This window comes from Xenopus tropicalis, chromosome 2 (assembly GCF_000004195.4).
Source record: "Xenopus tropicalis strain Nigerian chromosome 2, UCB_Xtro_10.0, whole genome shotgun sequence".
Lineage (NCBI taxonomy): Eukaryota > Metazoa > Chordata > Amphibia > Anura > Pipidae > Xenopus > Xenopus tropicalis.
This window is the reverse complement of record NC_030678.2, coordinates 103,986,411-104,563,126: the sequence shown is the minus strand read 5'-3', so window position 1 is coordinate 104,563,126 and position 576,716 is coordinate 103,986,411. Positions and strand designations below refer to the sequence as shown.

General features: G+C 37.9%; 1 protein-coding gene and 1 pseudogene across 9 annotated transcripts; one reads left to right on the top strand and one right to left on the bottom strand.

The window, feature by feature from the left end:
- Positions 1-140,245: 140,245 nt before the first annotated feature.
- msi2 (musashi RNA binding protein 2) lies at positions 140,246-573,382 on the top strand. 9 transcript variants are annotated; one of them, XM_004911717.4, is made up of 15 exons: positions 140,248-140,786; positions 141,118-141,158; positions 141,569-141,650; positions 142,729-142,813; positions 146,405-146,446; positions 279,754-279,846; positions 382,334-382,382; positions 442,543-442,625; positions 465,362-465,476; positions 490,103-490,177; positions 527,931-527,996; positions 547,561-547,737; positions 551,623-551,834; positions 554,267-554,344; positions 566,720-573,382. In XM_004911717.4, exons 1-14 carry the CDS (start codon positions 140,725-140,727, stop codon positions 554,306-554,308), a joined length of 1,224 nt encoding a protein of 407 aa, XP_004911774.1. In that variant the 5' UTR covers positions 140,248-140,724; the 3' UTR covers positions 554,309-554,344; positions 566,720-573,382. The 9 variants fall into 9 exon arrangements, with proteins under 9 accessions (XP_004911776.1, XP_004911774.1, XP_004911777.1 ...); XM_004911718.4 differs by having other exon boundaries at positions 140,250-140,786; positions 551,626-551,834; XM_004911719.4 differs by lacking the exon at positions 146,405-146,446 and having other exon boundaries at positions 140,246-140,786.
- On the bottom strand, positions 479,157-479,347 carry LOC116409326 (annotated as a pseudogene).
- Positions 573,383-576,716: the final 3,334 nt, after the last annotated feature.

Below are 576,716 nucleotides of genomic sequence, written 5' to 3'. Positions count from 1 at the left end.
TCCAGAAGCTGCACGTGGGCTCAGAGAGAGGAGCTGCACAACAAGAAGCTGGCCTTTGGAACAGGCTGGTATAGGGAAGGCAGATCCTGTACCTGGAGAGACAGAGATCCTGTGAGGAGTCCTGACTGGAGGAACAAACACCTGCAGGGGAATCCCATCTGAGTAGCTAAAGGGGCTAGTAGTCGCACTGCATGTCTGTAAGTGCTGGACTCGCCTGAAGATTCTGTGTGAATCACCCAAAGAGATCCCTGGAGTGAGTATCATTAAAGTGAAACTAATAAAGGAGCGCTTGAAGATTTAAAGTATATAAACTTTCTTTTGGTACTGAGCTAAAGGACTGTACATAGTTAGTGAGATAGCTTGCGCTGGCAAAGCTAGTTAGTAAGGCCCTTATTGCCACTTTGATAGGAGTGTTATCTGTATTAGTTTCCCCTTTATTTCAGATAAAAGTTATTTCGTTTATCAAGTACTGTGTGTGCATTATTATTGTTCCTAGTGGGGCCACCCGTAGGTGCACTCCCGGATCCCACTAGGTGGAGGCACTGCGCTAATAAGTACCAGGTACCCAGTCTCTCCCAATACCACTGCGGAGTGATTCAGGTTTGTCCCGTGCCATCAGGTAAGCGCCACACGTGGAGTGTAACACTGTCAAAAGTGCCAGAAGCGGTGAGGATAGGGTTACACTAGTACTATTCTGATATCTACTGAGAGCTCATATCCTGCTACCTGCTCATTGTTCTGCTGATTGTCTGCTGGGGGGGGTGGGGGGGTGATATCACTCCAACTTGCAGAGCAGCAGTAAAGTGTGACTGAAGTTAATTAGAGCACAGGTCACATGGCTGTGGCACCCTGGGAAATTAAGAATATGGCTAGCCCCATGTGAAATTTCAATATTAAATAAATAAAAATATTTTTGTGTTTTTGAAAAATGGACATCAGTGCAGGATTCTGCTAGACAAGCTCTATTAACTGATACATTTTTAAAAAAACAGTATTCCTTTTAAAAAAAATTAAATGTATTTATTATTTATTATTAAATTAAATATAGATGATGTGCATTATAACACAGTGATAAATCCTACAGTAAATGAAGTTTTGTGTGGTCCTTTGATCTTGTACACAAAAAGTCTTGCACATTTGAGAAAACAGAATTCAGTAATTATACCCTTTTGTCATATTTTGGCAGCATCCTCATTTGGCCACCCCAAAAATAATCTGGATTTGATTGGATCAAATTCTATTTGTATGTTACCTCTGCACATCTCAGTAGTGGGAATTACAGAGTAACAGTTGGAAATTAGCCATATCTCTGTTAAAGAAAAAGATGGCTGCAACTTAATGACTCTTTCCCCATTGCAATAATGATTACGATTGCCTTCAGCAGAAGTAATTTGAAAGGCGGTAGTGGAAAGAGTTCTTAGTTTGCAACTCCACAAATCCCACATAGGCAAATAAAGTAAAATCTCATGCATACAGACATCAGTCCTAATGAAAACGCATCATATGAAAAATTACTTAAATAGGGCCTGTTACCCAATGAAATAACTCCAAATCTTCTATCATGTTAAAAATAAACTTTAGCTTGTCAAACTTTCTTTCATTCATTCTTTTAGAATCTTCTATCACAGCAAGCAGGAAGGCAAGCCTGGACTGGGATTCAAAATAAGCCCTGCCATATTAAAGGCAAACTAAACCCTCAAAATGAATATGGCTAAAAATACCATATTTTATATACTTTCCTTGTCGCACCAGCCTAAACTTTTAGTGTCTCAATAGCAGCAATGATCCACGACTTCAAACTTGTCAATTCAGCTCCCCATCTTGGAAAGTGACTGCAACACTCACATACTCAACATGTACAACATTTCTGCCCTTCTTCTTTAGTTAGGCTTTAGTTCACCTTTAAGTACACAGATCACCATTTTAATACATTTAAATCAGTTTATGGGCTCACACAGAAGAATGACTTTACTAGTTCTATAAAACGAGTTACTGGAAATGACACAAGTGTACGTTATTTTTGGCTCTGTAGTCTGTGCGCAGCCTTGTAATGGATAATAATAATAATGGACTTTGTTTACTAATGTAGTCGTTCCCTGGATGTGAGACAACAGATCCACAGCCCTTCTGTCCCCCTTTTCTCCTGTAAATGGATTGTATACATCCTGAGTTCTGAATGTTACATTTTGATGTTCAAAGAGCTAATACAAAGCTATATGTTGAAATTGTTGGGAGAAAGACAGCTGCTTTATTCACATTTTATTTCTTTGATAGTAACAGTTTTATCTTCAGTCTGTCTCACAGTCCAATGGTGGTTTGCTGTAAGAGCTCCCATTTAATAATAACCATGCACACTTTAATTTGGCTTGCAGAGATACAAGTCTGTGTTACAGCTATATCAGACGTGCCATTTCAGTCCGACTGCGTAAGCAATGTTACTGCCCTTAATAAATCTAGTCCTGTCACTGGTATATTCTAGAGATGTTTCCCCCACTTTGCGAGTTCTTGACTTTTACAGTGGGAAAGATACCTAATAATCACAGCTGCATCAACAACTGACATTGTATGACCTGTAATATTTCACATTCATCTTCTGTCTTTCCTGCTTCCCAGTAGGTCAGATTGTTGCTGTTCATGTCTTTCATACATCTAATCATCTAAATACTGCTAAGGTTAAAGCAAAGAGCTACTGCCCTGAATTTTTCAGTTACAATATAATGTGTGCATTTTACCTAGCACTTAAAAATGATCAGCTTTCGTACAATAAACGGAAAGGAACACAGATAGATGGCCTTCATTTGGCATCCGTGTCAAGGTATATTTGCTTTACCGTTGGCATGGTATGTTTTTATGAAAACCATTATAATGGGGGGTCAATCAATTCTTTACAAATTTGTCAAGCCTTCAAAATGCTTTGTGTTATGGGCCCTCTATGTATTTTAAGATTAGGTCCATTTTCAACCCTGTGGCCTATCTTACTGAATATCGCTGTCAATGGATTAGCCCAAAAGCCTTTGCAACTGTTTGCTCCCCTTATTCTCCTTCCAGTTCTGTTCAGGCTCTTCCTAAATTACCCCTTATTTTTGATATTTAAGTGTACAGTGGTGCTGCCAATGCATTACATGGAATTAAAAACCATAGCACAGAAATTCCATACCTTAGACGTGCAGGTACTGTACATTGCATATGTTTGGTAACTTCTATTCTGCATAGGGCAAGCACTCAGCATCATACATCAAATGCTCAACTATTATAACCAGTTTAGTAATAACTAAACAATAATTTCCCACAGTTAGATGCTGAAAGTTTATCAACCAGAAAAATATACATAATTATTAAGTATAATGTATATACAGTGCAAAAACAAATATGCATTGAATAAATGTTTATATATATATATATATATATATATATAGTGCTGGGGTAATGTGTAAAGTATATATATATATATATATATATATATATAGTAGAAAGAGTGCCGCACACACAGGGACTTGATACAAAAGAAAAAGTGGTTTTATTGAAAAAATTCCAACGTTTCGAGCACAATCTGTGCTCTTCCTCAGGGACAAACCACTGTGGTTTGTCCCTGAGGAAGAGCACAGATTGTGCTCGAAACGTTGGAATTTTTTCAATAAAACCACTTTTTCTTTTGTATCAAGTCCCTGTGTGTGCGGCACTCTTTCTACTATATTTTTGTTTTTTGACCTGCACCAAGGGCATTTGGACTTGTATAGGGTGTGCTCCTCCCTGTATACTATATATATATATATATATATATAATCACAGCACTGTGATTGTTGAGCTCCGGGTTTTTCTGCAATGCCCAGCTTGTTACAATACTTGTTTATTTGTGGGAAAGGCCTCTGCAAATGCTGAGTAGATACTGCATCTGATGGCAGTTGTGTACTATCTGGTAAATAATTGCTAGAGGAGCACAAAATACAATTAAAGCCTTATTAGTATAAATTTGGCCATACACAGGCAGATTTATGCTGCCAATTTGGCCCCTCTACAATAGATATCTGGCAGAATATCAGTTTTATCTGTAAGACAGGTTTGAAAATCCCATTGGGTGGGGACTGCATTGGCAAATTGTTGATCTAGTTGTTTGCCAAGGGTCCAATTTGGACCAGAATGTAGGCGGCCAAATCACAAAGATACCTTGATTGATGACCTCTCCAAATGTGCATATCTTAATGCATATTGCCAGCTTTACTCAAACAGAAGGGTTCCTAAACAACTGGTAACCAGGGACCTGTGCCTAGAGTTGCAGTATTTGATGGGCGGCCCTCAGGTTCCCATATAAAAAAACATGGAAAAAGGACTGAGAGGAAAGGGGATACTCTTTACTTCTGTGATTGGCAAGTCATTTGATTGACAATCTGCACATGTGCTGATTGGCAAGAGGAAGGTCAACCTGGTTTGTCATTGTTATGGTTATATCATGCAATTAATTTCACCATATCAAAGAACTAATTAAGTTGCAAAGGAAACTAATGGCAGTTTGTTTTATGAAGCCATACAGTGTAAAATAACAGCCTGGCAAGTCATTGCTAAAGCCCTTTGTCATGTCATATAACTCCCTGTGCTTTAACTGAACATGGATTACATTTGTTCACAAATGCATACACTGAATATATATGCTAAGGGTCAGTGTCCCCAACAACCAGCTACCCTTTTGTGTTTCAGACCAGAACAATGCAGAGTTGGAAAACCAAAAATTAGAAAATAATAAATAATAAAGATCAATTAAAAATGTGTTCTATATAACATACACATAGTACATATACACAGTAAATGGCATTAGTGAACAAAACTATGAAGTGTGAACAACTTTTTTGGTGAAATTTAATTCTGTTTGCATCTTTTATATTATAAAACTTTTTTTAAAGGTGAATTTCTCTTTAATGAAAAAACACGATACCCTATAATAATTATCAGCAACGTGATGTCCTTAAGTTTTAGAAAGTGTACTTGTGCCATGGTCTCTATGAATGCAAATTCTTAAGTCTAATAGTAATTATAAAGCCAATCTCACAGGTTCACCTAACTTTGTCTAGCAGGCTACTTGCTCCCAGTGTCGGACTGGGGTGCCAGGGGCCCACAAGAGAACCTTAGACTGTGGGCCCAGTCTTCAAACTATTTTTCCTTCTCTATTAACTCGCATTATTTATTCTCTTAATCACTTCCCCATAACTATTATTATCTATTCATCCTTCTATTTCTTTTCTTTGTTCACATATAGAAATGAGGAATAACCATGGTATAGGCATACAAGGAAAATGGCTGGGTGGGCCAGTCCAACACTGCTTGCTCCCCATACAGGGCAGTAGCTGCTGCTTCTTCTTCATAGAGACATGCCTTCCTATTATTCTATTGGAACATTTTAAGTGGTGGCAACATTAAAATGATATCATTCACTGGCAGATTAAAGCTGGCGATTCTAGTCCTGTAGACCGTTTTGGCAGCTTATTTGTACATGTATGGGGACCCCTGAGAGCCCCTCCCTACCAATATCAGGCTGAAAATCTGCCAGGTGTTGATCGGGCAGGTTTGATTTTTTAGTCGGATTGGGGAACGCATTTACTCATTGAGATTGTATTTCTCACCTGCTTTACCAATGTACTTTTCTCTCTCCTTTTTTGTCTCTTGCTTGAGACTTTCAGCTAAACAAACTGTTTCCTTACTGCAGATCCTTGAGACCAAAATTTCAAACACAACATTGCATTTACAGCACAACACATCCAAAGCAAACAAACCCCTGCTTGTTAAAGCCCCTGCTGTTCTTACCGGCTGAGGTCAGAAAACTGGTAACTTCCACACCCATATTTAGTGACATTTGTTTGCAGCATTTGTGCACTTTGTAACTGGATCCCACATTAGCCTGCATCAAAAAAATTGTACTAACAACCCAGAAAACAAACAAAAAAAAATCATATCAATTAATGTAAGCAATCTAGTAGAATAGACATTCTGTGCTTCAGTATTCCAGGCAGATCCATACATAGCACTCAAAAAAAGGTCAAAATATACAGAGCATTTCAACGTCGATGCATAAAATCACTGTTTATTGTAATCACTTAAATACACTTGCGAGTGTCAAAAAATAAGGGTCATATGCTTGACGCCTTTCGTGGCGTCACGCCACTTTCTCAAAAGCTGCATAAAAAAAAAAGGTGCTCAAAAAAAGGTGCCTTGAACTGTCATAGGGACTCAGTCCCTCCATATAGAGATAGTACTTATATAACCACCAGGGGCCAAACTGAAAATCAGCATGACATATTCCTGTAGCACATGGAAAAAATTTAACGGTCAGAGGAATGCGTTGGCCAATATTTTGTTTATTGCAACAGGAATATGATACAAGATTCTTGAAAGCTATTTTCTTCAGGTCTGCCTAGAGTAGTAAAAATATTTTACAAAACTATTTATAAAAGGCAAAAAAGTCCTTTTACATGTAGTCATTTGCAGCTATAGTTTCGTCAACATTGGCATATGGTTCAAAGCCCAAAAATCATATAGATTCTATTTTACTGTAAACTTTGGTTTGCCCCAAATATATTCTGTTTTGAGATGGAACAATTCTCATCTCTCTCTGATAGACTCCCACAGAATATACAATTTTTTCATCACATGTAATACAAGAACGGAGGATTCCTAATCTCCTTCACACAAATGCCCCAGAGTATATTTTTTTATTTAGTTTCCCTAATAAACATATATTAATGCAAGTACTGCTAGAGCATAGCTTTATATTCAATCTGCAAACAATGTTAGACTCAATTTACATATGTTTAATCTGCAAAGCTGCATAAAAACAGCATATCATTATACATTTTCTGAATAGTTCTTTATTTACATAATTTAGCCCCAAAATAATAAAAATAATAACTCTGCTATTAGTGCTTAGTAACACTGCAGTTGGTAGGCTCTAGTCTTTGTATAATTAACTCTCTTAATGAGATGTTCCTCTTTCTGAAAATAGTGAGAATCGGTCTACCTCTTATTCATTTCAATGAAGTCTTCAAGAGCAAGTGGGTGAAAGGTTTCTCTGCATATTAAACAGATTCTTTTCTTTATCAAAGCACACAATGGGGAAAATGTTAGACAAAATGACAACTTCAGATGTTGTACTGAGTAAAGCATGGTGATCATACAGAAACTCATGACTGTTTGCAGTATTCTAAACTTCTTTTACTGACCGTAGTTATTCTAGGCAGAGTAGAATCCATACACAAGATAAATAAAATCAGTCACATCACATACAGAAACATCATAATTGCCCCTTTGAACTGTCTATGAAGGACCTTCCCGCTCAGGTACCACCCAGTCCGTGACCAGGATCCCCACCCTTGTATTTAAACTAAAATTATCGTATGTATGATTCCAGAAGCAATGTCTATGTTTGTAAAAAAACATTTTAAAAGATGCTGTCAGACCAAAATATATCACAAATATCAATATTACAAATATTGTACAAATGTTTTCATTTTACAACCCAATTTTTATTAGCACTGAGGGACTAACTATATATAGTTTTTATAAAGTTACATATACTTTAACTGAAGTGGAACTTTTTCATTTGACTTGTTATGCTTTATATCTCTAATAATTAAATCTGTTAAGGCATCAAAAGTCATACTGTGTTGTAATCAATGTTTTTTTTCTCATTTTTTGTGGGTTACAAGTGAGGAAAATATGTAAAACTGCAATGCTGGTAAAAGAAAGGAGGTTTTCTTATTAGCAAAAAAGCAGTGTTTTTTACATAAAAGTTTCCTTTGTTTCTACCTCTCTTTTAACCTTCTATTTTAGTTACTGACCCACACCAAAGAGATCTTAAAATGTAACAGTTAGACATAGACTGGTCTCATATTTTAAGTCTAGGGCCATTAATACTATGAAATTCAACTGACCTCAGTCAATTAACATGAATGGAAACTGTTTATCAGATTAAAAAAATACATATTTGTGCACTTTCAGGCCAAAACAGAGGAGTATAAAGTGTTTAGAAAGGCTACAGGTGCCATTACCTTTACTAAACACCAAAGACCACAATGAGACTTTGTATGCCGACAGACTAAGGATGGCTGAGCTCAGCAGTGTTGATAAAAATATACTGCAATAAAAACTGAACTTGTATAGGATTAGTAACTAGTATGCCGGTTCAAATGAATGCCTGTCATTAATTAGTGGTACTCTTACATGTACTGTTCCTTGGATATAGTTAGTGTTAGATATATAAATGTCTGAAATAACATGACAAGAACTTGAATGGGCTATTGAAATGTAAAGCAGAATGTATTGAGGGCTGGCTGTATTTGGATATTATACCCCGTGTTACTCAAAGTCTAGCAAGATTACATTGGATTCCATGGGTCCTAGAAAATTGTAGCTATGGGGAAGGCTGTCCTAAATTTTTTTGTGATTTGTTCCGCACAGAAACCATTATCAGAAAGGTGAACCTGCCATTTAGAAGAATCACTTCCATTTAAAGTTTGATCATCAAATAATTATTGACTTTCATGCAGCATGGGTCGGGCAGACCTGAGGTTGGACAGAGATAAACTAAGGAGACAAAAGAGAATGTATTACTTCTTATTTGGCTTTTAGCCCCCTTTTAAGACCTCTCTGGTCTCTTCTTTTTGATTTTCACTCTGTTGAACTCTCCCACTAAAAGCTGTTCATTTTATCAATAATTAAGTGAGAGTTAAATAAGGAAAGAAACTAAGGAAAAGAATTGCTGTGTTTTCAAGCATTTATCTGTAATAGCTTTACAAAAGTGTCTGCTGAACAGGTGTCACGCATAAAACATATGTTAACATTCATTACCAGCATTGGCTTCTAAATAAAGAGTTTATTTAATACGTTAAATGTACATATATGTGATTTTAAGATGAACTTCTTCTCATATTTAGCACTCTTTTGTTCAAAGTTGGCATCTTGTTCTCCCAAGTATATTTACATACAGTGCTTTTTAACAAGTAGTTGGGTAGTCCTATTGGAATGCTAATTGAGTAGTGCTATTTATTGATCCATGTATAAATACACAGTGGTACTGCAGAATTCTGTACCTGAATTCTGTGATACCACAGAGTCCCCTCTGGTATAACCTATGTCATGTTAAAAAAACATGAGGTTCCATAGTTCTTTCTCTAAGATGTATGTCTAGTAATTGTCCTACTGTATCTAAAAGGCTGAACACTATTGATCTAGAGTATGATAGATATATAGGGGGTATTGATATTGACATGTTGACAAATGTTCTACTATGTTTCTGTTTGGCTCTATTAACTACCTATATATTATTGAAAAAAGAATAGAGAAGTTGTCATTTGGTCTATTTTGTATGTACAAAAAATAAAAGATGAAAAACAGCTACGAAAAAACTGACTGCACTCTCTATACAGCATTTTAACTACATCAAATAGTTAATTCCCTTTGGTATATGGCAGACCTTCATGTCTGATCATTCACAGAAATTTTCCTATGGAACCAGCCATGTGAAATACTAGCCACTGAGTAGTTTGCCCATCACATGGCAGAATAGTGATGAAACTGGCCTTCCAAACTGCCAAGCATCTCTCCTTGTTAAAAAACAAGCTTTGAGACTGGAATAGTAAAGCAGCTATTGATTTCTTTATTTACTTTGCAGTGACTGGGAGAGAAAGCTCCTGTTTAGTATGTCAGATAGTTTATACGTGTTGAAGGCATTTACTTGATTGGGAGCAAGGGAGGTTGGGAAAAGAAAACCAAAAACCATTTAATTTGCATTCGTTAGTGACACAAACCATTCTTTATACCCTTTACGCCTATTTGTTAAAGCCAGAGACTGTCTCTGATAAAAAGCAGAGCATCTAAAGTAAAAACAAAGTCGCATGTAAATACTCAGATCTAGGACAATCCTAAACCACTCTTGACCCACAGGTTTTCAATTGTATTCAGTGAATCAGGCTACAATATCCCTGAGCTTATTTGGTAGCTTATTTGTTTTTATTTTTATTCTCATATACATAAGCATATTAACATGGTTCTTAGGCAAAATTAATTCCTGCTCTGCAAACCTTACAATATAAATTTTGTTTCAATTTAACAATTTGCCTGCAAGACTGCTATTAAGTCCACTGATTTTCATGGGGTAGACAGAAAAAAGGTCAACTTGATTCTGGACAATTTACAAAAAAAACTAAGAATCAACCTGTGGGAAAGTGAATAAAATAGGGACAATTTATGACTAATCGGTCAACCACTGAAAGAATTTCCAATATGCCATGAGATCCAAGAGAGATCCTTGTACATGCATAGATGATCAGGAACAGGAAGGGGCTGAAGTAAACCACAGAATAAGGCCCAAAAGCTACCTCCTGGGCACAAATTCAGCAAACAGAATAAAGTCTAAAATATCATCAGTCAAGAAAGGTCATCAAAAATATTACTGAAGCATGTTTTTGTAAACCATGATGAGTTACAACAATGGCTTTAGGAACAAAGAATTACTTTGTAGAACATTCAGTAATTGAATTTTCTGCTTAAGAGTTTCCAGAAAGAAAAGGAGACAGGAAACAAAAAAACCCCCATACAATCCAATCAGTCTACTAAACAGATGTATTTGGAGTTCCTGTGAAATTTTTGATGGGTTTTGGTAAGTCTAATGGTTATACCCCCAAGAAAACACTAGTTCTGATGAAAATGTATTGGATAAGAGAACTTCTTCTTTTTCTATTCCCCTTTTCCTGTAATAAGTTAAGTCTAATGGTCATAAACTGAGAAGTGTGTTCCTATGCCTATGATTCCTGGAGTAAGGGACCACTGTGAGCATCCACTAGTACAGGTATGGGACCCATTATCCAGAATGCTCGGGACCAAGGGTATTCCGGATAAGGGGTCTTTCCGTAATTTGGATCTCAATACCTTAAGTCTACTAAAAAATCAATAAAACATTATTTAAACCCAATAGGATTGTTTTTCATCCAATAAGGATTAATTATATCTTAGTTGGGATCAATTACAAGGTTCTGTTTTATTTCTACATAGAAAAAGGAAATCGGTTTGAAAATTCTGAATTATTTGATTAAAATGGAGTCTATGGGAGACGGGCATTCCGTAATTCGGAGCTTTCTGGATAACGGGTTTCCGGATAAGGGGTCCGATACCTGTACTAGGGACTATTGCACCGATCTGTGAGTACTTCCTCTGAGGTGTTGTGAACACTACGTTTGCGACTAGCGTAAGGGATGAAAGTGCCAAAAGCATTTATTACATTATTAATGATTGTACCATCTTATCAGTACCCAGAAATAGATTGGGCATGTATGTATGTATGTATATCTTTATTTATAAAGCGCTGCTTATGTACGCAGCGCTGTACAGTAGAATACATTAATACAAACAGGGTGTTAATAAGATAATAGATAAATACAAAGTATAATAATAAATACAGATAAATACAGCAGCAATAAGTTAAGAGTCGAGGACACAAGAGGAAGGAGGTCCCTGCCCCGTAGAGCTTACAATCTCGGCATCACCCAGAAAAGAAGGAGTTCTCAAACTTGTAAGACCCACAGATGTCCAAGTTATTTGAGTGATCAGCTTTGTGTGAGAATGTGAATCAGTGTAGTTAAACCTTCCTCCCCCGGCACAGTGAGGGCCTGTATTAGTAAAAGATTTGCATGTAACACATGCTCTACCTGGAGTTGCAACTGTTGGGCAGGAACAAGAAATGTACTAGGTAACAGAGAGTAGACCACCCTCAAAGTAACTAAAACCAGTAAATCTGCTGTAGCTTTGCATAAACAATGAAATACTTGCCTGGCTTATTACTATGCACTGTTCACAAACAGGTAGTATCTTGGCAAGCTATTTTATAATCTTATAGTTAGTAAATTGCCATTTTTTGAGTGAATGAAATATGGCGTTGTAGATTTCTTTTTCTTTATCCTTGTTATATTATCTAATGCAGCAGTCTGTCATTGAAAGCATTCTTTCACATTTTTTTCTCTATTTCCATTGACTGAACAGAACTGATTGTCCATCAACTAGGGACACAACAAAACAAATCCAAAATTCAGTTCCAGATCTTCTCCCCAAATGACAAAAAAAGGAAACTATTAAACCTAAATGTGAACGGGGAACCCCTCTCTGTGAAAATAGAAGGAAAAGCAAGGCAACAACTGGAAATGCATTTGTCATACCTCTCCTCTTGTGAAAAAGGAAGAAAAGTGCAATAATATAGGGGAATTAAAAACCTCACACATAAGTGCAAACATTGTAAGTGATCAGACTGAGGATCTCACATACTCACCATAGAATAATGGAGCAGGAATCAGGGGCTCATCTATATGAGAACCTGCTGTGACCTGTATGAGCACCACCTACCGAGATCCCATTTCCTTCAGGCATTCAGATGGGCAGAATGCAATCTATTTCCAGGCCTACAGTCAGGGAAGGCAGCTAGGATGGAAATGGGGACAAGAACCAATCACAAGAAGGACAGCCAAAGGCAGATGCCTAAAGGGCTTTAGTGGGCACTGCAACAATAGAATATTAGCTTGGGTATTTCCTAGGAAGGAAGCAGAGAATGTGTTCTGACCAATGGGCACAGAGACCCTGTAGCTATTTAGTGCCAAAGCTAGGATTAGGCAGCACGTGAGAACAGATTTTCCCTGTAAAGCTGGCCATACACTTAACAATCAATTTCAGTGGGATCTGAAAATTGCTGAATTATTGTAAGGTTAGTGTGCACCTAACAATTGTACATTTGGCGATCTTTCTTCTGACATCAGTCACAAAATAGTTTGGGCAGGTTCAAAATTTTTTCCCTTTAAGGGAGAAGGAAAGGTTAAAACTAAGTAAGCTTTATCAGAAAGGTCTATGTAAATACTCACGGAAATGCTGCACTCCTGAGTCCTCTATCAAAAGAAACAGGATATCTTGTCTCCATTTGATGGATGAGTCATTTTTTTTAACCTAAATTACTTAGATACTATGTAAAGTGCAACCATTTCTTGAACATACACACTATAAATGGTGGGGCTGGGTGTCCTACTGGGAAAGTAAAAGTATTAATCCCCCCATGCAGGCAATCCCCCTTGCTCCAAATAATTGTGGTTTACCATATAAGTGTTTGCTATTGCCTACATTCCAGGCCCTAATGTGCCAGTTATGGTCTGTATTTTATTGCACTATAACAATTCCTGTGCCCACATTTATTTTGTGAATTCTGTTAATCTTGCATTAGTATCTCTGTAACACTACTAGGAGCAGCAGTTTCTAAAACCCCACACTATTTTTACTTTTTCAAAAATGGTTACATTGCTTTTTCCTTTATCTGCTTATTCATCTGAAGCACAGCAGCTAAAACCAAGGAAAATCAAGTTAAAGAGATTTATTCCTGTCAAGTCACAGAACAAGGCAAGTGTCCAAGTATTAAACCTATACCTATTTCCATCCAAGGTCATCACAATAACAAAATAATGAGAAGTGCTGTAACATCCAATATGGTTGTGTTCTTTAAATATTAGCGTTATTCTGCATTTGTTTGGCTTTGTCTTTTGCTATGTAACCTTATAATAATCTTATAATACAGCAATGAATTGAAGTTGTAGGATACCAAGCAATTTTTATCCTAATTGTGTCATGACTGACCTTGGTAAAATGATTGCCAAACATTTTGTACCCAGCCACAGCTAATGTTGCCTCTGCATCATGGCAATAAATTAAAGTTTTTTGTACTTAAGTAAATCTATTGCCTCAGGTGATAAATTCAAGGTGAACAGCAAACAAAATATGATTAATCAAAAATAAAAATACCATAACAGCTTGTATTTTTAGGACTGGCCCAAATGTACAATGCAGCTGAGCTCAGTGATACCACTGCTGATGGTGTCTGGGTGGTATTGCATCAAGGCTGGAGGAACTCAGGGCCCCCTTACAAAGAAGAATTCGATTATTCACCAAAGAAGGAAAAAAGTGCACAATTATATAAGCCGTGCCATGGGAGGATATATGAAATGCTTGTAAAGCTAGAAGTTTATATGGTGTATGTGAAACAACAAAAAAGGCCACTATTACATTTTGCACTGGTGCTCAATGGCCTTTTGTTACACCAGAGTAAGATAAAATGGCAGCATCTAGATATTATACTGTTCCATACCCAAGCCAATTGAGAATTCTAGATAGAAAACTACTGGGGTTGTTGACTTTGCCTGTCACAAGCAAACTGAACTTGCTGAGCCTGAGACTTCCAAACTCTACATGGCATGTTGTATATTTTAGCATACAATTCCGTTTGTGAGTTTTTCTAATATTTTAAACCTTTCCCTTAGAAAAATAATGTAAGCGCAATAACTTTTTTGTAGGATGTGTAGTTTCCATATAACAAATGAATGCCCAGGAAATGTTCTTGCTGACAGCACATGGGAGAGCTACGCATGAGTGGCACAGCGCTTCTCTGATGATGCATGGGGCTAATACATCACAGAAGCAACAGACCCTTCATGATACATTGATGGAATGGTGACCTGGCCTCAAATTGAAATGTGCCTTAGAAACATTGTATGGTCTGGCAAATTGTAGGCAGTTAACGCAACTAAGTCTGCCCCCCTTATCCAATCAGGGGCTCATTTAGCAGCACATGATAAAAACATCAGTATGAGATTTTCCATCAACTGATGATTTAATTGATTTAAGTTGTAGATTATGTTCATGTCTATTTGAATGATGGGCAATACAGCTTTAGCTATTTGAAGAAAAGAACTGGCTTAGCACATTTGCCTTTTCTGTATCTGTGATAACCATACTGTTACCAAAAGGAGCCACACTCTCAACGTTTGTACTATTAATATTGGCCTCTGTCGCAATGTGCTCCTTATTTTCTATCTTTGCCTTCTGGATTGCTGCTTTTGTTATAGTGGTTGTGTTCATTAAATGCAGCTTATTTCCCATTCGACTTTCCGAATTAAGCCACATAGGGTGGTTATTAAAGCTTCTACATTTACTTCTTAAGGGAATAAATTAAGAGCAATAACTATTTCATATCATTTTACATGACAACCATTTCTGCTCTGTGTTTTTAGCAGAAATCATAATGCCCCAATCTATGCTCTGAAGGATAGTGCATATGTGCTTTTATGAAATCCAGGGTCTTTGTTGCCCCAGTGCATATTTGTTTTTTGCACCAAACATCAAATGATATAACATAGTCACTATTACCCAGGGGTTCAACCACTTGCACATTTGCTATACGTTCTGGGTCATTAGAGATCACTAGAGATAGACAAGACTAGCATGGTTTCTGGTTGGCTCCTCAACAACCTGTGACTTGTAATGCAACAAGTTTATCAACTTTCCAATTTACTGTCCTGGAAGTACTATTGCTACAGTCAACATCTGGATAATTAAAATCCCCCGCTATCCTTACTTGCACCCTATTTTAAGAAAGCTTCACCCATAAGGCTTTAGCTCCCTCATTTTCCACCATTACTGCACCATTATCATTGAGGTGCAGCCCATCTCTTGCAAAGACCTGCAGCCAATTGAAAATCAGCCCAGTTCTCCAGAAACCCAAAGCCCTCCTCTCTGTACCAATCTCTCAGCCACGCATTAATCTCCCTGAGCTCCCGCTGCCTACTTAATGCTCAGTAATTCATAGAACCCAGATGCCTAACCCTAGTACAGGAAATGCTACATGCATTGCTATGATATATTAGACCTGGCACTATCATTACTTTTCCATTGCTATAATTCTATTGTATTAAAATTTCCATAATAGGTTTGTAATGGAAGGTAGTTTTATAACTATGCAAAACTAACAGCAAGGCTGTCATTAACCAGTATGTCCCACATTACATATCAGAAAGAAATATATAGGTAAGACTTTACTTTTTGTAAAAAGTGGTCAGACTGATACACATAAAACAGTTATAGCAGCTGAGTATTATATATTATTGCAGAATCCAGTTTTGACCTAGAGTAAAGTGTTGTCTTCAGAAACAGAACATTTTCTCCAGCAATCGCACTGAGTGAAAGAAAAGAATCATAAGAGAGAAAGCAATCCAGATCAGAGCTGGCAGAGTAAGATCAAAAACAAAAAACAGGCAAGGTCAAGGCGAGCAGCGGACTTAGCAAGTTCTAGAAGCAAGCCTGAAGTCAAACACAGTAAGCAGTCTGCGAAAAAAGCAGGATCAAAAGTTGGATCAAAGTGAGATCCAATAATATACAGTTTGACCTTGCTTCCACGCCTTGTTTTCTTGTAAATAACCTGGCTATCAAAACAGGAATTGGGAAAAGCCTTGGCTGGTCTGCCTTTTATTTCCTTCCAAGCAAATTACCTGCCTATATTCTAAAATATGTCAGCATGTGAGAGGAAAATAATTGATACTGTTTGCTTATTATACATTAAAAATCTAAAGTACTGGAGAGAGTTATTCTTTCTCATCATAGTAAAGCCAGCACTTACTACAGAGAGAGTGAAATTCTGACTGGTGCTAATATTGCTAATGCATAATGTATATAACGTAATCACTACTCCTCTCAGTGTATGACTATTGTGCTTGTAGGCTATTTTTTTTAATAATCAACCAGTAATGAAGAAGTAATAATGCTAAAGCTGCTACACCATTCTTAACTTACGAGTTGGGACCCAAAAATGTGTTCTCATGCTTTTCAGAATCAGTTCCCATGTCCTTCTTTATTAAAGTGAAATTTCATTCAAATGTCATACAACAGATATTAGTAATTACTGTAATCCAGGCTCCACAGAAGATGAAGACCTGGGGGGAATTCTGGAGGGTGAGGCATGGCCCCCTTGGCCCCTCCCCCTTTTCAGCACACTGGGAATAAACCCTTGAATGAATTAAGCCCAAGAGCACAGAGCAAGCAAAGTGCTCTAAGTTTTAAGAGTCAGCTAGGAAACCAATCTTATTGGTTTTCTGTGTGACAGCTGGAACGTTATCAACCTGATATACAAAAAAAAGAAAAAGTGAAACCTGACATGCTCCAAAAAACATACTGTATCTCTTGGCTTTTGTACCAAAACATTGGGGCAATTTTCTGTCCAAAATATTTGTTTTCTGATCATTTTCAAATTCATTCTGGGTGGTATGTATCTATTCACTAATGATACTAGTATAAGTAAATCTAAAGCAACTGGACTTGCTAAGTAATCATTGATCACGTTTCACTACTGAGCAGCTTCTTCAGTTCAAATGACTGGTATGGGAAGTCCTCAGCAAATAAACTCCTTCACTAATCCAATCACAATGGCACATTGTAACTCTTTAGAGAGGTGACACTTAAAAAGAAGACACAGAATCTGCCATCAATAACAATCATATACTAAAGGAGGAAGCAGAACAACTCCGACCCATAGTGTCAGCTGCCTTGTCAAGTGCCAGAACACCTCCCTCTAACCTTAATACACAAGAGAGGGGAGCTCTCACATCTCTTAGTAAGGACCCAAACATCACTATCCTGAAAGAAGATAAAGGGCGATGCACAGCTGTGCCCACTGCAAAATGACCACGCTTCTCAGTGATAGCAATTCATATGAACCTTTAATTTGCAAACAGTAATTGACGCAATGTTTAGAAGATTGTTCTGACACATGGGTTTTATTGAACTTTTTACTGGAACTTTTCATATTGGACTCTCTATATTGTGTTGGACATTGGCAATTATTTCACCTGATTACAGGAGGGGGAAGAAAAGGGTGTGTTTATAAGGGCTTTACATTCTGTATTATGTTACACGTGAGAAAGGGCACACAAGGCCCAAAACATGCAATAAAGCTTAAACACAGCAGTTATTCTACCACAGAGTGCTCTTCTCTATTCTATCTACTTCAGGATTTCACTACTGGATAGTGGCACACCTGCAAGAGGAACATTATACTTGTCGTCTATTGAGGCAGTGTGCTTGAACTACATTTTTTTAACATATGAACCTTTAAGGAGAGACCCAAGCAGAAGTTGAAAGAAAAAGGTGATAGATTGCCTACAACTTGAAAAGCAGGAAGGCATTGATTGAGCTTTATACCACTGACTGTACCCCAGAGAAGCAACACCATGCTTATTGTGGGGCTCCATCTTTGTGTATCTTGGAGAGTCCACCCCAAGATACACAAAGATGGAGCCCCACTCAGGCCTATTGTCAGCTGCATGAATTCTGTGACTTACAGCATTGCAAAATACTTGACCAACATCTTAGCCCCATTGGTAGGTAAAACAGTGCACCATATTCAGAATGCCAAAGAGTTTGTCACCAAGATTCACGGAGTTAAACTAAAAGCAGAAGAAACAATGGTACCATATGATGTCACTTAAGTGTTCACATGTATACCTACCACAGAAGCAACTGAGACTGTAAGAAATCAACTGCAGCAGAATGAAGCTCTGTCCTAACCAAGTATGTTTGTTGCTAGATTTGTGCCTTAACACCACATACTTAAAAACAAGGACCAATTTTACAGGCAGAAACATGACAATGGATTCTCCATTTTTTTCCATTGTAGCTTACAATATGGATAATATGGAGAAAGTGTTTTACCATCACTTTTACTCCAAAAAAGGGCTATCTCCACACTTTTTCACAGGTAATGCGAATTATAATGCTGTGTCTTGGGTTTACCCTTACCAGCTGATCCCACCTCCATAACTCAAGGTCCCACTGATGAGTTGGCAATGTCCTTGGTGTGCTGGATTATTAGAAGGATGGGTATTGAAAGAGGTATGGAAGGTTACAGAAAAGTGAAGTCTTATTAAGGTAAAAAAAAAAAAGAAAATAAAGAAAATAATGAGACATTGACATAATATATACATTAGACATATTAGACATATACAAATGGAGAATCAACAGCTGATTTAAGCATCTCAGTGATAGAAACCTCATACTGTATCTCTCGCTATCTCTCCTCATATTTCAGAACTGCCTGCAAAAAGGTTAAGAAATGCTCATCTGTGTTTATACAGATTTTATTGCAACCATTTAAGCGTTAACGTATGTTGAGCTTACACTAGTTTTGGATTTCTAATCTGATCTTTAATTTGCTCATTATTTTACAAGAAGTATTAGACTGCCTGTAATAAGAATGGAATTAAGATGTGATTTATCAGTGACCCGCACAAGACATGTTTGTTTTCAGATCAGAGAATCCTAAGCACTATCATTAATACCGTATGCGCAGAATTTCTGACACCCTAAAAATTTACAGGTCTCTCATTCCAATTACGCAGGAACATCAAGGCTTTGATAATGTGAGTTTTAACTTAGACAGGGAGAAAATGTTTTCTCTTTATTCAAATATATGATTTTAAGTGAATATTTTTGGGGGAGGGGTGGTTGTCAATGTATGATTTAAAATTAATTTTTCATAACTGTAATAAATTCTAACTTATAAAACCAACTTGCTATTCATTGTTTAATGAGGAGATTAAACATATACCGTATATATCAGGCGGTCCACACTGCTCTGTAATTGCCTGTCCATGTGGGCTGCTTATACTGTATATATTTATAAGTCTTAACTGATTTAAGATTAGTTTTTGTATGTACTACTTCTGTTGAAAGTAAAATCCAAGCTTTCACTACACTAATATAGCACTTCCTTGTCTATAGATGGCTTTTACTGAAAGAATTGAATGGTTACAGTTTCAGGTATTTCTAGACTAGAATCACAAAACCCAATCCAGGACAGAATCAAATCAGGGTTTTTTTAAAATTTGAAGAGCACTGAATAGCTGTTCCATTTTCACCCTGAATAAGCTTGTTGTTACTAAAGGTAAGTATATAATGGACAGGTACAGTATACAAATTGTCCTTTTTGAAACCTTCAGAAAATAGTGGTCAATGTACCATGCTTCTGTCACTGCACAAAAGATTTTTGTACCAATAACGATTATTTGTTGCAGTGTAATTGTGTCCTCCACAATTAGGTACAACTATCTAACAGAAAGTTATTGCTCTCAGGGCACCCAATGTGCCAACAAATCCCTCCATACAATAATCAGCCTTAATCTGACATCTGTGTCTGAAAATGTCATGTACAAAGCAATATTTTCATCAGTATTCTAGAATCCATGATTGCTTTAGCCCACTGCTACCACTTTTGAGTTTTTTTCACAGTGTTGGAGAGCATCAATATTGTGGCTGCCATACCTCCACTGCAAGGTAAGCATTATTTGCACTTTAATATGCCTTTCTGTGGGAGTGAGGTACCGTGCACACATGATGCCACAGGGGACTGCTACATTTAATTCAATGACTGATATTTCATTCTATGACAGTTCCTTTTCATTTAGATTAATGGAAACATGACAAAAATGAAGGCTTTTGGCAGAATAACAATTACTGATGTATAACACAGAGCATTTTGCATAAATACTGTATGTTCTCTGTAGTTCCCATTTTATTCAGTTCCAGTTTGTGCAAGATGTAGTTACAGGCCATGGTCCTGAAATTCTTTACTGTGCTGTTTATTCCTCTATCTGAACCCCTTCAGTGCATTTGTTTGCAGGTCCAATAAAATTGCATCACGCTCCCCACTCCTGGGTCTCCTATAAAACAATGACAGCGACTTATCTAATTCTTCCAGCTGCTTTTAGTGGAATGTTACCTGATAACATTAATGTTGTATTTGCAATGCTCCTGCCACTGGTTCACTTTGATAAACAACCTCCTAAATCTTTGTGATTGTTTATTGCGGCATGAATACTTTCCCATATAACAAAGAGAAGAATTGTAAATAGTGAATGCATATAAGGACCTATTGTTTTAAATAATATTACTGTATATACAGGGCTAGAAACTTTCACTAGCAGTGAAAAATCCACCTAACTTATACAATCTTTATACTTTTCCCATACTAATTTAGTTGACCAGTAACAAGTAGTGATTCTGTTTTATATTTGATCTGGATTTTAGATATGCTGCCAATATTTATGAAATATGTATAATAGTTTGTGTTAATATATGTGATATAATGAATGTCTTGAATAATAAAATATACCCATAGAAATTACGCTTGTGTCACATGACTAATTTGAAATGATGATAAAATGAATGCACTTTGTAGTTCCATGTACACTAATTCCTAGATATATTATGTTACAACTAGGACCTAGTATAGGGACCCCAGTGATAAACTAGAGGCTACAATTTGCAATCTGTTTGGAATAGTACTCTTATATGAGACAGCAGGGCTTACAGTATATACAACTACAAGCGCCTGAGAAACTACACTTTTCCCCACTGTGACTTGCATGTAAAACCACTACCATTAAAAGTCTTTGTGTAAAAGTATACTTTTTGCGCTCCTGTATAATTGTTCTCTGCATTACTCAGTCCCTTGTGCCTTTCAGTCTCAATCCAATGCAGCTGTGTCCATTGACACATGGGAACCCTGGAGCTACTGTCAACTCCTGACCAGACGGCAGCTCCAGGGTTCCATCAGTGCCCTGCATCAGTAGGTGAAATACAGTTGCACCAAAAGAATAGGACACTGAACACCTGAAATGACACCAGGCAGACTTTGAAAATATGTCAGCCTGGCAATTGCGTTAGATTCAGCATCCCACAATGACTCCAAATTTGCACTTTGCTCACTACACTTGCAGAAGATAAATGAACCACATTGGGCTTTGCTAAACTACGTGCAATGTGTTTGTATGCACTGTGTGTATACAACGTTAATCTCACACCTATGGTTTTAAGTGTAAGAGTATTTTTCGTGATCAAATTCTTTGTAGCATAAAGAGTTGGTTCTCATTTATTCTTGCATATGCCACTAACCATATGTTGGCCAAAGTGAAGTCTGTGCTCTCCAGTCTGCTCCTTCCATCCCCCCAGCTAACTTGACACAAGTATAAGAAAATTTCATAGTATATTTTTTCTGAAGCCAATACTTGCCCTTTTGTACTGGCATTGTTAAATATTATTGAAGTAGTCTGCAGTGACTGAATGTTAAATAACAGGGTCAGCGGCTTCCTAACTTCGTTATAAACAAACATGCAAATGAATACCCTATATCTTGTCTTTGTAAAGTTGATTTTTATTTTATGAAGAAATGAAAATATGGAGGTAATAAATCCTGCTCACTGCCAGCATATAGCCAAGGACATGTGACTACAGCATGAGTATTTCTTCTACATTTTATTTTTGCTGTTGCAGAGAACTTCTCTTATACACGTGTCTTACCTTAACTTGATCAGATTTGCCGACATTCAAATATTTAGGTATATGAAAATATCATTGTCCTTAGCCAAAAAATAATATCTTTGAATCTAATTTATTATTGCACACAAATTTGTGTATAAGGAAGCAAATATACTCCACTGAACAAAATGGCATATTCTGCTGAGCAGACACAGGTAACAAATTCTAACATTCTTCTTAAAGAAATGGAAGAATACCCATGGCCAGATTTCTAAACTTAGCAGTGCTGTCCATCCATCCAAGGTAAATGTGGCTGGGTAGCATGTTGCCCCTAATTTCAGTTCTTCTGAAAATGGCCAGCCAGGTCAATCATATGAAACGTTTTAGTGAGAAACCAAACCTACTTAAAGGACAATGAAAGGTTAATATAAATTAAAAGTCTAAAGGAATTCTTTTTAAGTACTTACTGCATATCTAAATTCCCAGATCCCTGCTTGCTTCTCTGAGATATGGTGCTGGCAGCCTACAGCAGTGTGAAGACTACAGTGACATCACTGAAATCTCTCTCCCCTTCCTGTAGATGCCAGCGGCAGCCTTCCTATTCTCTGAGCATGTGTGTAACTTGATCCTGTCGCTACACATGCCCACCAGCCAATCAGAAGCGGATCTGGCAGAGAGGAGGGGGGGGGGAATGAAACACATGTGCAGTATGAAGCAAGGGGGGAAAGGAAGGGAGAATACCTTTTTAGAGATGGCTGCCTGTTCTAGAAAATGTGAAGTAAGTGTGACTGAGTAAATATTTGATTAGGTGAGCCAAAAGTGTGGCGTTTTTACTAAACAATAGGAGGAATATTGGGCAGTATGCTTTTTAAATTTTGACTTGCATTCTCCTTTAACTTGATGAAGGTATCCCTTTAAAAACCTTGTGTCTTGAAGCCTCCTAATAGGCACTTTGACTTAGTAAGTTACATTTTTTATACTGATTTACTCCACATATCCATAACAGTTTGATCATAGGTATCGTATGTGAATGTTTTTAGTCAGAGCTGAAACCACATAAATGGATTTATAGCCCTCTAATACATTCTTCATTACTTTTACCAAAGCACATTTCAGCTTTTTTATAATGCCAGTATTTCAAATATTGCCCTGGAGCCACATGGCTCACTGCTTTTAGTTTTTCAGTTTATTCAGTGTAGTGTGTAGGCAGATTTTTGATGTACTTCGCACAGATAACGCCTGTGTGTTTTGACAAGAGCAGGGATGACTGTTTTTACGTACATATTTATATCTGCAATGTATTTATGTATTGTCTGTATATATATACTGTGTCTGGTTTGAAATGACAGTCATTTAAATGTGAGGTAGGGATGCTGGGAGCAATGCTTATAGTCTATTATTATTCACAGATATAGAGAACTGTCGCCTTGCACACAGAAATACAATTGGGTTTGGAATACCACAAACAAAATAGGCATCAACTACAAATAAGCAGATATCAAAAATCCAGCCGCAGAATAACTTTATGAAGATAGGCGTGATACAAATCTGAAAAGGCAGCCGCCTGGAAAAGGAGCCTTGCAAGAAAATTTCAAGACACAGTTTAGATAGCATTGTTTTATTTATAGAAGCCAACTGCTTAAAGAGACAGTAACATAATATATAGACCCTTTGGTGGTTAGAAAGTGGAAGTGTGAAAGTGGAAGAACCCTACGGCAAAACCCCAGGGGGCAGATTTATCAAGATGTGAGTTCAGAGCTTAATACATAAAAACTCACCCACATTCTATTCATTCCTATGGGATTTTAAGAAGTGTATTTATCAATGGGTGAAAGTTAGAACTCACTTTTTAATAAATACACTTCTAAAAAAACCCATAGGAATGAATAGAATGTTGGTGAGTTTTTATGTATTAAGCTCTGAACTCACATCTTGATAAATCTGCCCCGGGTGTTATACTCCAGTTTTGAACCTTAGTCTTATCCACTCTGAAAATCCACTGCTAGAATGAATTTCCAAAAGAAAAGGAGTATCCAGTTACTCAAATTCTACCATAAAAATACAAATATATATATATATATATATTCTGCCTCACATGTTTCATACCCTCCGGTAATTAGTCATAGGCCTATGACAGAATAATTATTTTCTTTTTGTTGTTTGATGTGCCCTTTGGTTTGTATCCTATGAAGTTTGTCCCTTTTTTGATTGGCCAATCATACCTTCTGTAGAGAACAAACAGAGTTTGGCAGAATAAATTTCTGGCAATATATAATGTCCTGAAGATTTCTTACTTTTTTAATAGAGCTTTTTGTCAAGGGTCCCATTGCGTCCTGTCCTAATTCCTCATCCTGTTACTTGACAAGGGGACTCCTCAATTGCCCTTCGCTTTCAACCATCCCTCAGAACCCCATTGTTACATACCTTAATGAAACACCAGGAGCCAGAAATGGGTAAAAAGAGGCCACAGCATTTATTTACATTTTATCAAATAAACAGGACCTTGCCAGCCTCACCCCAAGGCAATATTCAAAGCCAGAATTCCATAAGAGATCGCTGCTATGCTCTGCTGTTCCGAAGACCTGAGATCAGCACTATGTCACTATATCCACCACTGAGTATTAGGCTGCCTCTACCTACAGAGAGGATGGCCCCAAAATCTGCGACCAGCAGGAGCTGCATTACCAACCATGAGAGAAGTCCTGAATCTGCAGTGCCTTGATGATAGGAAATCCAAGCAGGCTGTCACCTAGCACAAGCAGTAGTAGCGTCTGTATCAATCAACCCACCGTGCAGTCTTCTAAAATTTCCTGTGCAGTACTCTGGCAAGGTCCTACCGCTGCTGTGATAGATACAACTTAAAATACATTACCATATATCCACTGTTTTGATCCAGAGGAAGGCAAACCCAGCCTGAAGCCTGTGCCAATTATGCCTAAAGATCAAGGATTTGACTATCATTTAACATAAATGATAACATGCAGACTCTCACATTTATACTGTATAACATTACCAAAACCACAATATAACAGTGCATATAGGAAAACATTCATATTCTGTTATTAAGAGTAATATGAGAGCATAAAAAGAGGATATCCTGGCATTTTTTTAAATATGCAAAAAAGAGGGGAGGGTGGGATGTTTCTACCTGTTCAGAAGATAGGAAGTGAACTGTTTCTCTTGTGACATCACATCCCTATCCTTCTCCACCCCCAGCCCAGCTTTCCCCTCCTTAACTTATTGCTTCTCACCCAATCACAGCTGCATCTTATTCTGCCAATCTTTAAACATAAACCAGTGTAATCTGGCTGCTGGTCATTCAGATACCTTGTCATGCAGCCCCTGCGTTTATAGCTTCAGGGCTTCCTTAACTATTGTGCCTTCCTGCTAGTTAAAAGTACCTGCTGTGATTTGACTTTCTTCTTGACTGTATGTGGCTTGCTTTCTTCTTTAGCTCAGACCCAGTTTATTACAAGCTCTACCACCACCAAGTTGGCTGCTGTTTCCTTCTGAGTGGTACTTCTTATCTGTCACTCCAAACTGTTTCTCCTCTTAATAACCCTGAAACATCAGAAGTGTAAGACTTACTACACTGTATCCCTGCCAGTCTCCAGATTGCACTACTCCTTTCAGTTGGCAATTCTCCTAGACAAGCTTCATGACAACCTACCTAGGAGACAATACCTGAGTATGTGTAATGCTTAAAACCTTAATTCTAAAAATTAAAAATATAACTTTGGAGGGCTTAAGATTATGTCACTTAAACACCCTCAGGTTTAATGAATTGTACTGAATTGTACTACCTGGTTTGGCCAGTGTAGAAAAGGCAGCTAGAGGGAATATTAAAACTTTTTCTAAATACTAAGGGGGAATCTTATTAAGTTTTATTTCCTTTTCCCATTGAGCAAATGGGTTTTGCTTGTGATAAGAACACAGAAGGTGTTATATACAGTAGCTGTGGAAAATGTTTTTTTTAATTTCTCAGTCACCCAACCAAAATATAGTGAGCACTTAAAATGAATTGTATATAGATTCAAAATATGTCAAACACAACTCCAGTTGTTTTATTTGCTGCCACTGCAAAAGTACATGCTTTTTTTGCTAAAAACTACGATTGTACTACATTTCATAATCTAAGTAAGTGAAATATTGATGGATATTTTTGCCAGAAGCTTGTTTCTCCTATCCAAGTTCATAAAAATCTCTCTGTCATCTAATGCAAGGTAACAAGGTACATTTTTGTCTACCTAGGCTTCACAGACATCCTTATTTTAACTCAATCAGGATTTTTATTCTTCCATGCAGGATTAAGTTTATTTCCCAGCAGTAAAGTGCAACCCCTTATAATGTAGTCACTTATCCTAAGCAGTGGGAATGGAATATGCAATGCATCCTAAGGCGATATGCTGCTCCCTAAATGGCTTCTTGTGTCATAGAGCAAAAACCTAATGCAATCACAAGCCTAAGCCTATGCGTGAAAGGAAGACTGTGGGTACTGCTGCTGAATGGGATTAGACAGAGTAGAGAGGCTTTAAACTAAATATGAAAAAGCTGTAAAGTGTGAACAAGGTCTGCCAGTTAAACAGCAGGCAGGGCTGAATTTAACCCTTTGGGCTTTGCCCAGCATAGAACACATTAAATAGTAAATGGCTGGTGAAAATATAGTCTTTTCAATGACATTCCTCAGGGTCCCAAGGTTATTTAGATACCCTTTCCAGCTGCAGCAGGTGCAGCCGTAACAAACACATTTTCTTTCTCATTTCTGCTTGCTTTCTTGCTGCCCTCTTTCATCTGCACTGATCAGCACATTTATGCATCGCCAGGCGGCTGAGGTAACATTAAGAGCTCTCAGCCATTTGACTTTCTCAGGCTAAGGATTTCAAGGCAGACAAGATATGCAGTTAGCTAATTCCACAAAGTGGTTCAACATGACCCTGTTGAAATAAAGAGGCAAAAAGGGATCAGGGTCTGGAATAGATCTCACGGTTGCAGAAGGACAAATCTATGGTTTGCTTGAGGAGATTCAGCTCTGAGCTTGGATTTAGTACATAAATGAACTAAATGTAGGTATTAAAGGCTTTGGATGCTTAGGAGAAACACTCTCAAATAAAATATTAAGGCCAGTTCATTTATTTAGTTGTAAGAACAAAATATGTATGCAATTGACTTGCATGAAGTTCCTAATATTTCATCAAATAGTAGGACCCATTATAACTTCTTTTGTTGTTTTTTTAATGTTTAAATAATTTTTAGCAGACAAAGTATGGAGACCCAAATTACGAAAAGATCCCTTATCTGGAAAACCCTAGGTCCCTGAATAACAGGTCCCATACCTGTACCATAGCCCCTTCCATCTTGCACCTGTTGGAGCTCCCTAACTTGTAAGCCTGAATGACAAGCAGACTAGGGTGGGGAGACCCCACACTTGAAAATTCAGGGACACATCTAATAAATACTTGCATTTAAAATACACTGCAATCAATTTAGCCCCACTAGCTGGAATTTTTAGACCTGTCCCTAAATTTTCAAGTGATCTGGCATCTAAGTGAACATCCAAGTACATCCCAGCCTGCCTCCTATGAATACAGTAATCCAGTCACAGGTCTCCGCTTCACATTCACAAATAAGGCCTACTGTGTCTGAGTAGCATTCATACATAGTTACACAAGGGCCTTCCGGCATTGCTAGGGGGGCCCTCTTATCTGACATATTACTGGTTTCAGTTTAGCAGAACCAATTCACTATTCCAAATGGGACTAATGCACTCACCTTTAATTACAGGGTTCCTTGTCATCAGTATTGTTACTTACAAGTGGTTTCCAAACCGTATCCTCTTGCTGTTCGGCAGATTCATTATTCCACATAAAGAGATTTCAGCCTTTCCAAATGGACTTGATGACTAATGAAGGGTAGGAGGAAGAAGCAGTCATGCTGGAAAATATTCTGACAGCCGGATACCAATAGCAAATATAATTCTAAATGGAACGTCAAATATGATTTAAAGGCAAAGAAAACTGCAGAGAACAATAAGCATTAAAGAGAACAATTGTTATTACTCTACAAACTATTTTAGTGCTTAAATTGCACTGGGTTAATCAGGGCAGATTCTGAACTATAACATTCTGAATAGGAAGGTCTCATTCTCACTAGTATTTTTATATTGGCAATTATTGGTGTAACTAGAAATTACTGAGCTCCAAGGCAAAATCATTTTAGGGCCACACATGGGGTTATGGCTGCAAGAAAATGTAAATTCAGACATTTGTCACTGGAAGTTGTGACCCTAATTTTATAGTTTATTGCATTTCTGAAAATTGCCCACGTTGCAGCCATTGAAATAAGAAACGCCCATTATTTAGAGGATTTATCTGTGGACTGTTATTTTTCCAGCTTCGTTTCTGCTTAGCATAAGCAGGAAGTGGTGTATTTCTAAGAGGAAGTTAGAAAATGAGTGCGATAAATTAAAAAACAGTATAGGCAAAGAATAAGCAAAAAGTAAAAGTCCTAATTATTGAAACTATGTTGAAAAGGGGGTGTAAGCAGCACCTTTAATTAATCAGAAAAGGTGTATATGTAGGACAAGGGATGACTTTGACGTATCTAGTTAGCCTAAATATTTTTCAATATATGGACACAAAGGTGCAGATTTATAATAGTGTTAGAGCTCACCACAGTAAAATTTCCCTATTCTTTATTTATTCCTATGGAATTTTTAGAGACATATTTATTAACGCATGAAAGTTGGGGGGGGATTTATCAACGTTAAATTATTTCCCACAATTTAAAACTCCTAGTATTTGAATTATGGTTCAAAAACTTAAATGTTTGATATTTATTATATGCAAAAACTTGAAAAACTCGCATGTAAAACTTGAGCATCTAAAGGCTTGTGAGTTCATGTAGAAGTCAATGGGAGCTAGGCAAAATACAAGCCATTTTTCAATTTGAGTTTTTGATTTCACACATTGATAAATCTGCCCCCAAATCTCTCTATTTTTTAAGGGGCAATTTTTAGTAGCTTTTTACACAAAATATCTTGTTCTTAAAATACTGATATAGGTAAGTGCTGATGATGTTTTTCTGTCTGTGTGTGGGTATGTGTGGGACTGAATATCTGCTTAGAATCTTTATTAAAATTAATATATGAAAACATTTGTCTATATATCTAACAACATCCTCTTTATGTGTTAGTATTCCTTATTTTATATTAGATACCGCCTTCCAGTTTCCTCAGATCCTGCTCATTTAAAAGACCTGTGTAAGTCATTTTGACAGTGGATAGTTAAGCAGGCAGAAATGTTACCTCTGTGAAGGAACTCAATCCAGGCCAACACCAGAAATAAAAGGGCTGATTCATTATTTTTTATTGTATCCTCCTTGATGAAGAGCGGCAGCTCCTCTTCCTAACAGCTTTAAATGAGGCTGTGAAGTGCATTATTTTTCTCAGTCCCTGCATGTATTCCCAGGCAGAGAAAATTCCGGCACAAAAGAAAAAAAAATGAAATATACAGAATGTCCTCCGTAACAGAAGTGTTGGCTACACTAACAGGATTAAACTTAATAATTCAGTTTGGGCACAAAAAAAAAAACAAAAAATTGCCACTGGCAGGGTACTGAGGCACAGTAAAGGAAAGAAGGGAAATATGGGTCAGTAGCCAAGTGCCCTGTGCAAAATAAAAATGTAACCATTATAAAAGCAGTGTAGAAGGTATATACAATTAATTGCTCATTTATTTACCAACTTGCTTCAAACACTTGAATACAAATATTGTACTTTTCAATGCACACTGTGGGGCTAACATGAAAAATATACATTCTACTGTAATTTGTTTTTATACAGAAGGCTGATGTCAAGCCTGGTGTCCCTTATCCATATGGTGCCCTGGGTGCCCTCTCTTAGTGTTCTTGAGCTGTTCACTCATGAGCATTGCATTTCTTCCCTGTGGCAGGTCAGTTGGTCCTCTAGCTCAGGGATGTTCAACCTCTTCCCCTAGAGTTATTGTTGAACTTGAGTTCCCTGCATCCCTTGACAGCTGAAAGCTGATGAGGAAAGCTAGGAGTTGGAGCTGACAGCTGAGCTGCTGTGGGTTGCTCATCCCTGCACAAGGCTCATTTACCCCTCCTTACCTTCACTTTCTCAATCTCTATTTAGCCATCTTTATTGTACAATAATTAACTGACCATTACATTTACTAGCTTTCACAGCAGCTTTCTACTGGGCACAGAGAATAGGAACTATTGTTGTTACTGCAATATTTCCTATATGTAGACAGATTTTGTGACCAGCCTAAGGCGCAAGAGGCTGCAAGGTGTCTTTTTCTGTTATCATACTACATATAATTTTCGAATGCTTAATGCAGTAAATGTTCTTTATACTCTTCAATTTGTGTTGCGCTTAGGTAGGAGCAGTCATATGCAATCTCTCGATTAGTAAGTCATTATAATAAAAGAAAATTGCCTACTTTATGCCTGATGGAATTTTGCAAATGCAACATTCTGCATGAATACTGAACAATATACTTACACATCTAAGTGCAATTTTTATTTTAGAATTTGTCCAGGATTTGCTAACATGCTTAGTATGTTTCAGCGTTGCATGGAGTAAAGCTGGCCATACACGCACCGATAATATCGTACGAAACCCCCGTTTCGTACAATATTCGGTGCGTGTATGGCAAGTTGGCGAGTCGACCGATATCGCAGGAACCTGCTGATATCGATCGACTCGCCGATCGGGCCAGTTAAAAGATTTTGATCGGGCGCCATAGAAGGTGCCTGACCAAAATCTGCCTTCAGCGCTGAATCGGCAGAAGGAGGTAGAAATCCTATTGTTTCTACCTCCTTATCTGCCGTTTCAGCCCTGAACGGTTTGTGGCTGATTGTAAGATATTTCGTGCGACCATCGGAAAGATCGCAAATCGCCACGTGTGTGGCCACCTTTAGGCTTTCCGTAATGCAAAACTTTCTGGATAATGGGTTTACGGATAAGGGGTCCAATACCTGCATATCAGATATTTATGGGCTAAATTCTAATAATATGATAAAGACATGCAAAGGTGCTCATGAATCCCTTGAGAAGGTTGCTAGTTGTAAAAACAATTTGGAATAATGCAGTAATACAGTATTTCTATAAGAAAATACCCAATGTTCAACATCTGGTACCTAGTGTCCATGATGGATTAGAGAATCTGAATTTAATAACAATTCTTTGTGAGAACAGATACAGAATCACAAGGGGGGTACAAGGATCTATAATTTAGCTGAAGGCCTACAAGTTAGAAATACTTAATGTAAATACTGAACATATCTCACAGTTTCTACACAATATAATGCATATGTATTTTCCTCTGGAGCCCAGGTCAAATGCCCTAACACTGGAAAAAAATGCCCAAGTTCAATGTTAAGTGACCTAACCATTTTGATATAATTCATAGCCATAATGACAAAAGGTTGTGCCAGATGGTGCAAGGCAGTTGTTTCCATTTTTATGCTGTGTGCTGCTATGTTTACAGTTTTGCATATTATATTCTTGCAAAGAAAAAATAATTACTAGGAAACTGGCATGAAAAGGCACATAAGTAATTATTTCCCTTTCTAATCTACCCCAAACTGCTCTTTATCTTTAATCAGAACCACAATCTGGAGTTTTAATAGAACAGAAGATTAATGTTTCATTTTCTTTCAGAACATATATAATATTAAATTGATGCTTTATTATGTCAGTGTTTTGCTTATAGTACAGCAATAAATGGATGATACGGCAGCTCTCACAGGAAAGTCGAAAGCGCTGCTCAGAGTTTGCTTTTTTCTCTGCAACCTGTGTCGATGTAATCCTTCACCTGCATGCATATGAAGAAAGATCAAGGAAGCAGAAAACAAACAAAGATGCTATCCCCACGCTTCACGAGCCAACAGAAATTCAAAGAATATATTTGTCATATCAAAGGGGCGATTGCAAGCCAGACAACTCAGGGTTTGCAGTATATTTTCTACTTCCATTAACTCCTTCAGTTGGCAACAAAGAAGACAAAGGGGGATATCTTAAATGTCCAGATTTTTCATAGCTTTAATTTTGTGACGATCCACAATGACAATAGTAAAGATTTACACACAGTAAATATTTATAAAAGAGCAGCTGTAATATTAATGAAATTGCATTGTCCTTAAATGAACCTGCTGAAAAATTCTATAGACACGGTAAAGGAAAATCCTGATTTCTCATCAGATGGTGTTGTCTACCCTTGTTATTGCTGTCCTCCAGAGTCTGCAGTTGTAATTGCAATGCAAATATGCAAGCAATGGAAAAGGAACATGGGGAAAAGGCCATATCCATTTTAAAAGAAAAGGGCACAATAATAGGTAGTACGAGTAGACCTCCTACCATTTCATGAATTTTCTGCGGAGCATTTTTATTTGTATTATTTTCACAGACAAAAAGTAAATCAGTAAAAAAAAAATGAATATTGATTGAAATAGGACGCTACAGGGAATGGCAACTCCAATTTTTAGGGTATTATGGATAATGGCTTGATAGCATTAAAGATCCTGAAACTGTAAGCCAGGTACATGTGAGATCTTTAGTTTACACATTGACACATCTTCAGTAATTTGCATTCCATGCCATAGGCATACTGAGCAAAGATGACTGACATAAGAATTACTGTGCAGGAAAAATACAAAGAAATGATTACTTTATCCATTTTAGAAATAAAAATGCTTTCTATCTATCTGTGTAGCTTGTTGATCATTCCTTAATTTCTTTAAACAATTTGCAAGACAAGCCTGACTGAAAGCCATTAATTAATCAAACTCTGTTAAACAGAATTCTGCAAACTCAAATGCTGTTTGGCACTAAAATACATTTCATTTAACAGTAATTTATTGGTGAATTAGTGTGCAGTATGCTGTGTGGGAGCCACGTATATATCTGTGTAGCTCTGTTCTGCAATATTCATTATGTGCTCACATTTATACACGGGTGTAAGACAAAAGAGACATTAGAAAGGAGCCAAGGCTGAACAACAAGTAATCATCGGAATGAATTCCTCATCTCTTCCCATTATCACTTCTTATCAGATAAAGCTCTGCTAGGTGCAAAGATCCGATAAGCGCATCGACACGATGGTATCAATGGATGTAAAGTGACCTAATTAAAAAAGCGCCATACCAAAAACAAGTTTTTCAGTTGCTTTCTGGAGGCAAGGATAATTTGCTTTCAGTGTTTACATATTATCTAAAATAATAAATAACCACAGAGTTGGTGCTCATGAAACACTCATATGTGTTAAAATTAATCAATCAATCTTTATTAAAAATATACCATAAATCAGTGTATCAAAAATCAAGAAAGTGCATATAATGACATTAATTCATTTCCATATAAGATTACACATTAGTTAAAAAGAAGATGGGATTGTAAACATTAAAATAGATTGGCAATATCTACAAAAATTCATTAATCAATACAATTATATAGAAATTCATTGATCAATGTAAATATATCTAAACGATTTAGTTCATATGTATAAAAAAGCTACCATAGAGACCTATAATTTTAAACTGTAGAAACATATAATTTAAACTGATAGAGGTTAAAAAACGATTTGTGTAACATGATCACTAGTTAAGAATAATTAAACCATCCATTGTGCTAATATGGGCCTCACTCGGTCCGAAATTATTTTCCCTATTTTGTACAGCTGCAGCAGCAAGTTTTCTGTGTACTTCTCAATTTATGTTTTGTTGTCAAAGTCTACATGCACGTGCTTAAAGGGAACACCGACTAGGCTACCAAACTCACAGGAGGTTGATTATTCAGTTTCAAAATGTTACAAAAGCAAAATCACGATTGCAGAAAAAAATTGCAATTAAACTTGATTGATTTTTATTCTGCAATCTCATTTTTTTCCCACAATCACTAGTTTATTAAAGAAAAGAAAATTGCATTGTTCCATTCTTTTTTGGCTACAAAAAAAATGAAACATTTGCTTGAATGCTAAAGGTCCCCTAGCCACTATATAGCATTTCAGCAGGTTTTAGGTGGCAGTTTTGTGTTCGAGGTTTTAAGATTTTTACATTTAATATGCTTTGCAAAATATGCCTTTTAGAACATAACATTTTAACAAATTAGTCCCTTAGGATGCAGAAAATGTGAACCAAACACCAAAAACTCAACTTGATAGGGAAACACTACTGTACAGGCTGTACCTCAAGGTCACTTTGTTGGCCAGATGCAGATAGGAAGGGCCAGATGCAGCATAAGCAAGGGAGGCTTTGGCATTTATAGGAAAAGAGGCCTCGCACATTAGCATCTGTATTTATTTTGTGCATGTATGATACAAATGGGTGCCTTCATAACACCTGGAGATGCTTGAACAATTCTAAAGCTAGACAGGCTGTGTAGGCTATAGGCTAACTCTGACATTGCTGAGTACTATAATTAGTGATAAGTGAACTTGTCCCGTTTCGCTTCGCCATCAAATTTGTGAAACAGCAAGAAAATTCGTGAAACAGGGAAAAATTTGCGGAACTCATTTGGCGCGCAATTTTTTTGTCGCCTGTGTCTTTTTTGGTCGTCTGCGACTTTTTCACCTACACTTTTTTGACACGACCGCGCCCAATTTGCTGTGCAACAACATTTTTTAACGTGAATTTATACAGAAGTTTCGCAAAACAATTTGCCAATGGCAAAATGCGAAAATTTGCTGCAAATCCATGCCTGGCTCATCACTAGCTATAACTTTATCTACATCCCCCTGCAGGGTTGCTGGTATTTACATGGTTAAACATTTGTTTGAACCTGAGCAGACTCAGCCTGCCTTCTTCTATATACAATGCTCTAAAAACACCTGTATTTTAGGTACCCTATACATTGTAAAAATGCAATAAATACATACAGATGCTAAATAGAGCATTTATTTTTCATTAAAATACCTTTTATACAATATAAATATTGACATAGCAAAAAATATTGAAGCACAATCGGCATTCAGTAGATCACTTTTAACAAAATAGGCAATCCAACTGCCCTATCAAAAGGCCAACAAAATGTCTTGCTTTTCTCTCTTTCTCAGTAGTTCTATTTATTTTAATACTTCAGGAATCCATAACTTTTCCTGCATCCACCAGTTGGTTTAGTACACCAACATAATAGTATTTCGTGCTGGATAAAATAGAGAGAGCACTTAAATTATAGGCACAAAAAAATCAGGATTGATAGTGCACTTGATATGTTTCTACATTTTTATGGCATACTTACACAAATGGGAGCTGATAATTGAAGGGATTTATCATGATTTTAAATGTGAGCGGGACACAGAGCACATTTGTGCTAAGATTTCATACATAGTATATAGATATATGTGTTTCATATACGTATAGATATAAATATATTTGTTATACGTGCATTATGTGTAACTGTCTCTTGAGAGCATTTTCCCCACTCTGCATAAACCTTCTTAATAGTAATAGCATCTAAGATTGTATTTTCCGAATAACTACCTTCAGAGCAATAAATTAATAAAAATAAACCTATAAAGCATCAGCATACTCATCACGTATGAATCGATCAGTTTATCCATCTGTTTTATTTGATATTATTTCCGGTACGCCTGTAACAGGGTTGTTTTACTAACATATAAGACTATATTGCGTCAGTGGAGTTACCAATAGCAACCAATCAGCAATTCATTTTGGTGAGCCTACTACAAGGTAGAAAATGAAAGCAGTGATTTCTATGATTAGCTGCATAGGTGCAATTTAGCACCTACTGTATGTTAGTAGGGTAGCACATAAACCCAACAGGCATACAATAGTACAGAATAGGAGATGCAATCTACTTGTTTTATCAGGTTTTCACATTCTGATTACTCTATTTAATACCTAATGCTTTTAGTCAGCCACTATTTAACAGTTATGTTGCAGGTTCATACTAGTTCCCCAATGACCATGGCTTCTGCTGACTTAATTACCCACTGGGCCAAGACAATTCTAGTTGCATACAAGATGTTTGATTTTTTATTAATATTATTCTTTATTTATGGAACTACAACACATTCTGCAGCACTTTACTCAGATTATACATCATTCACAAGTCCCTGCCCAGTGGAGCTGACAATCTAAGGTTTAGTCCCTCTCATAGTAATCTATAAAGATCTTGGTGCATACTGCTGGGTGCCTTTTAGGTGTCCTTGTATTTCTGTTCCAGCTTTTTATTAGTTCACATCACTTTAATTGCACCTATTTCAGTATATTTACAAAGTCAAATCTAGTAAAATGGTAAAAAAAACAAAAAACAAAACAAAAACAAGTAATTGTATGCTTGCCAGAGATGAAAAACATTCATTACCTTATTATCCTGTTGTTATGCACGAGTAAAGCACAACAATGAATGCAGACTAATTCTAATTCACCATATTACAGACCATATGATTACCAACCCTTAATAATTAGCAATTTTCCACACCCACATTCCACCTGAACTCACCAGCGATACCACAGTTATCATGCAAATTAGGAGCTATAAATTAGATTGCAGAATTAGAAAAGAATTGTAGTTATAAACATGCACAATATACCACAGTAGCAGAGATTTAACTATGGAAGACTAATCTCCTTGTGGGCTATCAGTCTAAAGATGTTTGCATCCCTTAGTGCTCTAGCACTTGCATCCAAGGCATTGTTAAACAACGACCACCATTGTATATAATTAGTGTTGATTATACAAGAGATGCAACAAATCTAATATTTGTGTTTTCTAGGACCCTTTACTGGATTTTACAGCCAAACCAAATTCAAAATCTTAAACTGAACAAGATTTTTTTTGTTCAAGCTAAAGAGGGATGCGCTCCTATAGTGTAAAATACTCAAAAAGTGTAGTTTATTAAATGAACACGTTGCAACATAAATGTGCAAATAGCTCAATGGTCACCAGAAATGCAGTCCAACATGTTTCATTATAGAAAAGACTTTCTCAGGGGATAGTAATAAAGTTAGTAATGTATTTAATTATTTGGTGACCGTTGTATCTGATGAGCTGTTTGTACATCTGTTCTTGTAAGTGCAACATGTCAGTTCAATATATAACACATTTTACTGTTTTAAACTATAGGAGCCCACCCAGTTTTTTATAGACCTCTTTTGATTGGCCAGCCATTGAGAAGGCTGCGTCTGATAGATTTGTCATTTGGAACTTATTGATTTGGATGATATGAACACTCATCATTTGTTTTTTTATAACCGTGGGGACAATATTTATCCAGGGCCGGAACTAGGGGTAGGCAGAAGAGGCAGCTGCCTAGGGCGCAACGATTGGGGGGCGCAACGATTGGGGGGCGCCAGGCAGGTATCTCTCCTGCCTACCCCTAGTGCTACTTTGTCATTGCCTCCGCCGCTTGTCATTAGCGGTGGAGGCAATGACCGATCTAATCACACCGCCCACCCCCCCTGCACCTCCTCCTGTGCTTTGACGCGCATGCGCCGTTTGGGGGGGTGGGGAGGTGGGCGGATTTGGACGACCGGGTTGCCTAGGGCGCCCGGTCGGCTTGGCCCGCCCCTGTATTTATCCCTTTGGACACATTGTGGGAATGTTGTCTAAATTCTCTGCATTCTGAACTGCTACTATTCCTTTTCTAATTCAACTAATGTTAATTTTAATATTTTATCTTTTTTCCACTTATAGCCCCCTTACATTTTTGATTCATTTCATTATTCAAATTTGTATATTGCTATAAAAGTTTAGACTTTGTTTGGTATCTTGGTTAGGATCTTTTGTGGAGCATTCAGTATCCAGCCAATACTGCAGAGTATGTTGGTGCTATGGAAATAATGAATGAAAATGATAACATTATATACTGGAAAGTTATTTTTAAAAATAACAAATGAGGATATTTAAGGGTTACATACAAATTATATAAGGCTTTCATACTAAAAGATAGCATCAGTGTGACAAGTTAGCAACACCTGACAAATTAATTCCAGCTGCTTTGTTATCCCATCAAAAATGACATTACGAACTTTACCTTTATCACAGGCAAATCTCATCTGACTGAGTGTCAATGAAGAATAACCCATGATGACCTTGCTAGATTCACAAGGTCACATTTCCAATCAGTACAAAACATATGCCCCATGTATTTTGGACACTAAATTAAAAATTGTGATTGTATTTGTAGTTGGTTTATAAGTGTAAATGAAGAAATTAAAAAATTCTTGCTTCACCACACAGGATCCCATTTTAATTTTGTACTTAAATTGGTCATTGCGTGCCTTATCTGATTAGTAGTCTTTTTAAGCATTCATCTTTAATTAATAAACTGTAATACAGAAAATGTGGGGGTGGTTGTACTGCTTTGCTCTATCAAGGCAAAATGAATTATCTATAGCAAACATTGCTTACATTGATAAATAAATGACACCAAAACTGACTATCTCCTCATGGATATCTCCCATGTGTACCTTGTATACTCATTTTGTCTCCCTCTTTAAAGTCATTGAGGCATTTGCCAACAATAGTTCCTATTTTATACTAGTACATTTAACAAAAAGAACCATCTGTGATTTGATTGAACTAATACAAGTTAGAAAATAAAGCAAAGATATGACACAATGGGAAAGTAAACTAAACTGGTGTAGTTTAGAACCTGTGTAATGAAATGGCAGCTTTATCTTCATGATCTTTTTCTCCGCTGTTTAAAAATGTAGTTAACAACATAACCTTCCTGTAAGTTAAAGGAGAAGGAAATGTAAAAACTATGTAAGCTTTATCAGAAAGGTCTATGTAAATACAGCCATAAGCACTCACAGAAACGCTGCACCAAGTCTTCTGTCAAAAGAAACACAAGATTTCTTGTTTTCTTTTTTGTGAACATGTTCTTCGGTATCAGACTTCTTCTCTTTTAGGGCTCCTTCAGGTTTGGGGAACGAGTCTGCTCAGTTTTCTCCTCTCTTCCTCTCCCCCCTCCCATAAGAACTCAGTTCCCCCACCCTTAGGAATATGTGAAATGAACTTCCAATGGCTATAACTGCAGCAGGAAGCTACCAAGACCAAGCTAAAATGGCAGCTGCTAACATAGGGAGCTTCTAGGGCTATTGCTCAGGTATAATTAAGCTTTCTGCTGAATAAATATAGTGTTCTAGGAGGTACTATTGTGGCAAATCTATTGGCAGTAAAATGCCAAAATGACTTTCATTCTCCTTTAAAAGCTTTAACCAATCAGGCTCACTGCCTATGAATCATCTTAACAGTACACAAACTTGCCTAATCCTCAGTATAGTAACAGCCAAAACAGTCAGTGCCTGCCTAGATTGCTGCAGATTTTTTGTAATTTCACGAAATTGTATTTCTTCACTGTAGTCTATAATAAATGCTGCCACTTGGGTCATCAACCTATCCTGTTGTTCCTCCATACATTTTTTTGCTATTTGCAGATGCCTAACCTAGCTCCTTATTTGAATCAAATTAAGACTTTTAATACAGACATTAAAGTCACTAATAGCTCCTACATGTCAGGACTCATTAAAAAAACAGGTCTTCATTTTTACAGAGTTCTTTCTATGGCCCTTTCTCTCTTCCCATGTCTTAGGTTTTGCCTAAGTCCCTCTAAATCTTTAGATGTTCTCAGATGATCTACCCATTTAAGAATTCCTTTCTGGTACATCCTGAATTCTGCGAATCGCTTCTATAGTTGTTCTTAAATAGTACCACTAGCTGTTCTGGTTCAGTACAATGGCATTATTTGTCAATTTTCAACACGTACCTTGCATGTTTCAACAGTATTGTAGAGGGTTTTATAACTTGTTGGCACTATATAATAGCTGATGATGAAAAGATGAATTGTTTGCTTAGTTTCACCCTGAAGTAAGTCTTGTACTAAACATCTCAAGATTCCTCATGACTACCAAGCACTAGATGTACAACCTGGCACCCTATTTAAATACAGGGAACACTACTACCAACACCAAAAACATACAGTGGAAAAGGATGTAGATAATTTTGGACTCTGTGTATTGCTTCTTTTATAGAAATATATGCTGCAGACTTTCTCTCGTTTATTAAAATAAGGATCTGGCAAATGTAGGAGATACTCCAATTATAGGTTATTCAAAACATCAATGTCTAATCTACTGCATAAATCAAATAAAGCCTTTGAGAAGATGGTACAGAAACAATTGTTGGTAAGCCTATTTTTTAGTAATTTATATGCAATAAGTTCTGCATGAAGCATCTCCCAAAAATGACTGAACCATTTTACTTTGTTTTAAGTGGCTGTATCTGTTCATGTAAAATACATGCATTCTAGAAGGAATATTATCAGCTTTATATGGGACATTACACAACCCCTTTAAAGAAAATTAATAATACCCAAAGGGACAGTGATTAACAGAAAGCTAATTATTGGGTTTACTGGCGCATAGATTGAGTTGATCAGGAACTTGACTAAAATTGTATTAATTTTTGCATAGGGAAAGTAAAATTGGAGGCATGCTAAAGCCTCTGCACTCATATGATTAATTTAGGAAAATAAATAAAAGATAAACTCAGTGTGCTCACCCAACCTTTACCTGAATTTGGATGGTGATAAAAAAAAGATGGAGGAAGCTGAGTTGCACTGAAGTAGTTATTATCCTATTTCATGCATGTCAATGTTCATTTCAAATAAGGTCAATTTAGAATTTTAAAAATCTATACAAATAATTTTAGGTATAATACATGTACAATCTGTAGCTCAACTTGAAGATCACCTAGCGTTTTCAATGTCCCAAGTTTTGGTTCTCCAATCATCCAGTTATTAACCTACTCGCGCATACATGGGTATAGTTAATGAAAAACTGTGTGCGAGCTGGGCAGACAAACAAGTTTTTTCATGGTATCTAAGCCTTCAGTTTAGGGGAAATTGCTAGCCACTTAAATATAAAAACTAACACTAAATCCTGGGTGATTACAGTCTCACCTGTGACATGTAATTGGCTCCGGTTTAAAGCACTGTAGACCTGCATAAACAAGCTAGGTTATTACTGCCATCCTAAACTATAGTTTATTTTTAAATGTTATTTGTTAAGCACCACAGGGCTTATCTGTATTCTGTTTTAGGGTTCCATAACTGTCAGGGCCTGCTCGGCACCACCTGGGATTGGAGTAAGGACCAAGGAGGAAGGCCGGGTACAGGCAGTACAGGAAGTCCAAAGCATGGTATCCAAAGGGTTAACGAGAGTCTCTAGTTGGTATTCAGGCAAAAGTCAGTTTAGGCAGCAGGCAGCAGAATCAGAATCAGGCAAAGGGTCAAAACAGCAAAATCAGTTCCAAGCAAATCAGTCCAAAAATACAATTAACAGCAGACCCAAGGGCTCTAGGAAGAAGTCCTATATACAGGAATTGAACCCGGGTATCTGGCGGCCTTTTTACTGAGTTTCACGCCAAGCATAATGAAACCATGCACGGGCACATTACTAGGTGGCATGCCATTGTCCTAAGGGTGTGTCCTAATGGGACACATGCCTGAAGCAGAATGCTCCTGACAGTAACACAGAAAAATAACACAGAATTTGTTTAATTTTTGTTAAGGAACCCTACAGGTAAAACAGTACCTAAAACAGTTTTGGAGAACAACACAAGAATGAAAAAGTTCATGGAGGTGCCAATAAGAGCTATAATTGGCTATTTGATAGCCCCTATGTGAACTGGCAGCCTACAGAAAGCTCTGTTTGCCAATTGCACTGGATTTTTATGTAATCAAAACTTGCCTTCTAACTAGAAATTAAAAAAAAATCAACAAGGGGTTGTTGAGCAACATGTTGCTCCTGAGCCACTGGTTGGGGATCATTGCTCTAATGGATGCCTCTAAGTTTGTATCATTTATACCTCACCTTTCGGGACAGAACTGATGTGGGGGAACCTTTTTGTACATCTTTATATTAAACACCTTTCAAATAGTAATTTTTCTGTGGCACCTCTCTTTTGTTAGATTATCTGTGCCAAAGATACAGTACGTATCAACAGAAAGTTAGTATATTTTGTATGAAAACCCTTTATCAGTCCCAAATTTGTAGTATCAAGAGTTTTCATAATACAAGTTACTTTGCCACAGTGGTCTGTGCAGTTGCACCAAAAGAATAGGGTGTACATTGTCCCTTTGTGATCACAATTATTCTCAAATCAAAGGGGGAAAAAATACATGGTGATTGCCCTTGAAATTGCACTTAGCCAACAGCACACATTCTTCACAGTCCTTTATCGTTAACTGGTTGATGACATTCTAAAGAGGGAATGTAGTAAAAATAAGTAACAAAGAAATATTCACAATACAAACATTTTTGCCTTTTCATGAACACATAATAATAAAGCTTTTGCAAATCCAGAAACTGTTTAGCAACCACCTCTAACAACAAAAGAAATATCACAAATTGTATAGTTTGTGCCAATGTGCAGTGTATGTAATAAAACTTCCTACAGAAAAAGTTGTGTTGGCTCCAAAAGGTTACATTCCTTTCAAGCATACCTTAAAAGTGTGCAATACACAATTAAAATTTGCAATGCAGCACCAGTCTAATGATTATTATATTGCAAAATGTGAATTTTGTGATTTTTTTGTTTTTTCTGTTGCTCTACACTTACACACAATTAATAAAATCTATCCTCACAATGTATGCTTTCTAGTATCACTGATCACTAGCAATGAGCGAATTTTTTTGGCAGGCGTGGATTCGCAGAGAATTTCTACATTTCGTCATTGCAAGAAACTTTGGCGAAAATTTGCAGCAGAAAAATTTGGCGTGCTTTAAAAAAAGTTGCAGTTGCGTCAAAATAGCTGCTTCAAAATGAGGCAGTGTCGGTTAAAAAAAAGACATGCAACAAAAACGCATACGACAAAAAAGTTGCACAACTTTCCATTTTGCAAGTTTCCCTGTCTTTTCGCTTATTTTTCGGCAAAGTGAAAAGGGACGGATTGATCTATCACTACTGATCACTTTAGATCAATTTGGCAGCTTATCTACTGGTGTATGGGGACCTCCCTGATCAATATCTGGGCAAAAATTGGCAGGTGTTATTCACACAGGTTTGCTTTTCCCATTGGATCAGGGACCACATCAGTTTTCTGTCCAACAGCACCTATGCCCATTGTTGTAATTCAATTGTTTGGCCCTAGGGCCCGATATCCAAGGTGGGCATATCAGGTAAAGATTTACTCATTTGGCAAGCTCACCAGCTTAACTCCTTTTATAGATAGAATATACAAAAAACCTTGGATATCTAAACACTTGCAACTTTTTCACACACAACGCTATTTTCACAGTTTTTATAAAAAACTTATTGTATGCATTGGATTAATACAAATATGAATACATATTTTAGCTTATGCTTCATGATTTGGTATATAATGTAATACAGACTGTTTTAGGACACACTATTATTTTTTTGAAACTCCTTATTCTAATTTTCAGTAAATGCTACCATTTTAATTTATTGATAAATGCTACTGTCTGGGATATCTACAATTTTCTTACAAAAAGTATTCATGTGCTGGAAAAAAAAAGATCACATTTCCATGAAATATGTATTTTTTTCCATTAGAGCAAGAGATGAGTAACAAAATCTTCTGTGTTTCTAAAAGCAAATGCAGTGGGGTTTTGTGTAGATTTGAAAGCAGATGGAAAAAGAGAGTGCTTTGAAAAACACATGCAATGGTGTTTTATTTCTCGCTGTCTAATCTTCTAAGAGATAGTCTGATAAAGTTCTCCTGTTTGAAACAGTTGAAAGCAGCAGTTTTTCTCATAGAGGAATGAGGGGAAAAAGCTTGATTAATTAGGTCAGTATTAAGATTCATCATTCTCTTCTGATTTTCCCAGTCGCTATTATTTATTATTATTGCAGAAAAACTGCTGGAGTTTTCAAAAATGTCTCTCCCCTCTAGGATTTTTCTGAGGTGCCAAAAACACAAATGCTTCCATGGCAAAGTAAGACACATTTGCATTTTTGAAAAATAAATATTTCCTATTGCCATTATCTACTTTTCTTGGTAGGTGACTGCCACCCGGATTACATATTGAGAGACCAAAACCACAAGTATTATGATTTTTCTATTTCTTTGTAATTCTTTTATTTTATCCCTGAAATGCTCTGGTATCAATAGAGTACTCCCTGTTTTAAAAAGCATTTTTTGCGATTAGTGATGAGCGAATCTGTCCCGCTTCACTTGTGAAAAAGTTTGCAAAGCGCTAAAAAAAAAGCACGCAGCTTTTTTTTTCAGGTACTACTTTTTTGACATACACAACTTGACATTTTTTACCTGAGCAACTGTTTTTGCCAAGCGCAACTTTTTGTGTCTGTTTTGCACAAAAAACCACCAATGACGAAATGTCATCACTACTTCAGATTTCTTGCTAAAGAAATTTATGCTTTGTTTGGAATATCCTGATTGGAAGTGGGTGATATTAGCGATCACAAAAAATCTTGGGGGTCTGGCTGCACTCTGCACCTTGTTCTATGTTAAAAATCTGGAGCAGAGTGTTGGGCACAGGGAAGGTAGTAGGTATAGTTCCTGTCAAGGCCTGTGCCTCCAGCGCTCCATAACTTGCACGTTTGAATGACATGCAAGTTGGGAGGATGGACAGAGGACAGATGGGGGAAGCCTAAGTGCTGGCCCCTACCTGTCCTCCATAATACAGTGCTGCCAAACAAAGCTCTGTAGGCATCAGGAGGTATCTGTGATCTAATTTAAATTGCAAAGACCAGCAGAAATTCTTCTGTTTGCAGGGCACAAAGTGCAAAAAACATGGTCGATTCTGCCCATTTTTTAAACTTTGCTCCCTGCCCTGACCATAATCAGGTTCAGTAGGCAGAAGAGGCACGTGCTCTAGGGGCGCTAGGCATATACTTCTTCTTTTGCTTACACCTTTTTCTGGGCAAGTGTCAGCAACCTGGCGGTACTCCATCACCATGTGTGAATGAGCCCCTGGGTACTACTTTGAGGGGGCTGGTGAGGAGGCGGACTGGGTTGCCTAGGGCACCTGACAGGCTTGAACTGGCACTAACCATAATAAATGGCCCCTATTAATTTTTACATAAACAACCAATAAATATGACCAAATCACTTTCACTTTCTATGGTTATGATTTAGTTAAAAAATTAACAGTACTTTATATTGCTGTCTGTTATATGTAATGTATGCAATTGTTTTTGTTTTTGCTGGTGCCAAAGAACATGGTATTATTTAGAATTTTGCTTATAGGGATTCTGTCAGGAAAAAAATATTTTTTTTTATCAAAAATGCTCCTCCAGCATAATCCTGCATTGAAATCCATTTTTCAAAGGAGTAAACAGATTTTTTAATAAATATAATTTTGAAATTTGACATGATGCTAGACTTAAACTTAGTTTACCAGGTGTCCTCAGCCACAGACTTGTTCTCTGATAAACTTCAGTCTCATGTTACTGCTGCAATGCATGTTGTGATGTTACCCCAGCATCCTATCAGCAGGACAATGGACAGGTAACAAGATAACAGCTCCCTGGCATCTAAAAATGCTGCCATGCCCCTTCCTAGTGGTAGATATAAGAATAGCACTCAATAGTTAAACAGCTAAGTTTGGCCATGACTCCTCCACTTAAGGTCCCTAGACCGATTCTGCAGCTAATCGGCCCATGTATCGGCCAGATATAAACACTACACCATAAAAAACATGAAAGAATCCCTTGGGCAAACTGAATAGGTTGTGTAAAATACTTAACTATAAAACTCACCAAAGTATGCAGAAAGCCTCGTTGCATATGCACTAAGTCTAGTGAGGGCGAGGGTGTCCAGCCTGTGCCACCTCATCTCAAAGTCCACCAACATGCACTAAGCATAGGCAATGATAATCTTAAGTAGTTTTAGAACTATTAGACAACAAATTGCCACTTCTTTCTCAACAATTTCCTAGCTTGGTCAAATTGTAAAAATGTTGATAGCTTGAGGGCAACCATTTGAAAACCACATTCAAAGGTCGCCCAAAGGTTTTAGGTAGATACCAGGCATTCATTTAATTTTGCAGTTGACCAATATTAGAATCTTTAGATTCGTATGTAATAAAGATCCACAAAAGACGCAGGGTCAGCTGTTAGAAATTTGTGAACACGGTTGAATAGACACTGGTGGACTTATTTTCAAAACATTTGACATAATGAGAAAATGTTCACTTTTAAACCAGGTAATTTTCTCTTAGCAAATAATATTGATTATACTGTTTCATTCCATAGATTCATTGTAATAATTCAGCTGTGTTCTGACAAATTTTGAATGCCTACATTTTTAGTGTGTTCAGTGAATTTTGTGTAATTAATTACATAGGCAATGCTGTGCCTTTGCTGTTGTCTGTTACACAAAGTATTTATAGGAGTAGCAGATTCAGCCATATCTTTTGGCCAAACAGCTGCTTACAGCCCCAGTTCCCTCTCATTTCCAGGTGCACATGTGCACTCCACTGCAAAATGATGTGGTGCAAGGTGTACACATTCTATAGAGTCACAATGGAAAGGGGATATTACACCAACCACTGTTTGCATGCACACTTAAGTCCGGTATGTCACACTGCAGAGGATCAATGAAGGTATTTAGTGTGTCATGGAGTTAAAACACTGGGGTTCATTTATCAACAGTGGGCAATTTGCACCTGTGCAATAACCCATAGCAACCAGTAAGTCTGCCAGTTTTGGGCAATAATGTTCTGTGATTCAACAGATATAGATAGATGATAGATAGATAGAGAGATAGATAGATAGATAGATGACTGATGATAGGTAGATAGATGATTGATAGATAGATAGAAACAATAAATCAATACAATAAAATGTAATTTTCTAAACAAACATAAAAAAACAAACACAAAGAGAATAAATTATCCCTGTTCTCCTTTAAGTTTTGTTACATAACAGTTAATCTAATGATAATCATCTAAACGCACAGTGACATTTCTTTTTATAATGCGAGTTAAAATGGTGATTTCGTTATTATGCCTATTATAGCTTATTTTTAATCTTATAACAAGCATAAGCTATCAAGATTATGCTCTGCAGCTTTAGTACTATGTAATTTAAAGGCCCTGAACATGCTTATAGCTAACACTTAGTTTAAGCGCATACTAAGCTGGCAAAATACCTCTTCTAGAAGATGCCTTATGACTGCTTATGACAATCAGCAACCTAAAGTAAATCATTTTACTGCTATGCTATAATATTAGAAAATGACATTTATGGTTTACGGCTCTGCTGAAATCCCCAAAGCTTTTAACTACAACTACATAAAAACAGCAAAACAAAAAGAATGTAAACTGAAACTCTAAACTTAAAGGAAACAGCCACAAAGGCCTGGGTCTAAGGGGGTAAGTCTTGCATCAGCTTCTGTCAGGTTATTCCAGTGGTGGCCAATAAAAAGGGCAACCATTTCTCTAGTTTTGGAAAAGAAACTTGTTGATAAAACTTAGTCCCTGTAGAAACACCTAAAGAAATACTAAAATTACCAGATGAAAGTGAGTGTAGGACTGGCCAGACCAGTGATGACTTTGAAGTAGTTGGCCAGCTTGAATATATTGCAATATATGGACAAACAATCCCCATTTGGTATACAGGAGCATTTTTAATAGGCTTTTGGCAGCTTTTTGTCCAACTTAACTTAATTTATTAGCATACTGACATAGGTGACTGCAGAGGATTTCTTGTGTCTGTTCTTCTTGTGGGACAGCAAGTTGATCTCTCTATTTAAAGGTTTAAACTTCACCCAAAAACAGTTTTGCTTTATAAAATAATTGTAAATTTAAGCAACTTCTTCAGAAAGGGATGAATCATGCACAATCTATCCAACGCTTTAAAGTCATGTGAATTTAGGGGTTCGGATTTGGTTTCACTGAGTGTTTGAAGCCAACATTCAATTTATGTATGCTGTGTGCACTGCAGAAAAACATTTTTTCATGTTGGGCAGTGAGTGGGCTAAAACCATTATAGAATTATGTGCGTGGACAGGGAGTCAAAATTTGTGTGCATGCACTCTAGCACTTAGTCTAGTTTTTCCCAGGGACCAAGGTCCTGAAACAGGGCCTGCCCTTCAGAAATAGAGACTAAAGAGAACCTTAGGCTATGGGTCATCACACACACTAAAACAATGAAGGCAGGGTGAGCTTTGCCCATCTCCCATCCCATCACCAGGACCTGCGTGTAGCCACTATTCTTATAAAATCTTACCAGCCAGGGCCAGACCTAGGAGCAGGCAGAAGGGTAGGGCACGCCAGTAGAGAGGTGCTCTCTTCTGGCACTCCTAAACTCAGTGTGCCAGGTTATTTTAAGGGGTGGGGTTTAGTTGTGGTGTCATGCACATGGGGGGGTCAATTGTGAGAGGGGATTGCCTTCTACTGTAGGGCCAGAGTTGCTATAGGGCGCAAATCAAGAGAAGCTCTGCTTTGTGTAGGGGGCAGAGGAAGTTACCCCACTCTTACACAACCCTACAACACTTCTTGGGCAGCCCGGCCCCAACTCTGCTGCTGTGTTTGCCGATAACATTATAGTAAGGCAATTTTATAGCCTGATATGCCCCATGCATCCTTATTTGCAGATTAGCATTACTGTGTTAGATGTCAATTATTTATTTTTTCCTATTTTTTATTTAAAATGTATTGTTACTTTTTAGTTATTTATATTCCAAGTGAATTTATAGAAAATATAAATTAAACATACCTGTTTAACTTAGAGACTGGATGTGCCCCTGGACATTTCAGAAGCATGTATTCTAACGTTACTGTCCTCTTATGTTTCTATTGTCTCAGAAGCAATGGAGAAAATGAAATATATGTAGTCATAAGATTCATACTAATTTTGGGATTTGTAAGTGTCAAATTATAGGTTTAATTGTTAATAGACACCTAAAAAGTACAGTAGTACTTGAACGTGTAGGTAGAATATTGTTAAAAATTTTCTACTACAACAAATCTTTGTTGTAGTAGTGGGGTAGGTAACAAAGCATGCAATATGGAATGCTATTTGGGCACCAGATTTGGGTGACATCAATGTGGCAGTGATATGGTTAAAACAAAAGATGGTATTTGCCCTTACTCTCATCAATCACAGAGAATGGAAAATTCACCAGACTTGCAGTGTCAGTAGAAGTGACAGATGCACTGTGTTATTTACAAAAGACCTCAACCAATCAGTTAGTGACTCCAGCATGCCCTTATTGTGACACCTGTTCCAGCATAACATAAAGGTGTTTATTCTGGACAGAATTTGCCCTTTCAATTGGCCGATGTCACAAGACTGATCTTTAATAAAAAAAGAAAATATCTCCTAGCAGTGATGCCTGTTATATTACTTTTTGAAAACTAATCAGTTACAGATTACTGGCTCAGAAAATAGTCATGGGATTGTCCAGATGGCCCAGTGGTTAGTCTTCAATTGCAACAGAGCAAGAGGCCTGACTGGCTTTGATTCACCGCTTAGCCTGCTGTTCCTAGCTCTGTCCCCGGCTGAAGGGGTTGTTCAATTAGAAGTCATGTTCCAGCAGTTCAGGCAGTGATGGGAATGGGGAAGAAGTAAGGCTGAAGCCCTGCACTTGTCTTGTTGAAGCACAGCTAATCCTGACAGCTAGCTGTCTTCCCATCAGTTATCGTACTGCTGCTGCCATTTCAAAGCTAGATATCGTATTGACCCCACACAGAGAAGAGCACAGACTATAGCCAAGCTAAGGGATGCAGAGAGCTCTCCAAGAATGCAGACTGGAACAATAAAGTAGAGCAAGGAGACTTTTAATTAAATTACACAGAAGAGTGAAAGAGATAAGACAGGTAAATTAATGCTAACTGAACAAGATCCTAGGCCCTAAAATAGTCAGTATAAACACAATTCAAATGTGCAATATTATTTAGATAATATTAAAATCAGTTGCCAAACATACTCACATTCCAGGTTTATTCAGCTTTGTAAACAACATTAGTTCAAATATGAAGGGCTAAAATCAAATTCAACTGTGTTTTTCAAAGCCGATATACCATGCTTTGCTTGGCAAGAACCCCATGCAAACAGGATGGACCTTGTGTCCTCACGTCTCCAGCCCCATCCTTTGAGCTTCAGGGTAGTAAGCTGCAAAAACAAACATTTACTAGTGATCTCTAATAAAACAATATAAGGGTAATTAAATCTAACGTCACAAAGTGTGCACCAAGTATAGTAACACATTGCAATCCTCCTACAGGTAGACCCTAACTGTACTACACACTAGGTTTGTTGGTTGATGGGGCCATTATCCTACAAAAAGTTATGTAAGTGGACGACTGGAGTATTTGTGGAAAAGATCCATTTTGGCTCAAGCCTATATAAGTAGGTCTGTATCCTTCTTTGGCCCAGCAGAGGAAATACTAATTCAGCAAATAGAGTTGCGTCTGTGGAACCTTTTTATAAACACTATGATTGTGTTTGGTGTGGTGTAGTGTAGATGGTGTAGAGCTGAAGAAAGCTCAGGGTTTAGGAACAAAGGAAGAGGACTGACCAGTCAGAGATTTATGACCCAAAATGCTGCCCGGCCAAAACTTCCTCCTTCTCAAGTCATGTATTTGTTTCATAAATATGTACATTGTAATCCTCAACTTTTAAATCCAAGTTTTAATATAATAAAAGACTACAGTGGGTATTTCTATGCCCAGTTAGAGCTATGCTAATGTGATTTCTACAGAAAAAAGATAATGATATATGAATTAATCCGAGTACATGCATGTAAAAATTGTATCTGCATTAGTGTAAATATCCCAATGGGGAACTTTAGTTTTCTACACTTGGCGGCTTATATTAGCCAGTACTTGGCCACATAGGGAACTATTGCAGCAAGTGATAGAGTAAGTTATTTGCTGCAATAGGTATATGAATGGACAGTAACAAGAGTAGTAACCTTGGCATTACTTGGCATTACTGTTCACATGGAAAACTATGTGGCAAGTGACCAACTGTGAGAATATAATTATAATAGACCCTGTATTAGATATATTTTGATGAAGGATTTTATTTAAACTGAAAGACTCTCTAAACTTTACTTGAGTCATGGAAATAGAAAAACCCAGTGGAATATATAATGGTCCTGTCTGTGATCCTCCAGCTTATTCTGTAATTCAAAGCCAGCCTGGAGGGCTTTAGAGTAGATGTTCCCAATCTACTGTTCTGAAGGGCCCCTTAATTATTGGTAAGGAGAACTGGAGCATCCAAACTGTGGCCTACCAGCTGCAGTCTGGACATCTGCCCCAGTATCATGGTTCTACAGAAACTAAAGAGTTTGTCCCTCCCACAAGCAGCTGTATACTCAGCAGTATTACTTTAAACACATATGACCTTCCCTGTACTCACTACCTATAAAAAGAAGATAAATACATATGCATATTGCATATTGTTTGAAAAGCATGTTGCTGGGTGAAAGTAATGGCCCTCCTACACATTGCCCCATACAAGTGCTTCATACACAATATCTTTTCCACAAGCATGTGTTACTAAAACCTGCTGTATTTCTGTTCCACAACCACTGTTGCCTGCACTACGTCTATCCTACATGCTGTATTTAATTGCCTCCAGAAGTATATATGTTGCTTAAAGAGGACCTGTCACCCACACATAAAAAACTGTTTAAAAACAGTTCTTTGCAAATGAAGCACTAAACCAAAATTATGTTTTCTATGAAAACATCCATACCTGTTGTAAATGTATTTTAAAATCTGAGCTGTCAATCATATATTGCGGGGCCGGAAATTACTTTCACTTTCCATTTAACATGTTGTTGTACATGTGCATAGGTAGCAAGTTCCAAAATGTGGAGCATAAACAAGATTTTGGGATGATGCAAAGTTTATCTTAATATCAGTGTTTTCAAAATGGCAGTTGCCTGTTTGCAACAGGGAAACAGGATTTAAATAATTATTTTAGTATAAATAAAGTCTATTTTGTTCAACTAACATGATATAAAATGGAATTATTTATTAAGGTGACAGGTAAAATAATTCACTCTACCATTTCATTCTACCATTTCTTGAACCAACAAATGTATTTTTTTAGCTATAATATAATATAATAATGTTTCTCCTACTGCCATGTTACTGGAGGAGTCCCAAGCCAGACTTGGATTTCTTACTATTGAGTGCTATTCTGATATCTACTGGGAGCTGCTATCTTGCGTCCTTCCCATTGTTCTGCTGATCAGCTGCTGGGAGGGAAAAGGGAGGGGAGATATTATTCCAATTTTCAGCGCAGCAGTAAACACTGACTGAAGTTTATCAAAACACGAGTCACATGGCTGTGGCTCCCTGGGAAATACAGAATATGGTTAGCTCCATATGAAATTTCAAAATTAAATATAAAAAAAAAATCTGTTTACATTTTTGAAAAACAAATTTTAATGCAGGATTCTGCTGGAGAATCTCTATTAACTGATGTGTTTTGAAAAAAACATGTTTTCCCATGACAGTATTCCTTTAATTACCAAGGACTGCCCCCTGGGATCATATGATTCACGGTGCATAAATACAAGCCAAGGCACTCATACATGTTAGGTCACATCAGCCAATGAATGGGCAAAGTTCTGTCTTTTACTCCCACACCTTTCTCTGTAACAGAGCTGGTCAGGTGATCTCTGAGGGAGCACACAGCCCATCACAAAATGGTGGTTCAAGGGAAAAGATGTAAAAGGGAAATATTTATTGATACATATATATTCCAGCTTGGCAAGACTCTTTAATAGGCCACTTTATATGATATAAACTATCTGTTTGTTAAAGAGGACCTGTCACCCAGACATAAAAAGCTGTATAATAAAAGTCCTTTTCAAATTAAACATGAAACCAAAATTCATTTTTATATTAAAGGAGAAGAAAAGGCTAAGTCACTTGGGGGTGCCAAAATGTTAGGCACCCCCAAGTGACTTAGATCGCTTACCTTTTACCCCGGGCTGGTGCCCCTGTACGGAGAGAACAGCACCAGCCCGGGGTAGCAGCGAGCGCTTCCTCCTTCCTATTCGCTTGCGCGCGCATGCACAGTAGAGTGAAAAGCCGAACTTAAACAAGAAAGTCGGCTTTTCACTCTACTGCGCATGCGCCAGCCCACGGATTTCGTTGGCAGAGAAAAAAGGAAGGAGGAAGCGCTTCCTACAGGTACCCCGGGCTGGTGCTTTTTTCTCCTAACAGGGGCACCAGCCCGGGGTACAAAGTAAGCGATCTAAGTCACTTGGGGGTGCCTAACATTTTGGCACCCCCAAGTGACTTAGCCTTTCCTTCTCCTTTAACACATCCTAACCCATTATAAAGGCCTTTAAAAATCCCAGCTGTCAATCATGTAATGCTTGACCCGCCTCTATGCCTTAGGCATAGAGGCGGGGCAGACAATAACTTTAGCTTTCCGTTCAGTACTATGTACATGTCACTGCACATCTCACTTTTCCCCTCCCTCCTCACCATCTAATTGTGTATCCTGTGCATGGGCATGGGCACCTGGTCCCCCGTTCTGGCACATAAACAAGTCTTTGGCAAGATACACAGCTTGCCTTCATAACAGTGTCCACAAAATGGTGCCTGCCTGCTTGCTTTAATTGAGTAATTCCAAGACGGAAGGAAACAAGATTTTTATTATTTATATAAAGTAAGTAAGTTTTATTTTGCTCAACTAACTATTTCTTAGGGTGACAGGTCCCCTTTAAGTATTCATTCTAAAGGCATAATTTTCCTTTTAAATAAAACCATTGTATTATCACCAAGTCACACTATATTGCAATTTGGTTCACTTACCAAACTGACAGAAATTATTCCGGTTATACCATACTGTCATGTTTGGAAAGAGAAGTGCAGAGTAAGAGAGTACAAATAACAGCTATATTACTATATTCATGCAATTTAGCCATAGACCAATGATTATCCTACAGCCAGTAAATAAAATAGAAAATAGCTCAAACGTCTGAAGAAAGTTGACAGGGTTCTAGAACCCCTGCTGCCAAATGATTCATGGTATGTCAGATTCTATCACTGCCAGACACTGGAGGCTTGAGATGTCTCCCAGATTCCCAGTGCATTCATATTTTTATTGATAAGGCACAGTCATAAACTGAGCATTTTGCAAAAAGAAGGAAGTGTCAGGATATAACAAATTATAATATTATTCACAGATAATATCATGAAACATAAAAAAAATAGCTTGAAAGTAAGAGATCTTTCTACAGAAAATCTTGGAGTTGCAGTGGGCGTGTGGAGAGATTTACAGGCTCTGTAAGTGTATTAGGTTTATAGTGCATGGCCGAGATGGAAAGTAAATGCATTTCAAGAGGGCAGCACACGCATTATGTTTTCTGAAGATGAAATGCTCCATTGAAATGTGGAATTTTCGGATGAGTCTTGAAGATGAGTGAAAAGGACGACAGTTCTAGAATGAGACAGCAGGAAATAAAAATACTTCTTTTTCTGCCTGCCAATAAATACTGTATTCTATGAAAGCACTCTTACCATTTATCATCATAATATTGGCGCATAGTGTACTGCTGTGCTATCAGAAACATTCATGTGTTTGTCTATATAACAGAGGATGCTGGGGACAGACACTACCAGGAAAATAGACACTACCAAGAAAATATATTTTCCTATAAACATATATTACTGTACTGGGAATTCTAGTATGTAAAACTGTATTTTAGGTCAATGTATCTGTAACCACTGAAAAATATCTTTTCTAAAAAAAATGTCAAAATGTTTTTGGTGCCTGTGGATGTGGTTAGATTAAGTAAATCCTTTATCTGGGTAAAGGTGGCCATACACCTTAAGATCCGCTGATATCGGGAGAATCCAGGCTAATTCGATCGTTTGGCCCTGGGGCCAAACGATCGAATTATAATGACGGGTATAAGAAAAGTAGTAGATTCAATGAGATTTTTAAACCTGCCGATCGAGATCTGGACGATTTCAGGCCAGATATCGGTCGGGCAGTCCCGTCGTTCCTGTATAGGGACCTACCTGTAGGATTATTCTTACCTGATTAGGATTGTGTACTTTGTGATGCAGATGCTTTGAATTCTGGCAAGATCAGTTGACCCACTGCTACTACCAGGAGTATATAAAGCCAAGTGGGGACACATAGGGGCAGATTTACTAAAAATCTGATTTTTTTTGTTTTTAGAAACTCACTTAAATGTCTGAGAGTTTTTTGATTAAAAAACATTTGATCAATTATGTATTTAATAGTCACTATAATTTGTAAGTTGATCATCCAAAAATTTCACATTTTGTGTTATTTTTATGCAAAATGTTCAATCTTTTTGTCTTGAAATTTATTTCCACAAATCCTCTTTATTTTTCCTAAAGTGCTATAAAGGCCATTTTAGGAGTATTATCGCTCATTTTTGGAACACAGTAAAGTGTTTAAGTTTCACCTTTAGCTATGTGAAATAGAAAACAATGATGTCATTAACTGCCCCTTGAAAATATGTGAAATAGAAAACAATTATGTGATCAACTTTCCCTTGAAAATGTGTGAAATAGAAAACAATGATTTGATTAACTTCACCTTGAAAGTGTGGAAAATAGAAAACAAAAATGTGGTTAACTTCCTCTTGAAAATGTGTCATGGAAAGGCTGTTACTGACTATTTTATTTCTTGTGTTTTTTAAAATAGAACTCTAAAAATTTGAGTATTAAAAGCCTCCATAGCACTCAATGGTTCTTGGCAGCTTAAACCTGGCATACTTTTTGTCAGTTTAAAAAAGTCACATAAAGTTTTATAAATCTTAAACATTCATGGTTTTTAAAAAAATTATACACATTTTTTATGCTCAGAATGATACAAATTTTTTCAAGAAAAAAAAGAAACAATTGTATACACACAAATCTCGAGAAAAAAAACATTTCCCAAAAAACCTTAGTAAATGGGCCCCATACTGTTCATACATATCAATGGAAGTGGGTCAGGGGAGTTACAGGGTTTTCTCCACTGGTGCAGGAAAAGAAAAGGTTCCTGTAAAATACCATTTTTTATCTCCCAAGCCTGTAAAACAATCTGGGTTAGAACTAAGGGTAGACAGAAGAGGCACACACTTAAGGCAATGGGCACTTACCTCTTTACCTGCCTGCCCCAAGTTTTGGTCAGTCTGAAGTCCTAAATTTGGCCAGTCTGATTTCGCTTGTGAAACTGGAAATCGGCACAGGCACAATCACGGGAGTGGAGGAGGGATGCATGACAGCTGCATTGTTTAGGGGTGGGGGGTGATCGCCTTGGGGTCCTCCAACCCTAGGCCCACCTCTGAAAACAATTATTAAAAAATGTCAGTAATATCCCTTACATATCCCTTTTCATACTGTTCCTCTTCCCCATGCCACATATTCCTTTATATTGATTTCCATCCAATATGGCTAGCTAAAGGCTGCTGAGATGTGCTATACCAATACACAGGAAAAGCAAGGAAGAACAGGTAATTGCCTAACTGTCCAAAACATTAGGGGTTATTTACAATTTCCCTGGGCACAATCTGGGTGCAAAAGCACACCTCCTATGGCTGCACTGTGCACCTTTTGCCAGAGGGGGGGGTGTCAGGCCGCACAGACAGACTTGGCCTTACCACCTGACATAGGGGTACATGATATACTGTATTTGTTGAAGATTTTGCTTTTCAAATAATATGATTTCTGTAACATTTTACTACTTCAACTAAGAAGTCATATTTCAGAAAATTTGAACTAGGCAATCCAGATGGAAGTTTTGACTTTTTTAACATTTAATAACACTTTACTGACTGACAGGAAAATTGTGTAAATAAATAAATTCTGATGTTTATTAAGGCCTCTTTTTCAAATGTGCCAATATGACAAAAATTATTTGATTGCTTTAGGGCTCTTACAGACTAGGATTTCATCATGCTGTTCCTTAAGGTGGATCTTTCATACATTTAATCGCACAGGCAAGCAGGTGGAATAAAACTTGATGCGTTCCAGCTGCATTTGGTGCTTGTGTGTGTGTGTCACAGTGAGAACAATTACATAGAAAATATAGCACTGCATTTCTTCAGGCGATGCCTTACAGTGGAACACATGAAATACTCAAAGGGCAGGGCAGAGATCAGACACAAATGCTTGTCTGTAAGAGCCCCAAAGGTCTAATAAGTTCTTAAGAATTAGAGGAGTTTAGCATGTTATGCATGTACAGGGCAGGGTGCAAACTACTATGTTTCTGCACTTTGCACCCTGCAGGCTGGTAGTTGAAATGAAATATTCCCAATTGCAAGGTTCAGGCTGCACCAAAATCCCCCACCGCAGTTGCTCAGTACACAAGCACTAAGGGGACCGTAACCTAATCCATCAAGAAAAGGCTGGATTCGGCCCGAATCCCGAACCAAATCCGGGATTCATTGCATCACTAAAATTACCCCTCTTATGTTCTATGTTAGGCTGATGTCAGACGTAGCGTATTCTCTGCAAGTCGAAAAACACTTGCAGAGAATACGACCCGCTACTTTAAATGTGCCCTACCTGTGCCTGCACACAAATGAATGAGATATGCGCTGGTGCAGGCACATGTAGCCAAAATAAGCATAAAAATGCAAGACTTTACATTCTCTCGTGTTTTTATGCGTATATCGGCACCAAGTATCAGAAGATAGTTACCTGAAAAAAGAGATACATGTTTTCATAAGCTCTGGTACATACACTTGTCACGTGATTTCAATATCTACAGCCCCATATGCTATAGTATTATAAATTAGCTTATAAATAGGATTAATCCCTTAAAGATTCCTGAGAGGCCATCACAGTTATACTGCAAATTACATCTATTAGATGGAGGCTCCCTAGAGGTTTAAGGGTATGAAGACACCCTACCGGTCTCAGCCATCTCCCTTGTAAATGTTTAATACTAACACAAAAGACACACATGCAACGGTAGCTGATCAAGTTAGCATTGAGGTATGGTGCTCCTAGGGAAATTGTAAGTAAATATTTTAAAAGCTCTAGTACAAGCCAAGTCAATGGCAAGTACAAGACTAGGGGGCTGATTTTCTAAGACACGAATTCGAATCTGAATTGGAAAAATTCCGATTGGAAAACAAACATTTTGTGACTTTTTCGTATTTTTTGCGTTTTTTTCGGCGCCTTTACGACTTTTCGGAAATTGTCGCGACTTTTTCGTTACCAATACGATTTGCGTGAAAAAACTTGAGTTTTTCGTAGCCATTACGATTCGCTCGTATCTTGTCGCGACTTTTTCGTATTGAGCGCTCGTAAGCGACGGGCGAAACTTTCAGACTTAGCATGATTTTGGAAGCCTCCCATAGGACTCAATGGCACCCTGCAGCTCCAACCTGGCCCAAGAAAAGTCACGATACTGAAGCTTGAATGAATCCGAACGCTACGAAAAAATTGCAACATTTTGCGCAACTTTCGGAATGGCTACGAAAAAGGCGCGACTTTTCGTGCAAGTTTTAACGCTACGAAAAATCGCCAGATTTTGCGCAACATTCGGAATGGCAACGAAAAAGTCGCGATAATTTTCCGAAAAATCGCCAAATACCGATCATTACGAAAAAAACGCAATCGGACGCATTCGGCCCGTTCGTGGGTTAGTAAATGTGCCCCTAGGGGTAGATTTGTCTGCTTGCATTTTTCCAGTGCTCTGATTATGGTTTCACCTAGAAATAGTCAGTGATCTGATATACCTATCCATTTCCTATCTCACACAGCAGTCTAATGGTTTGTTTAAAGCAAGAAAAGTAGAGATGACAACAGAATGAATAAAAGCATAAGATTATATTATATTTCCAGGGTTTAAAGCAATAATTGGTGATTTAGATAAGAATCCCTGATAATGTGTAATTCACAGTTATACAAACAGCAAGAATCCTATGACTGAAAGGAGGCTAAAATAAATCCCCTTACAGCAGCATGTGATTTAAAAGGAAAACTATACCCCTGAATAATGTAGGTCACTGTAAGAAATATATTGCATAAAACAGCTCATATGTTAAACCCTGCTTAATATAAATAAACCATTTTCATAAAAATATACCTTCTTAGTAGTATGCGCCATTGGGTAATCCTAAATAGTAAACTGCTATTATAAATGCTAAGGGGCCGCCTCCTGGGATCATAGGATTCACAGTGCACACAAATAAGCCAAGGCACACATACATGCTAGGTTTCATCAGCCAATTAATGGACAGCGTTCTGCCTTTTGCTTTCACACTGCTTCCTGTTACAGTTAGAGCTGCATTATTTCTGGTCATGTGATCTCTGAGGGAGCCCACAGCTGATCACAAAATGGTGGATCAAGGGAAAAGATGCAAAAGGGCAATATTTACTGATAGATATATTCCAGTTTAGCAAGATTCTTTAATAGGTCACTTAATATGATATGAACTATATGTTGGTTAAGTATTCATTCTAGGGGTATAGTTTCCTTTTAAGCAGCTTGTAAAGTTGAGTACAAAGTTGTAATGTAATGATGTAAATACGGAATGCAAGACTTCAGCCAAATTGCTGCAACAAATGGCAGTAAGTGTTTTGGCCTACATGATTCCCATTTTTTCTGTGGCAACCAATTAGTAATCACCTTGCTTACAACTTTTTATATTGCTTTTTTTGTTTCAGGCCTCTTCAAGTTACAGATGTTCTACAACAATGTGGGTGTTCTGTGGTTTAAAAACTTTTGTAAAAAATATGGAGTGACACTGCTCTATGTAGCATAGCCCTATTGATGTATTTATTTTGGGTTTGGTACTGCGGCTCAACAACTGCTGTTTGTTGAACTGCTTCTTATTTTGCAACACTGAACTGAATTTTAGGGAGATTTGGTTGCTATACCTCAAGATAGAATGCTGGTGGCAGCAGTCAATATATTGATCTCAAGTGCATACAGATAATATACAACCTGGTGCAAAGTTTGTAACTGGTCTAATCACCTATAACGACCAATCAGCAGGCAGCTTTTATTGGTCACCTGTTAAAAGGCAAACATCTTATTTGTCACAATGGGCAACTGTGAAAGGGCAAACTTTTATTGTCTTTTATTACATATGCGGGAATCTCTTTTTTCAACTGGCAAATCTGTGAACATTTTTATTTAAAACTGTACATTTTGCTATGTATGTTTGTAGATACGAATCTTTCCAAATTTAAATATTTGTTCTTCAGTCTTTTGGAGGGTTATCCCACTGCAGCTGAATATTTCTTAAAAGAAAGATTAGCCTCAGCATGTTTATTTTTCTTGCTTAACCTTGTTGTGTTGCTTTGCAAATATTCCCAAAGGAAATATGTTTTTAACAACACTACACATATCTGTGGTTAAAGCAAGTTATCTTTTCTCAAAATCTGCAGAAATAGCGTATAAATACTTTGTAGAAGGTAAAAGGGTAAATGGATAAAAGGGATATGTACAGTATCAGTTTTTGGAACGGATATGGGTTACAACACATCTGTTGCTGAAGAGAGATTTTAATCATAAATGTAAAAAAGTGTGAGAGTGGGGCTGCTCCCTCTTGGAAGGAGTTTGCTACATGTAGTCATATTGAGTTGTCCATTTTGCCTTGTCTTCAAACCAAAGATACAGAAGAAGAAACTAAAAGAACAAGAATAAAACAATCTTTTATAACCACTGAAAAATTATGGCAGTAGGTGCCCCAACTAATAATCACCATCTTACCTGAACTGCCCATCCTAAGCTTGTAACCAATCATGTCAAATAACTTTTAAATGTCTCCGCCTACCAAGGCATCATTATTTTAAAGGAGCAGTATACTGATTAATTAGGGGGTTTAGAATATATTTATAAAACGTTTGGCTTTTCTTTGAATAGTATAACACGTACTTTTGTGTTAAATGGATGTAAAGTTAAAATGTTACTATTCGGTTAACCTAAGCAGGCATACTACTGTTTATAACAAAATGTGGCCCCTAGTTGCCACTGTCCTATGTGAACATAGCCATGTTTATTCACACCATATACCTTTCCCAAACATACAAATCCATAAGGGCTACCCACTTTCCTGTTGGTGGCTCTATCAAGCAGTACTTGGATGAAGATCTCTGAGGTACATAAGATACCCATATTGATGTTTTTAACTTAAAAAATAACAATATTTGACTTTTCTATATTACCTTATTATAACACTGTTAATTGATAGAATGAGGAATCAATGATATTTTCCTATCCAGCTTTTGTCGAGGTTGTTAAAATGTGGTTGAACTAATAAACTTTTACTTTACAGATATAACTGAATCTCCATAACTAGACTGAAAAGGACATTAATAAAGGATGAGTAACAGCGACAGAAGCATAAACATATCATTCATTGTTATACAGTATGATAAAAATGGACCTTTGTTTCATATTCCAGTGCAAAAATGATAAAAAATGGACCTTTGTTTCATATCCCAGTGCAAAAATTTCCACCCTCTACAAAATTCAAGCTAAGTATCAGTGTCCCCAAAAATGCTTACATTTTAAACTTTTAGTAGGATTCATTGGTGGAATGTGAAAATCCTTCTTTATTTTTCTCAACAAATTTTGTACGTCAGCAATGTCACAAAGCATTTCTCTACTTTTGTTTTTTAGGAATGCCCTGGAGCTATAAACGCAGGGGCTGCATGACAAGGGATCCGAATGACCAGCACACAGATTACACTGGTTTATGTTTAAATATTGGCAGAATCACATGCAACCATGATTAGTTAGAAACAGTTAAGGCAGGAGTAAGCTTGGCTGGGGTCGGAGAAAGAGAGGGATGTGATGTCAGGGGAAGAAGCACTCACTTCCTTATCTTATGAGCAGGTAGATATTTTGCAAAAATGTCAGTAGTTTTCTTATTTATGTTCTCATATTATCTATTAATAACTGAATGTGAATGTTTTCCTGAATGTGTTTTTAAAGGGCATGTCAACCAAAAAATAATTTTTTGCATAATGAAAGAAAACAAAATTCTAAGCAACTTTCCAATATGAAAAAATTAAAAATTTAGGTTTCTTTTATTATGCAAAAAATTATATTTTGCATTGCCTTGTCCTTTAAAGCAATATTGCACAATTACACTTTTCCAAAACTTTCCACTTAATTTCCAGAATTCTACTAACCAAAAATATCATTATAAGTGCAAGAGAAGTGACCAACGAGATTGCTGATTCCCAGCACTATGGTAGGCATCTTGTTCCAGGGTCAGCGGCTGCATTAAAATGCAAGCAATCCTCCAATGAGAATCTCAGCAATCTCATTAGTCACTTCTCTTGCACTTATAATGATATTTTTGGTCAGTAGTATTCTCATTGGTGAATTTCCTTGTATCTATAATTACGTTTTTCGGCAACTTCTATGGCAAAACTAGGGGGCGCAGTGGGGCAGCATTATGATTGGGTTTACAACCTCTCTAAGCTAGATTCTATTTCATGAGAAAAAACTTGCTATCTAATGATAACTATGTTTTCCATTTAATTATGAAGGGGAAAACAAACACAAACTCCCTTTATCTAAAAAGGAGGCACAGCTTTGAAAATGCCCCATATTAAAATAAGTAAAATGAGGTATATGTGAGGTAGAGAGTATCACCCTCCCTTGTGCATGTCTCTTCTTGGTACAAAATACAGCAGGAGCTGCAACAATTGGGGTTGGTCAACATGTTCTACAATTTATTAGGCTGCTAAATTCTACTTGACCCTCTAAAGAGAAATAAACACTACAAATGTACTGCATGTATGTAGTATACTTTGTGCTATACCTATATCCAAATGAATGACAGCATAATATCCTCTAAATGGTACAGAGGAATAACCACCTATGTGTTGTTAAAATATCTTGCTTGATACTAATGTTCTAGAGGTTGCTTTGGCAATGCACATGTTAATAGTCTCCTGATACTTAGCTGCTCAAGGTAATTAAATACAGACAGGAAGCTCATATATTGGTTTTAAAACGTTTTAATGTTGAGATTTTCTTTTGAAACCAAAGCAGCCAGAGCAGAAAATTCAAAGTAGCATATAACCTTTCAACTTTCCAACATGAAGCACATCTGGAGGATAAAGGGGATTAGAACTTTTGTGCACTTATAGCCCAAACAACTAGTCTTCATTTTCACTGTCACAGTCGTTAATTCAAGTGCTTTGTTTGATCGTTCAGTTCCGTAACCTTTGCAGAATTGCATATTTTGTCTTCCATGGCCCTAAAAGGTAAAAAAATAAATGAATACAAAAGCAGATTGATCAGATGGCATATTGTTCTAGTGTCTAGTAAAAAATCAAGGTTTCCCTCTGTTGAAGCATTTCTCAACATTCTGAAACTTTTCAGGACATTACTCCAGAATCATAAAATTGTTTATAGATTTGGAACATTTACTAAGCATTTTCCCCAGCAAGGCTGCCACCTACTTATTTTAGACCAATGCCATTCTACCTGTTTGCTTATATAATCATCCCAGGCTAGAACTCTATGAAGCTTTTACAGCAGCTTGTAAATATGCTGTCCAGGAAATGACACCTATGGACCTTTCAAGAGCAATAATAAAGGAAGGGGCAGCACAACTTCCTTGACTGGATTGTTATGAAGCGAGTGCTTGGGCACCATCCTGTGATTGAGCTTCCCACTAGTGACAGCATACTTCAGCATAGGATAAGAACAATGGAAATACAAAATAGAAGAATGACTTAAAATACTGGGAATATGTGTATTTGACAGTAGTTACCATTTAAATAGATTGTATCATTTATTTCTGCACCACAGAGACCTTATCCGCACACCCTAACACTCCAAAAAATTTTTTGTCCGGTGCACACTGCTAGAGGGATCGGCACCCTCCAAATACACTGCAGCAACAAAAAAAGCAAATGGCACTCAGGACTACAAACAAGGGTAAAACCCTTTTAAAAGTTTTATTGCGGAGGTGCAACGTTTCGGGGCAATGTGACCCCTTTATCAAGCATCATTTATTTCTGCAGCACGTATTTGGCAGTGCTGTTCTACATTTAAAAATCATAAACAATTACACTAAACCTGAAACTGTTATAAATGGAATAGCAGTCCTGTGTATATCTACATTTCTCCCTATGTCTGGAAATACATGTAATAAAATGTTTTTTTTATCTGAATACATTAGCTAGGTTTTCTTAAATATTTATTCATACCACACAGTGATGGCTGTGTAGGGAAATGAAACAAGAGATCAAAGGGGGCCCACCCGCAGGATCACCTCATAATATTTATTGCTCCTTTGGAAGGATACACTACAAAGGCATAGATTACACTAGATTACAGTTTTTTACTTCACATTGTCTCATAGTTTAGCAATGTTTATGTCTGTCTGCAATATAGACATCCTAAAGAAATAATTTGAAACCAGGCTGTTACACGCCATCGATTATAAGAGTGGCAATCAGCTCCTGGGGTCGCTGCAATTAAGACTGTCCATTAGAATCTGTGTGTGAGACTATAGGGTAAATCTCTCAAAAGAGCTTGGCACAAAATGAAAATGTTCACCCTTTGGCAAACATACCCCTGCCAAACCTGTAAAAGTGAAACGCTGTGTTGAATATTTTTTGTTAAATATCCCCCTTCATCTCTTGAAAGCATGTGCAAAGTAACTGTTCTGTAAGAGAGAAGACCAAATCAAGAAGCAATGAAGAAGCAGGGCATGATGCATGAAATTCTGATATTTAGACCCTCAACCAGTCACTAATGTGTCAATGTACCTGTCTTGAACTGTGGCGATTTTAGTGTTTTTTACACAGCGTAACAAATTAATCTTTAGAATTCTTTAGAAAGGCCTATGAATTATCGGTGCAGAGTAAAGTGTGTGTACATTGAGGACACTATAAGGCTCTTTTGTAAAAGCTCACAAAAGATCACTGTAGGTAAATTTCTAAACTCTCTGTTCATTAGGATAGGATTTTTGGGGACATATTGAACAAAAGTAAAAGTTTACCCTAAGTATGCCCCCCAAACATTCTTATATTCAATAGAATGCAGCTGTGAAATTCAGCAGTTGTTAACTAAGGTTCATATTATTTTCAACATTTGACAAATATGCTTCTAAGATATTAGTAGGTATTAGTATGAGCAGCCAAGGCCTCATAGAGGACTTTATTAGAAACTCTGATATAGAGCTTGTTTAGTGTTCTCTAATTGTAAGTCATGTATCTGCCTCAAGAACAGGTTGTGTATGCTGGTAGTAGTGGGAAGGCAATCATTTCCCTTGAATTAGATGAGACCTGGACTGCAAAACAGCTTACATCATGGGTTTATAGTCACTACATAAGCATTTATTTCTATAAAAGAATTAATAGAATACAGTTTCTCAACTTGTTATTAAAAAAAGATAATCCAAGACTGACATCATAATATTATCCAAGTAATGTTAAGGACCCATGCACTGGAGATCATTGTCTTTTTAACCTGTTGTAGGTTTGATGGAAACATACAGTATCCCATCTGCAGTAAGAACAATATATTAGACTGTAGTATGGGCTGAGTTCTATGGCATGAAAGGCAAACTCTAGGGCCCATAAAAAAGTATGCTATTGCAGATGGTCCATCAGATTATATTCAACCATCTACTTTGATAGTGAAAGTTGTGTTCATTTCCTTATTTTGCAGTTAGGTCCACCAGACAAACTGGTGTCGAAGGCCCTCTAACCACATTAAAATATATTCCTACCACAGCTGGCTTAAATGGAAACTGCATTACATTCACTTTCTGCTGTGTCATTTTCTCCTATTTTCTTTATTTTCTTTGCACCCTTCCACCTTTGTTTAATGTTCTCCAGTTTTCTCTCCTTAGGCCTCTTTTAATTTACCCTTTACTCCCCAATCCCATATTGCATTGTAAGCAGTTAGTGCATTATCAGCATGCTGAATTACATTAGCCATGTCTTACATTGTGCCTTTTTAAATAAACTAAGGCCCAGTATAAAGAAAATTAGCCTTTTGGACCATAGGAGATGTATGTAAAGTTTTTTGTATTTCACAGTGATAAGAACCTTTTTTTGTAACACAATCTCTGCCTTCCATAGTCTTACGCACTATAGTAGAAATGTGTGTGTGTATGTATACGGGCTGAATATAATAATATGCGGTTTATAATAGGATTCCGCGTTTATGTTGTATAAAGTATTTGGTTTTGCCTGTTCAATTCTGTTTAAAGAATCTGATAATCTATGTGGTTAGAATGTGACTGGTTTGGAAGGATACAAAGAAACATTCTGTGCTTGTTCCCTATGATGTCATGACAATGGTTAGGCAATAATCAGGGTGCTAGGGCCCAGTTTACCCTGGCAACCAGGCAGTCGTCTAAATAGTATAGAAAGTGATAAAAAGTGACATTAACTACAACATTGTAGTAGTTATTGTCATTGTAGCTAAATAGTTTTAGCTGCTGGGGTCAGTGACTCCCAACTGACAGTTGGAAAAGGTAGAAGAAGAAGACAAATAATTGAAAAACTCCCCAAAAAAAAATATAAAATGAAGGCCAATTGAAAAGTTGCTAATTCTATTACTAAAAAAAGTTAACTTGAGCAACCTTTATTAAAGTTTTGCATATAAACACATTCCAGCTGTAGTTGTATATATAATACATTCTCTTCTTGCCAAGGTACTCATTTTTTTCTGATTCCTTATGAACCAAACCTTACAGTTTTGGGTTGTTGAAGGAAAGCTTGTGAGTGATCGTTATCGCTCAAGAATTAGGTAAACATGAATGGTTTATACCTTTTTTTTGTTTTTACAAAATAACAATTATCAAGTAATAACAATAAAAACAAAAAACAGTTCACCAGGTCTGTCACTCGAAAAAAAAAGGAAGAAAATGGGAAAATGGGCAAATTTTCAGCATATCTTCTGTGATTGTTGATGGATTATTAGTGCAGAATATATTCCACACTGACCAAATAGTAACAAAGGTTTTCAGCCTATTTTAATTATGTGCTGCCATTGTAGCTGTTACTTCTATTGCATGTATTGTTTGCTGCATTCCATAGGGATGTCCTGATTCCCATTCCTGATGCATTAAATACATGAAATAGGAATTTTACGTTATGATTAGGTACATGCTCTGGAAAATATAACAGTAGTGCTGTCTCAGGGGCAATTGGCACATTCAACTGGAGCTCCTTATTTATCCATTGGAACACTTGTTTCCATAATTCGGCGGAACAGGGACATTCCCACCACATATGATATAACGTGCTTCGTTATGTACAGGTCCTTTTCAAAAAATTAGCATATTGTGATAAAGTTCATTATTTTCTGTAATGTACTGATAAACATTAGACTTTCATATATTTTAGATTCATTACACACAACTGAAGTAGTTCAAGCCTTTTCTTGTTTTAATATTGATGATTGTGGCATACAGCTCATGAAAACCCAAAATTCCTATCTCAAAAAATTAGCTTATCATGAAAAGGTTCTCTAAACGAGCTATTAACCTAATCATCTGAATCAACTAATTAACTCTAAAAACCTTAAAAAGATTCCTGAGGCTTTTAGAAACTCCCAGCCTGGTTCATTACTCAAAACCGCAATCATGGGTAAGACTGCCGACCTGACTGCTGTCCAGAAGGCCATCATTGACACCCTCAAGCAAGAGGGTAAGACACAGAAAGAAATTTCTGAATGAATAGGCTGTTCCCAGATTGCTGTATCAAGGCACCTCAGTGGGAAGTCTGTGGGAAGGAAAAAGTGTGGCAGAAAATGCTGCACAACAAGAAGAGGTGACCCGGCCCTGAGGAAGATTGTGGAGAAGGACCGATTCCTGACCTTGGGGGACCTGCGGAAGCAGTGGACTGAGTCTGGAGTAGAAACATCCAGAGCCACCGTGTACAGGCGTGTGCAGGAAATGGGCTACAGGTGCTGCATTCCCCAGGTCAAGCCACTTTTGAACCAGAAACAGCGGCAGAAGCGCCTGACCTGGGCTACAGAGAAGCAGCACTGGACTGTTGCTCAGTGGTCCAAAGTATGTCATTCGGAAATCAAGGTGCCAGAGTCTGGAGGAAGACTGGGGAGAGGGAAATACCAAAATGCCTGAAGTCCAGTGTCAAGTACCCACAGTCAGTGATGGTCTGGGGTGCCATGTCAGCTGCTGGTGTTGGTCCACTGTGTTTTATCAAGGGCAGGGTCAATGCAGCTAGCTATCAGGAGATTTTGGAGCACTTCATGCTTCCATCTGCTGAAAAGCTTTATGGGAGATGAAGATTTCATTTTTCAGCACAACCTGGCACCTGCTCACAGTGCCAAAACCACTGGTAAATGGTTTACTGACCATGGTATTACTGTGCTCAATTGGCCTGCCAACTCTCCTGACCTGAACCCCATAGAGAATCTGTGGGATATTGTGAAGAGAAAGTTGAGAGACACAAGACCCAACACTCTGGATGAGCTTAAGGCCGCTATTGAAGCATCCTGGGCCTCCATAACACCTGAGCAGTGCCACAGGCTGATTGCCTCCATGCCACGCCACACTGAAGCAGTCATTTCTGCAAAAGGATTCCCGACCAAGTATTGAGTGCATAACTGAACATAATTATTTGAAGGTTGACTTTTTTTGTATTAAAAACACTTTTCTTTTATTGGGCGGATGAAATATGCTAATTTTTTGAGATAGGAATTTTGGGTTTTCATGAGCTGTATGCCACAATCATCAATATTAAAACAAGAAAAGGCTTGAACTACTTCAGTTGTGATGTAATGAATCTAAAATATATGAAAGTCTAATGTTTATCAGTACATTACAGAAAATAATGAACTTTATCACAATATGCTAATTTTTTGAAAAGGACCTGTATAATCTCTCCAGAATAGAGGGGAGTAAGTACCAGTTATTCTGTTTAAATTAGCTGTTGTTAAGTGCCATCAGAACAGAATTTTTTTTTAAATGTTTCAGCGTGGTTAGTGCACCTGGTGGCACCTATAATTGAGAAAGCTATTTCTTGCCATTACAGTTTTTATCATAAATGGAAGTTTATAATCCAATGGCATTGAAAGTAGGAAGCGGTAGCAATATGAAAGAGTACGTTTCAAAATATTTATTTAATAAGCTGCACTTTATACTTCTTTTTCTTATTTTTATAACTCTAGCTAATGGTGTATTAGGGATTGTCACATTTAATTGTTTGAGCTGTTGTAGAAGGCATAGAATAAGGAATACTGTTTAGGGGAGGGATAATTGAAGAGTGGAGCTCTACTGTTTAATTGTATTGACCCCAAATGTGTAAATCCATAGTAAGCTCAGTTCTAAATATACAGAGATAAAATAAAAATAGAAAATTTACTCCGCATAATAACATTATTCTTTATTTTTGCTAATACATTCCATTCCATGACATCTCGTTTAAAGACTCCATTAGAAGCATATATTTTCATCACTTTTTATGTTTTTTTCCAAAACGATGCCATCTCATACATCCACAACTTGCATTAAAAGCCTTATTTAATACAATTTTATGTTCCAACAAATCTGTCGCTGGCTTGCTAAACGTTTCATGGCTCACAATAAATCTACATTTTTCTAAGACCATCTTGGCTACTTTAAAATACAGTCATCATTGTTTAAACTTTAAAGTGTTAACCCATTTACTTTTCAGACACATGTGAAGCTGCTTTTCACTATCTGTCTGGCACGCAAACAGTTAATGGCAGATCCTCCTATCCCCAGTTTAAACTCACTGATAGAGATCAGGGACTCTTGGATGCCACCAGGTAATTAATTTTTAGAACACATTAGGCAAGTTATGGAGTTTATTAATATCCATTATTTCTTTCCACTGAACTAAAATAACTCATTTCGTATGGAGTTTTTTTTTTTAATCTGATTATGTAAAATTTTTGAGCAGAAAAATACTATTCAGTTTTCATTTTCTTTTATTGTTGTAACAGAAAGAGATTGTAAAATGATTTTCAAGCCATTTGTTCTTCCTGGCAAGTAATTGTTTAGCTTCGAATATATATTCCTATAGTCTATGTTGCATAACTTTACTTTGAAAATTGATTAAAGGAATTTTCCTAGCAAAGCCTATGCATATGCCATGTCTTCTCAAATAACAAAGAACGGGAGATATAGATGAGCATATAAACTACTGGCAGCTGTTTGGTATTTACACAGTCCAACATTACAAGAGCTATAATCTTACATTAACAAATCCTGTCTAAACCTGCAATTATTTACCATTGCATAATAACTAGGCATACAATAAAAATATCAGGAGCTCTTTGAAAGAGTGCCCAATGAGGAATACAAAATGAATGTCTAATTCACATTGACAGTCTATTGTTGTCTTTTAAAACAAGATCTTGGCCTCTCCAATATAGCTGGTGTCACGGCAAGTTTATTCTCCGCAGGGTTTTGTTTTAAGCCATATATAAATATGGAAGCTGGAAAAGGCTGTCATGCACTCCATTAAATTGGAAACGCTTCCCAAATGCATTAAATGTCTAGGGGGGGTTCATTTATTAATAGGGTCAACATTTTACCAGCCCAATCGCCAAAAGCAGCCAATTAGATGTTTGTTCTCACTTTCGAACTTGTAGCAGACCAATCAAAACTAATTGCTGATTGCTGTTGAGGGAAACGACAGCAGTTTATATTAGGTGAGGGTAGAAAGCTAATACAGGACAATGTACTGTACCACAAGACATTTTTGTGCATATAATTAGGTTAGTTCTACACAGGTAAAGATTTTTACTTGATCAGACAAATAGGGGCACATTTATCAAAGTATAATTGTTTCCAATTACAAAAAATTCGTATTTTTAAGTTTTCATACTGTGCGTATTTTTTGTGCGTTTTTTGTTAAATTTCGCAACGTTTTCATGCCTTGCTACAATTTGCGCAACAATTTGTGCGACAAAATCGTATTGTCACACCGAGTACGAAAGTTTCGGATTCATTCAAGCTTCGGTATTGTGACCTTCCTTGGGCCAGGTTGGAGCTGCAGAGTGCCATTGAGTCCTATGGGAGGCTTCCAAAAACAAACACTGAAGGTTCAAAGTCAGAAAGGTTTTTCCGCTGTTTACGATCGTTCGGATACGAAAATTTTGTGACTTTCAGATTTTATCCTGACCATTACAATTCTTTCGTAAGCATATTCGTGACATTTCCAATCATCAGAAATTATTCTATCTAATCCGAATTTTACCCATTTCGGGATTCAAACTCGTACTTTGATGAATCTGCCCCATAGTTTGATGAAAGTTTAAAATGGATCCAGCCTTCCATTCAGTAATATATGTAATTTCGATATAGGAAACACAGTTTTAGTGTTGCAGAATGACAATATAGGAGTGTTTCTATACACTGTTCCTAAGAATTTAGAGTATTCCTGTCTGGGAACATAATGAATCAATTATTGCGATGTGTCCACCATCTAACGGCCTCTAAGTCAGTTTTTTTATGAGCAACAAAAATAATTCGCTCTTTATTCGCTGCAAAGCTGATCATATTTTTCTTGCTTTCCAAATGGCAAGTCATTTTATTTTTATTTATTGTTTTAAGAATCTGGTAAAGGATAAGAATACAATTTCAACCTCAAATTACCCAAGGTCCATTAGTTTCCATTTCTTACTTGAATGTTGTGGCAAGTTTATAGAGATAAAATACAGTGTTTATTCTATGAAAGTGTCAGCTATTTTATGTATTACAGTATCATGAGCAATTTTATTTTCCTGGACTTTGAAACAACTGTGTAGAACAATTTAAGAGTTATTTACCATGACCCTGGTTGCAAGTCCTAGAGCACTAAGGGGCGTAAAATCAAGGACCTAACTGAAAGATGTTAAAATTAGGACATGTACTGGGGTAGGAGGGGGGGTCACTTACCTGCTATTCATAAATACAGTCACTGTATTTATGCAGGCAATACTGTTCTGGTCCTGGCAGCTGGCAGGGCGTAAAGTGCAAAAATACCTGCTGGCTTGTGCATGTCTTTGCACATTGCGCCCTTTCCTGTGATCAGTAAATGAGATGTCTTGTACTTTAGCTTTACACTGTTAATGATACCAAAGTTAGTGTTGGAACAAGATCCATTAGGATCCATTAGAGGTTTATATTTTATTGGAAAATACCTGAAAATGAATACAAATTTTTCAGTTATAGCTCAATGGGTCCCTCAGTGGGGCTACTTTACTGACACTAGCCTATATATCATAGGTTGTTTGTTTGTTTCCAGCTTTTTAAAGGAGAACTATACCCCCGGGCTATAAAAGCCCCCTTAACTAGCATTGCCTTGATCCCCTCACCTCTCCCTTATCGCATAGTCTCTAAGTTTGAAAACTGTCCCTATCACTAACCCCAACCTAAAAGAGCAGAGTTGCGCAGAGCAGAGCAGAGTAGAGCAGAGCAGAGTAGAGCAGAGTAGAGCAGAGTAGAGCAGAGTAGCGCAGAGTAGAGCAGAGTAGCGCAGCTACGTACCTTATGTATCTTACCTGCAAGTGAACATTCTTCGGGTCTCACCACTGACAGAGACCCTGCTTGCACATGTGCAGTTTAAGCTGATTTCCTGCTACCCCCAACTGCACATGCACAAGCATGGTCCGTATCAGCGGTGAGACCCAAAGAACTTTCACTTGCAGGCAGGATGCCGCCCAGGTACGCAGCTCCACTACTCTGCTGTTTTAGCTTGGTGTTAGCGATAGTGACAGTTTTTAAAGTTAGAAACTATGCGATAAGGGAGAGGTGGTGGGATCAAGGCAGTGCTAGTTAAGAGGGCTTTTATAGCCCAGGGGGTATAGTTCTCCTTTAAAGAAACTTTGACTGCAATGTGATTAATTGCAAACTCACCCTAATAATAAGTATATGTTTGCACTTACAACTCAATTTATAAATAAATTCCCTTTCTAGGAAAAGGTTAGGAAACATTTTCAGGGGACACCCTAGGGATATGATGCAAAGTATTTGAAAGTCAAATAATAAAAAAAAAAGATATATGTCATGTGAAATGATACATTGCGCTACAGGTAAAATATTAAATCAGATCTGAGTCCGCAGGGAATTGCCTAGTTCAGAAAATCCAAATTAAAAATCCATCTCCTGCCATATTTTTGGTGTACTCCAGTGTTTGAGTAAGGCTGCAAGAAACAGAAAATGTGCATAAAATTGTTCATACAGAGTTGCAGAGAACAGTGACTGGAGTCAAATTCACCATGTGTGCAGGGTAGGGCTGAGGAGTGGTGATTATATGGTGACAAAACCATACATCCATATATCATTTAACAAACCTTAAAATGTAATAGAGAAGAAGCATTTGTGTTCCATGTTGGTTCAGCATTGACTATTGTGATCCTTTCTGCTGTGATTACATTTGTTAAGTATTAACATTGCACACTATGGGGCAAAGTTTACCACAGAAACATGCATCCACTTTCTAGTCATTCCCATGGAATTTTTTAAAAGTGTATTTATCAATGGGTGAACATTAGAATTTGCCGTTTAATAAATAAGCTTCTAAAAATCCCACAGGGATGAATAGAAAGTGGGTAAATTTTTCTGTGGCAGGCTTTAATCTCACATTTTGATAAATCTGCCCCTATGTATAATATGTTCTACATGGTAATTATTTAGGAAAGGTTGCGAGACAGATGAACTGCAAGTTATTCTTATTCCCAAACTGATATTTTCTTTGAATAAATCGCATTGTAGAATAAATCAGATAGGGCTATTGTTTTTTTTCTCTTACAATGGTTTACATTAAAGCCAAAGAATCTCACAGGTTTGGGGTTAAGGCCACCTCTATTACCTATATACAAAATAGTATTACAACAATAAATCTGCAATGATTGTAGGGATATTTAAGACATTAAATAAGCATTCACTATAAATCTCACACAATGTTCCATCCAGTCGGTCCCCCAAAGAATGTATTAGCCAGCCCCACAATGTGGCAATCGTATTTTGTGCAATACTTTGCTAAAATTCAAAGCACCAACAGGTTTAATAAGTACTAGATACATCAAAAATGTTTTTAGCGCAAATGAAGGGTAGAAATGATGGCACTGGGCACTGTGGTCAAAATGTATTTATTCAGCAGACATTATAAATCTAAACCAGTAGTTATACAACTAATAGGCAGTTCCTTTCTCTCTGGGCACTGACCTTCGGTCTTAGTAAGGTACAATATAAACCATTCTTTCTTCCTGATAAATATAAAACTGGATTGGGGTCCTGCCTGTGATATGGGACATGAGAAACTCTAGTTTTAGCATGAAGTAAGTTTTGTGCAATTATCCATCAGAAGGCAACTTAATGTCCGTCTTGTATATTCAACAGTGGTGGCTGATGTTCAATGATGATGTCTAGTAGAGGGCTAATATGTTAAAAATTCAGAAAGTTCTATTGTGATTGGGTGGGAATGTAACCTTAATCTTAAAAGTGTTAGCTGAAGTTAAGAATGCCTGATCCAACCCAGGGAAAGAGATTTTTGATTTTTGACAGCATTTATTTTTAATAAGCCAAGGAGGTCAAGTTGGTGGTCTGACATTGACCTAATTCCATCAAATCACTAATGGGAAACATTGGTTTTTTCCAAACTCAGAGGAAAATAAACTTGGTATAAAAGTTATTTTTTTTGCAAAAGTTAATAATTTATTGATCAATTCTACACTTAGAAAACAACTTCTTCCCCATGCTGGAGAGATACTTGATTCAAAACATACTGCTTGGTGAATCTAGCAAACCATCTGCCATTTATTCATATTAATTTTGCCATTTGAACTCCCTGTTTATGGATGCCAAGATATTTTCCTGTACATTTATAAAAAAATAAGGTGACTGTAAGCCGCATGTATTATAGGAAAATAGGGTGACTGTAAGCCCCATATATAAAAAGAATATATTTTGCTTTTATCCTTTCAATTATTTAATCGTAACATCAAACACATACCCTTCAGATTAAGAGTAAGAGGAAGTAGCATTTCCGTGCAATTATGCATATCTAAAATCATTATAGTCAACACATAATTCCAGTGCTTTAAACCACAGAGGAGAAATTCTGGCAATCCAGCTTCATCCTTTGAATGTGCCTTTTTATCAATATAAAACTGAAGAACTCACAAAGAATTGACTTCTTAATTCTCTGTATTGGCAGGGACATCAGTTGCCTAATTATTTTTTAGTGTACAAAAAGTTGCCCTAGAGTCATAGAAAAGAAGAAAGGATTTTAAAATGGAATGATTATCTTAATATCATCAGTTGCGTTCCTTTCTTCACGTTCCAGAGATCATCACCCTAGCGGCAGAATGCTTAGTTTTTTTCGACCTTCCCAAGAAAGGTGAACGGGTAAAGCCATTTGCTAGAGAACAAAACACATCATTTCTTTGACACATATATAGAAACAGAAAAGCAATAAATGTGATTATCTCTTCTCCTTTGCTTTATTCACTTGTGACAAAATGACTGAAAATTCACATTGTTAGCACCAGGATTCAGCAAAATCCCCTTCATTACATGGATATAAGAGATACTGGATATGACATTTTACGGTGATTTTTGACACATGTAAAACATATTTCATTGTTCATGAAAGAATGACTCTTGTAACGTAATATACGGCCCTGTGCCTTAATTACAAGGCAGTGTTTGTACAGATAAGCCCTTCCTGCCCCTTTAAAATGCCACTAAATCTACAATTGTAGCCAATCCCATGATGGTCACTGTATATAAAAGGTGCATGTATGAGTTCCCAAACCTTGACAAAAAATGTTAGACTTTGTATTAAACTAGATATTATTCTTTGTGAGCAAAGAGACATAAACATAAAGTCAATACATTATTTTTCATTTCAGTTCAGTTAACTTCTTGTTCAGTAGATAAATTCTTTCACATCATAACTCCTACTTTGCTTTAGGGTAGCCACCTCTGCCAACTTCTTTCTCTGAGCAGAGGACTAACGATGATGTCACAAGGGGCAGGGATTGCCCAATCACCACCACAATCTCAGGGAGTCTTGCCCAGGTTTTCCTAATATGGAAAACCAGGCAGGCAGGTTTGACCCAGACAGCACTTCCAAAAACTGGGCAGGTGGCAACCCTACTTTGTTTGCTATTATGAACCATTATATATGTATTGATCATACAATGGTCATCTGCCAGTAATTATTATTTAATGCCTATTATCTTATACTTTTATAGTGGCAAACACATTCCCTGGAGAGGACATTTTACCTACCTGTTGGGAGTATGGGAGGAAACACAAGCAATCTAGGTCCTTAAGGAAATCCACACAAGCATAGGGAGAAATTTAAAAAAAAGTTCTGCTACTGATGTCCCGTTCAGAAAGCAATAGATCCTAGAAATGTGAGAAAACGTTTTAGGCTCATCTGTACACAATCTGCTGATAAATGCTAACTTACAGAGTTGCCATAGATTTTGTCTTATTCCATTTGTAAGCTGGTACACAATCCATATTTGTAGTGTTACTGTTTCTTCACAGTGCTTGTACAGTAGTGTGTATGTGTAACTTGCATCATCTTAGCATTAACTCCCTACCTGTCGCTGAGCATGCTGCCTGGCTAATTCACTGAAAGATTATTTAATCTACACCCTGTGTATTCACAGAAATGAAATGGTCCCCCTGAGGTGAGTTGCAAGAACATTTGCTGGCATTATTAAGAAACTTTTTACTATGTTTAGAAAATGAACACCTTAAGTCAATAATAAAATATAGCTTGGAAATTTTATGTTGAGAGCTTTAAGGCTTGTCATAACAACAGCATGATTACACAAGTTTGTAGAACATGACAAGGAAAAGTACTTCTTAACTAACTGCTCTAGCTTAAGCATTTGGCATGTCAACTAAAATTATAGAGGTGAGGCTGCAGTTGTATAACCTACCATCACAGTCCCTATGGCAAAATCATACCTTAAGGTGGCAGTTTCCCATTTTGCCAGCACAGAAATTGCAGCTAAGAATTTCAGACCAAGCTAAATTTATTTTACTGGGAATCAATGACAGTTAACCGTTGCTATTGTATTTGCATCTCTGTACCTCACAATTAAACCATTTTATATATTTCTTAAAGAGCAACAGTAACGCCATGAGACATAAGGATTTGATCAAAACACGTCTGCTACAAACTATTTCCATTTACACAAATGGGAAGCACCACGGACAGATTTCTGGGGCTTAAAACCACTTTCATTAAAGGTACTTAAGCTTGTAAAGGGTATGGAAAGTCTCTGTTATGAAGAAAGACTGGCCAAGTTGGATCTGTTTACACTGGAGAAGAGGCGCTTAAGAAGTGACATGATAACTATGTATAAATATATAAGGGGATCATATAATAACCTTTCTAATGTTTTATTTACCAGTAGGTCCTTCCAACGGACACGAGGGTACCCACTCCGTTTAGAAGAAGGGAGGTTCCGTTTAAATATTCAGAAGTGATTTTTTGCTGTGAGGTTGTGGAATTCCCTCAGTTGTGCTGGCTGATACATTATATAGCTTTAAGAAGAATGCTAGATGGCTTCTTAGCAAGTGAGGGAATACAGGGTTATGGGAGATAGCTCTTAGTACAAGTTGATCCAGGAAGGAATTTTTCCCCTCTGCGGCAAATTAGAGAGGCTTCAGATGGGGTTTTTTTTGCCTTCCTCTGGATCAACTAAAAGTTAGGCAGGTTATATATAGGCATTTTGGTTGAACGTGATGGACGTACGTCTTTTGTCAACCTAACTTACTATATTACTATGTTAATATGTATTTGCATCAAAAAGCTTCCGAATAGTTGCACTTGGTGCCGCTCAGTCCTATCTGCCTTTCATTACAAATCAGGAGCTGCTGCGTCTATTTACACAGGGGAACCATGAGGCTACAGCCACCTCCTGGCCACATGGTAGCTCCAGGGTTCTCTCAGCACCCTGCATCAATAGGTGCAGCCTACTTGAGCCGAAAAAATAGAGCACCCATGCCACTCACATGCCAAACAACGGAAATGAAGCCAGACAGACTGGACAAAATTGCACTTTGCACACTGCATCTAGGTAAGTAGACACACCCTACTGCATAAGCTAGTTTATACCCATTTCCAAATGCACCCCATTTTAAAAGTGTGGCAGAGAGGACAAAGCAGTACCCTGCTTTTTACCATTTTAAAAGAAAATAGAAATGTTTTGGAAATAAAAGGTAAGAATAAAAATGTACAACAGCATTTTCAAAACCACAACACAATTAGACCACTTTCTTTTCCAGAATTCTCACAGCTAAATGGCAGCAGAGTTTGTCCTAATTATAGAAATTATAAATTAGTCCTAAGGATGTGCTTAAATTGAGCTTAAAATGTGCACATATTAGTCAGCAGTACAGCGACAGTATGATGGAAAGCACCAGCCTTCTGACATGTATAAAGCTTGTGTCTTTCTTTCTTGTTGTCTTATGTTATCTTAGACTCCAAAATGTAAAGGCAAACTAATTATATACTTAATCAGCTGCTTGACACAAACTCTGAATGTACATAGAAACAATTTGGGTGCATTAATTAATATTTATGCTGCCCTTCTGTTGTACAGTGCTGAGGAATGTGTTAGTGATTCATAAATATGTGTTATTATTAACTACCAGCAATAAAGAATCTACACAGATAGGGAAAAGTTACACTTCCGCAAACATGCATTCCATGTTTTTATTCACTTGAATGGAAAAAACACATGTTGCTAGGCATCATGAATAAGGGCAGTTTAGGCCTCTCAAAAGGTCACTGATGACATCTTTGAAGAGGCCTCAGTGACTAATGTTGCAGTGACATCACTAAGACTAAACAGATACAGGAACAGGAAAAGGACTATCCCTTAAGTCAGGACACAATTCTTAATTTTTTACTGCTATCTGTAATTAGAAAGTACCTTTACAATACTCAGGCCTGGATTTGTGGCAAAGCACAGCAATATTTTGGCCGCATACACAGCAATAGGGAGAGGACGCGCAGAAACTTTAACGTGTCCTCTCCCCACAGCTCCTTATGACTTAATTTGCAGTCCGGTTACAGTCCTTGGTAACTAAACTGCATAAATCCATGTTGGTGGCATTCCTATTGTTGAACTTTGAAATTGTTTTGTAGCCTTAAGGGAAGGTGCTGTCCCCTTATTTAAAGATCCCTTTTGTGGAAAAGCCCAGGTCCCAAATATTCTAGATAATAGTTCCCATACCTGTACTGTATTTCTTGCAGCACAACTATAGTGTTCTCTTTTTTTGTTCATTTCTAACTTCCATTCCTGAATCACGTACCAAAAATACCCTATGCTCTAATGTTGTGATTTTTGTAAATCAATAGATTTGTGTACCTATACACTAGGAGAGGGATGTGTTCCTATTGTCCTGGGGGCAGTGATTTTAGTTCCTATTCCCTATCTATAAAAGGAGAGGGAGTATAGGCTTCCTCCTTTTCTGATTCTTCCTGGTGCCAGGGTGAATGTTGTTAGAGAGTCTAAGGAAGTAGGCTTCAGTAAGAAAACTTGGCCTAAAGTATCCAAGTGAGGCTCCCGTGAATCGAGGAGCACTCTAGGAGTGTGAGATCGACAGTGTGAGCTAGTAGGGAAAAGTGTGTTCCATCAAGGATGTGTAGTGTGACAGTCACTACACACTCTAAGGGGCCGATTTACTAATCCACGAACGGATCGAAAGCGTCCGAATGCGTTTTTTTTGTAATGATCGGTATTTTGCAAAAGTCGCGACTTTTTTTGTAAATTGTCGCGACTTTTTCGTAGCCGTTACGACTTGCGCGAATTGTTGCAACTTTTTCGTAGCCGTCGTGAAAAAATCGGAAAGGTTTGCCCGCCGTTTACTAGCGCTCAATACGAAAAAGTTGCGACAATTCGCACAAGTTGTAACGGCATGAAAAAGATACGAAAAAGTCGCAAAATGTTTGTTTCCAATTCGATTTTTTCCCATTCGGGATTCGGATTCGTGGATTAGTAAATCAGCCCCTAAGTGTTAGAGGCTTAAGTAGACCCTGGGAAAGTGTAATCCTTTGGAGCACCCTTTGAAGAAATTGGTAGTTGGGGGCTATCACTTGTTATGTAATACCCATTGTGAACTTGGGCTGTGATGTAACATGGTGCCCTTGAATATTTGGTGTACAGAAGTACCTTTCTGTTTAATAAATCTACTGTTACTGGTTAAGAACCACTGGCACCCAAGTCTCTGTAGCAAAAAGAATGCATTTTAGTTCATTCTGGAGACACTTTTTCCACTAATTCTGTGGAGGAATCACATGTAGCAATGCTCTACCCATGATAGCAGCTGAAAAAGGTACTCCAATTATCCATGGAGCTAGAGATGTTTAAGAAGCCAAGGTAATTCAGTCTCTACCTGGAGATCATTTAGAAACATAAATTAGTTTAAACTAAAAGATTTAAAGGTGTGTATTACATTGCATTTCCTCTTAAACTTATTCTATTTTACACTGTATATCTACAGTACTTTCATGATGGAATTTTATATTTTTTTTTCTTAATGCACCCAAAGCAGAAATATCAAAAGCAAGCCATGAAAAGAAATGCATGTTTCAGTTTATATTCTGAACATATGCTGACAAGTGTCAAATATTGTTGGTTCTTGTTTCTTTTGACTGCTAAGAAAAAAAATGTATTTATTTTAGAGAAGCCTTTGCTTCTCTAAAGCAAAATAAGAGCTGACTGAAGTAGTACATAAGAAACCGTTCTCATCCCACATTGCAAATTTAGCCTATGCTACATAAATTATCCTTGATTCATGTCTCTTCATTTATGGCAATAAACAATTTATTCTTAATGTTAATCCTACTGTCTACATGTGCACTGGGGCACATGCAAATGTTTTTGTTGTGCATAAATTATTTCAGAACTTGTGGCTTGTTATGAATATTTATTCAAATGGTGTTTTGCTCGTGGCAACCATCTTTATTTAAAAGATGGTAACGGAGTGCAATAAAAAAGAGAGATAAAGAGCATCATTGTAGATAAGCAGAGCTGGTAGTGGGTGGCAGGACTATGCATTTGTGAAGAGGTGAATCTGGAGAAAATGCCAAAAGGCAGGTCAGTTGAGGTAAAGAAGCCTTATGGAGCAAATGGTATAATGAACATGAAACTTTTTGAGTAGCACGTTATATGTGGAGAATAATGATTGCAAAAGATGGTTAATATTTAGAATTGCCACCTGGTCGTTTTTTAACTGGCTTAAATCACCAGCTAGGGACAGCACCAGTATTACAAATTTACCTGCAATGTATTTTGTAATACCCTATAAATCCCCCTTGCCTTACCTTTTCTGCTGCTGATCAGCCTTTATAATCACAGGCCCACCTCTGGCCTCCCATTTCCTTGTCCAGTCCGACCATTTCCCCACCCATTAACCTGTCACATTCACCTTTCCCCGTCCGGTCCACCCACCTCCCAGTTCCCTTGCTTAACAGCCCCGCCCCCAAATGCCATCACAAACTTTCCCCCCTAACCAGAAGGCTGGTACTATGGAAAAAAACATGTCAACCCTATTAATATTATAAATGGAACTCTAAATTTACTGAGGCCCTCAGAGTTATTGGCATCACATGTCAGCATTATGATTAAAAACACAGGTCAGATGGAAATTGCAGTGATAAAATAGAGGCCTGCAGACCATTTTTTTTTCATTAAAGGAACTGTACATTGCAGAAATGTCTCCAAATAATTTACTAAAAATTAGGGGTGCACCAAACCCACTTTTTTGGGTTCGGCCAAACCCCCAAACCCACCGCGACGTATCCTGAGGAATTCCGAACCCAATCCAAATCCTAATTAGGATTTGGTTCACCCAGGACCATCGATTCATCCGAAACTGAATCCTTCAAAAAAACCTGGAATTGGCCCGAAACCGGGATTCGGTGCATCCCTACTAAAAATACTTCCAAAACATTTATCTTTGGCATAATTGCAGATGAGTTTCTTTTTTATAGAAAACACAAAAAGGAAGGGTGCACTCTCTGGTGAAGCAAGCTTTTTAAAATATTGCACTTACAATTTGCAGTATATTACAAACCAAGCAATACAGTATTCAGCCCAATGTGTTTCTTCCAAAAAGAACTTCATCAGGGGAACAAATAAGCTTGCATATATATATATATATTGAGTATATATACCATATTACCTGGCAATTGGAGTATTTCGTTTTTCCAGAGCGCTCCCAATAGTTTTGAACATGAGTTTCTTTCTTAATTATTATTATTTTTCTATTATGAAAAACAAGTAGAACAATGGTATATTATATCAGTAGAAAATAGGTTTATGTTTGTGTTTGGAGGAAAAGGTCACATCCTTATAGAAACGTTTTCTTTTAAAGGACAATGAAAGGTTAATATAAATTAAAAGTAAGTCTAAAGGCATTCTTTTTAAGTACTTACTGCATATCTAAATTCCCAGATCCCTGCTTGCTTCTCTGAGATATGGTGCTGGCAGCCTACAGCAGTGTGAAGACTACAGTGACATCACTGAAATCTCTGTTCCCTTCCTGTAGCTGCCAGCGGCAGCCTTCCTATTCTCTGAGCATGTGTGTAACTTGATCCTGTCGCTACACGTGCCCACCAGCCAATCAGAAGCGGATCTGGCAGAGGGGAGGGAGGGGGGGAGGGAATGAAACACATGTGCAGTATGAAGCAAGGAGGGAAAGGAAGGGAGAATACCTTTTTAGAGATGGCTGCCTGTTCTAGAAAATGTGAAGTAAGTGTGACTGAGTAAATATTTGATTAGGTGAGCCAAAAGTGTGGTGTTTTTACTAAACAATAGGAGGAATATTGGGCAGTATGCTTTTTAAATTTTGACTTGCATTCTCCTTTAAGGCTTAGAGCTCAGCTCTTGTTGCTCATTTTGCTGAACCCTGGGCACCTATTTTGACCCAAAAAAATGCAATACAGTAACAGAACAAAAGAGGGATAGAGTGCTGGGGCCCCTATACAAAGAGGCCTCTGATTTATGCTTTCTATCCTAGTGCTTGATCAGTGCAGGAGCTGCCAGAGGAAAACAGCTATTCAAAGCCTCATTTTCTCAAACTCCTTTGAAGAAAAGAAATCAAATTTGAACACTGGTAATTTTTAGAGAGGTTTAATTCCCCTATAAATGCACCCTTTAAACTGACTATAACAAATTGTCATTATGATAGTAATAAAAAAGCTGGAGTTCAAGACTATTGAATGTCTTAGGCCTCAGGAAAAAAAATGTTGCCTGAAGAGTTGGCCCTGTATTGCTAGCTAAGTAAGAATTATCATTTGTTTCCAAGTGCATAAGTCAGAACTAATACATTCAATTTCTAGATGTGGGACAGAAAATCATTATCAACTGTGTCAGCTTTCACTCAATCCTCAGCATGACATGGAGCTTGTATAAAAAGATCAGTTACCTGTATTAAAGTTGGGATGTTGACAAAGTATAACTGCAGTCTTCGAACTGCCCCACGTAGTGACACATCCATCCTTTTGTGTTTTTTATTATGTCGGAATATTTCAGCGAGCATTCCTGTCTGCTTGTGTGCTTCTCTCTTTTGTAAATTGTGCAGTGAAATGATGGCAGATATCAAGTGGAACTAGACAAAGAGAGTCTATCACGCTGCAATGTCTGATCCAGATGAACGGCCTGTTAGATTTTAATATGGTATGTGATCCGCTAAGAGAGGAATACATTCACCCAGTATATGATAGGCGCCGCAATATATACAAGCATACTACAGTTTGGAAATTAAAATAAAGATTGTGAGATTTCCCTCAAGGGTTTACTATTTGAGCTTCTATACATTTCACATGTTCCAGTGACTTTTCTTTCAGTGGTAAAATACAAAATAATGGTTTCCGATATAAGGGGTTAATACCTACATCACTGATTTTCAGAAGAGCCTCTTCATTCAACACACTAACACAATAAACTGGACCTGACAAAGGCCATACTAAAAAGTTATAGAATAATGATATACTCTGTCTAAAAATAATAGTAAAATTAAGAAAAAGTAAGATTTTACTCGTTTGAAGAGACTAAGAAATGTAAAATTATTTGCGAAACATAGCAGTGTTCTAACACAGAGCATCCCTAAATAGTGGGTACAGTTTTCACCTGCTTTATGTATCTGTAACATTCTTGACCCACAACTGACAACACCGTATATTAATCAGGAAAACAATTTGTTGGCACACCTTAGTTAAAATCAAGCTTTATTTCAAACATTAAAAAATAAATTAAAAGAAAGAAGAATGAAAATACTTAAAAGAATGAGGCCCGAAGTACCTAAAATTGGTTCAAATGATTGCTGATGATTCCAATGCTCTGTTGCTATATCTGCAGGTTGATATCTCTATTTGGTAACAATGTATTTTTACAGGCGCAGATAAGATCCGTTACAGTGTAACTGTCTTCCCAGACTTCCATCACATTTGGCGCTACCTTGCTACAATTCTGTTACCATACAATGTTGCCACTATTCTATGTAGTGAGCATTTTAACAATCTTAACAATCGAATTATAATGCGGTCCCCGATCCGACTAAATCTTTTAACCTGGCCGATCAATATCTGGCCAATTTCACGTCATATATCGGTTGGGCATGCCCCTCGTTGCTGCGCCTACACGGGCGGAAAAGCTGCCTATACACGGTATAGACACAAAATACAGTAGGGAGCTCCTTTACTGCAAGGTGTTAGATTTAGCAGACCGACCAACACCAGTACTGCTAATGACTATAACAAGAGTACTGTCCAAGTTACGGAATAATTTAACCCAGTTTTATACTGTAGTACATGACACTAAATCACCCACATGAAATCAGATTTTACTGTAAATACAGGATAAATAGGAACAAGAAACAATCTCATGACAATATCTAATACTGGTCATTTACTATTTGCAGAGTATGGTGCAAAGTGCAAAAACAGTCACAATCCACCATGTGTTTGCACAGGGAGTGCTGGTGGACGCATGCCACAACTGGTCCCCGGGCCGGGATTTGTGGTGAGGCCACAAAGGCCCGGGCCTAGGGCAGCACAAATTTTACTTACTGCCTTCTCTATGGCAGGTGGACGAAGGACAGAAGTGCTCTTTCAATGAGCTCTATAGGGGACACCCTTTAGTTCTTTTGCACTTTTGTCTGAGTTCCTTTTTCATGACCCCTATTACATATTTTCATATAAGTGTGCCATTTTATCTTAAAGGGGTTGTTCACCTTTGAGGGGCTGGGCCACCTTGGCGACCTGAAGTAGTGACTGGGGTCTAAGCCTGAAGACTGCTTAGGGTGAGATTTAGCAAGAAGCCCAGCTTACAAGTCAATTAGAGTGATGTCACTAGGGGTAGACACCGTTTTGATGTCATACAAAGCCTTGCAACTAGTATTAGCAACACTTCATATATCTGAAATTTTGTTATCAGTTAAGGGGGGTTACAAACTTTGTTTGTATTTTAATGGGGACCTTAGACAGAAAACCACTGTATTAAGCCCTTGTATTTGAGGTACCTAGTGAATATATAAAAACTGTTTTTCTTACCCCTCTAGCCAAGCCTTTTTGTATTACTCATATTTCTACACATAGACAGGGGCGTATGTATAATTTTTGCTGTCCTAGGGTGTTATGTAACGTGACACCAAGAATATGAAATTATGCCATTCAGATAATTCCATTGCTACTGAGACCCTCAGATGCTTTAGTCCTAGCCACATTACGAATCACAAACATTATGAATTACAAACCTGCAATGATTTGCACTTAATCTTCTTACCAGGTAAAACTACCTCTGCATGGCAACAGGATTAAATACACTGAATTATAAGGTCAGTTAGCTACATTATTTATGAATTCTACAATGTGCATCTGAAACAAATTGATACAAATACAAGCACATAGGGGCAGATTTATAAAAATTTGAGTTTAGTGCTTAATACATAAAAACTCATCACATTCTATTCATTCCTATGGGATTTTTAGAAGCATATTTAGCAAAGATTGAGTTCTAAGTTTCACCCATTGATAAATACACTTCTACAAATCTTATAGGAATAACTAAAACGTGGTTGATTTTTTATGTATTAAGCTCTAAACACACTTTTTAACAAATCTGCCCCTTATTGCAGATGAGCTCACAATCTAGTGTATAAAATTGCAGCTAAAGCATATTGAATGCCTCAAATGCACCATAGCATAACTGAACCTAATATGATTCTTAAATACACTCCTTTACATATAAGACCATAAACTTTTTAGAAGAATTGATGGATGCTCTCTAGGACCTGGACACAAGACCATAATAAAAGCTATGGATGTAAAACTGGACCATCTTGGCCACCCTGTACTAAAATATAGTATCCAAAAAGAACTGCCGCATGCTTTATTCTCACTGGGAATTCATTTTAAGGGTCCCCAGTTATCAAAAAAGTTTCATTATAAGTTAATTATTGAGACTTGGTTTCATTTTCTGTCTTGTATTATTAAACTGCTAAAACCAACTGATGATTGGTTGCTATTGATAATTGCACTGATGCAATTAACCACTTATGTCAGACCAAGCATTTTCTCTACAGGCAGAAAAATGTCCACTGATAAAACAAAAAAACTGCCTGATGCTGCCCTAAGTCATAGTAATCATAGGAATGATATCTGCCTGCTAGTGATGTGGGGGTCAACCCTAACCCAACCCAGGCCACCGCTTCACGTCTATTTATAGACCCGAACCCAACCGGCCCCACCTATGACATCACTGAGGGGTGGCGCAGGCACGCACCTATAAATAGACGCTGCCAGACCCAGACCCGCTTTTGATGTTGCATTGCCCGAATTTTGCGCACCGCCCTACACATCACTACTGCCTGCCACTGAGCACATGGGGTGTATTCTGCCTTAGTATGCAGTCAGCTATTTAAACTCTTTTTTACAAAATGCACATGCCTTATGAACTGTTGCAAAATCCCAATATGTCTAAAAAAATATCAACTGCACAGCACATTTCACCCACTGCATTTTTTTATATTCTGAAAATGCCCTGTGGCAGTGTCCCTCGCACTCTGCTTGTCCTCAAACCCCATAGTATGCAGATTACTGTTATTAGCTAGGGACATAGGACAAGTTGTAATATCCCTTCTGGGGCTAAATGCCACTACAATGTCATTGTTGCCCAAGTCTACGAGCTGACTACATCTAGGAAAAAAGGACAGTTATACTAACATGTTTCTTTACAGCTACAGAAGATGTTTAATGATAAATACATGCTTCATATTCACTAAGCAAGTCAATCGCAGCCATGTCAGTAGAATATTTTATATATTCTCGTTAATCCCTACACTGTACTCTTTTGATTGTAGTGACGCATGAGGAAAGTCTGACTCAATACGCAGTTCGAATATTGTTTAAAATAGATCTGTGCTTAAGGCCCTCGGGGAGGGTGACATGTGCACGTGCTATGGAAAAGCTGCACACACTGCAGAACACACAATATTACACTTATTGCATAGCCGCAACATCATCCACCTACACATATAAGTTGGCAATGAGTTTTTTAAAGAAGCAAATTCTGCTATTTGTTCAACAAAGAATAATGCGCCTTGATAGCTCCTTATATATCTGGATTATGACAGGAGCTTGCAAATGACCTATATTTCTAAGAGCACCTGACAAAGAATCGCATGAAAAGAGCTTGAATATATTTGTATCTAAGAATGATTTACTCAAAGCAGCATTACACTAGATACAGGCATGGGACCAATTATCCACAATGCTTGAGATCTAGGGTTTTCCGGATAAGAGGGTCTTTGTTTGTAAAAATTGTAAATCTACTGAAAATAATTTAAACATTAAATAAATCCAGTTGGATTGTTATGCCACCTATATGAATTCATGCAGCTTAGTTTGGATGAAGTGCAAGCTACTGTTTTATTATTAAAGAAAAGAAGGAAATAATTTAAAAAAAATAGAATAATTTGCTTATTATGGCAGATGGCCTTTCCATAATTCAGAACATCCTGAATTATGGGTTTTGGGATAAAGGATCCTTTACTGTATGTAGATAATCAAGGCCTATTGCAGAACTAAACATATTGACAAAACCTGGATCTAGTGGAACAGGGTGTGCAGTTTAATAGCACGGGTCAGCTGCTCACTGTGATGGGTGAGCAGTTATCCCAAGATTTCAGCCAATACGTGTATCATGCTCAACAGATTCATTACACTAGAGAAGGAAAGGTACAATCACTGGGGGGGTGCCAAATGTTAGGTACCCCAGTGATTGTAATTAGTGATGAGCCAATTTTTTCGGCAGGCATGGATTTGCAGCAAATTTCCGCATTTCGCAATTGGCGAATTTGCTGCGAAAAAAATTGTCACGCATAATTTTTCTTGTCGCACGTTAAAAATGTCATGTCAAATCGGCAAAACATGACCGCGGGCGACAAAAAAGACATGGGTGAAAAAAAAGAATCGTGCAACAAATGCGATTCACTCATCACTAATTGTAATCACTTACCTGATACCCTGGGTCAGTGCTCCTGTAAGAATAAAAGTGATCCTCTTCCTTCTGTCTTCTTTCTTTGCAATCCTGGGACCGATACATGCACAGTACAGTGAAAAAGCCGTTTTTTTTTGTTAAAGTTTGGCTTCTCACTCAAGTGGCACAAAGACAGAAGGAAGAGGATCACTCGCTCGCAGGTACCCCAGGTCGGTGCAGTTTTTTGCTAACAGGAGCACCATTCCAGGGTATCAGTTAAGTCATTACAATCACTGGGTGGATGCCTAACATTTTGGCTCCCCCCAGTGATCATACTTTTCTTTTCCTTTAAGTTATCCCCGGCCTCTGCATCTGACTAGTTACACCCTGGACAAAACTCATATGTTTCTTTGACATTTAAGGGTATATTTATATAAGTGTGTAAAGTGTTTTATGCCAAAACACTGTGTAGACCTTGGCATAAAGTAAATAGATTTCTAAAGCTCCATTGTTGTCCTTAAGAGTGTTAGTGCCATGCATCATGATCATGGAAATAATCAGTTACAAAGAGCTAATCACTAGTTTTATAAAGGTGTGTAGTTGTATATGCAGCTTAGCCCTCTGTACCAGTTTTTAAAGAATAGGTAAACCTTTTACTTGAAAAAAAATCTCTTAAATTCTCTGTACAGCCCCCAGAATAACATATTTTTCTCCCCTGGATGCAGATTTATTTGGTTTCTCTATTACAAGCAGCTGAATAGCAGTTCATTTAGTTACTTCCTTTTCTAGCATGAAGCTTTGTCCCTTTTTGCTTTCTGAGCACTCCTTCTCTTTCCAAGTATGATGACCTCAAAGAGGTGCCTACTGCACATTCCTCTTTGAGGTCTTTATAGAGCTGTATTTTAGTTGCAAAACACAATAAATAAAAAACACAATAAATCTACATGCAGGGAGAATGGTATTTTATTGTGGGTTGTTTAGCGTAATTTTAGGGGATATTAAAATAAGAGGCTTACTTACAACTTAGAACAAAATAGGAATTATTTTATGCAGCATACCACGGCAATAAAGTGGCACTGGTAAGTGGCATACTAACAGCACTTTTTTACACAGCCCTTAATCTGTAATGGAGTAAATTAGCCTTTGTAATTAGCCTTTGGTTTAAGCTTTTGGATGGTTCAGATGACATTTTCACACTAGATACATCAGTCTTCTACCATGAACTGCCATGATAGTATTGATTTAAACACTGATTGATTAACCAAAAGGAGTAGGAATCAATAGTGTGGGATGAGGTCATGTATTGACCCCTCCAACCCCTTGTGGCTGAAAATTGGGGTAATACAAAAAGTGGCTCTCCATCCCTTATGTGACCACAGTGGGTTCCTAATTAGGGATGCGCCAAATTCATGAATCATTGTGGGAATCACCCGAATGCCAGTATTTTTGCCAGTATTTTCGACAAATCTATAAAGTAATATGACTTTAAAGTTACGGATGACTGAGCGCAACAATTAATGCAGTTTTTTACAATTTTTTTTTTTAAATCTGAATATTCAAATAAGGGGTTGACTTGCTATTAAGCCTTTTGTCAAGTTTCTGTATTTGGCCAGATGCAAAAACTATTGATTTGATGCATCTCCAGTCCTAATAAAAATACATTTGCCCCCAATTCTGTCTCAGGTTACTCACCCACTAATGGAAGGTGTTCAAGGTTTATGGTCAGGAGAACAAGTTCTGAGATGCTAAGAGATGCAAAAGTGTCTTTAAAAAGGCTCTTTTGCACTTAGTGTGCCTTTGTGCTCCTGCTTTGGGCATCCTGAATGCCATGCATGGTAGAGCCTTAACAGGGGACACTGACTCGTGTTCTCTCTTCAAATTCACTGCTGGTCCATCTATGTAAGCAATGCACTTGTCTCCAAAATCTACAGTGCCCGAGAGAGACATCACTGCTCTTAAAGATCTCAGATGCAATCTGATCAGTAGTCCATGTGAAGAGGGGAACACTGCTGGGAAGGGAGGCTGGGGTTAAACTTTAATATATTTAATATCTCAGTACATTATAATCACAAAACTACCTACATCTACATAAAAAAGAACAAATACAACAAATTATATTTATAATAGCTACACATCACTATGTTCTGCTTTGGAACAGTATACATAACACCCCATAAGCCAAAGCCATAGGGAAAACAGACACATGGCAGGGCAGATATACAAGAAAGGTTAACAACAGAGCAAGCTAAGGGAACCTAATCATTAGTCTGGCTAGTAGCCAGGACCAAGGGCAGGCAAACAGCTCAGGTCAGACAGATAGGAGTAAAGGACATGATACAGTCCAGGGGTCAGTACCAAAGTGACATTTAAAATGGATCACACCCAGGAACCTAAAGAAGTAAGACATATGATGGGGGAGTGAATAACTACCAGGGTTTATAATGGAGAAGACTAGCTATGAGGCAGATAATATTTCCCCTTTAACATTAACAGTAGTGCCATTCAGGAAGAACAAGGTTTACACAAATCGCATTACCCACTTATCTGAGAATATATGATGGTCATTGCTGCAAAACAAATAACACCCAGTTTTGCTTATACAACTGATTCTAAAGCCTGTACCTCACCTAGTTATAAAATAAAATTCCATACAGTGTATGAATCTTAACAAAACAATGGTCTTTGCTTAATATCTATCAACGTAGCATGTTGCATTTATATATACAGCATGTTTCCACAGGTAAATACAGAACACTATAGCAGCCAGTAACTGATTTTGTGGTGTTAACTATAACCCAGTGTGTCCTAGTTGATGAAATAGCATGATATTTACATTAGACTATTGATTATTACTAGACAAGCTGCAATTGCATGACAGACAATTATATACATTTTTATTTTGAATCTTTCTAGCTATTCAAACTGTTTAATAGGTTGATAGGGCCATTGAACCAAGGAAACAAGCAGTATGAAAAGAGGAAATTGTGCTTGCCAGCACATTATAACCACATATTACAAATAAACTATTGATTCTCTGCACTTGCTTTGACAAAGATATTAAAGAGCCTTAATGGCGTACACCCACAGGCGTTTTTACTTGCGTTTTGACTTGCATTGCATTCTCAAATGTTCCACTGCACAGCAACAGAAGTGTTAATTGATCTGCCCTGTGGGTCTGTACTCATGGGAGCAGACAGCGACACTGAACGCTGGAAAAAAATTGGTCTTGTTCAGTTTTATCTGCGTTTAATGTTAATGCCTGCTCTGATGGTCACAAACCTCACATGGCCAGATCAGTTAACACTTCCATTGCTGTGTGGCAGAACCTGAGAATCCACCCAGGTATAAACACATGTCTACCCATACAAGGTATTTTGTGCCATACACGGTGCTCTGTTTAAATGCACTCGCTTGTTTAAAATGAGATAATGTTGGTTTAGCATATTTTTATAGATATATAAAATTTGCCCAGCTGTATTAATAGGATGTCTTATGGGAGCTGTCCTGGACATATCAGCAGTGCACATTCATACATAATTCCAACATTAATTGTTTTATGCCTTCTACAAAAGTATAACTATATACCTGTAACATAAAGGGCACCTATAACCCTTCAATTGTTTCCCCCACCAGAGGTGCAAGTTCATAGAGCCCGCACTCTGGTTGGGGGAAAAAACTGCTTTTTAAGCACCACCAGCGCTAGGTGGTTAGGGCAGCCATGTTGTGACACTCGGATACACATAATGAGCGAATGCCACAACTATTGTCTATTCCCCTTATGGTGGGGGAAATAATTATAGGGTGATAGGTGCCATTTAATTGAGTAAGGTTAATAGCTTCAATGGGCTAGGACACATGGAGCTTTAGTTTCTTTGGCATTTTTTTCTGTAGGCTGAGAGTAGCGGATCCACTCCTTTCTGCCTCTCTGTAAACCTGTATTGACTATCATAGCTTCTGTCTGCCTGTAGCTAAATGGATAGCAGCGGAAGCAGAGATCGGCCCGAAAAGCAAAAGTTTGTTTCTGTTTATATAGCCATTTGGACAACTGTTGTTTTCATTTAAAATTAGTAGTACCCCTTCCTTTATGGTGACCTTTACAATGGTATTATTTATAAAATGTTAAATAGAGATTATATATTAAGAATTAGCAATGATACTATACATGAGCTGCATTTTGCTTCTCATACCTTTAAAGAACCTGCTAGTTTGTGATCTGCTGGGGTATTTTTTTGGGAGAAATCACTGTTCTTAAAGAAGTACATTTCCCTTGCTGTCTCTGCCCCTGACCTCCTTTTGCAAGACTAGCAAATACACTCAGCAGGATATTACTCGAGAACACATAAAAATAGCAGTGCAAAGGAAAATTGCTCCCACTCTACAAGTTAATAATACATACTGCAAATCCTTTTGGCAAGGTATGGAATCATATCTATATGAATGTAGTGTTTTACACAAGAGCAACATATATATATATATATATATATATATATATAATAGAAGAGCAAGGCTTTTTAGAGGCTTGATGCAATGCTTTTTACTGATTTTACATTTTGGTGGAAAATTGACACTGGCAGTCATCAGAGAACAATAGAAGACAGTTCCTTTCAAGAATGAGAGTGTATAAGCATTGCATTCAGCTTTACAGAAGTCCTACAGTTTAAGGTATGAATAAGGAAATCTAAAGAGCTTTACTGACATCCCAAAACAGAAATGAAAAATCAACTTCCTCTCCTGCAGGTAAAGACTCAGACCAACAGGAAAGAAGAAATGTAATGTATAACTGTAGGACAGATTTTACAAGAAATTACAGTAAAGGAGTCTATTATGAGTGAGACCTTCAGCTATCAAAATATATATATATACAGGGTATATATATATAAAAAGTAATAATCATCCGTGGCCGGCACTCCCTTCAATACTTTGTCAAGGGAGTGCCGGCCACGGATGATTATTACTTTTTGCATACTCATATTTTGGCTGTGCACCCCGCAGGATATTGAGCCTTGGAGTGCTGACACTATTTGGATTGATATATATATATATATATATATATATATATATATATATATACACACAATGTATGCAATAATACAATAATAAATATATATATATCTCAACCCACAGTTCTCCCTAGGCAGGTTCTCCCTAGTTTGGGCACCTAAAGGTGGTCCTAATTATGTGCTTACTAAGAAATTCAACCTAAAGAATCCTGCAAATGATACTTAGGGGTGTGCTTGAAATAGTAATTTTAAACGTACATACTTAGGGGGTGCATATTAGTTAAAATAAATGTCTGAAGCTACATTGTTTACAAAATGCTAAATGAGCAGGTATCAGCTTGTGGCCTAGTAAACACTGTACATTTTAATACAGTTAATAAAGCAAGTTTTTTTATTCAACAATAATCTACTATTGCCCTGCACTGGTAAAAGTTGTGTGTTTGCTTCAGAAGCCCTAATAAAGCTTATATAAACAAAGTTGCTAAGTATCTATGGGGGCAACCATTCAAGCTTGAAAAAAGGAGAAAAGGCATAGTAGATAACAGATAACCTGTGTCTTTTCTCCTTTTTAAATTTAAATTGGCTGCCCCCATAGATAGAAAGCAGGTTTGTTTAAATAAACTATTGTAAACTCTTACCAGCGCAGGGCAATAGTACATAATATATTACTAATTTATTAATTATATATTATATGATAATTAATTATTTTGTATTATTATACTTCAATTTTTTGGTATTGCTGTTCCTTTAATAGGCCGGTACATTGCACTGGCTCCAAAACAGGCTTTAATTGAATTTGTGGGGCTTATAGCTATCAAATTGATCCTTCTAAAATTAAACAATGTTGTCGGTGCTGGGACACTATCCTTGAGCAAAGACTCTTGCAATGCATTATAGTATTGCTTAATTTATGTACCCCTTTTTCTTCAATAACAGCTAACACAGAGTCCATCTGTCCTGGGCAGATAATGGTTAAATACAGGATTCAGGTTAGACAAGTCTTCTATTCATGGGCTAAAAATAAAAAAGTCTGCTAAAGTCATAGGTATCCTCCAGCAGAAAGAACAGGAATCCTGGGAGAAATCCCCTTTCCCCATTGGTGAATTCAACTTTTAGTTTATGTTTAAGAAAAACATATGTAACAAAGGAAGAATAAAAAATTCTGTTGCAAATGTCCTGAATGGACTGTAAATACATAATCACACCCCCGTACATTAATGTTATATTCCATGGCTCAGTTGAACAATGGGAAATAAAAGGAAGTTTGCTACATTTATTTGGGGAAGAATTGACTGTGCATTTAGAAAAACCCCTAACCATCCCCTACAAGAACAGTTAATGACTCACTCAAAACCATTTGAAATTTCCTGTTGAACCTTAAACCATTGATGTAAATGGCACCTATATACAGTACTAAAGAAGTAATGGTGACTCATCCTTTTTTTGTAAATACTGTTTATAACAGAGAAAAAACATAAACTGGGGAATCCTAAAGGAAGCTTTTCAAAAGCTGATATTTATGTCAGTTCATCAGCATGCTTTCAACTGGTTTGGGAACTTGAAAGCAATTCTTCTCTGTGGCGTTAAAGGAGAAGGAAAGGCTAGTAAAGAGTTAATTTCAAGCTGCAGGCATACCTTCAGTTCTCTCAATAGTGCCCTTATGTCTCCCCATATTTTACCTGTTCAGATGATCAGAAGCCAAACAGGAAGAAAAAACGATGAGCTGTGTAAAGAAAGTTCCCATAATGTCTTGCTCCTGCACCGACACCCAGACCAGTGTACATGCTCAGTTTGTAAAACTATGAGGAAGCTTCCTGCTGATTGGCTCAGATCCATATTCCTAAGGGGGAGAGTGAGTTCTTAGCATTCTTGAGGGAGGGGGGGAGCAGAAGAGGGGAGAGAGGAGAGAGCTGCGTGTCTCTGGCACAGGAAAACAAACACAACAAATCTTTTGACAGAGAACCCAGTGCAGCGTTTCTGTGAGGTGTGTGCTTATGGCTGTATTTACATAGACCTTTCTGATAAAGCTTACTTAGTTTTTACCTTTCTTTCTCCGTTAAAGTGCTCCATGCAGCTCAGTAGTAGCTCAGAGCACTATCAACCTGTTCCAATCCTTGCTCCCCAAACAGCATGCAGGGAGAAAGGACGAGGGCAATGATTTTCCGCACTAAAACAAATTGTTCCTCCATGGAAGATAAATTGTAAAATCTACCAAGCTTTATAAAGTGTTACCGCTTAGTAAATTTAAATAAGCTTTAATATATTACCTTCTTGGCACCATGAAGGCAGTAGAATACTTAATTTACGCAGAAATCAACAGATGCTTCACCTGTGTGCTGCTGTAAGCAGCCCCCTCGTATTCTATGTGAGCATTGGGTAATTTATAGATGATATTTTCTAGATACCTTTTATCTTTTTTTCTAACATTTGCACCACTGAGTTTTTGATAGAAAAGGCAGTGCTACTAACCAGATAGCCTTTTAAATGGGAACAGCAAATATATAAACAAATTGAAGAGGACATCCTATAATTTTTTAGAAATAGATTTCATTTTTTCTTTGAGATATAAGTGGTATGTTACTGTGCTTTTCCATAACTAACATTTTTTTTAACTCCTGCAAACAAGCCATGGATTTTGTAAGGAGCTCCGGGCAGACGGCGCACATTCTTACCTCTATGCATGCCGGTCCCCAGCCTCCTCCGTGAAGGCGCACTCCCCGGCGCGTCCATCTTCAATGTGTTCCGGCGCGCACTGTCCCTAGGTGCACGCATGCGCCGTGACATGCGTCGTGACATCAGTGGATGCACTGACGTCACTTTTGTCACCAAATTTGAATTTAAAACTGGTTCTCTGTTTGTTTCAAATTGCCTAAGCTGGTTCTGTGTACCTGGTTCCTAGCTAAGCTCTTTTGTGTTTGATCTACTAGTTTTGACTCTTTGCCTGACTTCTGATTTACGACTCTTCGCTGCTTGCTACTGACCTTTTGCCTGACTTTGACTGATCCGCGGTTCTGGTAATAACCTTGGTCGTGATTAGGATCCCTGTCAATCTCACTACAGAAAGCCCAGGGCCCTAAAAGGGTGTCAGTGAACACCAGGGCCGGCAGGGCTCTCCTGTGTCACCTAAGAGGTTAGTCCTGGCAGTTTCGGGCTCTCATACATACAGTCCATAACAGTTAGCTTGGACTGCCGCTGCTTTCCCAGTCCTTTCAGCTTTTCGCCTCTTGTCTGGATACCCTCCAAGGTGCGCAAAGTGCTTCTGCTCCATCTCCTCAGGTTTCTGCCCCAGGTGCTTCTCCTGCTGCCATACAGCATTCCGAGCCAAAGATTACTGCTCCTATGTGCAATGCGGGGAATCCAAAAGTTTGCTGTGTATTTCTGAATCAGTGCATCAACCAATTTGAACTGTCTCCTCTCAAATTCCCCAAAGAAAAGTCTAAGGTGGCATACATTATTGCATTTCTCTATAGTAAAGCACTTGCCTGGGCATCACCACTTTTATTTCTACTTTTTGTGAGATCTTCAATGCCCCTGGCCGAAAGATCAATGCCTCTGCCCGCCTTTGGAAGATAACTCAGGGCACCATGTCTGCTGCTGAAACACCATTGATTTCTGTACTTTGGCAGCCAAAGTTTCCTGGAATAAATGTGCCCTGATCACATCCTTCTGGCAAGGACTGAATGAAAGTATCAAGGATGAATTGCCCGCAATAGATTTGCCTACACAGTTTGAGCAGTTAGTGTTCCTTGCTATTCGCATTGACACCAGAATTAAAGAGAGGCAGTCCCAGAGGTCACGATCCCGTAGACCAACTGCTGCCTCGGTGCTGCTTCCTGAATCCTCTTCTGTCCTAAGTTCTCATGCTGAAGAGCCCATGCAACTAGGGGCCACCCATCTGTCCACAGAAGAGGGGACTCGTAGAAAGGTCTTGGGTCTTTGTTTCTATTGTGGACAGAGTGGTCATCTACTTAAGGTCTGCCTTGTAAAGTCTCAAAGGCAGGGAATCGCTCCCACCTAGGTCTCTCCTAGGTAGAACTGATTCACTCCCAGATACACAAACTTCTAGAGTTTTTGTACCTGCTACCCTATCCTATTGCTCCCTATTGCTCTAAATCCTTCCCCTGTCAAGCATTCCTGGACTCTGGGGCAGCAGGGAACTTCATTGATATTTCTTTTGTCAAGAAGTTGTGACTTTTGACCTGTATCTCCAGGGCTGCTAACATCCTCCACTGTGCTGTTGCAATTAGGGGTGGAGTCCTGGAACAGTTTCTTCTCTGTGTTATTTCTCTAAACCATGACAACTGGTCTGAACTTCTCCCCTGGGTTGAATTCGCTCATAATAATCTCCGACATGAAGCTTTAGGTTCTTTTCCATTTGTCTGTGTTTATGGACAGAATCCCCTTTCTCTACCTTCTTCTGTACTCAAAGTGGATGTCCCTGCCTCTGAAGCTGCTGTTCATGACTTCAAGTTTACTTGGTCTACTGCTCTTCAGGCTCAGGTGAAGGCTTTTGTCCGTCAAAAGAAGCAGCAGACAGACGTCGTAGACCCACTCCTTATTTTGCAGTTGGGGATCCTGTATGGTTATTTTCTAAGAATATCATGCTTTGTGTCCCTTGCTCGGAGTTGAGTCCTCGTTACATTGGTCCTTTTAAAGTCAAGGATGTCATCAATCCTGTTTGTGTTAAGCTTGAGCTCCCTCCCAGTATGGATTTTTCGAACTCCTTCCATGTCTCCCTCCTTAAACTGGTAGTTACTAATGACTTTTCTTCTGCATCTCCTCCTCTGACTACCGTTTCTGTAGGGAGTCAGAGGAGTTTGAGGTTCAGGAGATTGTGGATTCTCGCAAGTTTAGAGGTAACATTTAATATCTTATTCATTGGAAGGGGTTTGGTCCTGAGGAGGGATGTTGGGTGGCTGCTAAAGATACCCATGCCTGCTTGCCATGCTTGGTAAAGCTTTTCCACAAAAAGTTTCCTCGGAAACCTTGGGAGCCCCCGGTGAGAGCTCCTGAGAGGTGGGGTAATGTAAGGAGCCCCGGGTGGCTGGCGTCCCTGGGCCCCCCATACACCTTTATGTGCATGACTGGGAAATGGTATTTTGTTTGCCTGAGAAATTATATGTTATCATTATTAAAAAGTTTATTCTATTTGCTCTGACTATACTTTAAAATTAGAGTAAAACATATTACATTAATTGTTCAGCACATTAGTAGAATCATATCTGGGCACAATTGCTCTGCCTTTGGTCTAATAGTGCAGAAGGGAAATGTTGGGGCTTTTTTGAATAATAAACAAAATGTGATTCTAAGCAAATTTTCAATAAACATTCATTTTCATTGTTTTTAAAGATATCTGTAGAAATAACTGCAATTAAAAGCAGTGACATTGTTTTAGGAAGTACCAGCAGTGTATTGAATATAAACAGCCAGTCAAATATTGCTCTTAAGAGCAATGCAATTTACAAATAACCCTAAAACCACTAACAATTTTCTATAAATGTATATTAGAAAGTTGCTTAGAATGACATTTTATTTCATTATGTAAAAATAATGGGATGGAGTTCCCTGGGAGTATTTTCCCGTAGATGAAGTAAGCACAAGAAAAATTTTGTAATAGAGTCTAATGGGCTTATTTATCAATTTTTGAGTTTGTTTAATTCTAGGGATGCACCAAATCCAGGATTCAGTTTGGGATTCAGCCAAGATTCAGCCTTTTCTCTTGCAGGAATAGGATTCGTACGAATCTAAGCTCTTGGCCGAACTGAATACGAATCCATAAAACCATGTGACTTTTTGTCACATAAACACGGCAGTTGAAAATTTTTTGCTTAACCCTTCCTTATCCTAATTTCCATATGCAAATTCAGATTCACTATTTTGGCTGAATCCCAAAATAGTGGATTAGGTGCATCCCTAGTGAATTCAAGAGTTGTTTCTTCTATTTCTAATAAACTTGCAGTTTAAAAATAGTTGAATACTCGCTTATTTATTAATATAGAAATCAAAAATCTCAAATTGAAAATATGGCTTGGCTTTGCCTAGGGCAATTCCCATTGACTTCTACATAAAGCTCTTAGCTGCCGAATTTTTACATTTGAGTTTTCGGGTTTTTGCACTTAATAAATATAAGACATTCAAGTTTTTGAACCATAACTCAAACTGTAGCACGAAAAACTCAAATTGTGAAAAAAAAACAAATTTGAACATTGATAAATTATCCCCTAAACGTTAGATGCAGGATTGGGGTAGTTAGTAGAGCAGTCAGAGGCTTCAACGAGAAGGCCAGTAAGAGTTATTACATGCAGTGTCAGTGATTCAAGAAATTAGGCTCAGGAATAGATTACTGAATTAATACATCACTGTGAGCTTGCCCATCGTGCTGGCGATTGTTCACCAAGCCAGACACAACTACCTCTATATATTGTGAATGCTACATCTGTGATTGTGTGAGTAACAACAAATTTGAAAGTATTTGAAACATTTACTGATTTGATATTGTACCATTAAAGTCAGCACTCGCCATTCTAAAGTGTGTACTATATGTCCAATAAAGAGGTTAATTTATTTTAATCACTGGCACCCGAGTTTATTTTAAGAATCTGATTTATGGTGGTGATACAGTGTAGTTAACCCTTCATCCAACAGTTAAGTGAGGGCCCACCTGAAAAGTTCTCTGTATCCACAAGTAGTCCATGTCCTAAAACCTGTTACTTAGCAAAACATGTTGCTTTTCTTGTAAGCACAAAACATGTAAGGCAAACATTATTAATGAAACATAGCTTACATTTATCTTAATATGAGTGAATACCAACCTCTTGGTAGTGACATGGCACTGGACTTTTTTCATTTTTAATAGTGGAGCACAATAACCAAATGAAAGCAGTTGTGTTTTTTTATTAAAAAGAAAATATATCTAAAATGTATGAATTTCATATAATTCATCTGTTAAATTGCAAAAATGTCTTCAGATCTCCCAAATACAGAAGGAGCTACACAGGTCCTGGCAAGAATAAAGAAACATTTGGATATAAAATGTAAATCACCGTTCAGGGGCTCGTGTGTTTGACCTCACATCACATAATGTTACAATTAGAAGTCTTCACGGACTCACTTTGCCATATGGATCACATAACATCAAGCCACAGCCATGAGCAAAAGAAATGAAACTGCTACAATGATCAACAGGTCATTCTTTACAAGTAACAGCTAGGAGAATAAAGGCTAAAATAGTAAATCTGGCTGCCTTCATCCCAGAAAAAGTTGGAATGCTGGAGAATAACAGGCAGTTAATCATAAGCTTAGATAAACACTCTGGGGTTTATGTAAGAAAAGGCACTAAGTTTGCCCAGGTTCAGTAACCAATAGCAACTATTCAGTAGGTAGTATTTATTGGTCACCTGTTTAAATCAAACATCTTATTGGTTGCTATGCGTTACTGCTCTTGTGCAAACCTAGTGCCTTTTATTATATATGGGGGTTAGCTTCTAAATGTGGGTACTTTGGTACAATTGGCACTGGCTTCAGCATGGAAAAAGTATATTTATATTAGGTACTTTATCTCATAATCCTATCACTAGCATTAACATCCCAGTCCTAACCATCTCTTTCTTTATCATGTCCTGTAAGCCATCTATTTAGAGCAGAATTTATAGCCTTTACGCTCCCTTCTGTAAATGTTTTGCTCTTTTATTACCTTATTAGGTCAAAAAAGCACCAGAATCATTTACCTTGGAATCATATTTGAATCTTTCCTTTTCTTCATTCCCTACAATCATTCCCTTGCAAATTCTTTAGCTAACAGCTAAAATATTTCTACTTGTGAGTAGTTCAACTCAAACCTCACTGATTCATAGTCTTCCTCCTCTACTACTACAAACTTAACATAAGATGGCATCCCATAAACTAGGTGCCTCTACCTCATTCTAACTAAAGGGTTGACTACATTTCCTTCAGTCAAGCTGTCCTTACCCAGTTTCCCCTGGAGAAGCTAAAGCTACACACAATTTATGAAAGGCATAGTTACAAAATTAGCTTCACACAAATTATTACATGACAGTCCAGTTCAAAATTATAGTTCCACATTTTTAAACTCTGCAAAACTTTTTTCCATTTCTTCCCTAAACCCAAGTACAAAAGCATTTATGACGTAACATAAATGTGCCAGTACTTGATGTTTAATATATTTCTGTCTTTATTTATGTCAGTTGTAGTGATGAGCAAATGTTTTGATTTTTTGATTGATTTTAATGCATTTGGAGTGAGAAAAAAACACCTATTGACCTTAATGCATGTAGAGCAAGAAAAAACGGGACAGATTCACTTATCACTAGTCAGTTTAATGCTTAGCTCCTATTGTAAATCTATAGAATTTTGAATATATGCTATAACTGTGTGGATAAAATGTAAGGATTTAAATAAACCCTAAAACAAGTTTCTAGCCCACATACTGGCTCTGGCAATAATGAATTTGGCCAATCATATAAACATTTACTGCGTTTTGGGCAGAATTAATACAGTGCAGAACTATTACACCTCAAGGCTTTGCTGGATGATTCTGTAGATAAACATATGGCAATTTGACTTCTGTGGACTCTTTTTTTGTGATTCTTCAAAATGTTAATTTGTTTATATAAACTATAGTAGCCTTTAAGGTGCCCATACACTATAAGATCCACTCGCTTGGCGATGTTGCTAAGCGAGCGGATCTTCACCCGATATCCCCACCTACGGGTGGGTGATATCGGGTAGCAAGGGGTTTAAAAAAAAAATAATCCAATCGTTTGGCCCTGGGATTACATTTGAGGTTATGGGGCAGTCGGTTCGGGGACCGCATCAACGAGCCGATGCGGTCCCCGATCCGACTAGATTTTCTAACCTGGCCGATCGAGATCTGGCCAATTTCAGGCCAGATATCGATCGGCCAGGCCGCTCTGTCCTGCCCATACACGGGCCGATTAGCTGCCGAATCGGTCCAAGGGACCGATATCGGCAGCTATAGTCGGCCCGTGTATGGGGGCCTTAAGAGGCAAACACACCAGTTGCACCAGTTGAGGTCTGGCATGGTGCCGAGAGACTGGCGGATTGCTAATGTGGTGCCGTTATTTAAAAAGGGATCCCGTTCTCAGCCTGAAAACTATAGGCCTGTTAGTCTGACATCAGTAGTAGGAAAACTTTTGGAAGGGGTAATAAGGGATAGGGTACTTGAATACATTGCAGTTCACAATACTATTAGTTTGTGCCAGCATGGTTTTATGCGTAACAGATCTTGCCAGACTAATTTAGTCGCCTTTTATGAGGAGGTGAGTAGGAACCTCAATGTTGATAAGTGCAAAGTTATGCACTTTGGTTGAAATAATATAAACGCAAACTATCTACTGAATGGTAGTGTGTTGGGGGCATCCTTAATGGAGAAGGATCTAGGGGTTTTTTTTGATAACAAGTTGTCTAATTCCAGGCAGTGTCATTCTGTGGCTACTAAAGCAAATAAAGTGCTGTCTTGTATAAAAAAGGGCATTGACTCAAGGGATGAGAACATAATTTTGCCCCTTTATAGGTCCCTGGTAAGGCCTCACCTTGAGTATGCAGTGCAGTTTTGGGCTCCAGTCCTTAAGAAGGATATTAATGAGCTGGAGAGAGTGCAGAGACGTGCAACTAAACTGGTTAAGGGGATGGAAGATTTAAACTATGAGGTTAGACTGTCGAGGTTGAGGTTGTTTTCTCTGGAAAAGAGGCGCTTGCGAGGGGACATGATTACTCTGTACAAGTACAATAGAGGGGATTATAGGCAGTTGGGGGATGTTCTTTTTTCCCATAAAAACAATCAACGCACCAGAGGTCACCCCTTTAGATTAGAGGAACAGAGCTTCCATTTGAAGCAGCGTAGGTGGTTTTTCACGGTGAGGGCAGTGAGGTTGTGGAATGCCCTTCCTAGAGATGTGGTAATGGCAGACTCTGTTAATGCCTTTAAGAGGGGCCTGGATGAGTTTTTGATCAATCAGAATATCCAAGGCTATTGTGATACTAATATCTACAGTTAGTATTAGTGGTTGTATTTATAGTTTATGTATGTGAGTGTATAGATTGGTAGGTGTGGGTTAGGTGTGCTGGGTTTACTTGGATGGGTTGAACTTGATGGACACTGGTCTTTTTTCAACCCTATGTAACTATGTAACTATGTAACCAGTGCAGGGCAACAGTACATTATATTAGAATTACTGTTATATACTTTAATTTATTTTGGTGTTACTGTTCCTGTAAACTAACTTAGTATGATTTAGAGAGTGATATTCTAAGACAATTTGCAATTCATCTTCATTTTTTATTTTTTGTGTTTTTTGAATTATTTACTTTTTATGTAGTAGCTCTCCAGTTTGAAATGTTAGCATCTATCTGTTTGCTAGGGTCCAAATTACCCTAGCAACCAGTCATTGATTTGAATGAGAGAGGGGAGGGCCTGAATAGAAAGGTACGTTTTTTGGCTGCTGGGATCAGTCACCCTCATTTAAAGGCTTGAAAAAGCATTAGAAGGCAAATAATTCAAAAACTATAAACAAAAAATAGATAATTAGTCATTCTATAACATACATACATTTTTGCTTTTGTGACTTCCTATTATAAAATTTAAAGAGATTACAAAAAAATGTAACAAACTTTTTTCCTGAGTTGTTTGAGAAAGAAACACTGCCCAATAATAACAATCAATACCTGTAACAAATGAAAAAAAAAGAAGCACGTTGCAGCAGAGGTCAAATAAATCCTTCAGCTCCTTCTCCATTATCTAACAAACATGGGCAAAGAGAGGAGCAGGCTTTCAACATGAAGTGTAGGTAGCAATAGTGTGAGAGGAACTGATGCACTTAGGGTAGACAAGTGGAATGCTAAAAGTGGCCGACCAAAGATAAAACTAAAAACTCCCAAAAGCTTTCTGTAATTCAGAAGCTTTGTTCACAGTATGATAATGGCATTGGCAGCCCTGTTGTTCTGGATGGTAGTTTTCAGATTAGACAGGGGTAGTGACCTTTGGCTTCAGCTTCATACTCGCAAAAAACAAAATGTGCCGTGATACTTAACAAAAATAAATAGGGCAACAACCCACACATACCCCCTTTTGTATGCAGTCATATTTATTTTCTTGTTTTCCCTTTTACAAAGAACACCCCGACTGCCCTACCTGAAAATTGGCCAGTTGTCGACTGGGCAGGTTGGATTTTTTAGTCAGATCAAGGACCGCATTGGTTCATTGATGTGGTTCATGCTCCCACTGCTCCTATGTCCATTGTTGCAATTTGATTGTTTAGCCCGATATCACCCACATTGGGATAAGAGTCTCTCGTTTGGCAATATTGTGAATCTTATAATGTATAATGTATGGCGACGTTAACTGATGCTTCTGCCAAGCGTGATCATTTGGTTTATTATTTCCAGTGCACACATGATTACTAAGATTTAAAGTAATGATCACCAATACGTGAAACAAGTTTGCAAATGGACTAGTGCATCTGACACACACAACAACATCCTTTCTCACTGAAATAAATACTGTGCTCTGTGTGTCAGATGCACACATCTGCTCCGTCTGTAAGTGAAATGTCTTCATCTGTGTCCCAGATAGACAGTTTGGAAGAAAGACTGTCAGTGTAAGGCATGAGTAGTTGTAATATGCATTTCACATATAAAAACTATATACATAAATAAAATATGATTCAATGTGACAGCAAACATCTGTTATAGCATTAGATCAATGCTGTCCAACTTTTTCGCAAGTGGTTGATACATTATCTGCTAGACCCAGATTTGTGCAAGCCATTCTATCTATCATCTATCTATCTATCTATCTATCTATCTATCTATCTATCTATCTATCTATCTATCTATCTATCATCTATCTATTAATCATTTTATGCCAAGGAAGTCAAAGGAACTCTCATGCAGGCTGAGGGCCTGTAAAAATGTGCTTGAAGAATCACATGAAACCAAGTTGGACAGCCATGCAGTAGATAACAGCTCCATGCATATTACACAGTGTCTCCAACATCAAAGAAGGGGTGCACTCTCTTCGTATAAAACCATACAAGCACTTTATTAAACTAAATGGTTATGCATTTCAGTGACATGCTCGCTCATCAAGAAACCAGGTCAGTAACTCCCAACATGTTTGTCAGTTTCCCCAACTTCTTCAAGGGTGGGAGGCATGTAGGTCCAATGCTTTTCCTTTGGTTGCTCAAGAATGGAGTTCACATATTTTATCCATGAGGGGCGGGCTGGGGGTCAACATTCAGTCTGTCTATGGCAAGTGTTAAGTACAGGGCTGCCTTGCATCTGACAGCACTGTTTTTACTTACGTAATAAAACTACTGCCAGTGTAAGTAACCCCATTTGAAAAAGAGGCATAATTAAGAGGTGACCAATAATTCAAAACTTAATTACTAACCAATAAAGACTAACTAAAAAGTAAGTAAGAACAAAACATTTTAAACAGTTAACTATCCTTCTAATACCTTCTAAAGGGGTCATCAGTAAATCAATATAAAAATTAAAATCACTGTAATGCAACCAAAGGACCGCCCTACTAATACATAATAAATAAGGTTAGCAAATCATATCTATACATACATTTCCACATTTATGTAGAAAAAGCATACATGAATTTATGCTATAAAAATTAGAATTAGTGATGTATAAATATTCATTTTCCAAACATAAGATTATAATTTAAGAATGTACAGTGGCTTGCAAAAGTATTCGGCTCCCTTGAACTTTTCCACATTTTGTCACATTACAGCCACAAACATGAATCAATTTTATTGGAATTCCACGTGAAAGACCAATACAAAGTGGTGTACATTTGAGAAGTGGAACGAAAATCATACATGATTCCAAACATTTTTTACAAATAAATAACTGTAAAGTGGGGTGAATTCAGACCAAAGGGGGCTGAATAATTAAGCACACCCCACTTTACAGTTATTTATTTGTAAAAAATGTTTGGAATCATGTATGATTTTCGTTCCACTTCTCACGTGTACACCACTTTGTATTGGTCTTTCACGTGGAATTCTAATAAAATTGATTCATGTTTGTGGCTGTAATGTGACAAAATGTGGAAAAGTTCAAGGGGGCCGAATACTTTTGCAAGCCACTGTATATGGGATCTCTTGCCTAGAAACCTGTAGGAAGGCCATCTCCCTTAGATTCCCATAGAGGATGAAATGCTGCATTCTGGGCAAAAATGGCAATTTCAACTGTATAGTAATATTAGTCAGTGACTCGTAAGCAACATGTAGCTCTCCAACTCCCAGTGGCCTCAAAGTATGTGCTTATTTTTGATTTCCTGACTTGGAGGCAAGTTTTAATTGCCAAATAAACTGCCAAACAGAGCCTTCTGTAGGCTGCCAGTCCACATAGGGACTACCAAATAGCCAATCACAGCCACATTTTTCATTCTTGTGTCTTTTACATTTGAATGTGGTTCACAGATTAAAAAAAAAAGGTTGGGGATCCCTGACTACAGGCATAAAGGCTGATTTATGTCCCTAAGTAAACAATTTTGAGTGCTATTGCCCTGCTTTTTCCCCACAAGTCTGGCATAATTGCAGACACAAACAGGTGATTCTCTTAACACAATTGTGCTACATCTACTGCAGATATGTCCAATTTGCTAAAATGGACCCAAATGTATGTACACTTTATTGCAAATCAGGCATAATTACACGTCATTTCCGGTGTTTGCTGGCGCCATTTCCAGTATACCTTCAGTAAAAGTGATTTTACACTGCATGGAAATGTGCAAGTTGCCCACTTCACTTGTGGAGATAAATGATCCCTATATTGTACTATTACAGACAATATACCATCTTTGTTTGAAGAACAGGCATTCAAGGAGCATATCTGCTCTTCAAAAAAACTGTGATATCCACTCTCCCAGCTGAAAGTTCAGGGCAGCAGTGCACCTGAGCCCCCCTCCGTTTGTGGTGAGTTGTTGGACACATTCTATTATCTTGGATAATATACTAAATCTTTAGTGTGTACATTTATATCAATAAATATATTCCTTTAAAAAATAAAAGTAAAGAAAGCTTAAAATGCCAGGACAGCATCATTATGGTATTGGCAGGAGGTTATTAGACATTGCTGATTTGTGGTACTGGGACTACTAGGGATTACATGGATTCTTGCAAACCATTTCACAAGCACTACTAGCAAACGACCTTGCAATGCTTATAAATGCTTGGAACGATTCATTCCCCTCTGTATGTTCCCTAATGCCAGGTGCCCTTTACAATGTCAGCGGACTATCAGTCCAGAGTAATACTGTGAGCCGTTTGCTTCATTGAGCAGCACATAGAACAAATCTCTAGATTAAACTGTGTGCAGTAGGATTATGGTATACACAATGTAGACAATATTTAGGAATTTCATTTTGTTTCCATCATCTGCTCTATTGTGACAATAAACTAAATGAACAATTAATTAAATAATCCACAACATTTGCTGTTAAAAAAATTAAATAAATAAATAAAACCTGTACTGTATAACAGGTTGAAGAATGAAACAAAGACATTTACCTATGCTGTTAGAAAAAATGTCTCAAGCAAGACTTTCATGCCTTTTACCTTGATTTGTTATAGTGTATTGCAATGTCTGTCTTCAATCTGTTGTACAGTACATGTTTTTTTTCAAATGTATCTTTATTAATTAACTGTTAAATAAATCCTCAAGTTAAAAGCATGTGGTTTACAGAGTGTGTGGGGATTCACAGTGATAAGAGGCAAACAACAATAAGGGAGATTCTGAATAACCAATCTACATTGCATGCAGCTTTCTGCACATATTATTTATGAAACAATAAATAAAGCAAGTAATACATTTACATGCAATGTACTGGAGCTAAGGGCATGACCGAACAACTTGCAACTCTCATCAACAAACATTGCTCTTTAAGAAGAAGCTTCATGTATGTTTACAAAATACAATAAGAAAAACATAATTGTAGCAAAGAGAATGCATACTAATGAATTTCCAGGAAAGTGATGAGCATTTGTACCCAGAAAAGCTGTGGATGAGTGTGGGTAGGACTTATGTTCCTCACTCTGCAAGTGGTTCTTTGAAAGGGTAAGGAGAGCTGTTTGCAAATAGAAGTTTTGCATTACAAGGACGCTAAAAGATTATCACTTGCTTTGTAGAAAAGTCTTTAGCCTTTTGAGACTGTATATGAGAAACAGAGTGCAGATGATGAATGGATAACCGCTGGTGGCTTCTCATTATAATCTTGGCACATTAATTATTAGATTGCTATATTACCGTGTATGTTACAATACATACGCCACATTTACCATACACAGAGCAATGAGGTCACAGCCATTTCAGTTTAGCAGCTGTGCTGTTTCAATGCCTCTGCCCCTCTTTCACTCAACAGTAGGTTCAGCTGAAGCAGGCTGATTTGAGCATCTTCAGGAGTTACGCCTCCTGTCCTCAGGGGAACGATCGCTTTTGTTATGTATTCATTTTATCGAGGCATTTTGAGCCCCTGTGTTTGAACATAATACTTAAGATATGCATGCACTCATTTTTTTTAACTTTTATTCAGTTTCAAATCATTCTTTCCATGTCCATTAGCAGGGTATGAGCACAAAAATGCTTTTCTGGACACTTTGTTATGGTGCTAAATTTTGAAAAATTGTGTTAGAATTATTTTTTATTACTATGTATTTGTAATTATTTTAACAATTATTGTGTCTTGGCTTATAACTGAATTACCTGCAGTGACCAAAACCAATGTATTTATTTACTGTTCAATATCTGTACTAGATCTGGCAACAAAGGCATAAGCAGCAAAAGTAGCAGAGCTGATTTTGAGCATAGCATTGGATAGGTGAAAGTGCTAAATGAATTGTGTCCTAAGAAGTAAGAATGTGTGTCCATTAGCCAGAACTTGCACCTTTCCTATAAAACTAGAAACTGAAAAGCATACATTTATACATTTACAGTATATAAATTGAAAGCCAACTGGCTTTATATATACTGTATATATATATATATATATATATATACTTTAGCCAGAAAGGGGAAGTTGTGCTCACCACTAAATTTTAAACCATTAGAAGGGATGCAATGAGGTTGTGACCACAAATTCATATAGACAGAAATAAGAGGTAGTAGAATTCTTTATGAATGAGATGAAAGTTAGTGAAGGACTGGCCAGACCAGGGATGACTGATATAGTTGGCCATCTTGAATATATATTGCAGTATATAAAGTATAGAAAGTATATAAAGGGAAGGGCATTTCCAAGTAGCTTAATGTGATATACGCCTTGACTTTCCCATGCGGTCTCATATATATTTGTAAGATATACTGGATATTGGTAAGATAGATTGGATATGGGCCATAATGCACACCAATTGAAATGTATAGTGTTAATAGGATTCTACCCCTCATATATGGTGGAAGATCACACATTTAAGCTCAAACAAAGGGAAGTATGGTGTATCCATAAGTTTAAATTATTAGCACCACATAAAGATGCAGCCAGCAAGTTTTCACCAGACACCATTTTTTAAATGTTCAATCTTGCCTCTAGATGGTGCTAGAGTGCAAAGACTTGCCATCAAAACACAATAGAATACCCATAGACCATGTGCCACCTAGTGGCAAATTTTGGTATTTTTTTACCTGCGTTAACTGGAAGAGACACAAAGGAACTTGGCTGCATCTGTAGGTTGGATAAAGATTATGACTTTTATCTTCTTTATTTTTTTTTTTTTAATTAAGTATTTAGATTTGATTATTCTGATCTGTTTGCACATAGGATTTTAATATGAGTAGCTGGGAATATGAAAACAATACATGGTAAATTGTATTGTGTATCTCTGTTGCTTGGATATGATGATGTTGTCACTTAGTATACTGGGCTTATTAAACCTTTGGAGTAGACCTATAGCATTTTATTTTCTTGTAAAGCTTGAGAAAGGGTTACAGAGAGATACTGACATCAGAGATCATACTGTTTTTGCATCTATCATTACACTCTGTTTCCATGCTATTTAAAATTTTGCCTTAAAAGTATTTCCCTGATGTCTTTTACATTACCTATCTGACCACCCATGTTTATCTATGAGGGGGGCTGTCATATTAAGAAATAGTCCATTATTATCAGAAGCTATAAATGACAGGTTGAAAAGGACAGGTCAGGTTGGAAAAACAGTCAGGTTTAGGAACTTCAAGTAAGCATTTCAGGCATGGGACCTGTTATCCAGAATTCTCAGGACCTGGGGTTTTCCAGATAAGTGATCTTTCCATAATTTGGCTCTCCATACTTTAAGGGGGCAATTTAAAAAATGGTCAGATTTTTATAGCCGATTCGGCTATGAAAACTATGCTAAAAATCCAAATCCAAATTCACCAGCTAAAACCTGCCAAGATCATGTAGAAGGTGGATTTCCCTTTCTTGGAGGATCCTTCTTTTGCTTCAAACTTTAGAGGTTTCAGATTTATAATGCTGTTTGTTTTTTGTGTGACAATAACAAAAATTAAATGTTTTGGTGCGACAATTTGAGTTTCACAACTTTTCTGCAACTATTTCCCGCACTGACTTTTTCAGTTCAGACTTTTAAAGGGGATCTATCATGAAAATCAAAATGTCCTAATGGATAGTGCAGATGAAAATATTAATATCTTCAAATATATTTCTTTATAAGAAATGCTTACTTTTTAAAAAAAATAGATATTATTGCATAGAGTTAGGTTTCTTTCTCTGAGAGACAGTTCATGCAATTGCTGAATGGGAGTGGCTACACCCTTGCTGTGATGTCACTTAGCAACTAGCAAAGTCCCACCCTCCCTCCTCCATACTGAATAGCATCCTCAGATCAACTGTTATTTTTAAAGCTCCTTCTGAGAAATGTAAGGTGGTTCTCTTCATATACATGAACCTTATGATTTTATTGGCAGAGTTATGTAATGTTTAAAATTTTGTTTTCTTCATGAATAAGTGGTTCTGTATATTTATGTATGTTTTTATTTATATGGTGTTACTTATGTATGCAGCACTGTACAGCAGAACAGGGGGTCATTTTTATTAAAAAAAAAAATTACAAAAGTATCAAAGAGACAAAAGTAAAGAGGTCCCTGTCCTATAGACCGTATCTACTGTCTGTAAGTAGAATCCTGTTATTTACTAATTTCCTTTTCCACAACTTATAAGGTGCTTAGGCAGCAAATTATGGATATCTCTTTATATATTGTTTGGCTAATGAAAATATAATTTAGTAATCCTGCTTCTGTTTTATTTTCTTCATGATGTAAAATATAACTTTTTAGGGTAACTCCATAGAGTGTGTTGAGCATAACAGTAGTCTATATCTCTATTATCTTGCTGTTCGTTTCTGCTGCTGACAGGAATGGCTTGCTATAGCTTTTACTGCCAAATGCCTCCTCTACCATCAAGGGTTTGCCTAATTTTGCCATCTCAATTCCACAATCTTACATTTTTCTTCATTGTCAAAATTTTTGGCCATACTATTAATCAAAAATTGAGGAGGAATTTGAATTACATTTTTCAGCAGTTCCTCACACCATAATTTGTTTTTGTAATTAATTAAATATGTGTATTATAGGGGGAAAATTCTTACACAATGAGAATATTACATTTGCTGGGGTTGTTTATCATTTTCTAAAAAAACTACAATAAATTTGCACCATGAATCATAAAAACTTATTTTTAAAATTATTTGGCACTTGAAAACCAAATCCAGAATTACATAACATAACAAATGACAGAGGTGTCTTAGTGCTTCATGTTCCCCCCTCACACACCCCTACACCTCTGTAGAGCTTGTGCAGTGCAGAACATGTCTGAAAGGTTTTATGCTGAACAAGAAATGGCCATTTGGCTAGATCTTTCCACAATACACCAACATTGAGGCGGGTAAAATCACACTGATCTGTTTCTGCCAGTTTGTACTGAATGGACTGATTCTGCAGCTGACATCTGCGCTTGTATGACCTACAATGAAGGGGATGTCTGTGCAGCTAGGTCAAGAAGTCAGTATCCTGTCCTGCATAAGGATCACAAAGTAGCAGCTTGGTCTTTGTTGATAGCCTTAGTTCACTCTGCCTTGTGTCCCCACACCAGTTGTTCATAAGGCACATGTCCTCAATGCATACCTCTCATACAAGCTATGTTGTCAATTGCCTGTTCAATTAGATTTACAAATAAGATCCAGATTATATGTATTAGTGTCTGATGTTCAAGCAGCATGTGTGATGCTATGTTTGATGGAATTGTTGTAGACAACTAATTAAATTGGCCTCAAATTCAAAAGTAAAAGTAGAACTTATTATACTCACTGGGGCTGATTTACTTACCCACGAACGGGTCGAATGGAGTCCGATTGCGTTTTTTTTAGTAATGATCGGTACTTTGCGATTTTTTCGTATGTTTTGCGATTTTTTCGGATTCTTTACGAATTTTTCGTTACCAATACGATTTTTGCGTAAAAACGCGAGTTTTCCTATCCATTACGTAATGGATACGAAAAACTCGCGTTTTTACGCAAAAAACGTATTGGTAACGAAAAATTCGTACAGAATCCGGAAAAATCGCAAAACATACGAAAAAGTCGCAAAATGTTCGTTTTCAAGTCGGAACTTTTCCAATTCGGGTCGGATTCGTGGGTTAGTAAATCAGCCCCACTGTGTATGAAATTGACTTGAAATGCAAAATGGTAGCATTTTTGTGAAGCTCTTACATATTGTAAACAATTTTATATGCTATCATTTAAAAATTTTCCAGAACTTTTAGTATATGGCTGAGGGAGACATACAGATAGCTTTGGATGAAGACCAGGAGCAAGCATTGGTAAGAAGTGTTATAATGTTCAAAAAACATTGTCGTTTATGCTTTTTTTTTTTAAACTCTGCTCCATGCTCTTCACTTCTAATCTTATAATAATAAAGTTTTTTGGTTTTTTTTAGTTCATTTTTAATAATTGAATTCATTTGGTAACAGGAAGAACAGCTAACACTAGACCTACAACGTATGCTTGGTGATAGTGTAAATGACCCCTGTTTTCAAGATGACCCAGAATGGAGTGAGGAGGAATTAGCTTTGAGACAGAATACACCTCCAGATGAGAGAAGAGGAAACACATTATGGTGTAAATGTGGAAATTGTATTCCTATGCCAACCAGGGAAGAGTCCTGCTGCTGTTCTGAAAATCAAAAAATAGCTCATTACTTTGATGGGGATACTGTTTGCATAACGTCTGTTCCTGAGATGCTGACAATGTGCACAGAAGAAAATCACCTGGATTTTATGATTAGATGGAGTGGCCGTTACTCGAGAGCAGCATACACGCATGATCGAAACAGGTAGACATCCATTTGCATGTTGTATTGTTTGTTTGGCCTTTGCTGTCTTTTTGTTATATTTGTTCCCTGGTGTTCCATTCCCTGGATGTGGACCTGACATAAAAGTGGGTGTGCAACAGGTTTCACAGATGCCATCCTCTCCCTATTTTTGCATCCTCTATCAGTTCACTGATATTGAATTTTGCAGGAGTATGCACAGTCACAGCTGATTTTGAATTTAGATTCAACTGTGCATGCTCCTGCAAGATCAGTATCTGTGAACTGATAGAGGATGCAAAGATAAGGGAATATGCAAAGATAGGGGAAAATCCATGTTTGTGTTTTGGTAACAAACATGGATTTTGTATGTATGTCCATAACCATTGTATGTATGATATGAATTTTGGTATAACCAAGAACAATTTCTCTAAGTATGTAATAAGCATAAAAATTGTATTTTCAGGGTCCTCAGAAAGGCAGCTTACCGGGCCTTCACAACATGGGCCCATGGTTATCTTGGACCAGGAAACAGAATCCCTATACCATCCTGTGTTGTGGACATTATCAGAAAGAAGTTTCCTGATAGTAAACAGAGATACACAGGATTCTTTTGGGCGAATGACTACCCTGCCATTGATATGGCTTTTGATTTCTAATTTTTTTGTTTCAACATTGTTTTATTTAGATATAACTACCAATGTTCTATGTTAAAATAAATTCTTGAAGCACAATATCTTTTGTGTGTGGTTTTTTTTAAAATACGAATTAAATAATAATGCTAAATAAGGTTTAAATAATGATAAATAATCTGTATTCAGAGTAACAAGTTTATAGATAAGTTGCAACATTATTATATAATCAGAAGTAAACTGAGAAGCTAGTACTATATGATTGTATATCATTATTTCATCAAAAAAGCAGCTGCAATTCAGGGTTTAACAGACGTTTATTCAGTAACACAGGTATGACCCTGTATATCAACATAAGTTAAATTTATACACAAAGTGACCAGTAAATTAAAAATTACATCCTCTAAACTTTGTCCTTTTCAGTATATCATATGTTTTATGAGTATATCAAAAGTTTATTTTTGAAATTATTTACAGCCATGCTGTCATAGTAGCTTTTACTCAATGTCCACACTGGACTGATTCTTGACCTACAAATAAACATTGGCTGAGAAACAGCCCCTATACTTGAATCAGCCCTCTACTGTGGTGTCCCAACCACTGTATTGCCCCAGGCGCAGTTTTAGGCGCAAAAATGCATTCTTATGCGTTTCATCAATAAAACCTGCAGAGCTCTGCCTAATGGAAGCTGCATCTGCTGACTAACTTTGTTACTGAACCTATACACTGCGAGCTGTCAACAAGCAGAAAAATAAAAATAGAAATACAAACTGGATTTTGAAAAAGTAACATCGAACTGTGAAATAATATAAACAAAAAACAAACACTCATCTCTCAGTTGCTCTTTTTTTCTCTCTCTCTTTCTCTCTCTCTCTCTCTATATATATAAATATATAACATATCCCCTATTTGTGAGAGAGGCACAAAAACTATATCTTAGAATCTATGAAGGTTTGGATTTCAATCTGCATGTCCAATTTTATGCGCATGCTTAGATATCAATGTAAGTGCTGCATTCCCAGTGGTATTAAATTTAACCCTTTAGGCATTATTTCCGTTTATCCCATTTCCTTGGTGTCCTTGAGCATAAGATTTAATGAACAATTGAAATTATACATTTTATACATAGGTAATGGGGGTGTACAATTTGCTTTCCAAAGTATGATAGTCGAGTAGTTGATATATCTTGAAATCCTTCCATTTTCAGTGGCCTTCGATGACTCAAAAATCTAAGAACTTGCTCGCATTAGAGACCTTTTTTTTAAAAAAAAGAATAAATTATTTAAAACAATATCTGTCAATTATTATGCAATATTTAAATATTAAACCCTGCACACAGCGTTATTATTGTGAATATTCTCTTAAACCCTTGATTTTTGAGTAACTTAAAAAAATAACAATATGTTGGTATGGAAAGATGATATGCATCTACTACTATATATTCTAAAGAATATTAGAATTCCACATATTTTTTACTACAGTAGGTGATAAGAAATATATTATCTCCTACAGGTATATTTCTTTAAACTTATAATATTGTAAATGAGGAATAATTCAAAATTCATACCTGATAATTAACTCTGTGTTTTAAAACGTGAAAGATGTTTTTCAACAGCTTCATACTTGTCCGGTCTAGGTTTCGAAGCAATATTAGAAGGCAGATCAGCACGAACTGGCTGCCATTGTATATCTATGTCTCCACAAGCAAGCCTAATGATATCCTTGAGTAATTCAAAGAGGAATGAGTTTGAAGGACGAGTGTAGATTGGCTTTACAACCCAGTCTTTTTTTGACTTTGTAAACTCCAGTTTGTGCCTCAAAGATCCAACTGAGTCACATTCAGGACCAGTTGTACAAACTCTGGCCTGTTCTCTTTGGACATTAAAATTGTGGTCAAGTGCTCCTAATTGGCTTCTAGCAATCATCCCATCTATAAAATAATGATGACGCTTAGACCTATATTTTAGCAAATTGCTGTGGTAAACTTCCAACTCTCCAGTATGGCAAAAATGAGATAAATGGGCAAGGTCATCCAGAATTTTGCGTGATGTAATAATGTCCTTGAATTGCTCAAAAACTGTAGATTCATCTTGCATCCATTTTCTCTTATGATCCAAATGGGGTGCAAGGGCACTGTGTGCACACTCATGGTAGAGATGTCCAGTTTGCCACTGATGTACATTTGTTACATGATATAACAAGGACAACCATTTCTCTCTTAATAAATCTGGGTTGCCATTGCAGGTTCTTGCACACCACCACAGATGATTTATAGTTGGTGAAATCCACTCTTTGATTTCAGAGAATTTTTTCTTTTTACATGCCGCAGACAGTTTCACTCTCAAGGATTTTGCAAAATGCCACACATCAAATTGATGTTTAATATTTGCATAATTATCTTTGATGATTCTGCGGATTGAGGAGTGGCGGTCGGTACAGATCATCCTAACAATTACATTTTGCTTTTGAAGTTGCACAAGGGATTTCTCAAATGCAATTGGTTCCATGTGTGATGAAGTCTGAGGTGGAGAAATTTGTTCAACACAGAAATTAATAATTTTTTTTGTTGTCTGTTCCATTAATGTGTAAATACAGTATTTTGCCGAAAATCCTGGGCTATCGCATTGTCCGTCACCAGAGAGAGCAATGGCCTTACCATTAAAAGACTCAATAAGCTGTTTCTGTTCCTTTTCCCAATGATAGTTTATTACAGGAAACATGAAAATATTTTGATATCTGTAATAACAAGACTGAGATATCTGGTGCAGATTTAGGAGTTGGTACATATTGTAAACCTTAGAGAAATTGGACCCACTAAGTAAAATTGCTGAAGCCATGAGAATATTACCATAGTGTAAACGACCTTTGTGGGGCTGGCTGTCCCATAGATGGAAATGATGACCAGATTGACATATAGCTCTGACAGAGAGAAATGACCCAGACAATGACTTCTTCAGTCGCTTTATAGATGAAATACAAGATGGATAGTGAACACAGTGGGCATTCCATAACAATTTATCGAGGCAAGATTCAAATACGATGAAGGTGCTGTCATCCAAAGGATCTTTTTCTAAAAATGAAATGCCAACATCTTCTGTAGTATCCATTGTAACATCTAGTTCTTCAATTTCATTTTCTTCTTCTGTTGTGTCATCTGTACTGATTTCAAGTGGTTGGAAAGATTCATCATTATCATTCACTGACATATCACTATCTGATAAAATTTCTTCTTCATCTGTATCTACATCACTAACATGATTGTCAGGAATTAATTCAGTGTTACATGTTTTTTTTTTGTCTGAAGATGAAGATTGCAGACATTTACATTCCTTTATAGGAGTTTCACGAAATCCAAAGTCAGACAGATTACACATTGTACTTTTATCTTTCATTTTTGTTGAAGCTAAGGTTGATGCATTTCTTTTTCCAAAGGTTTTTGATGTATTGCAACCAGTGTGTTTTTTCGTAATGAAATAATCAGTATTTATCCCAATTTCTTTACATTCTGGCATACACAAAGTGTTGTTTTCTATGGTGGCTAAAGATCTTTTTGGATTTTTCTTCTTTTTACTTTTGGCATTTTTGGTTTGGAAAGCTGATTCAACCATTGTTGCTTCTGTGAATGATGTTTTGGAAACAACATGGCCGGAAGCTTGCAAAGTTTCCATGCCTGCTGATAAGTCAGGTGATTGATCTACTGAAGCTGAAGAAAGGAATACACTTGGTATTGCATTTTTTTTTAACTTTTTCTTTTGTCCTTCACAAATATATGATTCATCTGTAAAATGAGCTGAACACAGTCTGTATAGATCATTTTTTTTCCCACTTAGTACTTTTTCTGCAAAGGCATCTAGATCCCCATAGTTCTGGCCTGTTGCTAATAGCCAAGATTTTATTCTATTTATATCCGTAGGGAAAACATGCATAATAATGCTAGATGGTTTCTTATTTCTGGCGGATCCATGTTTGCAATGATGTATAATGTACTTTGGCATAATGACTGTTAAAATTTTAAAGAAAAAAAAAATTACAATGTGCCTCTTATAAGTACATAACATTTTTAAAAAACAATATGTAAGTCTGATAAATTTTAAGAATGTAATTCAACAGCATCAATAAAGTTATTACATATTGACACAAGGCACTATGTTATGGCTAGAAATAGTCAGCAAAATTGTGATCTTTTTCTTGTTTTGAAGTTTATATACAAAAAATAAGAATGGAAAACAGTATTTGTAGCAAAGAGATAAATACTTTTGTAGCAAAGAGATACATACTTTTGTAGCAAAGTGATACAGACTTTTGCAGCAAAGTGATACAGACTTTTGTAGCAATGTGATACAGACTTTTGTAGCAAAGTGATACATACTTTTGTAGCAAAGTGATACATACTTTTGCAGCAAAGTGATACAGACTTTTGTAGCAATGTGATACAGACTTTTGTAGCAAAGAGATACATAGTTTTGTAGCAAAGTGATACAGACTTTTGTAGCAATGTGATACAGACTTTTGTAGCAAAGTGATACATACTTTTGCAGCAAAAAATACATACTTTACTGTGCCAGTCTCTATATGAAAATTATCTGATTGTATTGAATCAGTCAAGTGTCATGTAATTGTTAGAACATGGATACCAGCACATTCAAGGTATTTCTGGAGTTGATAATAGTAAGCAGCGGGCAGACATCGCAAACTCTGTTCATGAAAATTGTGCATTAGCTGGCATGACATTGTGGTGGGTGAGTGGTAGCACCCAAACCTCCCCTGCCCCCCCATCGCACAGCACCCCCAAGACTAACCCCCCCAAAACGCCGATTGCGGCACAGTGTAGCACAAAGCGGACTGCTGCTATGTACATAATATGTGTCCCACCGTGTCGCCCCATGCGACGGCTATGGACAGGATCGTGGGTGGGTGGGCGCGATGACAGTGATGACTACTGATGTGTCCCACGATGCTGAGCATAGGTCTCAGTAGCAGCGCCAGTGCTTGTGGGGGGGGGGTGCGACTGATGTGTCCCACTGTGCTGACCATTGGTCTCATAAGTAGTGCCGGGGGTGGTGCTACTGATGTGCATGGACAAATGAATTAAAAAAATTAAGGTCAGTTCCACTTCCCCCAATGAACTGAGTTATTAGCACATTAATTATTCAAGTAAAATATTTGTATGAGCTACTTAGTATAGAGTCACATCAGCTGTTTATATTGTGATCTAATTTATGAATTATATGAGTGTCTCCTACATGAACTTTCCAGCAGGGGAATGACTGGTTATTATAGAGTCACATCAGCTGTTTGTATTGGGATCTATTTACTGACTGATATGAGCGGCTCCTACATGAACTTTACAGCAGGGGAATGACTGGTTATTATAGAGTCACATCAGCTGTTTGTATTGGGATCTATTTACTGAATGATATGAGCGGCTCCTACATGAACTTTCCAGCAGGGGAATGACTGGTTATTATATAGGCAGTTTGGCAGCAGCAGGGAGGCTGCAGAGCTGGCAATCCGCAGCGGTCGGGCCAGTGTATGTCCAGGTGGGACGGGCGCTGGCACTTGACCATTCGTCCCAGTGCTTTATTCTGTGTGAGGCTTCTGCTTTGTGCTTTGGGACAACGAGCCTTCCCTTATCCAGAACCGGAGCAGTAGCTGAGCCACGTACTTGTGGGGCTATTGTTACCCCCCTGCATAGATATAACCTCATCAGAAGACTTGCAAGGAACACTTGCACTGCTCAGGAGGCCCCTCAGGTGAAGCGTTGTATAAAGCCCAATATATAATGGGAAAGGCTTCTAGATGATAGAGGGCCTGGTGTGCAAGGGTAAGCGTATGTGACCTGACTGAGAGAAGTTAAATGGGATTGTAGCTCCTGCCATTTCTCGGCATCTCCTGAAGCAAGGCAAGTCTTGGTGCTAGCGCCGGCCACTCGGCAGGGATCATCTCCATAGGCAAGGCAAGTCTGTAACACTCGGGGGGGGGTGCTAGCAATGTGTGCAAGTAGCGCCACTCGGCAGGGATCATCTCCTGAAGCAAGACAAGTCTTGGTGCTAGGAACCACTCAGGGTCAAGTCTGTAACACTCGGCGGGGGGGGGGGGGGGGGGGGGGGGCGCTAGCAGGGATCACTCGGCTGGCAAGTCTGTAACAGCAGGGGCATCAGGGCATCAGGGCATCAGCGGGGGGGGGGGGGGGTGCTACTGAATTACTTTCTTACTTTCCATGCCCAAGTCTGTAACACTCGGCGGCGGGGGGGGGGGTGGTAGTAACACTCGGCATCTCCTGAAGCAAGGCAAGTCTTGGTGCTAGCGCCGGCCACACCCCTACAACCAACCTACCTTTTGCCCCAGCTGCTGCTGTCCCACTAACCACTCGGCAGTAGCGCCGGGGGGGGGGTTGGGGGGTGCAGTAGCATAGCAACGTCGGCGGCGGGATCATCTCCTTCCTCCAAGGCAAGTCCAGCTAGCAGCGCTGCTAGCGATGTGTGCAAGTAGCGCCGGGGGGTGCTAGTAATGTGCACACCACTCGGCAGTAGCAGCGGCCCCCGCCGGTGCGAGTAGTAGTAGAGATGTGTGCTGGCCGGGGGGTGCCAGTAATGTGTGCTCTACTGTGTGCTGGGCTGTAACCAGACATCACTGGCGCTGTGCAGTAGCATGTGTGCTCTACTGTGTGCTGGGCTGTAACCAGACATCACTGGCGCTGTGCAGTAGCATGTGTGCTCTACTGTGTGCTGGGCTGTAACCAGACATCACTGGCGCTGTGCAGTAGCATAGCAACGTCGGCGGGATCATCTGTGCAGTAGCACGTGTGCTCTACTGTGTGCTGGGCTGTAACCAGACATCACTGGCGCTGTGCAGTAGCATAGCAACGTCGGCGGGATCATCTCCTTCCTCCAAGGCAAGTCTGTAACCAGCTAGCAGCGCTGCTAGCGATGTGTGCAAGTAGCGCCGGGGGGGGGGGGGGGTGCTAGTAATGTGCACACCACTCGGCAGTAGCAGCGGCCCCCGCCGGTGCGAGTAGTAGTAGAGATGTGTGCTGGCCGGGGGGTGCCAGTAATGTGTGCTCTACTGTGTGCTGGGCTGTAACCATACATCACTGGCGCTGGGGAGGGGGTGCTACTGAATTACTTTCCATGCCCATTCCACCCCTACAACCTACCTTTTGCCCCCAAAATATTAAGACACTGTGGTTTAAGAGGAAGCCAAGTGTTGTTCACGCAGTCCTGGTGTCCTGAGAAAACCGTTAAAGGTAAAGGAAATGTGCAGATGCTAGCAACCAATCAACCAATAAGAATTTGAGCTTCACCTGTCAATCAAAACCCGACTCCGACTTAGAGCTCAGTGAGATACAGAGTCAAAGAATGTGTGCAGCCAGTCAGATACAGAAAAGCATACTATAGCAATGAAACGATTCATAACTTTTAATCAATCATATTTACAAAGTTGACTGTTGTAATGAGATCTACCTTATATCAAAAAAAATTTTTCATGATAGTTCCCCTTTAAGTAAATGTCCAACATTTGTGGAAATGAGTTTATTCGAATTTTTGAATATAGAAGAATGAGAAATATTAGAGCTTACGTAAATGTGTCTCCTAGTCTACCAAAAATAATAAAACCCTGTAGGATTGTTTTGCCTCCAATAGGATCAATTATATCTTAGTCAGGACCAAGTACAAGGCACTGTTTTTTAATTACAGAGAAAAAGGAAATATGTTTTCAAATTTTGAATTATTTGATTAAAATAAAGTCTGTGGGAGATGACCTTCCTGTAATTCTGAACTCTCCTGTACCCTTATACCTGTACCGATAAAAGTAGGCCTATCAGCAAAAAGCAATCATCATGACCTATAGGTAACTTTTAATGTACATTAATATTTTGAAGAGTAGTTTTTTAGTGTCAATATCCCCAATTAATTAATTATAAAAAGCAAGAGAGGCATTAACTACAACAAAGTGAGGCCAAGAAATTTCTGATATTTGGCAGACATGTTATCTATCTGTCAAAAAAAAACTGTGTTATTTGATAGTTTCCAAGACTTTACTTGTTTACTTCTTTATTCAGTTTAAATATTCCACAAGAGTAGGTTCACATCCAAACCTATAATAATAAATGAAGTAAAGAAAAAGAGAAAGTCAGTAAAATATAAGAAGGGGTGAAAAGAAGCGAACAAAGATAGGGAAAAAGAAATGTTGTGTCTTCCTCCTGATAATGGAAATACAGAAATCTTACAATTATATAACTGTATGTGACAAGCAACATATGTGTTTGAAATAGAAATACCACAAGTGATCATACAGTGTATGTGACTCTTGATTTGCCGTGCTAAAAAGGTTTCCCATAGGTGAGTGGTTTTGTCCCAAGATCCATGAGTATTGACAAAGTAAAGCTCATAGACCGTATTGAGGAGCCATAGGGAGATAATTGGATTTCCCTTGGTCTGTTATAGCAAGTGTATTAATGGAAAAAACACAAAAAATAATGTTAGAATTCGTTTTTTTGCTTAGTTTGTTGAGAAAAAAATCTTCAAAAATGCAATGGCTGGGTTAGGAAACCAGTGAACAGCAGTAATTTTCCCTATTAGGTCAAAGGTACTTTTCTAGTACAGGTATAGGACCCATTATCCAGAATGCTCGGGACCAAGGGTATTCCGGATAAGGGGTCCTTCCGTAATTTGGATCTCCATACCTTAAGTCTACTAAAAAATAAAACATTAATTAAACCCAATTGGATTGTTCTGCTACCAATAAGGATTATTTACATCTTAGTTGGGATCAAGTACAAGGTACTGTTTTATTACTACAGAGAAAAAGGAAATCAGTTTTAAAATTCTAAATTATTTGATTAAAATGGAGTCTATGGGAGACAGGTTTTCCGTAATTCAGAGCTTTCTGGATAATGGGTTTCCGGATAAGGGATCCCATACCTGTACTATGTAATTTTTTGACAACTCCACTATTTGTGTAATACAGTATCTTCATGGCCACAGTTTCTCTACATGATTTAGTATAATCTAGTATATTTTCTAGACCTGTGGGGTACATATACCACCTATAATTAATCATTTTTGAGTTTTTTTAAAAAAATTTAATAAAGTAATTTCCACGAATGTCTGACATTTACTAAAAAGTCAGAGCTGGAAAAGTACTAGCCGGAAAAAGTTGCAGAAAAGTCACAAAACTGTAACTTTTTTGCATTGTCACACAAAAAAAACAGTGTCGAAAATCCTAAAACCTCTAAAGTTTTGAAGCAAAGAAGGATTCTCTAGGTAAGGGAAGGGACATCTGCCATTGACTACATGATCTTCAAAAGTTTTAGCCGGCAAATTGTCGGATTCAGACTTTTAGCAGTTTTGTTGTAAGTCTCAAAAAAGTTGCAATCCAAATAAAAAAAAAATCTGACCATTAGTAAATGATGGATATTATTGTGATCTCCCTGTTTGGTGGTAAACGGTGAAAAGTTTTTTCCCATGAGCAACGTTGTGAATGATGTAGGTTTATTATAAATGTTTCCAATATTATTGAGTTTCCCAGGGTGTTTTAAAGGTTTCCTAACTTTTCTAATATCCATTGGGTATCTTCCTCTTACACAACCATACACAAGCTCATATTATAACAGTGATACAATTCCCCTCCCACTGTAGGCTGCTCTGTACCAGACTTGGAAAAAATTAAAAGCCTCTAATCAAATGTCCTATGCCAGACTTGAAAAAAGCACATGGGTTTGTTTACTGGATTGTCATTGGCCAGCTGCTGATAAGAGAAAGTCGTGCACTGACAAGGAACTGCAACATCAGCAGAGAGTGAAACACACCCACTCCTCATACTGCTGCAGACACTGAGGAATACAGAACTCCAGTTAGCTGTGTTCTAAAGGGAATGTAAAGTCAAAATCTTAACTTAGTGTTTATATATAGATAAGATAAGAACTATAACAGATGTTGTTCTAAAAAAATCAGATGGAAAAGCAGTTAAAGCAGGGTTAAAACACAGCTAACTGGAGCTGGTAACTGGGTGGAGGCCCCTGAGAGCGCAACATTATAAGGGGGAATCACCTATGTGCTCCTCCTGCCTCCCCCCTCCCAACCTTCCTTCACCAATACAGTAAACTTAGTTTAGTATGATTTAACTACGCAGTGATGTAAGTCATTGTCAAACCCACCTACCACCCTCCGCCCCCAGTGTGCCATATACCTTTTACTTTCTCCTTTTGGAGTTGAGGGTGTAGTGTGAAAAGTTCGGAGTGGGGAACAGGCCTGGGTTGGTGGGGTCCAGAAGGGAAAGGGCCCACCAGGTTTTTTCCTGTCTGATCCTATATGTATAGAGTATATTAGATTCACTAATGGTGTCAGTGTACAGTGTTCTGTTTACAACATGCTTTTGTTAACAGGTAATGTGAATGCATGTTGTGAATTTTAAACACAGCTGTTAGTTACTGTATTTTTAGAATTATATATATTGCCGCATTGCTGCATTTATTCATTGGCCTGGCAGATTGATGTCAGCATGAGGGATGTCAGCTCATGCCCTGTGTTTGGCTGTCTGACTTAATGCAGGTGTATACAGAGCATTTTATATTCTAGCATGCTAAGTGGTAAATTAGATAATAGAGGTTTACTGTTTACTCCCTCCCTGTTTAGTGTTGCAGCTCTTCTTCCAGTTAATAGTATGATCCTTTCATTCTCCATTATCAAATGGAACAGTTGCCACATAGCCCAGACCCAGAAGATTGGAGGCAAATTGTGTGTGTGTGCCTAAAAGGATCAAAATATATGCCAATTCCCATCAGCCCTTTTTCATTTTAACGATAATGCTATAAGAAGTTTTGCCTTTTCTGCTGACTGATGTGACTAAGCTTTGGATGTCAGATTCTCTAGTGGATCCTAGGAGGCCCAGTCTGACAGTGCTAGGGGAGCTACTTACTTGATCTCTTCAGCAGCTCCTCACTGTCAGCACAAAGTATTTAGGGTGTTTAGTAAACATCTTTAGTAAAGCGTTTTTGACATAGTGAGAAGGACCATAAGCTAGCAAGGCTTCTAATTACCAATTAGTTTAGGCAGGCCTAGAATATTATTTAGCCCTGTGCATTATAGGGCCCTTGATAGGCACTATAAATTACTAAACTACTATTACTAAACTAATGCTACTCCTTGAAACCTTAAACATTAACCACCATAAAAAGGATCAAGCTAGTGGCTGAGATGACCACCTATGGATCAAGTTGAAGTATCATTCTCTGGTAAAGTGGTCAAAGAGAATGATGTACCTTGCCAGGAGGCAAGGTATGGATTAAACAAATAATTCTGTAAAGTTGCTTTAAATATAACTGTTGTGCTCATGACCTTACAAGCAGTATTTAAAAAGTGTTATTTTATTTTTTTATAGTAAAAGAAAAGAACGTGCCAATGCATTGTACTCTTTAAAATATACAAGGAATGAGCTTAAAAAAGTAGCGTTTCGGGTTGATTTATTGAAAATTTCTGCTAAAATCCTACTCAGCACACAGCTCTGTAGGACAGAAACCAATCAGCAGCTAGGCTGACCTGATAGGGAACTGAGGCCTGTCTGAAGCTTGCCTTTGCTAGTGTGACTTCAGGGCTGTGATTGGCTATCCCCCTCATACTGTGCTGGCAGGGACTGTTAGGACATAACCATTTGTGACACAGACAGGGACCGTATAAAAATAATGATCAGATTCAGTTCTGAGCGAAACCAGCAGCATATACTATTCAATATAGCTCTTAAGATTAGGGGGATTTTAATTTATATGCTATATGTCTCATTTGAAGGCAAGCAGAAAAAAAGCAATGAGGCATAAACCAGTTACACAAAAGTAAAATCTAAAGCCCAAGATTTTTCATTGAATAAATGATCTTGGACAGAGTCAAAGCATGTATGTACATGTAAATGTACTACATGTAAAACATGTAAATGTATTTTAATAATTTTCATTACCTTTGACATAGGCATGGAATTCCCTTTAAAATAGCAAACCTGAAACATTTTTCTGCAGACCACTAATTAAACATGCATTCCATGTTGCAATTAACAATTAGCTACAATAAATTAGCCTTTATTTATATTACAGTGAAATTTGAAATGCTTATTCCAATGTACTGCTGACACCACTGCTGTTATCTCTTCTGTCTTATGTTTGCAGATGTAATGTTATTCCTTACCATGGCAATTCCAAGGCACTAATGATTTGGGTCACCAGTAAGTAGTTTTGTGCTGATGCCTCATGTAGTCTCTGCTCACAGCCACACTGCCTGAGGCTTATTGCATAAAGCCTATTAGGACAATATTATTTGATGGCAGGCTGATGTGGCCCATTAAGGCACTGCTTCTTTCATGATGACTCAAGCCCAGCTGCCTTGTTGCTTTCTGCTGCAAATGTCAATGATACTGAGAATTTGACCTCTAAGAACGGAACGTTAGTGAGTTCCGGTTTCAACACTGCATGTTAAAGCATATGTTGTATGATTTCCTTAAAATGAAATGGTGTTTCAAAAAGAAGGTATGTGGAATTGAATATAAATGAGCAGGCTTCACACTGAGTGTTGACACGACTGTTGACAATGCTCAGCATGTAATATAAACAACAATGTTTACTAATAATCCATACACATGTGCACATCCACTATATGTCTGAACTCCATACTGTTGACAGCTTAGATTCATGGGCCTTACTTAAGGAAAAATGTGTGTGTGAACATTCCGATCTATACTTAAAACCAACTTAAAGGGGAACTTCACCCACACACAGCTTCTTGAAAATTAAACATCATTTCAAGCAACTTTGCAATACAGATTAATTAAAAAAATATGTAGCCTTTTCGTGATTTTAAATGTAAAATACAGTTTGGAACAGTTACTTACTCCTGGCCACCTGTTCTCCTGCTGATCTGGCTGACTACATTGAGACTCAAAAAAAATGTAACAGTAGTTGACTATCCTTGGCTTGCCTTGCATCCTCCAAATACTACAATTCCCTGCACACATGATGTCAATAAGAAAAGGAACATCGCAGTGCAATGCATTGTGACTTAAGTAGTCCCTGCATGCTGTCTTTAAGCTGTGGAGAAGTTGTTACAACTTGTAACATCAATGCTTTAGTCCCTCCTCCCACCTCCTAAATCAAGTAATGAAGAAAGACAAGAACTGTTTTGCAGATGGATTTCAGCATATAAAAATGGTAATTATTCATACTTTTTTAAGGAAAGATTACCATTATAATTATATTAGGGGTTACTGTGGTGTGTGGGGCTGTTTAAAAAATTTTGATTCGGAAGCTGGAGTTCCTCTGTAAAGATTTTCAGTATGATGTTAGGTGTTTGTGTGCCAAGTGATCCCAGATCTGGGAACCCCATTTCTCCAGTCTCCAGGCAAAAAAGACAAATCTTCCCATACTGTGAGATTATCGCTCTCACCAAATAATTGTGTGTGCCAGTTACATTGCATTGGTTGTACTGAAGCACAATTCCTATGTATGAAGCATGAAGAACCCCAGGCTCCTCATAATATTCTCTGCTGAGTTAAAATGTTGTCAATTACTCTTTCTAGTGTGCTACTGGAAAATATATAACATTTAATCCAACCCAGGGCCATCTCTGCTCTAGCACTGTTTCGTCTTCCTGAATTTTGTGAGAAATGTTTAAAATGCTGTACTCTATAGCTGTTCTCAACCAGCATTATCAGCTAGAGAACTGAATATACTTGTACTAAACAATTACTGAATGCTGTGCCTGGTCATAATGTGATGTATAATGTACAACACACAATACTTTATTTCAAAAGGTTGTCTTTTAAGCTTACATGTTGGTATAGTGTAGCTTTTTTTTTAGTTTGTCAGGAGCAGATCTTTCTCCAGATATCACATAATTAAGGTTTTTGTATAAATGAAGAAAATAGTCTCCGAATGAAGAGCAACTAAGACCAAAAGAGCTAGTTGTCCCTTGCTAACACAAAGCAAGAAGCCTTTCAGCAAAAAGCAGATATGAACTTCAAACAAGGTCATTTCTGTACCTCTCATATTCCCTGAGCCCTTTACTAAACATATTAAAGTATGGGTTTTCTTTATAGAAAAAGAGATGCAAATACCTTATCTAAAATGTCAACAAGCTATTATTCCACATGCGAAAAGAGAAGAAGAACCAGGTTGTCTGTTAATAAAAACCAAGTGCATTAATCTACATAAACCTAACGCTGATCCACTGCTTAGATGTCTATGCAAAAGATGTATTCTCTTCCATCGTTTTTACATAATAAGCAATTTATGCACTGAATGGACACAGATTAATTATTTCTCAAAAAGAGTAATTAGGTCTGTTCTCTACAGCTCTGAATAGAAATCAGTGGCAAAATATCTTTAGGAAAAGCCCTACATCTATATTATTTAAGAGGGCACCTATTATTCTGTAAAGTAGACAGCAAAGGCAAATTGGGTATCTACTAAAGCTGCCTCAGTTTAGAATCTAAAAGCAGTGCCTTAATACCTAGTTATTCCCTGTCAAAACTAGAAACTAGGGAATATGTGTGATCAGCAAGAACTGGTACAGCCTTCATCAAATCCAGTTCTCCTTTCAGTTACAATTTCTCAGTCACTGCAATTAAAGCTCATAAATGTATACTGTGCATATTTGAGTGTAAATCAGTGCTGAAAAACCCACTGTAGTAAATGTGAAGCAACCCAGAACAGTAGTAGTTATTTTGATATGCGCCTCAAGAAGCAGTGTTCAAAATGCTTCAAACAATATATCTCTAAATCGTGATAAGCAGATGGTGCATGCCATTTATAACTATACACACCTATGGCAAGAAAATCCCAAATACAGGATCAGACTCAATTTCCAGAAATAATCTTCAGATAAGAAAAAGACAGATGTATGGGACATAAATGTACAATTGCACTCCAAAATGGATCTCTTCACTGCATACAGAAGGAGCAGGAGAAGGGTAAATATATTGCCTGGCATATGTGTGTTTTCATTATATTGCTTAAAAAGGACATGAGGAACATGAAATAATTTCATACTTACTTCCTGCTACAAATTGTGCAGAGTGGGAAATATTCTTCGAGACTCTCCTTCCCAGTTAATTCCTCTGTATAATTATAGGTAGCACATACTCTGAAGAACAATTGTTTCCAATTACTTCATACATCTCTTAAAAATAGTGGGAATGTGCCGGCATGATGAGGGTGATTTTAAATAACACTATTTGTCACATTTAACTGCTCCTAATTATACTAAGCGCAGGCAGTACAGAAGTCATGATCTCATTATACAGATCGTATTACCCCGGTTTGAACAAGTATATATTTTCAATTTTTAAACAGAAAAGTAGGCATAATATATATCCAGCACAATAATTATTTTTCGGGCTCATAAACACGTATGTATTGACTATTTAATGACGAAAAGTGTGATTTCTTTTTCTAAATAATTTGCTAGAATGCAGTATATCTACCAATATCCCAAACGTAAGACTGACATACATGTTGCATTGTAAGTTGGTGTGAGAAGGCTATTTTTCCTTTTTGCCTCTATTTTCATGTTATTGGCTACATCTTTCAACCTAAGTATTTTTTTGCAGCACTTTGTCATTTATTAAGTATTTATTGAACTACTGTTTTACATTTAGGGAAGCCAATGGAATGGCTTGAACACCTATAATAAGCTCTAGTAGAGCTATTAAAGAGGTTTCCCAACCTTTCTTACTCGTGAGCCTCGGACAAATGTAAAAAAGACTTGGGGAGCAGCACAAGCATCATAAAAGTTCATGGAGGTGCCAAATAAGGGCTACGATTGGCTATTAGTCAGCCTCTATGCGCACTATCAGCTTACGGGAGGCTTTATTTGGTAGTGAAAAAAAATTCAGGAATTCAAATATATCTACCTGGTTTGGGGGCACTGGGAGCAACATCCAAGAGTTTGGTGAGCAACATGTTGCTCATGAGTCACTGGTTGGGGATCACTGAGCTATTACATGGATAACTTGTGTGTTGTTGTGGAAACCTATGATGTTTTTTATCTAAGGTTGGTATTTAGAGGTAGATTTCTTATTTGCATAGAAAAGTTATAACTAATTAGGATGACTTAATTCTTTCTTTAAAAAATGATTAATATGTGAGAATTTAGGGTGGGATGTCAAGTGAATATGTGACAAATACAAACCAATAATGGCACAGTTGTTGCAACTGATGCTTTTCACCACTAAAATCCTGGTTAGTTTTAATGTGTGTGTGACCTTAATCCCTTGTGTCTGCCCCATATAATTAAAAGAATAATAATAACATCATCAAATAAGTTTGTTGTTAATGCAACAAGAAAACCCCAAAAATCCTCAGACACCTTGGGCTCACTTGCTGAACCCTACCATTATCATCTGTCCTAGGACTAAATTAAAATAACTAAAGGCTATAAAATATAATAATAATAATCAAGACCAATGGAAAAGTTGCTAGTAATAGAATAGCCTACTAAAAATGAATTTAAAGTTGAACTACCCATTTAAGGCCCTGTGTGCATGGGCGTCCACAGAAGGGGGCAAGAGGGGGCACTTGCCCCCCCCTGGAAAAGTAGCAAAAAAAACAAAAATCTTACTCCGTTTCTGCACTTTCCCCTCAAGCCCGTTTTTGCTGTGCTCCGATTGGATCTTTCTTCTTCTGGATTCACCAATCAGAGCACAGCTTCCTTGACAGACAGTAAAATTGACCAATCAGAGCACAGATGCACACAGGGATCGGGAGATTTTGCAAACTGGAAATAGAAATAAAGACTGAAAAGATGAATCTGCAGCTGTAACTTTACCTGAGAACCAACTCTCAACTTTTGCTGCAGTTTTCATCCCACAGGTACTATACAGTTCTAAAGAATCACTAGCTGACATTAAATTGTTTAATTTATAATCTATCCCCTACCCTAACACATGGAGGGTAAGTTAACTCTTTCCCTCTGAAAAAGCTCATTGTGTGTTTATATATGTGTTGTTGTTTTTTGCACTATTTTTTTTTTTTTTTTTTGTCATTGTTTTGTTCATTTATAGTAAGTTACAGTGGGGCCAATGTTGTGTATCAGTGCCAGTGTTATAGTGCCAGGGCCTGAATATCTGCCATCTGTACCCACTGCTCCTCATGGCATATAATGTGCTGGGTTTGTAACTACGGACTGCATCTCACTGTATATAATGGGGAGTCAGTACCCACTGCCTTTCTTGCTATAAAACTAACATAAACACATCTAATGGGGTGGTTCACTTTTAAGTTAACCTTTAGTATGTTATAAAATGGCCTATTCCTAGCAACTTTGCAATTGGTCTTCCTAATTAATTTTTTTGAATAATTTGCCTTTCTCTTCTGCCTCTATACAGATTTCAAATGGGGGCCAAAAAATATTGCTCTGCGAGGCTACAATTTTATTATTATTATAATTTTGTATTACTTATTTTTCCAAGTAGGCCCCTTAACTATTCATATTCCCATCTCTTGTTTAAATCACTACCTGGTTGCTAGGGTAAATAAGACCCTAGCAACCAGATAGCTGCTGAAATACCAAATGGAGAGCTGCTGAACAAAAAGCTAAATAACTGAAAAACCATTAAAAATAAAAGTGAATTCGAATGCGAACTACCCCTTTAAGCTAACTGATCCCAAACACAAATGTTTGCAGATCCCCTAACAGAAGTGCGCGTATGAATACTTTTACTACTAATACTAAACATTTTAGGGTAAAAAAAAAAAAGCACCCCCACCCGCACTTTTGTACAGTATCCCTGGGAGTCAGTGGGAACGGCAAGAGGTAGTTGGGAGGTTAACTTTTTACGTCAGCAGTGAATCCACTAAGTGTCACATTAGCTGTAGGTCAGTCTGTGTATGGGCCATATTTAGCCTCCCCTAGTATCATCCTGCAAAAAAAAAAAAAAAATATATATATATTTATCTGTTGCAGGATGATGCTAGCTTACTTGCCCCCCCTTGGAAAATTTTCTGCGGACGCCCATGCCTGTGTGGTGTGCTAATGTATCTAATTCTAAACAAAGCATGAAGTTTATCCAATGTATCATGCATTTTCTTTCTGCAATGCTATCAATTCTTGTATTCTAAAAAATTGCATTCAGTTCTTGTAACCCAGTACCCAGTAACAGGAGGTTGCCACACTGTCTCCCAGTATTGTGTTAATTCATTACTCGGGTTAAAATTAAATATTCTCATCAATCAATCATCAACATGTAGTGGTTCCTACTGTAAAAAGGGAATTTTCTATGGAGTTCTTCCCATCACTCAATAAGAAGGTACATGAGTAGTGTCAATCATTATGCCAGGTGCATTTTTGGCTTGTTTGCCTTATTTGCAGCAATTTACATTGACTATCATGATAAATGATCTATACTAGTTCTGTTTGTTTTTTTAGTGTGACTTTTTCTCTGAAAAGTTGCAGCAGGCAAAGCACATGGAAATCACCTTGTGTGCAATTTATATAACAGTGACTTTTATGGACGATTTGTTTGTTTGCTTTAAAGGGAGGCTCCATTTTCAGTATAGCTCTAGTGAAATTTATGAAATAAGAGATTCTTGGATTCCAGGTTTATCATCAAGGCAAGGCAAGGGATCCTTCTGAAAAAGTTTCTCTGGTTTCTTTCCAGCTTATTTCAATTACTTCAGGCATGTTCTCAAAAGTCATGACAACACAGGTGGGTCTGTAAGTTAATGTTTTTAATTTCTTCCCATCCTGGCCTATTAGGGTAATACAATGTACATGTTGCTGAAGTGTATGTAGTGGAGCACATTCACTGCAGAATTTTACTTTTTCTGAAATGTTTCAGGCCACAAAAGACCTATATCCTTGTTCAAGGGAAGGGGTTCAACAAAACCCACCTTTTCACAATGTCCATCAGAAAATATGTCCAATAGGGGATGACCAACCTAACTTATACCTCTTATTTCACTGGTCAAGGAGTGACCATATAGTTAAAAAACAAAACATTTACCTATCAAGAGCAGGTGCATAGGAACAACCCCATTTGTATCTTTCATTCTGTGGTCAATAACATCATATCATAACCAGTCAATACAACATTAACCTAGGTTCACTATTACAAGTCCATATCCACAGATAAAACATAGCTTTTAAACAGGATTTTAAACTCTAGCATTTAATCAAACTTTGGAATACATTGAATTTAAACCTTTAAAGGGAAACTGACATGGGAAAACATGTTCTTTTCAAAATGTATTAGTTATTAGTGCTCCTCCAACAGAATTCTGCACTGAAATCCTTTCTTTCAAAAAGCAAACAAAAGATTTTTTTTTATATTTAATTTTGAAATTGGGCAAGTTTTGATGTGTCTGTTTCGACATTCATGTTCTTGAATTATAATTATTTGTCTAGATGTCTTACTCACGTAAACTTTTTCGTAGCCGTCTCGCCGAGTACGAAAGTTTCGGATTCATTCAAGCTTCAGTATTGTGACTTTCCTTGGGCCAGGTTGGAGCTGCAGGGTGCCATTGAGCCCTATGGGAGACTTTCCTTGGGCCAGGTTGGAGCTGCAGAGTGCCATTGAGTCCTATGGGAGGCTTCCAAAATCATGCAAAGTCTGAAAGTTTTGCCCGCCGTTTATGAGCGCTCAATACGAAAAAGTCGCGACAATATACGAGCAAATCGTAACGGCTACGAAAAAGTCGCGACAATTCGTGCAAGTCATAACAGCTACGAAAATGTTGCGACAATTTACGAAAAAGTCGTAATGGCGACGGAAAATCACAAAAAATACGAAAAAGTTGCAAAATGTTCGTTTCCAGTCCGAATTTTTCCCATTCAGATTCGGATTCGTGGATTAGTAAATGTGCCTGGAAGTCTTGGAAAGTTTTTAACCTTATACTGCATCTTATGGACCCTTTAATGCTTGCCACCAGTTATAACTGCATAATTATGTATTTGTAAAATACACCACAATACTTTCTATTGTAATGTAACACTATCTTTACAATCCTACTACTAAGGGGCAGATTTACTAAAACTCCATAATTTCTCAGAATTTCTTTTGTTCAAATTTGACTGAACTCGTTTTCCCGAGTTTGTCTTTTCAACAATTCAGTGCTCACTGGAAGGGGTGTCATCACCATCCCAATTGCAGCTGCAGTCTCCAAACTCCATAGACTCCAGGGCACTCAAGATAAAACAACACATCCCTTTCATTGCATGGAAGAAGGAACACAAGTTGTTTTAAAGAGTTGCTTAATAAAGGTAAAATTCTATTTCTGTCTTGAGTGCTCTGGAGTCTCTTTAGTTTTGACACTGTATTTCTCATACTGTAGATCTCAATGAAATATTCTGTTGATTAGTGAAACTAATTACTGTTTTTCTTTAGTTTTTGTAATACAAATTTTGCTTTGCAAAATTCTTATAATGGGTGTTTCTGGGGGTAAGCTATTTTGCAACTGCTTTGTAGTGGGTAATCTTGGGAAAATGCATTGTAATCTGTTTGCCATGAATGAAATAGTATGATAGTTTATTAGTCTAAAGGAAAAGGATGAGGGTAAATAAGGCTGACAATCACCATTGTCCAGCATATATAATATGCTGCCATATACTTTCATAAGGCAGAAGTAAAATATCACTAATGACTGCAAATTGCTCCCCTTGAAACAAATGGGGGAATGAAATGATATTATCTAATGGTAATGCATACCTTCAAAGGATGCATACCTTTTAAGTACTTGCATTTTTTCTAGTTTGTAAAGTTTGGGTATGCTTTCAGATTTGGGAGGGAAGGTTTGCCGTCCAGCACCATGGACAGTGGCCTGTTCTGTGCATTAGGCAATGTTTTGTCTTCACATAAAAGCATTTACTAAAACTCCTCTCATTTAAAAAGACCAATAACACTAATACATGGGAAGGCTTCCTATGTATTTAAATATAATTTACTGTTGCAAAGCTGATGTGTTAATCAAGAATGCAGTTGCACTGAAAATCTTCAGTGTTTGGAAGTCATTTTTGGCACTCTGTCTAATTACATCTGTACCTGATTCTATAGTCACAAGTTCGATGTGTCAATTATTGGAGCCCTGGAGTTGCCACCACCTCCAAGGTTGGCAGTAGCTCCAGGGTTCACCTGTGTCAAGAGGCACAATGTGTATTGTGTGATTCAAAGAGGAGAATGGATGGAACAGTAGAGCTAAACATAACTATATGAAAGTGCAAGGTGCAAGCATCATTAATGAATGCCTTTTTTTATGCAACGATTGTGATTAAAAATCACAAATACAAAATGCAGACAGATTGCAAATTGTCTCTTACATCATACATCATTCCTTGAAAATCACATAGAGCTTTAAGAAGATGTCTCCTGGGCAATAAATATAATATCAGTATAGACCAGTGGTTCTCAACCTTCCTAATGCCTCAACCCTTTAATACAGTTCCTCATGTTGTGGGGACCCCCAACAATAAAATTATTCCTAAAAACACGTATTTCTAATGGTCTTAGGCGACCCCTGTGAAAGAGTTGTTTGACCCCAAAGGGGTCCCGACCCACAGGTTGAGAATGGCTGGTATAGACTCACCAAGAAGAACAATGCATCCAGGTGTACATGACCAAGAAGAGCAAGCTTCAGCTTCATTTCTCTTGAAGAAATTGGTAATACTTGAAAAGTGCAGTAAAATTGTTTTTATTTATGGGGAAAAAACAAACTAAATAAAAAATGCACATTTTGTGCCTCAAAGATGCATTTAGGTCTATAGAAACTTTCTTTACACATGAAATTTTTCTGTACCGTTTCTAGTTCAGTTTTCAGTTCCAGTCAAGTATTAACAATATCCTGTAACAGGTACAGCACCTAAAATAATTTTGTGTGCTTTAGCTCTAAAATAGATTTTCTTTGCAGGTATGCAAGAGACAAGTATAATATATACGTTTTTGAGATATTTTGGTGTTGCTGGTTCTTGAAATGTAATCAGCCCCTTTATTTTATAAACACCCCATTTAACTTTTGTGATCTTCCAAATGCAATTTGGGTTGACATAATGTTTGGCCCTCAAGAGCTTTTTATGGCATTAAAGACAAATCTGGTGGTAAAATGTTTGTTTGAGAGGGGTGAATGCAAACATATGTACAAAATATCCAACAGATACAGAGGCACATAGCCTTTATACATTTCTGTTACTGCTCTCCCAGTGTGTTCATAATGCATTCTGCAGTTGTTGTTTCACTGTAATCAACCCCCACCCCTGAACTTGCAAAATATCCATTTGTTTTTATTTAGTACACCAGAAATTAAGCTTTGTTTCAATTCCTTTTTTTATATCTATCTCTTTTTCTCATAATAAAGTTTGAAGGCAACTGATATATTTGATACAATAGTTGCTAACAATCCACAGACGCTTCTGGTAGGCAGGCATGCAGCCTTCCTGCCCTGTGCCCCGCTCTGATAGTGACCTTCACTCAGTCAAGGATCAACCTCCTGCTCAACCCCACTATGTAATTCCACAGCCCTTTAATTTGCTGCTTACCTGCAGCCTAATCAGGCTTTTCCTAAGCCAGTAACATAAAACACAGCATTACCTGCTGCAAAACCAGGCATTTTACCTGGTGATACTTGTATCCCAACTTTAACCCTGGTGGAAAACAAACCATGATCTTTTCAATTGCATCTCTCACTATATATTTTTTCTGCACCTGCAAAATAATAGTACTGCCTCCCTATATACTTTTTAAAATGTGCTTTTTGCAAAGAGAGGATGGTCTGTGGAGTAGCTACCCATTAATTTTATACCCTAGCACTCATTACAAAAGTGAGCTATTTCAAATGGTAAGCAATGGGGTAACCAAAGGCCTAAGACCCCAGGACAATGTTTGCACTGGGGTCATACCTTTGCACTTGATTCCCCTCCTCAATATTCTCAGTTTGTAGCTGCAAGCTCTGCACTGAACTCTTGAGTCTACACATACATTCTTTCTGGAATTCAATCAGTCATTTGGGCAAGCAGAGCTTAAAAGGACAGATCACCATCCAAGCACTTTTTGAGTTCAGTTGGCATCAGATAGTTGCCCAGAAATAAAGACTTTTTTCAAGTTTTTTATTTGTATGTTCCATTATCTGGAGTTTCAGTCTTTTAACTCAGTAATCCAGGTGGAGCCACTGAACTGTAACAATTTGCTCCATTACTTGATACATTTCTCAGCAGCATCAATATAGCATTAGCAACTACTGTATCAGTTTTAACAACTGCCTTTAAATGAAGCTCAGGGATTATACTCAGCAGGGCCAAAGATAAGAAAAGTATCAACTAATGGAGCAAATTAGAACAGTTTACAGAGTTAATGACCCCCCCTCCCAGAATTGCTCTAGGGAGACAAGAGATGGTGAAAAATGAAACTTAGAAAAACAGTAAAAAAAAATATACGTATGGAAAGCAATTAAAAAAAAAAAAAGTAATTATGTCTGGTGTACTGTCTGATACTAGTGATGTGCGGGTCTACAAAAAGTTGAGCCGCACCCAGCCCTATCCTGCTGTTACACTACCCGCACCTGACCCTAAGGGTAAATACACATAGAGCTACTTAGTAGCAGCTACTTGTCATGGCTACCAAATGCCAGAAAATACCCTGTCATAGACAATACTGAGAATTGCCCCTGCTAAAACACATGTAGAAACAATTATCAGTAAATGATCAGCATTGTCTTTTGTAGCCATGGCAAGTAGCTGCTACTAGTAGCTCTGTGTGTCTTCACCCAAATTTGTAGACCCAAGCTGCCCTGCCAAGGTGTCATGGAAGGGGGCAGAGCCAAGCAGGTGAGAGTTTATAAAGGTGCTCACCGGAGGAAGAAATCAGCACAGTAAGGTTGTGAGCGGGGAAGTCGGCCCAAACCCACCCAACCTGAGGGTCCCGTGGTTGTTGGCCAGCCCTCACATCACTATATGATACCAACTTAACTGAAAAAAGTGTTTGGAAGGTAAGAAACCCATTTTAGCCAAATGTCTCAATCAAGCTCTCCCATTGCTCCCACTAAGCTAATGAAAGGACTACTAGGTACCAAAATAACAGCAACATCTGATGTCTAGAAAAGTGTATGCACCCCAGCCCATAACTACAGGGGGGACACTTTAACTCCTTCATTTCAACTAAGATACAGTCTACACCAGGGTTCCCCAACCTTTCTTACTCGTGAGCCACAGTCAAATGTAAAAAGACTTGGAGAGCAACACAAGCATCATAAAAGTTCATGGAGGTGCCAAATAAGGGTTAAGATTGGCTATTAGGCAGCCTTTATGCACACAAAGCTTACAGAAGGCTTTATTTGGTAGTAAATCTTGTTTTTATTTATCCAAAACTTGCCCCCAAGTCAGGAATTCAAAAATAACTACCTGGTTTGGGGGCACTGAGAGCAACACCCAAGGGGTTGGGGAGCAACATGTTGCCCCCGAGCCACTAGTTGGGGATCACTGGTCTACACTAAGTTATGTCTAGAACTGGAGGAACATGTTTCCAATAAGACCTCTAATACAATTATGGACACACCAAAACCATAATTTTTGGATTCTGCCAAATACCAGATCCACCACAAAAATATTGGTCAAATGTCCAATTAAACCATACCCTCATTTGCATATTGTAGTGGAGATAAATTTAAATAAGTAATTATCTGTAAATAAAACTTGTCTCATTCAGTTGTCAAGCGTATTAAAGGCACATGACTTTAAGGGGCAGGTTTTGTTTGATTGGTTGAACACTGAGGATACAGACAAATCCCGTACTTTTTTTAAAGGAACAGATTCATGATCCTTATCCTATGAAAAATGGATTAGTAGCGTGGCTAATACATAATGAATCTTTCTTACAGGTTTCCAAAAAAAATACTTGGGGGGAAAAGTGGTAACGTCCCTGGAGCAAAGTGCCCTTTTCAGCACCCTGGACAGCAGCCCTTTCTGTTGGGTGCGGTATGACATCACGCAGCGTTACGCTCAGTATCTAAAGGCTGACACGACATAACACAGTTCGTTAGTCTGGGAACAACAAACAGTAGGCAGTACTTGTAAGGGTGCCAAGTCTGTTATTGCAAATTACACCCAGTTCAACTATCACGTCATGCATAATACACTCTCAACCACAAATACTAAGAGGTAGGGGAGAATATAATAAGTATCTATAAGATACTTATTGATAACAAACTACCATTCTGTCTGAATTACTGTTAGTTTTGCGACGTTACTGGTTTGCTGCAGATGGGCTGCCAACTAATAGTTTTTAGGGTAGGACGGAAGGTCCCACTTGCACTCCTTTAAGGTGTTGCTGGACAGCAGTGCACATACCCCTCACCCCAAGCTCAGGCTACACTGCTCCATTCCTGCTGAAGGAATCTGTGAGCCGAATTACACCGATAGCTGAAAGGTCGCAGCACGGACAGTAGTGGAATATACGGTCGCCGTGTGCTCTGTGATGAGCTCCTATACCACAGGGAGACGCGATGAGTGCGCCAGATTTATGACAGAGTGCTGAAATGACAAATTCGCCCTCTGGTACCAACGTTCGCTGTAGGCTTATCCAAAAACGGAGTCTTAAGGAGCCAGTTGCAGCACGACAAACGCAGCACGACTGCCCCATCAGAGCGCTTTAAATTCAAGTACAGCCCCTTTAATAGCGATCTTCTTAACTAACAGACATTTTTATGCCTACCCAAAAAGGCAGGGAGGCAGGTGACTGGAAAAAACAGGGGGAGGAGCAATGGGCTAGGCTGAGACCCAGTTGAACTCCATTTCCCGGCAGCCCAGGAAAGAAGTTGAAGTTCAGTGACAGCTGGGGAGCAGCAGGTTAACGTTCCGAGCCGGGCTGGTATTGTGACGTCAGGGAGGCTGGGATCCGCCACGTTCTAGAATCCGTCCCTCCGCGGTGGCTCTGGGAGGAGGAGGTGGCGCTGCCAGGGGGGCGGGAGGAGGAGGAGGAGGAGGCTGAGCCCATGCTAAGCTGATCCGATCCCACGTGTGACGAGCTTCTTCCCGGCTCAATAATATTCTGTTAGCGGCTCCTGGCTTAGCTGCTGCCTGATAGAGTCCTGCACACAGTCCCAGCGCTCTGCCTGTATGTGTTTGTGTGTGTGCATGTGCTGCCGGGGCTTCGCTAGTCTTCCCTAGTCTCACAGTTTGCTGCCTGTGCCTTGGACCTATTCCTTCTTTTTTATTTTCTTTTATTTTGTATATAGCTTTTTATTACTGTCATTGTTTTCTATTTTTGTAACTGTGTTGAGAAGGCTATGGAGGCAGATGGGAGCCAGGCCACCTCTGGGAGTCCGAACGATTCTCAGCACGACCCCGGGTAAGTTGGCATCACCGCTTTGCCTGGATTGGTGCCCCTTTGGGCTGCACAGGGCAAGTGCAGGGACTGAGTAGGTGGGTGGGTGAGTGAGAAGAAGAGGGGGGTGGGTGCCATTACATCCCCCGTTAGTGTTTGCCCTGGCTGATTGTTTAGTTCCACCTTTTAGTTTGTTTGATTTCAAAACACGGAGGGGCCTCCCCCCTCTCTCCTCTCCCTACACCATCACCTCTCCCTCTCCTATCTCTCTCCCTTTTAGCTTTTGTAAGTTACACGTCAAAATGGCCGATCTGACATCTGTGCTCACTTCTGTTATGTTTTCCTCCTCTTCTAGTAAAATGTTCATCGGCGGCCTGAGCTGGCAGACCTCCCCAGGTAAGGCTGCTCTCATCCCCATGGGCTCCCTCCCGTTATGGCTCTTTGTTACTGGCTCCCACTATCTCCCCTTCCCATGCCTCCCACTTCTCGCTCTCCTTATTTATTTATTTCTCCTTCCCGAGTCCTCTATTCGACCCCTATCGCTGTTTGGGGCTCTTTAAATCAGGGACGTCCGACCTGCAGCCTTCTAGCTCTTATATAAACTACAACTCCCAGCATCACCTGACATGCGAAGACTGTACGGGGGATGCCGGGGGCTGTAGTTGCACTACAGCTGGAGGGCTTCAGGTAGGACACTCCAAGCTTTAAATCCATGGGATGCCTCTGGGTGGGTAGAAGTGTGACAGTGCAGCCTTTGGTAGCTGATTTCTTATTGCTGTCATTTTTTTTTCTCTGCTTGGGAACAGATAGCCTCAGAGACTATTTTAACAAATTTGGAGAGATCAGAGAATGCATGGTGATGAGGGACCCCACCACAAAGCGATCCAGGTAACTGTCTTCATTTTCTCCTGCTTTTCATAAAACTTCTTCAGCTACTTTTTTTTTTTTTTTTTAATATCTTTCTGTGTGAATGGTCTGGAAAGAGAGATGCCATCTCCAACCATTCCTTCATTGGTCACACACATACCCTCCAGTCTGACTGGTGCCAGATTTGCAAAGTCTCCTTGCTTTATGATCACAAAGCTTACTTTATTTCCCAGTAACCCCTTCATGCCTTATGGACTGCAGTATATTGCAGGTTACAGCTGCTCTGAAAGGGTTAAACACAGAAAACATATCTCCTTCCACTGTTTGATGTTGTGTGTACCAGTTTTTATTTTTAGCACCATTTTTTTAACCTTGAGTCTCTTGAGAGATTCTGCTTTAGTATTTTCTTATTTAAATGACATTGTGATCTGGGTTGTACATTGGACCAGTGCTGTGGTGGGATAATGTAATAACAGTAAAGTGATGATCATTTAGTACCAGCATCAGAGTTTGTGACCCAACTAGTATATTTATAATAAGTGATAATATGGGCGATTGTAGTATTTCCCTCAGTTACATCTCTTCATTAACATATATACCCCCTCTTTAATATTTTTGGAATAACTGTTTATGACATTTGATATAATGCAAAACATATGTTTAGATTACATTAGAGTGTAAGCCCAGCTGAACAAGCCATTTTATGGTGACTTATTTTGGACTCCTTGCACCTGCCATGGCTTCTGTGTGTTTAGTTTGCCTAGGTGCACCTTCACTGCATGACCTTAGTTAATATTACACATACATTGAATGATTCACAGTCTTGACATGCAAAAAGCAGAGCTGTCCCAGGGTTGCTAATGCCATGGCATTGCTCATAGTCCTCTGTTTAGATCCCCTCTTTATACCTGTGCGTTCCATAGATACCACCGGAGATTGTTTCCCCCTGTGTGTGACTGATGCCTTGGGAGAATGGCTAGTGTGCTGTCCCTGATGTGATTCCAATGGCAAATCTGTGTGTTTCTTTTTCTTTCTCTGTTTACTTGTGCTCTATGTTCAGCGCTCATTGTCATCTCTCTTGTTCTTTGTCTCATTTCAGAGGCTTCGGTTTCGTTACGTTTGCAGATCCTGCAAGTGTAGATAAAGTATTAGCTCAACCCCATCATGAATTAGATTCCAAGACGGTATGTTGTGCTTTTTAAATTAAGTTACCTATTAATTTGTGTTGCTCTGTGTCTTCCTGTAATGTTGTCTTGTGACAGGCGCTCTTAAAGGGACAGTCCCTTTTTTTATTGGGCTCGCCTAGACATCTGCTGCTCTAAAATTCAAAAACTGCTTGATAAAAATTGGACATCTTTCCATACAAATATTTAAATTTTCCTTTATTCACATGAGTGCCTAAGTGGTATCTTACAATCGCAAGGAAATGAAAAAAAAAAAAAAATACAAGACAGTTGGACACATTTTGGACTCCTTCACTGTGGTTTTATCAAAACCCCCCCATAAGGATATTTGTTTGAGAATCCATTTCTCTGTAATTAAATCAGGAATAGCCTCTGCTTGCTTCTTCCTGTTTGTTTTGCCTGTATAAGCCACATATATCAATTTGCATTAGTGTGATTTCCAGCGAATAAGCAAGCCTACCAGCACCGTGTACATCTCACTTAGAACAGGTTGGCATTTTTTTTTACAAAGCAAAGGAGAAAAATATTTTGCACCCTATTACCTGGTTTAATTGTGCTTTAAGGAAAAGGACACTGACAAAAGATCCCCTGTATTGCTTTTATTGTGCCTAATGAGGAGGGAAAGGTGAGCTAATTACACTGATTAGATAAGGGTTTTTTTTTTTTTTTTCTTGAAAGCCTAATTTCAAGAAGCTGTGTCCCAGATATTAGAAAGAATGGTAGAAGAGGAAAATTATAATGAAACATAGAGGGGTCATTAATGGTACAACGGATTCATGTGAATTTATTTTGTCATGAGCAAGGACGTGTATTTGCACACACATTTTTGTCCGTGTTCAGAAGCTGGAAAGAGGTTGACAAAGCATTGTAAATCTCTACCCTAGGATCATTTTAATAACGTGTCATTTATACAACCCAGTTAATTCTTCCTTTTATATCCTACATATATTATATTGGCTCCTGAATGGTCCTTATAACCCTTTACTTTCTAGTGGCTTCAACTTTTCACTTGCAAGTGAAACCCCAGGCCAGGGTGGGCCATACTCCCATTGCTATGTTTGTGTTCATCAGCTATTTCTAAATAACTGTAAATTCAGCTTTATCTAGTCTTTGACTCGTGTTTCAACATTCAGTGCAGGAGGCATCTCGGTGGGGTTTTGACACGGAATCACCGCTCTTGTTTACGATTGCATTAAAAGCTTTGATTTTAGGTAATGGCCCACCTACCTCAGATATAGTGCTATAGTCCTTTTTTTCTTTTTTTCTAGAGGATTTGTAGATACAGTAAGTAGAATTTGACTAACTCATTTATTTCTTGGTAGATGTTTATGTATTGTACGTAATATTTAGCAGATGGTGCAGGACGTGAGTGATTTCCATGCAAGCCAGCAAGGACAAAATTAGAAAAGGTATTCATACCTGGTGTTCCTACAGCTCTATTCAGAATGCAAACACCAATGTGTCCTTTGCATTTGCTGCCATGTTCTGGTGATCACTAATAAGCTATAGTTTGTTTTGTACAGTAAAATTAATATTTGCAAATAACTGAGGTGCTGACCCTTTGTCTCTGCCATAATATGACCATGCTTCTCTTTGGTAGCAAGCAGTTTTTATAGTAGACATCCTTGAATACTCAATGGGTCGTAACTACCCTACATTGTTTCTAATTATAGAGAGACATTTTCCAGATAAAGATAACTCATCCCTTCTACCCTTGGGACGACAACCCTACAGATAAGCTTATCTGTAATTGTACTTTAAAATAACGGTCGCTCATGCTTAACTTAAGAAAGAAAACTCAAGATAACCAAAATGGTTAGGAGATGCTAGCTGCAGTTATTCTACATAAAATTTCAGAATAACTGTAAACCCAGCAGTGTAAGCACTAGAACAATATGGCTTCAGAACTGCATTCAACTTAATGGAAAATCCTCACCTGTTGCATTCCCTATGTAGATGGTGCTGAACTGTGTTCATAGATAATGTAATGCTATTATGAAACGGTAACAAAATATTTAAATGTCTTGATGCTCGAATGACAATAAGGTTAATGGCTCATTTCTAGGAGCAGGTATATAAATCATAGAGTGAATCTCTGGGGACAAAAGCATTTTTTTTGAGATGTCATGCACTGTGGGCTTACTTTTGTCAGCTATGGCAGGGTTAATGGGCAGCATGGAAAACACAAAGCTAAACTTCTCTGTTTTAATTAGGTGCCCCGATTGGTCATAGATGTTGGCAAAGTGTTTTCAGTGATGGATAGCATCCATTACATAAAATCACTGGCCCATTACAAGTGAGATATCCTGCATGCTGCCCAGATGAGTGTACCACCTCGGAAACTTCTGCACTCAGATGTTCTTTACCTGCATTTAAAAATCTGTGCAATGTGCAGCCTCAGTGTATTAAGTCATTTTGCAGGGATATAAGATATTAATACAGACTGCACATTTTTCACCTGTGTGAAGATGTTCTATTATAGCGAGTAGTATAACAATCCTGTAGCTTGCATTTCTAAAGAAAAAAAAAAAAAAAAAAACCAAGATAATAAATACGATGGCTGAGCATAAATTCCGATAAAAAATGATTGTTTCTAAATTAGTTATCACAGTATGGGTCATATGTTTTGCTTCATTTCTTATATTGGCAGTGCCTTCTTGGTAATAGGGCATCCGATTGTTATTGTGTTACGCACATTGCTATAGTTTTATAGTTCTGCTTAAATTTGTATAGGCTTACACTTAGTTTTTTGCCTTGTGCAAGATTTGCCTGTTATTTCGACTCCTCTGGGGAAAATCTACTTACTTCGTACTATACTAACAGCATTTCACTTTATATCAGGAGAAGGAATTCATGTTGGAAGCAGGTATTGGCATGTGTAATAAAGTAGTTAAGCATAAGCTGTTTTCAGGACTGGATCCTGTGTACTGTTATTATATATGCTGGGTGTTTTTTTTATTGCTTTTAAGGGATTGATTTGGTGCAGATGAATCTGCTGGGTACAAGTTTTTCTTTTCTGGTCTGTTTGCATACCCCTCTGCAAAGTGCTGCAGTATGAGGCACATGCAAATAACTTTCTAGTTTCTAGCTGTGGGGCTCAGACATCTGTTCGACATGCTGAGCGAGAGAGCAGTACTTTGTTATACTGATATCACTCAGTCTCTTGTGTAGTCAGGAGCTCTAATTTTTCAATACATTGTAATAAAGGAAATCAATGTCATTTCAGTAAGGTACAGACGCCACATGTTAGTGGTGTTTTTTTTCTGCTTGCATATCGGTAACCCCTTGCTATGAGCAACTGTATGTTGTACAGCAGGGTTGTTCAACCTGTGGTTACTCAGCTGTTGCTGAACTACAATTTATAGAAGCAGTTGCTACTAGGGATCCTGGGAGTTCTTGTTTAATTGTAGCTGGATGTTTACAAATTGACAGTCTCTGACTTCCAACTACATAAGTATAATGTGTGTGTATAAATATTAGTATTTTTATTCTTAGAAGTGAGCCACTAATCTCTATTATAATTCAAAAGAATACCCCGAGCACTCATTTATTCCTTTTTGTTTTCCCCTTACTTGTGTTCCTTCTCTCCAGATTGACCCTAAAGTTGCATTTCCCAGAAGAGCACAGCCCAAGGTAAGTAGCAGGATCAATAATAGGATTTTCGGCACACAGAGAGTCATTGTTACCGAGCAGTTCGTGTTTCAAACAGGGAATTGGCGATGAAAGCTTTTAAAACTGGAGTGCATGGCGTCTTAAGGGTATCAGCATATGGTTGGGAAACTACAGGAGAGCTGCTCTGAGCTGCATTGTGAAAATCTCCTTTAAACTATCTGTTTACTGGGGCAGAAGCATCTCATGTTGTGTACCATGCATAGCAAGACTCTTCTTTAACTCTCTGTTTACTGAGACAGAAGCATTTCCTGCTGTGTACTGTATATAGTAAGACTCTTCTTTAACTCTCTGTTTACTGGTGCAAAAGCATTTCATGTTGTGTACCATACATAGCAAAACTTTCTTTTAACTCTGTTTACTGGGGCAGAAGCATCTCATGTTGTGTACCATGGATAGTAAGACTTTCCTTTAACTGTCTGTTTACTGGGGCAGAAGTATGTCCTGTTATGTATCATAAATGAATGTCTCTTTACACCAAAAGAAGTGGTTCTTATTGTGTATCATTTACATCAAGTCTCCCTCCCATAACTACCTCTTCTCTGGGGCAGAAGTGCCTACTGTTTTGCACTATGCACAGTGGATCTATCATTTACCTATTTATTAGGGAAGAATTTGCAAAATATGCAGAGTTATAAATGTCTTCAATGAATCTGCTCATTTGTAAAATGTATTTTGTCTTCTAGCATCTTTATATTTATATTCATTTGGTTTGTTAACCATGATTTGTGAAATCTCTTGACTCGTTCAACCCAGTTGTAAACCAGTGATGTGCAATATGTGGGCTTCCAGTTTTAGGGTGCAGTCAGATGTAGCTGAACAGCAGCTGTAGGCTTGTACTGAGTACAATTCATGCCCTATACCCTGAAGAGGCCAACCCAAGGGTGTTGTGTCTAAATCACACATTTTGCTTCTAGTACCCTGCTTCTAGTACACTGGCATTTCTAGGTGGTGTTAAATACATGTGTGCCTGTATCCTCTGCCCTAGAGGGACAATACAAGACATGTTGCCTGCTTTTTACCCAAGCTAATTGTATTTTTTATTTTGCTTGTTTGGGGCCTTGTGTCAAGGAGGCAGTTGTCACAATCCTAGTGCACCATCAACATTATTCAGCATGCCAGTATTGCAAAATTCGTCTGTTGTTTGTCACAATGAAATATTACTAAATAAATTTATGCAATAGGTAGGAAACCATCTGTTTGGAACCCAATAACACATTATATTAGCAGTAGGGCACTCTTGTATATAAACCATTGAAAATCCAAAAAGAGTTAAGACCCAGAAGGAGATTTACGAAGTTGCGGATGCCTGGTTCCTGTGATATGGCATTGCTCGTGACATTTTTTAGACCACTTATTAGGTAGTTTTTCTAAGGTGTCTCAGTTTGAGTTGATATATTGGAACTTGTTTATCAAACAGCAAAAAGACAATTCACCACAGACATCTTCCACAATAATGCATAGGCTTTGTGAATACTTCTTAAAGAATTTGTAAACTTTTTTTTTTTTTATACACCTTTTCTTATTTCTACATATCCTGCAGAACTATCCATTCAGATCTTTTAATGTATAACATTGAAATATATTTTCCTGGCTAATACCCCAAATCACAAGCTTGCAGTGACTGTTCTGGTATAAGTTGCACATAGATAATTGTTAAGAGAAAATCTGTTTTGTCACCTTTAAATGGATGTGTGTGTGCTAATTTGTAAATGCGATATTTAATTTATATTTTCATACTTTTGAGATTCAAATTTAAGATAAAAATACAGTTTTGGTTTGTTGTGTTTTGCAAACTTGTTTACAAAAATGTTATTACAATGAGAATTGTGAACATTTTCATTACAAAAACAGTTTCCTCATTTAGGAGTCTTAAAAGCATTTATGGACCTTGTAGGAAATGAAAGTATTGTAATGTTTGTACTGGTCCTGCATGCACATGGTAGTTTCTGGTGACTGATGGAGGCCTGAATTACTTAGCCATGTCTCAATATTGCTTCATTATTTTCTATTCCCTGGGTCCTAACCTTTAGGTCAGTTACTCACTCAGCCAATCCATATGCTTCTTAGGGCACACAGGGAAGGGTGCAAAAAATGCATTTCTTTGATGGAAATCATGCCTGTTAGGGCATACAGAACACAGGGTGAAATACGGCACTTGGGCCAGAAACGTAGGTTTAAAAAATGCAGAGTGGGCCCCTGGCCTTACTGACTTGCAAGCATTGTTGAAATATATTTTTCCCCACCCTAAATAAAAAAAATGTATATTGCTTGTTTAATGGTGATAAATTCAGAACAAGATATAACTTTATTAAAGGGGATCTGTCATCCTAAGCTGTACAGGTATGGGATCCTTTATTGGTGGCAAAACAATCCTATTGGGTTTAATTAAGTTTTAATGATTTTTTTTTTCTTCCTAGACTTAAGGTATGATGATCCAAATTATGGAAAAACCTCTTATCCGGAATACCCTTGGTCCTGAGCATTCTGGATAATGGGTCCTATACGTGTATAAAAAGTCCTTTGCAAATTAAACCTAAAAACCAAATTCTTTTTTTTAACTTAAAACATCAATACCTGTTATAAAAGTATTTAAAAATCTGAGCTGTCAAATATATATATTGCCTGCCCGACATCTATGCCTCAGACCAGTGCTGTCCAACTTCTGTTGTACCGAGGGCCGGAATTTTTCCGACCTGCGTGGTGGAGGGCCGATAATGGAAGCCAGTTTTGACCACTCTCCTTTTTGAAACCGCACCCACTTGAAACCACACCCATGTTATCACATGACCATACCCATATTAATGGTTGTAGTACAGCAAAAACCTGCCATACTCTGCCTGCCTGTGTGCCATACTTGGCTGGTTTGTGCCATACTTGGCCTGTGTGTGCCATACTCTGCCTGCCCTATCCTGCCTGTGTGTTCCATACTCTGCCTTCCCTACCCTGCCTGCGTGTGCCATACTTTCACTGTGTTTGCCATTCTTGGCTGGTTTGTGCCATACTTTGCCTGTGTGTGCCATACTCTGCCTGTGTGTGCCATACTCTGCCTGTGTGTGCCATACTCTGCCTGTGTGTGCCATACTCTGCCTTCCCTACCCTGCCTGTGTGTGCCATACTCTGCTTGCCCTATGATGCCTGTGTGTATGGCACACACAGGCAGCCTACAGTGACACAATGCTGGCACTGCTCCTACAGTCTGCACAATAACTATATACTAAAAAAAACTTTTTAATTGCAGTACCACCTCAGTATATGTTCTTTTTGTAGTATGCAGGGATTATTTGTGGGTTTCTACTGCTCCTGAGGTGTGAACAGGGGAACAATGTGGGTGATTACAGCCTGAGCCTGAGGTGTGAACACTGCAGGGGGTGAACAATGCAGAAACTAAAAGGTGTGAACAACACAGGGGATTACATATTTAAACAATACAGGAGGATTACAGCCTGAATCTGAGGTGAGAGCCATGCAGGGGGGGCAGTTAATCACAGTACTGATACCATTTAAAGCTTACACAAGAGTAAGCCATCAAAGCAGCCAGACAGGTGGGGGGCCACACAGAGGGGGGTCAGTTGGACAGCACTGCCTCAGACAGTTACTTTCACTTTTCATTTAGCACTTCCTAGATGTCATTGCATTTATATATCCTGTATATGGGCAAGGGCATCAGGTGTCAGATTGTAAAGCATAAACAAGAATTTGGAGATGATGCAAAGCTTATCTTAATAACAGTGTTTACAAAATGGCAGCTGCCTGCTTGCTGTGTGACGTGTGTACGTCAAGACTGAGTAAAACAAGATGTTATATTTGTACAGTGTAAGTAAAGTTTATTTTGCTCAATTAATTTGATTAAAAAGGATTTGAAATTACTCCTTTTGGTGACATGTCCCCTTTAAGTAAAATTAGGTTTATAAACCTGACAGTGTTAAGCTGGGCATTCATGCAAGATCCTTTCATTTGGTGAGGTTGCCAGACGTTCAGATTTTTTCATGATATATGTTATTTGCTAAACTGGGCTGATCCACCTGTTTGTTTCTGGTCCAATAATAAGATCTTAACTTAACTGGGTCCTACGCAAGCTTGACCAGATTTGCTGGTTGGTTTGACCCCTTAAAGGCCTAGCTATTTGCTGACTTAGTCTGGAGGGGCTGCATTGGAAGATAACATGGCCAGCAATTTTTTTTTCTCAGCTTTTGTGGTAAAGATTTTGCACTAATTGTGACACCACTTTCCTCTCAAATAGAGGTCAAATGATCAATGACATATGCAAGTGATGTGTGTTGACTGTGATGTGTGACTGTACCCAAGCCTTGGATACTAGCCTTGCCTTGTGCTGAGTCATTATAAGGCTGCCGACTGATGATGCAATTGTAAGAAAGCCTATGAAAGCTACATTCCCAGAATTGTCTGTTATTCTATGTAATGAGGATTTTTGTCACTATTTGCCCTGGCATCCCTAGGCTGGCAGGTGCCCTGTAACTGTCTAGTATGGACTTCAATGTAATCCAAAATGCAAAACATCTGGCAAATTCTTCTATCATTAATAGTAAAGTGGCCCTTTAACTAATGTCCACATTGAGTAACAATATTTTTTAATGTTTTCAAACTGAAGACCAGTGAGTGAGAAATGTTATGCTAATGTCTGTACTTCTGGTTTCTTGTAGACATAGTAGGGTTATCATAAGATATAGCATAGATATTCAACTGCCAATTTAATAGGTTAACATATCCCCCATATGTAATAGAAGGCAGAAAGTTTGCCCAGATGCGTTAACCCGTAGCAACCAAGAAACTGTTTGCTTGTAAACAGGTGACTAAGAATTTGTACCTGCTGATTGGTTGCTATAGGTAATAAGAACTAGAGCAAACTTTGCACCTTATATTACATGACCACCAAATTTCTATACAACTAGTCCTAATTTTACTTATTGTTTGTGGATTGTCAAAATATAAGTACAGTATAGGTATGGGATCCTTTATCCAAAAACATATTATCCAGAAAGTTCTGAATTACGGTAAGGCCATCCCCCATAGACTCCATTATAAGAAAATAATTCTAATTTTTAGAAATGATTTCCTGTAATAATAAAACAGTACCTTGTACTTGATCCCAACTAAGATATAATTAATCCTCATTGGAGGCTAAACAATCCTATTATTATTTGCTTATAATGGAGTCTGTGGGAGATGGCCTTCCCCTACTTTGAAACTTTCTGGATAACAGGTTTCCAGATCACTGATTCACCTGTATTCATTTTTTTTGTTTTGTTCTGATGCTCTTTTTAGTTTTGAAATGAAAATAGAGAAATAGAAGAGTGGCTGAATATAAATATGAACAAAAAATAGTCACGCAGTCAGTCAGTTATAGTACAGGTATGGGATCCCTTATCCGGAAACCCGTTATCCAGAAAGCTCTGAATTATGGAAAGCCCATCTCCCATGGACTCCATTTTAATCAAATAATTCAGAATTTTAAAACTGATTTCCCTTTTCTCTGTAGTAATAACACCGTACCTTGTAATTGATCCCAACTAAGATATAAATACATCTTATTGGATGCAAAACAATCCTATTGGGTTTAATTAATGTTTTATTGATTTTTTTAGTAGACTTTAGGTATGGAGATCCAAATTACGGAAAGACCCCTTATCCGGAATTCCCTTTGTCCCGTGCATTCTAGATAACAGGACCTATAGCTGTATTTAAAGTTATAGTCTGGAAAGAAGCTGAATAGGAAGGCTATTAAAATACTAAAACAACTCTACAAAATGAATAATGATAATAGAAGTAGTAATAATACAAGTGCCATTAATAACCTGTAAAGTATATTTAAAAAATATATCCTTATAAAGGGTGTTTGTCTTTGATTGTAATTTGTCCTTCGTGATGATACTATCGTTATATTAAACTTCAAACTTGTGTAGTAAAGAAGCTGTGTTCCTCTGGTGTATTATATGGGCATATCAGAAGTCTCCTTAAAGTTCCATGACTTGTATAAAAGCGTTTAACCTGTGGCTTGTGCATTTATAAGATTGTGGATCTTCTTGGTTTATAATATTCAGTAGGAGGTTCAATTTGAAACATTATTCAACTGGGACAACTGCCCAGATTGGATTGAGCTGGACCACCAATTCAAATCAGACCAAAGTATGTTGCATGGCTGGTGCTGCTTATTTCAATTTGCCAAGCTATGGAAAAAGAGAGAGTTATATTATACAGAGTAACCTTTACAGTCTAATTACTAGCATAATAAAGGTAATTACAATAGTAATTGACAAGATGGGTGTACTGACATAGTAGCACTAGCTTTCAAGTTGTTAATAATTACATATGGCTTCATAGCTACCTTTGCATCACATCATAATTTCATATATATTTGACCCTCAAATATGTGGTAAGAGAAATAATGGGGCCCACTACTTATAAACCATTGCACAGCAATTGTGTGGATAATTCTCCATCCCTGCTGTAGGGCTACAGGTTGCAGGTTCTTGATGTAAAAAAAAGTCCCCAGCTTTATAGCTGACAGGCTTGAAATGCTTGAGCTGTGTATGTGGTTTGTTGTATAGACTGCATGCTTTATAGTTGTATTTAATATTTGAACACTTTCATTCCTAGCAGCACAGAGTCAAGTAGTAATGCTGTTTAGTGTACCAAGCTACCTTTATTCAACAGCCAAAATTGTAGGCTAAAAAATCCACTTAATTTGGTATTTTTAGCAAGGCATTTTGTTGCAAGCGGCGGTAACAGAAACCGTTGCTAATATGTCGCTTTCTGCGCAGTGAATTAGTTAAGCAGTCTTTCCTGAGGCCCTCTTACCTCTTCCTAAGCTTCAGCTAATATTAATTAGGTAGAGAGTGAAAAAAAAAGAGGCTGGGTTATTTTTGTGCTGGGCGAAGAGCTTGTGTTTTAGCTGCAGGATTATGTTGTCGGATTAGTGTTGCATCTGAAATGTTTTATTTCTTAAAGCTGCAGGCTGCTATTTTTAGGTGGCAATAATAAGACTCTGCATTCCCTAAAATTTTCTTTTGTATTCCCCCCCCCCCTCAGCTGTAAATGTATGCATTTAATTGTATCTTGTTTACTTTTTGCTCACTTTTCCCTTCTGCTGAAATGTTCCTCGTAGTTCTTAATGACTTCTCGGTCCCTGTCAAATGTAATATGTATGAATTTCTGCTATTAAGAAATGAATAATGAGGACTTTTTGATAGCACGGGTTGATGATAATTAAAATCCTGACCGGGTAATCACTGTGCAAATATATCTTTCCTTCTCTTTAAAGCTTGCATGGGTTATTAACCTCTTTGGTGCTAAAGGAGCCTGCAGCGATGTGGTTTTCTGACTAGCGAATACAGAAATCCTTTTAGCTTTTCCATGCATGGACACTGTGGAAGCAACAAAGTTTATGGCCTTCCACACAGTCAGGAAGTTTATATCCATGTAGTTTGCAGCAGTTGGGCTTTGGTATTTATGTCACCCCTTGGTGGGAATTGAATGTTAAATGGATGTTCTTCCCTGTTAAATGACGATGTGATAGGAACTTTAATTTTGCTCATGACCAGCCATTAAGTAATTTTATATTGAGACTGAGGGTGTTATGGCTTGCCTGTTATGCCCTTCCTGTCACTGTGATCTAACTAGTTTCGATTACATAATTCGTAAAATAAAATAGGGGTGGCATAATAAATGTATGTGAATTGTAAAACGAAAAATAACTTTTGCTTAGTCTATTTTGTGTATAATTGTGTTTTGGGCAGTTTTATATTTTTTCTTTTTATTTATATATATATATATATATATATATATATAATTTTTTTTTTTTTCCCCCCCCAATTTTATATCTTTTCTGGTAACATTCTAAAGATGTTTTTATGCAGCCCTGTTGTAAAATTAGTGCCCTATTGACATCCATTTACACTGAGTTATAGCAGTGATCAACAGTCAGTGTTCTACTGGAAAACTTGGTCAGAAGGCAATTCTTTGCAAGAGGAGACTGATGCATGTTAAGATATAGAAAAACATATTCACCTTGATTTATCTTAAATCTATTGTTATTTTGGGCCTATAAGTTTTTTTTATACTTTAATACTCTCCCTTTAAAACTGTATATTTTTTATCTGAGAAGCTGAAGTTTTTGAATAACATACCTGTTAGAAGGGTCTGTGGATGACCTGTGAGTTACTTTTTATTGCAGTTCTACAGAGTACAGGTATGGGATCCCTTATCCGGAAACCCGTTATCCAGAAAGTTCTGAATTACTGAAGGGCCATCTCCCATAGACTCCATATAAGTAAATAATTTTAAGTTTTAAAAATGTAATAATAAAACAGTGCCTTGTACTTGATCCCAACTAAGATAAAATTAATCCTTGTTGGAGGCAGAACAATCCTATTGGGTTTATTCAATATTTAAATGATTTTTAGCCGACTTAAAGTATGGAGATCCAAATTACAGAAAGATGGTATTGTTTTTTTTTTATTTTCAAAAAAAGTTAGGAATATGTTTTTTGTTTTCAAATGGCTACTAAGAGGAAATAACATAGTACAACAACAGAGTGCAAAAATAGCAAATTTAGTTTCTTTCTAGTTTTATTTTTTTTTACTTGTTGCACATAGAGATGAAAATAAGTGCAATAGAAACCAAATACTTTGATTTTTTTTTTTTTTTTGGTAGGGAGGGGATATGGACAAAGAATTTACCATATTTATTGTACTAAGCTGGTGGCATTGATCCACCTTGCAACAACTTGTATGTAATATACTTAACTTAAAGATACAAAATATAAAGACCTGCAGATGAGATCATTCTTAAGAGTAACTGTCATTATTATAAAACTTCACTAAACTTAACTGTTTAATGCATCAGTTTCACAAGTAGTTTTTATTTAAAACAGTTTTTGTTTCTAAACTTTCATTTTGTTTCCCCTGGCTGCAAGCAACACACTTATGCTTATGCTGACAGATTCCACCTGTTCTGCTTGGCTGTTTCCAGCGTATGTTAGCAATATGCAATGTGCTCTGACACACAGCATGGTTGAGCTGTATGCAGCAGGCAAAAATGTTAGGTTGAGGATACACACTAATAAATCTTTGTCTAAAGATGATATGGATAAAAAAATAAAATATTTTTGTGAAAAAGAATTAATGATGTCAAAAGATTTCCTTTAAAGTTGCTACCTGTTGTGGTGGACACTTAAAGTTATAATATGCAAGAGACATCAGTTTATAGATTACTTGCAGTAAATATTCTTCTAATACACAAGATCCATGAATACCCTGCAATTACCCTGTTATTAATTATCAGTTTTCTTACATACACAAGTGTTCAAGCTTGTCTATGTAAGAAGAAAGGTATAGTTTGACCTCCCTGATTAATAGTGTCTTGAAAAATGTCAATGTGCTCCTATTTACCATAACCCTATTCTAAGCAGGCCAAGGGATTTTTCAAGCATGAGATTTTTTCCAGATAAACCCAGGAGCATTGGCCCAATTGCCATATAAAAGATCAGCGATGAAAATTCTGCCTGATTTACGTTCTTCTTCCTTCCTTACTTTTTGCATCATATCTGTGCCTTCCACTAGATGTTAGGGACTTAATCTGATTGTGGCTGCCTTTTTGGCTAGTGAGTATCTGTAAAGCATAAGCAAGTATGCATGTGTATGTATATACTTTTATATATGTATTTTTGTTTATATGTATATATACAGTCATGACAAAATTTAAAAGCTTTTACAATATATAAGAAAAATCTATTGCTGAGTGTGGTTGCCTTTCCATTCTTATAAGAGCAATTTATAATTTAGTGTTTGCGTCCCTTTAATTAAGCTTTACTTATTACGTAGTGATTATTTCTCTCTGAGCAGGATGTGTGTTGTGCTGTTATATAATTATGCTTTGTGTGCCTGAAAACACATCCTAGGAGTGCATATATCAGAGTTAACTCCATCTCTGCAGTAGATTATTTATTAAATGTAATGGTGACAGTATGTGGCCTTATCGTCTCTGCTCAAGACTAGACCAGGCCATAATTCATAAGATACATTTGTACTTCCTCACTGTTTAGTAAATGGCTTTTCCAAGAGAGGATGAGCGTGCTGATTCCTTTCTCACCGGGAGAGCTGCAGGCTGCACTGCAGGGGATGTGAGGCAAGCGAAGGTGATCATTTCAGGGAACCTTACTTCCTGAGCTCACAGCTCGCTTTTGTCTGTGGCTAGCAAGATGTTTTAAGGTGTTATTATAGGGGAGTGTGAGTGCTTTTATAATGTGAATTATATTTAGCTTGGAAGAAAAGCGTGAGGGAAGGAATTTAGCAGCTAGAAATGTTTATTTTAGGTGGAATGTATGTAGGAACTGGTCGTCATCATGTGGACCCCACTCTTGCATTTTAAGAAGAAATATGTTTTCATTTATAGGATTCTTCAGTAGTTGGCTTAAAGTATACCAGTTTGACTCTCTTTATATATAGAATTATAGTTTGGGTGTCTAGATCTCTTCTCATATATAGGCTACCTTGATAGAACATCTGGCTAGCAGCCTTTTTTGGCCCTGTGCCATTGGTGAGTCCCCCTACAGTAATAACAGGTTTAAATATATATACATACACACACATATACATGGTGGGAGTTATATTTCAGCAATGGTGAAATATGGGAGTTATATTTCAGCAATGTCTAGGGCTCACACATTGTCAAGCTTTTAGCCTATATTGTGGAGCTCAAAATACTGCAATCTATATACATTCACACAGTTTACAGAATAGATAGTTGAGCCGAAAAGTACAATACAGATATAATAAACTGAATCTGTTTTGGTGCTATTCATTTTATTCCTTGTAGAGGGCACATTACGCTTATTGCAAGATCATATCAAAATAAGATTTAAGCAAGAAAACTGTGGAGACCTTGACTAGTTGCCACAGTGAGTGGTCCATTAGTTGGACAATCTAGACTCTCCACCCACAGGCTGTGTTTGCTGTGTGGTGCATTTTTATCAATACCACTGCCTGGCAACACAGTTGACTTTATTCTTTCCTGAGGGTCTATACCCATAGAAAGGGACATCACCAGTGCTGAATGCAGAAATAATTAGCCTCAATTCCACAATGAAATTCTTTAACACTTGTGTTGCAAGAGGGGGCGGAATGGATTGCATGAAAATGTAGCACATGTGAATTTTAGATTGAAATGCCTGTAGGTAGAAAGCCTTGGTGAGATATTTTTTTTTTTTCTTTAAAAATATTCTACCAAGCATATAAATCATCTGCAAAATGTTAATTAAACACTGACCCAGTCGCATATTCCCATATATGTTTGCAGACAGAAATAACGTCAAGTTGTGCACTTTTGGAGCAGTCTCAGACACTCTAAGGCTAATTATGGTGCTTGTTTCAGGTTCTTCACAGATTTGCAGGCCTCATACTCCTTGCTAAGAATATGATGTAGTGGGAATGTATCCATACAGTTTTCATCATCATAATGGAAGAACCTCTTGGCTGACTGGGCCAATTTAAATCAGTTCAGTTTGCATGGTCAACAATTGTATACATGTGATAAAATTGTTATGCAAATTTGTGCGTGACTGGCAAAAATGGCTCCTGTGTCACAGTGTGTGTAAGACTACATTCTGCAGTTTAGATAAGCCACATGACCTAAAGTTATTGTTTGTAATTAAAATGTACATTAAGAACCTTTCTATAAGAAAAGTACTGAGGCCTAATTCATTTCTCAAATATATATAAAAAGAATATATATCTGACAGCATTTCTTATGGTGTCAGAATATTAGTCACTTGCAGATTGGTGATGCATAAGTCTATAAAAGTCAATACTGCTGGTTCTCATGCTGAATCAGTCAGAATTCCCCATTCATTTAATGATTCATTGGTGTGTTTGTGAGCATTTTAACTAAATGAGAAAAGTTGGCCCCTGCTTTTAAATCTACCAGACACCACAGCAACAGTCTTTTGGCTTATGGTACTGACGATCCATATCCTAAGTTCCTGGGACCCCTCCTACAGAGGTTCTGATTCATTTTGCTTATTTACTGTGTACATCAATCATTATGGGGGCTAGAAGACTGGCAGGCTTGCAGTAGAGCGACAAATTGGACTGAAACCATTTTGTACAAGCATTTTTGCATTAGGTGCCAAGGTTTATACCCTGTTGGTATCATTGTTCAGGGCATGCAAACCTTTTAAAGGATGGATACCCTAACTGCTTAAATTGAATTGCTAAAGTAGAATTCTCCAAGGTGTACAAAGTGGAGGTGGTATCATCTTGGATTAAGTAGACCACCGTGTATAGAAAAGCTGGGGAAAGTAATTTGGACAGTGTTGCTTTAAGAATTGAGCAGTTTTGCTTGCCTAGCAATGTAAGTTTGCTAGCCTTGTGCTCAGTGGTGGCTGTATGATTAGAGGTTAGCAAGATTGCTAGCCTTATGCTTAGTTGTGGCTGTATGAGTAGAGGTTAGCGAGATTTCTAGCCTTGTGCTGAATGGTAACTGTGTGACTTATTGCTTTTCTCTGGCACATTTGATCCTTCCCCTCTTGTTGCAACTAAATTGCAACTGAAGTGTCGGGGGAGCACCTTATTCTTTATTAGGCAGAGCATCACTGTTTACTTTATTGGTGTGCTTCATCACTTCCTATTTGTTTTTAAATACCTGCATTCAGTCTTAATCTATCGTAATGTAAAATGTGGCATACAAGTGGAAATGCGAAAACCTAATATCGGGGAAAATTAACAACTGTAAAGAATGTCTTGTATTAGCACTGTCACAATATTCTTTAATGCATCTCATAAATAAAAACCTGTTTTGACCTGTTTTTTAATTAGCTGCTAAATCCTGCTGAATTAAGGATTTTGAATTCAGCAGTTCATTTATCCCAGCTGAGCAGTAAATGTTCAGTGTTTAAACTGAAGTATAGTTGTGTTTTATTAACTGGCTCTGTTTGGGTCTATTGAGATTGATTGCATATCATTAACCCATTCAGCTCTGGCATGCTGCCACACTTTCATGGGTAAATTTATTATGAGCAGATTTTGCTATTCCAGTCCAGCTGTCTTGTCTTAGAATAGGAAGATTGTGGCCTGGCAGCTACAGCTGAAGTTCTAAATCAGAGGAAATCAAGCTCATGTCCCACCAGCTGTTGTGAACTACAACTCCCAGTATCCATTTCCAGCTCTTGCAGAGGGTATTGCTTAAGCACAGGGCATAAAAGCAAAACGATGTCTGATGAGGAATAATAAACATGCAATTGAAAAATTATCTTGTTTCCCTGCTGAGTTTTAAATGTAGGCAGTGGGCATGATAATTTCATTTCAATCACATTAATAAAAAACATGCATGTATTTTGCTGTAGCTAAATTATTGATGGAGCAAAAATGGTCCGGCAGTCGAGCTCCTCATTTCCATATGCTCACTTGATCTGTTATTTGACTGCGATTTCTTGTTGGTGTGGCTTGACAAGTATAATGCAGGTGAAGAGAGCTGCAGCAATCACACAGTACCTTGTATAGGGTAATCAGATGCAGCTTCTTGGAGAATGTACAGAAAAGAGATATATTATCCGGAACCCATTATCCAGAAATCTTAAACACGGGAATAACATTAAGCAAACAATAATTCTTTTTTGACTAATTTTATTTTGTCTGTGATAATAAAACAGTACCTTTTAGTAACTAAGTTAGCATATGTTTGTGGCAAAACACCCTCCATATGTAATAAAAAACACAAAATTTGCCCAGTAGCAGTAACCCTTAGCAGCCAAGAATTTACAGGTCACCTGTTTCAAAGCAAAAATCTTATTGGTTCCTCTGGGTTACTGCTACTGGGTAAACTTAGTGCCTTTTATTTCATATGGGGGTACGTGTTGAATGACAGGCATGTGTTACTGCACCTGGGCAAACTTAGTGCCTTTTATTACATAACCCTATATTGGTTATATGTTTTGGTAGCCGTAAGGAAAGGAGATCCAAATTACAGAGAGGCTGCATTCCTGCATCTCCAGATTACATACCGTGTACCTGTAACAGGCTATGTAGAGTACCAGTTTAGAAACTGAGACCAACCAGAAAGAACATAGTATTTACTGGACTACAGTAAGTGGTGAAAAGATGCCTTGTATCCTATTGTTTATACTTAGTACCTCCGGAGTATTAAGCTTCAAGTAAACCTCAACCTTGGAAGCGCATTAGTACATGGTGTTTCTTTCCAAAAAGATAAATATTCAGGAAAGGTGAGGAGTACAACCATAATATTTACGTTTTTAAAGCATACTTGTTTTTCTTTGCAGTGCTTTATGTCTGCATAATATGCATTCTTAATTTCACTGACACCAAGCACATTCCCTGTTCACAAGTGCTCTCCTAGCATTAAACAGAAGTAACATTAAACTTATTGTATATAGGGTGATATCTTCTCCAACAGAAAAAATTTGGAGATTTTTCCTCTTTTTTGTATTTACAGTATATTAGCACACTAATTCTCTCATACTCCTCTTTGTATATGATAGTTTTGCTGTATGAGGTTGGCAGGTTTGTTTGAGGTGAGAGCAGAGGAATACACTAAATACATAGTGCTATTAAAACTGCATTTCTCAACATGTAAAAAAGTTGTTCACAAGTATTTTTTTTAGCAAAATTGAATAGAATTCGGTGTCGCTATGAAAAATTTTTCATTTTTTTTTTTTTAACACAGTTATAATAGACTTGTGCATTCTTTTCCCTTCAGTACCCTTTAATGGACTTTGCCTAGTTCATTGAAGTGAATTATTTTGATGTAAGTTCCTCACTAACTCTTCCCTTTTAATAGCCCACCAGAGCCTTGACATTGGAGTTGATGCCAAAAAATGAAGCCACAGTTTTTCCATTTTTAATTTTCTTTCAGTGTAAATGCAAATGCACAGTGTTATAAATATAAATGTACCCAGGATTTGACAAATGTGCTGCCTCTTAATGTTTGTCACTAATACATAGTCCCAAGCAATGGTAATGCACTGCAGCTAAACCCAATGTGGTACCTGGTTTCTTTTACCATAAATGTCTGTTATACTCATTCTTAATGATTTGACAGATGGATAATAATTAATAGTAATTATTAAAGGTCTTTAAGTGCTTGTTTACAAAACATGTTGATGTGTGTTATGCAGTAGTGCATCAGCAAAAAACATCTCACCTTTCATATAGTGGTCATGTTAAATAGACATAAGGACTTAAGGCTGATGCCACACGTGGCGTTTTTACGCTGCGTATTTTCTCAGCCTAAAAACGCCGCACAAGCCACACAGCCCCTGACTATGGCGTTTTTCAGCCTACAACTGGTGATGTAAGCAAATCCCGTTTCCATGGTGCTAATAGTGCAAAATAGTAAAAAACGCTGCGTATTTCAGCTAGGTCTGGCAGCTGCCTTTGTGTATACATAGGAATAGCTTGCTGTGCAAATACTGGCGTATTTCAGCCAACGCTTGAAAAATCCGTGCTAAGGTGTTCTCTAGCGTATTTACGCTTTGTGTGGTTTGCCTCGAGTCTTTTCAAGTTATTTCTATGGATGATGATATTGGGCGTTTTTCAGCCGCTGAGAGAATTAGAAAATACGCAGCGTAAAAACGCCACGTGTGGCATCAGCCTAAGAGCTGTTTCACACCAAAGTAGCCTTTAAAATGCAAATATGTAAAGGGGTGTGTTTTTAATTGTTTACACTCATCGAGATATTGAATTAGTATGGTGTATATGAAGTTTGTTGGATATAGTTTTTTGGGGATGGGCTTTCAAATTAAGCCCAAATTCACCTGGCTTCTAATTTAAGCAGATGGGCACCATTTTCCTATTACAGTTCACTGACTGATGTACCACAAGCAAAGATGCTAGATATTGCATTACTCTATATCTTCTATCTATTTTTGCCATGATGTAATTTGGCAGCTTTTTTTGTAAAACAACTTACTAATATCTACCCATCTAGGGTAATATAAATGTATAGAGATGATATCCGCATAACAATTCTGTTTCTTCTATTAGCCATAATAGTGTATAGCAGAATCCCACTGACAATGTAAATTGGTTGCTGACAGTAAATGGCAGGTTTACAAGAGCAAAGGATTCCTTTCCTATTTCCAGGTGACCTTCGCAGGCTTGTCAGCAGTGTCATACGGCGCATCATGTGTAACCACCTATGGATGAGTGAAAGCAGTGATAATGCACCACTGAGGTGTAAAGCATTCAGTTGGGATGGCTGGTGCAGCTAGGCCTCACTCTGCTTATACAGCCAAACAACTGACTTTTTTTACAGCAACAGTGTATTATAAAATTAACAGTTTGTTGAAAACACTGATTTGTATTTCTTACATATTTTTGCTTTAGAGTCTTTTTTTGTTGTACATCTTGCAGGATGTACATTATCAGGTACACCAGAACTGAATTTGGTTCAGATGTGTTATCTTGCTTTTGTAGGTACAGTTATAAAACTATTATTCAGAATGCTTGGGATCTGGGGCTTTCTGGATAAGGGATATTTCCATAATTTGGGTCTCTGCATTTAACAATACCAAAAAATCATTTAAACTTCAATAAACTCAATAGGACTGTTTTGCTAATTATAGACAGGGCCGGGACTAGGGGTAGGCAGAAGAGGCAGCTGCCTAGGGCGCAATGATTGAGGGGGGCCAGGCAGGAGCCTCTCCTGCCTACCCCTAGTGCTACTTTGTCATTGCCCCCGCCGCTTAACATTTAGCGGTGGAGGCAATGACCGATCGAATCACACCGCCCCCCCCTGCCCCTCCTCCTGTGCTTTGGCGCGCATGCGCCGTTCGGGGGGGGGCGGGGAGGTGGGCTTAGTTGGCCGACCCGGGTTGCCTAGGGCGCCAGGTCGGCTTGGCCTGCCCCTGATTATAGAGGACTATTTTTACTAATTATATCTTGGTTAGGATCAAATACAAGATACTGTTTTATTACTACTAAGAATAAGGAAATCATTAAAAAAATTATTTAATTTAAATGGGGCCTATGGAAAATGGCCTTGGGGCCAGCACAACACAGGATGAATTCCTGATAAATTGTTTTATAGGCTATGGACAAACATATAGGTAATAAAGATAATGCAATGTTTGGGGAATTCTGTTACCTGTAGCATTCAGTTGGCTACATGCTCCACTGGTTTATAAGATATGCCCATTGCTTTCCTTTTTTGTAATGGGAAGAGTTTGTCGAGTCATCTTGAGAAGCCTTTGCCAAGACTTTACCTGAAGAGGGTGTATGTGTGAAAGGGTCATCTAGGTTTTCTTCTGAATTAGAGGAGCTACTTCAGGTATAAGATGTATTATCCAAAATACTTGGGGCCTGGGCTTTTCTGGATAAGCGATCAGTTATTTGTATCACCATACCTTAACTCTGCTAAAAAAACATGTAAGTATTCAATAGATCCAATAGGATTGTTTTGCCACCCATACGGTTCATGCAGCTAAGATACCATCAAGGTACCGTTTTATTATTAAAGAGAAAAAGAAAATCACTTTTAAAAGTTAGAATTACTTGCTTATAATGGATTTTATGGGAGATGGCCACCCCGTAATTTGGAGCTCTCTGGCTAATGGGTTTCTGGATAAGGGATCCCACACTTGTACTTAATTATCCTAAAAATACTGGTTACCTTTGGTATGTAAAATGTCTGCTATAATGCTAACCCAAATGAATGATTGAGAAAGACTGCATACCTACACCTCATACGATAGGGCAAGATCCAAGTAGGAGCTCCCATTCAGCTTAGCTATCTGCCCATTATTAATTTTTATGACCTTAGTTGTTACAATTTATAACTGTTGTAGGGATTTCACTTTTTTATTTCTTAATTCCACGTGTAGTCTTCTGAACTCATTTATGAATGAATAAAGGAATGATCCATCTGTCATTATTTTGTTTTTCTGTGGGTTGTTGTACAATCCCATCCTATATAATGCTGGTATAGCCTGAAAGAGTCACATGGTATAACTGAATCAGTGAAGGTAAAACACACCTGCAAATGTTGCAGTTTTATTTTTCCTTTAATATCACTTTGTAATCCATTGAAATCATTTTCGCTTCAAATTCATGAGATCCTTCAGAGAAGGGCAAAAGGCCTTTCTGTTCAGAGACTGGATTTCACAGCGCGTCAGCCACACAGATTGGGCCTCAGTTACCCTCTGGCACACAGGCTCTCCTTGGGATAATTAAAGAAGTCTGATTCAGGCTTAGAGTCCCAGGGCTGGAAGAGGGATCATTAGCACAGCTTCAGCTTGTTTACTGCCTTATGACACCAAGGAGCCAAGGGAGTGTGGGGAAAAAAATAAGCTTAAGTATGAGTTGTTAAGCATGCACTTGTGCTGATGTCAAATCTTAAATTAGGGAAATTAAGAACCTCTGTCCCTGACTTTATTAAACTTTAACTCTTCCAGGAGGCTGAGAGCAGTGGGTCTGGAGAGAGGACAGTGTAACCCCCTGCACTGAGTATCACCTATCCTTTCCTTACCCCTAAGCACTGTGTCTGTTCTCGCTGCTTTCACCACAAACTTGTTTACTGTTGGCCTCAGTGGCCGCCCCACATAGCCATAGCAAGCAGACTCCAGGATACACATGTAGGTGGAGAGAAGAGGGAGGGGGGCGGCGTATTCATTAGGTAGTTTCTGTTTACACTCTTCTCAGTGAAGAAGCTCACTGTGTAGTTAAAAAAAAAATGTCATGTCGTTTCCCTTACTGGAAACTATTTCTATGAAGTCATGGTAGGAAAACAAAGTGCTTGGGTCCCACCTCCTTTTTTGCATAGAAAAATACCACTACTAGAAAAAAAAATGTACCGCTCGCAACAAGGGCAGATTTTGTAGATTTATTTTAAAACCAGTCTCCTGGCAGGGTGACTGGTCTAGCTGGTATAGATTAACTGGCAGAGAAAGGGTTAAGTCTTCTATCTTTAATATTATTTTTAAGTGTTTTAACAGACTGAAACACTGAATTTTTTTTTTTTGTTAGAATGCTTTTGGTAAATATTTAAATAGAGTTCAGAGAGCCAATATGACAGCACAAATTTATGCTTGAACACTGGGGTGTAATGTGCTTCTGTACCCCCTAGTCCCCAGCTCTTAGTGTCTTTCATGTCGCTGGAGCAGATTGATTGCTTTTCCGGTCATTGCACGTTTGGCGTGCTTGATTCAGCTTTCATTTGAGCTGCTGGGAGTGGGAGCTGTGACGTGCTTGGGTATCCGGCTTGGATACAGACCAGCATTAACCCATGCAGTGCTAAACGTGTGTGCGCTGTGTGTGGCTGCGGCTTGCGTCCATAGAACTGATCCCTTGGGAACCAGTGAAAGTGTTAAGACAGGGAGCAGCTGTGTTCCTGTGCCACACATCTCCTGAGTGTTGCTCCCAATCCGTTAACCCTTTTGGCATGGAGGAGACTGCCATGCGTTTCAAAAGAGAATGCCACTGACATCTGATCTGTTATTTCTTTTCTCCCAGCAACAGTGGGATTTAAGCATTTCATACATAAAATTGCAATCAGTATATTAGGTTAAGCTGTTTCCTGGGAGCCTCTTTCGTGCAGCCTGCCCCGGGAGGTCTTGCACTATTGTGCAGTGAAAGATTCTTGAGTAGGAAGCTCCCGCAGAGCTCACAAGGTTTGCATGGAAAACATAAAGGCAAATTGATGAAGAGTGCTATGATATTTAAAGGTCACCTCCATTGTAGCTATTTCTCTAAGCTGCATTTCCACTCGCCTTGTTTTTTTTTTTTTTTTTTTGCTGTGTGTATCCTAAGGAGCATGAGCTGATGAGCATGCAGCTTTTGTCAGTCCCATGCTCTGTTTTTGCAGTGCTTCAGCTCTCCCCCTTGCTCTGCATGCATCTCAATGTTAAATGGTTAATGAGATTGTGTGCACCACCTCTGTAAGGTGCTCATCTTTCATAAGCCTCAGGGGAGGAATACACAAATGTCTGATCTGGAATCATCCATTCATCCTGGTCATTCTAATTGTCATGTCTCTTAATGAGCATGAAGCCTCCTTCCTTTATGGCCCTACTATTAGGTGCCATGTGCTTCCATGCTTTCTGTGCTGCCTACTGACCTCCAAAGTGCAGTGGAAGGAGATTGATTGGGATCACTGCCCATTTCACAGTCACCTCGAGTTTATAAATAAAAGAAGGGGAAGAAGAAAAGCCTCTGTATTATTAAATGCTCTAATAGATTTTGCAACCCCACATCAGTGTACCTAACTCGAAAGAATATCTTTGTATTCTCTTCAAACTGCATAAAGTATTAATACTGATAAAAAGTGTTTTTTTTCAGTATGCCTGTGTAAATCCCCAGTGTGGGTTTTCCCTGTCTTCTGTATGTTTTTTTAATATTACTGTTCACAGGATATCAAAAAAGTGGCATTTATTTAAGGGAACAATACTAGTTTGTATTATGCTTTATAAACTGCACCCAAAACACCTGATGCAAGAACTACCTGTATATTGCAATGAAATTATCACGCTTTCTAGAATAACTGTCTATTTTAATTTGTCCTTTTTCCATGTTCCTATGAATATAGCACTATCAAAAATAGTTCCATGCTCAGGATACCAGGTCCTTGAGAGGATAACTATTTATTTAAATTTATAAGACATATCCATATCCCTTTAAACTGTGGAAACCACATGCACTTGCAGTCTGGCTCATATACTCTGACTTGCATGTACCCACACAAGGCCTATGTAAGTTTGACTTTTAAAAGCAGAGAATTCCTAGTCATTACTGTGGCTTTATCATCTTTCTCCCTAAGCAAAATACATTAGATGCATGCATTTTGTAGGGAAGGACTCTGTGTGCCTGAAAATTGCTGTGTACAGTGCTGCGTACAATTAGCAAAGCTTATTAAGGACAATATATTCTTTTTATTAAGAGGGCATCCTGTTCTTTCATGCTTCAAAATAAGAGCACATATTTATTTTTATTTCGGTGACAATGCTGTGCGCATCATGGGCGCTTTCTTATAAAACTGCTGTGTGTTTGAAGGTGACCAGTCATTTGATATGTGACTGCAGTCATCGATCTTCAGGGAAAAGTCTTGCGCATGTTATGTTTTACCGTGTTAATTCAGGGATGTAAAAGTACCAGCCACCCAGCCGATGGCTGTCTGTGAATCCTGGGAATTGTAGTTCCCTGATTAAGGAGCTCTAAGTTGTAAAGGCAAATGTAATATAGTTTCAATGACTCTTTACTGCACATAATGCATACAGCGTTTTGTGCTTTGGCAATAAAGTACCTTTATAGTTGCAGTTATATCTGCCACCTACATGTTTTATTACTGTTGCTATAATTATTGTTGTTAGTTTGTTATTTAGGGGGGCAGTTGATAAAAGCACAATACAACAGAGAAGCAAAGCCAATTTAGCATTTTTCTACACTTTACATATCCTGATAAAATCTGTGTTTAGCTGATATTATGGGCCTTGTTGAAAGCTAATCCAGTATGAAATAAATACTAAAATCAGTCATTTGTGTTAAGTTTTTTCCTTAATGCCGTAGGTCAAATGCAGCCAAACAAATATTTTTTGACAGGTAAATACGTATTCTCCAGGGCTTATTTAGTCTACATCTTATAAGGCACGAAACTTGTTCTCTGTTCCCCTAGCATGGAGCTGCCATCTGTCTTGACCACTTTATTAAGAGTAGTGCTGCTTGTGGTTTACCTGGTGGGTAGGCATGGTCTTGCAGTCACAGTCCCAATATTTTTTTTACATTTAGTCCATGTCTCCCCGTGGTTAAACCACATCTACCATGATCCTTTGACTGAAGGAGTAAAGGGTGGATTCTTGTATTTGTAGTTTAATAGCACAGTAAAGTTTAAAAGATGGGAGTATCTTTCAGTGTGCTTCTCTGTGCTTTGTGTTTATTATTCATCAAGTGTCCAATCTTGTAGAATATGATGGTTACTTTGTAAATAAACAAACAAACAATAATGTAATGCACTATGATTTTATATGTTTGCATTTATTTATTTGTATGTGTATTAATCAGTTTTTTTTGTGCAAATATCTCACCAATAAAGTTTTTATTATTTTACATACTAAAATGGTTTCTAGTTTTCCTTTGAGTCACTTTGTTTTAATTTGGTATTTGTTCCTAATAAATTATATCAAGGGACCTTTCAGGAACACTTTTTTAGTGGTATTAATTTATTTGTAAATAAAATTGCTATTGAAATTATATCAGTCTAGCCCTTACTATTTGGTTCTGACTTTTGAAGCTATGATTAACAGACCTTATCTGGAGGAGTGATCTAGAAGGAGGGATCACTCCTTGTCAGAACCAGGAATACAGAAATGGGCTTTTAAGTGCAGTTACATATATAGATATTTTGATTCAATGTATATTTATCTTGAATGCCCTATGGCTACACAGCTTATTTAAAAAAACTATATTGGAGTTTCTGAAGCAAATAAGCTGTTTTAGCAGTGCAGGGTAAAAGTATATTAGATTTACATGCTTAAAAACCTAATCCTTTAAAACAAAGAAAATTAACCAGTAAAATATATCCTTATATGCATTGCTTAAATATTATAACTGGTGCACAATAATGCCAGTTGACAAAGGACAACTTGTTTGTGGTACATAGCTCTGCCTGAGCACTAGTTACCTACAGTGACAGTCCCCGATATTAGATTTCTGTCCTAGAAATGCTTTAAAACTGACCAACTGCACAAAAGTGTTGATAGTCTGATATGAAGAAATCAGGCTCTTTCTACTCGATAACAAAACATTGCATTGGTATAGCCATGACTAGTAAGCATGTCATTTATGGTAGTTGTGGCACATAATACCCCCCTGCTTGTATATCCGTAAATAGTGCTTTTTACATTCTGAGCCACCATTTTGTGATGGTCTGTGTGCTCCCTCAGGAAATAATGCAGCTCTGACTGTAACAGTAAGGAGTGTGTGGGAGTAAAAGGTTTAACTTTTAGCCATTAATTGGCTGATGTAACCTAACAAATATTTGTGCCCTTGGATTGTTTGTACGCATTCTGAATCGTATGATCCCAGGGGGTGGCCCTTAGTACTTAAAATGGCAGTTTTCTATGTGGGATTATCAAATGACACATACTCCTAAAAAGTATATTTTATGAAAATGGTTTATTTAGAAGGCAGTTTTATACATTGATTGTGGGTATAATTTTCCTTTAAAGCCACACACATAGAGAGTAATTACAACTGTTATTTTCTAGAGTAACAATGCAAGTCAAAAGTCTCTTTTTCTCTTTTTAGAAAAGTTGAATGACTTCTTAAACGTCGTGTGAAGCAAGAGTTAAAAGTGGCAGTAGTCTAAGTTTTTATGAACACTAACCTTTTTGAGGCAGTTCATGCAAATAGTGCTCAGATGGCTTTGCCAGTCATCCACATCTTATATATAATTATTGCATAAAATGCAATTCTGATGGACCATTTCTTAATCATGTCCAATATTGTGGTATGTTGAATTCACATTGAAAACTGTAGCTAGCATTTTCACATATTTTCTTTCCATAAAATGTGACTTGTGGGCCTTTCAGAAAAAAACCCAGTGCTTGGTTGGGCATGAAGGTAACAAGATGTACTTTCTGAGAAGCAGCAATCTATCAGCACATACTTTTGCCCAGCTCGTACTTGTGGGCAGATTTTGTTAATAGGATTTTTTTTGTCAGTGCACACTTTGTTTTCCAGTTTCCGTCTGTAACAAATTCAGGAATTTTTTCTAATCCTTATCTAAGCCACCCATTCTGGCTTAGACACCTGTGGTCTGTGTAACCCTCCAACATGTTGATTTTTAAAATAATATTTCACTCTTTTTACATTTACATTTTGAAGGTTTTGTGCCCACACTAAAATATAGGGAGCAGTGGAAAGAAACTGCAGCAAGGGTTACTGGATGAAATGTTACAAAGGGAGAGGCCTTTCAAAGGATCCTCTTTATGATAATAATTAAGAAAAAAAAGTAGTAGCCCTTTCCCACAGAAAGCTTGCTCTGTGCTAACAATAGGGATGGCTTCAAGCTGATACAAGGGACTAAAGGGCAGTAGAAACTACTGTAGCAAACACTGATATTGAGTGACGTTAATGAGGTTTCTATGCAGGTGGAATGAAGTAGGTGGGGGATCTTGAGCCTATTTCTGATGCAACCCTACCATGACTGGATACCATGGTTCTTTATAGATTCCTGCTACCGCTGGTGATGAGCATCTGAAACCATTGTGTTTTTGATGTATAGGTGCCGGCTGAATAGGTTTCCAGCGGTGGCAAATGACATCATCATTTTATGTGCAAATGGCGCCAATTGCACAACTGTTACACACAAAGCTGTGCACTGTATAGCACAAAAGCCCGACTGAAAACAAAAACCAAACCCAGTCTGAGTCAGCGTTCTTTTATTATGTATTAGGAATGGGACCTTAACTGGTCATACTTACAGGCTTGGTTTTTAAGAACAATACCAAATCTGTCAGGGCTTCTTACCTTTCAAAGACCTGAAAATCAGGCAATGATGAATATTCTATCTATGGTGCCCAGAAGCAAAATAGAATGTAAGTAGTCAATCACAATCTACCCTCACACAGGCATATCCCTGTCAGGCCTGCCTAGCTGCTTATTAGCTGTCATCCAACAGGACAAAGTGCTGAAAACTGATGGCTCTCCTGCACAGCCTGGAAAAGCAGCCAACAGGAAGTGGAAGACATGGGTACTAGCAGGGTTGTTGGGGTTTGAGCAGTACAAAACACAAGTTTAAAGAGAGACACCAAAAATTAAACTTTTTTAACATTGTGCATGCATGGTATTTATAATTTTACCTTAAATTTATTTGCTGCCATATTTGTGCAACAGTAGTCCATTATCATTTAGATGCTATAACTGACAGGTTGAGAAGGGACAATCAGGTTGGCAAAACTGTCAATTCAAATAACCATTACTTACAAAAGCATCCCTATCAGCAGAAAAATGATCAACATGATTTACAGCTAACTTTTAATGCACATTAATATTTTGAAGAGTAGTTTTTTTGTAGTACCAGTATCTTTTAAGAGCGCATTTTCTATTTATATATATATATTTCTATTTCACATGTTTTTACGCAATATGCCCCCTTTAAGGGTTTGCAGTTCAGTATATAAGGATGTTTCTTCATGCAGTTTAATCGGAATGTCACTCAAAGGTCATACCCAAACCATTGTCTTTCACACCTAACACATATAACTAGTATTTGATATGCTTTGTTCCTGGGTTAAACACACTGTAATATTAAGCCAGAAAGTTGTAGCTATTCATGAATATATCTTTACAATGGAAATGATCTTGAGCTAAAATCAAATTTTATATATATGTTGTTTGACTCTTTCTGTGAGAAGCAAGCTGTTTATTACATTTTTCTTGCATGAGGTGAGAAAAGGGTGGTTAGTAATACAAATCCCTGGTTCCTTTACAGCTGTGTTTTAAGCAAGCCTGTAGGCCACAAGTCAGACAGAGCTTGTGCTGATTTCCCAGTGATTGGAAGTTTCTGGCAGCCATTTTGATTAGTCATAGTCTTTGTTAGCCCCACAAGCATTGGGTGCCTATATAGAAAATCTGTGCTGATTTCCCATTCATTGGAAGTTTCTGGCAGCCATTTTGAATTTGAAAACTCACTCGTTTCTGAACTGGTCTGGAACCTTTAACATTGTGAAATCTTGATGCATTCTTCCTTCCTGCACACTCTGGCTTTTCTGTAATCAGCTGTGCTCTGATTGGATCTTTCTTCTTGTGGCTTCTTCAATCAGAGCACAGCTTTCTTGACAAACAGTAAAATTGACCAATCAGGGCACTGATGTAGGCAGGCATAGGGAGATTTTACAAACTAAAGCCGACCAGGTTGCCTAGGGTGTCTGGCTGGCTTGGCCCGGCACTGCTCACGGCATATAATGTGCAGATTTTATAAATATAGACTGCATTTGACTGTATATGATGTGCCTGGGATGTCAGTACCCACTGCCTTTCTCTAACACTAAAACCCAGTTAAGCTAACTGATCCCAAACACAAATGGAGGGAGAACCCCTCACAGAAGTGCATGTATGCGTACTTAACATTTTAGGGTGAAATGCACTCCCACCTGCACTTTTGCATAATATTCCTGGAAGTCAGTGGGAACTACAAGAGGTAGTTGGGGGGGGGGGGGGGTCATTTTTACGCCAGCAGGGAATCTCAATTAGCTTTTGGTGAGTCTATTTTAGTATGGTCGATCTTTAGCCTCCCCAAACAAAAAAGTTACCCTCCACCTATGCGCACAAGCATTGGGTGCCTGTATAGAAAATCTGTCCCTGCATGTTAAAGTGAATGGCTAAATGAGAGCAATTAACTGATGCCAAGGCTTGTGCTATAAAGTGAGTTATAAAGTGAGTTGTGTGTCGCTCCTGCTGGTAGCGTTATAGAGTTTGTGAGTGTAGGCCAGCTCTGGGGCACTAGCCGCATGGTTACCTAGGCGTGTTCTTTTCACAAAGCTTGACTCTATATGGAGCCTGGTTACTGCGTTACTATGCCCGGCCTGTGAAGGTGCATTTGTTAGCAGATTTCTTTTGCGGGCCTTTTCTATGGGTTCCGTGCCTATGAGTTGTACACCTTAATTTCTTTAATTTCTTTAGAATCAGTTTTCTCATACTAGCTGAATGTACTGTACAAATACTTTTTTTCCCCTATAAGCTTCCGATCTGTCAAACTGGCCTTCCATTTAATCAGTTTAGTAGCAAGTAGATCAGGTGAAGAGCAGTTATTTTAAGGGGGTAATAAATCCGTTACAGGCCAGCTTTTATGATGTTAAATTTTTATGTTTTCTTTAAAGGTGTTTGCCATTTCATGTCTTTCTATTCAACTGCAGGCACGAAAAGTGATAACCTCTAGATGTAACAAGAATGATGAGCCTCAGCGCCATCTTTTTTTGATTGAATTGATGCAGCTTGATTCAAGTGACTGCAAAAACAAAGAGAGTACAGCAGAGAGTACAGGCTTTAAAAAAACTGCTGCTTTTCAAATGTTCTTGCCTCAAATGCTGACAGTCATGCTACATATAATGCAATACGAATATATTATAAAATACTATCAAATTATATCACCATAAAACCAAAGTTTCGATCCACCTGGGGACCTTCACAGTGTCATGATGAAGATCCTTTGTGGATTGAAATGTTAGTATTGATACATAAAATATACGTATTACATTATAAGACATTTCCCTTTATTTGACTGCCTATGTTTTGAGCTGCTGGAACTCACTCTAAAATTGCACCTTTGGATATAAGGCTAATGGCACAGTATAAGTAAGGGCAACTTTTGGGCCCACAATAGCCAAGATTTAACTGCAGGCAACAAATCTCCCTTTGTGCCATTAGGGCTCTGCACACGGGGAGATTAGTCGCCCTTGCCTTGAGAGGAAACTTCTGCAATTTCAGGGAATTTGCGGCGCCGCGTATGCCATTCCACCGGCGATTTACATTTTCGCGGGCGACTAATCTCCCGGTGTGCCAGAGCCCTTAGTGTTAGGGGCTATGTTTGTTTTCTAAAGTGACGTGAAATGATAACTGCAACTTATCTGTGTATTAGTTGCTTGCTGTTACAATAGAATGCAGGAAGCCATTGCTTCCCTTGATGCTTGTAGAATCAGATATATATTTTAACAAAGAGTTAAACAAAAGGAATTCTGGGAGTGAATTCCAAACTCTTAAAAAAATCCCATTTACATGGGTTTATCCTATAGGCTACAGCTCACCCACTGGGTTTGAAGCTGAAGCCAGGACAATAGCTGATCAGATTCCCAACTACAGGCCGGTTTCGCCCTTTCTGGGGCTCATCAGTGTAGTGTAGGGTTTTCTGATCAGCTTAGGTGGAGTCACCATGTGGTTCTACAAACAAATAAATTAGGTTGAGGAGACTGCCTCATTCAGACAAAAACAAACAAAAGGAATTTTGGGAGTTAACAAAGAGTTAAAACCTCAACAGGAGAACAAAAACCCTTTTTGATAATATTGTTATCTACATTAGAATATGTCCAGGGTGAGTGTGCTTTAAATTGAATGTTGTGCCTTATGCCTTAGACAGCTTTATCTTGTGTCTGTTAAAATCATTGTCATCTCAGGATGGAATATATGTACCAATGGATTATTGTTGTGGATTAGCTAGAGGAACATTACCTGCTCACAATTAATTACATACTAGGCTTTGAAGAGTTTGCTTACTTTTTGGTACTGTAAATGTGGAATGAGAGTATTAGCAGCTCCTGTTTAATCCACCAGTATTAAAGGGGGTAGGGGGTGTAGGAGAAAGGTAGGAGAAAGCTAACACAAACAAAGCAAATGTACACTCCTTATCCCTTGTGAGTTTATTAGAGACACCAGATTTAGCCACTGAAAACTCAAGTTCTACACCCCACACATGGATCAATCCTGCTGCCTGTTGCTCAGTCCTCAGTGGAATATCTCTGAATCCCTGCCCTAGAAACCAAGGTCACTGGTTCCCATGCGATAACTGTTACTTCAGTTAAGTTGCATCATGACACTTGTTTCAGGTTTCGCTGATTTGGAGTCAGGCAGAACTCTGTGTTTGGAAAGTATTTTTATAATATGGTATACCCCAGTCCAAAATTGATCACCTCAATTTGCATTTCCATAAATACTCTTAATGTTTTTGCATATCTATATAAATACAATAATAGTATATATACATATGTAAATGGTTTGCTGTGTATTAACTTTGTTAGGGTAAAGACACATGGTGCTACATAGTAGCAGCTACTTGTAACAACTACTAAATGGCAGAGAAAACCCATAGCCATAGACCATACTGAAAATTGCCTCTGCTTAAACACATGGAGAGACAATTATCAGTAAATGATCAGCACTGTCTATTCTAGTAGACATGACAAGTAGCTGCTGCTCTGTGTGTCTTCACCGTTAAGGGTAAGAACCCACAGAGCGGTTGAGTTGCCAGTGATATATTTCTGCTATTATGGGCGTCAAACCGCTCCAAAAAGACTTTCCACCAGTGACTCCTATTGTTGCCCTTTGCATCACTTCGATAATCTGATGTCGCACAAAGTTTCCTCCTGCAGGCAATTTTGTGCGACTTCGAAAAAAAGAAGCGATGCGAAAAGCTTTCCACCGGCAGTTCCTATTGTTGCTGGTGGAAAGCCTTTTCAGAGCGTTTTTTTGCTTGCAATAGCGGAGATCTATTGCGGACAACTCAACCACTCCGTGGGTTCTTACCCTAAGGGAAAGTGCTTTTTCACAAAGAACAAAAATCCATTTAAAACAAGGCAAATGAAATTCAATGATAGGAAAGCCTATTGTTATTTCAGGGAACATCCTTTTTGTAAATAAACCTTAAGAACAGGTCAAGCAATCTGTAATTTTTGTCACTAATTGTATAGTGTTTGCCAGAGCCTTCAAATCAAACCACACCTCTAGACATAATCATATGGCTTGCAGTTTGGTCATCAAAATAGCAATAAAGTTCTTGGTAAATACTTGACCTTGCTTCACTGGTTTTAAACCTTGTCATTTCTTGGTTTGTTAGATTTCACTGACTGACATTGAGGTCACAGTTTACCAAGCCCTATAATAAGTGTAAAGCAGGGGGATGTCATTGCTGAATTTTGGCTTTTGGACACCATTGGGAATCCAGATTGTGGGTTTTGATACCTGTGTGGAACAGAATTCCCAAGATGTCAGTAATTGGTGTGTTCTCCTGTTGTAACCCTCCCAACAGGGGTAATCCTATGGCTTTTGACCATATACTATTCTTTCTCAGTGGAAGACATAGGGGCGATTGTACCAATGCTTGGTTCTTATACTGAATGTCTCCTCGGCATTGTTCTACTTCCTTGCCCTCTGTTAGATAACCTAGCCATTTCTTTAAAAGTGCTGGGATGTTTTACTTTAAAGTATCTTAAGAAAATTGTCATTTAATGGGCAGCTTTGAGATAGCGAACTAGGCTGAGAACCCTGTCTGACCCTTCTGAAAATCATAGCCACTCACTTTGAAATATATGCAGTACAATGTTCCACACTGTAAATTTTTCTGATTGATCCTTTGATCTCCACTCAGTTGCTGTATAAAATTCTTCTGTACTATGTTCTGCTATATAATTCCTCTTTTTGTCCTTTGTGACTGTCTGTTCTCTAGCTTCCAGACTTTTACATGGCCCATGAAACCCCCATCTTCTTGGTTAAGTTGACCATCTAACCCCAAACCTGACCATGCTCTACTAGTAATTGCACTTTCTTTATAGACTAATGGTTTTGATGTGCTACTGCCTATCCGTTCCAACAGATGGCCCGGTCCCCTCAGCTTAAATAGATATTTAAATGCTCTAGAGGTATGGGACCTGTTATCCAGAATGCTTGGGACCTGGGGTTTTCCAGATAAGGGGGTCTTTCTGTAATTTAAATCACTGTACTTTGTCTACTAAGGAATAATTGAAACAATAAATAAATTCAATCGGTTTTTAAGATGAATTTTATCTTAGTATAAGGTACTATATATATATATATAGTATACAGACAGTGAGCCGCACACACCAGGACTTTGCAAAAAAATGAAAAGTTTATTTGAAAAAAAGGTCCAACGTTTCGAGCACTGACTGTGCTCTTCCTCAGGGACAAACCAAAAGACAGTGTCAAACCACCCCCCCTAAATACCCCACCACAGAAAAAGAGCGCCAAACATAGTGGTTGTAACCATGGTAACCAGTATAAACAAAAAGTGCTAGTACAAAAAGTGCTAGTACGTAAAAAGCAAGTAGTGATCAAATCAGACAAGTACCACCATAATGTAACATAAATGAATCATGGGTGAATGAATAGTTGCAAAACATGATTAAAGTGATATATACAATGTAACTAAAATCGCTATCAGTAGTAACAGTAACAAATGCTGGAAGTCAAAATCGCTAACCGATATAGACAGAACCAGGAGAATTGACAGAAGGCAGAAAGTGGGGAAAAAAAAAATGACACATTAGTAGCCAAACAACACATTGGAGGGAAAGGGAACATACCAGATCGATCGCAGCCTGGACAGAAACACCAACGCCCGGGACATACCGCACCGGTAGTCGAAGACTTCATCACTCATGGTACTTGTCTGATTTGATCACTACTTTTTTTTTACGTACTAGCACTTTTGTTTATACTGGTTACCATGGTTACAACCACTATGTTTGGTGCTCTTTTTCTGTGGTGGGGTATTTAGGGGGGGTGGTTTGACACTGTCTTTTGGTTTGTCCCTGAGGAAGAACACAGTCAAATAAACTTTTCATTTTTTTTCCTTGGGTGCGTGGCTCACTGTCTGTATACTATTATTATTTTTGCCAGCACCCTGGGCGTTTGAGCCTTTATAGGGTGTGCTCTGTTTGTTCTTGTGTGTATATATATATATATATATATATATATATATATATATACATCACTTTCCTAGTGTGTTATAGGAGGATCCTGACCCCGAAACATGTATTAAGCCAAACTACTCTTTGACTTCCACCCATCCATTGCTACTCTTCAGTTTGTTAATCCAGGAACTACAAAGACAGTCTAGACGTAGACCCCTACTATTTCCAGACATAAAAATGCACTGCTTATTTTGCATTCTTCCAAGGAACCTTGCAGTATAACTATATGTTAGGGGCAGCAAGCCTGTATATAGCATACTGAGCACCATACCTGCTTCTACTGTGACTGTGCCTTCACTCTCCTTTTTGTGGATGAAGCATGGCTTTTCTGACTCCTTTTCCTTTATAGCAGCTAGTGTAGCATTAACATTTATGATGTTATATCGTATCTGTGCAAACAAATGTTACTTTTTATATACTGTATATAATGACATATGCAAGCCAGTTTATGTAAGGAAGATGTTAACTTGTATATAGTGTATAAAGTCTTTTTGCTGTCTATAATACTGAAGAAGGCAGCATAGCTAAATGTATAACAAAAAGGGTTCCAGAATGTAATTCTGTTTAGACTTTCACTCTTTACAACCTTTTTAGGTTTATTCACTGAAGCACCATATTTATTGCTGAACAAAAAACTAATAACATTTGATAAAATCTGCAAGCTGTTCTGTTAATTGAAATGAAACTGCTATACAGTCTTTTTGTATTTATTGCATTTTATTATTTTTTTATATGGCACCAATTAATGTAAGCAGTGCTTTACAAGGTGTAAGTACAAACAGGGCTCTCCCTGCCCTGAAGAGCTTACTTTTACTAAAAGGTTATATTATAGTAGGTCAAAGAAGAGAGACAAAGCCTGTTGTGTTTTGTGCCTACACTGGGGGCTTACACGTAGGCCTACAAGCAGTACAGTAATACGATAAGAGTGTCAAAACTCAGCTATTGTATAAGTAAGAATCACCTCCTTAAAATTCATGTGTATTCACCTCAGAACTGCATGACCTTTACAAAAGTTCTCACCCTTTAGCATTGTGTCTTTAAATGGTCATGGAACTTGTTGGAGTGTGACTTCTCACCACTAGATATTACATACTTTCATATTACTGTACTTATCAAGAACAGGCCATGATTTTCTCAGTTGTCAGTGTAAGGTAGAAAATTGCCCTTACATTTCTTGACAAACAGAAGGTTTAATATGCAGTTCCCTTCTGTACATACTTGGTGTATGGGTTGTGCTGCTTATTTGATAGACAGTACATGCTTTTTAGGGAAAAAATCACACTTCCCGATAAAAATCATAAAAAGAAATGCCTGTCTGTTATTAAAAAGAATATGAAATATTCCAGTTCTTGGAGATATAGTTTAAAGGTATATAACTTACAGGCATGAATTAAAGATTTTGAAATCTGAAATGTGAGCTCTTGGGATCAGAATTTCATAGCACATTGATGAAATAAGTCTGAATGAAAACATTATACATGCTATGATTCTGTTGGAAACAGTTCTATGTATAGATATTTTTATGTGCATGTTTCCTGGGATTCTTTCTTACTTTTAAGGATACTGTCACTCATAAACTGTAGGCCCTGGCTCTACAGCTTGGCCCCCTTTTTTAATGCCTATTACTGCATGTAACTCATACATAGGTTGATGTTAGGTCTATGCCTGTGACTGATTCCGCTGTATATAATATAATCTGTGTTAATGTATTTGAAGCAACATAGTAACAGGGCTGCACAGAAGATAAATAGGTGAAATGAGCAAGAGAGTGTGTGGGTGAATTAATGGCCTCCTGATGCCTATGGACACTGAGCTGCTTTAAGGGTCTCTGTGACTTCTGTATGGATAGTGTGAGTGAGCTGCTGAGGATGTGGTTAAGCCTTTACCTTTTGCTTGTCAAATGTCTGATTGTTTGTCCTTGGCCCTGCTTTTCATGCAAAGGATGCCTCGGCTCAATGTTAAATCAATGTATCTTGTAATGTTTGCTTAAAACTAAGCTATTCTGACAACTGATCATAGTTAATAGATGTTTAATTTAAACCATGTATGAGCATGATATTCACTGTTGTTATACACTTACACTCTGTTGTGTTCAGTGGTAAATTTTCATTGTACAGGTATGGAATCTCTTATCTAGAAACCTGATATCCAGAGAGTTCAGAATTATGGGAATGCCATCCCCAGACAGTTAATTTTAAGCAAATAACTACTTATTTAAACTGTTTCCTTTTTTCCCTCTAATATGGAGACACAGCACCTTGTTTTTGACCTGCATAAATCCATGTTGGTGGCAAAACAATCCTATTCCGTTTATTGAATGTTTAAATAATTTTTAGTAGACTTAGAGGATGGTATCCAATTTGCAAAAAAGGCCCATATCCATGTCCCAGGCATCCTAGAAAATAGTTCTAATACTTGTCATATGAAAGGCTTGATGGAAGCATGGCAGCTTCCACCATATATTCAAACACAAAATAAAAGAATGTTCTGAGCACAGTTATAATACATTTATCAAATAAAATTGAATTGATAGAAGAGAGGCTTTTCCTTTAAAGGAAAAGAAAAGTCTCAATCACAGGGGGTGCCAAATCAACCTGGTACACTAGGCCGGCACTCCTGTTCACCGGCCCGGGGTAGCTGCCTTCTTCCTCTTCCTTCCGTCTTCTTTCTTCACGATCTTGGGGACTAACATTTTGGCACAACCAATTGATTGAGACTTTCCTTCTTCTTTAAGGCAATATGAACATTTCAACAACACACAATTACCTTCTAAAAAGTCTCTTATTGCCAGCTCAGTACTATACTTATCACTAGGAGAAGAGGTTAAAAAAAATGTTGTAACAAGCTCCTATGCCAGATTCAAATAGAAAACCTTTCAACAGTACTGAACCTCATCTGCCATGTAATGTATATACCCAATCCTTGTTTACATGTGAAATGTTGCTGAGGTTTAGTGGCTGCAACAGACTTGTGGAAAACTGTTTCCTGCAGTATTCAGTGATTGTCACTGTGGTTTCTTGGGATAAAATTTGTGTTACCACTTTTTCACATCTGGTATATTATTGTCAGTTTAGAATGTAATAGAATCCAACAATCAGTCGCTATCTGAATAATGCTACATTACTGAATAACTTTGAGCTGGGAGGTTGTATTGGTTTTATGCTGTGACCTATAATTTGTATTAGGGATTGTGTAGCTGTGACTTTAAGTTCATCTAGCTCCATGACTTTCCTCCTTAAAGAACAAAGCAGAAGAATATGCCAATATAAATCCTCATATAAATCCTAACAGGCGTTGATGTTTTAACTCCAGGACCAGAGAAATATAGCTTGCTCTGACCCAAACTCAACACAGACACTGATGCATTCATCCACACTCACAACTACTTATTCATACCTTCTCACACCCACACTTTTGGACATTTTTAAATCACCAAAATGAATTCTGTTCCTTGTGCATACCTATTTAAACTCAGTCGTCATCATCAGAGCAATTTGCTAGTTTACATGAAATGGTATAATAAATGAAGGTAACTGCAAAGTTGCCATTGCCAGATTAGACTCTGTATATACAGAGTATTAGCCATGTCTCACCTACATGACACCATCTGTTGTGAATGGACTGTTTGATGCTGGAAACTATATTGTATCACTTAGAGAGTTACAGGACATCCATGGATACCCCTGTCTCTTTAGTGTTGTGTTTACATAGACACTGACACTATTATTTACCCCCCTCTCTTCTGTATTCTTATTTCTCCTTCTGATTAGCAGTTTATATTCATTTATTATAGTGGTTGCAGCTAAATGGAGCATTGAGTGTGAAGTGTCCTTGCAAGCAAGGTCACTGAGGCCAAGTGTTGGACCCACAATAATTAACTAATAATGATCAATACATGCAAAACTAATTTGAATCCTTGAACTCATGTCACATAGATGCTATATGTTTTTGTGAATTGTCCTATACTGAATTTGCTAACTGGTAAAAACAATTATTGATTTCTTCACTGTTTAAGCTATAAGGACTTATTTACAAAACCATTTACATAACTTATTTACTTAGCATAACATTTCTGTCAGATCTTTAGTTTCCTTTTTCACTATATTTAAATGGCCAGTGTGGATCCCTTGAGTACCCATTACATTTTTTGTTTTTTTAAGGATTTTTGCTTTCCTGGCTAAGAAACTGGGGCTGATGCAGGTGGGCCAATTTTTGCAACAGGTAGTGAGTGTTCCTGTGTTCTAGTTTTTGTTTAAACTCCCCTTTGCCTAGGTTAGTGATGCCCATTGTTTTTATGCAGTTGCCCCTTAAAGGGGACCTGTCACCATAAGAAATAATTCCAATTTCTTTTTTATTGTGTTTGTTAAGCAAAACAAACACAATAAATGCCCCTAAGGCATAGAGGCGGGACAGGCAGTATATGATTGACAACTGGGATTTTTAAATGCATTTATAATGGGTTTGAATGTGTTAATAAAAAATTGAATTTTGGTTTCATGTTTAATTTGAAAAGGACTTTTATTATACAGCTTTTCATATTCTGGGTGACAGGTCCACTTTAAGCCACTGTATCACATGGGTGGGAACCAGTAATGGATCCCTTGGGCAGACTGGTGCCATAAAATTCTCTGCATTTAACACATTGGCCTTCAGTTGGACTGCCCTAGCCCAGGTGAGGTATTTATAAGTGGTTGAGCAATGCCAAATAAAACAATTTACTCCATACTCATAGAAAGGGGCTAAAGTCATTTAGGGCTCTGGCAAATGTCGCCCGCGACTAATCTCCCCGAAATGCCATCCGGTGGGATGGCGTACGCGGCACTGCGATTTCCCGGAAATTGTGGAAGTTTCCTCTCAAGGCAAGGGGAGATTAGTTGCCCGCGAACAGGGAGATTTGTCACGGGCGACTAATCTCCCCGTGTGCCAGAGCCCTTAGGAGCAAACTGCAGCTATGTCTTTACAGGGTTTGTGTATAAGTGGGGTTAGGAGACTGTGTGATTAGCTATATGTGACTGAATTCTGCATTTCAAATCTTTCCTATCTGGATTTATCTTCCCAGCAACAGGTTAATGTTGTGCTCAGATGCAGCCACTAGATTGACAAACAAGTATAATGGCTCACACATGCATTTATGTCTTGCCCATGGAGGCCAGATCTTGCCATTTCCGGCAGCCTTCTCACAATCACTGTGGAAAAATAGACCAGTGTGATAGCCTGAGGCATTCCATAGATGTTTCCATATTTCAGGGAATCATATGAGTCAATAAGAAACAAACACACAGAATCATGCAACAAACACACAAGTTACTTAACTGTTACTGATGAGTAGTAACTAAAAACAAACAAACACTTAAAAGTGGTGCAGCTTGAAATTGAGCTCAGAGGTGTAATAATGTGTGCTGATTTTTAACAGCATGGAAAGTTAACCTTTTAAGGCATTCTAGTCTTTGCATTTTCAGTTCTCAAGTTTCAATCTATAGTGTACTTAAATCTGCTGCAAGTGCTAGCAAGTGATAGAACCCGATATGAATATATTGGTAGCTGAAACTTCATAAGAAATAGGGCCATGAGAAGCACACAGAGATAATTTTTATTTTTCCTTTTAAAATAAAATGTAATACAGAGTAAATTTTATACGTAAAGATTCTAATAATCTGGGTTACTGATCTATTTGAACTACAGTCTCCTTTTGTACAGCTATAATTCAAGATGTTCTGGCTTAGGGCCGAGAATAGACGAGTCATTTTAACCTGGAGGCTTTGCTTTGGCAGCAGACCTTCTTGCTGGCATATTGGGAATACACCAGGAAAGTGTCAGCCCTTAAATTTCAAGCACTGCAAGCAGCAAAGAGGTCAGAGGGGTTGCTCTTTGTAATGTGTGAGCACTTTATGGTTCAGCAACACATCACGATATACAAAGCAGACAAGCAGTCGACGAAAGAAAATCACTGCCTCTCCATTACTCCGACTGGACACCCATCTGTCAACTTTCTACTTTTTCCACTCACGTCCATAAATATCTCCTTCAGAGCACATCACTGGCAGCTCTTGATTGCTTCATCCTTAGTAATTTGCTCCAAACCTCCGTGTGTAAACCTTCCACATTTCTAAAGCACAAAATTGGTGTTTCTGAAGCTTTGGAAAAAGCTTTGCATGAAAAGGGTCTTGTCTTTTCAAACCTGTCCACAGCATAGTGACGATTTAGACCTTGGTTCATGTTCAGTAATGCAGCTTGTTATTTTTTATCCCATAGTTGATCATGATGCACTTTCTAGCATATAAAATAATGGAACACATCTAAAATTCTGACACAATTGCTCGAAGAAAACAGCGGGGAAGGTGTTTTGTTGATCCATGCTTTCCTTTTATTTCACCTCCTATGTATTTGCCAAGTGCCATTTTTGCTGCAAAGTGGTTTTGTATTCATCTGGGGCACCATGTTACTTTATCTCTAAACTATTGTTCTAGTAGAGTGCCTTGTATGAACCATTTGGCTGAATACTGGAGAGCCTTTCTTAGCAAGGCCATATCCTTTCTAAGTACATGCGAATAGTGTGTGTAATGGGCAAACAAGATTGGCTTGTTGTGTTCTAGAATTTTGACAAATATATAAAGGTTCAGTATGCCTTAGGGAAATGGCATTTCCAGTATTTCCAGTATGATGTGTGACAAAACACTTGTAATCATCCCATACTGATTTCAAGGGCAATCGTCTTGATTCGCTGGTGCCATTGATTGCCCCTCAAAAATGCACTAGCAGTTGTTTCTGAGCGTTTTGACACCCAATGCTCAGGCGGCAAAACATACTGAATCTTCCTGTGTGCCATTGCCCTTAGGAATTAGCAATGAGCATTTTGATTGACACTTCAAGCTTTTACAGACTCATGGAAATATGTCCTTAAATACATAGATTTTTCATTTGGGATTCTTATGGGGTATGTGTGATATTTATTGAATAGTGGCAAAAGATTGGTGTTCAGTCAAAAATGTCTAGCATTCCATATTGCTGAGGTATAATCAATAGAAAGTTTTATGTTTTGTTTTTTTTTATTTGAAAGTTTTTATTAGTTTTTTAATACAGAAACAGAACAATCAACATGTCTGATTTACATTCAATTGTTATCTCTTGATGGTTTGCAATAAAAGTTACAGTTTCAACATCATATTTGTTTTGTGCTTGTTTTTCTTTTTGGTAGCGTGGTTGATTCTCTCTTCTAATAGGCTATAGTTGATTGGTTAAGAAAGGTAGTATAGTGGGTTAAGCCGAGAAGTTTTATGTTTTTGTTACCTTTTCTTTTCTATACTTGTGGGCTTTAACAGCACACCAGAATATTAAATGCATGGGCTTTGTGCTAAAATAGTGTTATTGCTTGCTTCTTCTTGTGGACAGGCTGACATAGAAATTCTAACTGTAAGTGAAATTGAATAGCTAGGAAGTACACATTCATTTTTTTCTTATAGTATCATGTTTTCTCTGGATAATACTGCCAAGTATACTTAAAGATACAGAACTATTTGAAATTTTTTACTTTACTCTTCATTTAACAAAGCTATAATCTGCTCATAGAAAACACTTGGTCAATGGTAAAAAGGTGAGGGTGCTTCATAAAATGCAAAATTTGCAACAAAATGCAGAAATGCAATGAATTAAATCATACCACACTAAGAAGGTATGTTTATCAGATTTTACTCTGTTTGCCTTAGTAAAGACAGATCAATGAAATGAAATGAAAATACATAGAAAAGAGCAATGGAACAAAATCCATACATCTGATAGTAAGCAGTAATTGCCGGAAGCATATTAGGAAAGGGAATAAAGCATACAAGGTTAGGTATGCTCAGTTTAGGTTAGGGGGGAAGTATTGATTATCAGTTACGGCTGGAACTGAAGTATCATCCTGATTTTACATTGTAAATATTAATGGGGAAATGTGATAAAGGTTGTAAAAGAAAAAGAATTTCATAAATAAGAGCAAACATTTTGAAATGTAATATTCCTCTTTCAATTAATATTGACCAAGTTTGAAGCAACAGTTACACTGGCATGGTGCTCTTGCTAGCACTGGGCGAGTTTTGTGCAAATTATTTAAAGCCACTCCCCATCTATGTATGGATGTATATCTTTATTTATATACTTTGTCTATATACCATGTTCTTATTTTATCCAAAAATGAAAGATGGATACAGTTCTCAATTTAAACATTTGAGGCACATAGTGGTTCTATTCCATTACTGTAATGTGACTACAAGAAAAGCTGAAGAAAAAAAGGACAAAGCAGTTTTCCTGTTTAAATCAAGTCTTAGAGGGAATAGCCTATCTGTCATATTTCCATTGTACTGGTCAGATCAATATATCTGAGGAAATGTGTTTTATGTGTTGCCTGTGCTGTGTGCCATGCCTCCAAAAGGCACCTTAACCAGGTGCCGGCACACTAGGGTTATAGTGTTTTGGAAAAAAAAAGATCAATTACCTTCATTTTTTAAATAAAATATGTAAATGAATGTTTTGGTTTTTTAACCCTAGGTCACTTTAAACAGACTCAAATAAAGTCAAACCACCTCCATGCTTTAAAAACCCCTACTTGCAAAATCAGGAGAGAGAGAAAAAGAAAAAGCTTATCCCCCAACAAAGGAGTATGAGGTAAATTGCCTCACTGAAGGTTAATAATATCCTGTCGCTGAGGTAAAAGACTCAATTACAAAACCTTCAGAACAGTTCCTGAGGAACAGATCAGCCTGCAGTGACAGCGAGGGTTTAAACAAGCAAAATATAGAAGGAACCTAACAATTGTACCCAGAGGAGCAAATAAAATGCACAGCTCACAGAGGACTGATCTTTTGCAAAGTCTAAATAGATGTGCTCTGTTTATGGCTCATGCAAGGGGAATATTTTTACACTATACATATACCACAGTATGGTCCATGCCTTGTAAAATGGATTTGAACCACTACCGATTTGTCTTATTGCATGTAAGCTCAGGAGAGGAAGGAACCCTTGTATTCTCCATGTGACAGGCTTCTAATTTTGATGTTTTTTTGACCCACTCTTTATTTTTCATGACCTGTGACATATATTTTTCTATGCTTTATGCCATTATCCAGGAGCAAAGATCAGATGACCTGTATGGCCTTTCTCCAGTGGAGTGGAATTTATTCTCTGCATAACATACTGCCCTTGTGAGACTAGGAGGTCAAGTGTACGGCTATTCCCTGAAACATTGCCATTGGACAAAGCAACCTTTGTTGTCACAATATTATTAAGAGCAGCATTAGAAGCACACAATTCTTTCTCACCACAATCCCAAAGCTTAGTTGAATTAAAGTTCCTCCTTATGGGAATGAAGCATGTCTTTCTTCTATCTGTGGATGGAAGGGTTCCTCTGCTTTTGTGATTTCTATAGTAGAGGATGCTGTGATGTGTAGAGTAAGCCCTCTTATGTGCATTAGGGGCAATATTAAATTGAGGAATAACTAAGGTAGTTCCAAAGGCACAATACAGAGGTGTCAACTAACTTCTTGTAATGACTAAGATAATGATCCACTTTGGGAATTGTTTAAAGTCGTACTGACACAAAGGCAGCTAAATTATTATGTTAGTGTGTCCCAAAGTGTCAATCTCTGTCACTTTAATTTTTTAATGAATTGTTTGGTCTTTAACTGTGATAAAAAAAAACTTTAACCTGCTACAAACCTTTAGATTTGGGCAAGGGGTACAGGTAGATTATGAACACAGAACTGCCGCTTTAACTGCCCATTTGGTGATAGTGGACTGCTGTGCTCACAGTGTGTTGGAAGGCAGAGTTACAGTTATGTAAGCATTTGCTTTATGTATTGGAATACATAAGGAGGACAACAAGGAGGTATGATCATATAAGACAGAAAGCTGTGGAGTTTATACTGGTTAGAGGGCTGTGCAGTGACTTCAATAATATGTTTATATTTTGAGACATGTCAGTCTAGTCTGGCAGACTGGTAACCAGACCATCCAATCCAACTTTTTTCTTGCATAACCCACTGCTTTATGTATAATCCAGAATAATATGCTACTATAACACAGCAGTAATGTCACTCCAGGGGTGGACAAAATTATTTTGTATAATTTTTACACAGTCAAGTGACCTGAAGCCCACTTGGCTTCTCCATGCTTGTTGCCTACAGACCACATACACAGGTGGACAAACAAAATCTAACTGCTTTTTGCATATTCTGCAGGTATCTAAATCAGCGTAGGACTCCACTTTAGAGTGGAAGGACTCTGAGAATATTTCTTATACTGTGGTAGACAGCATAAATACGTTATGGCCTGTGATTATAGAAAAAAACTCAAACTGTGAGGCTTTTGAACAATAATCATAAACCAAGCTTGGGAAACTTGTAGCTGTCCTGATCTTCTTTAACTACAACTGTCAATATTTCTCTGACGGTCAAAGGAGTTGTTAAGCATCTGGTGAGATGCATGGTGCTAGCCAGCCTATGGAATATGGTTGTTAATTTCCATTTAAGTCATCTAAAGCAGTGCTGTCCAACTGGCGGCCCGCGGGCCGCATGCGGCCCGCGACCCCCCTCTGTGTGGCCCCCCACCTGTCTGGCTGCTTTGATGGCTTACTCTTGTGTAAGCTTTAAATGGTATCAGTACTGTGATTAACTGCCCCCCCTGCATGGTTCTCACCTCAGATTCAGGCTGTAATCAGGCTGTATTGTTTAAATATGTAATCCCCTGTGTTTTTCACACCTTTTAATCTCTGCATTGTTCAACCCCTGCAGTGTTCACACCTCAGGCTCAGGCTGTAATCACCCCCATTGTTCCCGTGTTCACACCTCAGGAGCAGTAGAAACCCACAAATAAACCCTGCACACTACAAAAAGAACATATACTGAGGTGGTACTGCAATTAAAAACTTTTTTAATATATAGTTATTGTGCAGACTGTATGAGCTGTGCCAGCATTGTGTCACTGTAGGCTGCCTGTGTGTGCCATATACACAGGCAGCATAGGGCAAGCAGAGTATGGCACACACAGGCAGGGTAGGGAAGGCAGAGTATGGCACACACAGGCAGAGTAGGGCAGGCAGAGTATGGCACACACAGGCCAAGTTTGGCACAAACCAGCCAAGAATGGCACACACAGTGAAAGTATGGCACACGCAGGCAGGGTAGGGAAGGCAGAGTATGGCACACAGGCAGGGTAGGGCAGGCAGAGTATGGCACACACAGGCCAAGTATGGCACAAACCAGCCAAGAATGGCACACACAGTGAAAGTATGGCACGCAGGCAGGGTAGGGAAGGCAGAGTATGGCACACAGGCAGGGTAGGGAAGGCAGAGTATGGCACACACAAAGGCAGGGTAGGGCAGGCAGAGTATGGCACACAGGCATGGTAGGGAAGGCAGAGTATGGCAGGTTTTTGCTGTACTACAACCATTAATATGGGTATGGTCATGTGATAACATGGGTGTGGTTTCAAGTGGGTGCGGTTTTAAAAAGGGGGGTGGTCAAAACTGGCTTCCATTATCGGCCCTCCACCACGTAGGTCGGAAAAATTCCGGCCCTCGGTACAACAGAAGTTGGACAGCACTGATCTAAAGTATTCGGTGGAGATTGCTGTCATTGTCTTTGTTAATACTAAGCTACAGCTTTATTAATACATGGCATGTGCCGTAACTTAGTTTAAGGGAGCAGTATAAATATAAATCCCTATACTAGCAGAAAGATAAAAGTTCCTTTACTTAGACGCTTGACAGATGTGCACCCCTAGTACTCATGACATTTTGGAAAGGACCTATCTAATACTCTTTGTTGACCAATATAACAACAAAATGTTTTTCTCCATAGGGACCTTGTGCTCCGATTGGAAGGGCCTTAATATATAGGCTTCATTTTATGTTGGAGAAAGTACTAGGAATAACCAGAGGACAGAACCTTAAAAATTACATTACAAAACAAAAATCACCCTAAAATAAGGCAACATGCTTTAACTTATTTTTTTCTTTGATTGAGCCCCCAGTTGGAATGCTTAGTTGTTATTAACTTAATATGAATGTGCCAAGCTTCTAGTAATATATAATAAGTTTTGCAAGTGTAATGTGGCTGAACTGTAAGCCAATACTCATAGCAGGAATCTATTATAAATTTTCTCCTGTGTCTTTGATGCCCTCTGTATTTTATACTTTAACAACAATAGTTAAAATTGTGTTTTTTTGCACGTGCAAAAGTAGGAGTAGTTAAATACGTTTGCCTTTTGGTCCAGACCAGGAATATGTTTGTCTAACGATTACATATATGTTCTTAAAATTATTTATATATACAAAGGTATATCCTTGAAAGAAAATGTGAGGCCTGCCATACTGCTTACCCTGTCTATATTGGATAACAGTAGAATCCACAACGGACAGGTTGTCATTCAATAGGTAGTTTACCTGAAAATGAACTTTCAGTATGATGTAGAGAGAATTATTTCAATACAACTGGCAGTTCAGCCACACAATAAATGTATTGTTTTGCAAATCCATAACTCTTTAGCGTTGTATCCCTTATATTGTTTCCTTAAAGGAAAACTTTGTCCCCTGAATGAAGTCCTAACCAACAGATAGTTTTTATTATGTTAAGTGACCTATTAAAGAATCTCTCCAAACTCCATTAATTGGCTGATGGGGCCTAGCATGGTATGTGTGCCCTTAAAATGGCAATTTTCTATTTAGCATTACCCAATAGCACATAACTACTTAAAAGGTATATTTTTATATAAATGGTTTATTTAGATGAAGCTGGGTTTTACATATGAGCTTGTTTATTCAATATATTTTTATAGAGACCTACATTGTTTGTGGGTATAGTTTTCCTTTAAAGGGAAACTTTAAAGGGCTAATTTCATTGCAGTCTTTGCATATGAGGTGTAAAGCTGTACTGTTCAACTGGATGACTATGTAGGTGGCTTTGTGTCATTATTTGAATATGGAGTCAGTGCAATTATTTGCACTTACTATGTGTACTAGATATTTAATGTAATTTAAAATGCTTCTAAGATGAAAGTATGTTTGTGACTATTGTTAATGGACAATATAATTCTAAATACCCATTATACAAAATATGATATGTAAATACTATTAAAAAATGTATCTCTGACTGTAGCTATTCTCTCAGCAGTTGGTCCTCCCTACATGTACCACTGAAACATTTGTAGCATGTCATCTCTTCTCCAGCCAAGACTCCAGCTCCCACAATACCTTCCATGTTTTGTTATTATCTACCCGTCAAGGAGAATCAAAAAACATGCAACATGCAGTTGTGGTGATTGGAGCAAGTTACATATGCTTTTATTATGTATTTTTTTATATGGGTTTATATCCCCTTTAAGGCAAAGTGCTCTAGACTGCAGAAAAGATATTAACTGGAAACCAGGTCTCAAGATTTCAATGCCATATTTCAGTAAAGGTTCTACTAGTGTGATGCTTGAGTACATGAGTTTGCAGGTATCGGCTGTAGTGAATTCAGTCAGGGGCTGAATATTTATTAGTCTTTTTGGTCACCCAATACTCAAAGCAAACTATTTAACCATTACTGTGACTTGTGATGTAGTTGAGCGTTGCACTCTATTTTGTTTTAACCCCTCCATATGCTTTTGTGGCTATAATTCAGTAATGTATTGTGCAAAGAAATACGGATGCATTTTGCAGTTTGGTAATCTGATTCCTAATTATGCTGTGCAGTTAGTAAACAAATGCTTCCTATACACCTTTCAGTTTCTACATTGTTGCTTATGAGGCCACAAATGTGTTCACTGGGAGTGAAGAGGTTAAACAGGAAGCAAGCATCTTGCCGTGACATTTTATAAGCTTGGTTTCTATTGTCGGAGAGGCGTGCCCTTTCCTGGCATATATGAAGAGTGCCTTCTGATAATTATTTAGCTTTATGAAAGATCTGAAGAGCTTGCTTTAAAGGTGCCACTATATATAATGTGTCAGTTTCTGTAGAGAACAAGTCATATGGTGATGCTTATTAAGGCACATCTTGTGGCTTTCTACGGTGTATTGTATTTGGTGTAAATAAAAAAAATATGTAAAACCTGTTTAACTGAAATATCCAATTTATTTTATACTTGCAAGTTACAGCACAAAATATGTATAGTGCTTAGTAGCTTCTGATATATGGGATTCACATTTCTGAAAGTGTAAGGGAAGCCCCAAAAACTTTTAGGTACATTTATGGCATAGACCTGGTTTTCTGCTTTTTACAGCTTACAGGTTCTACCAGTGTGGAACTCCATCTCCTCTGGGCTTGACAAACACTTAATGGTAAATTGTGACTCAAGGGTAAGGTTGGTGGGGCACAGGGATGTGTGGGAACTAGGATAACAGCTCTATGCCATAAAGAGAGCTAAAAAAAAAGCTCAATAAAAGAAGCACTGTTATATATGGGTTAGTTTACCTTTACACTCTGTATTTTATTATTTACGTGCTATGGATTTGGTTTTGCTAGCTTGTATACATCCCCCAGGTTGCATTAAAGAAAAAAGGAAAAATCCATACTCTTTTAGCTGCAGGATCTCCAACTCCTGCAGCACATACTCTGTTATAAAATTAACCGCGATGTACTTAGTAGAAGGAATCCATTTTTCTTTTTTTGAATTGGATAAATGTCAGAGTCTGTAATAAAGATACAAGTAAACAAAAGGAATTCTGGGAATGAATTCCAAACTCCTAAAAAAATTCCATTTACATGGGTTTATCCTGTAGGCTAAAGCTCACCCACTGTTTTAAAGCAGAAGCCAGGATAATAGCTGATCAGATTCCCAACTACAGGCTCTGTTTGGAGTAAAACGGTATCTCTGTGCTTCCAAAATTTGCCTCCAAGCCAGAAAAGTAAAAATGGGCACCTGCTTTGAGGCCATTGGGAGCAACATTAAAGGGGGAGGTAAGCAATATGTTGCCCCCGAGCCTCTGGTTGAGGATCACTGATTTCATGAAAGATATGGTCTAATAGTAGTATGTGCCCCTGAATAATACCCCGAGATATTGCCATTTTAAGTACTAAAGTCCACCCTTTGGCTTGTATGAGGTGCTGTGCTCACACACAAACAAAGGGCTCACATCAGTCAGTCAGCTATTGTGTTATTGTTATGATTATATATTCTCTGTTAAGTATTTGTTGTAAAGGAATAGTTTCCCTTTAAGAAATTTTGCCATTTTTGATTGAATGCTTGATATTGTGTCTGTAGTGAACCAACCCCCAAGGTTCTGCTGCTGAGAAGCAATAAAATAGAAACAAATCTGGAAACGCCAAGCTCCCTTGCATATTGTTTGCTTGTCTCGTAGATAAAGCTTATCTTGCTGTACCGCTATTCTAGATAAATGATGTAATCGCTGAGTTAATCCTTTTAAATATTCTTTTAGGCAACATTATAAGGCTGCTTTGAAAAGTATACAAAAGTTTAAGGTAAAAGAATTAAGTACATTTATCCTACCTACTGAAGAAAATGGTAAAAAAAAGACCTGACAGCGTTTCAAGACTTTATATGCTACTTTTGGATCAATATTAAATTTAAAATAATCTGATGGGAAGTTAGAAATAGTAATCTTTAAATATTCAAATTAATCAGTCCAATTGAGCGTATTCGATTTAGGCTTGACTGGCCTACTGTATTGACTGAAACCCTTTGGGTCTATTAAAAAAAATACATCTGTGTGCAGTTTAGTTCTCCTCAACTGCCACCATTGCAAAGTCCTCTAACAACTGGGGGCAGATTTATTATGCCGTGTAAAAAAGGCAACAAAATTCGCCACACATCACTAGGCTTCGATGTGTAAAAAATGATGTAAAATTGGTGTTCGGACGGTGAACTTCTCTATTAATTTCTACACAGCTTTTTACACAATTTGTGCGACAAATTTTCATTTTACACATAATAAATAGGCCCCTAAATCTGTTCTTATCGAATATGCTGGTGATTTCATGCCATGGGCAAGTAATCCACAGACGAAAGGTAACATCCCAAGCAGGCTTCTCTCTACATCAGAAAACACCCAGGCAATATATTGTTTGTTTACAACTGACAGTAGGAGAGTTTTAGAAGAGTGATAACCAGCTCATACACATAGTGCCAAACCTTGACAAATGATATGCCTTCGGCAGTTATAGGGAAGGATTATTAGTAGTAGGGATACTAGGTTCAAACATGGACAAATGGGGGACATGCAATATTTTAAAAGTCTTTTGACTGAATAGTACAGTAGAATGACTTCTTTACTTAGTCGCTTATAGATTCAAATTTCCTATCCACGTGAGCACTGTGTTCTGAGAACTGCTTGCTTTAGTGTGAATCTAATCATCTAATGGTATCATAGTGTATAGTTTTCATATTAAGTCTCTCACCGTCATCATAGCCCTGCCTTCTTAAACGTACTCTTGTCAGTCTTTCTTGATTTATTTGTGTCTTGTCGTGTGCTATTATTCATCTTAGTGTCATTGATTGTTTTTATCTATTAAAAAAGAGAGTATTTATGTAAGTCTTTGGATGGGGGATTGTGTCTGTCTACTAACTGGTGTATTACAGCCGTCCCTGCCAGAGAGCCTGCCAGAGATTTGCAATGCAATGCACTGATATTCTGCCTCCCTATCAACTAAAGTGTTATTTTCACCTGAACGCTTCAGTGGTCTCATTTCCGAAAGTTCTTTTTTGGACCCATTGGAAATTCCACACAGCTCTCTGTACAGGAGTGCCATGCTAGAGAGGGGACTCTCAGACTGTAGCTGCTTTGCAAGAACCCTGTAACGGCCTGTTGTCAGAAGTGATTGCTTAAAACGCTGTTGATCTGTACTGGAAATCAATGTGTACATGGGGAGGGCGTTGGAAAGATGTAATGTGCAATGTTGATCCAAGCAGCACAAATAGAACAATCCTTAAGGGTTCCTGAAAGACACTGGGTTCTATATACTTTGTCAATAAACTGAATGATGAAGGAGATTGCTTGCGCATATTGAGTCTGGGTGCCAGATTCAGTGCTGCTGAATCTGGGGCTTTTTTGTACTTGATAACTGTTTAGTTGAGTATTAATTCCAAGCCACATCAGAGTGTCCAAATTCAGTGTTTCTTTTAACTTTTCATAAGAGAACAAATGCCACAAGGTCACAGTAGACAAAATGTACTCTCAAAGGTTTTGGGGACAAATGAAATATATATCCCAAAGTATTCTTCAGAATATAAAAGTCACACTATGGGGACTGCTAGATCTCATCTGAAATAATCAGGCTGAACAACTTGTATTCGCCCAAAGACCAATCTTACTTTGTATTATATTTAATTTACAGTATGCCTCAACCCATGTTGCACTTTTCAAGTGGCTTGAGAGAATTATAGAACCTGTAAATTGCTGGGTCGAAAAACACATTTCCGGCTGTCAGTCTTTTACCATGTGCAGTAGGCTGAAGTAGTTGTTGCTGATAAATGCACTGCTGCTTGGCCTAATCCACCACATCGTGTTGTTATTGTGCTCAGCAAAGTTTCAGAAGTCTGCTGTACTTTACTTTATACTACAGCTTTGCAAAAGTGGAACTCCCATGGTATATTAAGCCCACATCTTAATATCTGGGGAAGATACTTGTACATTGGGTTTATTCTCCTTAAGGTGGCCATACACGAGGCGATTTCGCTCGTTGTGCGATGAACGATTATATCGACAAACGATCGTATGGCGATCGAGTTCCCATACGATATGCCATCCACGGGCAACGATAATTCGGGAAAGATTTTGTCGCATCATTATCGTAAAATACCTACGATCGTACATCTACGTACGATCGATGTCGTTGACTTCCGCTGCTGGCAATCGTGACATGCGCAGAGAACAATCGTTGAAAGACAAATGTCTGACACTCACACCAACTGGCAGATTTTATCGTTAAACGACCAAAATTTTTAAACCTGGCCGATCGATTTTGGGGACGATAATGTCGGCTCGTTTAGTGGGCCGACGATCGTTCGTACACCACCAACTATACGATAACTTAACGATAGCATCGGATCGTTCGGGAATCGGTCGTTTGTAAGTAAAAAATCGGTCCGTGTATGGCCACCTTTACTCCTAGGTATCAAAATGCATTAAATGTGTTAAATGATTAAAATTGACACCTCATGCATTTACACCTATTGCAAGCACCTGTTTATGTACTGTAAATAAAATGTCTGTCTCCCCAGACGTGGCATTTTTGTGGTACTCCACTTTAACACACATTTTTTTCACATTTAACCGTGAAAACTGGGTGTTCTGACACAACAGGTGGCTGCTAGCAGAAAATAATAACTGCTCATAAAGATTGCAGGCCTTCATCATGCATATTTTGTTGCTGGTGTGCTTACCACACAACTCACAGTGGTAAATATCTGCTTGTATCGCTGCCTGCACCTGCTTTGGTGACCAGGCGTCCTGCTTGGGAGAAACCACTACTTGGTATATTTTCCCTTTAATTTACACAAAAAGCACTTGTTTAAAAGCAGTTTTATCATATTCTTAATCTATGCATGTGTAATACAGTTTGTCATAATAATACAACATAATGAAAGTGTTTGGTATTATATATTAAAAGTTCAAAGATGGCCTTTTTTGTGTCCTGTTCTAGTGACCCAAAACTCTTTATTGTTAAAAAAGACATAAAGTTAAATAAGATTTGTTTATGTATATGCAAATTTGTAAGTGAAACATAATGAGAAAGTATTACTAAATGCAGGTACAAATAAACCATGCTGTTGTCTGTGGCTAGGGAAAGATGCAGGTATAAACTATGTGAGGAATCTTTCAGCCTTTAGTAATTGGCATAATATGTCTCCAGCATGGCTTTCCCGTCTGATTGTACAGCTCCCTGTGCTCTACCAGTGTAACATACTGACTGCCACTGCTGATTTATTAGACTCTTCATTAGGCGTGACTATGGCCTTCTGTAAAGTGCTATATCTTGTGTCAATACTGGGTTTTCTTCATTGTGTTGAGGCAATTTATAGCACAGCATTTGCCATCTACTGCAGCTACTCTCTACCTGTAGCTTTATGTCTTCCTCTTGGCCAGGATTCCCTAATGAAATGAGGGTGCTTGATTCTTTGCTGTCAGTGAGCTCGGAGTCAACACCACTGCAAGAAATCACATCTGTCTCTCTCAGGTAATAAGAAAGGCTTCCATTCAGGTTTAAGTTGTTTAGATGTCACCTCAGCGGCATGCTGTATCATATGTTATAGCAGAAGTCTATCATTTCATATTTATTTTTTTAGTGCTGGCAATAAAGCAAAATAAAGCCTCAGTATATAGTTTTAAAGTAGCAATGGTTTCTTCTGAAATAGAATTCTGCCGGGTGTTTGCCGAGCATGAATGCAGGTTTCAGGCTAAAGACACTAAGGGGCAGTTTTACTAAAACTAGAATTTTTCTGGCCTTGAAACTCATATCAATTCGACTTGGTATTTTTTAGAATAAAACACGATCATTCTTGTATTTATTAAATGCCACTAATATGTTGGTAGGGACCAATGAAAATATCGAGTTTATTGTCTAAAAACACAATTTTTTTTCAAGCTCAAGGCCTCTGTAGTTCTCGCTAGCTTATAATTTTTGTCAGTCAAAAAAAGTCACATCAAAGAGTTTTATAAATGTTGAACATTCGTGGTATTTAAAAAAAAACAAAACTATTGTATTCTGCCAAAAAACACATGTAAATCTTGAAAAAAAAACTAAACATAAAAATTTTTTTTTCTCAGAAAACCTTAGTAAATGGGCCTGTTAATGTGTACTATGGAAGAATATACCCTACAGCATGACTTAACCATGGCATTCGCAATAGCTCCATTGGCTTGCTCCAAATAAAACAGGATGGAGCAAATTACTTAGGGATATCACAAATCCTTTGGTGCAGACTTATTGGGCTTCTTAGTTGCATTCTAGGAAGTTATGGGGCTCTGCTATCAGACTCCTTAGTTTGTAACCCATACCATGAATAAGTCATTATAACAGACAGTTTACCAATTACACTGACAAAAAAAGGCATCTTGCCAGTAATGGCAATTTCCCTAAACAGTGTTCAACTGCAGTAGGAAGTGTTTTTTTTACTAGACTTAAAGGAGAAAGTAAGGTTGAAATCACTGCAGAGTACCAAAAGTTAGGCACCCCCCCCCCCCCCAGTGATTATATTCACTTACCTGATACCCTAGGTCGTTACTTCTGTTAGCAGAAAACTGCCCTGTCCAGGGGTTCTTCTCAGTGAGCACCACTGAGAGATCCATTTCCTGCTTCTTCTTTCTTCATATGGGTACACGTGCGCAGTGAAAGTGAAAAGCTGTACTGATCACTTTACTGCACTTTACTGGTAGCAATGGCAGAACAAGTCGGAAAAGAATATCGCTACATGGTGCTCTTTTGCCCCACAGTGGTTTTACCATTCCTTCTCCTTTGAGGTATGTTCATCCAAATTATGGAAAGGCTGCTTATCCAGAGTACCTTAAGCATTCCAAATGATTGAACCCATACCTGTATCACAAATATTAAATGCAGTTGTGATATACCATTTGAAAATAGGTAGACTGCCCTTTTACTCTTTTACAATTTACCCACAAGCAAGTAACTTTTAAAGGAAAGACACTGAAAAAGATATTGCCCCACTAAACATGACATTATTCCTATCAAAGAGGAAACAATTACCTAGATGGGAAATGTGTTATTCACTTCGGGAGTTTAATTCAGTTGCATATTGCTGCAAACACCTCCATTATACAGTGTTTGAATTATGCCAGCTGAATGGAGACACAAATGTGCATCTCTTGTGTCATATCACTGGCAGCTCTGTCAATGGTATCGCTTAGCCTCAGACTAAAAGGTAAGGTTTGCATGCGGGATGTGTACCAGACAATTGATCAAGCCTGAATTACCCACTGGTTATTAATTATATGAAACACAAATGATTTGTAAAATGGGTCAAGGTCTTTTTAAAGTGACATGGATGCTAAGACTGAATCACAGCAGGATTAGCTGTGAAATGGGAAAATCAGGTTTAAATTGCCTTCCTTTATATCATTTCAGTTTCATCTCAAACACAAAAAAATCTTTGGAAATTTGCAAAAATATTTGTATAAAGTAATCATTTGACTATATCTGCCTCTCTTAAACCTGAAATATAGGTGACCCTTGTGCCAAAAAACCTTGAACAAAAAGTAGTGCAATAAGTAAACTAAGGCATCGTCATAAGAACACAGAAAGGCAAAAAATTGTATTTTTATGGTCTACACCTTTACATTGTAGAACACTGTGGGATGTTTATAAATATTCTTTTCTATAATTCTAATAATATGTCGGCGTCATATCCTTAACTTTGCTTATCTGTGTTGATTTAAAACATTTCAAATCTCAAATTCGTATTAATGCGCAATTATTTCATTTATCAGCAGTGAAATGAAACAAAAACTTGTTCTGCTTCATTTGTCTTGGTGCAGAAAACAGCAATTACCTGCAACAACAACAAACGCAAAATCATTTTCTTTCCTGTGTGGTTTACTGAGACCTCCTTATTACCACAATATATAATTATGTGCTTTAAAAAATATCACACCTTTGCTTAAATTTAGCAATTTATACTCCACAAACCAAAAATAGATATATTTGCTTTCTGCTCGTCACCCTACATGCCATCTCTAGTCATCGAGCTTTAGAAGACAATTGCATGTGTCTAAATGGCTGCTACATGGACAGCAGAATTAAGCTGATGTACAGTCATGTGGAGGAAAATTGATTGCTTTTCAGCTTAAATTTAGCTAGGAAATGTGATTTTTTTTCCCCCACAGAATCAGCAGCTTTTAAACCCTTGTGGCCAAAGGGTGCAATTGAATATTTGTTATAGTTGCAAATAGGGCAAAATTCTTTCTTGGCAGGCAAACGCCAAATACTTGAAATTGCCTTTCAAAATATGAGCTTACTTACATGATAAAACCCTGGGCCCTGCTAAAAAATAAAGCAGTGATTGTTTCTGGGAGATAATTGCCTAACCTATGGGTGCACAAGGCACAGGTAAATACCTTTTGAGTCTATACTGAGTTAAAATAAAATTGAGCATTTTGCTGCCTATCCACCAAGCTGGAAATGGTCAAATTCACACAGTATAGGCCTTATGGAAGTTGTATGTCAGAAATTTTTAATCTGACTGATCGAATAAACGATCACCATAGTACGAAAATTGGCAGGACATTATTCAGAGCCCACACACAGTCCGAAAATTGAACAAAACAAAGTTTATATCGCAGTGTGTATGGCCAACTTTAAGGTATGGAGATCCAAATTACTGAATGATTTGATTTAATGAATGATACAATGATTTGATGGAACTTGTGTAATCTAATAGATTATGGCTTCCTAAAAAGTAAGAGTAGATGCAAAATAAAATGTTTTCATTGGGCTGCTGGAAAAACATCATACTTCTGTCTGTATTATAACAAAAAGTTGTTTTTATTTTCTAAAAAGTGATAGTAGTATGCATATAATCTTAACATAGATTAATCACCCAAAATCCTCAGGAACAGTGGAGCATGTAGCCAATAAGGTTGTTACAGCGATGGGATAAGTGCAGAGTGGAGGTGGGGGCAGGTGGAGCTAATGTGTACGCGGATCAGTTTAAATTATCTGGATATTGTGTGTGCTCAAAAGTAGTTGAATATGCCAAATGAACACAAACATAAGGGGCTATGATTTAGTCAGAAGTTTGGTGTTCCTGGTGATATACTTTAGGTCGGAATTTGTAGTAGGGATGCACTGAATCCACAATTTTAGGATGTGTCTGAACCCCAAATCCTTTGCAAAATATTCGGCCGAATACTGAACCGAATCCGAATGGTTTAAGTAATGTTCAACTTCCCTGTTTATGTGACAAAAAGTCACATGATTTTAAAGATTCAGATTCAGTTTGGTCAGAGGCATGGATTTGAATCTTGCCCGAATTCTGGATTTGGTGCATCCGTACTTAGTAGAGTAATCTCATTAACTTTATCTCCATGTCCCAGTTCATATACAGGCTATAATTTCTGGGGGTTCCTAATCTCTGTAAATCTGCAGAATATGTCTGCAGGAAGATTATAATGATTATAATGCCTAAATAGTCTGGATAAATGTCTTTGTAACATTAGAAACCCTCTAATACAGCCCCTCTTAGCACAGCTGTTTTAGTCAGGAGGAACAGATGTATGTAAATTTCAAAGGTAAATATCTAACAACTATTGATTCAAGTAAAAAATGAGCAGCACACTGTTGCCATTGCGCATTTCAGCAGAGCAAGTTAATTTTTTATTAATGTTACTTTTGATAGAGATTGCTGCTATGTAATATTTTGAGAGATGTGAACTGGTGCTTCCTACTTCTTTAAGTGTTTGTCACGTTTTAATAGGGTAATCGTCTCCTATTTAAAGAGTCTATATCCCTATCTTGTTTACCTTTGCTGAATTGGGATATGAAGTATACCTTCTGAAGCATACACGCCCCTTTATTGCTTTTATATGCTTCAACTGGAGCTGTCACATTGCTTAGCCTTACCAAGGCAGACGGATGAGTAAACATATCTTTGGAAGGCCTGTTAGACTGTTCTGCAGATATGTATACATAATCATTTATTGTAGGTAGTATGACAGCTAGAAATGAATAAGTATGTGGAGATATACAGATAGTACTGGGTATGTGGACTGTAAGACTTGGCAGGGATTACAATTGAATATGTCAGTGCCTGCTTTAAAGGAGAAGGAAAGGCATTTTGGCATTTTACTGCCAAAAGATTAGCCACAAGTTTGCAAGCTAGAATGCTATATTAATTCGGCAGAAAACAGCCCTAGAAGCTCCCTCTGTTTGTTTAAGATAGCAGCTGCCATTTTAGCATGGTCTGAGTAGCTTCAGTGCTGCATCTCTAGCTGCTGGTAGGTCAGATTTCACAGCACAGTTGGGAGGTGGGGCGAGTTTATATGGGAGGGGGAGCAGGAGAAGTGAGGGAGAAAGAGAGCTGGGCAGACTTGTGCCTTGCCCTGAAGGATTTTTCTGAGAGAGGGAAGTCTGATACTGAATAGCATGTATACACAAAAGAAGAAAATAAATCCTGTGTTTCTTTTGATAGAGGACTTTTCTGTGAGTGCTTATGGCTGTATTTACATAGACCTTTCTAATAAAGCTTTACCTTTCCTCCTCCTTTAAGGAATAAATAGTGGACCTTCAAAAACTATATCTTGGGTAAAATAAAAAAACAGTTATAATTTATTATAAAATTTGTGCTTGTTACCGGATACACTGTCAAAATCTGTAGTTTCCCTTTAAAGGACCACTAACACCTAAAAGTTTAAATACTTTATTTACATTGAAATACACCTGGAAAGAGAATAATTCTTGGCAGCAACAGTCATATTTTACATAAGAAAGTATTTCATACAGAGAGCTATGCATGATAATATGACTCCTATTTATCTCAGTTCTCAAGTAGTAAAACCACAGCATTCAAAAAAACATATCTATTATTTGCCATGAAAAAAATGTGTTGTACAACCCTGCTGGAGCTTGAATGGCAACCTGCCTGGCAAAATCATAGCTTATTTATATATAGACTAAATTGCAGATTCAGCAACAAACACATTGTATTTGAATGTGCAGCATAACTATGGAGCATATGCAAATGCCTGAAACCCTGACATTTGTCGGTGCAGTTGGCCCTTTAATGTCCCCATAAAGAGCAGGGAAGGGGGTGGGGGGAAGTGAGAGGACATGAAAGAAGCAAATGATGCATGTCTGCAAATAAAACATCTCATTTGTTTTTAGCTTGCGCTACTGTAAACAGTACTGTACTTACCAAGAAAACACCATGGCTCCACAAAGCTTGAAATAAAATCGTTCCGTCACCTTTGATCCACATTTTTACACGCCTGACCTGAAATAAATTAGGTGTGCTTTTTTGTTTAATAGGAACATACCTGAATGCTTTTGATGTCTCGCATTTCTGCTCCTGATTGTACAGATGAACATACTTTGTATAATGGCACTGATTTCCCTTGTGTTGCTGGGAGCCAGACCTGCTAGGCCTCATCCCGAAAGAGCAGTAGGATTGCTGCAAAGGCCTTATCTCTCTTGGGTCTCAGCGCTTATCTTTCAGTCGCATCAAGAGAGGTACTTTGCTCTGGCCATTCTTTGAAAATCACTTTTTGCTGGATAAGGGGATGTGACAGACCAGTTTAATAGAAATATAATTGAAGGTGCAATCTGCGACTCCCTGTTAGATAAAAGTAACACAGAGTTTTATTCATGGAGCCTTTTAACAAATCTTTTGCTTTCAACATTTGTTCGGTGGATTATTTTTAATGTCTATTTTTTATCTCAGTCACCTCTTTGCCGCTTGGCTTTTTTTCAGTTGTGCTGTTAAGAGCCTCCCACCCCCCAACTGGAAACTGTGCTTTAACCAGTTGGATTTCAGATGTCTTGTTGGCCTTAATCTAAAAATGGTTTCTAAATCTGTCTCTGTCTACCTTTCAAACTAGTCACTTTATTTATTGCAGCATAACAATGGGGCTCTTTAAATTATACAGTGGAGTGGATAGACTGCTATGCTGTTTTGGAGATAATGGATAGCACTTATTCCTGTAGATATAAGAACAGCTGCTGAAAGAGAGGAAGCAATGAAAGTTATCCTATAGGCATATCTGACAAATGTCCCATAATCTGAGGGTAGAAGAGGCCAGAGTGGAGCTTTCAGCAAAAACGTTGAGTTAGCATTGGCAGGGATCATCAGACCTGGGGCAGATTGGACTGAGGTCAAAATGTCCTGTTTTCTGTCTTTATTTTTTTTTTTACTTGAGTATATAAAAGGAACCTGGAGACAACATAGTATATAAGTGGCTAGAGCTATATGATTAAATTCTCAAAATAACAAGAATTCTTTTAGTGTAATTTGTCCCTCTTCCTTATGCCTACATTGTAATGTTAGCCACAGCAACCGCTTGCCTATTTTACTTTCAAACTAAACCTTAAAAATGAATTTGGCTACGAATTCTATATTTTATGTATTGAATTTACTGTATTAGCCTAAAGGTTTAGCATCTCTATAGCAGCAATGATCCAGGACAGGCCAACCTCATTTTCTTCATGATGATTTGAGACAACCCGTAAGCCCTACGACAAGTAGGAGGCTACTTGTCACACTAGCTACCCATCTTGGATTTTGTGAGAATGCTCAGTGTGCTCTGGATAGCTTAGGGGTTGTCCCAAATTATCATGAAGAAAATGAGGTTGGCCTGTCATATAAGCTGATGCTAAAGGGCTGATTATTAAATTGTTATGCTAGTTGCACTGGTTTCACAGCTGACATGTAGTGATTATCTGTGTTAATTATTAATCAGCCTTACATTGTGACATTTATATACTATATATACAGTATATCGGTCCCTAATCTCAGTAACTAACAGCAGCTCAGAGCATGTGCAGTGAATCAGTGGGAAAAGGATGGGTAGCTGCTGGGGGCATCTTTGGAGGCACAGGTGTTCACTACTAAAGGGCTGTGGTTGCCTTGGGCTGGTACAGAAGCCAAAAATATAATGTCCAATATTTATGCTCTACTTCTTTAGTTAAGCATTAGTTATCCTTAAGGCATATAAAGCATGGAAGATAATTGTACTAATCCTTTGTCCCTGCTAGGTATACATATTGGGGAGCATGGATCCAGACAGATGATAGTACTCAGTGCTGCTTCAAAATGGTACTCAACTCTAACACATTTTAGTCCATATGGTACCATATGAATTCAGGTTCTGTTAATCATATGTCACTCACTGCACCCACTGGTTACATTTTGTTTAACCAGATAATGACTACAAATGAGCTATACAAAGACTATACTGATGTTTCCTATGCCATAAAATTAATTGATTCATTAATATTTCAACAGGCAGGATACCTCTGTGCCTTTGCCTCTCCTTTCCAGTCTGCATGTGACTGGCAAACCATCTGATGCTTCAATGATGCCTGCTTTTTCTAGTCTACCGATATACAGGCAATTAACAAATTAAATACACTCTTTATTGCATCAGTTCATTTTTTTACTTTAAACATACAGGGCTCCTACCACCCCCATGAAGAGTTGCCAGTTGTGTCAGTTTAGCACTGTTCATTTATACTGTCTTTCTAATTGTAGTACAAGTATACGACCCGTTATCCAGAATGCTCGGGACCAAGGGTATTCCGGATAAGGGGTCTTTCCGTAATTTGGATCTCCATACCTTAAGTCTACTAAAGAATCAATAAAACATTAATTAACCCCTATGGGATTGTTTTGCATCCAATAAGCATTATTTATATCTTAGTTGGGATCAATTACATGGAACAGTTTTATTACTACAGAGAAAAAGGAAATCAGTTAAAATTCTGAATAATTTGATTAAAATGGAGTCTATGGGAGACAGGCATTCCGTAATTCGGAGCTTTCTGGATAACGGGTTTCCGGATAAGGGATCCCATACCTGTACTGACAATGTGTCCTGTTATCGTATATAGTACATATTAACCTTATATTGTCATATATTCATCACAGTGTAAAATGGAATACACTGTATATGTACATTGGTTCATTCTAAAAATAATACTAAGTGGCTCAGTTTTACGGTAACAGGAGGGGGAATGTGTGTATACAAGCCTCAGTACAAACCCCAGGCTATCTTTCAAAGCTAAATGCAAATGAAGTGGTAATAAGCTCACCCCATAAATTATATGGTCCGGGTGTATAAACCCCGGACCCTCCACCTCCAACACACAACTTTAAAACAGTCCTGGCAAAGTTATTGGGAAATGCACTCACCAAAGACAAGTGGTGGTCCAGGTGCAGCGCCCTGAACCCGTAGATTGAGGTATTAAGCGAACATCAGTTTGAAGAGAAATGGCACGCACTCCTTGGTCCACTAAAACTTGTCTTTATTGTAGCAATCTTAAAACAAAAAGGTCCTGACGCGTTTCGTATACAAAAGATACGTAGTCATAGGCACTTTGGTGAATTCTGCCTTACGATATTTGTTTTAGTCACTTAATGTGCCTAAATCTCTATAAGTGTGATTAATATTGGCATTAGCATTAGCGTTACATTTTGAGTGTTCTTGATATTAAGCTTGCCACAAACAAGCTGGTTCCCTGATGACCTATTCTTTTGGCCTGTTAAGGCCTATTAACAGAATGAATTGATCAGCAATTGATCAGTGTTTGTATGCTGTTTGTATGTCTGATATATTGGCACTTCAGAATATGTTGGAGATTTATAAATAATTACTTATGTCCCAATACTGTATTTAATTTTTATAAAGAAATGATTGGTTTAAAATAATGGTCTCTTAGTTAAAGGAAGGTCACACTTCCTGGTGTAGTAGATTCACATAAATTTATTAACCAATAAAATTGCACTTACAAGATTATAATGACAAATTCACTTGTCAAATATCCATACAGTAATGCCTAACGCGTTTCATCAAAAATAGACTTCCTCAGGGGAAAAGATTTTCTCCAAGGCTTGCAACAATAATGATCTCTTGTTTACAGTTAAGCTGGCCATACACGTGGCGATCTGACGATGTTTCGTGCGACCATCGGTCGCACGAAACATCGTCAGATCTGCCACACACCGTCAGGGCTGAAACAGCAGATAAGGAGGTAGAAACAATAGGATTTCTACCTCCTTCTGCCGATTCAGCCCTGACGGCAGATTTTGGTCTATGGCGCCCGATCAAAATTTTCTAACCTGGCCGACCGGCGAGTCGTCCGATAGCAGCTTCCTGCGATATCGGTCGACTCGCCGACATGCCATACACACCCTGAATATCGTACGAAACGATAGTATCGGTGCATGTATGGCCAGCTTTAGTCTACATTTTTCAAAGTGGATATATTGTCATTAACAAAACAGAGGAACTGGAAATGCAATGTTGTGGAAGAAGTTAAAGGTGTGCAACTAAATAGAATATATGGTTGGCAAGGAGGCACATTACTTTTTCACACATAACTATTGCCTTTATCTTCTAACAAAGTGATGACTTTGAGTGAATATGGTAACATGTTACTGAATCCCAAAACTTAATTTTGCCCTTAAAGGGTCCTTTTGGATTGTGACTTCAGGCTTATTTAAACAGCTGGTTACATGCATGCAGTGGAACTACAGGGCAGAATAGACCCAGGAAACATTGAAAACTTTGAAAGTACTTAGAAAATGTGGTTACAGTCTAGAACACATAATGGCTGACGTGCTAGACATGCTTAATTGGGTTTCTTTGGTTATTGCCATATTAGTATCCAATTCAGTTGCTTACGCTGTGTTAAGCAGGTTTGAACTGATCTATAGTACAGGTGGCTATGTGGACTGCAATTACCAACAGCAGAATCTTTTAATTAACTTTTATTATATCAGCTCATCCCTGTTTCTTCCAGGCAAAATGGCTCTTCCTGTATTGTTTTCACTTAACGGTTGAGTTCTAATGATAATGAGCAATAAATAACTTGCAGCTTATAAATAGGTTGCCACTGAAATAAATTATGATTGATTTCCTTTTTTTGGTGGTGTTCATATTGTCTGTCATTGCGTGTCCTCTCAATTGTGAAGGTACATATTATAGAATTTTATATGTTATTTTTATTCACTCATAAAGGCAAACGTGCTGTGTACAGTGCTGCAATGACTAGACTATACAAGCTGGACCCTGCGAATAGGAGGCTAGTTTGTCTAGGGAGTTACAGGCTGAAGAGACAAGAAATAATGAAATGTGTATTTTATTATAGTTTATAGTTTGTTCAGGTAGCATATTTGTCAGTTGGATTTTGGGAAAAATGTAAATGCTGGTCAAAAGCTAAAGGGAACATTTTTTTTGCCCAACATATATCTTCATTAGCTCCAATTAAAACATCATAAAAGCAGAACTTTTAACCATGTATGATCATTCCTTCTGTAGTTACTGTGAAAAAAAACACAATTTTAGAATTTTTTTTCTCTGTGTGGCTTTGTCTCACACAACAATAGAAGTCATATATGAAAGCCCTTTGCTTCGCTTCGGTTTTCCGAAGTCGTGCAAAGTTGCCTGCAGGAGAAAACTTTGCTCAACTTCAGAATACTTAAGCGATGCGATGGCCTCTCCACCGGCAACTTCTATTGTTAGGAAAGGCATTTCGGGGCAGTTAGTCGCCCGCAATAGCAGTGATCTATCACGGGCGACTGCCTAAAGGCAGCAATAGAGATGCAGACCAGGCTAGTTAATCATCTGATCATCTCAGGGCAAACAGGCACATGCCATCTAAGGGGCCATACACAGGATGGCCACCTTTCTATTGTAACATATTTTCAGGCTGATAGCCTAAACAATTAGAACAATGAGATGTAAAGAAGGGGCTGTGGTTCCTCTTCACACCCTCATCTGCTGGTTTGCCATACTGCTGCTGGTTTGCCATACTATGTACAGTGTATCGGCAGACTTGATTTTTAAACATGCCTAATCTATCAACCAGTTGTTGTGGTACATGAATATCACACAGTATCGCCAGGCTGCCATCCACTTTCTTTTGTATGACCAGCTTTACAGTATTGCTAGTATATGGAACATGCAAACAGCACAACGTGTGTATACATGGTTTGTGTATTTATATATTTATTTTGTATATTAAGCTACTAAGCTTATGTGTAACCTCTTGCTTATCAGTCTTCATAGAAACACATTAATTGAGAAAAGGAATTAGTGCATGGGAAACAGTTCTTTTGCTGTTTTTCCAAACTGCTAATACAGCATGTTGTTAAACAGAAAATATATGTATTTATGGGTCCATGAAGCCTGTCTCATAACAGAAATGCCTATTTTTTTTTTTACAGTGACTGTTCCTTTAATGTAAAGCTATTCTACTCTCCCCCCCTCACTGCACACAGTTATCTTGTAAACATTATAAACAGGCACTTGGGAGGAATATGATTTCCTCAGTTGCGCATCATTCATAGGCCTAAGAGCAAGTACATGTAATACTTTTGAGAGATGAAGGCAGCCAAATATTTGCAATTAGCATTGTTGCATTCATTAACAGAGAAGATCACTAAATAATAAGAGCCTTAATTAACCTAAGGCATTGTGCTGGATTTGCCTTAGCAGTACTTTGTATTTTATTGTTTTGGTTTTCTCCTGGAGACTAAAATGAGGACAGTCACACAAAAAAAAAACATTTTCTGATAAAGCAGTTTTCTGTGTGTTATGGATGTATGTATAACTTTATTTATAAAGCGTTACAAGAATATGCAGCTCTGTACAATCTTACAATGTACAACAGTACACACAGGGTGGACACGTATTATAATAAATGCAATAAATAAGTATAAATACACAGATTGAGTGCCATGTGGTATGAGACACAGTACGAAGGAGGCCCTGTCCGGTAGAGCTTACAATTTAAGGTACTTGAGTACAGCATAACAGACAGGGAAACTCAGAATTATGATTGTATAAACATAGTGAGTGTTATTTACTAAAAGAGAAGGCTTAAGTTCAAGAATACAAAAGCATTGTTACAACTCCTGTTGTGAATGGGTGAAATGCAGCTAAGCCCTTGCCAGTAGAGAGAAAAAACAAAAGGGGTCCAGCTATAAAGTAACTGGTTGTACCAAGGTTTTCTTGTTTATAGCATCAATGCCCCTAGTGCTATTAATGTAAATGCAGTTCAAAATGCACAGAACTTTACAATTGCCACCGACTAAATGCTTCCAAAAATTTATTTTGTTTGTCATTTTTTCTTCGTTTGGCACAGACTGGCAAATGAGGCCCAGTATGTCCCGAATAACCCTAATACAAAATATTAAAGCAATTGAAAACATTTCTCTTATGTAAAAAAGGTTCCTGTCTCTATGGCCTTTCTTGTATGTTACTGTTTAGTAGTTTAAGTATACCATGTGGTTTTAATACAATATGCTCAGAAATTTGAACACTCCATACCTAGTGAATAAACTGTGTCCCGTAGATTGAATAAAATATACACAACAGTAGGTCATGCTCAGTAGTTTGAACACACCTGCTCAGTACTTGAGTATATAATTCTCTTGGTGGGGGGTGGGTGGATAAGAAGCAGCATCTAAAACATTACAATTTTTTACCTTAAGTGTTTTGGAGGAAGTTGAAGTTTAACAGTATCTGAAGTGCTGACAGCTGTCCATGTCTACCTATTTTCCTGCTAGCTAGACTGAATATTAAAACTTAGTCATACCCTTATCTTTTTGTTGTTTGTTTTAGGTGCTCTTAGGGGTGCAGAGTGCTCCCACTACCCTGAAGAGTTAAGAATGTATGGCACTTTCAGACAGACAGTCTTGCCCTCCACCCACTCCAGAAGATTGTCAGCGAAGGGAAAATTCCCTTTTTGTTAATATATTGGAGCAAATTGTTCTTCAATAAGCCTCTAGCTTCCCTTGATTATCTGTAAAAGCTGTAAGGCTGGCGTGGAAAGCTGATTGCTTCTCCCTGCGCAGAGTCCTTGTTTGCCTTTGTACAAAGTGTGTAATCAGTATAAGGGGATGGGAGAGCGCTGAATATTTAATAGAAAGTGTCATCTTTTTTTGGTTATTTAGGTTCTTCTGGGCATATCTGTATTGACGGACACTTTTCTAGGTAATTATTTTGAAATTCTCAGAGTACTTGTCAGTAGCAAATATATTTGACTTTTCCAGATTTCAGTGTTTTCTTAGATATGGGTGGAATGAGAAGAGTAAATGTGTGCGCAGGCAGCATTTGTTTAATTATCCTATGATAGGAGCATGCCATCCCGCAGGCTTTTCCCTCTCTGTTTCCATGGTGGTGTGTTCTTAAAGGGCCGGTAAATAATCATGCTTTATTTTATGCCATATTTCAACAAACTGCCTCTTTTTTGTTAAAGCATAAACCTACATTGGTTATCACTTATAAAGAAAAATACATAAAGCCAGCAGTACGACAACAGGGGCTTCCCATTCCTTTTTTCCCATTAACATGCAGCGTGTCTTTTAATTTCCATTTGTCATTAGATTTCACAGTGATAGGTTGTCACATAAAGCACATGTTTTGAAAGGCAACTTTTATTAAAGCCCCAGGTGCTGCCAAATGAAGAGAACAATGCTTTGTAGATCACTCGTATGCCAGCGACAAGTAATACTTAAAAACAAGTTGTTCTTGAATTAATAGCACCCTTTAACTATATTATTCACATGTAGGAACCATCTGCATAGTTTGGCATATTTGCATTTATATACATGAAAGGGTTCTGTGTTGCTTTATGTGACCAAACCAATCTCCATAGATAATAAAAAGCATCAGACCAGTACAAGTGTTACGATCTGTATTTATGAAATGTAATAAGCTGGCATAGGCAAGTACTGAAAGGCAAACAGATCTGTGAAAGCAAACCACAGGAAAACTTTAAGTGACCATACAGGGGCTGATTCTGTACAGTTGGGCTGTCCGACTGGAGGCCCATGGGTCAGATGTGGCCCTCTAAAGGATTTGTATGGCCCCCTGTCTGCTCAAGGACTCCATTTTAATTTATCTTCATTTAATCTGGCCCTTAAACTTGCTGTATGAGAAATAATTGGCCCACTACATGTATTAAATTGAAATGGCACTGCTGTATAGTATTTAACTGATTCAGGCCAGCATTGTGAATGAACTGGCTGATGGTAGCAGAAAAAATTGTCTTGCCTATATGATCAATAAACTGACTGATATCTATTGTGCATAGATATTGGTCAGTGTAGCTAATAGAACCACAACAAATATGAGAGAGAATGACATTATCCGGTGGTAGCATGCATAGCCCGTCTTTAAGGCCTGTGTGTCATACCTGCAGGGATTCCCATTAACTTTAATTGGAAACGATCTGTGATAAATCCCTGTGTTTTGTTGCGGCCAGTTTTCTGAGTAAGTGTCACAGCGACAAAACCCCACGCCATTAGCCTTATGTAAACAAGCCAAGGTTTCCCCATGTTAATGTCCTCATATGTCTGTTTTATCACCAGACCTAAATACATCTGGCACTTGACTACACTTGCAGGATCCATTGATTTGGATAATGTTTAGAATTAGGTTTAATGTTTCCTCAAGCTATGCTAAGTTTCAATTCTGAATATAGCTGCACTATCTAGCCAATAGCCTATGCAAGTTAATGACCTAAATGTTAAAATTATTAATCAATAACAGGCACAGAGATGCAGTTGCTTTGCTATGCACAAACAAGTGGTGACATAATTAAAAAGTGAGCATTTGTAGAATCATTTGCAGGGACAGCTTGCTTTGCCTTCTTAAAGCCATCATCATTTACCTCTGCTAAATATGTAGCCTGTACTATATATACCTGTATGAACATCTTTGTACTCTGCATATCTGTTAAAGGGAAAGGCATTATTAAAATTTAACTCTCAGTATATTGTAGACTTCAAATTCTAGTTTGGAGTGAAGCAGGCTAAATTGAAGCATCTGGCACTCCCAGTCACAACCTTTCCTATTAAAATGAAATAATGTGCTGCCTGCTTCAGATGCATCAGTAAAATAAACTCCCTTGGCCCTTAGCTCTGGAAATCAGTATCCATGGAAAATACAAAGTACTGTATTTCTAAACTGTGTAATGATGGTTAAAAATTACTCTAGACTTCTAGCCTCCATCTGTTGGTGAAATCAGAGGGGCACCAGTGGTTGGTCGGTTGGTCAATTCATGCATACTTTTCAGCTCCTTCCATAACAAAGATAAAACTACCTGTGCTAAGTTTCTTCCAGATGATGGCACAGGGGGTTTGTTGCCAAATAGTTGGTTTAAATGGAAATCAACATGGGTAAACCTTTCGAATAATGTATTCACAGCTATTCCTATACCTTAACTAAAATGTATTTACCTGCCATCAGGGAGCACAATTTGCCATGAGTGCTGAACTGCTATCACATTGAAGGAGAAAGAAAGGTCAGAACTAAGTAAGCTTTATCAGAAAGGTCAATGTAAATACAGCCATAAGCACTCACAGAAATGCTGCACTGACTTCTCTGAAAAAAGATTAGTTGTGTCTGTAATTCCTGTGCCAGAGACACAGCTTTCTGTTCTCTGCTCTTTCCTGCTCCCCCCTCCCCCAAGAATGCTAAGAACTCACTCCCCCGCTTAGGAATGTGGATCTGAGCCAATCAGCAGGAAGCTGACTTATAGTCTTACTAACTGAGCATGTTCACTTGGTCTGGGTGTCTGTGCAGTGCAGGAGTGAGGCATTATGGGAACTTTCTTTACACAGCTCAGTGTTTTTTCTTTCTGTTTGGCTTCAGATCTTCTGAACAGGTGAAATATGGGGAGACTTAAGGGCACTATTGAGACAACTCTCCCTCTGCGGCAAATTAGAGAGGCTTCAGATGGGGTTTTTTGCCTTCCTCTGGATCAACTAGAAGTTAGGCAGGTTATATATAGGCATTATGGTTCAACGTGATGGACGTATGTCTTTTTTCAACCCAACTTACTATGCTATACTATACTATGCTAACTGAAGGTATGCCTGTAGCTTGAAATTAACTCTTTACTAGCCTTTTCTTCTCCTTTAAAGATAGTGTAGGTCACTTAAAAATGCTGGCCAAATTTGCACCTAATTTGCAGTAACCGATGGCAACCAGCCATATGACTGCTTTCAATGTTGACTGATTAGTTTCTATGGGTATTTGCTGAGGTGCAAATTTGCCCAGTGTTTAAAAATGAGACCCAGTGTGTGGGATCCACCTTGGGCAACACTATAGAAATAAGAAAGCTGGTAGAGCTTTACACAATATTAAGACTGAAACAAATGTGTTGAGTAATGAAACAGTTTGTGGGTAATGTTCCAGTCCAAATACTGCTCTTTATGCTTTTTATGATTTTGTAAAAATTTCCTTTTTTTAATGTCCCCAATCTAAATGTTTGGCAGTAACCTCCAAAGTGGGATGGATTTTAGGCAGAATAAGATTCATTTAACAGAAAGCACTCTGGTAAGATAAAATGCCTTTGGGAATCTGAGCATCTTTTGGGGCCCTAAAGGAAGTTATCAAGACATGGTTTAAGACGAGACAATGTATTATTATGTATTGGTATAGATTCTGCTGTCCACAAAGATGTTCAGAGTAGCACTGAAATGTTTCCTGTAAATTGTTGCAATAATATTAAAAAATCTAGATTGGGCAGGGTTTTTTCAGTCATGATCAAGTGATGCAAATTATGCAGACAACATTATGTAGTGTTCATGTTTACTCTAGATTTAACAATTTTAAATATATCTGCATATTTCTATTTACATGTATTTCTATTTACACATTACTTTGCACCATTTGTGCCAGTTAAATATAGTTACCTTGATAATTTTGCTAAGTCTTAATGCCAGGTAACCAAGCCAGATATTAGTTCAGTTTGTGTACATGCTTGGTCCCAAATTCTACTGCTCTGCTTCTCCATCTCAGCTCAGCACCCATGACTTTAGGGTCAAACCATATGCACATATAATCTAATATTGAATTGTAAAAAATCTGTTCACGGGCCTCATTGTAAATGATAATTATTGCTGATTTTGTGAATAAATTGCAGGGGTTAGTCATCTTTGATGTCTAGGTGTTAGTTAACAAGATTCGTAACCACTTTAACAGTCATCAGCAGTTGTCTTCTGTTGCATGGAAATTAAAGAAAGAGTCCAGGGAAGTTAAATCTCACATCATTGTTTGTGGGTTATAAATCTGCAAAGTGTAATTTTTCCAGACTTGATGTAGTCACCATAAAGACCGCTCCTAGGCACTAGTTCCATTCAGGAAATGATTACTGACACCCCAAGGGTCCCTCCCTAGCTTCTTCTATTTGGAGGTGTTACTGGGATGTCATAATATATGATGTCAGTAGGGCTGCTTTGACTGCCTACCTTTGAATGGCATCAGCCCTGACTAATTCTACACATATTCACATATACACAGCCAGCATATTAACAAAGTAAAATTAATTTTATATATATATATATATATATATATATATATATATATATATATATATATATATTGGTTTTTATATACTATACCACAGTTACTTACTAACATTTACCACAAAGAATGAAATCAAATGCTGTAGGGCACTAGAAGCCACCTTACTTTCAGTCTGAATCATGACTTTTCAAAGTGCTCTGTTTGGAAATGTCTTTGTAGTGGGAAAGCAAATGTCTTTCTCCAGCTAATCTGGTAATAGGCTAATCAGTGTTTGCTGTAGGGGCCTATTTAATATTGTTTATTCATCTGCTTACTGAAGTACGTTCTGAGACAGCCTGTGACTGCATCGCTCCTGCCTTATGAATCAATTGCAGTTGCTGCCGGAAAGAGAGAGAGAGAAAGGCATAGGAAAGGCAATAGACTGATGCATGAACCAGTTTAATTACAAATCTTAGCAAACATGGAAGGGCTGGAGATGTCTTCAAAACAAACCCAGGGCTCTGACCAACATTTGCAGAGGGTTTCAAGGAAAGATAAATGAGGGTTTACTGGCTTAGAAACCGAGGCGAGAGACAGGGAAGAGAAACATTTGATGATCAAACAAGGCTGTTAGGTGCTAAAACAAACATTTGCCTTAGTAAATACAGTTTTGGGCACTTTTTTCCTTAATGAATTAGTGACTATTTAGGCTAAAGAGAAGACTAAATTTTTTTTTACAGTTCCTCCTCAGTAGTTATATGTATCTACAATGTGTAAGGATTAAATTGATATAAAAATTGCAACTATTTGTAATTTTGGTCTGTTGTATGGGAATGGGAATGGAGGGATTTATTTTGTCATAATTTAGTTCAGTTGCTGAGTAGGCTACCTTTATGGATGTTTGAGCCTTTACCACAAAATACTCATGAAGCTATAGAAATTGCTCATAGGTTCACTGTCAGATACTGCACGTTTCTTGTACTTCTGTTTTGCTATTGGAGATGATAGTTTGTGGCCCCCCGAGAAGAATGAAAATTACATGAAGAAAAAAATAATTATTTATAACTGATAGAATTTGAATTAATACATTGTATGCTACAACATATCTCTGTCAGTGTGCTGCACTTCCCTCATACTTGCCTCACCATGCCATGTGAACACCCCACCTGCAGGCCTAAGAGTCAGGTTAGAATAACTGGACCATCCTCATTTGGACTCTTGCAGCGTGTATTTTCCCCAGTCTTAAATACTAACACAAGCATTTGCATTCTCTATTATGCTTGTACGCATAATTGTTCTCTCTTATCTGTAAACTGCCTGAGTCGGAGAGATTATCTGCATTGTTCTCTACACCTGCTGCTTTTTAATTGCACAGGTAAAATGGAGCTTCTTTTGTCAGCCTCTAGTGGTCAGGTGACCAAACTGGAGGCAGGCGACAGTATTTTCCTATCAATGAAAACACAATGAGTGTCCACTTAAGATTTTCTTAATCCTCACAATCCCTTTGCATTGTACTAAATGATATCTGACATTGCAGTTTTAAGTGGGAGCGTCAAGGGGCCGGGTAAATTAACATTTTAAATCCAAGAGAGGCTTGAGACGTGTTGTTTTCACTTTGCAAACTAGTGAAAGCTATTAAGGATTTGAATGGGTCTGTTGCTTTTACCAGTGATGGATTGGTTTACTTGCCCTTCTGTCTTTAGCATAGTTATCTCGTTGGGTTTAAAGTTGCCCATAAGGACTTAGTCACAGACTTCCCCTGGATTAATATCGTTTACAATGTTTTTTTCTTTAACAGGGGAGTATATTTAATCATAATTTTATTTTACACTGATGAGAGACAGTTAAAGAATAAACTGAAGTACAGAAAACAACCTTGTGCATGTAGGAACAAATAAATAAGCCCTTGGGGACAGGTAGCTGGTATCTGATCCCAGCTCTCTAGGCGCATAGGTGATTATGTTGGTAATGTAACAGTGTACCAGATGTGTTGTTTTACCCATAACTCTCTTCTTTTGGGCCTTCTGAGGCACGCTGTTGTTTGCTAATCTCTCCTTATCCCTGTTTCTTCCCCTTAAGACTGACCGTTTGTAAAAACCATTTCTGTCTATTATCTAAAAGCCTCCTAAGGGCAGCCATTTTTGGTCACTCTTTATGGTAGATAATAAGTCAGGTTAAAAATAATAACAGTAACATTTTTATGCTCAGCATATTTACTGGGTTATTGTCACTTAAATATCTAACCTGTTGGGCACAGGTCTGTGGGGGCATTTTTATGCTTATTTTATATAACTGGTAGAATGTTACATTTGCATAACCTTTATCAGCAAATCATATGTGTGATTTTGTGTTTGTCCAAAACACAGCAGGAAGTATCCAGCCAAATGCAACTTGAAGGGGTTGTCCGCCTTTGAGTTAACTGTTAGTATGATGTAGAAAGTAATATTCTGAGACAATTTGCTATTGGTCTTTATTTTTTATTATTCATAGTCTTTTAGTTATTTCATTTTCAGTACAGGAGCTCTCCAGTTTGGAGTTTCAGCAGTTTTTTTTTTATTTCTAGGATCCAAGTTACCTTAGCAACCAGGGAGTGGTTTGAATGAGAGGCTGGTATATGAATAGAAGAGGGTCTGAATAGAAAAGAAAGTTATAAATAGTAACAATAATACTGTAGCCTCACAGAGCAATAGTTTTGGCTGATGGGGTCAGTGAGCCCCATTTAGAAACTGCAGAGAGTTGTAAGAAGAAGGCAAATAATAATAATAAATAATGAAGACCAATCGAAAAGTTACTTAGAATAGGTCATTCTATAACATAGTAAAAGTTAGCTGAAAGGTGAACCACCCCTTTAAGCTTTTTAAAAAGTAAATTTAATTTTAAGCAACTTTGCAGTTGATTTTTTAATGTAATAAAATGGTTTTGAACATTTACCTAAGCCTAGCCTATTTCTTCTGATGATCAGACTGACTAAAAAAATGTAACAGTAGTTGACTCTCCTCAACCTGTCTTCCGCCTGAATCCTCCAAAACCAGATCTAGAACTGGGATTCAAAATAGACCCCGACATATTGCAAGTACACAGAGGCCCAAACAGCCCCACACTGGCCCAATACATAGTTAGTGTCTATGGCAGCTTACAACAGCCCCTCTAGCATTTGCCAGAACCCACAGATTGCCAGTCCAAGCCTGTCCAAAACCCACAATCCCCTGAACACGTGATGTCAATATGGAAAGTAACCTGTAATGGTTGTTTCAATTTGTAACATAAATGTTTTAGTCCCTCCTCCCCTGCCAGGATTTCAAAAGATGCAGAAAGAGTAGAAATATTTTGCAGCTGGACAGCATTTAAAAATGGTATTTTTTCATACTTTTTGAAGGAACTGATTACAGTGGTAGGTATGTTAGAGATTTCTGTGTTTCTCTTTAACAAATTTGGTTCGGAAGCCAAAGTTCTCTTTTATGCCTGTTCATCCTCTAAAAAACTATCCACTTTTTTTAAATGAAGAGAACCTTTTAATAATTGCTTAATAAATGGCTTGGAGCAGTTACCTAAGCCATAAAACTAACATCCCATTATCCAACACTGGTTATTCATTGCAGGAAGCTTTGCTTGGAAATCCCCTCTAGAAATCAAACTCTGTTGTGACTAGTTTGTAGCATTTCAAGTACTGTGCTAAATGGGGCCTTTGTATGGGGACCTTAAGTACTAAATTATACTTTGTCACACATTTCTCACAATTTGTAGTGTGCACTGGCCCTTAAAATTTGTGTACATGGATACGAGAGGCCGGCTCAGGGAGATTATTGCTGATGATATACTCACCATCCCAATGGACAGGCCTGCTGCATGTACTTGGCTGAAATCCTCAACAACAAACTTCTCTGAGCCACTCTGTGACCTGTTTAGTTGTGGAATGCTGTGCTTTGGGCCCGTAACCTCTATTGCAGATTGGTGAGCTTTCTGCAGTTCATCTAGTGATGTGAATGGGCAGCGACTGTGTGATATCTCATATCCTTATATTTAATATTAGGCGTTACACCAGATTTTTTACAGTAATTTAACTTTTTATGGTAATATTAAGTGCACAAAGACATATTCTAATTCAGTTGGAGGAAGTATAAGTAAGAAAGAGTTAGTCAGCAATGCTCAGTATTGGAAACATGCATTCATATCCACTGCTCTTTCCTTGCAATTTAATGAACATAACAGAAACAGCCCTATTTTACTTTTAATAGCCGCACCTTGCAGGATGCAAACATCTGCACTGGTTCTATTGGGATGTCTGTGCACTTTTAAATAATCTTTTTGAAACTACATGCTGTCACTGCCTTCAGATCCTGATCCTTTTCCAAAGTGGTTTTATGTGGTCTTATTGGATTTCACTTCCAACACTAGTGGTTAACCTCAATGGGACACAATGGATTAAACGGTTCAGGAGCTTTGTCCAGAACCAAATTTGATATTGGTTGCTGCTGTAACAAAGATGAATTTGCAATTCTGCTTCCCATCGTGTTAAGCATTTAAACTGTAAGCAAATTATGCTGGATTCTCTTTGTTATTCCTCCTATTCTCACTAAGGGCTGTGACAGATGGGGAAATTAGTCGCCGCGCGACAAATCTCCGTTGTTGGGGGCGACTAATCTCTCCGAAATGCCATCCCACCAGCTAGATTGTAAATCACTGGTAGGATGGCATACGCGGCGCTGCGATTTACCGAAGTCGCGGAAGTTTACATCTCAAGGCAACTTCCGCTACTTTGGCAAGTTGCGGCGCCATGTCTGCCATCCCACCAGCGATTTACATTCTAGCTGGTGGGATGGCATTTCAGAGAGATTAGTCGCCTGCGACAAGGGAGATTTGTCGCGCAGCGACTAATCTCCCCGTGTGTCACAGCCCTCATAGTTGTCATGGATGTTGGCAATCTAGTTTTTTTTTTTTGTAACACATTTAGGCATTTTTTTCAAAATGTGGGGGTTTCCTAATAAAATGCACAAATTCTGCACAGCGCAGACACTAATATATTATTATTCTTTATTTATTAATCCCTGGCATATAGTGTTGCTTTACAGAAATTATATATCATTTACAACAGTCCTTGCTCCATTTGATCTTACAAATAATAAGGTCTCACATATACATACATGAATTGGTTGCTGCCTATGCCCCTTCCACCCTAAACTAGGGACCCCAGTTCAAATCCCAGTGTAAACCCATTGTATGCCTTCTGGCATGTCAACTTAGTCAAGATGGTCAAAGCAAAAGCACCCACTTTCTCGTTTCCGATCTTGACAGCCCTAAAAGAATGAGCCTGTCAGGCTAATTCAGACTAACTGACAGATGTTACTGCCCCCCACCCACTAGTTAAATAAACCTGTGTTTTGTAATACATTGCAGCAGAGCAAGAAGACTGACAGGCTATATGTTATGTGCCTTTCCCCCCTCTATCTTTAAGTTTAACTTAATAAAATCTGACCTTTAAGTCAGGGCTGTCTAACCTGTGAAACAGAACTCTTGGTATTCCTGCTCTTCAGGCTGCTGGAAGTTGTAGTTCAACAACAGCTGGAGGGCTTCCGTTTGGATATCCCTGGTATCATAGTACTTGGTTTTCAGTGCACTGCAGCCTGACTGTAGCAGTTAAATCTTAAGGTTATGTTGTTTCTATCTGCAATCTCATTTTATTGCTGATTGACAGCATGACATTTGGGAGGCACAATAAAATGCAAAAAATACCTTTACATTTATTCTCTTTTAAAGGGGATTCCATAATATTTTACCATATTATTAATTCTCCAATTTTAATCACTGGGGGGGTGCCTATTCACTGGGGGGGTGCTATTACATTGGGATAATAAGCAGCATGTTTTCATGTTCCTTAAAACAAACTATAATGGATGAAGACAGTTTATTGTGGGCTCAGAGAGTTCCTTGTACATTTGCTCTTTATGTGTTAGTGGCAGCTGCCATATTGCCTGCCTTAGCACAAAATGTTTGTTTTCATTGTCTGCAACACTGGTTTGTGCATGCCCTTGCCTCCACGTTCAGATGCTGTAAATTACTTGGGCCTTAGAGTAGTTTCTCTTTCTTTAGTTATATTCTTGGGGAGGAATATTCCTTCAGACACTTGTTTTAAAGGAATCCTATGACCCAACTTCAATTTCATACAATGTATATGGTGTGTTGTATTATGGCACCATGGATACGTTTTGGATCTATATCAGGTTACGAAATTCTGTCTTTAATAAATATTTTCCCAGCCATGTCTTAGGTAAATATTCAGTATTACAATATGCTTGTGTGTCCGATGTCCCCTCTGCTCCTATATGCTTTGCTTGGAGACCATTGCAGGTGGTATGTCTTCATGACTTTTCTTTGAAAAACTCAGTGACATATCAGTGTGACATCAGGCCAAAGGTTCCAGTTCTGACTGCCCCTGCATTATTAATGCTATTCTGGGCTGAAATCTAGTTTATATTACATTATATTCACCAATCATCTAGGCACATGTTCTGCTGAATGATGGCTTTGCAGATGTTTGAGATTAAAAGTACAAAGAGAAAACTCACAAAATCAGAGGAAACTGTCCTGGAATTGTGGCGTTAGATGGCAGGTAGTCTTTATCAGGCTCTTCTTTGAATGTCTTCCCTGCCTGCTGTGTGAGGATAATTCTTTCGTTTAGTCTACACATTTAATGAAGTCCTGTCACTGTCCTTCAGCCCCAAGAGTAATCCAAGCTTAAACAAGCAATGACGCATACAGTACAATGTATTTCTGCCACATAGCTTCTAATATGGATATATTACATACTAAATGGATGTTTTCTAATAGCCTGCGTGCTTTTTTTTCTGAGATGCAATTTTTTTAATTTGTATTTGAATTGTTTCACTGACAATGTGTGTACCAGTCATAAGTATATTAGAATGCTTTTTAATCAAATTTAGTCTAGAGCAAGATGAACTGCTTTTTTTGCTTTGTTTAAGCACTCAACACATTTGTTTGGTACTGGAAAAAAGCAGAATTGCCAAGCTACATTGCTGGGCATAGTGTAGTTATGGTCAATGGGTAGAGAAACGATAGATTAAAGGGGGGGTTTCACCTTTAAGTTATATTTAAGTTGAGTTCTATTCCTAGGAACTTTGCAGTTGGTCTTTATTATTTTATTTTTAATAATTTATGGTCAAAAGGGGGTTACTTTTGTTACTTTTTATTACTTATCTTCTTGTTGGGTCCCTCACTTACTCATATTCTTGTCTCTCATTCAAACAACTGCCTGGTTGCTAAGGTAAATAAGTTCCTAGAAAAAAAATAGCTGCTGAAAAAAGCGAAATAACTTAAAATCCATAAAAATCAAGACCAATTGCAAATTGTCTCAAACTATCAATGTCTACATCATACTAAAAGGTAATTTAAAGGTGATGTTCCCCATTAATGAACCCAAGCAAGGTTACAAATGTAATGTTTTGGGGCTTCCCTATTGACCAATAGCTTGCACTATAGCTTGCAGTCCTGTTAATTTACTGTGTTGCCCATGTTTTAAAACATATAACTGTACTTATATTGTTATCATTGACATTTTTTTTATTTACGTTTTTTTTAAAATAAAAACTCTGCACAAGCTTAATCTATCCATGTCCGTTCGATGGGTACTGCCTACCCAACACTGCATGCTCACTTATTGTCAGTATGTGATATACCAGTGTCAAGCGGTATGCAGACTTCAGTGGCCACATATCTATATTTCATACTGGCTGGAGTGTCAGTTGCTGACAGCATATTTTTTCAATCCTCAGTAGGTAATGTAATTGCCTATATTATAATGGTGTGAAGCTGTACTCAGATCCTGGAAATACAAATAACTGTTTCAGGATTAAGTGAAATTGCTAGTTTAAGTACATGAAATAAAATTACCCATCTACAGATCAGCGACCATTTTTGGCATTATGAACATAACTTTTGTGCTCATGCAAACACTCACAGGTTTGTTTATCCCTGACACTTGCTGATAGACAGTGGCCTTTGTCCTTGATGTTTATATAGGTACGCAGAATGTGGCTGCTGCAAGGAGTTTCTGAGCGGTTTGTTAAAGGGATTATGTCATGATTTTTATGGTGTACTTTTTGTTTCTAAATTATACTTTTACCATTTACAATTTTGTTCTTGAACCAACAAATGTATTTTTTTTAATTGTAATATTGGTGTGTAGGCATCCATTTCTGTGCATTGTACCTTATTCTTAGCTGATTCCAAGCCAGACTTGGATTTCTTACTATTGAATGCTATTCTGATATCTACTAGAAGCTGCTTTGGGGGTGATATCACTCCAGCAGCTCAGCAGTAAAGTGTGAAGAAATTTATCCGATCACGGGTCACATGGCCATTGTCAGAGTCAGACTGGGGGGTGCAGGGCCCCCCGGGGCTTCTGGGGCCCCTTCACTCTTCAATAGCCCCCGCCGCCTTCACCCCCCCATCTAAATCAAACGTACCTACAGTGGAGGACCTTCAGGGATCGGGTCTGGCCCGCCAGAACCCACTGGGTTATTCCCTGGTGCCCCGGTGGCCCAGTCCGATGCTGGCTGTTGTACCATGGGAAATTAAATGAAATTGCCATTATTTAATGTGTGCATAAAATTAGCATTTCATTGCAATTAAAAATAATTGTGTTTGGCTTTAATGATATTGATGTCCCCTTTTGTTTCAATGATTTCCTGATATTTGGGCACTACTCCATAACATTGCATTGCCTTACATAAGGAAGTCTAGGAGCAGCTTCCAGATCTGCAGGAATCGATGAGTACAAAGGAAGTTTTCTACTCTTATGACTTTACTTCCTCTTTGGAAGCATCTTATGATCTGTTAATTTGTAACTGAGTGCATGTTGGTTCTAATTCTATGTAGCAATGTCTGGGAAATAATAGCAGAGGCTCAATACATTAGATTATGCATAATAATCTTCAACTAAGCACAGCTGGGAAACTAAACTAAGCCTTTAATACATAAAAGTGACTCCCATGTGTCTTTAAGTAACATTCATTTGTGTTTAATATCTTTCCATTTAGATTTTTTTCTATTTCTAGAGGTGCAAAGATTTGTGATGGTAGTGAATAGCCCACATTTGGGTGCTAGTGGTGCGCCCCCCTCCACCTGCTCTGATGATAAAAAAAGCAAGCTCTGAGGGGCAAGGTGGGCAGCATCAGTTAGGCCATGTTAGGGCAGCATCCCTGTGGGCATCCACTTACACATCCATCATACCAGCAAGATGGAGAATTTATGGGCAACAGACACAATGTAAGCCCTATATTATTACATTATGCTTCTCTAGAGGAGCACAGGCAGGAGCAAAGATATAAACACTGTATAATGGGTGCCCACCAATCTGCCTAGTATTTGCACTTACCATTAGTAAATGAGGCCGGTGTACTGTATGGAAGGTTATTGGTCTTCTGGCTATGTCTCTTTCTGGAGGTTTTATCTTACTATGCTGTTTAGTGAAAGCTTAATAATTAATACCAAGTGCTAAAATATCAATGTAATTTTGCCATTATTTTACCCACAATACACAGTTTTCCCTACTTAATTTAATATCCCAGCTGTGATTGGCTTCCAATTCCCACAAAATGGCTTGTATAAAGTTTTTGGAATTATTTTGTGTATATGTTATGCCGGCTAGTCACGGTGAAGCCCATAAAAAGGGCAAAGAACAATAGAATGTAGCTTTGCATGTATGGCTGCACCGTGCAATATCCATCCATTTGGGCCATTCAGATACCTATAAGTTTGGTCAGTGTATGACCACTTTCCGATGCCTTTAAATAGTTCTGCACTGTAACAGTGTATGCTGGAGTTATAATAAGACATATGCTGCTGAAAAGATTGGCATATTCATTTTACAGTTATTGTTTAGTGTGCTTGTTGCACTTAATTATTATTCATCATTCATGACAATTTTCATACACATCACATTGGTAGGTTACACATCCATTCCCCTTGGAGATCTGCCAGTTTCTATCCACCCTTCTGCTTCTGCAAACCTTCCAGACACAAATGCTGACAAAATGTTTTTGGAGGAAGAGAACCTAAACCAGTTGTTTTTCTTTTTTTTTTTTTTTACCCCCTCTTCCTTTTTGTTTTGCCTGAGGGCATGTTGCCGTAACTAGTCATAGAACACGGATCATTTTCTCTCAGTAAATGTAAAATACCATGGTACAGACGATATGTTAATATTTTTGACAAATCAGTTTTGCGTTGTTCTGTTTGCAAACATACACACATTTTTGTATAGTTCTGTCATTGCTACTTTGGATTAGTTTTTATTAATCCCCTCTCTGACATAGACTTGTCTGAACATTACATTTTGTTGAAAGGAAAGGACTGGTAAAACTTGCCAAAACACAACTTCTATGAATCCGTTTTCTGAAGAACTGTTTTGGTGCCTGAAATGAGGAATAGCTGATATGCAGAGACAGGTAACTGCATTTGTAACACGTCTAAGGCCCTCCTTTTTGAAGAAAGAAAACCCATGCAGTTTCAGTTACTGCCATGACATTTATATTGATTTCTTCTTTAAAGAGTTATATGCAGATACAGTAATCTTTGCTAGTGATCATGAGGTATCTAATATGTTGCTGGCATAACGACCATGCAGCCATCATGGCTGATATTTTACAATTTGTTATTCTAGCTATTTATTTGTACAGTACAACTAAGTACTCATTTTTTTTAATCTCTACTGTATTTATCCGTCATATATGGGTCTCTTAGCCAGCAGCACTTCCTAGGTTCCAAGATCCTATCCTGTTAGAGTGAGTGGTTAGCTGGCCAAGGTGGAGAATCCGTTCTCGTATGACCTTCATCAGTGCTTGTAGTAAGTCGTCAGCTGGCATATTAATGTCAATAGACATTCTTCAAAAGATGCCTATTTGGATTACATCCAACTCAAAATTACCATCACCCTTTCTTGACCAAAGTGTAATGAAATCTTAAAACAGTAACTAGGTTTAGCATGTAGCGTGCAGTACGCCCTGGGAAAAGATGCACACTTGGTTGGAGTATATTGAGTCAACCATACTACCACATAATCTCTGTAGAAAAGTGATCAAAAACTGTACTGATTCCAGTTGTTTACATGACTGGACAGAGAACATAAGTATATTTTACATCTAACTTAGACAGGTTCAGTCTTGCGGTGATATAAAAGGAAAAAAATGTAAGCGAAAAGAAATGACATGCAGGTGTTAATTTTTAATCCGAGTAAATGAAATAGCAGCAAGCTCTTCATTTCATTGCCGGGTTCTTGGAGGCTCTATTAGAGATTCTGCAAGCTGGGGCCTGCCTGTAATAATAGAACATGGGCCTTTCTTGTTGATGCTTTGATTATAAAGAGAGAGGAGCATACTGTATTTTGTTTAATGTGCATGTCACAACAGAATACATTGTGAGCACTGCCACATTAGCAAGAAAATAGTCCTTTCTATGTAGGACGCGAAAGCTTGTCTCTGCAGTCAGTGAATCAGGAATGCTGTTGGAGATGTGGCCTCTCCAAAACTAATATTTGGAAGGAAAATATTGGAAAGCAGGCAGGCTAGTCGCTGTGGGGCATAACAATGCATTTTCATGTAAACTCGAGAATTCAGAGATGATTTAAGTACAGATGTTGCTGCATATTGCAATGATTGTTACTCTCTTCTAATTTGTTTTTGTAACGGTTTGATTTGATGATGCCCATCCAGGGATTTAGGATCTGCTGTGGTTCTTGTAAAAATCATTAGGTTTGGCATGTTCTGTAATTGTAGTCTGGCCCTTTATGCTCTTTCACTCTGGTTTTTAAAGTGAACACTGATAGATAAAGAAACTGGACACTGGCTTTGAAAATTCCAGTATTTTTTTTATGATGTAAACTAATCAACCATATCAGTGAGTGTGGGTTGAGAGGGGATCAACTTTCTCTCTAGATCATTTTCATGATCTACTGTGTGTAGAATCACCACCTTTTGAAATACTTTTACCGGTAGGCTGGGGGGGTGGTGTCAAAAGGGGGCAGGTGGTGATAACAGTGGGGGTGTGGAAGGGGTGGGTGATGTCATAAAGGGATGGAACTATGGCGCATCAGCAAGCTACAGAGTGGAGTGTTTAGGTAGGCAGGCCAGGAGCTTAATTAAGGAGTATTAAAATTTTACCCGCAACTACATTGCTGGCAAGTTTGTAATACCAGCTCTGGCCTTAGTGGGTGTTTTACTGGCTAGGCCAGCAAAATACCAGCCAGGTGGCATCCCGGTTGGTGTGGGACATTTTACCATTGTCATTTTATATATCACAAGGCACATCTGCAAACACCTATTACAGTCAGTTTGATTACACTTGTAATGTATTGTGTAACACTTGAAATGTATTGGCTTGGCTAGGGTGCAGTTTAAAAGTCTAATAAGTAGGTTATTAGGTGTCTCCTCACAGGAGCTTGGTTCCCCGCAGTCTTCAAATACTGGTGTTGCAAATGTTGTGTCCCATGGCATTATATGGTTATCTGGTTCCAATGAATACCTATCATACAGTTGGTAGACTTATTATTAGTAGTACATAATAGGATTAGGTTCATGGGTGTGCTGAGTGATTAGGGCAAAATACCATTCTTTCCCTACTGAGGCTGCCTTTGCTTGATGAACTGAAAGCAAAACTATATGCTTTATTTTATTTTATTTTATGGGATGATTCGTTCCAGTTATGTGGTTATAGCTCTGGAAGGAATGCAAATTATGTAAACTGACCTTTTGAGTGTTACTTTGGCAATATAGGCTATTTATTGCAAATTCATGTCAGGGTAGAGTTCTTGGGATTGTTACTTGCCTTAAGAATATATTGTGAATGGTCTTTTAATAATTCTTCAATGATTTTCCTTTTCTCTTATTACAAATAAGCTTCATTATTTTACTTTTGCTTTAACATGGCTATTGGTTTCAGCTGCCACATCCGATTACCCTGTGCTGTTAAGTGGGAGCTGAACTCCTTAAACAAACCAATTAAACTAGATTTTCCTTAAAACAACAATAAGAGAACAAAGGAATGGTTTCTGTTATTAATTTGGTCTGAAGGTCTCAAAGGGCTCAGCTTACAGCAGAGCAGTTTTGGCACAGAATGGTAGAAATGTGATAATTTTATGACTATCAGTATGTACAATGTACAGATATTGCTTTTTATTTTTATATTGATTATTAGGAAACATCAGCGTCAAGGCAAAAATTGCAATTTGGTACTTAAATAGCATTGGTTGGATTGCAGCATCCTATGTGTGGGAAGTGAATTACTAACCTATTACTCACCCTTGAATTTACAGTTGATAGCTGTGTGCTGTATTTAGTAAAAAAAACACTGGCAACCATGTTATGAACACCTATGAAGAGCCGCATCTTTTTTAACAAAGAATTACAATATCTAAAAATTCCATGGATATATTGATTTCATGAGTTTTACTCTAAAGGGCTGTCATTATCCTCAGAAAGATAGAATTAATTATTATGAAGTAGTAATAACAAAGGTATGTAAATCTCAAGTTAGAACCCCCTGAGCTTGCTTCTCTACATTTTCTCTTTCTTGGCCTCTCTGCCTCCTATCTCATATGGCCTTCTTCCTGTTTTTCCGTACAATATCCCTGCTGGGTCTTCCTACAATGTCAGCTGCTTCATTGTTCTTGATATCTGCGGCAGGGCACCAGCAAATAGCAAAATAACTATGGGGACAGGGGTGCATGTTTAGGATTGCTCTAACATTGCATCAGCCCTCTCCATTTGCATTTTAAAGATGGGTTTAGTTGAACTATAAATATACTTTAAAAATCTGGGAGTATTTTCTTTTTCAGTAAATGCTGTTATTATAAACAGGACTCAAAGCTTTCTGGGCTTGCTGATTACTCATTCTTGTATGTTTGTTCTTCACTTAGCTAAAGGTAGGTTTTGAAACTTTGCCAGTTTGTTTAGCAGATTGGAGAGGCTGCTGTAATTTTAAGCCAAACGAATGCTTAGAGCTCTCATTCTCTACAGTGCTGCACTCATTATCTCTGCTATATGACTTTCATAGGACATGAAAGTACACACATGCTGCCAATGTCATCTCTGCATGCCCGTCTCTCTCTGCCCTCACTAACCCCCTTGTTGTATGTATTTCCCCACTGCCAAGGATTGTATATATACAATTGATGATGGTCACTGTTATGTGCCTAAGCACAGCTTCTGTGCATATGAATCTCACTGTTGCTTCTCTAGCCTCTATCATTTTTTGTGACCCAAATGATAATATTGGCCCTTCCTTGGTTTGATTTCCCTTCTCCTCAATGCCTGAGGAAAGATATAGATTAGGGATATATGAGGCATGAAGAACCCCTGTTGTAAAATAAAGATGGCTAATGTAATAAAAGTTGCAAAGTGCACCATGTCTAATAATCCATAGCAGATGTTTGGCTTCAAGCAGGTAACTAATAGATGCTGTGTTGACTGTTTGCTATGGGTTTCCAGACCTGGCATAACCAACGCAAATATTAGTACTCTAAGAATATTAGAAGTCAGCAGGATATTTTGTCAACTTATAATGCACACAGCTTCATGGTGAATGCTTTCAAAAAAGCCAAGAAATGCCAAAGGCTTTTAGATTGTAAGCTCTTGCAGGCAAGGCCCTCTGAGTCTGTTTTTATTACTCTGCAACCCTTGTTTGTTAAATTATTGTAAGACCCCTGTTCACTATAAATTAATGTAAATCACTTTGTAAATAACTGATCTTGGAAGAGTTTGCTGTCTTTGCTGTGATCTTTATATTTCATAGTAGGGGAACATACCAGTAGACAAAATCTGCAGTTTATTATTATTTTAAGATTTGAGAAACTATAGATTTAAAGGAACAGTAACACCAAAATATGAAAGTGTTTTAAAGTAATTAAAATGTAATGTACTGTTGCCCTGCACTGGTAAAACAGGTGTATTTGCTACAGCATGCTCCTATAGTCTATATAAATATGCTGCTGTGTTGCCATGGGGGCAGCCATTCAAGCTGGAAAAAAGGAGAAAAGGCACAGGTTACATAGCAGATAACAAATAAACTCTGTAGAATACAATGGCATTTTATCTGTTATCTGCTAAGTAACCTGTGCCTTTTCTGATTCGAATGGCTGCCCCCATGGCTACACAGCAGCTTTGCTTATATAAACTATAATAGTCTTTCTGAGGCAAATACACCAGTTATACCAGTGCAGGGTAACAGTGCATCATATTGTAATTACTTTAATACGCTTTCATATTTTGATGTTACTGTTCCTTTAAATGTCTAATTTGTGTTTGTATATCTACGGTACTGTTATATTGTAAACACTATATTCTCTGTTAGTCTTGATTATATGGGATCCTTGTATTATATATGCAAGTGCTGCATTTTATACTGGAGACTTTGAATGATGTGCTACCAATCAAAAAAATTGGGGTGTTTGTGGTGACGAATACATCAAACTATGTGTTGCACACAAATCCTGGGTCTGGATGTAGCAAACACCCCATATAATGAACAAGAAATAATAATATGTTTCCAGAGCAGTCCCAATCAGTCCTTATTGGTGATGTTTCTGAGAAGTGATGTGTACCTTTATTAAATCGTAAATATTAATTACATATATATTTATACACACACTATATATAAGCACTTTGATAATAGAAAACAATGCTGCTTTTATGGTACGTGTTATATAATTCTTTGTAACACTATAGTTCATCCTTGGCACAAAATGCCTCTATGTACATGTCTTTAATATGTGTCATTGCTATTACCACAGTCAATGAATATAATTAGCAATTACTTCTATAGAGTCAAGAGAGTCGCGCAAAGCAGTAATTTGGTAGAGCAAGAGATGATGAAAATGTTTAATATAGTGGAGAAAGCATGGTGTTATAATAAGAATAATAATATAATAAAATAATATTACTCATTTGCCTGTTGGACTGTGCTGTAACTTTAAGAATGCTTTTTCCAGAATGTACAAGTTTGCAGCTGTAACAAAGCCGCGTTAAAGGAGTGGCTCCTCCAGCAGAAAAGAAACAATTCATCTGCTGCCAGCAAGTTAAAACAATGGAGCTGAAAGCTCCAGTGCCCAGGAAGTGATTAATGAAAAGTGTCCAGACTGTACTCTCCTACCTATCCATCCTCCTCATAAGGCACATCCTGTATTTGGTGAAACTTGTGGAAGAGGAAGGAAGCCATAACTATTGATTGTGTCTCTTAGTGGAGTTCATGAACGGGTGAGGCATTGAAACCTTCTCTCTCAGAACTCCAGGCTGCCTGTCTCTTCTTTGTGTCCTAAATATAACTCCTGTGGCATGACGCAAAAATAATTCTTCAAAAGGGTAAAACTGTCTATTAGCCAACCGTTTCTAATGAGATTTACAAGACATTTCATCATAAAATATGCAGAGTCTATTAGCTTCCGACTGTGCACTTGTCTTTGGCTGTATTTAACAGAAGGTGTCTAGCTTTTAGAGTCATTTTTTTTTTTTTTGCTACAGATTGACTTTTGGATTCTTTAACTTTATTAATCTATACCAGCTTTAAAAAAAACCTGTATGTCTGAAGCTATGGAAAATTGGGCATAACCAGCTTTCCTGTTATTTATTTCAGTTTATGGAATGACTTGTAATATTGTTAACATAAGTTACATGATCTCAGAGTGCAGTTGCTGCCAGTAAAAGGAATAATATGGACCCCCAATATTAAAGGTTAAAGAGAACTACAACGTTATTCAAAAATTGTTCTAAAAAACCAACAGATACCGTTTAGACTTTGCCTTATTTTTGAAAAACTTTGTGGTAAACATAGAAAGGACTGCCTCTGCTAAAATACACACGTTTGTACAGGAAAAAAAATTATAGTGTAAACCTTCTTAAAGGAACAGTAACACCAAAAAATGAAAGAGCTTTAAAGTAATAAAAATATAATGCACTTTTTCCCTGCACTGGTAAAACTGGTGTGTTTGCTACAGTAACCCTACTATAATTGATATAATAAGCTGCTGTGTAGCCATGGGGGCAGCCATTCAAGCTGGAAAAAAGGAGAAAAGGCACAGGTTACATAGCAGATAACAGATAAGTTCTGTAGAATACAATAGTGTTTTATCTGTTATCTGCTATGTGCCTGTGCCTTTTCTCCTTTGAATGGCTGCCTCCATGGCTACATAGCAGCTTATTTATATAAATTATAGTAGACTTTCTGAAGTAAACACACAACTTTTACCAGTGCAGGGCAGCAGCACATTATATTTTAGTTACTTTTATACACTTTCATTTTTTAGTGTTACTGTTCCTTTAAGGTAGAAGGTATTCACTGTGGCCAAGTTCTTGATTTAATAGCACATTTGCATCCTTAATATCCAGAACCATAAATCCAAACTTGCAGACAGCCTTTTGTTATCTTCCTAGATCTCATTAGTGCAAGATATTGGAACATGGCTTCTAAAGAGTAGAACTTGGAGAGCAATCAAATTGAAGAACCATAAAAGTTTGGATAAGCCAGGCTAAAAGGAGCCAATTCTCCACTCACACACTTTATATTGCATACAGTGAAAGAGAGTTACAATCTCTATTTTGTAGCCTAAAACCAGTTCTATGTGTGTCAGTTCCTTCTGTTTTAAGAGACTTTCAGAGTACCTAATACAATCTACCTCTCCCCAATCTCTGTGGGTTTTTTTTTGTTTGTTTTGGTTTTTGCCTGTGAAAAACCCTTGGATAAAAGCTTATTTATACATGGTAGACTACTAAAGGTAGTAACCAACTCTATGTTACCTTAAAACACTCTGCATAGAAAATACTGGTAAGGGAACAATTACTGTATTTTCATGCTCTCCAGTTCTTGCAGAATAAGTTGACAGCAGAATCCATTACTGCCATCTGAACGATTTCCAGACCAATAATTTAAACTCATATCACAAACATTAGGCATAACAGAATGTTCAAATTAGTAATTACATTTGCTATCCGTGGTATGGTAAGCGCAGCCAAATGGATGGTAACTACAGTTTAATCCTGCACCAGATCAGAGCACATTTGTATTACTTTACATTTTCACAGGGAAAAATAAATGTCAATGAAAATATGAAACCCGTTATCCAAAAAGCTCTGATTAATGGGAAATGCTGTCTCCCACTGATGTCATTATAATCAAATAATTCAAATTTGTAAAAAAAAATTCTCTATTCTCTGTAATAATAAAACAGTACCTTGTACTTGATCCCCAATAATATATAATTGGAGGCAAAACAATCATATTGGGTTTGTTTAATGTTTAAATTATTTTTAAGTAAACGGTTATGGAATGACTCCTTATCTGGAAAACCCCAGGTCCTGAGCATTCTGGTTAACAGGTCCCATACCTGTGTAGTACAAAATTGTAAGGTATATATCCTGTATAGAATATGAGCAAATTTAGGGAGTGTTAGCAGCTTTATCAAGATTTACCTTTGTATGGTGGGATATCTATAAAGCCTTGGAAATCAGTCGCGTCGTTGATCGGCTAGGACTGAAAATTTTAATTTGGTGCCTATAAAGGTGCCTTAATATCGTAACATTAATGCTAAATCGTCAGATAATGGTAAATAATTCCTTTGGTTTTACCTGCATATCTGACAATTCAGCTCTTAACATTAGGAGAGTGGACAAATGATCTTTCCTACGACCAATGGTCGTGGGAAATATCATAAATGTAGCAAGTATGGTCACCTTAAACTATTTTGAGATTTGAAATAAATGCTTAGCATCACACAGGTTTAAAGTGATTCATAACATTACCGTATATACTCGAGTATAAGGCGAGTTTTCCAGCACACAAAATGTGCCTAAAAAGGAACTCTCGCTTACACTCCAGGCAAGTAGGAAAGGCAGCCCGTATTACCTCTCTACAGCCATCGGGCGCATCCAGAGCATCCGCCGCACACACACGCTCGTCACGTAGCGTGCACTCCCCCCTGCGCGCGACGAATGCCCAGTTCTCGCCCGATGGCTGTAGAGAGGTAATACGGCCTGCCTTTGCACGGGGGTGGGGGGTTTGCGAGCAGGATAATACAACAGGTACCACTAAATACGGCTGCCTTTGCAGGGGGGGTGCGAGCGGGGTATTATACTAATAATCTAAGTGGTTGCCAAAATATTGCACAGCATCACGCCACTGATCCTATTATGAGAGACAGGACATCATATAAATTTGATAACAACTCCTTAGAATCTCCAGGTGCCTTGTAGGTATCCAGGTAATACGGCGCTGCATTCATGAAAGGATTCAGTATTTTTAGTGGTATTTTAGCTCTGTATTTAAAGGGGTGTTACAAATAAGGAAGACTTTCATAAAGTCTTTACATGAATAAGTAAAGTATAAGTAATCCGGCAGTATTTACATGAATAAGTAAAGTATAAGTAACCCGGCAGTCTTTACATGAATAAGTAAAGTATAAGTAATCCGGCAGTATTTACATGAATAAGTAAAGTATAAGTAACCCGGCAGTCTTTACATGAATAAGTAAAGTATAAGTAATCCGGCAGTTTATTTTAACTGAATAATAATAATATTATTAACTAATAAGGGTTCAGCCCCATCAAGTTTTTCAAAATTAAAATAACATTTAGATGGTTGGCCGGTTGGAAAAGTAATCCGGCACTGCCCTTACTACTTTGCCCTTACTACTCAGACACAAGCTAGTGTGCAGGTGTGTTAAAAGAAATGGATGCCTAGGCTTATACTCGAGACAATAAGTTTTTCCAGTTTTCTTAAGTAAAATTAGGTACCTCGGCTTATATTCGGATCGGCTTATACTCGAGTATATTATTATTTATTTAAGTCAGATTTAAGTCAGATGAGTGTTTGAATATTAGAAGACAACAGGGAATTTTGTCACTAACAAGGTAATTATTTAGCCGGTATTTCTGTGGCCTAGTCCATAAAATACTAACCAAGGCCAGAGCAATGTATTTGCTAGTAAATTTGTAACTGCCTGACATTCCACCCCTGGCTCACCACCAATCCGTGGTTCTAGGCTGACCTTCTCCTCTAACTGCCCTGCCCCTTTTTGTCATCGAACTGCCCCTCACTGTCCTACCCCTATTAAACTGGGCTGGAATTTTGTGGCAATTTTGTGGCAACCCTACAGGTTAGATGTGTGTTAAACCTGAGAGGAATTGCTGATAATGAAAATGTTAAAGCAGCTTACCCTTTCCTTCCTAATTTTGATCACTTTGCAAGGTTAGAAAGGTTTTAAAATATAATTGTGACAATGATTCCTTATTAGTTTAGTATATAGTTGAAATGGAGAAGATGGCAATGGAGAGGCTAGTGCTGTTTTGATTTTGTAAAATCTTGGTGGGGTATAAGCCTTAGCCTGCCTTGTGGCATATGGAATGCTTGGTTTATGGTATATGGTAAACAATGCGAATACACATGTATAAAAATAAGACATCTATTGTGATTTAGCTTTCTTTTTTGTGTATCAGAGGGCAGCCTTCTTGTAACTGAGTATAGAAATGCTAGAGTTAAATTCACACCAAGGCCTCAGAGAGGTGAGAATAGCAGGCTATTGTGTAACTCCATCTGCTTTAATGTGTCTGCTATGAAGCCTTTATTTTTCCCACACTGACCTAAGGTTTCTCTGCCTTACTAGTATCTATTGTTGTTTTCCTTAAACACACAGAAAGGCACTCGACTGACTATGACTCTTTCAGAATCAAGGGCGGGTAAGAATGGTACCTATTATACACAGGCTCTTCAGTGCTCTCTTAACATTCCTTTATCAGTAAATGCGCCTTTTCTTTTTATTTTACTAAATAATAATCATGCTTGTTCTTCTGAGAAATGAAGCCATAATTAATAAGAGACCTGTTTACACACTGGAAACAAAATACTTTCAAATTACCTGGACAGTGAACTTGCACTTCTAGTAGGACTTGCTATGTCTGGTTTGAGAATGAATTAGGGGTTGGGAGAACAGCACTTGCAGTTGGAAAGCCGTGCCAATAGAGGAGTAGTTTGTGCAATAAAATTAAAATCAGATCAGACCTTTCTGGCTTACAAATGCTTCCCAGGCGGACGGCCCTTAAATGCTGTTAGCACATGGAAACATTCTAAATATAGAACTCATTTGTTGTGGTATAATAACTCAGCAGGGGCTGCTATGATGTTTCCAGATCCTGTCCAAACATGAATGCAAAACAAAATTTGGACAGGATAAACTTGTGGCGTTACCTAGATATCACCGATACAGACAGCAAAATAATAGGACTAGTTTTAATGCTGTGTTCTGCAGGCGGCTCTAGGCAGTTGCTAAAAATGTTGATTGGGCTTTGTTTACTGGGGAGAAATATATTAGAATATGTTAGGGTCTGGATAGATTATTTAAATGCATGTTTAAAAAACAACTTCTTTAAATGTTCATTTTTAGTTTTTCTATTTGTTTGAGTTTGAGATTTTACCCCTATGTTCACCATAGAGGTGTGACTCCATGCAGTACTCAACCTGTAGTTTATAGGGTTATGTAAAGACTGGGGGATGTTTATTAACACTGGGCACATTTGCCCATGGGCAGTAACCTATGGCAACCAATCAAATTGTTGCATTCATTGTTCTACATGCAGCTGGCAGTAAAAAGTCAATCACTGATTAGTTGCTATGGGTTACTGCCCATGGGCAAATATGCCCAGTGTTGACAAATGAGCCCCAAGTTTGCCCAGGAGCAGTAACCAATCAGCAGGAAGCATTTACTGGTCACCTATTTAAAAGCAAACATCTTATTGATTGCTATGAATTACTGCTCCTGAGCAAACGTAGTGCCTTTTATTTCATGTGGGGTTAATCCTTTACTTACCCCAAACTCCACGTCAACAAAAGTGCCAAGACCATGAGACCCCCTTCTCCTTTAATGTTTATCTCATGACTCCCAACATTAAATGTTCCAGGACAGGGCTTTGTTAATACTTAAGCAAAAGGGCATTTGCCTGGGTCTTACCTCTTACCATAAAACCTTTTCTCTGCCATAACTTTCATATTACTCTGGCCCCACATAAGCAAATTAAGCTGGTATCTTTAGTAGTCTAGAGGTGTCCCATGTAGATAGGATGTGGGATGTGATGTACTGCTTTTTCAATTCCAGCAAGAAGTTCAAAACAATGAGATTTGTATAATGTCTTCTTGCAGTCTGGGACAGCACCTTATATTAGTTGCAAACTATTGAGGAAGCAAACCCCGTGTTTGCAGGGAGCCCAGGACCACAGGTCGGGAAATGAGGTACATGAGTGGGAGGAATGGGATGGGTAGGTACGTGCTGGACCCCTCTGAAGATTTCTTTGCGGGGAGCCCTGGCACAGTGTGTGTTACAGCACTGCTTTATATGTTCTCTCTGATTCTCTGGATCCATTGGCCATGCAGGTTCTGATTTAATACCCCAAATCCATATTTTGCTTTGACACAGGCAGCTAATAAAAAATAGCTGTAGTCACTACTGCTTTCTTTCATAGACTTCACAAAAGAAGCCTTTCACCTCATTGTGTCTATATATATATCCGTCAGTACACAGCAATAACTGATCTGCGCTGTGCTTAATTGGAATTCATATCAGCTAAAGATGACCGCAGGCATCTGGAAGCTGTGGCAATATGTTTCACCTTCTTTTCTGACCGCACACTTGGGTATCTGAAAAAGAAAAGCACCTGGTGTGTCTTTCTTAGCGCTCATGCTCAATTCCAGGACGCTCTCCTTGTGATTTTTGGAACTCTGGCATCTCACAACCTGTTTAGTAGCATCATTTAAATTGTACTGTAAGAATCATTAGGAAAGATACCTACAAGGAGAGTAAGTTATTAGCTATTCAAATCTTTTACCGCCTGCTCTCTCCTTTTTTCCCATGCTGTGTTTTTCTGTCCCTACCCTCTCATTTATCTACCTTAAATTTGTTGAAAAAGAAAGGTCACATCTAGCACTTGCTAGGTAAATGTTTTGATGCAGATATCCCTCAGAGCTGTTGTTTTTTTTCTCAATTTTCAGGTAAGCAGATCTGAATGTGTTGGTGCTATCTCTTGCCTTATTCACTGCCAATGTAGTTATATATTTAAATAGAATGTACTGTTACCCTGTGCTAGTATAACGTGTGTGTTTGATCCAGGAACTCTAATATTGTTCTTATAAACAGAGCTTTACATTAGGCCAATCTCACAAGCAGTGCTTTTAAAAAGTGTAACCCCCCCTCTTGTGGCTCCCATTGACTTTAGTGGGAAATGTGTACACGCTAACATGACCCCTATTTTAAGCCAAAAATGCTCTGATAAGACTATTTGGGTTGAGAAGTGTTCACACTTTTTTATCGTTTGTTATTTTTATTCCTGCCTTAATATTATAATACCATGATTTATATACTTAAAGGGGACCTTTCACCCTAAGAAATAGTTAGTTGAGCAAAATAAAACTTACTTACTTTATATAAATAATATAAATCTTGTTTCCTTCCGTCTTGGAATTACTCAATTAAAGCAAGCAGGCAGGCACCATTTTGTGGACACTGTTATGAAGGCAAGCTGTGTATCATGCCAAAATCTTGTTAATTTGCCAGAACGGGGGACCAGGTGCCCATACCCATGCACTGGCTACACAATTAGATGGTGAGGAGGGAGGGGAAAAGTGAGATGTGCAGTGACATCTACATAGTACTGAACGGAAAGCTAAGGCATAGAGGCGGGGAAAGCATTATATGATTGACAGCTGGGATTTTTAAATGCCTTTATAATGGGTTTGGATGTGTTAATATAAAAATGAATTTGGGTTTCATGTTTAATTTGAAAAGGACTTTTATTATACAGCTTTTTATGTCTGGGTGACAGGTCCACTTTTGATTTTTATATGACTTATGATTTACATTATATATGTGTGTGTGTATAACACATTTACTCAGTGCTTTACAGAGATTATACATTGTGCACTGATCAAGTGGAACTTACAATCTAAGGTCCTTATCACATTCACACACACAATACGGTCAGTTTAATTAGGAGCCAGTTAACCTGCCGGTTTTGGAGGTAACTCACAGAGATACTCAAGAAAAAACCTAGTAGTGCCCAAACAGACCGTGCACAAGCATGAATTAAACTGCTTTAATGCCTGCTTTAAATTAGATTTTAGTTAGTCTTCAGTTGTGACTTTTAAGAAGGTATAGCAGGGTAAAATTGCTGTTTAAATGTATAGCAGTTGGTCTCCTTAATCTCATGCCCCAAGGGCTTGCGGAAAAACAGAGACCAAGAATCAGCCCCTATGGTGGCATCAGCCTATTTTCTTTCCAGCACCCGGAAGCAATGCGTCAGCCTGGGGGCAGGCACACATGGTGGATATGGGCTTGGAAATACAAACTCTTGCCAATTCTTTGCCAATATCCACTGTGTGTGCCTGCTCTTGGGACGACACAATGGTTCCGGGTGCTGATAGGGTTGGAGGCTGATGCCAACGTAGGGGCTGATTCTCTTCTTATGTTTTTCTGCAGGCTGAGATCAGTCTTGGATAGCATCAACTTTATTGTGTAGTCTAAGCCTCCTTTAATCTTAATTGTTCTTCAGCTATGCAGATATCTTTAAGCGCTAAGTCCTTGTTACAAATCACATTGAGTTGCTTTTGTCTTTATGCTGATGTTGAACTGAGAGGCTGTATAAAGAACTGAATTATAGTAGGTGTGAGTTGTGAGAAGCCACAGAAAGGATTGGTCAGCTTTCCAAACTATCACATTTTATTGAAATATGCATTGACAGTACATCTTCCACAAAATTCTTTGGCTTTGAATTAGGGATGTGTGATACATGCCCAGCCAGATGTTGGGTACTTTAAACTCCCAGAATCCTAAGCCAGCTGTTGCTTGGCAAAGGATGATGGATGTAATAGTTGCCAACAGCTGGAGGAACTTGAGTGTAACATGCGTGCTTTAGATAGCACTGGCTAGAGTGAGTCACACAGAAGTATATCCAATTAACACGTTCTTCTGCAATACGATTGATGTCAGTAATTTAGAGCTTGCAAAGTAAGTTTTTTTGCTACATTTATCTAAAGAACAGATTACACAAGATAAAGCAGAAATGGTGACTCTAATAACCACAGATGCCAAAAAGATCTTGCTTATTCCCTCATAGGAATAACGCTTATTCTGCAATGCAGTACTTTGGCTACCTGCTGTGTCCAATTGTCTTTCAATCTTCATTTCATGCCACCTGAAAATTATTTATGGAAAAACAATCTCTGAAGTAGAAACGAAAATGTAAAACGTTGTGGTGCCGTAACGGTTTAAATGAAGCCCAATAAAACAAGCATAATGCTCTTTTTGCCTCTTTCTTCAGAACGCTAATTGTCAAAAGGAAATGTCAGTGTCCTGCATAGAAACCGTTTTTTTTTAGCCCAGCCTGTGTGCTGTGATGATCTATCTTTCATGTAAGGGTGCCTCTGGCAGTACAAGGCCGGCGGAACTCTCTGTCACAGAACCAGAGACAGCGGGAGCGACAAGGCCAAGATGATTGTAGTGGGTGCCAGGGAAAACTCTGAAGCAGTGGAAAGTGTATTGGTTCTTTGGTCTAATGTGAAATATTTTAGTTCTATTTTGGACCAGTTGAATTTCATGCTGCCGCTCAATATCGAAATATAAAAGCATCCTCGTGCTTTTTTTTTTTTACAGACAGTCGTTCTGTATCAGTAAATGCCTGCACAATTTCTTCCTAGAATGTTTGCTGATGCAGTGGCACATATAGTAGACAGTATGAGATAGACACAAAGGGCGTCAGTTTTTGTTGCCATACTGTAATCAGTCTGTGGTGAAACTTTTGTTTCATCTCACATTTGTTTACCCTTCATGCTAAAACCTGCTTTTGTTTTTTGCAAAAATCAGTAGGCTAAGGCCTCAGGCACGGAAGTTGTGTGCAGTTGCAGTTCAAGGATTTTTCTCTCAGGCTAGAAGTATGTGCAGTAATGTTCTATATCCCTTAGCAGGACTTGTTATGATTGAAGCATGCTGAATTTATGCAACAACACTTTCCCTTATACTTATAGGGATGGGCTTATATATTATTTAAATAGTCCCTATAGACACCTGGAATCTGCAGCCGTATACTACTGATTATTTGTGCTGAACTATAACCCCAAAATTTTAAGTAGTCCCTACACACTCTGTGGTTGGAATTTGTTGGCATTGACCTAGATCAATAACTCCTATCTGCAGGGATAGGGATAATAAACAATATACCCTCCAATTTCTTCTTATGCCCCATCATCTTGTAAGACAATGTAGGTATTCTAAAGGCCATACACGGGCCGATATCGGTTCCTTACACCAATTCAGCAGCTTATTGGCCCTTGTATGGGCACTAACGACGGGCATGCCCGACCGACATCTGTACTGAAATCGGCCAGGTTTGAATTTTAGTCTGATCAGTCCCTGAACCGACGGACGCCTATACCCATCATTCTAAATCGATTGTTTGGCCCTAGGGCCAAATGACCGAATTAGCTCAATATCACCCACCCATAGGTGGGGATATCGGGAGAAGATCCGCTCGCTTAGTGACCTCGCTAAGCGAGCAGATCTTGGCGTGTATGGCCACCTTAACTTAAGTAACAAATAGATAATACCATCTTACATTGTGGCATGTTGGGATGGATCAAGGCAAATATTATGAAATGTCCTACTGTACAGGATGTGTTTGCTACGTGTATATGGTGCCATAAAAAACACAATTTGCACCACTTGGCACACCAGCAGTTACACCTGCCTAATGTTAAATGAGCCTATATTCTCATCAATAGTGGTAGCCAGCACCTCAGATTTTGTTGCTGGGACTGTTTCTTAAAAAAGTTTCTAAAAGTTAAAACAGTCAGAATGTGGGGGGTCAACTTATATGTCATTAACATACATAGAAAGAATGCCAGCAGCATTTTATAAAGGTCAAAGGGATTTATTTGAACTTCACCACTGTAGATTGGCCGATGAATTACAGTGTTGTACAAGGGAGGCATGGAATTCATATCGGAGGAAAAGGCATGTTTGTATAGAGATTGCCTCTTTGTTATCTCATTTTTACAAGGTTGCTACAGCTGGAATTTGTCTAACATCCACAAACCCTTTTTAATTTAGTATTGTGGTTAGATTTTTGCAATTAAGTTACACCGCAAATGTGGAGAGGGAACACAAAAGGGATCTGCAGTTGAAAGCCACAGTTTCCTGCCAAAATCTTTTCCGTAGACCCTCCACTGATAAAACGATAAACAAAGACCAGTTTTCCTGCTCACCCTTTAATTTCCCAGAAAATAGTTGTGTAAAACACCGCACACTTCCTTCTACAGATGAGAAGCAGTTGGTGGCTACAAAGGTGGAACCCCTCTGCAACCACTGCTACCTTAGGGGGAGATTTTTATGTCTTCAGTATACATTATTTTTATTAATTATTTTATAGAGAAACAAGCAAAACACGAGAACCATGAAATGTATTCAAACAGTGCTAAACAGCATTGTCTGCAATGTTGCAGCAGCATCTGCAAATAAAGTATTCCTAGGGCAAATGTGGGCCCTCTTGAAATTTGAACAATTATAAAAACTTGATAAATAAAGGTTAGGTGGAATTTAGGAATTGGCAATCGTTTTGGCCATGTACAAAAGTCAGTTGACAGCCAGTGCATGGCTACTATGTGGATACCAAAAGAATGTCTATGAGAATCCAATTGATAAGAATGTGGAATATGGTCATGATGTCATTAGATAGCCAACAAGGATGAAAGAAAACAGGGGAGTTTGAGCTTGATTTGGGAATCTGTATTTAACAAAATCTAGAGTTCTGCAAAACTGAGTAAAGTTTGACGTGCATATCTATTTACTTGCCTTTTGACCTTACTGCATTGATAAGGCTAACTTTAGAAGTTTGTCTGATTAAACTCTCTTTTTGAATTTCTGTTGTATATCTGTCTGTATAAATGTGAAGTAGACAGATATAATATTGGGCCCAAAATACTGTAAATTAGGGCCTTTAAAGACCAGTATTCAAATTTTAGTAAAGTGTGAAGAAAGGAATGCTGGAAGGTGGAGGGCCACAGATTTCTTTCTCTGGGATTAAATGCTAGACAATAAGAATCCAATAAACCCATAGTATAAGTATGGGAGGATAAATCAAATCAGTACATACATACAGATATTCAAACTTCTTTGGAGACTAAAAACCATCGGTGGCACACAGAGAGGAGGGTACTCTAGTTAGCAAGTAGATTAAAAATTCCAAGATTTGCTGTTTAACGATGTGAATAATGTTTATTATGCACAATTCAGTATCCATAAACTTCTCTTTAATGCAGGCATGGAGAACAGCTTTGCATTTCAACTGAGCTTTGGTTACTTTATTTAAGGGGCCCAATATGTTTTTATGCTATAACATTTTTCAGAATGCCGCACGTGGAACGGTTTGGATGCAATGGAAATGGTTCATTTATTTTTACAGAGCTGTTTTTAATTGTGTAAAAATGGCTCTTTATTTTTGCTTCCAACCTGTTTAAAAGCTGTAAAAATTTTCTCACTGAGCATCAGTTTTGCTTTGGATTACTCACAGAAATTAAACAAGACACAGCATTTGTAATAGAGTCAGGTAAAAAAGAAGTTGCAACATTTTAAGTTTATAGAAAATCTTTTGAAATACTTGTACCCTGTGTTATAATGGGGGCCTGGAAAGACATGATGGTCCTGAATCATGGACCACAGGTAGGGGTTAACCAAAAATAGGTGATGTTTTGGCATGCTTGGGATATTTGTGGTCAGAATAGGCATGGCCTGGGCATATCAAGGGCATACTCATATGTGACTCATATAGATTAGCTGTTTTTTACTACTTTTTTACTATTACATTCTACTTAGTTGGCCAGCTAAGTCTCTACAACTCTAGGGGGCTGATTTACTTACCCACGAACGGGTCGAATGGAGTCCGATTGCGTTTTTTTCGTAATGATCGGTATTTTGCGATTTTTTCGTATGTTTTGCGATTTTTTCGGATTCTTTACGAATTTTTCGTTACCAATACGATTTTTGCGTAAAAACGCGAGTTTTCCTATCCATTACGAAAGTTGCGGAAAAAGTTGCGCATTTTGCGTAGCGTTAAAACTTACGCGAAAAATGCGCAACTTTTCGCGTAAGTTTTAACGCTACGAAAAATGCGCAACTTTTTACGCAACTTTCGTAATGGATACGAAAAACTCGCGTTTTTACGCAAAAATCGTATTGGTAACGAAAAATTCATACAGAATCCGAAAAAATCGCAAAACATACGAAAAAGTCGCAAAATGTTCGTTTTCAAGTCGGAACTTTTCCAATGCGGGTCGGATTCGTGGGTTAGTAAATCAGCCCCTAGATCTTAAAAACCAGACACATTTGGGTAATAATAGGTGACCCCTCTTTTTCAAGTACATTATTTTGTGTACATCTGTTTTTTTTGGGGTTTTTTTTTGCTGCTTGGGGTATGCCAATATCTTGTTGGTTTCTGTGACTGCACTGTAAAAGCCACTGCTTGGTGAATGAAGCTGCAGTTCAGTCCTCAATTGCCTTAACAGTTTTGGGTTTGGAAATTCTTATATGTAATATAATATGGATTAAGCATGTACTTTGGAGACCACAACGTTTTAAATGGTTACTCATATAATGTTTTTTTAATGTTTTGTGTGATGTCTTATATTGCCAATGGATACATCAGTTTTACACCTAAAAATATAGATTTGGGGCTAAACACATGCATTCCACAGACAAACTTTAATTGTATGCACAAACTTCCATTGCAAGGGAATCTTTGATTGTATGTATTTCTAATGTTATTTTTTACAATTCTTGCTGTTTGGAAAGATGTATCTGCACATCATGTATTATTTTTGAATTGCTAATCTTGTAGGAACCACAAATGCAGGTCTCTTATGTTTATCTGTGGGGCTCTTATGTTTTCATTTTATGGGTGACATAATCCACTTTCTGGGTCTTCACATTACTTTTTGTTGTGGATGCTGGATACTCTCAAGAGGTTAGTTCAGTTCTTTATTTATTTGGAACATGGTCAGCAGCATTCAGGAATGAAAAAAACTATGGCAGTAATGGGCCATGATCTTTTCGAGGCTAATGAATAGCAATGTTCTCTGCCAAATCGAGGTGAACCCAAGCGAGGGGAGAAGTTCTGTAGTGCTTCTATCTACCTGAGCCAGTCTCCATTCTTTCCCCACCCTTGCGACATTCTATCTGATGGGAACTGCAACAGATAGCACAAAAAGCCCTTTGTGAAAGGCATTATCATTGTACAAAGCACTTGGAATTGAAAAACCCCAAGGGGTTACTGCCACTGATGTGTGTGTGTGTTTTTTTTTTTTTATCATTTCAAACTTGCATTAGAGCGGGATCGAGATACATGGTGCCCTAATTTCAGCTCATTTGCATGTTAGAGAGAGCTGAGTAATTGGTGTTTAACCAGAACAAAAGAGGATCTGTTTGCAAAAAGAAAAAGAATTCTCGAAGTAGACCCTAATGCATATACTGGCTTTGTCTTTCCTCTCATTAGGAATTGAATAGGATGGCCTGGTAATTAGGATGTGGATGGCACTGCTATGGGTTTGATGCTTTCCGAGCTAATTGGTTTGAAAATTATATTTGATGTGGATCTGAGGGATGTTGGCAAAACGCCTTGTTGGGACATGGACATCCTGTGCGCACATTACAATACAGTGTTCCGCTGGAAACAGTTGTGATGGCCTCTTTACCTCACACAAAAATAACAGAGGGTGACGGTTATGGAAATTGTTGCTACTCTATTTCCAAACATGTGGATTCATTAGTCCACTTGCATGGATGCAATGTGTTCCTCCTGCAATGCCATGTGCCATGGTCCAACCTAATGATAAAGATTCTGTAAAAGTTCATTACAATAAAGTACTGTGTGTTTGTAAGGTACAGTGGGCCAAATCCTCTTCTTAAAACTTCCCTGTCTTGCCAGTTTAGAGTAAGTAGGTTTTCTCTAACTGTCTGTATTTTTTATGGAAACCACCTGTATGTTTACAGGGGGGGGGGGGGGGCAGACAGAAGTGTCTGGTTTTGCAGAGGATGGACTTTCTGAAAAATGGATGGTGTTTTGTTTTTGGTTAATTTGGGGTGGGGGGGCATGTTCAAGTTCAGTTGTGTTCTATGTAGCCAGTTTTTTTGCTTGTTTTTTTTTAAATTTGGGCACCATTTTACTAAGTTGGCAGGGCCCACTATGAAGGCCTTGACTTCCCAGGAAGAGGGACCTGCAAGCTACTAATTCAGGGCCTATGTCACTGCTAGCTCCCCCTAAGGGTTTATAGTACTTCAGATTCGCAAGGGGTGTGATATGGAAAGTTGTGGCCAGACAGTTACGCTGGCATTCAGTGATATTAATATTTTTTTTATATACAGTGTCATTATGCAGTGATATGTGTATGTACAGTGTTGAATATTCATTTTTGTGCAGTGATAGTCTAATGGCAAATTAAAGGTCAACGCCCAAATTATACAACATGGACATGCAAGGCACCTTGTTTAGGGAGTAGTTATAAAACTATAGATGTATGGCTAGATTTTGAGAATGGGGAAGGATTTTAGCCTGTAAATTGTTGCTTTGTGCTATTGCTAATGCAACCATACAATTACATGTGGTGTGTGTCCTTTCACATCATTGGGCCTTTTCCTATAAGTTGAGTGGGTTCTATTTTTCAGGGTGCTGTGTAAAAAGAGGTGGTGTAATAAGACTATTTCTTGGTACAATAATGCATATTTAACTTCAATTGTGCTGCTTAGTGCTTATTAGAGATGTAGCTCAAGAGAATTGCTTTAAATTCACTCCATAATAAGTAAGACATGCTTTTTTTCTGTAAGAGAATGCAGCTCTTGCATAGGAAGATATACTGAAGTTCTGCTGTCAGGAAAAAAATCCGTAGAAGCGCCATTTGAGTAAATGACTAGTGGACTAGGGAGCCTCTGAACTTGCTGATTTGTGTGACTTGCCCAGCAAACAACATTTAACACTCATCTCATATCAGTGGGTGGTGCTGGTAGGGGGGATATAAGAGGAAGCAAGGGAGAGAGAATGACTTTAATGCAATCGCTTTTAACTGCTAGCTGAGCGGATGTTCTAGTGGAGTAGAAAATACAACATGGGAGGTGTCCAGTAACTACAGGGGTGCTCAGGAAAGAGAACAGGAGGTGACTTGGCAAAAAGGGCAGCTGCCAATGAGGGGGTGAAACCTAAAGGTTAAATACCTCTTAGAATATTTTAACATTTGGTTACCGTGTTAAATACTTAATATAAATTGACTCTTTATTTTATCACGCTGTGCCAAACCTCCACGGAGCTTTACCTTTGAAGCTCTTGCTAATTCTTTGCTCATGGCTATAATCATTAGAATGTAAGTCAGCTCTGTGTAAAAGGACCTTAATGGAGCCTGCAGTATTTCTTGTCTGATCAACATCCAGAGGCCACCGATTATGGACCATTTCAATAAGTGTAGAAGCAGACTTTCATTATTTATGTAGTTTGTGTGCTTGCTGAGAAAAATGGGTAACTAGTAATTTAGATTTTTTTTTTGGTCGTTCACTGTTAGATATCTATTTCTGTTGTCGTCGTGACTTTTAATAGTCAAGACAGACATATCTTCATCTACTCTCGTGGAGTGATTAGCGATTTAATGGGTTGTTTCTAATTACAGGAGCTGAATGATATTCTCATAATGCCTTAAAGGCAAATTATAATGGAGAAAGTTTTTCTGATGATTTTAAAGAATCTATCATAGGCTTGTTTGTATTATTCATAAATGTTTTTTTTTTCTCCACATCAATACTTTAAATAATTAACTGTATTTTTATTGGTTTTTCCAGAAATTTCCACAAGTAGTTTCATTTGTACAATTACAAAAATATAAACATACTTAATATGACACCATTCAAACCATATGCTTTAAAAAATGTACACATTAAACTTAGTTTCTGTGTATGTTTATTATATGCATGTTTGGGTTCCTTCATGATGCTTCAAGGTATCTGAACAGTCCCAAAGTGTATATGAGTAAGCTCTAACTGATAGCAATCTGCCTTCAGGAAACAAATGTCATTAATGTAATTAATACCCATTTAGTTAATGTCAATTTCTGTTAACTCGGCACATTTAAAAAGGATGGTAATTACACGTGACATAATTCTGTATACGTCATTGACTGGAATTTGCAAACTAGGATAGCCTGTTTTCTACGTAAAGTTTAAACAATAATAGAGAAACTGGATGTGAGTGGAGGAGTGATTATTGTAAAGTAAAGTACTGTGATCGTAAAGTTAAAAAAAGTAAAAAGACATTAGTTTAAGTAGATAAAGGCAAATAAAGTAATGCTGAGAAAGCAGTTGAAAACAGCTGTAAAAGTAAAGGATCCCCTTCCTATTTTCAGATATCCCTGCTATCATTATGGGTGACTTCAATATCCTCATCAACGCTAAAGAGTCACCTACCTCCAAGCTGCATAATCTACCTTCTCCCATGGGCTCAAACAATGGGTCTCAGCCCCCACCCACGCACCATCATGATCATACCCATGACTTCATCTTTACTCAACTCTGCTCTCTAACTAACCTCTTAAACTCTCTTTTCCCTCTCTCTGATCACCATCTCCTCACACTAACAGTCTCCCTCTCGCACACTTCTCCTCCACCTCCACCACATTAATCTTCAAAATCTCTCATCCACTGTACAGCCTGTGCTTTCCTCTATCTCTTCATTCACTGACCCTGAACTTGCTGCATCTTTCTACATTGACACAATCATCACTGTCCTGGACAGCTTTGCTTCCCCTCCACAGACCACCCATGTCGCACCAACAGACAAGCCTGGCACACAAAACAAGTCCAAATGCAGTCCTGTAGACTAAAGGCATACATGGGCTGATTGTAGCTGCCGATATTGGTCCCTTAGACTGATTCGGCAGCTTATCGGCCCGTGTAGGGCCGCACACGACAGGCCTGCCCGACCAACATCTGGCCTGAAACTGGCCAGATATCGATCGGGCAGGTTAGAAAATTTAGTTGGATTGGGGACTGCATCGGCTCGTTGCTGCGGCGTTCTAATTCGATCGTTTGGCCCCAGTAGGTGGGGGATATCAGGAGAAGATCCGCTCGCTTGGCGACCTCGCCAGGCGAGCGGATCTTAATGTGTATGGCCACCTTAAAATGCCATTGGAGAAAAAACAACTCCAATACTAACTTCCAATACTACAAAAAATGCAGTATATAACTTCAGGAAGGCTTTGTCCTCTGCACTTCTCCACTATCAAATCCACACAGTCTCACAATCCCAAACAACTTTTCAGCACTTTCAACTCCATGCTGCATGCACCCACCCAACCTGCTGCATAATTTCAGAGGAGTTTGCTAGTTATTTCCTAGACAAAATTAAAGAAAATGCGCAAGGAAATAAAGCTGAGCCCAAGGTACAGCACACTAGCATAGATTTCCTCAGATGCTACTTCTCTTAAATCTTTTCCCCCACTAACAGAGGAGACTGTCTCTCTTCTCCTGTCTAAATCTCATCTTACCACTTGTCTATTGACCCTATTCCTTCTCATCTCATTCCTCCTTCTTTACCTATATTTACTTCAACTCTGGCAACACTTGCATATTCCCTCACTCATTCACATAAACACGCATTCATTAAGCTTATACTTAAAAAAACCTTCTTTGGACCCTACACTACCCTCTAACTCCCAACCAATCTCTCTAATCCTTTTCTTCTCAAAACTACTAAAACAGCGCATACACAATGAACTCTCACACTATCTAACTTCTAACTCCCTACTTGACCCGCTTCAGTCTGGCTTCTGCCCCCACTACTCTACAGAAGCAGCCCTCACTAAAGAATGAATGAGAATGACTTGTTTTCTGCTAAATCAAAGGGCCACTATTCTCTATTAATCTTGTTTGACCTTTCATCACTGTTAGGATGAAGACACACTGAGCTACTAGTAGCAGCTACTTTTTCACGGCTACTAAACGCCAAAAAAATACCCTGCCATAGACAATACTGAGAAGTGCCTCTGCTAAAACACATGTAGAGACTGTTATCAGTAAATGATCAGCATTGTCTATTTTAGTAGCCACGACAAGTAGCTGCTACCAGTAGCTCTGTGTGTCTTCATCCTTAGTGTGAAAAATAATAATGTAACCTCAGGTTTGCAAGTTCGCTGTCTAGGAGTCCCACTTGACTCTACCCTCTCAGACATTCACCACATTCAAACACTCACTAAATCCTGTTGCTTTCAACTTAGAAACATCTCTCGCATTTGCCCTTACTCACTCACAAGACTGGCAACATTTTCATCCACACCCTCGTCATATCTCGTTTAGACTACTGTAAGTGCTCTGTAGACTTCTGCTGTCTAAAAAGATCCCGATCCATCATGAATAGTGCCGCCAGACTCATACACCTCATACAGTCTCTGCTCTGGTTACCTTTTCATTCAAGCCTATAATCTAAGCCCTCAGCAACTGCCCACTAAACCTACTCTTTGCTCACACGCTCACTAACCACTGGTATTCACCTCTTACTCTACACTTAACATCACTTTACAAATCAACAGGAACTCTGCCCCCTCCATGGTTACCTTCACCCTATGTCTCAGTTGCTCTCCCTCTTAGAATGTAAGCTCTTGTGGACAGGGCCCTCCCCCTATTTTCTCCTAACAATATCCAAAAGAAGTAATGGAATCATTTTTAGGTAAACATTTGTCTGCATATGTTAATTGTTTGGTCTTGTATTTGTAACCCTTTACTCTGTAAAGCGCCAAGTGAATTGATGGCGCTATTCAAATAGCAATCATCATAGCTGTAAAACCTAACACCTCGGACCTAAAGCCTAGATATATACGCAGTGAGGTTATGGGTGGAATGTAGTACCCCAATGTCTCATACACGCAGCCAAGCATTCTACAATTTTTGTGACATGCGACTAGAAGCAGTTGTTTGCTGGAGCATAGGAACAAGATTTACCATGCAAAATGTTGCAGCAATTCCTGCCAAAAATTGTAGTTTTTGTGCCATGCATTATATGGGCCAGCAGTAACAGTAAGTTGAAGATTCAGCCATGTGGTATTAAAGCCATCTGTGATTAGTGGGCTTGTAAAATTTGTTGCTTTTTCAGAACTTAATTATTAAGAATTGCAGTTAGTGTGCTTGTACAAATAAAAGGGGCATCTAATGTTCAATAAAAACTGAATAAACAGTGCTCTGAAATGCATTTCGGTTACATTAATTAGAAATCCTTACCAACATGCATTATCTTATTATTTTGCTCTGGAATTTTCCCATCAATATTGCACAACTAGTACATAGCACAATTCAATTAATTATATTTTATTCATGTTCGGATTAAATACCTTTTAACTTTACACGCTAACACTTTGGTTAAATATCAAGCTGAAAACGCACCCATATCATTAGAAAAAGAGCTTTTGGGCATGAATATCTAAGTTTGTTATTATAACAAAACAGTTGGTGCATTCTAAATCACAAGCCTTACATTTACTAGCTCTTTCCGATCACCCTACTTTCAGAGTTTGATTTGTGGGACCCATCGGACCTCTCGTGCAATAATCCATCACCCAAACACCTGGCTACATATGGCACAAGTTATAAAGCAGCACATTAGTCTGAGCTGAGCCTCTGAAACATGTGACAAGAGTTAAGTGGCTGGGCCCCACTTTGATCTTATTGTTTTTTTCCTAAGTTCATTAAGGTTTAATCTAGTGACAAGAAAAGAAAGCAAATGTGTTTATGAAAGCCCAGGAACTGGATGTATTCCACTTTAGCCTTTCAACTTGTAAACAAGGGAAGAGGGTTTATGACCTTCTAAATTTAAAGGGGGTTAGCCAGTGGCTGCATTATTTCTGCTATGTGTGTCTATTCTTTGTTTGCAATAAATGTTGCCTTCTACATTCTTTGTTTGCAATATATGTTGCCTTCTACATAACTGGCGAAATCTGTAGCATGGGTCAGTTAAGCAGTGATATCCTTAGGACCGATAATTCTTCTCAACGGACATGGCACTTTGGATTCTCTGAACTCTATACCCTTTTTCTCACTATAGCTTAAATTAAGGTTGAATGCAAGAGGACCTGCCTTAGTTGATATCCATGATCGAAGATGGATCTTGACATTGGTTAGTCTCCTCAACCCTTTGCCTAGGTCTGTCCAAACAGTGTTCTTCCCATTTCTCTTACTGTTAGCCAGCTTACTATAGAGATCATTGTTTGTTACTAAAGAGTCAGGCCTTTTTCTTGGTCATGTCCTTTAAATAAGTGGCCAGTCTATTGATATGACTTAAACTGGTGTTATACAGTGGTTACCGGGTAGGTTAAAGCAACTCCACGCTAAAGTGGCATACTTAATAACTCAGAAATGTTGCATTCTTTATGCTGTGGGCTTTCTGCAGCTGTGAATGTGTTCTTGGGCTCCGTGGTTCAAGGTCCCCTCTGTTGTTGACTCCTGTTATTATTCTAAGGCTTCATTAGTAATTCTTTTCCTCCAGATAATCTTCAGGTTGCTTAGTTTATTCCACAGATTTAAAAGGTCTTATTTCTAAGACTGCAATTAAACAATAGTTTTGTTATTTATTGACTGATTTTAATGGTTTTCTTAAAAAATAACACACTTTCTAAATACACACTTTTGTGTTTGTGCCATGCTGCCCGCTTATGAGAAAAAACTCAAGATTTCCTTACACCATTTAATTGTGTGTAATTCCTCACAGACCTTACATTAGATTGTTGAGATTTTTTGGATCCCCAACAATTCAATTTGAAATTATTTTAAGTTGCTTGAGCATTTTAAATGAGATTACTTATATAACACTTGATCAGACAATAAGCGCAGTCGGAAAAGGTGAATTGCAGTGGTGCTCCCTATGATGAAAAGAACTTTCCTGAGTCAGAGTCCTCGGAGTCACTCTCCCCATCACTGTCATGCTGAACAGCAGGCTGTTGATATTGTTTAGGCTTAATTAGAGGTGTCATTTAACTAGTATGGTGGAAAGGACTTCTCTTTCTCTTTCTGCATTTTAATTGGGCTGCTTTATCTTGACATCTTAAGTCGATGGGGCACATAGAGTATGAACACTTTAAATCTTTCTCCTCGCAATGGGGGGCTGTCCAGAAATGTTCTGCTTTAGTTATTCTTCTGGGAGACTAACGTTTTCACATGTAAAGATGATATGTGTCACTCCAGCTGTTTTGCGACTACAACTGCCAGTGGCCTACCTCTGCTTCAACTGGTAGTCAACTTGGCAATGACACAAATTTAGGGGCCAGTTGGCACACTAAGCACATCTGTTCAATGCACCTTGTTGAAAGACAAAGCTTGGTCACTGCTTTATGCACAGAGTTGGTGTTTAATGAACAGAAGTCTATGTTGCTAAATTAGGAGAGCAGCAGTGCACTATGTAAGGTGATGTGACAGGGAGCGGAAGCAGAGTCTGATTAGAGCTTAAAGTACTAGATTGATAAGACGAGTGCACAGCGAACCATTCATTTCTGCTTAACAGTTCACAGGTGCTTTCTTCAAAATGCTGTCTGAAAAGAATTTGTGAAAATCAATCAAGGAAGTTTAGTTCAGAAGCAAAGAGCGATGACGACAATTATGCCTTAAACTACCAACTATACCAATATATCAAAAAATAGAAACCAATCGGATGTAGGTTTCATTGGCCCCTTTAAAAAAATTGCAACAATATTTTGTGTAATTAAAATAACACAGTGTTAACAATGTAATAATCATCATGAAAATTATGTATTTACTTAAACTGATATGATTATGGGTGATAATGCTACTGTGTAGATTTTTTTACATTTGATTTTTCTTTATCGGAATACATATACAATACAAGTCCAAACAAGTCTGCACTGTTTGCCGAGGGACAGAAGGGACACACAGTTGTGTGTTACTTTTTCAAATTCTTCCATTGCTATAGTCATTATTTTCCCTTTCCATTTCCCAGTGAGAAAATGCAAGCAGAATTACTGCACTGTATGTATAATCATTACCTTTCCACACTAAGCAGAAAGTGTAGCTTGAGAAATGGCAAATGTCCTGCCAAAAACGAATAGTGACATATATATATATAATGTTTTGCAAAGCAAAAAAAGTCAAATTGAACAAAAAAAACACAGACACCATATATTTTAGCATTTAGAATTGTGGTTGTTGTGTACTTTATTGCTGCATAATAATTGATGGATAAATATTGGCCTTCAGTTTTGCATGCCTGTGCATTTTTATGTTTATGCACTTTTACTTTTTTATTATACATATTATATATGTATATGATATATTTTATTTATAGCAGTAATTTCTTTAAATACCGGAAGGTAATAAATGTGTGTAGTCTTTTTTTAACATACAAATATATATCTGTATAACTGTAGGATTTTTTTTAGTTAGAGTGTTAGTCGTATTAGTTTACACCATGTGCTGGCTTTCTATTTGAAAGGTTAAACTGTATTATCATTGACTTTACCTTCCATTTTATATAGTGTACTCTAGTTCTAGCAGCCCTTCCAGCTGATATATTTGAAATTTGAATGGTTTCTATTTTATCATTCCTCAATCTTCACTCTTCTAAACTATGCAAGATACAAGTCTTGAAGCTTTGTCTGATAAGGTTTGATATGTAGGTCTTGGACTATTTTAGTTTAGCCATTTCTGTTTTGCAATACATATTTGTACTAAATATTCAGGATCAGGTCTCAATAGTGCAAATTGTGCTCTTTCTAATACAAAACTCTGTTAATAGCAGAATACTACATGTGTGAAGAATAAAATCTCTTTTTTCAGACTGTTAACAGGACCAGTTCACTGTATGTTAGATCTGTCCCTTTCATCATAAAACAGCCCCACAGGTCCTAGGAGGGCTAGGGATAAATGATGCAAAAATTATAAGGGTATTGGTATCACAGTATGAACTGAAATGTGTGGTTGGAATATTAGGGAGATAATTCAATTTTCATGCTATGTTTTGGGGTTTTTTCTGTGTGTTTTCTGTCTTTAGCACTATCTCCTTCTAAGCTTTATCTACTGTGGGTTTCCTCATATCTAAAATGACTGTTTGGCTTCTGTTTTGTTTGGATATGTGGGCACACTTTATCTGCTGTAATAACAAACATCAGATAATGCCAGGGAAAAATAATTTTCTATGGTAAAAATCAAAAGTTATCGTGTGTTTGAGACCTCAACCATGTTTCTTTTCCTGAAATATAAGGATTTAGAAGCATTGCACTGCAACCCAAATACAGGTATTGTATTTTTCACTTTAGAATTACATAATAGGTTTGCTTAAATAAATACATAAGTCTGTTTAGTTCAACTCTCCCAAAACACTCTACATGTTGATTTAGAAGAAAGCAAATAGACCCTCCTGCTGGCAATGCATTCTTTTCTGGACCCCAAAATGAGAACCACATTACTCCCTAGATCAGTTATATCTGAAACAGATCTTATATTCTTTGTTTTTTTGCATGCACCCAACCAAAGAATCACTCATTACCATGTGTTATGGGAGTGATTCAGCACTCTGGAAGGAGTTTTTATGTTCTTCTCATGCTGGTTCCTGAGAAAAGTGACCACAGTGTATGTGAATGTGCTAGGAACTGTACATTGTAGTTTCACTGGGACGGATGTAAATGATAGTTAATCTCGGTAAATGGCTGTGGAATATGTAGGCACTATTCCTGACATTTCACATAGCATTGGAAAGAACTGTGTATCTTTGTATTCATTTTACATAGAATGCACATTTCCATGAGCATGATGCATGTGCAACATTGTGTTAGATGAATTGTATTGAGGTAGGTTTGTGAATTAAGTGTTTAGCTGGGTATATTCTCATTATTAGGCTTGCATTTTATTATCAAGGGACAAAATAAAGTAGGACCGGCAGCAAGATTTAGAGTCCCCAATCTATACTTTATCAATTAGACACAGTCTGTGAATTGTGTCCCTAGAAGTAATTGTTGAAGCTAACAATAAGCTGCTGCTCTGCAAAGTCTGTACTGCCAGTCTTGGTGCTATTTAATTAAATTTCTCTCCCTTACTCTGATTGCCCTAAAAGCACTGCTGCTCTCTACAGATTGAGTTTCTTAGCCACCTGCTGGGTTTCATCTATGTTTCCCTAGTTATAAAAAATCTGCACTTATGTTTTTGCATGTTATTCTCTCTCCTTCGCCTCACCTTGCCTTTGAGGTCACATTATGCGTCATTTTCTTTTCTCATTGGAATCACAAACCCAACTGCTGTTTTATATGTAAGAAATAGGCACCGGAGAAACCATTTCTCTGCCTTAGTTACCAGTTTAACAAGTTCAATCCTCCAAATCTATACAGCACAGTTAAAAAGAATTGTTCCCCAACTTTACAGACTATAGGTAATTCCTTAATTCAAAATTAATTACGATGCTCCAAATATATATTGCGGTTTAAATTAGGCAAAGAATGTCATTATTAAATACACATATCACCCCCTTCTGTAAATGGTGTTACACAGCAGCATGGAGCAAGGCAGTTAACAAGGTCACCATGTCATTGCTGCAAAGGCAGCACTTGCACAGCTGTAGGGGGGCCTTTTTTCCTGATAGCAGTTGTTTGGGGTGCACAGTGGGTACTACACATACATACATAATTATTATTCTTTTATGTGACCTCAAGCAATGGGTTTGCAGTAGTGTACCCCCAGGGCAACATAACCTTCCATGCTCCGTGTCTTTTTTGAGGTGCAGATGCCACCCAGATTGCGTGATATCAGAGTTCATTGTAAGAGTAGGTAAGGGAAAGTGGGGAGACAAGGGGGCTTTGCTTACTATAGCTGACCAACCGTCTACTTGCTGTTTGAATCCTGCTGGAACACCAGATTATTGTAATCATTTTAGATTTTACACTATCAACAACATAAGCCTCCCATGAGACTTGGTTCTAATGTGTTTTCTTCACAATTTCTTGAGAACTCTTCATGGAACTTTCACCTTTGCCCATTCATACAAAGGTGAAAATGACATGGCATGGCAATACATTTACACAGCTTAATCCATAGGGTTCTCACTTCAGGAAAGTGTTTGCGTGATTGCGAGAAGTAAAGAAATGCCACATTAAATTGCACACAGGTAGAGAGGCATAAACACAAGTGAAGAGTCACATTGGCCTGGTTAAGCATTAAAGGGCCGGGTAGTTTTGCCCATACACATTTTAACATTTACCAACTTGCTGTTTGTATTTCGAAGGAATGACTTGCCTTTTATTATGCTTTTTTTTCGGATAGGCCCACGTCAAAGGAAGCACCATCTATCTCCACTTGAAACCCAAACCTTCCCTGCTAGGAAAGGTCAACCAAATTACAAGACAAAAAGCACATGATTTTTGTGCTAGCTGTTTGCTTTTTTTCAATTGAGTGTATTTTAGTGGATATTTGTGGAACAGAAGGTCACTAAGTCTTGTCTACCCGTTTCACAATGGAATGGATGAATCATTTTATTTTGCTGAGATGCATTAATACCACAGCTTCTCTTCAGTGAGAACTCTCAAAATGTGACTTTTATGTTGACAGAAGAAGTCATTGTGAGTGTGTAAGCAATGCTCTAGTTCCAGTGTTGCTTCAGGTCCTTTTAGCACCTAAACCTGTTTTCTATGTATCACTTACTACTAGAATTGGCTTTGCATATGTGTCAAATGTTAGTGGGTGTTTTGGTCCCAGGTATGGAAATGCTGCTTGCGTCCACAAAAAAGCCTGACAATGAAAATCAAGATGACTTCTGCTATTGCAACATATAAACAAAAGAGCAGGATTTTGGATACTTTAATGTAAAATGGATACAACATTTACATAGAAGAAACTGCTTAAGAGCTCTTGGACATGGGCATTTCTAATTAAGACATTCACAACCTGCAATCTGTGTTTCCAGGCCTTTCCATTGGTTCAGTCTTCATCTATAGTGTGGTTGTGGTAGTTTTGTTCCAGTAACTGCTGGGGTGCTACATGTGGAAATCCTTACTTAAAGGGACAGTAAGACATTCTGTTCAGTTGCTATATGACTTTATCTAGTTAAAGTTTGCTATCTTTAGAAAGTGTATTTATTTGTGACTGCGTCCCTTTAATTTTTTCTTATCTGGAAAAAAATATTTTATGGGTAAGTTGAACTTCCAGCTGTAATTATTCAAGTTGTAATTAATATATTTTGCTTATACCTTTATTCTTATTACACTTTATGTCCAAATATGTCTAAAGTCTGCCAAACTTTGCATGTGTTTTAGAGTCGATTATTGCTGAGGTAATAAACGGCCTAGTGAGCAGCGTGGTTCAGTCATTTCCCAAATCTAAAAGACAGATGGTGTGTGTGGTGTATATACACCTTACCATACACACCTTGGCATACCCTACCAAAAATTCCTGTATATCTGTACAGGTATGGGATCCCTTATCCAGAAAACCCATTATCCAGAAATTTCCGAATTACAGAAAGGCCATCTCCCATAGACTCCATTATAAGCAAATAATTCTAATTTTTAAAAATGATTTCCTTTTTCTCTGTAATGATAAAACAGTACCTTGTACTTGATCCCAACTAAGGTATAATTAATTCTTACTGGAGGCAAAACAATCCTATTGGGTTTATTCAATATTTAAATAAATTTTAGCAGACTTAAGTTATGAAGATCCAAATTACGGAATGATCCCTTATGCGGAAAACCCCAGGTCCCGAGCATTCTGGATAACAGGTCCCATACATGTATAATGTATAAAAATATTGAAATATTGGATAATTAAGTTATAAAGATATATAAGGTGTGGGAGATATGTAAAGGAGCTAACCCTCTAAATCAGATCTGTAGGGCTCTTACAATACCCTAAGGCTAATGGCACATTTTCAGACAGAGCAAAAGTGCCCAAAACTTCTCCCTGCTGCCTCCAAGTCACCATTTTCTGGGAACGTACAAGCGCAGGGCCATTCAAACAGAAGATATAAGGAGGCATCAGGGTCTGAAAAACATTGGTTATAGTCCACCACGTCAGACATTTTGCCTAATACATAAAGTTCTCAGCTACTCAGTTGAAAGACTTTCTGGTACGCTATCCAATATATAAATAATTAGATAGTAGGGGATAAAAGAAGAGTAATGCATTTTTGGTGCATGATGTGCTTGAAAAAAAAATTTGAAGAAAAGTCTAAATATGGACAGATATTATATGGTTTGTCGATACGTAGTCATTCACTTAATAGGTATTTTTTTATATCTATGTCTTTCCATCTCTGTGTATATATGCATGTATGTATATTGACAGATGCACGTGTGCGCACGTTTTTTAAGCACATTGAAAACCACTTTTTGGTTAATTGAATGTATTTTATCCAAGGAATCTTGTGCAAGTCCTTAAGTGTGTTGTTTCATCTCAGTGATGGGTAGGAATGACTGTTTTTCATGTTTTTTGTGTTCTGCCCTTTGCATTCAACATACATGAGTTCAGTGGCATTACTGTTCATCCAAGTCTAAATATATCCCCCCAATCAATCAAGTCTGGCAGCCGTCACTGTTATGGCTGTCAGAATGAGTTAGCTCTCGAGGTGATAAACCGGGTGGCTTGTTTTTGGAGCTCGAAAATGCGTTATGCAAATTAGCTCACAAATACTGCGCGCCAGCTGCTATGACCCATTTGTAATGGGGGGAGATTATTTGTAGCAGAACATTAGTAATGTTTGCAGTGATCCCCTGTTGGGGGCATGTTTAATTTGAAACAAAAATAAGCAGAGGTGCCAAAAATCTGCGTAATAATATTTCATTATAAAATCTAAATGTTAGTTCCATAATAATCCTTATGTTGCTAGGTATATTCACTATTTTCTGCACCGAAATTATGTAACATTTTGTCTGACAGGAGTGAAATTGTAGCAGAATAATAATATAGGTGGGGTGCTTGTGTACGGGTATAAAACTCGGTTTTATGAGCTCTAAAATGCTCCCCCCCCCCATTGTCCAGTTTGTTTTTGTGTCCTACGCAGCTCAGCTTGCAGGCTCCTTCATTTCCTAAATAGTTAAAGGCTGTTTGCAGGAAGCCATTAAGGGGTTTGTTCTTTCATGTGCCGGGGTCCCAGGAGACTCGTGTTGAAATTAAGGAATTAAATAATTTGCTTGTCTTGAAACTTGATGATGTTTGAGTTGTAACATATCATCAGTGGGAGGATTTTGCCACAGCGCAAAGCGAGACTTATCCCTTTTTGAAACATGCTGACTGGACCAAAATGCTTCTGAGTTTTAATTCTGCTGGGAGCTACGGCCTAGTTCACTGGCGCATTAATGGGTGCAAATATATTGTCCTTGCATGTGCAGTTTTGCTCAGTTTAAGTTTGTAAGCTTTTTTTTCTTTTATTATAAAAGTCCAAGGCAGTGATTTTTTTTTACTGTTTTTTATTGCTGGTAATTTGGCTACAGGCAACATCATGCACACACTATAAAAGCCTCAAGGTGGCCATACACGTTAAGATCAGCTCATTTGCCAAGGTTGCCAAATGAGCAGATCTACTCCTGATATGTCCACCTAAGGTGGGTCATATTGGGCTATTTCGATCGTTTGGGCCTAGGGCCAAACCATTGATTTAAAACGATAGATATAAGGACCATTGGACTGCATCAGTGAGCCAATGCGGTCCCCGATCCAATGTGAAAATCAAACTTGCCTGAATCAGTGTAAGAGACTAAAAACAGCAGGTTAAATCTGCCCATGTATGCCTACCTTTAGAAAACCAAGTTGTTGGACCCCAAAAATTCGTATTAGGTTCTGAGAGATCACGCATAAATCTGTACAACTCCATGTGGATTACTGAGAGATGCCGTCGCTAGTTTTTCTTGCTGAGCTGCTAAAGGTTTCCCATTAAGCAGTGTGCAAAAAATGTTTTCATTTTTTCATCTACATCATATATAGTATGTGTCTTAGGAGGATGCTGGGAATTGTAGTGCCCTACAGCTTCAGCCCTTGCAGTGTCACTTTTCTGTGTTATGGAGGAAACTCATCAGCAGCATTGATCCTTCTTGAAGTGTCTTCTTTCCCACAAGCCAGCAAGACTCTCTAGTGGTGTTTTTTTTATTAATCAGATATCTTAACATAATCTATAGCACTCTATATTACACCTTGTTCATCCAACTTGAGTGGATTGAAGGAAATTGTCTTAATTAGTTTAGTGCTCCAGAATAAAGCGTTCTTGTGGTAGTGTAAAAATCATTGCTCTAATGAACTCTATAGATTATGCAGAATGACTTCTGCACTCTGGCACTTTCACATGCACGCAAGCAAATCACTTGGTTTATTACAGTGATCCGTAGCTCTGGTCCCTCTCTGCACACCTAGTAGTATTAACCTGCCGAGTTTTGCGTTATTTAAAAAGGCATTATTATGGCAGAAAATAGAGCAAAGTTAAAGTGACAAGTTTAATTATAGTGCTCACATGTTAAAGGGGAAACCAGTCACCTTTTTTTTTTAATGCTTTACTTTGTACAGTATGGTAAGTTTTATTCTGCAGGTTAATTTGCTATTAATATAAAACTTGTTTTACTGTTTTCCTACAGCTTCCCATAGTTTTAACCCCTGTACTAAACAGAAAAGGCAACATTAACATGATATATGCCATACACCTTAGGTAAACACAGGCCAAGAATTAGCCCACACAATGACATCAGCTTTTCCCTGTGTCTGCTCCCAGAGCCACTGCATCATCCTGGGTGCAGGCACACAGAGTGGATTTTGGTACTGAAATGCATACTTGCATGTTGGTGCCAAAATCTGCTCCGTGTGTTTGCACCTGGGCCAACGGGAGTGGCTTTGGGTGCAGGAACAGGGAGAGGCTGATGCGAGCATGGCAGATGATTCTTGTCCTGCATTTATCTGAAGGCCGACAATCATCTAACTCTGTCATAAGCCTCACAGTGAGGGACAGGCGTAGAATGCCCTTTCCCTTAGACTAATTCCAGTCGGTGCTGATTTTCAGGCTATGGCACACTAAGCAGATTTTGGCATCAAAAAGTGGCAAATGTGCATTTCATGCACATGGAAAGGCTGACATCAGCATAGGGGCTGATTCTTAGCCCGTGTTTAGCCGCAGGCCAAAAACCAGCCTCCTGTGGCATAGAATCAGTAAGGTGCATACATGCAGTACTGCAGCAAGTACCTGCAGTGGCATTGGGTAAGACCATGCTGCTAACAGGGGGATTTTTCAAATTGAAGAAGCACTGGCTGTCAGAAAACACTGAGCAATGGATAGGACATGGGAGTGAATTACCAGAAAACACCCATATATTCTTTACCCTTTCAGAAGCAATCTCAAGTTTGCCTTTTGTCTTTTCTTGGCCAACAGCCCTTTTAAACCTACCCACCATGATACTGTCAGTAATAATTTGTTTGTCTTTCTATTGCTAGAACGTAGCAGTGTAAAGAATAATTGGACTAATAATATTGGTAGGTTGGTAGTAAATAGTAGAAGCGATGTAATTAATGAATCACTGGAGAAAAGTATATTTTGTCATGAGTTTGGCAAATTTGCAAAGAAATTGTCAGAAAAGATCGGTTCATCCCTGTTGAACAGAATCAGCCCCTTCCATTTCTGCTTGGATGCTATCCCATTTAAATACTTTTCTTATAGTAGTGCAGTCCTCCCTATGGCTCTGCATCTACTTTGTCAGCTCTGCAAACACTGAGAATGACTTCTTTGTTCTACTTTCGGACTTTCTCTGAAATTAGTTCCATCTTGAACTTTGTAGAATCCTGTAATAAATAAATTTCAGTCTTTGTAGGCTAACAGTCACAGTGCCGCCTGAGGCCCCTAATAGCAAGTTTAACCCCGTAACAACCACAAAAAATACATATACTTTGTACTCTGGTTCATTGTATTCATTGTCCAGCTGTGGCTGCAAAGACAGTTTTATGGAGTCACAAAAGGGCCAGATTTAGTTAGGTCCTTGTTCATTTTTGAATTTGACCGTTTGTTCTTCTTTCTGAATAAATGAAGATATTTTATTGGTCCGTTTAAATTCTGTCCTTGTGATTGTGTGTTATTAAGTGGTCAAGCAGTCAGTAGAAGGGGTGATTTATAATGTGTGTCCTGTTTCCTCTGCCCTTTCAATGGTACAGAAACCACGGCCCCTTGTCACATACTTTTAGCACTTCAGCATATTAAATTCAGGGGTTCTGTGAGCAGATGAATCTTTGTTTGGGCTCCAAAGAGCTAAGGGATACTTGTTTCATTATAGAGCATCGTACATTGCTAAAGACTAAAGTACCCCATAGCAGGGTTTTTGTGTATTACCTTTCAAATCCTTTACAACTTGTGTTCTAAATCTCCGTAGGATAGCACTTGATTAATGTAGGAAGCTCCATTGCTTTGTGTGTGTGATTCCCATGACATTTACTTATTGGGATTAGACTTCAGAGAACCACACAAACATGGCCAGCTTACAGTCTGCATATTTTAAGTAGTTGTGGAATGGGGTTTTTAATATGATTCGTCTGGAGGAGACTGTTTAATGCAGGATTCAGTTACTCCCCCCACCCGTCCCTTATATTATATTTTTGTTAAACATATCAAAAGTAATTTCTGAAGCAGTATACAGTATTGTACAGAAGCTGTGACCAGCATTTTAAGCATCTGGTTCCAGCACAAGCACTTGGCAGAAATCATTCCCACATTAGCCTCCAGAGTGCATAAATAAGTCTTTAACACCCAGCGTGTGGTCTGTGATTTAAAAGTGAGTGAGGAATCGGGAAAGCAGCATATAAGTCATTCTTCAAATCGGAATGTCAGGCTAACAAGATCACTCTGAGGAGAGCAAATCCGCTAATATGGGTATTGTCTAACTAGTGGCGCATTTAAAAGTTTTTGGGTCCTGAAACAGAGGTTGAGCCTGATCCCTTTTTACTGAAGCCTTCCGTCCTTCTATCAGAGTGCATTAATTCACTTCAGTGACCAATGCTGTAGTGATAGTACCTGACTTTCCAAGGTCACTGCTGTGTAACTCTACAACTGCAGGTACCCACGCTGGGATTTATGGACTGAGATACAGTATCTTATTCTTTATATACTTTAGCTAGACTTTTACACTGTGCATAAATAGAGCAACAGCACTACTCTATACTCCTTAGTAATTAATGGACATGGAAAGACCCATTTAGTTGTGACTATAAATTGCCCCAATTTTTTCCTGGGGCTGGTGGAAAATAATGCACCGGCCCAGGAGCAAAGTAAAGCACCACTATCATATTTGTTATCTTTTCCAGTTGTTCCTCTGGATGATAATTTACCGCCATTTGGTAAGGAGAAAGATGTGTTGTGGAAAATGCTTCATTAAAAAGTTATTACATTTCAGACCATTATCATCTGTAGCATAAAGACTTTTGGTATCATATAAGCCTTAGGAATCGACCAGGATAGCAAAACAATCAGACATTTGTCTTTACCGTTCAAGGGAATTCATGGTTGTTACCTATTTTTAGATAAGTGCCAGAATGCCCCATATAACAACATAACCTTCACTCTCACGGGTGACAGATCACCCCTAAATATCTTTGCCTCTGGAAGAATAGAAATCACAGCATGTAAAACACTTGATTTGTGGCACACTGGTATAGTCACTACCAAGCTGTATTTTTCAGTATTTAGACCTCATCTCTTCAACACAGATGGTCAACTAGTGGCTTTCAGCATGTGCTAAATCTATGACATCCAACCTGACACCGATAGCTGAAGCCTCTACCCACTCCCATTCTACAGCATTCTAGCTAATATTCTGTCTACTCCTCTTTGATTTATATGGTGTGATTGTTTTTTTTTAAGTTTCCTTTAACTTTAAATGAATGTGTTCTGGAGGCAAAGAGGAGGTGGGTGGAAAAGAAACATAAAAGCATGTTATTTATGAAAGATTAAGAACTTTGATAGCTTTGAATCAGTATGCCTGTGGACCTGCTAAACACATGGCCGTGAGCAGGGTGGCAGTGTAATAGTTGTGCGTCAGTCACCAGAACAGGATATTGGTGTCCTGACTGCCTCGGGGGCTGAATGGGGCCTGTTCTCGTCCAGGCATGCAGTGCTTGTCTCATAAACTCACATGCACTGGTTGAAGCAGCTAAAAAAGTAGAATCTTCTTGAATGTTTCATTTTCTGCTTAGAAATGAATGTATGCTATTTATGGTTTGGTATTATTTAAATAAGAATATTCTGTAACATATACAGATGTTATTTTAAAGGGGAAGTTTATCTTTACATGAGTTAAATATGTTACAGATGGACCTGTTCTAAGGAACTTTTCAAACTGGTCTTCATTATTTATTTTGTATGATTTTTGAATGATAAAACTTATTCTGACTTTTCAGCCTGTTGTTGGTTATTGGGGCTGTGAGTCTTCATTTTAACTATCCCTCTACTCTTCATCTTTCATTATGATTTTAAAACTTCTTCATGGTAGCTAGGGAAATTAGCATAATAATCACAGCATAATCACACAACATGGCAATACTTATGCTTGAGGTGAAGGGTGAATTAGTGTGATAACATGGCATAGTAAACTGCGCAAAAAAAACCCCCAAAACACTAGAGGTGTTTACTAAAGTGCAATCACTTCTGTCATTGTGGATTTTTTTTGGTGCACATATATTTTATTACCTGCCATGTAACCATGGTTTAATAAAGACTAGTGCTAGAATTATCACCAAAAAATTTAAAGTTGGCAGGCCTATACTGACAGGTTGGTGGGTTTGGGCCAGCATACACACAACCTTTGTGGATCACAGACAAGTGCGTGCCCACCCTGTGTGCGGTTTCATTAAGCCCCACTTCTGCCTCAGCATTTATATACTTGTCTGTCTCACCTTGTCCCTTTCAGTGATGTCGGGGATCACCTGATCTGGTTATGAGCGGTGCTTTAGGGTCCTGTGTGGTTTTACTTTTGTTGACTTGCACATCACCTTATGCACTTTTTTCCTTTGGCAACAATTAAATTATTATCATTAAAAGTGCCAGCATATTCCACAGGGCTGTACAACACAAAAATATTTACATGAAACAAACAATTTATATGCGGATAGTGATCAATGCAGAGGGCCCTAATATTCACACATAATGTTTTCTTTTTTTCTTCTTTTAGGCTAGTAACAGACAGTGCTTTGGGCTTATTCATTAAGGAATTGCACAGAGAATCACAGTTATGATAAGCTACCAATTACATATTTTGGGAAAACAGACAGATCTGTGATGCCATGTGATGTGCAAGGTTGCAGCATTTCTTTTTAACTCGCAAACGCTTGGAGAGTGCCAGCCCTGTAATTGCTAGGGCCAGAATTCATTTTCCTTTTTTGAGATGTTATACAGCTTAACCTACCAACTTCAAGCATTGTCAGAAATAAATGTTAGAACTGTTGAACTCCTCACCAGAGCACAGCAGTATTTTCCATCTACTGTTACTATGTGGTCTGCTACCAGAAAATCTCTCTTTTTATCTGTGGGGCCACAGGCAGGGTGAGATGTGGATACCAACGATATTTCATGACAGGTTCATTTAATAGCCACTCGGCGATAACAGATTTCTGCAGTAACTTAATAGGGGTCATTTACTTACCACAAGTGCAATTGTAGCCTTGAAAATTTTGACCCAGTCATTGCACAAAAAATTATTTCCATTAAAAAAAGTGCTTCTTGCACTTCCGAATAGTTGCATTGGGCACCACTGCCTTCTTCCCGTCTCCTGTTACTTACGCAAGTATGCTCATTGAACGTGTTGGTAGCTCCAGGGTCAGCATCAATTAACACAGAAAATTTGTGCCTAAAGCATCATATGCACATATCATTTTGAAGCTGAGTACCCTAAGTGATGTCATCAGAGCTTTAAACATTTTCCGTTCTATTGAGTCTGCATCGTACGCAGTTGCTTCAGGTTCATCTTCCTCCACGCAGACACAATGACGCTGGAATTATGGGGAAAACACTGTGGGTTAAAAATAAAGAGATCAAAATTCCAAAATTGTTCTTTTCACACTGCCCTTTCTGTAAGTAATTGACCTGTATTTTTTTTTATTGCTAAGGAGGTCCAAGACAAACATTCACAAGACTAAAGCAAGTAGCCAGTCAGACCATTATAACATTTGGCAGGGCAAGGGCAAAGATCTCATTGGTGGGCTCGCACAGCATGAAGATTGGTGTCAACCTCAAGCAGGTGAACTTGAATACAATAAGGCAATAAATAAATAAACAGTTTGTGCTGGTGAACCAGTTTAAAAGCAAATCTTATTGATTGCTATCGGTTCCTGCCCTCGGGCTGACATTGTACCTTTTATATAAGAGTATGTAGTGCTTACAGTTGGTTTATCATTTACATCAGTCCCTGCTCCAGTGGAGCTTACAATCAAGCATCCCTCCTATATTCACGAGGGTCAGTTCCATTAGAAGCCAATGCATCCACCTTTATGTTAGGGGTTATGTTGTAAATAGGTGCAAATGTCTCTGTCTAGTAACCTAGAGAAACAAATCAGGTGTTAAATTTCAGCGGTTTAACTCTAGCAAATGAGCCAAATCTTACTGTTGAGTGGCTAATATGGGTAATTTGGCCAGGGCAAATGCATACATTATTTTTAACTTCCCCTTGAAGATTACAGTGAGAGAGCTCTTACTATGCTCCGATGCCTGGTATTACTTCTGCCCAGTGTTAAATACCCGTGACCGATCATAGCTGAAAGATTTTCATGCTTTATCATAAGAAGCAAATCAGTAGCTTGCCACTTTTCCACCCAATCACCTTTGATTACAGTGTGGCACATCAGATTGAGAGTAGCAGATATGATTGGAGTTCTGTAGCGTTTACTAGTTTTACACTACCATTAATGCAACTGCAGACTCCCCCCCTTCCCCTTTGCTGGCGGCATATTGGAAGGCCTGTGCTCTCCTGTATAAATCTGCGTGCATAGGGAACTTTTTGTGTAGGAGTAATTACCTCCAACAAGAGGCGAAGGTGATGAAAAGGTTAGTCTTGTTTCAGCCCTTCTGTATATCTTACACTTTTCTATAAACCACACTTTGTGTTGTCTCTGTGTGTGTGTTTTTTATGCTGTTGCCAAAAACCAACAAGTCAAGCCCGTCTCTGTTGCCTTTATGAAGATACAGTGCTTTATTATGAATAATGACAAGTTCCAAATCAGGTCTCACTTCAGAAGGGGCAGACGGTAATAAATCAGTTATTCGAAGGCAGAGCTAATGGCAATTACCTGACAAAGCAGCCTTTCACAGCTGGGAATAATCAATTTTCAAAGGATTTATTGCTTTCAATGAGTACTGTTAATAGTTTAGTTTAAAGAGGGGAAAAAAGCCCTAACTATGTTTTAATTAAGGTAATGTATGTCTCCATGCATAAATGTATAAATATGGTATCGGAGGATTAATGAAGAATGAGTTGCAGGATAAAGCTAGATTATGGCTCTTGTGTGGGCCCTCTTCCTCCCTCTCTCTCTTTTATATCTAAGTAGGAAATCCTCTTGTCTGGGCTCACAAGCAATTCATGTTTACTACAAAAGTTTGTATCCATTTAGCTTCTAGTTTTTCTGTAGATCCTGTTGCTGTGTCTGATTCCCTAAACCCTGCTGGTTGGAAATGAGAGAAAAGGCGAGTCTCCAGCTCTGTCTGATCCTTTGGATTTTGTCTGCGAGCTCTCAGAGGGGCCACCCACTACTTTTGTAAAACCACAGAGGTCTCTGTGTTCCAAAGGCATCTTATACAACTAGCTGCAGTTCTGCCTACTTATGTTAACTTCATTTTGTCGTTTATGTGTCTCTGGCATTTGGCTTCAATGAATTAATATAAAAACTCTTTCATAATGTTTGTTAATTGCTTCTGGATATATAATATACACTGTAAAGTTCACACATCAGGTTCCTTTGCCAGGGCCTATGCTGATGTATATGATCGCTGGGGTGGTCATGTGTATTGGCATGATAGAGAGGGTCAGTTATTTTGCTACTGAGGGGCCCAGGGACATCAAGTTATGCACAGGGTTGGTTTCATGGGGAGCAAAAAGTTGCATACAAATCATGTAGGTATTTTGTTGATAATTATGTCACTAATACTAATTCCTAACTTACCCAAATTAAAATGGTAGTAAACACCCTTTCCAACATGAACTCAATAAAAGGGCTTGTGTTGAACATACTCCAAAAAACTATGCTTTTGGTTTTTATAATAACAACTTTGCCCCCAATTGTTTATGACCAGTATAATACACTGGTCCAGCAGCAAATTATCCCATTTGAGATGGATGGCAGCTATGCTACTGTAAAAAAATTTAAAAAAACCCTTATTTAGCCTTAGAGCTATAAATTTATAGTCAGTAGGTAGTTTTTAATAAACAGGGAGTTGTATGGTAGAAAGAGAAAGTAAGGGCCTTTTATCTGTGTGCTATTTATAAATAATACTTATACGTTTCATTTGCGCATGGTCAATTCATATCTGCATTTATAACTACAATAAAGGTGTTGAAAGAGATACTCTGTAGAATATTTCAAATCAATATAATAACAAGAGACTTTTTATCTCTTTAAACCACATCAATAACAAAGCCAAGGTCTATGTACTTTAAGAATAGCATAAATTGTTTATTTCAATTCCAATAATCTTGCGCTTCCCACAGCCACTGCCATATCCTTTGTAAGCAGTTCTGGTGGGGGAAGGTGCAGAGAATACTTTGTCCTTGACAGCTTTACTTCCCTGAAGGTCGGACTCTCTACCGGTCAGCCAGATGTAGTCATAGCACAGCCGGCCGTTATCTTCTCTCAGCAGATTAGGTACATGCTGCTCATCAGTAACTGATTACCATGTTCGCCTGAAATATGTAAATTCAATTAATCAGGGCTAAAGGTTAAGGTTGCTGCTTTTTGTTTGCCATCGGGAGGTTGTGTATTCTTCTTCCTCCTGCAAAGTATGGTTCACTTTGGTTTCCCCTTGCAGTGCAATGAGATACCATCAGATTACTCAGCATCACCGTCATACGATAACTTTCCTGGAAATGATGCGAGATTTACTGATTATTTGGAAGTTAGTCCAATTAGATTAACATTGTTGTGTTGATGAAATCATCCAGGAACAAGCTAGGGTCCTTTACAATCCCAGTTGTGCCTAGAAATGACTATATTATAACTTGGCTGCACTATTTCATACCCGTAATCTTATTACACTATAGAATTTTTTACCCCCATGGCTGAGATCTTCAGCCCAATACTGGCGTCCTTTTTTATATTACGGCTGTTTGATGCTATATAATTTTCCCAAACAGTATTATGTGTACAGTTAGCCATATCTTTTTATTGCCAGGGTAAGCGTTATAGTACAGGGGGCAAATTCTTGCAAACCTGAGAAGCTTTGTCAATCCAGGGAAGTGTAATTTAACAGCAGCTGTAGGGTCATAGGTTTGAAAACTCAGTTGTAAACATATCTAATAAAATTAGAACTGTACTCTTACCAATAGAATTTCTTTTAAAGTATGCTACCCCTTATGGCTGGTGATTGGGGTGATTTAGTATTCTTGTTCCTCTTCCTGAGCACTGCTGCTGTGTCATAGCACAATATATACAGATAGGTTAGTGCCATTGCACTCAGTGAATGAATGGTAGAAACCATCCGTGCTTATGCCTTCAAATGTTAATAATGAAATATTGGTTTGTTTTTGTTAAAAGAATGCTCAGATTTTCTCTTCCCCATAGTTCTTTTTTCACATTTTGAGATCCTGAGTATTCATAAGTGAGGCTAAAGCTCCCTTTCTCCCCTCTCACAGCATCGCCTAGAGTGTTACATCTGGCACATCAAGCGCTCTGTCTTAATTGGAAGTGAGAGTTTCCATCAAACAGTTGAAAGTTTGCCTAAAAATGCGCATTGAGTAAACTGGATGGATGGCATTTTTTAAAGTTTTTCTCCAGTGCACAAAACTACCTGGCAACTTTTCAATTAGAATGAGATTTTCTTGACATTGTGGGAATTTTTTCCCTCCACAAATCACTAGTAATTATTTGGCATCTAGAAAGAACTCTGCATGAAAATCAGCTTTTTATTTTGCTTTAAACTTTAAAGGGATACTGCTATTTGTTAAATGTTCAATTCATGGTTGATTGCTAGTGATCACCTATGCTTTCTAGCCTTGGACTTCCATGACTTGTATAAAAGCTCTTGGCCTACTTGGTTCCTTTAGGGCTCTGACAGACGGGGCACTTTATCGCCTGCAGGAAATCTCTTCCATGGGTAATAAAATACCTGAAAATACCTGCCCGTCCATATTCATGCATTTTTATATGAGGCGATCCCAGGTAATCACGCAAAAATGCATTTTTTTGGTTGATCGCCCAATAGGCCTATATAATTTTTTGTGTAACCAAGTAGTTTTTTGTCATCAAAATTAAAAAATTCTAACATTACACTAGAAATAGTTAATTCTTTGTCATTGCCATACTGTCAATTGTGGTACATTTCTGGTTTTTAAAGTGACCAATCATATTGGAAGTATGATCATAGCTTGCTTTGCTGGTTTCTATAAACTTGGAGATGGGGAAGAAGCAGGCCTGGATTTGTGGCAAGGTGCCCAGCCGCATGTAAATTTTGCTTCCGTAAGGAGCACATATACGAGGGAGATTAACGCGCATGCGTCCTATCGGGGGTTGGGGTAGGTTGGAGGGGAGTGGAGAAGGGGGCCGGCCTATAAGCACTTCAATAGTGAAATCCAGTGCTGGGAAGAAATTCTGCCCCTCAAGCCCATGTACAGATGGAAGTTCCTACTTGCACTAGATATATGGTCCATTCTGGTATGGTTCACTGTCTGTGAGATGGGGGCTTACTTCAAATGGTAATCAGAATACTGCTTTAATCGGTCCATTAACCAAGATAATGTTTGCATAAAGAGGCATAATGTGGAATACTATTATGGAAGCCCTGTGTATTAATGGTGACAAAATGGGCCTATAACCAGAAGGGACTTTATGCATCTTTTTAGTTCCTTTGTGTGTCTCTTGGCTTAGATGAACTATGGGTTAAATCTCATTAGGTCCAGTTTTATTTTTGCCCTCCTATTTGCCTAACAGCGTACACTTACTTAAACTGCTCAAACTGACCTTTTTGGAATCCAACCTTTTGTGTAAGAGTAAGAGCCACAAATGTAACCATGGTTCCTCTTGTTATTTTCTCCAGCAGCTGAGCCTGGTTTTGACAGAACTTCTAACACAGATGTATAGCCATTATTTCAGTGCCACTTCAGTAAAAAAGTGCTTTATTTTCCCATTGCATTGATGGAGTGCTGTGCCTTAACCCTGCTTGCAGTTTATTTTCCCAGCCCAAATAACGCACATACACAAAAACACACACACATTTGTCACTCTGCACACTCCATTTTAAGCCAATATTTGTGTTTAAAAGGAGAATTTCCCTCAATATTTTATCAATGTCCAAAAGATGAACATGTGTAATTTTATACTGATGCCAAGCCTTCTGTATATAAAATACTACCTGCCTTCGAACTGTACACAAAGTCCACTAGCTAACAGGAGCTGGGATGTCCATGTTTCTGAATGAAGTTTAAGGAAACAGTTTTGGACTTTTAGGATTTAGTCTACTGGTTTTGTGCAGCTGCACTTTGTCCGTCTGTTGAATCTACCTGCATGATATTTTGTACTTCTTATAATGAGGCTTTCGGGACTTATCTGTAGAAAATAATCTCCACCAATCAATAGATAATGTTTATCAGTAGTTTAATGTCATGATTCCTAAAACAAGTTGTCATGACCCATGTACAGTTGGATAGCTGTACAGGTAGATGAGTAAAATGATGGGTCTTATTGACAATTCCTTATGTGCTGTTGCATGACTAGACAGAAAGCTTGCTGTGGTGTATCAGAATGTGACTTGTGCGTCCACAACCTTAGGATGGAGTAACTTTCGTCATCAACGATGTTCTTTAAGGTAGGCAGATGTGTGCTGTGTCTTTTGGCGCAGGCCAATGTGGGAACCAGTGGCATAACTATAAAGGAAGCAGACACTGTGGGGGCTGGACTGCGGGGTCTGTGTCCTCTATAGCTTTAAAGAAATTCCCCCACCCCAGCTGCACCGGGAGCAGTGGGCCAGGAGTGGGGGCAGTCGGGCACCTAGTTATGCCACTAGTGGGAACTCCGGAGCTACAGTACCACCATCTTTAAGGTGGTGGTAGCTCAAAGGTTCCTGTTTGTTAATTGGTGCACTTATGCACTTGCTAAACACAACACTTATATTTAAATATAGCATTAGTTCAAACTAATTATTATTTGTTTAAGGAAAATGTCTTATTTTTAAAGATTATGTGGGCACTAAAACGTTTTGCTGTGAGGCCCAGTAGTTCCTAGTTAAACCAATGTTTTAATGACTTGTTCTATGACAATGTCAGTGCCAAGGTCTGCAGCAGATTTGTAAGACTTTTATATCAGGCTATGTGGTGATATGACCTCTTTAGCATACTCCTTCAAATTGAAGGAAATCGCTTTTTAGTCGATGGTCGTTCTAACTGCGTCAAAGGCCTTGCTTTTCTTGGCTTAATAATGTGCTATTCAGCTGCATTTCCAAGCCATGATCTAGTTAGAAACCACTTTTCTCATTAAATGAGTTATTGTTGTCTAATAAAAGTAATGTTGAAGCCAGGGTGCAAATCACAATTGGGTATTCAGTGTTTGGTGGCACATAAGACTTAAGATAATTTTTTTCCAATTATAAACCCATTTGTAAGACCTTGGTGTAAAAATGATGAAATGCCAAGCTTCTGATTAGGTAAACAAGCTTTAATGTGCCCCCTAATATATAGATATGCCGAGAAACATTTCCGTTTATATGCAATTAGCTCCTTCTGAAGTCAAATTAATTTAAGCAATTTGGGATGCAAATGGAGTATTTTCCATTGAAGCTACCCGTCAAACTGTGTTGAAATGAAATGCAGAAAAGAAAGAAGACTGAAGGGCAGAGATGGCTCTTGAGAACAGTCTTTCACATATGCGCATTCAATTTTATAATCATCCATGGTGAGATTTTAGGAGATGAGCACAGATAGATAAATATCTTAAAATGCAGACGGCAGCTAGCTTGTATTAACCCCCTCAGCTGCCATTCTATCAGCCACCAGGGGATATTGGGAGATTTTCTTGTAGACTATTCTGTTTACCCATCTCACTGTTCACATTACCTGTGGCCCCCTTTAAATCAGATAGTAATGATGCCCATGTAAACTGGTATTGGTAGTACATTTGACAGCCATATTTACTGTCAAGACAGACTGATATGGCTATAATGAAGTTGGACATATTTTGAGGCACAGTTGTATTTGTCTGAAACACCTTAAAGTGTTCTTTAGAGAGAGGTGCAAATATAGGTCAGAATCATCTGCTACTGAAACTGTTGGTGGGTTCTGTATGGCTCTTTCTTTCTGGTGGACACAAAGGTTCCCCAAAGACAGGGATCCCCAACCTTTATACCCGTGAGCAACATTCAAATGTAAAAAGAGTTGGGGAGCAACACAAGCATGAAAAAGGTACCTGGAGGTGCCATATAAGGGCTATGATTTGCTGTTTGGTAGCCCCTTTGTGTACTGGCAGCCTATAGAAGGCTATGTTTGGCTTTACACTGGATTTTATGCAACCTAAACTTGCATCCAAGCCAGGAATTTAAAAAATGAGCACCTGCTTTGAGTCCACTGGGAGCAACATCCAAGGGGTTGGTGAGCAACATATTGCTCACAAGCTACTGGTTAGGGATCACTGCCTTAAGAGATGTTTGGGTCAGGGGTTATGTGTTTTAGTCACCTTTTCATCAAACTGTTTAATTGCTTTTATGCTCTTATGTGGTGGTCTGTGATGCCAGGGGCCCACCAGAAAACCTTAAACTATGTTTCCTTCACTCCTTACTTAACCTATTATCTATTCTTATATCCATCTAGTCTCTTTGTTACCATAGAGAAATAGTGAATGGCCATGAATTATGCCAAATGTTTAGAAGTTAAAGGGGCCAACTGACACCTGGTCTCCTAGTGGACCAGTCCAACACTGCTTATGATAACCATATGCCTGTGTTTAAACGCCCATAAATGAGCATTCATATAATAACTTTCCATTCTGTTGTAGATCCTTTTCATTGGTACTGGTGCTGAGATGTTTGAAACTGCCTGTGCTGTTTGACACCGTAATGAAAACTATAAAATTAATGTTCTAAACAGCACCCCAGCACCTGAAATCAGTTTATACCATTTCTGGCATGATTTAGCAATTACAACATGTTCTATCAGGGGGCATGTTTTAGGATTTGTTTTATATATAGTCTTCTCATCTCTAATTACAGACTTACAGGAAGCAAACTGCTTTTGGTTAACTGATATCCTTTAGTGTATTAAGAAGTTCTGTGTAAAGTTCATGGTTTTCAAAACCCCAGGTTTCTTCTTCAGGACGGCGTGAAGAAACTTCTGACACAGAAAATACTTGGTAATTTGAGAAGAGCAATTAAATTTGTTCACTTAGAACTTGTTCACTCTGCAGACTTTTTTTGTATCCCTGCAATTAAAATACAGCTGTAATTGAACTGCTGCTAGCAGATGAGATATATATTCCAAAGAAACATTCTTAAGACTTTGCGTGACTTCATTGCTGCTTAGCTGAGTTTATTTGGTGAGAAAAGAAAATGATTGTTATTTGTTGAGAAGCAGGAACGCCACACCACCCTTTCACTTACAATCAGAGAAAATAAAAACCTATATGTTGTTTCTTAATTGATCGGTTAGGGTATGTAAAAATGGACATTTGTAGAGGATGCATTCTTAGAATGGCTACATAGACCTTGAATGTGCAGGGAATGGTGGTTTGATCATACCCTCACCAGCAGGCCACTATGGGAACAGTGGAGCTACCACCATTACAGTTGGTTCAAAATAGGTATTATGGCTATTATTTCATTATTATTTCTCTTATTATTTCCATTCTTTGGACAAGACTTCTGTTTGTTGTTCTAATTGAACGTTGATAGACGTTGAAGTAGTTAGTTGGTATGTAGGAGCTGTGAGATATCTAGTACAAGTCTGCATGATCTGTATCTCTGGCCATGTTGCAAAAACGAATGCTGCGCTAACAACATTTGTTACTATTATGACACTCAGCTAAAATGGGAGATGTCCTTAAATAAAGATAAATAACAAGCAAATTCACATTCACCACCACACCTTAGATTTTGGACTGTTATTTTCCCAGACTTGATGCTACACTACCTTTTTGTTGACTAAAGCTAGCCATACATGCCCAGATTTGGTCAGGCAGTTTGATCTACTCTCCTAGGAAATGTATGTCACCTAGGGGAAAGTATTGATAGGCAATCCAGCAGTAATAAGACGAACTATAAATGTCTTTACTGAAAGCGTCATCTGGTAATAGCCCTCAGTCACAGGCGCAACACATATTTGCAATTCTCTTTCTGTAGAACCAATTGTTCTTGCCATCTACCTTAGCAAATGGAATAGCAGTATATGGAATAGTAATTTGCTCATTTGGATATTTTTAAGGCCAAACCATAAAAGCCCATTAATTTTAAGTAACATATTGTAAAGACAAACATTCAGTATTAGAGCATATTATTAATGTCACAAGGATAGTGTACTAAGTCACTTAATAGAGGTCAGTCAGCTACAAGAATACCCCAACCACGGCAAAATGTATCTGTGTAGGTATCTATAAAATTGTGCATCAGGCAGGACCCCACTGGCCCTTTATGTTTCTGGGTCTGCTGTCCCAGTTTGTACTGCCATTTGCAATTTTTCTTTCTGATTCTTTGTCTTTTGGAGTGGGAATTGGTAAGCAGGTTATGGTTTCATCTAAAGGGCAGATTTATCAAGATTAGAAAATCTAATTTGACTTGTTTCAGTCTGTTGCCATGGAAAGAATTTGATTAACTTTTTTTTTCTTAGGTATTTACTATTATTGGCGACAATTTATTCTCTCCTGAAAACATTAAATATGCTCATGCAAGACTTTCCCATAGGTAGCTACTATAACAATAAATGTGAGAAAGCATTTTCTCTAGCAACTCCACTTTTCATAAATTGGCTTTTACTGTATTGTGAACCGGAGAAAAAAAATGTTTTAGATAAATCTGCCTAAATCATAATTTAGCATAAATCTATATAACATATATGCATTGTATAGTAACTATACTGGAGTAACGCTGAAGAGGATATCAAGAAAAAGAGTAAACTAAATTAAGTGGGGTTGGGTCCTTATGAAGGAACCGGAAATGTAGAAAAGAAATTAGAGAGGCAAGAAAGAAAGAGTGAAACAGCAAACATCATGCACATTACAGAAATTAAATTTAAAAGATACACAGTGGGAACTGGCCAACCTGTTGTTATAGATCACAGTAGTGTCCAGATCCAAGTTTTTGTTTCTCTGTAGTAGGCTAAAGTGATTGTAGAAATTTTTTTTATTAATAGACATCTTAATTTGAAGCAATTACATTGGTTTTAAGCAGCATATGACCTGTTAATGTGTTTACTAGTAAAGAGCCAAACTGCAAAGTTTGGTTTCACAAAAAAATAAGCAAAATTCTGCCACAGTTTCACCAATTGCGTTGCAAAAGTCAATAGGAAATGGGTATTTCCCGTTTTCTTCTCATGCCAAATGCGTTAAAGTCAGTGGGCTTTGTTCTCTTGTTTTTTTCCTGGCCAAATGCATAAGAGACAGTGGGCATTTTATTTGTGAATTTGCTCTTGTGCCCAAAGCAATGGCATTTTTTTTACAATTTTTCTCCAGTTTTTTTGCCCAATGAAATTCTATCATTGGTTCACAAAAATTTTCGACACTCATGAAGCTGTGAATTTCTCAGCATATCTGTTCCAGGTGCTATATCATATATAGTATGATCATCAATACATATAATATGATCTTGAATTGCTATCCATCTACCCATACATTTGATCCTACAGTTTTGTCCTTCTACATCTGCTTTTCTAACAATTGGGCTTTTTCTTGCCAACTAGGGAACTAATGCATCTAGCAAATTTTAAAATGAAAGGAGCTGAAATATTTCAGTTGCCATTTTAAAAAAAGGGGAGGGGGGATGTGAATCACCCAGTTATCTATCTTCAGAAAGCAACAGCTGTAAAGAGGTGTTTGTGTTTCAAATGCGAGCTCTGAATAAGTTTTCCCTGTGTAGACACATTTTTGCATTACCGCAATCCGTATTTTTTTTTGTTTTTCAGTGCCATTGATTAAGAAACATTGTCAAATGTGTGATCATGTAGAAAATTGGATTTGTACCTCTAGTCATTTAAGTGCCATTTCCTAGCAATGTGTTTTTGGCCTATATGCGTGTTATATCCATATACACAGGCATTATTTATAATGTGTATACAGACGCATATCTGTCTATACCCATTCTCTTGAAGAATATTGCAGGCAAAACCGTGGTTGCAGACTTCTCCCGATACATATGCATCAAGTTCATTTACATATAGTAGTTTCTGCTTAAAATAAGAATAGCATTCATTTACATGTGAAAATGATGGTTTTTTGCATATGCATTGATTGTCCTAGAATCATGACCTGCCGGTGACACCAAGAGATGGGGATGTTGGTCTGTGTTCCGCCTTCTCCAGATGCTCCATCCTTGGGAATTAGGAGACAGCTGATATTTTAGTTTTCACTGTCTAAAATGCCACGCACATATAAAAAAAAATAAAAACGTAAGAGCTGAACTGAAATATCAAAACAACCTTTTCTTATCAATGTTTTTCTCCCCATCCACCACCATTCCCTACTGATTTTATAATTTCTACTCCTCGGTACGTGTGCTGTTTCCATTTAGCGAAAGCTAGGACTGGGCTTTTGTACTCAGTGAACCATACAATAAATTATAAAGTAACAATTAAACGTCACTTAACCAACAAAGAAGAATACATTTTCTCACAGTTGCTACGTGATGTGACTGTTCTTATGCTGTCCTCAGTGGGTAGCTTCTTACTTCAGTAATGCTGTACTTGCCTTTCTGCCTACATTTGTGGCAAAAGAAAAATGGAAATCTGTGTACAGTGTGCATCCTTATCCTTTTGTTTCCAGTGCTTGAAATATGAGGAAGGATAAGTTTGATTTGTAGTTTTGGTAATTAGGCTGAATGCTCATTTTTACACCTATAGATAGAACAATAGACATTTACTTAGGTAAATGCAGAACTAAAGACTGAGAAGGTGTGTTTAGGAAGCAAATATCAAAGCTCCATTGAATGTATGACTGTTATGTGGTTGTATCTTGGTTAATGGTACAAAACAGAAGCTGTGCTGGAGAAGTGGTTCCATCTGGTGAATTAGGGTTTTTTCTTTTCCCTACATGGGCATATCCCTCAACCTTGCATTTTCAACAGGAGCTTCAGGGGAAGGGTTTCTGCCCATGGTAGACCCCTGCACACATACACCCCATTCTGTTGAGTTCAACACACCTTCCTTGTTGCATAGAAGATGACAGCTTTCCGCTTGCTACTCCAAACATAATTAGCCGCTACTTTTGTTACCAGGAATTTTTTTGTTTGTTTGTTCCAGTGCCAGGCCTCAGATTTATCTTTTTCCCTATAATGTATAGTCTGCATATGCCCTTACATACTAACCGCATCAGATGTAATTGGATTTTGCTGTTAACTCTTTTTCATGGAGAAATATTCCAGTTAATTGGATTACCAGTGATATCTAAACAATATTTTTGTCCGCCTTTGTTGTGCCAAATAATCTGATTAAACCATGTGTCTCTTTTCTTGTTTTTTGCAGATGGTCACAAGAACAAAGAAAATATTTGTAGGTGGATTATCAGCGAACACGGTAGTAGAAGATGTAAAGCAATATTTTGAACAGTTTGGAAAGGTAAGACTCAGCCATTATACTTCCTCTGAAAGCACTTGCTTTTTTGAATTCATATGTCAGTGGTGTGGTATTGTCTAGGATGGTGTAGAATCTAGCCTTCACTTTCCATGGACTAGTTTTGGTTAAAGGAACAGTAACACCAAAAAATGTTTAAAAAAAGTGTTTAAAAGCAGTTATAATACAATGCACTGTTGCCCTGCACTGGTAAAATGTGTGTGTTTGCTACAGAAACACTTCTATAGTTTATATAAAAAAGCTGTTGTGTAGCCATGGGGTCAGCCATTCAAGCTGGAAAAAAGGAGAAAAGGCACAGGTTACATAGCAGATAACAGATAAGTTATGTACAAAACTATGGTGTTTTATCTGCTATGTAACCTGTGCCTTTTCTGTTTTTAATGGCTGCTATTTATTTTATGTTTACTAAACTATAGTAGTGTTTGTAAAGCAAATACTCCAGTTGTACCAGTGCAGAGCAAGAGTACATTATATTGTAATTACTTTTATACACTTTCATTTTGTGGTGTAACTGTTGCTTTATGTTTTTAGCTATCTAAAATTGAACTGTGGGAATTGTATTTGATTTTCTGATCTGTATAAAATTTGTGTAGAGTTTGAAAAAAATTTTGACTTCCAAATGTATCATGCTTGTATGCCTGTTCTGTCAGATTCAGCTTTGTGTCTTATGTTTTATAAATACATACAGGGAGTAATGTGGCCCCTGATGTAAAATGTAAGGATATTAAAAGTCATTGAGATGTACCATGACTATCTAAAGTACTTTTATACAGGTCATGGAACCCTGAGGTAACTTCTCATATCCCTACATTTTACAATAGAGGGAACAATATTTATTTTAATATACATTGTATTATAAAGAAATATAGTTACAGTTTTTAAACTGTATTGCATTGTTGGAAATACTTTATAAACTGACCTTTTTATAACTGACCATTTTTTATACCTCAATGAAAAGCCGAGCCGTGACACACATTCATTCTAACTTGTTGTTAAGATGTTAATCAAAAGTTTTATATGCCAACCATATGATGCTCAGAGCAGCCACCACATTTCTGGCACAGTTCCACCAGCTGCTGGCTCCTTGTTGCTTGGGATGTTTTCAACAGTGAGAGAAACAAGTTAAAGGGTAGTAAACATTGCTTTACAAAACAGCATTCCATTTATACAAATCTACACATAACATGTTTTAGGTCCTGGGCTTCTTTTTCACAATATAGTTTTGCAAACTTGTTACATTATACTTACTACACGGTGAAACACAGAGAATTCCAGAATTCCTCTACACAATATAATTTCTCATCTCTGAATGCAAATGCAAAGAGGTAATTGCAAAATGGCATTGTTACCAAAGGCATCTGTAAAGTAGCAAGCACTGCAACTTGTGCGCAGTTTACAAATGCAGGTGCGGAATGGAATTTGTGTTGGTAAGTTGTACGCAAGTAGAGGTTTTCAGTTTTCCTTGGCCATTACTTTTTGCATGGTGATGTACACAATGTCAGTAACAGTAGGGGGCATATTTATTATGCTGTGTAAAAAAACAGCAAGAAAATTCGCCACACATTGCCAGGCTTTGCCGTGTAAAAATCAGCGTCATTTTTTTTTTACACATTTTTTCTTGCACCCAGAACTTATGGGAAAATAACAGCGTAAAAGCTGCCATTCGGATGACGATCTTCTCCATTTATTTTACTCAGCTTTTTACACAGTTTTTCTGGCGAATTTGTTTTACCAGCATAATAAATATGCCCCTTAGTGTGCAGATACATAGGTTGAATTGAAAGAAGACCAGAGTCCAAGATGTTCAACTGCTCCTGGTAAACCCCAGTGCACATATATACACATATGTAAACAGAGCTATCTATATACTCAGTATACCAATATCAATGCTAATTGTAGATCTTAAAATCACAGTAGCCTTGAATGTTATGCTTGTTCAAGAAGTCATCCAAGCCCCTCTTAAAGGCATTAACAGAATCTGCCATCACAACAACATTCGGAAGGACATTCCACAACCTCACTGCCCTCACTGTGAAAAACCCCCTACTCTGCTTAAAATGAAAGTTTGGTTTCTCAAGTCTAAAGATGTGGCCTCTGGTGCACTGATTTTTTTCTATGGGAAAAAAGATCCTCTCCTATCTGTCTTTAACCCCCTCTAATGTACTTGTACAGAGTAAGCATGTCCCCTCGCAAGGGTCCTTTCTCTAGAGAAAACAACCCCAACCATGACAGTCTAACCTTGTAGTTCAAATTTTCCATCCCCTCTGCACTCTCTCCAGCTCATTAATATCCTCCTTAAGTACTGGAGCCCAAAACTGCACTGCATACTCAAGTTCACTCAGTGGTGCTCCACGAGAATCGTCAGTGTGTGGTAGGTTATCAGGGGCAGCATCTCTCAAGTGGAACCCTCTAGGTAACACCTGCTCAAGAGCAGTGGTCATTCCCGGGTCCCTTTGCATTTGTGAACCTGTACATTGCCTGCAGTTTATTAAAGCAAAGCACTGGCACTAGGGGCAAATTAAAAGGAACATGTGTAGGCACAACTTTTTAAATAGAATAATGTAACTGTAGGCAGTTCTGCTTTTCATACTTGTTGCTGGCATTTGTAAAGAACTTCCATGATCTACAAGTGGAACTGGAGTATAGCTCTGGTAGATAAAGTGTAACAAAACTGGGACAGTTTGTGTCATTCAGCCTGTTTCACACTGAGCGGTTTTCTGAAGGATAATTGTGTTCATAATCATCATATGTGCAATGATTATATGTTTAGGCTGCTGAAGTCCATGTGGAGCCGGTTCTAATGCATTTCTCAAATATGAAAATCATGGTTATTAACAGCAATCCTACCCCTCATGTTTAAGTAGAACTTATTACTTGCACTAAATGTGTAGGATAATTCTGACACAGTTCAGTTCTGAATGACTGGCAAACTGTACTTCTACCATATAATGCGAATAGAAGGCCTAATTATAATTAAAAATCCATTAAAGCTGCTGCCAGACATCTGAAATCTGTAGTTCGGCAAATATTTTAAACCCTGATTTAGATTGTCGTGCCCTAAGGATTGCTGTGTATGTGTGCATTTTTACCGACAATATCCACAACCCGGTGGTTAGATCATTTGTCTTTTCTTTTTCTTCCTTGCCATGAGTCATTTCAGTGAATTGTGTTGCCACCAGCGGTATTGCTGGAAATAAGTTATATTTACAACAAATCTCAAGCAATGCAACACTGAGGTCTTTGTAGTAATTATTCTTAGCAAATTCATGTTTCCAGAGCTGCTTGACCTGACTTTAGTCAGTTATATTGTTAGATGGACTCATAGCATTTATTATTATTATTAACATTTATTTATAAAGCGCCAACATATTCCGCATTGCTGTACAATAAATGGGTTTTATACACTGGACATACAGAGTAACATATAAAGCAATCAGAGCCCTGCCCAAAAGAGCTTACATAGCATGAGGCCTTATAGGAGAACTAAACCCTAAAAATGAATTTGGCTAAAAATGCCATATTTTATATTATAAAATAACTGCACTGGCTTAAAGTTTCAGCATCTCTATAGTAGTAATGATGTATGTCGATATAGTTGTCACAGGCGCTCCCCATCTTGGATTCTGTTCACATGCTCAGTGTGGTCTGACCAGCTGCTGAGAAGCTGAGCTTAGGGGTCGTTGCAAATTATCAAGCAGAAAATGAAGGTTGTCTGTCATTATAAGCTGATGCTACAGGGCTAATTATTCAATTTTTATGCAATTGCCTTGGTTTTAGATCTGTAATGTAATGTGAATCTGAATGAATTACTAATCAGCTTTTTACTGTTAAATGTATACTTTATTTATGCAGTATATTTTGAGTCAGTCCCTAATCTCAGTAACTGACAGCAGTACAGAACATGTGCATGGAAGCAGCAGAAAAGAAGATGGGGAGCTACTGGGGCATCTTTGGAGGCACAAATCTTCCTTGCTAAAGGGCTGTGGTTGCCTTGGGCTGGTACAGAAACCCAAAACATAATGTACAACATTTATGTCCTGCTTCTTTAGTTAGGCTTTAGTTCTCCTTTAAGGATCTTTTAACTGCCATAAACCCAGGTCTTTTTGGAGCATTGCATCAGATTTGCTTGTTGTAGTTATACCTTGGATCATATTTTGATTCACTATAGTTATTTTATTGAATGTTAACAAATGAAGAGCTAAACAAGAGGGTAATAAAAAGAAAAAAAAAAGCCAGATCAAGACATAAGCATTGTCATTATCATTGACAGCCAATGCTATTAAAGCGTATTTTAGTTCTAGTAAAGTGATGAGTGCTTAGAAACAAGTTTTGTAGTTTATTCAGCATTGGAAATCATTAAAGAGCAGTTTGACAGGGATAAGTCGTTTTTTCAGCAGCAGTATTTTTGTTCTTTTATTTTCCCACTATAAACATAGTTATTGGGTTTGATTTGTAAAGCACTAATCCAGTTCATTTGGTCAGAAGAAACAGTGCCATAGTAAAAACCTCAGTGTTTTAAGGTTTGAACATAAAAATATGTAAAATCTATCTAAACTTATGTTAGAAAAAAAGGTTATAAGCTTATTAATGCTGACAAAATTACATTTAATTATGGTAGAAGGGGAAACTATAAAATGGCATTATACATTTGATTTATCCAATAATTTCATTTTTTTTATCCCAGTTCTGCTTCTTCAGATCAGTATCTGAATCCTGATTAAATGTTTCACAGATGTGGTACAAAAGAGACATTTTAGCACATGCAACATTCAGTGTTTTACTGGTTCCATGTATGTGTCTGCATGTAGAACGTGCTCTCAATTTAATTAGTAAAAAAGAGGCTTGCTCTTTGCTGTGGTTCTTAAAATTGGACCAATGTTTCCTCAAACTATGATGTACACATAGAATTTTGTGTGAAAACACAATATTTTGTATTGTTCTGACCTGAGCACACAGTTTTCAAAAATTTCACAAATGAAAATAAAATGTCTGCACAAAAGAATTTTTTTGCACACATAGCAAAGAAGGAATTACCGTATATACTCGAGTTTAAGCCGATCTGAATATAAGCCGAGGTACCTAATTTTACCTAAGAAAACTGGAAAAACTTATTGACTCGAGTATAAGCCTAGGGTTGGAAATGCAGCAGCTGTCAGGCAAGTTTGGGAAGGCTAAGGAAGCTGCCATACTAAGTATCAAGTACTTGCCATCCTGCTGTGTGTGCTCCCATCGCAATGCAGCATGTCTCCCAGAACAACTGCTGGGGGCCTACTATGCACAACAGCCCAGCAAACAAAAGGGAAACCTTTTCCATACACCCTGCACAACAGCCTAGAACACCCGACACATATTCTGTAGCAGCACTGGGTAGCAGGCATGCAAAGAAGCATACATGTAGGGCAGATCCTTGGCAACCACCAATCTGTAGATTACAGCAAATTCCAGAGGGGCTGCTGTATGATGAACAGACAATAACTATTTATTTTGGTAAGTGGGGTTATTTTTGGATTTCCTGTCTGGACCTTGCAGCAGGAGAGGGAACCCCATTGCACACCATAGGTATGCAATTATGAATGTTCAGGGGGGTTATGCTTGCCAAATTAAAGAAACCAACTGACATATATAAACATACCGGTATACACAACAGTCCAGCCGGCGATCTGCATCAAGGCCTGAGTCTACACGCTTCTTAAGGCCGCCCACGGGGTGGGGGGGGGGGGGTATTGCGCGCATTACGACCGTATTGCATGTAGTTTGAGTGCAATTACCGTATATACCCTAGTATAAGCAGAGGTTTACTTTTTAAGCACATTTTTAGTACTGAAAAACTCTGCTTATACTCGAGTATATACGGTAGAAGAAAAATTGAATTGGACAACCGTCTCTCTAGCATCTGTATGGGTAAGGCTCAGGTGGTGCAAATACAGCCCAATGCTTATGGATGTCCCATTGTTTGTATAGTTCAATTTAGGGGTGACCATTTAGCTTTAAATCTTAGGCCACAGTCACATGTGGTATACCATCCACTTCTCTGGATAGTGGATATGCTTGTCATCCACAGCTCCTTGTAGCTGTATTGACAGGACTAAGGATTTTCTTTACATATAAAGATATTCTTTATATGCTTTTAGGCAATGTTGTAATTGTGGAATTGTATTGTATTGGGGTAGTAGATTACAAAGAGGTACAATATTTGAAATAGTGATAGAATAGAATGATAGCAAGGGAAGGAGCAAGGAGGTCAGTGGGAAAAAGTGAATAATAGGAAAAGAAAGCAGGGTAAATTAGTGCTATAGGGTAGTAGGGCGTGGTGGTAGCACAGAAAATATAGAAAGACTATCATCTGGCAAAACACATCAAAAACTAAATAATAGCACATATGTTTAATAGTTCATATTTGTATATATTTTTCATTTCAAATAGATACAATAAAGAAACAATTTATTGGTGTAATAGGTAGGAAAAAGGCATAATATAGAACAGAATATATCAGAGAGTAGGAGGCAGGATATATATAACTTTTATATTTACATAATGTCTTCTTTTAATATTCAACATATTCAAATGTTTAGTCAGAATCTTAATTGTGAGGTAAATGTCAGTGATGTATTGTTCTTTATTTACATTTTGAACTTTGTTCAAGGAGTGGGCACAATTATTGCTTTACTTACTGTCATGGATAGTGTGGGTTTTCCTTTGCCATGGGGACTCACATAACTAATGCTATAAGGTAATGCTTGAGGTATCATTTCAGTAAAAAGACTTTATTTTGGGTTGCTCCTCGGGGAATGTGCTCAGCGATTGTTCCTTCCTTGCAGATTATTGCTCAGTGTGCATTTCCTTTCCATGCCGCAATGAGCTTTATGTATGGGTGGTGGGATATTTTGCCACACGTGGATAACAAGGAAGGACCGCTAAAGGAGAAAGCTTAATAGAAAACATGAGGTGATATAAACAGAACTGGTGGGAACAGGAAACAAAACTGATACGCAGGTCAGAGAGAGAGGCACATATGGTTTCAGTAACTGTGGTACTGAGCTGCAGGCAAAGTGGATTGAACTTTAATGCAGGACTTTTCTTTTTTTTTTTTTTTGTAAAGAAAAAATGTAATTTATTTTACACTGCAGTAGTCCAAATGCAGGGGAATGAGTTCATTATCAAATATTACAGCACTTGTAAGCTAGTTTGTATAAACATGTAATATTCCATTTAGATTGCTGCTGGAAAAATCACAAAACAGTTTGGCTGATTAAAAAGTAAAAATGAAGTGTGCTGGAAGTTTTTTGGCACCTGTTATACGGAACATAGATACCTGACACGGTTTGTAAATGTCTGCCTAAAGGGGATGTATATCCCAAAACAACATTTTATCCAATTACAGTGGTTTATATATTTATAAATAAATTTGTATTTATTTACAGATTTGTTAATCAGTTGGCTTCTGCTACTTTTTTCAAAAGTCAGAACCACCCCTGGAGGTCTAGACAGATGAGAATATTTTCATGGTTTATGATTAAAGTTGCCCCTACCACACCAAAGCAGCACATAGCACTGACATAGCAATGACAGGCACAGGTTGCTCCACTTTTAAAAACCCATAACAACCAATCAGCAGGTAGAATTTTTTAAAAGCAAACATGATTAGCTGCTATGGGTTGTTAGGCCTAAAGCAAACTCTGCACCTGTTATTACCATTTAAAGTTAACCAGGCTTTGGATTGCAGATGGCTAAAATTCCAGCCTTCAGTGACATAAATAGGATTTAAAAATATGAAGTAATTATCAGTAAACATTGCTAAATAACAGTTCTTAATTGGGGATAAATCTAATAATAGGGTTGTTAAGGCCCTTATATCCTGGAGCTGGCCACTGTTGTTTTTAGGTCATTAGGTTAAATGGCAGGTCAGGAATCAATATAGTAACCTAGGCTGAAATCAAAACAACCATGCTGAGTATTCCAGTCGCACACTTTACCGCTTGCTCTTGGATTTCACAAATCTTCAGCACTTCATGATCACAGCTCTATTTTAGTACTCCTTGCAATATGCTAAACATCGGCTCCCGGTAGCTGTGCATTTTATATCTCTTAATGGTGCAGAGCTGCTTAGCTTTCAATGAGAAGTCTTTCTGAAGTGTTGTTCTGATTTATTCTGGTGCATGGAGCCAGCCCTCTCTCTTTCTCTCTCTCTCTCTCTATATATATATACTATATATATAGGCATACTTGCATGCATTCTCTCTCTCTCTCTCTCTCTCTCTCTATATATATATATATATATATATATACACGTTTGAACATCAATTTCTTTTTTATGAAATGTTTTATTTACATTAGGCATGTTTTTTATCTCACGGAAATATCTGTGGGCCATTTGAGAAATGTTACATTGATTTCTGGCCATACACACCTATGACAGTTTCCTACATTAGTGAATGTTTGCCTGACTGAGATTGGCAGTGCAGCCTACTAGCAAAACAGTGGTCAAAATGTATTGCTGATATGCTGCAATGAGTTTCTGTACTGGTGTAATATACTATCTATGTAATCATATGAGCCCTAGGATCCAACATAGCCAAATGCAGTGATGGATGCTTTATCTGTCTCTTTCTTGAAGGTTTATGACTTTGCACCTTGGATCGTAATCTCTTGATCTTTACTCTTGGAGCATTTTTAAAGGACTTCATGTGCTTGCTGGGATCTTTTTCATTAGCATTATGGGATTTTGGTAGAAAAGGAAAGTTGCGGCCACTTTTCAGTCCTGCAATCACACTTCACATGGTGAACTGTGTAATTAGTTTGGAAGACTTATGCTTAGTCATTGGTTTAGCCTAATCGGCTTTGGCTTTTCCCAACAACAAAGTGAGCTTATTTTGCTAAGCTGAAACAACTCTGCTCCCTTTGTTCCTGTCTTTCATTGTCTCATTCCTTTCATTCTGTTTTGCTGCCAAAGTTTTGTTTCATTAGGCCTACAAGTCATTTCCAATCCAGTGGGCTGCTACAATCAGGCCTTTATAACTCAGCTGCCTTGGTTCCCATGTGCCTTCTGGACTTGTGCCAAAGCTTGTTGTCTGACATGACATTTTAACTCCTTAAAGCTCTGGAACATTCAGCTGATCCTTTGACCCTTTGCTTAATAGAAATATCAAAGTGTCAGATGGAAGGTTTCACCTAGAAAGCAACTGATCATATATTAAAGAGGACATAGTGACACATAAAACTTTTCGGTACTTTAGAGAAAATGTTCTGTTGTACAATGGCCATATAGGCAAAATGCATGAATATCATATATACTACCCATATTTATGAGTGTTCACATTACTCATGGTTCTGTCTGACCAAAGGGTGTTTCTTGCCCTAGTAAAATCTAGATAGCAGTGTGGCAAGGAACCCCTTATATATACAGTGGAGGAAATAATTATTTGACCCCTCACTGATTTTGTAAGTTTGTCCAATGACAAAGAAATGAAAAGTCTCAGAACAGTATCATTTCAATGGTAGGTTTATTTTAACAGTGGCAGATAGCACATCAAAAGGAAAATCGAAAAAATAACTTTAAATAAAAGATAGCAACTGATTTGCATTTCATTGAGTGAAATAAGTTTTTGAACCCCTACCAACCATTAAGAGTTCTGGCTCCCACAGAGTGGTTAGACACTTCTACTCAATTAGTCAACCTCATTAAGGACACCTGTCTTAACTAGTCACCTGTATAAAAGACACCTGTCCACAGAATCAATCAATCAAGCAGACTCCAAACTCTCCAACATGGGAAAGACCAAAGAGCTGTCCAAGGATGTCAGAGACAAAATTGTAGACCTGCACAAGGCTGGAATGGGCTACAAAACCATTAGCAAGAAGCTGGGAAAGAAGGTGACAACTGTTGGTGCGATTGTTCGAAAATGGAAGGAGCACAAAATGACCATCAATCGACCTCGCTCTGGGGCTCCACGCAAGATCTCACCTCGTGGGGTGTCAATAATTCTGAGAAAGGTGAAAAAGCATCCTAGAACTACACGGGAGGAGTTAGTTAATGACCTCAAATGAGCAGGGACCACAGTCACCAAGAAAACCATTGGAAAGACATTACACCGCAATGGATTAAAATCCTGCAGGGCTCGCAAGGTCCCCCTGCTCAAGAAGGCACATGTGCAGGCCCGTCTGAAGTTTGCCAATGAACACCTGAATGATTCTGTGAGTGACTGGGAGAAGGTGCTGTGGTCTGATGAGACCAAAATAGAGCTCTTTGGCATTAACTCAACTCGCTGTGTTTGGAGGAAGAAAAATGCTGCCTATGACCCCCAAAACACCGTCCCCACCGTCAAGCATGGGGGTGGAAACATTTTGCTTTGGGGGTGTTTTTCTGCTAAGGGCACAGGACAACTTATTCGCATTAACGGGAAAATGGACGGAGCCATGTATCGTGAAATCCTGAACGACAACCTCCTTCCCTCTGCCAGGAAACTGAAAATGGGTCGTGGATGGGTGTTCCAGCACGACAATGACCCAAAACATACAGCAAAGGCAACAAAGGAGTGGCTCAAGAAGAAGCACATTAAGGTCATGGAGTGGCCTAGTCAGTCTCCGGACCTTAATCCAATCGAAAACCTATGGAGGGAGCTCAAGCTCAGAGTTGCACAGAGACAGCCTCGAAACCTTAGGGATTTAAAGATTATCTGCAAAGAGGAGTGGGACCAACATTCCTCCTAAAATGTGCGCAAACTTGGTCATCAATTACAAGAAACGTTTGACCTCTGTGCTTGCAAACAAGGGTTTTTCCACTAAGTATTAAGTCTTTTTTTGTTAGAGGGTTCAAAAACTTATTTCACTCAATGAAATGCAAATCAGTTGCTATCTTTTATTTAAAGTTATTTTTTCGATTTTCCTTTTGATGTGCTATCTGCCACTGTTAAAATAAACCTACCATTGAAATGATACTGTTCTGAGACTTTTCATTTCTTTGTCATTGGACAAACTTACAAAATCAGTGAGGGGTCAAATAATTATTTCCTCCACTGTAGCTTTAGCATTTTTTGTGTGGTCTGTATTGAGACCTATGCAGAGAGTTGTATTGAGTTTCTTTGTTTACATATCATCCTATACTAAAATTAGAAACCTTTGATTGACTTCTTCCTAACAAAAAAGTAGACCCTGGGGTTTAGAGCCACATTGTTTTCTTCAGGAAAAACATGCCAACAAAATATAGAAATCTTGACAATACAAAAAAATAAAATGTACTGCCAAACATCCCGCCATTTGTTTGCACTTTGCATACTGCCTTTTTTGATACTTGAATTGTCGCAAATCTCTGCTGTCCCTTTCAAAGCACAAAGACCTAAAGAAGTCCTCATGAATACAGTGCTGTCTATGTTTGGCAGCACTGTACTCATAAGGTGATGGGAGGGAAGAAGCACTTAGGTGTCCCCACCCATCTCCTAATAAGCACATCATTTACACGTCCAAGTTAGGGAGCAGCTGCAGACACAGAGTCACAATGGGAGCCTTCCCTATGGCAAACAGTAAGGTCAGGGCTGGCCTATTCCTACCAAAGCTGCAGTCTTCACTTCCAGCACTAAGTGCAAAGTGAAATTGGACTTGAGTCACAAGTGCTGTTTGCATGACTACTAATTAATACACACTTGCACTCTGTAGTGCTCTAGTGTTCTTGCAGTTCTGCCCTGTGTCTTCGTTATGAGTCCTATAATCTTGCTATGGCATGAAAGCAGAAACCATTCTGTCATTGCCATTAGTTGCTCCCATAACATAATGGAAGCAAGTGTTCCTGTTAATTTTAATGGGATGGTATGAGAAAAAAATGTCTTGTGTCTTGTTGCCAAATTCCCTGAAGAAAAGACATGGCTACAGCACACTGCCAGTACCATTAGCTCTTAAAGCTCCTGACTAATATTCCCTATACATTAATATGATTCAGATGATACATTATAATATCTGTTCCACAGGGTCTTGGTAGTCATAGGAGTAGTCAAATTTGTGCTGATAAATTCTATATAAAACTTTATTTTGTCACTGGGCTTTGGAGATAAAAGCAGACATTTAGATACATCTATGTTGCTTAGTGCTTGTGAGGATAGAGTTAAAGCATCAGCCTTAATAAGAAACACCATCTTGCTAGGTTTTCTGTTCTCTGGGGACTTCCAGATACAGATTTAGATAAAATAGTATGCTCTGTGGATTCGTTAGCATGAGAAAAGAGACCTTCTACCCATGTGGGCTCATTTCATCAGCATTTAGAAAGAGGGCCTGGGTTGTCGGCTGAAGAGTTGGTGTCAGTGGGTGCGAGGAGTCATGGTCTTGTGTGAGTGAAAGCACAGTTCATCTTGTCTTGGAGCTGAATTGTTTCATCTGTGCAGACATTTATATGTAGATGTGTTCTTTTACCAAAAGGCTGTGCATGTGAGCCCAGATTGGAAGGCTAAAACTTGACTAACCATTTAGTGACTGCTAAACTGTGCTATTGAAGGGCATACTGTAGCTGCAACGGTTTGGGTGTGACTCCGTTTGTGTGTTGTAAGGCCATTGTTTTATCCCCCCAAAAGTGTATAATACGATGGAATTCAGATCGATATAAAATAAATTAATTGCTGAAGCAGTACTATGAATGATTACACAGCTTCAATGTAACTGCATTAAAGTAGCAGTTTTAATGGAAGAAGGTTGTCAGATCACTGTTGATCTGATGTGTTTAATATTTGAAGCTTTTGGTGTCACTGAGTGCATCTTCGGATAAACACTGGTTGGACACCACAGAGAATCAGCCAGGGTATGGCCATCTTAAGAGCAAATCTGTTTGGTAAACTTGTGTTAAAATTTGACTGAACTGGTTTTGCTGCCAGGATACACATTGCAGGCCCTTATAAATAAACCTTTAGTGTGTTAGTATATAAACAGTTTACATTACAATCGCCTGTGCTTAGAGCTTTATTAAACATAGCAGCTAAAACTGTTTTAACCACAGAAACATACAGTTTTTTTTAAGCTTTGGCTCAAAATAGTATCTTACTTTGTGGGAAATTGGGCTTCCTATTTGTGCTTCATTCTGTCTGGCCTGAACATATAATGGCTCAGTTCTACAATGCCAGGCATTGTTACTTCAACTGGATTCTGACTCTCCTCCGGATTCTCTTCTGTTAGTGTTCACTTGTTGACACAGTACCCATAAACAAAGACATGCTTTTCTTTTGGGGAGAAAGGCTGATCTATGAAGTTGCTTTTCTACATAGCAGCTCTTATATAGAATGAAGGAATAAAGTTTGCTTTTACTGAGAACTTAATTTTTTTCTGAGCAGAATAGCTGGCAGGTATATATTTATGTATGCAAGACACCTGTTGGTTCTGCTGTGTCCTTTCTGCATAATGTTAAATTGGAAATATGTTGTTCTCCGTGTTGAATGTATGAGTTTCTAACATTATAAAAGTCATCAATGTCCTAAAGCATCTTCCATAATATTTGTGGCTGTTCAGTAATGCTATAAAAGAGACTGGATAAATAAATCTCTTTGTCGTGTATTTTGTATTGGCCATTTATACAAAACAGAATTTATTAAGGATGTTAAATCCCCAAAACTCAGTAAAATTGTGCCTTTTTCTAGGGCACTTGAAGGCAACTTGAAATAAGCTTAGCCAAGCGTTCCTCCTCACTTTATGGCTCTTTGGCCCTTAATAAGGGGAAGGAAAGTAAAATAAGTAATTACTGGTATGCCACAACTCATTTTATTAACACTAAGCCTTCTATTCTAAACATTTATATTAACAGTAATACACTTCATATGGTCAGACTTAAACCAACTTTGTCAGAGCAACGGCTGGGAGTTGTAACCATGTATACAAAAAATGTATACTAAAGTTGCTGTTTCTATTCAGCTAGGTGTTTTGTGCAACAAACCCCACACTTGTGTCCACAAACAGCACAATTTAGTTTTTGCCTTTTACACACACACAAGGACAAGGTCAGAGTGGCTCAGTCTAATTTGGATGATCGGCTGAGAGGAAGGATTATAGGGCTTTGCTCAATGAATTTCTTTTACCTTCATCACAAAAAAAATTATATAAAGAATACAAATATGATCTTTCTTAATCATAGTCATTTTTATTAGTACTGTATTTTAATATTAAGGCCAAAAAACCTGGATTTAATAAAAGTAGTGGTAATTTTCATTTTCTTTTTACTTTTCTAACCTAACTCTAATTATTTGTCATATTTATTAATTTGTTATGCATACAGTCACTAGATGGTGCATGCAGTGAAGAAAGAGATTCCGTTGTGTTTTCAGGCTACAGAGACTTAAAATTCAGATGGAAAATAGTTTGTCACAACTTATTCAATTTACTTGCTGCCTACATTTTTTTCAAATATATATATTTAATATATATATATATCTCAACCATCATTCATGTTAAATAATAATGTAGTTATTATTTTGTACATATTTAAACATTAACATATCCCTGACACCCCAGCATAGGAGTATGCTTGTTTTCTGTAAAGAACTGGACAAGCAGAGGCCCCTCGCTCTAAGAGAGGTCCTTCAAGCAAGCAGGTTCCCAACACAATGATGGGAATCTTACTTGATGCCATTGCATTTCCAAGCATTACTTCTATTGCCATGGACCCCCCTTCCCTCAAACTGTGACATTTGAGCTTCACAGCAGGAAACTTTACCTGTGTTCTATGACCCTGGCCTCAATTAAGTTTTTGCAGTATGTCAGAAAGAATTGTAGACCTTAACAGTGTGCTAATTGCTTGTGCCCAGTTTAGCTATTAATAGATCTAGTCACCTGCAGGTAGAGAGAAAATATAACATCTTCAACAGTATATATTATATTAAGGTAATAATAGCCCATTTGCACATCATCCCAAAACACATACTCTTTGTAATATTAACACATCTTATTTATACTACTTGCATTCCTGCCAAACATCCCCACAGACCCACCCATATTGCTCCTGTTTGGCACATTAAGCCTGGAATTGCTACTGGCAGCTTCACCTGTCAACGTCACTAACATTGGGCCTCCAGGGATAGAGTTGCTGTATTGTCCTCAATGAGTTCTTGCATGACTTGCTGAGAAAATAATCTCTTGCCCCAAGCACTTCTGCTGCAGCCCGCTTGGTCTTATATAGATAGATTGAGGTCTCCTCCCAGTTAGGCAGGTTGTTCAGGTGAGCAGCTGGTGCTGCAACAGACATGTCAACTCAAATTTTTCAGCATCACACAGATTTAAATCTCTTCACTCAGTAACCCACAGTAACAGCCTAGTCACCTGTTGTCAGTAAAATGCACCAATATCCTCTGCTTACCCCACTGTTGAAAATGAATGGCTTTCTCTTTAACCTTGCTGTTAGAAATTTCAAATATGGAAGAAGCACACCTTCATGCTGGCAAATGCCTTATGCATATATATATATATATATATATATATATATATATATATATATATATATATATATATATATATATATATATATATATATATATATATTGGAATTTAGATTTTATGATGTGTTTTAGATAAGGGGCATAGGAATTATCAGTGTTTTAGAATCAGGTACTAGCGAGTTACAACATTTGGGGTGGTTTATCAGTTTCATTTATTTGTCAGCCTTTTAGACTTGATCTGCTTTACCTAAAGTGGCAGAGCATGCCCTTGCTAGGGGATGTGAGCTAGGTTAGACACATTGCACTATCCAAATGTCTGCAGGCTGTGAACCTGTAGATGTCTTTTGGCCAAGCCAAGCATACTCTGCATTACTCTCATTTTTCATTCCTGTTAGTCAGCAACTCTGCTCAGCCCGTGAAATGCAGGTTATTTCTAAGGGTCAGGTATCTTTATTGTCTTCTTCTTTCTTCCCTGCAGAATAATAATAAATAAAAAAGGGCAGAGGAACATTTAATTTCCCCAACAGCAGGTGCTTGTCATCCATCTGAGGATAGTTGCCAACATCTGGTGCAATTGCCTCAGAAAACGCAGTAACAAGATGGCCTGCAGTTCAAACGCCGAGCGCGCTTCGCCTCTTTAATGATAACAAGCTGTTGGCTTTCCCTCGGAGATGAATTCCTCTCGCAGATGTTTGTCTACTTTTGGCAATCTTATCACTATAGCTTTGGTGATTATGCTCAACTGGAGACTATTACTGTAAAGGAAGTTTGAACTGTTTCAATTTTCACCCCCCTTTGCTGCTTCCAAGATATAATTTATATCAGCCGCTCTATTATTGGTGCTGATATTAAGTGGCTGTTTTATTTCTTTATGACCACCGAACAGTAGTTTACACCAATAATGACATTCCGCCCTCGTAAATATGTATTGAAGTTGTATCGACTTCTTACATGCCCTCATGCCTAGCTTCTGCTGTGCTGTGTGATTATGGTACCTATTTGACATACAGACTGTTACTGTATTGAAGAACGGTGAAGTGTTTCTCCCCTTAGTATAGCTATAATGCTTATGGCTGGTGTAATTCAAGGTAAACGGTTTCCCTTAAGTTCTTTTAATGCCTGGTTATGGCAATTGTCTAAAGAATAAAGCATCTGTTTTCTGAGTGAGTTACAGGCTTTGCCGATGTGATGAAGACAGTACATACTTACTGTCATAAGCCATAATATACGGACTGAAGGGAAACATACCCGTGAAAGATTTACTGTGATAAAACTGGGCAGACATGGCATTAAGTCTGTTGGCTCTCTTGACAACTTTATCATTTGATCACAAAGGGCTCCATGGCCTCTCAGCCTTAATTCTTATTTTGAAATACTGTCTGTTGCTGCGGAGTTGCCCAGTGATAGCAGCCTTGACTGCTCTGTAAACTTGCAGTTGGTGATTCCCAGTTTGCCGACCAATGACAAATCGCTTGTCACAGTCTGTGTTGTTCCTGACTTGAGTTATGTTGGTCCACCGAAGAACCTGGAAAATGGTGATAGTTGACAGACAAAAACCTATTCTCTTTTGCACTTTTCTCCTTTACGGTTGTTTATGAGTCTCATTTGGACAAAGGTTATTGTAAATTTTTATTTATATTGCAACATTTTTCAGGTTTGGGGAATTCATCTTAATGAAAAGCCTTATTTTCTGCCTTTCTAATCTTATTGGTATATAATCTGAAGCCTTCAGAAACAGATCGATGACTTAGGTAAAAATAAATAAATCACATGCAGGGTGTTCGGCTCTGTGTTGTTCATGCATGTTGTCCACGCTTCCCCTCATTTTTTATGTTCCTTCACAGTGTTACAGTGTAATCTATGCATCCATACATTGTTTGTAAACCAGTAGATGTTTATTGTAATGTAATTACTATTTGGAGTGATTTATACCAATTCTGTCAAATGGGCCTTAGAAATGAAATATTAGAAACAGGAATAAAAAGCTATAATTAAATGATATTGGTGTATATGGACACACTTCTGAAGAAGCATTATCAGTCAAATTGGCTTAGAAGGGCACATTTGCTAGTTTACTGGAGCTGTGCTCAGGGCAGCTTGCTGAAGCTTTAGTTTGCCACACTGCTATGCATTTTTGATGGGGTGGAAATCTTTTGTGTTAATTTTTGAAAAGTTCACACTGACAAGTCTTGGTCTCCTATGAATGTATATGCCCAGTTTAGCTACCACTGCTGTCAATTACACACTCCACCCACATTTCTTAGCAGCTCCCCTGGGCTGCCTATGACACCAGCTAAATTACTAAGTTATCTGCAGACAAAAATGTCAATCGTGTGGCTTTGAATAACATTGGTTGCATAATAGTTTGGAATTTTTGCCTATTTCCGCTTACTAAAGTCTGACATTCTCATGACCCTACGGAATTGTCTGTGTAAACATGGATGATGCCTTGGGCAGATATATATATAATAAAACACCATATCAGGGATAGGATTTAAACCATTTGAGAGTGGCACTAAGTATACGTCCCCTTAATCATTGGCAGTGACCCAGTGGCAGATGTAAGTTGCTCTGACCAAAAGGACCACTTCCAAAAACACAAAAGGTCCTTTATTTCAAAATGGAAACTGACATTATTTCAGGAGATCTCATGATAAGGGAACTTCTTGTGTACCCACAAAATTAACATTTAGTAAACAGTATGACCATAAAAAAAACAGAAGCAGAGGATGCAACTATAATGGTTCTGGTACAAATTGGGGATATGTAATAAAAGTTACAGATTTGCACTGGAGATTGGCTGTTAAGGGTTACTAGACCTAATACAAAGATTGTTATATTATTCTGTATAAGTTAATACTGGCTTAGAAGTGGGTAATGAAGACCCTTAACCACTTCTGTACATTGCTGACTCTTTTTTATTTATTTTTTTATTTTCCCAGTATCAAAATAGTTGAGCTTGTTAAAAATTTGGCATAACTGAGATTCAATCAAGAGTATTTGCCTTAGCATCTAAGTTCTATAAAAACTTTTAGGCTGTGACATTCATTGGCATTAAGCATTTAAAGTGATCTAGGTGCATACGGTTGCAGCACTAGATTCCTGACTTTAATGTGTTCTGTTGAAAATAAAAATGGCTTGGTTCATGGCTAATGTGGTGCTCTCTGCACATTTCCTTGCTTTTGTTTCTGTGCAGTTGGTAGGTGGTGCTCAGTCTGGGCAAACAGAGGATTCTGCTGTGTTAAATATTGTGTCATTGCTGAGTACAGACCTAAATTGACAAAGTTTTTGAGTACAGAGAAAAAATGTTGGGTCACCCATTTTTTGTTTCTTTAAAGGAGAATACAAGTCAAAATTTAAAAAGCATACTGCCCAATAGTCCTCCTATTGTTTAGTAAAAACGCCACACTTTTGGCTCACCCAATCAAATATTTACTCAGTCACACTTACTTCACATTTTCTAGAACAGGCAGCCATCTCTAAAAAGGTATTCTCCCTTCCTTTCCCTCCTTGCTTCATACTGCACATGTGTTTCATTCCCTCCCCCCTCCCCTCTGCCAGATCCGCTTCTGATTGGCTGATGGGCATGTGTAGCTCAGAACAGCAGACAGGATCAAGTTACACACATGCTCAGAGAATAGGAAGGCTGCCGCTGGAACCTACAGGAAGGGAAGAGAGATTTCAGTGATGTCACTGTAGTCTTCACACTGCTGTAGGCTGCCAGCACCATATCTCAGAGAAGCAAGCAGGGATCTGGGAATTTAGATATGCAGTAAGTACTTAAAAAGAATGCCTTTAGACTTATTTTTAATTTATATTAACCTTTTCATTGTCCTTAAGATTGTGGTGTGTTCAGTCAATGAGAGTGTGGTGTGTTCAATCAATGGGATGACAATCGGGTGTAAGAGACCCTGTTTTATTTAAAGAACAGGGATCCAACAAAGCACCTGAGTATTCCGGTGCTGAAATTGTTTTAGAATTGTCAATTTAAATTTCATTTTTGCGTAATGTTATAGTAAATTATGAGGATATTATAAGTCATAAGGGTATGCCAGGACCATATAAAAGCAGATGCTTTTGCAGGTCATAGAATTCTGTTATGAAGGGGTATATTATTCTTTGTTATATGTACACACAAGTTTCGGTGTCATGTGGCACCAATTACTAAGCACTAGGGATGCACTGAACCCAGTTTTTTTGGGTTTGGCCGAACCCCCGAATGTTAAGGCAGTCGGCCAAATACCGAACCGAATTTGGAAGGGTTAAACGTTGCCATGAACGAAGCACGCGGCAAAAAAATTGACACTTCCATGTTTATGTGGCAAAATTAACCCTTCCAAATCCTAATTAGCATATGCTAATTCAGATTCAGTTCGGCCAGGACCATGGATTGAACCGAATCTGAACCCTGCCAAAAAAGGCCGAATCCTGGATTTGATGCATTCTTACTAAGCACAGACATCACTAAGCACTATCTATAAAATATGATTTACAGGATATTCATATTTATCCTATATCCTAAGGATATAATACAAAAGTGCCAGGAATATCTTGTAAAATATATCTTTCTAAACAGTGCTTAGTGATGTCATCATTTATAATTGGTACTTGGTGATGTAATTTGTGCCACCTGATTTACTAAAACATGTATATTATAAAAAAAATACATAAATAAGTGTACCCCTTGTTCCAAGGCTTGATTGTATGGTTGTGAAACTCCTCTGTGATTTTATGATATCTTTATGTTTTACAATACAATATAATACATTATTCCTGATACATTTTACAGGTTATTAATGGCTTGTGAGAATGAGAGGGAGAAAGAAAAGTAAAGAATAGATGATAGAGGAATTAATTTTTTGTAATATATACTGTGAGCGAATAAATTCTTCCCTTTTTATATGTGAAAAAATGGAAAGTGTTTGGAAAAGAAAATGTTTCATATTAGTAAGAGCCATTTACCCTTTACTCAGATAGGCATTAGTATTCCAACTTGTGTTGTGAAATTGCAATGTTTCAGCCTGATACTCTGTTCTTTTGCCGTAAGCGTTGCCATGTCCTCCTTGCTTTAAGCTACGTCTCCCTGAATTCACATTTAAATAAAATACACTAGCTTGAGCAGCCTGTCAGGTTGAAAGGCTTGTGGGTATTAATCTTGCCATTAACAGAAAGTTTGCCCTATCAGAAGCAGCCGCCAAAACACCTGCTATTAAAATCCCCATTGGTATCATAAAGAAACTGCCCACTCCCAAAAACTGATACTTCTAGACATATTGACACTACATTGCCATAATGAAAATTCTCCCCGCAGGTCTTGTAAAATGGAAGTTTTATTACTGCATTGGTGTGAATGCTTATTTTTAAATCTGTTAATCCATTTAAACCCTGTTGATGCATTGGCTAACAACAAACCACGGCAAAAATGTATTGCTTAATTTTCGGTTGGCTTCTTGCTGTAGTTACAATATTAAAAATCCATTAAATTTTAATGTACATCATAAAATATGTGCTCCCGTGAAAGCTAGCACAGATAATTATTTCTGATGAATAAACCAAAAGGACAAGTATGTGAGAAGTTCATACTGCAGCTTTCAATTTTTATTATATACATCTCCTGCAGGGGCAATCATTGGGATGTTCCAGCTGGTTATTTCTGCGGCCCACTTCTCCCAGGAGAGAGCTCGCTATAATGCAAACTTGAACTAGCACAAGTGCCAATGTTTTCCTTGCTATATTTGTTAATGGTTCATGGGGGAAAGTAACTCTCTGTGGCCTGCGGTACGTTGGAGGAGACTTTGGCAAGCCCTGCCAAGGAGCTGCAGTACTATCAACACTTCCCCATCATTTTATTTATTAGCAGCGAGTTCTCTTTTGCGCTTTTATTTGCCAGTCGGCCAGATGAAATGTGCTTTGGATATGATTTTGGAACGGGACGAAAAATGGTAACTGCCCGTGCCAAAAGATTGAATATATTTTCAAAACACATCAGATTAGAGAAAGAGACATCTGCAACCTTGTTATGCATTACTGTCCCTGACACTCGGGTATTTGTCTATTTAATGATTTCTCAATTGTACAATAATGAGCAGACTGCGCCCCCTAGGAAGCTGGGTTATTGTGCCTTTACGGCAATGTTGTTTTCAATAGCTAAAGCTATGGATGGGGGGCCAGTAGTGAAGAGGGCATCAAGTCATCTTCCCAAACTAAATGAGGACTCCAATGTGTGGGTACCCAGTATCTTTTAAAGATTGTATTTTTTCACAGAAACTTCTGTAACACTTCTGCAGTAGGTCCTATACTGCTTTATACACACAAATGTTTTCTGTTCAGTGTTTTATAAACCACACGCAGCATGACATATTGGGTGCAACCAAGCAAGTACCTAACCATGCATCATTGGAAAAATTCCCTGCACAATTTTTATTGATACTTAATTTAATGGATTTATTTGAATTATATAATCTAATTTGCAGGTGCCAGAGTACCCACCAAGAGGGATCGTTAGGGTATCCTGTGAGTTTCTGAATTCGCAATGACAGTTCTATGTCCTGCATTCAGCTCATGCCACTAGGCAGGCTATATTGGTGACTTTGTATTTTCCATTCTTATTGCGGCATCCAATTGCTAGAGGGGTTGCCTGAAACATCAGCAACATCAGCCTTCCCTTATTCAATCGCTGTAGGCTAATGTTTCCATTTATAGGCAGCTTTTAGTGTAGAGATTGCGAACTCTATGTAGCTGTCTTGATGTCAAGACGTTTGTTTACAGGTAGTGCATGCAGAAAAGGGGACCTGAGAGATGTGAATAAGAAGATATTATATATAAATATATATATATATATATATATATATATATATATATATATATATATATATATATATATATATATATATATATATAGAAGTCGAAAACGAAGAAGCCGCTCTCACAGGTCTTATGTGCAAAAATAAAGTATCTTTTTATTGTATGGTGAACTAATATATATATATATTTCTCTGACTTTTTATTCTGTTCTTTATTTGTTTCCTGTTGAATTACACTACAGACATACAAATCCCGTCATAATTTTGTGACATCTCTGTATGAGGGTTAGAACTATCTAAGGGGTTATTCCTGATAATTATTCTAATTCTAATTATTCTGTTGCCACCTACTTTGCACCATCTCTAGGCCATTCTCCTTGCTAGCTGGGGGTTTAAAGGGAAAATATACCCCCCGTTCTGACATGAGCTCATTCAGTTGGACTTATGTAGAAAAGATGCATTAACACTATCTGAAGTGCCAGATATACATATAAATGTATTTTTAACACAACCATAAGCTGATTCCACAGACTGAAAGGAAACCATGATACTTTGACAAACCATACCCCAGCATCCCTTAGGTCCTCAGTGTAATGCAACCCTTTCTTACCCTGTTACATTTTGAAGAGATGGATTCTGGGACTTAAAGTCCCTCTGCTTTTCATAATGCACATATTTTCTGTAAAGTAAGTCCCAGAAACCATAATTTACAATGGAACAAGTTGAGGGAGCAGTTGAATTATATCAGCCTAAAGGAGAAGGGGATCTAGTTCCTGAGGCACAGGCAGACTATCATGGTTTTCTGGTATGTCTGTGTAAAAATATTTTTTATATTTCATTTGGCAGTTCTGATTTTGTGTTTATGTACAACTGAATGAGCTCATATCAAAACAAATGGTATATTTTCCCTTTAATACTTCAGGTACTGAGGGTGGACAGTGTCTCTGGGACAATGGTAATTTAAACAGGACTGAAAATGTAAGCAGAGTAGGGGGTGACGTAATAAATGGTGCAATGTCTGCTACTTGTCTTGATAAAAGCCATTGTTACTGCTTATGGGTAAACTTAATTGCATGCCCTGAGATGGATGCAGTCGAATAAGCTCAGCCATGATAGCACATAGTTAACTTACCAGTGTCGGACTGGCCCACAGGGATACCAGGAAAATTCCCGGTGGGCCCAGGTATCCGTGGGCCCTCCTGCTTCTAACCATGCTTCATGGTCATTCCTTATTTTTTGTTTGGGAATAAAGCAACTAAATATATAGCAGAATAGATTATAGTATGTAAAGATAAAAAAACTAGGAAAATATAGAGACTGAGTAAGAATGGATGGAAAATACTTTAGAGAGTGGGCCCATGGTCCAAGGTTTTCCGGTGGGTCCCTGGCATCCCAGTCTGATACAGTGGCTTACCACTTAATCCTTTAAAGGAGAAGGAAAATTTCAATCACTGGGGGTGCCAAAATGGGCAGTGCAGTTTTCTCAGGCATCAGCCAGGGGTAACACTAAGCGATTACAATCACTGGGGGGTTGCCTAATATTTGGCTGCATAATAGTCCGTGCAGTCCACAGCATGTATTAAAATGAATGGCTAATGAGTGACAAGAGATGTAATTTCTTATATGCCAGTGGGGCTAGCTTACTACCACTGGTGCAGTAACTCATAGAAACCAATTAGTCATTTACTTTTGGTATTCTCCCTGCAGTAGAGAAATCAAAGATCTTAGTTAGCTGACTTCTGGACAAATCTTCATCTCCTACAAATAAAAGCAGAATTCCAAAATTGTACACTTTAATAGTGAGCTTTAACCTGTGCCTCTCCGGTAACTTTGGGCTACCTTTGCTCCGAGTGGCTGCCGGCTGTAGTGTACCAACAGCTGAAAAGTAAGATGTTGAAGATCACCGATGTAGAGTTTTGTTTGGCTTGCAATAGCAGCAGTGTCAGTTCCATATGAATCAAATACAAATAAACATGTATTTACTCCTCCAGTTCATTCCGTGCTCTGTCCTTTCATTTATCACAGGCTGCTTGAGTTTGCATTCCTCCTGTGTTGCTGACTTCAATATATCTAACGCTCTGCAAATAACACAAATTGTTACTCTTTTGCTGTTAAAAGGATGATTCCTCCAATGCATTCTGTCATTTTACAAAGCAATCTGACATACTGTTTTCCCAGCTTGATCCAAATTGTTCTCTATCAAGGAAATTTAAGACCCGCTCTTGAAGATTATATAAGATAGGCACAATTCTATATGCAGAATCACTATATTGGGAAGGAAAATGTGACTCTGCAGCTTTTGGAGACAAAAAAAGGCAACGCCTGGCCAGTTTCTGAGAGTTCTCATATGACTTAAGTATAAAAGTAAAGTTCATGGTATAAATAAAGGATGTGGGCCATCGCTTAAGGCAACTCTGGCTACTGTCCCATGACAGTAGATTGCTCAGCACACACATTTTATGAATTATTTTAAAAGTTACATTTCATTATAGCTGCTGTATTAATTAAAAAAAAGCCAAATATTTGTGTATACAGGTAAGGGAACCATTACTCAGAACCTGGGGTCTTCTGGATAAGGGAGCATTTCGGTAATTTGGGTCTTTATACTTTGTCTAGTAAAAAATGATTTAAACATCAAATAAACCCAATAGGATTGTTTTGCCTCTAATAAATCAGGTAGGATTAAGTACAAGGTACTGTTTTATTATTAACTTAAAAGGGACCTGTCGGCCTTAGAAATAATTCCAAATGCCAAAGTTGAGCAAACTAAACTTTACTTACACTATATAAATTATTTAAATCTTGTTTCCTTCAGTCTTGGGATCCACAATAGCAGCTAGCAGGTAGCTGCCATTTTGTGGGCTATTAAAGGAGAAGGAAAGGTAAAAACTAAGTAAGCTTTATCAGAAAGATCTATGTAAATACAGCTATAAGCACTCATAGAAACACTGCACTGAGTCTTCTGTCAAAAGATACAGGATTTGTTGTCTCTTTGTTTTCCTGTGCCAGAGACACGCAGCTCTCTCCTCTCCTGCCCCCCCCTTAGGAATGTGGATCTGAGCCAATCAGCAGGAAGCTTCCTCAGAGTCTTACAAACTGAGAATGTACACCGGTCTGGGTCTTGGTGCAGGAGCGAGGCATTATGGGAACTTTCTTTACACAGCTCAGTGTTTTTTCTTCCTGTTTGGCTTCTGATCATCTGAACGGGAGAAATATGGGGAGACTTAAGGGCACTATTGAGAGAACTGAAGGTATGCCTGCAGCTTGAGATTAACTCTTTATTAGCCTTTCCTTCTCCTTTAAGCTTTGTATCACCCCCATATCTTATGCCAGAATTGTGGTCACTATGCCAATGACATATGGGAAATAGTTAACACACCCCTTTTCATCCATTCTTTCTGTGTTCAAAGAGATGTAGGTGTCGCAGAATAAGTAGTGGACAAAATTCTGTGTTTTCATATAACAATATACACAATTTGCTGTGTGTTCTAACCTCAAAAAAATTTAAAAAAATGAAGCTGCAACAATTCTAGTCAATGGTTTTGCATTCGCCATGTATGCTTTTAGTTTCCCCTTACATGAATATAACAGTAAAGGTGAAAGCCTCCTGTAACAGTGGGATGCACTATAAAGCCCATTAAAAGCAGTTAGCTTAGTTATATTGATGAGCTAACACATAGCGACTACACTGCACATAAAACCGCTTACAAGTCAATTTGCCCTCTTCAAATTAATTGCTATATTTTTATTGTTATTATTACTATGTTATTAATGTTAATGGCCCTGGATGCAAGAGGAAGAAAATAATTATGTAAGTAGAGTAATGTTGTCCATTTAAATGATTAGCTTCATTCCTACCGGGGCTTGATAATGTGCTTGACACCAATTATTGCTTTTATTACATTTTGAGATATATTGGATTTTATCGACATACTTTTAAACGAACTAGTAATTTTCATATGGCTCCCTCATTTTAACATCTATATGGATTTTGAAGACAGCAGTTGAATCAGACTGTAACTGAATAGAAGAGAACGAGTAGGTTCATTTTATTCGAAAGCTGTTTATAATTTTATTGCTAGCTCTTATGTAAAGTAGGCAAACTACATGGGGTATATATTACATAGGATGAACTAAACTTTCTGCTGTTTTATATCCTAAATGTCCTTAAAGCAATATAGTTGTTCCCCAAAAGATCTGTTTGACGGGCCAAATGTGTGATTTTCTCCCTTAAAGCTGTACTGTTACCTTTCTATAATGCAGTGTTCACTTATGCCAAATTGCTGAAAATTGTGGTTTTGTTGGGTTGTTCAGCATGCCACTAGATAAAAGGTCCCCAACCTTTTTTACCCATGAACCATATTTAAATATAAAAAGAGTTTGGGAGCAACACAGGCATAAAAAATGTTCCAGGGTTGCCAAATAAAGGCTGTGACTAGCTAATTGGTAGCCCCTATGTGAACTGGCAGTCTACAGAAGGCCCTGTTTGGCAGTACACTTGTTTTTTATGCTGGTTGGGAATCATTGCTCTAGAGTCTAGACTAACACGTCTGTGCAGCTTTGTGTACACTGTCTGGCTTCTTTTACTGTCCTGTGTAATCAAAACAGGATTACTATACAAATGCGTAGTGTACTGTATATTTGCCTTTTGGGGTAAATAAACACAAAGTAGTTCTAGTCACTTTATTGTTGCATGAATAATTATTGGAACCTTTCGCGAGAGAATTATGATTATGATACTTTAGAAGGACATAGCCTAGGACATAGCCTAGAGAGTGAGTAAGTAATCTTTGATGTAGGATCTCATGCTTGAGACTTGAATCCTTGTGGCCACGCTTTGTGACCCTGGACTAGTTACTTTTTGTCCTGGTGTCCCATAATGCATACCTCCCAACTGTCCCAATTTTTGCAGGACAGTGCCTCTTTTAACAGCTCAACCCACAGGCCTTGGGTTCTTACTGAAAAGTCACTCATTTCCCCTTGATCTCCTGCACTGAAAAAAAGATCTAAAAAAGATACAAACTTAATTAAAAAGTAGCTTTTGGCAGGGAGCCCAGAAATCTTAACAAGCTATACCTGCACTTAGATACATTGTTTTTCAGACTTAATTAAATAAGTGGCCTTTTGGCAGAGAGCCCAGAAAGTTAACAAGCCACACCTGCACTGAGATACAATTGTAACTAATAAGCTAAACAGGTCTCTTGGGGGTACTGAGACTTGTAGCTTAAAGGGCAATTTCACCTGCTAACAACCCCATAACCCCCATGTCAGGAAAACGCCCCTCACAGACGCGCCTGACACCGGGACGGGGAACAAGGGGTTGCACTCAGTCACCTTTCACACAGGTTAGACTAACCTCAAGCACCCCCAAACACACCACCGCCCCAAATACAACTATTCGCTGCCACCATCTATCATTAACAGGCGATAGAAACCCAATTACCCAACTATTTCATGCACAAACTTTCCTACTGCAGTGAGGGATAGTTCTACTACTTCCACACACACACACCAGCAGCCACGGTTAATTTACATATACACTGTCCTACTGACAGTCCACTAACTAATAGTATACACACAGCCAAGCAGTTAATACACCTCTAGGCCTGAGCAGTCATACAAGTTACGTGGGAATTGATATAGAGCCAAAGGACTAAACTTATTAAATTTTATATTTAATATTACAGGGTAAACAGTGCAGTTTTAAAAAGATGTTACAAAAGAGAAACATACATGCAAAACAGTCAATAAAATAAACGGGGATAAAAACACAGAGAAATCCTAAGTACATTACCGAATATTCTGTGCCCTCTGAGGCAAGAGGTTGAAAAACGGTGAACTCACAATCCAAAAGAACATGGATGCCCCAAAATATGAGTTAACTGGCACCTGGGTCTGTGCCCTTTTTTATCCTACTCCCGGGACCCTCCCTCATTACTGTATTCATGAGGAGGGAGTGCCCGGGGGCGTCTCACAGGACCTCCCCTGTATAGAGCTGTACTTCTCCTGCCCGTTTCTGGTCATATAATATTGGTACTTGCCAGTACCCAATATTATTATGACAATAGGGGCTTGTCTTAACCCATATGGGGGCGATCAAAATGATACCAAACATGGGGGGTGTCTCATGTCCCAGTCCCCCAGAACCCATCCCTGCTCAGAGAGGGGTATAGGCTGCCCCTGTTTGGTATCATTGGGAAGCCTGGGGCCTCCTCATAAATCATATGTGAGTTATGAGGATGTGGACCCTAAAGCAGCGGAGATATGGATCCATTTCTATAATCCATATTTTCTGATAGCTGCACCCCCCCCTGCTGCTCTGGGTCCCCAGTTGGCCTCTTTGATCATAGATCAAAGAAAGCAATAGCCCCAGGTTTCCCGCCCACCAAATGGCTGGATACGGATAGGGTCTCTGCAGGAGACTAGATGGTGATAGGGGTTAACCCTTTGCCAGGTCCGGGCCATATGGTGCCTGGCATGACACCCCAGAAATGTGTTCAAACCTGCAAAATTTAGTAAAATGGGAGTGGTATTAGGGGGTGTGGTCACTAAAATGGGCATGGTCAAAAAATAGGCATCTCTGGAAATAGTGTAAATACAGATATAGGTTTCATTATCTGGAAACCCATTATCCAGAAAGCTCTAAATTACAGGAAGGTCATCTTCCATAGACTCTACATAAGTCAAAATTTTGAAAACATATTTCTTTTTTTTTCATAATAATAACAGTAGCTTGTATTGGTTTAGTGGAGGCAAAACAATTATATTGGGTTTATTTAATGTTAAAATGATTTTAGGAGACTTGAGGTGATCCAAATCACTATACCTCTACCATGATACAATATAGACACTCATGTGAGCCAATTTTATACTTATTTTATCAAAGAACATAAAATTCCATGTATTCCTGATATTCAGCTTTGTTTAATTATGCTATATTCTAACATTTTTGTTATACTGACAGTACAGCAGGAAATTTAGCATATGACCTCTCTCAGAAAGCAGGACATCTGTCCCATGTAATCCAAAGCTCAATGTGCTTAGCCATGTTGCATGGCAGGTTGTGGCAAACTCTCCCCGTGTTTTTATGCATAGTACATATTCAGTAAAGGACATATGGTACTGAGTATCAAATCTCTTCACTGCAACACTGGCTTGATGCTATGTCAGATTTACCAGTGAGAATATATATATATGCATGCATCTGTCCAAATATATGAAATATTGCTCAGCATAAGTTTATTTTTTGCCCAGAGGCTCAAAAATTCAAATATCCTGGTAGCATAACTGCCTTGAAAGTCTTTTGGATGTAGCCTAAGTTATATATTCATACAACTGGTTTTAAAGGCTTTTTGTTATAGGAAGGCCATAAAACAAACTTTTGGTTTAATTGTGACATCCCCAAGTGATTGCTTAACTTTTTAATAAACTTTATCTAGCATTGTATCATTGTATCATGCACTTAAAGGAGAAGGAAAGGTAAAAACTAAGTAAGCTTTATCAAAAAAGGTCTATGTAAATACAGCCATAAGCACTCACAGAAAATCTGAGTCATCTATCAAAAGAAACACAGGATTTCATGTTTCCTTTTGTGTACACATGTACTTTGGTATCAGACTTCCTCTCTCAGAAAAATCCTTCATTCCCGGGCCGGTGTCACGATCAGTCACCAAAACCCAGAACATTTGCCAAGGTCCCGGTCACAGCTCACAATTCTGCCTATAACAGCCACCTTTGGCTTCGGGTGGAGCCCTCCGCTACTTGGGTGCCGCCAGGTCTTTAAGTGAGAGAACTAGGGTAACGTTTCTGAGTGAGCAAGGAAACCAGATCATTACAGGAGGACTGAGGGAGCTTACAAGAATCAGGATACAGAAGCAGAGTCAAAGAGGCAAAAGGGTCAATCCAGGCAGAATTTGCTCAAAGTCAGGATATAGGCAGGGGTCAGAACCAGACAGACAAGACAATATGCACACCCAGGAACTATGGTAGATAGACCTGTAACGGGCGTGGGAGAAACTGGGAAGGGATTAAAAGGCTAGATAATTAAAGATTCAGTTCTGCTCAAATAGGTGCGAGGCAAGGAAACTGCACAGTAAGCAGTGGGTTCCTGATTCAAATCCAGACAGGATGTTACAATGAGACTCTGAATAGCTCTCTCTTCTCTCCCTTCCCCTGCTGCCCCCCATAAGTATTCACTCCCCCCTCCCATCAGAATGTGTGATCTGACCTACCAGCCCCTAGAGCTGCAACACAGAAGCTATGGAGACCAAGCTAAATTGACAGCTGCTATCTTAAACAAACAGAGGTAGCTTTTAGGGCTGTTTACTCAGGTATGGTAAAGCTTTTTGCAGAATAAATATAGCATTCTGGCCTGCACTAATGTGGCAAATCTATTGGCAGTAAAATGCCAAAATGACTTTCCTTCTCCTTTAAATTTGTAATTTTTGTAGATCAAATTTTCTTTATGATTTACCTTGAAATTATATTATTTATATCTGTTGCACGTGTGCTTGGAATCATGGTATTTTAGCAATAATTTTCCATTTAGTGAATGGCTCCTTGCAGTGTTCACTTTCTGTAGTAAGAAAGATAACACGTATGCCTGATGCTGCTCTTATAGGCGCTGGGAGGTTGCAGAGGCCAAAGTGGAGCACTTTAGGCAGTGGAGTACTTTAATATTTTGCTAACTACATCATTTTGCTTTTACCTTCTGCATCACGTACATAACCTTCTCAGCTTGAAGGCTGTTTGTGGTTATGGTACAGTAATGTAATTGCATGTCATATCTGGAATAGAGATTAGTAAAAGTATTGATTTCAAATAACCCTCCAAATAATATGGGTATGTTGTGCCAATGAGATGAGCCTCTTTTAGGTGCTGGTCTAGTGTTTATCACAAAAAGCAGTCTGCTTATCCTTAAGCCTCAGGATCTTGATGGTCCTCCATCCTTTATATGCTCTGCTCAATGAGAAGTTAAGGTTCCAGAATTCAGGCAGGCTTGCTGGATACTTAGGAACATATGTATAACAGTAGTTTATAAAAGCTGTTTAGATGTAAATTTTCATTGCTGATTTTTACAGGTATGGTTAGCAAAAACTGCAAAAGAAACTTACTTAGCTCACCCAGTTTTGCTAACTGTGCCAATTTCTACACAAGTTTTTACACTTGTAGCATTTTCTATTCAATTGATTTCAGTGGAAAGGATGGTGCAAAATAAGTGCGTACAATGCAGCATAACTCTGGCAAACACTTTAATGGAGTGGCACATTGGAGTTTCAGTTTATTGAAATGATGTGCAAAGGGGTTGCCACAAAGAGGATGGCACTTCCATATTGGACCTTTTGTAGTGTTCTAGAGGAGTAATGTATTCTGTGAGTGACACACAGCAGCAGGGGCATCAATTTGACTCCATATTAGTAACCCATAGCCGTCCTGGACTGGCAATCTGTGGATTAGGAGCGTAAAGGGCTGCTGTAAAATGCCGTAGACAGTCACTTTTTAGGGGACTGTTTGGACCTCTGTGTACTTAAAATGCAAGGGCCTATATAGAATGCCAGTCTGGGCCTGACCCATAGTAACCAGTCTATGGCATTCTCTGTGCAGAAAAAAACAACGCTAGTTTCAACAAAATTTGTATCAACTGTTCATTTTTGCCTTTTAGTAAGTGCATAACCACTGAAGCATAGAACTCTTGTCATTGTCATTTTGTTTTTAAAATCTTTATATTTTTCCACGCTAGGTAAAGTTTTCCCTTTAAGGCCATCCAGGCTGAGCCCTGCAGGACAACATGGCAGTGTTTCCCACAAGCAGAAATACAGTACATTTCACACTTGCAAACAATCGTGGGAGGTGAACTGTGACTTAATTTTCAGGAAGGTGCTCCCTCACTTCAGTTTCTCAGGCAGGGCTGTCAACTTGAATTCTCAGCCAAAGAGATTCTACCTTTTTCAATAATTAATCCCCTCAGCTTTATGTGAAGCGAAGGCACCCTTTCCCCCATGTATAAATAAAAACAGCGGAGGAGACTGGCAAGGATACGTAACCTTCCTGTGGCACACAAGCTTGGTGTTCCTGTTGAGAATCCTCCTTCCGTGTATGCACGCATGGATACATTTCTTTTCCAGGAACAGTGTGTGTCTTGGCAGGTCAGTTTGCTCGTAAGCAATATTAAATGGTAGGTTAGCGTAAGAGCAGCTGGCACGGCGGCATTCTGGGAAAAAGCCTCCATCCTCCCCTTCACTTGTCCCATCCCCCACACCCAATGCAATGTAGAGCCATAGACTCCTTAGCAAATATCCCAGGCTAGTATCAAGAGTATTACATAATATGTGCTCTCAACAAATGCTTTTATGTTCTACTAGTGCTCTTAGGTGTACGTTAATAGGATTTATATACATGACTGCCTCACACAGCAAGTGTATTATGTAACGTGCAGTCAGTGACCTAAATGCTAGATTTTGACCTCTTAAATCTGTTCTGACTAGTGGGAGCAATCACTACAGCCCTTGCTTTAGCTGTGCTGTTTGTACCCCTCCTTAACTTAGCTTTGCCCTGCCCAACATACAGTACTTGCCAATGGCACGTTGTTATTCTGGATATTGCAGTGAAAGGAAGGTATGGCAGGGAATCCGATATGGGCAGATTGCTTTCAAACTGTGAAAAGCTGTAAGACTGAACCAGAACAGTGAAAGCACTGTTAGCTCAGCGAGTGACCCCTATGAAACTGACCTTGGCCATTGATGCTGCAAGTTCTTGGATGTCAGACAAGCTGTGATCCTGGTTCCTTGTGTGCTGGGGGCTGAAAACTTCCATTCCCATGGCATCTTTGGCTTGTACAGCTGGAGGAAGAACTGGGATCAGAAGAGCAATGTACAATGTACAAGGAATAACGTTTTTATCAACATTCTTTTTGTTGTCTTTAAATTAGAAAATTTCATCAGATTTGCTTCTTTGTGTAGCATATTTATTCTTCTTAATTATTTTAAAGGACCAGTAACGGTAGAAATTCAAGGCTTTTTGTAATTAAAAGTTATATCCTTACACACTTCTCAGCTTCAGAAAGTCAAATATAATTTATATTAATTATTTATTGAAATAAGCTGATGTGTCGGGCAGCCAAATTCAAAGGATTATTATGTATATTTCCAAATATTAAAAAAAAAATCGAAAAGGAGCTATAGTGCAGTGGCAAAAATGTAGGCCATTCTTATTTTGTAGCCACACCTCCAAATGACACATCCATTTAACAAAAACACACCACTTATTTTACATGGTGTCTGATTGCATCAAGAATAAGCACTAGGTACAACATGGTTTTGTAACAGACACAGTGACCCCCACCATTTGATGTCATATTGTGGCCTCAAGCATCCTATGACACACTGCGGCCCTTGCATTTCATGACATACACGCTGGGGCTGGTCCACTAAAGGTCGATAACGCTTATTGCATACTTTTTTGAGTTAAAAAGCGTGCGATAAATAAGTACCGATTCATCAACGTAATTTTGCATGTATGTAAAAACCGCATTATCGCAATGCATTATTTTTATCGCATTGCCGTAATTATCGCATAAAATAATACTTGCATGATTCACAAACACATATGAAGCGTTAAACGTGTAAAATATGGCGATAATTACTGTGAAACTTAACGCCTCCCAGGAGTGGGCATTACTTAACAAAATTGCAGCTGGTGATTGTCTGTGGTGACAAGATGGAGTTTGCAGTGGGATTTTTTCAAGTATGTGATCTTCCTAGAGTGATGCATCCTCCAGTTTTCAGGGAAATGGTAATTTTCAGAAATTGCGGCGAAAATTATCACACGTGTTAAAATATCGCTTAAAATCACTCATCGCCAGATAAATAACGCCTAGAACTTTGCTTCTTAATTCCTTTTAGTGAATTGATCGTTAACTCTAAAAAAATAAGAAGTGATAATATTTTTAACGCATGCTATAAATAGCACTTGTTTTATCGACCTTTAGTGAATCGGCCCCACTCTGTGGTCTTATTCTTCTTTGGCACAAGTCAGAGCTTTGAGCAGAGGAAATATTATTATATATTATATATAAATTATATAATATATTAAATAATAATATATTATATATATTATATAATATATATATATATATTATATAATTTATTATATAATAATATATAATATATATATTATATTATATATATATATATTATATTATATATATATATATATATATATATATATATATATATATATATATAATATAATAATTATTATTATTATTATTATTTATTTAATTTATTGTACTCCCCCATAGTACAGCAGAGCAAAAGGCTTCTTATTGGAAATTTCTGCATATGTAAAAACTACATGATCTTTAAAGAAACATAATACGTTGAACATGTTTATGGTTTTGTAAAACAGGACTAGCTTTGTAAAAATATTGTGTTCCTGGTCAAAACAAAGGCACCCTCATGTTACTGAGGTACTTTGTTATTACTTGGTATAACTAAGCAAGCATTCTGTGATTTGATATTAGTGTGAGGTTACCTTGTTTGAGCAATCATGGTTGATTCACTTACAGTTATAAATGACATAAATTAATACATATAGAGAAAAGAGACTCACTTTTTCACTAATGTGGATGCTGCAGGATCATGAGATATTTTGATATAGATACACTCTGTTTTAAGTGTGTCCCCCAAAATCTATAGTAAAACCTATAGGAGCCAGAGCTTCAGTTTATGTGAAGCCTGTGCTGCTACCATTTGCTGTGCTACAGAATCCAACCATACAGTTACTAGGGCTGACGTTGGACACTTAAAGCTAAAAACACCTGTTACAGTACTATGAAAGCTATTTTGTCAGATCAGTGTTGCATAGTTTAACTTTTAAGCTATCTAGCAACACTTGTGTCTTACATGCCTGGTGATAGATGCAGGCGCACGGAGCTCTGGGTTTCCCACTGCTTTTAACCGGTGCAGATATGGCTGAAGATATCGTATTGTGTTTGAGGGACATATTTTTAACTTTAGGTTTTTTTCCCCCCCTCTTTGTACAAGTCTGGCAGGATCATTTCTCAGATGCAGCGGGCAACAGATTTTTCCAGCAGCTGAATTTAATCACATAGATGCAGAGTGCTGATAGAATGAATCCATTTAATTTCTCTGGCTCATAGCTGGGAGGGGTGAGGATGTAGGGAGGAGAGAAGGTCAGTGCAATTTTGTCAACAGCATTTGTGTTTGAACCAATCAGCTTCTTCTAAGCCAGAAACTCTCTTGCATTGCTCCCAGTATGCTGATATCCACACTGCTACCTTCCATCCAGTGTTGATCACTTGTTTTGCACAGAGAACAGAGATTTTATTCCGAATCCTACAAGCTTATATAGAGTTATTGGTTAGCTGGGAATTTAACATATGCTTTCTGTTAAAGTTAAAGGCAGGACAGAAAGTTGGCAACCCAAACCATGGCTTTGCTCCCTCTTGGGGTATAGAGTTAAAAAATGTAATATATGCAGCAGAGGATATAATTTGTTTGATTTACATATTTCCTTTTATAATATGCTGATTTAATGTCTCTTCAGCCATTGGTAGTCATTGACTTGTAGGAGTTATTATTATCATCATTTATTTATATAGTGCTGACATAGTAATGTCACCTGTCCGGTTTTGACCTGGACAGCCCAGTTTTTGGAAGGGCTGTCAGGTCTAAACCTGCCTGGTTTTCTGAGTATAGAATATAGAACCCTACACTAATATATTCTGCAGCTCATTACAGAGATTATATATTATTTACATCAGTCCCTGACCCAGTGAAGTTAATAAATGGTCTTAAGTTTGCTGCTTGTCTAGGAACCCATAACAATTAATCAGCAGGTAGCATTTACTGGTCAGCTGTTTGAAAAGAAAACATATGATTAGATGCTATAGATTTTATTACATTAGTGTAAGGTCTTTATCATATTTACACACACTACGGTCAGTTTTGTTAAGAGCCAGTTAATCAGCTTGTATATTTCTGGAATGTAGGAGGAAAATCGCGCAGAGACCAGAAAAACATACAAACTCCTTGGAGATAGGGATCTGGCTGAAATTGAACCTAGAACCCCACTGCCACAAGGATATAATGCTAACCACCATGCCACACTCAAGATCACTGTTGCATTCAACGTTCATGCAGTAAAAGCACATGAATAGTATAAGATGCATACAGATGGTTTGACCTTATTTGACAATATTTTAAATGTATTTACCATTTCCCAAGCTCAGTCCCCAAACAGTGATGCAATGCAAATGTTACCCCCATAGTTGCTTTCATAACAATAAAACACAACAGCTGGAGTAAAAATGTATAGCAAATCCAAGGGTTGGTGAAGGCGCAGGGCTAAAGCTACCAAACAACAGTGCTATATGCTACTAACAGATTTTAATCAGGTGGAGAGGCAATAAAATTGGAACTGCACTAAATTAAGTCATGGTATTTCTGTTCGACCAGTATTCAGCACACCTTTAATGATCTGATTGAAATCTGTTGCCTCAGGATTTATTGCCACTTTATGCTGATAAGGTTCCATGAACAAATGTCTCCAACACGCTCAATTCTTTATTGGCATACTCGATTTATCTCCCTTCGTGTTTACACAATACGGCATAACCACTCGTATTTTTTCTGCTCTAATAAATCCTTTCCACTATATCACTTTACAGCTGGGCCCCTCGCACATGTCAGCCAGTAAACATTTCTCTTCCCCTACCGCCCCTAAACTTCTTTCCCAAGTCTATAAATGCTACAGTTGAACAGTGACATGCTCCCAGATATCTGTACAGTACAGTACGGAATGTCTGTGCTGGGTACGAGGGGTTGTAACAGTAGAGAAAGCAGAACCTGTAGCTGCTGGGGACCCAGGAGATATAGAAGGCCTAGCGCAGTGGGGCACATATTATCAAATGCCATATTTCCAAAATTTCGAGGGGCCATAATGATTTTGCTGTGCTGTGCAAATAATCTTTGGTTATGGCATGTACAGAAACTGTATATTTGGTAAACCTTTGCATTACACTTATTTTTGAGCTCCAAGTTGTTATTATATGTTACATGCCTCATAAATTTCTAGGATTTTATTGATTTTAGTCTTCTTTTCTTTTTTTAGTGCATGTGCACTGCTATACAGGGTCGGACTGGGACGCCAGGAAAAATCCCGCTGGGCCCCGGCCCCGACCCTTGCTGCGTGTCCTCTGCCCGACCGTTCCTCCCTTGACGCGTTAAATTTACACACGGTCAGGGGAGGATGCCGGGTGGGGCCCCTGTGGGGGGTTAGGGGGCCCCCTGCGAGGGAGGGGGGGTTAGGGAATGTGGCCGGTGGGGGCACCTGCAGGGCCCCTGGGGCGGGAGCCCCGGTGGGCCCTGCACCCCCCAGTCCTACCCTGCTGGTATACCTATAATTCAAGGCTTGATTGAGGTTGTTTTTCTTTGATTCTCCCATTTTGGAATAGCCTGTGGCTTTTGCACATGCTGTTGACTAATGTACATAATTTGATGGCATAATATTCCCATTGTTTATTTCATTCTTTATGGTAGCCATGAAGCATGGTGCTCCTGATAATGGAATGGCTTCTAATCCTGAAACCCTGTAATCCCAACCATACTCAATAATAGATCCATACCTGTACTACATCCGTTTATAATAGAGCTTATAATGTTTCAAGTTTATATGCCAAGCAGTTGTTGCTGCTGTTTTGACAGAATTCCGCATAAAGCTCCCACTTGGTTTCCTTTTGCCTCAGCAGTGTGGCAATATTGCTAAAGCTAAGATTTTATTCTGGTTTTCGATCCCTGTGTTGCGGATTCCTCATTGCGCTCGCATTAGTTTGGGCAGTAGCGTGAATCGTAGCTGTATTTTTGTGTCAGGCAGTGTGAAGAGATTTGTGCTTAGGATATCAGAATCAAACTGCTGCTTAAGAGTCGCCTGTTTGTTGAATATTCTCCACAATCCACCCAGCTTTAGCTATAAAAGAAACCATACAAAAAAAAGGTGCTTAGCTGTTTCACTGTTTGGCCACTTTGTTTTCCATAAATCCCCTTTAGCTGTTTGTAAGTGTGTGCAAAACATAAGTTAAAAATAGTAAAAAGTTTGGTAGGCTTAGCCCAAAAAGAGACCATACTATATAACCCTATTATCATAATGAATTCTCCAAAAATACTGGTAACCTCTGTAGAGGTAAGTTCTACAGAATAAACCATTCCGTGGCTAATTATGTGTGGTTGTTCCTTGAAACATGTGGAAAAGCTAGAATATTTAATAATCCATGCACATTTCTTAAATGTATAATGTGATAGCCAAGGCTAAATCAACACATTTTCTAGTCAACAAGTAATCTTAAGCATAATTGGATGCGGAGGTGTCCTTCTTGTTAGGTATTTGCTTTGTAGGCATTATTTATGTGGCATACAGAAGGATTTGCATCTGATCTCATTTTAAGCAAGGTTTTATTCATTCTACTCATGTACAGGAAGCATGCACTGTTATATAAGAAAAACAGTTGATATAATGATGCTTAATTATTACAAGCTTGTTAACCTTGATATTTTGAAGAAATGGCATATTAGCCAGCATTTAAAAATAATTACAAGAGTTCACTGGCCAGTACAAGAATTGCATATAAAGGGTACATTATATGCAACACCTACTATATAAGTAATGCTGTATATCCATGTTTATAACAGTAACATTTTGTTTTGAGCAACCTTTCTAGTAACTGTAGATTATAGAGTGAAAGTATGCAGTGAGAACTGATTGCCATGAAATGTTTCTTTGCAAATCTAGTTGATATGCCTGGGTATTTGGGACAATTCCCAACTATGGAATAACTTAAAATGGTTATTGTAAAAAATGTATTTAAAGTAAAGTTTATTACATGGGAAAACCGGCAGTTTAAACAAGGCTACTTACAGGATAAAGCAGAGAGTGCATTTGCCCTGGGCCCCCCCTGCAACCAGATATATAAATATACAAAGGACATATTATTTTTGTGTACCAATTATTTTCAGGATATACATCAGGAATGTCAAACCTGGGGGGGGGTGGGGGGTTTGTTGAAAATAAGGTGCAAATTGCAGCTCCAATCTTCCATCGTCCCGTTTTCTTTGGCACAGACCGTAGTTTTAATAGAAGCATTGAGTTGGGTGACTTTTCTTTTCCCATCATATAATTCCCTTAAATAAACCATTATAATGCCTAGTTTACATTGAAATTGATGTTGCTGTGGTGCGTGAAATTTGCTCCACCTGTATGTGAGTTTCTAAAGCAACATTAGGTACCTTACTATTTTTTCAGGTTCCAAAATTTCTGATGTATCTCTCTCAGGAACAATATAATGGCTTAACATATCAAGCAGAAAAAGAGCAAAAAAATGGACAAGGAAATGTGAAGTCTACCAGTCCCAAGCCAAAATTCACCAAATAAGATGGTATGGACTGGACAGTTAGTAAAAACTCTAAATGGATTTTAAAAAAATTGCTATAGTACCAAACTAACTTCCATAACTGCTGTACAGGTATAGGACCCGTTATCCAGAATGCTCGGGACCAAGGGTATTCCGGATAAGGGGTCTTTCCGTAATTTGGAACCCCATACCTTAAGACTACTAAAAAATCAATAAAACATTAATTAAACCCAATAGGATTGTTTTGCATCCAATAAGGATTATTTATATCTTAGTTGGGATCAATTACAAGGTACTGTTTTATCTCTACAGAGAAAAAGGAAATCAGTTTTAAAATTCTGAATTATTTTATTAAAATGGAGTCTATGGGAGACAGACTTTCTGTAATTCGGAACTTTGTGGATAATGGGTTTCTGGATAAGGGATCCCATACCTGTATTATTATATCTTTATACAGCAGATTTTTATGTTTCCTACCATAAAAAAACGTCAAAAGGTGTCAAAGGCCAGTATACATCATGACAACATGGTGAACACCAGGCCTGACCAGCCTTCCCTGTTCTTGCACTGAATAGGTTACGCTTAACTTCCTTGTTGCTACCCAGTAGTCAATGGGAATAGCTGGCATGACAGAATTAAATATACCCTCTTTGTTTATTGTGAAAGCCCATATAAACAGTGTTCTTGCCCAACATCATTTTAATAGCCAGAGGCAGCCTGGGGATATTATGTTTAACACTCTCGCAGTAAATCCATGAAACCTTTGTAGCTAGCACTTGTATGATTTCTTGTACATTGTCAGGCCTCACAAGGAGGATTCTCTTTGCTTCTTGTGTAGGATTCTCTTATATATATATATATATATATATATATATATATATATTGTAGTACACATCCTACTCTTATTGCTTTCTTTATTGCTGCTAAATATACTGCAGCTTTATGAACACTCAGTAATAACTTCCTCTAGAGTATATTCCGGACTGGCTTTTTATATCCTAACGAAAAAAGATCAGTGTTTCTGTCTCCAGAAGTTCATTGTATATATTCACTACATACTCACCGCCAGTATCTAGACTATTAGAACATCAGCTGCCACATAGGTCACCCATACTTTGTCTTACCTCCCTTCCCTTTTTAAACTGTAGCTTTTGAAATAGGGGTAATAATAATAAGGATATATTACATTGAGGCATTATGGTAAAATCAAAATGTAATCCACAACAGCAAATCTCCTCCTAAATGGTCTTCAAGCTTCAACCCTGACATTACTTTAAGCCTCTTAGGAGTGGTCAGCCATAGAGTTTAGAAGCCACTGGTCTAATTAATTAATCTTGCGCCCATGTTTGTATGCCTGAGGATTGCAAGATTGTAAGCACCAGCTAGAGGGCCCCTGGTCCCCATTCCCTTTGGCTAAGCTGGAAATAGCTTTCAAATGTGAATTTCGAAGAACCTGAAGAATGGTTGTAAAATAATGAACTTCTCCTGGTTGTAATACCAATGCATGTGTGGCACAACAACCCTCACAATGTTATATTTGCAAATATGCACAGCTATCAACTGCCTTTGTTTTTTTGCTAATTGTTAATTTGCATAATACACTTGAAAATCAGGGTTTTAAAGGGGCTTAATGAGATTCTAAAAAGTGCTGTAAAACAAATTATACAGTGCGAAAAATAATAGTAGGCACAATGATGAAATTATGAGAGTGCTATTGAGAACTGACCCTGCAGACTAAAGAAGGGATTAGGAAACTCTTTCCGGAAGGTAAAGAACACAATTATGTGTTGCCATCTGGAAGGAATCCTTATTCGCTGATTGTTGGAAAAATAATTTTACAATGGCGCACTCAGAAATCACTAAAGGTAGCAGACTCAGGAGATAATATATGACTTCTTCCAAAAATCAGTACAGCTATGGGGGCTTATTTTCCAGAAACCAGTTATCCTGAAAGCTCCAAAGTATGAAAAGGCCATCTTTCATAGAGTTCATTTTAAGCATAATAATAAAACAGTATCTAGTACTTTATAGTTACTAAACTGTATTAATCCAATCTATATTGGTGGCAAAACAATCCTGTTGGAATTATTAAATGGAGTTCCAAATTACAGAAAAAACACGAGGGGCCCAAGCTTAGATTCCAAATAACAGATACCAGATAATCATACCAGTTTTCAAAACAACACACTGTTGTTGTCATTTTAGTTGTTTAAAGGAAAACTTACCCCCTGAATGAATACTTAACCAACACACAATTTATATCATATCAAGTGGCCTATTAAAGAATCTTACCAAACTGGAATATTTATATCATTAAATATTGCCCTTTTACATTGTTTACCTTGAGCCACCATTTTGTGTGTGGGCTCCCTCAGAGATCAACTGACAGGAAATAATGTAGCTCTAACTGTAACAGGAAAAAATATGGGAGTAAAAGGCAGAACTCTGTCCATTCATTGGCTGATGTGACCTAACATGTATGTGTGCCTTGGCTTGTTTGTGTGCACTGTGAATCAGTTTTTCTGAAAGCTGTGTTGTTTAATCTTAGCCACTCATGTTTCAAAGTAGGAATCCAGGTCACTAACTATAAAAAGTGGCTAGGCAAGAAAACTGACTTTACAGAGCGGGTAACTGAATCTGAGGCAGATTGTTACTTTTGTTGATACATGATCATTCGATAAGAATGTTTCAGTAGAAAAAAGTAAACTAACTGGAAAGCCACCTTTATATCTACCTATATACCTTGTCAAATCATTATATCATTTATTAGCTGAGTAAATGCAGTGCCCTGATTGTCTGACATCTTCCCTTGCTTCTCTGGGATATTGTCCTTCGCAGGCGATGATTGTATTAATAAAAACGGTATAATTGCTTCATTCATGGAAAATGCTGTATCATAGTTGTTTGTAGATGAATTATTTCATTAATGTTTATTATGTTATACAGCGTAAAGTTCAAAAGCACACTAGCCCCATTCTGTTTGTGTGTAACATCTTTTGAGATGTATAAGGACAAGTAATTTGTGCTTCTCAGTGAAAGCAATGGTATCTCCAGTGCCCTTCAGTTGTTCCATGAGACTGATCCGCCATTCCATAACCAAGCTAGCATTGCTGTACCTATGCTTACAGAGGGAGAGTGGCAGGCACCCATCAAGTCAATATGTTTAGCTGATGTTTTCTAGTAGAGTATAACAACAGTGCTGATAGCAAGGGGGTTAAAGCAATTTTGCTAAGTTGAATAAGAGGGCACATTTTCATTTATGCAGAAATGGCTCTTGAGAAACCAAATGGTATGTTTTACTAGCTCCCACCTAGTCAGCCTTGCTAGCATTTGCAGTTTATTCGTTCTGCAGTACCACAGCTATTCTCAGTAATAGCATCATGACTTGGTAAAGTTTATCAGCTCTAAGGGGAAAGGTGCCTGAACTGCAGTCCCATAAGTTCCCTCATAAAAACAAGCCTGACTAATTGTGTACTGTAATAGGTTTCTTATCTCTCACCAGTCAAATTAGAGAGATTGTAATAAGCTTTGGAAAACATTCTAGCTCTGGAGCTCCGTGACCACCACACATCTCTGCAGCTATGCACACACGGTGGGGAGCAAGATGTTGTTTAGGTTTAGGCATTCCTTGCCAGTCCTCCCAGTGCTCACATATGGGCATTTGTGGCATAGGTTCCTCAGCCATGGATGGACAGTCTGGGTTACTCTTTTTGTTGATAAACTGCAATTTCCAGCATCCTCCAGCAGCTTTTGTGGAACCATACTTTAGGATTTATAAAAATGGCATTTAATATAATTTTAAAACCCAACTTGATCGATTCTCTTTTATAAACTCACTCCCACCCCAATGCATAGCTCAAACAATGTGTTAGTGCTAGTGATCTATAAGTAAAGCCAATTTAACAATCAAGTTATTATATATTTGCATTAGTCGTGAAAATGAATCTGGTTCTCTGGTGCAGTGTCACCTGATATACTGTGTATAGAGTCATCTTTCCAGTGTCCAATGGCATAAGGTCATAGCTCTGTGATCATATTTCTTGTAAGGGGACTGTAACACAACAGAAAGGTTATGAGATAAGGAGAAGATAAGGAAGGTAGTTGGCAGGCATCCTAATAATATTGAAGGCTAAAGTTTCACAAATGCTTAGGAAGATGTTACTTGGGACAAAAGCAAGAGAAAACAAGACAATGAAGGGCCCAGTGCAAGATTATTGGTGTTTGGGGCCCCTGTCTTTCCACAGTCCTTCAGATATTACATCCTCTGTCCTGGCTGCTTTCTGATCAGAACTGGAAAAAAAATGTAAGTAGTGTAAAATGTAAGCAAAAAAATAAATAAATAATATCTTGGAAACAGTATGTGTGTCCTAAAAGTGCCATTTTAAAAGGTAACAGTCACATTTTCTACTTTGACAGTTGAGTACAGACCATGCCTTTCTCGTGTTACAACTTGTTCTCTCAAATAAGAGCAAGTGGTATATTTTAAGAAAAGTCAAACATGTTCCTGTAGTCTGAAAATGAGCAGTAGACAAATCAATATTTGTTTATTTACTGTAACAAGGATGGCTACCTACGGGGAAAAAACTGTTGTAGCAGTTATATTTTTCTTATTGAAAAAAGCAACATGGTAGCATTTTTGAACTAAGTAACTTTCCCTTTTTCACTTCTGCAGTGCAGTTCACCTTGTTAAAATAAATTTATTTTTTTATGTATTTTGCTCTAGCATATATTATAGTGTAGAGCTGTAAATGAAGGGGTGTTCTTTTTTCCCATAAAAATGATCAGCACATCACAGGCCACCCCTTTTGACTAGAGGAACGGAACTTTCTTTTGAAGCAGCGTAGGTGGTTTTTCACGGTGAGGGCAGTGAGGCTGTGGAATGCCCCTCCGAGTGATGTTGTGATGGAGGATTCTGTTGAGGCCTTTAAGAGGGGCCTGGATAATTTCTTGAACAAGCATAGTATCCAAGGCCATTGTGATGGAAGCTACTGAGACTAAGCTAAAATGGCAGCTGCTGTCTTAAACAAACAGAGAGTGCTTTCTGCAGTATAAATATAGTGTTCTAGGTGGCACAAATGTGAAAGAGCTACCCCTGTACTGTTTGGCTTCACTCCTTCACTTAGGTGGCGGAGAGTGGAGGCTATTTTGTATGACTGTTTTGACTTGCCCCATTTGTTGTCACTGCCTTTGCCTTTTTATAATCAGTGAATATCACTCCCGAAGTCTCAGGAGAGCTATTTTACGTCTCAGCACAAAGTTAGCATGTCAGTTAATTAGCTCATTGATATTACATTGTAATGTTAAACATCACTGCAAAATCAGAGTTCAGTTTAAAGGGGAAGATTACTCAAATAGATATATGTGTGTATAATTGGTCCACTGTTGCCTTCCCTGCTAGCAAAGGAACTGTAGGGATCTTGGTGTGAATGTGGCATCCAAAGCTTGCAAAACTTATGACAAACACCACAAAAGATTTAACTTTTGATACAATTATGATTCCAGGCTATGGAAGTAATAACTACTTTCTCTTGTTTTTTTATAAGAGACTACATTTTTACTGGATAATAGGGCCCCAGAATAGATTTCATTTTATCTTTGTAAAGAAAACAGTATTAAAGCTTCCATGTAGGTAAATGAGGTTCTTTCTGCATATTTTGCTTCTTTAACCAACACTTAGGGGCCCCTTCATTAAAGCACGATGACCACGATTTTTTGGGTTTTGAGTAAATTTGCACAAAAAAAATATATTTTTTGCAATGACTACGAACATTTCAGAATTCATACAAGCTTTGGTATCTTGACTATCTTTTGGCCAGGTTGGAGCTGTAGAGTGCCATTGAGCTTCCAAAATCATGCATTGAAGTTTCAAAGTTAGAAAGGTTTTCGCACCGTTAATGATTGTTTGAATACGAAAATTTTGTAACTTTCGGATCGCAACCACAATATTTTCGTACGACCATGACACAAATTTTCGTGCAATTTGCACACATCAGAAGTTTTTCCAATCGTGCTTTTAACAATCCGAAATTCGTGCTTTAATGAATGGGCCCCTAACGGGCAGATTTATTATGCAGTGTAAAAAAGGTGCTAAAATTCGCCACACATCGCCAGGCTTCGCTGCATAAAAAACACCTTTTTTCTTCCACCAGAACTTATGTAAAATAACGACGTAAATTTTGGTGTTTAGACGGCAAATTTCTCCATCTATTTTACACGGCTATTTACACCATTTTTTTGGGAAATTTCATTTTACACAGCATAATTAATAGGCCCCTAAGGCACTAATGTTGAATATATGTGTGATATATGGATGGTAGCCTACACAAAAGTCATGGTGAAGCTTGTCCAAAAGTTGTCAGGCAGACCTCACCTTCAACTTGCTCAAAACCTGAATATTGAATAGAATGTGGCTTACTAGGAATTACTGAGTTTGTGTGCTTATAAAAGCAGTCTTTATTTTCTTTGTTTAGAAAGATGTGCCTTTGTTAAGTAGGTCACATTATTGTGTGCTGGATTTTGGCACTGTATATACACATTCACACTGAATAACACAGAGAGAAATTATAGCGGAGCTAGAAATGAAACTGTGTTTTCTGTGCTATGAGAACAGTAATCTGATGGAATAGCTCTCTTCACACATTATTCCTGTAATCTCCCAGTGGTCACAACTATTATTATCATATTATCAGAGATATTGTAGAGCACATGCAAAAATAGCATGCACAAATCCTGTATATTTGTAGATTTAGGAATTAAAATAAATATATATGTGAAGTATATAAAAGCTTCAGGTGTAAAGGGATATAGTCAAATACACATAGGTGAAGCCTTTTATTAGCATATCAATTACTATCAGATACTAATCAGGGCTAGAGATAGACAAGTGGGGGGGGGGGGGGCAGTAGAAATGACCGGGCCCAATAGGAAAAACAATTTAGAGACCCATAAACTTTGGTTGAATGTATTATACAGTTGATCTGTCAGAGGGCTCCTGCTCCTCCTACATCAACATCAAAAATAGTTACTGCAGGGCATTCTACAAAAAACATATTTTGAAAAATACCCTGAATTCTCAACTATTACAAATAATTTTGTTTGTACAGGTATAGGACCTATTATCCAGAATGCTTGGGACCTGGGGTTTTCCGGATAAGGGATCTTTCCGTAATTTGGATCTCCATACCTTAAGTCTGCTTAAAAAAACGTTTAAATATTGAATAAACCCAATAGGATTGTTTTGCCTCCAATAAGGAGTAATTATATCTTAGCTGGGATCAAGAACAAAATACTGTTTTATAATTACAGAGAAAAAGGAAATAATTTTGAAAAATTTTAATTATTGGCTTATAATGGAGTCTATGGGAGATGGTCATTCGGTAATTCGGAACTTTCTGGATAACGGGTTTCCGGATAACGGATCCCATACCTGTATTTATTATGAGGTCTCAGGTATTAAACACATAGGGGCTCATTCATTAAAGTCCGAATAAGTATGAATGGAAAAAATTTGTATTTTTTCTAACTTTTCTAACTGTGTGTATTTTCTGCAATTTTTTCGTTAATTTCCATGACTTTTCCATGTTTTGCGACAATTTCTGCGACAAAATCGCATTGTCGCAATGAGTACGAAAGTTTTGTTATTCATTCAAGCTTTGGTATCATGACTTTCCTTTAGCCAGGTAGGAGCTGCAGAGTGCCATTTAGTCCTATGGGAGGCTTCCAAAAACATGCACTGAAGGATCAAAGTTGTTTGGATATGAAAATTTTGGAACTTTCGGATCATACCACGATATTTTCGTACAACAGCAATGCGAATTTTCGCACAATTAACAAACATTAGAAATGTTCGCATTTAATACGAATTTTTGCCAATCGTACTATTAAAAGTCCGAAATTCGGACTTTGATAAATCAGCCCCAAAGTTTCAGGTTTACCCCCATTCCAAGGAAAAGGACAAGGCTGGGAACACCAAACTAAGAAAATACATGTAAGTCAGAGTTTTCAACCTACAACCTGCCAACCCTAAAACTACAGATAAATTGATTGCTCCAAGACTAGAAATCCACAGCGGCCAATCAGGTGTATCCGTTCAAACTGCAGCCCTGTGAATACAATACTAACTGCTAATTTGTTGCTGTGGGTTACTAGAACTAGCACACCTTTTAGTTTTTTATTTCACTTATTTTAACACCCAGGAAGGAGGGCTTGGACATATCTGGTAGCAATAGTAAAGCTGAACTAACAAGTATTATACATCTGAATTAGATTTAATTTATATGGTTAACATCTTCTTGCCAGCGGGGCCCAGAGTAAATCTCCTCACCTCCCTGCCAAAATCTGTTCCTTACTGATAACCGTGATGATGTGCTGATACCAGATGATATTGTACTTATATGATTGCTTCTGACAAATGGCTGTATTTGCTCATCTAGAGTAATCATTATTGAATAGAATCCAAGGAGTGTGGAGGATGAATGAATAGTATCTATGATGTGTAGATCAGCAGAAGCTTTCTCATCCATGCTGCAACAGTCACATGATGGAAACCAATGCAGACTCTTTGCTCCTAGGATAACACCTCTTTATAAAGCCTTAGCATGTTGGCTTACTTATTATTGGCCACCAAAGGCTGCGGGACTTGTAGCTCTCCAGCAATCAAAGTGTCACCTTTTTAATACATGTTGGCATGGCAGCCATTGGGGGTTACAGGCGGGAGTTCTGTCAGGGGCCCAGACTACCACAAAATTGGCAGGGCTTGCTGAGACATTGGAGGGGTTTGGAAAATGTATTTTTTTGTAATGGGGTATGGTCAGCTGGGCATATACACATACTTACATACTGTAAAATTGTGTCTTACTGTCACAGGTCCTTTTGACATGAACAAAAATGTCAAAAGAATGTATTTTACCTAGCAACTTTGCTATTGGTCTTCATTATTTAAATTATTTATAGTTTTTGAAATATTTGCCTTCCTCTTCTGCATCTGTCCAAATTTCAAATGGTGGTCACAGCTAAAGAACTATTGCCCTGTAAGCTTACAATGTTATTACTATTGTTACTTTTTAGTCCTTATCTTTCTGTTTAGGCCCCTTCCTTCTTATATTCCAGACTCTCATTCAAACCACTGCCTGGTTGCTAAGGTAAACAAGACTGTAGCAACCAGATAGCTGCTGTAATTTCAAACTGAAGAGCTACTGAACAAAAACCTTAATTACAGAAAAAACACAAATACTAAAAAATGAAGACCAATTGCAAGTTGTCTCAGAATATTAATGTCTACATCATACAAAAAGTTATTTTAAAGGTGAACAACCCCCTTTACATTGTGGTATATTGAGCAGCAGAGTTAAGTCTTGTGTGTGCCTAAATAAACCTTCAGACAGTACCTTATTATTATTATTATTATTATTAACTTGCAAATCAGTCTGAAATCACAAAACTCTTAAATCTTTGCAGATTGACAGTCTTTCATCAGTTTTCCCACTTGATGGCAAGGTCGGCTCAGACAGCTGTTCAGTCATAATTAGCCGGCCCTGACACCATGGTTAGAGCTATTGAAAAATCACAAGGGTCAATGGCTCACCGACTTAAATTTTAATAGGTACATAAAATACAAAGTGCTGACTTATTAAAAATTAATCCGTCTGAGAGGCTGTTTAAGGCCTTTGTAGAGGAATAGTACAGACAAATCCTTTTTTGTTGTTGGAGAGAAAGTGTATTATCTGCTGTAAGTGTTACTGTTGAGAAGCAGTGGGTAAGAGGAAGGGAAAAGCTAAGTTATCTATTATTATTAATTGAATCAAGGTCAGGTTTTGTTTATGTAGGAGAGCACTCCCTGTCACTACTGGAATCCACTCTTCATAAGCTCAACCTCCATCATTCTCATAGGAATAAATGATTCAGTATCATCAAGTGGGCTCTGCACATGTGTTGATTATGCAGCTTTCTTTATTTCCTCTATGAGTACTAAAACAGTGTATTAAAATGAAATATGTGCAGAGTCTCTGGCTGCAGCGGCACTCTCTTTTTAGTATCTGTGTGGAAACTTCCCTTTCCCCATACAAGATTAGCATTACTTTAATAGGTATACAGATTTTTTTCTTCAGCTATAATTCTTGTACCTTTTAGATTAGACCTTATGGACCTTTTCCAGTTGACACATCAGTTTCCTTAGATGTTAAATAAAAGGGAGGCATTCTGGTTATATAGTCAAACCCAAAAGCTGACTGGTGATGTCAGACTTATAAATGATATCTGTATTGCCACAGCTGCCAAGTATTCAATTTTCTTTTTTTTAAAAAAATAAAATAAAAAAATGTGCTTTTATAAGGAATGTTTTTCATATAGCAAAGTAAATTTCACAAAATACAAATTTATGTACAATATTAGTGTATACGTTTGCAGTTTTTGTCGGCAGATTAGAATCTACTGCCATCATCCCTCATAACTAAGTCCAATGGCTGTATTCAGTATATTTTATCAGTTCCCCTCCCGTATCCTGTTAAACATTCCTCGGATCACTTATCTTTATTGTTAATCTAACATTTTTTGCCTCTTGCTCTCACTTTGTAACTTCCAAATCTAAAAGTGAATTTTGAAATATAATTTGTTATATTTATGAATCCAAATCTCCTTCAATCCTGTTGAACAGGGAAACTAGTTTCGAAGTAGCAACAGGGAATGTGTGAAAAGAAAAAGGCTTAGATCTGCAAGGAAAAGCTGTTACCATGGAGAACGAGGCATTGTAGAAACAGCCAATCCTGTTCAAATCCAACAGCGAAATGGATTGGGCTTTGTTCACACTAGTGACTATGCCTTTGAAATCTTGCCCATTGCATTTAGGTCCTTAATTACACCAACAATTTTGCTGTGTAAACCCACAGACATAACACTCACAGGTAGAAACACTACCCTTACACATTTCTGGGCAGATTTATCAAAATGTGAGTTTAGAGCTTAATACATGAAAACTCACATACGTTCTTATCATTCCTAAGGGATTTTTAAAAGTGTATTTATTCGCTTCTAAAACAAATTTATAAAAAGTTGATGTTTTAATGTATTAAGCTCTAAACTCAAATTTTGTTTAATCTGTCCCTTTAGGCTTTATCAATAGATAAGTTGCTCATGTAAAGGAGATTGAACATGGAAGAGCAGTTAACTGGATGGGAAAATAAATATATTACCCCATCAATGAGCAATAGTCAATAATAGGACTAGATTTTAGGCAACTGGAATCCAATAAAAAGTTAGAGAAGAATCAGTGGTTCAGCTTGGAACCAAATTAGTCTGACAATGATGCCTGGTTACATGAATAGGGCTACACTTTTGGTCCACCAGGGCTTAGATCCAGTTTCTCTGGCCAATACTCAGGGCAATGGTAAATGTCTGTACATGATAACAACATCATTTAGGCATTATCATTTGTATCTTTAAAATATTCATATATGTTTATTTAAAGTAAAGAATATACTTGCTGGAGTTTTTATGTGACTCAGTGGTGGAGACATCATGATGGACTCAATTGAGAGGTTAGACATATATTCAGTCTTCATATGTTGTGCTTTTTCATAGGCCGTGAGATGTGTGAATGGTACAGAATGGAAAATTGCAGTATTGGGTGTTGATTTTTTGTATGCAGGGGACACAACTCCGTTATCCCCACCTTAAAATTCACAACTTATAAAGGTAAACAAAGGTCCAGGGCCGGATGGGATTCATCCCAGGGTATTAAATGAGCTGAGCGCTGTGATTGCCAAACCTCTTCACTTAATTTTTCAGGATTCATTGAGGTCTGGCATGGTGCCAAGAGACTGGCGGATTGCTAATGTGGTGCCGTTATTTAAAAAGGGATCCCGTTCTCAGCCTGAAAACTATAGGCCTGTTAGTCTGACATCAGTAGTAGGAAAACTTTTGGAAGGGGTAATAAGGGATAGGGTACTTGAATACATTGCAGTTCACAATACTATTAGTTTGTGCCAGCATGGTTTTATGCGTAACAGATCTTGCCAGACTAATTTAGTTGCCTTTTATGAGGAGGTGAGTAGGAACCTTGATGCTGGAATGGCAGTTGATGTCATCTACTTGGACTTTGCTAAAGCGTTTGATACAGTACCTCACAGAAGGTTAATGATCAAATTAAGGAATATTGGCCTAGAACATAATATTTGTAATTGGATAGAGAACTGGCTGAAGGATAGAGTACAAAGAGTGGTTGTAAATGGAACATTTTCTAATTGGACCAGTGTGGTTAGTGGAGTACCGCAGGGGTCAGTCCTTGGGCCTTTGCTGTTTAACTTGTTTATTAATGACCTGGAGGTGGGCATAGACAGTACTGTTTCTATTTTTGCTGAAGACACTAAATTGTGCAAAACTATAAGTTCCATGCAGGATGCTGCCGCTTTGCAGAGCGATTTGACAAAATTAGATAACTGGGCAGCAAACTGGAAAATGAGGTTCAATGTTGATAAGTGCAAAGTTATGCACTTTGGTAGAAATAATATAAACGCAAACTATCTACTGAATGGTAGTGTGTTGGGGGCATCCTTAATGGAGAAGGATCTAGGGGTTTTTGTTGATAACAAGTTGTCTAATTCCAGGCAGTGTCATTCTGTGGCTACTAAAGCAAATAAAGTGCTGTCTTGTATAAAAAAGGGCATTGACTCAAGGGATGAGAACATAATTTTGCCCCTTTATAGGTCCCTGGTAAGGCCTCACCTTGAGTATGCAGTGCAGTTTTGGGCTCCAGTCCTTAAGAAGGATATTAATGAGCTGGAGAGAGTGCAGAGACGTGCAACTAAACTGGTAAAGGGGATGGAAGATTTAAACTATGAGGTGAGACTGTCGAGGTTGGGGTTGTTTTCTCTGGAAAAGAGGCGCTTGCGAGGGGACATGATTACTCTGTACAAGTACATTAGAGGGGATTATAGGCAGTTGGGGGATGTTCTTTTTTCCCATAAAAACAATCAACGCACCAGAGGTCACCCCTTTAGATTAGAGGAAAGGAGCTTCCATTTGAAGCAGCGTAGGTGGTTTTTCACGGTGAGGGCAGTGAGGTTATGGAATGCCCTTCCTAGTGATGTGGTAATGGCAGATTCTGTTAATGCCTTTAAGAGGGGCCTGGATGAGTTCTTGATCAATCAGAATATCCAAGGCTATTGTGATACTAATATCTACAGTTAGTACTAGTGGTTGTATTTATAGTTTATGTATGTGAGTGTATAGATTGGTAGGTGTGGGTTAGGTGTGCTGGGTTTACTTGGATGGGTTGAACTTGATGGACACAGGTCTTTTTTCAACCCTATGTAACTATGTAACTATGTAACTTTGAGGCTACATTAAACCAGCAATTGAGTTTGGGCAATTGCTCCCTTGTCTGTTAAGAACTGTATATAACTATATATGCTCACTTTCTGGCAAATCATTCCTGCATATTTGTTCCTTGCTAATCCTTTGCTGTTAAGAGTGCCCTGCAACATGAAACTCTATCTAAATAATTCCTCTGTGATCATTAGGTTTGCAGCTTCGATCTTATCACTCTTCTGCACACCTCTCTTTAATCTCACTTCGGGAAGTCAGTGGGAGGTTAAAACAGTCATTGAAGCGAGGTTTCCTGAAACTTTATTTCACAGGCACCTTTTTGAAGTTTACTTGGCACAGATCTCTCCATATGCTGTATCTCACTCGGTATCCTCCGGAAAATAAAGCCCACAGTGGCATTTTCAACATTTTTACCACATCTCTTGTTCTCCACATTGTCATGACATTAGCTCTTAAGCACTTTGGTAGAGGCAGCAAACTCTACCTCTAAATTAACTTGCTAATGCTTATTGCTCTGAAGTACTTTTTTATTTTTTATTTTTTGAAAGGCCAACAGCAAAAGAATTTCTAAAAAATTAATGTAGTCTCTGCAGGTTCTTTATGTTTGAGGTTAACCTCTGCTCCACAGAATCCACTGGCTGACAACAGATTAAAATGCTGAGCATAATGGCTGCTCAGCATCCTCTCTTTTGTATGCATATGTGACCTAAAGCGATGAGGCCCATTGTAAGGAGGCTGCGATATGAAATAGGCTCCTAGTCTTTTGAAATCTCTGCAACGGATATTGCAAATGCCAGCAAGCGCTTCCACCAATATGTTCCTTGCTGTGTCTTGTCACGAAAAAATAATGAGAGCAGATGTAAATAATTTATGCCCACCTCTGATGCTTTGTTTCATGGTCAAAAGGTGTCATAAGGCTTAATTATATTACTTGTGTTTTGGAGAAAATTGAGGTTTTACTGTATATGACAATAAACAATCTGAAATTATTTTTATTGTGTGCACCTGAGTCTTTGTTAGTAAATCTTACAAACATTTAGCAGAAAACTTATTATTTCCAGAAAGAAAAAAGTTTAAAGGGGTTGTTCACCTTTAAATTAACTGTTAGTATTCTGAGACAAACTTCAATTGGTCTTCAATTTTTAATTGTAGTTTTTTTAGTTATTTCATTTTCAGTTTAGTAGCTCTCCACTTTGGAGTTTCAGCAGCTATTTGGTTGCTAGGGTCCAAGTTACCTTAGCATACTGGTGTATGAAAAGGAGAGGACCTGAATAGTAAAGAAAGTTACAAAAATAAGAATAACAATAAAACGGTAGCCTTAAAGAGCAATAGTTTTTTGGCTGCTGGGGTCAGTGACCCCCATTTAAAAACTGTAAAGAAGAAGAAGGCAAATAATTAAAAAACTATTACAAATAAATAATGAAGACCAGTTGAAAATGTGATTATAATTGGCCATGTTTTTAATGCACTAATGTACTGTTAAAGCTTTTTCAGTAGCTTTTCCTAAGTAATCTGCAATAGGATATAGGCTGTGAACTCCTTCACTACCTCTTAGTTGAGTCATAGAGCAGGACTCACGTTAGCTCCGTGACAGAGCAGGACCGCTTGCTTCCCAACTGTCTGCCTGTCCTGCTCTGTGATTGAGCTGAGCGGAGGGAGTTCACATTAGTCCTTCTGTTCTCTAGAGATGGTACAGAGAGCACCTTTCGTGTCTGTGGGGTTTAAAGTACTGTACAGTATGAGGCAGCAGTTTTATTACTGCCCTACTCATCAAACTCACCTCTCAAAGGGTCATTTCATGTCCTTGGATGCACTTGTTTAAAGTGAAACCAGAGAGCTATGGTTAACTCAAGTAAGTGCTCCATTTCTTCTCATGTGAGGGAGGTGGAGCCAATCGAATGTCTTTCTTAAGTGCTTATGAAATGCAGTTCAGCACTGCCTTGGCCTTTCACCTTGCACGGTAATGATGCCATGAAGCAGGACCTTCCCTGCACGAGAGCCATACACAACCACTGCATTGATCTTAAACAACACAGGCTTTTTAAGCTAAACAAGAAAACAATTATTACTTTTTTTCTCTCTCTCTTCCTTTAGCGGCTTTTCTCTTGAATCTTTCACTGTAATGGAGATTTAAAATCCATCACAGTTTGGCTATTATTTCTGTGTAAACAGTGTCATGCCCTATTGCACCAAGCAAACAGAGTCAATTTTTTCCATTACGCTTAGCTGTGAATAGCAGGAATGGTAAGAATCGGAGCTAAGGAAAAAATTGTCATTTGCTCATTTGATGGCTTTACGGGGTGAAAGAGTTAAATATGAAATATCACAACTCGTTCTTGTCCTGGTTACAAGACACTTAACCTGAACCTTTTATACTTATATTTCTTTTTCCCTTTGGAAACTAAAAAAATTCAGATGGCAGATCTATTTTTTAAGGATAATTTCATTCTGATCTGTTCTGTTGCCAAACTATGTTTCTATCTAAGAATAAACCCCAGAGCCAACATGTAGATCCTAATTTTTTACTCTCTGTACTGCATCACCTTTTTTGGAACTTCTATCTAGTGCCAACAGTGGTAGTTCTTTTAGCAGTAAATGGCCCACTATTAGACCCTATCAATGGGATGAACTCTAACCTATTGTAGTCCCTGAGTTCTGCTTGTATCATGGGTGCCAAATAATGTGAGAATGTGAAAGTCACTCTCATATATTGTTATACATGGAAGCAGGACAACATTGCATTCTCACATTATTGCTTTATTCATTTGGGAAACCCCTAAAGAACCTTGTTAAACACAACTCCTGCTGAATTGTCTTTGGAAGGGAATTTGGATTGTGTGTGAGGATATTACATCTCTATTGGGTTTAAAATAGGACCTTAAAAGAATTGCATACAAAAACTCTGCATTTCAATGCCATACAAAATGGTCAACTGTGCAGGGTGCGGACCCACCAAAGTCTTTGAGCTATAAAGAACCACTATATCATCTAAGCAACCATAGTTGATGGCTGTCCTAAGGTTACTCCTGATCAAAATTGTTTTGGGGGCACTCTCTTTTAGAGTGTGTGTTTCACCTGATGTGCATATTTGAATACCCTATAGTGGAAAATACAACATCAGCACATTTGTCTGTATGCATAAGTGCCGATCAACTTCTGCGGCACTGGAATTTTTGTAGCCTATGTGGCGGGGGGCCAATAATAAAAGTCACTGCTGGCCATCCCAGTTTTTATACCATACCCATTTTAAACTACACCCATGTTATTACAGAGATTTTTAAGACCATATCCACATTAATGGTGGCAGCACACCAAAAAAAACCCAAATGGATGGTGCTCAATCCATGGATATCATTCATAGATTATATATAAAAAAGTTTATAAAGTAATTTTAAGACATACCCTTAAATCCATGTACCTCCTCCTACCTTATGGATAGCACAGCAACCCCAGAACCCCCTGGTCCACCAGTTGGACAGCTCTGCTTTACACTGTGGAAAACAACTTTGACTGTCCTAAACTATCAACATCTACATAAATAATTAGTTAATCGCCAGCACTGCATGACTGTTGTACAAAACTTTACTACATTATTCACTAAATGATTCTCAGCCCCCACTTAAACAGAGTAAATGCCGTTTGTTCACCAAACCTATATGGTTTCCCTCACATATTCAGTAAAACTTGTGGTTTCACCAGCTGGCAAATAAATGCTCCTTAGTATACACCTAAGGTATTTATTTTTTAAATTTATAATGAATATCAAGCTCTCTAAATTCTGTTAGTATAAATGAACCATTAAAATGTTTTACCCATCTGGCACAAGCCTATTACTATAAGTGCTGAGACATGTAATATTTGGGAATGTAATAATAATTTGTTTCAACTATAAAATTGCAATACCACCATATAATGTATACTTTATTGAAGTGTTATGGCAAGCAATACGTTCTGTGAATAGCACGCTACCTGTTTCAGTTTGTAAGAGCAAATATTTTGCTGTAACATATTCCTTGAGCTTTATGAAAGAGCTCTATGATTTTAAAAGGTCACTATCTAAACCCAGGATTTCTGGATTGGTCTCACTAAACATGTAATAAACCTAGCAGTCTCACTGGAGTTCAGTGGAGAAATATTCAAAGTATTTCACAGTTTTTTTTCCACACAATATCAAAGTGAGGCATGTTTACATATTTTTTAATTGTACATCCCCCATACACCCTCAGCTTCTGACCAAATACAGAGTCTCCACATGCGGTACCTCTTAGTCCATCGAATAGTGGACTTACCTAGTAGCTCCAATATGCACTAAAACGAGAAAACTGTCTGTAGACCTGTTTATTTGACTCTGTAGCACATAGTTTAAATAGGACTCTTCCACAAGGGTCTACCTTTTGGATATATAGAAAATTAAGATTATAAAATGAAAAAATAAAAAACCTAGAAAAACAATATGAGGAAGAACAGGCAGCAGGAGTCATGAAGGTAGCAATTTCTTTTCTCCCATAACAGCAGTAAGGCTGGAGAGAAAGCAGACATGCCATGCTTGAGTGCTCATTCAGTGGTTGGACTCCTGGGGGAGCATGTTGAGGTTTTGAATTTGGAGAGGACAGGATATTCTGTACATAAATATTGTTTGCAAACAGGGAGCTTGAGGTGAGGCATAGTAAATAAGGATAACACTTTTTTTTGTTTGAAATTGACCTTAAAGTATAAAAGAGTAAAAAGTGGAAGTTCTGTCGTATGATATAGGTATGGGATCTATTATCTGGAAACACGTTATCCAGAATCTCAGAATTACAGAAAGACTATCTCCTGTAGACTCCATTATAATCAAATTCAATTTTTCTCTGTGATATTAAAAAAGTGTCTTACTCCTAGCTCCTAGCTAAGATATAAGTAATCCTTATTGTAGGCAATACAATACATTATTAAATTGAAATTATTTTTTAGTAGACAAAGTATTGAGATCCAAATTATGGAAAGATCCCTCATTTACGAGCATTCTGGATAACCGGTACCATACCTGTATATAGTCAGTCTTTATAGTGGTTTTTTTTACATTATTATAAATACAGCCGTTTGGGTCAGGACCACGGAACCCTTAGCCAAGCAGTGTATGTCTGGAACATTTGCAAGCTGCAATGCCCTGCTGCTGTATATTGGTTTTCTCATACAAATTTGAGGACAATAATTGTGTATAGGCCCTGAGTGGATTGCTGCAAATGCTTGCCCCCATAAAAAAAGTAGAGCAACAAAGAGGACTGGTAAATGAAGAAGAAGAAACAAGTAAACTAAATACCACACACATCCAGAAACTAAGGTAATATTAAAGGGATTTTTTCCAGTCAATGAATTGGTAACAGTTGCTAGTTTTATTCCCTGTAAAATGGTTCATTTGCTGTGCCTTGAGCAAATGGGTAAATGTTTAAGCTAAAGCAAATGTTGTGTGATTTTGCTTTACTTTTCAAATTCATCATGTGCTTTACTTGAAAGCACAAAAAAGCTTTCGGTTAGCTTCTGTGTGGACTGGGGCCAGCATCAGCCCATAACCATGAGTGGAATTCATTGACATCCGAGGAAATGAAAGTAGAATCATTTCCTGACATGGGGCACTTCCGTCCATTGGCCTGGTGGGAGTTATTTTTCTTTCAAATAACTAGAAAATTAAACTCGGCACGAGCTGGCAGTCCCCAGGCGCTGAGCTCAGGAATTATTTAATTGTCCTTCAGAAGATATATAGGGAAGGATTGCAAATTTAAAGTATAAGCTTCCTATACCCCCCTGGCTTGTTCTAATGTTTCGGACAAGTGGCCATTTCTTTCCCTTCCTCTCTGAACCCTAAAGCGCTTAGACTGTAGAACCTCTGCATGCACATTGAAGTTTTTCCCTGAGGATTTTGGCAAATTAAGCTATTAACCCTCTGCCCTTGAAACCACATCTTTGGCAGTGTTGTTTTTGGGAAAGAATAACATTTTTCCTTTTTCCCCTTTCATTACTCTTTGAAGTATTTTGTGCATAGTAAATAAGAAAGAAGAGAGTAATGACTGTTAGCTTCAATGCTGGCACGGGTTGATTTCCTAAGGGTACAAGTTCTTAAGCCTTTCTTTAGAGTTTTCCTGAAAGTCAAGCTGTTTGGCCACAGATAGACAGTCGTCCATGCCCCAGTTGTTTTCATTATACTTAAGTCTGCATAGAGAATTGTGGGAGTTGTAGTTCTGCACCAGATGGAACACTAAAAAGTCATGTATTACTGTGACGGTAGTTTTATTCATACTGTATAGTTCTGTAGATGTTCCCATTCATTTTGGATAAACAGATGCATTTGTATTTGAACTGCAGCTTAAGGAGTCATGGCTTATCTTCATCACATGTTACAGTTTGTTACAACTATGAAAATGCTGCTTTCTGCAAAGATGCTAACCCCATACGTAACCCCATGGCATTAGGGTTATAAGGATCCAGTCCTCAGTTTTCTTCTACTCTAATACGCCATTTACTCTAAATTATATTATGAATTAAGGTATCATCATTGTCCATATGGGATCATTATTACCCATATAACATTGGGATAGTCAGCATCCCTGACACATATGGGAAGTGTTGTTGGTTGTCCTGCATTGGTAAACTACCTTCTGAGAATGTGGTGGTTCACATTTACAGGGGATGATCATCCATGCAGGGTGATCCAAGGTGCTTCCTTAAGTATCCATGCATGTTTCTCCCATTCTGCCATCATACAAGTCATTACAAAGTCCTCACCCCTTATTCTTTGTTTGCATATCAAAACAGCTGCTTAAAAAGGTACTAAGTATTACCATTCCATTATATAGTGTTGTTTTTGAGTACCAATTTGAATGTGTTATGCTGACACAGCTATCATTTCCTTACTTGCTTTTATCAGTATACGCAGGTTAAGCTGGCCATACAAGCACTGATACTATCGTCCGAAACCTCGTTTCGTACGATATTCTGTGCGTGTATGGCATGTCGGCGAGTCGACTGATATTGCAGGAAGCTGCTGATATCGGACGACTCTCCGATCGGCCAGGTTAGAAAATTTTGATCAGGCGCCATAGAAGGCGCCTGAGCAAAATCTGCCGTCAGGGCTGAATCGGCAGAAGGAGGTAGAAATCCTATTGTTTCTACCTCCTTATCTGCTGTTTCAGCCCTGACTGTGTGTGGCGGATCTGACGATGTTTCGTGCGACCGAAACATCGTTAGATCGCCACGTGTATGGCCAGCTTAAGTCAATGTAGTTTGGCTCCCCCTCATGCCATACTGGCCTGCTGTGTCTTGTTCTCCCTGCACATTCAGCTTACTCTTTCCTTGTCTCCAGGCCCTTTTCTGTTTGAGCCAATATTTTGCTCATGTTCCTCCTAGCATGTTACTCTTGCGCTCCCTCCTGCTACTTCTCCTTCCTTCTCACTGCCATGTTTGTCAGTGATTGAGTAGTGGTCACGGGAGAAAACTCTTGCCGTGCAAGGCTCTGGAAAAGCATGACTTTCCAACAGTTGTCCTAGCCGCATATCTATTTATTATCTGTGCCTGCTCTCTGTCATAAGGAGTGAAAAATAGCTGCACTATTCAGTTATATTGTATACTATATATAATTTATTGTTATACATTACTCATTCACTATAATGTGATATCTACCTATCAACTGTGTTTGTTGATTATTGATGTTCCAAATGTGTATAGATTGCCTAGGCCCCAAAAAAAAGAAAAGAAAATAGGAAACCTCAGTAAATACTTTTTTTTTTTTACATTTTAACAGGGTTATTTCCCTTGTTTTTTAAGGCTCTTGCTATAAGGCACAGGAAGTCTAAAATTGAAAGGTCAATAAATCAGACATTTTACCTACAAGGATTTGTTGATCTCCCCATGACTTAAAATTGACCTTGATACTTTATTTGGCCAAAGACAAGCGGACCTTGCATGCTCTGACACACACGTAGATGATTTATTTGTCCATGGCTGCATTTCGCTCTGTAATGTTGCCTTTAAATAAGGTCAGATTTTTGAGTTCTTTCCAGTAACGGTTTGCAGGGGCTTAATGGGATGGCGTGTGCTGCTGCTTGTGCCATTTTGGACATAGCTGTAGGTACATTTCTACATGCGTGCAGTCTGTAAGCGAAAGGGCAATTGTCATTCTCTGCAGTGTGACGCGTGTGAAATAATAAGAAGACAGATAAAGACAATCAAACAACTAAAGTGGATGATTTAAATGAAGCATATCACCCTATTACCTGCATAACAATAAGGCACCACTGAGATACTGTGCAGGAGGTGGTGGGGGGAAGAGATTGTTTTATCTTTTTGTCCACCGTATAGTGACAACATTTCAATAAAACATTTCTGTTGTTTTTGGTAGGGCTCTGATTTCTGCACGGCTTTTCTTTTTTTTTTTTTCCTAAGTGCTGTTTTTGTTATCTGCGTTGCTTTTCTGTTGCATATTTAATTAGACAGTGCAAGAAAATAGCGGTTCTGTACATGCCAGTCTCACACTTGGTGGCTGAAGATGGCAGGTGTCCCTAACCATCATCGGATAAAAAAAAGAGGGAATAAGGAAAAATACACACAGGCTTACTTAGTCTTTTTTATCATGGATTTAAATGTCATTTTTCTTAGAAAATAGGCTACTCTGCCAGCATTGGTGTTTGTGATTTGGTAGTATTAAGGTGTTTTAAAGAGGAGGACAGGATAGATCACATATGTAGTAACTGTAACTAAGCAAAATGAAAGAGAATCACCCTGCTTGGCACAATCCTTTATGGTTATATGTTGGCATTGGCTTGGCAAATGTATAGCCAGCAGGTAGTTATAGCCAACTTTGAAGGATGGAATGGAATATAAATAAGAGAGGGACTAAATAGAAAGATAAGGAACAAAAAGTAATAATGATATTAAAATGGCAACCTCACAGAGCAATAGGCTTTTGGCTGTTGAAGTCAGTGATCACAATTTGAAAGCTAGAAAGATGTAGAAGAGAAAGGCAAATATTTAAAAAAAAACTATTGAAAATAAAGACCAATTGCAAAGTTGCTAGAATTTCGGACATTCTGTAACATACTAACAGTTAACTTAAAGGTTGAACCACCTCTTAAACCTGCAGTGCTTCCTTGTGTAACAGTGATCTAAAGGCTGTGCTGCCTCTATTTTGTGCTGGGCACAGTATTCTGTGTAGTACAGAAGCAAGTCCAGCAGCTTTTGGCCATCACTTATGCCAAGAAAAACCCACACTGCATATTTTAGGTATTTCATTCACAGTATCTTCCATCATCATTGATTTTAACTTGATGCTGCTCTTTTGCAATTACTTTTCTCAGCTACTGTCAGCTGGCCCGCAGAGCCATTTCATCATCAATAGCCTCTGTGATCGACAATGCAGGGTTCTGGATTAGTGCCACGGTGGTTGCCCTGTATGGCTAAGTGCTATTGTGCAACTGGAGACAGGTAGAAAAAGAAAGGATTGATTGCCATGTCTGGGATGCTGTCTGCTCTCAGCCTGGGAATTCTTTCATATTGAAGGCATTTAAAGAATTTCTGGGGAGTTGATCTATAATCTGCCTTTTATCCAGGATCATATCAAGGCCTGGCAACAGCAGCTCTTGTGGATCAGTTGTTTGCTTCACTGGTTGCCAGGTTTCCCTTGCAGTGTTGGAATAAGCAAGGCTACGTGTGTTAATTTCCATTGCATCAAATGTAACCTTTCTCATTTTCATTTATTGCTTTGTAAAGAAGGAATGTATCCATATACCTGGCTGTAGGTGACCTTTACTTCTCTCTTACCTAGTACTCGGTGCTTGGACAAAGTATGCATTTCCTCCTGTATCCCTCAGCATTAGTGATGCCTGTTAAGGCTATTGGGAGTCACTCTTTGTATAGAAGCTGGTGAAAACATGATGCAGCCTTAGCTGCTCTTGGGATCTGCGCATGGGAAAACTACAAAACCTTTAGCTATTTAGATTTTTTGCATTCCTAAATGGGTTTTCTTTGTACTTTCTAGGAAAAATTATTTTGAAAAAAATTATTCTTACTCAGTAGCACAAGAGAACCCTAGAATTGCTATCCGCCTTGGTTTTGAACACCAGCTTTTGGTTCAAAGGTCTGAAAAATGGGCAGGCCTGTCCCCTGATTGACACTCAATTCGGCCAATCATGTGATAGCCTCACCCCTACACATTATTGGCCTGCCCCCAATGGCACTAGCACTGCCTCCTGCCAAGATTGCAAAGGAAGGAAAAGTGGCAACCCTACTAGGGTTCCCAAAGAATCAGTAGACAAAACTGACTTGTGCAAAATGAATTGGAAAAATCTGGTGTCAGTACCAATTCCTACCAGCAGATATTTCTTTATGTAAGTAAGTAATTATGTTGGCACATTCTATAATCTTTGCCCTTTTAGGCTAAGGTGGATACAAGCCAGGCAGCCATTGAGATGGACCTTATGAATTATAATTTAAGACCACTGGTTTAAAACATACCATGGTCCATTGCCTGAATTAGAGACCTTTCAATCTTGTTTTTACAGCAAACCACACTTTAAAGGAAAGAAAAGCCCAAAGTATGTATAGGCTTCATTGGTATTAGGACTTAGGCTGCTGTGCCAGTTTCCACATCCAAAAATCTTATGCTTCTTAAGTGTTTCTCTCTCCCCCTTCCTTCCTGTTTAACCTTCATAGGCATTCCAGGTTGTTCCTCCCTTGTTTCTTCTCTAAGCTTGGGGCACACTGCATGCACACTGTGGTAGCTTTAAACCCTGAACTTCAGTCTTAAAAAGAGAAATAATCAGTGATTAATAAAAACCCCTAATAATGCAAATTGTCTGCTTGAGCAAAGAATAGTTATCTCCAAAGTATTCAATGAAGGTTGGATTTTATTCAAAGCATCAGAAATAAGAAATTAAGCAATTTCCTTTAATGTATTGTTTTGTAGATGGCCAAGCATTAGGACAGGTATGTATTCATTCTGAAAAGCCCATTATTGCCCATTAGAAAAAAAAGCTAATTAAATCCTGCAATTTCTTTTATTCAAGCACACAGTACGAAATACTTTTCTAGTCTCCTAAAATGCAGTTTCAGCTGCAAATTTAAGAAAAAAAAAATGTGGAGTCTCAAATTCTGTTACTTTATTACTGTTGTTCGTTTAATGACTATTATATAGGAGGTGATAGTAAATAAACAAGTCTAAGCTGTAATTGTGCTATATTCTTTTGATTGCAAAAATTGCAGAATTTCTTCTTTTAAGTGTGTTTTTGTTGTCTGTGACATTCCAAACATCTTCTGATCAGGTCCCTAACAAAATACTCCTTTACCTCATCTTTCTCTTTGTGAAAATGAAGGGGGTGCCCAAGTTAGAGCAACACAATGAAGGATTAATAATCAGTATCAAGGGGACGGGTGTTATCACAAGAAGTGGGTGGAAGCTTCCATGTTGAGCAATAAGTGTCACATTTGTTTAGGAGGTGCTGGATAAGTAGAAGCAGAACAGCGCAGGAGATAAGGTTGTCTGAAACACATGGCTAAGAAAAGAAAGACATGTTGTATCGCCTGCCAGTTTTTCATGGTGGCCTTCCTGTATTCAGGACTGGAGGGCGTCTTCTGTTTTTGTGAGGGCCCCAATTCTTAAATATATCTTTTGAAAGGCTTCCAGCACTATGCTTTACTTAAACAATTGTACCTGGATGGTGAACGCAGAGTCCCTTTACCATATTTACCTGTCAGTTATATCTACGTGCAGAAATTACATCTGCTTTGTTAATGCATTGTGTTTACAAGTACCATCCAACTTGAGTGACAAGATGTTTTGTTTTCCCACTGAAATAGTATCTCGCTGATTATGTTAAACTCCTTTTAAAATACATTTCTGTCGTTGTCATTGAAACTACACTTATCTTTTATTTTTCCTGCCTGTAACAAAATGTCTTCAGGGATTTTAAAGTGACAATAGGGTAGATTGAATACTGCGATATTGCTACATCATATGAGGCTTTGGAATGTCACTTTTGATAGTGCTGGAAAATCCTTTAGAGAAAAGAATATTACTCTCTTGTTTAAAGTGGCAGCTACCTGACAGGTATTATGGTAAAATCAGACTACCAAAGTAATTGACTTTTCCCCCAAAAGTTAAAGCTGTATTTTTAAGCAGTTCACTTTTAAGAATTGTACTAAGCATAGCATTTGGTGCTCAATTTAGTGATATACTTTGAGGATTTCATATTAAATTAAATGCCGAGTTGATTTAATTTGAATTATCTGTGTTCCTTTAGTGGTCATCACTCCAGTGTGGCCTAACTTTGGTTGTTCCTATTGAGTATAATGGAAAGTGATCCCGAGCATTTACTGGTATTTTATTATTTGGTTTTCTCCTGGGTAAATTTGCAGTAATAAAATGCTATGTGTAATATATTCTGAAGCAGAAAAACAGAACATTAACATTTAGCCCCTTTTGTTCTTCACTACATGTTTATTAGACATTTTATTACAAACACAGTACTGTATACTTGAATAAAGCTATAAACACTGATCTGTCAACCACAGCAATATAATATACAAAATATAACTTTTTCCAAAACCACAAGAATATGTATGACAAATTCTATATTATTTATGGGATTCAGATCCCGAATCTATTCCTGGATCTACTGAACTAATAATAGTATAATAATAAACATTTTTTTAGTGAGGAAATAAACACACATTTTATTAAGTGGAAACAAGAAAAGAAGAAAAAGCATAACAGGCCTTTATAATAAAAAGCAACCTAGGTAGATTTCATATGGGCCTACCCATCGACATGATGTGAGTAGCCATGTTACTTAAAGTGTATGGGACCAATGCTGTAACAGTGTCCATGCCCTCCCATTTGATTCAAGGTCTCCAAGCCCAGACAGATATTGTCTCCATATTTGACACTAACTGGCAACCAACTCACATGTGACCAAACGTTGCTTAACCCATTTATTAAGAGCCACAGAGTATGACAAAGTGACAAAGGGGGACGCTTGAATGCAGTACCACAGCTCTATTTGTAAAGGGTTTTATTCATGAATAGTAATGCCTCAATTTTGCGTAATTTGCTAAGTGCCAGTAAATGCTGCCCTTCACTCATCAAAGGCCTTGATAAAAGGGTTAATACGACATTACGCTTGCATCCCAAAAACCAGAGGACTGTAGGTCACTCCTTGGACAGAGGCCGATAGTGAAATGCGCAGAACCTTGTAGAAGGAAGATAATGCATTACGCACAACCTTCAGCTGAATGATAAATTACCTCTTTATCTGCCGCTGTCCAGGGAGATCCACTGCGGAGAGAACTGAAAGAGACATTTCACACTAGCTAACGTGTTTTGGAAATAGACCAAAACCCATGGTTCAGACCTGAAATCTTTGTCAATGTATTGTTTTCTTTTGTGTGTGTGTGTGTATGTGTGAGGGTTATTCATTTTTGCTATATTTTTGTTAGAGACAAGAAGTATTAGAATTGCTGCTTCCCATGTTAATGTGCCAGCCCATTGATAGGAAGCAACACAGGAGGACCATACAAGACAGTAAGCATCAACATACAATATAGATATAGAAGGACATTTCCATATTTGTTTTAAGGTGTTTAGTATTTAAGACGCTTTATTGTTTCTTAATATAATTAAGGTGTATTTTTATAGCTGTAGAGTTCCTCTGTGCATCTGTCCTGCTGGCAGAACCTCCACTGATGCACATAAGAGACTGTTTTGTAGCTGGTTTGTTTTCCTTGGTTTCTATGAGGAAATGTCTATTATGCCCATAGGAAACAATGAAACATATTTATAGCCAGAGACAACTAGCGTCTACTAATCTCTCTGTGTGATATGTGCCGTAGCACTCTTCCCATTAATGCTGCAAAGTGTGAAGAATAGATCCTGTGGCTGCATAGCTGCCAATCTGTGAAAAAGTTAATTTAATAACATTCACAATAGCAGGAATTGTAGAGCTATTTAGTGTTTAGTAGAAGTAACCATTTTGTGGTTAGGGATGGGCAAACCTGGACGCTGCTAAGTATGCTGCAAGATGGACTGAGGAAGCATAGGGCTAGCTGATTTATCACAAAAGAAAAAAGGGTTGGATGGAAAGAAAAACAAAGTAACAATTTCTTATTAGGTAAAAAGTAGTTGGAAAACTTTCACAAATTTTTACTTTGTTTTTGGCTCTTCCTGTTTTTATGAGATAACATCTACTAATTACATGCTACTGTAGCAGTTTTATTATTATTGTGGATAAAAGTAGTAATCGGGAAAAGAACATACCATTCTATGCTAACTGCCACAACATTTGCCTGTCATAGATAGAACTTCTATGGTGCCAGTTGTTAGGGACGTAACTTTCAGTACTTTAGAATTTACTTTTCCTGTTTACTCTATGATTTTTGCAGTGCCACACGTTTACTGAAAACAAATAGCATGGCAAAATCAAAATCTATTGCATTTCTAGTAACCCAGACTTCACTGTTTCACTGTGGTTTATGTCAAAGCTGAGTGGTTTGTGCAAGGGATCACAATGCGCTTGGTGACTGACATACTTTGTGTGCTTGGTTTGCCCATGAGATTGGTTTTATTCTCCAATGCAAATGACTTTCAGGAAATGATAAAACACTGTATGGAAGAGGGAGCCAGGCTTCTCCCCTATACACAGCTGTTGGAGGAGGAGATCTAGAGACCAAATTCATTTTCTCAGCAGTTTTCTAAAACTGGGAATCTTGAATTTTCTCATTCCACACAAGAACTGCTGTGTTTGCGGACAGCTAATGCAGTTGAGTCAGTAGAACATAAGGCATGTCTGGGAATGCTTTCCAGTGCTGTTGTTTTTTTGCCCACAAATTAGGGTTGGACAGTATTGGAGGGCACGCAGCATTGTTTTTACCATGCATCTTTCTTAAAGACTTTGGTTGGCTTTACTTATGTCCCCATCATGATCATGATTATGATTGGCTCCACTAAATCCTCATTGCTTCCCAGTGGCCCTTGAGGTGTTATATTAAGGATTTGTAGTGGTTAGTAATAAGAGCCTCATTTATTTAAATGGCCGCAAAGCACGGTATCTCCACAATTGCCTCTCACGGTAAAATCATTACAGGACAGCAAAGCTGAATGCAGCAGACATACTTAGCAGGAGAAAGCTTGCTTAAGTTTTCACTTTGCCAAGAGCAGATTGTCAAATGAAATGAAAAGTACTGGGTTTTATGAGTAATCTGGAGTAATCTTTTCTTCCTGCGCATGTGGCAGATGCTGCAGCACTTCAGGTGAAGAGATAATGATCACATCATGAAGAACCCAAAGCTGCCATGATTTGTTAGGTCGACATATTGATCATGACATTATGCTGAAAGGTGTTCAGTCTGTGGCAGCTCTGCCCATGTAATTTTTCCTCGTTCTTTTTTCTCTCCTTGTTAAGATGGGATAACATCATGGTACAAGGTATTGACTCCAGCGTGCATTTGTGTCTTCTTGAAGCCATCGGCACGAGGCTGCTATATAGTCTTAACAAATCTAATTAAGTGTGACCTGTACGCTCAATAGGAAACAGGTAAAGCTATAGTTTTGCCTACCCAGTATAACACAGCCACTGTATGAACTATAATTTTCTTTTGATCACATGATTATTGTGTTCCTTTAAAACTACCTTTTTGTGTGTAACCAAGTGACTTAAAAGTACAGTTTTTTTCATTTACTATGTACTTCTTTTTGGGCATGTACATGAGTGCTTTTAGCAAAGTGACTACCTGGGCACGCATTGTTTCAGGTTTTTTTTTTTACCCTTAGCATAAGGGCAAAGTTAATTAGAGTGGGGATAAAAGGAAAGCTCATGTGTAATCCCTGCTAAATCTAAATAAGAAATGTTCATACAAATATACTTTTTTAGTAGTATGTGCCATTGGGAACTCCTAAATAGAAAATTTCCATTTTAAGAATTAAGGGCCGCCTCCTAGGATCAAAGGATTCACAGTGCACACAAACAAGCCAAGGCACACATACTTGCTAGGCCCCATCAGCCAATGGACAGAGTTCTGCCTTTTACTCCCACACTTCTTCCTGTTACAGTTAGAGCTGCATTATTCCTGGTCATGTGATCTCTGAGGGAGCCCACAGCCCATCATTAAATCATATATATTCCAGTTTGGCGAGATTGTTTAATAGGTCACTTAAAATTATAGTGGGTCTTTTTCCTTCCAAAGTATGTTTATACCCAGTAAAATATCTTATGGCTAGGAAATAAGTTTGCAATTTTTTATTTTTTGCTATATAAATTAGCAAAACAAGTACCATTTAAAAAATAATTCTGAAAAAATCCTAATAATTACATGATGAGATGTGCTAGAGAAAGAGGTTTGGTAGCCTCTTGCACAATGCCCAGTAACTGCAGCAACCTGGGAGTTAGGTGTGTTTTTCCAACTGTTTGGCCTAAAACAGACACATTTTTCCATCTTGTAACAGAATTTGTTGAAGCTAAATTCACATGCATTAAAGATTACACATTAGGAAATCGTATTATCTAATTTTTATATTTTTATTACTACGCATAGTTTTATGGTTAGTCAGTTCAGCCATCAGGAGGGTGCAGGTAGTACAAATGTAGAAAGGGCCTACAAACCAATATTTAGTAAGGTGCCCTGTGTGACAATGTAAGAAATGTATTCACAGTTAAGTAAGCATAACGCTTCAACATTTGCGCCCATTCCATGCATAAAATGTGCTTGTAGCTAAAAACCGACAGTGCTTATGATACATCATATTAAGAAGTGAATTACTGTTAATGCCACAGAATACATTTAGTAAACAGCATCAATTAACAAAATAGGAAGTCATTTTATTGCAGCCCAACCATATGGTGTTGGATGATGTTTTATGGAATTGAAGTGCTTAGTAAAATGTTATGTGCTAGTACTGTATCTTAATTGGTTTACTGACGTTTGTAGATGAGCAGACCATGTCTGTCTGGCCCTGAAAGCCCTCGGTTAACAGAGTCAGTTGGCTATCAGCTCAGCAGTAGTATTGATGAGGCCACCTCTGGTGCAGGATCTCTGGCCAGGAAAACAAGTTAGAAACACAGAGCACTGATGCTATGCCAGCTGGCCAAGATTCATTATTTTGCAAGCACATTAATCAATTAAAACTTAATAATGAGTTAATGAGATGATAAATAGCATGGGAAATACAGTGCTGACTGACACTCAGCCGTTAAACAAAGCATTAGGCCAGGTAAATTTGAGATGTCTCATGAGACTGCCAGAGTGGTATAAATCAGAGCGTTTTCTTCAGGCTCTGCTGGTGCCTACTTCTTTGACCATGTCACTTAACTGAACATGGACTGGTTTGATTTAATCATTCATTGTATTTTCTAACATGGCCACTAATGATAGCCGCTACTGAGAACTGTCCAGTTGCCACCATATAGATCACTACTTGCTCTGATTTTTTTCAGCTGCTTTAGCAAACTAAGCACTTTCAGTACAGTGTTTTGAAGGTGCTTTGCCTTCAGACAAGCTACTTTATGAATAAATGTCCCCCAAGGTGCCATAGACACTCTCCAGAGAGCTCGCCTGAATCATGGCTTGTGTTTCTCAGGAGCACATTATATCGCGTGCTCGCAGGGACCCATCAGAGAACAGTAAAGCCGTAGGATGGAAGAATAAAAATGTACCCATTAAGACTATGATAAATGTGAGAAATGTTGTAGATTGCAATTTTCTTTGTGTGTTATTTACTAGCCCCTTGTGTATAGCACTATGGAAAATGCAGTTGCTTTATGTTTCTTCCTACGGTCAAAGTTATCTCTTTATCATGCAGAGATAACCAGTGGCTGAGCCGATTATTAACCCCCTCATTTTTGTCTGCTTTTTATAAAAATGTGGGCGAACGAGTTACCTATTTTTATAAATGTCTGCTATTTAGAATATGTTATCTTGGAACCAAAAAGTACTCAAACAGTAGAATCCTGTACCGTACATGGTGCTACTATCATTCTAGTATTCTAAGATACTGTATAATGAAGCAAGTAAAATTAGTGTTTTTGTTGTAAACTAGATAACAAAATGCCTTATACTATTTAACATTTGTGAAATGGTTTCTAAATGCAATACAAAATAAAGTGCATAAAACGTTATGTTGTTTATCTTGGAAATCAAGCACCTTTGAGTTAGCCATAAGTATGATGTAGAGCGTGCTATTCTGAGGCAATTTGCAATTGGTCTTCATTTTTTTAGTTTTTAGTCAACTTTCAATTTCAATTTGTTCAGCAGCTCTCAAGTATTTCAGCAGATCTTTGGTTGCTAGAGTCCCAATTATCTTAGAAACCAGGGAGCGGTTTGAATGAGAGACAGGAATATAAATAGATGAGGGCTTGAATAGTGAGATAAGGAATAAAAAGTAACAATAATAATAGACTTGAAGTTTCTTGGCTGCTGGGGCTAGTGACCCCCATTTGAAAGCTGAAAGGACTCTGATAAAAATAAGGCAAATAGTTCATAAAGGTCCAATTGAAAAATTGTTTAGAATTGGCCATTTTATAACATATTTAAAAAGTTAATTTAAAGGTAAACCACCCCTTTAAAAGTAAATTGTAAGTATGTTGGTTCCAAGCACCATACAGTTTAGCACTCTTGTATGTTATTAAAAGCATGAAAAAAGCATGAAAACCTATAACAACAATATACTTTATATATACACATATAGGTATACATGCAGAAAATCCTTTGATTAGGTTAAAGTCTAATAATGCGCTGGGCCTGTTTGGGAGAGAGAAATAAGTTGAGGGCTGGATGAAGGATTTATACCTGATTTCCCTCAGGGAAAATGTTTAAATCTTCTTTATGACCGAAGTAAAGTTCAACAACAGTCCTGGGCTAGTTGGTGCCAGTAAAAGATCCGGAGAAAAGAAAAAGAAAATCTGCTACGGAAATGTTTTAAAATACTGCTCTGGATGAGGCCCAGGATGCATTCAGAGCAATCCCTCTAATTAGAGCCTGGAGATTTTAAGGAGCTGTTTCTGAATTATTGACACTTAAGGCAGATGTGTTTTTGATCCTTATGGTCCGCTTGGGGCTTAACAGGAAACTCAGTAAGGACTGTAAATTTTCCATTTAAATAGTAAAAAATCATCAGGATAAAAAACATACACCTTCTAAAGGGTTCAGGTTGTACAGACCATTAAGTACTATTTATGTTAGTTAAGTTAAAAGAAGCTGTATAACATTATATATTGTTTTTTCCCAAAGTGACAGCAGTAATCCCTTACATTGTAGCGAAGTGCTCCTAGTATGTATATCACTGAACACTTTGTAGACCATGTCTCTTTCTGTACCACACCAACCACACCACCATTTATATACAGGCTAAAATGACTAAAAATAATTTCCTTCCAGCATGAAACCACTGTAGGCTTGACTTAAAACAACAAAGTTGTTATTTGAGACGGAGCACTAAATTGACACAGGCATATAATGTGTTTATTGGCTAATGCTGTACTCACAGCAATCACATGTTTGGGATTAATAAAATAAAAACGCTTAACTTTCTTTAAGCTTTTCTGTTGCATTTATTAATTATGAACTGTGGGGCTAATTTATGAATCATCAGACTGAGAGGACCAGGAGGATTTACAGCTAATAAAGGTGTCAATGCATCACAATATGTTTAATTGCTTTAAGCAGAACAACACATTCATTTTCTATGGGGTATTAGTGCACACTGACAGCTCAGTAGCAGTGCTGTACACAAATACATATCTGAATCCATATTCCCTGATGCATAACACATGCAGATGCAATTCTGGCTCTGTTGCCACCCCTCACCCCAGGTAAGGTTTGGTTCTTAGACTCAGGTTATGAATTCTGGAATGATTCATTGTCAAGTCCTAGCTAGCGATGAGCGACTCTGTCCCTTTTCACAGGTGCTTTTTTGACGTGACCGCAAACTTTCTGCAAAATTTAGCAGAAGTTTTGCAAAACAATTCACCAATGGCGAAATGCGGAAATTCACTGCTGATCCATCCCTGGTGGAAAAAAACGCTCATCACTAGCCCTAACCAGCCAATAATTTACAGAACAGTAACGGTCCTTACCACTTAGTCAAATTAACAGCAAATGGTCATCTATCTAAATGATGTTTTTTTTAGTGGTTCCACTAACGTAAAGTCTGGGTGTAGCCCAAAGTAGTGTATACATTTTCACTCACATCAGCCTGTTTATTATGGCAATCTGGGTTTTGTGGTATAAAAATCATATACACTACACATTTAACATGGATCTTCAGTTCCAAATAAAGCATTTAGGTTCCGTTACTGTCAATTAGAAGAATCTAATTTGGTGGATCACAGTCACAATAGATCCTCAAACTTTCTGGACTCTCTTTTTGCACTTGCTCTTTTAAAGGCATCAGAAGGGGCTTTCTCCGCTGGCACAAATAGCTCATGCCGTAACTTCCTTTTTAATTTTAACTTGTCCCTTTTGTTTTTGTTATTACATCAGCAAACTGTCTCCCATAACTAAACCTATACTGCCTGTCTAGTAATATTCGTGCATTCACTTGGGAACATGCAGTTCTGCAGTAGGTAGAATTACAATTCTGAAGATCTTGTTTTGTGATGCCTAGTTATGCTGTAGACCAGTACCCAAAGGGCGTCCGAAAGAGCTTGCTAGAATGACCAAACAAGCAAATTGGAGGGTTCACCACAAGTAGTAAGGCCAGTCTTTCCCAATGATATGTAAGGAGAGAGCTGCCAATGAGACAGCAGTCTTGGATTTTTTTTATCCATTTTTTTTCACTGCATGTGAGGCTTAGGGAGTTAAAGGAAATTAATGTAACCCAAAGGCCTGCAAACACTCTACTGAGGAGCCTCTTAATAATCAGCTCTTCCGCATAATTTTGCATTCTGCTGTTCACTGTCTTATAGCACTTTTAATGCTTGCTTTGTTCATTTATAAATAATTCAATTATGTCTTTTACACTGGGCTCTACCACTGGGGCTGTTTTTCTTTCCTTTTCCCTTAATTTACTCCTCAAGCGTCTTTGAGCTGTGGTGATTTTGCTAAATGACTCCCTCTGTCTAATAAGAAATGGGTTCCCCACGACCGCATGCAATGACTGTGCAAGTAAATTGCTCAACTGCCTGTCAGTAATCCTTGTTTAAAATATGGCAGCAGTTTAGCTCACATCATCGGGAAGGGCGGGTGGGGAAATACGTTAATTCTTATTATCTAGAATAAATCAGGACTGCTCAGAGACAATGTAGGTAATGTCTTTTTATAGACATTTTTTCTTCATTTTTAAACCTTTAATAAGTAATAAAATAAAATAAAATTGGAGAATTCATCTTTGCTGCAGTACAAATCTTGCAGCAACTTCAACTGAGCAATATGTCTGGTTTAAATCATTAACTCTCTAGCACTTTTATTGTAAGCTGGCATTGTCTGATTTTTAAGGTATTTGTTTAAGGGCCTCTGAATATTAATAAAGTGTAGTGTTTAAAAGATTCTGATATGATTTTTATGGTATACATTTTATTTCTAAATTACACTGTTTACATAGCAAACCCTGTCATTTGAAATTGTATTCTTAGTTGTAATATTGGTGTGTAGGCAGTCATCTCAGTGCATTGTGCCTGAGTCTGAGCTTTTTAGAAGGAACCAGTGCTACACATTAGAACTGCTTTCAGATAAGCTATTGTGTAACTGGAGGTGGAATGATTTGGGTGAGCTGGACTTGGATGTTTACTGTTGGGTGCTATTTACCACTAGGTGGGGCATGGGAGCATTTTTAGCAATGCAGGTGTCAGGGATTGCAGGTGTTTGGGGTGGGGGGGGTGTGTGCGGATGGGGGGGTGTTTGGGGTGAGGTGGGGGGGTGTTTGGGGTGGGTTGGGGGGGTGTGTGCGGATGGGGGGGTGTTTGGGGTGGGGTGGGGTGGGGGGGGTGTGTGCGGATGGGGGGGTGTTTGGGGTGGGGGGGGTGTGTGCGGATGGGGGGGTGTTTGGGGTGGGGTGGGGTGGGGGCGTGCGTGTGGATGGGGGGGTGGGGGGGCTGCATGCGGATGGGGGGGTGTTTGGGGTGGTGGGGGGGGTGCGGGTGGCGGGTGTTTGGGGTGGTCACCTAATCATGCATGGGGAAAAAAAAATACCGTCAAATACCGTGATACCGATATAATTTTGAAAAATACCGTGATATAAATTTTTGGTCATACCGCCCAGCACTAGGTGCTGGTACATCTCCATATCTCCTTATTTCAGGCCTCTTCTTCAAGCTCCATGGCAACATCAATTCCTGTTGTTTTGGCTGCTGCTGGGTCAGGTTGTGGGCATGTGTGGGTAACTCAGTAGGTGCAGGCTTGTTGAATGAAACACACAGGTATCTAGCATAGGAAAAATCCTCATCCCATTTTAGTTACCTTGCAGTGTTCTGTAAAGTGGTGATTTCCTGTTTGCTGGGCTTGTAATTTTATGCATATTTCACATTTAACCTAGTGGCTCATTTATCTTGTCTGAGGGTTGCTGTCAAAGCAAAGCTTGCCCCAGGATGCTCATTTTGCTCATGAAGAAAAGACTGGAAATTGCAGAGAGGAAGGCCGCTGTTTAATCTACACATTATTTAAAGCCATTTACTGCTAGTTTATTTTAACTAAAGTTTGCTTCTAACTCCTCAATAAATACTTACAGTGTGGAATAAATTGTGTAATGGACCTGAACTCATTAAAAAAATTTGATGTAGTCCCAATATTGCGGCTTTCCTCAGTGTAATAAACAGTAATGTAAGCAATTAGAAATGTCACATTATGGGAGGTTTTGTGGTTTGTGTAGGGCTGGTTTGTGTGCTTGTTACAGGGTGAAGCTTAGTGTTAATGCTTTAATTGAATGTAATATGACATATGCTGCATTTTGAGGGTTCAGGGTGCTGCTCTGCATATTGTAACAAACAATAGAGAACGCAGTGGGAGCTGTAGTTTCATTTATCTTGTCAGTGGTTTAAATCTCACAGCAAATAAATGAAACCGTGTGTTTACTTAGCATCAGGGCCTACTGGCCCCCTTGTATGGATTACGAGGCTCCTGTTATGAACTGCTGTCTCCTGGACAAATATATTGCACCAATAATGTTGTACTGTTATTTCAGAACACCATCCAACTTTTATACTGCAGCGCTAAATACACTTATGGGAACAACAGTTGTCAGTTGCAGACCTGTTTAAGGTCTTACCGGGTGCTGTTTTACGACGTGGTGTGCTTTAGGTTCTTATTACTTTTTTGTGAAAGGATTGATATATGCCCACAGCAACAGTCTCGGCCCAGCTGCACAACATAAACCATTGCTTAGAAGTGTGTGAACTGCTACTGAATGCGTTCTTTTATGCATTATTGTACGTTCACTGGTGTATTGGTGCAAGCATTTAATAAGGGAAAAGTATTATGTACCTTTTTTGTCTGGCTGCACAAGTTGATACTTCTATTATGATTCCAGGCTGATGTATGGTACCTGATGTATGGTACTGTGATGGTTATCTGCTTATTGAGAATTCTGTGGGACAGGATGCTGGACTCTGCATAAAGGTTGCCGTACAGTAGCCAATAGACTTCATTATCTGACTGATTGGCCTTTGTGCTAAACAGATGGATATTGTATAAGTGTCTGTAGTTGGTATACTCACTTTTCTACCATTGTTTTCTTTGAAGCCAACAGACAGACATAGCAGCAAATCACATTTTAACAGGTCGGACTGATGAACCATTTAAAAATCTTTGTACCTTAGATACCAATATACATGGGCAAAAAATCATTTAGTCAGTCATTTATGATTAGCTTAAGGGAATCATGTTAAAATCAGACGCTTACAGGACAACTGAATTAGGCAATTTGCCTTTTGAGCGATAATGCACCAATTCCAATTCAATATTACTGTATCAAATGGGCATGTCTCTACTTCAGATACGCTGTACAGAGCAGACAGTGCATACTGGGTAACACTGGTAACAATTCATAAAACGAGCAAACCAGAAGTAGCTATTACACTGCTCTAACTCTTTCCATTTTAGAAACTACTCTCACATATTCACTTGACAACATACAGTACGTAACATCCACAACCCAGCTACCAAGAGCACTGTCTGACCATTCATAACTACAATTACACTGGATCTTCATGGTCCCCTAACCTCCAAAATATGGCTTCCTGAAAAGTTTGATACAAAATACTTTCAAGCCAAAGTGTGGGCAAGAAGTATGCTCTATATGTATGATACCAATACCCATGTGTGTATTATCCATATAGATCTATGCCTAAGGAGGCAGTAGGAAGAAAATTGAATGTTTAGACATGTTAATTGCATGGGTATTAGTTTTGACAGGCTCAAAAGGGAGGCATCTAGGGGTACGTTGTGAGGGGAATAATGTAATGGCATATTTCTTAGGAGCAAGGGGTATCATCTTCAGCAATGAATTGAGCAGCATGCACTTAAAAAGTACAGACCATAATTTGCCCTTTTAGGCTTATTTTAATACTATGACCACATTAAAAGTCTATTTCACCCTTGCACAGTTCTTGTTACTGCCTCTCCAGCCCTACCCAACCTTATAATGCATATTACTTTTCCTTTTTTCCCTACACAGCAGGGACACTCAGCCCCCAGTGGCTAGTCCATGAGTTTCCTTTTTGCATTGGAGACATGTGATTCAAGACCAAAATATTGCAAGAGCGCTGGAGCAGTAATGATCTGTATTTCTTATAAACCTTATAAACCAGTCCAATTGTTTTTATTCCAAATAATGTTTTTTTGGAATTTTGATTCCATTCTATAGCATCACTCTGCTAATGCCTTGATTTTTTAGGCCCTGCAGTGCTGAAGATCTTCTGTGTGCAGAGAGTGCTCTTTGTTTCTTTCTTCCTCTCCTTCCTACATTGTGTGTGGAGGATCACAAAGCACAATTAGAATACAGTTACATATCCCCATATTTATTAAAGCTTGGATTAACATGACATAAAGTTTTGTCTGGGGAGTCTTTTTGCCATGGCTCAGGGAACATTTCTATGTGACAGTAATAGGCTAAAGTTAATATACTTGAATGATACCAGAATCTGTGTTATAATGCAGAACAAAAGGGGTTTATTTGAAGCTGAATGACAAAAGGTGGAATTATCACTGTGAACAATCCGCTGAGATCTAAGCTTAATTATGGGAGGCTGTGTTATTCCAGCATAATAAAACCAGTCAGTGGAGCAGAGTTAGAAATGGTAGGGGCGGCCTGTCAATCAGGCCCAATTGATACTCAGACTCCCAGAGTAAGTGGAAAACTATTCAGTTTTAAGATGCAAATCTGGTTGTAATTAGGTTTTAAAGGGGCAGTTGCTCCACACCTCCCATAAGGGAAAAAATGTAACTCCCTAAGGCCAAGTATGAGGCATATGAGCAGATCTGCTGATTTGACATGATGGGTGAGGCACGACATTGGATGATATAGCTACAAACTGTGGTATCTGTGTTGCTTAGCACAGGCTCTCATCCGACGATCATTGAGCTGGCTCACATAAGTGGCGGGGGTTGGTAGGTGTGTATGTGGACCAATACAATCATCAAATTACATGGCTCCATCAGTACCTTTACTCAGAATCTGCTTGATTCCAAGGAGTTGCATGTATTAGTTTGGGTCATCTGGAGCTGTACTTAGGGCAGATAACCAGTTTTATGACCGTTTGGACAATATTATCTGCCCTGCAGTCTGTGTGTATTCAGGTTAATGTTTCTTTGTCATTTACAGAGTTTAGTCTGATTTCACTGTTAATGTAATGTAAATACCTTTATTATGTGTTCAGAGTTGTACAGTGTTAAATAATTCCCAAATGCATGGCAGACAGACAAACTTTATTGAGCCAGCACAGGTATGTGACCCGTTATCTGGAAACCTGTTATCCAGAAAGCTTCAAGTTACGGGAAGGCCATCTCCCATAGACTCCATTTTAATCAAATAATTGTCAATTTTAAAACATAATTCCTTTTTCTTTGTAATAATAAAACTAACTTGTACTTGATCCTAAGATATAATTAATCATTTTTGGAGGCAAAACAATCTTATTGGGTTTATTTAACATTTAAATTATTTTTTTAGCAGACTAAAAGCAGGTCCCGAGCAATCTGGATTACAGTTCCCATACCCTGTACTTGAATATCTGTAGCTGGTAGTGGAACCATATGATACAAAGTTTAGTACGTAAAAATAGTGAAAAATAAAATATAGTCTGTTATAAATATAGTCTAGCTGGGCAACTTCAAATTACCCTGTGCCATTTTGATGCCTGTTTCCTCTCTAGGATGCAAAGTATATTGATTTACTTCCCTCCTATGCTGTGCATACACATCACAGGCAACTTGCTTGTCTTAAAACCTATAAATTAAATTGGGGGAAAGTGGAAGCATTTACCACACAGAGTGTTTATTCTAGGAAGGCCAACATGCCTGTATCCTGTCCAAATGAGACATTTCAATGAGACCCTTGGGAACTTTTAGGCACTTGAAGGGTCAAGAAGTCTGGAGAGTGTTTCCAGGCCTTTAGCAATGAAGGGCATCAGCATTGATCCAGTGACATTATTACTTCTATTGTAAAATACAAGTGTGGGAAACTGACATAATCCTACAAAAATTCCTGGATTAAAGTTACAGCTGAATGGGAGTTATCTTGTAATGTAATTGTTGTCGTTTAAGGTGCCCTTATCAGCATTATGCATTACCCTAAAAAATCCGGAAATGATTGAAAAGTGAAAGCCTCTTAATTTTTTTTTGTTCTTTTTCATCAGACAAGGCATCATAGGCTGTGCCAAGTATTGTCCCTGGGCGATCCCATCCTGGCAGCCCCAGCGTATGCCATAGGCAGCACTTTTCCCGTTAAAATGAATAGGAAACGTCTGCCAGGGGGCAAGGGAATTTGATAGCCGCGAGAGGACTGCAACAATAAAAATGCTACATGCCATTACTCTGCGGGTGTCTTGTTGAGTGCTTGATTTATTTTTGATCCTTGCCATTTGATATCAGATTTATATAATATTTCTCCTGCTTTGACTGATGCTCTTTGACAGTTCAGTTCTCAGAAAGTAAAGTGTTAATGCTGTTTTATAGATAAACATTGCATTCATTCAGCGCATCATGCTGTAGGCCTCACCTGTGATACATTATACAGGGCAGACGGTAACACGGCTGATGAGAGTGTTGCTTAATGGAGTAAAATGCTAAAATGAATATAGAAGATGAGTGGTTGTCGCAGTAGCCTTCTTTGCCCGTCACGGCTGGCTTGCTCCTAGGCAGGGTAGGAGGCAGCTATCCATTCATGTCAGTAATATGATACCATGGGTTTCATTTTCATTACCTAGAAGGTAGGGATCTCCTTGCTGGGAAACCAATGAATTTTGATTTGCTTTAGAAAAAAAAAAATCCATCATAGTATTCTTACACTAAAACCATCTGCAAAGAAGTCCTCAATAAGAGGTGTCAACCTTTTATTTGAAAGACATACTCTAGGCACTAATAAATCTTCTTTATGCACCTAGTTGGAGCATTGCTGTTTTGGCCAGGGAAGTGGGGAACACAGCTGTACCTGTATGTAAAGTATAAGTATGGTGGCTGTACCTCACTAATAATCTGTGCATGTAATTTGTTCGTTTATCCTAAGGGCCTCTATTAGGGATGTAAAGTATAAGTATGGTGGCTGTACCTCACTCAGAATCTGTGCATGTAATCTGTTCGTTTATCCTAAGGGCCTCTATTAGGGATGTAATTCATGGACACATTTAATTTATTTTATGTATTTATTTCCTGTTATTTATATAGCGCCAACACATTTCCACAGTGCTTTACAGAGATTATTCATCATTCACATCAGTCCCACACTATGGTCAATAGTAGTCAGAAGTCATATAACCTCCATGTTTTTGCAGTGTGGGAGGATACTGGCCTACCAGGAGAAAACCCACAGAGACACGGGGAGAACATACAAACTCCTTGCAGATAGTGCCCTGACTGGGATTGGACTCAGGACCGCAGGGCTGCAAGGCAGAAATGCTACTCACTTAACCAAAATTTGTATGACACCCATACACAAGCCTCCTTTTCTAGATAGGGGCCCAGACAAGTTGATAAAAACTGAAATGAGAGGGAGCTTCGGCCCTCTTATTTCTTGATCTATTGATGACTTACACACATGCAGAGTAATGACTAGGTTTTCTGTTTGGGCAGAACAGTCTGTCCTTACTGCCTTTCCAGGTATACAAAGTTACCCAGATGATTGTGTGTACCTGGATATTTAGGGGCTGATTTACTAACCCACGAATCCGACCCGAATTGGAAAAGTTCCGACTTGAAAACGAACATTTTGCGATTTTTTCGGATTCTGCACGAATTTTTCGTTACCAATACGATTTTTGCGTAAAAACGCGAGTTTTTCGTATCCATTACGAAAGTTGCGTAAAAAGTTGCGCATTTTTCGTAGCGTTAAAACTTACGCGAAAAATGCGCAACTTTTCGCGTAAGTTTTAACGCTACGCAAAATGCGCAACTTTTTACGCAACTTTCGTAATGGATAGGAAAACTCGCGTTTTTACGCAAAAATCGTATTGGATCCGAAAAATTCGTAAAGAATCCGAAAAAATCGCAAAACATACGAAAAAATCGCAAAGTACCGATCATTACGAAGAAAACGCAATCGGACTCCATTCGACCCGTTCGTGGGTAAGTAAATCAGCCCCTTAGTGTTCTACTTGTATGACCATCAGGCTAAATAATAGAATTTCTGAATGATCTATGTACTTGGGCTATCCAAACATATGATCCAGTTTGCCTTTTCAGTAAATATGGCTATGTATGACCAGCTTAAAAATGTTTTTCACCCATGGATTCACTTTATCTTATGGTTTGCATATATAACACTCCCTTTATCACTTTCCTCTAAATAGTGAACATTAGCCATGTTGAACTGGACATTGATATTTATGTACAAATGTTTTTTAAATAAAGAGATTATTTTAAAAAAATGCTTTTCAGAGCATTGAACAGCCTACCCCATATCCAGACTGTTAAATTGCAGAGGGAAGGTGATGAATATAGAGATAACGAGAAAAGACAATGCCAGCAGCTCTGAATCTAATTTTGTTTTTAAATAGTAACTGTATTAAACAGAAAAAATACTGTAAACCTTTAAGCTGTGTTCAGTGGGAAATCAGATAGTAAAAAATGGGGAATCCAAAGTAATTAACAGTAATGTAATGCAGTAACTAACTGCTCACTAATGATAACATAGCATGTTTGGGATTGCACATTACTGCTCGTTCTCCTCAGTGCTCAGAATATCACGATGAGCTGTTACCTAAAGAGGCGGTTAATGTTATGTTTTGCAGTTTCAGGCGTGCCTTTTCATCATCAGCGTGGTTAGATGTTTAATAATCCTCAACTTTCATCTCTGCCTTGGAAAGCTATTGATATTTAGAGCGACTTTAATGTGGATGAGATCTGGCTGGTATCTATACATTTCTGCTTTTTGCTTTAGAAATTGTCCCCTGTAGTATTGTACTGTTACTGAGTCGATAGAAAAATAAGGCTGAGTCCATATTGCATTCAATCTGCCTTGTGTTACTTGGCACACGTTTGTGCCACCTCTTTATTTGTATAAAGCAAGACAGCTTTTTCTTCCCTTTTACTGTTGGCCATTTTGGGCAAATGTATATTCATTTTCCAGTAGCTGTCACTTGCCAAGCATACACGCATTTCTTTCTTATCTCGATATTGCCAAATATTCTCTCATTTTAAAGCCTGATTGTTTTACTAAGGGAGAAAATGCATATTTAAATCTCTTCTTGTCTGTCCTATGTTCTAAGCTTGTTGGGCTATAAACATGTTCTATGTTTACTAGGGAAATGTTAAAGGGGTGGTTCACCTTTGAATTAACTTTTAGTATGTTACAGAATGCCCTATTCCTAGCAACTTTGCAGTTGGTTTGCATTATTATTTTTTTTTTTTATAGTTTTTAAATTTTTGGCCTTTCTTTTCTGCCTCTTTCCAGCTTTCAAATGGGGGTCACTGACCCCAGCAGCCAAAATCTATTGCTCTGTAAGGCTACAATGTTATTATTATTATTATTATTATTATTAATTTTGATTACTTATCTTTCTATGCAGGCCCTCTGCTTTTCATATTCCCATCTCTTGTTTAAGCCACTGCCTGGTTGCTAGGGTAAATACGATCCTAGCAACCAGATAGCTGCTAAAATACCAAATGGAGAGCTGCTAAACAAAAAGCTAAATAACTAAAAAAATTAAAATGATGACCAATTGCAAATTGTCCCATACTAGCAATGTCTTCATCATATTAAAGTTCAAGTTAATTTAAAGGTGAATTACCCCATTAAACATATGTGCAAATTGCACATATGGACCCTACCCAAAGAAAGGGTGCAAGATACCACACTATTAGTTATCCATTATTAAGGGTTAATAAGTGCATTTTTTGGAAACATTTGTGTAATCTCTGGTTTGTAATTTCTTGGTTTAGCTAGCAGAAGAAGAAAATGTTAACAACCAATATTTCTTAAATAAACTGAATATCTAAAGCAGGGCAAACAAATCCGCAGTGCCTTCAAAAATAGCTTTAGTCAAATTGAATCTTTTCTAAAACTGAATATAAATACAACATTACACTGGATTATACAAAACAGTATTGGGTATGTGACATTTCTGTCTGTACGGCACTGTGTGTGTTTTTGTATCTAACCTGAAGTCCCATAGTGTTGTTCTGCTCTCTGCACAAGCCATTGTCTCTACCCAGTTAAAGCGCTACTGACCAGTTGTGTTGCTATATTCCTGGCAGCCCCAATACAACTCAATTACCAGTTGCAAAATGTAACAAAAGAAATGACTGAATCTGGCAGAAAGTACACTTAAAAGTGTTTCATTACAGTGAAGAGAGCGGGGAGAAAAAAATGAGCTGGGCTTATTTTTTATTTTCTTGGCTTTGCTAATAAATGACTATCTCCTGTATTGCAGCTGAGACCTTTGCCTTGGTCTAACTGTGTCAATTGTTTCCTTTTTACCATGAGCAATAAAAAAGCCCTTCATGCATCGGGGACCCAGGTAATGCAATCCTTGTCTTATCTTCACACGTATTGAGAAGGTATTTACAGGAAGACAGTGGAAGTCTGAAGCGCTCCTCTATTCACACAGGAAGCTTCCGTAAGAGCCAGGACTCGGTTTTCGCCTCTTCCTTTGTGCTGTCGACCATCTGTCTCTGAAAAGTCATTGTGTTGAATTGCTGTTGAGACTCAGGGTGCCGAGAAGCCTGTGAGGGTTTCTGACCCAAGTGAAAACAGCTTAACAGACTTATTCCTCGTCTGACAAATGTTATTTGGTTATAATTGAGTCTAACACAGAGCAGCCTTTTAGTTTGCTTCACCATTTTAAAGGGGTGGTTTGCCTAGATGTGTTTGCTAAATCTTTGTACCTTCTTAATGGCTAGAATCTAAACAAGCTTACAGCCAATGGAGCTTACAATCTAAGGTCCCTATCAACATTTACATACAGTTGGGACAGTTTAATCAGGAGCAAATTTGCCTGCCTGTCTGTTTTTAGAATTGGGAGGATACCTGAGGTTCTAGAGGAAACACACACAGACACAAACGAGAACATACAAACTTATTGCTGGTAGTGCCTTGGTTGCATATATCTCAAGATTTCACAGAATAAATACATGAAAGCCACAACATGAAAACCAAATATTAATTGCCTTAGAAAACAATGTGTGCATCATATAAGAAGTGGACTTTCTCTTTAATAGGCAATATTTTTTTGCTGCTTCCCCAGCTAAATGCTTGCCCAAACTTGTAACTAGCAAATTCCTGTGTGTATTGATATACGATGCAGCAGGGGTGGCTGATTCAGTGTGGGTTTCCGCTCAGAAGGCAGATTTGATAGCTGACACCTAGAGTAATAACCTAGTGATTATTTCAGTGCCCTTAACCATATTTAAATACAAAACAAACTCTTTCTCCAAGGTAATGTTTTCCTGGCATTTCTTTTGGATCACAAAAAAGGCCTGCATGGTGAAGGCGTAGGCTATCAAATGAGCTTGTCAAATTGCTTGGTTGGCAGCAGAAGGCATAATTTTAAAGCAAATTGTACTTGGATTTCATCAGCTGTGATAGAGATATCACTGTTATATATAGCTTTATATATACGAGTTTGAGAGGCACTCACCCAAAAAAAAAAAAGGCAAGAAAGGCCCAGGTGCTGCCACAAAAAATAATATCAACATGTAGAACACAGAGCACTCTTGGGACTTATATTATATTATAATTACAGGTATGGGACCTATTATCCAGAATGCTTGGGACCTGGGGTTTTCCAGATAAGGGATGTTTCTGTAATTTGGACCTCCATACCTTAAGTCTGCTAAAAAAAAACATTTAAATATTGAATAAACCCAATAGGATTGTTTTGCCTCCAATAAGGATTGATTATATCTTAGTTGGGATCAAGTACAAGCTACTGTTTTATTATTACAGAGAAAAAGGAAATCATTTTCCAAAATTAGAATTATTTGCTTATAATGGAGTCTATGGGAGACGGCCATTCTGTAATTCGGAACTTTCTGGATAACGGGTTTCCGGATAAGGGATCCCATACCTGTATATGCAAAAATCTATGGTGTAAGTCGACATTTCGGTCCTACTCCTTAAAATTTATGTGGGATCTCTGATACATTAGTTTAGCTGATACATTAGGTAGCTTCAAGAAGGGGTTGGATGGCTTTTTAGCAAGTGATACAGGGTTATGGGAGATAGCTTTTAGTGCAAGTTGATCCAGGGACTGGTCCGATTGCCATCTTGGAGTCAGGAAGGAATTTTTTTCCCCTCTGCGGCAAATTAGAGAGGCTTCAGATGGGGTTTTTTTTTGCCTTCCTCTGAATCAACTAGTTAGGCAGGTTATATATAGGCATTATGGTTGAACGTGATGGACGTATGTCGTTTTACAACCCAACTTACTATGCTACCATGTTACTGTCTTGTCAGAGAAACCAGATACAGAAATACTAAAATCACATATTATCCCACTTTTTACACCCCTGTTTGTATTTTCCACGTATTTGATATTTCCATGTACTTTTATCGTAGTTTAATGAATCCCAGACTCTTTAAAATGGATATTTTAAAACTTTACAGTGGCTTTAATAAGATATCATCCAATTGTTACCACACTTTATTCGATCTGTCTAATCTGTGACATATTACAGGTACCACCTAAGTGACTCCCTTCGTAAATGGGGTTATGCAGGTTAGACCTGCAGCTAGAGGTGCTGACAGTCCCACTTAACATATATATGATTTTGCTGACTATTATATATCATATTTTAGTTGTATTGTTACCGACCGTCATCTTTACCTTCAATTTACCATCCAAGATTCATCCCTAAGGCCCATGGTACATGGGGAATATTCACCACTGCTAGCATTTAGCTTCCAAAGAAGTATCATCATATGTAACTGTGTAGCTGGCCATTTACTTAAATGGCCACTAGCAATGACAAGCAGATTTTTTTTATAGAAACTATGCATTTAAAGGTTTCTGGCCAAAATTTGACTGTGACAGCTAGCAGTAGGCTGCTTGCAGAAAATACACCCAATGTGCCAAAGGACTAATTAAAAACATTAGGTTTTCCTTTACTCCAAGGTGATTAGGCCACCTACATAAATCTGCTCGTTCTGTGTAATATTTAACATGGCTTCTTTTGAATTTGTGCTTAATTCCGGTATTTGCAGTGCTCAAGCTCTAGGATATCAAATCCGGACATTATTTAAATGAGACCGTGGAACCTATTGATTAGGGATAATAGCAGGAGACACTATTCAGAGCAGCTACTCCCCTTGTGTTTTAGTCCTAGTAAACCCTTGTGCAGGTCATATCTGGGAAAAACACCAGGGCTCTGCCAACAGAAAAACTCTTTATTGCCTGCTGTGATAATATTCCTAGAGAAAAGCAGTATTGTGGGTTTTATTTTTGCTTCCCCCCCACCGCCTTAATAGTATTTCTTGTTCTCGTATGTTTGTTGAACACTGCCTACATCTGTGAGTACCGCAGAGAAGGGTGATCCCCTGTCAGGTGTGGAATTCTTGCACACGATATGAATAATATGCTAAACAAATCTGCAGGCTAGAATTATTCTAATTCTAGTAACTAAAAGCTGCGGTAATTAAAGGGAAGAGAAATAATCCGTTCCTGGCATGCATTTCCCTTTGACATGTTTTCCCTGTCTTGTTAATACATGCATCATGATGAAGTGTGCTTGGATCCATAGACTCTGCATATGGCTTGAGAGAAATTTAGGAAAAACATTGTTAATCAAATCAGATGCTTTTTCTGATATGCAAAGCATGGGCAGGGGGGAATTGGGAGAAGCTTGTTACTAAGGGTGCTGCAGAACATTGCGCATCCTTTTCCCATTTGCTAGGCACTATGTTGTGATTTATGTCACTATATGTGTCTTACACCCTTCCCATCAAGCCAACCACTCGTTCAGCAGTAATTGTAGATAATGACTGATGGAGTGACTGTATAGCTCTCCTCCTCCACATATAAGAGTGTTCCTCTCCCTGGACATAATAGGGTCCATAATAATTGCGTGATAGCATGGGATGCGGTGACATATTACCGGATCTGTGGGCTTAAGCTGTGGTTCCCAGAAAATAAACTGGCTTTTGTTCGTGCTCTGCAGAGATTGATGAGCTTGTGAACAGGCTGGTCCACAACAATATTATTCTTTCATTCACCTTTTGATATTTCAGAAGTCTCCTACAGAACATGTGATCTCCTTTGGCAGTGAAAGCTGCTAATCCTTGGGTCATATTACTCATGTCCCTGGGGATAGTGTTAGAAATATCCCTGACATAGAAGGTTTTACGAGGAGTCATCACAAGGGCAGTTTCACCCTTTGACTGCAGAAGAGTTAGGCTATGCATTTGCTTAAAGTGGGTGGCCACCCAAAGATTGAAAAATCTATTTTTTAGCATAAAGAAAGAAAAAAAATGTTTTCCATTAAGGATACCAATGATTTTTTAAATGTATTTGTAAGTACAGTTGCTCCTTTGCTTTTGCCTCCTCTGACTTCACACTCCTGAAACATTGTATCAGCTCTTCTCCAGCCAAGACTTCCCACAATTCATTGCTTCATCTGCAGTGAAAAGACCTGAGAAGAAAAAAAAGCATGATAGAAGCCTGCAAGACATTCTGGGAATTTGAGTCTTGGCTGGAGGAGATGTAATTTCTGATACATTGTTTCTGTAGTCTGGCAAATGAAAAAAAGACTGAAATTGCTTTTACATTTACAGTTACATTTACAAATAACTTTAAAATCACTGAAACGTTGTAATTCATGTATATTGGAAAGTTGCCTAGACAATTTTTTTTATTAGTATTAAAAAAATAAATAAATAATAGTTTGGATGTGGGAAAATAGGTGCTTAAAAGACAATAAAATCTGAAAACCAGGGGGTACTAATTTATTGGACAACCCCTCCAGTTAGGCACATTGCTAACTTTCTGGCCTAGGTGCACTTACTATATAAATGGCACCAGCCCTGGGTAATTTCTTCTTGAGTGCTGCTGTGCCATGCTTTGTATTCTTCCCAAGTACCCCCTGCATTATCTGCCAAATTTAATCAGCTATGGGAATACTAGGAAATAGAATAAAACATGGCGGTGCTCCAGAGGAAGGTGCAATGGCCAGGGCAAAAAAGTTCACCCCTTCCCCCTGTGTTCAAATATTTGGTTCTCTATTTAATCAGACTACAAATATAATAAGAAATATTAATGATATACTGTTGTGTTATATCATTATATAGTGTCTAGTCTTGCAAATACTTTTAATAGTAAAGTTATTTAATAAACCTTGTTCTTTTTCTATCCCACTTTTACCAAAATGCACAACAATTAAATGACCTGTAGTTTTCCTTAGGGAAAATAAAATCAGAGTGTGGCTTCATGTTGCTGTGACCTAGATTTCAGGTACATGGCAACTTTATGTAAAAATAGTGCTTTGTAGGGACAAATGATCAGAGCCTTTGATTGTGCTAAAGGTTTTTTATTTAGTCACACATAAGGATTTATATCATTTTTTATTTTACCTTGTGCTCTCCCCCACTTATGGTTTGAGCTTCTCCGTCAGCCTCCATGCTGACAGTAGTGCTGCTTGCGCAGAGCCCTTCCCCAGGCCATTGCTGTTTAGACATTCTTCCCTCGGGACACAGAAGTATTTCTCAGGATATTCCCGCTCACCTTCCTCTTCCTGAGTGCATAAAATAAGAATAATTTCTGCTGATTTGGCTGTGCGCTTGAAGTCCAGACATATTTGCTGTGCTGGCAGCCAGTGTGCTGACTGCTTTGCCTCACTGTTGGCTTGTGACTTAACGGCGCTCGTGACGGTCTCAACACACCGTTCTACATCTGGCGAGAGAGTAACCTGCTTTTAATATATTTGTGGGAAAGAACAGAAGGCTACAAAAATAGATATGATAAATAAGCACAAGAATTTATAGGCAGGCTAGTGAGAAAATAGTTAGAGAGAAAATCATAATTTCAAGGGTAAGTGACAGACCTACAACTTTAACAGGCTTCTTAATAACTGAGCTACAGCATTTTGTAATTAAGCCTTTATCTCAAGCCATTTACTGTGTAGTCATAGCATTATAATCTTGGTTATCCTTTTGTTTATTCTAATTTACTCATGGCACCTTCTAACAAATATATTCCAAATTCATTTTAAAAGCATTTTGAGTGGTGGTCAAAATATATATATTTTTTAAAGATCAGACTACTGTTTTCTTTTCCATTAACTGAAAGACTAAAGGAGGGAGAAATCCAAGTAAAGTATAGGCTTAAATGTTAAATGACAAGCAGAATAAAAAAAACTTGAATATTTATTCAAATATTATTTGCAAACTATTTCTCTGAATAAGTCCTAGTTTGTATTCTGGTTTTCTGTTGTGTGTATAGCTCTGGTAGCTCTCTGTGGAAACTATGATAAATAAAAAATTTAGGGCCGCTTTATAGCTGCTTATTCTTTTTGTGTAAGGTAAGTTACCGCTCATATAAAAAAAAATAAAAGGACAAGTGGTTTTGATTTGCAAATTGTTTACTACTGCATTACTACCAATTCCTAGTAATCTTTAAAATGATCAAATCCCCTAAATACTTGCACTTCAATCGAAGTAATATTAACTATAATTCTAATTATAATAGAATAAGTGTTTCAAAGTTTATTAGTGAATATAATGCACTGATAAATTCCAAAACACTATTTCCTTTAGTAAAGGTCACTGGTTTACCTACTATTCTTTGGTAGGCAGTGCTCAATATTATCCACAGGGTGTACAATGACAGTGATTACGTGATTTGAGTGTTTTAGCAGAGACACTTTTCAGTATTGTCTATTGCAGGGTATTTTCTGGCGTTCTGTAGCTATGACAAAATGCGGGCGACAAGTAGTACCATGTGTCATAGCCCTAACTGCCCTTAGAGTAAGCCCCTTCTTTTACTCCAGGTTTCACCAGAGAGGCAGAGCCACAGTTTGGGAACATCTATCTATAAGGAACATGTCTGTTTTTCTAATCATTTACCTTTGCACAGTCCTTTTATAATGATTCCCTTCAGTGCCAATGTTGTGGCTTCCTTAGGTTAGCTCACTAAGGTTAGGCTTAGGGCAATACAGTTATTCTATTTGTACAAAGTACAAATGGAAAGATTGCTATTGCCCAAAGGGGTGGGGGTTCAGGGGGGTAAGAGTTCTGGGGGTATAGGTGGCTTAGACACCTTTTTGGGGGAAAGATACAGTGCAGTGGTGCATTATTAGAAATACACATTACTTTATATACTGTAAGTGAACATAACCATACCACTTATACTCCCATATGTAATTAAATGCAGTAAGTTTGCCTAGGAGCAGTAACCCATAGCAACCAGTAAGATGCTTGCTTTCAAACAGGTGACAAGTAAATTCTACCCCTGGATCAGTTGCTATGGGTTAATGCTCCTGGGCAAACTTAGTACCTTTAATTACATAACCCTTTAACCGTGTTAAATATACAGTGTGATAGGACTGCTGCTTTTCCTTTCCTGTTCTTATCAGAACTACATTTTACAATTTTTATCAGGTATGTTTTTCCAAAAATTGCATAATAACGAAAATGTAATTCTAAGGAATTTTCCAATATAAATGAGTTACAGTTTTCAGTTGTGTTTAAGTTGTTTGTAATATTAATTCCAAGCAAATTTGATTATCATCCCTTTCTGTTCCTAGGTTCTAATTCTAGCAGGGGTCAGCTTTTCAATAAGTGAGCTTTTGCTACATTGTTTCCACAGTCAGAGAGAGTAGTGCAGCGAACAGTCAGACAGATGCTGTCAGATACATTTACAGTTATATGTTATATTGAAAACTCGCCTAGATGTAAATATTCTCTCATTTTAGGTGAAGATATTTGAAATACCATATTTGTTGTTGCTGCCGGTAATTAACAGATTGTGTATAAAGCAGGACAAAAAGCGCAGCAACAATGCTGGCATATTATTCAGGACTGGCTTTATGGGTCTGTCTGTATCTTTGCTTTTTGTAAGTGGCCGCCTTCCTTGCACTCTCCAAGCTACTTACAAGCTGACTTCTAGTTCAATAATGACTGTATGAAGATGAAGGGAACCTCCTTCCTTACCTAGCCCTGGGGATTCTTACTGCTGACATCAATGCGTTAAGAGCTGAGGATTCCTCAGAGCTCCTGGGCGTTTTCCCAGTGAATGAATGGCACTTTAAAGGTATTATCCAAACAAACCTTACGTCGAAAATAAGATTAAAGCCTTTCTATCTTTTTCTTTTCGGCTATGTAATCTCAACCTTGGGCAGGAAACAGAAAGACTGATTTGTCAGACGATCTGCGATGCTGGAAGCATTTGTCTTTGTTAATTTACATGGAGAGCAGTAGTAAATCTGAGAGAGCATGCTGCTGGATTTGCGATTTCAACTGGGTATTTCAGATAATGGTACCTGACAGTTAACCAGCAGCTAGGAGATTTATTTCTTATGATTCGCAAATCCAAATACTATGTGCACAATTTTCATCCTGAATAAATAACTTAAAAAAAAAATGAGATAACGTACAGCTTTCACCTGAGAGGAGAGAAGTAAACCACAGTTTACTTATTTATTATACTGGGCAAATTTGTTCCCCATGGCAAATCAGCCCGCTGTGCCCCAACTTTTATATGTGAACATATAGCACTCCTGCTGTTATTAAAGGAGCTGAAAAAGTATGGGGTGCCAAATCTTAGCCCCCCCCCCAGGGATTCTAATCACTTACTTGACACCACGGCTGGTGCACCTGTTTGCTTAAAATGGCACTGGCCTGGGGTGCTTCTGTAGGAACTGCAGTCTTCTTCCTCTTCTTTTCTTTGGACCCAGGCAGTACAGTGAAAAAGACAGCTTTTCACGTCTATATTCATCTTTTCATTCTAATGCCCATGCACTTGCCTGGACTGGAATGAACAGAAGATAGAAGAAGCCAAAGAAGATGGTGAAGAAGAACTTCTACAGAAATGCCTTGGGCCAGTACAGTTTTTAGAGAACAGGAGCACTGGCCAAGGGTATCAGGTAAGCAGTTATAGTTACTGAGGGGTACCTAACATTTTGACACTTCCTACTGATTTTCCCTTTAGCTCTCCTTTAAGTAGCTCCCACCATTTCTGACTCCTGATAGCAGATGTCACCATCTTGCTTTATTGTGAACACCAGGGGTGGGCCAAGCCGACCGGGCGCCCTAGGCAACCCGGTTGGCCAACTCCGCCCACCTCCCCGCCCCCCGAACAGCGCATGCGCGCCAAAGCACAGGAGGCGGTGCAGGGGGGGGCAGTTCGATTAGATCGGTCATTGCCTCCGCCATTAATGACAAGCGGCGGAGGCAATGACAAAGTAGCACTAGGGGTAGGCAGGAGAGGTACCTGCCTGGCGCCCCCCAATAGTTGCGCCCTAGGCAGCTGCCTCTTCTGCCTACCCCTAGTTCCGGCCCTGGTGAACACCATTTTTGAGTTACAGCCTCTCCCCAGGAAAGACAGAAATCTGTGGGTTCCAAAGGAGTTTATTTCCTTTCCCTCTGCATTCAACTGCTGCTCCTCAGCAGAGACCCACTTAGAACAATAGAAATTCCTTGAGGCAGCTCTCCTTATCTAACCTATCTCTGGATGGAAAGATGATTTTCTCGCTCACAGAGGATCATTGATTCATTTCTGTTTGCCAGTTAATGACATTTTACCCTCTGCATAGATGAACTAAAAATAAGTATCAGCAGCTGGCATTGGTCCGATTGCAAGCTTGCATTGATCACAATATATTTGGCTATCTTAGAAAAGAAAATGACAACACTGAGGATTGCACAGCACGTATCAAACCCTTCTGACTGATATTTGTCTCTCATACACTCCTCATTATGGCCTCCCAACTTTCTCTCGTCTTGTGCACTCCATTTCATTTTAATCCACACACAGGCCTTTGGGAATTAAGATGTGTTTTAGCAGGGATTTGCTCAGCACTCCATTTGCCTGGTGTCTGCTGGCCCTGCTCTGCCAAACTGTTCGGAGATCAGAAGCTTTATTTGCTCTGGATTTTGAAAGTACTCTATTTCATCAGCTGGGTGTCCCGTAACACATGTTCAACTTTGTAATAAAAAGGGTTCGATCAGTCTCCTGGGCTGTGTACTCTAATCCCCTCTACTAAAAAGAAGACCTTTGCTGAAGGTACCTATAATGCTATGTGTGGAGAACACTGTTCTATAAACTAGATTCTGGCCCAACCTATTTTAAATATATATAATAATACCTCAAGGTAATAACTCAAAGTTCAAGAATGCCCTGGTGCACTCAGGGACTTCATATTAAGTTTGAAAACATCAATAAACCTTTGATTTTCTCACACACGCGCACTTACACATATTATTGTGATATAATGTTCCTGTTGCTATTGAGGCTGAGTTAGCCATTCAAGCAGGTAGTGCAAGCTCTGTAAAGACGCCTTAGGTACTGCAGCCCGCAGTTCTGTATAATGCTTGTAATCCAATCCAGCGTGGCCAGTTACACACTGTCTGTACGAGCAAGTAAAATTAACATCCTGAAAGCTTTGCTGATGCTGAATGAAAATGAACTCTTCCGGCAGCCTTCAGCCAACCTAATATCAAATACTTAAAGAAACCTGAGCTCAGTTATTTTACATTTAGGAAAAGGGACGCCATGACAGTTTATGTAATGTCAGAACCGATTAACCATTAGTCTTTCTGCCACTTTGGAAGTAGCTGTACATTGTAATACTTATTTCTGTACTGTACAATGTCATTGGGCATTTCTAGGATGTGATTGGCCACCCTGAGAGCCCAGATATACTATAGAGCTAATTTTCAAATGCAATGTGCCTATCACAAATATGCACAAATGTTTTTATTTAACAGTGTGGACCCAAATGTATTTCAGATTGCGTCATTCCCTCTGCTCAGATGAGCATGGTTCCCTAAATGGTGTTGGCATGTAATTAGGCCATTAATCAGTTGCGTGTGTGGTTGCATTACGCGAAGGGAGACCTGAACAACATCTCAAGGGAGGTGATCATTTTAGGGCCCTCTTGTCTTCTACTATTGAACCTTATTCAAACAGGCAGAATCAGTTGGTGTTTTAGCATAAGTGCAGAGTAGTGTGTGTTGCAGCCGTTTTGTGCCTTTGTGATAGCATTTAAGTGCATGCAAGTTTGCACCCATTTTTGTGCTTGTATGTGCTGGTTAAAAGCTGTTTAAGGGCTGATTACAGCATTAACACCATAACACGGCTCTGCATTATGATGAACACTGTTCACTTTAATGATGCACTACTTGTTATTATAATGGGTTCCTGTACACTTATAATTAATGAGACAGCTCTATAATGAAGTTACATGACTAAATGCAGTTAATAAGTCAGTTATGTTGCTCTCTGTGCTTCCGCATGGGCTCAGCACTTGATGCATTATGAAGCAGGGGTTAATTCATCACTGTAGCCGGGGAACTGGAGACTTTTGGGCTTCATTAATTGAAAGGCAATCATCTGCTATTTAGCAGGATATGATGCAGAAAGTTTTAGTAATACAATGTAGCCCTGCTCTGTATGTCATGTATGTAGGAGCATGTTTAGCGAAGAGTGTCACAGTTTGCCGGAGGGGAATTTCACAACTCTGTTCGCGTGTACAGGATTTTTAGGGGATATTTTAAAATATACCTCTAATAATACTATACAGGTTAATTGAGGGCTGGAGAGTTACCCTCTATTAGCTTGATTGCATGCCTTACCTGCTTCTATACTATGGTTACCCTTTTTCTACTTCAAGCCTAAGAGTCATTTTGGTTAACCCAATGTAGTGTTTAGTTTAACTATCCTTGTCTGTACAATAACATTTATTGTGTTACAGAGGATGATGGAGAGCAATGCTAAATAGCTTTGGTGCAAACTAATGGTGTTGATTACAATATGACTAGCTAGTGAATTATGAATGGGAACCACCATATCCGCATGTGTATTACATTTTTTTTCATTTTCATACTCTAAACTAGCAAGCCCAAGTTGAACTAGCCACTTGCGATTTAACATCAGTAGTTGATTTGGCCAAACATTGGGCCAAGCACAGTGTTCAATCTGTTGGCAATCTCAATGAGTAGAATCTATGAATGTAAGTTCGACATTGAACTGCAGTTCTAGTGCTCAATGTGATAGCTAGTGATGAGCGAATCTGTTCCGTTTCGCTTCGCCGAAAAATTAGCGAATCTTTAAAAAGATCTGCGAAACGGCGAAAAATTCGCGAAACGGCGAAAATGTCGTGCGACAAAAAAAATTTGTCGCCCGCGGCTATTATTTTGTCGCGTGGCTATTGTTTCGTCGCCCGCAGCTATTATTTCGTTGCGCGGCTATTGTTTCGTCGCCCGCGGCTATTATTTTGTCGCGCGGCTATTGTTTCGTCGCACACGGCTATTATTTTGTCGCGCGGCTATTGTTTCGTCGCACACGGCTATTATTTCGTTGCGCGGCTATTGTTTCGTCGCCCGCGGCTATTATTTTGTCGCGTGGCTATTGTTTCGTCGCACGCGGCTATTCTTTTGACGCGCGGCTATTGTTTCGTCGCACGCGGCTATTCTTTTGACGCGCGCCTATTCTTTTTACGCCCGCGACAATTCTTTTTTGACGCCGGCGACAATTTTTGGACGTGCGGCGAATTTTTCCGCGGCGAATTTTTTCATCCGTTTCGCGAAACAATCCGCCAATGGCGAAATGCGGAAATTCGCCGCGAATCCATGCCTGGCGAAACATTTCGCCCATCACTAGTGATAGCCTATTCAAGGGGGTTTCTCAGCCACGTGAATTAAACTAGTTTTCTCCTTTGGAAACAGATCTAGTAAGGGCCGCTTTCAATTTTTTGTTAGGGTTATGGAATCAGCTTCAGCCCTGCAAAAGACACTGTTGTTCTCCATCTCAGGCAACACACTACCTTAACTCATTTTCATACAATTATGTTGGCTTAGGCATTATCCTGTACTAAGCACTGTTTAGTACATATTCAGTATACAAGGCCATTTGAATAGTAGAAAGCATATTTAGGGAAATAAAACTGTAGCCTTGGGCTTCATGAAATCAAAAGGAATGCTAAGAAATGGTTTCCTTTTTTAAAATGTATTGCCAGAAATGGTTATTGATATCAGTCTCTTTTTAAAGTATGGAATTCTATTATAAAAAGAGAAAAGCTCAGTTTCAGACAAATGTTTAATCATATAACAGGGTGAAACTGAAACTAATTATGGAAATAAATGTAATTTTATTTTGCCAGTTTTTTTTTACCTCCCTTACTTTTAAAGAAAGTGAGCTAGTTGACCTCCCATTAAATTAAATGTTTTGTTGGGGGTTATAATAGACATAATGACTGTTGTCTATATGAGATTCTGATGTGCATATTCTAGCTGTGGCTCACTTAACAAGGAAATCTAGAACAAGAGCCTGTGTGAAAGGGGTAATCATTGACATTTTGGCTGCCAAATGTACTGCTGTGACAGGTTATATAAAGTGATTGCAAAAATAGCATTTTCAGTCTAAAGGTGGCCATACACAGGCAGATTTAAGATGCCAATTTGAGTCCTTTAGACTGATTCAGCAGCTAATCTACCCTTGTATGGGGACCCCTGATGGGCCTACCCAACAGATATTTGGCCAAATTTCGGCCTGATGTTGATTGGGCGGATTTTTTTTACTTGTCGAATCGGCGACTGCAACGGTTCATTGATGTGGTCATTGCTCCGATGGCGCTTAATCCCGACTCGGATTACAATGAAAGGAATAGGAGCTCTTTAAGACTCACTTTAAAGGGATTCATTATATTTTATTACTATTTTACACTGTTTACATTCAGATCTTTCGTAATGATCCACACAAAAGAACTTTTTTAGATAAGCTAAAAACAGTAACTGAACTGAAGTAACTAAAAACAGTAACTGTAACTATAGTCATAAGCCGGACTTGGTTTTTACTGTTTAGTATTCTGAGAACTAGCACTAAGTGACTCATGGGGGCATTTTTAACAATGCAGGTGTCAGGGAGCTTGCTGTCTTGCTACCTTTCCATTGTTCTGCTGATAGGAGGGATAGAGTGTGGTGATATCACTCCAACTTGCAAAATCAGTTTGCTCTATTAAAAAAAGGAATTCATTGCAGGATTCTCTTGGAGTAGCTCTATTAATTGATGCTATCAACTGATATTTTCCCATGACAGAATCCCCTTAAGTTGGGAATATCGAGGGTAAAGGTCTTGTTGGTAAGCTCTTAGTTTACAAGTAGATCTATATACATAACCTTATGTATATATATATATATATATAGTGGCATAGTAACTGAAAAGACTCTGGAGTGAAGGTATGTCTTTTCTAGAATGTTCTATGAACTAGAGTAGTTATGGAGGATAACAGGGGGTGTGTCACTCATGCTTAAATCCCAGTGCTGGCATGTCATTACCTGTGATAAAGGGGTGAGGATGGAAAAGATCTGTGTCCTGGAAGTAAGAAGTGGAGAAGTGGCTCCTGCAGAGAGAGATTGTGAGTCAAGTGTTTATATTTTTCCTTGGTTGCTGTGTCTTAATAGTAGTAAATGCAGACTGTTAGTGGTTTTAGAATGACCAATGATTTTACACCTGATGTCACTGTATTTTACATTGGAAAAGGTGTTGGTACTTCTGTCATTTGAGAGAATTCCCACAAAATATCTCCAGAATACAATTGCAGGGCTCATAGGTGTTTTAAAAGAGGTCAAGTATTTTGGCCAGAAAAGTATATACTACTGTATGGAACCTTAAAGATATCAGACAGCAATTCCTGTCAGTTTCCCAGAATGCACCAAAAGCAAACTTAAATGACAAAAGGAAGAAATAACAGTGTATTAAAAAAAGAGAACTTTACCAGCATTTTTATTCAGTCACAGGAAAAGTCCATAAAACGTTCCACATACTTGAACTTGAATGGCTAAATACAAAATAAACTGCATTAAAAATCATGACACAGAATATCAGCCGTTAACCACTCATGTGTAAAAGTTTTAATACCCGTTAAACTCCACTGGTTTGTTTGAATTATATACTGCAGTTGGAAGCCCAAATCAGCTGCATTTGTCTCATTGCCATCTGGTGGGAACTGGGCTTTCTATTTTAGGCAATGCAGAGGAACTGTTAGGATTATTAAAACTTTTGTCTCCTCCAGGTTTATATTTCTTCACTCTCAGATGGTGATTAAAAATGCGTTTCCTTTCCTGTTCACAGCCCGGGTTGGTGCTATTAACCCAATCTAAGGGAGAAAGCTTCCTCAGTGCATTTTGTCATTTTAAACACGCCGGCTTAATGACTTCTTTCTGACTGAAGAGATTTTTGGCTATGGTGCAGAAAATGGAGCTTTCACTTGTGTTGCCTGGGACTTGTTATGGTCAATTTGTAATGTTTAAAATATTTATTCTAAGATTTTGTCAGTAGAGCATCCTAATTGCATCTGATTAATGCGCTTCTTAAGCTGACTTGGGCTTTCGAGACACATCCGTAATATTTTCGGTGATGTTTAGGACAGCGGAAGGTAGCAGAAAGCTTGCTTAAGGCATTCTGGGTTGACTATTTTAGCATAGTCATTGGAAGCAGGATGAAAGTATATACTAGCCTTAATACTGACTGTACTGGTAACCAGCTGCACTTATACATTCATATGAATATCATATCTTTATATTAGTTCCACACAGCAGGTACATTCTGGATTTTATTCATACTACCGCTGTGTTGTTTATAGAAGATGATATCCCTAGCCTAGTGTCGCTTATTCTGTGAAGCTTTCATACTTCCCATTTCAGATGCCCCCACATTAACCATAAAATTCTAAATATCATTCTGGCATATATTTTATATTTCATTCAGATATGCTAAGGTTAAACCCCTTTATTCCAGTGTATAACACACACTCAGAGTTTGCTGTAGTTGCATTAGCAGCTAAATTTACTTCTGACTAGTTATCAGCTAAGATACCCTTTGTTATGAGAAGATCTATTTTTGCTTATGCAAGGGTATACAGTGGTAGACCTTGACTCTGCCTTTCATTTCTCCTTGGTGAAGTCTCATGCAAGCTGTTTCTCTTTGATTCACGGAGAACCGTGAGAAAGTAGCTGTTCATGCAGGATTGCATTTTTCCCCTTTTCAGTCTATTCAGGCTTTGTATAGTTTGAGTAATCTAGTTTCAGTCCTTGCTGTCTTGCCAGTACATTGATAGGTTTTTTTTTCGAAGTTGGGAAGAAAAGACATTCTCCATCTACAGTTCTAAAGCAATGCTCTCCCGTCTTCATTTTTGTGTTGTTTAACAGTTTTATCTGGACCTTTTGTTTTACTAGCCCCTGATTTCTTTTTTTAATCAGAAGTATTTTCTGCACCTTTGTGTGCAAACAACTTATTGAAATCTGCATTATTTGACCTCTGTGCAGGAGAAAATAGACTATTCTTTTAAGCACAATAGATGCCTTAGAAGAGAAGGGTGGGGTGAAGCATGAAAGGGCAGACTGAATTTGTGCCACAATCAGTGCTCCAAAATAACCAGTTAGAGATTAAAATACATACATATATTGTTCTATCATTTCCACCTCTCCCTCCTGCCCCTCCCCATTAAAAAAAATATATAAATGTGTCTTTTAGCTACAAGCTCTGTCCTGAGCTATGAAAATCACATTAGAACATTGTCATAGCTGATTGCTTTCAGTGAATTTGGAAATTTAATTGCTAAACTGTGTGTCTTTCTACCTACGTGATCAGTGCGTTGATTTATGCTTAGCGCCAGAGAGTGTCAAACTTACCAGCAGCTCCCTATTCTGTTTCGCCCTCTCTAGGCTTAGTTACTTTATATGCGCTACATTTTCTGTTTAACAGAACAGCATGCTGAGGCACGGTATTAAATGGGAATTCAGTAAAGGGCACGCATTAAGTTCTTTTAGATGAGAATTATAAATTGGTTTAATTATAATTTCATTCATTTCATAGTTTTGATCCAGGCATTATGGCCAAACTAAAAGGATTGTTCCAAGAGGGCTAGTGTAATTATGGAGACCAACAAGCCTGAAAAAATCCTGGTATTAGCTCATCTGTAGGAGCTGCTTAAATAGCTTAGCAGCCTCCACCACAGTTGATCAGGAGCTCGTATGATACAGTCCTCTTCCCAAATACACCAATTGGAAAATTACAAAATGCCCAGCTGTCGAAGATCTCAAGCCAACTCTTCATGTGGCTGCTCAGACTCAACATGTTGTTCTGCTGTGTTCGTCGTTCTTCCAAAACTCATTTGTTTAAGCAAATAATAGCTATACGAGGAGAATTTTTTTTAAGCGAACTATCAACCATCACACCATAGTATAAACATTCTTTCATTATTGAGGGCCATACAACTACAGATTTAAAAATTGCTCAATAGGGTGAGAATGGAAAATATTTTTAGGTTTCATGTAGATGTCTTTCATTGCTGGGGTCACCTTATTCAGACTTACCAAACTTTAAGACGATGGGTAAAGAGTTGGGTTCCAGTTGCTCTCAAAATACACCTAGCACTATTGCATTTATCAGGTACTGGGCCAGAATTTGTAATGTTGAAATGATGAATATGGGGGCTATTCTTTCTCTGCTGTTTTATGTTATGCATGAAGTATTCTTCATAAACACCAATGAAAATCTGAAACATGCTGTCCCAAAAAGCTGTTGTGTATTAATATATCCTATGCTATGCGCAATTCCTCAGCAAGAACAGATATTTTCCACTTTGCCCAATGAACATTTCTTTCCTTAGGATAGTGCAGGTTAATAGGACAGCAATTTAGACAGGGAAAAGGAGGCTTCACTATCAGCTCACACAAATTCAATAAGGTTGCTGCCCTTTAGCTTTAATATAGACAATTTTAATGACTGGGGTGCAGTCTAATCATTATCGTTCAGTAGTAAGAGGACATTGAGGGATGAGCTTACTCTATTGAAACTGGGCAGACATATTGCTTGTCGGCGATTTAAAAAATAAATAAAGCTGTCCCTGGTTTGTCCCAAAAAATAAAAACAGTTCTTTCTTAACTCTAAAATGTCAGTTGGACTTATCTGTGGATCAACATTGTACTGTGGGTATTAATTGCAGTAGCCTTGGTTTGTTCTGGAGGTGACAATATGGGGCATATTACTCGATACTGAACTGAAGTAAACCTAGGGATTTAAAGTATGAATCCTGCAGGGATGTTTGAGGGACCATCACATTATTTGTTGTTTAAAATAACCAAAAATCCCAATCCCAATAATGTTGATTCAAAAAAAAATTTGTTGATTTTCTTGCTGTGATAAGTTGGTATATGGAAGCATCCCCCTCAATTCAGTATCTCACAGCTTGTTTATCATTCAGAATGCTTCACTTTGGTATGTTTGTGCATCATCTTGAATTGACAAGTTTTGACCACTATTACTTAAAGGGAAGGCTGCTCGTTCCAGTCATTCACAGTGGGTGAATGATGAAAGGAATGCACACAGTATATGAATGATCACACACAGGATTTGAGTTGTCCTTGGAGTTTTGTAAGAATCTATGTATGTTCCATGTTACTAAGAGAGATCAATGTAGCATATGAAATATGAAGTATGAAATCATTCCACCACTCGTGGATCAGAAGAACTGGTTGCTTATTTGTTAGGCACATAGTAAGTATGTTTATAAAGCTGTAAAAGTGCTATATTAGAATTCAGCAAACAGCATCAAATTAAGCATAGTTCTAAATCTGTGTAATACAATTTTGTATTGTAGTATGTAAAACTCGTATGAAAGCTATAACATAATGTCTGTACCTCTATGTAAAAACTGTGCAAGTGATTTTTATTTGTGCAATATCCTAGAAAAAAAGATTTTGACTGTAGTTTTTTCCATTTTAGGTAGAAGATGCTATGTTGATGTTTGACAAGACAACAAACAGACACAGAGGTAAGATATTTTCTGTTTTCTCAAATGCCATTTTGCCCCTGATTTAGAAGGGAGGGAACTTGAAGTGCAAGTTAAGGTGGCCACACACGTGGCGATTTCCGATCTTTCATGCAACCATCGGTCGCACAAAAGATCGTACAATCGGCCACTAACCTCTCAGGGCTGAAATAGCAGATAAGGAGGTGGAAACAATAGGATTTCTACCTCCTTCTGCCGATTCAGCCCTGAAGGCAGCTTTTGATCAGGCGCCTTCTATGGCGCCCGATCAAAATCTTTTAACCTGGGCGATCGGCGAGTCGACCGATATCAGCAGCCTCCTGCGATAACAGTCGACTCGCCGACTTGCCATACACGCACCGAATATCGTACGAAACGGGTTTTTTTTGGCGTGTATGGCCAGCTTTATTCTCTACAACAAATATGCACAGTATAGAAACCTTCATTCAGTGCTTATCCATGCCTCCAAACTTTATTATATATGGGAAGCTACTGTGCTGCTTTCTCTGAAGAGGTAGCGTAAGTGCTATGTCACTTGTGGTGTCACTTGCCATGTCGTAAAAACACCAGTTGGAATTAATAGTTTTAATATTAGCAAGGCTTATTTTTTAATTACCCTTGATTCATTCTGCTCTCCCATATAGCTGTTCATACGGGTGTCATAGCTCTACATGTCATCTAAACAACCACATGAGATATTACACTCAAATGCCACATAATTTTAAGAATATTTTTGTATCTTTGTTTGGATTAAGTAATACCCCCAGAATCGGGCAACTCTCAAACTTGGCCCTAACCGTACCCATTTTTTTCAGCATAAAAAGGCCACATGTCGTTTTTTAAAAATGAAACATTTCAAAATCAGATTTGTTCATTGTGTAGTGGACAGCAGTACCAAACTTGAACCAAATTATTCAAAAAACAATGCTCTATGCAGTTGCTGCTCTTAAAGTTGCAGTAGTTTCCCCCCAAATTAAGGTTGTCCCTGAGGAAGAGAACAAATGGTTATCAAAAGTTGGAATTTTGTAAATAAAACAGTTTTGAAAAGTTCCTGTGAGTGAGGCACTTTTTCTCTTTATATATATATATATATATATATATATATATATATATATATATATATATATATATATATATCTTGAGAAAGGTTCTAGACCAGAGCCGAAACGTTGATCTGGTGGCATAAATGGAATGAAGATTGAACTTTTACAGTCCCTGGAGTGCGCTATTTTTCTGTGAGATATGGTGGTTTTTCCAAAGCTGCACTCGGGCAACGTTAATGAAGATATAAGCTGAATTCGGAGTGCGGATCGTTTTCTCTGGTTTTGTATATATAAAATAATTGTTTGCTAATGTAACAGGCCTAAGCGATCAGGCATTAGTTTGAATGAGAGAATATATCTATATTCTGTTCCTGCAAATTACCATATAGCTTCAGATAAGTTAAAAACATTTATACCTTGCACCTCAAGGGCGGCCACTTCCATTACTGGAATTATATATATTGTATATATATTTGTGAGATTTCCATATACGCCATGTATATCTACAGCAAGAATCAGAGAACCAGATAGTAACACTCTGACCTACATGTATTCTGTGTTTTGGAAAACATAAGAACTGACCATGTATATGTATTAACTCTGATGATATTTATGCTTGAAACATATATATTATGAATATGTCTATATGTATATGTACACTATCAGGGATGTACACTATCAGGGATGTACAACACTTACATTCCTATTAGAAGAAAGGGGGTTCTGTCTAAATATTTGGAAAGGGATTTTTACAGGGAGAGCTGTGAAGTTGTAGAATTCTCTCCCTGAATCAGTCATATTGGCTGATACATGAGATATCTTGGCTTTTAAGCAAGTGAGGAAATACAGGGTTAAGGAATATAGTTCATAGTACAAGTTGATCTAGGGACTGGGCCGATTGCCATCTTGGAGTCAGGTAGGAATTTTTTCCCCCTCTGTCCCAAGAGGGGGCTTCAGAAGGGGTTTTTTGCCTTCCTCTGGATCAGCTAGAAGTTAGGCAGTTAATATAGGCATAAAAGGTTGAACTTTGGATATGTGTCTTTTTTCAAACTAACTCATTATGTTACTATGCAGACCTGTGCGCATAATGTGTAGTATTTGTGTGTCTCTTATTATTTACTTATGATTTTACACCACTACAGTACTTTCAGTATATAAAATACAGCATTTTAGGCTTTAGTTCTCCTTTAAATAGGTAAAGTGGAGCTTTCTGGATAACCGTTTTCAAGATTATAGAACTATATAATACAGTTGTCAATATTATAAAGCAGTCATTACTATAGTAAAAATTGAAATTTACATGCACGATTGAAATATGTGTTTATTTACGCGTGTATTTATGTTTGCTAGTCTGTAGTTCCACACACAATGTTGTGGAATCATTCCTGGAATGTGGAGATAGACTATACAGGAATAATGAGTGGCTGTAGTGCAAAATGTAACTAGCAGATGCTGAAATGTATAGGTCTGTAATGATCTCTGGTGGATTAGTAGAGAATGGAATGTGCTGTCATTGGCAGCAATGCTTGTGCCCTCAGATTTCCATTGTAGTGATTGGTTTGTGCTTAACGAGCTTTCCACACAGACAAATGCCGGTCCTCGAGCAAAGTATGCTGGAAGGCTGAAATACTTAACACAAAGATTTTATTTAATGCTGTGAGCACTTGGTTTGCGTCTCTTTCACAGCCAGAGCTATGGCATATGTCAGGCAATTGTTTGCAAGGTACAAAGCTTTCGGTGAATGAGAAATGCCTTTTTACAACACAAAAGTTCTGAATGAAGAATGGAATATTGTAATTGACTGGAAATAGCTAGCATTTAGTCACAGTGCGCCGTCCAGCTTACGAGCTATTCCAGACAGCACACCTTCACATCAAATAATTAGCACAACCCCAATTTATGAAATGTATTTTCCCAAAGTCTGTAATGTGCTGATTATACTGTCACAGGATTATTAGTATTTGAAGTTTTGATTTCCTCTACTGGGTTTCATGAGTGGGGAGAGTTATGAGGAGTTTTCAGAGGATAGTGGTGTTTAAAGCAAGCCCATATAAAGTGTTTGTAAAGTCCATAACATAATCCATTCAGCAGCTAGAGGGCCTTCTGTGCTTTTCCTTCTGCTTGCCTTCCATTGCGTTCTTTTTATACTGCATGCCTCTCTCAGGGAAAGAAGTCAACAATGCAGAGTTTTGTTAATGGGATGTAATGTTGCCTGTGTGTGTTTCTGCTCCACTGATATTCTGCTTGGCATTTTCCTTTGCTCTCCTCAGTAGAGTCAAAGGAACTCTTATAGTTTATTCTTAAAGTCAGGGCCATATAGACACCTAAAACCTGTGCTTAGGGTGACATCTTAGGGGTATTCCTGTAAAACCTGGCAGTGGAGCTGCAGGGAATTGGTACATGTGAAGTAGTCTATTTACATTTATAAACTGAATGAATGGGTGCACAACCAAGGGTAGAGGTTCCAAGGGCAGTGCCAGATGGAAATTTGGCACTGCTTAAAGGACAGTGTTGTTGTTGCATTCAGTCCTGTTCATTAATTGGAAATTGTCATTTGAAAGTCAGTATCCAGAAAGCTCCAAATTAGGTGAAGGCCATCTCTCATAGACTCCATTATTACCTTGTACTTGTTCCTAACAATTATGTGATATGATTAATCCTTATTGTAGGCAAAACAATGTTATTGTGTTTATTTACTCTTTAAATTATTTTTTAATAGGCTTAAAGCATGGGTTCCCTTCTTTACCAGTGAGTCACTATAAAATGTAAAACGAGTTAGGGAGCAACTACAGTATGAAAGAGTTCCTAGGGGTTCCTAATAAGTGCTATGATTGGTTATTTGGTAGTCCTTATGTGGACAGGTAGCCTACATGGGACTGTGTGGCATTAAATATGGTTCTTATGCAACAAAAACGTTACTCCAAACCAGGAATTAAAAAATAAGCACCTGCTTTGAGGCCGCTGGGAGCAACATCCAAGACGTTGGTAAGCAACATGTTGCTTACGAGATACTGGTTGGGGATCACTGAATTAAGGTGGCCATACACAAGCCAATTTCACTGATGAACGATCTAATCGGTACACAATCGATTGACGATTGGTTTGCCAAACGATATGCCATCCACGGACAACAATTATTTGAAAAGATGGCATCATATTGTTGACATAAAATAGAGAAAGCTCATGCATCTACGTTCGATCCAATATCGTGGCGGAAGCCCTAAGTTCTGTGTGTGCCATACTCCTGCCTGCCCCATGCCCCTGTGTGTGCCATACCCTGTTCTACCGGTAGTTCTGGTGAGTTTTGCCAGCAACTTGCTGCACTATCCAAAAAACATGTTTTATTAAAGGTTTTGTAATATGTAGCGTTCGCATATGAGCGAACCCTGCACTAAGTAAGTTAAGGTTCCACAAAGAACATTTGTGTACTTCAGTTAATTTTCATTGGCTTCCACTGGCAATCATGACATGCACAGGGAACAATCATTCAATGACAAATGTCTAGCACTCACAACTGGCAGATTTTATCGCTCGCAACAAAAATTTTCAAGCCAATCAATTTTTTGCCCGATAATTTCGGACTGATTAGTGGCTCGATGATCATTCATACACCATCAACTATACGATAAGTTAACAATATTATTGGATCATTCTGGTGAATGGTGAACTAAATTAAGGGAATACCCCTTATCTGGAAAACCATCAGGTCCCTAGCATGTTGGATAACAGGTCCCATACATGGTGAAAAAAGCTGCCAATTCCGCCCCTTCAAAACAAATTGCACAATTCTGAGATTCAGGAGAAAGCCCACCTAAACATTCATTTGTGTTTACACAAAATAGACTGAATGTATAATCTAAAGAAATATAGTGCCAAATGCATCTAGAATGAAGCATCATTCTACAAATTGCCAACCTAGTTTCTAACTGTTCCTCCCAGGGCCCACCAGGGAATCTGACTTGCAGGACCTACTTTAACAACATTGGAATTTCAAATGCAAAGCACAAATGGTTTTATATAGTCCTTGGCTATGGTCTGTGTCCAAGAAGATCCCCTGATACCTTGGCAGGCCAGTTGTAGTTGGCAAAACTAATGTTGCCACCTTTTCTAGAAAAAAATACCAGCCTTTCTATATTTTTATGCATTTTCCCTATTAATAACATTATCATCAAGCATAATTTTTACCGCCCAGGCCAGTAAAATACCAGCTAGGTAGCAACCCTAGGCAGAACCTTCATTTTACTTCCTGCAATAGTGTACAGTAGTAAAAGGTGCAGAAAACTATAGCAACCAACTGTCAGGTAGTATTCACTGGACACCATCTATCTCAGTATAGTTTCAGATAGAAATATTGTTGTGCTACAGGTATCTTGTTGAAAGTGTATTTAAATCACCCTCCCCCCAAAGTTTCTTCTAATTCAGTTGCCTTCCTTCATTTAGGTTCCCAAGCAAATGAAAGTCAGTTACGTATGACTGGTGACACCTGCGTGACTTGCCACTGCTTGCTGTTACCGAAACACATTGTCTGTGTACATCTTTCATTTGATAAATTAATCTGTGTTTTTTTCCTTCCAGTGGAAGCTATGTGGTTAATTTACAGCCAGAGCGAAGAACAAGTTTTCCTGTAATCCTTTACGCATACATTTCAGTAATTGTTATACACATATCATTTTCTCATTTCATGTTTTCTCCCATGATTTTTCTTACATTTCATTTATGGAACAGTTCCTTATTTGCCATTCTCCTTTTGAGTTAATCCAGAACCTAAACCGGACATAATCAGCCAGACTTTCCTTAGTTTAAAAAATAAGCTGTCATCCTTATTTGTTGAGAAATGTGTCTCTTCCTGTTATAAAGAACAAATCACACACACAAACACAGATAATGAAAAATGAATTGGACATAAGGAAAGATTACAGTTAAAATACACATTGCCATAATAAGATTGTGTAAATACAATACAATGCAGTGAGATTATTTTACAACAGAAAAATCTATAAAAATCTTATAACTGACCCATTATGACATCAGAGTTAATGCATTATAAAATTTGACTGCTAACATTCCATTTGCCTGATGTAGAACCCCTGTAATGTTAAGATATTAATCACCTGCAGCAATGTAGTACAGTTATGGGACCTATTATCCAGAATGCTTGGGACCTGGGGTTTTCCAGATAAGGGGTCTTTCTTTAATTTGTATATAACAATTTAAACATTAAATAAACCCAATGGGATTGTTTTTTGCCTTCAATAAATATCAATCAAGTAAAGGGTACTTTTTATTATTACAGAAAAAAGGGAAATCATTTTGAAAACTGAAAATTATTTTGTTTTAAAGGAGTCTATAGGAGATTCCCTTTGCATAATTCAGAGTTTTTTGGATAATGGATCCCTTACCTACTGTATATTATTGGGCCGCCACTCTATAGCAATAAAATCTTATTCAGTCCCGAAATTGTATATCTAGTCAGTACTAAAGGGTATTTACCACCAAAGGAACATCTCAAAGCTGGAGATCATGTGAATTACTCTTTCATTTGTTTTAGTCACCTTTTAACAACACAGACAAAAGTTTTTGTAATACAGGTAAATTCTCTTTAGATTTTAAAATATTCTCCTGATTTTTATTCCACAGTTCATTCCCATTTAATTAAATCTAAAATAAAGGTAAAGCAAAAATGCACCTTTCTTGGTTTGTTCTAATGCCCACTGTTGCCATACAACTTCTTGTGGCCAGCTGGCCTTTGCTTAAAGTGTCAGCTATTTCTGCACATACCTTCCATTGGTGTTTGCTTTTTAATGTCATAGCAATTTACATTCTGTACCATCTAGCACTAAAGTTGCATTAACAGCTATAGGTAAAGCTTGCTCTGGAAATGTTCTCTATCTGTATTGCTGGAGTAGATAGAAACGGTTACACTAAGAAATCCCATTTTAATTTGTTCTTAAGATTACATGGAGACAGCAAGCTGAATGCTGTAATTGAGCTTCCCACAGTTGTTTAAAAAGGCCTCTCTGTCAGCATAGCGATTTAGGTAATTTTTTCCAGGCAAACTTCCATGCTTTTCTTTTAATGGTTAATCAGTTTAGAGCCCGTGAAGCGTTACTACTAGAATGTTCATTGGAGGTCACTTGCTTCTGGCTCTCAGAACCTCCCAGAACACTCAGGCAGTGTGAGTTTGCTATGACTGGATAACTATGAGAACCTATATATATTAACTTTTAAGTGACTTCCTCTTCATGGGCTTCATTATACATCAGTTTTCCCATTATACTAATAAGCAGAATATGAGGAATTTTAGACTGATTTTGGTGCCACTTTGCATTATATGATTTGTTTATAATGTTTTTTCTTGTGATTACATGTAATTACATGGTGATAATACTAGCTGTTACATTTTATCTCACAGCCTAAAACTGTGTAGTGAATAGAGGATTGTTTCAGGCTGGTTATTTTTCAGAGTAATGGCACAAATTTAATTTGTTGGAGCAGGGCTGTCCAACTAGAGGCATTTGGGCTAGACTTCACTGTATTGCATCATCATTTTAATGTTATCTGGACCTCAAAATGCTATATGAGAAATAATCTGCCCACTTCATCTAATAAATTGGGTGATGTTTTAGTAGTTCCCGGACTTGGGCCAAAGAGATGTTGTGCAGCCCCATTATAAAGAAAGATAGGGTGTTTTCTTACAAAAAGTAAGTCTTGCCCTACTGTTGCAGTTTTGCTCTGCTGTACCTGCTATGACACATCCTCTCTACATCGCCTACTATATGGGCACAACTGTGTGTGTACCTCGGGTACTTGCTCCTTTTTCAAAACCAAATTTTGTTATTGACCTGACCTGACCTTCTTCTTGATAAGCATTTGTTGCTGACACACAGGCATCATTAAATGCCCTCTCAGTATGGCAGGGGAGGGCAATTCTGATTATCATGCACATTGCAACTGACAAGACTGCATATGTTATATTTATCATTATGCTACCCTTAGCTTAACCACAGCTATCAAAATACTTTAGAAAATGGGCACCAGTTCTTTTTAACCAATGGCCTTTTAGATGGTTTTACATCAGCAAATATTTAATATGGCCAGTGTTAGATGTTTTCAGAGATTTTTATTGGGCATCTATAGTTTGTGGTTTATATTTTTTTCAATGATCACTGGTTTGTTTTACAATGGAATTGTTGAATGCCATAGTAAAAAAAGTCAAATCTTTACATGAAGGGCAACATTGATCAGATGAGGTTAAGGATATTCTCTTGGCACAACCCAAAAAATGCAAAATTTCAATTATGTTCAAAGGCGAAAAGCATCATAAAGAAGCACTAACTGAATATGACCAAGCTGGAAGTTTTATACATATACTTTTCAAACCAAACAGCAACTGAAATTTTAGAGAAAATAATACCCCCTCCTGTGATAATTAAATGCTTATTAGAGGATATGTCATTTTTGCATATATAATTTTCCTTGAATTTATTTGCAATTCTGCCATTCTTTTTTTTAATAAACTGTCTAAGCCAGAGTCTAATAGTGATCCGGTATCTTCTGAGGCACAGCATTACCAGCAAGTGAGTGCAGTGAAGTTCTAAGGACATTCTAAAAAGCAGCCAACTGATCAGTATTCCTTCTTCACTGGCCTTTTAAAATAATAAGCTCTTCTCTTTCAGAACAGGTTTGATGTTGCGCTTTTCATGATCCAAGTGTTGGGTGGTTGGATGATAAGGCAGAACTACTGAGTATGTGACATGATACAGAATATCCATTTGGCGATTTGTACTCCTTGCTCTGGGCTCCACTGCTCTTTCTAAAACGCATTTGCTTTTTTATTCTGTTGAAGTAAAAAAGTATATGACATTTTATTTTTCGATTATTATATTTATGATATTAATTGATAAATAGGATTGTTTCAGGGGTCTGCATGTATTTGTGGAGTAGATTTGAGGGTTGCGGTCTCTAATATTTTCCCTTGTATTGTTTGACTCTGCATTCCTACAGTCTGGCAGCCAGGGCATCCTCTTGAAGGGGTACCACCCTCGCACTGGCACAGTATAGCCTGTACAGTCATTTCATATTAAGTAATGTCACTATACTAAATAAATAGAATTATAGGAGCAAAGGGTGTTGTCTTTTGCTAGAATTTCAACACTGTGCCATTTAATATATGACTTCCAGCTTGTCTTCTTTTATGTGTCTCTGTATGAGTGTGTACAGACAGTGATTTTAATTCCCTTCCCCTCTAATGACCTGCTCATTTGCTAGTTTTGTTTAATTAATACAAGCTAAAAAGTGTCATTTTAGAATGGATAATAGGTTACATTCTGTACTGCAGTATCATATTAATATTCTGCATGTTTTAAAATGTTCCTAGCTGTAATGTACAGTGCCACAATAAATATGTCTGTGGTAGAAAGGTTAAATGTAAAAAGACTGGGCCTCAAACTGCAGGCCAAAAAAATCCTATAAAAATAAATTGTTAAAACTGTGCTTTATCGCCATTTAGTTACAGAAATATAAAGCATGTAGAGAAATTATCCTATATTATTATGGAGCTGTACAGTGAATGATGAAATGTATGGCTGAGAAATGTGTTTGATATCCCTATTGGCAGACATTACAGCAATCACACTGTGGTTTGGAATGTAAGGTTAGGATATAAATCTATGCAATTGACTGATTCCATTACTTACAAACACATTCAGTAGCTAGTAAAATGTGAAGTGCCAGCAAGAGTTTAAGAATGAGTGTGTTTTATTCCTGTGGATAAAGAATAAAGGAATAACATTTGAAACTAGCTCGGCTTATTAAATTGAAGGCCTGTGAAGTCAGGTGTCTGTGTCATTCTCTAGGGGTACTTTTTTTTTCTTTATCTTTCTGCATAACAATGGAAAATCCTAACCAGACCTGTTGTAAATGCTATAATATACTGGATACACACAGACACACGCACACAAATAGATAGATGATAGATAGATAGATAGATAGATAGATAGATAGATAGAGCGTATACAGTAGTAGAGCGCTCAGAGAGTCTTTTTTTAAAGCTAAAATAAATTGTAGTAGTTTATTTGTTCAATTTTGCAGTTCTCATAGAACCTTGAAGACTTGCAAACAGTGGTAACTCCACACACCCTGCTAAATACCCCACAGAGTAATAAGGTGCCAAAAAAAGGTATTAGTGATGCCATTTAAAACAATTAATGCAAACCGTTAAAAGCAATTGATATAAAAAAGAAAGTGCAAAAAATCCACATGATGAAGAGGTCTTTGTTCTCCAAAATATAGTTCAAGGATCTAGACTTTCCTAATGAATACAGCGCTGCCAGAGTTCAGGCAGCTGCACTGTATTCATGAGTATGCAGCTGGGGGGAGACACATTGGCATCTTACAAGAAGCTCCCTCAACTTGTTTGTCATTCAGATGCACATGTTATGATGCATTACTGGGAGTAGCACCAGGGGAAAAGGTTCAAAGTATATTTATGCTGTATCACTTAGAGATGAATATCATTCAGGTTGTTAGTTTTTATGGATAAGCAAATGAAGGTGTCACTAGTTTACTGCGACTTTGTGCATATAAGAGGATGATTTAGATAGTGGTCTGCAGGGCTAAAACATGTTTTTCAGCCTGGGGACCTTTGGTAATGTATCCTGTAGCAAATAATGGAAGGCAGACATGGCGTCTCTGTGGTAAGCATAGTGATGTGCACGTCAGCCGAAACCTGCTTCCGCCTCCAGAGATCTGTATTTATAGATTTTCATCTTCGCACCCAACCCCTTGTGTGACATCAGAGAAGGGGCATCTGCTTACTTGCAGACACACGCAGCGGATCTGAGGTCGACCTGAAAGTGCCTGCTTTTAACCTCAAATCCGATCCGCTGCGTGTACCTGCAAAGTGTACAGGAGCGGATCCACTTCTCTCAGGATGAAAAAAAATGCTAGACTGAGCAGCTGACCCAACGCTCTGTGTGCCCCCAGCCTTAATGTCTTACAAATAATTAGTTGTCCTTTTCAGTATGTGTTCCGTAATAGTAAGTGCCTTTCAACAGGTTGCAGACTTCTGTGGTAGCTGCATATAGTTATAAATAAGGTAATTCATTTACCTGGAAAACACAACAAGCTTTATAGCTTCATCACAGTGGCTTTATAGTGGAGACCTCATGCACTACATGTTTTGGCTCTACAGCCTTCCTCATGTGTATATAAGTAAACGTAGTGCCTTTTATTACATAACCCTCATAGTCTGCAAATGCCATTGGATCAGGGACTAATGTGATTTATAAAGAATTTTAATAAAGCACTAAATACAAATTGAAGATGCAGAAAAAAACATTTAAGATGTTCCAGAAACCTGGGACCATGAGGCTCAGGGGCATCAGCTGCAAGCTATCCTTGTTACTATAGGATGAGTTCACCCAACAATATACAAATCCATGGGGATGCTGTCTGAAGTGTCAACTTGCAAGAATCCCTGTTGCTATTTTCTCAGCAGGGGCAGTGCTGATCTGCCGAGCATTTGCAGTGACCCTCTTATTGTGTTTGAGGCTGTCACTTAGTTACCTGCTTTTCCACACATAAAAATATTGAAAGAAAATATTCACAAATTAAATAAGTTGAAGAATGTGATCTGTTTCTGTATTGTGTGTTTAGCTTGCAATAATAAATAAAAAGTCAAGAGCGACTTCCTCATGTCGTGAGCAGTTACTGATTTAGAATGCGAAGGAAGAATGCATAAGTTAATGATAAGCAAAGTACTTCCCAACTGGTGTATCTTTTGCAGGTAAAAACAGCAGCAAAACATGCAGGGAATTAGTGCAAATGACTTCCCATATTCATCAATGGGAAGTTTCTTTAATGTTTCACAGTGACATGTGTTGTCAGAAAACCTTTTTGGAGACTTCTTGAGGTTTTACCATAAGAAAATTGATTATAATTAATACACATTCTGGAGGTTACCTTTAAAGCTGGTAGTCAGTGGAGCTTTATCTGCAGCGAAGTAGTAAAATGTAGACTCGCCTAACCTCAAGAAAGTATGGGAGGAAGCTGGATGGGTAAAGTCTGCCAGTAACTCCGCATAGCGCAGATATTTTTCTTTTAATTAGGTTGATTAATTATGAGCTATAGAGGGAGAAGTCCTGATTCAGCCAAAGTATTAATATTATGGGGAGCCAAGAAAGCACCTGGCACCTGGAATTAAACATGATGATGCTGTTGGAGACATGGGAGCATTTCTAAAGATAGAGTCTGTAAATAAGTTCTACTACCAGTTGCATCTGTCTGTGTTTATTTACGTGTTTGCCTCACTTTTTAATTTACTGAATCAAAATTAATGCTGTTTTTCATGCTCTGTTGAGGCATTATGCTCCTGAAACATGGTTCCATGGATCTTTAAGAAGATAAGAAGTTACCTTTAGTTTTAATAAATGATGTTATTCTCTTTACTCATGTACTGTGGGCACTTTCACTTCTTTTTAAGAGTCTGAAGGTCAGCTTAGCATTGCCATATACAGTACATAACAACCTGTAAACAAGGAAACTTCCTTTCTCATTTGTGTTCTTGCATATGGTGTTTTTTTCTCATATAGTTTTGAAATGATTCATTATTGCGGATCATTTATTTATTCCAAATGCCAAACAGGTAAAAAAAAACTGTTTCCTTAAGCTTAGAGTCCCCCTGGGATTCAGAAACTAATGTTCTCAAGTCCTTTGCTAATGGAGACTGAAAAAGCTGTTTGTCACTTACATTCCTAGGGGATATTTGGATTTCAGTAGTTAAGGTTTATATCACAAGAGATGCACATGTCTCTGTTGTGATCAATTCCTCAGGTACTAAACTTACTGAAAATGTAAACTATTATTTAACAAATGTGTTATTTTTCACATTTCTCACGGAAAAACTATTTCTGGAAAACACTGGTACTTTGAGTAGTTTTGCAGTGCATTAGCCAAGGGGAATTATCTCACGCTTGCATATTTATATGAAAGGGATACAGACAGGATCACAATATTCATATCCCTGTCATACCCAGGTCCCAATATCCTGCAGGCAGTATACCAGTTTCCATTATGTCTAAAGTGAGTTGAGGCTGGAAGTTTAGATGGCTGCTCTGCTGAAACTGTTTTGTGGAATAGTCAGCTACTGGAAATCAGGTCCTGTAGATGATACTTAAAGGAAAAGTATACCCCCAACCAATGTAGGTCTCTATAAAAAAATATATAGCATAAACTCGCCCATATGTAAAGCCCTGCTTCATCTTAATAAACCATTTTCATAAAAGTATGCTTTTTTAGTAGTATGTGCCACTGGGTAATCCTAAATCCTATATAGAAAATTGCTATTTTTATTACTAAGGGCCGTTCACAGTGCACACAAACAAACCAAGAGCACACACACTTGTTAGGTCACATCAGCCAATTAATGGAAAAAGTTTTGTAATTTACTTTCACATTTCCAACTGTTACAGTTAGAGCTACAATATTTCCTGACTTGATATACATCATCTTTTCTTCCTAGTAACAGTAGTCCAGCTATCCTTTATGACTTGAGATTATTCTAAATTCAGAATGTAATTATATATAATTTGATGAGCACTTTTATATATATATTGCCATGGTTTTATGTTACTTGAAACATTGGAACTGCCCATGTGACCTTTTTTATTTGTCCACTATAAATCTGCTAAGCCGTTAATGTAAAAAAAAAGTATTTAACCTAGGCCTTGGCATGGATGCTAGTGGGTTATACATATGCACATTATTTTAGTGCGCACAGAGCCACAGCTGCACTTGATGGTCATTGGGTCTGGTTGGAAGTCATTCTGGGTATGTTCTTCAGCAAACAGTTCAACCTGAATATTTTCCTTTGAAAAGGCAGCTGTGATGGCAAGCAGGGAGCAGCTGTGAGTCTAAAATTAGTCATTCTGTAAAGAATTGGTTTGATAAATAATACAATGGTGTATTAACAGCAGATGCTTACAAGGTCACACAATGTTGATTAAAATAATAAAAAGAGAAATAAGGAAAGCGCATTTTATAGATAGAGATACACATTGAATGGTACCTCCAGGCAGTATAGCTTGTAAGTAGTTTTGTTATAGGGTCTACACTGTTTTTAGTATAAATAAAATTATTCGTATTAATGTCATTGCTATAAAATCACATTTCACTTATTTTTATAATCTTAGGGCACTGGTGATTGTGGATATTTTGCAGTATACACTGCAAGTTCCTGAAGTCACTCTCTGTTGCTGCTGTAACAGTGGCCTGAAGGCAGAAATGCCCCATATCACCCTATGATGTTATATTATGTACATGAAAGACCTAGTTAAATTTGGATACTGATATTAACCATCTATACAGTCTATTTAAAGGGAACCTGACACCCTAAGAAGGAATTTCAAATCCTTTTCTATTATGTTAGATAAGAAAAATAAACTTTCCTTATACTATATAAATTATTTACATTTTGTTGGAATTTGCGGGCACTGTTATTAGTGCAAATTCTTGTGAATACACCAGAGTGGGGGACCTGATGCCCATGGCCATGCTACACAATTATAGGCAGTAAAAAGGTAATGGGAATAGGAGGATTGCAGTGATATCTAGGAAGTGCAAAATGGAAAGTGAAAAGTAACTGCCTGTGGGGAAGGCAATATATGATTGACAGCTAAGGTTTTAAAATAGGTTTTAAAGTTTATAACAGGTATAGATAATAAGAAAAGAATTTCTGTTTCATGCTTAATTTTAAAATAATTTTATTATACAGCTTTTTATGTTACAGGCCCCCTTTCAGTATGTAGAAAGTAATAGTTGCCATAATAATTACAAGGATATAAAATCTTAATTCTAAACTATTATGTTAGGAAAAATGGAAGACTGCTACAACATGGGTCCCAGCCCCCTCCCACATAAAGTCAAGAAATGCAGCTCAATTCAAGGAGATTTTTTTTCCAGAGTTCCATGCTTCTTTTTGGGAGGAATTCACAAATGTGTCAGTAAGGGCTCAGTCCCATATGTGTTGGTTGGCAAACTGTAAAAGTGTTAACAAATTCACTGCAGGTGTCTAGAAGTTATAAGGATTTGTCATGATGTTGCTTAAATTGTATAAGGAGTAGAAATATGTTGTTAATGCACCACAAAAGTGTTTGCCAAAAATTATTTTTTAACAGAAGCCAAAATAATAAAGTAACATTTATCCTGATATTTTCATTATGGAAGTAACATTTCAACTGTAAAAACATTGTTCAAAGCCATGACACATAACCACTCGATCATTTAAAGACATTTTTGTAACATTTTTGTGGAGGAGGAAAAATGCGGGAATGTTTTGACATAATTTTTAACTTTTGTAAATTCCACTTTTTTCCCCATATGTAATAACAGGCACTATGTTTGCCCAGAGGGGTTAACCCATAGCAACCAATACGTTGCAGATGGCCAATATATGCTACCTGCTGATTGGTTGCTATGCATTACTGCTCCTGGGCAAATGTAGTGCCTTTTATTATATAACCTCCTTCGTGTCTTTCATTACACAGTATCGTATGGTAACGTCCTTGTTACATGGGTCAGAGAGAGGTTATGCTGTTTCGTTCTGGTTGTTTCATGTTTGTTCAATGAGTTTGCCAAGGTCCACATAGGACCAGACTGCCCTAAGCCTGTGTGTGTGAGCCATTAACCTATTTTGTGGCAGCCCCATGGAGTGTTTCTCACTAGCATAATTGCTTATTGGTATTCACTGTGGACATAAATAAGAGACAGTTTTAGTAAATAGATGGGGAAGGCAGAGAGAAACAGACAAGGGTGATAGTTACGATCCCAGGATTTGCTTAAATCTAGCCTCAGACCCTACATGATTGTAGACGAGGCTGCATTAAAAAATAATGGCATTCGACAGCCTGTCTGAGAACTCCATTATTTTTTAATTTGCTTTGAGATATCAGTGTTTTATCTTGGATTGGAAAAGGTTGGTTCCTTACAGCATGATATTAAATGTGCAACCATCTTTCTTGCTGTTGACCTTGCACCATGTCAGACATATATCAGCAGGTATGAACATGAAATCAAAAGTACAGGGAAAAAATGGAATTGTTAGTAAACATATTTCTGACTGTCAGCCTTTGTTTTTAACCTTGCAGGGGTTAAATAGAGTCTGCAATTGAAGCATTTTTTCCCATTTTACATGTCTGTCCTCTGTGACTGGGGCATTTAATTTATCAGCTGAAGGCATCAGCAGTGGGAATATGAGTAAATAGTACTGTCGAAAATGGCAGGTCATTTTTATTTGACTACGGTTGGTTTAATGAAGTCTTGTCTTTATAATTCATTATACCTAGAGAATACATTCCCGTTCCGTCCTAATGATGCCAGTTAAACCATTCACACTCTCGAGCCGTGTTTGATGGAAAGTCCAAAGGCACTTTGAATCACAATAACATGATTTCCAACCACTAGGGTTTATGTAATGAATGATACCTTTCTTTTTCTTTTAATGTCATATTGGTCTGTGCAAATGTCTCTGTAAAAGGATCATTGATAGTTTCACTTAGGCAGTCTATTACATTTTAAAAGTGAATTCATGGTGCAGAGAATGTTTTAGTCCAACCCATTTCCGATTCTACCCTTTCAGCCATACCCATTCAATGCAATTTCTTGTATTATTTAATGTGGTTAATATCTGTAATTTTCTATGCTAACCTTACCATAGACAGGAAAACATTTTGACTGCGGGTCCTGGTGCGATCCATCCACAAAAACTGATTTACCTGCCAGAATTGTATGCATTTAATACAGGAAACCTTGAAGCAATAAGTACATCTATGTCCACAGCGCAGTCAAATCTCCTGCTAATGTGGTTTCCAACATATAATCCGTTCAGGAGAAAGAATGAGGCCACAGTAGTCATGCTTTACATGTGGGTTAATTATGTTGGTGCCAAAGGTTTGCATTGCAGTACATTATATGAAGATGTCACAATAGAAATCTAGTTGCTTTTAACTATTGTGTTGTATTATGACAGTTTTTTCTTGCTGCTATTCCAAGCAATCATCTAATGTAATGTCTTTATTATGGCTGTATGATTGTTATAATTGCCTAATTTTACTGCAGTTTACTCGTTCTGACAACCTTTTTTCCCTGTCCCTCCATGCTAAATCCCAATTATTACTCATACAATTTCTATTCCTGCACCAAACTTACCATGGCAGCTGTTCCTTTTTCATTTGTTTGCTTAGCAACTGAGTTTGCTCCCAACAACAAGAATGGCACCCAGCTGCAATCCTCTGTAGTTGTGGGTGCACTTTTTAGTTTTTTTTCACAGTTTTAAGGTTATTTTTAAATGTAATTCTTTTGAGAGTTGTTTCTGCTTGACTGTTTACATTCTTTGTACAACTGCCTGTGACACCTGAAAACAATGTAGCAGCATCCAACTGATAAAGAATTGGCTTCTGCTAGGTAGTTTCAAGAGTCGCATCCAGAAACTCAATATATAAACAAGTTTTACTTTCTATTTTAGTTGCATTCTTTCATTATTCAAAGAACAGTTTTTGGGTGGAGGATCTGGAAGTAGGGTGATTCACCTTTAAATTAACTTTTAATATGTTATAGAATGGCCAATTAACAACTTTTCAATTGGTCTTCCTTTTTTAGTTCTTAAAGTTTTGAATTATTTGCCTTTTTCTTCTGACTCTTTCCAGCATTCGTAAGGGGTTTACTGACGCCAGCTCCATAAGAATTTATTTTTTATTGTTACTTTTTATACCTTATCTTTCTATTCAGACACTCTCCTATTCATATTCCAGCTGCTCTTTCAAAAAAACTGCCTGGTTGCTAGGGTGATTTGAACCCTAGCAACCAGATACCTGTTGAAATTCCAAACTGAGGAGCTGCTGAACAAAAATCAAAATAATTCAAAAGCTACAGAAAATAAGAAGTAAAGACCATTTGCACATTGTTAGCTTTCAGGACCAGTTTAGCAGGCCATTCTTTGATTTTCTTTTCATAACTCTTATATCTGCTGACTAATGGGACTTCACTTTTCACCAGTCTATCACAGCCCATGAAAATATGATCAAATTTAGTTGCTTTAGGAAGTGTCTTGTCTGCTTTGTGTAGGGACCGGAGACAACCAGACAAGCTTCAATGGGAATGAATAAAGGAACATTACTTTGTGAACACAATCTTCTGTTAGCAGTCACTTCTCAACAGACGTTCAATCAAAATGCTAATAGCAAAGGCAACAAGGGAGCGAGGTTATTGTAATACTAATTGATAGGATAGAGGATGTGTTTTGATAAGTGCAGCTGAAGATATATTTCTGAAATACGATTCTCTTTAATTACAAAGACACTAAAAAATAAAGAACAAATGACTCTGGCATTTTCTGGGGGAACAGTTTAAAGAATTGGCTTCAGCTGAAAACAGAAATGGGGAGAAAGAAAAATTCAAATAGAGCTGTAAATGACAGCGTGCGGTTATCTGAACCTCTGTTTCTGTTTTGCATCAGAATGAAGTAATGGCCGTATCTTAAGCAGCCTGAGAAAGTACACAGTCATTATTTTATATGCTCTCTGCATAAAATCTTTATGCCAAAGCAGTTTAGCACGCGCCAGAGAAATGCACCGTACGCTTCAAGCAGGTAGTTGTGATTATGACAATTATATGTTCTTATTTCAAGGGGGAAAAACTCACTAAATTGAGAATGATTATTATCATGCTGTGTGTTAATGCAACGGAATGCACCAGCTATGGAGAAAGAAGCCAGTTTTCTGAGTCTAGAAAAAAAATATCCACACAGATAGCTGAACAGCAGATCTCTATCTGCTGGTGAACTACAGCTTGCATGGGATGGTGAGCTACTAACACGCTGGAAAGCTGCAGAGGACAGCATCATGTTCTTAGGTCAACTATCTATTTGCATTGGGTAGGGTTGTAACTACAGAGGTAGCAGACCCTGTGGTTGCAGGGGGGCCCAGGAGTGTGGCAGGCTCAGTATGGCCCTAATTAATGAGTAATTTCAAAATATCTTGGTAGAATTTGTCAACCTACCAATGTTTTGGGGCCCTAAACTGAATTTGCCATGGGGCCCCAGTAACATCTAGTTGCGCCACTTGCATAGGGAGCCAACAATCATGCAACTCCACTGCCGACAGGATTTGCAGTCCAAATAGATTCTTGCCTAAGCAAAACTGGGAAGTTGGAGGATGACCTTGATGCTTGATATTTTTTGACTCCATTTTCATACTAGAAAATCTATAGAGTAAGTTTCTGCACTTTTTAAGCACCCACCTTTTTCTTTTTATCCAAAGATTTGCTAATACATATTTTCTTGTTTTGTTTTTCTTTAGACCTTTTTTAAACTTACAACTGTTCTCCTGTAGGTGGAATTTCAGGTTGGTAGCAGTAGGGGTAGGGGACTATGGCTGGCTAGGGAAATATGTATTCATTTTTAAGCCAAGGAAAATATTACAGCTGCTGAATAAAATCCAGAAAAAATATTTTTTTTTCCACATTTTATCAAACATCACAGTTAGAAGAAATAAAGTGAACAGATTGAATGTCAGTGTATAGACTACTGTAATGTTTCTATTTATGGAACAACTTGGCCCCTAGTATTGACTGGGCCCAAGTCCACCCTCCCCTGCTGCACAATAATAATTCTGTTCCTGTTTAAGTTTCATCCAGATCTGACAGTCTTAGCATTCTTTTCCCTGTTTACTCTGTGTTCTCATACATTTTCGATTTATGACTCTACATCGACTGCACCTTCCTACATAGCACAGACCAAAGCTTGATAAATCCAGACACCTATCAAATCACTGGCTACCTCATGTAGAGGCAATAGTAATTTTGTTTTCACACTGCAGTATTAGATTTTCATCATTAAACACAGAGGTTATTATATAGAGTTAATCATATCCCAGTTATTTAGTGACACACTTTGAGAGAGAGAGCTATACTTTATGCCAGTATAATTATGTGCATGGGCTTCCTTAATAACAACTGCAGAAACAGTTTGATCAACTGCATAGAGAGAATCATTGGTACTGATCTCTGCGTTCTATGTGCCAGGGTTCAGTGTAGGGCATCCTGCTTGGCAGTAGAGGAAAAAAAGCATTTGAGCAGGTGGCATTCCTGTAGTAAAGCACTGATCTGTGAGATTGCCTCTTCAGTCGACCTCCCTAGGTAGTGAATGGTAGGTACAGCCAACAAGCTGGCACTCTACTTTGGTCCTGGAAAGCACGGCTGAAAATCAGGATCTCCATAAACCAAGCAAAGCAATTGGTATTGATGCCACTGCCCTCCTTCTATTGTCTGTGCCAGTAATCTGTTGCGGAATTCTATTGCTCATTTCTTTCCAGTTAATTCCTATAATTGTACTCTGATTCTGTTATTTGGGTACATTTGGTGTTTATTTTGCAAATTGAGCAGACCTATCATTTTAATATAAAAACGCCATCACTAAGTATATTAACTTATATTCTGATGCTATTCAAATTCATTAGCACACCTACTGGAAAAAAATCCCTATATGGGTTTAAATAGCAACATGGGGTAATTTTGTTTTAAGGCAATAGCTGTTAGCTTTAATAACCTGTTAGAATTAAGATGGCAAGTCTTTGGTTATACATATTACTGAGCAAGGACAATTGTTCTTTTTTGGCTAAGACCCTAATCTATCTATCATCTATCTATCTATCTATCTATCTATCTATCTATCTATCTATCATCATCTATCTATATCTATTTATCTATCTATCTATCATCTGTCTGTCTGTCTATCTATTTGCTTGTCTATCTGTCAATCTCTATAATTGTTACATTTAATGGTGTACTGTTACATGTGTTGCTCCCTATAACCCAAAAGCTAGGTTTCAAGGCGAGTAATTTATATTAAGGAAACAGTACATTTTGATTTAGGCATGCTGTGTGTATGTATTTCTGGGGGGGGCGATAATGCTGATTAGGGGAGGGAGAGTTCCTTCCTTTCAATTTGTCAAGCTTTCTTTCAAAGACCTGCCAGAGAAGAAAGGGCAATTAATAGGCTTGAAGTCATTTCCGATGTGTCAGTATTTCTACCTTGCTTCCAAGTGATAATGTTCACTGGCTTCAGGCCTCACGGGAGCCTTCCATCTTATTAACTTGTCTAGGAGAAACAGTGAGTGGGGACAGCGTGGGCCAGTGGGTGACAGGAAATAAAGATTTGTGGAGTGGAAAGCTGTAAACACTGGGGTAAACCAAGGAAGCTCCGGAACATGACTGAAGGGAAGCAAGCAGCATTCCTTAACTTCTCATAAGGGAAGAGACTGGATAAATGTGTTACTGGAACACCAGTTTTAATTAACAGGATTCCCTCTCCTGCATAGAAAATCATTGCTAAGCTACACATCCCTACACTATTGTCTATTCATTCTGTGTCTTATATATAGGATTTTTCACAAATGTAGGGCAAAATATTATATAAGGTTTTATAAAAAGAAAAAAAAAAAAAGATGCTATCTTTTAATAGGATTGATTTTGTGACTAAATAAAATACTTCTGAAAAGCGATTCATTCTGCCACATATTTAGGGTAGAACTGTTGTTTAGGGTCTGCTGTTTATAGGGTATTGTGTTGTGCTTGTGAAGCTACATAAATAAAACTTGCTGGTTATACTGTCTCCAAATGGGGTTTACACAAAATAAATCGACCTGTTATAAGATAGCCAGTCCAAAACCTGTTGAATGTAATTCTTATATCACAGAGCTGCAGTGACAAGTTACAGCTATAAATCATGAATGTTAACCAAAGTTTCTCTAAAAATGTCATCTATTCTTTTTTTAATGTGGAATTTCTGTAGAATTGTTCCTGATATTCTAAATGCAGGATCGTCACTAGAAAAGCTAAAAAAAAATTTGCATTACAAATGTCCATAGAGCAGAAATTCAGTACAGTACTTTTCTTATAACTTGACAGTTCTGGTGTTGTTGAGCCTTACTGCAGAATTTGGATTCTTGAGAAACAACCCTTACTCTTTGGCCATAGGGCATAGTGTATTTGCATGCTCTCCTCTTTAGACATATACAAGCTGATCCCTTTTGACAAGCTTGCAGAAAAGGACAGACTACGATGCAAACTGTCCTTTCAACAACACCTGTATTTATCCAATGATAACCATCGTCTAGCCAATAAGTTCAGCAATAATGATATATTCATTTAAAATGGGGAAGAAAGCCAAGAGATTCTGTATGACTACATCGAGTGAGACTTGTTTACTGCAACAGTTTCCATTGCTGTATTGTACTTTCAGAATTTGGTACTGCTGCTATCCCCAATGTTCAGAGCCTATCACTGACTATGATGATAGGATATTGAATATTGGCCAAACAGGAGGATGCTGCCTACATTCTCTGTTCATTATTAAACTAAAACACGTACCATCACTATAGTTCTACTCAACTACAGTTGTAGAGCTACAGACTGGACATTCCAGGCCCAAGACATATATTAGCAGCTTGATATTCTTCACTTGTTTGGTTTCTGAATTTAAATTGTGACCTAAATATTTTATTTTAAAAGCTTTTACATTTTTGTATGTATGGTTACAGTAACTGTAAATCTGATATAACAGTTGGTGGTATATGCCTACATGACTGGCAGCTGGATGTGCAGGTTCTCAGTGCTAAACATGCCCATGTGTAGAGCAAAGCATGTGGGAATCGTTTGAACTGTGTCATATGTTCTGATCTTGATTTGTGATATAGGGCTATGATTCATGGCACTGGAGTACTTCATGCCTCTTGATTGTCCTTCATGCACTTTGCAAATATAGAATTGCTTCAAAATACAACCTGCACAGGCAAGCAGACTTTTACTTTTCAGGGTAGTTGGCCATTCCTGATCTGTGATTTATACATTTGTTAACATTACTGGTTACAGTACAGTAGAGCATCATATACAGGCATCTCCCATAGACTCCATTATAATCAAATAATTAAAAAATGATTTCCTTTTCTCTGTAATAAAAAAAAATACCTTATACTTGACCACAACAAATATCTAATTAATCCTTATTGAAGGCAAAAACATTCTATTGGGTTTATTTCATGATATGGAGATCCAAATATCTAAATTATAATTATGGAAAGACCCTTTATCTGGAAAGGTCCTGAGCATATATATATATATATATATATATGTATATACAGCTTCTTAGCTACTTAGAATGCAGCAGAGTTGCTTCTTTTGATCTTCTCCAAAGGGAACCTGTTCTTTTGTAGAAATATTTGTGCAACTGGTTCATATGTGATCCCCATTGTGTTATAGGCACCTGATTCTTCAACGTCTTTCCTTGTCTCCTTCTATTTTATTTCCTGCTTTCTTTGGTCACTCTGTATGCCCTTCATTTGTTTACAACCAGTAGGATGAAATGTATGTTTTGAACTGGGGTTTCGTTTGATGAGGTGGCCTGGGAGATGGTCCTGTTCCACCAAGCTCCCTGGCAGCCCAGCCGAAGCCTAGTAACATGAGTAATCCCTTCAGTGTCACAGAGCGTCTGTTACATGGTGGAATGGGAGAGAATTAGAAACTCATTTCTCTCGTTTATTCTGAAAGCGGAACATGAGCGCCTTGAGTGACATTGATTATAATTGATGAATTTTGACCTTCAAGAAAGGCACGTGCTTAATACAGAGCATTATTTCTCTCTCTCTCTCTTTTTCCATTGTAACTTTGTTGGTGTAAATAAAGGATGCTTGATCCAGAAATACAGGCAAACAAGTCACTTAGTGAGAAATGTTGTAATGAACACAGGTGAACGAAGCTAAAGCTAGCATTTGTCTTTCAGTATATCCCCCAGCTATTATCTGTTTAAGAGAAAGAAAATCTTTACAGTTTTTATTCCTTGACAGCTCTGATGCTGTAACTTTGCACCTACACCAGACACATTTTCACTTATAGCACTGAAAGGGATGGCATGAGATAATGATTGACTATATCTTAACTCATTTCTACCTGGGCCTCAACGTGTTTAATGTAGCTAAGCACAAAGTCCAATATATTGTAATGTATGTATTGCATAGTGAGCAATTGAAATGCCTTAATTAACTGAATCATTATTATTCAGCTGCATTATCAAATATGTCCTACTGGAAGGGCAATTGTAGCTCTATTTCTGACTGCAGAAGCAATAATTACCCCTCACTGTATGTATTTTCTGAATATGACTCAGTAGCCTTGTTGTATGAGAGTAGGCATATATATCAGTTTGTATGTACTCAAAGCCCACTCTGAGCAATGTGCATAATGGACATTTTTTGAGAGGACGGAAAGGGTGAATGAGGGCATGGTGCACCTGTCCTAACAGATTATATAATAGCTCATCTGTAGAAAATGGGACATGCAGCCATTGGGTAATGCATCAGCTGAAAACATCAGAGTGTGGAAACTAGTTTTTTTTATTAGAAACATTAAGGAACTTCATTGAAATTGGGAAAACTATATGTTGAGCCATTGCGAATCTTCTATTACCAAGATATTTATATGTGGTTTTTAAATGAAATGTTATTACTGGTTCTGCTAGATAGTCAATTAACCAGCCCTGTAGGACTCCCTCAGTGGAGATATGGGTAAAGCATACCTTCCAACATTTAAAAAAATATAAAGAGGGACAAAAAGAAATGGCACGCGTGGCAATTTTTTTTTTACCACACCCACTTTGTGACCACACCACCTAAATACCACACCCATTTTACTAAAAAATCAGGACAGTTGGGAGGTATACAAAGGGGATTTTGATTCTAGTTTCAGAGGGTGCATATAGTCCAGCAAACATACCTTTTCTTCCCTTGGCAAACACAACACATACACGCAGCCTATTATTCTTGCATCCCCAAAACCCTGGCTAGGAGAAAACCCTTAAGCTGGCCACATCATGATGATGTGTTCCTTGCCCCATGGGTCTCTGTAGATTTGCTCTGTGATCAGAATGTTAGCCAACAGTCAGCTCTGCTTGTCTGGTGTCAAATTCATTAGAAGCCAATTGGCTTCTGACACTGGGAGGAAACTGGAGCACCCAGAGAAAACTCATTCAAACAAAGGTAGGACATACTAACTCCACACAGAATAGAACCCTTGAGGGAATCAAACCCAGGACCCCAAAAGTGTGAAGCATTCCTTGCCCGTATTCACCAGATGCATCTGTCAGAAGGACATATGCAGTTCATCACTCACCTTTGGCACTGGGAGGACATCCAGAAAACATAGAAAGTTGGGAAGTCTGTGGACATGATTAAGTGTTTGCGAACTACTGTACAAGCTCAGTGACATATACACAGAAGGTTATTGGATACAGTATGCTTTATTTGTATAGCTCAGTGGTTAGCACTTCTGCCTTGTATATACTTGTTGTATTTCCGTAGGTTTCCTCCGGGTGCTCCAAACTCCACACTCCAAAAACATACAGGCAGGTTCATTTAATATGTGTACTATGTAATAGGGACTTTACATTGTAAGTCTACTGGGACAGGTACAGATGTGAATGATGAACAATTTCTATCAAGAACTGTGTAAAAGTATAAATAACCCATAAAAATTATTGTTAAAATGGCTGTGGTTATGGTCTCAGTGGCCTAGATAATGCACAACCAAGGAACTGTAATAGGAGGATATGGACCTCTCTCTGTTTTAGACATGCTTCAGATTCCATTGCAATGTATTTAAACAGACCTAAAACAAATGTTGGTCTGTGTATAATAGAAGCATTTGTGCTTTGATTCTACTTTGCATATGTTGCTTGCTAAATTTTCGCTTGCAATGAGGCCAATGAAAATCCTTGCCAAACCCATTTATGCTGTTTAACAGGTGTTTTACTGACATTTAGAACTACTTCCATTTCTTTTTTATAGGCAATAATGTAATTTGAGGATCAGCCAAGATTTCTATACAGCCATGTGTACATACTTTTTGCATCGAGGAACAAGTAGTACAAAAGAAAAATCGCATAATCATATAACATAATAAAATGATCTAAGAAAATATATATAATATACACATTGCTTTTATTCTTCTGTCCCAGAATTGACTAAATAAAATTCCCTTTTCTGTAATATTAGTATTTAGAAGTCAAATAGAATCTTAAGTAAAATATTCTGTGTACACTTTCCACTTTTCTATTTACTTCACTTACTATTTTGAAGCAGAAATGACAGTTTTATGTCTTTTAGTGCAAGTATTTACCAGCTTTGCATGTTGTTCAAAAATCACTTTGGCCCATTCTTCCAGGCAAAATTGCCTCAGGTTGTTCAGTTGTTGTTAGTTGGATCACACTTATAACACCTCCATTTTCAAATGGTTCCACAGATTCTCATTAGGGCTAAGATCAGGACTTTTGCTGTTTTGTTGCCACTCCAATGTCACTTTGTCTCTAACCATGCTTTAACTGAACACACAGATACAGGTTCAAGTATTTCCATGTATTTGAAGACATTTTTTGCCCCCCACACCAGTGCTATGATTCATGTTTGTGCTCCTTCTTGTACAGTAGACTTCCGATGCACGTGCATTGCAAGTCCCTTTCCTGACTCAACCACAATTAACAATTTTTTTATCACGGCCTTGCTTGCCCTGGGCCCTCCCCCTTAAGCTGCTGGCTCAAGAACAAAGAACAATGGCCCATTCTTGATATCAATCCAATTAGGAAGCTGAAGCAGTGTTTGAACCTTGAGGAACACACGCATCATTCAGTAAACCTTGAACAAATTTAGATTTAAGGAATGGGCCAAAATCCCTCCCAAGCAATATGCAAAGCTGGTACATGTTTACCCCACACTTAACGTTATTATTGCTTCAATATTAAATGTGGAGGATGAATACTTTGGAAGAATAAACTTTGTTCAGTAAAATCTGAGAACTGCTCAAAGGTCTGAGTGCTTTTGCAAGATGCTATATGTGTGTGTGTGTGTGTGTATATATGTATAATCCACAAAAAGCCCAGCAACACGGGGATTTTTTAGTGAAAAGCCAAATGTGTGTTTAGTAGGAACATACAGCCAACGTTACATTTCATTCCCAGTTGGAACCTTTCTAAAGCTGCCTTGAGAAAGGTCCCAACTGGGACCAAAACGTGACGTTGGCTGTATGTTCCTACTAAATACACATTTGGCTTTTCACTAAAAAAATCCCGGTGTTGCGGGGCTTTTTGTGGATTCTATATTTTTTACTGTGGACCTGAGTAGAATTTTTTTGAAGCAGAGTGCTACCCTATGGATATATATATACAGGTATGGGATCTGTTATCCAGGATGCTCGTGACCTGGGGTTTTTCGGGTTAAGGGGTCTTTCCGTAATTCGGATCTCCTACCTTAAGTCTACTAAAAAAATGATTTAAAAAGTAATTAAACTCAATAGGATTGTTTTGCTTCCAATAAGGGTTACTTATATTTTAGTTGGGATCAAGTACAAGGTACAGTTTTATTATTACAGAGAAAAAGAAAAACATTTTTAAAAATGTGAATTATTTGATTACAATGGAGTCTATGGGAGATGGCATTTCCGTAATTTGGAACTTTCTGGATAACGGGTTTCCGGATAAGGGGTCCGATACCTATATATATATATATATATATATATATATATATACACACACACATTGTATTTCTGTTTTTTCTTTCTCCCTGTGTTTCTCAGGGTTATTTTAGGAATAACTGGAAACACAGTGTAAAAGATAAATGTACCATATACGAACAGTGTGTGCCTCTCCAGACTGTCTTCTATTGTTTACAGTATCATGCCAGAGATTTAGGGTCATTGGAACAGAACGTAATGTCCCTTCCCTGTTGCCTTTTTCCTTGTGCCTGGCCCCTCCCAGCCTGTGCGGCCTTTTTGTCCCTTTGTGAAATAAAAATAAATCCTATAGGAGCCACTTTTACCAATATTTCCCCATTTATAGACTGACAATTACAAAGTGGTTAAATGCTCCACTTATTAATGTAATGTACATGAGGAGGCCGGCTTGTACTAATGAGTGCAGGATTACAGTCATTCACAGCGCTGTTCAGTAATAAGTTATGAGAGGGGAAGCCGCAAGGCATTACAGCTAATTGATATTTCTTTTTAATATTCAACACAAATTAAATTGCATCCCATAATCTAAAAAGGAGCTTGCCTTCTCTCTCTCTCCACCTTTTTTTTAATGAAAATTCCCTTGTGCCTTTTATTCAGCCACTAACCTATCTAAAAGGCAAAGTTTACTTTCAGTAACCAGCTTCAGTTCTTAAAAAAATAAATAAATAAATAAATGTAAATGAGGGCTACGTGAAATTGCTCTTTTTTCCCCCCCTCAACGTATGCTAATGTCATTTCCATAAGGTAAATGGGGGGCAATATTATCTCTATGAAATTCTAATAAAGCCTCATTATATGTGGATAGAATTTAGTATCAGACGGCTTGCCTTTCTGTCTGTATCTATATCCTGGATTCTTCTAGCTAATTGCCTGCTGATTACTTGAGAGACAGGCACTGCTAATGTTGGCCTTGAGGATGAAATTATCTGCTAAGGCTTCTGTCATCTCACAGGTGGGTAGCAAGTGAGAAGTGTTGGGGGGTTGCTTTAGAATTTCTATTCATTTACTATTATTTTTACAAGTGAATAAGAAACAGAGCAATAAAATGCTGCATAGGCAAGTGAAAGGATATGCGTTCCCAGAGAATTTTTTTCTCCTGCACTGATATGCCGAGCTAGTGAGCGCAGGTGTTGAGGTTAATAGGAATAAATTTCCCAATTGGCCATTTGCTGGAGGGATGCCTGGATAGGCTGTGTAGGTAGAGGAGATTTCAAGATGGGATGGAAGGAATAAAAAGTGATTGATATTTGTGTAACAGAGAAGTCATTTTTGTTACTGTTGCACCTAAAAGGAGCAGGAGCATAATTAAAATTGTGCCAATGTAGGAATATGTCCCTAGTTTACAGACCCTTCCTTTGCTTCTGAACTGGCACAAGTGGGCAAAAGGGCAGCAAGAGGGACTGGTAGGGGTCTGGCTACTAGAGACTTTTTATTTGAAATGGAGTTGGCAAGGGCAGCAAGAGGGCAGCTGTAAGTAAATGCTTCTGCTTCCATTTCATTCAGTTACTGGCCAGATATTTTATGTAGGGAAATACTCTTTAAATGCTAAAAACATGCTGCATGTGCATCTATATATGTGCTTGGGCTATGGCTGAAATGGTTTTGGTACAGTAGCATATAATGTCAGCAGTTTATAGTATTCAGTAGTATGTACAGTACAGTGCTACACAGATGTTGTCGAGGGAAGGACACTCCCATTGTTTTTAGAAATGTTTGTATGATATCGGGTGTATATGTAATATAGTGGGAGATATTCCCTAAGCCTATTTCATAAATAAATGGACATTCTTCTATAAAAGGCATTGGTGTTAGTGTGCCTATGTTCCCACTTTAGTTTCTCTTTTTTCAAATTTTAATTTAGTAATATTTTTGGGATCAGTGCACCTTCCAAATAATTCAGGAACCAGGAATTACTGGTGCCAATTACCATATAAAGAATTTTGAAGCACAGATTATTTTGTCAGTGGGAGGTTTAATACTTGGGACATATTTAGTTTTACTGATGATCTGTTATACAAACTTTATATAATCTTGACAAGAAACAATAACATAATTACCAACATCTGAAGGGGTACTTCTGCTACTGGTCTGAGTTGTTACATGATGCTTCCTGCAAGTTGGCTCCCTAGAACCTTTCTACCGTTTCAGGATATTACTATTGTATTGTATAATATTGTTTTCTTTTTATGACTGGTATGGAATCTGGTAATAGTAAAAATGTTACTGCTCATTTGCAGTTAGTTAGTTTTAAAGCCTGGGGCGTTTCCTCGGGGAAAAATCCCTGAGGAAGATAACAAGGATGTGATTGAAAAGTTGGAATTTCTTTTTGTTTATGAAAATCAGTTACTCCAACTGAGCCTGTTGAGTGCAGTACTTTTTTGTTGCTCTGTACACATTTTACCTGCACCCAGGCATGCTGTGTTTTTGCTTGGTGAGTGCTACTCCATTCTCTCTCTCTATCATTTTGCTGCACAATGTATTTAAGCTGAAGTAATGTGTTTTTTAGGAGATTTAGGTAACTCTGACATCCAGTCTGCTGGAAAATGTACTAGTCCACTTAGTGTTAAATACTGGAGAAGCCAGAACCTCTCATCACTGATTAGTAGAGCAGCGGAAATTTTTAGCCCTGATTACAGGAATCTTTTTTATGTGTAGTGAAAGTGCAGTTTGCATTCTTAAGCACTGTATGACAGTCTGAAGACAGATGTTAGCGGTGACTTGACAGTGTGAGGTAGAACAAGTTAACTTTCACTCAACATGTTACATTACATTGTTCTGCTGCTGACATGTGTATAAATGTCACCAATGGGTAAAAAATGCATAGTCTGGTACACTGAATGTAGGCTAACCGTTAAGAATGTAATGTGTTTAACATATTTGACACAGGAGAAGATATTACCATTGGAGATGGGGTAAAGCAGTAGGCGATGATGATATTTTAAGGCACAATTTAGCACCCATTGAACCCCCGGTCATGTCAATGTGAAACTGGAGTGACAAATCAATCAGGCAGAATTAAGTTCTGCAATGCTGTTCTTATTACCTGCTGGAACTGTTCTACACTTTTAACACACTTTGGTTGGCAAATAAGCTCAGTATTGTGTTGTTTCCCACCTATATGTGCTTATATGTCTAAAAGAACAATTCCGTACATTATAAATGTGAGAAATATTTTAATATTGAATTCATTAATTTATGAATTAATTATGCTCTTTGTCTTAAGTCACGCTAGAAGATTTGGCAGCTGCAAATCCGTTCCCTTTTCTTTTGAGCTACTGGAATATCCATAAAGATGGTGCTCCTGCTCAGTTGGTTGTGGCATTTGCACAATTTAGCCATACTAGTTATCCAATAGTTTATCCAATATCCAATTCAATCTAGTTATCCAGACAAGTCTCAGTGTTTTGTCACTGCTATTTTGCCAGAATATAGGTTGAGGACTTGGCAATGGAACCTATTTGTGACAACACAGCCAAGCTATTTCATTTAGATTCTTTACCAGAGCAAACACTCACAACTATCCCAGAGAACAGCAGCGAAATAAACTTTTCTTGATCCTTATAGCTTCACATGTTGCAGAAAGCACATTAAAGATCAATTTTTCTCATTATTTTCTTTACATGCTTTCTATGAACTGTTATGGAAGAGCTGCACTTATTATTTTTTTCCTCTTCAATTGGGATTTATTTTATTTTTCTTTAAGCATTATGTTCACTTTCAGCATATAGCTGGCTTTTTGATCTATAAAAACTTCTGCATTATTGAGCTTTGGGAAATAAAGTGTTTGTCCTTCGCCCTCCTCTTTCCCTTTTCTGCTCTAAGGCACAAAGCGAGATAATTTATTTCCTCATAAGAGTCCTATATTTATCAGGCGTGTGCAGTCTGGCCGGAATGCTTTGGTGAGGCAGAGGCCCGAGGCTACACTTACTGGACTAAATTTATATTTAAACGTTGTCCTCACTCATGATATAACAGATGAAAGCTACACACCGCATGTCTTTGTACAAAAGCAGGGCCTGCAATTTGAACACGCGTTGGAGTAAAATGCTTTTGGAGTATTTAATAAAATAAAATGAAGAGCCCACTATGTCTCATGAACATGGTTCCAGTCCCAATTTTGGTTTTACAATCATAATATAAAAGACCCATTTCCCCCTCGAAGATTAAAATTGTTCTGGAATTGTTCTTAAAAACCCTTATTGTTCAGGCCTCCTGTGTCTCTGGGATATGGGTGGTAATAAAGATGTACTGAGCTCTGAGGACATACTGAGCGCTGCCCGGCCGCCATGACAACCAAGGAAACGAGCTACATGGAGTATTACTAATGAGGGGCTCTTATTATCAAGAGTTTAGGAAAAGGTTCTTGGAAATGCAGAGAGACATGGTGCAGTAATTATACTTGCTGTTCTTGGAACAAGTTCTGCAGCTTAACAGGGCATTAAGAACGCTTGAGATTCTGTCAGCATTGAGGGATATGAATAGTGCCTATGCAGAAAGTGCATGAAATACGTAGAAAGGGGTACCAAGAAATTAACATCAAGGCATCAAATTATTATGTAACCTTAGAAAGCCCCAAAATAAATTGTTTTAATCTCTAAGAACACTCAGGAACGTTTGGGTCACTGTAAACAAATTACATTTTTGAACCAGATTAGAGCATTAAGAGGTCTCAATTTGCATCATACAAAATGGTCATTTTATATGGCATGTTGTGGTAGAACAGCTTACATCTTACAGCTTAAATCCTTTCATTGAGTAAGAATGAATTTATTGAACTAGAATGAGAGTGTGTATATTGTTTGAGCGAGGCTTTAAATCTCAGCATCAAATACTTAAAAACCTGTTTTTTTTCTAATTAGTAACTGACATAGTTTAGGCCCGCTGATGGTCTTAAAGGAAACCTATACCCCTTCAGGTCTCTTTTATAGTATTAATTGGGGCGGATGACAGCAGGGGCTTGCCTTGGGTGCCCCTATCTTTTGGCCTAGCATTGGGAAAAACACAGGTTAATACTCATTTGTAGACTATCATGGTAATAGCTGTGAAAAGGGAACACACAGCGCAAGCAGGTGATTATAATGGACACATTCCAGTCTGAGACACCCAAAGTACTGGTGTGTGCTTTGCCTGGTTTTGCTAAGTCATTTGAATTTCAAGATACAATAGATCATAAGTTCTCTAGGAACATGCACAAATAATCTTTAAATATTCATCTTTATTTTAGATATTCATTGAATAGCACAGCCCTAATTCTCTCTCAGAATGAACCATGGAGCCTTGAGAGGTCCTGCAGAAAACACTTGCTTTATATGACTAAAAAGTAGCATAGTAAGTGTTGGGAATTGACATAATATTTAAATAAGAGCCCTAGGGAAAAGACATGCTTATATTACAAGGAAAAAGTCTGCACAGTTTGGTCTCAGTCTATTGAGCTGGCATATAATTACCTCCACTCAGTGCCGCAGTTTGTCACCCAGCATCCATCAGTAGGGAAGGCGTTGCTGAAAAATGACACAGTAAGGGAGAACGTAAGAAAGTATTAATATTACTATGATTTCATTCCATTAATAGACTTACCTTTACCATAGAAAAAGGTTTGCAGCCACGTTTTAGCGGGGTTGCTTATGTCACTATGCTTCATGCTTACGTTTATTAAGTGTGTCTTGTCTCAGTGGGACAGTGTAATTGCTTGCACTGCTTGTCTATACGTCAAGCAGTGTCTTGTCTTATATGTCTATATAATTGTTTCACTTTCTTTTTTATCCCATTGAATTTTTTCTAGTCCATTGTTTCTATAGCATACAAAATGTGATTTTCCTAAAAATTAATAGTTCAGTGGTTTACTTTTTTCTTCCTTAGCTAACTTTTCTCATTAGTCTTACTCTTAAGTATAAATCTATCTGTGTCTGGTCAGTCACATTTCCCTGGACATTCTCTTGTTCAGGACTGGCAACCTGTAGGTTCTGGAAAATACCAAAAGGGGCTGCTGTAAGATGCCATAGTCCGTTACTATTTATTGGGCTAGTGGGGGGTTGTTTGAGCCTCTGTGTAATTGAAATGCCTGTGCCTATTTTAAATTTCTGTCTGGGCCTGTTCCTGTTGTTGTTCCTCATTGGTTGCTAAGTTATGAACACTTGGAATCAAAAGTAACTGGGAGGGTCGAGGATGATTATACTCATTGTGCTGAGTGGAGCGTGGTATCTGGTTTTTTTTGCACTTTGCATGCTGATTTCCTAGTCGTAAATAACCCGTTATGTATCAGTATTCCTTTAATAGTACATTTTGTTTATAAAATATTATGTCCTTGTAGTATCCTTTAAGTACAAGGAAACAGCAGTCATCTTATGTGACAGGCAAATGCTCACGTCTCTCGGTAGCAAAATAAAACGGTTTTGGTGCCACTAAAAGATACAGTAGCAACTAGAAATATTTAGTCATTTGTTACATTTCTATGTCAAGCACTTGGTCTTTGAAAAGCACCTTTCCTGTCAGGCTCATCTTTTGCTGGTTGCCCTTTACTTCAGCGTTAAAATGCATTTACAGTTAGCAAATCGTGGGATTCAAGTGACTGAGCAGTCACTGTGATATAGAGCAACGTCCAACTTGCTCATGAACTGATAAGGACACTGTTATAACTATCTTGTATGAAAAAAGCACCAGATTCACTAAGCTGTGATTTTTTTTTATTTATATTGTGCAAGTCCTTAAGAGGTAACACCCTAAAATGTAGTACATAGTAGACAGAGATTAGCCATGTTGGAACATCTGCAGCAGTGGCCTATATTGGCTAGACCGGTGGTGAATACGACAGCCTACCAGGCACATAACTCTTTGAGAGCTCACAAACCTCCTGCTCCCATTTGCCAAAATAAATGGAGCAGAACAAGTGCAGAATAGTCTTCCATTCTCAGCACCATGTATTTCCTCTGTGAGTCGTCCAGTGGACTTAACTAGGCCACACAATAAATGTTGCCTGAAGTGTATAAATACAGACTGTGTAGGGCAGAAATGTCCTTGAAACCTTTTTTCTGGAGCTTGTTTCCACTCTACACAAAAAGTAGAATAAACTGTATGAGAACATTAAAAGCTAATAGGGACCTAAAAGCTATATACGTCATAAATGTTATATATGAACTATATTATTTGTAGAAGGAACCTGTGTACAAATTTTAGATTTAAAAAAAAATCTTTTGAGGGTATTTCTATTGTAGTCAGATTAAGCCAGTAGGATAGAGATAAGATATACCATGGAAAAAAGGAATAAAAGTGCTAGTTTGAATCAAAAACTGAGCGCCAGTGTACCTGTCCAGGCTGCTCTTATGAATAGTGCACAAATCCATGCATGTACTCTATGTTAGAAAACCCTGGGAAAAATAATTTTTCTTATATTTGAATCAATTTACCAAAACAAACACTACTTCGCGCACATGTTGTAGTGCCCACAATCACGCTGGATTTCTAGAAAAGATACTGCATTGTGGCATCTTGCACTCACTTTGTAAACGAGGCCCAGTGACTCTTGAATAGGTGGGTAACTCCATTTACACTGGATACATAAGGAAAACATTGGCTGCTAATGCATCAAATGTCAGCTTTCTTATTTACATTTCAGCTTTATTTATCACTTGACTTGGTAACTCACGCTGCTACTTCTAACCAGCTACTTGTTGCGGCTACAAAAAATACCCTGCTGTAGACTATAGACAATACTGAGAATTGTCTCTGGTAAAACACATGTAGAGACAATTATCAGTATTGTCTATTTTGTAGCCGTGACGGGTAACTACAAGTAGCTCCATGTGTCATTGCCCTAAGGCTGATGGCCCACAGGAATATAAGTTGCCCGCGGTTAAATCTTGGCTACCACGAATGTTTATCTCCCCAAAATGCCTTTCCACTGGCAATAAAGTGAATTGCCGATGGAAAGCATATGCGTCACTTGGCGATTGGTACGTCATAAACCCGCCACTGATGTCAGTATAAAGATGTCAGTTCCAAAGAGACTCTGGAGTGAGTATTAACATTTAAAGTGACAGTGTGCTAAAGGTGTGTGGGAAGATACAGAGACTGTGTTTTTGGGACTAAGTTAAAGAATTTTTCATTAGTGAGATAGCTTGCTCTGGCAAAGTTATTTAGTGAGGCCCGTATTGCCATTTTGCTAGAAGTGTTTCTATATTAGATTTTCCTTTCATTTTAGATAAAGAATTATTTAGTTTATCAAAGACTCTGTGTGTTATTATTATTGTTTCTAGTCAGGCCACCCATAGGTGCATTCCTGTATTCCACTAGGTCAGTGATCCCCAACCAGTGGCTCGGGGGCAACATGTTGCTCACCAACCCCTTGGGTGTTGCTCTCAGTGCCCCCAAACCAGGTAGTTATTTTTATTTTCCTGACTTGGGGGCAAGTTTTGGTTCAATAAAAACAAGATGTACTACCAAATAAAGCCTCCTGTAAGCTGATGGTGTGCATAGAGGCTGCCTAATAGCCAATCTTAGCCCTTATTTGGCACCTCCATGAACTTTTATGGTGCTTGTGTTGCTCTCCAAGTCTTTTTACATTTGACTGTGGCTCACGAGTAAGAAAGGTTGGGGATCCCTGCACTAGGTGGAGGCACTGCACTAATGAGTACCAGGTACCCAGTCTCTCCCAATGCCAATGCAGAGTCATTCAAGTTTGTCCCATGTCATCAGGTAAGCACCACACATGGAGTGTAACAGTAGGGGTACCAATCGGGTTACATTTATATGTATGCATATAACCATGGCAAATAGGTTATCCAGCTACATAGCTAAAATTGTTCTAGCTGTAAACATAGATTTGCTGTCTAAGTTTCAAGAATAGGAAACAAGTTTCTGTTTTTTTAAATACTCTGAAGAAGCTAATAAAGTGTTATGAAGTTTCTACAAAGGTTAGCAACCCTGCCTTCTCCCCATTGATAGCAGATACACAAAAGAAGTGCAGTGGGTGTTGGTCTGGTACCACTGGTTTAGGGACATGCTGAGATTCTGATCTCCACCCCTATTGCCTCTAACCTGTAGCACAGGGGCCCTGCTGAGGCTGACCTGAGTACATGCTGCTTTGGCCTTTCACCTAAATGTTGCATGTACTGTGTTAGCTGGCTTATTCCTCAACACAGGAACAATTAACCTCACTGTGGCATCTGTCTGCCTTGAGATTGTGAAACCTTGTAGAGTTAATATCAAAGATTAGCAGTCTCTTAAAGTAAGACTGATTCAGTACAAATAGGGGGGGGGGGGGAATGGATTAAGATGGCCGCCAACTTGTGTCTGTTTCACAAGACAGGATCACCTTGCAGCTTGAGTCCTGAATCCATTAATATTCTTTGATTTCACCCTTTCTGCTACTGCTGAGGATTGTCAGTCTCCCCCAAATCAAACTGAGAAAGGAATTTTTGCTTTCAGCCAGATAGAATAATGAAATGTCGCTCCTCATGATCACTGACAGCTGTTGAGGAAATGTACCTTTACACAACCGGTTTGCACTTTAATATATATTAACCGTGCCTTTGGGACAAATCCAATCAGCTCATCTACAAGCTATTATCTGGCTGTCATTGTAGATGACAGAAATGAGTTTTTAGAACTGTGTTTATGTAGTTGACATTTTTCATTGTTTCATCCGCTCCATATATGCATCTAGGAAAGTGATTGCTATAATGCAATCTATCATTTTACTTAAAGTATACACAGTAATTGTCTCATCTTCCTCTACGATGCTGTATTGCTTCTCTTTGTCTAATGACATCTTCCTCTTGCCTGTTGTTTTCACACAGCCATCTCTTTCACATTTAATATAGTGTAAGGACAGTAATGAGAATGTCTTTCAGCCTATACTTCAAAATAATACTTGGCTAGGGTTGTGCCACCTGTCCTGCTTTTCACTGGGCAGCTACTGTTATGGTTTCATAGCTTTGGAAGACTGGACATTAAAAATACAGAGTTTCGTAACCTGCAGGTAAAAAAGAGAGGATATCGTTTAAATAGGCTTAATAAATCAAAAATCAGAAAGTTTGCTTTCACTGGAGAGAAATTATGCATATAATTATCATAACAGCTTATTCATTTGGGCTTGAAAATATTGTGTAAAAAGAATTTTTAGAAAGAGTAGAGTTTAGAGTAGAATACATTTACACTCCTCTCTACAAAATAACACTGCTGCTTTGCTTTATTTCAAGGATTCTAGATATACACTCAGAACACTAGTCTTATAAGACACATGGCTTGGTCCTTCTAATGAAAGAATTGTTTTTATCAATGTAAACAGGAGAAGCCCATTTAATTAGGAGAGTGGGGCAGATAGGTGAGCTTTGCGAAGGCAGGTACAACAAAACCAATGAACTTTTAAATGGCATAAATGTATGAATTCTTATATTTTAAGTTGAACTTTTTGTATACAGGTCTTGATTGGGATTCCAAATAGGCCCTGGCATTTCAAATACAGAGAGAGGCCCAAATAGCCCCCAACAGGCCCAAAAAATAGTGACTGTCTATGGCATCTTGCAACAGCCTCTGACATTTGCCACAATCCACATTGTGTAGGTCTAGAACTGACGGGTCTTTTCAGTTTCAGTTATGGACTTCCTGAATTGTTTTCTTATACATTACAGTGCATGTTTGTGGTATTATTCACTGCTATGCGTTTTCTTAATGCACACACTTCTATTTGCCTTTTCTTTCTGCCTCTCTTTTTTTCTCTCTTTGTCCTTTGCCACTTTTATCCCAGTGGCTTTGATTATGAGCCTGTTTGCACAGAAAGACCTGATCATATCTCTCACCTTGCAGCTTGCCTATGGTTGTGAACAAAGATCTATCGCCTTCAGATTTAGGCTAAATGGGGTTTATAGGATCTCTGTGTCCTATAGATTTTCTAAAACTTAACTGATATTGTGTTCTCCATTAGTTGCCACTTTGTTCCTTAATTTTATTTTGCACAGACTCATCAGACTCATCTTCAGACCTGCATTACTGAAGTAATACTGGAATTGTTTAAAGATTGGCTCCTTATTTAAACATTATATCGTGCTTCTTTTATTACATTAGAGCAATCATTATATTTTATTCCCTTCCCAGTCTCATAACTGGATATTCTTCTTTTTGATGACATTTAAAGGGTAAGCAAATACCCAGACTTAGAAAAATACTTATGTTATAAAATGTTTTTCCCAGTGTTTTACACTAAGAACTAATTGTGCAACATACATCTGTGAAAATGAAGGTAACTTTATATAGGGCAGTGATACTTAAGGCTGGGACCCAGACTGGGTCCCCTTGCTATTTGATCCCGAAAATATGGTGAAATCTTCTGCTACAATAGACAATAGTAACTAAAAAAAGGTGCATCATTAATTCAGCCCTGTGTTTATCTACTAGTGGCTACACCAGTAGCAACAGATTCTTCTTTATATTATTAATATTTTTCCCATTTTCCTTTGATTTGGGGATCATAATGTGAAAAAAACAACCTGCATGATTGGTTCTTCTGCAAGGAGAACATAATGCCATAAAAACCTGGTCTAGTTATTGAGATCCTTTATCAAATACAGATATCACGAGGTAGGCCCCTGTTAGCATGTTCTATGGATTTTTCTTCCAGTGTTTTTGTTTCAAACAAATGTCATAACTGTACCTAAAATTGACATGTACCTTTCTGAAAGAAAGTGTGTGATTTGAATTGCAAAAAGCTCAGAATTTACAGAAGAAGCACGAAGGGTATGAGGTGTATAAAAGTTGTTCTGAACAGATGATCCCCGTAATACAGATGGTCTTTGCGCAATACTAATTGAACCTCTACAACGTGGTTTTGTATGTATTGTGCATAGTTGATGGGGTGTTTGCCTTTGATGCAACATCTAAGAGTGTCTTTGATGTCACCCAAGATTTGCATGTCCTCATGTAATGATAGATCATCTGATCACCCAATCCCCTGATTCCAGCTAATTACCATGAAGACCTCATCTTGTCCTGTCTCCTAACTTAGGGCGGCAGTGTACACTCTTTTATATATCATTAATGCCTTTGAAAAGATTTTAAAACACTTATGCCATTCGATTGGAATGGAGACTTGGCATATCAGAGAGAATAATCTAATTACTATGAAGTCAGTTCAGCAGCTCCTTTTGTATCCCGTGATTAAATAAGTGGGAAAATGGCTTGAAAATTAGGTGCTAGAACGACCCAATTACATTCTGTAGCTTTTTGTATTCAATTTCATAAACAATTTTGCTCTTCGCTGGTTAATCAGTGAATGCCTTTTTTCCCCGTTTGAAAAGCACTTTTGAAATTATAATGCAATTAAATTGTGTGTGGATGTTCTGGCACAGTGAGTGTGAAAGCTGAGGGGTTGGCAGACCGCCATGTTGTACCTTGACAGTAATGAGTTCCTGAGCTGCCAGCTTGCAAGTGTCATTCATAATATTGTCCATGCTGGGTTACTATCAAGTTCAGTAGCATTAACCTCTTCTGTGCTTTTGGCTACACTTCACTGAGCTTCAAATAGCATGTGATTCTCTTGCTTTTCTCTACACAAGTGACCCCGAAAGCCCCAGCTAGTTAAAGAAGGACATTCTAACAAGTGAGCATGTCATGGGAATGCTTGACAAGTAGACTTGCTATGTACTCCTTCCTCATGTAATAACATGAACTCTTTCTCTGATTCCTGCTGAAAGGACATAAGCTGCGTTCAAAGGGCATTATGCAGCCAAAAAAGGTCAGTCAATGGTCAGTGTTTGGCTGAGAGTAAATGCATCCATAATAATTCAGTGCAAACTTTCGACTGACAAGTCCACACTGATCTGTTTATCTATCTTGGGGATTAGCACTTAGACAAATGATTTCTGCTGTGCCTGAATTATAGAGACCTGGCTAGCACAGTGTAAAAAATAAAGTGATAACAGAAATCCTTGAAATAAAATGTCTAGGGGGCATGACAAGAAAACCAAGTATTTTATTAGAAAACTCTTTTTAAATATTAACACCATAAACAAATAATATCTATACTGGAGACAGAATACTGAGGAGCGATTTTATCAATTATCAAGTATTTTTTTTTTTTTACCAATCCCTAATTTTGATTACTGATTGAAGATTTGCAGGGATTCACAATTTAGAGAGGCGTTAGAGCTCAGTGCTGTTGCTAATCTCTAATACCACATAGAGCAGAATTTTATTGAAACATCAATAAATATCAAACTGCTGGCCAACATGCAGTCTAAATAAACAAAGAAATAGTAGAAATAGAAAGGTTTTTTTTTTATAAATTTCTTGCTCCAAATTACGGGAAGGCCATCTCACATAGACTCCATTTTAATCAAATAATTCACAAAAAGTATTAATTAAAAATTAAGCATTCTGCATAACAGTTCCCATACTTGTATCTGCTGTCTATCTATCTATCTATCAAAAGTCCATACGCACAGACTTAGAAATTAAAAATGGAGAGGCAACTTGGAAAAGGCAGAAGCTTCCAAATAAACTTTCAAAAAAGCCTATAAATTCTTTAAATCCTTATTGAGGTCTCTCATGTCTGGGAATCCAGTATTGGTCACTTTGGTCTAGAACAGTGATTCCCAACCACTGGCTCGTGAGCAACACCAACCCCTTGGATGTTGCTCCCAGTGCCCTCAAACCAGGTAGTTATTTTTGAATTCCTGACTTGTTGATTGAATAAAAACAAGATGTACTACCAAATATAAGCCTCCTGTAAGCTGATAGTCTGCATAGAGGCTGCCTAATAGAGGCTATCTTAGCCCTTATTTGGCACCTCCAAAACTTTTATGATGCTTATGTTTTTATATTTGACTGTGGCTCATGAGTAAGATAGGTTGTGGACCCCTGGTCTAGAATTTCACTAGGTTATATTATTTATTTCTATTTAAATATCTGTTAAGCAGGATGCCCACTCTATCATTTTAGTTCTCAGTAGCTCATCAGCTGATTTTGTGCCAGAAAAACCTGTGCTAGGATCTTAGGAAACTTCAAAGGGTGCAGCAGACAGCAGTGACGGAATGGCTTAGCCGTGTATCTGAAGAGGAAATTAACCCCCTGTAGCTGAGAGTGGCTGGGTACAGAGAGAGACTGTCATGACAAGTCTCAGGCTTTCATGTTTACTAAAATCAGCATCATCCGGCATCTTTTCTTGGTTTCTACAAGAATGTTAATCAGAATGCTTTCCAGTCTAATCTCCCACACACAAAGATTTGACTTGCTATCAAGACAGGCTTTAGGGATCCTACTTCCTGGTTTCTATGGATCAAACTTGAAGGTGTAGAAGGCAAGGCTTGAGAAGGGCATGTTGATATATGCTGTATTCTAGATTAAATTCTTGGCACAGAACATTACACTGGTGTTCTGGCACTGCTGCCAACTCTAGCCTATTAATATGATTTTGATGTGTTTTGGTATTCCTAAAGGCAGCTTTCAGCGATCTCTGATATCTACCTCTATAATTTACTAATCCCCTCCAGGAATTATGGCGCCTACCTTGCACTGAATGCTTTTTAGTTTTGTCTTCTGATTTCAAAGGAGGGAAGTTTACAGTCAGCACTTTTGTTTTTAGGCCAGGGTTTTATTTCATGTATCTATGTGGGTTAAATTATTTTCAGAAGAAGCTAAAACTGGTAAAACCAACAGTATAAACTGAATTGTATAGTTTTTTGGAAAAAATGATAGACTTCCTAACTCCACCGTTGCTTATATAGCTTGTACCATAGCAAGGGTAAGATGGCCCAGCATCCTCCAGCAGTGTTGACTTTTAAATCTTTTCGGTGCCCAAGGCTAAGGGCAATGACACTTGGGTTGTTTATTGCCTAAATAAAAGCATGTGCAACAAAATGACAGAAGTGTTGTGCCTCTGCTGGCATTGTAAATTGCTGTGGGCAGTATCTTCGCACAATTACATGATTTGAATAATTTAGCCACACCAATTTATATTTCTGGCAAATAATTTTGCTGCTTTAACACAGTTGACAAAATAACCCATGTGTCATTGCGAGAGAGCAATAAAGAAACACTTCCTTGTGAATATGGTGAAAAAAACCTTTAGAAAGTGTGCAGAATTCCCTATACAGAAACATGTGCACATAAAAAATCCATAATAGTAGTCCATAACATCCTAGTGTAATGCTATTCACAAAATCCAAACCCATTGATACTGTTGGTTGGTACTACAAACCCAGAATTCAGAGAAAGCATGATCCAAAAACAACCAAAACAAACACTGCATATAATACCATCCCAAATCTCCAGGGGAATTATCACTTTTATAAATGTGGGTACTTACAAACCCACATGTGACTAGCACATCTTGTATATCTCTGTAGCAACAGCATATCTATTATAATGTCACCCAATCTCTGTTGGAGAGTAGACTTAATTAAACACTGTCTTCCTCTCTTCTGGCAATGCGACATGAGGTCAGGCCTGGACTTTCATTCATTTGGTTTTCCCAAATGTTGCTCTCATATAATTTAGCAGAAGCCAGTTGATTAACAGACCTTGTGGAAAACTAACTAATTTGCTTAAAGGGTAACAAAAACTGCTGATTTTTTTTATAGGTCAACTGCTAAACTTACTGACAAGTTATCTCATGGTTTCACTTTATGCGTGATTTATTGGGTTAAGTAGTTTTTAAGTCTGTTCAAAGCTTTAAAGGAAGCCCTACAAATTCCTTCCATAAGTTAGGCACATCTCCCCTACACTGCATCATTTGTACTGCATATATCCCCTCTGTTGACCAGCACCATCACATTTTCCTAAAAAAACAGCAACATTCATCCATTTCCTCCCTGACACATCATTAGTGACATTTACATCTGCAAACAGCACATGTGTAAAGTAAATGCAATGAAGAATGCAGGCTTACATTGGCAGAACTTACTTCGATAGATAAACAGGCATTCTCATTGGAGGAGTTTTCCCATTTTATAGCAGTCACTGGCTGTGGCATTTGGGGAAAAGTCTTATTGTGCAATATTGCTTTAAGAATACAACCCTTATGTTGCTGGACTACAGCTTCCAGCATGCCTCCCCCTTCATTCTATGTGAGATTATTCTAGGATTTGTAGTCCAGCAACAACTAAGTAAAGTTTGGTTGAGCAGTGCATTGCTGCATGGTTTACATTCCCTTTAAGCAAGCATATATTATACATATAAGTGCATTTAAGTGCTGAGGTTTTACACATGAAAATAATGTGGTCTTGTTGTTTGTTTAATGTCAACATGCGTATAAATAGCACCAATTGTGAGGAGTTCATTAGGTGTATATAGGGTTGCCACCTCTGCCAACTTTTGTTGCTAGGCAGGCGGGCGGGCAGTGTGGTCAAGGGGGTGGGGAAGATGGAGGGCTGCAACATCATAGGACTGGGAAAAGGTGGGACCATGACATCACTGGCTGGTGCTATAACATGGCCGATCTCTTCGTCACTCTCAGTGAGTCCTGCCCGGTTTTCCTAAATTGGAAAACCGGGCAGGAGGTTTTGACCTGGACTTGGACTGGGCTGTCTGGGTCAAAATCAGGCAAATGGCAACCCTAGGTGCATGTCAAGGCAGGTGTTAATTCCAGGGCCCCCTTATGTACAAGCACACTGTACCTTGCACTTTGTATGCAATTCATCAATCACCCTGAATGGCATATTGGTGATTGGCACAAGTTAAAATAAGTACCTTAATGAAGTGCTCAGTTTTGCATATGGGCTAGTGTTTATGAACAAGCCATATAGTAGCCTAAATACATATAAATAGTTCTGCTTTGCGCTGAAAGTAATATATGTTATATTTGGTGTTGCAGGCAGCATTATATTCCTCAGATGTTGTCATTTACCAGTTCTATGCCATAAGGAATCAGCTTGTGCCACGATGCTTATAGCTGTGAGGGTTTTGCAATCTGAATGTGTGTAGGATCCCATAAGGACAAAAAATGTGAAAATTACATTCTTCCAAATGTTATTGTCACATAAAGATCGCGTTCCATTTATATGTGCCAGTTGATACTGTCAAGGCTCGCGCATTATCCCCTGGTGCAAAGAGACTGTAAGGAAAATGGGAAAAAGTCTGTGAATGACGACAGAAATGTGGACCTTACGCAGTCCCTGTTGCCTCCGCTGCACAGATTAATTGTCAGTTTTCCTTCACTGCTATACAGTCAAGGCCTTATTGTTCCAGTCACAATAGATAGTGGGAGGATTGCTAACCCTAGAAACAGGTTATCATCCTTCAATCCTTTAACTGTCATTCAAGTCAGCCTTCCATACTGTGAGATGACTGTTTGATAACCTTCCCACATGACAGCACAACCATGTGTAAAGAGCATACACAGCTCATATTATGCGCAGTCAGAAACATAAAATGGGCCCTGATATTGTCTTGATGCAGAGCTAGGTTTAGGTTCAGACAGGAATAGCCTGCAATGTGCCAGGGACTGCGCAAGACTGTCAGCACTACATTTTAAAAATCACTGTCAGTGGCTCAGTCATACTTCATAATGCCCAGTCATTGCTCTGTGCATTGGCCCTTTAGGCGACGGATCTTAGTGTGATCTCTCTGAATTGCAACCATTCTGTCAGCAATGTCTCCTATAACCTGTGGGAGGTTGTCAGCCAACCTGAAATAATCCTCCTTTTAGCTTTCTGCTTTATCTGAAAACTTGATCCATGAGGAAAACTTGGGGAGTAACTAGAAGTCTCTGAAAATAATATTTAGCCCTCAGTGTTTAAAACCTTTGGGATGGATTTTTGTTTCCCAAATCATGTGTTTAACTGAACATCAGCTGGGCTCTGCTCTGGAACTTCTACTCCAGAGATCTAAGCCTACCCAGCTTTTTTTGGTAGTCATCCAAACATACTTTGAGTCAAGGCACAGCTGGTAATGAATGAGGATTCAACATTTCCGATACTCCTGGGGCCAGCCATAGGGTATTAGCACACATTGTGTTTTCTTTACTTGTGGAAAGACTTGGGTTTGGCCCCTTCCTCCACATATGTGTGTGCAATGATAGAACTAGATTCTGCCTGCACACATGGGGTGTGGATTATGGCCCCCGAAAATGCACACTTTAAGGGGATGTTTACCTTTAAATTTAAATTGGGGGCAGTAGTAAGAAAAGTTACAATTGGTTTTAATAATTTTGTATTATACAATAAAGTTTTTTGTTCAGCAGCCCCCCAGTTTGGAATTTTGTTAGCTATCTGGTTGCCAAGATCAAATGTACCCTAGAAACCAGGCAGTGATTTGAATGAGAGACTGAAATATGAATAGGAAGGGACCTGAAAAAAAGATAAAGTTAAAAAAGAAACGACAATAGTAAAATTGGAGCCTCTTAGTGCAGTAGTTTTAGATATGCTGGGGTCAGTGACCCCATGTCAAAGCTAAAGGGAAATAATCTAAAAATTAAATTAAATGTAGCCCACTTGTTAAATGCTGGTGTGGCACTACCCGTTGGAGCACGATACTTTGGCGCTACAGGAGTCCTGAGCCCCCGCTTACTATGGGGGTTTACAAGGGATTCTCCCCTAAATGGCGTGCCTCCACCCAGGGATGGTCTTGTGGAACTATATTCCACCCCCTGGGAAACGATCAGAATACAATGCCCCTTTGGGACCCACGTACTCCCGGTGTGATGTACTCACTCTTTGAGTTATTCCTTACCGGCGTAGTAGTGGTCCTCTGGGCGAGGTAGATATTCACAGCAGACACAGTTGTATATGAAAGGAATGCTATGGTTTATTCAGGCAGAGACCTCTCCAGGAGCGGCATATCATTTATACACATAGCAGGGCATATCTCCTTACTGCTCATTGAGATCCTTTTCCTGTTGGTACTACCTTACGGGTTTCCCCCAATGTGCTCCTATCTAGGTGCTATCCCCGGTACTATCTGTGAGACCCTCCCTTATGGAGTCCTCAGTACCCATGCTAGGAGTTACACCACAAGGACCCACACCGGTACTAGCGCATGGCACCCTCAGATCCGGACTCCTGGACTAGCGGGGACTTGTCCACCTACCTAGCCACTTAATGCCCTGCACTCCAGCAGATGTAATGCTGGGGGGTCTTAACCCCACTACCACTCCTGGAGGGGCAATATCCGCCCATTCTAGCTTGGTGTCCTACATGACACTCCTAGAATGTCCTATTACATAGAAACTTCTATCTATTAACTGTGCCAGGAGTGCACACTACCTGTGCACTCTCTGGACTAACAAAATGTCTGCCAGCACATGGCTGCATCCCTTTATATATCCCAGCACCCCATCTAGTGGTTGCTGGTGAGAAATGCAGGGGAAACTCCCTTTCAGCAGAATAACATCTAGGACCACTTTTAGGTGTCCAATTCCCTAAGGCCACCCTCTAGTGCCTGTCTAAGGAGAACCCATCCTAGGGGACCCAAATCTTGGGGATCCCTACATAAATATATCAGAATAAAGACCTATTGAAAATTTGCTAATAATAGGCCTTTCTGTATCATACTAAAAGTTAAATGAAAAGTGAACTACCCCTTTAAAGGAGAACAAAATTTATAATCACTGGGCCAGTGCAGTTTTCTGATAATTGGAGCATGAAACCAGGGTATCTGGATTCTGTTATTTCTGGGGGAAATTCACCGCTTGTGCGCAGAACCTTAGTGTGTGCCATTAGTTTTAGGTGTTTACTAGGAAATCTTGTGTTAAAACTGTATATATCAACATGTGTAGTACATATGTTTTGCCCAGGTGCAGTTACCCAAAGCAGCCAATCAGCAGGTAAACTTTATTGGTCACCTGTTTAAAAGCAAACATCTCATTGGTTGGTATGGGTTACTGCACCTGGGCAAACTTAGTGCCATATAGAGCTGCATTATGTTTATGATGTCTATTTTATTTATTTCTCAATGTCTGTTTCTATGTTCAATCAACAAAAATCCTTTTTTCTTCATTTTTTTTTTAGTAAAGGCAAAACATTTTCAATTTGGAGAGAAACCAGAGTTTACTCTTGACATTTGACATTGGTTTTACGATATGAGTGGTTCATTGGTATGTTTCTTCAAAAAAAGAATTATGGTTGAGGAAATAGTCTCCTCATTCATATGCAAAGCAGAAGGAATTCTGGGAAGGAGGCCCAGGACAACTCCTAAAATTTCCCTAGAAACTGAACCTTCTTTAAACTATTTTTTCTGCTGTTTTTCACTGCAAACAACTCAGCCATGCTGTGTGCCACAATGGTATTGCACATTGCTGACCTATGCCAGAATCACTTATTCTGACCAGGCAAAATCTGTCAGGGACTCACAATGTGTTGGCTGTAGGATTGCAGTAGTGAGAGGAGCTGCCGATCCTCCTTTCTTTCTGTCAGATTTGATCATTAAGACTGTTGACCCTAAACAACATAATAATACTATTTGAACATCCCATATGGCTAATATAGTATCTGTCCCTTCAGCCCACAAGGCAATCAGTTGGCGAGTGCCTGGGCACCTTTATAAGTGGGTATGTGCCATGCAGATGAGCTGAAACATTTTAGCCTTGTTGTCTGTCTGTTGTATCTTCCACGTTTAAGAAAATCTTCCAGTGTTTAGACCTGGCGGCCAGTATTATTTTAATCTTCTGCTCCCGGTGTGGCCTGCAATGCATTATGGAACACAGTGTCAGAATCATCTTTAGCAGCCAAGGGGCTAATTGAAGGTCCCTCTATCTCTTTTCTAAACACACATCTGTCAAGATAACAGGGAAAGCAAAATACTTTTTGTTCCGTGTAAAGTGCCACCTATTGTGTCCTTGAGATCGCGGTTGTTTTGCTTGTGCTGTGATAGATTCAAACAAAAGAGATGACTTTAGATAATTGTTCTTTTTTGGTTTAAATAGCATAGATTTTTACAGGGCCTTTTTCATGTTTCCACCTAGAAATGTTTTCTGGTAAATACAGTAATTTTATTCACTCAGAACACATCTCTAATATTTAGCAACTAGCAATATTCTGATGGTGACTTAGCGTGCAGTAAACAAATAGTATTAAAGATAGATAGACATTCCTGAATGACATATTTGACAGGTGATGGCTGCCACTCAGATTATGAAGCCATAGTTGTGCCAACCAATGAGCTGATATTACATGCTACAGACATTTTAAAAGCAAAAACACATTTTGATCTTTTAATTCAGTTTATTTTTGATCTTTAAACTGTTATAGGCAGTAACTGGATGTCTGTCACTGGGATTCTGGGAGTTGCTCTTGCATATAATTGTGGGAGATCCTTCTGGCATTGTCTACTGTGCCAGGGCATTAACATGAAACCATATTGACCTGATATAGTATTGTCTAGAGATATTATCATGGCTGGTAATGTGTTTAAGGTCCCTGCATTGCTATAGGAGACTGACTGTTTGCTTTCCCATTGTTCTTGATTAGAGGCTGGAGCAGGACACTGTGAACCTCTCAGTCCTTCCTTTAATTACAAAGCCCACCTCTAAATACTAGCATATCGAGAAAAATCTAGGCCTCCAGGTTCCTTAAACTGGCTTTGACACTTTTAAAAAACCGCTGGCATGTAGCTGTCTGTACCTAAATATCTGTAGCTAAACAGTGCTGCCATTGCAGTTTGACATAGAGGAGATTTAGCAGGTTGAAGCATCTGATAACCAATGGAGTTCTAGCTATGCAAAATGATTTCTCAGACTATCCCAAATAGTAATGTATTGAAAAATGGGTTAATCTGCTTAGCATAGATGTATATGCTGGCCCTTTGGGTATGAGAATGTTAAAAGTGTTATCTTGAACCATTAATCAAATGAACTCCTATAAATCCATCTTAGAAAATCTGAGATATCCTGAGAATTTAAGGAGGTTGTTCACCTTCAATGTCCAAATCTTATTAAACCACCAACAATACTCCTAGGGGCACATTTACTAACCCATGAATCCGAATTGGAAAAATTCCGATTGGAAAACGAACATTTTGCGACTTTTTCGTATTTTTTGCGTTTTTTTTGCCGCCTTTATGACTTTTCGGAAATTGTCGCAACTTTTTCGTTACCAATACGATTTGCGCGAAAAAACACGAGTTTTTCGTAGCCATTACGATGCGCTCGTATCTTGTCGCGAAACTTTCAGACTTAGCATGATTTTGGAAGCCTCCCATAGGACTCAATGGCACCCTGCAGCTCCAACCTGGCCCAAGGAAAGTCACCATACTGAAGCTTGAATGAATCCGAATCTTTCGTACTCGGCGCAAAGGCTACAAAAAAGTCGCGACTTTTTGCGCAAGTAGTAACACTACGAAAAATCGCCAAATTTTGCGCAACATTCGGAATGGCAACGAAAAAGTCGCGACAATTTTCCGAAAAATCGCCAAATACCGATCATTACGAAAAAAACGCAATCGGACGCATTCGGCCCCTTCGTGAGTAAGTAAATGTGCCCCATAGCATGTTAGAAAAACTTTTTGACCTGGATGCAATTAAGGATTCTGGAATATAGGGGGACCATGGATCATTTGACCAGATGAATACTTGCTCTCTTCTCTGCAGATTATATTGCTAAAGTTTGTTACTTTTATAGAAATGCATGACATTACCAGGTGTGAAAGAGATAAAGAACATAATGCTTAAACTCTAGTTCTGTGATGCCTTGCAGCTGTGTACCTTTTCTATGCCCAAATTGTTTGCAAGGTGTGTACGTGAGATCAGATATAAGGGTATGTTTTTACTTTCATCTGCATTTTTCAAGGTTATAAAAGTTATTCTGGTGAAAAGCTTATAAAGGCTATATAACTTATATAATGTGCTTACAATCCATTGGTCCAGTCGTTTTTAATATAATTTGATATAATTCCAGTGTGCATAATTCAAATTTTTTACCACACACACCTTTTCCATATGGCCATCCCTTTAGGACACAAACCCAAGACAAATTGCAGTTGCATATAAATGGCCTATTACAGCTGCAGTTTCTTCTTAAATGAAAGGCATCTTTGATCTGCTAGTGAGGGGGTCCCTTTTTTTTCATGCTATGAAAATATGTCAGCCACCAGGCAGCAAATTATGAATCCATTACAGAGAGTTACATTCTAGTTTGTGTTATTTATTTATCTTTATTAACAGTGTTTAGTGATGTCATCAGCTGACCGTTATAATCGTTGCTTAGTAATGTAATTTTTGTCACATGACTCATTGAAACGTGTGTATTATAATAAATAAAGTCCCTCCTGTTGAAAACTATGAGGATGTTAGAAGTCACCTTCTCTTGGGCCTTGGTAACTTGTAATATCTTTATTTTTTACAAAAGGGGGTAATTTATTTACTATATAAAGATCATTTTCTAAGGGCTCATTCAAACAGGCACAGGAATCTTGTATTTGCTAGACATTTTTAATTTTGAACCTTGTAAATGCATAAAAAATAGCTCAATGCGAAGTAAATTAAGCAATACTCGGCAGCCTTTATTCATGTGTTCAGTTAATGTGCTCACAATAAGCTTGTCAGTTAAATGATGTGTTTTATGCATTTCACAATATTTTCACAACCCCAATATTAATCTGAGCATTTTGCCAGACATTAGAAAATGTTTCATGCTGTGTAAAGAAAAATGCTTAAAGACACCTCTGATTGAAAATGCTTGGGTGAACAACTATGACTATTGCTCAGTTTGCTTTGTACTTCACTTCTTTTTACTTTTACAGCTCATTCAAGAAGCAATAAATGCATTTATTTCAAACACATGTCTATGATCCCTTAGTGAAAAACTATTTTAGGTTAGGGACATGCAGCCCAATATACAAAATGGCTAAAGGTGCCCATACATGTGAAGAACGAGGTCGCCAAGTGAGCGGATCTTCTCCCGATATCCCCACCTACGGGTGGGCAATATCGGGGAAAATGTAGGGTAATTCCATCGTTTGGCCCTGAGGCCAAACGATCAAGTTATGATGGTGGCAATGGGGCAATTGGTTCGGGGACCGCATCAACAAGCCGATGCGGTCCCCAATCCGACTAAATCTTTTAACCTGCCCGATCGGTATCTGGCCAATTTCAGGCATGCCCCTTGTTCCTGCCCCTACATGGGCCAAGGGACCGATATCAGCAGATACAATCGGCCTGTGTATGGCCACCTTTAACAGATGCCAAGTGTTCAGATCAGAAATGTAGATTCGGAAGCCCACATACACCCAGGCAAGTATACAGTCCCACCAGCAAATATGCATTCAGATTTTAAAGATCTGGTCCTTTGACGTCTAATGGCATCTCCCACTAAACAATAAATAACACTGAATAATTGTGTTTGGTCTTTTAACATGTTACAATTTTCCATCCAAATCATAGTTTTCCCTTTAATGTTCAGATTTTTAAGTTACAAATAATTGTTCCATGTATAGCACCATCATTCCAACAGTAGGCTATAAGCAGACTTTCCTCCTGTAAGGCTGGTCTCTGGATTGCTCATATTAAATGGTTCCAGTAGGCAGAACGTGGCCTGAAGGGCAATAGTTTTGAATACCCCTGTGTTACAATTTTATATTTGCCAACTTTTTAAAAATCTAAAAAATGCATCATATTGCACACAGCAGTTTGCCATCGCTGGGATCAAACCTAAGCCGCTCTTTGAATTTTCAATCACCACATATTGTGTATTTCAGATCAAAGATACTTTGCTGAGCCCCAGGCAGGGATAGAAAACAATGATTGAAACATACTCTAAATATTATAGTGGGAGTTTGTTTCTAGTATGTTACTTTTTAAAAGCAATACTCTCTTGTTCTCAGCAGTCTATTCACTGTTAGCTGTTGTTGTTGCGCAGGGGTGTGAAGTGCACCTTTAATGGCTATTCTATGAGTGTGCGTATGTGTGTGTGTGCAAACAGAGCTGATGTTATTGATAGTCTATTACTATTAAAGGAAAACTATAATATAGGTCTCTGTAGAAATACATCACATTGAACAGTTGTCATGTAAAACGCTAATAAACCATTATAATTTATATGCCCCTCTATAATTCTGCTTGTAGTAATCCTTTTGTGTTTGTGCCTTTAACTCTTTCTGTGCACGGACCAGAAAATATAATAGCAGAAAAGGACCTATAGTTTTTTTAAAATGAAAAAAAACCCTGTTCTAAAATTGTGGGTGCAACACTGGCCAAACCTTGTTTAAAAATGACTGTGTCAGAATAAAAAATGACAAATGAGTAAAAAAAGTGCCTCTTGGGGCAATTTTGAAATAAAATTCCTGTACTGTGAACAGAAGAGCCATGCGCATGCTAAAGAATACCTGTTCTCATAGATTTAAAAAAAAAAAAAAAAACTCCCCTCTTTGAAGTCCGAGTAAATTCAATTACACCGTCCAAATGTAAACGTTTTAATCCAAAGGAAAACCCAGCTCTCACTTATTGGAGCCTTTGGACCTTGAAAGCTATGCATATGAAACGGTATGTGCAGCAAGGGGGGCAAAGATTACTCATCTAGCAATAGGGCACTTCTTTGGCTCACTTGCTCATTAAACCCCTGGGGATATGGTTAGCAGATAAACCAAAGCAGTGTCATGCCTGGAAAATCACACGGCATCGGAAGGCGAGATGCTTTTAATTTAACAAACTGAACCTTAGCCGGTCTGTGCCCATATCATTATAGTTAAAATAAATATATAAAAACTGTCAACACAGATTCTTCTCAAAACATTACAGCATATGGTATGTGATTACCCAAATTGTCAAATACAATAAAGTGGAATTTGACATGATGGAATAATGTAATATTTTAGAACTTTTAGTTACGGAGCTGCAAGAGACCTGACAACAGTAATTCTCCGTAGCCTGCCCAGCAATAAATATACACAGCAAATCCCATCGCCGAGCAAGACTGGGCAAGGAAAATGGAAAGGCCGGTAGAAAGTCCCGTTGCCATTTAGAGAGAAAGCCTCTATATAACAAATTATTTACCTATTTTGTGTGCATTGTCATCACTGTGTACATCCAGAAACATCATAGTTATGATCACTTGATTTTTGGTGTAGAAATGCCTAATATTTCCATCAGGGACACATCAATTCTAAATCTTTGCTAGGTACATTTTCATGCTAATGCATGCCAGTAATGATCTCCTGCCCAAAACTACTCAGACACACGGCAAACACTTGACAAAAGACAGTGAACTGGCAGATGATTGACCGATTTAGCTGCACAGTCATGTACTTGTACCCTGTTTGGCAGTCCAGTGGATGTGCCCATTTAATCCACTTGGCTGGTAATCTTCATCCAAGTACATTTTCCAGCATATTTGGTTGGAGCACTGCAAGCAAATATTATTCAGAATTCAGATTATTTGTACCTGAACCTGTGAGCAGATGCTGGCCACTTCCAATCATGATCTGTCTCTGTGTCCCTAGCTTTAAACTTCCAAGCCGGGACTTAATGTGCCTACAAAAAAGGTAAATGAACCAGTATTTCTGTATGCAGCATTTTCTAAGTGCAGAAATAAGTAGTTGTGCAATGACATTCGGTTGTATTTCTGAATTCTTTTTTTCCCAGTGATTCGTTCTTGCAGCTAGTTTATCAGTCTGCCCTTTTTCCAATTAAAGGATTCAGGTCTACAATGTTAAATTCCCATATCCTGCTGATTTGAGGCCTTGGTAATCAGTATAATTCAATCCAGTGCATCACTCATTCACAAATGAGAAACCACCACAAAGGTTTGGAATAAGGAATGTAAGCCATTCACTTGCAACAGGAAAAATAAAATACTGCTAATTAACTCCGGCTTTCCCAAAGTGGTTAATGTGATGTAGCCCCCTTCTGTCTGCGTGGGTTCATTGGCTTCCCCTACTTTCTCTTCCGCCAGTCCTGGAAACAGACGAGTGGGAGCTGTTATTATACCTTACTGAAATAGTCTGAAAACCACTTTAACACAGATTTTTAAATCTGGAATGTTTGTTTTTGATTTTTTTATTTAATATTTAAAATTACCATACACATTTTAGCATTGTGCCAATGCTCTATAGCATCGTGCCAGTACTCTTTGCACTTTCTCCTAGGGGCTGATTTATCAATATGTGAGTCTCTTAGGGGCAGATTTATCAAAATGCAAGTTTAGAGCTTAATACATAAAAACTCACCCACATTCTATTTATTCCTATATGATTTTTAAAGGTTTATTTAGCAAATGGTTATTTCTAACTTTCTAAATATGCTTCTAAAAATCCCATAGGAGCGTGGGTGAGTTTTTGAACTTGCATTTTGATAAATCTGTCCCTTAGTTTCTTAACAGGTGGCTATTTGTAGTTCATTAGATAATCTGCACCATGTCTGGTCCACCCCTTCCTATTGCTAGAGCCATGGTGTGCAGGTTACATCATCCACCAAAGAACAGCTCTACATAGCTGCTGCTGTTGAACTAGACAGTAAGTGGACAGGGGGTTGACCCAGTAACACTTTAAGATGTAATTTGCTCCTGTGAGAGCGCTAACAAGCCCATGGGGAGTTGTGCTAACCATTTGTTCTCTCCCTTATACTCTCCCTTATGAGTATCCAGCGGTGAGCTGTCAGTAGTTTGCTTGCACAAAGCACAGGATATTCTGTGAGCTGTATTGCAATGGACATGGGTGCACGCCGAAAGTAAGAATAGACCACTCTCTTCCAGTATCTAGTTATACAAGTCTTATCTACTTAAATAAATGCATGACTGACACTGGCACAACTAGAAGTTATGTGGTCCCATCCAATACCCCCTTCTGAAATATGACTTGCTTTTAACTGTATGTATTAAAGCATGGCTGATAGAATATCTGCTTTGCTGCTCTGGGCTTCTACTGTAGGTTCATTTCCAGCAAGGGCAATATCTCCAAGAAGTTTGTAGGTTTCACCTATAACTTTTCACACTCCAAAACATACAGGAAGGCTAATTGTCTCCTGATAGAATTGACCATATTGTGTTTGTAAATGTTATAGGGACTTTAAAGGACAAGTCAACCTAAAATATATTTTTTGCCTATTAAAATAAAACATAATTCTAAGCAACTTGAATGTACATTCGTTACAAATCTGCAGTGGGTTTTGATTATTTGTATATATTATTGCTATTAGAAGTAATATTCTTTGCCCTGCTGCTTTCAATAGCATTTACATTAACACATAACAAGCGCTAAAGAAATTCAGTAGATTCACATTGCAAAGTTGCTTGAAATATGGTTTTTTTTATTGGGCTGAAAAATTATTTTTGAGGCTAACATGTCCTTTAAATTGCAAGCTATACTGGGGCAGGGACTGACGTGCATCATGTATAATCTTCTTATAAAGGATATCTGCTTGAACTAGGCTCACTGATTGTAGCTGGCAGTGTGCTAAGTGAATAAAAGAGGTAGAGCAGGAGTTCATTGTTGTAAAGGCAACATTTGGTTTACATATAGTTATTTTGATAACCCATGAGTAAAGTAACACCTTTGTTACTTGCCATATATATGTATATATGTGTATATATCCCTGTATGAACCAAGCTGGGCACATTCCCTGTAATGGGAAGCTTCTTTCTTAAGTCCCTTTTTTCCATTGGAAAATGTTGGCATTTATTACAGGCGTGTCAGTGGGAGCAATGCATTACTCATCTCTGTTTTTTTTAACCTTTAAGCTCAGGTGGTAGATCTTGCGGAGCAATTTTCCAGCATTAGAATGTTCTCTTCCTGCTGCCAGTAAAATGAAAGCATTAGAATGCAGGAGGCATGTGATTTGCTGTGAGATGAAACTGTGTGGTTACATGATTTGGTCATTCACACCCTGATGAGTGAACAGTCACTCTTGCCTCTCTGTGCTTTATTGGCTTGAACACTATTTAAAGGACTTAAAGCATCCCTTATCAAATTATCAGCAGAGAGAGAACTTTCAATACAGCCTGTTCCTTATTTTTCTCACTAGACGTGTCTACCTATCTACCTGGAATAATGTTAACTGATCATTTCTTTGTCATTGCAAACATTGAACTCCAGTAACTCCGCCTCCTGCCAGTGTGTCAGTTGTGTGTTTGTGGGCTTGTGAGTATCCACAAAACATTCACCATCACTGAGGACAAGTGTACAAAGCGCTGAGAGATCGTTGGCAGGACATGGGTTAGATAAAGGTACTGGTGCAGGTGATTGGGACAGTTGGTGGTTGCTGTAGAACACCAATATGAGACCTAAGGTCTCGGTTTTCATATGAAGAGTAAAAGAAGTTGTTACAAACACTGCAGCTGCTTCTAGAGGCCCTAGGCATGTCCCTACACATGGAAAGCTTAGTTTCTCCAAGTAAAACAAATAGGAGACTGGTCAGATATCTGGGTTGTTGGTTCACTGCTGTTACCTTCACTGTGTGCAACTTCTTCTGGTTTAGAAAGACACTGATTGGTATGATGTGCACAAATCCATGTCAGTTTAATTGACTGACCTTAGTGCCACTCTCCCAACCAACTAAATCAGACTAACTGAACTAAATCAGGTTACATTTGTATTAGTCTGCTCAAGCCCTATCTGAACAAATGATGGGGGAGACTATCTTTTAACACCAAGTAATTGCTTTTTGCTGCCATAAGGGTTAAAATCTCAGTAGTTAAATGGAATATGGTTCTCCAAGTTACTAAGCTGAATGACCATTATTTTCTTTAACTGTCACCAAGGAAATATGTAAATCATAACTTGAATGTGTGATCTCAGAAGCCTAGTCTCAGGTGCTACATGACTTCTTAGTAACTGTGCCTGTGATTATAGGGGAACAAAGGAGGGGCCACATTGATTCACACCAATCTATTCTTCCTCTGTGCAAGAGCCAGTCCCAATTCCCAGAGCCAGAGAAGCCGTGTAGCAGCAGAAGAGATATGACCAGGCAAGTTGAGAAAATAAATTAAGCCTGTGTCAACTTTCCTTGTGTTTTCCCTTCATTATTAATGGATGGAATGGGGCTCATTCATCAAGAGGAAGAAAAATTAATTGACACAGGCTTTAATATTATTATGCTTGGCTTGTCTGGTCACATTTCTTCATCTTGTGAAAGGCATTTTATTAGAGTTTACGGGAGCCAGCTGCTGATGACTCGGTGTAAACAGGAAAGCAGGTGCAAAGATATCACACCTGGAGATGGGAGGCGAGTGGGTGCTGCTGCAGGCAAGGAAATCCTTCTTCTTCACACTTCAATGAATATGTTTGTTTGAACCTTTATTATTAAGAGACTTATTTTTTAATAGGATGTATCTATATTATGAAGTGGAATTGTGGGACAGACTACATTATGCCTATCATGTTTGCTTCACTTTTTCTGTAGATCTCTTTTTTCTTTGTCAGCTGTCTGGTCTTTTTGCACATTTTTCTTTTTACTTCTGTTAAGGGCTAATTTCCACTAGCTGTATAGCTGCACTAAACTTTTGCACAGACATGAAAGCTCAGTACATCCTTTCTACAATTGCCACATATAGCACATACAGTACGTGCATATGGCATCAATGACCATTAGATACTGAGGGATGCAGTTTTTTGACCCATGTGGGTTAGATTGCTTGGCCTGCATGGCTATATTAACTAATATAAGTAATATTGCAGTAAATAACTGTGGATTCAGTGCTGCAGTTGGCATGTGGCCTAACCTAAATGTTGCCACATGTAGTAGTTTCTATCATTGAGCCATATAGCTGTGTTTACAAAAAAGAAGAGTTAAGAAACAATATACATTAACCTTTCCTTTACTATTAGTACTTGTAGAGCCATATGTTTGAGTGCCCTGAATGCACTGCACCACTGTCCCTTTATAGGTGCATCCAGCTGCACATTTTTCAGCAGTCTTACAATACTTCTCATATTACTCAAACTTACTTATATCTATGTTTTCCATTTTCTAGCCTTAGGACATGACTTCTTGTTTTAGTACTTATTCATTGCTATTTTTGATGTACCTAATTTATGTACAGGTTTTGATCATATCATATCTTTCTCTGACATACACACTCTTATGTGTTGAAAGCAATATTATAAAACATTATGGTCTATCAAACATGGCAACATACATAATGTACACAAGTGTATTCATTATGTGCATCAATCTTTCATTCTTGTCTAGTTTCAGTTCAGCACCCTGGATAGCACCTTTCACCCACCGCTACTATCGTAAACGCCACATCATGGTGTGGTTGACAGTTAATTAATCATACAGTGAATTACTATAAGTTGTTTCCAATTCTTAATGGCAGTAGTTTTTTCTTGGGGGTGGTATATATATATATATATATATATATATATATATATATATATATATATATATATATATTTATATAAGTGCCTTGTTGCATACCTAGGGACTGGTCTCTTAAGTTATTTAGCATGTGTTCTGTATGGTAGTGTATCATATATGCATCAGTAAGAATTGTATATGTGTTTATGGAAAGCCCTACTACTGACTACAAATCCAAGTTCCCCTCTTTGGACATTTCTAATGTTGAAAATGAATTTCCTGCTTCCTGCACTTTCTGCAAACAGCCTCCAAAGCCCTAAACATGTTTGCATTGCCTGTGCCATATAATAACAATCACAGCACAATCACAAGTCTGTTCTTTGCAAGAAGCAACTTCCTATGGTACTAAAAAATATTTGGAAAAAAATTTGGGCAGTTGATTTCATTGCTGTGTTTCCTTACACTCCAGGCTGCTTTTAGAGAGCTATGTACATTTTTTTCTCATGTTTTATTTGTTTAAGTATTGAGCAGTTGTTAGGAAAAATGACAGCGTGTTGATTTTTAAGATGGAATCGATATGCAGAGCTGAAATTGCATGCCAAAAGCCTTTCCATGTGGCTTTGTGTGTATAGGCTGCATAGCTGGTGGGCAGGCAGCAGGCATCAAACAGCCTATAACTGGGCCAAATCCATCTTCTGTTTGATGCGGCAGTGAAGAGGGAGATCTAATGTTCAGATCAGAAGCCTCAAACTTTAATAGGTTCTTGCAGGCCTCAGGATGTCCTGATGAGGTATTTGAGGAAGTAATTCAGGAAGAAAGGGACAAATAACCAGCTCCGGATGCTGCATGACCCTTGAGGTTGACAGCATCAGGGTGTTCAAAGACAAGTGTGGACCCGCACTGATCCATGGAGCACTCATTATTACACTGACTGTTTTCCTGTGAGAGCCAAGCTTTAAGCCCCTGTGTCTCTTGACCCTTGTAAATAACAGACAAGTAAACTCTTTGTTTTCTTTGAGGCACTGGCACACTGCTAAATGATGGTGTGTGTGCATTTAGTGAACTCATTAACTTTTCCTCGTTAGTCCAGGCAGGAGGAAGTAATTTCTTTTTCTTTGCACCTTCTGCTAATTTATTTTGTGTTTATGTCTGTCTGGGTGTGTGTACCTGAGACTGTAACTCTTTCTGTACTAAATGACCCCACCGCATGATCTCCTTGTAAATACTGATTCACATTCAACTGAAAAAAATCAGCAACATTTCATTAAGTCTATTTATTCCAGTGGTTAATTCCTTAACTTGTATTTTTATAATTGATCACTAAATTTTACACTGTTTTTTTTTTTTGTTTTTTTTTTTACAGGTTTTGGCTTTGTAACCTTTGAAATTGAAGATGTTGTGGAGAAAGTATGTGAAATTCATTTCCATGAAATTAACAACAAAATGGTATGTTAATAATCGTTTTATGTGTTTATGTTTTTATTCCTTTGTCTAAAACATTAAATAGATATGTACATTGCTTTCCATATTTTAAAGGGCCAGTTTACTCTTATGTGAGTGTGGCTTTTACAAAATGTTGTGTCTATATTTTTATTTAAACAAAATCTAACCTCAATGTTTTACATTATAACAGCAAATTTACTTTTAGCTGCCTTCTAATATACATAAATTAAAAATGATTAGACAAGTAATTTGTAAATGTACTTGCTTATGAAAACAATGTTATATGTCCCTTGCTGCTGCTCCTGGCTATATGTATCACTGAAACAATGTGGCTCCTCTCCAGCCAAGATCCGCAGTGTCTTTCATGGCACTGTGATTCTCCTTCTGCACAGGTCTGTTAATCACAGAAGTTGCAATTTATTGAGGGTATTGAAGTCGTGGCTGGTGAAGAGTTAACTTTTGCTAATTCATTTCAGTTGTACAGAAAATCTAGACCAGCAGGGCTGAGCATTTCCTAACCTAAAAAGACATCCCATTTAAAAAATTAATTTTGAGTTGCAGTGCTATAGGAAATGGTCACGGAGAACAAAAATCATTGAAAGAGGTGGTATTTGGTGGTATTTGCCTGGCTGCTGTGTAAGCTTTAAATGGTATCAGTACTGAGATTAACTGGCCCTGCATCGTTCACACCTCAAATTCAGGATGTAAAACCCTGTATAGTTTCTACATGTAATCCCCTGTACTGTTCACACCTTTTACATGGGTATTGTTCACAACTGAGGCTCAGACTGTAAGACTTACATTGTTCACCTGTTCACACCTCAGACTGTAGAAGTGCCAGCATTGAGTCACTGAAAGTACTGCCTTTCCTATGCTGCCTGTGTGTATGGCACACTTAGGTAGCACAGGGCAGAGCATGGCACACACAGGCAGGGTAGGACAGGCAGAGTATGGCACACACAGGCAGGGTAGGGCAGGCAGAGTTTGGCACACACAGGCAGCATAGGTCAGGCAGTGTATGGCACACACACAGGCAGCTAAGGGCAAGCAGAGTATGTGACAGACAAGCAGCATAGGGCAGGTAGAGTGTGGAATACAGGCAGCAAAGGGCCTATTCCTGCCTGTGGGACATGAACCTGGCAGGGCTTTGTAATGGGAGTTTGTTAGCATTTGGAAATAGTTATTTTATGGTCCCTAAGGTGTTTTTGTGTTGGGGGTTGCTGTGTTATCCACAGGGGAGGAGGAGGCATATGGATTAAAGGGTATGGCTTAATATGACATAATTAGTTCTTTCACATATGAATGAAGGGTGATATCCCCACAGTGAGCACCAACCATTTGGGTTTTTGCTGCGCTACCACCATTAGTGTGGGTATGGTCTTAAAAGCTCTTGTGATAACATGGGTGTGGTTTAAAAAAAGGGGGGTGGTCAAAACTGCCTTCCATTATCAGCCCTCCACCATGTAGGCCATAAAAATTTCAGCCCCTGTTACCACAGAAGTTGGACAGCATTGCTCTATGGTATTGCAGACCAAAGGTTAGATTATCATCTACCAACAGCATTGTCATCAAACAACCCCATAATTTCATCTTTCTGGGTGCTTCCCATTATTAACATTTTTAAAGGACAAGTAATATCAAGAAATGTGAAATGTGTTAGTTTAAATGCATATTAAATACTTAAATTTCTTGTTGGGGGACATGTAAGAGCCCCCCCTTATTTCCCTGACTTTCACCCTTGTCCCTTGATTGCCTGTTCCTGCCCTTATCCTGTGATTATAAACTTTAAGGGGGCAGTGGCATGTAACCCGTGAATGTGGGTGGCGGAGGTTATTATGGGGCCCCTACAGGTGTGGGTGGAAGGGAGCTTATGTGTTGCACTGATTTGCAGAGAAGTCCATGTTTCCATGGCGTAAAACTTAAGTTGGTAGAGTATAATGCAATAACTTCACTACAGTAGCCCCTACTCTTGTAGGGGTATTTATACCCCTGCCTTAAATGACCTTCTTTATAAGGGGCAAATGATAGTCTTTTGTGCAGCCCACTGATCTTAACAACCATACCTACCCAGCATCTTGAGGCCTGGATACTTGTCTCATCGAAGCAAACTTCATTGCTCTATTGACATACTTCAAATTGTGCTAAATCTCATCTGCCATCAAGCTATCCAGGTGAAGAAGAGGGGTTTGTTATTTGCCTGCTTGTTGATAGCGGTAAATGCTGCTTTAAAAACCTCCATGCAATAACAGAATCTTAACATTGTAGCCCTGTTCATGGTGACGGCTCTGTCGACTGCAAGAGACTAAGAACAAAAGTGCATCAACAAAATATTTGCAGCTTATTTTCTTGTTTTTAATTCATTTCTTTTCCTTTTTAAATAACTGAGCAGCATTTCTTGCTTCTTCAAAGAGTGTAGTTATGTATGCATTGTATATTGGCCTTGTATGTGTTCACACAGTATAAATTCAATAATGGAGCTTTTAGAGCGTATAAGATCAAAGCAATCTTCTTAGCATATGCTGGAGGCCTGACTCAATATTTGACTTGCTAATTCTTTCCTAGGGCGCGGAAATAATATTGTTCATTTTGTTCTTACCATTACGTACAACAGGAATTAAAAAAAAAATGCAAAAGTTTCATGCATAAGCAGCAGTCATTTGCTTAAGTGCCTATTGTGTCGGTGTAGGAGTTTAAAAAGTCCTATTTAAACATATGCTCTTAATATTAGTAATTGTTTACATTCACTAATATGTATATTGCCTCTGTGTTCAAATTAAAAGCAAGCCTAAAAACAGATTTCTTTTTGGTAACCCATATATATGATTTTCTAGTCCCTCCAGGCCTACAAAAATACTGCTACTAATAAAAGCCATAAAGGTATGTTTCTCAATAAGCAAATGTTGAGATGCAATAGTATTACAGGTATGGGACCTTTTATCCAAAATGCTCAGGACATGGGGGGGGTTTCGGTAAGGGGGAATTTTCATAATTTGGATTCCTCAAGTTCTGTTTTATTATTACAGAGAAATAGGAAATCATTCTTTGAAATTGAGATTATTTGATTAAAATGGTGCAATGGCCTTTCTGTAATTCAGAGCTTTCTGGATAACGGGTTTCTGTATAACAGATCCCATACCCGTATTAGCACATATTTAAAAAGCGCTAACATATTTTTCAGTACAATACAATGGTTTCTACATCATACATACAACTAACATACAAATACTGACTGATAAAGATGGCTTAATAAAGATCAGATTGAAACATTAATATTTTATTATGATCATAAAATGTATTTATAAAGCACCAACATATTCCGCAGCTCTGTTCATCAAATGGGTATATACAGTGATCATACATTTTACATACCATAAAAAGGCCCCTTTCCAAAAGAGCTTACAATCTAAAAATCCCCTCAGTACTTTTAAAATTACTTGATTATATGCAACCCATTGCACTTGGCATACTGCAGCCTTTAGCATCCCCAGAGCTCACCATCAGACAAGGGTGTTGATGGCTTCACAAAAGATCTGAAGTGCAGACCTGGAAATAGAACTACATGTTAAAAAACTGGACCTGTGTGTATTAACTTTCAGCACAGTTTTGCAAATAATGCACAATGGCACTACATTTTCTGAAATATTTAGCATGTGAAATTCCTCTTTTCTAAATAAGAAATGTATTTTAATGAGAGTCATGATATGATCTGAAGTAATTGCCCCTGGACTTTTTGGTCTAACAACACCCTGACTGGTCCACCTTATACCAGGACAAAACCTGGTGGGCCCCGATCCCCCCCCAACTAGCCAGAGTACACCGGCAGGCTGCATGCTGGAGCGCTAGAGGGCCAGAATGCATTGTGCGATAGTTAACTGCGCTGGCGCCAGTATTCATAGGAAGTGGTGGGCCCTTTGATTGGGTTTTCCAGTTGGCCCTGCCTTCCCCAGTCCGACACTGGCCAGCTTTCAGGAGCATTGTGCCTGATCAGCCCCTACACCGAGGCACAGGTGCAAATGTAAGCGCCACATTGGCCTGTGTTTAATGGAAGGGACTGGCATTGTCAGGAGCACACATGGAGGGAAACACTTTAAAAAAAAGGATGTGGGTGTGGCTGTTTTACATGATAAATCCTGCAGTGGCCCTATGTGATACATATAAAGATGAGTGGTCCTTTATGTACAACATGCATATTTTTGGGTTGTATAAACTCTTGTTTGTGGAACTGGATTGGTTTTACTGAGTCCAACTGAAAGTGCAGCATTTTCCTAATGTACAGGATTTATCTTAACAGAGGCCAAATGATTTGTGTCTGTGCATCTAAATTTGTGTCTGTGTGCATCTGAAGAAAGAAACTGCCCAGCCTTTTCCTCTCTAACACATGCCATTTTATCCCTGATATTGTTCTAATGTTAATGTCACACGCTCGTGTTTGCTGGACATTTTGTCTCCCTTCATCTTTTATGTTTTGCTCCTTTTTTTTTTAATTGTTTTCCACCTCCGTTGGAAGATTGACATTTTCAGGCTTTTATATTTTGGCTGGTTGCAATTCAAAGTGCGGCTTCGCAGACACCTGTGGAATATAATAACTTGTTCTCCTGGTGGAGTTAGCGCTGTCTTTGTGTTACTGGCGACTGACCAAGCGAGAGATTGAAGTGGCAAGAAGAGATAAAAGCTTTTGAAACTGATGAATGTGTCGGCACATTAAATGGGGTGGGGAGGGGCCAAGTCTCAGCCAAAATACACAAATGCATTAAACTGCTGAAAGTTTGTAGGAAATTGAGTTAAGGGCTGGGGTGATGTGTGTCACGGAGAAGGACACAATTAAAGGCACTATTGTGAGCATAGATATACTTTGGCAGCAACATTTTTGCTTTTGCTTACAATGCACTGTGGAACGAAAACACGGTATTTGGTTGCACAGCGAGAATATTATGAGAGCTGCTATGATTCTTATATACTTTACAGGTACCTAAAAATGATTTGTTTTTATCAGTTAATGAACGGATGCTGATTCTGTGCAGTTTGTGATACATAAATTGAATATTGATCAGCTGTGCAGCGTGGCCACATTTAAAGGAGAAGTAAAGTATTGGGCTAGACATGCTGCTCATCATGTTTTTGTGTTTTGGGCCAAAGGCTACCACAGTATTTTGTCAATGAAATTCTGTGCCTCCAAAGGTGCCCCCAGTAGTAACCCATCTTCTTTTCTGCTGATTCACTGCACGTGTTCTGTGCTGTGATTAGGGACTTAAAATGCACAGTAAATGTACAATAAAATAACCACAATATAAGTCTTATTAATAATCAATTTAGATTCACATTAAAACATAGAAAATAGTGCCATCTGCATCAGCATTGATTAAAGGGGAACTCCACCCACACACAACTTAAGCTTTTTGAAAAATAAAATCAATAAAAAAACATGCAGCCTTTTCATGATGTAATAATATGATTTGGGACAGTATGGGTTTGGATCAGTAACCTAACCTGCTGCTCTTCTGACTGACTATTTTGAGACTCAAACAAAAAAAAATGTAACACTAGTTGACTAGGGTTGCCACCTTTTGGTTGCTGTGAATCTGAGTGGGGGGATGATATGATATCACTGGGCAGGGACATAATCATCACAGTGATGGGGCTATCACCTCGTCAATTTTGGAGAGTTCTGCCCAGTTTTCCAAACTGGAAGAACAGGGCAGGCAATATTGACCCAGAAAGCCCTTCCAAAAACCAGGCTGTCAGGTCAAAACCAGACAGGTGGTAACCCTATGGTTGACTGTCCTCAACCTGCTATAAGCCTGCAGCCTCCAAATCCCACAATTCCATGAACATATGATGTCAATAAGGAAAGGAACATCACAGTGCAATGCATTGTGGGTTATGCAGTTCATGCTGCTGTGTGTAAGCTGTAGAGAAGTTGTTACAATTTGTAACATCAGTTTTTTAGTTCCTCATCCCTTGTCAGGATTTCAAATGATGCAAAAGTACTGTTTTGCAGCTGGATTTCGGCATATAAAAAAGGTATGTATTCATACTTTTTGAAGGGACAGATTACAGTGATAGGTGTATTAGGAGTTTCTGTGTTGTGTGGGGCTCCTTAACAAACTTGGTTTGGAAGCTAGTATTTCCCTTTAAAACTCCAGACTGTAGCAGCAGCTTCCAATACAGATGTAACCTTACCTATTGATTTGATCATTTCCAGTGACCCCAAAAGTTAGCTTTTTTAGAGTAGCCCATGGCACACTGAGTGTGTGCAGTGTCACTGGCTTTTCCTCTCCTTTAAAGGGATGTTTAGGCAAGCTTTCACAGCTACATCATAGGTGGCAAATTGGTGTTGCCACTCTATTTAATATAAACTACTCTCAAGCATATTGTTTCATAGAACCCCCCCCCCCCAAAAAAAAAGCAAAGCTGTCAAGCATCAACTGACACAATCAGCTCTGCCTTTTATAAGCACTACATCTACCTGTGGACACACAGAGCAAATTTCAATGCAAAAACACTTGAGTATGCATTTGTGCACCAAAATCCACTCCATAGTCTGTACACAGACAAACGCAGCTTCTATAAATACAGCGGGCTGAGGAGCTGTTTCATGGCCGGACTTATAGGCAGGCTAAAAGCCAGCTTTGTGTGACATTATCCTTAAGTGTCCTTTCCTCAGGTATACAACTTACTCCATGGCATTAAGGGATATGGTCCAGTTCAGGTATTTTTGTGATTTTATTTCCTGTTATCATTTATAGTATAGACTGGTAGATCATTACCCTAAAGAAACAAGGTTTGATGGCGTCTCTGTTACATTATTTGATCAATTAAGTAGACTTATGTTTCTTCTTCTTGCTCGTGATTTTCTTGAACCCATAGGATTAATAGACTACTTAGAATATAGAAGATATCCTGCCTTGTCAGAATTTGTAGACTGTGCCCATTATATTGTCCTCCAAATAACCTTCACTCAGCAGGCTGCCAGATTTTTGCCATGGGGGGTATGCAGGCTGGGAATCTGATACAGAATACAAACAACCATTCAGTAATGGCAACACACTGCTGATTCTGCTGTTTTAAGATTCCTTATCTGCAAGATGTCTTTGAGGCTACGAATTGTTCTGAGATATTAATCTTTTTCAGTTTGTGTTTTCTGAAGAACGCAAAGGAGGATCCCAAAGTGCTTACTTTCTTTGAACTGCAGCTTCACTTCACAAAGGCTTTTTCTAGTAAAATGGCAATAGCGGAGGAAAAAGTGGAAATGTCGGTGGATATAGAAACGGCCGCCATTTTGATTTGAGTAACAACATGATCCCCCTTTTCCATTTTTAGTCACAGGCCGATAAAGTATTTAAGTTCATTTCATTTAATAATAAATATTAAAAAGTAATATGTAAATCTTTTCTGTTAGAAGATAAAGTAGGGAGTTTATATCATAAATAGTAAATATTTAAAACCTACCATAAGGAATATGGCTTTGATGTGCCTAATAACCTTAAATTCACTAGAAACATGAGTATGGCAATAACTGTATGTTTATAAAATCAAGTGCAGTAATTTTTAAAGTGGACATCAACTGTTTCTGTTTATGCTGGATATGGAAAGTTTGCCCAAATGTAGGTATGACTCCTTGATAATCAGGGCAGTCTACATCATATTGATAGGGTCATGCATATCCAGAATAGCAGACAGGTATTTGGGAGCTAGGATAGGCACTATGAGAAGCCTTGGTTGGAAACAGTAGTAGTATGGAAACAACTGCACCAAACTACTGTAGTGTACCATGACACAATTGTAAAAGTACTTTTAGGCCACAGGGCAATTTTAGTGCTGCACTGAAACTCACCCCTTTAACTTGCATGCAAGGCAATAGCAGTGTTTTCTTTAGCATTTTGGTGCTACGTTTAGAGGCTACATAAAAAAGCAGCACTAAGAGTGACCTATGTGCCATCAGAAAGTGAGAACAGTTAGTGACTATAGTAAGGGTAATGCTAATGGTGGTAAAAATCTTTTCTATTGTGACACTTCTCAATACCCGTCCTTGCAGACAGACATTATTTTTGCAGACACAACATTGCTGAATAATTCTCATTCACATTTAAATTCTCTACCTGTTCAGGGCCTTAAGATGCCCAGCGGCTTAGCATAACAGTAAATATGCTTTCAAATTGTTCAGCGTTGAGAAATAAATCGGAAATGAAAGAACCCAGGTGCATAAACAGCGGTACAGAAAGCTAAAACCCTTTAGTAAGGGCATTGCAAATGATTTACTTGGGGCTGTGTGAGCAGATTTTCATTCATCTGAGCAAGAGAAGAAGCTGCTGCTGTGTGTGATCATCTCATCTTGGTTTAATGCTCACAGTTGGTAGGGGGTTATTTGTGCAGATTCAGTCCATTGGCATTTACTGTGTGACATTCCCATTTTGCAGTGGTGTATCTTTGCTTACTATGCTGTTTGCTTGATGCGTGGCTTGCTCTTGTCAAGGCTGGTTATTGAAGAAGGTGCTCGAGTTGCAGTTGAAGCCCATCTTTGCTAAATGGATGCACAGAGCATGGCTGGCTGACGTAGCAGGGAAGGGTTAAGCTGAATAAGCAATACAAGATGTTCTTACACTGGAACAGAAGGGCTAATTCCATAGAAAGCGGCGTCTCACGTCTTTGCTTTTGTGCAAACAGAATTAATATAATTATATTGTGTTTTATTTTTCTTAAAAAAGTCCAGCAAATTGTAGAGGCTTATGCAATGCCAATTAAATAAGTAGCTAAGTTTGGGACAGTGGTCCGGTTAGGGGAAAGCAGTACCAGCCCATAGAAAAACTACCTAAGCCCTGCACCAGCATCTCCTTACCTTAGATCTTTGTTCCTTAGTGTTAGGGCAATTCACAGTAGTGTAGATCTTACCAGGTTTACTCTATTGCAGTTGCATGAACAGGGATTTTCTGAAGGGATACCTGGGATGCCAGTAGGAAAGATAAGTAAAATGGTGACATGGCACTTTTACAGGCTGGTGCAGGGGAAAAAAATCTATTTCACCAAATATTTTGGCACCCCAAGTAAAATATTCTTTAAATGTCCTTTAAAGGAGAACTGAAGCTTAACAAATAATTAGCCTAGACACATTACCATACATTTGGAGATTCCAAATTTGGATTTGGAGATTCCAATGTGCCATCCCAAGACCACCATATTCCTTTACAAGTAACAATCTGTGCATCCAAAGATGCTGTGGGCTGCTGTCAGTTACCTGAGAATAGAGACTGACAATATACAGTATATACAATACAAAACTCAAGGTGCAATGCATAAAATTGTTAATACAAGACTGATTAGTAATCAATTCAAATTCACATTGGATGACCACATGTAAACCAGCAAATTCTGCATCAGAATTGGTTAATAATCACTGTTTGTACCCATGTATTGTAGTGTGCTGTACAATATGTTGGCATTTTATAAATATGTGATAATAATAACAACAATCCTTTAGCTTATGTGTTGGGGGGCTCTCCAAACCCAAAGCAATGCCAATTTACATTTTAACATAAAAGAAAGTGTTACGTATATCAACACTTGATGACTTCACCACCTTTACCAGCTTGGCCAGTAATAGTGATGTTTCATGCCAATTATATTGATAGGGCTGAAAGATAAAAACAAAACATAGGAAAAAGTATTTTTTCAGAAAAGGTGGCGATTTTACTAGTTTGTGAGTAGATTTTGCCAGTTTCAGTCTCAGTGGCCCCCTGTAAGGGAGTGTGCAGAAACTTGAAGACGGGATAAGTGCTACTTGCCAGGCTGTTTATCTTAAAAAATGCAAATTTTCTTTAATGCAATCATATAGCAAATGTGATTTAAATAAGAGCAACTATCGATTTCAAGCCACTTGTCTGAAGGTGAACATCTCCTTTAATTACAAGAGGGTGGGTTTATTATTGCATCTGCTGTCTGCAAAGTAGCCAGACTGTGTCATATTGATGTCCTTGAATAGGTGGGCCTTTGGGGAGCATTTGAAAGTCTGCAGAGCTGGAAACTGTCAGATAGGACAAGGCAAATATTTTAGCAGCAAAGAAGATGCGTGCATTGGAGGGAATTATGGGTATATCTGAAAAGAACAGAATTTTGGGAATGTGTTTAGAGATTTTAATTAATTTACTTTAAACAACAGAGACATATAATATAAAAAATAACAAATAAATCTTTGTTCCAACACAAAGTAAAGCTATTACTAAAATGTACCATATTTATCCTTAGATTCTCATAATTGTAAATACTATACTTATCTACATTTAGTGTTATGAGAATTGAGCATGAGAGTGAGACCCATTATGCAGGTCTCACTTTCCTGTTGAAGTCAATAAAGCATTTAATCAGAAAAGCCACTCAGGCCAAGAATAAACCTTGCACAGCTATTACAGGGCCAGGTGTTTCTACCACTGATGAAATTGTATTTACTTCTTAGAGAGCTTTGATGGAGTTTTGCCTTCGAGCCTGCCCTGGCTTCTATGTACTTTCTAGAAATCTGCAAGGCAACTGAGTGATGTATGAAGCCTTTAGCTGACTATTGGCACAGCTGACACAGTAAGAGTGTTCTTAGCTTGTGAATTTCTAACTTATCCACAAATGGCCTTTGTTTTAAAATTAAATTCTGATATGGACTTAGTATGAAAGAAAAACAATTTGCATAAGGTAGACAGTCTTAAATGTACAGGCTTTTACTATAGGCATTAATGGAAATGTAAAAGCAGGGGATTGTCTCATGTTTAAAGGGGCAGTATACACCCTTTTCACAAAGAGTTCAATGAAAAGGGCTTGTACCTAACAAAGGTTTTGCTTATTGTTTTAATCACAAAAATCTATAGTTCTTGTTATTTATTGAGCTAAACTGGGCAAACAGGGAAAGTAAGGCTACTCCATGTTTAGTCCTTGTGATGTAGTAAGTTAGATTACCAGCTCACAGATAACCTTTCTTCATTATGAATTTCTGTACATATGTATACCTTACTGGCATCCAGTACCTAGTCTGAAATGAAGGCTATGTTTCTGCATAACATGCTTGTTGAAATAAGTAGGCAAAGGTGGTTGATGACAGGAATAAGTTTACTCTTTACAGCCCTATATATATATATACCTTTATATTAGTTGCATGGTGGTTTCATGAATAAAACAATTGGGTCATAACTTAAAATCTCTATATCTGTATATGTGAAAGGAAATGATAGTCACCGCATTTACATGCAGTTTTAGTCACAGTGGTGACCTCTGATTATACATGAATTAAAAAAAGAAGATAACATTATTGAAGTGGCGGGTAGATATGTATTTTCTAGTTGAGAGCTGAACTTCCTGTTAAAAAAACAAAGCTGAGATCCTAAAGTTACTCTGCTAAAGCTCTTGTAACTTTGTCTGTGTGGGGCTTTTTAGCCTCTTTGCAAGTGTACTGCCTGAGGCAACCTTCTTACCACACCTCATGTTAGAAACACCCTGGAAGAAAACTGCTGGGACTACACAGAGGCACTTGCCTTGGGCATGTTGTTAGCCCTCTGGATTTTTAGATATATATATTTTTTTACTTCTTTTTATGACTTCTGTAAGCACTGCCCTCTCAGATTACTAAAATACCTTTTTACTTTTTTGGGGTTAAAAGATATACTTTATTTAAGCACAACATCCTCCCATGTACGTATAAAAGTGGGAAGAACTTGGTACCCGTGCCACTAATGCCTGCACTTTAATGCCTGTTTTTTTTCTAATGGAAGTGGTTGAATAGTTTTCTAATGCATTGGGTATTGTACCTATATATTAGGTATTTTATTCTAATGTATTAAAGTATTATAGCTGCTAATTGTGCAGCTTCTGTCAAAAGGTCAATTTTATCTACCCTGACAAGTTAACCTTTCTAATAATGTTTGTAGCATCAGTTACATCTTGACCTCTTGTATAGGAGCATATTAATTGAATGTATTCTTTATATTTAACTCTTGTATATAAAGTATTGATATGTATTATACTGTAGGGATAGATAGATACAGCTTTACGTTTTTAGATTTGTATGTATGAAGTTAATGCTGTTGTGCTAGTACTTTTTTTTCATTAGTCACATTGATCTGCATTTTTGTCCGGTTTTTGCCTACATATAGCTTGGTAGTAGGATGTTCCTCTGTAAAACTCCATGTCTTGATGCAGTTTCCAAGTTTTTAAAATGTGAAATGGCTGATATTTTTAACCAGATCATAGGAAGTATTTTTCCTTCATGTTAGGTATTTCCTGGTAAGGGAGTCAGCAGAGTACAGTGATAAATGGGGCCACTGTAGTAAACCAGAATTAATTTGCTAGCATGACTGAAACAGCGACTGTTCGATTTTTGCCTCAAACTGATTGAATTGATCACAGTTAAATGAAGGCATGGAAAAAGGGAAAAAGAGTAGTTTAATTAATGCACCTCAAACCACCATGAGCCTCATTGATCAATTTGTTCATCTCTACTTTTCAGTGTAAACAAAAAAAATTACAACCACCTAGGGGAATTTATCACTTAGTAGACATCTAAGAATATGTACCACCAAGTTTTTTTCACTGGGTTTAGTGAACCACCTTGTATAAGTAAAATTAGGTTAGTTCTGGTATCCAACATCACTTACTTTTAGTAGACTGGAAAAACTGACTAGTTCAATAGCAGTAGGCAAATGTACTGTTAATGTCCTATTGGGAAAGCCTGGCTCGAGAGGCTTAGTATAAACAAAGCCCTTTAATTTACACTTTGCGAGGAAAGACAAGTCATACACAGTAAGACATTCAGTCTCTGACAAGACATCTGAGATTTGTAAAGTTGTTTGTTTGGCACTTGCACTAAGTGCCACAAGAGGTTTTCGTGATATTGCTGCCTTTTGAGGCAGATAGCACACCGTCAAGTGCAGCCGTTCCTTGTGAGAACCCAAGGCTGTAAAGATCTGTCACTTCCATCTGTCAACTGGAAAGCATAGCAGGATTTGGCAAATTCTGAATTAGACACTCAAATCAAGACAAAATAAAAGCACTTACCAAAAACATTAAAAAAGGCAAACTATTTTAGGTCTAGAACAAAATATGTCTGATAATTAAAATATTAATTTGTGTTGCTGTGATTTTTTTGGTTATTTGTTGTTATTTGTTTTTGGTTTATACTTTTTATATAAATATCTCATGTACAATTAGAAATGCTATATAGCAGCGATCCCCAACCAGTGACTCAGGGGCAACATGTTGCTCACCGACCCCTTGGATGTTGCTCTCAGTGGCCTCAAAGCAGGTGCTCATTTTTGAATTCCTGGCTTGAAATCCATTTTGGTTGCATAAAAAGCAGGTGTACTTGCAAACAAAGTGTTCTGTAGGCTGCCAGTCCACATAGGGTCTACCAAATAGCCAATTATTTGGCACCCCAGGGGACTTTTGTCATGGTTGTGTCGCTCCCCCAAATTTTTTACATAGTGGCTCGTGGGTAAAAAAAAAAGTGGGGGTCCCCTGCTATAGCAATTTATGTGGTCCAAGTTTAAAGTATATGATAATTTACCTGTTGGATCTAAACTTATGACTTATGGCTGTGATTGCTTACTTGTTTGCGTGGTAGCAGGGATATGGACCTTGGATGCAAAATTTGTTGTAGTTTAATTAGGTTATTCCTATAAGGTATTGGACATTAGTAGAAAGTAGAAAGCTGGTAGCCCAAGTTGACTTCTGTTCAATAACTCGTTGTTCTCTTATTTGTCAGTAAATATGAAGGCTGTCTTGAATTAAATGCCAGAGAGGGCTAGAGTCATATGTCTCTAGCATGGGGGATGCTGCTTTTGTGAGGGCATAAAGAGAACTGAAAAGGGCTCTAATAAATAAATGAAAAACTTATGAAAAAAAAAAATCTATGAATTTAGGAGCAGTACTCTTAATGGTAGATGCCTGACATATGATTCTGGTGTATGCAGTTTTAGAACAACTGTAGCCCTTTCATGCTAATTTAATTCTGTTTTTAATTTAGCTGTCTTCTCTTCATCCTTTAGCTGTTCTGCTGAGAGACCCTGAATCTCACAGCTAGTCCCTCTGCGTACCATAGATTTGTAAGACATCGCTCATTCATGGTTGATTTTGAGACAGATAAAGCTGTGGTTGTGGTTCACTGCTGTGTGACTGACATTTTGTCTTGTAAGTAATAGAGCCTGAGTTACAGAGCTGTGGTTTACTAGTTAGTGCCTCAAGCTTCCTTTGGCTTTAAGACTTTGATTGATGGTGTAATGACTTTATCGAATCTTTATGCTATTAGTTAATGATGCACACTCATCCAAACAAGTTGCACTGTACTAAATCTGTGATCATTTTCAGTGGCTTGGTTTAGGCATGGTCCTCAGATTGTGGCCTTTGATCTGCTTCTGAATTTCCCCTGACAGCTACAGGTTGGTCAATCCAAACATTTTATTGCCAACAGATAAGTCACAATAGTGCAAGCTAGAACACTAAATTTATTCTGCAGAATGCTTTATCATAGCTAATAATCAGCCATTGAAGCTCCCATTTTATCTTGGTCTCAGTAACTTCCGTGCTTCAACTCTGGCTGCTGCTTTCTCAGATTACAGCAGAAAGGGAGGGGGAAAGTGCAGAGATGGGAGGGGGAGAGAGGAGCAAACTTAGCAGACTCGTACCATGCTCTGAAGGATTTTCCTAAAAGCAGGAAGTCTGACACAGAAGATCATGTATACAGAATAATAGGAAAGAAATGTGTTTTTTCTTTTTACTGAGGACTGAGAGCAGCAGTTCTGTGTTTATGGCTGTATTTACATAGACCTTTCCTTTAAAATTAGGTATGTTTTGTTCTGGACTAGGAAATGTGCAGAGCCTTTCATATACTGAACATAGGAATCTTAAAAAATAGTTTTATTATTTTTTTCTTTTTTATAATACTTTAAACTATTAAAATAAAATAAATTCACTTGTCTGCATACTGTTTCATATGCAAAACCCATAATGCAGTGTTAAACACGCTTTTATTTAACATCTAATGGTTCACATTCATACGGTCCACGGTCATACTATGTAATTTTTTTGGGGGGGACAACTAATTTTGGTATACGTACTCTTCGCCGCTATTTCCAGTAGGCCCAGGGCTGAACTAGCGGTAGGCAGCAGAGGCGATCATTATAAGTTTTGGGGGGCGCACATGCCTCGGGTGCTGAAACTCCTCGGCTTTGACATGGCCCCACTGAGCTTTTACGTACCCACAAATATATCTAGGGAACTTACCCTTTCATATAGAAGTTAAAAGATTTCCACAGAAAACATTTTCACGTGATTACTCAAGTTGTCTGATTTGCAACACATGGTTCCCATAATCCACAGTCAAACCATATCTTTGTCAACCGTAGGAAGTGCAATTTCCGTGGCTGACAAAACACCATATTATAGCCATAATGCTCTACATGAGAAGCTGTATTGGCAGATACAATAGATAGTTTAAGGATATGAATGGAAACCTTTTTAGTAAGTTAGCTTATACTATGTTACTTATATTAACACCTGCTCCAGATATCCACGAGGCCCTTAAAGTAGCCATATTTGTTGTGTTCTTGGCATCTTACATGTATGTAATTTTCTTGTGATTTTGGCTGTATATCCAAAAATGTAAGCATCATTTTTGATGTACAGATTCTCCCAGCCACATGCTCATATCATTAGCTGACTCCTGCTCCCCTCTTTCTGTAATGATTAAGCAGAGATTGCGATGGAAGCACAGTATGTCACACAATTATTTTGCATGCTATTTCAGATTCTGGATTTTTCTCCGCTGACATGTGTCGTCTGTTTATAAATGTTTTGTGTCTGGTTTCGTATGCTGTGAAAATCCTAAACGGCGCTTGTCTCTCTGATATCAGCAGTCGCCTGTTATGTGGTTGCAGAAGCTAATTACTGGGTGACTGTTTCTGACAGCGCTAATCCAAACTGCATTTTCTTTTTAATTGTTGAGGCAACCAGAAGAGATTGTATTATTATCCTGAACGTGTAATGAAAAGACTGGAGAAGTAGGACAAATGACTTTGTGATATTTAGAATCTTGGATATTTGTTTACCAGAAATTCTATCTGAATGAATATACTATGCTGAGAATGGGTTAGTTGGAATGGATGTGCCGCCACGAGAATGGCTTTGTATAAATCAATGTTCGTCCATGACTATGAATTAATATACATTGCTGCAATCGTAATACACAACATGAGAGGGTACAGTCCTGTATATATACTATATGCTCTAAGCTATCTCCGAAAAGGGACCATGAAACATAAATATGCAATATGGCAGCTTCTACTAATCATGACAGTGTTGCTGTATAGATAACTTTCATCAGGACTGTTCAGTTGGAGGCTCACAGTCCAAATGGGACTCTTAAAGGGGTATATTATCATGCTGTGTAAAAACTGGAGTAAAACATCACCAGTGATGTTGCTCATAGCAGCCAATCGGATGCTTTCCTTTGGTTTTCTAACTGTTGAAATCGAATTGCTTATTGGTTGACCTGGGCAACATCACCGGTAATGCTTCACTCCAATTTTTACACAGCATAATAAATTTACCCCTTATTATTATTTGTATCATGCTGTGTAAAAAGTGGAGTAAAACATTACCAGTGATGTTGCTCGTAGCGGCCAATCAGATGCTTTGCTTTGGTTTTCTAACTGTTGAAATCTATTTGCTGATTGGTTGCCCTGGGCAATATCACTGGTAATGCTTCACTCCACTTTTTAAACAGCATAATAAATATACGCCTAAAGTCTTCAAGGCCTTCGTCATGGCTAAGATCTCCACAGACCTCCTTATACACATATATAATCTGATAATTTGTACATGTAAACTGTAAAAATGTAAACTGTATATATAGAAAGAGAGCAAGAAAGAAAGTACAAAATGTTTATTGTAATCAAACAAGCCTGACAAGGGTTGTTGTAAATAGTAAATAGATATGCTATTATTAAATGCAATGTATTCAATGCCATAGCGGAACCTATTATTGAGTGCTGTAAAAAGCTCAGGGTCCCCATGATTGAAAGACACAGTCCTTTAAAGTATACTGTATGACCAACTTGAAAGGGGTTTATTCACCTTTTCGACATAGACATTGATATTTTTTTTATTTATTTTTTTTTTTAAAAATTGTGTGTTCAGGGGTCAGTGACCCATTTTAAAGCTGGAAAGATGCAGAGGAGGAAGGCAAATAATACAAGGATGAAAAAAATAAATAATAAAGACCAGTTGCAAAATTAAGTTGCTAGGAATAGGACATTCTATAACATACTAAAATTAATGTAAAGGTGAACGACATTTTAAATGGATTTTTTAATCCAAATTTTTTCTTTGTTTTTTGTTATTTTTGCTTGAAAAACTGCATAAAAGTAATTTCTATTAAAGGAGAAGGAAAGGTAAAAACTAAGTAAGTTTTATCAGAAAGGTCTATGTAAATACAGCCATAAGCACTCACAGAAAAGCTGCACTGAGTCCTCTATCAAAAGACACACTGGATTTCTTGTCTCCTTTTTTGTAAACATGTTGTTCAGGTGTCTGACTTCCTCTCTCAGAAAAATCCTTCATTCCAGTGGCCAGAGTCTGCACAGTTCTCTCCTCTCTCCCCTCTCCTGCTCCCTCCTCCCATAAGAATTCATAAAACTCACTCCCCCCTCTCTTAGGAATGTGTGATCTGAGCTAGACTGCAAACAAGAAACTATTTAAAATGTCAGCTGCTGTCTTAAGCAAACGGAAAAAGCTTCTAGGGCTGTTTACTCAGGTATGGTAATGCTTTCTGCAGAATAGATATAGTGTTCTAGGTGGTACTAATGTGGCGAATCTATTGGCAGTAAAATGCCAAAATTATTTTCCTTCTCCTTTAATAATCCTTACAACCCTTACATTTTATAGCTTGCATCCAGTAAAACCATTGATAAATATGTGCCCAAATATACAGTATATTCCTCCATCAGTAGTTAAAAGATGTGTTGATGTTTTTTACTGGCATCTAGGACAATATAAAAGAGCAGTTTGGAGTGAGATGTGTTTTTACATTTTCATGGACCGCCTCAGTGATTTCTCATATCCATCTGTTAGACAGCAGAAGGTGCATTACCCTTTAACGCACAACTAAAGCCCAGTTATATGATTTTACGGGCTCTTTAAAAGTGGTTCAGCTGTACATTCCACCTGTAACAAAATATTCCCGACTGAGCATGGCTGTTGCAGAAGGGATTGGTGTACTCAGAAGAGTGCTGCACTCTATGGCATACAGCCTGAACTTGCAGTGAAAATGTCTGGGAAAAGATTTTTTTCCCTAAAACACCATTCATCTTTCTTGCAGAGAGATTGTGTCTGTGCTGTGCTTGCTAGCAACTATACTGATATTTTTCCATACTACTTTCTCTCATTACTTTGCATATTTAATATTTCATGATTCTAGTGATCTGTTTATGTTTGAGGCTTTTGGCAGGAGGTGCAGTCGACTAAATAGCGCCTTTGCTACCAAATGTTGTGCTCTTTGGAGCTCCATCTGTGCATTAGATCTTCTGAAGACACGCTGCATCTAGGCCCAGCTGAAGAATTTATTTTCCTTTCCCTCCTCTAGATGAATCCAAACTTCACTCATAGCATTCCACTTTGTTCTCTTGCTCTGTCTCTTCCTTCCCACATTACTGTCAAATGATTTCCACCAAACAGTAACAACATGACAAATATTGTGAAATACAGAGGTGTTCTGAGAAATGTATCAAAGGATATATTTCACACGTCAGGATGTGTGGCACGTCGGTAAAATGGTTTTGTGCTTTCTTTCTCTCTCTTATTACCTCTGGGTTTTATACCAGAGCAATGGAAAGCAAAGGGTAGGTGTGTTTGTTTTAAATCATCCCATTACAGTGAGTTAACCTCCGCTCCCTAAATGAAGATTGTATAAACCTGAGATTTCTTTTGATGCGGTTGCTTAGTAACAGGCAGCGGGTATCCATAAGACAATGAATAGACTGTCACTGATAGGGGTATTAGGAAAAGAATGGTTTGGACACACTAAACTGTACATTATGGTTTTTATTTTGTGTAATGATCAGACAGTGTTGCTTATACCATTATTAAAGCTCCGCTTATATCAGTATTGTCTAGACTGGCACTTTATACTTGTGAAGGTAAAATGTTCTCTCCAATTGTAAACTATGGGGAAAGTTTGCTATATTTTCAAAATAAATCTCAACAGTTTTATTTATTTGCTCTCCAGGAAAAAGACAGAGATGTGTGACAAAACATTCTCTAGCATTCAAAACACCTGCAGAAAAAAACATTTTCAATAACTGTTTTGGCTATAGGTTATAATGGTTTTCCCAACGACAGACCTTCCTAATGCTTTGGAATTAAAAAGTGGAAAAATGAAAAACTTAAAAATGCTTTAGTTTTAATTGTCACACAACTCAACAAATAAACACATTTTTTTCACTCAGCTCAACTATTTATGCATTGGAATACTTTAATTACATTTGTGCTTAAATATGAATTGGAAAACTATTAGGTCTCATCAATGGTACCTCTTCCATGAGGCCACCTGTGCCTTAAAGTGTAATGTGATCCAAGCTTTCCCCAACCCCACTGACACCTTTGGCTTTCCATCTTTAGGGTCACTTGCATCTAGCTGCACTACACAAGGAGGCTGTATGAGGTGTTACCAGACCCAGGGACTTGTTAGATTTCTCCATGAACAATGGAGTTATGGAAGGGAAAAAAGTGTCCAATAACCTGGTCCTCTTGCTTGCCGCTTCCTTTATGAGGAACACATCAATAGTAAGACAGGTACTTGGGTACTATCTAGGTGAAAATCTACAAATATAAAACGTAGTCCCAAGATCACCAATTGTCCTGATTAAGGGCAAAATTATGTATTATTTTCTTCCAAAGTTCTCTGATGATATATGCATACCCACAAATCATATATATTGTATATACAGTAGTATATATTGACATAGTATTTAGCTGTGTAGAAGAAAACCCCTCCAATAAAGTTCGATAAAAACATACACACGCTAACAAACACGACTCAGAACTAAACTGGGTCCCACAGCACAGTCATTTTAGGACACACCTAATTTTTTTTTAAAAAAAAACATTTTTATGTACAAATTTCAAACCTGTATCAGTCAGTGGTGCACTGGACCCTTTATACCTCCTAGGCCCCCTGCAGTCTTAGGGTCTGCTTCTTCTACAGGTAGGGTCTGTGCTTTAGTCTCGCACTCTCATTTTGTTACATGCCTAAATCTTCACATGCACTCCTACGTATAGTTAATAGTGTTAGAGAAGAGAAACGTAAGGCTACTGCTGTGCGCTTCCTTGCGTGGAACATTGTATAGTTTTCTATGGCAGAATTAAGGAGCTTCATAAATCTAACACATCCCTTAGTACACTGACATTGTCCATGTATATGTTTATCCTTTATTAGAATGTTTCATGGCATTGTAGCACAGATACAACACTACTTGCTATCTGTAGAGTTTGATTTGTGTTGAATGCCTCAGATTTAGTCTTTTCACTGGGACTTTTGTAACAGAATTCTTTTTTCTTCATCTAAATAAAAGAATACAATGAAATGCAGATCAGGGTTATTCTGTGCTGCTCTGTTTTTTGACGGGGTATATTATTTCTAAAGACACTTTGAATAGGGATGACTTGTTAATGATCACTAGTCAGTAATTGCCTTGTTTTAAGGTGACATTCAGACCCAAATTATGGTGAACTGTGATAAGAAAATGTTCACAATGTCAGGGATTTATTTCATGGTCCTGTTCATTCCTGTATAATAGCAGGTACAAAGAATATTCCCTGCTTCCCAGCTAACCAGCCAAAAAAAGGCAGAGTAACAAGAAAATGTTATTTTAACTAATCCACTTCTGGAAGTAGGCCCATTCTTGCTGTGTCTCCAACACTTACACTATTTCGATGTAGAAAAAGCTGATTTCCACCATCTCCTTGGAGTCCACAGAGTGAGCGTAATCCATTATCTAGTGAGAGATGAATTAATCCATAAATTAAAACACAAATTCCTCCCTCTGCCTGGAATTAAAAGCTCTCCGTGTGTTATTGGTTTCTGAAAGTATTATTTAAACGATTTTAAATTCAAATGTCTCAAGGCCCTTAATAGAGTAATATATTTTTCAATACTGATTTTTTGCAGATTGTAGTAAATGTTCTATTAAAATGGATAACTACCCTCAACTTGTACATCATTCAGACGACTCCCCCACCCAGCAATTCAGTGTCATTCAGAAGTTCAAGTTAAGAAGAGCTTACACAGGGCACAACAAACTTGCCTTATGGCAAGGAGTAAGGTTAGGGCTGCCTTGCACCCACCAGCCCTGCGCCCAGCACCTTGTACCCTGATTTTTTTGTCCAGTTTTGGGGTTCAGAGTACAGCCAGACCCTAAATGCAAGTGTTCTGTAAACACTACTTAGCTTTTGCGCCTCTTTGCGCATTTCCATCTGGAGTATAGGTAAATTACCTCTTAACTTTTGTGTTTGCATAGTTTAGGGGCAGATTTATTAAAATGTGAGATTAGAGCTCACCACAGAAAGATTTAGCAGCATCCTGTTTATTCCTATGGGATTTTTAGGAGCATATTTATATGGTGAACTCTATCTTTGATCATTGATAAATACACTTCTAAAAGTCCCATAGAAATGAATGGAAAGTGGATGAATTTTTCTGTGATGAGTTCTAATTTCACATTTTGATAAATCCGCCCCATAGAGTTATGAAGTAGTTTCAGGGGGCAACCGAGAGCCCTAGGCAACCCAGCCAGCCACCTCTCCCCTGTGCCCCCCCTTCCCCTGCATGCACAGTGACATTGTGGGGGGGATGCCATGCAATGACGGTGGGGAGCAAGGGACCGTGGACCAGGGAGGAGACATACTTGCCTGGTGCCCCCCAGCATTGTACTCTTGCCTGTTCTGGCCCTGAGTTGTTCACTTTTCCTCCCTTTTATCACAGAAAACCAATTTTGCTGTGTTTTATAGCGTCTAGCTATAATAATAACTCTATATTCTGAACGCATTGTTCTGATATCCTATCAGAAAAACACGGATTGAACCCAGGGGTGTATTTAGGTCCAATGCTGCCCTAGGCACTGGACCTAAATAAGCCCTTACATTGTGCGTGTGACGTCACTTCAGCAGAACCTGCGACCCCTTAATAAAAAAGAAAATATAGGCACCTGAGGGCCGCCCCCCAAAAAGTGCCCCCCTAGACATAGGCCCTCTGGTGCCTTATTATAAATATACCCTGATTGAACCACTCCAGAATTTTTGGCTAAAATGGCTTGTTAGAAAAGTAATAGAAGCTTTTAAAAATTTCAGGGATGGAAAAGGGTCATTTTAAAATCCGATTATCCAGGTTAGATGAGCGGTGATATTTTGTATCATTTTATCACAAACTCGTTTAAATACTTTGTCTCTGTCTGTCTGTCCAGTTTTGTTTTTTTTTTTAACTTTCATTCTTCCTCCCCACCCACCCACACTCTGTAATATGACCAGTGGCAGATTGTTTGACCTAATACAAAGGTAGTGTTCAGTTATCTGCTCAGCCAAATGTCCTATATTTTTAAAGTTCACAAGAAAGAGAAGCTAAATATATAATGCACATTTTCTTTGCTCTTGCCTTTGGTATTGTTATGTGACATTTGAATGGAATTCATTTGCATCTCATTTTGCTTGTCTTCACTCAATAGGTTGAATGTAAGAAAGCACAACCTAAGGAAGTCATGTTTCCTCCTGGTACAAGAGGACGAGCAAGGGGCCTTCCCTACACCATGGATGCATTCATGCTAGGGATGGGAATGCTGGGTAAGTGTGCTTGTTTTATCAACAGTACTAAGCCTTGTTTTCAGGAAAAAGTTTAGCATAATGGCTTTAAGGAATTACCAGCAACTCTGATATCCTAGTACTTGTGTTCCTACTATGGAGGCATTGGGGCATTTGTAAGCTTTCTTTGCTCCCACGCATAAAGGTAAAACAGTCTAGCTGTAATTTAATTTACCGGTATATACTTTACATTCTAATAGATATAATAGAGGGTACATTATCCATTGTAGTTTTAGCTTCTAATATATCATAAGGCAAATAATACATGAAAACAGTGATAAAAAAAAAGTTTGTGTTTTAGCCAGGTGTGTTGAAACTGTAATAAAGCAAAAACAAATCTGTTCTTTTATATCCTAGCCCTTTTTATTCCCATCAGCTTAGAAGCTGTGGGTGACTTAATTGCTCACTTAGCTCTCTTTATTTTTCTCTCTTGAAAAAGGTTTTCATTGCAGAAATTGCAGTCACAGGTTGTTTCTCACTTTAGTTGAATGATCAAAAACACGAACAATACATATAAGCCAATAACTACTGTTATGTTCTGTAAAAAAAAATCCATCTCTCCTCCCTGTAGCCCAGTGTTATCTGACACTCTGACATATCTGAATTTCAGTGGTCTGTACACATAAGCATATCAGTTATGGTGGGATGGTAGGAACTTAAGGATCCTAAAGGCTGAATAAGCTGAAATACTGTTCATATTTGTACTACAACTGCTCCTTGCAACCTAAGTGGCTAATACATCTGGCTATCCATGTTATGCACAGGAATTTGTAACCTACTGGTTGGGACCCAAAAATGGAGCCCTATGCCTTATACAGTGATATTTCCTCCTAAATCAGAAAATAGTCAGTAAAATGAGGTATATAGAACAGTTGTAACCTAACTGTTTAAATGTTGATCCTCTTTAAAAAAAATAAGGAAAGAAAAGGTTAAGAACGACTGGTTTAGCGTGTGAGACTGCAAAACACCAATGAGGCATTTTCTTCTTTCCTAGCTGGTGGTGGAAGGCTTGTACCCAGGCAAGCTCTAAAATCTCACTGCCTTACTGTTGTTTTTCTATCTGACGTTCAGTTTTCTCTTACTATGCTGGTAATCGGCCTCTACACTGTATAGCAGGAATTGTCTACATTTTTCAGGTCACATAAACGTCATCAGGAGTCACGTTGCCTTTCGAGACAAGTTAATGAACGTTAATCATGTAGAAACCAGTGCACCAAATCCATGATTCTGCTGAATCCAAGCACTATTTGCAGGATTCTGATTCAGCTGAATCCAAAGTGTCCTGTCGAACAGAATCTAAACCCTTTTGTGATAGGACAACTGAAGGTGATAATTTTTTTGTTCACAGACAAATTTGAATATGCAAATTGGGGTTAGCACTGAGCATTTTGGAGAGATAAGCGCCTGTCACTTGACTGCACTGCCTGCTTGCAGGCGAATCCCATTTAGAGTGAGTGGAATGTTTTGTTCCCTCCCCATGGAGCTAGACAATGCTCACAACTGCCTTGTGTGCCATTACCCTAAAGCTTAGCTAAAAATAGGTAACAATATCTAACTGCAGACAAGATAGAGACAAAACTAAATTTAAACAGCTACTCTTTTCTAGAACTACACACTTGTACAGGTATGGGACCCGTTATCCAGAATGCTCAGGACCTGGGGTATTCTGGATAAGGGGTCTTTACGTAATTTGGATCTCCTACTTTAAGTCTGCTAAAAAAAATTTTACAGTAATTAAATCCAATAGGATTGTTTTGGCTCCAGTAAGGATTAATTATATCTTAGCTGGGATCAAATACAAGGTACTGTTTTATTATCACAGAGAAAAAAGAAACACATTTTTAAAAATATGAATTATTTGATTAAAATGGAGTCTATTGGAGATAACCTTTCTGTAATTTGGAACTTTCTAGATAAAGGGTTTCTGGATAAGGGCTTCCAATACCTATTTGTCCAATGTGGTTGTACCAATATACACTGACACTGATATAGACAAAGGTTGCCCTCAATCATACAAACACAAGAAACAGGGCCCCTAAATGAAGTGCACAATATATCAGATTTTAAAATCTGTATTGAATAAATAGTGTTTTTAAAAATGCTTAGTGACATTTGCCTTATCTGAACACTGATCTGGTTAAGGAAATAACACTATTTCGGTCTGTTTCTTGTATTCTTCCTAAAACTGTTGCATTGCATAGTTCACACCTGTTCTTGTATCCTGAAGACACTTGGTTAAACCAAGGACCCTGGAGAATATTTTTTTTGACTGCTCATAGACTTACTTGCCTGCTAATTTGCCTTATTGTAGTATATACTGTGGCACCAGGCATTTCGATAACGTCCTCTTGTAGTAATGTTAAAAATGACTTGCTATTGGCAAGAAGTCGTGGACCTTTTGGAAGTCTAGTTTAAAGGACTGTTAAGATGATAGTTGGGGTAATATTTGCTATCCTAGATTCGTGGAACTATTACTAAATGTCTGGTACAGCAGTGTTTCTATATATCTGAAACATCATGAGCCAACTGGGGCCCAGTCCAAATGTTTAATTTCAGAGAGGGACAAGTCAGTGAAAATCAGTGATAATCAGTGATATACATGCTGATACACATGTGATATACATATACAGGCTGACAAAATATCATTACTGTTAGGAAGGGTAATGATACACAGATTATTTTGCCACCCATGTTAACAAAATTGTACAAATTGTAGCCAAATATTGCTTCTAGCTGCTATGTAGCCTTTAAACTAATAAACTACTTTCATGTGTATGTTAATTGTTTGCTGGGAGACTTTATTTTAGTTGCATCACATACTCAATGTCAATAGGCAGTGTAGGACTCACGTACAATGAGGGGCCTTGACGTGGCACGTGAGCTTACATATTTTGGCCAAAGTGGTAAAGGTATGGGATCCCTTATCTGGAAGCCCGTTATCCAGAAAGCTCCGAATTACGGAATGCCTGTCTCCCATAGACTCCTTTAGACAGGGCATAATACACAACTTTATTATACTATAAGGTAAAAACACACACAAATAATGAAAATAAATCACTATGCTTTTAATATTTTCTCCTAGTATTTCCCAATAAAAAAACAAGCTGTTCTAGTTTTTTAAATAGGATATCAATTGGGCATTGCATTTTCCATTTACTTGTCTGGTCTGACGGTGAAGGCCATTTTTAGGCTTCAAAGCTGAAAGCTGTCAAATTGTACGCTTATTTACAATTGAATTTTGTTAAATGTTTGAAAAAAATACTTGCAAAAGAAATAAAATATATCAAAATATGCACTGGAGAATGAGTACCCAAAACAGCATGCTGAAATGAAATCACGGTTTTCTATGTGATTGAGAGAACAATGCTTTTCTGACTTATGAAATTGATCTCAAGAGATTGTCTTTATGGCTGTCATCTTGGCAGTGAAGGAATGTTGCCACTTCTTTTTTTTTTGTTTCCCATAATTAAAAAAGTGACTGGTTGTCAGCCACTTAACTGCCTTTACAAAACACAGACAGAAACGAATCCTCTGCCATTAAATCCCAGAAGGACAAAACTGTTCTGTTCACAGTGGGTTCTATGGCTGTGCACTCTTTGCTCATACTTCTTCTATAATAGCTTTGTGTAAAGCTGGCACCTGCTGGAGGGTGTCTATATAAATGGATTAAAGATAAAAGTGATGACCTCTGTGGGAGTATGCATTGGTTAGATGTGTCAAGTTTGTGTCACTGTCAGCCTGTTGGATTTTGTCACTTCCCTTGCTGTCAGGAATAGTATACGCCAAAACATTCTATGAAATTCTGTTTTAGGAAGGGCAAACATATTTGCGCATAGCATGCTTTTTGTGTAATAATGACCTCCCTGTTTTGACTTTACAAAATGACTTTTTCCTTCGTAGTGTTAATGAGTTGAAAAATGCCCAGAATGGACAGAACAATAGAGAGAACTTCTTTGTAGAGCCCAGGTTCATAGCCTCAGCCTGCTTCAAAGGGAGCACACAAGTATATTACACAGTTAATGTAACTAATGGATGGATGGAAATGGCTAAACAGGTGCTGTGACACTGAAAACTTTCATCTTCAGTTGCAGTTTTTTTAAAAATACATAGAGGTTAAATAATGTGATCTCTGGGTTTTACCTGCCAGGTATGTCATCTGGCCAGAGTGTAGCACTGGAAAACAAGCAGGTCCGGACTAGGATTTAAAATAGACCCTGACATTTTGAGTACACAAAGGCCCAGACAGCCCCCCACAGACCCAATAAATAGTGACTGTCTATGGCATCTTACAGTAGCCCCTTTGGCATTTGCCACAATCCACAGATTGCCAGTCTGGGCCTGGAACACAGTGAACTTGGTCTCAAAAGGAAATCTGTGCTACCTGTGAGCAACAACTCTCCCAAAAATACCTTCACATTGGTGTCATTGGGAATCTCCGGCACTAAAACCTATGGATTGTGTCATTTCCAGAAATTGCCGCCTTCTGCATTTTCTGGTAATTTTATATTTTAGCACTGGAAAAGTGGTGTTACTGTAAAGGAAGCAGACCCTGCTGGGACAGAGGGCCCCTTGAGCCACTCTCTGTCCCTAAAAATTCACGTGGCTGCTGTGAGCTTTTTGCTACGGGATGTGCACCAGCGGGAGGGGGTCTGAGTAGCACTATGTCATTACACTTCTGCAAAGGAGATTCCCATTGATACCAGTGCAAAGTTGTTAGGAGGAGGTTTGTTGTCATTGGAGATTCCACCCAGACATCCCCTGTGGGCCTTGTGGCAGAACTCCCATAACTACTATGATGTAGGAATTACAGAGTATAGTCTGGCAATTTCTGAAGTGCTAAAGATTGCTTTTCTTTTCTGTGGTGTATTGTTTATGTACAAATAGATTTGTATAGGTCATTAAATGGGAACGCCATCCAAATACAACTTAAGGTTTTTGAAAGAAAACATAATTTCAAGCAACTTACCATATACATCAGTTAAAAAAATGCAGCTTTTTTATGATTTTTAATGTAATAATATGGTTTGAAAAAAAATGGTAACTATCTTCAGCCTGCCTTAAGCCTGAATCCTCAAATCCTACAATTCCCTGCACATGTGAGGTCAGTAAGGAAAGGCACATCACAGTGCAATGTATTGTGGTTTATGTAGTTCCTGCATGCTGTCTGTAAGCTGTGGAGAAGTTGTTACAACTTATAACATCATCATTTATTTATATAGCACCAGCAAATTATGCAGCGCTTTACAATAAATTTAAACAAACAGGGATTTTTAAAGGTATACAGAGTAACAGTAGGATCAGAGGGATTATTTTTTCAAATGATGCAGAAAGACAAGAACTGTTTTGCAGCTGGATTTCAGCATATAAAAATGGTATTTATTCATACTTTTTGAAGGAACAGGTTACATATTAGGGGTTTCTACATGGTATATGCCATCATTTTATCAAATTACACCACTCAGTCAACCTACAAATATTTATACTGTCCTCAGGACAGGATTTGGGCCCTTCTGAATAACTTGTTGCTCTTTCAGATTCATTATTTTTTTCTCCTTATCAGTAATCCCTGCGCCAAACTAGGATAGGAAATCTCAGCCTGTCCACAGTTTGTATGCCAACAAAAAATCCTTCAACTTGCTGCTATTTCACTTTCAAGAATGGCCTTAAAGATTTTCTTCCTTTTAAATGATTAACATTTCCTCCTGGGATATCCAAATTTGCATTTAAATGGATGTCTTAAATAGACTGTTTTACTCTTATTCACCAAAATAGAATGATGAAGGATGCAGTATGTTCATTCAGACTAAAAATGATCCTTTCTCCTGGAGAGAAATTGAGTCACACATTTATTCTCATCTCCTAATGTCGCTTTGACAGTTCTGCAGAGGTTATATGAAATAGCTTTTTGGGTGCTTTATATGGGGAGGAGGAATTTTATAATGATATAGGTCTCTTAAATCTATTACAAATATAGATGACTTAGGTGGAAGCCCTAGCATCACAACATGACAAATAAAGCAACACATTTACATATTTATATCCCATTCCCACGCATTTATGATTTCATAAATTAATTTGTTTCTGAATGTTTGTCCGTTTTTGGAAAGGAGTTGCTTTCTAATAATCAGGCTCAGAAACTCTCGGCTTTACAATTATCCTTTGCTACAGCTTTAATGTTGTTTAATGGGATATATATACATCAAACATGACTTTTAATCGAAAGTTATAAAAACCAAAATCCTTATTTGCTGTTGTTTTAGTTTAAACAACAGGTATATATCATTCATGAATCACACAGATCATAATCCTTTTATTATTGACTCCAGTGGTGAGCGGATGTGGGTTTAATTACATGCTCCGAGGAAGTCTGGATTGTTAAAAAAGGCCAAGCATTCTAATAATAATTTGGTTTAATACATTTTGGCGGGTGTTTAAGCTGCCTATAATAAATTACTGCCTCCCAGCTGTTGGATTAGTACATTTACAATGATCCTTTTTATTTGTAATAGTTTTTTTTTTCCATTTGTTTTTCAACCTGAGAACTGAAGGGACCAGCGTTCGCAGGCACTGCATGAATTGGGTTTAATCTGAAGGAAGGAGAGGTGAGCAGGGTCAGTTTCACACTTTTGAGCTCACTTGCCTGTGGAGTTTCATCTATCACTTGTGTGCTGCTGGTCCATGACCTTAGCCTTTATTCCTCACGCCTCTCACATTGGCCCATCATGTGGCAGTCACAGCACTGCTTATTCATGTTTAAACTCATTTGTTTCAGAAATGGGACTTGTTTTATACCAAAAAATTTTAACAGGTTCTGGTTAATGTTTTAAAATCACATAAGGATAGTATTCCCTAACATTGTAGGCACATTCTTTTTTTTTTTTTACTGTACAAAATAATGGCGAGGGACAGTGGGAGAGTGGAGTGGACACGGCACTGCTTATCTCAGATCTACATAATATCTGGCCCACTTCAATTAGATTAGGTGTGGCCTCAGTAACTGCAAGTTACAATGCCGCACGGGAAACATTTATTGAAACTGACAATCCAATTTCATTTGAGTCGGAGGGAGTCAGATTCGATAAATACATTTTCTTTATCAGCGTTTGTTTGGGGGACAGCTTTGGTATCGGATATTACTGCAACTCTATAATCAATGACCTATATGAATTGCAGCCAATTAAAGGTGAAGACTTTTCCTGCCGTTGACTGAGGAATTACAACCAGTACAAGACATTCTTGTAGATGACTGTATTGAAGCCATTCATTCACAGGGAGGGACATTAGTATACTTCTTTTACTGGTGTGTTCCCAACTCCTCTCATGAAGCACAAGAGAAAAGGGACATCCCCCCATTTTGTCATTTTTACAGTATCAAGGGCTTAGGAATCCCTTTAACCACCTACCCCACTGTCACATTGGGGCTACGGGGCAGATGTATTAAATTAAAGCTCACCACAGTAATTCACCCTCTCTGTATGCATTTCTATGGTTTAGAAGTGTATTTATTTGTGGGTGAAAGTAAGAGTTCACCACTTGATAAAGCGCTTCTAGAAATAAATAGCATATGGGTGAATTTCATTGTGGTAAGCTCTGATTTCACACTTTATCTGCTCCAAAAAAAGTAAGGCTGTAGGCAAACTTTAGGCTACTGCGACACCTTGCGTATGGCGTATATTTTCGGCAAGCAGTAAATATTTTCTCATTCAATCATTTTTTTTAAACAAAAAGCACGACAAAAATATTCCCTTTCCAAAGGGAAAAATAAAAACACTTGCAATCTAGATTTAGGTTTGATGTTCAGCAGGCAGCACTGCACCGCAGTCTTTTCTGGGATGTATGTTAGTCGTATAATAAAGCAAAATAATAATTGTGAAACTAGTTTAGTATCCCCCTCTGAATGTGTTATTGGAAGTAAGAGGCTACATTTTCTTCCCTGCAATGCACTGATTCTGCAACCAAAAAAGAAATGTTACCTAGAAACTATATTTGGAGCCATGAGAGCCGTCTCAGGTGGATAGCTAGCTGGTTACTGCATCTGTCTATTTTAGGACAATGAAGCTGTTGCCACCACTGAACTGTGTTGTCATAGTTCTCTTTCACTTGCTGTCAGTGTTTGGAATTAAAGCAAGGTAAATAAACGAGAGTCCCAGCTGCCACCCATCAGGGAGCCGCAGCGTTAAAGATCAGCTGCTGAGAGTGCACACCATTCCTTTGCAAAGGAACAATAATGCAACTGAAAATTAAAAAAAAAAACTATCATAGACTTGCCTCTATACATTACAATCCCCAGTCTTTAATGCAGGTGTGGGTCATGATTTCACTTCTGTGTATTGGGCTAGATTCAGTTTTGTGAGAAAAAGTTATTTCAGCCACATTTTCTTAACATACAGAATTTGGCTTTTTGCGTAAAAAGTTATAAATAAGTTATTTCTGGCTATATATCTATTAGGCTAATGCCAGACGAGGCGTAGGGATATTTTCGGCAAACGCTTGCCGAAAATTCTGCCCTACGCCTCCTACTTGTGCCTGCCCGCGAATGAATGAGATATGTTCGGGTGCAGGTACATGTAGCGGAAATACGCATAAAAACGCAAGAGTTTGAAAGTGTCGCGTTTTTATGCGTACTTCAGCTACATGTGCTTGCACCCAAGCGTATCTCATTCATTCGAGTGCAGGCACATGTAGGAGGCTTTTTCGTTTGCCGAACATATCCTCCCTACACCTCATCTGGCATTAGCCTTACTTGCAACTTAGAGGTTTGGATTCAGTTTATGCTCAATGAAATTGTGTTCACTTAAAAGGGTTGTTCAGCTTTACAGAAACTTTTGGTATGATGTAGAGAATGCTATTTTGATACAATTTGAAATTGATCTTACTTTTCTATTATTTTTTTAGGGACCCATAGGGTTAAGCTCCCTATGGCTTTAAACCCTACCTCTTCACATCTTTACTGTTATTGGGCAAAGCCCTCTGTACTCAGGTTTCAGTTGTGTAACTGTTCCCTCTAGGTTTAGTCAGGTTGTACACGCCCCCTTCAGACTGATATAGTGTCTATCAGGAGGGTGTGACTTCCTCTTTGGCTGAAGTCTGCCTTCCAAGCAACACTTCATTGAGCCTGGGAGCAGACAGTAGGCCCCAGAAGCCATTTTGCCCCAAAGTGATAACATCCACTTTGGAGAAGTTGGGGACAGGGCCCTGTGAATGAGGGATTAGCCAGCACAGCAGATTTGTTTAATAGCACTTTCCAGGAAAGTGATACAGTCAGCTCTAGCTAGAAAGGGCAGCCTAAAGCCCCACCAAAGGACTGATTAGATCCAGGAGTATTTCTCCTATCCGGCAATGTTGCCTCAGTGTAGGGCCACAGAGTTAGAGATAGTAACAGGCAGGATAACCCCTGATCCCTACTCACCCAGAGGACTCATCCACCTAAAGAAGTAGATATCTACCCAGACTACCTCCCAAGGGGTACTTGGCTGAAAGGTGTGTTTCCCTGCCCAGACTTTAACAAGAGGTGGGATAAAACGGTGCATACCCTCACTTCAGCTTCAGAGTGTATTTTCATTTTACCATCTACACTGCTTGTGTCTGTAAGTATGATAATCCTGCGTAACATCTATGTCTTGGACCAATAAATCTGTATTATAGTTCACCATAAGAACCTCTCTGGTGTCCATTTATACCATCTGCACTACACAGCTTCAGCAAGTTGTAGTTCAACTACACTCTCAGCTCCTATCCAGTCTTCTTCCATTTAGCGAAGGCCCATCCTAAGAAAGAGGGTTGCATGTAACACATGCTCTACATCAATCTCTAGCCTGGTATTAACCATATCCTAGCCAAAATAGTGTTAGTTATTTAGCTTTTTATTCAGCAGTGATTTGAAAGAGAGACAGGAATATGAATAGAGGATAAATAAAAAGACAAGTAGTAAAAAGGAACAATAGCAATGTAGCCTCAACGAACAATGTTTTTGGGTTTTGTTTTTTGTTTCTGGGGTCAGTGACCCCCATTCGAAAGCTGGAAAGAGTCAAAAGAAAAAGACAAATAATTAAAAAACTATACAAAATTAAAAAATGAAGACCAATTGAAAAGTTGCTAAGACTAAGTCATTCTATAGCATACTTAAAGTTAACATGAAGGTGAATACATATGGCACACCAGGTGTTTGTTGCATTGGTGCAGAAAAAGCTCAGGCAGGTGGATCTGGTGATGGCTGGAGCAAATGGCTAGTGTGTCATGTGACGTAAAGAGGATCTATTGCAAAAATCAAAATTAAATATAGGTTTCATCAGATAAATAATAAACTTTCTAAATATAATCAATTAAAAACTCTGTCCTGTTTTTGAAATAACCAAGTTATTCTTCAACCTCTCCCTCTCATCATCTGTGTCTCTTCATTCTCTCTTAATGCAATAGGTGGAGTCAGATTCTGACAGACAGGTCTAATACATCCTTTGGGGGGTTGCACCCTTTGGCTAATAGAGGTTGTTAGAGCTCACTCTTTCAAAATAATTGGCTCAGGCAGAAATCCTATTTGTGCCGGAATCAGTTATTTTGTTAAATTTTGTTTGTGCTAGAGTTGGTTATTTGAGTGAGCTCTAACACATCTGCTAAAAAAGGTAGCCCTGCTAAAAGATGTATTTGATCTACCTGTCAATCAAAATCTGATCCTAACTTCTGAATAAAGAGAGGATAAAGAAAGACAAGTTGCTGAGAGGAGGATAGTGAAGAGAAACTTGATAATTTCAGAAACAGGACAGAATCTTTAACTGATTATATTTAGAAAGTTTCATATTTCCATGAGACAAATCTTACAAATATTACATTTTAATTTTCACGATAGTTTCCCTTTAAAAGTCTCGACAGAGCACTTGAAGAGGAAAAGCAGTGCAGATTAAAATATATACAGGAACCATCCGTACCATTTGGTTAAATCAATTCAACACAGCTTTAAATGAAGGCATCTTTAAACTAAGGCTCTCTATCAGTATACGTTTCAAGCGGTAGCAGCGGGAGTTATCATCAGAAAAACCTTTATTTAACTTATAACAGTATCTTCTGCTCATATTACCCACTGGAGCAAGATGTGTATTAATAAAACAAATGCCTGGAAAAAAAAATCTCCCTTATCTAATACAGATCATTTCAGCCACTTTCTCCAGATCCCACATTTAATGCAGGAAACGTGTGAAGCATTAATTCTGCTGATATACAGTGTGAGGAGTCAGTTCCGCCGTATGCATTTTTCATAAATGTCCTGAATTACAGGGGGAGGTCAAAACAAGACACACATAAAATCCGCCCTTAGCGCCTAGGTCCTATGTTAAACGGAATATGCTTTGCACTAGATAAAAATTTAAACGCAGTTGTTCCACTAAGGAATCTCTCCAGTGTTATACATATTATAAGCTCAACCCATTTGTTTGTGACTTCATGACTTTACAGAGAAAGGAAGGTTAGCCATGTGTTTTAATAGATGGGAAGGTATATTCTCTTTTACAGAAAAGGTGCAAATACTGGTAGATTTAAAGAGTAAGAAAGAAAGATTTGCATTTAAAGGATCAGCACATAAATATCTATCTAGTACTGGAGACTGGTGCATCTGTTCTTGAAAAATAAATAAAAGCTACAGATATACAGTATAATATGGAAGTTAAGGTGGCCACACATGGGCCAGTAAAAACTGCTGATGGTCCAAGTTAGCAGCTTATTGGCCAGTGTATTGGGCCCTCAGATGGGCCCAACTGACTGATATCTGGCCAAAAATCGTTCATATGTTAATGGGGCAGGTTTTAAAATCCTGTCAAAGAGAGGAGCGTGACTTCGTCTTTGTCCTGATAGCCTGTATTCCATCAGTGTGATCTGACCAAACCAAACAATCGTATCAATCTGATATTACCCACCTCAAGGTGGGCATTTTGAAGGTCTGCTCATTTGTCAACCTCGCCAACAAGCAGATCTTTCAGTGTATAGCCAGTGGCATTTGTAATGCACTCACTGTGCTTCAGGTTTGACCTCTTTTATAAACCCGTTACCACTTAAACCTTTTAGTGTTTATAATATCTGTGTTTTAAAAGCAGTTATTCCATTATTCTAATGTATCATAAGATTGTTGTTAAATCTTCCCCTCATATTTAGCTTGTAGAATTTTTACCTGTGACATCATTTACCTGTGACATCATTAAATGAGAAGGAAAGGCTAATAAAGAGTTAATCTCAAGCTGCAGGCATACCTTCAGTTCTCTCAATCGTGCCCTTAAGTCTCCCCATATTTCTCCCGTTCAGATGATCTGAAGCCTCATAGGAAACAAAAATGCTGAGCTCTGTAAAGAAAGTTCCCATAATGCCTCGCTCCTGCAACAGGAGGTGACCAAGACCAAGACCGTTGTACATGCTCAGTTTGTAAGACTATGAGGAAGCTTCCTGCTGATTGGCTCAGATTCACATTCCTGTGGGGGGGGAGTTCTTAGCATTCTTGAGGGGGGAGGAGCAGGAGAGGGGAGACAGGAGAGAGCTGCGTGTCTCTGGCACAGGAAAACAAAGAGCCAAGAAATCCTGTTTCTTTTGACAGATAACTGTGAGTGCTTATGGCTGTATTTACTTAGACCTTTTTGATAAAGCTTACTTAGTTTTTACCTTTCCTTCTCCTTTAATGACATTTTTGTTTATGAAAAAAGGACACTTAACTGCTCTCATGTCTGTATTGTAGTACAAATGGTTGTACCTACCTTGCTATGTTGCTGGTTATCACTACCTTTAGCACCTAGAGAGAAATCTTTTAACCATAAGTAATGAATTGCTTGTATGGAAATCTATAGCTTGCTGCACTGTATATGTATATGTCAAGAACACGCCACTCTCAGACCTGTATGACACTGGGACAGGGCGACAAGGGGTTACACTCAATCACCTTTCACACAGGTTAGACTAACATCAAGCACCCCCAAACACACCACCGCCCCAAATAACTGTTCGCTGCCACCATCTATCATTAACAGGCGATAGAAACCTAATACACAATTATATCACACAAGCTTTCTCACTGTAGTTAGGGTTAGTTTTCACTAATTCAACAGCGCTCTAGCAGCCAAATGGTTAACTACAGTCAAACACACTCTCCTACTAGCAGTCCACTAGTTAATTAGCATTTACACAAAACTTGCCCTCAAGTAGATCTTTATAGAGCCAAAGGACAGAACTTATTAAATTTTATATTTAATATTACAAAGGTAAACAGCGCAAAATAGGTTTTACAAAAAGAGACATATATATACAAACAGTAAATAAAATAAAAGGGAATAAAACACAGAGAAACCCTAAGTATGTTACCGAGTTATCTTTTGTGTCCTCCTGAGGCAAGAGTTTGGAAAATTGAACTCACGATGTTGAGTCATCGTCTGTGAGTTCTACCCGAAGGCATGGGCTCCGATGCCCACATGTCCAAGGCTTTCGCCAATGAACAGCATGTGCGGGCAGATCCACCTTCGCCAAAGCTAGGGTGAGAACCGCCAAGTCTTGGCCTAGGGTCAAGCCCAGAGGACTATGACACCTATCCAGGGTGCACAAATCAAACACAAAAAGGGTGCAGAAGTGTACGCGTGCAATGCTATTAATCGTCTTGGTAATGCACCAGCTGGAGGCTGGTAAGAAAAAAAGGAAAATACCTCCCGGCCGCCTAATGGCTGGGGCAAAGGAAGTGAAGCATGATTAGGCAGAAGGAGCATGTGCCAGCAGCTCTTCCCTAATAGGAACACAGCTCCTCCGCTTTCATCAAGCCTCAGCTTCAGCACAATTAGCAATAATCACGCCTCGGTTGGACCTCATTGGCTATGATACTGCCACTGCGCAAAGCTGGAAAATTGAACTCACTCTCCAACAGAAATTTGAAACCTCAAAATATGAGCTGAAGAATACCTGGGCCTGTGTTCTTTTTATGTCCCACTGGGCCCCTCCCTCATTAGCGTATGCATGAGGAGGGAGTGTCCAGAAACTTGTCACATGACCCCCCCTGTAGAGAGCTGCACTTCTCATGCCAGTTTCTTGTCATATAATATTGGTACTTGCCAGTACCCAATATTATTATGAAAGTAGGGGCTTGTCTTAACCCATATGTGGGCGATCAGAATGATACCAAACATGAGGGGTGTCTCATGTCCCAGTCCCCCAAAAACTATCCCTCCTAACTGGTGGGTATAGGAAGTCCCTGTTTGGTATCATTGGGAAGCATGGGGCCTACTCATAACCAATATATGATTTATGAGGAGGTGAACCTTAAAGCAAAGGAGATATGGATCCCTTTCTATAATCCATATTTTCTCATAGCTGCACCCCCTGCAGTTCTTAGGTCCCAATGGCCTCTCTTTGATCAACAGATCAAAGAAGCCAATGGCCCCAGTTTCCTGCCCCATATGGCTCCACATTGTCTGATGCCCCAGATAGGTTTGTCACCTTCCACAGTCCCTTGTTGTGTATTTAATTAAGGGTCTCTGTGGGAGCCTGCAACCCGATGTTGATAGTGTGTATTGGATTAATTAAGGGTGTCTTGTGGACGCAAAGCAAATGCTGCCAGGTTTACCTCTTTACAATGCCAGGGCAATATTGCCTGGGCATGATAGTATACATTGATAGACAGGATATTTACTGAGCAAATAGATTATAGAGCTGATTTACAATTACAAACGTAGGTGCAATAGCCAATTGCAGTTAATCAACAATTCACTTTGAATAGTCTACTACAAGTTAGAAATGAAACTAAACATCTGATTGTTTGCTATTGGCAACTTCACTGGTGCAGTTGTAAGAGCTTGTAAATCAGCTTGTCTGTGTGTATGCAGAAACAATATTACTGGATTCAGACATCTATCATAAATAAATCTCCTTTATTCTGACTTTGATAGACTGTAAGACTGTCATGGAAGGTCATAGTAAATTTTATGGTTTGGTTTCAAGATTTTGAAATGTTGGAAAAGTCTTGAGGCTGATCTTGACTGCCCTCTGAAATGAAGAATCAATCATCTATATAGTATACTCATACAATAAAATGACCCTTAAATGGAAAAAAATGTGAAAAGCACTTGCACAGGATGCTTAAAGTGGGTTATAGTGATTTTTTTTTTCTGACTGCATGAACAATTCTCATTTTGACGGTATACTGCTGCATCCACCATCTGCTGCAGAAATGAAGAATTGTGCCACAAACGTTCTGTAATGTGCCAAAAATGGGGGCACAGAAATGATTAATACAATTAAGCAGAAACATTTGCTGATAATAATTCACAGTCACTTTTATCTTGGTTTTTAAAATGCATAACACTAAAGATAACCATCCCTTATAGAAATACAAAATGTAGCTTGCCTTTGCATGGACAAGACTGAACTGTGCTGAAAGGAGCTTTCAGTATAACATAATTATATCTAAAAAGTTCTGTAGGATAACTGAGAAAGGACAATGGGTCAGGGAGAATTTCATGGTGTGGTGGGCAACAACATGCTTGGAATCACACTCACAGGTAAGGCAGTAGCCACTCAGGAAGTTGTACATGTATGGGACCTGTTATTCGGGATGTTTGGGATCTTTTCTGAAAAGGCATATTTCTGTAATTTTGATCTCTATATCTTTAGCCTACTAAAAATCATTGAAACATTAATAAACCCGGTAAGATTGTTTTGCCTTCAATAAGGCTTAATTCTATTTTAGTTCTGTACAGGTACTGTTTTATTATTACAGAGAAAAAGGAATTCATTTTTTGAAATTTGAATTATTTTATTAAAATGGGTCTATGGTCTGTAATTCAGAGCTTTCTGGATAATGGGTTTCTTGCTCAGTTCCAGAGGATATCGATTGCAATTAATAGGGATCAAAATCAGCTGTTTTGACATCAACTGAGCTGGAAATTGCACAGGCAAAAACACCCCCATAGTCACACTGTATTCCATTATCCTAAGAGTCCCTTTTTAATGTCCTTTAATGATAGCATTCATCCAGAGTGGCTAGTGAAGACTGAATAGTGGTAAAGCTTGTGGTATCACTTGTGTGTGATGGAGTATAATTCACAAGGGGTCATGATAATATAATCTCTGTTTTATACACTTTCTGTCCATTTTAATTCATTATTAGCATTTTTCAGAAATATTAGCCATTTTCTCCAACCCTGTTCCAGACTTTAAGAGATTAAGACAGTGTTAGCAGAGAAATAGATAAAACCAGTTATACACAGATTTTTATAGAGGTTTTTGCTCATTCTTTTCTAATATAACACTTGCTTGGAATCATCTGTAGTGTTCCATCAAGCAGCATTATATCAATATGCTATATTCAAGGTGTTTCAAGTGAATAATTGTTTAACATTTAGCTGTTGGTGAAGCTCCCCTTTATGCGCCACCCCATTAAATGCTCACAGATGGATGTGCATGCAATTGTATCCCAGATTTTTATATTTTGGTAAGGAGCTTGTTTGTGATGTCAGGAGCAAGGTAGCAGAGATAGCCCTGACTTGCTTCTGTTCAGATGTTATAAGAATTGTATGAATTTTTCTAAAGTTTTTGCATATGCAATGCATCTGTTTTTGTCTCACCATAGAATTTATTAGGAATATTGTCACCCAAAACACATTATTTTCCCCTATTCCTTTTATTCACCTTTCATCAAGTTAGAGATCTTATGCTCCTTATCTTTATTACTTAGTAAGTTTGCATATTTGCAATATTTATAGGCTGTCATTTCAAAGCAGTTGAAAAAAGGCCAAGAATCTGTCTAGAGAAAGTGGGGCATTTCTTTCAGAGAATAAACTTTATAGCAGAAAAACTTCATCTGTAGCACTGCTTACATCATCAGAGACTTCCTGTTAAGGGACTTGCTTCAATGTGTTGGTGACATTTTCACTTAATGTATTCACTGTTCTCTGGTCATTTGATCCTAAGATAAAATCACCACAATTAGTATGCACATATTAGATGGAAGTAGGAGATGCTATGGCCATCATATTAACCACAGACTCTAAAGATAAGGGGAGAAGTCACTTAAATATAGAAATGTCTTGAGTAGTCTCATTTGGTTTGCAAGGTGTAGCTCCACTGAACTATCTGCATGGTTAGATTATAATAATTGTTCAGTGTGAAGTGTCCTTTCATTTCTCTCTTCAGTTTGAAAAGAAGCTGATTGATTCAGTCAGATATTACTGTATCAGTGCCATATACTTGCCTTAATTCTTCCACAGCAACAAGATTAGGCTTTTGGTTTGTTATTAGTTCAAATGTAAAATTTTGCATGATTTGCACATATCGTTTGTGCTAAGTGTTGGGTAACTGAAACCAATATTTTTTTCACATTATTAATATTTTGTGGATATTGCTTACACTATTTTAGACCTCTGTTGTCCATGTCAGGGTTAGATCTAGACTTAAAACAATTACAGTGTATATACTTGTAAAACTAGCCATGCATGAACGTTACAATGCCTACTCAGCCACTGGTTTTCTGTACCTTTTTCAATGTAAAAAATGTATGAATAAAAATGCTAATAATGTTATATTAATTTAGGATTATCTCTGCACTGGTAATCTAATTATTTAGCTAGCAAATACCAAACATGGAGTGTCTTCAGTCTCCCATTTAGGCATTTTATCTCAAGAAATCAGAAACCATAGAATTTTCATGATTATAACAATAGGCAGAAAGTTGTTCAGCACAAGCCCTATTCATTGAACCCATTTTCTACAAGGGGTATACTGCCACTTTAAAGTAGGCGTGGTTAGCTAATATTTTCCATTACCCTTGTGTCACCATTTAAAATCTGGTAGTCCTTTGTTAATATGTGAACTGTACCTATAGCCTAGATCATGTATTGTATCTTTGTTTTTTGTTTGCTTTGTGTTTTTAATTGTATATTTGATGATCTAAAAAAGCTTTTTATGTTCATTTTGGACATATTATTGACCACTACATACATTATTTCTTAGTATTTTTAAATAGCTCCTCAGAAGATAGATCGCAAATACTCCACACATTAATGGGCTCTAGCAAGTAGTCTTATAGATCCGATGTTATCATCGTGTTTATGCTGGCAGCATTACAAAACACTAATCTGAAGTTGGTGGTGCAAACTTTTGTCTTCAGAGTAGCCAGTAAAGTTGTGACCTTGATTTTACTTTCAAGATTATAGCATTTTCATAAATATTTGATTGACTTTGCATGCTGACTGCACAAACCCATCTCTCCACATTCTGGAAGAGCAATAACTGGAGAGCATAACAGGGAAACAACCGATTCTCAATTTACTTAACCGCATCGCTATAACTCTTGAGACACCAGCACTGAATGTCCTAGAAGATGGCTACCCAAGAAATGAAACATTGGTGCCCAGCGTACTTAGTGCATCCGCCCCCTTTCTCCAGCTCTGCATCTCAATTATTTTTGCGGTTGAAAGATGGAAATTACTCTGAGCGCAGCTGAGCAGTATGGCTGGTTCACAACAGTTTGCGCTTTTTGCAGGAATATTTTTGTACAAAAGTCCTCACTTTTGGTGGGTTTCTTGACTTTCTTCTAATGTTTGTTATTTAAAGTTATAAGGGCAAAAGCCAACTGTCAGTTAACAAAGCTACGTGCTTTCTATTGCAGTCACTCATTCCACACCCATTCCAAAGTCCTTAAGGTGGCGACACACGTGGAGATTTTTGATCTTTTGCACGAAAGATCGTTCCCACCCTCCACAGACGTTCAGGGCTGAATCGTCAGATATGGAGGTAGAAACAATAGGATTTCTACCTCCTTGTGCCGATTCAGCCCTGAAGGTAGATTTTGCTCAGGCGCCTTCAATGGCGCCTGATCAAAATCTTTTAACCCGCCTCTTCGGCGAGTCAACAGATATCCGCAGCCTTTTGCGATATTGGTCGCCTTGCCGAGGCCCCATACACGCACCAAATATCATACTAAATCATTGGTGCGTGTATGGCATTTCCATGTTACCAGTCACTTAGTTTGAATGTCACATGATACTGTAATAAAATGCTAAAAACAGGTATAATTAAAAAGTAGATATTATTTTTTATGTGTTAATCTGAGATTAGGGCTTGATGTGGCATTAATTAAGAGGAGCATTTCTGAAAGGTGATAGTTAGCATTCTTACACACCCCTTACATGCTGTTATTGATGTTATAGTAGTTGAGTATAACTGTGCATGCCTAATACTACAGGATCATATTAATGATAGTGGCAATCATGGAATTTTGTTGTTCAAGCCCATGTATTCTCTCAAATCATTACTTAAAGTTAATGGACATTGCTGATATTATGGCACAATTAAACTATAAACCATAATCCAAACTGCAAAGGTTCTTGTTTTCTGGGAGCAGTTGTTCATATGTGCCTTAAGCTAAGAGTTAGGGCAAACACTGGGCAAATTGGCACCTGGGCAGTAACTCATAGCAACCAGTTAGCAATCAGCTTCACAAGCTGCAAGTAGAACATTGAAAGATTGATTGTTCTGATTTATTGCCATAGGTAACTGCCCATTTGCCCGGTGTTTATAAATGATCCCATTTCAGGGGAACTAATACAAAAAGTAAATGCAGCAGTTGCCCTAGAAGAGTTTTGACAATGACTTAAGCCCTCTCTGCTATACCATTCAGACTGTCTGCCTATTCGACCTTTAAAAGTTTCACCTACTTATATAATATTTACTTTTAAATGTGTCAGATAATATAGATCAGTGATCCCCAACCAGTGGCTCGTAAGCAACATGTTGCTCATCAACCCCTCTGATGTTGAATTTCTGACTTGTAGACAAAATTTGGAGGCATAAAGAACACATGTACTGTCAAGCAGAGCCTCCTGTAGTCAGTCATCATTGGACTATACCCTAGGAAATTTTTTCATGCTTGTGTTGCTCCCCAACATTTTTTACATTTAAATGTTGCTCATGGGTAAAAAAGGTTGGGGACCCCTGATATAGATGAATCATTTAAGACAAACACATCTAGAAATATGGTGCACCTTATGTAAAATGTTTTTGCCTTTTCCAAACTTGTGTTAAAAATTATCATTGTAATTATTGTTTGTCCTCTAAATGCTTCACCAGGTATTACACACTGAATACATTTATTGTAGTTTGCTGTAAGTCGGTGTGCTTTGTCCTTGAGCCATCCAGATGGGCAAAACAGTTCAGCTTGTAGATCCCCTTTTCATGTACCACCTAATGTTGTCCTACAGGAAGAATTCACTTCAGTCCAACTTAAAGGATTGCTATTGCTATCAGGGAACCTAGATCTGGTGCACAATGCTTCTATGGCCACTCGATAAAATTGTAAGCTTCAGTTCAAATAATGTTATGCTCTGTTCCTTTTCCACCTTTACTGGAGGCATAAGCACAGCCAGGGCACTTCAGCTCCTCTGATAACTGTATTTGGAGAGGAGGGCAGGAATATGCTGCACGAGTGAACATTTTATATTAAATGAGAACTACATGTGCACTCAAACATTGAGCAAATCAGTCTCCTCTGGAAAGACTTGAACACACACCTGCAAAGACCTGCTTGCTTATACAATTTGTATCTAATAATTCCAACTTCCTTTTCAAATTGGTTTTGATAAGTAGCTTTTAAAATGATCTGATTAGCATCAAATCTTACCGGCTTGAATTTATTTTGTAATGATTGATTTGATTTGTGATTGTGAAAAAAGGTTTAAGCATCCTTTCTGACTTCTCACATATTACCCCCCCCCTCACTTCCCCTCTGTTCCCAGGAATATTTTTTCATTTAACAACTTTCCCCTTAGCCTGAACATGGGGTACTATGGCCAAGATTCCTGTGGACATGTTCTGTAAAATGAGCCAAAACAAGCAAGCAGGAAGGAATTAGAAAGACGCATTAATATTGCCCTCACCTTATCAAGCAGAATTAACATGCAGACAGATCAGATAAAAGTATGAGAAAACATTATGCACATTTTAATAGGAGAACAGAAGCCATTAATAGTGCATGTAGTTTGAGGGGAGAGGGAGAAGGAATTTCTTACCAGAGATTCTGATTTACTCACAAGCTCTAAAACAAAGGAACTTTGATGGTATAAATATGGACTGGAATCTGGGTTGTTTTGTTAATTACACTTACATGTAATCTTTCTGTTTAGTATATGTATTGTATATTGGGAGGCATCCAAACCCCATATATTTGGTACTCACCACGCTTTCACACTTCACAAAGCTTATCCCTTTGTTCCCTTTTTCAAATGTTCACCCCTTACCAGTGATCCCCAACCATTAGCTCATGAGCAACATGTTGTACCACTCCCATTAATTTTGCTCCCAGTGGCATCATAATAGGTGCCTATTTTTAAATTTCTTATTAAATCCTTATTTAGCATCCCCTTTGGGGATCCCTGCCTAACACATTTAATCTCTTCTTAACTCTTCTTTTGAGCCATATTGTTACATATTTAGAATCTTTTCTCTTCTGCATATCTGGCCCATATGTTACTTGCACCATTGGTTCTCACCCTATCACATCAGTGCCCTTTAGTTGCAGTTTTAGTCCATAAGTCACCTGGCATTGATAGAGTGGCCCTCACTTAACCAATTAATAGTTTTGTGTTAAAACCTTATAGACCATATTTTTAATTTTGCAAGGTGGATCAAAATGGCAAGCACTAATGGGCACTGGTTGTGTTGTGTTAGACATGCACCTACAGCAGAAGCCCTGGCTCCTGCTACACACACACCAAATACAGTTTCATGTACATCTGCATAAGATCCATATCCCAGACTATGTGCTGTGAGCACTTCTCTGAAGCTCAATTTATTGACACTGGTTTCTGCAGATACCCTCAGATTAATAAATATGGAACTGTCTGTTTGCCAAAGAATTGCCCCATGTTAGTGGTGATAGATAATGCCCATGAGGTGTATTCATCATGTCATTTGGTGCCAGCATTACGTAGGCAACTCGTAAAGTCGGGTATTGAAGCAGAGCTATGATTTCTTCTTTATTTTTACTTTAGTGACAAGACATAATTATTGTGAGATTGATCATTCCCTGGAAGTATTGAAGCAAACAAATGTGTTCAGCGGCCGGCAAAGGATAAGCACAGCTCCTAATGGGAGCAGTGGATAGGTCATCCTGACCATAATTTGGCTTGATGAAGCATCCACATGGGCCTGGTGTTAATGTGCTATTGATATTCAGCCAGCCAATTTCCCCCGCACAGACCGGGGCTGCGACTCGTTAGAGCAGAGCCGGGCATCACAGAAGCAAATGATGAGGAAAATTGAAGTAATGTTGTATTATAAATTTATGATTTCATCTGCCATGACCTGAAAGATGTTCAGCGATGGGGCTTATGATTAGACCCGTCAGACACAGAAGCAACACATTTTATCTTGGTTAGGCTTGTATGATAGCGCCCAAATAGTATTCTGTGAGCAGTGGTGCTCACTCCTTTCTGTCTTGTCTCTGGGCAAAACTTTTACATTTCGAACATGTTTTGGCGTGTAGACTTTGCGTTAAATATATATGTGTGTATATTTGTATTTATATAGTGCTACTTGTATACACAGCACTGCCCATTAGATTCCACAAACATCATTTGTTATCTGCTTTAATAATCTGTGCTTAATACTAAACTGTAATGACAGTTCTTTATTATTAATTATAATCTATAGAGCAGCCATACAGATTGCCCTGCTGAAGGGTATATAAATATAATTTGTACAGTCTCAAGTTATTATTAATAATGGGAGTGCTAGATTGTTTTTTCCAAACCAAAAAAATCCATTATAAGTATGGGACCCATTATATGAAACCCATTATCAAGGAAGCTCTGAATTACGAGAAGTCCATCTCTTGTACACTCCATTTAAATCATATAATTCAATTTTTTTTAAAAAAATACTTTTTTCTCTGTAATAATAAAAGAGTATCTTGTACCTGATCCCAGCTAAGAAATAATTAATCCAAATTAGTGAGAAAAAGAATCCTATTGGTTTTAATATTTATATACACCATACCTGTACCTTTAACAGTGTAATGTGAAACATGGGCTACTAGTTTAAAGTACCAGTTTTACCCAAGGAGATCCTGGCAATCAAACGAAATAGCACTATTTTTCTAAGAAAATCAAAGCAGTCAAACCACTGTGTGAGGCATAGCCCTTGCAGCTGTTTCATACACTATGAATTGCTTTTTTTTTGGAAATCACCTTTCAGGTATCATGTAATCAATGCGGTCTTTGCCAGACGTGGTGGCACCTATGCCTTATAGGTATTACCAGCCATAACATGTTTAATGCCCTTCAGATTTCACTGACTCCCATATGATTGATTGCCATCTACAGAAGCCTTTGCAACTTAAGTGGCTGTGACACGCAGAGGACGATTTATTTTTTCTGATACCCCTAATGCTACACTTTCAGCACTGAATGTTATCTTTTTTGTTTTATTATTTTACAAAGTGTATCGCATTTCACAATCTTGCACTGATATGTTAACTATGGTACTTTGGGCTCTAGGGATAAGGCTTTACTAGTACCTTTATCTCAAACTGTCAATAGCTGGAACGCAAAGTACATTCATTCTAAGCTCTCCAAATGTCACAGCAAACCTGTGTTGTGTTTAGCTTGAGCGCTTGGCATTTACTCTTCCATCTTAAAAGTATGGACTTTAGCTTGGCAGGGGGTACCTTAGTGTATTTAATTGGTGAACATAAACCCTTCAGACATTCTTTGTAGAGCAGTGTTAACCATTCAGGGTTCATTGATTTAACAGTTATGGCTTATGTGCTGGTTTATAGTACAGCAATATTACATTGAAGGGTGATTGTTATTTTTCCCTTATCAGACTGTTGTACAATGTTCTGTCTGTCTTTAAAGCCCCTTAGTATGTGGCAATTTCAGCTGTCTCTAAATAAGAGGAGCATAGATTCATAATGAGTATTTTTAAATTTTTCAACAAATGAATCTACATGTGCTACTGAGCGTGCATCCTTTCTGCTGCTGGTATCCATAAATCCCAGTGTTCCTATAGCTATATATGTGTTGTCCCTTTGATGAACTTGCATGAAGATGATGATGGCACACACGTTCTCTCCCTTAGCTGAATGGAAGCTGCGTTAGATCTGTAAAATCAGAAAAAAAGACATTTCTGGCAGTAACAAGTACATGAGTTGTTTGCCCTGTACTCATGATAAAAGTTGAGAATGGCATCAAAAAACACAAATGTAACATCTGTCCCTTTTGGATCTGTTGCTAGGATTAGAACAGAATCGACAGTGTGCACCTGAATAATCAAACCATGTAGAAAGAAAAACAATATAATAAAGGCTAATGATTTACAATTCTTTGATCTCCCGTCTCTCTCTGATGTGATTATTCCTTTACCAGAGATCCCAGTCTGCAATGATAAGCAGGGGATACTTGATATAAAGTGGTAGGATTCTAGTTTTGTACTTGTACCATTTGTTTGTCAGGTGGCTTTTAAATAATGCATATTGCATTTTCGTGCTTTTTGGGTGTGGGGTCAAAGTTAAATTTCCAATTCTCAGTGCCTTTTTGTGCTTATCCATGATTCTCATACAATTCAAATGTGATCCTGACATTGTTGTTCATTGTGTGTTAAAGGTTACCCAAATTTTGTTGCAACGTATGGCCGAGGATATCCCGGATTTGCCCCAAGCTACAGCTATCAGTTTCCAGGTATTTCTTATTTTTATCTTCTTATAAATGTTTGGATAAACTTTGCAGTTCAGGGAGAGGTATTAAAAAAGAGAATTAAACAAAACTGAAGATAAAGAAGTTAAAGGGAGAGCGCTAGGGAGATGGGGACAAAAGAGGAGTGAAGAGAGAAGGTATGATACTGTATCTTGAAATTCTAAAGAAAGATCAGTACCAAAGAGAAAGGGTAATGGGGTAAATGTTGCAGTAGGTGATATAATGTGGTAAAGCTTCTTGAAGGAAGAAAGCAAAACACAAAAAGGATAAAGATTGTGAAAATAAAAGTTAATAGGGATAATGATGATGGAGGAAATAGAAATAAGAAACAAGACACCACTTGACAGAAAAAAAGTAGACTGTGTTTTTAGGCTAGCATTCTCTCTGAAGCTTCACCATTACACTCTCAAGTGATTCTCATGGGTCCAATAGAGAGCAGTTTCTAAGAGATTTTAGCGGTCATTCACCCTGGGGTGCAAGGGATAGAGCTCTAAGGAGTGCAAGTGCATGACCCTTAGTGCTCACTTAAGAAGCAACGGCCCCAGGGTAAGTCGCACTTTGCTCCTTGCTCCTGTCCCTTGACTCTGCTTATCTTTCAGGTGTTTTGTTTCACCATTTGTTTGCACCAGACTAATAATGGAAAATTGTTAGATGATAGGTGGGGTTAATGGGCCAGGGCACAATAACCTTAGAGTGGAAGCTGCCAAGTATTCCAACCCTCTGCTTTTTTATGACAGACTCTTTGGATAAGTTTTATTGTTCCTTTTGTTTCATTGATGCTGGACAATACTGCCATGCATTGAGAGACTTGCTTTTCTACCAATAAATGGCATCACTTGTTTTACTGCATCCAATTTTTTATAAGTTTTTGCATGAGAATGATAATGGCAGTGAGGTTTTTGTATAGTTCTCTTTTTTTTTACTGCAAACTAATGGTAAAACCGATATTTTGGTTTTCTTGTTTATGATGTCAAATACAAACACAGTCTTATTCTATGAAATACTCAATGCAGATAGTAAAATGAATCCTGCACGTGCAAGTGGTAGCCCTCTGGTGGTTATTCTTTGCATTTTTGTCTGTGGGCAGTGGAAGTTGTAGTTTAGAAATTCCTGGTGGTCTGCTTGTTTGACACATCTGGCACAGAGTATGCATATATATTTACTGGCATAGTGTATGAACAAGCGACAGCATTAGAGTGTGTCCTAGCATGAAATAGTTGCCATATGCCATTTACGTTAAAAGATGTGTAAAACTTGTAATACCGTGGAAAGAAGATTTATGTTAGAGAAAAAGATATGTTTAAAATCAAATGTAACTTTTCACCCAGTATATTTAATTGTATTCATATGACTGTTTGCAATAGAAATGTTATTACTGTCTTGCCTTATGGCAGGGATTTTTGATTTATAATCAGAACGAAAATCTTACAAGAATTATTTACCCTTTTTATATATGTTTGCATTTACTGCTTCCTGCAGAAGTCTGAAACTAAGTTGACATTGGCAGCCAGAATTCCAAATTATATTACATATGTGTTATATTGCTATCAAAATGTACTTGAATTGTAAGTCCCAGGCCCAGCTCAAAAGCACAGTGTTCAGCTAACCTGTTTTTTTAATGACCTCATGGTAACTTCCAATGTCGTTGGTCAAGTTTGCTATATCCTAACCAAGCAAGGACTTACTGCACATGAAAATCCCTATGTACAGATATTCCTGTCACCATTTGCTTTCAGTGCTACAGCCATTTGGATTCTTTTATTTACAGTGTGTCTAGCTTTGTAAGGCAGTATTTATGGTGTAAATGGTAGCTCTAAATACAAAAGACACATACGTACACATGTGTCCTGAAGAGCGTATTATATCTTATTGCTTCATAGAAGTTTTTTTATGTGTGGAAGCCTTGTTGTACTACATGTTTGGCTTAATAGCCTTCCTTAGGTGCATATTAAGTTGAAGCATGTAGTGCAATGACTACTATGAAAACACTACTATGAAGTAATAAGGCACTGTGTGCTCTCCAGGTCACTTGTCTCTGTATTTGCAAGTGTTTGCAGCCTGTTGAGACACATTCACTGTTATGGAATATGCAATATAAGAACTCATTTGCTACTTTTTGGATACAAAAGACACATACAAATGTTAAGCAAATCCAAACTTAGAATAATATAGTTTTCTAAGGATATTAGCTCAAGAGCTAAGATGGATTTTTTCATGCTCCATCCTTGAATATATTCCTCTATTTCCATAGACATGTAATGAATATGACCTTGTCAGTAGATAGAAGCAAAATTGTTAGTCATTCTGCCATCCAGGCATAATTAACCCAATAGTGACCATTAATAATAGAGGTAAGCAGGGCCTTCAGGGCAAAGCTACTGACATTGTAAAGACTTGTATCCAACTGACAATTTGTTGATCAGCCTTTTGTGGTTGACTAGTAAATAACCATCTGTGTCCCATTACATCCCTCAGTCCTATAGTCTTTCATCAACGTCAGCTTTAATTGACTTTAAATGTGTCTATATGCAGGAATAGTCATGTTCTTTTTACTTTAATTGGGGGGTAAAACTTCAATAAAGACAAGGGAAGGGAGCAGCCATGTTCTTGCATTGTCCGCAGTCAATGCAGTCAACATCATTCACATAATATAATAACATTCCCTTGTTTATAGCCAAGGAATATTATGTGTATGTGGAGTAAATTTGTATGTGGAGTAAAAAGCAGGGAACAAAACAATAGAATAAAAACAGAAATTGGTGCATAAGCCAACAGTATATATTTCTTACAGAAGAGGAAAAATGAGACAGAAGTTAAGCTGAATCAAGAGAACATTAATTACACAATCAACATTTGGGTCACCCTGGAGACTTTGATCAAGATAAATGCCTTGGCAGATGAAAATGTTGACCCAGTAATTCATCAATATTCCTTTGAATATTTCATTCTCTATAATTGCAAACTTTTTGTTATTTTGTGGGCTAAAAATTAATTGATCCTTTGCATTAACTCTAGTATTGAGGTCAGAGTATTTAACTACAATAGCTGCCTTAAAGGGCAATCAGAATGGCCTTTACAGACAACAGCAACATTACATTGAGAAAACCAGTTTGGAAAGCAAGTTATTTCAAGAAGCACAGTCAATAATGGCAAACGAACCTGCAATTATGATCAGGCCCAGAGTGTCAATCTGTGGATTTTGGCAAATGCCAGAGAGGCTGTAAGTTGCCATAGACAGTGACTATGTAGTGTGCTGATTGGGGGCTGTTTGAGCATCTGTGTACTTGAAATGCCAGAGCCTAATAGATTTCACTTTGTGGCATACTGTCCATTTTCTATATTTGGCAATAATACTTGTTTCTTTATTAATACTGTTGGTAAAGCATTTAACCATTCTAGTCAAATAACACAAACATGTTATGCTTATTCACTTGTTATATGCATCAGCACACTTCTCTCTTGTGGCAGATTGTGGTTTGTAGTAAGAAGGCTTTAAAAGTAGTCACATAGGCACTCGTGAATTTAACAGCTTTATTTGTAAGATCTCTAGCTGCAAAAGGGTTAATCCCATAGGATCAGTAATTAGAGACGATATGATAATTCTGCTAATTAATTGTATTGTTCCCTTTTTTTTAAGAGGTAGAGGATTTAAATGAAGCTCTGCTAGGGAAGCCTAGAGATACATTGTTCTTCCTTAAGTTAGTGTAATAATATGTTATTTCAATATGTCATTTTTATTATTATTGAAAATTCTAAATATTATTGGGTAACCTTGTAATCACGCTTCCAGTTTCTTCCCAAGCTTTCAACTTAGATACTCTGTTCCCTGAGTCACATCTGATTCTCAGCCTAACCACTCATTTTATGCATGAGTAAAATAAAAAGTAAGATACACAAATAGAAGAAAATACGTTAGCAAAAACAGCACCTATAAAACAAAATTGCACTTCGGAGATGTCCCTGTCTCATGCCTTCATGCCAGCCACACAGTACAAATTAAATGAGACTGTCACCACCCATTTTGTGTCCCCAGTTTGAATGCAAATATGCAGATCAAGTGCAGGTCCCACAAGAATAAAACGTCTCTATTTAATTTAACTCCTTCTATTACTGTGATGAACTCCTCTTTTATGAAGTAAATCTAGTCCCATTAGGAATAATAAAATATATATTATTAGTATTAGAGCTCCTACACACAAGCATTTGTAATTGCAGACCAGTGCAATGCTTTTTTTTGTGTTTCACCACACAGGAACCTAGGAGATATGCTCTCCTCTTGGTACAGTCCCATGGAGAAAAATGGGAGTTAACTCCCGCAGCCCTGTGTTGTGGAAAGCACCTAACAGGATTAAATATCTAAAACAGCCATGTGTAAAAGCATTTAAAATTAGGATTGGGGCTGTGATTAAAACTGGAGCTACAAGTACAAATACATTAATTCTTCCACCATATTGCCATGGGTAGATTCCATTTTATTTGTGCCATCTTGCATCATTCTATTTCAGCTACATCTAGGGTTACCACCTTTTTTTTCATTCTTAATACTGGCCTTTTGGTCGGTGGGAGGGAGTGGACTATGATGTCATTTGGGTTGGGGTTGTGACTTTAGGGGTGGGAAAATGGGCAGACTGGGCATGGAAAAGGTGAATGGTGCCACTAGTGCAGGTATACACCTATGTTAGCTATTTGGATAGGAATCACAACTCTGGGTTGAATGCTCTGTTTTTTACTTTGAGCAATGGGTCTGGCAGATTGCACATGACAGAATCAGCCATAATATTTGTCCGCAGGGCTCTTTAATATTACAAGGGAGTAGTAAAGTGGATTTATATAGAATTGGGATTCACAATATGTTGCCTACACTGTTTAGTTTTATATCACCTTATTCATTGCGCTATACATGTAACATTTCCGCAGAGGATACCGCTTCTAGATTTCCATAAGTCTCCAAGACATCAGGTTTACTTGTGCCATAAACAGTGTAATAAAAATAAAATGCAACATTAAACTGTATGCCAAAGTGGAAGAAAGGACATCGAGCACACTTCGGACACAAGGAATCCGTTAAAATTCTGTACTTTATTTCGTCATGTTTAAAAACAAAAGTGTGCCTAAAAATTAAACTGTATGCCTGTTACTCATTCCATACATAAACTGATTTAACCTATATGTGTGTGAACTTTTCCTAAAATGCAAACAACAGAGCCAGAATAAAAGCAAAACTGTCAAATGTTAAACAGTTTTATTTAATGTACTACATGTGCAACTGAGCATCCATTTATAACCTTATACACTCTAAAAACAGTATAAGCTGAACCTTAGTGCATAAAGAAGTTTATTGTGTATAGGCGGGGAAGGGCACTGTACCAGTGGTCTAATTTGATGTCCGTACATGGTTGTGAATATATGGCTGAATTCCTGAAGCCAGGCACAAATTAAACTCTGTATGCACTATGAGTTCTTGCCCCCACCCCCAGTATTTAATTGCCTATTTAATTTATTGGGACAGATCAGTCTATTAATTCCTGTTCTAATTTTACTTTGCAGACTCTTTGCCTATATCACAAGACATTTTTTTTTTTCAACTAGCCCTTAAAGAGGCATAACAAATTAACCTGGGGTTTACTGCTGTGCTAATAGGAGAGAGCAAAGTGGCAATATTAAAATCTCATCAGTTCTTCCCACATTTGTATCTGCTGGCTGACATTTTTTTAATTATCTATTTTCTATTGCAATTATTTTGTTTTTCTTGTAAAATCTTTGCTTTTAATTTCAGTTCCTCATTAGATTTCTTTTTAATTTAAAGAGATGAAAACATGCAGATGGAGCCAACTTTATCTAGACATTTAGCTGTTGTGGCTCACCATGTCCCCCCATGTCACCCATTTAAACAGATCATTATCTGATGTTTTTCAATAAATAACTGCTGTGAAGCTTAAAATAACAAATTTAGAAAATAGAGACTCCTTGCTTGCTCAGTTACTCAGCAGTAACAACAAGTATTCCATGCTTGCCTTTTCATGATTAGTTTGGAAGTTTTTTAAAAATATGTTGCAGACCAAGGCTACGGTACCTTCAATAAAAACAGGTATCTTAGTGGTAGGCAATTAGGTGATATGGCAAATCAGTGTAATAATGCAAAATGCAATATGAGTCTGCCCATGAAACACTGAAGATGGCAACTGCATAATTAGCAGACACCCTGCTTTTGCTTTGACATGTCCTTTAGGAGCTGCCATCATTAATTGCTACAGAGACGTTTGAAAAATGAAAGTCCTAATACAGTTTAGTGAAGTTTAGAGAAGGGTTGGCGTCCAGTGGACCTATCGCCTCTCGGTTTGTACTAGTAAACTCGTTCTATTTGTTAAGCACACTTCAGCAGTGGGAATGTATAATTTTTACTTTTTGAGATTGTAGAATTCTGCTTCTGTTGTTTTTTTTTAATTAATTCACGTGTCTTTCTAGTAAACTGAAATTTTTAGTACAGAAAAAAAGAGAATGTTTTTTTCTGTGTCGGCTGTAGAGATATATTTTTTGAAAATGTTATCCCACAGTATCATGTACATGGAACATGGAGAAGGTGCTGGCGGCACATTTCCACTGCTGCTCTGAGCCGCAGGTGGTCAATTCTTTGCTTATAAATTAATCTTGCCCTTGTGCAACTTTAATTACATGGATTATAGTCTGATACATCTGACATCTTTGCATTCACTAGTTAGATCCAGGCTATCCTCTTGATGTACTGAAATGAACACCTTAATAACAAGTATAAGCTCTACCAAACCAAATCAAATCTTGGCCTTTCCTTCCAGATATGCCAATTGAAAACACAGAGTTCCCCTTCTGTTAGTCAGTGAATAGTTCTTTTTCAACTGATGAAGAAAAGAATTACATCACAAAGTTAACTCTGAGATTGCTTCTATGCTATTAGTCTTTTTTCATTAGGTTGTACATTTTTACATTTATAATATATAGTTATCATATGCCAGCGTTAATTGTTCAGGAACCATGGATTGGTTCGGTTTTTGTGTCTGGTCTGGAAGCCCAGGAGAAGTTTCTGTACAGTTTACAATGTGTAAGTAGGTGGGTTACACCATAAACAGAAAGGTTAATAAGTGCTTGTGTTCATAGGGGGTTGGGGCACTGGCCTATATTGTCATGACTTGACCAGATACAGTGCTATCGCTAGTGCTAGTGCTAGGAGTAGGATCTGAGTTTAGTTTTCCTTATGGAGGTAAATAGCGATGGACTTCAGAGGTAATAAGCAGCAACAGAGAAAAGGTACATGCTGGGAGATGTCAATGGGTGTGAGTATTGTAAAAAGGTTGTGAGAGGAATGATGGTAATGACCAGGAACATATTGACACTAAAAAAAGAAAAGTAGGGTATCGTGTAGGAGTAAAGGGCTTTGAAGGTTAGTATAGGCATTTTGTTATGGTATATGTAACAGAGAACCATGATATAGATTTAAGCACTCCCTATAATAACCTTTGGCATTTATATTGCCTGAATTTATAAGTAGAAAGCACAGCACTAGGGTCATTGGTCCTTGGGGTGCACCAGGAGTTTATATGTGGTAGTATGCCTGAAAAAATGTCCTGCATAGAAGCATTCAAAAATGTATAGTATTCTTCTGTCAAACAGTTGTAAAACATTTATTCATTACATCTTTAATCCTTATATCATAGAGGTTTTAGGTTACTAACCTACACAGGTTTTATGGCTACTATCACAGCATCCATTTAATCCACACAGTTATGGCTTTGATTTATCTTTACCTCTGACCACTCTTTCATGAAAATGGAAGAGAGATCAGAATCCATAATGAAACAAGGACAGCTTTTTAGGGACGTATTGCCCTTTTTCAGGTGAGGACATAGAATTCTCACCTTCTTTGATTCCAAACTCTTTGTGACAGGGTAGAAATCCTTTGTCGGCATCTCTGTTTGGAATTCTGTAACACCGGTGGCTCTCCTTCCCCTTAAGTGATGAATTTTGTCTGCAGGGCGTAAACTATTTTTCAGAACTGCTGTCCGTATTAAATCTGCCAGAGTGCACATAATTATGATGCTCTAAACCTTCAGCTTTAATTTCCATCTGGGAGAGAAAGCCATGCATAGTGTTACATAAAGACAGTGGAGTGACCTGTGCGAGCGAGATTGTGCGTTCGCATCTCGGAGCAACTGCTGAAATTGTGCTTTTCCTGATGAGTCTGTTCCTTCTACAGGCTGTACGCAGGTCATCTCCATGGCACGGAACTCACCTTCTGGACTCATTAGCGTGTTTTAACATTTTTTTTTGTCCATGGTAAAAGGACAGTCGTGTGTAAAACAAGTTACTCTTAATGTGAAAGTGCACACTCAATAAATTGTTTCTTGTCTGTACAAAATTTTTGCTGCTGGTTTATGCCAGTGTCTGGGAAATATAAACCAGTGTCTGATACCATTTCTCTAATAGGCAAGCATGAAAATGCAAATTAGGAAATAAGAATAATCTGTGGGCGAACAGTGGGGAGGGGGTGTCTGCTCTATAGGAAAGAATGATGAGCGTTAGCTAAACAGCTGGCCCAGACACTGAACTCTGAAAGCAGGCAGATTGCTTTGTTTCCTGTATTGCATCCTAGACACTCCAGAATTATGTGAAAGATTGTGATATTGTGGCAGGAAAGTCAAACTCACAGCTAAATAGTTTGTCTAAACTACACCAACATCAGTACTTCTAAGACAGGAAACTACTAGTTCACAAAAAACAGGTGGAATGTGATTTTACCAAAAATAAGGAGCTGAAACTTACAGCCTTGTACCGAGCCACTTGTATGCCAGATGCCAAGCCACCTGCATAGCGTGTCATGAACAGCCAAATTGTGACAACAGGAATTGCAGTATTAATATTCCTAAATTCACATAAGATGAAGAACTGTTATCATAATATGGTATTAGCCTGCAAAGACCTTTAGGATACAAGAATAATGAGGGATCTTCTGCCATTTAAATTAAGATATAGAAAATATTTCAGGTTTTGGCACGGATAGTCAATAGCAGTCTCCAAACACGACTAATAGTGACAGTGGTTCTAATATTGATATGAACTATAATGGACTTATGGAACACTCTGGATGATGGACTGATGGAGGAGTTGTGGGATATATACCACAAACACCATTGTTTGTTGTCCACTTGATAAAGGGAGGTATCCTAAAATATGTTTTCACCTTCACAGTAAAGGTGTTTGCAGCCTGTTACCATGTTATATAAACAGTTCTTTAAATTTTTGGAGCTAGAGCACACTGACTGGGAGTGCAGAATAACTGTGAAGTAACTCAGGTCCCATTCTAAACACTTGAGGTGTTAACGTCAAGGACAAAGACACACAGAGCTACTTAGTAGCAGCTACTTGCTCAGCTACTAAACGCCGGAAAATACCCAGCCATAGACAATACTGAGAATCACCTCTGCTAAAACACACAGAGAGACAATTAGTAAATGATCAGCATTGCCTATTTTTGTAGCCTTGACAAGTAGCTGCTACTAGTAGCTCCGTGTGTCTTCACCTTCAAGGTTTCTATATGTACACTTATCTGTGGGTGTGTTATTGAATGGTCTATTCCTAGCAACTTTTCAGTTGGTCTCTATTTTCTATGTCTTATAGTTTTTTATTTGCCATTTTCTTCTGACTCTTTCTATAGGGGTCAGTGACCCTGGCAGCCAAAAATAATTTGTTCTGTAAGGCTACTTTTTTATTGTTGTTGCTTCTTTTTATTATCTTTCTTTTCAGGCCCACTCCTATTCATATTTCAAACACCCATTCAAACCACTGCCTGGTTGCTCGGGTAGTTTGGACAATAGCAACCAATAAGCAGTTTTATTTGGTCACCTAATAGTTAGCAAATATGTGATTGGTTATAGGTGACATAACCCGTGATATTGGCTTACACACTATAATAAATATTACCCTAAAAATGTATTTTAAGGCGAATAGCCCTGTTAAGGGGTCTCTGAAAACTCACCTCACAGATGATATCCACAGGTTAGAATGATTCAGGGTAAAAAAGAGTGAAGTAGAAAAGAGCATTATGCATACTTTATTACACTTGCCAGTTGCAGGGGGTAAATAGGTAAATGCACTAAGACAGAAAATCAAATTCATGCATATAACTATGTCCACATCCTTGTAACCAGTCAATAATTGAGCGTTATCTCATCCTATGATTGACTGCAGTAATCCCCTATCCAACCTTGTACTTATTTCTCCAGAAAAAGCTCCTTGCCTAGACTGGCCATGATCTTAGTCATTGACTTGCTGCATTGGTCCCTAATCAGACTCACACTTGTTTCCTAAGTAAGGTCAACTCCCAAAATATTTTGTACTATGGAAATGTCAGATGTACAATCCTACATCTGCTGCAGTTAAAGGGTTGAACTATACAAAATGGCTTTGACTATGGTATTTTCAGATATAAAGTTTTCTCTTGTACTTATTACACAAAGAGAAAAATAAAAATAGGTGTTTATAAAACAGAGTGTTACATTGTCTCCATGGGTTCAGTGAATGGAACATTTACCATATATGCATATATGAAAGATAATTTTGTTAAATAGTGGCATTTACAAATAAATGTTATAGTACAGTGAAAATAATGCTTTTATACACTTTCTGTTGCACATCACTTTAACAAGTTCTAGGGTTAGATCTAGGTTATGATGCTTCCTGGCGATTGGTGGAAAACTGCAAGTACTACTTCCATGTAAGACAGTATGGAATCTGATAAATCATTTGGTTAAATTCAAGCACAGGCAGCGGCGATTGTGACTGGTACCAGCACCACGCATTGCTAGCAACAGGGTTTTCCATAGGATTGCATGTAATCCAGAACATATGATGTGTAGTGCTTGTTCTTGAGGGGTTAAATCAAATAAATCCATAGTAAACAAGTAGAAAACCTCCACAGGTCTGTTTGGATGGACCTGAATTCTGCATCTTTACCAGCTTGGACATACTAGCAGCCTGCTATCTGCCAGCTGCCATAAAACCAGAAATTATTATGTAAGTGGACCTGCGAACTGCAGGGCTCTAGCAGCAGGATCCTATTGGTATGCAATCCCCTTTGCAGTCTGCTGTGTGCTCATGTGAGTTTCATCCTGGTGGAAGAAAGTGAATTTGGTTACATTACATCGCAAATTGTACAACTTAGTGACAAATTGCACTTGAGGGGGCTGTGGGATTTCAAGATTTTACCGGTTAGTTTTCTCTTGAATAAATCCCCCAGGTATCTCTATATTGGATATACAAAAATAATACCTCATCCTAAACATGACGGGATATTGATTCCTTTATTAACATAAGAAGCACCTGGTTTTTTGAGCATGCCCTTGTGTGTTTCCTTTATTTTGGCACTAAACTGTAGCCCACTTATTATATAGCGCCAAATTGCTGTGCCAGAGATATCGTGAAAGACTGTAACTTGTTAATTCAGAAGACAAAAGTAAATTAAGTAAATCTGTAGTGCATTTTGGAACCCTAGCTGAAAATTACAGCTCAACAATGTGTATTGATGTGAATTCACAGCATCCTTTAGGGGCAGTGAAGCAACAGGAGATGCTTTGTATGCCCACTCTGGAGTCTGGGATGTGCGATGTAGAGAGCTGAGCGCTGTGCGCAGCCTGAGTCTTGGCAATATGCAGCTAAGAGGCTTTTAAAAATGCTACAAGAGTTGTCTCACTATCAACACAGCTGGTGCTATGAAAAACCTTTGCAATATTTCCATAAAATCATTCTGTAGATCACTCCCTGATGGTCTGTAATGAAAACAATAACCATTAAAAGCAGCTTTTCATGTTCTGGGAGAAAAATCCCCCTCTGAACTGTGGAATATGAACATATAACTCCAAATAAAGATTGCATTCGCAGGCCTGTAATGTAGCCATTCTGCGGAGGAAATCTAACATATGGTAGCTTGAAAACACCAGCTTTTTTTGCTCGACTGCTTTTGTTAATTTTGGGCAATATCAGGCCTTTAGTGCATTGGACTTATCAATTGCTTCTTACAAGAGAACAGCCTCTTTAATATTCCTGTAGGTTTACCTTTATATAAAACAAGGTTGCCTGTAGTAGACATATATTAGTAGACATATATTATTTGAATCTGATTTATTACCTAGGACTGCTGTGCACTTCCCATAGCCCATAAACCTATGACACTTAAGCTATAGCTTCACAAGCTGTTACCTTCTAGGATCCTTCACTATGGCAATCTTGTAGGATTTTAGGTGCATAATATGTAATGCATATAGGCACTGGAAGTAGGGTTGCCACCCAGCCGGTATTTGACCAGCTGGTGCTGGTATTATACATTTACCGTCATTGTATCTGCAAATAAATTTGCAAGGGTTGCAACGCTACCTATAATCCTGATTTTCTCCACAGCAATTGACGGCAGAATGTTGGCTCAAAATTGGGAAACTTTTTCAGAAATCACTGGGCTTTGATTTCTTTCATTATTTGTCTCCTGACATAGTCCTCATTGCTGCACAATCACAAGCAGACAAACGCATACTTCATGTGGAATGACTATTTGGACAGACAGGGACTTCCTCCATTTAATGTAAGAGTGTTCCAGAGGAGTGATCAGTGATGTGCTGCTCAGTGCCAGTATACCAGATATCGTATATTAGTATGGAATATCTATTATTCTGCTGTGATATGTCTCAAAATAAATAGGAGAAGCTGCAGCAGCTTTTTGAGGACATGATGCTCTGATTACTGGATGCAAAGCATCTGCTTGCTGCGGATTTTGATGCTCTAAAAGTAATCTATTCCTCATGAAAGCACCACATTAAGGTTTTTCTGTATGTCAGGATTATGTACAGCTGTTCCAAGTGAGCCTGTGTGGTGTGACAGGACTCTGTTGGCCCCATTTATTATCTGTTGTATGAAAACGTTTGCCACAGTTTTCTTTATAAAACTCCAAGGTTAATTATTAGCAATGTTTGTTGTCATTGTTCCGGCCACCTAGGAAAGGTCCAGGGATTTCTTTATTTTTTTTAAGAGGAAAAAAGAGAGATAAGGTGTGCAAACACCATGAAATGGAGGACTTAATTAGGAAACCACAGCAGTCTAAAACTAAAGCAGACAAATCAGTATTTAACTCTGTGTTTTGTATTAAAGAGCAATTAAAGTCTACAACACATATTAGCAAGCACAGCTACAGTATTCAGTCCTAGGTAATGATGGCAAACTCAGTGCCTCTCATTATGTTCCTATATCTTTTCAGCAAGTTTCCCATTTCTTTCTTTAGTTCTATTCAGGTTTGGACTGGGAGTAAAAATAGATCCTAATTTGTTAAATCTCTGTACTTATAGACCTGCACCTGCCCCTCCCCTCTCTGACATCCCGGAAAGGGGTGGGACATATGGGTACGAATCTGTAAATAGTGACATCAGAAGGTGGAAGTGGGACATTGTAAGGATTGAGAGTGTTGGGTGGGTGCATAGAAAAGTTCAGCCCAAACTTGTCCATGACCAAGCAGTAGCTGTGTGGATGGGTCCCAGGCCGGCCTGCACATTACTGGCATTTCAAGTACACAGAAATCCACCACATCCTAATAAATAATGACTCTGTAGCACTCTCTGACATTTGCCAGAATCCACAAAGTATACAACAAATATTGGCTAGAACATTCCTAGAGTTAAAAATGGCAATTTTAGTGAACCCTATTACATTCCCTATACCATCTCAGGAAGTTTGTCCATTCAGGACTAGCATTAATAATAGGCCCTTGCATTTCAAGTACACAGAAGCCCAAACAGCTCCACACAAGCCCACTAAAAAGTGATTGTCAATGGCATCTTACAACAACCAAACTAGCATTTGCCACAATTCACAGATTGCCAGCCTGGTCAGTGAGAGCCACTAGCTGTAGGGGGGGGGGGTAGGGTGGCAGAGAATCCTATTGTCCTTATTTTCTGTGTGCCAAGTCTTCTATTTAAAATCTGAGTGAATGCACAGCAGTGCTAGAAATTAACAAGTTGGTGATTTCAGATAAATTCCATCAGAACTGATTCCTTGAATCTAACCTGCCGCTCCCAAACCTTCCCAACCCAGTTTCTTCCCTCTATTTATAGACCTACGCCCTGCAATTTAGGAGGGGTCTTTAGACTTTTTATATAAACTATATATAGACAATAAGGAACACTATAAAACAGCTTCATCATTAGATGGTGCTATTTTTGGTATTTATGGGCACTTCCACTCCTCAGGTAAGATATGGCATCTCCCACTCATTGTTGTCTGGACATACATGCACAGTAGGTGATGTCCATGTTCTTTAACATCAGTTTACACTACCTCTAAGCATCATTACTACTCAGAAATACATTTTTTCCCCTTCAGCTCTCATGTAATGTGCATTTGCTATATAGCAGATATTAAGTAAGGAAATTAAGGATCTTTACTAAACAGAATGCAAATTTGCATAATTAGCTATGCTAATGCTATTGACCCAGTGATGCAGAAATGTTTTCAGATGTAAACCCAAAGACTGTATTAATGACCGCTCAGTTTGCTTAAGTTTCATTGCATAAATTCCTAATATATATAGTCTCAACCCCACTATAGTTATTGTTTCAATACAGCATTGGTTGCACATAAAAAGGATGTCCAGCCTGTGGTTCTGATGATGTGGGATGCTCAGAGTTTAAAAGCAGCATGTTGGATATCCCTGAGTATTGATAGAGTACTGTGCATTAGAAAGGGTTAAACATTCTTGGAGTCACAATGCTTAACTAGGACACAACACAGAGTGCTTTTCCTTTCTCCATCACCTTTAAATGGCAAAATTGCCTGCTGTTATCCTTAGAACATCAATTCAAAGGTTAATTGCACTCAATTTATTGCTCGTTAGCCCAAACACACCTACAGGTCTGTTCAGCAACTGATAGATTGCAGAGATCTGAGGAAATAATAATGTGCGGCCCCCTTCACTCTCATTAAATATAATATCCAGCAATTAAATACAGTCCAGGTATATACATTTTCAGTTGCAAGGACAAAGGTGTTCACATTTAAACTATGATATTATACTGCGGCCTGGCAAGGAATGCTTATTTAATTGACTCTGTTGGTCTAAAGGCATTCGATGGGATGTCTTTATGATTCCTGATGATATGATATGAAATCAATAATTAGACAAAACATTTGTTATTAGACAAAAAAAATTAATTTGCTATACTTTAAGATTTTGAATGATTTACCCAAATTTCTACAGGGCTGGAGTGTTGAGATCCAAATTACAGAAAGATCCCTTATCTGGAAAAGCCCAGGTCCTGGGCATTCTGCATAACAGGTCCCATAACTTCTTAGAAAATGCAAAACAAGTGGCATCATTGTAATACAGGTATGGGATCCATTATCCGGAAACCCATAGATTCTGTTTTGATTGAATAATTCAAAACTGTAAAATATATTTCCTTATTCTCTGTATAATAAAACAGTACCCTGTACTTGATCCCAACTATGATATAATTAATCCTTATTGGCAGCAAAACAATCCTTTGGGGTTTATTTAATGTTTACATTTTTATTTAGTAGACTAACAATCCAAAGTATGGAAAGGCCGAGTATCCAGAAACAGCCAGGTTGTGAGCATTCTAGATAACAGGTCCCATACCTGTGTACCTTTAATGACTGAATAGGCATGGGCCGAATCAACTGCAGTATCTTGGGATTTGGCCAAATCATGAATCTTTCATGAAGGATTTGGATGAACCCTGAACAGAACCTTGCATATGAAAATTACGAAAAGGAAGGTTGAACCGCATGATTTCCGATCTACTTATTCATGTGACTGAACGTCTCATGATTTTAAGGGGCACATTTACTAATCCACGAATCCGAATCACGAATGGGAAAAAATCGTATTGGAAACGAAAATTTGTAAGATCGCAAATATCACGAAAATGCTTACGAAAAAATCGTATTAGTCACGATAATATCGTATTGGCGATCTGAAAGTCACGAAATTTTCGTACCGAACAATTGTAAACAGCGGTAAAACCTTTCCGATTTTTTCATGCAAACGTCCAAAAAAGTTGTGCGGTGTACGAAAAAGTTGTGCGCCGTATGAAAAAGTCGTGCGGACGCCCGAAAAAAACGGCGAAAATACGATCAGATCATTCGCATGAACGCTCGTGCGTTCGTGCTTTTGTAAATGTGCCCCTAAGGGTTCAAATCTGGTTTGGCCAGACACTTGGATTTTTCCAAATCTGAATCCCACTAAAAAAGGATTAGATTTGGCTGAATCCCAAACTGAATCTGGAATTTATTGCATTCCTAATAGAAATATCACAAAGCCAAGCTTCCAGGACATGCAAATGTAAACTAGAAGTGTATTATTTTTATACATTGCAATAGGGAAATAGGACTCATCTTCATAAATACTAAACCAAGTTCCAAGTTTAGGATCAAAGAAAATGCTCTGGGCTGCTGTATAGAGGTGTGGATGGTCTGTGGCTTTTTTAATTGGACTTTTAATTAGCCGCAGCAGGGTAATGAACCTGAATATCTCAACAGTTTTTTTTATAAAGAGTTGTAAAAGGAGGTGAATCTAAATGAAGTTCTGTTTTAAAAGCTTCAACATTTTTTATAAAAGTTTATACCCAGATCTGCTCTTTTTTGGGTGATTTAAAATTGTAGTTTCGCTGAATCCACTTGTGGGATGCTCAGTGCCCATAGTGTTGATTCACACATGCTTAGTAATTTGGGGGGGGGGGGGGGGGGGGGTGATTGTGTAGTTTTTGTTAGGATTTCAGAACGCTAAAAAAACCCAGATAATATGTCTCTTCTCGACGTCTACAATGTTTTATATAACCCTCTCGGGTTCATTTACACGAGGATAGGCACAAGCACTGGCATGCAAAGGGTTTTCCACAGCAAAGAATTGAGACTTGCAGTAATTGCCTTCTGTAATTGTAATTTCCTGTATTTTGGAGCTATGAATAATGGGTTTTTGGATAATAGATCACATACCCTGTACTATTATTTTGTATGTGCAAAATTTTCTGTAATATCTATAGAGGTGAATAATGCAGAACGTGCTTAGAATTTAGCATCAGCCGGGACTAAGGTGATAGTGGCATTGAGGTCTGAGGAAAACTTCACTGGGGCAAATGTGAACAAAAGCGCATAATCTTTGACTGTGATGTCCTTTTATCAATTCCATATATAAAGCAAAGGAGATGAACCACTCTGAATCAGTGACTGAAAAGATCAATCTTAAGGCAATGTCATCAAGTACAGTCCATCAAGAGCTTCATAAAGAGGGATATAGCATCGAGCCTTAAAGTGATAATGACACTTCAAAGCTGCTAGTGCTACATTTAAAAAATATTCTTATCACAGATTTGACACACACATGCTTTTTTTGGTCCGTAGTATATCTAAAGCCAGCCATATTTGGCCATAGGGCCAAACAATCAGATCACAACGACAGTAAATCATGCCAGTGGGCAGTCCTTTTGGAGGCCCCTGTACAAAATCATGTAAGTGCCTGATGCCTCACCAGTCTTGAAACCTAGGGATATTTTTATCTTAGGAATCCAGTGCCACATTTTGATTGGATATAATAAAAACAATTAAGGGCATTTACCTCATTTTTAACAAAATGATAACTCAACAGGAACAAAGAAGATAACCCATGCTAGTGTTCTCCAGTGGTGTAACTATAGCCCCATAGGCCCTGGGGAAAAACTTGCACCCAAGCCCAGCAACCCCCACCTGTACCCACTTGAAAACTTTTAGGGCGGATCGTTGTTGGAGAAGATCTCGTAGAGGTATGCTCTGCAGATATAGTAGTTACATCTCTGGTCTTCTCTATGGGGACTGTAACATTGGGTGGTCATATAAATGGTGAATGCAGGTAAAATTGTACTGGGCGCAGTAACGCGTTAACTTCTTTTATGTCAGGTGGAACTCACTAGATGCCACCAGGCAGAAATGCAAGTTATAAATGTGGGTGTTGGAGCCTTAAACGTCGCTGCTAAGATCTTTACACAAGGCTAGTTTTCATAGCAGTGCTATGTGCACAGCCCTGATAGAATTAAAAGTAGGTGCCGTCATATTTCTAAATCTCAAAGGTGGAGACTATTAACTTTGTGTCTGACACATCTTATCCATAACCTACCAAAGGCTTAGAGCAGTAGAGTGGCAACATCACCTAGAATTTGGTACATGCCAATTTTGTAATTAGCAGTTGTCAGCTACTAATCGCTTCAGCAGTACAAATATTGATTGTGATGACTTCTGACTGCAAATGGGCAGCTTGCCTGAGTGAACCACATCAGCCTCCTCTCTTGAAAAGAAAGCTTTGCTGTGTATACTCCAGCTTTTCCCCATCTATTTATTCACTGATAACTGCTATACCTGGTTTAAACCCGTTAGGTGTTAAATGAACTCCCTTCATGCTTGGTGTGAACTGTCTTGAGTTCACTAATTTTCTTACTCGGTGAAATAGATTTTAATAAGCGCCATGGAAGGCAGTGTTTGAAGACAAAAGAAGCAGTTTAATGTGACTGTCACAATAAAGACCTGAAGACATGCATGCAGGTGTTAGAAATGTTAATGGGATTGATTTGTTGCTCTAAAAAACTTGTTTTGTGTTACCAAGAGGGATTGCTAAATAACTTAATGCTTGAAGGACCTCTTGAGTTTTTCACTCCAGAAAATACGAGGGTTGAAATTGCAATTTTTATATCATTTTCTTGCGCAGCTCAATTTAGTATTGTGTACAAACCTGTATTCTGCAAAGCCTGTTCGGTTTTGTTAATCAGGCAACATAAATAGCTTCTTGTCATCTCTGCTCTTTTTTTTTTTTTTTTTTTTTTTTAAATGAAGCGTCTGTGGATAACACCGTGGTAATTCCATGAAATGAATAGGCACTCAAGAGTGACATAGCTCTCTAAGTGCCAGTGTGAAACTAAAGATTATGTACCTACCAGGGCAAGTAGCACTCAGTTGTTCAGTCTGAATGTCTGCCTGCCAGACACAGCAAGACTATGAAATTACCCCTCAATGGAATGCTGGCAATAGTGACCCATTCCATAAAACTGAACTTTTTAAGGCAGTCTGGCATCTCAGTGATTCATCCAGTAACCTAGCGTATGGCATAGTCCATTTGCACCCCACCTCCTTCACTTTTTACGGGGGGCCAAAATCATTAATTATAATAATTTTATATTTCTAAATGAAATGTGTTTGTAAATGAAACTACAATATTTTGGAGAGTGAGTAATAGTTATGTAGACAATGCTAATATTTACTGCCATCAGAAAACACAATTCCCCTTTACAGTGCAAGGAGGGATAATAATATTGTACACCCTTCTTGCCTCCTCCTCCCTTTAGAAAGAAGAATTAGGGTGGTTGCACTGGAGCCTTTTTTGGGTGCTTTTCTAGTCAATTATTGCCTGAAAAGCAATTTTACGTACACTTGTCATGAAGTTTGGACAAAACTATGGGGGCTGTTTCGGGTGCTTTGATGTTGCATTTATAGGGCATCATTTTGCTATTAATGTGTGGTTATGGATAGATGGCAAGTAAATGGAGTGTCTTCAGCATTGTTCTGTTGGTATATAATTTGTGTCTGTCACTTGCTGTGAAGGTCTGAGTAAGCTGAGTGGAAGAGCTCCTCCATGACACAGGTGTAACCTTAGGAGCTAAACATTTCATTTTTAACAAGAATTCTGACTTCTTTAATGTGCTATTTTACTCTTTTTTTACCTTTATCTAGAGGGAAAGAGACCGGAGAGGTTAGCAAAAATTATAAATGTTGCCATTTAGAGAAACTTAGAAAAATGTAACCATATAGCGGATCTCCTGCTCCCTGCAAAGTGAACTAACTGGTAGGTATTACACTTTCCTTGCTCTCAAATCATGCAACATTCACCCAACTTGCTCCCCCCGCTCCTTCCTCAATAGACAAAGTGCACCCGGGATCGTAAAGCCACAGACTATTACCCAAAGGCCTTTGATAAAGCTCCCTATGGGAATTGAAACACGTGTTAGGTGTTTATGAAGGGGGTGGTTTTGTAAGATGTTGATGGGAAATTATTTTTAGACACGTGGGTAATAGTCTTTGTTTGTTGGGGCAGGAGCGGGGGGAGCAAGAATCAGGGTGCAAAGTCATTGCAGATGCAAACAAGCAATTCTCTTGACAGAGTTGCAGTGCACTTACCACACTTATGTCCGATTTGGCAAAATGGAAACAACATGAATAAACATGTGCTTCACCACAAATAGGGTGAATATTCTCAAAGTCTGCCTGTGTGCCAGTGTTTGGCATGCGAATGACATGCACCCAGATCATTTGCTCTAGAGCTATCATCTGGTCAGGAGGTGGTTGTAGGTCAAGGGCTCCCCAGTGTCAATAGGCACAGCAGTGATCAATTTGGAACAGAAAGCAGCAAGGTCTGAGTGGCACCAACTATAGGGAAGAGCAAGGAGTGCATGTTGATGCAAGTACCTTTAATGAAAATGGTTTTAGGCACAACTCACAGGGGGAAGAGTGCAAATTGCCCACTGTGTTTGTGGACATAAATAAGCCCTATAGTGCCTGCTTTTTGCACGTTGAATTTTCATGCTGTCCCAAGCTTTATAATTTAGACCTAAGTGTTTTGTGCTATCACAAGAGTAAGGGATCAAGAGGAACACATTTCTATGCTTTTTCTTTAGGCCTCTTCCTTTGTTGCTCAGTTCAGGTTGGCCCGCAGAGAAGCAGTTTATTTCAGATAAATATTGAAAAGATCTGTGTGTCATACTTTGATTTTGGAAAACAAAAGCAAGCTTCCTTGCTTTTGCAGTGGCAGTCTAGTAGATTTCTCTGCGTCTCTCCATGGCATCATAAATTAGAATCATGGGGATTAAAGTGGCAGCTGCTCAGATGCTGCTGCGCTGTACCAGTTGGAGCTCAGCTTCACTAAATGAAGAGACAGACCCACACAACTCTATTGGGGTAGCATAGTCTCTAATAAATCTATTGAGTGATTCATTCAGTTATATAACAATAACTGAATGTCTGCTCTCTATATGAACTCTGGCTACACAAAGAAACAATAAAAAGATACTCTTACTGGCTGGTTTACAAATATAGATGCAAACCTGCACAAGTGCTATTGCTAATAGCAACCAGACAGGTCTTTTTGAGTAGACATTTGAGTAGACTTTTCTAAAAAGATTCTAGGTTATTGGAAACGGCCGTTTGGCAGTTACTTAAGTAGGTGTTCGGGTAGCAGTGGATGTGATCTATTTACTGTACATGTTGCTAAAGCATTTGATGCAGTACCAAACAGAAGGTTACTGATTAAATTAAAGATTATTTGCCTGGAACATAATATTTGTACTTGGATAAAAAAGTAGCCAGATCTGGACTGTTCAAAATAGGCCCTGGAATTTCAAGTACACAGAGGTCCCAGCAGCCCACTAAATAGTGAGTGTCTATGGCATGTTACTGGAACCCTGAACAGGGTCTGTCCTTTGTACTATGATTTTAAACTTTTTTCTTTTTTTCTGGTTATGCATACAAAACTTCAGTAAAGATTTAAGAACTGAGCAGTAAACTGTCAAATAAGGTTCAGTGTTCAAGGTTATGCCCTTGGGTAAGAATAAAAAAGTGCTAGTTTCTCCTTTACTGAGAAGGATTTGAGTGTTTCTGATTATTTAAGTCTGTGCAACTCTAGGCAGTGTCACTCAGTATCTTCTATAGTGAATACAGTGATTTCAGTGGTGAAAATATAATTTTATGTCTATAGGTCCCTGGTAAGGCTTCACCTTGACTATGCAGTGCAGTTTTAGGCTTAATAAGAATATTATTGAGCTGAAAAGAGGACGGAGATAACTGGTAAAATTAATGGAATAATTAAGAATATGAACATTGTGGTTGTCTCTGAAAAGGCACTATCAAGGGGGAAAATACATAGAAAAGAATATACTAGTAATGTGAAAGCCAGCCCGAAACCCATCTTCTATTTCTAGGCACGCACCTTCCCCCTTTGTGATGTCAGAGATGGGGTGGATCAGACGCAGGTCTATAAATAGAGGTGGATTGCTGGGTTGGGTGGATTAGGGTTGGAGTGGGTGGATTAGGGTTGGATGTGGCTCAACTCTTTCTTGAACCGCGCATCAATACAACATTTGAGAAACCTTAACTTTCACTTGAAACAGTGTAGATGGTTCTTTCAGGTTGAGGGCAGGGAGGCTGTGAATGCCCTGCTGAGTGATGCAGAGAGAGGTTGCAATGACAGATTCTATTAATGCCTTCAAAAGTGACTTGGATAACTTCTTGACTAGCATAATATTCAGTGCTACAGTAATCTCAAGTGCTACAGTTTTATATATTTATGTATATATAATGTATATGCATATAAGTGCATTGATCATTCTGTATCTGTCTATGCATATATATCCTCTGCAGATAATTTGGAAGAGTTGAAGGAATGTTGTCATTTTTTAAAAAATTAACTATGTAGCTATGTAAAAGCTCCATACAGTACTGGTAATTCCAATAAAATAGGGATTTTATCCCCACACCAAAACTCTATATATACACACATTTTTTCACCAGCTTTTGGTCTGTTAGGGATTTTATCCCCACACCAAAACTCACTCACATTTCACACATTCCTACTTCCTGCTTCCCTTGGCAGAGAGCTCCCCTCCCCCAGGTATGACTCTTCGCTCACAGCACCTGTAATAGTTAATCGAATACACACAGCCTCTGTTTTTCTCTTCATATGATGGGTCTCACAGAGCATTCTGGGAGATATGTACCTTCCCTGCAGATTTTTTCCAAGCACTGTGCCACAAGACCTAGATCATCAAAATATAAGTACATACGTTTTTCTAATTTCTTATAATATTTTATATTTGGACTTGGGACTTGCATGAAGCAAGACCTGTGTAGGCAGACAAAGCTGTTTTGGTTAATAGACAAAAACTGTGAGTTGCTGTTATTTTTGTTATGCACTGTTACCATTTACTTCTCCCTATCCTGCTCTGTTTTTGGTTGTCAACCCCATGTACGTGACGATAGTTGTTATGGGCACACTTGAAGCTGCTGCACGTGTGGCAACAAAGCATCAGGTTAAATCAGTGGTTCTCAACTTTCCTAATGCCGCGACCCTTTAATACAGTTCCTCATGTTGTGGTGACCCCCAATTATAAAATTATTCCTAAGACCATCGGTGTTTTCCGATGGTGTTAGGCGACCCCTGTGAAAGGGTCGTTCGACCCCTAAAAGGATCTCGACCCACAGGTTGAGAACCGCTGGGTTAAGTGCACCCTTTCTCTTTGTGTGCGCATTGGTGCAGCCTGAAGAACCTTACAAGAAGACAGTTGTACAGAAAACTTGTCAAATAATATGCAATAAAAATAATTTTTAAATTGTACTTGATTTCAAAATATGTGTTAATTACTTTTGGCGGCTTCATGGGGAAATGTTTCCTGGTATTCAGGAAATATCTGTTTCCTTTTGGCAAGGAGCAGCAAACTAGTCTTGATTTATGGTAGGAAGACAGGATATATATTTATAGGAATTGTCTCACATGACACAGAGAAGGATTAAACATGCATGCAAGCCTCATTGTCACTTACTACACTGTTGCTTGGGAAGGTCTTCGCCTAATTTAGCAGTGAGTGTGGAAGAGATAATAATGCTGCTTGCAATAGGACAATGAACCAATGATAAATACATAAATATGTGACATACGAACCTGTAGTTTGTGTCCCCCTTAGAATCTCTAGGTATACTTTAATATTTTTTATCTTGTTGCTACTGTACAAATTCATTCTCAGCCCTCTCAGTGTTTATAAATTGTTTTTCATTTTAATAGCATACAGAATGTACTTCTGAAAGTGTTCTTTTGCAGGCTGTCGTTTGGAACATACAGGGTTTATAGCACGTTACATTAGAACCAGCATGTGTTACAGCTGGACTGAGGAAAGGCAAGTTCTAGGAGTAGAGTATATTCACTAAAGTTGCAATAACCATTATTGCTAGTTTCTGGTTATTCCAGTGAATAGTTCTAAGTAGGGAAATAATAGCTATTGCATTTTAGTGAAAGTACTCTTTGTATGCAGGAAAGGACAGAACAGAACTGTGCTTCCTCCATTCAGTATTCTCAGATTTTATCTATACTACAAAAAATTCAGATTCAGTGCCCACTTTATCTCCCAGTTTAAAATGTTATATTTCTGTCTTATTTTAGCTTCTAATACAATCTGAGAACATTGTTTGGATACTATGCTATAAGTCATGCTAATTTGCTATGAATCAATATGTCTTTCTTTGAACAGGACATTACTGTACATTTATCAGTAATGCCAAACAGTGAAAGGCCTTTATATACACTTCAGTATACTACACTGTTATCCTACATCTGTTTTCCCCCAAAGCTTTAATGTAGTTCACAGAAAATGTATTTTTCATTATTACAGGTATGGGATCTGTTATCCAAAAACCCGTTATCTAGAAAGCTTTAAATAACAGGACCATCGCCCATAGACTCCATTTTAATCAAATAATTCAAAATTTTAAACCATATATTCTTTTTCCCTGTCATAATAAAACAATAACTTGCACTTGATCCCAACTAAGATATAATTAATTATAAAATATATCATTAATAATAATAATAATTAATATATGAATTATTTAGTGTTTAAATGACTATGGAGTATGGAGATCCAAATTACAGAAATATCCCTTATGTGGAAAGCCCCAAGTCCTGAGTATTCTGGATAACAGGTCACACAGGTATGCAAGCAGTTATGTTGGGTTTCATACAGCTGTAGAGCTCCCAGTGATACGCAGTTTAGTATATATTACTTAAATATTAATAAGCAGAGGTCAAAATGTCTCATTTTTCTCTACACACATTTTTGATATAAAACGTACCAAACTCGCAGATCTGGGCCTAAATTGGTCTCCCATGGGCAAGGCCAAATTATGCTGATCTGATCAGGGCCGACAATTAGATCATACACTGTAGCTTATGGAGGAGGAATGCATCAACATGTCACACAAGGGCCACCAATAAGCTGCAGGAGTCAGCAACTTTTATTCACCCATGTATACCCACCATTACAAGTTGTATATTGGTGACCTGACCCGGACGGCGGCAGCATCTGCCATAGGCAGTGTTTATGCAAGTGAATGGGAAGCAGCCAACATTTTTTTTTTTAATAAACTTTTTGTTGGCAGTTGAAAGGAATATTGTAAAACAGACTTTATATTATGTAATTTGTACGACATTAAACTGTCTATAAAAAATGTGTAGATCCATCACAGTCTCATGGTCTCTTTTTATATTACAGTAATGTAGTTTTCCAACTCATAATAAACAGAACATTAATAGCAAACATTTTCTTTTTGGTTAATGGCTTTACAGAAAGATTACCTTGGATATAATGTTTGGACAATATGTTTGTTTTTGTACATCTATTACCAGATTAAATTGCATAATCATCTTAATACATTTAGGACAAATGCAGAGTTATTAGTTTGTTCCCTTCCCACCCAGATTTGTCTCCAGTATTTACAATAGTTCGATTGGTGGGTCTTGAAATATCATTCCTTTAGTATGCCAGGAGGTTCCCTGGAAGCACTGCGCCAGCGCTTGGTGTTTTTTATATGGCTAGTACTGCAATGTAGCTTTCCAATGTTTTACATTTTTTTTTACCATTTTACTTTTTGTAAGGAGGTTTCTATCCAGTCCATGGTATATAGCTGGGACAATTTTGAAGTGAAGAGGGGGGTTGTGGTTTTATCCATTCCCGAAGAATGGCTTTTTTGCTACTGCAAAATTATCAGCCTGGTGCTGCCTATAGTCCGTTATCAGAGATATTTTTTTCCTGCTGAATGTCCAAAAAGTGCAGTCATTTCCTGTAAATGTTTTTGTTTTAGCAAAAATGGTAGTGTTTGTAAGGGGTACAGAAATTTTGGGAACTCTATCATTTTGATTAGATTTACTCTGCCCTCATATGAAAGGGTATGATGTTCCCAGCTATTGATTTCTTCTCTAAGCATGGTTATTATTTACTTGCTTTCTTACTTACATGTTAAGATCGTAAAGGTTATGATAATTTCAGGGAATATGAATTCCTAGATACGTTATGTATTCAGGTGCCCAGGTTAAATGATAGCATTTGCTCCAGTTAGGTAATGTGTCCTTTACCAAGAGGAGAGCTGTGGATTTATCAAAATTGTTTTCTGGATCTGATATATAGATAAGCAAATCATCTGCAAATGCTGTTATTTTTATTTCCCTGTGTCTAAAGTTGATTCCGTTGAACGTGATCATGTTTTGTAGGATTTACTCAAGTTCAGTAATGTGTCCTTACCCAAGAGGAGGGCTGTGGATTTATCAAAACTGATGACAGATTTGGATATGTCATCTTTCAATATAGCTGGATGGGAGTTTTCTGGCTCTGATATATAGAGAAGCAAATCTTCTGCAAATGTTGTTATTTTTATTTCCCTATGTCTGAAGTTGATTCCGTTAAGCATGGTCAGTGATTTATTTATACTTTCGGTATAGTGAATATGGGAGATTTGTCCTGGGTTGATCTGTCAAATGCTGTGTCTATGACTCCGTTAAAGTCCCCTCAAAGAATTGAAGTTGTCCCTTGCATAGTCTGAAAGTGCTTGCAACATATGGGTATTGAAAGGATGGTTGGGGGCATGAGGTGCATAAATGTTGAAAAAAGTATATTTTTCACCATTTAAATCCAGGCTTACCAGTAAATATCTACCCTCAGTCTCTTTGTACGTAAAAAAAACTGGTATGATAATGATTTATTAAAGAGTATAGCTACTCCTCTTTCCTTTTTGGTGAAGTCTGCCTGTATACATTCCTGAATCTAGATATCTTTAAGTATTATGTTATTGGTTTCCAGCCAGTGCTGGAGGAAAACGATATCTGGTTTGCTTTTCTTTAACTAAAGTAAGATTTTTTTCCTTTTCTGGAGTGAATTTAGGCCCCCAGCATTCCAAGAGATTATATGGAGAGAGGATTTATTTCTCAGAATGTTGTGAGTGTTCTACCTGGATTGGGAAGTCATACTTGCAGATAATGTGGAGTAATGTAAGAATATTTTCTTTCTTGAGGAAAGACCCCTGTCCCAATGAGCTTGGATCTTTCTTGGCAAATATAAATACCCTTTTAAAAAACATTGTGAGACCTCTATTATAAACCATACTGTAAATCATAAATGCCTATGTTCTTAATAGGTTAGCTTTTATAACCATAAGCATGAACTTTAACGGCAAATAAAACCTGTTCATTTGCTTTTCATCACATTTTCCTTTATCGAACTGTAACAGTTCCGCTTTCAGTGGGTACCAAATAAATGATTGAGCTTTATCACAGCTCAAGGCTGCCAGTGAAAAAATCAGTAGTAATAACCTTAACATAGAATGTAACCGCATTTACAATTTAACCAACAGCTCAGTCTGAGGTTGTTACTGCAGTATGGTACCCATTTTTGGTATGTTTGCCTTTAGTTTTGTTTGTGCTAATCAATCAATTTGTATTTACGAGGGGCTACAATTATTTAGTTTGAAAGTATGTGTAACCCTTTCTTGGCACACTCACTTATTTTGGGCTGTATACTTGGTGAAACAGGAAATTTGGTCCCCTTTGCAGATGAAAGGTACTGGGAACTGGGATTTTAGCGCATTGCCGCCATTTAGTGGACATTGAGGAGAACACCTCAAGGGGATTTCCACTAGGAAAATAATCACACACAGTTTGCAGCAAATATCAACTTTATATAACTGGGTGTAAAGGTAAAATAATTATAGCATGCAAAAAATAATAAACCCTGCTTTGGGAAACCTGGATGGTTTTAGCCACTACTGGCTCAGTCTCTCTGAGGATTCAGTGCCACACTCCACTACTGGAGGAAAATACCCTTCCCCAGTTCAGTCCTGGCAAAGTCCCTCCCTCAGAGCTCTTCTGGTTTCCCCAGGTAGCGCTACCTGCCCCAAAGTACCTCTCCCTTTGGAATAGGCAGTTGCTCCCATGTAGCAGGCCACGAAAAACACCTGTCCTCACACAGGGGACACACACGAAGACTCTATACATTTTCCTCAGATGGATCACTCACTGGGGATCCATAGGGGTAAAAGCATGTAACCTTTACAGGCTGGCGCTCAGCAGAGTTCCCATCAGCCATCACAGTCAAAAAAGTCCAGTTGTTTTAGACTTAATTCTACTAGATACTGTATATCATGACCTGGATGAATGAGAATCTTCATAGACATCACAGTCACTGCTTACTGGATGATCTCTGTCTCAACTGCTGGCAAAACAACAGGGGCTCCCTTTATAAGCTGCTGGGCCTGCCCCTGATTTTTGGTTCCAAACCTAGGCACACCTTTCTCTCCCAACAGTGCACTGGGGCATCCAGCCAATCGGGTTCCTCCCCAGTCTATAGCCGGGCGGGATGATGTCACAGACTGAGAAACAGGGGAAAGAGTTCTCTGATCCCCTACATGTGCTTTAGACTTCTGTGGTTATTCAAAAGTTAGGATTCGCCCCTTATGGATAGCTTTTTGCTAGATATTGTAATACAAACCTTTTATTGTGTTCAACCATTAAAAACATTCATCCATTAAAAAAATGCCACGCCTATGCCTAGGCTGCCTATGATTAAGTGCATTAGGCATGGCATGTTTTTAATGGATGAATAAAGATTACGTTTTAAGAGAATATCCTGTTGTCCGGTGTGCTTGGATTCACCCTTCACAATCTTTGCAGCGTCACTATGTCTTATTTATCCTCCTATTTAGTATAGGTCTGTGCCCCAATGTATTTTTCTGCCCCTGCCACCTGCCTGTTAGTTGTTTTACTCACATGTTCCCTTAGTTCCCACATGTGATATATCCAGCATGATTAGTTATCTTCACAGTCCCAAAATCTCTCGTTGCCTATATAGGTAGTAGTAAGCTAGGTCTGCAATTGAAGAGTTGTGCATGGTTTTGACAAATAATTGCTCAAGCAAGTAAGTCATGGCCTAGCAGCTGAACTTGGCCAAGATATGGAGTAGGGGGAGTCACCTTTAGGCAGGCTTAGTGCTCATGTGGTGGTCTGGGGTGCTTCAATCGCCCCACTGTGTTAGCAGATCTGGGTCTTGGTACTGGTCACTTGCTGCCCATGTTGTAGCAAACCTGACTCCTGATTTTTGGACAGAAGTCAAGGAGCTCTGTATGATAGGCCAGCCAACTATACTCCAAGGGCCAGCCAACGGAAGACCCCAGCAGCCACAATTTTGATTACCATGTTCTTTTCTCAGAATATTAAATATTGCTAATTTTTTGTTCATAGTGATATGAATTTCAGGCAGGAGCTCTATTAGTTTATGATTCTAATAAATGCAATAATTGTATTTCTTATGCACAGACATGACATAAGATAATGTACAGTTTGTAATACCTATTGTCTTTGGTTCTCTTGTTGAAATGGTCCTGTGTGTTAGACATGACCAAACAGACAATTTGTTTTTAGGGACCATCCCCACAGAAATAGACACTCCTGGGGGAATAATTATAAATGGAAGGGCCAATGGAATATAATAAATGTTACGGTATCACACTAGAGATGCAATGTTAATTAAAATGGAGCAAAGGTTTCCAAAGGTTTTTCATGGTCCATTCTTACTGAGAGAGACAGAGACCTGAGAAACAGTGCTTCAAAAAAACAATTCTGTCAGTTTATTAAAGTATTCGCTCCTTTCCTCCACTGGCTTTTTTTTTTTATCACAAAATGTTCTTCATCTTGGAGCAGTCAAATTCCATTGTTTCCAATAAGAGAAATAGAGCAGAAATGTATGAATTCCCCCATACATTCCAGTTCAGTATATTATAAGCATGTCTTTCCTTTCTCTAAACAGACTGTTTCCAGAAGTCCTGACATTGTCAGGGCTGACTAATAATCGGCATTGTGTCTGTAGCCTCAGAAACCGGACCTGAGGGAACCTAGAAAATGTAAAGGTTGTACTGTGTTTTATGGGAGTAAGCTATATTTATTATTCCAATCATTATAAAATTTGACTTTATAAAGTCTTGTTTTATGCTCCCTTATTCATTTCCCCAGCTCCCACTTGCATTAAAGCAGCCATACCCGCCTCTGTGATTTTTATGATTTTGTAAGCTATCCATTTTTATAAGACAAAGCCGTTGCTGAAATACACCTGGCATTTATTTCATCATTGGGATACTGTCAGAAGCGAAGCATAAGAATCAATAAAATTCAATTCTGTTGTCAGTGGAACAGATCTGTCTTTTTGTGAGGCTGTCACATTTAAGTCTGGTTAATTATGGGCAGGATAACCATTAAGTTATAATTCTGGGAAAGACAAACCCTCAAACCATAATCTTGTAAAAATTGTCATTGACAAACAGAGTGTTGAGTTTAGAAGTACCCTGGCTCCTCCCTGCAGGCTTAGCTGTTTAACCAGGCTAGCGTCTGCAAGCACTGTCTGAGTTACTGGAGAGATGTCCCAGTCCAGTAGTGCAGGCAGGAAAGTGCCAGATGGCACCTAATGCAAAAATGTATTGCACTATGGCCCTCCTAATCACTATTTCCACTCTTATGCACTGCTATTTTTTAAGGAACAGTAAAGTGTAATGATGTGTTTCTCTGAATTAAAAGGCTGCATTATGACATTGACTGGCCTAAGTACTAATATCCACAAGATGAGCGAACAAAAAAGCTATATGAAATATCAATAGACTGGGGAAATCAAATCTTCCTGCAGTTTTCTGCCACCAAGGTCAGCGTTCCAATAGAGTTCTCAAAATGTTACAAATGTTAAAACATACTCTATGGAATAAAAGCAAGAAAGTTTCCTGTTGTGTTTGAAGTTTGCTCCACTTTAAAATAAATATACTGTAACTTGTCCATACTCAAATGGCATACGGTAACTTTATAGTTTATATAGTACTCCATTCGTCAAGTGTGTCATAGGTGCTTATGGCATAAACAAGTTAACAAAAAGATGGTCTTTCCTACCTGCCCATATTTCATAGTGCCATGCTCATTAAGGCTCACTTACAAATACAAATGCCAAATCATGTGCACTTAAATGCTGTTAATAGCAGTTCTTTCCTCAAAGTTTGCTCTTTTAGAGTGCTATACAATGAGGCTATAGTGCTATATATGCTATAAGTGGCTAGATCCTAGTACAGAAGATAAAAACAGAAATAAATCCATGGGAAGTGCACAATAGGGAGCCACAGAAGTTAATTGAAGAGTTTGCCATTTTAGGAAGCAGGGATAATAGGACTCTGACTGCAACTGGATATAGAAACCAATCAAATGCTTTATTTTCCTAACTTTTTTCCAACTGGTACTTAGTCCTTGACTGGTTTACTGTGTAAACCATTGGGAAGTATCATGTGCACATATATACATGTATATGAGTATTGATGTATGAGGGTACAGAACTGACAGTGCCATTCCAAAACTGTGCTGCATGTATTTGGATTGAGATGAAAGGAGTTAAATTTACAAAAGAAATACCTTGGAGCTGAACGGTGGCACCTTTAAAAAATGATATACGCATTATACTTCAGCCAGCGGATGCAAAACCATTTTTAATTCAACAGATGGCTGAATTCTCCTGGTATCAAACACTGTACCCATTCATTGCTTCTCACTAGTCAAGACGAGAATAAATTGAGGTTGAAAAGGTGCCCTCCTAAGAAGCAAGTATGCTTCTTCTCTGTTCTGAAAGATACTGCCATCGCTTGTGCTTTTTTTAATACACAAATACTACAGCTAAGGAACCGTGACATAGGTATTAAAAGTATAGGATCTGTTATCAGGAAACCCATTATCCGGAGAGTTCAAAATCACGGCAAGGTAATCTCCCATAGACTCCATTATAAGCACATAATTTTAATTTTTAAACATGATTAGCTTTTTTTTCTGTAACAAAAAAACAGTACTTGATCCCAACTAACCCTATTGGGTTTAATTAATGTTTAACTGATTTTTTAGTAACGTTTAAGGTATGGAGATCCAAACTATGGAAGACGCCTTATCCAGAAAATCCCAAGTCCCAAGCATTCTGAATAACATAGCTGTGTTGTTCTGACTGTATGATGCAATGTTTCCATATGGGTGCAAAAAATTAGAGCCTCAGGCCATAGACAGACGTACTATATTCCTAACCACATATTCTACATTATTTAAACAGAAACAGCAAGAATATATTTATGTATGCATATGTGTATGTATATATATATATATATATATTTATATATATATATATATATATATATATTAATATCCATTGAAGTATTAAACTACATTTACAAGCTTCTTAGTATTAACTGAACATGAAATTGATCTAAAAGCCTCGGGCCTTTTATGGGCCACATATGAACCTATTTCAATACAGTTATTATAAAGTCTCTGCTAATTGAAATGCCTGGATCCACTTTAGTCATTTTGAATCACTCTGGCATCCTTGCTTCTCTAGGCAATTATAAAAGAAATATGCCTAAGGAAAGGCAAAGAATCATGTTCCTGGAAGACTAGCTGATGCATGGGAATGCACTAATTTGTACAAATGTATATGAGGAGCAAACCTGTAAGGCAGTATGAAGACTGGCTATAGTGACAGTAGGGATTCCTAATGGGTATACACCACTTTTTGTAATGTGGTGACAGTGTTGCCTGTACAATGTGATGCTTTAATATATTTGCTTGTTATGCTATTGGAACATCTGAATAGCCAGACATTGCTGTGTGTCTCTCCTTGGCTGAAGATGCTAAATCTCAGCTTAAGTTAAGAATACTTTAATGGACATAATTTTTGGTCAGTTTATTTTAGTTAGGTTTTTAATTGTCAAAATACAAATCATAGTATACAAAATAATTCTGGAGTGGGGTACAGTGACAGTCATTAATGATGGTGCCAAAGTTAAATTCTATGCAACAAAATAGTTTAACTCCCAAACAAAATGGACTAATAAAGCTTACCCAACGTGTAGTGGAGCATGGCCTTACTTCTTAATTACGTCTCTGCCTTAATGAATTTCTTGCCCTGCTGTCAAAATAAGGATTCAATTACTTTTAATTCAATCCAAATAATAAGTTATAAAATAACTGGTACTTTGTAAATAGCAGAGTACAGGCACAAAACACAACTGTTGACTGAGGCTGATGCACCGGAAATAAACTAATAGATGACACCAGTCCCCAGGTCACAAAACAAGTTAAAACAAAGGTGTCCTGCTAAGTGTTAGTCATTGGGTCTTGGGCTATTTTGCTCAGTAGGTATTGCCTAAACAAAAGGGAATTGTAGATCATAACTCATAAATAGCAAGCCCTGATTTTTAGGAGCCTCTAGTTATAAATAAAAAGGACAGGGATCGAACTTCAGGTCTGTAGGGCAAGATCCCTTTGGGCCTCCCCATTTCTAAATGTCATTATCACTTATGGTCACTGCTCACAGCTGCCACTGTTGTTTTCAAGCAAGTAACTACAGAAAAAGCAGACCCTGATCTCTTAAGTTTTGGGGAATAAGATGTACAAATATTTTGCTGTAGGCCACAATTATGTCTAATTATTGCAAAACTATACCTATTGATAATGTAGTACTGGTGGCAGAGGCTGAGAAAGCTAACGTAGTTATGCAAGGCAGTGACATTAGAGAATATAAATGTAATTGTAAAATGTTCTTTGTATAGATAGATAGATAGATAGATAGAAATACATATATATCTCAAAAGAGATCAAGCTAAAGTCCAAACCCTATGCATGATATAAAATACCTTGACTTCTTTATATGATGCGTATAGATAGAAGGGGTGAAAAAGGCACAGTGAGATAAAGGGAGTTGCCTTTTTTCATTTCTTTTATTGTACAGTCTGCATTCATGCAATAAATTCTCTTTTTTTACATATACAACATGCTGCTCTGCCCATTGTCAGAGACTAGGGGAAGCTTAGCAAGTTCATAACAATAATATGGTGGTGAGATGTGATCCAGAATGAATCCTCTTATGTTTGTCCCTCATTAAATCTTTGAGTATAAACTCTTTAAATACAACAGATGGTTATTTGCTGCATTAACATAGCTCATTAATTCCAGCTACTCCCTAGCTACCAGTAGGGAGTGGAACTGCGTTCAAGTCAGCCTGATTCATCCTGGCACTTGCTTTTGAACATCTAAGCCGAAGATGACCAAACACAACAAGAGGACTGAGAGTTTAATCCTTTCTATAACCACCACCTCCTAATGTGCGGCTTATTTGGTCGTCAGCATAAAAATGTAGATTTATTCAGCTTCTATTTTCTCCGCTTATCGCTTTTTACTTTTGCTCATCATGCTTTAAACTTGTTTTTTGCAAGGGGTTAGCTATAAGCTCAGATATACTGTAGATTTGTGTAACAAGAATAAAACAGCACATCTACATTATGGTTGGCAACATCAGCAAATAAAGACATTATTGTTATCTGTTATTTATATCATGCAAAGAGCAGCATTATACAGAGATTGTTCACAACAGTCCCTGCCAGGCCTGGACTGGCAATCTGTAGGTTCTGGGGCTGCTGTAAGATGCCACAGACAGTCACTATTTCATGGGAGCTGTTTGGGTCTCTGTGTAATTGAAATTCCAGAGCCTGTTTTACATTACAGTTTGGGCCTGGTCCCTGCCCCAGTGGAGCTAACAATTTAAAATCCCTATCAGCAGAGTCAAATTTATTATGTGTCAATTAACCTAACTGTATGAATTTAGAACGTGGGTGTAAAACCACACAGACATGGGTAGAACATACAAATTCCATACAGTGCTCAAGCTAAAATCGAACTCAGGGCCCCAGCACTACAAGGCAGATTATGACTAGCAGGGAATTCAAATTCCTGTTCTATATTCATCATGTTTCTAAAATTTTATATAGCAAGAACAATGGGAATGCCTTTATTGACTTAGATATGTTTTTTTTTCTCCATTAACAGCACTTTTACCCTATTTAAATGCAAGTATGTCTTCCTTCATTGACTATACAATAGTTTTAGTGGTGGTAGTTGTTCTGTGTAGCTCTTTCTGCTAGTATATAATAAATAACCTTACAAAGTTTTGTTTCTGTTCTCTGTTGTTTATTGTTAGTTTGGTTCCTGTCTTTCCATGTGTAGTTTGCATGCAGATTATAGGTTTAGTAGTGTGTATACTATCCATGATAAGCAAGGCCTTACCTGAATTGCATGGGCCAGAGCATTTCCTAATAGATGTAGTTTTGCATAGCTATTGCATGGATAAATATACATTAAAAGGGAAAAAACTTGTTTATCACAAGGTGTTATACTTCTAAACCTTAAAAAATTTAAGTGGGAGCTGCCGTCATCCTTGTCTTGGATGCAACAAAGCCAGTATTCGGTTCAGGATTTGAATGAAGCCCTGCACTTTTGCAGAATATCCCAGCCAAACACTTAACATCAGGCAAAATTGCTTTTAGATGATTTGAATTTGGTTCAGTATTGAGCCAAGTCTTTCATGAAAGATTCAGTATATGGCCGAATCCAAATTATGGATTTGGTGCATCCCTTTAAGCAGGCACATTTTCCGTAAATGCAAACAAATTGCAGCTCTGGAAGTCTCAAATAGATACATGATTCTTTGTAGCTTAAATTAGAATGCCTCTATAGAGGATAAGAATACGGCAGATTCACTCTCATAACTACAAGTATGTATGCATACCTTCATACAAAAGGGAATATAGATAATACAGGGAAAATTAGCACTATTTAGAAAACCAAAGTTTATTTTCCCTTTTATTCTGTCTTTTCTTTTCACGATTGTAAGAAAACTGAACATACCACTGCTGATGGTGAAATGCAAAAAAGGGAACTTTACTGTGCATCTGTGAAACAATGGGCATAAAATGTATATTTCATCAATAAAAGTATTAATCTGTACTGCATTAAATAAATGAAAGCCGGAGAGCTGCATTCTGATCCTGAATTGTAATTCAAAGTTATTTCTCTCTATCTGTTTAAGTGAGGATTTCTCAGTGTCCTCTATAGGAGCAAACCAAAACAACCTATATGTAGCTGAGGGGGATCTTACAGAATTCCATTCAATGTAAATGCAGTTATTTTCTCACTCGTCGTAATATAGGTTGATAACACCTCACTGTATGAATTTCAAACAGTTTCCTGAATTTTTAATCCAAACCAAGGCTATTCATTGTTTCTTCAATTATCTCTTTGTGCTGGTGCTGTTTCTCTAAAAAATATGTATGGCACTGTTCAGTACAATTTTGGGTTTTGTTTTGTTTCCTTTTTTTTAAAAAATTCTTTTCCTGCAACAAAGAAACAGAATGAGAAATGAAGCCAGCCTCTGCTTATTTTCCAGCAGTTCCATTCACCTAGATTAGCGTTCAAGGAATGACATTCTCTGCAGCTGCTTCCATTTATTCAGGATGTGGAACGACTCCAGTTTCTAGCTACTGTTTGCCTTATTTATACATTTTTGTTTCACTCATCCAAATTAATGTCCTTCACCTGGAAACAGCAAAATGTAAAACAGTTGGTTACATATTTCCTCCTACATTAACATCCCTTAACAAAATAAGTGTCATTTTGTATTTCTTTTTACCTCTATAGGCACAAAACCTGAAAATAAACATAATTCATTTTAATAAATTACCCCAGTGTGTTATCTGAAATTCTTGGGGCCTGGGATTTTCTGCATAAGGGATCATAGATAAGAATTTAATTATGTTGTACATAAAAGCAAGTTACTAGTGCAAATATACATACTCAAGGATACTTTTACAAAAACACATTAGGAACCATTATGAAAACATGAAAAAGTAATATGGATTTAATATCATGATAGATTATTATTATTGTTATTGCTATTATTATTATCATCAATAAAAATTATCCCTTTCCCTTGTTACTGGGAAAATGACTATTCTTTGGCACATACCATAGTGGTTAGCACTTGGAAGTGCCGACATCAGCATTTTCGGGTGTACCCATATAATGGACACAATGTGTGCCATAGGGCAACTACTTCCTATTATGATAGAGAATATAACATGCTGTGTGCCATCAGCCTTATAAAGAGTTGTGTCTTCTCTTGATTTTTAGAAATATTTCCTGAGAAATGGAACCTTCAGCAGCTTTAAGTATTCTAATAGGATATAACTAAACTTTCCAACCTCTGGCTTGGTTGCTACGGGTAACCAAAAGGCCTATTAGATATAGGTATTTTTATTGTAAATATTGGAGCTTGGGCTTAGGATTTAACAATTGTTATATGTTTACCTGGCTCTGAACTGTAAAACTATCAACATAATAGAATCCTGAATGTTTCATTCCAGACAGAGAATTAGGTTTTCAACTTGGTGGCAGATTTATTATGCTGTGAAAAAACGGCAACAAAATTCGCTGCACATTGGCAGGCTTTGTCATGTAAAAAATGGCGTAAAATCTGCACCATTTTTTACACATTTCGCCGAATCTTACAGAAAAAAACGCGTGATGGTGAACTTCTCCATTTATTTTACACAGCTTTTTACATAATTTTTTCTGCAAATTTAATTTTACACAGCATAATTAATAGGCCCCTTATAGTTGAAATGTATGTACAGCCATACATGCAAATGCCTTGGAGGATTTATTAAGATCTTAGACCCATTCTATAGTATTTTTGCTTCTCTTTCTGGACAGGTTTTCCTGCAGCAGCAGCCTATGGACCAGTAGCAGCAGCAGCTGTGGCAGCAGCTAGAGGATCAGGTAGGAGGGTTTGGGAAGCATTTGGGTGACTTATCCACTTAGCATATAGGGAAACCTTGTGGCAGGTATAGGAAAGGGAGATACTACTTCTGTAGAGTAGCCTTTGAGTTGTATTGTTTTCATATTTTAATTCTTTTTTTATTATACTTAAATGTTCTTGGGAAAACTCCAGCCTGTTAAGATGTAACTTGAGCAAACTGAAAATCTCCAGAATACCAAATAACCTTTGTTTTATCATTAGACCAATAGCATCATTACTGCTTACTGTGCTAGTGAGCGACTCTGTCAGCTTACCTTGTAAAATCTCCCCTGTGTAATGAAGACATCAATACATATTTCACTTTTGAAACTTTGCCGATGCTTAAATAGCTTTTCCGGTAATCAAGACAAACGTGTCTCCTCTCCTTTCTTTACTTTATATTGTTCATTCCCGTGTCAGTTCTCAGTCCTTTAATACATGCAATTATAGTGTTTGCATGATATCTGTGCTGTGTCACTGTCTCCAAATGAACATAGCTCGTGACTCCTGCAACCCCAAAGTTGATAGGACCTCTCATCATAGCTGCTTTAACAGTCCCCCTGATGATATGCTCTTTAAAGTATAGCAGTAGCTGCCCTGGAACATTGGCATTTGCGGCGAATCAGATTCGCTGATCACCTTGTAAGAAGATTTTTTTTTTGTTAAATATTTAGGAGTTTTGTTCTTGCAAACTAATATACGAGTTGTTTGCAGAGTAAAAAAAAAAAATAGATTACAATGACGGTCTATTGAAATAATTTCCTTAAGAAGACTTGTCAGTTAATAACCTCACAGACAGAAATAAGTTTTGCAGAATTTCAATTTTGGGAAGCACTGAATCCAGGATTTGGTTCAAAATTCAGCCCTTTTTAAAGAATTCAGATTCGGCTAAATCCTGTTCAGGTGAACTGAACACAAAGGGGCATATTTATTATAGTCTGTAAGTCAAGGTTATTGGTGATGTTGCCCATAGCAACCAGTCAGCAATTAAATTTGAACAGTCACCTACAACTTAAAAAACAAAAGCAAATATATCATTGGTTGCTATAGACAATATCACTGGTGATGTTGGGTTACATACTATAATAAATATGCCTTTTAAAGTCATGTGACAAGGGTTGTTTACAGATGATGCATTTTTTGGAATGTTTTTTCTCAAATTTCTAAATATATATATATATGAAGATGTAACTCTTCTGTGGAGGATTCAGCATTCGGGCAAATCCAAAATGTATGGATTCAGTGGATCCCTACTTTAATTTAGCCGGCAGGTTTGCAAATAACGCAATAAGCATAAAAGAAAATGTTATTGCATAAGCACCTCAGTGTTATTTTTCAATAAGAAGCCATCTCATACAAAAGAGAAATATTTTACAAGAAATCCGTTCCATGCAAACTGGCACTGCTTGCAGGCTACAAAGGATTCTAGTTGGGGATTACCTGGGATGTGGGGGTTATGCACAAGTCAGCATTAGTTTAACAAATGTGTTAACCAGCTTGCACCTGTTTTGCTGCTATTATAAGGTAAAATATAGGGGGTGTTTTTTTGTGATAATGCCAGTTTGTGCATAATCCTCTTGATTTCTGCCTCACCTTCTGTGTTTTTGGTTACTTACCTTCATGGTGTTACATTCAGCTAAACAGTTGCCAGTTTAATAATCCCGCCTGGCTGTCACTCAGTCAGGTCTAACAAGAATGTGTGCCTCCTGCCCAGTTAACCATTGTATTATCTGCATTGACATTTAGTGATCTTGAAAAATTGCTGTTAAAACGTTTTTCTTATTATTTTCTTGTTTTTTTTCTCTTTCCTTGAAATGACAAAAATTTCCATATTTGACGCCAGCCCTTGGGGTTTGGCAGGTACAAAGAGCAGCAGAGTGTTTCAATGCACATCAAATTAGCAATTCCTGTGTCTCTCTAGCCTTCCTGTTACTACACAATGGTCATTATCGCAAGTATAACAAGGAAAGCTATTATATTTTCCTTTCCTGTTCAACCAAACTTGCCTTTACCAAAATATCCACCCCTCTAAAATGAGATGCCCTTTTGCAAAGTCAAGTTGTAGCCCATGCTTCCGAATCTTGCTTTAACTTCTGACTCCCTAATGCTGCACTTTGTACTTGTTGGCCTTTGTACCGAAATAATACTGAGCCTACTAAGCTTGATAGTGAGTGTGAGCAGTTACGTTTTGTTGTTTTGTTTTGTTTTTTTTTCTTGCTTGGTTGAGGCTGCTGTGAGAGATTGAGTGTTTCTGAGGCAGTGTGTCCAGCCTCTCTTGCACTCGGACCTGCACACCTCCTCTCAGACATTCTTCTGAGCGCTTTCAGCAGGAAGGTTTGTGCACACTATTCATTAACCCTCTCTCCGTGTCCAGCTTCCTGTTAGTACCAGCTGGTTGCATGTTTTGCTTGTTCAAACAAAACAGCTCTATCAATTGTGTATATTGACTCTTTTGGGCAACATACTTATTTTATGTTCTGTTCATCCACTTTTTTTTTTCTCTGTGTTGAATTGATCTCCCTTAGTGATAGTGATATGAGTAGTCAAAAAAATCTAGTAACCACACTGTTTGCCCTGCATAACGTATCACCCCCCCCTGCTTGTCCTTAGACTGAATGTAGCTCTTGGACTGCACTCGGTGCATGCTTTGTAGAAGTAGAAATACTGTAGATATAGGAAATGCATTGCTTAGTTGGTGTTCCAAGCAACAAAGACTTGATAAAATGTTGTTACAAAGAATTATTGAACCGCAGAGTGTTGGTTCGACCCACGAAGTACATTTGTCAGCGATTTAGCAGGACAAATGAAGTATAATTGCAACGTATTCATCAACTTGCCAATAACTCCGATTTTAGCACTCTGTGCAATGACTAAAACATGACCGCTGGTAACATTTCAGTGCTGGTACGGCTCATTTTTCAAAGCCAGATCATGCTGTAGTTTGGTTTATATTTATATTACTAACCTTGTTATCAGTTAGCATAGTTAACCCTAACAAGCTGTTAATACATCATTGACATCGACATTGACATTGGTCATTTTTTCTCTCTCTCTTCTCTTTTTTGCTGTTTTCTGAATTCCCAGCCAAACGTTAAAGTGGTGAATTGTATTTGCTAGTTTCTTTTCTTGGCTACATGGTTTTAGTTGTCCCAATAAAATCACACAAATATTGCTAGTGTGTGATTTGTATGGATATCAATGTAACCAAAATTGGTAATATCTACTGTTTGGGGCATGTGTTTTACCATGTTCCTGTGTAAAAAAAAATGAATGTGCTTCCAGAATCTTAAAGGAGACATATCCTATAACAATTATGAATGTACCAGTGAATTCTACTCCTCTAGATATAGAAGGATTGTGCTTAAAAAGTTGTGTTTCTGTGTTTTATTGAGAAATTCCACAAAAACCCCACTAGCCCCGCCCATCTGTTCCACTTCCTGCTGGCTGAGTTCTCTGGATGAGCTGGGGAGCCGGCGGCCCTCCGTACACTGCAGTGTAGGATAGGAACCAATCAGCAGCTAGGCTGACCTGATAGGGAACTGAAGCCTGTCTGTGCTTGTGTGAGTGCAGGGCTGTGATTGGCTCTCCCCTTCCTGCTGTGCTTCTGGCAGGGACCGTTAGGACACGCCCACTCTTCATTTCATACTGGAGGGAGAAGTGATACGATCTATAGGGAGCTCCAATAAAGGGGCCATTGTTACAGATAGGGTTAATGTTTAGCCCAAAGGGAAACCAGCACCGTATATTATTCATAATTGCCTACAAAATTAGGGTTTTTCCTATTTATCCAATATGTATCCTTTAAATTGTAAGGAACACGTAGCCCAATGGGATCTGTCCATGAGCAAAATAATGAAGAGATTTTTTTTGCTGAAGAAGGATTTTTAGGGCTAATTTACTGATTTGTAATTAAACCAGCCATAGGGGAATACTTCAATTTCATGTTTGCATCTCAGTGGATGCAAAAGGAGGCAAAGGGATTTCATATAAAATAATCGTTTTTCCATGTCTCTCTTCTTTTACAAAGAACAACTTCTGCAGTTTACTTTTTGAAGAAAGTTTATATACCGAAAAATATATGTATGGCATTTGGCTTCATGAGATGTCAGTGCCACCAATTAATTTCACTGTGGCATGACTAGGTTATGGTTGGGACCTGTATTTTGTGTCTCTTTGAACCTATATTCTATGTTATGCTTCATTCCCCTCATTTAAAACTTGGCATTTTTATTCTGTCTCCTTTAGATAAAGAACAAGGATGCATTACACATTTCTATGCTTATAGTATAATAAAACTTGTACTAAACATGTTTGTATAAAGCTTTTGTTGTGTGTCAGTTTGCTCTGTTCTTCACAGTCACAGAAATCCTCCATTACAAAGACCTGCTACATTTTCATATATGTCAGAGGGACAGAAATCCTACAATTTCTTTTAGTTTAGGAGTTCGTAAACTACCTTTTTCATACAAGTTTACATCTGTAAGGACATGTGTAGTCTTATGTCACACAGGTTAATTAGTATTTGGTTCCGAATTACTTGTAGCTGGCTTGAAATAACATGATATGTTTTCTGTAACTTTGTTAAGTTTCTAAACAAAACAATGAAACTTAGTTTGTAGGAAGCACATGGGATGGATTTCAGATCAAAAACCCCAAAGTGTGCATTTTCAAAATGTACCCTGTGTGTGCACGGATAGGCTTATCCAATGTCTGTCAGTGCATACTCAAGATTGGCCGATGGGAGAGGATTGATGTTTATTCTGCTTGAGTATCTACTCCAGAAAGCACCTTTTTGACACTACCCTCAGGCATTTTAGAGCACAAATCCATTTCCTGTGCCTGCACCCAGGCCTATATTATATAAGCACCTTTATTATACTGGTAAGATGAGCACAACTCTTTATGCAGCAGTTTTCAGATTATTAGTTCCCCTATACAATGGTGTCCTGCCCTTGTCTGTCATAGCAAAGTGATTAAATAGATAAGGATACGGCTGATATGACTGGAATAGTCCCTGACCTAAATAACTCCATTGTACTGACTTGTAAAGTCTGTGCATATTTTCTGTTTAGCAGAGTGAGAGAGACTTTATCAAGCCCCAGAGCCTTACCATTCTCTTTCATACTTGTCACAATTATTGTAACCTGTTGGTTTCATGCGGCTTTATTTCTATCCATTCAAAGTGACTGCGCACTACAGGTTTTCCATTAAGTTAGCTAGACTCTGTTTCTTGTGCCGTCAGTGAAAACAGAAAACCTGCGGAGCGACTCTTAAGGTCTTTATTTTAATACATCTCTATTGGCATAAATTCTGTGATTAGATACACTTTTGTAATTTTCAAACATTCTTTATTCTTTTTAAGTCTTAACTCTGTAGGCATTACAAACAGAACAATCATTGCTGTTTAATACTAAGATATCAAAACAGCGGAGAACAGTTCTTCAGTGCTTCTTCAAACGATATGCCTTGTGGGAAAGGATCTAGAAGGGATTTTTATTTCCATGTTGTTGAGCAAGTTGGGTCATAGAGGGACGTTCACCATTTATTTCCTCCAGTGTGTGGGTTAAGTTGTGCATTAAGAAAAGAAACAAACGAAAGGCTGTTTATATCAGAACAGAGAGATGCCGAGCTAAAGAATCGCTAGATGACATGTTATACAGTATGTTATTATTATACTGAATCCAAGGTAGTACTTTGGTGAAATAGGGGAAATCAGTTGCTAAAGCTTTTGTGGCTTATTTGTAGTATGTTTTGTGGGATTAAAATATACTATATGGCCAAAAATATGTCATATAGAATGACAATTCAAAAGTTACTGTTTCTAAATTGGCTTCAACCCAACTGTGTATGTATATAAGATTACAACAAACACTGACTGAGAGCAAGGCCTCATCCCCAACATCAGTTTCCATCCTCACGTATGCTTTGAATGCTATTATGGCTGAAAGGAAGCAAATTCCAACCAACATAAAACATCTAGCAGGAGGCTGTTATAGCAGCAAAGGCACCAACTTCCCTTAGTTTGGGAGTGCAATATTAGAAAGACAGTGTCCACATACTTGTGGCCTCAACCATTATAATTTTTTTTTCCCAAAGCAAAGTAGGGAGAGTTCATTCAAAGGGTATTGTAGAAGAAATGGCTGATTGTGCCCCCCCTGCCCTAATGTGCCCTGCACAAATGCCTCTTTTACTCATTTGTTAAAGCAGCCCTGACAATTGTCCTGTTTTTCAAGTGACATGCCCTGTTTATACTTGTAGATATAAACTTGATTCTCTGCACAGTATAAAATCCCCAGTTTGCTTCTCAAAGAAGGTTCTGTATTGTAATTTGTGGAAGCGAGGCACAGAACTAGTGCTTTGTTTCTTCTGCCTTTTCTTTTTACACGAAATGAACCGTATGTGTCGCTGCGTCGGCCAGCTGCTGACTCCTGTTCAGGGATATCTAGTCTTTATTTATGCTTTGACATTTTGCTTTCTCAATAAACTTCAAGCCATTTTCTTTGAAGCCAGTTTCTCAAAGGGGACTGCAGACACCTAGCATGGTGTGGTTGCACTCACCTCCTCCTGCTTCTTGCTTGGTCACTGTATAAGGCATTTTCTAAATCCTTCTGGGATATAAACTGCCTCAAAGCCCCATAAAAATTTAAGTAGCACTGCTGTATCTATGATCACCTGCTGTGCTTTCAGTCTGACCTCAGCTTTAGGTGTTTTACAGAGCATTTGCTTGAACTGCAGAGTAGATAAAATATATCTGGCTCAATCAATAATTTAGCAATAGGAAGAAATACTGTGCCCTTATTAAATCACCTGGAATGTAATTGGTGTCAGAACCTGATTTGAGGATTAAGGACAAGCTGAGCTTCAAATAAAATAAATACACAACAAGACCTACAGTATGCATTGAGTTCTAAACATTCTTCAATTCCAGGGTTATTATTTTGTGCGGAAATGTGTTTGTGCAGAGATTTGTAAATTTTGCTTAAAGTATTTGAGCCTATGTAACCACTGCAGGATAGGAACTACAGTCATGTGTTGGTTAGGGGTATACTAACTTGTACACAAATCACCAATCTAAAACAGACAAACTAGCTATTGTTTTAAAGTAATGATATTTTTATCAAAGGGGATACATTCCATGTAATAAGCTAATGTTATTGTCTATATCAGTGCTGTACAGTGGTGGTAACCCTTTGAGTTTGGGGAGGCCGGGTCTGCTATTGGGTCTGCAATCAGGCAGTGGTATGAATAAGACTTGAATACCCTGGATCTGGATGCCCCTCAAGGGGGCCCTGGAAGTGGTATGTTCTCAGGTGACCTGCAAAGCATGAAAAATCAAGGGAGGCCCATGATTTTGTAGGGAAGGGGCCGGGGGCCCCTATAGCTACACCACTGGTGCTGTTTCAATTTTTACATTTAAGTAGGCTTGTCATTTGTCATTCTGCAGGTTTGAGGGCCACATTATATTAAAATGATGATGTCATACAATGATGATGTCATACAAAGAAATCGTAAAGCCTTGAGCAGACTTTAGGCCATAAATATATCATGGATGGCCACATCTAGCGCATGGGCCTTTAGTTGAAGAGCTGGAGTCTGTATATGTTCATGCAGATGTTCAGTTAGGTTGTTCCTTATGTGCACCAAACATTAACTGCATCTGTTATGATTGGGACTATTGTTTTGTCCACCTCCATATTTAAAAAATACTGAAAAAAATGAATGTTTAATGCATGTCATGGCTTCATAATTAATAATATATTTATTTGGAATATATGCGTAATATGCTCAATGTATCTATCAACTCAGCTATATCTTCCACATAAACCCTAAAAGGTTTAGGTTATGCAAACTCAGAACTTTGCATTTCTTACCCATGTTCAAGGTGGAGAATGTTCCTTTATATAGCACATACACCTTAAAACTACTTTAGAAGACCGGCTGATGATTATAGAAGTTCTGCTGCAACAGGTATTTATATGCAAACATTGTGACTACATTGTTAACTCAACGGATGAGAGAAGTGTATATGAGTATCAGATGCAGGTACTGTATTTGCAGTCTAGCTGTGTTTATGGTTGAGATAAACAAAACCATATAAATACTTGAAAAGTGGTATAGAAAACCTACATCCCTATAAAAATGACACACTAGCTTCCCTGAAATAGTTGTCGATCAGTTTCTTCCAAAGCAAGTGTTGTAGTTCATAAAGTGTTTGGGTGTAAGTGTTGGCTATAGGTGTTTCTCATGTGCACATAGAGGTAGTTTACAACTGCAAGTGCACACAAAAACCCAAACCCAAGATACTTTCATCAACATGTGCTCTGTACAATTCTTTATTATTGTGCTTGGCACTGCTGCCCGCCTCCTGTTCTAAAATCCCACAGTTATGCCTGTTGACGTGGGGGTACCATGGACCTACTGTCAGACCCACAGTGGCCTCTGTAAACCTCCAGGACAGTAATGCCAAACGTAGTAGGGTACACAGATCACACTGAATAGTGGGCATGAACATTTCCATTAAGCACATCTCCCCCTGGTCACCACAATCACTCTGGAATAATTTGAAACAACATAGTAAATTGCACTAGTGGTTTTCGGTAACCCTTAATGTGGCCTATACTGCTTGCTTCTGTAATATTCTGCACTTGTACATGAAAAACACTCCCTTTCTCCTATTTTCTAATTAGCTGTAATAGAAATTATTGTTGGACAACCTATTAATAAGGCTTAATTTATTTATAGCTATCAGTAGTTCCTCCACATATTGCACTATGCACTTATAATGTGTGGATATTTAGTGATCTTTAAATTAGCCTCTGAATATTCAAATTAGCATCCATACTCCAAATATAAGTTTAATTGACCTGGACATAATAACATTCCATTAGTCTTTAGGGGACATATTATAGTTCCACTGGGTGCAATGCAATGACAAAACATATTCATAATCTCATTCGGGAAACAAAAGTCCTGCATTGTTTTCCTTCCTCGCTTTCAATCCCTGCATGAAAAGGCTCCAGCCTGAAATTAGCAGAAATGATAGCTAGTTAATGTATTACAGTGAGAGCCCTTAGCTTTGGTTTCCATGACTCCGGAGATTGGCTCATTTGTTTTGTAGATGAGTAATTACTACACAATTAGAGTTGGCTAAAAATAAAGGAGCCCTTTGTTCCCGGCTATTCATTAATATTAATAAAAGATCTGTCCAGGCTTCATAGTAAACAAGGAATGCAAAGCGTTTACCCTCTGGCAGAAAGGCTCTAGATTTGGTTACTTGACAGTGAAACGAGCTCCCTGAAGGTTCTTCTTATATTTACCCTGCCATTATTCTGTGGGCAATAGATTTTGGAGAAAACTGTCCCTTCAAGACAAATATGAAATGCAGAGTTTTTACCACTGACATTGGCTACACTGCCATCTGCCCCATCCACCTGTGGCGCACACTTAAGGTTAAATTCAGCCCCAAAAAACACTACTGTGTATGGCATGCCCATCAGCACCTGCTTAAAGTGGAGGTTCACTTTTAAGATAACTTTTAGTATGTTATAGAATGTACTGTTCCTAGCAATTGGTCTTCATTATTAATTCTTTATAGTTTTTGTATTATTTGCCTTCTTCATCTAGATCTTTTCTGCTCTCACGTGGTTGGTCACTGACCCCAGATGTTCTGTGAGATTACAATTTTATTTTTATTGTTACTTTTTATTAACAAAAATACAAAAATTAACTACAAAACTACAAAAATAATAAGAACCTAATGCAAACTATTTCAGAATGTCAATGTCTACATCATACTATAAGTTAATTTCAAGGTGAACAATACCTATAAAAATCAGTTTTATAGTCTGCCACTAGATGGAGCATTCTGTGAAACAGCAGAAAACCTTTTGCTCAAATTCTTGGAAAGTGGCATTGCCACAAAGGCTCAACATATCATTGGAAGTGGCCCTCTCATATCACTTCTCCCTAGATAAATACAAACCCTGATAACAGATTCCATTTATGTCCTGATCAGGTGTGATAGAGGCTATGGCAGGAGAATCCGGGAAGTATTACAGACAGATTGGCTACTACCTTGGCCTCACCATCCCAATAATAAAAAAAAACATTTTTAAAAAAAAATCACAATAAGGAAGTTTTTTTTAGCTGTATATATTTACATATATTTTTTTATTGTATTCTAATGATTTTATATGTAACACCCAGTCTAGACAATATTATATAAATAAATAAAAAAATATATACCAGTATATACAGTATATATATATATATATATATATACACACACACTGTAAATATGTAGGAATACTTTTAATTTTACAGGTCGATCTGATTATTTGGTCCACTGAGTCAGCAGCTTTTATCAGCCTATATATGGCCAGCTTAATTGGTTACTTTAATCAGAATGACAACCTGAGGATGTAGGTATTTTTTATTAGATGTATAGAACCAATGGGAATTATGGATCAGTGTACCAGCCATCCCTTGCTGAAGGGAAACTCTTGCCCTATAAGGACTATATATGTGGCCAGCTTTTGTACAGTGATTAAAGTGATACTATTATGATACAATGTACAGGTTTTTTCAGATAAGGGATCTTTCTGTAATTTGGATCTCCGTAACTTAAATCTGCTAAAAATCATTTAAATGTTGAATAAACCCAATAGGATTGTTTTGCCTCCAATAAGGATGAATTACAGTGCATATCTTAGTTGGGATCAAGTACAAGCTACTGTGTTATTATTACAGAGAAAAAGGAAATAATTTTTTAAAATTAGAATTATTTGCTTATAATGGAGTCTATGGGAGACGGCCTTTCCGTAATTCCGAACTTTCTAGATAACCAGTTTCTGGTTAAGGGATCCCATACCTGTAACATAGTGCAGAAAAATTGATGGGATAAGGTAAACCAAAGCATAAATCAAAAATATAATTTGACCTAAGATTAGTGAGAATAGCAAAAAATCAGAGTAGAATAACAAAGAACATATTGTAAACAAGAATTACATAAAAGATACACTATCATACAATAAATTAGAATGCAAAATTGAGAAATAAAATAGAGCAAATAAATACTTGGAATTGCTAACAGTGCTCCCTTTAGCTCTTTGTCTGTGTATTAGCTTTATGTTCAATTTAGAAACTTCAGGCTTTCATCTCTAAATGCTAGAAACTCCAGCCTTGACACAAACCTATAAATTAACAGTTTGGATATTACTGATGATTTATTTAATCTCCTGTATGATTGTTTTAGGTCCTTCCAAATTATAATAATTCTTTTACTAATGTACATTGATGTTCTTTCCTGCAGTCAAGGATTAATATGTTTTTAATTTGATTTTGCTTTGGTTACAGCTCTGATGAAACATGCTCTGTCTAGAGCAATGCATTTTCCTTCTGTGTATCAGAGTCTTGCTTGTAGCATCGCTCTACTATCTCCTGTGTAGGAAAAAGGTCCAGGCTTCGATTAGAAAATAATGTCAAAACCATTTCTTAATGCACGTTTTTGCTTCAGGCGCTTTTTTTTAAAAAATCCTCATAGTTGCATCTTTTCAAAGCAATCTGTTATTATATTTTATCAGGTAACTGTATTGTTACAAAAGTTATATATGTCTCCATGCCATAATATGCTGTCTGTTTGGGCTTAGGCCGATGCCTGTCAGGCCATACACATGGTGACGGAAGGCAACAGATGTTCAGCATTTATTAACATGATGGCATTTTATAAATACAAATGATTTTGCTTTATTAGTATATGTATCTGTGATAATTTTCAACAGATCAGGGACACACATTTGTACTTGATATCATTACTTTCTACTAGGGACAGCATACCCCTTTTTGATCATTACTTTAACAAATATTGTTTGGCCTGAACATATGATTGCCCCATTTATGTTTTTTGTTATTACTTGCACTAAACAAAGCAAAAACTAACATTAAAAAGAAAAGTGACTTTCTAATTCTGAGTTCATAATGAGCTGTCCACTGAAAAGCCCTCTGTATAATGAGCTGCTCTTTATTATCTCAAAGCCCAAAAAAGGCTTCAGCTTATGGAAGGGAGGGTTTGTTTTGACAGAGGACATCTCTGTTGACAGAGAAGAGCAAGCTTAAAGATCATTAAAGATGGCCACAAATTGATAAATTCCCATATTAGCAGACCAACTTATTTACAGCAGTTCATCCATGGACTCAAAGGAGATCTGACCTTAGCTTCTTTTGTGTTGGTTGGGGACCTGGTGTACTTAGCATACCATGTTGTGTTAGAGGGTAAATATTTACATAACTAGCCTGACATTTTTCTCCCAGCACAGAATTGCTTTTAAACTTTTTTTTGGCTGCAGAATATGACTGTAGTTTGCCTAAGAACCAACCAACAAGACACCCCTCATGCTGACACAAACCATGTGGCAATGCCCCCTACATGTTATACGCAGATTAAGTGGAAAGATAAGCTATTACTATTGTTGCACACCGTGTCTATGTAATAGCTGCTTGCTTTCTTGTGATAGTGACATGTTCATAATAGAATCTAAGGGGTATAATTATCATGCTGTGTAAAAAGTGGAGTGAAGCATTACTGGTGATGTTGTCCAGGGCAACCAATCAGCAATTAGATTTCAACAGTAAGAAAACCAAAGCAAAGCAACTGATTGGCTGCTATGAGCAATGAGCAACATCACCGGAAATGTTTTACTTGACTTTTTACACAGAATGATAAGTTTCTTCTCCTAAGCATTTCTCTTTAAGCCTATTGGTAGCTGTTCAGCTGAGCTACCTATATGTCTGGGCATTATTATGCTTTTACTTTGCCTGCTGCATTTTTTTCACTTCCCATTTGTATTCTGAAGTACTAGAAAAGCCATATACTGCGAGAGCATATTCATTTTTTTTTTTTGTTTAAGTTTGTTTGAGGCAGGAGGGAAATACTTTGTCTGCATGTTGATTGCGTTGTCTGGATTTGCATTACCCACTCAACCCAGGCAGTTTAGACATGAAATGCCACTTATTATATTAAAACAAGAAAGGGGGATGCAAACCAGCCAATGTGCACCCTTCCAAATAGCAGCTAATGGTAGAAATCACAGGAAAGATTCCGTGAGGTCGACATTTGTTTGTTGCTGAGGATCTAATTAGAAACACGAGAGGGAGCTGGATGGCTGCTTTGCTTGGCTAATTAGCGACATACATGAAGACCACTTTGAACTTCAAGGACACAAAGCTATTAGCGCGTACATCAAAAATGGATTAAACCTCTGTGCTTTTATAATGATTAAAGATGAGCCACTCGAGTGGAAATCTTTTTGTAAAGGCTGCGACAAGAGCCCCGTAGTCTGATTGCAGCTTCTCAGAGTGTGACTGTATCCAGGGTGAGTTCGGCCCTCCAGCATTCACTTGGAATGACACCATTAACTTGCGATATGGGGAATGTGATTAGGCAATAAATATTGAACATTGCTGGAGAAAAAATAGCACTGCTCAGCCGGCAAGTTTATTTTGGTACAGGCTACAGCGCAGCCAGGAAATTCGTTAGAGGTGCTTTAACCTAATGCTGAAATGTTAAATGCTGTGTGACAAAAGAGAAACATAGGACTTTCCTGGGCCTGTGTGTAAAATGTCCCCGTTTCTTAATCTTGATAGAAGTAGTTTTTCTTCTTTTGCTGGTAATCAGTTAAATATAATCACACAATCTCTTTTTATTATTGTAGTACAGGTATAGGATCCATTCTCCACAAAGCTCCAAATTACAGGAAGGTCATCTCCCATACAGTTAATTTTAATCAAATAGTTTAACATATTAAAACATTTTTTTTTCTTCTTAGTAATTAACAACAGTACCTTGTACTAAACTATAATTACTCCTTACTGAAGGTTAAATAATCCTTTTTAGTTTATTTTATGTTCACTTGATTCCTTAGTAGATTTAAAGTGTGGATATTCAATTTACAGAAAGACTCCTAGAGCATTCTGGATAAATGGTCCCATACCTGTAGAGCCAAATGGGTTCTTTTAACTGCATGTCTTTTAGAAAACACATTGCAGGAGAAATTGTGATAAATTAGAGACTCTCTGCAAGCCCCACAGATATTTGAATAGACAGGGCTGGTAGGTTAGAAACTGACCACTTTAAATAAGAAGGAAAGGTAAAAACTAAGTAAGCTTTATCAAAAGGTTCAGCCATACATACAGCCATAAGCACTCACAGAAACGCTGCACTCTTCTATCAAAAGAAACAGGATTTCTTGTCTCCTTTTTTGTAAACATGTTGTTCGGGTGTCTGAATTCCTCTCTTAGAAAAATCCTTAATTCCAGTGGCCAGAGTCTGCATAGCTCTCTCCTGCTCCCTCCACCCATAAGAATGCTAAGAACTCCCTCCCCCCTCCCTTAGGATTGTGATCTGAGCTATAAGGGCTAGACTGTAAACAGGAAACTATTTAAAATGGCAGCTGCTGTCTAAAACAAACAGATAAATCTCCTAGGGGTCTTTACTCAGGTATGGTAATGCTTTTTGCAGAAAAAATATATTTTTTTTACGTGGCTCTAATGTGGAAAATCTATTGATAATAAAATGCCAAAATGACTTTCCTTTTCCTTTAGCAGAAACAACCTGACCACATTAGCAGAAACAAAGACTTTAATGATGGAATACAATACAAGTCAGAAATGTAGAAGTTGTATGCAGTGTTTACAGGTTTTTCTTTGTGCATAGTAGAAGGTTCAGATTGGTATCATTGAGCACTAAGGTCAACGTAGGCTTGTAGTGTTCCATGTTGAGTATTAAGAGAATTGTGTAGGAATTCAAATAGGTACGTTTTCTAAAGAAGCAGCTCAAAGATTTCAGTTTGTTTTTCAATTGAGTGGTACAGTTTATAGGTCACAGGTGGAAAAAGTTCTGAAATGATTTATCTTTGTCTCATTTTTGTACAGCACAGGAACCTGACATTTTATCAGGGGTGTGTAGACTTTTTATATCCACTGTATGTATGTTGTGGAAACCCCCATCATTTTTTCACTGGAGAATATACGTATATTGCAACTAGGCCACACCATCAGAAAAGGGGTAAGAGCATTTGGGTAAGAACATAGGGACTATACTGGGTATTTTGTGACTATTATGTTTATTATAACTGTATAACTCTCAGTTATTTTGGGGGATTAAGCATTGTGGCAATATGTTGACATTGTCTTATAAAGCTTCCTCATTGTGCAGCCTCTGTAGTTGCCTTTATGACCCTATAAGCCTGCAGCCAGACAGTGTAGGGATGTGGTGCAGTATGCAGGGCATCTGTAGAGAATCATGCTGATGTTAAGCAAGACTGCACGATCATTTGGTGCTTAATTTACCAAATACCAAAGCACCAATTACTCATTCAGATTAAATGAGCCATTTCACACAAGATGAATGGCTTCTATTTTGTTCTGAAGTAGGGCAGACTAGTTACCTTTATTGTGTATATTCATGCTGTGATCTTTTTAATAACTTATTTGTTGACTATGTCCCTGCCATGAGAATTAGGATCAACACTGATGGCCTTGGCTTGCTGGGTGCTTGACATGATTATATTACCAATGTTCCGGGTGAGACTGCCCATCAGTCTGGGTGACTTATCATTATCATAGTTAACATGCTGCTGTACAGCTGTATTCCAGAAGTCCATTCTTATTTTATCAATACCATTTCAAATTGCATCTATACCTTTCTATAGTTCATTGTATTTTTCTAGTTCCAAAAATGAACTAGTTTCTGGTGATTTTGTGGCTGTTATTATAAACGAGTCTGTTTTTTACACTTTAAATTATTTTTCTTTTCTTGCTCTGAAATAGAGTTCCTACTGACTTGCAGTTCGCTTGTATTTCTGCCCAAGCAAGCAACTAAACATTGCAGAAATGCCCCACAAATTCTATATAATACAGTTAAAACCTGCATAGTCATGGAAAAACATTTAAACCCCCATCATGTATCACAGCCAATGATATGTTTTCATGTTTTAGGACTTATTGATACAACACATTTTTTCACTTGATTGGATTATCGACCACTAATATCTAATATGCAACTATCCAAATGTTGCTAACCACAACTCACAGCCATCTGTGGTATGCTGAGAGTGGCACCAAAACTACTAAAGTCCTTCAGTTTAAAAATAATCATCACACTGGTTGACGAGTTACTAAATATTTTTCTGACTTTGGAGCTTGAATTATATTAGCCCGAAAAGTTAATTTTCTTAGTTTGTGCCTTGTTTTTTGTTTATCACATCCATGCTGCTGTTAGGATGGTCTGTACATGAAATGAACGTAAATTCAGTTGTTGAGGGAGAATAAAGCAGCAGTGAAATAAGAACTTCTGATGTCAGACATAAGCATTATTTCCAAAATATGGGTAATAACTGTACTGTAAAATGTACTAATTATTATACAGTATAAAGACACATGGACATCACCATAATAATAATAATTTTTAAAAAATAATTTTGCCACTCAAGCTTAGTATGCCTTTCTTCTAATGACCTTTTACCAACACAAACCACTCTGGTGGCTCAATTAATATGCGGTTATTATTTTTGGCTGGCAGTGATTTGGCAGTTCTGATGGCTCTTATTGCATTTTATGTTTACAGATCGACAGCTGTGGTTATCAGACTTCTAGTGATTTAAATTTGGTCATGCTTGGCAGCTGTATATCATCTGGCCTATATATCTATGTATACAAATGTATTGCTTGCTAACTGCCAATGTTTTTTTTTGCTGTTCATGTCATCCTTTTAAAAATATACCCCACAAAACAGACTATTTTTAAAATGTTGTTTCATGTAAATAAATCGTCTTCATGATCAATATGTTTGACTTGGATCATCCCATAATGAAACTCTGCCATTTAAACCACCAAACCCCATCTCTCATGCTCTTTTGAAGCTCTGTGCCCACACAAACCAAGGGCACACTTACATGCTGGGTTCTACCAGCCAATGAATGGACAGAGTTGTGACTTTCACTCCCATACCTCTTTCTGTTTTACAGTAGTTACAACCTGCAGTTTTTCCTGTCACACAGAACATCACAAAATGGTGGCACATGGTAAAAAAAGACGTAAAACAGGAAATTTATAAAACTGCACATTTGATAAGATTTTTACACATAATGGGATGTAAATGAGCTGTTGGTTTGGTTTTCTTTCAGAACATTGTGCTTATTTCACAGGATTTTGTCTCTTGTTTTCTGGTCTAGCTAAATTTAAATACATCTGTGATTTCCTAACATGTTTGTTGGAAGTGCTAGTTGAATTTCAGTTTCGTGCAGAACTGACAAATCCTCTGGTACAAGTAGATTGGATGTGTCTGTTAAAAACAAAACAAAAAAACTAAAAAAAGCTGTAACAAAATGAGTTTGATCAAAAGAAATGACATGTAATTCTGCTGTGGAACACGCCAACCAAACCTAGCAAGAAAACAATGACAAAATCCTATTTATTTTAGTGGGATTAGCAATCTTGCAATATAGTTGAGAGGAAATTGCAGGCAAAATTATAGGGGAATATATAAAAAAAGACAGTGTTAGTTTTACTCACAAAATTTTTGTGCATACCACAATTTGTTGTGTGTGCTGGCTTCAAAATGTGTACATGTGCACGAGCGCACAGCTTGGGGGGAACATTGCTTTCCACCGGAGATAGCATCTTTAGATATTTAATTAGAAAAAGTAAGTACATGCTTTAGAAGGAAGGAAAGGAAAAAACACAGTGTGCATATTTGCACTGAAGATTGGTTACTTAATGAGAATTTTTATTATTGTGTTGACTGAGCAGGAGGTGCTCAGCTTTTTGTCTTCTCTGGGGTGGCAAGCTGAAACTTCTAGTGCTTCAGGCAAATGCTTGATGGTGGTAACAGTAATAGGAACATACTGTAGGGTTTGGGACAAGTGTTATGGCAGTCTCCGGCAGCCAAGCAATTCAAAAAGTAAATAATTATACCTTTTTGTTTGGAAAAGAGTTAATGGCAGTAGAACATGCATTACTGGGCAGAATTCAACCTGTTTTTTGATGTATAAACTATATTAAGTGCTCTGTGCAAGGATTCATTAGGACTAAGCGCTATGAAAAATAATGGAAAAACTTTTTTTGTTTAAATAGCCCCACTGCTAAAAAAATGAAGCTTGCCACTTGCCCACTTTATTTATGTCAGATGGTGTTGGCATAGACTGGCTGTTTTTATTTATGCAAAGGACAGACTGTATGGCCTACTAGACCCCCTGCATTGGGGGGAGTAAGAGCAGTTGTGGTTATGTCACTGTCAATACAATTCTCATAGAACAACACAAAGCACTGGCTGCAAATTCACCCTCATTTTTGCAAACTGTATAATGTCTATTTTGTATTAAGGTCCAGGAAGGAGATGCAGCAACATATATCCAATGTTCTCACTAATAATGGGCACTTCTGACTCATTAGGCTTTCTCTTACATACAATAATCTCTGAGACCCTTTGACCTCACATGGCCTAGATATCCCTTGAGCTTCTTAACCTAAATGGCAGAGGGGTGTTTTTAATCTATGATAAACACTGAGAAACAGGTTTATTGAAATTTGAACTGGAGAAATTGGAGTGATTTCCAGCAAACTTACATTTTCTTAACTGTTGAGAAACTTTGCAAGAAGGTCATAAAATGTTTTAACAATTTGGTACGTTATCAAATGTGCCATTAAGTTAGGTATGATTTGTGTGCTTCAAGCAGTTGAAGTAAATTTTTCTCACTGTGAGCAAATATGAGCTAGTAGCTATTACTGAACCTGGACTGGTATTATGTGTAGGGATGCCTCTTTACTGGAAAATGACTAGCTGAAACTGGGGTTGGTATTCCAAGTTTACCAGCAATGTACTCTTCCTCAAATTGGCCCTAGTGCACACTAGTATTCTTATTTCAGCAGCTGCTCTCCAGCCCGATAGACCCACCTGCTAACCCATCTACCAAATCTCTGACCTTTCCAATCCTTGCCCCCAAGTCTGGCCAATAAAACATTTAGAAAAAGTGTAAACCCTAATTTTGTGTTTCTGTCTGAACCCTGTTTGTGCTTGTGTTTATCTATCTGAACCCCCAGTTGTGTGTGTGCATCTATCTGAACCCTATATGTGTGTCTATCTGAAGCCTAGGTGTGTGTGTGTAGAGCTGTAGAATTGGGCTGAATTATCAAAGAAATGATTTGATATATTTTGCATTCTCTAAGATAAGTGCAACATGATGATACATTACCCCTTTAGAATATACCAGTATCCTATGCTTATAGAATGTACGATTTTATTTTTCATTTTGGATATTTTTGGGTCACACACTGCTGTCATTAACACTGCTATGTTTTGCAAAGTTTACTGAAATGAAGTTTGCCTGATAATAAGGAGCAGTGGAATGGATGGCAAGGGCTGGCGGCCTTCTTCTTTTAGAAATTCCGTTGTTGCCTTAAATTTCTTGCAGGTTTTTTTTTTCTTTTGAGCAAACTTTGACCCTGAGTCCCAATGCAGAACCCACAGTGATACAGTCAATATGTCTCTAGGAATCCCAGATTATGGTTTCTATACCACGCCCGGTGACCAACGGGCTACGTTATCGTTTGCGGATTATGGTTCCATGGGGCCTCGAACGGCTCAGATGCTTCGTAGTGAGCATGCTGCTTCGGCAAGTAATTCCCCCCTCCATCACCTTCCCAGCCCGGATCAGTTTAAGAGCCCAGGTTTGTACAGAGTTTTATTTTTTGGGGTATGGGAGATGAGCAGCTATTCACATGGGATAATGCAACATGAAACTAGGGCCTGCATGCTATTCATGTACTGAAAATCCACTGTCTGCTTTGCATTGTAAGATTTACATGGAGAAAACAGTAACAAAGCTTCATGTTACACATGCATGTAGCTTAAAGATGCATCAGCTATTTATTATAAACAGTGTTTGTAATGACATAACAACCAAAATACTTCTTTCACCACTAGGGCGTTAAACAGTTTAATAATATTACTATTTAATAATACTTCAAGTTTGTATATTTAAAGTTTTTGACCAAGCTGCCCTGACTCTGGGTACATTTACTAATCTTGTATAATTCTAGGTTCTGACTATGGCTTCTTTTGGGGGCTGGTCATTATACTGGAACTTCAACATATAAAAATGAAAGAACATATAAACTGGGCTGTTATAATAGACAGTCATTTAAATACATACTAAATAAATTGTTAAGTGCAGTTGTCAATAGCAACCAATCAGTAATACATTCTGAAAGGCTACTACTACTACTACTTATCTGCCGGCTGTCCAGTTTTATGTGGGATAATCTTTAAAAAAAAGTGAAGGGCTTTTACACTCCTTTTTACACCATTTTTCAGGCCTAAACCTTTTTACACAGCTTCATAAATAGACCCTCTAGGTGTACCAGTTTCCCCTTATTTCACTGAGAAACACAACCTTCCAACCACAAAATGAGATTACACAAAATAGCTGCAAACTCATATAGTATATGGCAAAATACTGTTTCTCATGGAAGCTATATGAAATCTGGGAATCAGATTAGTTCCCCAGGAACTGATTTGGAACCGGTTATGCACCTCGATTTCATACATTTTTTTGTAGAAGTAAAGGAGAATGACTCTATACAGCTTGGGACATATTTTGGTTTTCCATTGTTAAAGTCTCCCAAGCGTTAAGAACCTTGTATAGATTTTTACGAAATTTTTATAAGTGTTGTTTTAAAGGATTGGACTTTCTTTACATAAAAACAGTGGTTTCTCAGGATTCTAAAAGCTTTTCCTCAAATTTATAGTTCTTTCCATTTTTGTAACAGTGTTGACTGAGTATCTGTAAAACATCTATTTTCTGCCTCCTACAGGTAGTTTCTCAACCCTTTATTTGTTCGGTGAACATGTAGAACCGAACATCTTCCGCTCCCTTGGAAATGTAGGCCATAATAAAGCAGTAGGATATTTGCCCCAGACATGTATCGTCAGCTCTGTGACAAGTGCAAATGAATGCAGCACCCTATGGAGGAGATTTACTGATCCACGAATCCGAATCCCGAAAGGGAAAAATTCGGATTGGAGACGAAAATTTTGCCGTCTTTCCGTCGCCGTCTGGATTTTTCGTATTTGTCGCGACTTTATCGTATTTTGCACGACTATTTCGTCGCTGTTGCAATTTTTTTGTATTGAGTGATTGTAAACGGCGGAAAAACCAATCCGATTTTTTCGCGACGGCAGCGAAAAGTTGCGGAACATACGAAAAAGTCGCAAAAATAACGCTCATTACAAAAAAACGCATTCGGACGCCTTTGGATCGTTCGTGGATTAGTAAATCTCCCCCTATGAGTATTTGATAAACTCAGCTGATTTTTCTGTGTTATCACTTATTTTTAATGAAGTTCCCCATTTAATTCCTGGACTGACATTTTATGCTTTCATACTTTTGCTGCATACAGTCTTTCCAACATGATTGGTATATGTATTTCATATGTATCTTTACCAGCAGAAAAGTTATTGGTAATACAGTAGTGTATAGTGTGTATACTGTGTGTATATATATATATATATATATATATATATATATATATAATTACTTTGTACATCCCTGTCGTAAAACACATAAGCAAAATTCATTATATTGAGTGCTGATATATATTTAACCACATTACGAGAGTGTAATAGCTTGCTATGCTTCTCATTGTAAGTAAACCACATAGAATTGAATAAATCTAAGAAGAACCAGGGATTTTCCAGGAAGGTCCCCATTTTGTAAAAATTACAATCTCATATGATTAAACAGCCATTACTCGTTTGTGAAAGATTCCCTTTTAGTAGTAGTGAACCTATTTGTGGAAACACCTGCAGACTAAACCCTTTCTGGCTTGTGCAGTTACAAAATGCAAATCTACTCCAGTTCACTAACCCATAGTACAGCAAGTTATAGTTTGTTGTGTCTGCTACAGATAGAAAAATGAAGCACATTGCATTTAGCTTCAGTTGCTTTTATATGTATAAGTGGAATGTCATGGCAAGGGATTTGCTGTTGTTGGACACGTGACCTGTAAAAAAGTTCAAACATTTGACTTATTATTTGTAATAATATTACCTTATTATTGACTTATTCAGACCTGATTTAGTAAAAACACCACTCCTTCATTCCATTGTCATTGCTTTTTTGACTCTTGAGCTACACCATTCACTGTTTTTTCCATTCTCTATACTTCTTTTTCCAATTGTTATTAAGTTAATTTAAATGGAAGATAACATCAGTTGAGGAAGATTGCTTATCAGAAATGGAGAGAAATGTCCAACAATAAAAAAACAAACAAAATCTAATTAACTGTTTTTCATAATCATCATCACCTTCATTTATCTGTAATTCTTTGTTTGCATACAATCTTGTTTTATTTTTTTTAAAAAGTCAGCTCAAATGAATGGTGGGCATTTGTTTCTAGTGTAGCGTCACATATTCCTTCCCTTTCCTTGATAAAGGGGGTGGCAGCTGTAGCAATGGTGTAACTGGCACTACCTTATTTTTAAGCAGAATGAGTGTTTAAACCCACCCTGTAGTAGGTGAAAGATATAGTTGTAGTTGTGGACAGAGACCAGGCAGCACTGGGCAGCAGTTGCACACTTTTCAGCCACCCTGTGGGTCCATTTATTCAGGGCAATCACCTTTGGCTTCCTTGTAGTGCTGGGAGGTAACATTTTAATAATGAAACGTAATAGACTTATCTTGTTTCTTAGATTATTGGTATTGGAGATTCATAGCAGCTAAGTAAAATACCTATTGCTCAACCAGCATTTTCCTTGGTTGCTGACATTAAGACTAATAGGAAGTGGAATTTGGTGGCAACTCTGTTCTTCGCCCATATTTGTCTTTTAAGTAGGGAGATGAAGCAAACGTTTTCTTTACACTTCGTATGCTTGTCCCACCCCAGTTGGTTGGCCTTAATTTTCAACATATATCATACTTTCCTTTTATGTATTTTCCCCAGGACTCTCATTATCAAAACAATACCTTCATAACTATAAATCCAAAACACCAGACTTGACTTTCTCAGTGCTTCTTCCTAGGGATATAATTCTGAATTTCACATTTCACTTCATAAAAGTATTCATCTAATCCTTAGAACATTGTTTAGAACTGAATTTAACATATTAATTTTGCATTAACAGAAGTAATACATTTAGTATGTAAATCAATTCCTTTGTAGTTTGCATGGGATGTGAATGCTGTCTTTACAAGCCAAAAATTTGCCAAAAGTTAAAAAAAATGTTCAGACATTTACACTGCATGAAAATAATAAAGGGCTGGAAACCAACATCTGCCTATGTTATTGGTAGTTTCTGTCGGTTTGGCACCAATGATATCCTATAGCAGTAAGGCATTGAATGGTTGCTGTTTTTCCCCAGGCTTTTTTGGTGGTAGTGTGGGCTGATGTTTTCATTCAGTACTTGCTCTTGTTCCGCATGGCCTTGATTGAACGTTAGAAATTGGAAGCAGGCCGTATTTTTCTAGTGTTTTTGTCTTTTTAGTTTTTTTTTTCTGTATATTGGTTCTGCATGCTGTGCCTCCACTCTCATACCTGGCTTTATTCTCTGCATAGCAGTCTTGAATAGCTACAGTGCTCAACCGAACTATGGCGCACCCGCTTCCCCGGCAGGCGCCAACCCAGCTCGTCCAGGAGGATTCCCAGGGGCAAATAGCCCAGGCCCAGTTGCTGACCTTTATGGAACTGCCAGCCAGGACTCCGGTGTGGGTAACTACATTAGTGCAGCAAGTCCACAACCAGGCTCTGGCTTTAGCCATGGAATTGCCGTAAGTACCATATATATTTTTTATATTGTTATATTCTTGATGTCACTTGGGGAAACTAGCATAGCTTTGATTTCTACTTTTAAAACAATGATTATAAGCCATAAATCAAAGAATAAGCTAAGCTACTAAAATTATGGACATACAAATTCCTAAAGGGTCCTTCATGGCTCAGATACTGGCATAAACACTCAACTACTGGTCAGGCACCTTTGAGCAGCAACTCTGTATGGTTCAAAGTTAAACTCGATGCAAGGGGCTACCAAGTGTGGATGTTCATTTTTCATCCAGCCTTGTATTGAAGTTTGCTATTAACCCATTCACTCCTTGGGCACTGTGGAGGTTACATACATGATTGTTCATTATGTGGCTCACTTAGCCTATTGACACACAGCCCTGCCATTTTATTCAAGCTAATAGACCTGTTTCAAAACTGCACACTCCAGTGCTCAAGCTGTCTCTTGAATTATCAAAGTAATAGAAAGCTATTGGCTGATATCTGCTCATCCGTTAAGGGCAAGATAAGCATCCTTCTCCTAATACTTTGGAAGTAAACCAAGGTGAGCAACCTATATCATTCACCCTGAACTGATGACTTGAGGGAATTATTCTTAACTCATGTCATATCAAATCCCATTGAGTATATCCCATCCATCGCCAAAGCCCTACTATGTATCGCATGACCAGTCGTTAATCCATACTAACATCAGTGAACATTCTGCTGACTCTGTATATGTCTGGTGCACAATAAATGACTGCAGATATGTTTATCTTCACTGTGGCTTTCAGATATAGATTTTGCTAGCTGAACTTTTGAGAAGTGTTCTTTGCCCATTTGAGAGTGAAAACCACACATCGTTATTTTGATACAATTCAGCACAGCTCTTCACCCAGTCCATGAATGATTTCATTCTGGCCCTCAACTAAAGAGTCTTCTAATGTGAGACACCTAATGCCTTCCGCATACTACATACTAAAGTCAGTGTTGCAAAGCACTGCTTAATAAGAACGAGCCTTTCTGCTATGCAATGCGAGTGAATGCTAGTTATTAGCATGCATTTCCATGATACTTTGTGAAACTAAAAAGCCTGAAATGGGTAAATGTTTAAGATTTCAAGGTTACTAACACTTTTATAGTTTGTATAGCCAATGGAAAAAATGCATTTTCTTGTTATTACTGTGCTACAGTGATTTAGAAATCTGGATGGAAGTTTTCTTAACCAATTTTGCATGCTATTGATTCTCTAAAAGTTGTGTATTTGCTGTGTGATGGCATGAATGTGTTCTTGTCTTCAAGGCTGCCAATCATAACACCCAATAAAGAAAATATTTTGCTGCAAGAAGACTTTTTTTTGTGCCCCCACCTGTGGTGTGAGCACACACCATGTTTTTAGAGTAGATGAACCATGTTCAAGGTGTGCACAACTGAACCACAAGTGGACTTAGTAATGCAACACAATATTATGGCACCTATAGGCACTTATGTTGGCAAGGCCTCAGTCCATAACAATTCTAAAATGAAACAGCCTCTGATGTTATGTTGGTTATAATACATTTTTAAAGCATCAATATATATTTATTTATATATATATATATACTTCAATCTAACCATATTTGGGCAAAATGTATTATATTACCAACATATCTGGGGACTATTTCAGAGTTTAATTCCCTGTGGAACAAGGTTTAATTCATGGCACAGACCATCCTTATAAAGCAGAAGCTGCATTTGAATCCTAATATACCCACCATAACTATGCGGCACGCCAGCCCTGTAAACCTATTATAACTGTGTTGTTGTCTTAGTAGGTTTTTACTTTATCCCCTTTCCTAATACCATTTCATTGCCTAACCTCACTGAACCTAGCTGAACCCCTTTATGTGGCTTTTATGTCAACACAGTAACTTCTAATGCTATCAAATGCAGGCCATGGTCATTGATTAACAATACAAGAGTGAGCTACCCTCTCTCATTCTGGCACATTTGTCCCATTACCAACTCAATATGCCCCAATGCTCCTCAAATCTTCATTCTTTGATCTCTAAGACATAATAAATACATTTTTCAGCTTGCGGCTTGGCTATGCTAATATTCTTCTGCAGTGTCTCTCCTATGTACAGAGTACAGATTGGCAGCCTCTGTTAGTAATCTCTGGTCATAACATGGCTTGATCTGTAATCCAAAATATCCAGAACTAGAATAATTCAAGCAATTGTCATTTATAGCTAGAATCTATTTGCTGGGCTGACCTTAAAGGGATAGTTAAAGTTGTGATATAACAAATTGTGGATATTTATTTATTAAAGACAAAAAATACACATTCATGCCAGCATCACAAGCAGGAGAAATTCTCATTTATTTCTCCACAATAAAAACTGTATCTAGAGCAACTGCAGAATTCATACTGACAAACTTACAAATTGTACAATTTTAGGGCCCTTTGATTGCAACGGCTTTTACAAATGGATACCATTGAAACGTTTCAGATGGTTGGTTGCCATCTCACTTTGAGGTATTCTAATATTATTGTATTTAATGAACATATATATATATTTTTATATTTACATCATTTGCCTCCTTGATTGTTGTATTTGTTCTGTTTTATCATCCCATTTTTAACCCTCTGGTGCCTAACAAATATTAAACATTTTAGCTTGCATCTGTGCGCTTTTGGCTTATGGTATGAATGCTGCTGTTCAGTCCATGCCTCCATAGAGGAGGTTGCAGCAAGCTGATGAACAGGGCATTGTACTTTTCTCTTATGTGTTATGCAGGTACCTTGGAGTCTCAGTTGGTTGTTAAAGGAACAGTGATACCAAAAAAAGGTTATCACCAGTAATTAAAATATAATGTGCTGTTGCCATGCACATTTGCTTCAAAAAATTTGCCAGTTTTATAAATAAGCTGCTGCGAGCCATGGAGGCAGCGATTCAACCTGGAAAAAAGGAGAAAAGGTTACACAGCAGATAACAGATAAACTATGTTGAATACAATGGCTTACCCCATGGCTACACATCAGCTTGTTTACATAAACTATTTTATGTAACTGAACTGGTAAACACCACCTTTACCAGTGCAGGGCAACAGTTTATTATATTGGAATTACATTAAAACACTTTAATTTTCTGGTGTTTCTATTCCTTTAAAGCAACCAGACAAAACAATGCTAGCCTATAGGGGATGTTTGGTAAATGTGGTTTCATTTTCTCCCTTCACAGTTAGCAAAATAGCATTTAGGGACACACTAGGACCATAAAGCATTAAGGGAATAATTATTACCTGGTGTGATCATCTGAATGGGTTTTTAAGACATCTATTCTCTGTTTTTTTAAAGGTGAATGAACTATATTTTCTTTTCCAGTTATTTGTTGACATGTTTTCCTTAAAGTTTGGCATTTTAGGAACCTTTGCGCCACATTACTTAAGCTGTGCAGCCTTTTAATGATGTGCCAAAGTTTACGGAAAGGCAAAGACATAATTGAATCTAGGGATATACGTGTTAAAGAAAAATCATTACTGGTTCTTAATAAACACTGTTCTTTGCTAAACAAAAGCTGACAGCTTAGTTTCAATGTGCACTGAATGCCACAATGCATAATTAAGCAATGTGCCAATACTGCAGTTGAAATATGACATTTTTCCACTAATAACTATGGAACAATTATGCAAAATTAAAAAATTTCAGACTAAACAAATCCAATTAAAGGCATCACCTTAGCTCACTAAATTAGGATTGTTGCCAGTTTCCTGCCCTTTTTAGCTCATCTCGTGTTAATTATGTGTATTTTTCTTTCCTTTTTGATGTTTTCTACTGTGTAGACAAAATAAGCTTTATTCTGCTGTTTCTCTTAGGGTTTCGTATATTAATGGGAAAGGATCACTGAGAAATTAGTGTTTCTCTGGATATTTCATCAGCTCTAAATCAGCTACTCACCCAGAACATAATAGGGTTTCTTACACTTTATGGCAGATATAGATTTAAAACACTTGAAATAATGGAAGTAGAACACAAATACCTTCAGAGGGTATACAGAAATGTCATAACATTACAGACTAATGCCCCAAGACATGTGCCCTGGGTATCCATAGGTAGTTTTGCTACTGAGCACAGGGCTTGTGACTGCAACCAGGCCCTGTTGCTTATGGGAAACCAAAAAGGTAATATAGTATTTAATTTTAGAAAGCATTTCACAATGCTGTTTGCTGTATATTGGTTGCTAAAATGGTGGAAATCGAAACTGATCGTCACTGGGGGTAAATACACCACACATGGCAGGAGAAATTTGTGCCACACTCCCTTAACAATTTTCTAAATGGTTATAGGGCTCCTCCCCTGTTTAGGCACTTTTAGAATCCCAAAACTTCTTCACTTCCACTTTCCCCTCTAAGAGTCCAACTTTTCTACCAATTCTGTTTTGATCTTTTTCTCATTCTCCTGTCTTTTTTATCCTTTTTCTCCTCTTTCACTATTCTCATTTCTTTCCTACTTCCTACCCCTTTCTGCTCATGTACTTTCTCTCCTATACTGGTTTTATCTCTTTCCACTACCTCGTTTATTCCACTCTCTGCCCTCCCGTAATGTACTCTCCTTCAGCTCTCACCTTTCCCTCCTCTACGTCTTACCCTGTACCAATTTCTTTACTTTTACTTTAATTAATGCTATTCTTTCTTTCTCCATACTCCTCTGAATTCTGCCTCTTCTCAAGCCTCATTTTTACTTGCAGTTCCCATCCAAAGTACCCTTTTTATCTTGTTCCTTCAATTATTTCCTTTCTTAATTCTTCTAGTTTTTCAATTCCCCGTTACTTAACCCATCTTTTTCTTTTCTGCCTTCCTCTTTAGCTTTCATCCTGTTCTTTTCTCCTTGTCCCCCTGCACAATTTTGCCAGTTTCTGTGAGTTATAGTTGGATGACTAAAGGCTAGACATCCTTGATTTATATTTTTAGTTGAGTTTTCTAAATTTCCTACATAACTTGGGGGCTAACTCAGAACATGAATAAACTATTTCTTTGGAACTAATAAAATACAAATTGACTTTAAATGAAAATTCTGGAATATTTCCCTGAGAATCAGTTAATGTAGCTGTGGCCTAGATATCCTTCATAGGTACCATATTTTCTTTTTAAAAGTACCATGGAATATATCTTTTTTTATGAGGATGATAAGAAAGTGCCTGTTAATGCATTTTAGTGCATGAACAATCCCAATCTGGCAATTCTCCGTTCTCTATGGGCTACTCACATAACGCTGGAGAATATAGGTCCCACACTTTTCACTAATATTGAGTGTGTTTGTACTTATCAGTCTTGTGTGATTAAAGATGACTTTTCCCCTAATAAAACACATATCTGGAATAACTTTCTTAGTAGATTAAGTCATCTAGACTCTTTATTCTGTTTATTGCCCTTCTCTGAACTTTCAAGTTTCAAGTGGCCAGACATGTAATGAATAAATATGATAAAGAGAGATTTATACTGTATAGAGGCTCACATCAGACTGCTACTGTTTTAGCACATACAGTTATGTGAAAAAGTACACCCAATGTAAAAATATATACAGTATTTAACATACATGCACATGTCATATTTTATCTTTATTCAAACACAATATAAAGAGACAATGATAATTTTACTCTCCAATCTTGTATTTGAAAAAACAAACAAACCCAGATATGCAATTTCTTCTGTGGAAAAAGTAAGAACAACATTGGATCTAATACCTGTTGTTGTCCCTTTTAGGAGAAGCAACCTAAAGTAATTTTGAACTTTTCCCACTCCTTCAATGCAAAATTTTTAGCTGTGCAATGTTTGGGTTTCTTGCATACAAAACCTGTTTCAGAGTACCCCACGATGGGATTTAAATCCACCAATTTCTTTTTTTGGAGCCATTCCTTAGTGGATTATTGTCACGTTGCAGGGTCCACTTTTTTTAAACCAAGCCCAACCACGTGTTATAGTTGGTATCATATTTCTTCTGGTATTCTGGGCAACCAACTCTGTCTTTAGCTTGTCTGTCGAAAGCACAGCAAAGGGTTCCTCCTGGTATACCTCAACAAAGTGTTAATGATACATGATATTTTGTTAGACCACGTTTATATAATAATACTTTTGACATAAAGGAAAAATAAATTACATCTTCATTATCAAGTCAAAAACTGCCAATAATTCATTTTCTACTTGTTATTTGGGTTTTTTTGTTATTTCTTGTCAAACAAATGCATCTTAGCTCTGCATCATCTACTCACTCATTTAAAACACATATCCTGTTATACACTTTCAGACCTTTCCATTGCCCACCCATCATATTCTCCCCCCGCACTGACAGAAGCTACTTAATATTTTTCAGAGTAGCTGAAATTCTGTGCTTATTTTAAATAATGTTTCTGTCATCCATTCATCTGTCCAACATAGTTTCTTATCATCATTTTTAATGATGAAGCAGTTACCATTCTCTCTATCCCTTATTCTACAATACCTCTTTTTGATTCGGTACTCTTACATCATATCACCTTGTTTTCAACTTTTGAAACATTCTTATTACTTTGAACTGCATTTTTAGCACAACTTATACCTTCTGGAATGAAATTTGAATCTTAGAAGTTACCCATGAAGCCATTTTCAATTACAACAATGTTATATCTCTTAAAGGAGAAGGAAAGGCTAAGTCACTTGGGGGTGCCAAAATGTAAGTCACCCCCAAGTGACTTTAATCGCTTACCTTGTACCCCAGGCTGGTGCTCCTGTTAGGAGAAAACAGCACCAGCCCGGTGTACCTGCAGCGGATCGCTTCCTCCTTCCTGCTTCGTTTTGCTGGGATGCCACGTTAGTGAAAAGCCGACTTCTCTGTTAAAGTTCAGCTTTTCACTCTACTGCACATGCGCAAGCGAGTGATCGAACAGGAAGGAGGAAGCGCTGCTGTTACCCCGGGCTGGTGCTGTTCTCTCCGAACAGGGGCACCAGCCCAGGGTACAAGGTAGGCGACATTTTGGCACCCCCAAGTGACTTTGCCTTTCCTTCTCCTTTAATACCAAATGATCCTTTTATGCCCCCCGACCATTTTACATTTTAATTCCTAGCTCACACTTCCATTCAGGGCCAATCAGGGCTATACTTCTGACTTAGTTAGCAGAGGCAGGCTGTCCAGGTTCCCTTCTTGCTGCATCTATTGGTCCAGCTAGTCTTCAAGTCATTCTTTAGCCAGGTAAGTTTGTTGGGACGTTGATACTTTAGAGAGGACTTTTACACTTCAATATTTGGAATTAGTACCCTATAACTAGGTCTTCTCTTCCTTGTATTTCCGTGTGTCTATTTAACACATTTGTTCCCTACCATTAAGTACAGCTTTTTGGAATATGCTGGAGCCCTGAAAATATCACACTTTGAATACACTAATGTTTTCAACACTGGTATGGAATGTATACTTATGCTATATGACTTATTAAAGATTAACTATATGGTAAATCAGCATCATCAAAGTAATTATTTGTGAATAGAACACAAGGTTTTGGGGTACAATAGAATACCTCTTTCCCATCACGTTAAATTAACTGTGTAAGGCATCCAACAATATTTCAAAGCTGTGGACGTTATTTCCTTGAGCAGCAATTAAATTACCTTCTCATCACCCTGGGTGATTGAAGGAGATGATTTCTAATGTTGTTTATCGGCTAATTCCAAAGGTGTTCTGCAGTGGGGAATAACCAGCGTATTATGTTAAATGGCTGTTATCACCTCAGTTTTCCTGTATTCTCTCAACAATACACCGCACAAATATAAAATGCATTTGTTCATAAAGCTACTAGCTGCAGTGTGTGATGGTTGGAGGGCACTGTTTAATGATTTCTTTACTGAAAAATAAAGAAATAAACACAGTCTTTATTCAACATATACTGTATATCCTTTGTAAATATGCACCGAATCCAGGATTTGGCCTCTTTCGGCAGAATTCGGATCCTTTACAAAGAATTTGGGGGTTCAGCAGAATCCAAAATAGTGGATTGGTCCATCCCTAATTTACTGTTACACTAATATTTATTAATTTGCACTGTCTCCCTTCATTGCAGCTGTTTGGATCTGCATATACATTATAGGGCATATTTGTTATGCTGTATAAAATGAATTTGCCGGTAAAAAGCTGTGTAAAATAAACTGAAAAGATCGACGTTCGAACGTCAGATTTTATTCCGTTATTTCTTGTAAGTTTTGGCGGGAGAAAAAAACGCGTAAACCAATTACGCTGATTTTACTCTGGTTTGTACACAACAAATCCTGGCCATGTGTGATGAATTGTTTCTCCGTTTTTTACACAGCATAATAAATATGTCCCTTTATGTACTGACTTTTTTTTTCTTAAAGGCAAAGTAAACTTTTGAATTAATTCTCTAAGGCAAGTGTAAGCTACCAATAGCTTTATATATGTTGTTTACCTATAAACAAATATTTGCCAAGAAGTTCTTTAGAAACCACCATCAACAGACTGTAGGCCTTTTACATTTTGTGATTATTTGATGTTTTTCAGTCCCTTTTACTATAGGAACTTACAATTCTGTGGCAGGTTATGAAAGATGAGCTAATCTAATTTAAGATTGTTTTTTGTCTCTGCGGTCCTATCAGCAGCTACTACATGCTCACTGATGACCCCAACCAGAGATCTAAAACCCCCATTTCATAAAGGAAATAGTAATTACTATGAAAGTCCCTTAAGGATATTCATTCGATATTTAAAAGTAAAGCCTTTGTCTGCTATCATGTTTATCCACATTGCAGTGTACATTGCAAACAAATTCAAAAGCTACATTGTAAAATCCTGAAAGGCTTAGGGTGGAAAAAGACAGCACTTCAGCTAAAACCTTTACAAAATGGACTACAAATTGATCCAAAAATAGGGAAATTAAACCCACAGCTTGTTAGCTACCTCACAGGTCACCTTAGCACTTTTTTTCATTACAAAACAGCAAGACTTCTGCTCTTTTCCTTTATTCTCAGAAGATATTCTTTTTTTGTACCAGTAATGCCTTATGGAAAGAAACATCATTAAATCTTTCTGTAATAATTTACATTGTGATCACAATACATCTAGGGCTACTCACACATCAGTAAAATAACCACCATGTATGTAATTACTTTGATTTCTTATCTTCTTTATCTTCCTTAAAGGGCAAGAAAATTCTAAATAATATGGGGGAGCTATCTTGTAGCTCACCCCCATGTGATCCAAGACACTGATTTTTTTCATACAGTCTGATTGTCTGTTTTTTGAAAAATACCTTTGTCCTGTTGGCACCATACCAGCAGGTCAGGTGCTGAGAGAAGTAGTTGTCCTGGACAGCGTGTAATTCTAAGGTGGTAGCACATGCATGCTTCAGGAGGACACCCAGTTCTTTCAACACCTGATAGAGCAGGCAAGAGAACACTACAGGACAAAAGCATTTTTCAAAGAACAGGAGAACAGACTTTAGGAACAAATTCAGTAACTTGGATGACATGGAGATGAGCTACAACATAACCAATACCATTTACATTTTCCTTATTCTTTATTTCTTCTTCATCAGAATTTCCTGAAAGTCATACATTTCTTTCTATGATTACTTTGTTTGTGCAGGACTTTTATATTTATCCAAATTGAACTTTTAATGCCATTGATTTCCCTACTCTGACACAGGTGTGAAGCATTTTTTCATTGGCAGTCTAATTTGTAAAGATAAACAACTGATCACTGTGGTATTCTGCTTACAATGTGGACCCAGTGTAAATACCTGTGTGTTTTACCTATAACAACTCTCTCTGACCTAGTGTTCAACCAATGTATAAGCCCTTTCTCCTAGTACATGTGCCATATTTATCATATTAATGACCATTCCCTGCTACATTTTATTACCTGCCTGCTCATAGATGATAATATGATTTGTGATCCTGCATAAAACCATGAATACTCTCTATAATAAATGTATTCTTATAATGTAATTATAAATAGAATCTTAGAGTCACTTATGGTAGTTTCAGACTAAAAGCTTTTTGGCCCTGGTAATGCCATCTTTTTGTATTTTTGCATGATACAATCGTTTTGGACACATAGATTTCTGGCACGAGCAATGCAAAGGTATCTTATACTATTATAACTAAAATATCACTAGCAAACATAATATCCTTTGCTCTCTTTGATGGAATTAATCAGGCCCCCTGCTTCTTGGCTTTTTAAGGAAGGATAATGTCCACCACACAAGTGGTAGGCCAATTTGGGATGATCAAAACGTCTGACCCTAGGACAAGGATCATCTCACCTGATCTATGAATACAAATAGGTTGTAGATTGCACTCTCAGCCCTTTGCAGTACTTGACCAAAAAGTTGTTCCAGCCTGCCTGATTAATATTTAATTTTTAAATAGACTGCTGAATATTGCAAACAACTGTGATCAAAAAAACACTGGAGTAGTACGGAATGCTGCTTCTTGTTGAGGAATCAACGTTAGTATCTTAAGATCTACAGCTAATGCCGAAAAACATTCCCCAAATGAGTGACTGTGCCAAAAGTAAAGTTAAAAAAACAGTTTTTATTTAATCCATGTGTTTTTGTATGCATTTTGTAGGACTTAGAATCCTTAACCTGGCCTTCATACACTGTGTGCTCAATTGAAAAAAGGCAGGGGGCCCTATCTCAATCATCACTTCAAATTTACAGTTTATACTTTTTGTTATCTGTGCCCTTGGAAGGGTGGACAGATTTGCAGTTCTAATAAAGAGAAATGTATGCTGATTTTAATTTTTTATGTTATTTCTGTCTATACTTTTATAGCATTACAATTTCAATATATCATTTTGTATACCACTACAGAATTGTTCTTCATTAACTACAAACATTCTCTTGACTGAGTAACAAACAAGTGTTTGAACATTTCTTATACTTTGTCACTTCCCACTCATTGTTGGTTTGATACGACTGCACTTTCCTCCCACACCACCCTCAGCCTCTGATTTTGGATATAGACTTTTCAGAGCATAGTACAGACATATTTAATTTGCCTAATTAGTCTTTGTCAGATGGTTGTTTCAAGTAAACAAATTAATGTTTTCTTCCTGAATAAAGATTAAGTATTAAATGTACCATTTCATTTAATTCCATGGGTAGTCCTTAATAAAGCGACCCAGTGGGTGTCACTGTGCAGTAAATTATTTAGAAGAAAACACCACTTAAAATCAATATTTAGCAATGGTAATTGAAACAGGAAATTATATATATATATAAATATAATCACTATAGGTGGGTCCATAATACAAATAGTAATTTCTGCAGAAGTATTTTCCTAGATAATGCAAACAATTAGTTTAGGTTATTTAGAGAAGTTAACTATAATCATAAAAAATGTTTAATAATGATGATATTAATTCTTGGAATTATGTGATTTTCAAAAGTCTGCTGTTTCCTACCACAAATTCTTTTAATCTGTAAGCTACTGTAGGACATAATGATAATTAAATTTGCAACAGTGTAACCTACCAGTTACCAATAAATGTATTTTGGTTTTAAACAAGTCACCAGTAAATGTTACACATTTCATTTTTTTCTTATTTTCTGTCCATGGAATGAAATTAATTTAGGGCCCCCTTTTTAAAAGGTAAAGTTTATTGTACACAACTTGTACATTTATGCACCAGTGTAGAATAATTTATAGAACAGTCGTAGCGTTGTGAGCTGAGCAAAGTAGGGTTTGTGCCCAAGGCAATACTACTTGGCCCAGTGCCGTCTGCTCACTCACCACTGGACAGCATGGTAACTAAGAGGTTAGAATTCATCTTTCCTCTTTGTGGTGGAATGTGGTGGAATGTTCTGGTTGTGTATAGATATTGAGGTGGAATAACTAGCTGATAGACGGGAGAAGCCTGCAATACTGGTGTTCAAAAAAGCCTTTTTGGGTTCCCAGGGAACGTTCCGAGATCTTACCTCACTCTGGACTGATGTGAAAGTAAGCAGTGCTAGAAAAAGCAAAGGAGCCTATGCCAGAGGCTAGTTCAGTGGGCAGGGCAGGCAGCAGAAGCATAATTCGAACATGAAGTGGTCAGTCCAAGGCCTATACAAAAACAAGTGTAGGCAGGACCCTCCAATAAACATGCAGAACTCAAACCAGCAAACAGAAAGGAACACAAGGTTGTGCAGGAAACAGATGGGCAGAAGTGTAGATCCACAACATCTCTTTAAAGATACTGTGATGTCAAGGAAGCAGGTTGACAGACCTGATTTCTATGTTTTTGGCCACACACAGGAGTTGTCCCTAACACAAGCAGGTTCTACTAAGTAGGGATGGAAATCAACATGATAATAGGCCTGCTTTTCAGTACCCCACTTTGGAAACATCCTCCTGGGGTGCCCAGGGCTTGAGAAGAAAATTACAATGAATCTACTTCACAATTTAGGAAACCATTATCTTCAGGACCAAAACATCTACAACCAACAGGGTGTTGAATCTTGTCTGTAGAACATGGAGAAGTTTTTAAACCCTAATTTCATAATCCCCAATGACCAGAGAAAAAGCATTAGAAACACTGACTAAAGAGAAAACCTCAGGTTAACCTTTATCGAAGCAGGAGGAGGAGCTGCAAAAAGAAACTCAAAAGAAAGGATTTTTCAAAATCATTACAAAGCTTACATTTTACCACATTATATGCCCCGCATTTTGTAATGTACCAACATAAAACATTTTAAATATGAACTCCAACATGCACTAAACTATGTGGCACAGAGAGGCACCCAAATGGATATATAGCAGACAAAATTTCCATAGGTAAAAACAAGTTACAAAGAACAATATGGAATTCAATAAAATCACTAAAATCCAATAAACTAAAATAGAAAAAAAAATCATTTCTTCACAATTAACCACTAAGATGCTCATGCATGCTCTTATCCTATTGCTACTAGACTACTGCACTACTACTACTACTTGCTACTAACTCGCCTCCCTAACTTAGGCCTCTTTCCACTACAGCCTCTATTTCATACTGCTGCAATAATTTTCCTCCTCTTATCCATGGTAGTATGCCCTCCACTGCTGAAATTCTTATCATGGCTTCCCATAAAACAAAGAATGATTTATACACTCCTTCTCATAACCTTTAAATACCTTAATTCCTTTGCACCTCACTACATCTCTACTGTTGTGTATCCATACGTTCCTGGCTGAATGCTCCTGTAAGGGCAACGGCTTGGTTGCACCACCACAACTACTGCTGTTTCCTGCCTTAAACCTTTCTACCTTGCTGGTCCTTACATTTGAAATGCTATCCCTGAATTCCGCCAGAGAGAATTTTCTTTTGAACTCTTCAAAACTAAACACAGACTACCTCTTTGAGCACTCACATAACACCTGACCCAGTTGTGGGACTTATAGGGGCACATTTACTAATCCACGAATCCGAATGGGAAAAATTCGGACTGGAAACGAACATTTTGCAACTTTTTCATATTTTTGCGATTTTTTCGTCATCGTTACGACTTTTTCAGAAATTGTCACGACTTTTTCGTAGCCGTTACGACTTGCGCAAATATTCGCTACTTTTTCGTAGCCGTTATGATTTGCTCGTATATTGGCGCGACTTTTTCGTATTGAGCGCTCGTAAACGGCGGGCAAAACTTTCAGACTTTGCATGATTTTGGAAGCCTCCCAAAGGACTCAATGGCACTCTGCAGCTCCAACCTGGCCCAAGGAAAGTCACACGAAAAAGTCACGACAATTCGCGCAAGTCGTAACGCTACGAAAAAGTCGTGACAATTTACGAAAAAGTTGTAACGGCTACGAAAAATTTGCGACAATTTACAAAAAAATACCGATCATCATGAAAAAAATGCATTCGGACGCTTTTCGGACGTTCGTGGATTAGTAAATGTGCCCCATAGTGTTCTATTGAGTAAGTAGCGCTATATAAATACAAATATATGTAAATACATATAAAGGCTGCTGATCAAGTTAAGAACAACTATTGGCACCCTTTCTATGCTCCTGCATGAGTAAATATAGTATTTATAAAACTACAATGAACCATTTCAGAAATCAGCAGGCATAATCCATTGTTATGATATTTATGAGGGTAAATATGTTTATTAAGTGTAGAAAAGTTTGGCATTATTGTACACCATGTAAGAGTGAGTGTAATATATGAAAGTCAATTGGGCTAAGAAGGAATACTTAAGAAAATGTGGTGTGAACTAGTTTATTTACTCTGAAAAATTAAAATCATAATCTTACTTCACCCTAAATTAAAGCTAATGGTAAGGTTTAGTCAAAGAAAAAATTCTCTAGCATTGTGCAGTGTGACGATGCGTAATGCATGCTAACTCCATTCTAGGGTTCTTGTGGTACAGGCATTATATTGTAATAGTAATGTTCACTGAAGCAAAAACTGTTGTGAGTGATTTCTACCTGAGGAGCAGATTGCAAACAGCAAAAAACGGGTGCAATACTGCATGTGTTTTGTACTTTGTTTTCTACCCTTCCAGTAGCACAATAGTCTTCATTCAAAAAGGAAATGTTGTGGTGAGTTTTCTAACTAATTCTGGGTTTGGACGGAAAAAGCTTGTCTATTTCTGAAATTTTCTCCAAATGGGCTTTTGTTACAAATAACAGAAAATCCCAAGCTTCTTCCATTTGAAACTCAGCGTAAGTTAGTAAACTCATGCAGGGTTTCTTTTATGATTGCTGGCACCTGAAGGCTTGAGCAATCATAAATCAGGCCCTTATTAATTTTTTTACCATTTACCTTATCATCTTCCTTTTTTCATCTGCAAGTATATTTAAGCACACCTTAATATAAACTATAAAGTAATTCTTTGTAATATGTTATGTAAAGGTTATGCTTGTTTTTTTTTAAAAAAAAAATTGTTGTTCTTTTCTGTAGAATTTGTCTGGATGCTCAGGCAAGACCGGGAGAAGTTTTTGAATGTTCCCTTGTTAAGATAATGTCATCGGATCTTCAGTGTCATCACAAGTACAAGACATATATGCAGACGTAATATCGGAGGTGGCATCTGCGAACTACAGTAAATCTCGTCATCTCATGAACCTGCGGTGTTCAATAATTCACAGCTTTTTCTTTATGAGAAAAGCAAGTGCAAAAGTCATTTATTGTTTTTATTGTTGCTTGTGTTTCATTTTTTGCCCTTTCCTTTTTATTCAGACATTTGGGGTTTCAGGATCTACAGCTTGGGGTTTCCATTTTTGCTCAAATTCACATGTCTGACATTAACCATAGTATACATCTTTATTAGTGGCTAAGTTTTTGTTAAACTTTTTTTTTTTAAACATAGTTACTAATGCTTGTTGCAAAACGTTGAGATTTGTATAGATTTTAACAGAATTTGCAAGCATTGGTACTCATTATGTTCCAAAAAAAAGTTAAAAAAAAAACCACAAGTTTAAAAAAACTAGTGTCATGTAGGGGTGTCTGGTACTAAAGTCAAGTTTTAATTTCAAGATGTACATAATGTAAAGGAGCAGCTGACTAAAGTGAATAGAATTATTTTTTTTTCTGTTTTGTTTTTGTGATGTCTCTCTATTTTCGGCAATAACTTAAGGACAAGAATTTTTTTGAGTCCTTGGTTTTCTATAAGTGCTTTTTTCTTGTTGAAGGAGGTGATATTATAATGTTTTATGAAGGTAATTCTTAAAACAAAATGCTGTAAATATTCTTCCATTAACAACATGTAAACTCTTATGAAAGAGATTTAAAATACCTTTTTTTAAAAGGGCAAAATCCTGCAGCATCTCTGGACAGAACAGGGGATAGAAAGTAGCGTTTTACACCCTGAAGGAGTTGCCAAGGTGTGCCCTGTTAGCTAGATTAACACTGTTAAGCTTGTTGTGTAGATGTTTTAGACCTGATAACTGTACTAGCGTCATACCAGCATATTACCTATTTAAACTATGTGCACAGCTTAAAAAAGTTTAGTTTTTCTTTTTGAGGAAAAGGAAAAACATTTCACCCGGATTCTAAATGAAGCTACATTTTTGATATTTAAAAATTGAAGCACACCATTTTGTGTTTCTTTCCTATTTTGAATTAGAATATGTAACTGTCCGGTCATTTCAGCTGCTGTCTAGATCCTTATTTCTCTTCTACAGCTCCATTTCTAAATGTTGCCTCCAGTAACCGATTCACGCCATCTAAGGCAGGCATCGTTCAATCTGTTTCACTTCATGACCTCTGTTTTCTCTATTGACAAATTAGGAATGCAAACCGTTTGTTTTGATACCTCAGTGCTCCAAGTATCACAACAGAGGAGAGGAAAGATTAATTTATTGTAGAAATAATAACAAAGGTATACAACATCATTGCACTGTGACTGGTAGGGAAAACTGACGACTTCCGATTTGCACAAGTTTATTTGGCTGTTTTATATTTCATCCTCTTTTAGGAGGCATATGAAGGATATGTTAATTTAATGTTTTTAATATCAGTTAATAGGCCTATAACAGAGACATAGAAGTACAACTTGGCATGTTTGGCATTAAAAGCATACTGTTGTGTGGATATTATTTTACTATATGCCAAGTTTTTTTTTTCTTTTTCTTTGTAACTGTTACATGTATAAAATTGGTACTTTTTTTGTACAGTAAGTACAAGACACTGAATGCTACATTTCTGAAACAAAAGCTGCTGCACTCCTATTTTTATAAATGTTACTAACAGGTAGCGATAACATAGAAGATAATAGAATCAATATTGCAAATGAGCAACGGGTGGAGAAAAAAAAATGCTCTCTTAAAAGGAACTTTTTTTTATCTTATTATTTTCCACAATTGTAAATGAAACTCTGGAAACAAATTTCCATTTTGTTTCTCTAAAAAAACAAAAAAAAAGCAAAATGCTAGTATTTTTTTTTTAATATGGAAATTTAATCATGTATAAATGTAAACCAAACAGTTCTATTTAAAAAAAAAAAAAAGAAAAAATGAAAAAAAAAAGGTAAAAAAAGAAAACTTTTTCCCCGGGGTTTAATTTAAGTCCGGGGATTTTTTTTAACAAAAAAAATAAGATAAATATTTTGTCATTGTTGATGATGTACTGTACTTCCATATATATGTATATGTGTATATATACTGTATATATACATACATACATACACACACATCACATTTTTTTCATTCCCAGTCACCTCATAGAATATTCTTTCTTCCTCCTCAATATATCTTAGCAGTGTGTATAGTGGCAATTGTGTAAGCGTGCTGTCCTGATGCTAATGTACTGAATTCATTTCCTTCTCTTATAGTAATTATTGGTAGATGTATTGTAATTAACATTAAAGAAAAAATAGGTGTAGTTCTTCAGATTTAGGACCAGTAAGGATAGAACTTTCTCTAAGTTAAGAAATAATTTTCAGAGCAGTTTTTTTTTGTTTTTTTTAAGATTTTTTTGTTGATCTGATGTGGTTTCAACTAACCAAAGGTCTCATAACGCTACAATGCTGGCAAACTCTAATAGGCATTTTGTAGATCTCCCTACCCTCCCTTGATTTTGAAAGGGGAATGCCATACTACCTTAAATGCTAATGCTATATATGCAAAACTGGATTTTTTTAATTTATTTTTTAAAAAGAGGGAGGCATGGTATATAAAATGATTTTACTAAGAGAAAACAAATATTTTTTTAAGAATGCTCAAAAGAAATCAATAATCTGTGTGACTATGTTTTAGATGTTTATATAACTTTTAAAGAGTCCCATTGGCCCATATGAAATACTGTGGAACCGTTTATGTTTTTCAATGTGGCTACCTAGACCAAGGTTTGCTCTAGTCCCCATTCATGTAGTACTTCCATGGTTTTGTAAATGACCATAGCACAAAGCTTTAGAGGTTTCTTTATTTTATTCAAGGTTGAACGGGTCGTGTCTCATTAACCATTATTTTTCTGTAGCTGAAATGATATTATAAAAAATAAACACCATTACTTAAATGATAATTGATGAATAATTTAAATACATCCCAACAGAAGGCTAGGTTTCTGATATATCAGATATTTTAGATGAAACTAATTAGCAGGTTACTTTCTGTTCACACCTTTCACCTTTACGATATTTACACCACTGTCACTGGTCAGTGTGACAATCAGCATATACAGTCTAGGTCTGGCTTTACAACAGGACAATAATGTTTTTTAGATATTTAAAACACACACTCATATATATACTTTTATAAAACATTCTTTTATTGGTGTAAATGTATAAATCATTTATGGAAAATTGGCCCACACTTTTATCATTTTTTTTATTCTGAAATTCTTACTTATTGGCTATAGGTCATTGCTGAAGATTGTCCAAACTGATCAGGCAGAGATAGATGGCATCTTTACAGGCAGTCTTTTACCTGTGATGCCCCAAGGGCTCACCTGCCAGCACAGCTGTAGCACCATAATTCATGCACTTAGCTCTTTGTAACCAGCTCCTCACCAGATCAAGCCAAATCAGGTGGAGCTAAGGTTGAATGGATTCTTTCCTGTGTGGGGCCTACTTTACATCCACACATCTACAGTATGTTTTAAATGATATATCTCTCAAAAATATATGTGTAAAGTCATACTTTTGAAGAGGATCAGAAAATGCCTTTACACAAAACACAAAATGGAGTAATACATTATTTTTGAAGGCTTAAAATATGCTTTCTTCCAAAAATATAAGAATACAAAACACTGCTAAAATGAACACATTGGCAGATACATTTTATACAACACAGCTAGTGGCCAACAAATAGAAAACAGTAGACACAATGCTTAATATACACATTTGACTTGTTTACTTACTCTTGTTAAGGACCTTCTACATAGAATAATGTGCAGGGAAATTTCTCTCATGGCCAGTGGATAGGATAAAATAATGGCCTCCAATTAGAAAATGGAGGATCAGTTTCATGCTTTTGTGTGGGTTTGCATATATAATGTAAAGATTTGTTTTATATTATCAAATTTGTCCCAGATATCAAGAAAATACTAACTTTGAAAAAACTGAATGCTGAAAAATATTTTGCAGATTTAATCATTCAATATATAAATATAGTGCATTATAATGCCTGAGGGGCAGCTGGGCAATGCTGCAGTTATTGTCACTAAACTATTCAGTAAGTAAAAAACTTTTTCCAAGCTTCTGACATCACAGCATCACCTTGGAGTTGATCTTATATTTAACATATTGATCCATTATGCTTAATAATTGCACAAGATAGATATTAAATACCCTGAGACAGTGGTGGGACAGTTTAAAACTAAGACAATAAAACATGCATAGCCATCTGCTGTATGCTGAACCGTGCCTTTGAATTAGCAGATGGGTTAAACTATTGAAAATACTAGGAATAAAATTGTCTTTAAATAGCACCTTAACTTGCTACTGAGGCATTGTGCTTCTTATAGCAAAATATCTTATTCAAGCCTGCTTAATTATCTTTGGAAAATAGTAATGGTTTTCTACCGCTGGAGTGAAACTGAGACACACCAATGTAGGCCTTTACTACTAAGAGACCTCTCTGTCCCATGAAAGGGCATACTCCTATAAATTTATAGTAACCAAACTTTTTATGTGAAAAACGGTTAGCATAGGTTATTCAAAATCATGAGTACTTCAACATGGACACATTGGCTCCTTGAGAAACACCTTTACAGCCATACTTGTTAATGTAAAATGTAGAGAATTTTGAAGCAACTTGAGTAAAATATGGCACAAGGCTGGTAAACTTCCTTATAGAGCTACATAGCAAGTACAATTGCAAAAGACTTTGATTTCTTTTGCAAATTTACTACTAGTTCCACAGACCTGTGCCAAAAACGTCATTGCACTACTGCAAGTCCACTGTAATCTATTATATTTGATTATGCACTTAAGGAAATAGTACATTCAGAGCATTAACACTGAAAACTTATGTCAAATGGTAAGTTAAACTGATTGTACAAACACAACTGTAAAATTTCCTTCAATATACACATTAAATATGTCCCCCTCCCCGTTTAATCAAAACAAAATTGGAGAGCTAAAATGAGCACGATCCCCTTGGTTAAAATGAAGCCTGGCCTGTGTTTTTAGTTTTCCTAGGTTCCATGATTGTTCACATTATGTTGAACTTGTAGCTTGGACTTTAAGGTAGCATGGCTCTGTTAATGTCTTTTTCTTTGTACAGCCGTTTACAGCTGATGAATGAGGCACATTGTAATAGCTTAGTTCATTCATTAGGTAATTCTTGGCAAAGATGACCTGAAAGGTGTACTAACTTCTTTAAAAAAAAAAAAAAGTTTCTTCCCCCATTATCATTATTTGTTTTCGCTATGAAAATGCCATTTTTTTTATCCTTAATGTGTGAATGAGGGCTAGGGACATAGCCACAAAAACAGATGTTTTCAATGTTTGCTGTACACAAATGCAACAAGAACAAGACTAAAGCAATATAGTGTATATCATTGGTAATGAAAGTCATCCGTGGTTTATGTGTGATGTAGTACAATTGTTTACAATAACACTAACACTAACTTGTATTTAACTTGAAAAACAAATGTTTTCGAAAAAAAAATTGTGTGGTGTTCCTTTTAAGAGGAATGTATTGTGTATGTAAACTACTCAATCTGGTTTTCTACAGAACATGACGGATCTGCTCTATCATCTAGGGAAGGAAGTTCTATCAACATCCACTGGTAGTTTCATACAGACATGCTTTAAACATTGTACAAACATTCATTAAGTGTTCAGAATTTGACCATATACACCTGTTAACACTACAAGAGTTCTGTATGTTAAGCAATACTTCAATATACTGTAAAAAGATTTACCAAAAAGTTAAAGGAAGGTAAAGTCAATGTTGGAAAATAAAGAATTTCAAGAAACCATTACCTGAGTGAGTTGCCCACCTTAAATCACTGAACAATCAGAATGTACTGTTATTGAGAATAGTTAATTTTCTTAATTTATTTTGAAGTGTTTTCTTTGATTCTTTTTTTCTGGGGGGGGGGTTCGATCTAACAGGGTAGATAGAAGAAAAATGTCACCAATGCTTATTGTATACTGCACATAGCACCCAGTGCAAGATCTGTGTGCCTCTTTTGGAACTGGCGTGGGCTTGCAAATCTAGAATTGCTGTCTTCTATGAGTTCTAGAGTCTGAGCTTTTCATGAAAATGAACTAAGCATTGATGGTGGTTCTCTGTATCTGTTCACTAATGAACCTTAATGGCACTGTGGCAGACCTAGCCCTTACTTTTATACTTTAGTATGAACTGATGAGAACTTTGGTAGTGACTATTTTTTTTATATATATACATATGTATGTATCTATATATAAATATATATCTCTCTCTTTCTCTCAAGCATTGCATCTTTCAGGTCTTTGTGTATGGCTTTTCGAAGCCTTGTTGTAAAATACTACGTGGATGGGGGTCTCTCACATCATAGATGTGGAAAGTATAATTTTATATTTGTATTTTCAAATAAATACGTTTGTGAAAGGTTTCCATCCTCTACTGTGGTCCAGAAATCAATGTGTTTGTCTGAAAAGAAAAAAAAAGAATAAATAAAATAAGCTGTTTTGAACACCCGTTTTTGCATTCTCGTTTGTCCATTTGTCCTTGTCCAGTTTGTTGTAGCAGGTTTCGATATACAGGTATGGGATCCGTTTTTCATAATCCAGAAAGCTCCAAAGTCTGGGAAAGGCATCTCCCATAGAATACATTTTAATCTCAAATTTAAATTATGGTACAAAAACACAGATGTCTGATATTTTTTAAGTTCAAAAAACCCAAAAACCTGAATGTAAAACTTTGCCTTTTAAAAGCTTGCAATAGGAGTTGTCCTGGGCAAAGTCAAGCCATATTTTCAGTTTGAGATTCTAGTTTACCACATCGAATCGCATGAGTTTACTACATTAATATGCAAGCATTCGATATGCGAGTTTATTCGATTTAGAAAAACAAACTTGAACGTACAAACTCAAAAACTGATATATAATCCCATTAAAGTATGGGGATCCAAACTACTGAAAGACCCCTTATCTGGAAAACACCAGATCCTAAGCATTCTGGATAATAGATCCCATACCAGATTACAGAGTTACAGCACAGAAATCCTTGGGAGGCATTTACTGATGTTGCTGACCTTGTATGTCCAATAAAAATACAGTGGTGTGAAAAACTATTTGCCCCCTTCCTGATTTCTTATTCTTTTGCATGTTTGTCACACTTAAATGTTTCTGCTCATCAAAAACCGTTAACTATTAGTCAAAGATAACATAATTGAACACAAAATGCAGTTTTTAAATGAAGGTTTACGTTATTAAGGGAGAAAAAAAACTCCAAATCTACATGGCCCTGTGTGAAAAAGTGATTGCCCCCCTTGTTAAAAAATAACTTAACTGTGGTTTATCAATTTCAATTTTCAATTTCAATATCAATTTCTGTAGTCACCCCCAGGCCTGATTACTGCCACACCTGTTTCAATCAAGAAATCACTTAAATAGGAGCTACCTGACACAGAGAAGTAGACCAAAAGCACCTCAAAAGCTAGACATCATGCCAAGATCCAAAGAAATTGAGGAACAAATGAGAACAAAAGTAATTGAGATCTATCAGTCTGGTAAAGGTTATAAAGCCATTTCTAAAGCTTTGGGACTCCAGCGAACCACAGTGAGAGCCATTATCCACAAATGGCAAAAACATGGAACAGTGGTGACCCTTCCCAGGAGTGGCCGGCCGACCAAAATTACCCCAAGAGCGCAGAGACAACTCATCCGAGAGACCACAAAAGACCCCAGGACAACATCTAAAGAACTGCAGGCCTCACTTGCCTCAATTAAGGTCAGTGTTCACGACTCCACCATAAGAAAGAGACTGGGCAAAAACGGCCTGCATGGCAGATTTCCAAGGCGCAAACCACTTTTAAGCAAAAAGAACATTATGGCTCGTCTCAATTTTGCTAAAAACATCTCAATGATTGCCAAGACTTTTGGGAAAATATCTTGTGGACCGACGAGACAAAAGTTAAACTTTTTGGAAGGTGCGTGTCCCGTTACATCTGGCGTAAAAGTAACACAGCATTTCAGAAAAAGAACATCATACCAACAGTAAAATATGGTGGTGGTAGTGTGATGGTCTGGGGTTGTTTTGCTGCTTCAGGACCTGGAAGGCTTGCTGTGATAGATGGAACCATGAATTCTACTGTCTACCAAAAAATCCTGAAGGAGAATGTCCGGCCATCTGTTCGTCAACTCAAGCTGAAGCGATCTTGGGTGCTGCAGCAGGACAATGACCCAAAACACACTAGCAAATCCACCTCTGAATGGCTGAAGAAAAACAAAATGAAGACTTTGGAGTGGCCTAGTCAAAGTCCTGACCTGAATCCTATTGAGATGTTGTGGCATGACCTTAAAAAGGCGGTTCATGCTAGAAAACCCCCAAATAAAGCTGAATTACAACAATTCTGCAAAGATGAGTGGGCCAAAATACCTCCAGAGCGCTGTAAAAGACTCGTTGCAAGTTATCGCAAACGCTTGATTGCAGTTATTGCTGCTAAGGGTGGCCCAATCAGTTATTAGGTTCAGGGGGCAATTACTTTTTCACACAGGGCCATGTAGGTTTGGATTTTTTTTTCTCTCTAAATAATAAAAACCCTCATTTAAAAACTGCATTTTGTGTTTACTTGTGTTATCTTTGACTAATAGTTAAATGTGTTTGATGATCAGAAACATTTTGTGTGACAAACATGCAAAAGAATAAGAAATCACGAAGGGGGCAAATAGTTTTTCACACCACTGTATATCTATCAACATTCTAAGGTGTAGCAGAGTAAAAGGACCACCCTAAATAAACATAAAAAATGATTGGGGGCACTGTGTGAAGAGTTTAGATAGGATGCAGCATACTTTTTTTTGAGTTTTAAGATAGCAAAGTACACCCCACTGTATAATATGTCACAGCCCTTATTTCAATGGAAATATAAATGGAAAAGGTCTATTAAAATTGAGTGACGTGGTGGGAGATGATGAGCCATCTGAGCCAAATGTCTAGATAAAATCTGTCCTGTCGGGAATGCTTCGTCAGTTTAAAGAGCTAAGTGTGACTAGACATTCCAGCTTTATGGGATCCCCCAGGTCATATAGATTCCAAATAACATATAACTTGTGCTACCAAAATAACTTTTTCCATTACATGTTTTGCCTAAACATGCAAAGATTTGTTATATTGTGTATTATATATTACACCAGGTTACCTGAGGATGATTTGTCTATATCAGTGGTTCTCAACCTTCCTAATGCTGCGACCCTTTAATACAGTTCCTCATGTTGTGGTGACCCCCAGTCATAGAGGAGCGGTGTCTCGGTTCCTAAGACCATCGGAAATATGTGTTTTGCTATGATCTTAGGTGACCCCTGTGAAAGGGTCGTTCAACCCCCAAAGGGGTCCCGACCCACAGGTTGAGAACCGCTGGTCTATATGATTGCATCATTCATTTTAAGAAACTGATGACTTCTGCTAGAAAACAATGACAAAGTCCAATAACTGATGGCTATGTGAATAGGTCAGGTAATGGTATCGAACAACCAAGTATCATCAAGTGCTTGGAATAAATCTAGATGAAAATATATTTAAAACACAAAAATACCCAGAAATAAATTAATGATTATCGCTAGAACATTATCACTAGGACAAGTGAAGTCAACAGATATTGGCTCTTTTATGTGAGTGCATTCTTAAAATCGCTGTCATATTGGACACAGAATGATCAAAAAATGTAGTAATTCATATTGTCGTGTAGATTATGACATGTTTCTGTTTTGACTGACTACATATCTCTGTATATTTACTAACATGGCTCTAGGTGCTCCACAACTGCAATCCTGCCCAAATTGCATTGCACAGCACTAACATGGTAT

Bases quoted from the DNA above. Each gene is read 5' to 3' on its own strand.
- msi2 (XM_004911717.4), top strand. From the start codon at position 140,725: ATGGAGGCAGATGGGAGCCAGGCCACCTCTGGGAGTCCGAACGATTCT. The intron at 465,477-490,102 runs GTAAGTGTGCTT...TGTGTGTTAAAG, and splicing joins GCTAGGGATGGGAATGCTGG to GTTACCCAAATTTTGTTGCA. The intron at 547,738-551,622 runs GTTTGTACAGAG...TTCTCTGCATAG, and splicing joins GGATCAGTTTAAGAGCCCAG to CAGTCTTGAATAGCTACAGT.